We start from the raw sequence: 576,716 nt of genomic DNA on the forward strand, positions 1-576,716 counted from the left end.
TACTCTTAAATTCAGCTCAGCCCTAAGAAATCATCCTCTCACCCTTCCAAAAGAGCCAAAACAAAGCAAAGCCATATTGCACGTTAGAAATGTTTGCATAAACAAGCTACATCTCTGACTCTGGGTGCTAGAAAAGATTTCATGAGACAAAACGAGGAACATCTGACTATAACACTGAAGATATCAAAAGTTAAGCTAGCAGCTCCCTTACGCATAATTCCACTAATTTATTACCTTTACTGTCATCATCATAGAGTGTGACACAAAGGAATGAACCTTTGATTTCCAAGCCCCTCCTGCTAGAAGTGAAGCGACCAAAGCTGAATGGCTTTGGGGACCCCTGGGATCACCAAACCCAGACCCTCCTACTACCAGACAGGACCCCTTTTCCCACTGCTGTGTCACTCTGAGTCCCACATTGCTGGATTGTGTTGGATTCATGGCTGCTGCTTTCTGTCCAAAGTCCACCTTTATCCTGCGGAGCCAGACTTAGCTGCCATTTTGAAATTTTCATTTCTCTATGTTTTACTTTCCACAGTTCATCTCAGAAAATGCTGTCAACTCGGCTAAGTGGCTTGTTTAGCTCTCACTATTTAATGGGATTAACAGACGGTGTTCAACTAAATACCCCTACTGATTATTTAAGTCTTGCAATTTCAATGACATCTTTTTGGCTGAGACAGAATGAGACCCTAGTGCTGTTTTCAAACTTTGGTAAATATTTGTTCTCTCCAAATTACAGTAATGTTTACCTTGTAAAACAGTAGCTTTCACATTTGTAATAATCATGCAGTGCGCATAATATTTATCAAGTTTCACATCACATTATCAATCAACTATGAAGTTTGCATAAATGTATTTAAAAGGAGCATCACAAAATTTGTTATAATAGCTCCCCCTAGTGGACATTTTCACTACTGTTTTCAGAACACCCTTTAGGGCTGTTAATTGTAATACTTGGAAAAATTACTTAGAAATTTGTTTCTATCATGCCCATAGATGAAAGTAAGTCACCAAATAGTCTTTTAAGCTCCATTATATACTCCAAGAATTATCCCTATCAGCAAGATAACTTCCCCTTTCTGCAACTCACCCAGGTCTGCACTGCCACCCAGTAAAGAAACAGTAGTGACTAGTTCCAGAGCTGGGACAGGACAGGTTCAAGATAAATCTAAACCAGCTGAGAATTCTAGGAAGCAACAAAGTGCAGGAAAATAAAAAAGGAGCAAGTCACAAAGACCCAGATGTCACCTTGAAGACACTTCTCCTGGCTAGGCCCAGGACAGTCTGAACACCAACATGAATAATTACAAACCATTGAAAATTTAGGAATTGTAGAGTTCATCCTAATATCAGATAGACAGATAGGCAAGTAGATAAGAAGGAATGGCTCAAGCTATCAGAACACTGAGAGCAAACTGGTGAATGTGGAGAGAGAGCAGGAGTTAGAAAATGATTGAGGGCTGCCCTGTGGCACCTTGGGTTAAGCTGCTGATTGCAATGCCAGCATCCTATATGGGCACCAATTGGAGTCCCAGTTGCTTCACTCCCTGTCCAGCTCCCTGTTAATGCCCCTGGGAGACCTTCACCCTGTATCCACGTGGGAGACCTGATGCAGCTTCGGGCTCCTGGCTTTGACCTGGCCCAGCCCTGCTTTGTAGCCATTTGAGTAATGAATCAGTGAATGGAATCTCTCTCTTTCTCTTTCTCTCTCTCTCTCTCTCTGCCTTTCAAGTAAAATGAACATAAATAGGTAAAACATTTAAAATGGTAACTGTTAGTATTTAACCCCAGTTTTAAAAAATATATAAATATTTACATGAAGAGAGAGCACATACAAGTGATAAAGCTAACAGGGCAAAATATGAATTTGAATGGATGGCATTCAGGTGTTCTTTGTAATATTTTTTATTTTTGCAATTTTTCTGCAAAGTTGAAATTACATCCAGACAGTTTTCCATATCCTGCATAGAGCCTGCCTCCCTCGTGAACAGCAGCAGAGGACTCTGGGGGCAGCTGCCCCGCCCAGGACCTGCTCAGTTGCCTGATCCTTCCTGTGGCTCTCACAGGGATCTTGGTTGACCAAACCAAGCCCAGCAGATTTATCCCTGAAGACTACATTCTTCAAATGAACAGACTGACCCCCAAGAGCCTGGGTGAGTTCAGGAAGTCAAGGTCAAGGTCAGTGAGCAGTGACCCATCTGGCCCTGACTCTGCAGGTGTTGTCAAGCAAGTCACCATCTCTGTCCTGGGCCTTTTCTAAAGCCCTTGTGGTGCCATGATTTCTGTCTTATATTCACCACTGTTTATAACACAGCCACCAACCAAGCACCAGGCAATAATCTAACAGGGGAAGAGGGACACCCAGCCCATGGGCCATCTAAGGCCCACGAAATCATTTGGTCCAGCCCTGCCAAGACAACTGCAGATGAGACCCGAAATTCAATATATCTATAGGAGGCTAATTTTTAAACTGATGACTTTTAAATTATTTATTTATTTATTTGAAAGGCAGAATTTATAGAGAGGTGGAGGAAGGGAAGGTGGGTAGGAATCTTCCATCTGCTGGTTCACTCCCCAGATGGCCGCCAACAACCCGAGCTGGGCCAGGCGGAAGCCAGGAGACAGGAGCTTCTTCCAGGTATCCCACACATGGGTGCAGGGACCCAAGCATCTGAACCATCTTCTGCTTTCCCATGCACATTAGCAGAGAGCTAGATTGGAAGTAGAGCAGCCAGGACTCAAAACAGTAGTGCCCATATAGGATGCTGGAGCTGCAGGCCATGGTTCAACCCACTGCACCGTAGCGCTGACCCCATAAGTTGATATATATAAACATATATATATCATATATATATATGAAAGGTTTATTTATTTATTTGAAAGACAGAGTTAGAGAGAGAGAGAGAGAGAAGAGAGAGAGAGATCTTCCATCTACTGGTTCACTCCGCAAATGGTCGCAACTGCCAGGGCTAAGCCAGCCAGAAGCCAGGAGCCAGGAGCTTCTTCCAGGTCTCCCCACTGGGTGCAGGGGCCCAAGCACTTGGACCTTCCTCCACTGCTTTTCCAGGCACATTATCAGGGAGCTGGATCTGAAGTACAGCAGCCAAGACTGTAAATGGCAGTGTCTGTATGGGATGCCAGTGTCACAGGCAGCAGCTTAACCCACTGCAGTATCAACACCTAGTTAATAATTTTGTGTGGCCCATGAATGATGTGATAAATATGCAAATGGACCTTCGAAGAAAAGTTTCCCTAGTCCTGAATCTCCAAGTGTTTCTTTATGTTGTTACTACTTTACTTTCAGTATAATGTAGTTAGGTTGCATTCTAGGGACACTAGAGGGGTGTGTGTGTGTGTGTGTGTATGTGTGTAGACAGAAGGAGGGGGCAAGAGAAGGAAGGGGAGACAGAGACACATTCTTTCTGTTGGGAGGGATGACTGGTACAAATGGTGACGGTGACACCTTTGTAGCATCGACTCACAATGAAAAGGAACACCTTCCATTTCCTAAAATGCTTTGCAAATTTGAAGGAATTTCATACACATTTTCTTACATTCCAAGGAACCCTGAACTATGATAAGGAGAGGCAATGTTTTCCCCATCTTAAAGATGAGAAGACCCGTTTGGAGACGGCAGATGACCCCAGCTGCTCTGCGCTGGTTCATCTCCGAGTCCCAGCTTTCTGACTTCGTGCTGGAGCTCTTCTCAATTAAAAATCCCAGAACCTGTGAGATTTCGCCTTTAGACACTAGGCTATCTGCTTCCAAAAGTCACTGTTGTCAAAGGCAAAGAAAGGTTGAGAAACTGTTCTATACTAAAGAAAACAAAAGAAGCATGACAACTAAATTGAACATCATGTGACTGTAGGCTGGATATTGGATCAGGAAAGAAGTTGCTTTGATAAAAAGACATTGCTGGGAAAATTGCCAAAAATTTCCATTTGAACTGTGTGTTCAATAGTATTATACCCACAACAAATTTCCTGATTTTGATAATCGTGCCATAGTTCTATAAGAAACTAACCTGCTCTCGAGAGATACACTTTGAAATATTTGGGAATAAAAGGTTATAATCACTGTAACATACTTCCAGATGGTTGAGAAAAAATTCCATGAGGAATAAGAAGAATAAGTATCATTGTGAATGTTATTATATTATAATTAAATGTAGTACATACAGTCAGAAAGATGTGGCCAGGGGGCAGAACTGGAAATTGAACCCAGGCCCTTTACGGTGGCACACCTGTGCCCAACCCCTAGGCCGAATGCTCATCCCTCTATGACTTTTGTTGCTACAACGTACCGTCCGCTTGTGTCATTATTGAGAAATATGATCATTCCCAGAAGTGAATTTCCTTTTTTTAAAATTTTATTTATTTGACAGGTACAGAGAGAGAGAGAGAGAGAGAGAGAGAGAGAGGTCTTCTTTCCACTGGTTCACTCCCCAGATGGTCGCAATGGCCAGAGCTGTGCGATCTGAAGCCAGGAGCCAGGTGCCTTCTCCCAGTCTCCCCTGCGGGTGCAGGGGCCCAAGGACTTGGGCCATCCTCCACTGCCCTCCCGGGCCACAGCAGAGAGCTGGACTGGAAGAGGGGCAGCCGGGACTAGAACTGGCACCCATATGGGATGCCAGCACTGCAGGCGGAGGATTAACCTAGTACACCACAGCGCCGGCCCTGAAGAGGTGAATTTTCTAAAACACAAACTGATGTCTAGATCTTTCAACACTGAAATAAATTTTCTGCCCAACCTCAAAAATTTATTTAACATATTTCTGATTTTTCTTTAAATGTAAGGAGCAGAATTTAGTCTCTTCCTGATGATTCTGGGTAAAGACCACATGCACGACACAAATTATGCCATCATAATTGTTCACCTTGAAGGTTTCTGAGCTGCAGAAGGCTTCTTACATGTAATCCATGGGAGGCCCTCCACCCTTGAGTCCTGCTCAAGGTGCCCCACAGCCACTCAGGCTGCTGCCGCATCAATTCTGGGTCATCTGCCAGCTTGACTGTCCTGAACCACTTCTGTACCCAGATTCCGCCTGCTCGTCCACACTCTCCTTTCAAACCACTGAAATCTGCCTTCCAGCCCACCAAGACACCAAAACAGGGTCACCAGTCACTTAACAACTCCTGGGGGACCAATCTAGCTGAGACTTTTCAGTCCTTGGTTTCTCGGCAACATTTAACTGACACCCATCCCTTCTTTTGGAAACAGTCTCTTTGCCAGCTTTCACAGATCGAAACTGCACTGACTTTTCTGTTTCCACTATTATCCCGTCTCCATCTCCTTGGAAAAAACAGTCTTTTTTCCTTGTGGTGTGTGTGTGTGTGTGTGCACCTGTGTGTGTTTTCTCTTTTATTTATTTTTTTAAAATTTCTAATTTCAGGACAGTTTTAAATTTACAAAACAGAAACTGAAGTAGTACCAACAGTTCATGAGCACTCCACACACAGCTTTCCTTATTGTGTGATATATTTGTCTACAAATCACACCCAGCTTCCCTTACTAGTAACATCTTGTAGTAGTATAATGTATATCACAACTAATGATCCACACTCAAGTTCCCCTAATTTTTTTCTGTTCCAACTTTCTCTATCCCTCCCACCTGTCCCAGTCTCTACCAATCGACATTGTGTTCACTGTGTTTTCTTTTCTTTTTTTTTCTTTTTCTTTTTTTTTTTTTTTTTGACAGTCAGAGTGGACAGTGAGAGAGAGACAGAGAGAAAGGTCTTCCTTTACCGTTGGTTCACCCTCTAATGGCTGCTGCAGCCAGCACGCTGTGGCCAGTGCACCGCGCTGATCTGAAGCCAGGAGCCAGGTGCTTCTCCTGGTCTCCCATGCAGGTGCAGAGCCCAAGGACTTGAGCCAGCCTCCACTGCACTTCCGGGCCACAGCAGAGAGCTGGACTAGAAGAGGGACAACCGGGACAGAATCCGGCACCCCAACCGGGATTAGAACCTGGTGTGCCGGCGCCGCAGGTGGAGGATTAGCCTATTGAGCTGCGGCGCAGGCCTCACTGTGTTTTCAAACTGGGCTTTTTTTTTTGGCTTCCACATATGAGGGAGAACATGTGATAATTGTTTTCTGTATCTGACTTATTCACTTGCCATGATATCCCCCAATCCCATCATGTTGCTGCAAATGACAAGATTTCATTCTTTTCTTTTTGAAGATTTATTCGTTTATTTGATAGGCAGAATTATAGAGAAAGAGGAAAAGACAGAGACAGTAACAGAGAGAGGTCTTCCATCCACTGGTTCACTCCCCAAATGCTTGCAACAGCCAGATCTCAGCCAGGCCAAAGCCGAGAGCCAAGAACTCAATCGAGGTCTCACACATGGGTGGCAGGGACCCAAGTACTTGAGCTGTCACCTGCTGCTTCCCATGATGCACACTTGCAAGAGGCTGGCATTGAGAGTGGAGCTGGAACTCAAACTCACACACCTCTGATATAGGATGCAGGCACCCCAAGTGGTGTCTTCACTGCCGGGCCAAAAGCCCACCCCAGTTCTCTAGTTTTTCTAACACAAAGATGCATGTATTCTTATAAAAGTTTTATTCCATCATATTTTCCAATTATATTGCCACTGCTATACAGAAGACTATTGTTGAATGAGTCCATGTATTTTCCATGTGGCCGCATTGTCAAAGGTTTAGCAATTCTCAAGTTTTTTCAGATGACTCTCTTCTGTTTTTTAAGCAGTCAATAATATTATTTGCAAATAGAAGCTGTTTTGTTTCCTCCCAGTACCTTTGTTCTTGATTTATGTTTTATTGCTCTAAAACTTCTAGATCAATTTAAAATAATTACAGTGATATTAGAATTTTTATTCTTCCTATTTATTTTTAAAAATTTGTTATAAATGTTCTACATACCTATTGAAAAATTTTTTTCTACATACCTATTAAAAAACAAATTTGAACAATGGAGAAAAGACTGATAGAATAAATAAAGGGGAGAGTGATCCAACATGGGAAGCGAGATACTCAGCAGACGCATAGAATGGCAGATGTCCTAAACAGCACTCTGGCCTCAGAATCAGCCCTAAAGGCATTCGGATCTGGCTGAAAAGCCCATGAGAGTATTTCAGGCATGGAAAGGCAAGACACTCTGGCAAAAAAAAAAAAAAAAAAAAAAAAAAAAAAAAAAAACCTAAATGAAAGATCTCTGTGAGTGAGATCCCAGTGGAAAGAACAGGTCTTCAAAGAAGGAGGTAGCTTTCTCTGAAGGGAGGAGAGAACCTCCACTTTGACTATGACCTTGTCTAAACAAGATAAGAGTCGGTGAACTCAAAAGGCTTCCATAGCCTTGGAAACTCATGACTGGAGCATAGGGAGATTACTGATGCCATAAACAGGAGTGTCAATTGGTAAAGTCAACAACAGGAGTCACTGTGCACTTACTCCTCATGTAGGATCTCTGTCCTTAATGTGCTGTACATTGAGATTTAATGCTATAACAAGTACTCAAACAGTATTTTTCACTTTGTGTTTCTATGGGGGTGCAAACTGTTGAAATCTTTACTTAATGTATACTAAACTGATCTTCTGTAAAAAAAAAAAAAGAAATTATCAATTCCCAACTTGACTCTCACTGGGATTAAACATGACAATAGTTTAATATGTTTAATATGTTTAATAGTTTAAAATGATGATCTGATTTCATCATCATTTAAAAAATCATCTATTATTTTTCACTTTATGTTTCTGTGTGGGAGCAAACTGTTGAAATCTTTACTTAATGTATGCTAAACTGATCTTCTGTATATAAAGAGAATCGAAAATGAATCTTGATGTGAACGGAAGGGGAGAGGGAGTGGGAAAGGGGAGGGTTGCAGGTGGGAGGGACGTTATGGGGGGGAAGCCATTGTAATCCATAAGCCGTACTTTGGAAATTTATATTCATTAAATAAAAGTTAAAAAAAAAAACAAATTTGAACAATGGAGAAAAGACTGAGAGTTAAAAACTTTCTCTCATTTGCATGCCCTTTGAATTGCACCTAATTGTTACAGATTCCTTGGGTATGTCTTTCATCCATTTTCTATACATCTTATACATTGTATTATATGTATAATGTCACCTTTTGTCCTAAATATGATTTGTCTTCTTTCTTCCAACGTAGATTATCTGTTTCTATTTCTTTCCAATTTTTGAAAATTTTGCTAATTGCTTTCAATAGTTAAGGCCTGATCATTCTAGCATAAATTTTCTTGTTCTTTAAATGCATGATTATAGGCCAGTGCCGCGGCTCAATAGGCTGATCCTCTGCCTGCAGCGCCGGCACACCGGGTTCTAGTCCTGGTCGGGGTGCCGGATTCTGTCCCAATTGCCCCTCTTCCAGGCCAGCTCTCTGCTGTGGCCCAGGAAGGCAGTGGAGGATGGCCCAAGTCCTTGGGCCCTGCACCCGCATGAGAGACCAGGAGAGAAGCACCTTCGGATCAGCGTGATGTGCGGCTGGTGCGCGGCGGTAGTTGTCTCAATGGTGTATTTTCTTAACCTATCTTTATATATTTGATCCTTTATGAATTTATTCAACAACTGTATATCAAGCATCTACTATAATCAAGGCACTGTTCTAAACATTGAAGACACAATGGCAAACAAAGGAAATACAAATTGTGTGATGCGAGGGGCTCAAACAATAAACCAAAAACCTGAAAGAAATGGCCTGCAACAATTAAGGAGCACAAGATTTTCTCTTGGGATAATGAAAATGTTCTGGAGGGGCCGACGCTGTGGCACAGTAGGCTAAGCCTCTGCCTGTAGCACCAAAATCCCACATGGGCACCAGTGTATGTCCCGGCTGCTCCTCTTCAAATCCCGCTCTCTCCCTATGGCCTGGGAAAGCAGTGGAAGATGGCCCCAGTGCTTGGGCCCCTGCACTCACATGGGAGACCCGGAAGAAGCTCCTGGCTCCTGGCTCCTGGCTCCTGGCTTCAGGTCAGCCCAGCTCTGGCCATCATGGGCATTTGGGGAATGAACCAGTGGATGGAAGATCTCTGTCTCTCTCTCTCTCTCTCTCTCTCTCTCTCTCTCTGTGCCTCTGATTGTCCTTTTCTGTAACTCTGTTTTTCAAATAAAGAAATCAATCTTTAAATAAATAAATACATACATACATAAAATGTAACTCAATGTTGGCTTTTCTTCACTCAGTCTTTCCTTCTTCCCAGTGCCCCAATCCTGCTCCCTGGGATCAGTTCCCCACATAAGCTGCTGGCACACAAGCTGTTGTCTCAGGCTGTGATTTCTGGGAGAAACCATGGTGAGATTCCTTCCAACATTCCATATAACAGAGAAAATTAAGAGCACACTGATGGTTCTACTTGTATGTAGATAATTACTTTTTTTCTGAATGCTTGCAGGATTTCTTCTTCATCATTAATGCCTTAAAATGCCATCAGACTAATTCAGGTATGTTGCTTTTTTTCCTAATAATTTGCCTGGTATGTAAGACTTCCTTCTGGTTTTCAGACTACAAGGAATTTCCGTTCTTGAATGAAGGCCTCTGTGATACTCTGATCCCACTGACAAGGCTAAACACCATTGTTAGGAAAGAAAATGAGGGAAATCCAAGTTCAGAGTCAACAACCCACATTCCCACAAGTTTCCCTCACTTCCAGGCCTGGGATCTGATGATATTTGCCTCAGTGTTGTTGTGAAACTCACATAAATTAACATTGATAAGGGTGCTTCATAAACATGAACATGCCCTTCAATTTGGAACCATCTGGTGGTAGAACCATGGCAACAACCCAGTTATGGAGCTTTGCATAACAGTATTGTTATCTTTCCAGTAAGACTCAGAAGTAGGCAAGTTGTCTCAGTAGCCGAGAGAATTGCAGTGTCCATCCCTTTCCCCAAATATATTTTTCTGAGCCTCCTGCTTCTCTGTAAGGATTGTGCTGAGAACACCTGCTGCCTTTAATCTATCCAGCACTCTTTTCCCTTCTTATTGCACCAGCACTCAAATGTCCCTTTCTAGATGTGCCTCCTGCTCATTGTCACTGGAAACAGTCCAGACAGGGCTAACCTCAAACCTATTCTAAAGGCTTGCATTTGAACACATTGATTCGATGCAATGTCAATGTCTTCCTGCTAGCGTTGGAAAACTGATAGAGTTTTCAGTGGCCATCTTTGCCACCAATGGAAAGAACTTGCCAGAGAATGGAGTCCAAATAAGTGGCAGCAGAACCAAGACATAAAGGGCAACAGATGTCCAATGGAATGGCCTGAGCACCTGGATCTTGCGGTACACGGGTTTGACCCACCCCTGCACTTTCTGGTTATTGAGATAACTGATGCTCCTCTTTTGCCTAAGCCTGTTTGACTGATAATTTATTATTCACAACAAAAGATCATTAATAATAATCTATGTAAATTTGGTTCTTCATTGAGATGGACTTGCAGGGAATAGTGACAAGACAGAGGGACTTGAATTAAAACTGGTTTAAGTCTTTAGCTCTTTCACATATCAATCGGTTGGCACTGGGAAGTCATTTTTGAGCCTAATTCGTTGTCTTTAAAATGGGAAAAGATTCTACTTACTCTGCAGATCTGTGAGAATCAAATGGAAAATCTATTTGAAAGTGCTTTATGAATTATAAAGCATGCTGAAAGTAAGAAATTAATAATCAATTATGTTATTTTGCCTTTTGCTCTTCTCCAAAGGGAGAAATATTTCCTGTTTATTTTTCATTAATATTGGTGTCAACTGAATGTTCCTCAAAGCTTTTTGAGTGGTAAAAATAAAATCCAGTCATTTGCAATAAAATGGATGAATTTGGAAAACATCATACTTAGTGAAATAAGCCAGTCACAAAGGGACAAATACCATATGTTTTCTCTGATCTGAGAGAACTAATAGAGCACCTAAAATGAAATTTGTGGAAGTGAAACTGACACTTCGAGAAGGGATGACTTCAGCTGCCCTTATCTTGACTGTTGAGGAAAAGTTTTACTTTTTTGTCGTTTTTTTCTTCAGTGGTGCAGTGGGTAAATCCCCCAGCTGCAGCACAGGCATCCCATATGGGTGCTGGTTCTAGTCCTGGCTGCTCCTCTTCCAATCCAGCTCTCTGCTATGGCCTGAGAAAGCAGTAGAAGATGGCCCAAGTCCTTGGGCCCCTGCACCCACATGGGAGACCAGAAGAAGCACCTGGCTCCTAGCTTTGGATCGGCATAGCTCCGGCCGTTGTGGCCACTGGGGAGTGAACCAATGGAAGGAAGACCTTTCTCTCTGTCTCTCCCTCTCACTGTCTGTAACACTACCTCTCACTAAATAAATAAAATCTTTAAAAAAACCAATAGAATTAAAAAGGAGAGAATGTTCCAGCATAGGAAGCAGACTCATAGAATCACAATGTCTTTAAGTAACACTCTGACCTCAGAATCGGCTCTTAAGGCATTCTGGTCAGGCTGAAAAGCCCATGAGAGCATTTCAGGCATAGAAAGCCAAGACACTGTGGCAAAAAATGTTCTACATGAAGTATCTCTGTGTGACTCCAGTGGAAAGAAGTGGCCATCAAATAGGATGTATTTTTCTCTAAAAGGATGAGAGAACTTCCCACTTTGCTTATGGCCTTGTCTAAATACTGATGGAATTTGTGGATTCAAAGGCTTCCATAGCCTAGGCAGCGCATGTCAAGAGCCTCAGGTGGTCACTGATGTCATACATAAGAGTGTTAATTGTTAAATATACAACAGGAGTCACTGTGCACTAACTTCCCATGCAGGACCTCTGTCCTCAATGAGTCACATTATGAGAGTTAACTGTAAAACTAGTTCTCAGTTGTGTGTGTGTGTGTGCAAATGGTTGAAATCTTTACTTAGTATAGAGTTGGTCTTCTGTGTACAAAGTTAATTGAAAATGAATCTTAATGGCGAATGGGACTGGAAAGGAGAGAGGGAGGAGGAGGAGGGATGGGAGGGCAGGTATGGTGGGAAGAATAACTATATTCCTAAAGTTGTACTTATGAAATTTGGTTTCCTTAAAAAATAAATTAATTAATTTTTTAAAAAAGCTCTTCTGTTGTATTCTTCTAACTGGATATTAAATTTGCCTTTGATTCTTCCTAATTTTTCCCTTCTGATGCTTCTAAGTAAAACAGCAGGAAAGCTTTATTACCAAAACCTGTCCTGAAGTAATGTCTGATATTTGCAAGATGGGAAGTGGCAAGATATGGATGTAAAAAGTTAGCGCTGGGTTGATCTTCATTACAGCTGGCCAATGACTTCAAAGGTGTACATTATATTATTTTCTCTACTTCTGTATATGCCAGACACTTTACATAATAAAAAAGTAAAAATTCCATGAAATTTTAAGGGGCTAACATTTGTCTGAAAATGTCTGCTGACTCATAGCTCTCTGATTGTATAATATATATTCAGATGTCAGCCCTAGTTTTTATAGCTAAAATCATACCTTAGAAGGTATAAATATCATAGACTCTTCAACAGGTGATTCAGAAAAATAATATAGAAATACCCTAACTGGAACTAATAAAGAGAGAAGCAGGGGCTACAATGGCGACTTATCATAAATCTAATATAGAAATAGAATAAAGTGTGCACATTGCCGTGACTTGCTCTTCTTATTGCTCAAGAAAGCAACAGAGCACCCCAGAGACCTTATTGCTGCTTCCTCACTGAAACAGACAAGGCTATTCCCAGGTTAACCCTTTTCAAAAGAGATAGCTTTTGTTCATCAGACAAAATTATCACACTAAGTTCCTCATTTGGAGAAAGAAGAGGCTGGGTTCTCACCTGTAAGGGGTTCATATTATTTGTCATTTTCCTAATGTTGGATGCAGACAGAGATTGACTTTAATGCTAACTTTTATCAGTCGTCAACAAAGAGAAATGTCGTGACGCTTCAAAACACTGGTTTTCCAGTGATGCTACTTTGTTTAATGAATGTGGCTCTTGAGCATATTGTGACAATTAAATTATTGTAGTATTTAAACACTGAATTGATTAAAATTACCCTAATTCAAAAAATGTTATCTATCTGCTAGGCATAATATTATTTATATAAGGCTTCAAAAATGGTGCTCTTGATTTTAATTACTTTTTGTCTTTGGGTGCTAATTACATTGCCTAACAAAAATGAGTATTGCATTGTTACACTTTTTGGAGGAGCAAGTGTCATTTAAAGCATAACTGGGATTGAACCCAATGTGGAAGTCACTGGCTTCATCTAGTATGGAATTACTTTATCCTCTGCAAAGCTTATGAACCAGAAGATACTCCAATGTTATCATATTGATTATGATACCATAAATAACTGTAAAATAATGGATTTTTTTCCTGAGCACACACATATTTTCTCTGTCTTTTATTCCTAATGCAGGGTAAGCAGAAAGGACACTTTTATCTAGCCACTCCATGTGGGCTCTCATCCAATAAAAAGGAAACAGACACTAAAGGATGATCACACAAAACACTAAATATATCATTTCCCATTAGCACAGCACACATCCTATTCCTGGTAGTGGAAATTAGGCCATGCTAATGTGTGAGCCCAATAATGAGAGCATAAAAATTAATACACATCATGAAGATGAGTTTTAAGTTTCCAAGAATAAACCTAATTCTCTTTTTGATGCTACCTGGTGGAAGTTGCTAGGAGGCTTTGGGGGAAAGAAAGAACACTGTGAAGGTTGGTTTGATGTGTCAGCTTGGCTAAACCACAGTGTCCAGATATATTATTATTCCAGATGTTTCTATGAAGGTTTTTAGGTGAGATTAACATTTGAGACAGTAGACTTTGAACAAAGCAGATTATATTCCATAATTTGGGTGGGTCTTATCCAATCAGTTGAAGACCTTAATAGAAGAAGACTGATTCCTCCAAAGTACAGGGACTTCTGCAAGCTGACATTTTTAACCACTCTATCAAACTGCATCCTAAGACCCTAGGGGAGAAGAGGATACCCCCCACCCCCCACCCCCCAAAATCAATTATGCTGGAGTGTGGAAAGTGATTGGTATCTTTATGAATTCTTATAAATGAACCCATGGAGGATGGTTTTCATCATTCAGAATATATAAGACATTTATTAGTAACTGGTAAGTCCAGCAAAACAAACGTGAGCACTTCTCTGCAAGGAACTATCACCAGCCACGTGTTTCAATATCTAGAGCCATGTTTAGATGGCTCCCTGGATTTAGTGGCGTTCCCAAAGCAGGCTCGGAAGCACAAAGTCTTGAGGGAGTTTCCTTTTCAAAAGAATTCTGTGATTGAATACAGGTGGAAAAGATTGCGCGTTCTTGGAGATTCACAATGCACATTAGCACATAAATGATTCTGAGAAGCACTGCAGAAAGGGTTACCTGTTACCCTGTTAACCCAACATGTCCCAGACCCATTTCCCTGCTGGGAAATGTTTTTTGGACCACTTGTTAACATCCCGTAAGGATTCCCGTCCTTCAAACACCTTTGGAAAATGCCATTTTATCATATTAAAGGACAAAAGCAACATTTGGGGATGACTGTTATCCCCATTACTTAATTCTCTTAGTGGCCCCCATAGCTGGATATATTTGTTTTTACTTTCAATTTGCTTAATTATCACAAGCTTGATCCACCACTAAATAAAGAATTCAGCAATAGAAAATGCTGTTCCTCAGCAGTATAGACAGGAGATATAAATAATAATCAAATCTCAAAATGTCAACCATGACCTTTTTTTTGGTACTTTTTTTTGACTAATCATTTCTGCTTGAGGCTTCCTCAAATGACCTTAAATCCTGGTTGTACCATCACCACTTAAGTGCTGAACGTAGCACTACAGACAGCTGCTCGTGAAAGCGTTGGTTTTAACTGCAGTTCTGGTAACTAAGTTATTCAGAATCAACAATTTTGGAGGCCCTTAAAGCAATTTAAAGACTGGTTAACATGCATTCAAGCAGGGCCAAAAGAACAGCTGGGAAGATTGAGGGCCTGCAAGCTAATTGAATCTTTTTCTTTAGTGTGTAGAGCCTGTGACAACCTAACTTTAACCTGCCCTCCCATTTACACCTCTGCTCTCCCTCCTTTCCTTCAAGATCAAACTTCTGAAACAAATCATCTCCACTCACTACCCTCATTTCTTATTTTTCACTCCTAGCCCACTGCAGTCTCGCTTTTGCTCCAAGACTATAATAAATTTGTTCTGACAAAAGTCACTTATAATCTCCTAGAACAATTTTATGGCCATTTTAAAGCTAGTGTCTAATGGAGAAATTTCAAACATACATAAAATGAACCCAGTGGTATAATGTACTATTTGTTCCATGGACTCATCCCCCAACAATTGTCAACTCAAGGTCAAGTGTGTTTCAGCTGTACCACCAGCCACCTCCTCCTCTCCCATAGTATTCTGAGTCCAATTTCAGACATTACATCATTTCACCCTTAAATATTTCAGTATCTATCTCTAAAAGATAAGACCTTTTTTTTAAAAAAAAAAAAGTGTAACTACAATATTAATGGCCATTTTCTATCTGTTCCCCTACTCCACCTCTCTACAGCACTTGATAATATTGATATTTCCTTTACACGACATTCTCCTCTCTTGTCTTCCTTGTCAATTCTTCCTCCTAGTTTTTCCCCTAACGTTCCTCTTTCCTCTCTAGCAGCTCTTCCTCTTTCACTGCCTCTCCTTTTTCTCTGCCCAATTCTCACTGTCCAGAAGCTTTCTTTCTTACTATACCAAGGCTTGTCAAACCTTAATATCCATAATAATCACTTTGGGCTCCTTTCAAATGCTGATTCTCATTCATTAGATCTGAAGTGGAGACTAAGATTCTACATTTCAATAAGCTTTCAGATTATTGCTTTGAGGCTGATAACTGGAAGATATTAATTATTCATTGCTGCGTGTCAGTTTCTTCAGCTTAAACCAGCAAACCTGTATTATCCCACACAGTTTCTGAAGGTCAGGAATTTGGGACCTGGGCAGTTCTGGCTCAGGGTCTCATATGAGGTCGCAGCCAAGATGCTGGTGAGGTTAGAGGATAATCTGCTCCAAGAATAACTCACTCCAAGTCCCTTTGGAAGGAGGCCTCAGTTCCTGATCATTGGATAGTGTCAGTGTCCTCAGAACATGGCAGCTGGCTTCCCATAGAGCTAGTGATTCGAGAGGATGTAAGAGAAGCCACAACGTCATTTATGACCCAGCCTCCAGAGTCATGCTGCCATTTATGCAATATCCTACTGATTACACAAGTCAGTCTTATGCATTGTGGGGGAGTATTGTAGAAAGTCATGAACACCTGGAGCTGGGAATACTTGAGATTGTCTTGGATGCTGGCTTTCACACTTTTTTTTTTTTGACAGGCAGAGAGGACATTGAGAGAGAAACAGAGAGAAAGGTCTTCCTTTTTTCTTTTTTTTTCACTTAATATGAATTTTTTTAAACTTTTATTTAATGAATATAGATTTCCAAAGTACAGCTTATGGATTACATTGGCTTCCCCCCAACCATGACTTCCCTCCAACACGCAACCCTCCCCTTTCTGCTCTCTCCCCCCTTCAATTCACATCAAGATTCATTTTCAATTTTCTTTATATACAGAAGATCAGTTTAGTATACATTAAGTAAAGATTTCAACAGTTTGCACCCTCACAGAAACACAAAGTGAAAAATACTGTTTGAGTACTCGTTATAGCATTAAATCTCAATGTACAGCACATTAAGGACAGAGATCCTACATGAGGAGTAAGTGCACAGTGAATCCTGTTGTTGACTTTACAAACTGACACTCCTGTTTTTTTTTTTTTAACTTTTATTTAATGAATATAAATTTCCAAAGTACGACTTACGGATTACAATGGCTTCCCCCCAATACCGTCCCTCCCACCCACAACCCTCCCCTTTCCCACTCCCTCTCCCCTTCCATTCACATCAAGATTCATTTTCAATTATCTTAATATACAGAAGATCAGCTTAGTATACATTAAGTAAGGATTTCAACAGTTTGCTCCCACACAGAAACATAAAGTGAAAAATAATAGATGATTTTTTTAAATGATGATGAAATCAGATCAGACCTATTGTCATGTTTAATCCCAGTGAGAGTCAAGTTGGGAATTGATAATTTCTTTCTTTCTTTTTTTTTTTTTTTTTACCGAAGATCAGTTTAGTGTGCATTAAGTAAAGATTTCAACAGTTTGCACCCCCATAGAAACACAAAGTGACATATATTGTTTGAGTACTCGTTATAGCATTAAATCTCAATGCACAGCACATTAAGGACAGAGATCCTACATGAGGAGTAAGTGCACAGTGACTCCTGTTGTTGACTTTACCAATTGACACTCCTGTCTATGGCATCAGTAATCTCCCTATGCTCCAGTCATGAGTTCCCAAGGCTATGGAAGCCCTCTGAGTTCTCCGACTCTTATCTTGTTTAGACAAGGTCATAGTCAAAGTGGAGGTTCTTTCCTCCCTTCAGAGAAAGGTACCTCCTTCTTTGAAGACCTGTTCTTTCCACTGGGATCTCACTCACAGAGATCTTTTTGCCAGAGTGTCTTGGCTTTCCATGCCTGAAATACTCTCATGGGCTTTTCAGCCAGATCCGAATGCCTTTAGGGCTGATTCTGAGGCCAGAGTGCTATTTAGGACATCTGCCATTCTATGAGTCTGCTGAGTATCTCACTTCCCATGTTGGATCACTCTCCCCTTTATTTATTCTATCGGTTAGTTTTAGCAGGTACTAGACTTGTTTATGTGCTCCCTTTGACTCTAAGTCCTTTCATTATGATCAATTGTGAACTGAAATTGATCACTTGGACTAGTGAGATGGCATTGGTACATGCCACCTTGATGGGATTGAATTGGAATCCCCTGGTATGTTTCTAACTCTACCATTTGGGGCAAGTCAGCTTGAGCATGTCCCAAATTGTACTTCTCTTCCCTCTCTTATTCCCACTCTTATGTTTAACAGAGATCACATTTCAGTTAATTTTCAACACTTAAGAATAACTGTGTGATAATTACAGAATTAAACCAGTCATATTAAGTAGAACAGACAAAAAAAAATACTAAGAGGGATAATGTATTAAGTTGTTCCTTAACAGTCAGGGCTATGCTGATCAAGTCACCGTTTCTCATAGTGTCCATTTCACTTCAGGAGGTTTCCTTTTTGGTGTTCAGTCAGTTGTCACCGATCAGGGAGAACATATGGTATTTGTCCCTTTGGGACTGGCTTACTTCACTCAGCATGATGTGTTCCAGATTCCTCCATTTTGTTGCAAATGACTGGATTTCGTTGTTTCTTACTGTGGTATAGTATTCTAAAGAATACATATCCCATAATTTCTCTATCCAGTCTACCGTTGATGGGCATTTAGGTTGGTTCCAGGTCTTGGCTATTGTGAATTGTGCTGCGATAAACATTAGGGTGCAGACCACTTTTTTATTTGCCAATTTAAACTCCTTTGGGTAAATTCCAAGGAGTGGAATGGCTGGGTCGAACGGTAGGCCTTCTAATCCTTTCTCTCTCTCCATGCCTTCAGGAACTCCTAGAACTCGAATGTTGGTTTTTTTTAATAGTATCCTGTAGATTCCCAACAATATTTTTTAGATTTCTAATTTCCTCTTCTTTTCTTTGGTTTGACTGTATGTTTTCCTGTGCTCTATCTTCTAAGTCAGATATTCTCTCTTCTGCTTCACCCATTCTGTTTTTAAGGCTTTCTAATGTGTTTGTCATTTGATCTATTGAGCTCTTCATTTCATTTTGATTTCTCTTCACTATCACACTTTCCTGTTCTACTAGTTTCTGAGTTTCATTTTGATTCTTCCTTATAATTTCGTTTTCACGAGAGAGATTTTCAATCCTGTCCAATAAGGATTTCTGTAGTTCAAGGATTTGCTTTTGAAAACTTCTAAATGTTCTTATCATAAATTTTTTGAAATCCGTATCTTGCATTTCTTCTATCTCATCATCTTCATAATCTTGGTTTGGGGTTTATTTGGAGGCATCATAGTGTCATCGTTGATCTTGTTCCCTCGATTTCTGTGTTTGTTGCTTGGCATAGCTAATTCTTCTTGCGTCACTGTGCGTTTTTTTTTTTTTTTATACTATGTCCGTGTTAAGTGGACTGCCTGCTGTTGGAGGAGCCTTGGAGGCTTGAGATGGGTGCGGCCTGAGAGTTCTGCTTGGTTCTTCCTGGTTAAGGGTGTGCAAAGGTGACACTCTCAGGTTATGCGTGGTAAATCTCTCTCTATTTATTTATTTATTTATTTATTTTATTTATTCAGGGGTAAGTAACACCGCACGGCATGGCTGTGCAGAATTGATGGTATTTAGCTTCCAGTCTCTGGCTTCTACCCAAAGAGTCTGTTTAGGCTCCTCTGGACTCCCACTGGGTTGCCTAGGCTACTCAATTGTAGTGACTCAGTTCCTTAGCTCTCCCCTGTTGATATGTAAATCCAGAGAGGGGGCCTGCTCTTTGTCTCTTGCGAATTCTTCAAGCCTTGCAGCCTTGCAACCTTTGCAAGGTTAGGGGAAAGAGAGACCCCCAAGCTTTTTTTTTTTTTTTCCTTCTTTCCGGTAGTGAGTTTGCTGCACTTTCCGGCCCCCCTCTAGATTCTGACCCCCGTTTCCCCGCCAATGTCTCGGGTTATTGAGCTCACCTTCCCTTCCAGCACCGATGTGTGGACTCGGAGCCCTGGACGTCGCAACTCTCCCCGCTGTTGTCTGTGTGACATGCACTCCCCTTCCCACACTGGCGCACAGACCCTGCGGCTTCCGCGGCACCCGCGGCTCCCGCGGCTCGGCTTCTGCGCGGTGGGCGACCTTGTTCTCCCAGTAGGTCCTCCGATTCACAGCCACTCGATCCAGAAGAGTTTCCTCTGCAATATTTTCCTGGTTCTTTTTTCTGAGGCTACTGTAACTCCCCTTTTATTAAACTAAATTTTCCCGGACTATCGGTGCGCGCCCTCACTATTCAGCCATCTTGGCTCCGCCCCTCAAACTGACACTCCTGTTTATGGCATCAGTAATCTCCCAATGCTCCAGTCATGAGTTTCCAAGGCTATGGAAGCATTTTGAGTTCACCGACTCTTATCTTATTTAGACAAGGTCGTAGTCAAGGTGGAAGTTCTCTCCTCCCTTCAGAGAAAGGTACCTCCTTCTTTGAAGGTCTTCCTTTTTTCTGTGTTTTCACCCCCCAGTGGCCACTGTGACCGATGTGCTGCGGCTGGTGTGCTGCGGTCGGCGCACGGCACTGATCCGAAGCCAGAAGCCAGTTGCTTCCTCCTGGTCTCCCATGGGAGTGCAGGGACCCAAGCACTTGGGCCATCCTGCACTGCTCTCCCGGGCCACAGCAGAGAGCTGGCCTGGAAGAGGGGCAACCAGGACAGAATCCAGCACCCCAACTGGGACTAGAACCTGGGGTGCCGGTGCCGCAGGTGGAAGATTAGCCTATTGAGCCACGGCACCAGCCATGGCTTTCACACTTGACCATGGACCATACTTGAGGAGCAAGACTACACAGTATCTTTAAAAGCTTATTTAGTGGGCCGGCGCCATGGTTCATTTGGTTAATCCTCTACCTGTGGCGCCAGCATCCCATATGGGCAACGGGTTCTAGTCCTGGTTGCTCCTCTTCCAGTCCAGCTCTCTGTTGTGGCTTGGGAGGGCAGTGGAGGATGGCGTAAGTTCTTGGGTCCCTGTACCCATATGGGAGACCAGGAGGAAGCACCTGGCTCCTGGCTTTGGATCGGCACAGCACCGGCCATAGCGGCCATTAGTGGAGTGAACCAATGGAAGGAAGACTTTTCTCTTTGTCTCTCTCTCTCTGTCTATAACTCTGTCAAAAAAAAAAAAGCTTATTTTGTTTGTTAGTCCAATGGCATCTTAATTCATTTACATATCAGTAGCTCGTAAGTCTTCATATTAGCACATAATATTTTCCCTGAGTTCCATACTTATATTTCTTACTGCTAAATAGGACATATCTTCCTTTTCAAGAAGTATCTGAAACTCAACACGTTCCAAAACTATTTCTGGTCCTCAAAATCACTCTTCCCGAGTTCTCATCTCCTCGGGATATGGAATCATCACCTATACAGGTGCTCAAGGAAAGAGCAGGAGAGTCATGTGACCCCCTCTGTGTCACCGTCATATGCACAGTTCCCAAGTTCTATAATTTTTTCTTCTAAATATAAATACTATTCTTTTCCACAGCCTCCTTGCTCCTACGTTAGAAACACACCTACTATTTAAGCCAAATTTCCTTAATCTAATCCATTAATGTTGAAATGGGTGACATAGTCATTTGTAATTCATTTGAAATATTCTATGTATGGGAGGAAAATGTCAGCCCCTTACAATAATTTTGCATATTTGCTGAGTATTTATTTCTATTCATTGATTTTTTTAGCCTTAAGAATTTATAAAAAATATACTTGTCTACATACATTTCTAATGAATGTCATTAAACTAATTTCATTTTATAGCATATTAACATTTTTACAAATATATTAGCTCCACTCTGTACATTTATAGTTTTTTGTGAAAATATTAAAGATTTTTGGTATTCCAAAAATACTTCTGCTTTATTTTCTAATTTCTCATGTATCAAGTTTATAGTGCACAAATGCAGTATGTAGAGTATTTTAAATATTACTGTGTTTGAAAAATTATTTTCTGATTTTATATGTCAATACATACAAAATGGATTTACTGAATAAATTGGCACATGTTCAGTGTTCATTCATGATTACTTCAACCTAATATTCAGAAAGAATAGTAAAAAGTAATTACTACATATATAGCCTGGGCACATTTAGGGTACTCTATTTTATTTTTCATACTACCTAAATAATAAACTAGTGCTAAGTTTGGAAGTACTTATCACTATAAGCAACAGCATGTTTAACCAAGCTTTAAGCAAAAGTTGTTGTGTAAATGTAGTATAACTAATTTTTTTAATTTTGAAAAATACATACAAATTTAAAAACATTAGCCATAACTAGAGCCAGATTATGAGCACTAGAAGCTCCAACCAACTGAGCTATCGAAGGCCCCGCTGACTGGGTTCATGCTCCCCACGCAGGATCTCTGTCCTTAATGTGTTTAACTATGAAACTCAAAAACAACACTACTAGTCAAACAATACCCTATACCTGGTTCGGTTGTGTGAGTGCAGCCTGTTGAAATCCCTGCTTAGTATATACTAAGTTGATCTTCAGTATATGAAGGTAATTGAAAATGAAACGTGATGAAGGGCGGGATGGGAGAGGGAGTGGGAGAGGGGAGGGCCACGAGAGGGAGGGAGGTTGGGGGGGGGAAGCCACAACAATACAAAAGTTGCATTTTATATTCTACTTAAAAATATTGGTTGAACTCTGTAATTAATACACAATTACTCTTAGGTGTTTAATTAATGCTATAACTAGTACTCAAGTAGTATTTTACACTTTGTGTTTCTGTGTGGGAGCAAAATGTGGAAATCTTTACTTAATATACACTAAATTGATCTTCTGTATATAAAGATAATTAAAAATTAATCTTTATGTGAAGAGAAGGGGAGAGGGAGTGGGAGAGGGGAGCGTTGTGGGTGGGAGGGAAGTTATGGGGGGGAGGAAGCTATTGTAATCCATAAGATGTACTTTGGAAACTGATGTTCATTAAATAAAAAAAAAAGTGATGTCTCAGAAGCCTATTAGTATATGTCTATTTGTTTCAGAGAGGTCATCTCCAATTTACAATAAAAGATTTCCTTTTTTAATATTGAAAAAAAAAAAAGAAGCTCCAACCACTGAAAATTTTTTTGCTCACTCCTGGAGTAATTCAATAACAAGTGCAAAACTTACATATGTACTGATATTGAGCAGGTTAATTTTATAATTTTCTGAGGCAGTACTTTGAAGTTGAACTATACATTCTCTCTCTCATTTTAATCTTATATGTCTAGTTTTGCTGCTATTATAACTGCAGGTGTAATTTAACTATCAAAAATCCAACATTTCTTGAAATCCTAGTCAATGTAATAATATAAGAAAAGAGCGTAAAAGTTGTGAATTGAGGAAGATGAAATAAAATTGTGTTTGTTGGCCGGCGCCACGGCTCACTAGGCTAATCCTCTGCCTTGAGGCGCCGGCACACCAGGTTCTAGTCCCGGTCAGGGTGCCGGATTCTGTCCCGGTTGCCCCTCTTCCAGGCCAGCTCTCTGCTGTGGCCAGGGAGTGCAGTGGAGGATGTCCCAAGTGCTTGGGCCCTGCACCCCATGGGAGACCAGGAGAAGTACCTGGCTCCTGCCATCAAATCAGCGCGGTGCACCGGCCACAGCGCGCCGGCCACGGCAGCCATTGGAGGGTGAACCAACGGCAAAAAGGAAGACCTTTCTCTCTGTCTCTCTCTCTCACTGTCCACTCTGCGTGTCCAAAAAAAAAAATTGTGTTTGTTTGCAAATGATATGATCATTTGTATAGAAAATCTGGGAAAAAAAATCAGTGAACAGAAAAGCTCCTGGACAGATCAACTAAACAAAAAATCAGCAAAGAAACAAGAGCATTAATCTACACTATTGATCAAATGGATCTAATTCATATCTATAGAACATTTTATCCCACAGCTACAGAATATTTCTTTTCATCAGTGCATGGAAGCTTCTCCTAGGATAGATCATATGCTAGTCCACAAAACAAGTGTCAATAAATTCAAAAAAATTGAAATTGTACTATGTATCTTTTCTGACCATAATGGAACAAAGCTGGAAATTAACAACTTTAGAAAATATGCAAACACATGGAGACTGAACAACATGCTCCTGAATCAACAGTAGGCCATAAAAGATAATAAAAGGGAAATAAATATATTCCTAGATATGAACTGAAGATAAGAACACAACATATCCAAACTTATCAGATACAGCAAAAGCAGTTAAGAGGACAATTTATAACAATTATTGTTTACACCAAGAAATTGGAAAGGCATCAAATAAATGATCTAACAAAGTATCTCAAGGACCTAGAAAAACAACACCAAAACCAAACCCCAAATTAGTACAGGGAAAGAAATAATAAAAATTATAGAAGAAATAAGCAAAGTTGAAATAAAAAAGATATAAAAGATCAGTGAAATGAAAAGCTGGATTTTTGAAAAAATAAAACTGATAAACCATTGGCCCAACTAACCAAAAAAAAAAAAAAAAAAAGGACAGAACACCCAAATTAACAAAATCAGAAATGGAAAAGGTGTTACAATGAATATCACAGAAATAAAAAGAATCATCAGGAGTTACTACAAACAGCTATATGCCAACAAATTAGAAAATCTGAAGAAATTGATAGAATCTGGACACATACAATTTACCAAAATTGAAGCACAAGCATATAGAAAAACTAAAAAGACCATTAACCCAGGTGGAGATTAAATCAGTATTAAAGACCCTACCAACAACAACAACAAAAAATCCCAGGATTAGATAGCTTTTTTCATTCAGAAAAGTAGAAAATACTGAATTCTACCAAGCTTTTAAGGACAAACTAATTCCAATTCTTCTTAAACTATTCAAACAAATTGAAAGGGAGAGGATCCTCCCAAACTCCTTCAATGGGACCAGCATCACCTTAATTCAAAAACCAGAAAAAAAAAATACAACAAAGAGTACTATAAGCCAATATCCCTGATGAACATAGATGCAAAAATCTTCAACAAAATGGTTGCTAATTGAATCCAATAACACATCAAAAGCATCATCCACACAGACCAAGTGGAATTTATACCTGGGAGGCAGGGATGGTTCAACATCAACAAATGAACAAACGTGATACATCATATTAACAAATCAAAGATCTAAACATATGACCTGATACCATCAAATTACTAGAGAACATAGGGGAAATGCTGAAAGACATTGGCATAGGAAGGACTTCAGAAGCACACGCAATAAAAACAAAAATAGAGGAATGGGATTAAATCAAGCTAAGAAGCCTCTGCACAACAAAAGAAACACTCAGCAAAGGAAGAGGTAACTGGCAGAAAGGGAGAAAATATTTGCAGACTATACATCTATAAAAGATTAATATCCAGAATATATAAGGAGCTCAAGAAACTCAACAGCTGCAAAACAAATATTCCAGTTAAGAAATGGGCCAGGACAAACATCATGGCATAGCGAGTAAAGCTGCTGCCTGAGACAGCAGCATTCCATATGGGTGCCAGTTCCTGTCCTGGCTGCTCCACTTCTTGCTTATGACCTGAGTAAAGCAGCAAAAGATTGCCCAAGAGCTTGGGACCCTGTTACCTTTGTGGGAGACCTGGAGGAGACTCCTGGCTCCTGACTTTAGCGTGGCCCAGCACTGACCATTGTGACCATCTGGAAAGTGAACCAATGAATGGAAGATTTCTCTCTCCCTCTCTCTTTCTCTCTCTCTCTCTTTTTCTCACACTCTCTTTATAACTCTACGTTTCAAATAAGTAAATCTTTGAAGAAAAAGAAATGGGCTAAGGATATGAACTGGCATTTTTCAAAAGATGAAATACAGATGGCCAATAGACATGTGAATGAATGCTTAGGATCATTAGCCATCAGGGAAATGCAAGTAAAAACCATAATGAGGTTTCATCTAATCCCAGTTGAAATGACTGTCATACCAAAATTTAAAAATTATAAAATGCTAGTGATGATGTGGAGAAAAAGATACTTTAATAACTGTTGAGTGGGGGCCGGCACTGCAGCTCACTAGGCTAATCCTCCGCCTGCAGCACTGGCACACAGGGTTCTAGTCCCGGTTGGGGCGCCGGATTCTGTCCCGGTTGCCCCTCTTCTAGGCCAGCTCTCTGCTGTGGCCAGGGAGTGCAATGGAGGATGGCCCAAGTCCTTGGGCCCTGCACCCCATGGGAGACCAGGAGAAGCACCTGGCTCCTGCCATTGGATCAGTGCAGTGCACTGGCCACAGTGTGCTGGCCGCGGCAGCCATTGGAAGGTGAACCAACAGCAAAGGAAGACCTTTTTCTCTGTCTCTCTCTCACTATCCACTCTGCCTGTCAAAATAAATAAATAAATAAATAATTGTTGAGTGGGAATGTAAACTGGTACAATTATTATGGAGGACAGTATGGAGATTCCTCAGAGATCTGAAAATAGATCTACTATATGACCCAGCCATCCTATTCTTGAGGAATTATCCAAAGGAAATGAAATCAGCTTATGAAAGAGTTATCTGTACCCCAACCTAGCAGCTAAATTCACAATAGCTAAAATATGGAAAATAATGCAGATGTCCATCAACTAATGACTGGATAAAAAAATTGTGGTATATATTCAAGATAGAACACTACTCAGCCATCAAGAATAAAGAAATCCTATCTTTTGCAACAAAATTGATACAATTGGAGACCATTATGCTTATGGAAATAAGCTAGTCCCCAAAAGGTAAATATCATGTTTTCTCTGATTTGTGGTAGCTAACATAGAGATAACAAAAAATTACACATGTGAGTGAAATTGACATCTTGAGATTTGATTATTGTTTATCATTCTTGTCTATACCCCTGAGGAACAGTGGTTTGTGTACTTACTACTTGCTGAATTCTTTATTTAGTGGAGGATTAATCTTATGATTATAAAGTAATTTGAAAATATTTCATTGCAAAAATGAAACAGGGAGAGGGGTAAAATTGGAAGTATCATTTTGCTTTGGAAACTGTATATATGAAATAGATGAAAAATGTTACCTTTATATAAATAAATAATCTCCTAGAACTAGTAAGGGGTTATAGCAAAGTTTAAGTCAAAGCCAATATATGAAAGTAAAGTATTTTCTTATAGGCCAGCAATAAACAAGTGACATTTCAAAACAACACTGTTTGCAATAGCATCCCCAGAAATAAAATATTTAAGAATAAATATATTGGCATTGTGGCGTAGCAGGTTAAGCCATGGCTTGTGATGTCAGTATCCCATATTAGAGTACCTGTTCAAGGCCTGGATGCTCTACTTCTGATTCCCCGCTGATGTGCCTAGGAAGACAGCAGATGATGGCTCATGTACTTGGTCCCCTGCCACCTGTGTGGGAGACCCAGAGTGAGTTCCAGACTCCTGGCTTTGGCCTAAACTAGAAGTGGTTGCTGTGGCCACTTGGGGAGTGAACCAGCAGATGGAAAATTTTCTCTTTGTGTCTCTCCTTCTTTCTTTGTCACTCTGCCTTTCAAATAAAAAAAATAAATTAAAAAAATAGCTTGAATTGGATCATAGATCTAAATATACAACATAAAACTCCTAGACAATAACACACGAAAATACCTAGATAAACTTATTTATTGCAATGACTTAGATACAACATCAAAGGCGAAATCCATAAAAGAAGCAACTGATATTCTGGGCTTCAACAATATTAAAGCCTCCTGCTATGTAAAAGACATTGTCAAAAGAATGCTAAGAACTTTCTCCACACATTGGGAGAAAGGATTTGCAAAAGACATGTCTGATAAAGGATTGTTCTCCAAAACATAAAAATAACCCTTAAAACTCAACAATAAGAAAATAACCTGATTTTAAAAAGATGCCCAAGACCTTAACAGTCACCTCACCAAAGAAGATATATAGATGGCAAATAAGCACCTGAAAAGATGTTCCTTATCATATGTAATCATTACATTAAATTGAAACAAGGAGATACCACTATATAACTATACCTATTAGATTAGCCAAAATCCAGAATATCGACAACACCAGAGATGACTGTTATGAGAGGGTGCAGTGAAGAAGGAGGTGTCAAGTTGAAGATCAAAGGATTGGTCAACTCAGTTGAGAACAGACTCTACCAGAGTCACTGAAAAACAGATGAAAATGGCCAATCACATGCAAAACATTTTCTTAAGTCTTTTACAACCTTGGAAAGTGGGTAGCATGATCTCTGTTGGTTAAGAGAGTAAACAGGGGCTGAAAGAGTCTTTGCACTGTCCTCTGTGGTATCCACTATCCATATTTGGCTGTTTATTTTAAAATTTAAATTAAACTGAAAACCAAGTTCCTCATTCATACCAACCCTACTACAAATACTCAATAGCCACCTTTGTTTAATGGCTCCCACATTGGACAGCGCTGAATTACAAAACATTTCCTTTGTCACAGAAGTGCTATTGGACATCCTAGTTTAAATAATTCAACCTGATCCCATGACTGGTAAATCGCAGACCTGTGGTTTGAGGGCAGATTTGTTGGACTGCCAAGTCCCCTTTCCATTAGCAGGAGAATGGGCACCAAATTCAGAGCTAAAGGTGTCCTAGACAAGAACTCACTAAGGATGGCCCGACCTGGCTAGAACCAACCTGAGCCTGCAGATGGATGAGCTGATGTCTTTAGCGCTCAAGTTGATAATTCTGTTTGAAATGGGAGTTGTTGCTTAGCTTAGTCTACTCACAGTGAGCATATGATTCATAATCTACTTTGGAGGAAAAGAGCGCAATTGCAAATTACATCAGACAACAGGCGTGACCCAGGACTACACTGAGCACACATCCACATGATGTTTGTACAGCACCATGTGCAGCAGAAATATACAAAAATTATTTTCAGCTTACCTTCTGTTTTGCAAATTTGTACATAATTACACTTTCAGAATAATTAAGACTGTAAGGAAATTAAATATATCAGTTGTTCATTACTCAATGAACAATGAATAATGTTATAAATTAAAGGTAGAACAAGAGCTTTTATTTCATTAACTCAAATGAAAACATCGTCCAAAAATGACTGCTGTAATTTAGATATGGTTTGTCCTCCAGAGGCTCATATGCTGGCAGCTTGGTCCCCAGTGTAAGAGTGTTGAAAGGTGTGGACTCTTCCAGAGGTGAGGCCCACTGGGTGGTGATTACGTCCTTGGGGCCAGCAACCTCAAGAGGGAATAATGCTCAGTGGATGGTTGGAATAGGAATCACAGGATTGGATTTGTTACTGGACAGCAGGTTGTTGTAAAGGGAGTTTGCCTTTGTCAGTTCACTCTCTGGCTGCATCTCTCATCATGTGAGTTTTCCCTTGCGTGGGTTTCCATCATGTGAAACTGTCTGCTATGAAGCCCTCACCAAAAACCGATGCTGGTGCCACGCCTTGAACCTCCCGGACTGTGTCCTACATGAACTGCTTTTCTTTATAAAGTACCCAGCCTCAGGTATTTTATGACAGAAATACAAACTAAAGTAGTGACTAAGAAAATGTGCTACTGATGACGTTAAAACAGAATACTTTATGGTCTTACAATCTTTGCACAGCAATCCCACAGCTTTTTGTTACCTCAGTGTCCTAATCTGTAAAACAGATTAGGACAGCATTAGGGGAGTGAACCAACGGAAGGAAGACCTTTCTCTCTGTCTCTCTCTCTCTCACTAACTCTGCCTGTCAAAGAGAAAGAAAGAAAGAAAGAAAGAAAGAAAGAAAGAAAGAAAGAAAGAAAGAAAGAAAGAAAAGAAAAGAAAAAAAAAATCTTACTGATGGTGGGGCATGTCTCCTTTTGAAGTGCCCCCTTTTGAGTGAACACTGCATGAAGCGTCACCAGTCTTACCCAGGTCCAAAAGACAGTGATAGTCCAAATCCATCAGAATCAGAGCTTGGGAGGTTACGAGACTTATTAAAGAAATATACTTGGATTGAAGCCGAGGTAGGAGGAGAACCTGGTCTCCAATTTCCTAATCCAATGTTCTTGGCCATCTTACCAACTGGGTAAATTTGACCCACTTAACTGTTGCTGCCTCAGGATCCTGTATAAACTGGAAATAATATTTTTTAAAAGACTTATTTATTTGAAAATCAGAGTTACACAGATAGAGGAGAGGCAGAGAGAGAGAGAGAGAGAGAGAGAGAGAGAGAGAGGTCTTCCATCCATTGGTTCACTCCCCAATTGGCCGCAATGGCTGGAGATGCACCAATCTGAAGCCAGGAGCCAGGAGCTTCTTCTGGGTCTCCCACATAGGTGCAGAAGCCCAAGGACTTGGGCCATCTTCTACTGCTTTCCTAGGCCATAGCAGAGAGCTGCATTGGAAGTGGAGCAGCTGGGACTTGAACCAGTGCCCATATGGGATGCCAGCACTGCAGGCAGCAGGTTTACCCACTATACCACAGCGCCAGCCCCATGGAGATAATATTAAAGCTCATCTTGTTAAAGTTGGTGTGAAGGTGACATTAGAGAAAGAAATGTTAAAAAAAAAAAAAGCCAACAAAGTCCTTCTAGCAAGGAAATGTACAACCTGCTCTGGTTGTAAGCCTGATGCCACTGCTCTATAGGGACAGCTGAGCCACGATTTTACATTCAGGTCACTCACATGGAATGGAGGGTGTAAGAAGGGGGTTGAGGTCAAGCCAGGAAAACAAGTCCAATGCAAGTCTTCAAACTGAAGGAATCTAAGAGAATATCAGTAGGCACTTTGGGAGACAGAAAGAAGAGAAGCGGATTTAAGTGCGCAAACAGGAGACAGATTAGTATTCATTCCCAAGGTGGGGTATTGCTCTCAGGGAAAGTTTTTTTTTTTCCTGAAAACAGGTTTTAAAATTTTTCTTTCAGTGCCAGCACTGTTTTGTGGCAGGCAAAGCAGCCACCTGTAGCACTGGAATCCCTTATTCACTGGTTCAAGTCCCTACTGTTCCACTTCTGATCCAGCTCCCTTCTAATGCACCTTAAAGCAGTGGAAGATGGCCCAAGTCCATGGGCCCCTGCACCCATGTAGAAGACCCATATGAAGCTCCTGGCTTCAGCCTGGTCCAGCCCTGGCCACTCTGTCCATTTGGGAAGTTAACCAGCAGATGGAAGATTTCTCTCTTCTCTTTTTGCCTCTGTCTCTCCCTCTCTCTCTCTGTAACTCTGACTTTCAAATAAATAAAAAAGCCTAAAAATTTCTTCGATTATTTTTGTATTCTTTTCATTTTTACATAAATAAATGTAATGTGGCAAGATAATGATTTCAATTTTTAGTAGTGATTTTTAAAAATGATTCCAATTCTTACAATGTGACATTCTAAAAAAACCCAGAACTTTGGAGAAAGTAAAAAGATCTATGGTTGGTAGGGGTTGGAGGGGAGAGCTTAGAGGATTTGAAGGGCAATGAAACTATTCTGTATGATACTAAGATGGTGAATGCCTTTGTCATAACCTATAAAATGCACAACACCAAGAGTGAACCTACGGGAAATATGGATTTGGGCTGCTGCTGCTATGTCAGTTTGAGTCCATCAGTTACAGCAAATGCACACTCAGGCACAGGATGTTAATAGTCAGGGTGGCCGTGCATGCATTGCGGAGGAAGGGATATGGGAACTCTCTGTACTGTCTGCTCATTTTTGCTGTAAACGAAAAACTGCTCTAAAAACTAAAGTCTATCTTTTTGTTTCTTTCTTAAACTTCTATTATGAAATTTTTAAAAATTACAGAAGTAGAAAACGAATCCATCAAGCCAGTTTCAAAAATTATCAATGCGTGGGCCATTTGGTTTAATCTGTACAGCCACTCATTTCTCCCCACAGTCTCCTCTGGGTTATTTTGGAGCAAATGTGTTTTATCAAACCATCTCATCGATTCAGGCTCATTTCAAGGGGCTGAGAAAGTTCAGAACTAAGCATCAGCCAAGGACTCATTGTTACAGATCTCAAAAGCTTGTTCCATTTTCCTTATTATGCAATAATAGTAGAAAAGGGAACTTCAAAATTATTTCAGTCTAAAGTCACCAAAACAAGTTATGTGAATTAGTTTGACATGAATTATTTTATTGCATTTTGCCTTCAGATTTCTCCCTTTTATGTGTAAACATTTTGAATCCATGGTATCTCCATTTTCCCCAACCTCCAAATTTAATTTTGTTCATGCCTTCCAAACAAAATAGATTTGTAAAATTTGAGAGATACCATGAGCCCAGTGCTGATGAAGTAAGTAATTTACAAAAGCTTTAGAAGGGAACAAATAAAATACTACAGAAATTCATCTATGACCCTCTAACAAGTCTGAAGAACTAAGTAAAGCTCAGGCTTCCACGACCGTATTTTCTTTGGTACCAGGACACCTCTTTATGAGCACGGTTCTTATGTACTTCTCAAGGAAGCTATTGTGAGGCACAGCGTGGCCAACAGCCCTGGAATGCTGAAGTCAGTGATCTGAGCTTCCTCAGGGACTGGCTCAGTAACTTCATACGATATGCTTAGGAACAATGACAACCGCATCACCCATAAATAAGGGCAGAGCTGAAGAACTTTCTGATAAATATTATTATAGGTCATATTGCAACAGACATGCTTATCGAAAGGTGGTGTATTAAATATCATGCTTATCACCACCACCTACCAAGACTCCACTTAAACTGCAGGAAGGGAATTAAAGATATAAATTCCAAAGAATAGGGGAAATGGGAGATGAAAAAGAAGAAAGAAAGAAAGAAAGAAAGAAAGAAAGAAAGAAAGAAAGAAAGAAAGAAAGAAAGAAAGAAAGAAAGAAAGAAAGAAAGAAAGAAAGAAAGAGGGAGGAGATGAGAACAGAGCAGATGAGACGTCAGCAAAATTTTGGAAGCTGGCAAGAAAATGAATGAATCGTAACTGCTGCAGCAGGTCAGAGGATGTCAAAATTGTATTTTTGCCAGAGAGAAAAGCCAATAAAAAGTAAAGTGTTTTTCACTACAGAGTGCTTCCACCACTTACTCTTGCCACTGACAGGCTTTGCTAACGTCCTACACCAGGCCCATCTGCAGAGGGGCTGATAGGAGTAGAGCCAATGTTGAGGGTTCAAGATTCCCTTGCTTGCTCTAAAGTCGGGCTGCTCTCACTGCCCATTCCGGCAGAAGACAAGTTGATTCTCTTTGAACCACAGAGTTCATGGACTTGGAGACATCAGACACTGCTGAAGGCAGGGGTAAGATACCGAATTGAAAGCAAGCTTGGAAATCTACATCTTCAAACAGGAGACCTTGAAATCTCCCTGCAATGCCAACCTCCTTGTGGCCTCCACAATACAAGAGGCAGTCATAAAACCATAAGCAGAAGATTGGAAACTCCTCCCTTAAGAAATTGACCAAATCGAAAAGGGAAAAAAGGCATTTGTGTTCAGAGACCTCCGCTTGATCATGTGGTGATGAAATCCCCGTCAGCAAGGCACAGGGGTTCCAGCGACATTCTGGTTGCACTGTTCCTGGCTGCAGAGCTCCAGAGAAGGCCTCCCTGACTATCCCAGAGGTTTCTTGAACCACTCGACAGACTTTCACAAGCTTCTGTGTGAACCAGCCAGAGGAAAATCTGTTATTTACAACTACGAATTATGGCAGATACTGCCGGATGGAAAGTGGGAGGCTAGCCAGATATCAAAATTATCAAGTGCATCAAGCTTCAAGGTACATTATTACACACAAAAAAGATGCAGACAATGTGTGGTTTTTAAAAGCAAATAACATTAAATATGTAATAAAGGCCCTTTGTTTCACAGAAATAAACTCACTTGCAAAGCTTCTAAGTGTTGCTATATCTTGGGAGCCTGATTGTCACAGTGGGAATAACAGAACACTAGCTTTAGGACCTGGGTTCCAACTTTGGTCTGGTTGATTACTCTTTGTTAAGTCTTTCATAAATTTCTTAACGTTGCCTTCTCTGAAGCTCACCTTAAGCACATGTAGAATAATGACATTATCTCTGTTGTAAATATGAAGAGGAAATGGGGTTAAAGCTCCAAGTGTCTGGCCTACAGTAGGCTCTCAGTGGGTGGTATCCGACTTAGCTACTGTATTCCCCCTTGTCTGACCATGTAGATGGAAAACTCCAAACCCTGCTGCGGTTTACACGGTCTGAGTTTGAGGAAGCGGAGGAAGGTTGGAGTAAGTGATGGGACTGGTTCTCTACCCTGCAGCAGAGAGTAGGCCATTGGCAATTATCACTGGCTATGGAACCCCAGAATTTGAAAAACAAACTTAACTGATGTTTCTTTCCTCTACTTGACTCATTTCCAGGAAGGTCTGACAAGCTCCAACTGTACCCCAACCAGTAGCGGGAGAGGAGTCTTGGGGAATGAGGACTGAACTGAAACTCTGCAGTCTGAGGCTGTGTGAGTTGGTGTCTAGTTAGGATGGGCAATGTAAGTGGAGTAGCTGGGGAACCAGCAACAAGCAGGTGGATCACAGAGACACCACCGACAGTCTGTGGCACCGAGATATGACACTGCCACATGAAGCCACTGCTTGAGAGTCTGGATCTCACAAAGATAGAATTAGGAAAAAAATCCTGCGTGTAATGTGATCCTTAAAAGTTGTGCTTGAAAAAAGGCTTATGATATACTACTAAGTGAAGGGGAGAGGTACTAAAATGCAGTGGCTGGAGATTACACATCTCTATCTCTATCATCTATCTATTGATCAATCTATCTCTCTATATACAGAGAGTCATTTTTAAAAGCTGTGGATCGGGGGTCCGGCGCCGTGGTCACTTGGTTAATCCTCCACCTGTGGTGCCAGCATCCCATGTGGGCGCCAGGTTCTAGTCCCGGTTGCTCCTCTTCCAGTCCAGCTCCCTGCTGTAACCCGGGAGGGCAGTGGAGGATGGCCCAAGTGCTTGGGTCCCTGCACCCGCATGGGAGACCAGGGAGAGGCACCTGGCTCCTGGCTTTGGATCAGTGCAGCGCAGGCTGTAGCGGCCATTTGGGGAGTGAACCAGTGGAGGGAAGACCTTTCTCTCTCTCTCACTGCCTATAACTCTACCTGTCAAAAAAAAAAAAAAAAAAAAAAAAAGCTGTGAATCAGGGCAGCGCTGTAGCACATTGGGTTAACATCCTGGCCTGAGGCACCAGCATCCCATATGGGTGCCGGTTTGAGACCCGGCTGCTCCACTTACAATCTGGCTCTCTGCTATGGCCTGGGAAAGCAGTAAGAAGATGGCCCAAGTCCTTGGGACCCTGCACCCACATGTGAGACCCAGAGGAAGCTCCTGGCTCCTGGCTTCAGATCAGCACAGTTCCAGCCATTGTGGCCAATTGGGGAGTGAACCATCAATGGAAGATCTCTCTCTTTCTCTGCTTCTCCTCTCTCTGTGTAACTCTGATTTTCAAAGATATAAATAAATCTTTAAAAAAAAAAAAAGGTGTGGATCTTATAAAAGACTAGAGTGGAGTATGCCAAAAGATCAGCAATTGTAAACTTGAAGTTGTGAGATCTGGGGGTGCCTTACTTTATTTTTTATGTTTTCCAAAAATTCCCCCATGAGTATATGTTGTCTTTATAGTCAATATTACATACCTTTCACTTTTCTAAGTGAGAATTTTTCGAGATCATAAGGAAATCCAACTCCAGGAAAAAAAAAAAAAAGACTCTAATTACCATAGAGGTTAAGTGTTAATCAACAAACCAACTCAAATATTCTACAATTCACTTCAGTTTTGACCAAATTGGGGGAAACAAAGCAATATACTATAAACATTGAAACTAAGCTGCAACAAATAAGCCTGAGGCTGCAAATGTTCCTGTCATTTCCCAAGTCCTGAGATTGCTCTGTGGGCCTTGGTTCTTGGTTTAGATAAGGGTTTTCCAGACGATTCCTGGGTGAACCAGCAGGATAGTGAAAGTTGTAGCTCCAGTGTCCAACAATTCTTATTTTTCTTTCTGCTTCACACAGAAAGCTGATACTCTGGATTCATTCTTTGAATTGCAAGACTCAAGCAAACGAAAACAGAAAACTTTTGGTGATAAGCATACTGAAATGAGCTTGGAGGAGTTAGGCTTAGTATCTGGGTTTAACTTCCTCCTTGAAAGAATTACTTTTTGTGCTTATGAGTTTTTCAGAACACAAATTATTGTGGCACTGTGAGCAGCCTGTGAAAACAGGAATAGCATGTTTACGTGATAACATCTTACTAGATACAATTCAGATAACACTTCCTTTCCCTGCTCAGTGGAGCCAGTTGTATTTCAGGATGCTTGATTAAAATTGCTAATTAGAATGATAACAAGTGGGACCAGTGCTTTGGCACCAGCAGTTCCGGCATCCCATATTGATACTGGTTCAAGTCCCAGTTGCTCCATTTCTGACCCAGCTCTATGCTAGTGTATGATGAAAAAACTGCATGGATTCAAAATTACTTTGTGCCAAAATAAGCTTACCTTTTGATTTTCTTTACATAAATGTTTTGAAGTCTCCTCAAAATATAGGTACCCTTTATTGCCAAGTGTGTTAAGGTGTTGGATCTCTCAGGAAACTCACACACTAGCACATGTACTCCACTTCCACTGGGAAAGCAGTGGAAGATGGCCCAAGTGCTTGGGCCCCTGCTACCCAGGTGTGAGACCTGGATGAAACTCCTGGTTGCTGGCTTTGGCCTGGTCCAGTGCTGGCCGTTGCACCCATCTATCAGCAGATGGAAGATTATCTCTCTGCTTTCTCTCTGTAACTCTGCCTTTCAAATAAATAAATAAATCTTTAAGTAAAAACAAATATTAACAAGTCTTAAATGCTGGTTATGTAGATAGAAAATATTTGTTACATTATAAATTTCACACCAACACTATGAGGTCTATAACATTATTCATTCAAGTTTACCAATGAGGAAACAGATTTATGGAGATTACATATTTTGCCAGAAGCCACACATCAAGGAAGTGAAAGAGGCAGAATTACAAGACAGGGCTGTTGCGTGGGAATCCGGCACTCACCCCAGTCAGCTGTTAGAAACCAGCCACTCCAGATGCACAAATTGTCTGGTTATGTCTTCCCACCTCTGTTTCCTAACACCTGCCTCTGCCATTTCCACTATCGCCCTTTTACACTCTGGCAATTTTGTCAGGGCAAATCTAGAACTACTGAAAAGTTGACTCTCCTGAGGTCAGAAAATAGACAATTCCATTAAAGTAGGTATGTTCAGATCAAGATTCTAAATAGACCAAGAGAAACTTGCTCTTTAAAGTACTTCTGTAAAATAAACCATTCATTTCTGTGGCAATGAAGTGTATGTATATGTGTGTGTGTTAAGCTGGGAAAATTTATATTTCTTGATATTTGGTTTGGAGAGGCACATAAAAATACACTCCTGCAAAGAGCCTTCCTGAACCGAGGAGTCAGAAAATAGAGAATGAAAAGATTAAAGGACTACATGGAATTTATTATGAAACACAGAATGCTTTACTTAAAATGAGTAAGTGGAGTAGAAGAGAGCTCAAATAATATTATGAATTTTTTTTAAAAGTTCCTTTAAGCAAGCAATCATAACACACAATGTGCAAGGAATTAAGGTGAATTAATCTAAAAAAGATGAAGTGAATTGTATTTTTAAAGAAATTCAGGTTTTAATTAATTAACTTGAAAGACAGAGAATCAGACACAGAAAGAGATCTCGCATCTATTGGGTCATTCCCCAAACACCTGCAATAGCTAGGATGGGACCAGACCAAAAGCAGGAGCCAGGAACTTAATTCAGGTCTCCCACGGGGATGAAAAGGACCCAAGCACCTGAGCCATCACCTACTGCATCCCAGGGTGAGCATTAGTGGGAAGCTGGAATCAGAAGTACAGCCAGGACTCAAACCTGGCACTCCAATATGAGAAGTGGGTGTCCCACTCAGTGTCTTTTTAAATTTTTTAATGACCCATTTAGTTAATTGAAAGGCAGAGTTGCAGAGAGGAAGAAAGACAGAGAGGCAGAGAGAAGGGCCATCCATCCGATGGCTCATTCCCCAAATGGCCACAACAGCTGGGACTAGACCACACAGAAGCCAGGAGCCAGGAGCTTCCTCCAGGTCTCCCTCATGGGTGCAGGGGCCTAAGCAACTGGGTCATCCTCTGCTGCCTTCCCAGGCACACCAGCAGGGAGCCTGATCAGAAGTGGAGCAGCCAGGACTCCAATGGGTGCCCATATGGGATGCTGGAGCTGCAGGTGGTGGCTTGCATCCCTAGGCCACAGTGCTGGCCCTTGACACAGTGTCTTAGCAATGAACCAAATGCCCACCAGTGAAGGAACTTATTCTATGAAGTCACACCAAGTAATTATGTGGTGGCCACACAGATATCCACGCCACTAGTTCAAAGGCTTTGAGGCAAATAAGTTCAGTTGGTTTCTAATAAGTGGAAATTTTAAGAATTATTAGGGAAAACAGGTGAATCTTAGTTACTAAATTATATTACTCATTTCTGAATTTTTGCAAAGATGCTGCATTAATAAGAACACTTCAAAAAAAAGCTCAAAGATTTGTATTCCAATGTGTTTCTGTATTTTACAAATATGCATAATCAAATGTAATCAAATAAAGCCCTGTGCTTTCATTCCTCATCTTTTAATGCTGATGACTAGTAAGTCTCTACTCATAATTGGATTTGAAAGGGTTAAGTAACTGAGCTGTAAGCACTGAAACAGGAAGGCACAAATTAAATTCAGCTGCTGTTCCTCTGCACAGCTGTGGCTTTAGAGTAACTATTTTCGGCAGGATAAATGAATGCTGGGACAGATGTTTGATGCAGTGGTTAACATGCCATGTGGGACACACATGTGCCTCAGTTCAAGTCTTGGCTTCAATTCTGATTCCAGCTTTTTGCTGAGGTACACCCTGGGAGGCAGCAGGTGATGATTCAAATATTTGGGTCCCTGCCACTCAGGTAGAAGACCTAGATTCAGTTCCTGGCTCCTCGCTTGAGCCAGGCCCAGCCTTGGCTGTGGCAGGAATTCAGGGAATGAACCAGTGGATGGAAGATCTTTCCCTCTCTTCCCACCTCCTTTTCAAATAAATACAAATAAATCAAATTTTATCTCTTTTAAGACTTATTTTATTAACTTGAAAGGCAGAGTAACAGAAAGAGAGGGAGAGGGAGAAAGGGGGGAGAAAGAAGGAGAAGGGAGAGAAAGTGGGAGAAAGGGAGGGAGGGGAAGGGAGAGGAGAGAGATGTCTCATCTGCTGGCTCATTTCTGAAATGGCCACCACAGCCAGAGTTGGGCCAAGTTGAAGCCAGGGTCCAGGAACTCCATCTGGGTCTCGCATGTGGGTGGCAGGGCCCAAGTACTTGGGCCATCTTCTGCTGCTTTACCAGGTGCCTTAACAGTGAGCTGGATTGGGCAAAGTAGCCAGGACTTGAATTGGCACTCTGATATGGGATGCTGGCATTGCAGGTAGTGGCTTAACCAGCTGCGTCACAATCCCGGCCTCAATAAATAAATTTTTAAAAGAATAAATGAAAGAAGTGGTATCAATTCTTTTTATTTCTCTTTTTGACTTGTTAATGGGTAAAAGATATATGGTAATTCCATGGTGCTGCTACACCAGCATACTTTAAAAATGTTCATAAAAAAACACGTATGATGAAAAAACTGCATGGATTCAAAATTACTTTGTGCCAAAATAAGCTTACCTTTTGATTTTCTTTACATAAATGTTTTGAAGTCTCCTCAAAATATAGGTACTCTTTATTGCCAAGTGTGTTAAGGTGTTGGATCTCTCAAGAAACTCACACACTAGCACATGTACTCCAGCCATCTCAATTACATATGTGTTTGCTTCTCATTAGATGTCACTAATAGTTTGATCCATGTAAAAAGGGGCATAAAGTCTGTAGAAAATTGACAAGTGAGTAACTCAAGAGACAACTAGGTTATATCAAGGCTTCAGTCAAATATTTAAGACCAAAAGTGGGAAGCTTTGAGTAGCTATTTTCCTGCTTTAAAGAAATATAGGAGGCCAGAGCCATGGCGTAGTAGGCTAAGCCTCCACATGTGGTGCAGGCATCCTATATGGGCACTGGTTCATGTCCCAGCTGCTCCTCTTCTGATCCAGCTCTCTGCTATGGCCTGGGAAAGCAGTAGAAGATGACCCAAGTGCTTGGGTCCCTGCACCCGCGTGGGAGACCCAGAAGAAACTCCTGGCTTCGGATCGGCCCAGCTGCAGCTGTTGCGGCCATTTGGGGAGTGAACCAGTGGATGGGAGACCTTTCTCTCTGTCTCTCCCTCTCTCTGTCTATAACTGTCTCTCAAATAAATAAAGAAAATCTTTTAAAAAGAGAAATACAATAATTACAAATTGGACCCTAATTGCCAATTAGATCGATTTAGCCAGTAAATTCCCAAATTCGCTGTGAAAACACACAGTCCTAAGCCACCCAGACTCAAATGCCCACAGTCCCAGTCTGTTCGAGACGCTGTAACAAAATACCATAACCTAGGCAGCTTCTATAGAACAGAAATTTGCTGCTCAGTTCTGGAGACTGGCAAGTCCAAGATCAACCTGGAGGCTCAGTCCCTGGGGAGGTCCCACATTCTGGCTCGTAGATGGTGTTTTCTCACTGTGACCTCTCATGATGGAATGGGCAAGGGCTCTCTCAAGAAGGTACTAAGCCCATGACTTAATCAGCTACCACATCCTAATGCCATTGTCTTGCAAGAGAGAACTTCCATACATGATTTTGGGGAGGTCATAAACATTCAGACCATAGTAGACATAATTTTGTTCAATGTCAGCTACATCTTCCTGCCACATTTGCTGCAAAGCTGGGCATTCTGTCTCCTTTTGCCCATAATATCAGAATCCTCAGAAAGCATGGTTCATGAATACCTACAGGTGGGTGAGTTCAAATGGACACAAGCTCAGAGGTCACCTTTTGTACCATTGCTCATTTGGTGCCATGGAGATGCCAGCTTGCATGAATCTGACTGCATGCTAAGTCAGAACAAAAGCTGATTGAGTTCCAGTCTTGTCAGATAAAGTACAGCCTGCACAATTAAATGTTCATTTCAGATAAACAGTGAATAGCTTGTGTATTTCTAAATATTATGGGGAACACACTAATACTACAAAAATTCACTTGTGGTTTATCTAAAATTAAGTTCAAAAGAAAATCCTGCATTTTTATGTGACAAATCTGGCAAGGCTACATTGTAATCATAATAATCACACACTTTCTTTTATATACTGCTCAAGTCCTGGCTGTTCCACTTCTGATCCAGTTCCCTTCTAATGTGCCTGGGAAAGCAGTGGAGGATGGCTCAAGTGTTTGGGCCCCTCCTACAGCCACATGGGAGACTCAGGAAGCTCCTGGCTCCTGGCTTCTGCCTGGCTCAGCCCTAGTGGCCATGGCCATATGGCTAGTAAACTAGTGGGTGGAAGATCTCTCTCCTCTCTCTGTCTTTCCCTCTCTCACTGTAACTCTTTCAAATATATACATAAATCTTAAGGAAAAAAAATACTGCTCCCCTGTCCATTTACAGGTGGCAGGGAGAGAGGGAATACTAACCTAAGATGCAATGGCAAATATTTAATATTTGTCCTGGCTTTTATCAGTGAGAAAAGAAATAAAGAAGGAAGAAAGAAACTCAGACATGTCATTAAATTTTTTACCCATTAGGGCGCTCAGTTGTTTTTTACTTGCAGTTAAAATCTGCTCAACTGAGACTACCAGGACCCATCAGAAACTCCAAGTTCTCCGCTACAGTTGAGAGCAGAGGAGAAAAGGACCAAAGGTGGCAGGAGACCATGTAATTGATGAGGTGATTCCTGAGGGGCTGAACTTGCAAAGTGGTTGCGGTGCAGAGAGAAAGAGAACAAGCGCCATCTGACCGAAGTTGAGACAGTGGCTTTCAGCACCCACAAGCCCACTTCTGGGCATTCACCCAAAGGAGATAAAATCAGGATATCAAAGAGAGATCCCCATTCTATGGTCAGTGCAGCACTGTGGGCAACAGCCAAACCATGGAAGCAAACCTGTGTCCAGTAGCAGATGAGTCTCGGATAAGCAAAATGTGGTCTATACAGGTAAACACAAGCATTACTATGCAGCTAAATTCAGACAGACATCCTGTCATTTGCAACACAGACAAACCTGAAGGACATTATGTTAAATGAAATGCGCCAAACCCAGAAGCACAAATTCCATGTGATCTCACTCATATGTGAATCTAGTGTATGAACGCTGGCATTAAGAGGCTGTGGGTTAAGCCACCATCTGCAACACTGGCATCCTATATTAGAGCGCCAGTTTGAGTCCCAGCTGCTCCACTGCTGATGCAGCTCCCAGCTAATGTCCCTGGGAAAGTAGCAGAAGACGGCCCAATTGCTTGCCTGCCACCCATGTGCAAGTCCAATATGGATTACAGGCTCCTGGCTTTGGCCTGGCCCAGACTTGGTTGTTATGCCATTTGGGGAGTGAATCATCAGATGGAAGACCTCTCTCTCTCACTCTCTTTCTATCTCTCCCTCTGTTTTTGAAAGAAACAAATAAATCTAAAAAAAGAAAGAAAGAAAGTGGCAAGTGGCTTTCAAAGTTCAGTCCTATGACCATATCACAGAGTGAGAGCCTGGTTGTTTTTTAACTGCTAAAATGAAGCGATGCCTTCCCTCTCCCTGTCCCCAATCATTTTTTGAACAAACTCTGGAACAGATTGACAGAGTTCAAATCCCTACTCTGTTATTTAACAAACTTTAGTTTCAGGTGAGTGACATAGGACCCCTCTTTGCCTCAGTTTGGATACCACAGATCTGAAGAGATCTGTGAGAATTCGATATATCAAAAGCATCGGAGGCCAGCGCTATGGAGTTAAAGCTCCAGCCTGCAGCACCAGGATCCTATATGGGCGCAGGTTTGAGTACTGGCTACTCCACTTCTAACCCAGTTCCCTGCTAGTGCATCTGGGAAAGCAGCAGAGGACGGCCAAGTGCTTGGGCCCCTGCACCTGCATGGGAGACTTGGGGAAAGCTCCTGGCTCCTGGCTTTGGATTGATTCAGCTCTGGATGGTGCAGCTGTTTGGGGGAGTAAACCAGAAAATGGAAAACCTCTCTCTCTCTCTCTCTCTCTCTCTCTCTCTCTCTGTAACTCTTTCAAATAAATAAAATAAATCTTTTTTTTTTAAGTATATAGAATGACCAGTACTGTGGCATGGTGGGCTAAGCCTCCACCTGCTGTGCCAGCATATAGGCACTGGTTCAAGTCCCAGCTGCTGCACTCCCGATCCAGCTCTCTGCTATGGCCTGGGAAAGCAGTAGAAGATGGTCCAAGTTCTTGTGCCCCTGCACCTGTGCAGAGGACCCAGAAAAAGCTCCTGACTCCTGGCCTCAGATCGACCCAGCTCTGCCTGTTGCAGCCATCTGGGGAGTGAACCAGCAGTTGGAAGACCTTTCTTTCCATCTCTCTCCATAACTCTACCTCTCAAATAAATAAAATATTTAAAAAAAAGTATATAAAAAGAACTGGGGTCCACCTGAAATTGAACTTCTTATTGTGTGATTCAGCCAAATTATGTAACATTCATAAACTGTTTCCTTATCACTGAGGAAAAGTTCAATAACAGTCCTTTGTTCATACAGCTATTGAACATTTTAACTGGAACAGTGCATGCCATCATTAAAGCCTTAGGAGCATTAGCTGCTGTACACATTCCTCTTCTTTGGCTTCCATGGTGTTCCAACGTCTGACTCTCTTCCTGCCTGTCCATCCTTTCTCTGCCTGGATTCCCCTCTCTTGTCTGTGTTCCACCTCAATCATCCCTTGGCACACTCAATCCTTAAAGGATTTTTCCAGTCTCTCTGCTCCAGGCTCTAGCCTCTTGCTGGCAATTCCTCAGTCTGTTATCTTCCATCTTTGTGATCCCACTTATCCTATAGCCCCACACCACTCCCACACAACGTCAACATGTTCACTTCAGTGTTGTGTTATCATCTTGAAACGTGTCCAAGATGAAATGCTAGCTGTCACCCATTGCTACTTTCCCTGGGGACAGGGAGGAAGCAGCAGCCCTTTCCAAGTTTCTCACTCTTGGCAAACACAGCTGTTCTCAAGTAGCTCCCAGGATCACAACCTAGGAGCCATCCCTGGGACATCCATTTCTACCACCCATTATGTCCAGTGAGTAACTAAAGTACTCGACCACCTACCAAGTACCAGGGAAGGAGGAGTGAAAATTCCCTGAGAAACAATAAAAGAATAAATATCTTTACAAAGATGCATCAGACAGGAAAACACAATTAATTATGACTTAAAATTACTTCTCTCCCTTTGGTACACATGCCCCATCCACCCTCATCATGAGAGTGGATATTGGGCAGTAAATGGAGTACTTTTTTCTAAATTTTAAAAAATATACTTATTTTCAATTTGCATTTGAAAGACAGACAAAGACACAAAGAGACAAAGAGAGAGATCTTCCAACTGCTAGTTCATTCCCCAAATGCCTGCAACAGCCAGGACTGAGCCAAGCTGAAGCCAGAAGCCTGGAATTTAATCTGGGTCATTTCCATGGGAGACAAAGACTTGAGTACTCGAGCCATCACCTGCTGCCTCCTGGGCTGCATACTGGCAGGAAACTTTATTGGAAGTGGAAGAGCCAAGACTCAAACCCAAGCACTCTGATATGGGATGTGGTCATTCCAAGCAGTGACTTAACCACTGCACCAAATATCCACTCCTGGAGCACCTTTTACTTGCTGAGGTCATTGGGAATGTGTCCTCAGAAGGCAGCTAGTTCTTGAGAGAGGGTTGGTATTAAAAACTTGAGTTTGGCCCCACATACCCACCTACCCACCTTGTCCTCTCATGGCTAAAGATGTGACCATTTGGTCCTACACATACTCCTGTCATTGTCCTCATATTCAGCATGTGGACTTCAGCACAAGCGAGCAGAGACAGGCACCAAGCCCTTGAACCTCAAACCCTGTGTACTAAGCATACCTTTTATCCTTGTAACCTAGCTGCTCGGGTCTTCCACTGAAGCAACACAAAGCTGACTAATGCAGTGCCATTACATCAGAAGTATCCCAACCGGTTCTCTCTCTCTCAAGTCTTACAGTGCACACGCAACATGGCACCAGGACAGTACTTCAAAAAACATAAGTAGTCATGCAGACAATGAGGATCATATTTATAAACAACACAAAAGTACTCCAAAACATACTAAATAAAAAGTATGTCAGAGAATATTAGAATGTATGCGTGTCCACATCTTCTTATGTAAAGTACAGTCATGTGCCTGTAGCCATGTTTCATTCAGTGAGTAAGACTGCGGTCCCACGAGATTATCTCACTTAGTGACACGTGGCCATCTTAGTCTGTGGAAGCACACACTATATAGTTTGCACAGTGATGAAACACCTAGCAACCTATTTCTCACATTATGTCCCTGTCATTAAGTGACACATGACAGTAGTATAGGGACATAGAAAAAGATCTAGAAAAAAGCCAGCGACAGTGGTGATCTCAGAAAAAAGTATATTTCCAGGAAGAAGCAAAGTGTGTTTCAAGTTACTATATACTCTTGATAATACTGTATTGTTGAACTTTTAATTCTGTGCTGTTCTGGCCTCAGAATCAGCCCTTAAGGCATTCAGATCTGGCTAAAAAGCCCATGAGAGTTTCTCAGGCATGGAAAGCCAACACTGTGGCAAAAAATGACCTAAATGAAAGGTCTCTGTGAGTGAGACCCCAGTGGCATGCAGGGGCCATCAAAGAAGGAGGTACCTTTCTCTGAAGGGAGGAGAGAACTTCCACTTTGCTTTTGGCCCTATCTAAATACTGACGGAGTTTGTGGACTCTAAAGGCTTCCATAGCCTTGGCAGCTCATGACAAGAGCCTCGGATGATTACTGATGCCATAAACAAGAGTGTCAATTGTTTAATCAACAACAGGAGTCACTGTGCACTTACTCCTCATGTAGGATCTCTGTCCTTAATGTGTTGAACTATGTGAATTAATGGTAAAATTAGTACTCAAACAGTATAAAGTACTGTTTGAGTGGATCTGTGTGAGTGCAAACTGTTGAAATCTTTACTAAGTATATACTAAGTTGATCTTCTGTACACAAAGATAATTAAAAATGGATCTTAATGAAGAATGGGATGGGAGAGGGAGTAGGAGATGGGATGGTTTGTGGGTGGGAGGGTGGTTATTGGGGAGGGAAAACCACTATAATCCAAAAGTTGTACTTTTGAAATTTATATTTATTAAATAAAAGTTTTCTTAAAAAATTCTGTGCTGTTGAACTTTTTAACTTCAAGTGCATATTTATGTATTGTGTGTGTATATATATGCATATACATATATATATATATACATATATATATACATATATATATGTACTATATACTATGTATATATACCTACATACACAAGTATATACTTATATGAGTATATAAACAAAATCTCCCATAATGTGTCTAACACTGTGTTCTGATGTGGACACTCAATAAATACTTGTTACATAAATAGATATCTATGGAATGAAAACAGACATGCATTGTTACTGTGGCTAAAGTACAACTTCCAAAAAGGTAAAATCATAAATCTCATGCTAATATAAAGTCAAATATGTCAAAGATTTTATTTAATGCATTAATCAATGAGGGAACCAGACAGATGTTAAAATTAGGTCAGAAGAGATTTTTACTTAAAATGATTTATAATCCCGGGGCCTGCACTGTGGCACAGCAGGTTAAGTCACAGTCTGCAACATGGGCATTCCATATGGGCATCGGTTCAAGTTTTGGCTACTCCACTTCTGACCCAGCTCCCCGCTAATAAGCCTGGGAAAGTAGCAGAGAATGGCTGAAGTCCTTGGGCCCCTGTACCCTTGTGCAACACCTGGAAGAAGCTCCTGGCTTTGGCCTGGCCCAATCCTCTGGGTCATTGCAGTCATTTGGGGAGTGAACTAGTGGATGGAAGACCTTTCTCTCTCTATCTCCTCTCTTTCTCTGTGTAATTCTGACTTTCAAATAAATAAATAAATAAATCTTTTAAAAATGATTTACATTCTCCATCAGACAACATTCACTTTCATTGCCATGAACAAGAACCATGTGCAATCCAGCTCTCTGCTAATGCACCTGGGAAAGAAGCAGAAAATGGCCCAAGTGCTTGGGCCCATAGCACCCACATGGGAGACCTGGAGGAAGCTCCTGGCTCCTGGCTACAGTCTGGCCCAGCCCTGGCCATTTGCAGAGTGAACTAGCAGAGGGAAGATCTCTTTTTCTCTGTCTCTCAGCTTCTCTCTCTGTAACTTTGCCTTTCAAGTCAATAAAAATAAAAATCTTAAATAATTTATCTTATACAGTGACAAAGAGAAAGGAAGAGAGAGAAAGAGAAAGACAGAGATTCCATCTGCAGGTTTACTTTCCAAATGGCCACAATAGATGGCAGAGACCAAAGTACCTGAACCATCAATCATTGCCTCCCAGGTGCATTAGCAGGAAACTGAGTAGGCAGGACTGGAACCAACACTCCAATATGGGATATGGGCTTCTCAACCAGTGGCTTAACCCTCTACACCACCATGCCTGCACCAGTAATCACTTTTAAATGCACCATTATTTTATAACCTGGTAAGGCAAATGAAATAATCAATGAAACTATAACGAGGGTTTTCTTACAAACTGTAAGACATGATGATTTCAGACAGGTTGAAGTGCAAATAAATTGGATAGCTTAGAAGAACGAGAAATGAAAAGAAATATGATGCTTATGTCTTATAACAGAAATTAATTTTAGCTTTTGTTTCTCAGATGATAAGGCTTTCTTTACAAAGATCTTGGGCTATTATTACATTTTACAGGGAATTATTCTCATTGCTACACTATAAGCAAAAAAGAATTTGTGAAGCAAAAACCCAAGGGGACAGGGTAACGATTGCAACTGTAGCAGAAAGTAGCTGATGGGCCTCAGTGGCAGAGCAAGTGGTGTGTCTTCCCAGTGAGTCTAGCAATGGCGGCTTCTGTTGATGCACTTGGGTATGCTCTTGACCATAATCTTGGCCGCTGCTTGACATCTTGTGTTGCTGCTGCTTTTCTATGTTGGATTCTTTAGCTTCTCCCAGAGCTCTGTAAGTCTCTGATCATCCTTTCAGTAAATTCCTTGTCTGCTGAAGTCAGAATCAGTTTGTGCTGCTAAATCTGAAAATCTTGAATGATACCTCTGGATTTCACTAGTTTGTTGCGCAGAGATAACTGATAAAATTTGAAGCAAATCAGTGACCCAGCCTTCAAGGAAGTTGCTAATTTCTTTCACTTCTCAAAATGACTGCCTCCAAAAAAATATAAATCCAGCTACATTCAACAATAGCAAAATATTGAGTCATACAGCATTGAAAGCACACTTATACTCAATTCTTTTTCAAAATCATTTTATTTGTTTATTTGAGAGACAGAGAAAGCACAGAGAGAGAGAGACAGAAAGAGATCTCCCACTCACTGGTCTCCTCTCCAAATGCCTGCAATAGCCAGGGTGGGCCAGGCTGAAGCCAGGAGCCAGGAAATCAATCCAGGTCTCCACTGGAGGTGGTAGGGACCCAAGTACCTGAGTAAACACCTGCTGCCTTGCAGGGTGTGCCTTAACAGGAAGCTAGAATCAGAAGCAGAGCTGGTACTGGAACCCAGGCACTCTGATTTGGGATGTGGGATTCCAAGTGGTATTGTGAGTATGGAGCCAAATGCCCACCCTACTCTTCTTTTAAAGGGCAATTTATGAAGTTGTGGAAGGAATATGTTGCTTACTTACCAGAAGAATTATATCACCAAATTCCAAAATATAGTTTGTGCAGATCAGTGAAGAAGCTAGAAATGGAAGAAGTACCTCAGCCATCATACTACAGACAAAACATATACATTGTAATTGAGTCCAATTATTTATGGGGGGATGCAAATTTTATTATTCTTACTATACACAGGTCTCCATATGGGTGGCAGGAACCCAATTTCTTGGGCCAGCCTCTCCTGCCTCCCAAGTGCATCAGCAGGAAGCTGGATTGGAAGAGTGGAGTAGCTAGGAGTTGAACCAGCACCTGGATATGAAATGTTCATTTGGTGCAGAAAAGTCAGCTGTTGCCTAGGACACACCTAAAAACATTCTGATTTCTTCTTCTTGTAACATGGGAGTAATATTCTTCATGCCTACCTTACAGATTGTTGAGTAGAATAAGTGAGATAATGTATGTAAAAGTGTTTTGTAAATTGTTACATAAAGAGTTATTACTTAAACATTAGACAGGCATGTTAATTAGATATAGCTGAAGCTGTGTGTGATAAAAATGTTGCATAAAGTAAATTAGGTCAATGTAGAAGAAGGCAGAGCTGTGACTTGGACCCAAAGTTGAGCTACTGATGTATAAATCCCATGCTTGCCACTACACAACCACACTCTCTCCTCCCATACTCTCTTTGTAATGCTGGATATCACAGCATTTTTTTGCTTGCAGTTTGAGTGAACAACAAGGATGTAAACCTTCATTGTCCTTTAAGGTTTTCCCACAAAATGTTTTTCTGGTAGGCCTAAATCAGAATTCTTACCTGTAATGTAGAAACGGAGCTGACAGAGGGCTACAGAGAAAGACAGGTCAAGTGACAAAAGCTATAACATGGGTTCCCAAGCGACAGGCAATGCTTAGCCCAGGAAGATTCCTTCTTTCCCTGGCAGGCTGGGGACAAGCTAGCCAGGTGCCCTCAAACCTCTAATGTAGAGAGCAGCTTGAACATCTATCCATGGGCTAAGGTTTGTAGGTACTCTTGAAAAGTGACAACAGATTTCTCCATTGTATCCTCATTATCCTGGGCAAAAGAGAAGGCAAAAATCATACAACTAAAATAGATACTATAAAAATAACAATGTTAGCACTGCCTCTCCTACCCCTCCAGCAACACCACTGAAGTGGAAAATCTTTAAAGTCAACCAAGAAGCACACATTGTGAGCGAGTCTCCTCTCCTGATTATGCCGTGCATGTGCTGGGAGGTACGTGGTGCACGCTGGCAGATTAAGTTCTAGTGAATCCGACAGGGAGGCTTTAGAAACCATCACACGCCAGACTCGGTGTAACTAAACACAATGCGATTCCTTTAGATCATTGAATGAAGCACAAGGAAACAAAAGTCTGAGTTAGAGGTCAATAAGACTATTTGTGGTTGAATACATGGTAATACATCTTGAATAAAATCTATAATCCACCATGAGAACATTTCCTAATACATATCAAATTGAATCTCTTCTTTTAAATAAAGATTAATTAATTAATTAATTAATTTGAAAGGTAGTGTTACGGGGGGAGAGGATCTTTCATCTGCTGGTTCACCCTCCCAAGTGATCACAATGGCTGGGGCTGGGTCAGGCAGAAGCCAGGAGCCAGCAGCTTCATCTGAGTCTCCCACATGGGTGCAGTCCCAGGCACATTAGCAGGGAGCAGGATGGGATGGGAGTCCAACCACCATTCATTCGGAACACTGGCATTGCAGGTGGTGGCTTAACCTGCTGTGCCACAATGCTGGTTCAATCTCTTTTTCGCACAAAGTGATTGAGTACCTAAGTCCAATAACGACTTCTTTTTTAAATAATCATACATACTGTATGTGAGGCTACTTGAAAAAATACATTTTCCAGAAACTTTTTGAAACTGTTAGGTATTTCATTTGCTGTACAATACTTCTGCATCCATTCATTGTTTCATTCATGTCGACAGCAAGCATCATTGAGGCACTGTGGCAAGAGTTAGACCTGTAAAAATGAAGAAAGTGTGGTTCATGCTGCCTGGGCTCAGTCTAACCACTCAACTGGTGGCAATTAACCATGAGGAAAACTGAAGGAAATGACCATCTGGGCTGAAATACAGGAGTGTGGAGCTCAGAGAAGGAAAGGGAACTTGGAAAGTTGCTGAGTCAAGGCAGTTTTCACACTGGTTCCACATTTCCTGGGCTAGGGCATACGACGGCTCTGTCACCCATACAGTCCTCTCTTGTTCCCTCCTGCCACTCTGCTATCCGTTTTTCTCCGGCAGTAAAAGGAGAAGAATGTCAAAACAGCTATGAGGTTGATGGGCCAGAAGAAGGTGTTGAGGTGCCTGGCGAGGCCAGGTCCCTGTTGAGGCACTGGGGAAAGGGAAGCTGGATTCCCATCAAGTGAGTGCTGCAGTGGACCTCAGAGGCTGTCCTCCTCGCTATCCACTTCATACACCGAGGCCTAATGGCTTACAGGACACACAACCAGTTACCGGTGTTGGTGGCTCTAAAATCCAGGCTTCTTGGCTCCTGGGAGGGTTGGAAAGGGGCACTTTTAATCCATTTTGCTGGTGGAGTGGGGTAGCCAGAGACGGAAACCTCAACTACTGCCTTCAAGTTTTGTATTTTGATTTTCTTCTTGGCCACCGGGCAGCCAGTCCTTCAAGGAAATGGAGGACAACTGGTTAACTCAGTCACCTACTGTCTTCACGTGAATGTCTGTCAGTCAAAAGACTTTCCTTTCCTGCCACTGTTATTACTCTCCCCGTAAGGAACAACTTACGGTTTCTCTACCTTCTTTTGAAAATATGGCAGCCTAAATTGAACCCACAGCTTTAAAGGTGATGTCTGGTGAGGCAGAATGATGTCCTGCTGTCCATGCATCCTACTTCAGGTGGTCTCATTTGCTATTAAATTTTCAGAGCAACACGTTCCTTATGTGATACTGTCAGTCATGACCTTGAGAAATTTACAGTTGATTTATTTGCATAAGGGCGCTCTCTTGAATATTACCGTGTTTGCACGAAGGCCGTCTCCGTCTCTCTCTCTCCTTCCCTCCCTCCCCGCCTGTCAGCCTGTCAGTAAGGACCAGGTGGCAGCCCTGTCAAGAAAGCTAATCTAACAGGATTGGGGCTGGAATTAACACGGATCTTGTGACCTTCCTATTCCAGCGTGAGCAGCCCGAGGTCCCTGACTGCTCAGCCCGGATCGTCGTCGGCAAGCACGGGTTCTCTATGGACCCGAGGCAGTAAACCTGGCGAGGCTCAACACCCAGCTCCTCCAAGACCGAGCTCTGGTCTGCGTGCTGGCCAGACCGTCCCTTGCGTACCCGGACGCCCAAGGGAGGCAAACCCACGTCCCGTCCTCGGGGTGATGACAGCGGCCTGGAATGCCGCGGAGCTGACGGGTCAGTCCTGCCTGACAGGTTTCCGCTTCCAGACGCCACCGCGGCCCCCCTGGGCTCGCAGCGGGACGCCGTCAGCGCGGCCCAGCGTCTGCGAGCGGCTCCCCTCCAGGTTCTCACGCCTCGCGTCCACGCGCCCGGCCCGCGCCGGCCCTCTTGCACCTGCGCGCTCTTCCCGTCCCCTCCCATCCCGGCCACCTTCCCGCAAAGCGCCCACCTGGTGCGGGCGGGGCCGGCTCGTGACGTCGCGTGGGAGGCGGGGCCGAGGACGCCGCAGTGCAGCGCAGAGGGGCGGGGCGGGGCGTGAGGCGCGTGACCCGGCTGCGGGAGGCCGGCACCGGGACCCAGGTGGAAGCGGCGGGGACCTGCCGACTCGTGGGTCCGGCTCCGGGAGGCGGGGCGGGGTGTGGCCGGGCGCCAGAGCGGGTCAGGCTCCCTCCCTCGCTCCCCGCCCCTGCGCTCCTCCTACCTGGGGCCTGTGTGTGCAGGCGCGCACCTGGCAACCGGCGGCCGCGCTCCGCCGCGTCCCCGCCTACTCGGCTCGGGCCAGGCGCCCCGAGCCTGCCCCGCACCCCGACGCGGCCCCTCCGCCGGCGCCGCGCTCGCTGGAGGCGGCCTCGAGCGCTCGCTCGTTGTTGCCGTTTTGGGGGTGACCCGGCGCGGCGGCGGCGGCGGCGGCTCCATGCTGGAGGGGTGTTAGTGGCTTCGCTGAGCGTCCAGTGCGCGGCCGCCTGCGGGACCCCGCGTGCGGCTCGGGTTTCGGGGCGTTGGAGGAGGCCGCCGCGGCTGCGCTGGAGCGGATGATGTTGGAGCTGAGGCACCGCGGAGGCTGCCCCGGCCCCGGGGGAGCGGTGGCGCCGCCACCCCGCGAGGGAGAGGCGGCCGGCGGCGACCACGAAACCGAGAGCACCAGCGACAAAGTAAGTGGAGCTGCAGGAGGCGCGCCCTCAAGCCCCGCAGGGTTCTGCCTGGGTTCGGGACACCTGGGAGCGGGGTGGGGCGCGCAGGATGTCAGGTAGGAGGCGCGGGCTGTCCGCTGCACCTTACTCCGGCCTGGCTCTCCTTTCTCCTCCCCGGAGTGGGCTCGGGGAGTCAGACCCCAGCGACGGTGCCTTTCCCCGGGATGACGGCGAGCACTGCGGCGCGGGAGAGCTGAGTGATGCCCTTGGGTTGCATTTGCTTAATTCCCGATCCGGCGTCCCTCTCGGGGTGCGGGGATCGCATGGAAGCCGCCCCGCTTGGAGCTGCAGTTTTCTGGAGGCTGCAGCCGCTCTCGGCTTCTCGGTAGAGGGAGCAAAGTTGGGACTAAACTCGAGACGTGCGCCTTCGGTGCCGACCGTCACTGGATCCTGACGCCCCGCGTGCCACCCCGAGTCCACACTCCTCTCCCAGTGTGATGGATTCTGCAGATTTGAGACTGTCGCACACGTGACACAGTTGTGACCTTCCAGCCTCTTTGGAGTCCGTGGCAGACGGTGCGGTTCTTCAGTCTTCCGACAAGTTAATTGATGGGGAGTTTTTACTCCCTTTTCCAGAGATGAACCTTGCTGCACAGTTAACAATACCTGAATGCACCACGACTATTCTGTTTAAAGCTAGCAAAAGTCCATTCGGCTGTGTTTGCATTAGGCAGTGGAACCAGTAAGAACTTTTGGAGAAATGCACTGTTATGACCTTAGGGATCTGACTGGTTTAGGAGATTGGGCCAAAGAATAGATTGTTTTATAAAACCTTCTGTTTATAAATTTTCATTTTACTTGATGAGTTGAAGGCACGAAGTATTCCTAGAAGTATTGTTTTTATGGAACCGAGGAGCTGAATTGCCATTTGAATCACAGAAGTAAAGTGGATTGTCCAAGGTCAAGTTCAGTGCCTTTTAAAACTGGAACTTGATTCTCTTTCCTCTGATCCCTGCTGGCAGTTCTGATCTGGGAAAGAGCCCACCTGAAAAGTTAATGTTGATGAACTTGGTGGAACCCAGGCTATAAAGCACTGATAGGAACAGACCACGTGATAGTATGAAGAAACAAAGGACTCTGAATTTAGGACTGAAACTTGAGAATCAATGGAGTGACACTTTGTTTCTACTCTTGATGGCAGTTGGAATAAAATGAGTCTGTGAGAGATTATGTGTCAAGGAATTAATAGAAAATGTAACAGTTTCTGTTACTGCAGGTTGAAGTTACAAAGCTAGAAACAGTGGGCTGAGAATAGTCTGTGAAAACTGCCTTGGAAACTAGACCAAAAATAGAATTAATTAGGTTGGGATTTATTTTTGTTTTAGTGCTGGTATAGTTGAGAATCAAGGAAATACCAGCTTCCCCATGTTGACTTCCTTAACTGATGAAGCTAACAAGCTTTTTATTAAGACAACACATGTTCAGGGAACCATGCCCGAAATACCTCTTGAATTAATTTTTTCTTTTAACAGCATAAGCACTTAAAATGAAAACTACTTTTGTGATGTGGTTTCACTCATTTAGAACTGTTGTCTCCATCTGTGACTGGGTTACCTCACTGCTTATTTATTTATCTATGAACACTGTCCTGTTGGTTTTCATTAGTATGCAATCAGCTGAATTTTGTTTTCTGGGCATCGGCATGTATACAGGTATACGTAACCTGTGTTTTGCTAAGATTTCTTAGACAAGGATAAGCCTATTCAGACTGCTAAACTATTACTTTTAGAGTTTATCACAAGGAACTCTTGACTTGGCAAGCTTGGAGACATTGACCTCTATCCTCTGCCTGTTCTTTCTTATCAGGGTGTGTCTTTGAGTATACCTGCATTTCCAGGTCAAGGGCTGTTTTAAAATGAATTTACACATTGGAGGCTGGTTAATATTTGGTTCATTTAAATTCTTTCAGGGCCTTCTTTGTTGCAGTTGTAGTAAAGGCAAATCCCCTGGGGGAATTAATGAAAGCCTCAAAGGAGGTATATTGTAATCTACTTTTGTAGTCCATTCCCATGCATTGCCACTTTGTAGTCTTTATTCATAATAATATTATTAACATCACATTCTCATGGTTCAAGCTGGGAGACTTATGCTGGGAGAATACCGTGTGCTCCAGAGAATCAGGGATGAAAACAGTGCTGCTTACGGGCCGGAGGATGTTGCTCATTGTCAGTTGCTGGAGTGGTACTTGCAAGAAGACAAAGAGCCACCCCCACAAGGATCCCCTGGAGATATTTATGAGTTAAATTTATCAGAGGTCTGTATAAGACTCATTTTCCACATTAGAGGGCAGAGTTGGCCCCTACTTGGCAATAACAGGAAGAGCTTCAAAGAGTTGAGTTTGGGATTAAAAGGTGTCTCCAGACTCCTCAGGTGGACAAGGGCAGGGGAAGGACATTCTAGGCAGAGGGTGTGTGCCACTGTTTCTTGAGTCAGCATCCTGGGCACAGAACAAACTAAGCAACTTAGTGTGGCAGTCCTGGAGCATAAACTGTGCATGTCTAGGAGGTGGAGCTGGGAGTTTGGAGACTTCTAAAGAGATGATTAGGCTTTATCTGATGGCATCTGGGAAGTTTGCAGAGATGTTAGTCTCACTCTGGCAGCACTCTGGGCAAAGTGTTATAAGGTGGAGTGACCTGCCTCAAAGACACCATTTTGGGGAGAGAATATTGCAAATGCTGTCCCTAGGAACTGATGTGGACTTGTGAGAAATCTAGAGTAGGGATTGGAGAGGAAGGATGTGTATGAGGGCACTTAAAGAAGTTCATGGAAATTGGACTTAAAAGATAAGTTTATTTTAGTGCATAAAGTTTTGAAATCCTTGCATAGTTGTTTGGATAATATGCATTCTCCATGAGCTTTGTGAAGACTGTTGGTATTTGTGAATTCAATCTTTTCTGCACCAAAGTTAAGTATCTTTTTTTTAAAAAAAGATTTATTTATTTATTTGAAAGAATTATAGCAAGAAGGGAGAGAGAGAGAGGAGAGAGATCAATCTTCCATCCACTGGTTCACTCCCCACATGGCTGCTTCGGCTGGAACCCAGCCAGGCTGAAGATAGGAGCCAGGAGCTTCTTCCAAGTCTGCCACATGGGTGCAAGGGCCCAAATACTTGGGCCATTTTCTGCTGCTTTTCCCAGGTGCATTAGCAGGGAGCTGGATCAGAAGCAAAGCAGTCAGGACACTAACCAGCCCCAATATGGGATCCTGGCATCATAGGCAGTGGCCACAACACTGGCCTCAAAGTTAAGTATCTTTTAAGTTCATTTGCATGAACTTGTGGAAGTATTCTTACATGTTTAGATCATGATGATGGGGCCTGGACTGGGGTGATCAAAATAAGATTGATAAAATAAGAGCCTGCTTAGAGATACATTTTGAAGTGCAACTTAGGAGACTTTTAGGAAAGAAGCCAAAAAAGATTGTGGCCAGTTTTTCAGGTTAGCAGTGAGTGATTATCAGTGAGACGGGTTGGCAGGGTATGTTGTTCTCTACCACACGGAGGTTGGGAAGCTGTGCCTAAGAGCTGGAGGTCCTGGTTTTTGTTTTGTTTTGTTCTGTTTTATTTTCCCATTAGGACAGAGGGAAGAGAACTGAAGACAGTGCCTTGGGAGTTGCCCATGCCCTGAGCAGAGTTGGAGAGGCAGAGGTCTATGGTATCACGAGAATGGGAGTCTTGAAATCTAAAAGAAGAGGGATTGCTTAGAGGCTGCCACCAATAGCACTGAGGAGTAAGGGCTGAGATCTAGATCCCTGCATTGAGCAGATTTTATTTTTATTTTATTTTTTATTTTTTTTATTTTTATTTTTTTACAAGCAGAGTGGACAGTGAGAGAGAGAGACAGAGAAAAAGGTCTTCCTTTTGCCGTTGGTTCACCCTCCAATGGCCGCCGTGGCCGGCGCATTGCACTGATCTGAAGTCAGGAGCCAGGTGCTTCTCCTGGTCTCCCATGCGGGTGCAGGGCCCAAGGACTTGGGCCATCCTCCACTGCACTCCCGGGCCACAGCAGAGAGCTGGCCTGGAAGAGGGGCAACCTGGACGGAATCTGGCGCCCCGACTGGGACTAGAACTCGGGGTGCTGGCGCCACAGGCGGAGGATTAGCCTATTGAGCCACAGCGCCACCCTGAGCAGATGTTAGTGGAGTCAGGTTTTAGGTTGACACAGTGAGAGGTGGTTATTGGTCATGCAGTGAAAGGGAATATAGGATAGCAGGTAGAGAGGACAGGAGGATTCAGCAAAGACTTTGTTTTTCAAGGGAGGGGAAGATGTAAGAATGAAATCAAGTGATAGTGAAAATGCTGCTGAGAGGCCCTGGAAGAAAGAGAGCAAACCAGGGGCAGAGACAGATGACTATGATGTCCAAGGGCAGGAAAGAGATGGATGGGAGTGGGTATGGAAACATTTAAGAGCAAAAGAGGCAAGATCATAGTGTTTGACTGCTTCTCTGAATTTTCTTGGTAAAGCAGGGACTAAGAACCAATGAGCTTCAAGAGAGCTTAGAAGCAACTTAGTTCAATAAATGCATATATATTTTAAAATAATAAACTTGCCCTATAAGTGGTTGTTGTTGCTCAGAATGAGCTGGGGCAAGTGGCAGAGCTGGGACCAGAACCCACATCAGAACCTCAGTCACTGGCTAGACCATTCTGTTGCATCCCACCCAGTATGACCAGGTGTCATTTTTAGGGATCATGACTAAAAGGCAAAAAGGCAACTAATAGAACTATCACGTTCAGTGATGATTCACTTGGATACAATTTGTTGTGTACCAAATTTGCATGGTTCTTAAATAACTCAGTAGCACTAATAGTCATAATAATTTATGCTTGCATGGTGATTTGGAAATCACAGGGATATTTTCCATCTGGTTTACTCCTGTGACAATTAATATATCTTAGGAATATTTTATGTAGTATGTATTATGTACTATTTTATGTACTATGATCTTGACATTAAAGAATTCATTCATTTTCTTATTTTTCTCCCCTGGGTTGCCAAAGACGATTTATTTTTTGCAGCTGTCTATTTCTTTGTCCTAGGATTTAATAAAAACACACAAGTACAATGTATATAGTAGAGTATTCACCCCTACAATGTTGCTTACAATAAAGAAAATGGTAGTTGAAAATAATATGAAAAGTTTTCCATGTATTTGGATAGGTTAAATTAAGTTCTTGTTACAGTACTAAAGATTTTTTTTTTTTTTGACAGGCAGAGTGGACAGTGAGAGAGAGAGAGAGAGAGACAGAGAGAAAGGTCTTCCTTTGCCGTTGGTTCACCCTCCAATGGCCGCCGCGGCTGGCGCGCTGCGGCCGGCGCACCGCACCGATCCGATGGCAGGAGCCAGGAGCCAGGTGCTTTTCCTGGTCTCCCATGGGGTGCAGGGCCCAAGCACCTGGGCCATCCTCCACTGCACTCCCTGGCCACAGCAGAGAGCTGGCCTGGAAGAGGGGCAACCGGGACAGAATCCGGCGCCCCGACCGGGACTAGAACCCGGTGTGCCGGCGCCGCTAGGCGGAGGATTAGCCTAGTGAGCCGTGGCGCTGGCCCAAGTACTAAAGATTTGACAGTAAACAGTCACTTTAGTCTGAATAAAGCTAGGATGAAAATAGGGCATTTCAGATATTCTAATGAAGATAGTTTTCCATCATCTTTTTATTTTTTTAAAAAGATTTGTTTATTTGAAAGGTAGAGAGACAGAGAAAGCTATCTTCCATTCACTAATTTATTCCCCAAATGGGTAGGGCTGGGCCAGGCTGAATCCAGGAGCCCGGAACTCTAGCCAGGTCTTGCACATCAGTGGCATGGACTTAAGCACTTGATCCATTATTTGTTGCTTCCCAAGTACATTAGCAGAGAGCTAGATTGGAAGCCAAGTAGCCAGGACTTGCAGGCATCCCAAGTGTTAGCTTACTCTGCTGCGTTACAATGCCTGCCCTGCCATCGGTGATTATACTTTAAGACTGTCTTTTCAAGATTAAATTCTGCACTCCATGTTTCCAGTGCTCAGATGACCTTAGTCTTTTACTCTGAAATCAACAAGCACTGATACAAACAGCAAGATCTTTTATTATTTAGGCAGTGATAATTTCTCAACTCTCCCCCCATTTAAAATTTAAGATTTCTTTCTTTCTTTCTTTCTTTCTTTCTTTCTTTCTTTCTTTCTTTCTTTCTTTCTTTCTTTCTTTCTTTCTTTCTTTCTCTCTTTCTTTCTCTCTTTCTTTCTCTCTTTCTCTCTTTCTCTCTTTCTCTCTTTCTCTCTTTCTCTCTTTCTCTCTCTCTCTCTCTCTCTTTCTCTCTTTCTCTCTCTCTCTCTTTCTCTCTTTCTCTCTTTCTCTCTTTCTCTCTTTCTCTCTCTTCTCTCTTCTCTCTTTCTTTCTTTCTTCTTTTTTGACAGGCAGAGTGGACAGTGAGAGAGAGACAGAGAGAAAGGTCTTCCTTTTGCCGCTGGTTCACCCTCCAATGGCCGCCTTAGCCGGCGCATTGCACTGATCTGAAGCCAGGAGCCAGGTGCTTCTCCTGGTCTCCCATGGGGTGCAGGGCCCAAGGACCTGGGCCATCCTCCACTGCACTCCCAGGCCACAGCAGAGAGCTGGACTGGAAGAGGAGCGACCAGGACAGAATCCGGCGCCCCAACTGGGACTAGAACCCCGTGTGCTGGCGCCGCAGGCAGAGGATTAGCCTATTGAGCTGCGGCACCAGCCCAAGATTTCTTTTCTTGCCATAACTTGTTTTTGTTTTTATTTTAAAGATTTCTTTATTTGTTTTGAAACTCAGAGTTACAGACAGAGAAGAAGAGACAGTAATCTTCTATCTGCTGGTTCACTCCCCAAGTGGCTGCAATGGTCCTGACTGGGCCAGGCTGAAGCCAGGAGCCATGAGCTTAATCCTGGTCTCCCACATGGGTGGCAGGGGCCCCAGCACTTGGGCCATCTTCCACTGCTTCTCCCAGGCCATTATCAGGGAACTGGATCAGAAGTGGAGCAGCTGGGGCTCAGCCCAACTCCCATGTAGGATACCGGCAACGTAGGCAGCCGTGTTACCCACTCTGCCACAGTGCTGGCTCCACAATTACTTATTTTTTAAGATTAAAGTTTCTTTCACAAACTTTTCCAGAGGTGGTGGTTCTTTTTTTTATCCTCAGATGGTTCTGGGTTTAAGAATTTCGTCATCACCAGGCTGGCATATAAATCCATGTTTATCCTCTGTATTCATTTCTTTGTATGAAAAGCAAATTTCTCTGCTTATTGTGTACCTTTCTTTGATATTCGTGTGGTGTTCTCATTTTCAAGCCACTTTATGCAATGTATTTAGCATTTGAAGCTCTCTTTTTAGATAAAAAAAAAAGCAGCTGCTTCTATTACTCTTGTTCTAAGTTCACATTCGTCTGCTTAAGGAATAAAGAGAGTGTTCGGAAACACCTGTCCTCTGCCAGTTTGATGTCACATTCCCCGTGTTCCAGGTGCACTGGAACATGCACTGGGACATTCCTTTGGTGCCACAGAGATAGCATCATCCACATTTGTGTATCTATGGACACCAAGATCGTATCTTTCTACGTCTTCACCAGGATTCCTTAAGGTGATGTTCTGACTTCAGTCTCTCAGTGTAATTAAAAAATCCTCTTGCAACAGCTCATTCAAAAGTTACATTTTCCTCCAAGGTCATGGTTTTCTTCCATCTGTGATTCTGAAAGTGAGAACCTAGGCACTAGGTCTTTAAATTGTGTGTTTATCTTCTTGTGATCTTCTAGTATTTTTCCTTCCTTTTGGTGCCTGTGTTGTATTTCCTTTCACTTTAGTTCTCCTGAATCTTTCAAAAAATAGCTCTTAAAGTTAATGTCCTGGTCTTAGAGATGAGTCACTTAATCTCTTGTTTCAGCAGTTTTAGAATTAGCAGATTTTTAAATGAGTTATCTTTGCCTCCCTTTAGGTGAGAAAGGGACACATTGAGTCGCAATCTACCACATGAATAGCTATCACTTCCAGTTTCAGTTTCCACAGCTGAATCGGATGTCATGTGGTTGAGAGAATCCATTCTTGATTTCTCCATCACTTACTCTTTGTGTTAAATGGTTTTCTGCTACAGCCACACAGAAGAAAAGTGCTTTCTTTATTATTTTGAGAAATGTTAACATCGATTGTCAAGAACTGTACATAAAAAATGCACATTATCTTTTAATTTCATGTGTTTTTTTTCCTGTGACCCTTTTGAAGCACCCCTTATGTCAAGCTTGGATGTGCGCTGCATTGGATTTTTTGATGCAGATGCTTTGCTTGTCATAAATGGACTGGGGAAAGTGGGGCACTTTAAAGCAGTGCTCTGGGAAATTATTTCATAATTAGAAATTATGATCTATACGTATGTGGTATCATTACTCTGGGTGTGATTATGTGCATGTGCATTTTCCTGAAATATTTTTTTAAAGAAATAGATTTTCATTCAGGTTAAGGAAAGCAGGTCATTTAGGAACTTAACAAGTGTGTTTCCTAGGCTTGGTTTTGTTTGGTTGTGTGACTTTGTGTTCTGTGCTGGGTGCCTACTCTAAGTAAGACTGCGTGAATGTCACCCCCCCCTTTTTTTTAATGGAGGGGGGTTTTGTACCTTTGAGAAAAGAAGTGGAACTAGGATTTGCTTGTTGCTCAATAACTCATTCTAGAATATATAAATATGTTGGATTATAGACTTTGCATAGAATAGTGATAATTAGTTTATTAGTGTAAACTGATTTATAGTTTGCAGAATACTTATACATAATATCAGTTTGAATCTCAACAGTCTTAACAAGAGAAACAGCTTAGGTTACACTTGAGAAAACTAAAACTTGTAAACACCCTGCTTGGGATCACACAGTATTTAGTGTTTAGATTTACCTTACATTTTCTGACCCCCCCCCCAAAAATTTAAAGGAGAAATAAATTATGTATGTGGTTCTGAGTTTATAAAGTTGAAACATTTGCTTTGGAAATTTTTACCTTAATGCTACTTTCTGTGATTTTGGAATAATCTGGCTTTTCTGAACCTGTGAGATTCTGGCATTGGGCTATAAACTTTCAGCTGAAAACCTGCAATTCTGTGATTTCAGCTACTTGGATTTAAATTAAACAAACTAATGTGTTTTGGGTGTTCACTCACTCACCTGGTGACTACTTAGGAGAAGAATTCATTAGCTTTTTTTCATTCTGCAGCTGTTTACACTTTTGCTCACTTATTTTGTACATATTTCAGAACTTATTTGATGAGAATGATGTCACATTTTGAAATGATTGCAGAGATGAGAATAACTAATTTTATTAATGACTAAAGATTAAAAATATGGCTATGGCTTTCCTCTGCCTTTCTATGTTCTTTGACTGGGTTGCAAATTAAATTGACATAAAATGGATAAACAGGGCAAAAACTGTTTTTACGGATGTGAAATACGAGTCTTGAAGTTGGCTCAAATGATTGGAGCTTAGCATCCTAAAGGATGGAAATCAGTGGTGGCTTAGAGTTTCTGGGGGAAGTGAGGGATGGAAGAGAAGTTTCAGGAGGGTGAAGGGGGAAATGTGGGATGAACAACTGTTGTCCTTTGCAGATAAAGTCTCCCAGGTCGGGCAGGGTCGCTGGGAGCAGCCCTTCTGCTGATACAGATACTTCACTAATGTGAATTTCCTTTAGGGATGTAAACTTCATTTGCAGAAGGACTGCTTTTCAGAGCTATGACTGTGCCTGCAGTGGCTCGGAATAACCAGCCCAACATATGCCCAAGAAATCTATTTTGGGGTGTCAGATTCTGGTCTCCCACAGTCATACTTCAGGGTGGTGTGTCCCAAGCTTCAACATGACCAGTCGGTTTGTTCATCATGTATGAGGTATGCTGAGTTCAGTTCCCTTTCTAAATGTGGACATGTTTTCTTAGTCACAAAGGAGAGGTCAGAGTTATTTTCCATGGCGTGGCATGGAATGTTTGCTTAAGACTTTGTCAGAACTACCAAGATGTTGCAGTTTCTTTCAAAGATAAAATTGAAAGGCCCTGCATGGGGGAAGCAGAGTCCAGTCCAGCGTGAGGGGCGCCTGCCTGTGGACATTTCAAGCAGCTTTTTGCAAACTTTCCTTGGCTTTTGGCAAGATCAGGGGTGTTGCCTTTTTGCTTCCTGGCTGTGCTTGCAGTCCTCACCATTTGCCATGGCCCATGGCCAGCTGTGTGAGTTTTGTGTAAGGCTGATGAAGACATCTGACTTCATCACCTGGCTGGCTCACGTGGCACCAAACATCTTGGTGGTTAAGGCTGGGTTCACTGCCATCTTCCTGTCCCAAGCAGGTCATTTCAAAACTGCTGTGGCGCCATGGGGCAGTAAATATTTATTAAGCCCATGTGGGACTTAACATTTTACCTCAACTTGCATAAGTCTAGGCCTGGGAAACAGGATTAGACTTATTCCAGAATTTTGATTTTCTTGCCACCCATGTTCTGTGAGTGTACTTGAACTGTCTCAGGGTTTGAGACTTTGAGCAACTCTGGGACATTTTTCTTGTAGAGGTCACTGTAGATCATGCCTCCTCAGATTTTGCACATGGTTGTCTCATTTATAATCATTTATGCTACTTGCAATAAGTATGAAGTGGATATAAAAGCATCATGATTCCAGCTGGTCACGTGGAAGACTTATTCATCTAGAAGGTGATCACAGCTTGAATTTTGCATTTTCCATTTCCTTTCCTCTCTTGATACTTTTATAACATATGTTTGCATCCTTAAATAGTCTACGGTTTAGTTTTGAATTTTGTTCACAGCTTTTGTTAAGTTTTTCATATAGAAAGGTTAAAAATGTGATACAGTGATTACCAGTATAGCCAGCACTTCGAGTTAACAACTGTTAAGATTTTTCTAAATTTGTTTTATCCGGCCATATATGTCCATGAAAACATTTCCTTGGTGAACGATTTGAAAATCACCTCTAAATTAAGGCATGCATCTCTTAAAAGAAAAGCACTCTCCTACGTAGCTGCAATGCTGTTATCATATCTTGAAGGGTAATTTCCTTGTCAACAAACAATCCATGCTCAAATTTTCCCAGTTGTCCACAAGTGCCTCCCTCTCACGCAAACTGAGATCCATTGCAGAAAATATTCAAGAACAGGTTTAGTTATTCTTGGTTCATAGCTTGTTTTCCTCTGTGTGGGGACAAGGTAGAAGAGCAATATTGTTTCTCTTAGCTCCTGTGTATAGTGAGCATGAATACAATCTCGGGTCAAATGCGTGTTTGCGATGATGGTTATTGCTCACATTGAAGAAAACACTGTCAATTTTTTAAAAGTGCTTTGGTATTCTGCCATGAATTTTCCCTTCAAGGATCTTTATTTCTGATTCGGAATTTAAAACTTCCATAAATGAAACCATAAGATGCAGTATATTTGTAATATGTAACATAATAGTGTGTCACTGGGCAAAGATCAGAATGAGCCACACACACATTTCAGAAAATCTTTGAACAGTTCTTGAAATAGGGTTCTTGAGATAGGGTTTGAATGTTGTAGATGGCGTTTTAGGAGTGGCAAAAAGTGCTAAGAGCAGTGGTGTTGGAGACTGGAAGAGCTGGCCTGACTGCGTGTGAGGTCAGAGGTGGTGGCCTGTGTTCCCTCAGCACATACTCACTGAGCTCACAGGACTCTGGAGAGAACGCGTGGTGTAGACTGGCCAGGAAGCAAGCTGCTGGACGGACCTGCAGCACAAGTGGGGCTGGGTCTCTGTGCAGTAGTTAGTTTCTTGCGACTGCTGTAGCAAGTCACAAACTTAGTGGCTTAAACCAACACACCTGTGCTATCCTACAGCTTTGGAAGTCACATGTCCACAATGGTGTCAGTAGGATGCTCTTTCTCCTGGAGGCCCCAGGGGGCAGTGTAGTTCCTTGTCTGTTCTGGCTTCTGGCCTCCAGAGGCTGCCACAGGCTTTGACTCATGGCCCCTTCCTCCATCTTCAAAGCTAGATCCTTCCTTCTTCTGCTTCCATCTTCATATTTTGTTCCCTGACTTGGGACACCCTGGTCTCCTGCTTTCACTTCTGCAGACTTATGCAATTAAAGCCAACACAGCTGGCTCATCCAGGGTCCTCTCCCCATCTCAAGACAATTGCTTAGCAAACTTAACTCTGCCTGCCACCTTGATTCTCCCTTGCGTTGTAGCATGACATCTTCAGTTTCCGGGGGTAAGCTGTGCATGATGAGGCAGAGTGATGGTGACTATTATTCTGCTTTTGACAGGCTCCTTGCAGAGGAGTTTTCCAGAAAGGTATCTTAACCTAGACCTCGAGGAGAAGTAGGCACTAGCCAGGCAAAGCTGGGCTCAAGTTGGAAGGGTGTTGCAAATAGAGGGTATAGTGTAGCCAAATGTGGAGAGGTTGAGACTTGTGCTCATTGTCTGGGAAGTGCAGGAAAATTCACGTTTGCAGAGTGTGGAATGGCAGGGAGGGTATGACTGAACCCTAGTTGGGCAGTGAGAGGAAGCTGGGTGTATACTGGCGATGAAGAGACTGGGCTTGATCTTAAGCAGTGGGGAGCTACTGCAAGGCTTTTGCATTGGAAACTGATGGAATCTGATTTGCCTGTTACTCCTGTGTTTTACTTGTTTCTGAAGCACTTGTTTTTCTGTTATCCAGGCATTGGGGTCTACCATGAAGTGTGATGCCCAGTCAGGATAGTGTTAGGTGCACCTGCTTGTACAATCACCTCTTTCCTGCAGTGGGAACTAGAACAGGGCTGCAGAGAAAGACTTGGAGCACCAACCTTTTCAAGTTCAGATTTGGAAGATTAAGGAGGCCTTATCAGTTCTAATATGTGTAGTGTTATCAGATTTCTGTGTATAAAACTCAGTATTACTAAGTCTTTTGACCATCACCATCACAAAAGGCATTGAACCTCCCCATCCCCATCCCAGTCTTCACCAAACAGCCCAGGCCCCTCCCCAACACAGATGAAAGTAAATCCTGCTGGTGCCGCGGCTCACTAGGCTAATCATCCGCCTTCTGTCCCGGTTGCCCCTCTTCCAGGCCAGCTCTCTGCTGTGGCCCGGGAGTGCAGTGGAGGATGGCCCAGGTCCTTGGGCCCTGCACCCCATGGGAGACCAGGAGAAGCACCTGGCTCCTGCCATCAGATCAGCGCGGTGCGCTGGCCGCAGCGCCGCAGCACGCCGGCCATGGCGGCCATTGGAGGGTGAACCAACGGAAAAAAGGAAGACCTTTCTCTCTGTCTCTCTCTCTCACTGTCCACTCTGCCTGTCAAAAAATAAAAAAAAAATAAAAAAAAAATAAAAAAAAAAAAAAAAGAAAAAGAAAAAAGAAAGAAAGTAAATCCTTCCTTTGTTTACTTTCTTTTCTGGGAGAGAGCTAAGGGATCCCTGCCTCTGTGGAAACAACAAAGATACAGAAAGAAAATGCTGAAATTGAGAACATAGTTTAGTATCCTTTCAAGTAAAAACTACTTGGTTTCAGGGTTTTTAAAAGGCTGCCTCATTTCAGGCACAGAGCTATGTGTTACCTGCAGGATTTCTTTTTGCTTGATTGCAGATTTTATTTTGTTTGTTAAATTTTGAAAAACTTATTTGAAAGGCAGAAATACAGAGAGAGAAGGAGAGAGAGACAGAAAGAGAGAGACCTCCTATCCACTGGTTCACTTCCCAAATGGCTCCAATGGCCAGGGCTGGGCCAGGTTGAAGCCAGAAGCTTCTTCCAGGTACATGGCTGCAGGGATCCAAGCACTTGGGCCATCTTCGGCTGTTTTCCCAGGCACATTAGCAGGGAGCTGGATCAGAAGTAAAACAACTAGGGCTTGAGCACGCACCCATGTGAGATGCTGGCACTACAGGCAGAGACTTAACCTTTTATGCCACACCGCCAACTTGATTGTAGATTTTAATGCTGACTTAGGATGCAAGGACCAGTGTGATCATCAAAGGATCTTGGTGTAGAAATTGACCTTGATTTTTGACTTGCTTTATAAGGGGCCATGAAAGTGTCAGTGTGTTTTTTTTTTAACTTTTATTCAACAAATATAAATTTCCAAAGTACAACTTTTGGATTATAGTGGCTTTTTCCCTCCATAACCACCCTTTCACCCACAAACATCCCATCTCCCACTCCCTCTTCCATCCTATTCTTCATCAAGATTCATTTTCAATTATCTTTATATACAGATCAATTTAGTATATACTAAGTAAAGATTTCAACAGTTTGCACCCACACAGAAACACAAAGTATAAAGTACTGTTTGAGTACTAATTATACCATTAATTCACATAGTACAACACATTAAAGACAGAGATCCTACATGGGGAGTAAGTGCACAGTGACTCCTGTTGTTTATTTAACAAGTGACACTCTTGTTTATGGCATCAGTAATCACCCGAGGCTCTTGTCATGAGCTGCCAAGGCTATGGAAGCCTCTTGAGTTTGCCAACTCTGATCTTATTTAGAGAAGGTCATAGTCAAAGTGGAAGTTCTCTCCTCCCTTCAGAGAAAGGTACCTCCTTCTTTGATGACCTGTTCTTTCCACCTGGGATCTCACTCACAGAGATCTTTCATTTAGATTTTTTTTTTTTTTTTTTGCCACAGTGTTGGCTTTTCATGCCTGAAATACTCTCATTGTCTTTTTAGCCAGATCCAAATGCCTTAAAGGCTGCTGTTTATGACATCTTCCCTTCTATGAGTCTGCTGTGTATCCTGCTTCCCATGTTAGATCATTCTCTCCTTTTTAATTCTATCAGTTAGTATTAGCAGACACTGGTCTTGTTTATGTGATCCCTTTGAAAGTGTCAGTGTTTTAACAAATTAGCTTTTGATGGGCCAGCATTATGGTGTACCAGGTAAAGTTGCCACCAGCAATGCTGGCATCCCATATGGGTGCTGTTTCAAGTCTGGGCTGCTCCACTTCTGATCCAGCTCTCTGCTAATGCACCTGGGAAAGCAGCAGAAGATGTCTCAAGTGCTTGGGCCCCTGCACCCACAAGGGAGACCTGGAAGAAGCTCCTGACTCTGGTTTTGGTCTGACCCAGCCTTGGCCATTGCAGCCATCTGGGGAGTAAACCAGTGGGTGGAAGATCTCTCTCTGTCTCTCCCTCTCTCTTTACAACTCTGCATTTCTTTTTTTTTCTTTTTTTTTTTTTTTTTTGACAGAGTTAGACAGTGAGAGAGAGAGAGACAGAGAGAAAGGTCTTCCTTCTGTTGATTCACCCCCCAAGTGGCTGCTAGGGCCAGTGCGCTGCAGCCGGTGCTGCGCCGATCCTGCCAGGAGCCAGGTGCTTTCTCCTGGTCTCCCATGGGGTGCAGGGCCCAAGCACTTGGGCCATCCTCCACTGCCTTCCCGGGCCACAGCAGAGAGCTGGACTGGAAGAGGAGCAACCAGGACTAGAACCCAGGGTGCCGGCACCGCAGGTGGAGGATTAGCCTAGTGAGCTGCGGTGCTGGCCGCAACTCTGCATTTCAAATAAATAAAATCAATATTTAAAATCTCTCTATATGTAAATATCTTTTCCCATATATATGTGTATTTCATATATATGTATATATGCCGTATATATGCCTTTGCTGAATTCAAAGTCACTGCTTACGTTCCTTGGTTGAGGTATTTCTCTTTGGAGCCATCATCTTGAATAGACTGTGTCCTTTGCTCTCCAACCCCATGTGTAGCTGGTTCCTGCAACTTTTCAATCCCAGTGTTGGGTAGTCACTTAATCATCTTTTGTGGACCATTGTTCAGGAACTCCAAATGACATTCACTAAACTGAACACATTTGAAGAACTGACTTGGTTCAAGCTATCGTAATAGAAGTAGCCTATATTGGGTGGCTTAAACAACAGGAATTTATTTCTCACAATTCTAGGGTCTGGAAGTCCAAGGTAAAGGTGCTGGCTAATTTGGTTCTTGGGGAGGGCACTCTTCCTGGTTTACAGGTAGATGCCTTCTTTCTGAATCCTCACACGGAAGACAGAGATGTGATTTCCCTTGTGTCTTGTCTTTGGAGGGGTCTGATCCCAGTCATGAAGTCTTTGTCCTCATGACCTAATTACCTCCCAGAGGCTTCAGCTCTAAATCCCATCACATTAGGGATTAGCGTTTCTGTATATAAAATATGGGGGACAGAAACTAGCAGTCCATAGCAAGTACACTTTGGCATGTTTTTTGTTTGAAGATCGATTGATTTGAAAGTCAGAGTTGCAGAAAGAGAGGAACAGACACAGAAAGAGGTCTTCCATCCACTGACTCACTCCCCAAATAGTGCAACCACCAGCGCTGGACCAGGCTGAAGCAAGGAACTTCTTCGGGTCTCCCACGTGGGTACAGGGGCCCAAGCACTTGGGCCAACTTCTGCTGCTTTCCTAGGCGCATTAGCAGGGAGTTGGATTGGAAGTGGAGCAGCCAGGTCTCAAATTGGGATCCCATATGGGATCTCATATGGGGTGCTGGTGTTAAAGGCAGCAGCTTAACCTGCTACACAAGGCTGGCCCTGTTGATTGTACAATTTTACATTTCTACCAATGGTGTATAAGTTTCAATTCTTAAGGGTACAATAACAACAAAAAATAACTGTAGACCAATGTAAGTGCAAAAATCCTCAATAAAATACTAGCAAATCGAATAGAACAATATGTCAAAAAGATCATCCATCCTGATGAATGAGATTTATCTCATAGATACAGGAAGTTTTAACATGTGAAAATTAATAAACATAAATCACATCAACAAAATGAAGGCTAAAACCATATGATTATCTAAATAGATTCAGAGGCAGCATTTTATAAAATACAACATGCTTTCATGATTTAAAAAAAACTTTAAAAAATTGGGTATAGAAGGAATATACCTTGTACAATAAAGGCAACATATGACAGTGCCACAGCCAACATCATTCTGAATGGAGAAAAGCTGGAAGAATTTCCACTAAGGTCCAGAACCAGAAAAGGATGCCCACTCTCACCTCTTTTCTTCAGTGTAGTTCTGCAAGTTTTAGCCAGAGCCATAGGCAAGAAGAAGAAATCAAGGGGATACAAATGGGAAAGAAGGAAGTTAAATTATCCCTATTTGCATATAACATGATTCTTTATATATAGAGGGACCAAAAAGACTCCACAAAAAGACAATTATAACTGATAAGAGAATTCAGCAAAGTTGCAGGATATGAAATGAATATCATTCTTGTACATATATAATACTCTGGCTGAGAAAGAACCTATATTGTAAGTCTCATTTATAATAGCTACAAAAAATGTAAATACCATGAGATAAATTTAACCAAAGATATGAAAGCTCTCAACATGCAAAAATTACTGAACATTAATGACAGAAATAGAAGACACAAAAACTGGAAAAATTTTCCATGTTCATGGATTAGAAAAATTAATATTATCAGAATGTCCATACTACCTAAAGCGGTTACAGATTCAATGTGATCTCTCTGAATTCTGAGGATATTCTTCACAAAACTAGAAGATGCAATCCTAACATTCATATGGAAACACAGAAGAACCTGAATGGCCAAAGCCAATCTTAAACAATAAAAACAAAGCTGGAGACATCATAATACCAGATTGCAAGACAAGCTACTGGGCTATTATAATCAAAATAGTTTGGTGCTGGTATAAAAATGGACATGTAAACCAATGGCACAGAATATAAACCCCAGAAATAAATCCACATGTCTACAATCAACTAACTGTGACAGTGTGCTAGAAGCCTTCCCTGGCGAAAGGACAATCTCTTCAACAAGTAGTGTTGGGGAAATTGGATTTCCACATGCGAGAGTTCGAAACAAGACTGTATACATTACTCCCTATACAAAAATGGATCAAGGATCTAACCTGAAGACCTGAACCCATCAAACTGCTAGAGAAAGACATAGAAAAAACACTGCATGGCATTGGCCTGGCAAAGACTTTCTGTTTAACAAAGCACAGACATAAAAGCAAAAAAATAGACAAATAGTTTTATATCAAGCTAAGAAGCTTCAACATAGCAAAGGAAATAACAAAGTGAAGAGACAACCGACAAAATGGGAGAAAACTATTTGTAAACTATGCATCTGATAAAAGATTAATATTCAGAATACATATGGAGTTCAAGAAACTCAACAATGACAAAACAATCCAGTTAAGAAATAGTAAAGAATTTAAATAGACATTTTTCAAAGTAAGAAATACGAATGACTAACACACACATACACACACACACACACAAATGCTAAGGATCACTAACCTCAGAGAAATGCAAATAAAAATCATAATGAGGTATCATTTTACTCCATTTAGAACATCTGTCATACAGAAATCAAAAATTAAGAAGCACTGGTGGGGGCTAATGCTCTAGTGAAGTGGGCTAAGCCTCTGCCTGCGGCCCCTGCATCCCATACGGGCACTGGTTCATGTCCTGGCTGTTCCACTTCCAACACAGTTCCCTGCTACTGTGCCTGGGAAAGCAGTGGAGGAAGGCCCAGGTGCTTGGGCCCCTGCACCAGCATGGGGGACCTGGTAGAAGAAACTCCTGGCTCCTGGCTTCAGGTCAACCCAGCTCCAGCCATTCTGGCCATTTGGGGAGTGAACCAGCAGATGGAAGACCTTTCTGTCTGTCTGTCCCTCTCTGTAACTCTACCTTTCTAATAAATAAATAAAATCTTCCCAAAAATTTAAAAAACAAGCAGTGGTGAGGTTGTGGAGGAAAGGATACCCTAATACGCTATTGCTGGGAATACAAATCCATAAAACCATTATGGAAAACAGTATGGAGATTCCTCAGAAAACTAAAAACAGATCTAGCATATCACCTGACTATCCCACTCCTGGGAATATATCCAAAGGAAATGAAGTCAGCATATGAAAGAGATACCCACACTCCCATATTTACAGCAGCTCAATCCCCAGTGGCAAAGACATGGAAATCAACCTAGATATCCATCAGAAGATGATTAGATGAAGAAAATGTGGCATATATACATGATGGAACACTGCTCAGCATAATAAAGAATGAGCTCCTCTCATTTGTCACAAAATGAATGGAACTGGAGATCATTATGCTACGTGAAATAAACTAGGCCCAGAAAGATACCACATGTGTTCTCTCACTTGTGGAAGTTACTATATGGAATATAAAAGCAGCATGGATGTCACATGATGTATATGGTTATATTGCTTCACTGCATTTTAATGTACATGACAATATCCCCTTCTTTCTTCACATTGTGATTCTTTTCATGAATTCTTCATTTTATGATATAAACATCCCTGTTTTCAAGAAAAAAAAAAAACTGTGTATGTGTATCTAGATAGTATTTACGTAAGAAGTGACTGTGGCAAAATGTCAGAAATTGTTAAATCCTAAAATTTCAAAACAATTTTATTTGAAAAAGTTCCTTAAACAAAACAAAGCGAAAAAAGAATTTTTATTGTTCCACATTTTCTCCAGTGCCTGATGTGTTCATTTTTCTAAGCTTATCCATTCTGGTAGTTGTATGGTAGCATAACGTTGTGGTTTTGATTTTTATTTCCCTGATGACTAATGATGTTGGACATCTTTTTATGTGCTTATTTGCCATCTGTGTACAGCCTTTGGCAAAGTGTCTGTTCAAATATTTGCTCATGTTTTTTAATTGACTTGTTTTATTATTGTATTTGAGAAGCTCTTTATGTATTCTAGATGCAGGTCCTTTAATAGATATGTGATGTGCATGGAGATGCCCTTTCCCAGCCTTGGCTTGTCTTCTCTTTCTCTTGGGGTGGACATCTGGTCTACGGGGCAGATAAGGCCCATGAAATCATTTGGTCTGGCCCTGCCAAAGCAACCGCAGGTGGGACTTGAAATTCGATAAGTCTATAGCAGGCTAATTTTTAAGCTGGTAATTTTGTATAGCCTGTGAATGATGTTATAAGTATCCAATGGCTCTTGGCAGAAAAAAGGATGAAGTTATATTTACCATTTTTTTTCCTTTGTGGATCATGCTTTTGTTGTCATATCTCAGAAATCTTTGCCTAACCCAACCGAAGTCCTAGAGATTTTATGGAAGTTTTATTGGTTTATGGAAATATGTATGATCTATTTTGATTTTATTTTTATAAATGGTGTGAAATCTGAAGCAGAGCTATTTTTTTTCCAATTGTTCCTGTACCATCTATTGACTTATCTCTGTAACTTTGTGTGATGATAATCAGTTGACCATGTAGACGTAGAACTGGAACCTTTTATTCTGTTCCATTGATCTTTTTTTTTTTTTTTTTTTTTTGACAGGCAGAGTGGACAGTGAGAGAGAGAGACAGAGAGAGAAAGGTCTTCCTTTGCCGTTGGATCACCCTCCAATGGCCGCCGCTGCAGCCGGCGCACCGCGCTGATCCGATGGCAGGAGCCAGGATCCAGGTGCTTTTCCTGGTCTCCCATGGGGTGCAGGGCCCAAGCACCTGGGCCATCCTCCACTGCACTCCCTGGCCATAGCAGAGAGCTGGCCTGGAAGAGGGGCAACCGGGACAGAATCCGGCGCCCCGACCGGGACTAGAACCCGGTGTGCCGGCGCCGCAAGGTGGAGGATTAGCCTATTGAGCCACGGCGCCGGCCCAGCCCTTCATCTTTATTCTTTTTTTGTCTCCTCTAATGTTCTTTGTATTTTTGTAAAAATTTTAGACTCGGTCTGTAAATTTCTATAAAAATCCTTGCTGGGATGGTTGTTGGAGTTGCATTGAATACCTCTGTTAGTTTGAAGAGAATTACCAAGTTAACCTCCATTCGGCATTATTTCCACTCCCAGATAGGTTACTGAGGGCTGTGCAAGCTTGAGTGTTTTACTGAACATCTCTGAGCCTAATTTTTTCCACCTACAAAATGGAGGCAATTATTGACTTATCTTTTTGGTAATGATAGGAATAAGAGAAACCAATGTTTGTAAAAAGCTTTGCTTTTGTTTTCTATGTACACTTTTATTATACGAACTGCATTTACAGGCAATAAAGAGAATTTTTATTGTTTTAACTTTATGACACAGTTAAGCAGACATATTTTCATTCTAACTTCATAGCTGTATCAGAGTAGTTCCCTCGTCAGAAGGCCTTATTTTATCTAACTATAGCTGAAGCCCTGAGCAAGGCCAGTTGCCTAAGAATTCTGGACTAGAGAGAGCAGATGAGAACTTACTTTAATCTTAAATGTTAGAATAAGTTGACAGACTCTTTTCATCCCACAGGTATTTATGTAGTGCCTAATAAATGCTAGCCACTGTACTGGGTCCTCTGCTGGGCTCTTGGGATTCTTTGAGGCCAGTTTTGTCCTCATGAAGCTTATGGGCCACTGTCAAACACAGATAAGCCAATAGATCATTTTAATTAGAACAACAGGTAAAATAAATAGAACAGTTGGTAACACAGTTGCAGAATACCTAACATGGAGCTAGGAGTCAGGGAAGAAATTTCTAAGGAATGTGAGCCTTGGGGAGGGCGTTGTGGCATAGTGGGTAAAGACAATGCCTGTGACACCAGCATGCCATACAGGTGCTGGTTGAATCCTGGCTGCTTTCCTTCTCTCCCTTCCAGCTGACTCTGCTAATATACCTGGGAAAGCAGCAGAGGATGGCCCAAGTGCTTGGGGCCCTACACCCATGTGGGAGACCTGGAAGAAGCTCCTGGCTCCTGGCTCCTGGCTTTGGCCTGGCCTCAGGGGCCATTTGGGGAGTGAACCAGCAGATGGAAGATCGTGCTCGCTCTCTCTCTCTCCCTCTCTCCCTCTCTCTCTCTCTCTGTAACTCTGCTTTTTGAATAAATAAAACAAATCTCAAGGGAAAAAAAAAGATAATGACCTTGAAAATGAGGCCAGGGTCTGACCTGGCAGTAGTACTCAGTCTTGGGGAACAGAGCATGGAGGTTTGGAATGGAGGGTGTGGGGAAAGGTGAGAGTGCAATCCTGTACTCTGTCCATAGAACAAACATCTGGATATGAGAGAGAGAGAACGATGTTGTGTGAAAACTTGGGAGTCCTCAAGGAGGGACCAGAAGTGTGGTCCTCTGTGAGAAGCAGCAGAAGCAATGTTTCACAGTTGGGCGTTATCCTGATGGTTTTTAGCAGCAAGGGTTAAGATCAGATCTGCTGTTTGGAAGGGTACTTTGGCTGCCCTGTGAGCTGTGGACTCAAGTGGGCAGGACAGAGTGAGTGATGCAGCCCTGAGTGAAGGTGGAGAAGGAGGGACTGGTGACGGGCAGGTGTGCTGCTCATTGACTGTGTTGGTTAAAGGAGATGCACGTGTTAAGTTGATGCTTATTTCTGACCTGAGTTGTTGGTTACTGGGTTGGTGATGGTATTTTCTCCAAAGTAGGAAATACAGGGGGTAGCTGGTGTGGCATGGAAGAGAGAAGTCAGTTTACCTGTGTTGGATTTCTACTGATGCTGGTGGAAAACCCACCTGGAAACAGTATATCAGGAGCTGGAGACACAGGTTTACAGGGAGTCATCAGTGTGCACAGGGATGGAGAGGGAAGCTGTGAGGATGCCTGAGGTCATGGCCCAGTGTGGAAACCCAGGGTTGAAATTAGGAGTTGAGAAGGAGCAAGTTCTCTTTGACTCTCCTTAGCATAAGAGTACTCTTGCTTCTTTCCCCTGATCTCTCATTACATTCTTGTTTTCCATTCCAAGACTGGCATCCTTGAATGGAGTGAAATACAGAAAAACAAGTGTTCCTGCTACTGAGTCCACAAATAATATTGCTCTAAAATGCCACTATTAAGGAATTATCTTTTATCTTTTAATTATTAGAATGAAATTGAAGGAGACTAGTTAAAACTTAAGTTTTTATATTTTTTATTTCTCAAAAGGACAAAATAGAAATCAGAAGCTTAGGAGCCAACATTGTGGCATAGTGGGTTAAGCTGCTGCCTGGGATGCCAGCATCCCATATGGGTGCTGGTTTGTGTTCCAGCTGCTCCCTGCTAATGTGTCTGCAAAGGCAGCAGAGGATGGCCCCAGTGTTTGGGTCCCTGCCATCCATGTGGGAGACACAGAAGAAGCTCCTGGCTTCACCTGGCCCAGCCTTGGCTGTTACTGCCATTTGGGGAGTGAAACAGCAGATGGAAGATCTTGCTCACTCTCTCTCCCTCTCTCTGTAACTGTGCCTTTTAAATAGATAAATCTTTAAAAAAAAAAAATCAGAAGCTTACATACTGTAGATAGAAGTAGCCAGCTTGCTTGGGTTGTAGTAGTTTGCTGTTACTGCCAAGTGCACTTTGAAGTGATTTGCAGAACTCTTTGTGCTTTTGAGGAGCACAATTTGAATTGTGGTCTAATGTTTTTATTTAAAAATGAGGAAAGCCTGAGTTTCCTCAAGATTAATGATTTTCCGTTTGTCACAGTGCTAGTCAGGATAGAGGCAAAATTAGTTCTGGTAACTCCAAGGCTTGTGCTTTTTTGTGGCATGGTGGTGTAGCCTTAGGGAGCCAATTCCTGCAGTCACCATCACTTCAGCCACTCACGCCACCCCTCTCAATGCTCCGGGCAATGGAAGACAAAAAGAGAGTGGCAGGAAAAAGGTGAGCAAGTGATGTGTTCATTGTTGTAGATGTTGAAGACCTGCCGGCATGCTGTTCTGACAGCAGGTGCCCTGGTGCGTGATGAAGGATTGTCCTGTCTGGTTGTCTGTAAGTCAGCATCTCACTGTTTAAACTGGCGTGGGGCCAGCTGACTCTTCAGCAGTGCAGTAGCAATGCCACGTGTTTGCTTCATTTGTCATCTTTGGTACAGTGACACCCTTTATTTCATCACTTTTGATAGAAAAGTTACACCTAGTAAACTCAACCTTACCATTTCTCCATGAAAACTGAAAATACTCTTTGAAGGTGAAAACCGTATTTGGTAAGCCACTCAGCAAGAAATCAGAGGATGTGATTCAATCACAATAAGAGCTTTCCACCTGGATTTTACTAAGTTCTTGGCACCAGGTGAAGTGCTTCCTTTTATGGATGAAGAAACAAATAAATGGAGTGATGAAATGTACCAAATCTTCGGAGGTAATTCTTCAACATCCTGGATTCCTAAGGTCATATCTGGCCCAATGTTCTGCTTGGTGTTCTACCACTTGGGTTTGGCTCCTGTGAGAATTCTCTTTCTTCTGCCCCAGCTCAGCTCCCTCTCTCCAATTTTTTCCCCAAACAACACTCCCAAGGCTCTTGTGTGTTTACCACTCTTTACTGCAGGTGGCCAGGGTGTGCATAGGACTGCAAGAGGCGGGTGAGATGGGAGGACTCTTGGGAGTAGGGCTTGTTACCCAAGTCTCACAGCAAAAGGAACAGTCTCAACAGTAAGTGTGAGATGACATCTCTTCTCTACAAGCTGCCAGGGCTCACCCTGTGCCTGGAAATACTCCAGTGACCATCAGAGGACTCATAGCACCCATCACCCCCTACCATGCACACACAGCTCCTGTACACGCACGCTTCACAGCTAGTTTGAGGTTGAAATAAAACTTCTTTTTTTAATTTATCACCACCAAAGCACATGCTTATGGTCATGGTTTACCTATCAGTAAAATAGAAACGATAAGATTCATTTGTTTGGTTTCACTGGAATTATTTCTTAAGGGTCTAATCAAAATGATGGAAATGAAAATGCTCAAAGTGTACATAAAATGTTATGCCTGTGTAAGATATTATTCTCCATAGAAATAACACCCATGTGTATCTCAGTTAAGTAACAAAAATGATAAATATTTTATTTGGATAGGTTTTAGCAAAGATAATTAAACTTCCCTAACAAAAAGCTTAATAGTGCTTAGATAATCAAGATAAATTCATAGCAGTTTCTTTGTTTCAGATTATGTTAACTAAGTATTCCATACACTGAGCAATGAATGAATGCATTGGCAAGCATGGACTTTAAAAGCTGATTTTCCTTTTTCTTTGATTTTAGGAAACAGATATTGATGACAGATATGGAGATTTGGATTCCAGAGCAGATTCTGATATTCCAGATATCCCACCGTCCTCAGATAGAACTCCTGAGATTCTCAAGAAAGCTCTGTCTGGTTTATCCTCAAGGTATGGCTGCATGAAGATGGGCGTATCTTGGTGCACAACATAAGTTTTAATGTTTCCTTGTCCATGCAATATGCTTGGCTTTTTGTGACTTCTGCAACCATGAGAGAGAAGGTTTATATTTGACCATGGAATATGTGATGTGCAGCCCTCCTTTTAATCCTTAAATCCTCGTAAAATTTGTGACCTGCCTTGTGGTGCACTGGGTTAAAACACGCTAGTGTCACTGGCTTCCAGTCCTTGCTGCTCTGCTTCTGATGCATCTGCCTGCTCATGTGTCCGGGAGAACAGCTAATGATGGTCCAAGTGCTTGGTCTTCTGCCACCAACATGGGAGGCTGGGATTGAGTTATTAAACAAACAAATCTTTTTAAAGGGAAAAACCTGAAGTATGAGAACACCGTGTCTGAAGGTTAACTGCTCAAGGTTATGAAACGTGCAGGCTGTGGGCTGGCATTCTCGCCTTATGTGTCAGATTCTGGAGCCGAATGATGTGTCTACCATGTCAGCTTGACTATTTTTTTGGTATTGGGAAACCTAATAAAGAAAATTCCATACTCTTTGTTCCCTGTTTTCAAGTACCAGACAGAATTAGATAGGATTGTGTAAATGTTCACAATCCTTTACATTTTATATTTGTGCTGTATTTTTAGAGGCCTAATGACCATAGAATTTCAGTTAATATTATATTTCCCTTCATTTTCTGTTTTAGTGATATGAATTAGAAACTTCATAAGGAAAAGTAAATAGGTGAAATGTTATATATTGGTGTAGAAGAACAGTGTTTTCCAGCTTTTTTTTGACTGTGACACACAGTAAGAAATACATTTTACACCATACCCCAAAAGATACACAAACACGCAATTTCACTGCCCCCAAAACGTTATAAAGTAATTCTTGGCTGTTGCCACACGTGCCTTCTGATTTTATTTCTGTTTGGTGCTTTTCTGTGTAGTTGCATATGAAGTGCCGGATGCAACTTGCTAAACTGATTTTACCACCCGTGGGGTCGCAGCCTGCTGTTTTAAAGCTCTGGGTCAGTCATTTTGGCCCAGGTCCAGAGGGTCGGAACACGGGAGCTTCGTCTGTGTGGCGTGGGGATGCCTCACCCACCCAGCACGTGTGCGACTTCTGGTTCACTTTCTCATGCACCTTCACATGTTGAGCTGATGGAGCCTCTCTGAATCCTGTGCATTTGGACACTTCACTGCATAGGCATGATTGAAGCATGGACAACCCTGGAGAAGGGTGATTGAACAAAACGGGCGTGATCTAATGCTAGTGGATTTAGTGGATTTCTCCCAGCCAGGGTTGTCGTTCAGATTCTTCCTGGTTCCTTCTCTCCAGCTGTGAGGCAGAGCCCCTTCTGAAGTGTGGATCAGCCAGAGAAGGACAGAGAATTTCTTTATGGCTGGCTCCAAGACAGCAAGGCGAGGGGAGGTTAGAGAATATTTTTAATTTCTGTATTCTGCCTTGAGGAAGGGGAATTCTAGTTTCTATTGTATGCCCTAGGGAGAAAAAGGGAAGAGAGAGACTTAGCTGTCTGAGGCCTGCCTCTGAGGTCTAAAATGTCCCTACATATTCTAGGCACTTAGGAAACCACAAAGCTGATGGGAGTTTGGGGCCAGGAACCGTGGAGGTGAAAATACAGCATAAAATCACAGTCAGGTTGGAATAAATTGACTCAAGCAAAGTTTTCATCATTTTTAGCCAATTGAGCAAATCTTTGCTGTCTCTTGCTAGAAGCATGATGATCAATTTTATAGTTTTTGTTCCCAGTTGCTTTCATGACCTAGATATATCTTTGCTTTATATCAGGGCTATTTCAGACCTAGAAGTTTGTGTAGTTGTTGTTTTGTAATAATAATGCTGGATTCCTATGTGTCATCCATAGTAAGACCTTCCTTAATAATGAAGTTTTGTTTTCTGTTATAAAGTAAAAATACCAAATAACAGCATTAATATTTATTGGAGTATTCTACATGCTAGACAATATTGCAAGCACTTTAATTTCTGAACTGATTTTTTTTTATAAATTTATATTAATTTTTGTGAAATTTACGTGATTTGCAGGGGGAAGAACTCAAATATCCACCTACCAATACCTAAGTATTTAAAATACTTTTGTATGGACTCTTTGAAGCTTTTTTCTTGTACATTACCTATTTCTGTGCATGTGTGTCTGCAATGTAAAAATTTGATCATACTTTTCCTACCTTGTTCTTTTCACTTTAATTTCATAATGTTATTAGGAACAGCATTTTGTGTCCTTAAATATTCTCTATGTACATTTTTCTTAAAAAATGATTTATTTGAAAGGCAGAGTTACAGAGACAGAGAGAGAGAGGAAGAGAAGAAGAGATCTTTCATTTGCTTGTTCACTCCCTAAGAGGCCACCATGGCCATGGTTGGGCCAGGCTGAAGCCAGGAGCCAGGAGCTTCCTTTGGTCTCCCACATGAGTACAGGCACCCAAGGACTTGGGCCATCTTCCACTGCTTTCCCAGGCACATTAGCAGGGAGCTGGATCAGAAGTGGAGGAGCTGGGACTTGAACTGGCATCCATATGGGATTCTGGGACTGCAGATGGAGGCTTAACCTTATAGACCACAGCACTGGCCCCTCTAGGTACATTTAATGGCTGTATGATATGTCCATTCTGTAGCTGTAGTCCAATCTATTGACCTAAGCACCTCATGCTGGGCATTTGTTTCTAACTGTTCATGATTATAAACAGCTTGGCATTCAACATTTTTCTTTGTCATTATCTTCTTTATATTAAAAAATCTATAATTATTTCCTTAGAGTAAAATCTTAAAAGCAAAATTGATCAAGGTTTCAGTTCATTTTTAAGACTTTTAATGTCTAATGGCCCAAAGAGCATCCACTGTAGAAATTGAGGGGAGCCTCAGAGGTCTTGATTCACTTGGCACGTGTCCTAGTGCATTTCCTGGCGTGTGTGGGGCCCATGGAAGTATTCAGTATCTCTGTCCTTGGAGCTCTTCTCCAGTGGACACTAGGTAGTATGTGGAGGTATTGTAGGTTGACACAATGAGAGTGGGGGTGCTCCTAGCATCTCAGAGGGAGAGGCCAGGAAGGCTGTGAATCACTATAGGACAGCTCCTCACCATAGATGGCTATCTGGCCCAAAATACTGCTGGTGCTGGGACTGAGAAACATCCAGGTGTCACCTTACTACAAGCACATCCCCACGCCACACGTGCTTGTAGTTTCTCATGCCCTCTTCCTTTTCTGTGGGAACTTCCCATCCATTTCTGCCAAAGGCTGGGAGATGGACTTTTCTCACCACCCCTACTGTCTGCCAGAGGGCCTCCCACCCTGCCTGTCCTCGAGGACTGCCTCTGGGTCCTCATTCTTGCTTTAAGTGAATGTCACCAGTCCAGATTCATGACCCATGATTCTTGTGCCTCTGGGAAAATGCTTTTTTAAAAATCTTCTCATTACTTCTGAAATAAAAACCACTTAAGAGGTGGGTATTTGGTCTTGCAGGTAAGATGCCTGCATCCCATATGGAAGTGCCTGGGTTTGATAGCCAACTCTGACTCATGACCACAGCTTCCTGTTAATGCAACCTCCTTTGAGGCAATGGTAATGACTCAAATGATTGGGTTCCTGCCACCCATGTGGAAGACCCATGTAGAAGACCTGGGTTGGGTTCCCAGTTTCTGGCTTCAGCCTCAGCCTAGCCCTGGATGTCACAAGCATTGAGTAGTAAGCTAACAGATGAGGGAACTTTTGCTCTCTCTTTTTTTCTCTGCCTCTTTTAAAAATTTTTTTAAAGTTTATTTAAGCTATACAGTTTACTTCCTACCCTATATTCCCATCTGCCCACACTCCAACTCTTCTTCCTCCTCCCTCTCCTATTCCCACTTAATTTTTACAAAGATATATTAACCCTACACTAAGTAAAAGAGTTCAACAAATAATATGAAGGAAAAAAAAAACACTCTTCCTCAAGGAAAGAGAGAAGGGCTGTAAACAATCATTGAACCTTAAAAGGTCCATTTCACTCTAATACATTACATTTGAGGTACTCTACTAGTTGTCTCAGATCAGGGAAAGCATATGATATGTCTTTTTGAGACTGGCTTATTTCACCAAGTATAATGGTTTCCAATTGTATCAATCTTGTTGCAAAAGACAGAATTTCCCTCCCTCCCTCCCTCCCTCCCTCTCCCCCTCCCCCTCCCCCTCTCTCTTTCTCCCTCTCTCTCTCTCTCTCTCTCTCTTTCCTTCTTTCAGCTTAGTAGTCCTCCATGGTGTATATATACCATAATTTCTGAATCCAGTCAAAAGCTGATGGATATCTGAGTTGATTCCAAATCATAGCTATTGTGAATTGTGCTGCAATGGACATAGGGGTAAGATAATTCTTTGAGATGCTGATTTCTTTCGGTTTGGGTAAATTCCCAGGAGTGGGATGGCTGGATCATAGGATAGGGCTATATTCAGATTTCTGAGATATCTCTATACTGTCTTCTGAAGTGGCTGCACCAGTTTACATTCCCACCAACAGTGAATCAGGATTCCTTGTTCCCTACATTCTTGCCAGCATTTGTTGTTTATTGATTTCTTTATGAGAGCCATTCTAACTGGGGTGAGGTGAAACTTCATTGTGGTTTTGATTTTCATTTCCCTGATGGCTAATGATCCTGATCATTTTTTCAAGTGTCTGTTGCTTATTTGAATTTCCTCTCTTGAAAAATGCCTGTTCAAGTCCTTTGCTTTCTAAACTGGATTGTTTTCTTGTTGTTGAATTTCCTGAGCTCTTTATAGATTCTGGGTGTTAACCCTTTATCAGTTGCGTAGTTTGAAAATATTTCCTCATTCTGTCAGTTCCCTCTTCACTCTGTGGAGTGTTCATTTTGCAATGCAGAAGCTTCTCAGCTTGATGTAATCTCATTTGTCAATTTTGGCTTTGATTGCCTGGGCTGTTTCTCTGTCTCTTGAATAAAACAAAACAAGAAAACCCATGATAGACATAGAAACCATACAACATTGTGTCCCACATAACTGATTGGAATAATAAATATCTGTTGACTTAAGAAAATTACTTTTGGGGGCCGGCGCCATGGCTCACTAGGCTAATCCTCCGCCTTGCGGCACCGGCACACCGGGTTCTAGTCCCGGTCGGGGCACTGGATTCTGTCCCGGTTGCCTCTCTTCCAGGACAGCTCTCTGCTGTGGCCAGGGAGTGCAGTGGAGGATGGCCCAAGTGCTTGGGCCCTGCACCCCATGGGAGACCAGGATAAGTACCTAGCTCCTGCCGTTGGATCAGCGCAGTGCACCGGCCGCAGCGCTGGCTGCGGCGGCCATTGGAGGGTGAACCAACGGCACTCTCTCTCTCACTATCCACTCTGCCTGTCAAAAAAAAAGAAAGAAAGAAAGAAAATTACTTTTGGGGCCAGTGTTGTGGCATAGCAGGTAAAAAGCCACTATCTGCATTGCCAGCATCCCCTATGAGTGCTGATTTTTGTCCCAGCTGCTCCACTTCTGATCCAGATCCTTGCTAATGGCCTGGAAAAAACAGCAGAAGGTGGCCCAAGTGCTTGGGCCCCTGTTACCCATGTGAGAGACCTAAAAGAAGCTCCTGGATCCTGGCTTTGACCTAGCCTGGTCCGAGGCTGTTTTGGCAATCTGGGGAGTAAACCAGTGGATGAAAGATCTCTCTCTGTCTCTATCTCTGTCTCTCTCTCTCTGTAACTCTGCCTTTCAAGTAAATAAAATAAATCTTAAAAAGAAAAGATTTATTTATTTATTTTGGAAGTCAGAGTTACAGGAAGGGCCAGGTGGAAGCCAGGAGCCAGGAGCTTCTTCTAGGTCTCCCACATGAGTGCAGGGGCCCAAGTACTTGGGCCATCCTCTGCTGCTTTCCCAGGCACATTAGCAGGGAGCTGGAGTAGCTAGGACTCTAACTGGCATCCACATGGGATGCTAGAGCTGTAGGCGGTGACTTAACCTGCTCTGCCACAGTGCCAGGCTCAATAAACAAGCCTTTACCCAAAAAAGATAATTACTGTATAAGGGATTAATTATATGCTTAAAAAAATCTCACTTGTGGTTCCTGTTGGTCTAAGAGACAATAGACTGGAATGAGTTTCTTACGCAAAACAGTCCATGGGGTGAGACTTTGGTTTGATGACTCGGACACAAAATTAGGGCTTTCCCTAATGTGATCATTGTAACTTGGTAAAAGAAATAAAAATTTTTGAATTCAGAACCCAAACTGCCCCCTGTTTTTAGTAATAATGATTTTTGCCCCCACATGTCATGCTTTGAGTTCAGTGCTTCTCCTCTGAAAGGTGAGTTTTGGTTTCAGTACGCTGTAGTTAGAATGTATGCACCGAAGCTCATGTATGGGAATGTTAATCCCTAATGCAGCAGTGTTGGGAAATAGGACCTACTCCACTGTTGATGAGTGGATTGATGCTATTATTGTGGGAAGGGGCTAGTTATCATGAAAGTGGGATTGTTATAAAAGTGAGTTTGGCCCCCCTTGCTGCTTGCTGTCTTGTACTTCTGCCTTCCACCATGGGATAATGCAGCCAGGAGGTCTTCACTAGATGCTGGCACCTTGGTGATGGTTTTCTCAGGCTCCAGGTCCATTATTAAGAAACTTCTGAACCTTATAGGTCTCTCAGTCTTTGGTATTCTGTTATAGCAGCACAAAATGGACTAAGACACAGTACTAGTGTATATATATATATATATATTATATATATTACATAAAGTATATATTATATATAATGTGTAAGTATGTCTTCATCTTTTATGTGCTTAACTTTGTATTAGGTATTCTTGAGAGTTGGAGGAAAATTATTTAAAATAAAGTAAGAAGATTAAATCTTTGATCTTAGAAGAGGGAGATTTTTTTGGGGGGTGGACATGTTTATATAATAAAAGACAATCATATAGGATAAGTTTCTTGAGGGCCCAGATTTTCTGTTACTGGAAAATTTGGGGTAGATATGAAGATAGTAGGCCCCTGTTTAAAATCTCTGGTTCTTAGCACCTACTGTTCTTTGAAGCTCCAAGCCAGACATTAGAGGAGTGTGTGGACTTTGGCAGCATCTATCTGGGGGTGGATTTCTGAAGCTTACATTGTGTGCTGCATTCTGGTAGAGGCCTTTGCTGATTCTGAGTCTCAGAATCAGTTATAAAGATGGGTAAATGTGATTCTGGGTTCCCTAGCAACAGGACAGGTTTGTTACCAGGGGCTCTGCCTTATGGTCCTGGGTTCCCCTCCAGTGAAGTTTTTGATCCAGCCCAGTTTCCTACTTCATTCATCAATGCACAGTTTTATATGCAAAATTAAATCCAGCCTCATAGCAGTCGCGTTTTTGGCTCTATGTTCAGTATACATTTTTGCTTCAGTGCTCAAGCTTATAGTCTTATGAGATAGCAAGGAATGTAATCAATATCTTATAAATGGATGAATTCAGCTAATATTTCTGTGACAAGAAGGGCATGAGGGCCTGTGCTTAGTATAACGTAGGTTACTAGATGACTTTAAGTTGAATCAAAATCTCGTGTGACATAATTTAGATGCTATCATCTGAATTAATAAAAATCAGAAAATTCCTAAAGAGGAAGCAGCAAAAGTTTTAAATTCAAAAGTGATTATGTGGGTGCATTCAGAAGTCCTAGGATGATTCAGAAACCAGCACTGTGTGCTTAAGTTGTTCTGGGTTTTCCAGGCAGCAGCTGCCAACGCTGGTTATGATGAGGTCGCATGAGGAGTGGTGATGTTTGTAGGGTGTGCTGGGGGTGAAGCCTGAGGCTCCTGGTGGAGGAGGGGCTGCTGGACATTGCAGACGCTTAGGGTAGAGGGCTAAGGCACATCACTTCTCTGCAAGGTGTACCTGCTGGGAAGTTCTGTTCTAAGCAACATAAAAAGTCCCAAGGTGAGAAATTGTGTTTCTGCAAAAGGCTGTGCCTCTAACTGAGGCAGGCAGGCTCCATGCTGAAGTGATAGAGGGAAGTGCCCTCTGCTGTGTCCGTAGCCTCTGTGACTGACAGCGGCTCGCTGGCCCCTTGCTCCCTGATGTCACTGAAGCCGCTATGCTTCCTGCTGTTGGTTCTGTGTCATCCTTTATTCCTGTTCTCCCTGACGGGCCACTGTGGCTGTACTACCTTCTGAAAGTCATTCTGTTTTGCTTACCACCGTGGAGGACCAAGCATTCTCTTTCTTGCATCCTCACTGACGACCTAACTCCCACGCCTCATGATTCATCTGCACACATCGAAGGGAAATTATTACCTTTTCTTTGTTTAATTATAACTGAAAATTTTAATTAAGATGTTGGTGAGTCAGTGGCTACTTTTTTATTTGGTTATTTGTTGATGTTATTATATAAAGTGAACCAGGCAATTCTAAAAGTGTAGACTGGGAAAATTCCCAAGTCTGGCTTTATGAAACCACATAAAAATGCTAAGAACATATTAAATACTAACTTCGTGAACATTTTCTTTGTAGGTGGAAAAACTGGTGGATCCGTGGGATTCTTACTCTGACTATGATTTCATTGTTTTTCCTGATCATCTACATGGGATCCTTTATGCTGATGCTTCTTGTAAGTCTTTGATGGCATCCTAAGTGTCTCTTGCTTTCTTTTTAACTGTGTATGATTGAAGTAGTTTGAGTAAGTCATAAAAAGGAAGATAATGCAAGACTTGGTACCTGTAAATTTAGTTCTTTTAGGTGTTTCCTGGTTCCTGAAATCATCTGGATTTACACTTTCTGTTTGAAAGGGACCATTCAATGTGGTCCATGCAGCAGGGACCAAGTGTGCCTGATAGTTACAGGTCTGTGTCCAACATTGTGCCAAGCATTAGATGAAAGAATACATACACGACTTCAGCATAGGTGTCCGCTGGCCAGATCCTTGACTTCCAGGAACTCAGTGTAGTGGTAGAGACATTCAGGTCACCATGTGACTGAGAGTACGATAAATAAGAGGGCAAGTCTAGTATAGGACACGTGAGAGGGCACAGTAATGCATTCTGAGGGAGAGCTGAGGACGGGCTTCCAGGAGACGGGGCCAACACTGAGTCCGAGTCCTGGAGGCCAGGCAGAGAAGGCGTGGCACGTGGGGCGTCGTGCTCCGGGCATTGATCATGAGAGAAGGCACTCCCTGGGGAGGGTCCATGGGGCACCCATGGGAATGTTGTCTAGGGACCAGAATGGAGGCCACTGGGGGAGTTTGGGATTTTTTGTGTTTGGGAAGCACAGTAAGTCATGAAGCCCAACAAGTATTTTAACCTCTTCATTTGTTTAACTAATGTTTCTAGGATGCCTGCTTCATTCTAGGTATGGCCAGTTCTGGGGTGCAGTATGGTGGTGCTGAGAAAATGCACCTGTCTGTGCCCTAGTGGAGCTTGCTTACTACCCATACTTCATGATCTGTGTGTGTGTGTGTGTGTACACATATATAAAATAATCACATACTGCAATAAAGGTTTGAAAAACATAATAACACCATGAGAGCAAAGGGGAGTCTGTAGGCTACCCAGAGGCATCATGCCAAGCATGTGAGCTGCCGTTGAAGGTCAGGTGAGAACCAGTGAGGTGAAGGGAGGAGCCTGAGGAAGGATCCTCACAGACAGAGGGTTCCTGGTGTCTACAGAAGCATGAAGCCACTACTGCTGGGAACTTTGGTTCAACACATCAGTCAACCAAGCAAGCATGGTGTAACAGTGAACAGTGAGGACCTGTACACTAACCCTCCCCTTTATTATTATTATTATTATTTTCTTAATATCATTTCAGTTGATTCAGTGTCTTTTTAATTCTAGATTTATTTATTTAATTTATTTTGAAAGGCAAAGAGACAGAAAAAGAGAGAAAGATCTGCCATCTACTGGTCTCCTCCCCAGATGCCTCTAACAACTGGGGCTGGGCCAGGCTGAAGCCAGGAGCCCAGAACTCCATTCAGGTCTCCTGGTGGGTAGCAGGGCCCCCAACTGCTTGAGCCATTTCCTGCCAACTCCCAGGCTGCACCTTAGCAGGAAGCTGGAATCCAAAACAGAGTCAGGACTCCAAGCCAGGCCCTCTGGTACTGGAGGCAGGCGTGTGAGCCACTGCACCAAGCGCCTGTCCCTTAGCCTCTTCTTAGGTTCTAACCTCTGTTCTCTGACTGTGCCTGCCCACTTCTCCATCTCTCTCCTCCCCACCCAGTCCTGTTCATACTGATGAGTTTACAAGCAACATGATATGGTTTTCCTTTGATTTAAATTCTTTTACTAAGTTTTAAAATGAAATAGACATGGTTGAAAAAAGTCCCATCAACTCCTAAAGCTGCTTAGAGCAGCTTTTAGATGTGCTGCAAAGCCTCTTTCAAATGTCCTTTCATCCTTTCATTAATTTTGTACTTCCTTGGGGATATCAAGGTAAACTGAATAAGAGAAATACTTTCTTGGTTCTGTTAATTGGCTGACTTCTTAATGGGCTTTTCTCTGACAAAGGAAAGATGGATAAGGGGTAGGACAGTCACAGCAGAGAGCAGAGGATACTGAATTCAAGGCAGGCAGGGTGGGTTGTTGTCCAGTATGATTCCAGGAAGGGCCTTCAGCTCCCAGTCCTTTTTTTTTTTTTTTTTTTTTTTGACAGGCAGAGTGGACAGTGAGAGAGAGAGACAGAGAGAAAGGTCTTCCTTTTTTTCTGTTGGTTCACCACCCAATGGCTGCTGCGGCCGGTGCACCGCGCTGCTCCGAAGCCAGAGCCAGGTGCTTCTCCTGGTCTCCATGCAGGTGCAGGGCCCAAAGACTTGGGCCATCCTCCACTGCACTCCGGGCCACAGCAGAGAGCTGGACAGGAAGAGGAGCGACCGGGACAGAATCCGGCGCCCCGACCGGGACTAGAACCCAGTGTGCTGGTGCCACAGGCGGAGGATTAGCCTCGTGAGCCGTGGTGCCAGCCATTAGCTCCCAGTCTTCTCTGTGCACCTCCTGAGGGCTGACATAACCACCATGGGCTGTGGGACTCAGGCCTTTCAGGAGCGAGTATCTGCAGAGCAGTCCCCGGTGCTGTGTGATGGATGACGATACCTAGGGATGAGGGTCGAGGGATGGCAGGGGCTCAGGGAGGTGTCAGAGACCGCTGGGTGGGACCAGTCAGGGTGGAGGGAGCATGATAAGCTGGGCAGCAGAAGGCCTGGCTATCAGAAACTGTGAGAATAATTAAGTTTAATTTTTATTTCTTTATTTATTTTTAAAGATTTTATTTATTTGAAAGAGTTACAGAGAGAGGGGGAGAAATGAAATAATTGAGTTTAAGTGCACACTGTATAATTTAACTTCTAATAATGTATAAATATTTTTTCCCATTGTGAGAGTTGTACATATATAGTAAAATTAACATTAGAGAATAGAGAATTTAAAAAAAAAATCACCCCAACCCTATCATCAGCTCCCAAAACCCAATTAGTACTGCCATCTGAAATCTTTTTATTTTTTGCTTTCTTTGATGTTTTAAAAAACATGGTTGTAATGTTAACTATCCTGCTTTTAAAACTAAAATACCACATCAGAAGTTCTGTGTTGTTCTCTGTCTTTTAGAACCATCAGCCTGAATAGATTCATCTGCTCAGTGGGATGTAGTGCGTCATAAGTTATTTAAGCCATTGTGCTATTTTTACATACGTAGCGTATGTTCTACTTTTTCTTTATTGTGAATGGCACTATCCTGAACCTACTAGAGCACACACACACACGTTCTGTTTCCATATGCAGGGTGATTTTCTTAGACTAGATTCCCAAAGTGGAAGTAGGTGGTTTTACTGGGTGATCTTAGGTTCCTTAGTCCATATGTCCAGGTCTGAGCTTCCGTTCCCTCCTCCAGCCATCCAGCACGAGTCTGTCTACTCTCTCAAGCCCTCTTGGTGTCATTGTGCCTTCCTTTCTTTCTCTGAGTCCTCAATCTCCACAACCACTAAATCCAGTCAGTTCAATGTCCTCAACGTCTCTTTTACCCTGCCCTCCGTCCCTCTGCCACTGTTCTAGTGAGAGCCATCTTCAGCCGGATGGTGTCGTCTTGCCTCCCCTTGCTGGGCAGCCCCGTCCGCCTTTGTCATCTCAGATGCTCAGGTCTGCTCACGTCTTCTCCTCATCTCAGCTCCTTGTGCTGCTGCCGTGCGTCCCACTGCCAGGGCCGGCCCTTCTCTTTTGCTCACCCCCACCTTGCTCTTCTGGCACGTTGGAACTACTTGTACTTCCCTTACTGTGCCTCATCCCCGTCTACAGACGTGGCTCTACACATCCGCCTGTGGCCCACCGCGCTCAGTCCGCCTCTCTGCGCATCCATTTGACTGCCTCCGTGCAGCATGGTGATGTGTTTCCTCCCGGGTAGACTATTCCTTTCTGAGAACAGCTGCGCTTTAGTATTTCTGTGAGCCCTCAGTGGCTAGCACTTCAGTGTTGGCTGGTGCTCTTAGCACTGGGAGCACGTTCATTGGACCAGTAGTCCTTCCAGTGTCCACTGCTACCAGTATTGATGATGGGGCTTCTCAGTGTCTTCCTCCGCACCCACACCTGCAAGGTCCAGGTGTATTGTAAGGACTTTAGCATTTTAAAGCCCCTGTTTCCTCCCATTTTCTGTTTTCCTAGCAGTCACCCAAGAGTTCTCCTTGCAAGCTAGAATGATGATCACATAAATATGTGTGTACTATGAAAATTACTTTTTTTTTCCCTTGCTCACTAGAATACCGTATCCAGGGCTCACGGTTGTTGTTGAGCAAATGTGTTCATAGAAATTGTGTCAGCATGTTAGATATTTAAAAACCCTTTGGTTCTATAAATAGAATGTTTTTGCCATTTTACCTCAATGTTGAATGTTGTCCCCATTCCGTGTTTATTTTTGTGTTATACTCAAAGGTTATTTGAAGAATGACATTTAAATGCCCACTTGTCTTTATAGCAAATTTAGGACTTTTTCCTCCAAGTACTATTTACAGTAATTTGGGACAATATTTTCTTACCATGTGGCTAAGGGGGACCCATTTACATTTTTAATTTTATTTGATTAGACATGGAAATAGTGTTGTGGGGAAAAAATAGCTTAAGAATATCCTGAATGTTAAGTTTGGAGAAACTAATTTGTGGAAATATTGAAAAAGAAATTCCAAAGAATATCCTTAGAGTTTGGTTAAGTTTTTTCTGTAAAAGACCAGAAAGTTATATTTTTAGACTTCAAGGAGCTGCATGTGTTCTGTCCCTGTAGATGCAGAAGAAAATGAACTCAAACTCACAATTGGGTTTCTCCTACTTCATGCTATGGCTCCTGACCCAGGGCACCTTAGAGTGGGTGTTCCCCATATGCTAAGCAAGCAGTGAATTCTGCAGCTGCTGCTGCCAGCGGCGACCCATAACCCAGTTCAGTCTTGCTACTGTCTGCCTGGAGGTAGCCTTAAATGAGAGCAGAGCAGGGCTCAGGCCCCAAGACTGCCCCACCCCATTCCACACCGGTCACAAGCCCCAAGCAGTTTTACTTGTGATTCTGACCCACTGGCTGGAAATCTGGTTTCCCACAGCCCTCTGATGAATGTGCTAGAGTGGCTGTCAGAGCTGAGGGGACGTGTTGACTGGTTTGTTATAAAGGACGTTACAGAGGATGCAGATGGAGGGAAGCCTGGGCTGAGGCACGGGGGAGGGCTGTGGTGCTTCACTGCTCCCTGAGTGCACACCTTCCAGGAACCTCCATGGATCAGTTGTCCAGAGCTCTCTGGATCCTGACTTTTGGGCTTCTTGGACATGACTGCACAGGCATGACCGAAGCATGGACAGCAGTGTGGAAACATGACTGGATAGAGACCTGATCTAATGCTCATAGACTCGATGGGGCATGTACTTCCTCCAGGATGTGGCAGGGCCCCCTCTAAAACGAGGTCTTACTATCCACTTCCAGACAAGGGAGGCTAAAGAATTTCGTTATGGCTAACTTCAAGTCAGAAAGGTCGGGGAGAGTAGATTGTATTCTTTATTTCAGCAATCTACCTTGGGGAAGAGAAATTCTAGCTTCTGTGGTTTGCTTTGGGGAGAAAAAAGGAGCCCAGAACTATGAATGAAAATAAAATTATATATGCAAAATAGTATCACTTCATCACATAATCTTTTTTAAATTTAACTTTTTAAGAACGATTTATTTATTTATTTGAAAGAGCAACAGAGGGAAAGAGAACCTTTCAATGATTGGCTCACTCCCCAAATGGCCTCAATGACTAGAACTGGGCTAGTCCATTCTGAAGCCGGGAACTAGGAATTCCATCCAGGTTTCCCACATGGGTGGCAGGAGTCCTGGTACTGGGGCCATCACCTGCTGCCTTCCCAGGCACATTTGCAAGTAGCTGGACTAGAAGCAGAGCAGCCAGGACTCAACTCAGCACTCAAATATGGGATGCTGGGGTCACAGGTGATGGCTTAACCCAATGCCCTACAACACAGGCCCCCCACCACATAATCTTTGACTTTTGTTTTAACTCTTTAAAGATCTGAAAATGTGTTTAGTTCAAGGGATGTACAAAAGCCCTTGGATGTACTCCCTAAAGGCTGAAAATGGACCTGCTGTGTTCACAAAGATTTTAATCTCTCTATGTTCAACTTGGAATTGACTTCAGTCAAGCACTGGTAAGATGCTGCATCTTGGAGAGTTGCCTTGCAATAACATGAAATTTCATGCAACAACATGAAAGACTACTAAAAGCAACATCAGAAAATAGAAGCCCATTTACTAGGCATGTATTTAGGATACTGTGCAAACAGAACTGCATGCATCCAGTTGACTGGCCAAAGTGGCTGTAGATGTAGAAGGCTACCATGATTTTCCAAGGCAGCACTGCTTAGACTGACCAGAGGTGCACTGGCTATGGATGAGTTGACACAACTAGGAGAATGAAAAGGCTATGCCCAGGTAGAAGATGTTTAATTATTTGTTCTGGCAGTATCTTTGTTTCATGCAAGTATACCATGATGTATGGTGAGATATCAGTATTTACAAGCAAACATTTATATGTGATCATTTTCCTAGGGTTACTCAAGAGACACAATGGACAAAATGTTGTCCATCCAGAGAAGGGTGGTCTCAAAACTGAAGTGGAAATGAGGGATAAAGCCTAGTCAATTGATCAGCCAGGCCATACCCCTCAAACCTTAAACTCCAGAGATGTGGACTGAGTTCTTCGCTCCTGGCTTTAGCCTGGTCCAGCCCTGCCCACTGTGGGTATTTGGGAAGTGAACCTGTGGATAAGAGCACTGTCTGTCTGTCTCTTTCTGTGTCTGCCTCTCAAATAAATAAATATTTTTTAAAAATGAAGACTTTAAAAATTAAGACTAATGGGGCCGGCATTGTGGTGTGGTGGGTTAGGATACTGCCTGCAATGCTGGCTTCTCCATATGGGTGCCTGTTCATGTCCTGACTGCTCTACTTCTGATCCAGCTCCCTGCTAATGTGCCTGGGAAAGCACCAGAAGATGACCCAAGTGGTTGGACCCCTTCCACCCGCGGGGGAGACTCAGATGAAGTTCCTGGCTCCTGGCCTTGGCCTGGCCCAGCCCTAGTGGTTGTTGCCATTTTGGAAGGGAACCAGTAGATGGAAAATCTCTCTTTGTGTCTCTCCTTCTCTCTCTCTAACTCTGACTTTCAAATAAATAAATAAATCTTTAAAAAAATATGACTAGCAATGATTGAGAAAAAAATATAAACAATGAGAAATTATGTGCTAATGTTTTCTCTTGGTTTCAGGTTTTGGGCATCCAAGTGAAGTGCTTCCATGAAATTATCACTATAGGGTACAGAGTCTATCGTTCGTATGATCTACCATGGTTTAGAACTCTAAGCTGGTAAGTAAACTGGAAGCTGCTTCAGATATAAAAATTGCACCGTTTCCTAAAGTTTGTAAAGGAGGTATTCTGATCAATCACTATCTACTCAATTTACCCTATGGGTTGACTTTGTAGAAAAATAAATTTTAAAAATGTAACTGAATTTTAGAAAAAAGAAATCACCTTTAACTATTCCATTCCAATTTTTTAAACATATTTCAGTCTAAGTAAGTTATATTGAACATATATAAAGTTCTTCCCTTTTTAAAAAACTTCACAGTGTATTGGACATATTTTTCTTTCTTTTCTACTCATAATTTTAGTGGAATGTTAACTCATGATCTTTTCCTTATTTACCTTCAGCTGGTGTGAGAATGTGCAAAATTATATATATATATATATAAACATTTAAAGTCGCTAACAAACCCATATGATTTAAAAAATGTTTTAAAAGATTTATTTATTTATTTGAAAGTCAGAATTACAGAGAAGGAGAGGCAGAGGCAGAGAGAGAAAAGTCTTCCATCTGCTGGTTCAATCCTCAAATGGCCACAATGGCCAGGGCTGGGCCAGGCTGAAACCAGGAGCCAGGAGCTTCATCTTGGTCTCCCATGTGGGTGCTGGGGCCCAAGGACTTGGGCCATCTTCCACTGCTTTCCCAGGCCATAGTAGAGAGCTGGATCAGAAGAGCAGCAGCTGGGACACGAAGCAGCACCTAAATGAGATGCCAGTGCTGTAGGTGACCGCTTAACCCACTATGCCACAGCACTGGCCCCCACCATATAATTTTAATGTCCAAAATTTTATGTTTCAAAAGCTTTAAGTATCATTATGCTCTTAAAAATATATATATGAAATACATGAAATTTGTTCACTTTATATAAATTTTAAAATTTAAAAAATCTTTTCAAATGTGATTCATAATATGAACTACTATATAACCAAGACAATACAATAATATAATACTTTATGTTGAGCCTATATGGCTGCACCTTTTTCTGTGGCTGTTTAGCATATCAAACAAGGACTCAGTGCCTTATTAAAACAGATGTATCAGGCCGGCGCCGCGGCTCAATAGGCCAATCCTCCGCCTGCAATGTTGGCACACCGGGTTGGGGCGCTGGATTCTGTCCCGGTTGCTCCTCTTCCAGTCCAGCTCTCTGCTGTGGCCCGGGAGTGCAGTGGAGGTACTTGGGCCCTGCACCCGCATGGGAGACCAGGAGAAGCACCTGGCTCCTGGCTTCAGATCAGTGCGATGTGCCGGCCGCAGTGCGCCAGCCGCAACGGCCATTCAGGGGTGAACCAATGGAAAAAGGAAGACCTTTCTCTCTCTCTCTCTCTCTCTCCACTCTGCCTGTCAACAAACAAACAAACAAAAACAAACAAAACAAAACAATAACAACAACAAAACAGATGTGTCACCTTTGGGATCTAGAAGAATAAGAAAGTAGTTTCGTAATTTTGGTGTTAGCTGATTTTCCCTAGTAGCAGGTTTCTGCGTGAGTAGCAAAAGTAGATAAAGTAGTTGGAGAACTGAATTTTGAGCCATGCAAGGCAGATTCTACGTGTAGGAAAAGAGCAGTTACATCACCATGGGCTCTGGTGCTTGTGGAAGGCATCACACAAGAGATGAGGGAGAGGAGTGCCCTCCAGGTTGGGGAAACAGCATCTGGCTGGTCCCAGATGTGGCCCATGCTACGGCTTGGCCGATGTTCCTGCCTCCTAAGCAGAAGTTATTTGTTAGTGGGCTTTACAGAGGAGTCAGCAACAGTTCCATTGTTGGAAAGCAGAAGAGTCGCAGAGTAGTTGATGGAAGTGAAAAGACTTGCCTTTCACTTTGGGAACAGGGTGCGATCCCATCCAGGGAGTGTGTGATAATGGGAGGGGAAGGTACCCCATTCCTCTGCCACTGCTCTCCTGGCTCCCCGGGGACTCTGCCTTCCAAGGTCGAGGGCTGGAAGGACTCTACAGGACGTTATTCAGCGCTTTTCCTGGCTTACTCAGACTCCCATCAGCAAGGTCTCCAGGCCTCACCTCTCCTGGGGTGATTCATGCAGTCCTTCCAGATTTCTCCTGGAAGCTGCACCTGCATCCAGGTCTCATCCCGCACCTGCCTCACAAGAATTACTGCTCAACTGGAACCTACCCAGAGCACTGGGACGAGGTGGGAGAGAGGCCAGCATGTGCAGGGCAGGTTCCAGCTGCCGCTTCCTCCTCCTCTTCTAAGGGCAGCTGGGGATGAGGGCTAGGATTAGAGCTGAGAACAGTTGGAAATTAATTTCCATTATGAGTTTAATACCGTGTGTGTGTATGTATGTACATACATAGTGGTGTGTGTATATATCTCCACATGACAGAAATATTTGTGTGTATATAATATTTTCTACATTGTTTTTGTCTCATCCCTTAGATTTTGGGCTAATTAAAGGCATAAATTATATTCAGTAGATTGTTGTTGACTGTTAAGTTTGAAATTAAGTTTTAAACAAGGAAATAGTGTTTTAATGAAATAAATCTTGAATTGGTCTTCTTAATTAGATTTTGGTTGCAGAGTCACTCTTGAATTTGAAGGAAAAAGATTCTAGTATAAAAATGCTAGTTGTTTTTAAATTCTAGGTACTTCCTGCTGTGTGTAAACTACTTTTTCTATGGAGAGACAGTAGCAGATTATTTTGCTACATTTGTTCAAAGAGAAGAGCAGCTGCAGTTCCTCATTCGCTACCACAGATTTATATCATTTGCCCTCTACCTGGCAGGTAAGAGAAGACACGCTGTGTGGATCTGCAGCCAGCATATTTTCCATGCTGATTTTCACTTATGGTGTTTAAATTCATGGCATCATTTGTTTGTTTCATTTTATTCCAGCCTCTCTCTTTCATTGTTTCTCTTAGATGAAGCTATTTCTTACATCATGATCTTAAACAGTAATTATTCCCTAGTGATAGATTTAAAAAGTACTTGATTAATAACCACCCTATGTATTTAAAAATTTTCTTCACTATTTGTAATAAAGACATTTTTAAATGTATGGTGATTATTAACCCCATGTAATTTACAAAGAGACTTTCACACACATGCATTGCTTTATTTGTGCCTAGGAAATAGAGCTTTCATGTGGAATTAATCAGGATAATTTGTTATCCTGATATGGTTTTATTATATATAGCAACTTTGTTTATACTATACTGTGCCACATATTTTTACAATTTTAAATTAAAAATCATATGTTTTAGCAAAATTAGAATAACTGGTTTCAGTTCAGAATAACTTTATTTTTTTATTCTATTTATTTATTTATTTATTTATTTTTATTTTTTGCCAGGCAGAGTTCGACCGTGAGAGAGAGAGATAGAGAGAGTTATAGACAGTGAGAGACAGAGAGGTCTTGCTTCCATTGGTTCACTCCCCTAATGGCTGCCACGGCTGGCGCTGCATCAATCCGAAGCCAGGAACTGGGTGCTTCCTCCTGGTCTCCCGTGCAGGTGCAGGGAACCAAGCACTTGGGCCATCCTCTGCTGCCCTCCCGGGCCACAGCAGAGAGCTGGACTAGAAGAGGAGCAACTGGGACTAGGACCCGGCGCCCCAACCGGTACTAGAACCCGGGGTGCCGGCACTGCAGGTCAAAGATTAGCCAAGTGAGCCATGACGCTGGCCCAGAATAACTTTAAAATATGCATATATATTTATTTAAGTTAGAGAGAGAGAGAGGGAGAAATTTTTCATCTGCTGGTTCACGCCCCAAGTGACTGAAGCCACCAGGTCTGGGCAGGGCTAGGAAGACCAAAGCCAGTAGCCGGGAGCATTATATGGGTCTCCTGCAGGGTGCAGGGGTCCAAACACTTGGGCATCTTCCACTGCTTTCTCAGGCACGTTAGTAGGGAGCTAGATCAGAAAAGTAGCAGCTGGGACACCAACCAGTGCCCATATAGGATGCCAGCATCACAGGTGGCAGTTTTACCAACTATGCCACAATGCTGGCCCCTGGAATAACTTTTGAAAGCCAGATTTGCTGGTGTGAATCTGGCTCTGCCACTTATTAGCTGAATAAACATTGGGAAATGTAATCATTTTGTTTTTCTAGGAGTATTACCCGACCCTATTTCAGTGTTTGTTGTTGTGATTCCTATAATCTCTCTTAAAGAAGGAAATGAAATCTGTGAGTCATCACTTTTGCTGTTCGTAGTTATTTTAGCCCCTAAAATAGTTTCTCAGTAAATAAATTCTCCCCCTGGTAGGCCAGTTTTGAAGACTGAATGTCAGGCGGGTGCTCGTTGCCGTCTCATCAGGCCAGAGTGTGCAGCGTGTGTGGGGAAGCGAGGCCGCTGCGTGGGAAGGCGGCGTTCTCTTCAGGGCTTGTGGTGTGGCTCTCAGCGGCATCTGCCTCAATAAGCCCCTGCAGTTCCTAGGTCCCTGATCCAGGAAGCCGGAGAGTGAAGCAGGGTCTGAAGTGGTGCAGATCTTCAGGGATCAAAGGGTTGGCTTTGTTTTGTTTTTGTTTTAAGGAGGAGTGGCCACATTTGCTGAAGGATTTTTCCTCTTTTTACATTCATGCTTCTTCAGTTTTCTTTCTTCCTCTTGTTCTTAAACATTTATTTATTTATTTGAAAAGTAGAGTTAGAGAGAGGGAGAAACACACACACACACACACACACACACACAGACACACACACACGGAGAAGCAGAGAGAGATATCTTCCATCTGCTGGCTCACTCCCCACATGACTGCAAGAGCCAGGGCTGAGCCAGGCTGAAGCCAGGAGCCAGGAATTCCATCTGGGTCTCTCAGGTGGGCATCAGGGACCAAGTACTTGAGCCATCTTCTGCCACTTCCCAGGGGTGTGAGCAGGGAGCTGGATCGGGATCAGAGCAGGCAGGATTCTGATAGGTTCAAGAGACTCAGAATGCAAATGGCAACCCTGTGTCCCACCTCTTCCACATAAAAAATCCGAGTAGCAGGCCTACTTCTTAACTTATTCTAGACATTCTCTGTTGACCTCTGGTTGAAACCTTTCTCCCTCTCCTTACTCAGGTATTTTTGTGGCCATTGTTTATTAAATGGTCCCTGAAATCTCATTTCCTAGGAGCCGAGTTGTATCTGAGATTACATTGCCATTTGTTTCCAACTGCTCCCCCCCCTTCCCCCTGCCCCATGAGTCACTGCCTCGCCTTCTCTTTTCCACGTTGGTAAGCTGCAGCGCAGAACTCCCTCATTTTCCCCTCTAATCTGTCCCACGTCTCTGGGTAGTTTCTCAGAGGGTTGCCTGTCGGTTCTCTCTTGTACTGGAGACCTGTGCTTGCTGTGCCTGTGTGAATGGCGGCTTGGGTCTGGGCTCCTACGTCTACCTCGCACCATCCAGTTTCTTGGTTAACACCCTCACTTTGCTGAAACATAACCTCCTACAAATTCCTGTGAAATGAATGAGAACGGTAAACACATTATATCCATGCATTTCTGATCTCACAACGGATTGCTTCGGTGGAGGCTTGCCCCATTGGACTCCGTGGTGCCGTTTAGAAGCCTGGGCCTCAGACTTGCCTCCCTCTGAATCTTTTCTCCTTAGTTTCTCTGGAAAATACCTTTAAGGATTTCTCAGTGCTGCTAAAAATTATGCATCTGTTTGCCAGCTTCCAAAATTTCTTGCTATTCTTCTTCTCTTCTTCACATTTCTTCAGTTCTCTTTGTTCGTGTGGGTTTTTAACCTTAATTCCTTTTTAATGTCATTCTAGTGGGTGAGATATCAGGATGGAGTAGAAATAAATGTGTGCGATGGAAATGGAACCCCTTGACCGGGCTTTTCTTGTCCTCCTGGCTTGAGAGGCTTTACTGCTTTCTCTCTCGGCCTGTGGGGCTGCGGGGTGGCTGGGCCTACCTGGCAGTTCTAACCAATTGCACCAGCACAGAGGCTGGCACTCTAAGCTCTGGTGCTGGCCATTGACTTGAGCTCCTGCCTGTGGCCTCTTCCTGTGGTTCGGTGTCTCAATGTGCATTACCTGGGTTCCAAACAAAGAGCCAAGTGTTTACAAAGCTCTAAACTTTTAAAAAATGAAAACAAGACATACACCCATAGTAAAAATTCCATCGAAAGAGAGGTAGTCGATGACATCTTCGAGCCTCAGTGCCTTCCTTGCTGTCTCCAGGGACCTAACACTGTTATTCCAGAAACGTTCGGAATATTCAGGTGTATAGTCCCTCGGGTGGCTGCAGTAGTACTTTGGATGTTGAATGGCCTCCAAAGGCCCTTTTGTGAAGTGGTTGATTCTCAAGGTGGAGACTTAATCCAATCAGGGTGTGTGAAGGTGGGCTCTTTGGGAGGTGATTGGATTGCATTGGGTTGCTAGGGTGGAGCTGCCATGACTGAAGGCTCCTGGGTTTATAACAGACCATGTAGGCACATACACCCTCCCTGTTGCCCTGTGATGTTCTGCATTACCTAGGACACCCCAGCAGGAAGGTGTTTCCAGAGGCTGGGGCACTCAGTCTTAGACTGTGAACCTCTATAAACCGTTTGTAAAGTTAGGCTGCCTCAGGTACTTTGTTATGAGGATGAAAACCTGGCTAGTATATCCTTCTTTTGATTTTTTAAAATATAAATAAGAGCAGACTATTCTATACCCATTTTTCCACTTCATATGACTTGTATGTCATGATTTTATATCAATACATGTGAATCTGTCTAGTTTGTATCTTCAGTTATATCTATATTTCTGGGTAGCAATATTTGATGGGAGGCAATGGCAGCATACAAGGTGGCTCCTATTTCCTTAGGGTTTGCTGTGACTGAAGCCCGGGAATTGTCCTCCACTGAGTGGGAACAGATAATTTATTTTGTTCTTTTGCTTATACATTTTCTTTTTTTTTTTTTTTTTAATTTTTTTTTTTTTTTTTTTGACAGGCAGAGTGGACAGTGAGAGAGAGAGACAGAGAGAGAAAGGTCTTCCTTTGCCGTTGGTTCACCCTCCAATGGCCGCCGCTGCAGCCGGCGCACCGTGCTGATCCGATGGCAGGAGCCAGGATCCAGGTGCTTTTCCTGGTCTCCCATGGGGTGCAGGGCCCAAGCACCTGGGCCATCCTCCACTGCACTCCCTGGCCATAGCAGAGAGCTGGCCTGGAAGAGGGGCAACCGGGACAGAATCCGGCGCCCTGACCGGGACTAGAACCCGGTGTGCCGGCGCCGCAAGGTGGAGGATTAACCTATTGAGCCACGGCGCCGGCCTGCTTATACATTTTCTACCTGATAGCTTCAGCTCCCTAATAGTTATTGCTTGCTTCATGCATTAAACTTTTGAGCTGTACTTTTATACATAAAAATCCACATTTTTTTTCTTTTTTCTAACAATATACTGACTTCTACCATATTCATTTTTTACCACCTGCTGCTTTAGGCTCATGGAGTCACAGAAGCTCATTCAAAGTCATCAGAGTTATTCTTTCGATAAACATTTGAGTGCTTTCCAGTTGTTAAGAACTGAGTGTCAGAGTGTTGAGAATATGAAGGGAAACAAAACTGAGGGTGTGCCTTCCAGTGTCTGGAAGCTAGTGAGACACAAGTCCCCTATTCATTGCTGAAACCTGAACCAGGACAGGCAAGAAAGGCCTTGCTCTTTTTGGGGGTGGGAAGGCCTTTGAGAAGAGATGACAAGTGTCAGGAAAAGTAAAGAATAGACATGTGCTTGCCAGTTGGATTGTGGCACAGGGTACTCCCAGCAGAGGGCTCAGCCAACTGTGCGAGACGCAGAAGGGAAAGAGGGTGGCAGGATCTGGGCTCTGGAAGACATTGAAGCTAGGGAAGGTAGGAAGAAGCTTTTTCATGGGAAAGGTTTGCCCTTTATCCCTGGGAAATCACTGGGGAATTTTAAGCCAAGGAGATGATCTCACCATATTTGTAAATAGTATAAATGTGAGTTGGGAGACATTAGCGGGGGAACTGGATAGAAAGCTGCTGTTGGAATTCACACTAGATACAGTGAGGACCTGAACCCTTAAGGTTGTTTGTAATATTGAGTGAGTTATAAATTAAAAAGTAGAGAGATAGTGTGGGCTGGTCTAAGAACCCAACTCTTGTTCTGTGATGTGCTATAAAAAGTTGTTTTGGTATCCCAAATTGTTGCCTTAAAATGTACTTTTAAAATTGAGATAATTGTATATTCACCTGCAGTTTTTAGAGTACTGGAGCCCTTCTATACTTTGCCCAATTTCCACTATAGTAACATATTTTTCAAAACTGTGTATTATCACACTAGGAAATTGACCATCATTACATGCCTAGAAACATGCTTTAAGATGCAACTTTGAGGTGCCAGTGCTGTGGTGTAGTAGGCTAAGCCTCCACTTAGGGTGCCAGCATCCCCTATGGACACCAGTTCCTGTCCTGGCTACTTCTCATCCAATCCAGCTTTCTGCTGTGGCCTGGGAAAGCATTAGAAGATGGCCCAAGTGCTTGGGCTCCTGTACCCGTATGGGAGCCCCAGAAGAAGTTCCTGGCTCCTAGCTTCAGATCAGCCAAGATCAGCCCAGCTCCAGCCATTGTGGCCATTTGAGGAGTGAACCAGTGGATAGAAGACTCTCTCTCTCTCTCTCTCTCTTTCTCTCTCTCTCTGTATCTCTACCTGTCAAATAAATAAATAAGACTTAAATAAATAAATAAACCTTGAAGAAAGCTCAGAGCTCCTTATAAAGTGATAAAGCTTCCAATACAAACTCATAGAGAATTCTGTATCTATTACTATTTTAAGTGTCCTAAATATGTTCCTGTTGGACCATAAGCACCAAATGTCTGTTTCTCTCATTTGTTTAATTCCCAGAACCTAGCACAGGCTCTGGCATTTAGGTTCCCAATACATATTTGTTGGGTGAATGATCAAGAGGTTGCAAATCTGCACATCCATACACGGGCTTCTGATACTAGTTTCTTAGCCTCACTGTTTTATTGGCTAAGTCTGGAGGCCTTCTAATTGACTCCTGAAATGGGTGGCAGCATTCGTTCAGTCTAGCAAATGGAACTAGACTTTGAAAACAGGAGTGAAGAAATACAAGGTGTGCTATGCTGATGTCATTTGTACTGTTCTCTCAACTTATGCTGTGGGAATCTTTGGAAGTCTTTTTGTTAAGTAATATTCCAAGGACATTGCTAAAATTCTAATTCTACTGCAGTGGTCAAATAACTTTGATACATAGATCTTAGCAGATTTAAAAAGCAGGGTCAGCCTAAACTATTTCATTGACATTGAATGTTATTGAAATGAGATGTGAGTATTTTCTTCATGTCTCATTGTGGTCTATGAAATTAAAAGACTTGTTTAATATCACAAACAATGGATCACTGATTAGGATCTGGAAGTCATTCTGACATTTAGATAATTTGGTTATAGAATGAATTTGATTGACAGCAAAGAAAAAAATGAGTGACACTGAAAATAATTTGGTAACCATTTCCTCCAGAGGCGAGATATATATAAAAAAAGTGTTCATCAGCTATGTGATTGCATGTTCAGCAATAATGCACAAATAAGGTTTTTTTATCTTGACGTCATTTTAGGCATCTCTGTCCAACCAGAGCCATATGCATTTTATTTATTTATTTTGAAATTTAAAAGCAAGATTATTAGAGTCAAAGACCTCCAGCCAGAGCGGCATGGAGAGGGCTTCCAAGAGAGGCAAATACCTGAAGAAGCTGGTGGTAGTGGAGATTTAAAGCACAATTTTGGAGGAAAAAAAACTTGACAATCATACTGACATTCAGTTACAAGGTGGGGACAAAACTCATCAAAAGAACTGATTTGCAATCTTTTACCCTGTCTGGCTTGCTCATGGTAAAATGAAAGAACCATCATAAGGGTGGGATACCTCCTTTGTTTTACAGTAAACTGAGTGCTCAGAAGTGTGGAGTTGCCACTCCCTTAGTATTCTGTGATAAGATTGGAGGCTCCCAAGGAGTGGGCAGGCAGGCACTTTTGGCCTTGCTAAAAGACAACCCTTGGAGGAAAGCACACACAGTGCACCCCAGTATCCACTGACTGCCTATTAGCCCATCTGATTCCTCACATTCCTCACCCCCCAGAAGAATGGACCCTAACTTCTGTTAGGGAGCTGGGTGATGATCACTTGGGCTGTTTCATGCTGAAAAGGGGGGGCATGGTTGGGAATGGGAGTCAAGACAGGGTGCCAGCAGGAGGTGGTTTCTCGAGGGGGGACGGCAGTGCCAGCTTGCAGAAACTGCTTCCATCTGAGGTTTCATGGGCATGGCTATCTAGAATTTCACTGTTTCAAGTCTGGAGAAAACAAATACAGCAGGGAAATTAAACCCATTGGGTCTAAAACAAAGGACAGAATCATTGTTAGAGGACCTAAGAAAGGTGCTGTCTAAACCATGAGCAAGTTTTCCCATTGAGAGGTAAATAGAAACTGACAGAAGGGGCTTGTTAATAGTAAGGTAGGCTTTAAGGTCTGGCCAGGTAGATAAGAGGTCCAGACATATCTTTTCACATCGGGCACTGGAATAGACATAAGGGAGGTGTGAGCCTCCTAGGGAAGGCCCCTGTTGACTTCCATTACCTGGCTGTCCTGGGAGGAGAGCTGGCCAGGTGAAGGCAGGTGGCAACTAAAGTTACTTGGTCCTCCCTTCAACAGCAGTGTTTGATTTTGGAAGCTGGGCTGAGTCTGGGGCGTTCTTAGCTTAGTGTCAGCAAAGTCTGCAGCTCTGACCTGGGAGTCCTCCGACTCCAGGGCAGTTCTGTTTCCCAACTCTTGGCTGGCAGAGCTGCTGAGGATCTTCATAAGCTGATTGCTGCCGAAGCCCTGGCTTTCCACATGGAAAGCCATTGCAGTGGACTGGCCTGTGGGTCTCCTCGATGGCAGATCACTGTGTAAAACAGCCATTGATTGGCCTGCCACCTATCTTTACATTGCTTCTGCTGCCTAGCTTCCTCTTCCTCCTGGTTTCTGTTAAAGCAGACCAGAGGAAACCTTTAAGAGCATGCAAGTCAAAGGGTGCTCAGTTCCATCTCTGATCTTTGGTGGCCTAACTAGAAATCTATAGTCACGGGCATGTTCTGATAGTGGTTTTTCTGTGAGGTAGACAGTGCCGCTAGGGAAGCTATGTCCTTGCTTTAACCTCAGACATGATGGCCACCTTCTCTGTAAAATTCAAAGTCATTAGTAAAACTTTCTCTCCCTTTGTTTGATCTGAAAGGGAGATTTTACTTGTTTACTATGACCATGGCTAAGTAAATATAAATAAATATAGCTGTGAAATAATAATTTAAGCTCTCATTTTGGCTATGCTCTTACTACAGAAAAATGTTAGCCATACCTTTATAAGGTTGTATCAAACTGTACATCCTGGAGAGTCCTTCAGTATAGAGTCAGTATCCCTTCTTGATGAGAATAGAGAAATGGGAGAACAAGCCTGGCTTTCCAGATCCCTTACTGTTAATAACTTAATAGCAAGTGAAAGCTTAGCAAACAATTTTGACTGTTAAGTAGCAAGTTATGAAAACATATTTTTTTTTTGACAGGCAGAGTGGACAGTGAGAGAGAGAGACAGAGAGAAAGGTCTTCCTTTGCCGTTGGTTCACCCTCCAATGGCCGCCGCGGCCAGCGCGCTGCAGCCAGCACACCGCGCTGATCCGATGGCAGGAGCCAGGTACTTCTCCTGGTCTCCCATGGGGTGCAGGGCCCAAGCACCCGGGCCATCCTCCACTGCACTCCCTGGCCACAGCAGAGAGCTGGCCTGGAAGAGGGGCAACCGGGACAGAATCCTGCGCCCCAACCAGGACTAGAACCCGCCGGCGCCGCTAGGCGGAGGATTAGCCTAGTGAGCCGCGGCGCCGTCCAACTTATGAAAACATTTACCAGAAGGTGCAATGCTTAAATAAATTTCAAGGCAAGAGTACACGTATTTGGAAACATCCCTTACATATCTAACACAAGTGTAACTTGTTTGACCAGCAAACCCAAGTACAAACATGTCAATGATTTAATAAACAGTTTTAGTTTCTTTATACCAACAAATTTAAAATATCTGATACAGAGACTTAGGTCACATACACCAAAAATGTATCTTTAATTAATTTAGCAGTTTAAATTTATGAACAATATTTTATCTAAAAGCCATTTAAAACAATAAATAAATTTTCCCATGTGGACAAACAATATGTACACACGTAAAACATGTAAGATAGAACAATAAAGCAATTTCAGTAATAGTTTCTTAAAATCTGTTTTTTAATTACCATCAATTGATTAGAATTACTTCCTGCTATTAGTAATCCGAATTAACCATACTTTTTCTAAGTTGGAACCTGTAGTACATTATTGGCTTTATCTGCTCACAGAACTGTGCCAAAGTATTGAATACACTAGAGGTCAGGGGAAAAAGAAGTCCTTTGGAACCTAAAAGGACATATTTAAACACAGAACAAACAGTGTTTTAATTTCATGAGCAGTAAATCAGATTTTTAGTGTTTGAAGAATACAAAACTGTAGATAACAAAAGACTTTAAATAGCCAAGTTTAAAGTTGTAAACTCATTAACTGTCGCTCCCCCTCTTCGTGGAGGAACGACACCAAGCCCTGCCTAGGCTTCATATCCGAGTCACGGCACCATTATGTCGCTCCCCCTCTTCGTGGAGGAGCGACACAGGACCCTGCGCTGTTCTTTCGTCTGCTCGGCCCTCCCCGGGTTTGCTGCTGGTTCTTCCCGGGTTGGCTACTATCCCTTCCACCTCCGTGGAAGGGCAGTTCCCCCTAGCCACATTCCCCACTTCCGCAGGGGAGCGGCACACCGCTGGCCGGCTTTCTCGGGGGCTGCACGGGTTCCCTTAGATGTTCCCCATAGATGTTCCCCGGTGCATGCCGTCTCTCTCCTCCTTTATAGTCCTCCTCCGCCAATCCCAACTCGGCTGCCCACACGCCGAGTACGCTGCTCTCCTCCAATCAGGAGCAAGTCCTACAGTTTATTAGCTGAACTGGAGGCAGCTGTGCGGAAGCTGTTTACTTCTCTCCCAGCGCCATATTGTGGGAGAGCAGATGCATATAATAAGTCTTAATTCCAGTAACTCAGTCCAGTCCGGATTGCTCCCCACAATTAACGAACAAGAAGAGGGATTTGCTTACTCCATACAATATTTTTGAAAGCACCTGCAGGATTTTATAAAAAATCCCTTTTAGGCCTCTGGGCCTTTCTCATTAAGATAACCACCATGTCTGATAACAAAGATCATTAGACTTTTTAACTTTTGGACATTTGTATCAGTAGCATTTTACATTATCACAACTTACAGTTTAGCACCACTTCACATCTTGACAGTATCTAACATAATCCAAGTAGCCTTATTAGTTGGTGTTTCTACAAGATGAGAAACATATATCCTTTGATATTTCCAGGGGCCCATCTGGAAATATCAAAGTCCAAAGAATTTGGAACTTTGCTTTTTTGAACGCCTGTCAGAACTGCCAAGAAAGCTTAAAATATCTGGTAGAAACAGGATCTCTTAACATCATGACATAATATAGACCAGATTTGTTCACTGATACAAAGTCTTTACTTAAATACTTTAGAATGAGTATATATTCAAAAAACAACCATAAATTTTAATTAAAAAATGTTTTTAAACAATCAACTTAACAGAGATGTTAAGAGAACACAATAGATTACGCCAACAGAACACAAAATCTGTGTCTCTTTGGTCATCCCAAAAATAAGAAATAAAATCTTAAATCTTAAGTTAGTGCATGGAGAAAGAACGGGCCATCAAGGAAGGAAGCGCCTTTCTTTGAAGGGAGGAAGGAACCTCCACTGTGATGTGGCCTTGACTAAACAAGTTCAGAGTTGGTGAACTCAAGGGGCTTCCATAGTCTCAACAGCTCAGGGCAAGAGCCTCGGGTGATTACTGATGTCATAAATAAGAGTGCCAATTGTTAAATCAACAACGGGAGTCACTGTGCACACGCTCCCCATGTAGGATCTCTGTCCTTAATGTGTTTTACTATGAGAGTTAACGATAACACTACTAGTCGAACATACTCTATATCTTGTGCAGTTGTGTGGGTGAAGTCTATTGAAATCTTTGCTTAGTATATACTAAGTTGATCTTCTGTATATAAAGATAATTGAAAATGAAACCTGATGAAGAGTGGGATGGGAGAGGGAGTGGGAGATGGGAGGCCTGCGGCGGGGGTAAGCCACAACAATGTAAAAGTTGCACTTTGTAAATTCACATTTATTTAATAAAAAATAATTTGAATAGTAGGCACACAAATATGATATTTCCCATACTGCTCTATAAATTTGAAATCTCATAAATTAAGTAAAAATAACTATAAATAGAAAAAAAAGAGTTAGTGCATGGAATCATCCCATAAATTGAAACAATTTTAACAGAGTTAGAACTAGGGAAAATAAGATAGCTTACTGGAGCTGGCTAGAAAACTGACAGTCACCAATTAAACAAAAACTTTTTTTTTTTTTTTTTTTGACAGGCAGAGTAACAGTGAGAGAGAGAGACAGAGAGAAAGGTCTTCCTCTTGCCGTTGGTTCACCCTCCAATGGCCACTGTGGCCGGCGCACCGCGCTGATCCGATGGCAGGAGCCAGGTACTTCTCCTGGTCTCCCATGGGGTGCAGGGCCCAAGTACTTGGGCCATCCTCCACTGCACTCCCTGGCCACAGCAGAGAGCTGGCCTGGAAGAGGGGCAACCAGGACCGAATCTGGTGCCCCGACCGGAACTAGAACCCGGTGTGCCGGCGCCGCAAGGCGGAGGATTAGCCTAGTGAGCCGTGGCGCCGGCCCAAAAACTGTTAAAAGGAGATGCTGCAGTTTTTAAACAGATTTTAAAGACTACTTCAAAATATTTATGAACATACATGCATAGCAAAAACCTCATAGCTTTCCTTGACTTACATTTTTAAATAACTCTTTAGAAATCTCCAAATTAAGACAACATTTTCTAAATAGGATATAACACATCGAATTTCAACCTTAGTTACTTTCAAGCAGTGTTGAACTATTTTCATATGGACAATTTATGAATACATAAATGTTAGCAAACCCAAATAGTTTTTCCATAGAATATAAGGTAATAAGAGTACCAAAGTTTACATTTATACACATTTCTCTCATTTGCCTTTACCCAGATTACTTTTAGCAGTAACACCTAGATGACTGAAGATGCTGATAGTATATCATACCTCTATCTGAATTAAGGTCACAATTATATTTATATGGAATTCTACTCATTTTTATAAAACTCTAGCTATAAATCAGTGACATTAAACCAGAGATTGCAAAGTTCCTTAGGTGGCTGTAACAAGCACTGATTACCAATTGCTGTTTCAGAAACCTGTTAAACCAAATTGCAAAACAAGTTTGGCAAGTTACAAAGCAAGATTTTTTTAAAGGCAGTGCTCTTCCTAGATTCAAAAGATAAATTTCTTTACACCCAATGTCCAGGTATAGTCGAACCAACTTCTCCTGCATGAGATTGTTATTTACCAAAGGTATCTTTGAGATTCTAATTGAATTTGAGTCTAGTTTTCCACTGGAGATTGTTCACCATTATGTTAGGTTTAATGAGAGAGGGCATCCATCAGAGCAGATGGGTGGGCACCCTTCCAGAGACTCCGAAGGAGAATCTGATAGGTGATAGAATAAAGGGCGGTGACCTACAAGGAGGCTCCTGTAAGAGCCTGCAAAGAGGCAAGGTAGAGAGAGAAAAACTAGAGGCCCTGCAAAGAGACAATAACCTTATGCCAGGGTGGGTGCTGTGGTGTCGTGGGTAAAAGCTGCATCTGCAGCACCAGCATCCCATATGGGCGCCAGTTCAGTCCTGGCTGCTCCACTTCCAATCCAGCTCTCTGCTATGGCCTGGGAATACAGTGGAAGAAGGCCCAAGCCTTGGCGCCTGCACCCCCAGCGGGGATGCAGAGGAGGCTTTCAGGCTCCTGGTTTTGGATTGGCCCAGCTCTGGCCATTGCAGCCATTTGGGGAATGAACCAGCAGATGGAAGACCTCTCTCTGTCTCTCTCTCTCTATGCATCTGCCTCTCTGTAACTCTGCCTTTCAAAAAAATAAATCTTTAAATAAAGAAATAAGTAAGTAATCTTATGCCCCCAAAACCAAAAGCCAATACTGGAGGTGTCTAATTGTGGGGCATCAGTCAAACCAGCCTCAAGGATCAGGAGGTGTCAGGATCAGGTCAGGTCAGGAGGTGTCTCAAGTCCAAGACTTCATCTAGATTAACCCATATATATTCAATAGCATCTGAAGTTGTTGGGCCTGCATTCTTGCCTAGAAACCTCTGGGCAAAATTACAATAATCGGAGCGATGGTCTCCTTATAAAAACTCTCCTCCACTGAGATTAAAAGCCTCAGTAGTCAAATACAATAACAGAGTGATCCTAGTGGCTCACTAAATAGACCCAAGGACCCTGTGAAACTCTAGAAAAGAATTTAATGTGAATTGGAACACATGCAGGGAAATGGAGGCAAGAGGCCAGTTAGGAGACAAGAGTTCTGAGACAGGGAGTCAGAGTAGAGGGGCTGGCACTTTCCACAGCTCACTTAGACTGACTTCTTCATCCCCTAGCTTGTAAGCAGGCCAGGTGGTGGTGCAGAAGATGAGGCAGATTTCTGTAAGCTCAGGGGTCAAAGAGATCTCAATGAGAGTATAAAAATGGAAGCGTACTTCAGGTCTTATCTCTCCTGAGTTTGAGACATTTCCCAAAACTCTTGCTGCTGTGGCATCCAGACGTGCACTGAAGCCCACAGGGAAGGGAGGAAGGTGAGGTGCATATTTTTTTTTTTAAGATTTATTTATTTATTTGAAAGAGTTACACAGAGAAAGAGAGAGAGAGAGAGACAGAGAGGTCCTCCATCCGATGGTTCACTCCCCAGTTGTCCACAACGGCCGGAGCCGCACCGAAGCCAGGAGCCAGGAACCTCCTCTGGGTCTCTCTCCCACATGGGTGCAGAGGCCCAAGGATTGGGGCCATCCTGTACTGCCTTCCCAGGCCATAGCAGAGAGCTGGATCAGAAGCAGAGCAACTGGGTCTCGAACTGACACCCATATGGATGCCAGTGCTTCAGGCCAGGGTGTTAACCCGCTGCACCACAGTGCTGGCCCCAGCATATTATGTTTAAAGTGATTTTTTTACTTGCATTTGCACACAGCTATTTTGATTTCTTTAAAATCTTTAAGGAGATGCCACAACTTTCTAATACTTGCAATTCAAGAGAATTGAAAGACATAAAATTCAGCTGTAACTAAAATTAGTACATGATTAAGGTATTTTTCCCTAAACATTCTTTTTTTTTTTTTTTACACAAAAGCTTATTTAAAGGCTAAAGTGATAAACATAAACACACACACACGCACACACACACACATACACACGGTGGTTAGGGAGGGAGAAATCTATCTTCCATCTGCTGGTTCGCTCCTCAAATGCCCACAACGGCCAGGACTGGGCCGTGCTGAAGCCAGGAGCTTGGAGCTTCATCTGAGTCTCCAATGTGGGTTTCAGGAACTCAAGTACTTGAGCCATTGTCCACTGCTTCCCATCGAGCTGGGGCAGGAGCAGAGGAAGTAGTGTTCCAATATAGAATGTGGGAGTCCTAAGTGGTGGCTTAACCTGTGTGCTGTACCTCCTGCCCCTCCCTGAATTCTTCTGTCAGGGGCTATCGATGAAACTTTTAGAAAGGTATCACAAATAACTTCATGATGTACTGTATCCAAAACACTTAGTTTTTGAATTAAAGACCAATTGGATCTATTCATATTGCTGGTGTTGTTCTATACCTTAAACTCACTATTCCGATTAATAGAAAACTTTTTAAAATGACCTCTAATATAGTAGCTGGTTTGTGTGATGATGCCTACAATGCATATTCACTTAAAACTTGTTTTAAATAAGTGAGTTGTAGTTTAGCATCCAAAAAAGAGACCTGTTGTACAGTGTGCTTCTGTTATTACATGTCTGTATTACATTATTTAAGACGATGTTTGAAATATTTTGAATTTTGATTGTTTAGGCAAAGTGTAATAAAAAAATGCAATCCAATAAAGAATGTGGATGAGCCAGTAAGCTGTAGTGTTTCATCCTGCGCCCATCCCAATGTCTGCGTTTGGAATTAAGGACTACGATGTTTACCCGGTTGGTTAATCACCAATGGTAAATTTTTTAACCAACTTTATCTTTTCTGCCTCTTCAACTAGACTGTGAGCTCTTGAATGGCAGTACCTGTATTCATTTTTATATCTTAGTCTAGATTTCATAAATGCTTAAATTTTTTAAAATTGTTTGTCCATGTTTCTGAAATTTCCTCATCCCATCTTTTGTACTTTTCAGTGTCTTATTTTTTCCCTTTATCTCTCCTAACCTCCTTAATGGTCTCACTGTCTTTTCTTTCTTTCTTTCTTCCTTTTTTTTTTTTTTTTTTTTTTTGCCTTTCTTTACTCTCCCTAACCACCTGAGGAACTGCTTGGTACTGGGAAACAGGCTGTGCATATCTTTGTATTTACAATACCAAGCATATACAGAGCTGTGTAGATGAATAGCAACCGAAGAGTATAGTTGATCACCATCATACAACAAGCACTATATATATTAGTTAGCCTTTTTTTTCTTCTCTTTTTAAAGATTTTTTTTTTTTTTGGACAGGTAGAATGGACAGTGAGAGAGACAGAGAGAAAGGTCTTCCTTTCCGTTGGTTCACCCTCCAATGGCCGCTGCGGCCGGCGCGCTGTGGCCGGCGCACTGTGCTGATCCAAAGCTTCCAGGTGCTTCTTCTGGTCTCCCATGCGGGTGCAGGGCCCAAGGACCTGGGCCATCCTCCACTGCACTCCCGGGCACAGCAGAGAGCTGGACTGGAAGAGAAGCAACCGGGACAGAATCCGGTGCCCCAACCTGGACTAGAACCCGGGGTGCCGGCGCCACAGGCGGAGGACTAGCCTATTGAGCCATGGTGCCTGCCCATTTAAAGATATTTTTAAAATTTATTTGAAAAAGTTACAGAGAGAGGTAGAGTTACAGATAGAGAGAGGGAGAGACAGATAGAGAGGTTTTCCATCCACTGGTTCACTCCCCAAATGGCTACAACAGCCAGAGCTGAGCAGATCTGAAGCCAGGAGCCAGGAGCTTTTTCTAGGTCTCCCACATGGGTGCAGGGACTCAGGGACTTGGGCCATCCTCCGCTGCTTTCCCAGGTACATTAGCAAGGTGCTGGATGGGAAGTGGAGCATCTGGACATGAACCGGTGCCCATATGTGATGCTGGCACTGCAGGCTGGTGCTTTAACCCGCTGCACCATAGCACTGGCCCCTAGCTAGCCTTTTTGATTAGTACTTTTACAACAGAAATTCAAAATTCAAAATTTGGTGAAAATGAAAGTAAAAGACAAGTTTATTCTTATGCAAAAACATTTTTAAGTTTATGCATAGATTATTTTCACCATAATATGCATTTTCCTTGAACATTTTGAACTCCCCTTGTATTTGTAATCTTGCAACAAATCCTGTGATTTTAATTGGAAATATAGCCATATAAACAGTCTTTGCTACTTAGTAAAACTATGGGTCAGATATATAAATGCTCCTTTCCATAGATTAATTTAAGGTAGTATGTATGTATTTTTACATGTTTGAGCATAAAGTATTCACCTGGCCATGAGGCACTGAATAAAAAGTAAGCTTATAGGTTTCTTTCCAGAGTATTTTCCATAAAAATAATATTTAGCTTTAGATATGCTGGGAAAGCTTTGTAGCGCCCCCCCCCACCCCGCCCCAAGTCAGAATACTGTATTATCTTTATTTATTTGAGATGTTGAGAGAGAGAGGGATAGAGAGAGCCTATGTGCTAAATGCTGTGTTATCTACAGGTGTCTGGGAGTCAGATCATTGTATCCCTTCAGTGGAATCGGAATCTGTAGTTTTGCCAAGATAGTCTTGGATGAAAGACCTGTTAAGAAAATATTGAACAGTTTTTCTGATAATTTTGTTTGCAGAAGGGCTCATGGGTGAATTGTGTGTGTCATTTCAAGGAAGAGAAAGTCCTGTATCACAGAGCAGAGCTTGTGAGGGCATAGTTCATGGTTAAGAGTGTTGAGAAGTCGCCATGGCTGTGCTGGGATAGACAGGAAGGGCTCTGTTTAGACAGAAGAGCTCATGCCAGTGGCATCTGTCTCATCTCTGCCTTGCCTTTGCACCATCAGCTTGTGACCCAAGTCCAGGCTATACTCAGTTTTAACCAGAGGCATGAAGCAGCATGGAAATACATTATTCTTTGGACTGCAAAATGAGTCTAACCTGCTGTAGAGGAAAACCTTGGAAGCAACGACTTTTGGTAGAGTTTTTATACACCTGGCAGTGGCAATACTGTGAATTCCATGTTTTAGTGTTCCCCCACCCCAGTTCTTTCTTAAGAAAATGGCATCATGGCTTTGAGTTTGTAACCACTCAGAAAATGCTTCGCTAGTGTTTTGCAGTCCAGTTGTCAGGTCACTGTATAGGTGACAAATACAGATTTGGGGTCTACATGCATTCTATTTCTTGGTCATCTTCCTTTATGTGTTGACATTTATAATCAATGAATCATCAGAAAATAGCCAAAGATACCTGTTGTTTGATCCTCTACCCTGGTAAGAGGAAGGGTACCCTTGCCTGCTCTGGGGGGTAGGAATGCCTTGGTAAGAATAACCCAGGGCTTCAAAGACAGGGATTTGTTTTATATGGATGAGACCAGGTGACCTTTGTTTCTTTCTCAGAAAGCTCACTGTCTAAAAACGTTGCAGAATGAAATGCATACATGGCTGTTCACTTGAAATTAAACTTGGTTTATGCATATTCAGTATCTACGTCTGTTTAATAGAAACTTCTAGCTTCAGAAATTCGCTAGTGTAATAGGCAAGAAGTACCTCATATTGCCTCCCATTATTTTAGTGTATAATTATTAGACTTCACATAATTGGGTAGGTTTTCTGTTTAGTAAATTTTAATTGTATAGAATGTAAACATAAGCATATACTATCTACAATGGTTGAAATTATTAAAAGTATATTTTGTGATTATTATACTAATCTGAGAAATTTCAAGTTACTCTTGGCTGAATCTTCCTGATACACATTCATGGAACCACATGATTCTTGAGGGCCATTAGAATTGGAGCATTACTTTCTAGCCCTGTGATCTTTGGTAAATTAATAAAGCCCTTTGTGTGTTTTCCTTCATCTGTAAAATGGAGATAATAATAAGTACCTGTATCATAAGAATGATGGAAGGATTAGATTTGAGTCCATGTGTGCAAAATGCTTATACAAGAGCTTAGAATTTAATAAGTGTTCAATTCATTAGCTGCTGTAATAATTTATATTAAATATTTTTATGTTATATGGAGATAGAAAGTATTCTGTATGTACACTTGATGGAATGATATAAGGATTTTATTCAGCTGAAGTTTCCAGGTTTGTTCTCTTGGTCCACATATTAGCAAGGAACTAATTCATTTAATTAAGGCCAGAGATGCTTGTTGAATTTGTCTTATGGAATATCCTGGGCACTTCAGAGATTATAAGATTGTTACCCTCAAGAAACTGCTTACTCTAAGATAGCAAAAGAGAGAGCATGAGTAAGTGACTAAACTATTCCTGAATGTGATATAAAAAGCTGGCTTGTTTGGGCTCAGGAAATATTACACTTGATACCAAATTGCACAACAAGCACACGTTTTTTTGTTCCTGAACAGGTTTCTGCATGTTTGTGCTGAGCTTGGTGAAGAAGCATTATCGTCTGCAGTTTTACATGGTGTGTATGAATCATTATTCTGTAGTCACCACATGTAATAAAAACCTCCCCCTCTTTTTTTTTCTCCTGTAATGAGTAGATACTAATCTGCTAGTTGATGTTGTGTCTGGATGAGATGAATATTTCAATTTTGCCTGAACATTATACACAAAATGTTAATGGAATGATTTTTGAGGATTTCAAAAATTTTAACTGTTGCCAAAGTTTCCTTAAAACTTTTCTTGAATATTTTCTCCTTTATTTCTTCCTTTTTTTTTTTTTTCCAAATATTATTTGTTTGAAAGGCAGAGTTACACAGAGAGAGGGAGAGACAGAGAGAGAGAGTGAGAGGTCTTCCATCTGCTGGTTCACTCCCCAAATGGCTGTAATGGCCAGAGCTGGGCCAATACGAAGCCAGGAGCCAGGAGCTTCATCCAGGTCTCCCACGTAGGTGCAGGGGCACAATCCCTTGGACCATCTTCTGCTGCTTTCCCAGGCATGCATTAGCAGGGAGCAGGATCATAAATGGAACCAGCGCCCATATGGGATGCTGGCGCTGCTAACCGGGGCTTTATCCCACTGAGTAACAATGCCAGGCCCTTGGATATTTTCAAAGGTTGTAAAGTTAAAATAAGTATTTGGATTTCCAAAATGTGTACAGATTTGCAGAGTATTCCTCATCTTCTAGACAGCTGCTAAGTCTGGGAAGCATCTGCTGCATTGTTCTAAGGAGAGGAACCTTGTTTATCTGCTATCAATGCAAGGGTAAGGGAGCCACACTCTCTAGTTAGGGTTAGTCATGGGATTAATCATTCTCTTTGGCATATTTTGTTCTTCATTATCAACATCTATGTTTAGTGAAATTTATCAGTTTACAAGATGCACTTATTTCCCTAAAATGTAGCTCATTAAATTATTAAAACGTGATGTAGTGTGAGTATTTAGACTGAATTCATGCATTAAGGCTTGTTCTGCATGTGGAGTATATTCCCTGTTTATACTTTGCTCCTCATTAAGACACCCATCCTGCCTAGTATCCTTGCTGAGAAATCATAGTATTTCTCACAGTTCTCATTTCTGGGGACCTGAGAGTGAAGAATCAAATTCTTAGCAAATCTCTCAGAACTGCTGAGACAAATTAGAAATGATAGTCTCCCATGAAAACCCAGTCCTCTCTTTCTGTCCTCAAGGGATTGATTGGTTCCAGGACCCCCAACGTCACCAAGCTACTCATATGCTCAATTCCCTCACATAAAGTGGGGTAGTGTTTGTATATTACCTCTACACAGCGTCCTTGTACTGTAAGCCATCTCAGTTACTCGTTGTGCCTAATACAGAGTAAATGCTAGGTAAATAGTTAGTGTACTCCATGGTTTAGGGGATCATGACAAGAGAGATGGCTGTACATGTTCAACACACATGTAGTTTTTCAACAATTTCTGATCTGTGATTGGTGGAATCCATGATTGTGAATCCACAGATTTGGAAGGCTAACTGAATAAATAGTGCCTATTGAAAAAAAAACCACACACTTATGCCTTTTGAAGCAACCCACATAAAAGAGAATTGGATCTGTAAAACAATAAAAATAGTATAACAGAAAGCAACTCCTGTGAAATACTGTTTACTGAAATAAGAAACAGGTTTAGTAAGAATACATCAAAATCTTCAGATTTTGGAACGTTATTTCATAAGTTCCAATCAAAATGATGAGACAGAGTACACAGAAATGTTAGCTTCCTTTTTGTTTGTATTTTACCCACAGTGACTGTGCTAGAAGTTACTAAAATAGCCATCTCTCAGGTTAAATGGAATTGATAAAACACAGAGGGCTTTGAAAGTGAGTGCTGTCATTGGACAGATCTGTGAAGATCAGTTTTCAAGTATGAAATGATGATGCTTAAGGGCAGTTGAAACCTGCTGGTTTGAATCATTTGAGTTAGAACAATTTATGGTAAAAAGTTATCACAAGAAACTCTAAAAGAAACATTTTTTGTCATTTTTTGTAACTTCAGAATAGAGTCAGAGTAAAATCTTCCTCTCTAAATTCCATAACAACCTCATAAATTTTTCATTATCATTTGAGTTGAATAATTCAGGATTATGATTTATTTGTACATGCATTTCTAATTAGTACATCTTAGTATTATTAGCATTCCATTTGTGTATAAATTAAGGTTTACCTTGTTAAATGCTTTCATTCTTTTAAGCTCCCAGTAGGCAATAAAATGAAAATAATTTACTAATGACATTTATTTTGTATGACTTTATCTTACCAATTTTGGCCAAAAGCCATGGTAGGAATTTGTGTTTCATGATTGCATTTGCTTCCCTGGCTGCACAGACCAGTTGTTCTCACTAATGTTTGTGTTGTTGGGCTATTAACAGTTCGCATGGACTCATGTCACTTTACTGATAACCGTTACTCAGTCACATCTTGTCATCCAAAATCTGTTTGAAGGCATGATATGGTAAGGGAACAGTATTATGCTCCTTAATATTTATGTCATAGCACTTGTAAAACTCTGTAACATTGGACGTTGTCACAGATTTCTTCTAAGATGTACTATCTGTTGTCCCTCTACACAATATCTTCCCGAGTTTTGCTTACTATTTGGCAACTGAAGACAAAATGCTTCATTAACAGCAACTGGAAGCCTTTCTCATTCAAGTCCCCAGTAAATGCAGGAGTCCCCACATAGTTAATTACATTTCAGGTGTTAATTCTCCTTTCACGTGACTTTCTACAAAGGGCAGGCTTTAAAAAGAGTACATTATTTGCAGGGGATGTAAGAAGAATATTACAGTTTGCATGTCAGCAGACAGCCTGCCAGAAATGCAGAAAGGGGGTAGGGTCTGCTTTACAGTCATGTAGGAATAGGTTTCCAGATGTTTCATGTACGGAGTTACTTTTTACAGTGGCCTGCAGATTCAGAAAGCATTTTTATTAGTTAAAAAACCATAAACTTTTTTATTGTTTAGAAACTAGTTGAAATGAAGGAAAAGCTTAAGATTTTAAAAAATTCTAACTGTATTTCCAGTACATCTTTTTATTTTCATTTTTAAAATTTATTTATTTGAAAGTCGGAGCTTACAGAGAGAGGGAGAGACAGAGAGGGATATCCTCCATCCAGATGGCTGCGACGGCCAGGGCTGGGCCAAGCCTAAGCCAGGAGTTTCTTCCAGGTCTCCCACTTGGGTGCAGGAGCCCAAGCACTTAGGCCATTCTCCACTGCTTTCTCAGGCACATTAGCAGGGAGCTGGATCAGAAGTAGAGCAGCTGGGACGTGAACCAGGGCCCATATGGTGTGCTGGAGTCACAGGTGGTGGCTTTACCCACTATACCACAACGCTGGCCCCACATTCTTTATTTATTTTTTTTCCCTAAAGACTTATTTATGTTATTCGAAAGGCAGTGTGACAGAGAAAGGGAGAGACAGGAAAAGGTCTTCCATCCATTGGTTCACTCCCCAAATAGCCTCAGTGGCTGAGGCTGGGCCAGGTTGAATCTGGGATCCTAGAATTCTATCAGAGTCTCCTATACAGGTAGCAGGGTCCTAAGCATGTGGGCCATATTTTGCTGCTTTCTCAGGGACATTAGCAGGGAGCTGGATCAGAAACGGAACAGCTGGGTCTCAGACTAGTGCTCATATGGGATGTTGGCATCACAGGCGATAGCTTAACCTGCTGCATCACAATACCAGGCCCCCTTCATTTAAAACCCATTTATTACAATATTTTTAGTCTATGGGTTTGGTCAAGATAAATTTTATTTATTCAGAACTTCATGTTTTTAGCAACATTTGTGTGTCTGTAAATGATTGCCATCATTCATTTTAAGACTGTTAAGACTGTCAAATACAAACTTGACTGGGGGCAGTTACTGAAGAAAGTGGGTTCTGTACAATTAGTTAGGCTAAGATAGAGTTCAGATTAATGACTTTTTCTGAAAGAGAATTTGTATTAAGAGGTTGGTATAAATTTATCAGATTGTATTCTGTCTTAATAAATGGCTCTATTTAAAAAGGCTGCTTTTCTTAAGATAAACTTCCAGTCTGACTTTGTTTTACTTCTTATTATAACTATTCCTCATAAAAATTTAAATAACCATAACTATATAAATTGATTATTTCATATATTTCTTACCAATCATCTCTTAATATGTTAGTTTATTTATAGATATTACTCTGGTTAATTGCTAAGTGGGCATATTTGGTTGGTATTTATTGCTTCTACTAGTGTTGTCATCAAAGGTTGTGTTCTGGACCCAGGCCGAAGTATAATCCAGAGGGTTATTACCCTGGGTCATTGTGAGTCACAACCTCCATGTATGAAAATTTGCTACTTTATCATATGGACTTTCTTCTGCTGACTTTTTTTTTTAAGGTTCCTTGTTCCAATATCAAGTGTTATCTGCAATGACATAACTGCTTACCTTTTTGGATTTTTCTTTGGAAGAACTCCATTAATAAAGGTAATGGGAAAACATCACAGGCAAGCCCCTACCGTAACTTTACCGATTAGCCGCTGGAGACCATTTCCCATGACTGGGTGCTCTTGCACATTTTGCATGCCCGAAGTGCCTTGAGTTTGCTTGGCTGCACCTAGCAGCCACAGGGCAGGGACACAATGCCGTGTTGCCTCGTAGTTGCCTCGGTGTGCTGTTAGCTCCTGAGGACAGCTTGACTCCAGCAGCTGGCCTCTCCCTGGTGAAGGCTTGCCCGTCTTTCTGCTGACTTCTTTGCCCTTAGCCATGTACCTTGCTCCCCAGCTACCCTGTATCAGGCCTTCCTGGCCTTGCTTTGCCCTCAAGCTGCAAGCTGTGAGTACAAAGAATGAATATATGCCACCCTTATTCCAAGAGCTATGCCAACTCTCATGGAGGTTTATGTAAGCCTAAAGGTGACGGCACAAATATTTCAGTATGTAGTTAAGTCCTGTGAGAGAAAAAAACAAATGAAGCAAACAGATATTACCAACATGTGACGTGTCTGAGGGCCTACTCTTGGCTGGATACTCACAGGGAGATTTGCACAAGTAAATCAGGATCATAGGAGCAAGGAAGAAGGTTTCAAAGGGAGAAATGTGCATGGTATTATGGGAGCCCTTGGGTGTGCATTGTGTGTTTCATGAGTGGAGTAACTCTGTCATTTAATTTGGCCCTTTGCAGTTGTCTCCTAAGAAGACGTGGGAAGGCTTCATTGGCGGTTTCTTTTCCACAGTCATTTTTGGATTCATTGTGAGTTGTACAAGGATATTTACTTTGAAAAACTGCATGAAGTTTTTAGTCTGTTCTAAACCTAAGAAAGTTAAACCAAAAAATGCCTGTAATGTGGTGCCTACCAAGGAGGACCTGCTGTGCCACAGTAGCACTCATTGTGACTACACATCAGAATCAGCTTCACAAACTGTGTCCCGACCTTCGTCTGGGCCCGTTAACTCCCGCTGGTGATTCTAGCAGGCCGGAGACCCACTGTTGTGCAGTTGGGTTTTGGTAGCTCCTTACTGCTGTTCTGTCAGGAGGTTGGGGGAAACATGGGTCATGGCATGAGTGGTGGCTTTGAGTAACAGCAAAGAATGCAGACCATGTTGAAAAGCTCTGCCTTCCTAACACATGGAGACCACATGGCGCAATGGGTGGTTACTTTTGTAAGCTCAACTTGCAGAAAAAGTCTGTTGTTAGGAATAATTAACACTCACCTTCATTGTTTTAACAGTTATTTTAGTTATGAAATTGAGGTTTTTATTACAGGGTGTCTAGTGAGAATAAGTACAGTACAATGGTTGAATATAAGATGAATATACATAAAAATTATTCTTAGAAAGTTTAAATTTCTTTTTTTTTTTTTTTTTTTTGGACAGGCAGAGTGGACAGTAAGAGAGAGAGACAGAGAGAAAGGTCTTCCTTTTGCTGTTGGTTCACCCTCCAATGGCCACCCCGGCTGGTGCGCTGCGGCCGGCGCACCTTGCTGATCCAAAAGCAGGAGCCAAGTACTTATCCTGGTCTCCCATGGGGTGCAGGGCCCAAGTACTTGGGCCATCCTCCACTGCATTCCCTGGCCACAGCAAAGAGCTGGCCTGGAAGAGGGGCAACCGGGACAGAATCCGGCGCCCCGACTGGGACTAGAACCCGGGGTGCCGGCGCCGCAAGGCAGAAGATTAGCCTAGTGAGCCGCGGCGCCGGCCAGAAAGTCTAAATTTCTCAGAATCTAGTATCTGTTACTTGTTTATATCCAAGTAACTAGTAATACCTGAAGCTTAGAGGGATGTGTGTGTATGTGTGGGGGAGAGAGGGAGAACATTAATGGAAATCTGCTGTGATCCTGCATGGGAAAACCACCATAAATCCTGCATTTAATTTATAAGTTTAGCTTTTTCTCTATGAAAAGTCCAAGACAATTTGATAAAGTTTTCTAAAGTTTTTGTGCAAGAGAATTGATAATAGTTGCTAACTAGAATGAGAAAGAATCCAACTCTATGCCATGTGTATATGTTATAAATCAAGAAAAATTGAAATATTAAATTAGGTAATATAAGAGTTTTTAGTATCATCAAAGACTAATTTGGGAGTATTATAGGACTAGCCATATCATTCAAAGGAAATAAAGAACTATCCCATGAGAATATAGTGCCTGAAAAAATTAATGAAGGGATTAAATTAAATTAATTTTTGTAATACATGGTTTTTAATAAACTGGAAACAAAATCAGTTAATATCCATTCTTAGTATAATATTTGGAGCCTTTAATGAATCTTGAGCAAAATAATGGAGTGAATGGCAACAAGACAAAATGAAAAAGAATAAACTGTTGTTTAGCAGTTTAAATTTATAATAGAATTCTTTATTTTATTATCTTCTGCTTTGCTTAGACTTGAACTGGCACTTGTATGGGATGCTGATATTGTAGGTGGTGGCTTAACCTACTGCGCCACAATACAGGCCCTGATGAGCTCCCACTTTTTTTTTTTTTAAAGATTTTATTTATTTTACTTGAAAGTCAGAGTTACACAGAGAGAGAAGGAGAGGCAGAGAGAAAGAGGTCTTCCATCTGATGGTTCACCCTCCAGATGACCGTGATGGCCAGAACTGCACTGATACAAAGCCAGGAGCCAGGAGCTTCTTCTGGGTCTCCCACGCGGGTGCAGGGGCCCAAGGACTTGGGCCATCCTCCACTGCTTTCCCAGACCATAGTAGAGAGCTGGATTGGGAGTGGAGCAGCCGGGTCTTGAACCGGCGCCCATATGGGATGCCAGCACTTAAGGCCAGGGTGTTAACCCGCTGCACCACAGTGCTGGCCCCAAGCTCCCACTTGATAGCTCAGGACAGCTAGCTGCAGCAGTATGACCAGGGAAAGAATAACTGAATTACAGCTCTCTGGGATGGTTAGGAACAATGCTGTTTCTCACCTGTGCTCTTTGGTACTGTTTCCTCAGTAATTTTGAATCACTAGTTAATTACTGATGAAATTAATGTAAGATTGTATGCAGTCAACTGCAATCCTTTATTCTCCTATAACTTTGTAGACACTAACTTCTGTGATTAATTATGTGTGTTTCTAAAAAGTAATATCTTCTGTGATTGTCCTTCGTGTTCAAATCAGCTTTTCCTTTCTCCCCTCCTTCCTTTTTGTGATCATGTAGGTGTTGCTAGAAATTTCATTTTCTAAAAGTCTATCAAGTGTTTTTCTGGGACAGTGTTTACCAACTAAGTTTGAAAATCCTTAGCAGGATGTTAATAGGAAGACACACTGGCCTTCTACATCTGGCCCGTGTGATACAAAAAGTAAGACACACAGGTGTAGGCGATGTTGCGTGAACTCTCACTTCATTTTGCAGGCTGCCTATGTGCTCTCCAAATACCAGTACTTCGTCTGCCCCGTGGAGTACCGCAGCGACGTGAACTCCTTTGTTACGGAGTGTGAGCCTTCCGAACTTTTCCAGCTTCGGAGTTACTCCCTTCCGCCCTTTCTAAAGGCAGTGTTGAGACAGGTAAGAGCCAAAGCTCTTGCTAACACGGTTAGCGATCCTCCTCTACTCTGAAGAGTTTGCTTCTTTTGAAAGTGGGATTTGGATTTTACAAGAAACTGATTTCTGCTGAATTTTTAACTTGATATAGAAATGGTTTTGCTTTTCAGTAAAAAATATGTTCTATCTCCTTGCGATTTCCCTTTCTTGAACATAGTAACTGCAGATGAGGTGGGTGCTGGGCGTTTACTTGCCTCATGATTTACTGATGGTGACATATTTTGTATTTATTTTAAAAACATTTTTCAATATCTCCTAGATTTTTACAAATCAAATAGATTAGGATGAGTTTCATACTTTACTGGTGTGAATTAACTCAATTTAAAACTTAGTTAAAATGAGGCTGTTCAGAGAACCCCTAATTTTTACAGGGCATTTGTCAGTACAGAAAGCTTCTGCTTCTAAAAATGAGTTTTCCCTCCAGAAGCACACTGGTGCCTTAGAGCATCTTTGAGGTCTCCCCTAAAGGACACTGACGTGCTCTGCAGCCACAGCTTCCTGACCATGTCCACAGGACTGGTGGGTGTGTTATTTTCATTTTATTTGAAAGACAAAGAGCCGTTTGCTCCCTCAAATGCCCACAACAGCCAGGGCTGGACCAGGCTGAGTCTAGGACCTGGAAGTACATTGGGGTGTCCCATATGATTGGGGTGTCCCATATGATCCCTGGAGCCAGCGTCTGCTGCTTTCCACAGTGTGCATTAGCAGGAAGCTGAATTGGAAGCAGAGTAACCAAGACTCACTTGTACTCTGCTACGGGACGCAGGCTTCCCAAGTGGTCATTAAGCTGTTGTGCCGAAGTCTGCACCTGACATCCTTCGCTTTTGAGAAGCAGATTTACATTATGTCTGTCCTTGAATGCTTAATACACAGGTTCCATGAATTTCTTTTAATGTCCTAGTCATCTGTAACCTGCCATAACATTGGCGTTGCTGCCAGTTTTTGATTAGGTGCAAGGCTGTTGTTTGGAGAACAGTTCCAAAACTTGGTCTTCTCAGACGTCTTTCTCGAACTACACTCATTAGGCACCATTTACAGTTTCTAGTTTCAGATTATTTAAAACAGAGCAAGCACTAAGGATTTACCATTCATTTGCAGAATTCTTCTCATGATTATGGTCCTCTCTCCAGTTGCTTTGGAATTGTCTTGCTGATGCTTATTGTGGTACTCTTCTTTAAACACCTTGTGTGTTTCCACAGCATTCAACTTAGAGAAAAAGGCCAACTTTCTCCTTATTTCATCATATACGATTAAATAAAGTACAATGTTTTATAATTACAAAAACAAAGAACTATTAGTAAAAAAAAAAAAAGTAGTTAACTGATTCTTGCTGAGCCCACAACTACTGCTGTAAAAGTTGCTAGATAAACTAGAAGGTAGCCTAGGAGCGGCAAGATTGCAGTGTGCTGAGTGCCTGTCCATGTGCTTCAAGGGCCGACAGAGTGTGGCTCACTCAGCAGAGGGTGGCACAGAGAGCTTCCAGGGTAGTTTTCTCCCACGATCCTTGTTGGTGAAGTTAACAGACATGTGGTGCATGCTTCAGCTTGCTGTTCAGGGCTCTATCCTTGGATGGTATGCATGCCCAAACACAGTCTCAACACCGCTAGCCTTCACCTCCCTTCCGCTTCTTTCTCCTCTGTAGGAAACAGTGAGCTTGTACCCCTTCCAGATCCACAGCGTTGCTCTTTCAACATTCGCGTCTTTAATTGGCCCATTTGGAGGCTTCTTTGCCAGTGGGTTCAAAAGAGCTTTCAAAATCAAGGTATGTATTGGGATTCTTTGTTCTGCGAGCAGAGAATATAATTAGAGCGTGTAACTCAGCTGGTGTCTGGTTCACTGTTGGCCTATATGAACCCCTAGGCAGAGACTCCTACCTGTGGAGATGCTGCTGGCTGACGGAGTGGGTTCCTCTTGGTTAGGTTCCGGCTGTGCCGCGTCACCACACTTTATAGTGTCATTACGATGGCCTCTTTTCTAGACATGGCATGTGTCCTCGCACGTTGGGACATGCAGAATCTTGATGTTCAGTGCTGTGAGAGCTTCAGAGTCTTGCCCCAGCCCCATTTGAAGTGATGTGCAGGAGAGCCTTTGGCTGTGTGACTGCCTGCTCTGCCAGATTAGGGCCCACTGGACTCCCCCTGTGAGAGGCAGATAATGGTTGGATGTTCTACATCTATCAGCTCTGAACTTCCTCAGCTCATCGGCCATCTAGGCAATCTGCCAATGAGTGGGCGTAGTAGGATTTCAATAAAACTTGACAGAAACAGGTTGAGGCTAGGTTTGGTCTGAGGGGGCACAGTTTGCCCACCCCTGTTTCAGGTATTGCCATGTGTGGTTTAGCCTAGATCAGTGTGCAGCAGTGTTACCTCAGTCCTATTACGTCCCGTCTGTGCTGCTTCCCTGGGTTAAAGGTGAAAGGCTGTGCATGACCAGTGACAAAGTGGCTGTTGGAGGTGGGGTGGTGAGGGAAGGCCTCCCTGACACAGTGGCATTTGAGTGGAGATCTGAGAACAGGGGAGCAGGTCCTGGAGAAACCTAAGGAAGGGAGCTCCTGTGAATGCAAAGGCCTGTGGGAGGGGCGCAGGGGAGACTGCACTGTGTTGAGTGGCCAGGGGAAATATGAACCCTGTGAGCACTTGCCATGGGAGGGTGCTGTGGTAGGTGGGATGCAAGCTGCTTGCCATGTGCTGGAGGAGGTGGTATGTGGCCACACAGCTTGCAGCTCGCTGCACTGGTTACCGCTTGTAATATTTATTTTTATTTTATTTGATAGGCAGACTTACAGAGAGGGAGGGAGAGCCAGGCCAATGCAAGGAGCCAGGGTCTCCCACATGGATGCAGGGGCCCAAGCATGTGGGCCAACTCTTGCTGCTTTTTTCAGGCCATTAACAGGGAGCTGGATCAGAAGTGGAACATCCGGGTCCCGAACTGGTGTCCACATGGGATGCCAGCATAACAGGAGGCAGCTTAACCTTTAGCACCAGAGTGCTAGCCCTAAAACTGGATACCCCTCATGCTTGATTAGTAGAGAGAGGGAGGAAGGAAATGAGTTGGCAAAAATTAACCACAGAATTTGTCAGTAGTTATTTTAAGTAGAGAAAGGTTATATATAGAATGGTCTCCCTTGCTTGTTGTTGTTGAACTAATTTTTTTTTTTTTGGCGTGTTTTAAACAGAGGTGTGGTTGCTGTTCATTTTCTGTGTTTTTAGATAGCCTGCATGAATAGAGGAGCAGTCAGATATCTGCATTTCATGGTTGCTTGGATGTGTGAATGTATCTGCAGAGTCAGTTTGGAGGGGCTTACTCCCCACTCGCAATGTGGCCATTTATGGGCTAACGCGTCCCAAATCAGTTAGCTGTTTTGACTTCTTTTTCACCCCAACGTTAAAAAGGAAGAAGAAATATTTATCATAGGAGTAAACTGATTCTTTCAGAGTAAGACCTACTAGGGTAAATACGAGTTGAAACTATTTGTACATCTGCCAGTGGCTCCTGGTGAACACAGGGAGAGGCTACAACCAAACGAGATCAGGAATAGCTAAATGAGTTCTTACTTAAGATAAATTTTGTTAAGTAAGAAACGTTGGTGCTAGATTTAATTAATGTTTAATGAGTGTCCATTGGATGCTGTGGGTGAGATGTTATTCCAAAATGGGCATGAACTCACAGGACAGTTTTAGTCTGCTGGATGTATTCTAATAGATTTGTTTTTATTGGAAAACCTTAATAGTATTTCCCATGGTACCAAAGAGACATTAATAGGAATTTTGTGTTGGGTAATTTTTTTAAAATATGCTAATATGTTTGTTTGTTTCTAAAGGATTTTGCAAACACCATTCCCGGACATGGTGGGATAATGGACAGATTTGATTGTCAGTATTTGATGGCAACTTTTGTGCATGTGTACATCACAAGTTTTATAAGGTACTTATACATGTAAATTTTTGTTTTATTAAGTGCTTTCTTTGGCTTGTCATTTCTATCAACATTAACTTGAATAAGCTTTCCCTGCCACTCGTAATCTACAATACCAAAGTGATTGGTGGTTCCTGGAATTACAGCTCTGAACAGTATTGGTTAAATTGCAGTTGCTTTACATACATTTGAGCAATTTCAAAGACATGCAGTTTTTGTCATAGTCCTTAACAGGAGCATGTAAAGACCCTGTTAACATGGATGGTGCTGGATTTAAAATAAGAGCTGTAGTTTCTCAGCCATGGGCATTGCACTGATCAGGAATACTAAGAGTTAAAAGGGGAGAGAGCATAGTCCATCCAGGCCACCAGTTAACTGCTTGAGATACATCACACAACAGGTTCTAGGGTTTACTGTAGCAGAGAAATAAACAAAGCAAGGCCCCCACCCACAGAACTTCCTGCTGGAAGATCAGAGTTTGAAGGATCAGAAATGGACAGTAAACAAACAAATATATCTATTTGTTTTATATATAAATGTGTGTGTATGTATGCATGTACACACACAGACACACACACACACAGAGTGAACATGTGTACATAAGTGCCATGGAGAAAAAATAAAGCAATTCAGGGAATACAGTTGTATGCTGATGGGTGGGTGGACTGGGGTTGCTGTTTCATACACGAAGGCTTATCCTTGTTAATAAACCTCAGTGTTTTGGATCTGCCTTAAAATGCCAGGTTTGGGTGTGAAATCTGACAACATCCACCACATATTAATTTCATTTTCTGTGGTCTCTCCTGGAGGACCAGTAGGCAGAACACGTATTACTTAGTAGTACCTGAGTCATGGAACAGATGCATTTCCTTCATGGAATTATTTGTAGTGAAACTCATATTTATAGACCCTAAATAGACATTTTAAATATATCCCCATAGTAAAGAGAGAACTTTAATATTAACTTTTATATGTATGTGGGGAGGTGGGGAGTGCAGTCTTCTCAAGAGTTCATCAAAGAATTAATCTTTTCAAAGAGTCAACTTCTGGCTTTTTAATGTCTCTGTTGTATATTTGCTTTCTACTTCATGAATGTCCATTCTCATCTTTCATTCTTTTATCTTTTTTTAAGGTTCAGTTTGCTATTCATTTTCTAGATTCTTGAGATAAAGCTTAGATTCTGATTTTCAGCCTTGTCAAGTGTAAGGGTACCTCAAACATTTTAGTGGAAATTTGGAATTGAAAGATATATTTATTTTGGTGTAAAAGATTTTGAAATCCTTATATATTTTTTTTGATAATATGCATTTTCCATGAGCTTTTTGAAAGTCCCTTGAATTCCATTTGAGATCACAAAATTCCTCTTAAGGACATCTTTATTTTCATTTTATTTCTACAAGTTGTGATATTTATATTTTCATTATTAAATTGTAAATATTTTGTGAATTTGATTGATGTAGGAGTTATATAGAAGAGCATTGGGTCATTTCTAAACAAATGCTGGTCTTCGCCTTTTCCCTCCCTTATTGACATTTGTCTTAATTCCGTTGTGGTCAGAAAACACCAGCCTATTGTCTATTCCAGTAAATATTTCATGTGCACATAAAACAGATGTGTCTTCTGAAGCCCTTGGATGTAATGCTGTATATGTCAGTTAAGTGAAGTTTAAGTTTAATTAAGCCTCTGTAGTGATTTTTTTTTTCTGTTAAGAGAGTTCTGTTAAATCTCACTCTTAAGGATCAATTTGTTCCTATTTCTAGTTCTGTCAGTTTTTGCATTATGTGTTTTGAAGCTGTTGTATCAGGGACATAAAGATTTAGGGTTGTCATATCTCTGTTCACTTGATTTCTTTTGTCCTAAGTCTGTTTTTTCTTTTTTAAAGAAACCTGCTGTTGTCTCAGTGGAGAGAAGTCTTGCTGAGCCACATTGTCTGCCACTTGAAAGCAAATATTTAGATTATTGGAAATACAGTAGGAGTGCCAGGGCGCAGCTGTCTGGGAGCACCTGCTGACATAATTTTGCATTTAGCTGAACTTGCTAAAATGGCCTTCTTTTTTCAATGGGGACCTACCCTGGGTTTGTTCTGTGAAGTTGCTGAATCCTTGGAAGAAATGTACTAGGACTGCCTGTGTTCTGGCTTGGCCGTGAGAGGCCTGTGGCCACAGTGTTTTGGCAGATGAGTTGAGTCCTGCGCCTGAAGGTGACCCATGGGATGGCCAATCTGGGCTGTTGTGCAGTCTTTTAAATCAAAGATTTCTAGAATAAATAACACCTCCTGTCATCCTCATCTTGATCCTGCTGTCTCACAGGCATTTCTTTGTTGTAGGAAGTGAAATTTCCCACTTCCTACAGTTCTGTTTGAACAGTTTTCATTGTAAATCGCACATTAATTTATCACACATGTAATTATCTTTCTTAGAATTCTCTGCCCCTCGCCCCACGCCATATATATTTTATGGTTTGCCTCTTACCCATTCTGTTTTACCTAATGGTGTCCACAAAAAGCAGCCGTCCTCTGTTTTTCAATTCAGGTGGACGGGAAGAAGTGCCAGGAATAATCATGATGCATCAGGATTTGAATTTAGCTCATCTTTACTTTGACCGATGAGTATCTAGCAGTGTAAGTGCAGAAACATGCATGGTCCTGCTTTCCAAATGGGTTGAGACTACAGTGGTGTTGAGAGGGAATGATGTGAGCATGGGGAGGACCATCAGGCACTCTGTCCACACCTGAGCCACCGTGGAAGGGAAGGGAAGGGAAGGAAGTGCTGGTGCTGGCGTCTGGAGGAGTTACTCAGACCTTGTAAGAGGTGGGTGTGAAGGAGAGGGGCTTCCCCCTTCCCGTCATCCATTGAACTAGAGCACAGCTGCTTTAATTTTGTTCTCTGTGTTGGGGCTTCCCTGAGGCTTTTTTTTTTTTTTTTTTTTTTTTTTTTTTTTTTTTTTAGTTATTTATTTGAGAGGTAGAGTTACAGACAGAGGGAAAAACAGAAATGTATTCCATCCTCTGGTTCACTCCCCAAATGGCCACAATGGCTGCAGCAGAGCCAATCTGAAGCCAGGAGCTTCCTCTGGGTCTCCCATGCGGGTGCAGGGGCCCAAGGACTTGGGCCATCGTATGCTGCTTTCCCAGGCCATAGAAGAGAGTCCGATCTGAAGTGGAGCAGATAGGACACAAACCAGTGCCCATATGGGATGCCACCGCTGCAGGTGGAAGCTTTACTCAGCCACAGTGCTGGCCCCAAGACCTTTTTTTTGCTATGGCCCCCTTGTCTTCCTCAGGTAGGGGCCTCAGTGCTAAGTTCAGGACTTTCCATGAACTGTCTCTTGAACATTCATAGCTCCATGGGGGTAGACCCTGCCCCATGTGCATTCCACTATCTGGGTTGCCTTTGAAGCTAAACATTTTAGTTATATTTCCATACCTTCCTTTGGTTTATCCTGTATCAACCAGGCTCCTTTCTTTTCAGAATAATTTTTTAAATACTTTTATTAATACAAAGAGAAGAGATTTCATGTAGTTCATAGATAAAATTCTAAGAATATAATGCTACTCCTCCCACTTCCTTTCGTGTTTAATTTTTCAATAACATTTTTTAATTTACTTTATAGTCACAAGCTTAATGCTCTACTAAATAAAGGGCTCAACAACTACAAAGTGGAAAGATTGCCATTCAACAGGAATATGGCCAAGGGCTATACACAATAATCAGACCCCAAGATGTCCATTTTACTCATTAAATTGTTTTTGTACTCTTATATATTAGCTACCACACATCAGAGAAAACATGATATTTGTCTTTTTGGGTCTGGCTTATTTCACTAGGCATAATGGTCTCCAGTTGCATCCATTTTGTTGCCACAGACATGATTTCAGTCTTTTTAATGGCTAAGTGTGTATATATATATCCCATTGTGTATCTGTGTATACACACACACACACACACACACACCACATTTTCTTTATCCAGTCATTAGTTGATGGACATCTAGGTTGATTCCACATCTTAGCTATTATGAATTGAGCCACTGTAAGCACTGGGACAGGTAACTTTTTGATATGCTGATTTTATTTCCTTTGGGTATATTCCCATGAGTAGGATAGCTTGAACATTTGGTAGATCTATTTTTAGATTTCTGAGGATTCTGTCTTCCACAATAGTTGTACCAGTTTACATTCCCACCAGAGTATTTTAGGGTACATTTCTCTCCACATACTCTTCAGCATTTGTGTTTTGATTTTTGGATGATAGCTATTTTAGCTGGGGTGAAGTGGTACTTTATTGTGATTTTTATTTGCATTTCCCCAATGGCTTGTGATCCTGAGCATTTTTTTTGGTGTGTCTGTTGGCCATTTAAATTTCATCCTTTGAAAAATGCTTGTTCATGTCCTTTGCCCATTTCTTAACTGGATTGTTTATGTTGTTGTTGAGTTTCTTGAGCTCCTTATACATTCTGGATATTAATCCTTTATTAGATGCATAGTTTGCAAATATTTTCTCCCATTCTGTCAGTTGCTTCCTCACTTTGTTGAGTGTTTCCTTTGCAGTTCAGAAGCCTGTTTGCTTGATGTAATCCCAGTTGTCTGTTTTTGCTTTTATTGTCTATGCTTCTAGGGTCTTAATCAAGAAGTCTTTGCCTGTGTCAGTGTCTTACAAAGTTTCTTCCATGTTTTCCTCTATTAATTTGATGATTTGTTCTTAGGTTTAGATCATTGATCCATTGTGAGTTGGTTTTTGTATAGGGTATAAGGTAGGGTTCTTATTTCATACTTTGTGCATGCAGAGATCCAATTTTCCCAGAACCATTCATTGAAGATACTGTCCTGTCTCCAGGGAGTGATTTTAGCTCATTTGTTAAAGATGAGTTGATCGCAAATGTGTGAATTAACTTTTGGGTTTTCTATTCTGTTCCATTGGTCTTCATGTCTATTTTTGTGCCAATACTAGGCTGATTTGGTTATAATAGCTCTGCAGTATACCTTGAAATCTGGTATTGTGATGCCTCCAGCTTTGTTCTTATTGTTTAAGGCTGCTTCAGCTATTTGGAATAATTTTTTAGTCTTGTCCCAACTCAGGATTTGTTATTTATCCCCACTTCTAACTATGGTGGCTCTTTAGAAAGTTTTGTTAAAACTTACATCTGCAGCTTCTAATCTGCCTTGTACTGTTCTTGTCCTTTGTATATCTTTCCACATCTAGGCCTAAACATTCGGCATTAAAGTGAGCTCTCATCAAGAGCTCTTTCAATCTGATGAAGACTGCTACTCTCATTTATAGGAACTTCTTGTTTTGTTTTTAAAGATTTATTTATTTGACAGTCAGTTACAAAGAGAAGGGAAGAGGCAAAGAAAGAGATCTTCTGTCCACTGATTTATTCTCCAAATGGCTTCAACAGCCAGGGCTGGGCCAGGCTGAAGCCAGAAGCTAGGATCTTCATCTGGGTCTCTCACGTCGGTACAGGAGCCCAAGTACTTGGGCCATCCTCTTGCCGCTTTTCCTAGGCACATTAGTAGGGAGCTAGATTGAAAGCAGAGTAGCCGGGGACATGAATCTGAGCCTTTATGGGATTGTCGGTATTGCAGGCAGTGGCTTGACCTGCTGCGCCACGATTCTGGCCCTGCGTTGTTTGTTTTAAGTTGGGGTATAGGCTTCACTTAGCCCTGTAAGAGTGGCATGAACCTTGTCTTCTCTGCCTTATCATCAGGGGCCCAAATCCTAGCAGAGTGCTGCAGCAGTTGTTGGTGCTTCAACCAGAACAGCAGCTAAATATATACAAAGCCCTCAAGACTCATCTCATTGAGAAAGGACTCCTGCAGCCCACCCTGAAGGTATAACTGGATCTGCAGAGGGAAGGCCTGACAAGATGGAACTCTCCAGAGAAGCACAGGCAGATGGAATTTTGTTAATTGTACAGAAAAAAAGCAGTTCAAAATGCAATAGATTTGAAGTTTTACAGACACGAATGTTCCTTCTCTGAAATTACTGTGAATATTTAACAAACACGTACTTGATCTAAGTTATGAAATAAGTAGCCAATTGCCAGAAAAATATCCTGTACCTTTTCTAAAGTGTATTTTCTGATGTTAACTTCCTCCCCCTACTCGCTAGGTTTCATCATTTAAAAGCCTTGTATTTTTAAAAAGTCAAACACTATAAAATGAGAAAATTGAGGATGTCTCAAGATTGCACCTGGCAGTGGGACCTTTTGCACTAATATTTACTTTTACACTTGGAGCTGCTCTCAATTTTAACAAGATCTTTTATGTAAGGCACAACAGGAAGTCTGTTCTCCTGCATTTCCTCTTCTTGCAGCCTGAAGTATTTTCTGAAGGGCTGTGTTGGACACCCCAGCACCACCACCGCCACCGCTGATTGTCCACTTTTGAAAGAGGTAATCATTTGCCAGGGGAAAACATTGTGCTCTTAGGTTGGTTCAAAACTCAGGAGAGGAAGGCTAATTTTCTGTCATTACTGGTTTCTTAGAAAGAGCAGGTATCAACTCTACTTCTGATAAACTTGTGTAGAAAAATATAACCTTGCAAAGAGTTTTCAAGAGAAACAAAGGAGAATTCTGCTATAAAAAAACAAAGTATGGACCCTTTACAGATGCTCTGAACTGAAGACCGTAGCTCTGGAGGCAGCAACAGCCTGTGGCATTGACTATCTCATGGTCAAGTCCTTGGCTTTTCCTTGTTTCGTTTTTCTTTTCCTAAGTACTGTATCCATGAGCACACAGTGAGATCATGCGGGTAGTGAGTAGGGGCAGTGGCTGAAGCAGGCCAGGGGATGCCTGATGGAGGGAGGGAGACCTGTCCCCAGAGGAGGCCCTGTCCACTCATGTCCTGTGCCTGCAGCCTGGTTCCCAGGGGCAGCCCCCTGGAAGCCCAGCTGGGAAGGAGGAGGATCTGCCTGGACACCCGTCCCAGAGCAGCTCCCTGGTCATAGCTAATCCTTGTCCCTTTGCTCTTCCACATCATGTCATAAAATTTGAAGACAGGAGCTGATTATTTTTTCTTCCAAGAATGAAAATCAAGCAGAAGTGATTCCCACCAAGAACAAAAGCCCACAAGTGCCAAACCTTTCTTTTGGTGGACTGGGCGCCGTAAGCAGAGAGCACATTTCTGATTAGTGGACATCCATGAGCTATTTAATGTTGCCGTGCATTCTCTGCAGCCACATTTGAGGATACTAGATGGTGGGCACTAAGCGTTCAAAGCTTGTCCAGTGCTCGTGGCTAAGTAGCCAGAGGGGAGAAACAGATATATTTTAAAGAACGTTTTGCTAATGAAAAGAAGACATATTTTTGTTTAAATCAGAAACAGATTCTGGTTCTACATTTCCATCCTACACCTATACCTAAAATAGAAGACTATAGATGTAGTTACACTTAGTACCAAGAGTCTCATTCCTTGTCTGGCCTGCATTCAGTTGATTCATCACCACTGGATGTGTTCCATCAGTGTCATTTCACATGACTTCATAAAACTCTAGACCTCCCATTGGAAATGCAGGAGAGAATGAGCACTTTGAAAACCTACAAGTTAATTTTTAGCACTTTGTGTTATTTGCCCGATTAGCAGCTCCAAATGTTGATCACAAAAGAATTTAGGATATCAGAGTTTAAAAAATAAAATGAAAGTTCTCTGATAGCAGCTTGTATTTGAAGCTCAATAGTTTGCACAAGGAAAACACAAAACTCCCTCTGTATTTTTATTTAAATTATTCGGTGAGGCATTGCACTACAGAATGGTGAGAAAGCACTGCTGATTGTATGTATTATAAAATCATTATTACCATGAAGAAAACATGAAGTTGGAAGTATTTGGGGTCACAGTTAACGCTTTTTTCTCAAATATACTTTTAAGAGTTGGGTGTACATTCTATATGTAAAAAGTAAATTCTTAATTTTAACAGAGTTCTAAAGATTGACCTTTTTAGCATACTTTTATAGCATGTATATTGAAATAGAATATATTTTAACAAAAGATTGCCATAAAACCCTGAATTTGATCATTTTTATATTTGCACTGTGAAGAGGGCTGAACTTCCAGTGTGGCTGTGTGGTGATAGCAAAATCAAAGTCTCGGAGCCGCTTTCACAGGAACGGCTAATTGTTCACAACTCTCCGTGCCAGGAGGTCCTCTTATGGTACTTGTGCTTGGCTTTTTAACCTGTGGGATGCAGATGTTTCCTCAGTGCTTCACCCCTGGGGTGGTGCATTTGCATTTATTATCTGAGAATAAAAAATATTCCACCCACCCATGCGTTTTTCATTCATAGTATCTCTTCACTTGCACTTTGGTTTGAGCACTGATAGTGTCACCTTGTTCACTGAACGGCAGAAACCGTGTATACATCTGTAGTGGATGTGGGTGATAGCTTATACTACGTGTCATTCAGTTCTCAGAATCTTTTATTAAAACTGAGATAGGCAAATAAAACAAACAAATCGTATTTGACTTTGTGGTGCCATTTTCTCACTGGAAAGGAAACATTCAGTCGTTCAACCAGTGTTAGAAAACAGTGACGAATATACTGAAGGCCTGTGGCATGTGTTCCGTCACCACGTACCAGCCAACTGAAGAGAGCTACTCAGGAAGGAAGGAGTTCTTTTTGGCTCATGGTTTTGGAGGTTCACAGTCCAAGACTGGGGGGACCCATGGGGTTTGCAGGTGCATGGCAGTGACAGATCACATAATGAGCCAGGAAGCAAGCCCTCACGGACCCTTCCTCAGGTCTGGAGATGAATTCCTCTGACGATGGACTGACCGTGTGTTTGTGGAGGTCAGAGTTACTGAACTTCTGTGGTATTGACACAGCTTGAAATTACACATTACTTTCGTGAGTCTCTGAGTTATGTCTGGGCCTCACTAGAACTTGAAGTTCACTGGATCTTGGCCCTTGCATTCTCTGCGGGACCTGATGACTGCACTGCAGGGGCTGCTGCCTTTGAGCAGGTGGATGGATGGATAAGGAGTCTGAAGACTCAAAGCGTATGGTCCCACTTGTCTCCTGGGTTTTCCCACCCCAGGGTTTTCATTGTATATAGTTTTTAGGTAGGCTTCATTTTTCCTAGCTAAGAGGGTTATGAATTTGCAGTGTCCATCCTGGAGTAGTAAGTCATCCTAGTTCTATCTGTTCCTCCCGTTACCCATCTACATTGCGGGGGGTGTCAGGTTGGTGGGGCTGAGCAGAATGGTAACCCCATAACCCCACCTGAGCCATGACAACTTTAGAAGATGGTAGCATAAATGTCCTTGAATGGAGAGCAGCCCATCCATTCACTTCTGCAAACCTGAAATGCCCACCATATACCCAGCACCAAGACAAACATCAGAGTCATACCCTGTATGTATCCTGTCATAGAGACCAACTGACAGACAGGTACACACCACACAAGGTGGGGATTGACCAGGTGATGACAAACAAGTATAGACCAGGAACAGAGGACGTGGGAGACCCCATCTCCCCTTTCCTGAGGACCTCCTTGCCTGAGGCTAGTCCACAGCCAGATCTCTCTAAGTTAATTCACTCATCTAAGAGGGATGGTATCTGAGGGGTCTGTATGGAGTAGCAAATCTAAGCAATTTAAACGGAGCCAAAAGGCCCTGTTGGTCTTCCTGTACCAAAGTGGAGAACTTACCTCCTTAAGGCATCAGGTAAGCATCAGGAGTCCTGTGAAAGCTGATGATGGAACAGTTTCTGATGACGCCACAGTGAGGTTTCGAAAGAGGCTGAAAGACTCCCTAATGTGGCACGTGCTGCTGAATGAAGCAAGATCCTTGTTGCCCAGAGAGTGCGCGAGCCGTCAAGTCTCCACCCCTTCAGGTCCCACTGCCCTCTCTAGGGAGAGGGGGAAGCCTCCAGGTGCTCTGTGCCACCTTACCACATGACAGGGCTTTCCGCCCTCACAGCTCCTGTCCGCGTGTGTCCAGCTTGACTGATGGAGCCAGCTGCTTTTCTGTTTGAGAACTTGTGATTGCGCACTTCAGGGCTTCACCTGGTCCAGGTAAGATGGACGTACACGAATCATCAGAAATCTGTTTTCTGTTTTCTCCAAGTTTAGTCAGATGTAATTTTCATATCTAAAACAGTATGCAGCATCACCAAATCCAGGTTGAGGACATTTCCACTTTCATCCGGAAGGTTTCCTGCTGCCCACATAGACGTTGTCCTTGCTCCAACCCCCAGTTCTGGGAAACCCCTGATTTGCTTTCTATCTAGACTCACTTTTCTTTACATCTCAAGTGAACGGAATCATATAACATATAGTGTTTTGCATCTAGCATCATGCTTTTGCATGTATTAGTATCTCTTCTCTCTGTCTTTTTATGCACTATTTTTCCATGTTTTGTTAATGCATTTACCAGTTGATGGACATTTGGGTTATTTCTAGTTTTTGGCTCTACTGAAAAATGTTGCTATGAATGTGGCCATACATGCCATTATGGACATGTCTTCATTTTTCATGGGGAAATTGCTAGGGTTGGGGTTGCTGGGTTGCTTGGTAAGTTGTTTTATAAATCCAAAATATTTTCAGAAGTGGTCATATTTTCTGACATTTCTTGTTTGCAGTATGCAAGGGTAAAGTTTGCACCCTCACCAAAATCTGCCATTGTCTGTCTTCTCAATTAAACCCAGCTGGTGGTACAGGGAGCATTTGTGGTTTTAATTTGCATTTCCCCAATGACTGAGGGTGTTGAACATCTTTTCACCTGCTCATTTCCCGTTTGTTATCTTATGCTTATTTTTAAGTGAGATGATGTTTCTTATTAAAATTATAAGAAATCTCTTCTAGATACAAGTCTCTTATTAGATGTGATTTGCAGACCCCCCCCCCCCCAGGCTGTGGCTTTTTATTTTCTTAATGGTGTCTTTTGGTGCTGAACAACTTACATTTATATATATATATATATATATATATATTTTGACAGGCAGAGTGGACAGTGAGAGAGAGAGACAGAGAGAAAGGTCTTCCTTTGCCGTTGGTTCACCCTCCAATGGCCGCTGCGGCCGGCGCGCTGCGGCCGGCGCACCGCGCTGATCCGATGGCAGGAGCCAGGAGCCAGGTGCTTTTCCTGGTCTCCCATGGGGTGCAGGGCCCAAGCACCTGGGCCATCCTCCACTGCACTCCCTGGCCACAGCAGAGAGCTGGCCTGGAAGAGGGGCAACCGGGACAGAATCCGGCGCCCCAACCGGGACTAGAACCTGGTGTGCCGGCGCCGCTAGGCGGAGGATTAGCCTAGTGAGCCGCGGCGCCGGCCTACATTTATATTTTTAAAAAATAGTTTATTTGCAAAGGAGTGAGATTGATCTTCCATCCACTGACTCACTCCTCAAATGCCCACAACATCTGGGTCTGGGTCAGGCTGAAACTAGAAGCCAGGGTATCCCAAGGTCTCCCAAGTAAGCAGCAGGGACTACCCATGTTAACCATCACTTGCTGTTTCCCCAGGTACACACTAGCAGGAAGCTGGAACCAGGGGCAAAGTCAGGACTTGAACCCAGGCTTGAACCTTATGGGCTGTAGGCGTTCCACGTGTCATTTTATTTGCTGCACTAAATGTCCATCTTTACAACTTTTACTTTTGATGATGTCCAGCTGATCACTTTTGTCTGTTGAGAACATGAACGCAGCCTTGGGTCAGCCATGTAGGTGTGGTGCCCTAGGCCTTCTCCAGGTCTGCCGAGCCTGTGTGCAAGCCTCATCCAGGAGCTGGGGGGCCAACCCCAATTCCAGGCTTGTGGGGTCATTAGCCCTCCCTATATGCCCTCTGCTGCAACTGCAACCTGCCTGACTTCACTGGGTGTAGGCATTGTCCGCTGTCTCGAACTCAGGGAGTCTCCTTTGACCACTGGTGTCCTCAGCCCTGCCCTGGAAAAACCCTGGCCCCAGCTGAGTGGGCGCGGCCCGGGGCCAGGACATCACGAGCTCCTGCTGTGTGTCAGCATTTCTCAGGATTGTTCTGTACTTGTGTTCGTTTTCCAGTTCCCTCAAATGTCAGTTTTGCCCAGGTTCATAGAGGCTTCCTGGGGAGAGGATGTGCTGGAGCTGAAGGTTCCACCTTGACAATTCTGCTTCACAGAAGGGACTCATCTTCATCTTCATCCATATGTAAGGACCTCGCTGGAGGGGCAGCAACCCGCTGTTCATGCTGAGATGAAAAGAGCAAAACAGGGCCTAGAGAACATGCAAGGTCAAGGTGCAGGCAGCTTGCTCCCTCATCCCACGAGCTCCAGTGCCCAGGAGGGCAAAAGCAGAAGGGGGCCTCACTGTGGCTGCTGCTGCACCCCATCTCTCAACAGGTACCATTTGGCACCTCCGCAGTGACCCCTCACAAGAACCCCAAGAGCATAACTTTTCTCGAAGTAGAAGCGACATTGCAATGAGTGTGGATCACCGTTTTCCCCTGGAAGCCCACCATTCACTCTGTGACAGATACCCTACATTCACCACGCCTAGACATGGAGCTGCATTTGGATGAGATAATTAAATACATCCACTGCTCTCAAAAGGCTCTGCAGACTGGTGGGGAGACACAATGTAGAAAAGCTGGGATGGGGATCTATTCAGGAAGGGCCCCACACCTGGGGTGGAGTTGGGAGGCGGTGAGCTGAGGCTGCGGGAAAAGTCCAGGCTGAGCCAAAGGAGGCTGGTGTTTCCCGGGGATGCTGCTTGCTTACCAGTTACCTTCTTGGAGTTACAAAGCAAAGTAGCCTGTCCCCAGATCAGAGACTTAAATGTGAACGTGCGCATGGCACAGGGAGAGAGTGTGGGTTGGTTGGTGCTGAGAATAAAAACGGACCAGAAGCACCACGGGAGAGACCGCAAATAAAAGAGGGCGACCACTTTGGAAAGCCGTCCTGCAGCTCCACACAAAGTCACCCGCACCGTTACCGCGTGAGCCAGCAATTCTGCTCTTCGGTATTAGCCCAGAGTCATGAAAATGAAAACATTCATCCACACCAAAATCTGCCCGTGACTGTCTACAGCTACATCAGTCACAACAATACAAAAGCGGAGCTCTCTTGGCCGGCGCCGCGGCTCACTAGGCTAATCCTCCGCCTAGCGGCGCCGGCACACGGGGTTCTAGTCCCGGTCGGGGCGCCGGATTCTGTCCCGGTTGCCCCTCTTCCAGGCCAGCTCTCTGCTGTGGCCAGGGAGTGCAGTGGAGGATGGCCCAGGTGCTTGGGCCCTGCACCCCATGGGAGGCCAGGAAAAGCACCTGGCTCCTGGCTCCTGCCATCGGATCAGCGCGGTGCACCGGCTGCAGCGCGCCGGCCGCAGCGCGCTGGCCGCGGCGGCCATAGGAGGGTGAACCAACGGCAAAAGGAAGACCTTTCTGTCTCTCTCTCTCTCACTGTCCACTCTGTAAAAAAAAAAAAAAAAAAAAAAAAAAGGCGGAGCTCTCACCTCCATCCAGAGGTTAATGAATAAATAAAAGTGGCAGGCCCCTGCAAAGGACTATGCCCGCCAGCAAAGAGGCGGGGCGTCTCCCAGAGACTCTAGGAGTGGGTGAGCCTCTCGGGGGTTAAGAGAGTGAAGCCCATCACAAGAGACCACACAGCGTTGCGCGGTTCTGTTGTATGAAATGTCTAGAATGGGCAAATGTGCAGAGAAGGAGTGATGGTGCCCAAGAGCTGGGAACAGAGGGAGGAGAATGGATGTGGCTGCTGGCTACTGGGAAGAGGTTTCTTTTGGGGGTGATGAAAATGTTTGAAAAATGGATAATGGCAATGGGCTGTGTGACCGTAAATACAAGGTTTTTTAAAAAGTTCATGGAGGCCGGCGCCAAGGCTCACTAGGCTAATCCTCTGCCTTGCGGCGCCAGCACACGGGGTTCTAGTCCCAGTTGCCCCTCTTCCAGGACAGCTCTCTGCTGTGGCCAGGGAGTGCAGTGGAGGATGGCCCAAGTGCTTGGGCCCTGCACCCCATGGGAGACCAGGAGAAGCACCTGGCTCCTGCCATCGAATCAGCGCGGGGCACCGGCCACAGTGCGCCAGCCGCAGCGGCCATTGGAGGGTGAACCAACGGCAACAGGAAGACCTTTCTCTCTGTCTCTCTCTCTCACTGTCCACTCTGCCTGTCAAGAAATAAAAAAAAAAAGTTCATGGAAAGATGCAATTAGAAGTTTATTTTGGTGCAAAATATTTTGAAATCCACACATACAAAAGGTGTTCAAAAAGTTCATCAACAATGCGTATGCTTTTTTTTTTAAAAGAAAAAAAAAAACAAAACAGGTTTTCATCTACTTGAAAAGGAGAAAGCAACAGCAAGAGAGAGGGAGAGCGCCCAGAGATTCCCTCTGTTGGTTCTCCCTTTAGGTGCCCACAACAGCCAGGTCTAGGCCAGGCCAAAGCCAGGAGCCAGGAACTCCATCTTTGCTTCACACATGGGTGGCGGGGCCCAAGCGCTGGAGCCATCCTGCACTCCTTCCAGGACACATTAGCAAGAAGCTGGGTCAGAAGTGGAGCGGCAGGACTTGCACTCCGGCGTGGGATGCAGGTGTCCCAAGCAGTGACGTAATCCACTGCACCACAATGCCTGCCCCTAGCGTGGGTACTCTGAAAATCTAGGATTGAGTTCCACGTTTTTTTGCACCAAAAATAGCATCTTTTCCTTCTATTTTTCAGTAACTCTTGGAAGTACCCTTATATACCCCAGAGAACTGTATATTTTAAACTGACAATTTTTGTAGTACATCAAGAAGTTGTTAAAACATCTGATTGGAGAATCTGTAAGGATGGAATGTGGTGAACAGGTCGGGGTGGAGAGTGTTCTAGGCCTGGGTATAGTGCAGGGAAGCGCTGCCAGTTGAGCCATCACTGGGAACAAGGAGCCAGCTGCCCTTCCTCGATTTGCCTGCTGGGCAGAGTGGGGGATGGGGACGGCCCTGGACTGAACTGTTTCAGCGTAGGAACTTTGAATACTTGTTTCCAGTCCAGCGAGAGTTTCAAACACCAGTGTGTTCTAGCACCCTGCCCAAATGCAACACAAGGAAGATGATTTAAGAACTCTACAAAAAGCATTACAGTTGGAGGGAAGTCCAGGGCTGCCTGATGCCTTCAGCGAATTCCCAGAGCAGCTGCTCGGCCCGGCTGGGCTCTAGGAGCTCCATGCAGCAGTGAACAAACAGACCAAAGCCTCAGCTTCCGGTGGCTTCTGCCCTACAGGGAGACACCACACAGAAGTAACGCCAGCCACTTCCACGAGTCCCTGTGTTTCCCATTCCGACGGCGGGAGGATAAAGCAGCTGAGGTGATGCTGGGGATGTGGCAGCTGGGAACACCACTGTACATACTGTCGGTGGGCAGGGAAGGCCTCACTAAGAAGGTGACGTTTGCCAGAGGACCTTGAGATGGTGAGAGAGCAAGAGGCACACACCTGGGTCAGGATGATGGCGGGCAGAGGGCTGGCTGGAAGCAGAGCTGGCAGGGTGCGGAGCCCAGTGAGGGGAACGAAGAGCTGAGGAGCCTGTGGAGGCCAGAAGCGGGGCGTGAGAGGCTCAGGCACTGGGGCAGGCTCACCGTCCTGCTGCGTGGAGAATGGGCCGGTGGGAGGCAGAGGCCGAAGGACAAAAATACGAGCACTCAACTCTCAGACTGCAGGTGAGCGCGATGTTGGGCAGTCACTCACGACACATCACAGCAGATGGAGAGAGTGGGCCGCAGCGAACCCATTTAAAAGGAGAAAGATGAAAAGCAATGGGATGGCAGCCCGACAAACGCAGGCAGGCAGGCAGGCAGGCAAACGGGCAGGCAGAAAGGTTTGCAAAAGACCCTGAGAGCTCAGCTGGGGCTGCGGCAACAGCCAGGGGAACTGCAGTACCTGGGAAGGCTCTGTGTCGTGTAACTTAGTAAGAAAGGATCTAAGATGAGATGATAAGGTAGCAGAATGATACGAAAACAAAGACTGCAGAACCAAGAAAACAAATTGCAGAAGACAGCGTGACTCTTCTGAACTGGAAACAGAAAGTAATGGAATAGACTTGCTGGAAATCCAATTACGGATCTCTACACAAAGCCCAGCTCTTTGTGTACAGGCTAGAACATTCCTGAAGAGGGCACTTCGTTATGTCATTTTTGTATCACTTGCCAAGCTTAGCTGAGCACCTAGCAGCATAAACACAGAAATGGCTACGAGGAAAAAGACCTCTGCACTCCCGGATTAGAGCTGGAACCACAAGCGCACTTGGTGACACTGCGTAAGTAGAGCTGTTTCTTCCTCCTGATAGAAGCAGCCAGCAGTGTAACTGAAAGGCTCCTTTATGCTTGCCTGACCTTTGCTCTGGGACCTAGTCCCTAGAATCAATGTGAGCACAAGTGGCTTCCCTTCATGAACAGAAGTAGCATTTTTAGGACATAAACTTTGTCTAAACTTTGTACTAGTGCTTAAGGGCAAGATTCCAAGCAAGTTGCTTTTCTTTAAATAATGCTGAGCCCTGCACACAAATGCAAGCTTGCAACTGTCCTTGCCTTTCTTGAGCAAGAAGTGAGATTGCTGAAGGCCAAGGTTGAAATTCTAGTGCTTTATCTTCTGTTTAGAGCAGGACATGATTATGCACGAATGGCCCTGGAACAGCCTCCTGACTGTCCCGTCACTACGGTGTCCTCTAAGGAAAAACCAGCGGGGGAGGCAGGAAGCTTGGACTGAGAGCTGGAAATGCCCACTTTACAAGCAGGGCAGCTCCGGGAATGCCAGGCACCCTCTCTCTTATGTCAAATGAAGGTCGGACTCAGGCACTTTCAGGGCTCCTTCCACTCCAACATTCTGCCACCTGTGTGTCTGTGGACGCTGAGCTCCCTGCTGCTTAGCCTTCTTCCAGTGTTTTGGTGCAGCATCCCTGTGCTGTTCCTACCATGGAGTGAGAGCACGCTTGTCAAACACCTCCTTTTCTACATACATCGATGGGAGATCTAACCCTTAAAACAGTTCCCCTGGGGCAGGTCTCCCCATACACAATTTCCTTATAAGCAAACTCAAGGCCTGGAGAGGTTAAGTCACTCGCCCAAGAGCACACAGTCAGTGGCAGAGTGAGAACCTGGCTCCTGGACCATTGCTAAGCAGTGTATCATCCCAGTTAGAACTGTTATCCAGTGTTAGAGGATTAACAGTTTTTTTTTTTTTAACCTTATCAAAACATTAAAGTCAGCATATGAAAGTCTGACTGTAACAGTCCTGTTTCTCTTAAGTTCTTAAGAGCAACCTCAACATGGTAGGAACACGTTGTTTGTGTATCTTGGAGCTGTGGGGGTGATACCCCGAGAGCTGGCTGTGGCCACCATGCTGAGTGCCATGTGACAGGGCTCCACCTTGCACCTGGCCAGGTTCAGAGGAGCTGAGCTGAAAGCACTGGCTGCGATTAGGAAGCTCACCAGCGTCACCACCCACTAGATGCCTGCACGCTGCTTTGCCTCTTAGGCAGCAACTCTGGCCCTATGGTGTGGGGAGCAACTGGGAGCAACTCGGACTAGACTAAGTTACTGGAATTAAGACTTATTCTATGCATCTGCTCTCCCACAATATGGCGCTGGGAGAGGAGGAAACAGCTTCTACACAGCTGCCTCCAGTTCAACCAATAAACAGCAGGACCTGCTCCTGATTGGAGGAGAGCAGCGTACTCGGTGTGTGGGTAGCAGAGTTGGGATTGGTGGAAGAGGACTATAAAGGAGGAGAGAGACAACATGCACCAGGGAACATCTATCTGAAGGAACACCTGAGCAGCCCCCGAGAGAGCCGGCTGGCGGTGTGCTGCTCCCCCGCGGAAGTGGGGAAGGTGGCAGGGGGAATCGCCCTTCCACGGAGGTGGAAGGGATGGTAGCCAACCCAGGAAGAACCAGCAGCAAACCCGGGAAGGGCCGAGGAGACAAAAAGAACAGCGCAGGGTTCTGTGTCGTTCCTCCACGAAGAGGGGGAGCGACATAATGGTACCCTGACTCGGATAGGAAGCCTAGGCAGGGTTTAGTGTCATTCCTCCATGAAGAGGGGGAGCAACATAATGGTGCCGTGACTCGGATAAGGAAACTTAGGAGGGAAGAAACGGGAAGAAATGGGAAAATACCGGAGAGAGAGACTAGCAAAGAGCCTAGGGAAAAGCCGGACGGAAAAGGTGCCGGAAGAAGCTATTGAAAGCCTAGGCATAGACTCGGATACAGACTGTGGGAAAGAAGTTAGGATTTAAAGTGAAAGCAAGAAGAAACTTAGACTCAGATACGGAATGCAGGTTGAAAGTGAAAGTGAAACCTAGAAGAAACTTAGACTCGGATACGGACTGTGGGGAGAAGCCAGGAGAAGTGAGAGGGGAATATTGTTGGAAGAAAAGTTAGGAAACATACCGGGTAGAGAAAAATATGTTAGGGAGGATGAAGCCGCCGCGGGGCGAGGCGCTGAGAAGCAGCCTCGGGGTGGGCGCCGGGAAGCCGTGGGGATAAGAGAAACAGAAGTTTAGAAGTAAAATGAGAGAAATAGGAATGCTGGCAGATAGAAGTAAAATAGGAGAGATAGGAATGCCCAGAGGTAGAGAAATAGAGAAAAGTAAGGCCTCCCCACAACACGGCAATGAGAGAGCTTGGATTCGGTCTGCCTGATTAGTAAGACGATAAGCACCTGTGGGCGGCTGCAGGTCACTGAAGACAGGCACGTTATCAACATCAATAAGTCTCCCCACAAGACGGCAATGAGAGGGCTTGGATTCGGTTTGCCTGATTGGTAGGGCTTGTAAGCACCTGCAGGCAGTTCTAGCAGAGCAGAGCATGCGCTGCAGGGCACTGAACACAGGCATGCATCAGCGCCTAAAAACCTCCTCACAACATGGCGAAGAGAGGACCCGGATTTGGTTTGCCTGATTGGTAGGGCTTGTAAGCACCTGTGGGCAACTCCAGCAAGCAGAGCAGAGTGTGTGCCGTGGGGCACCAAAGACAGGCGCGTATCAACGCGAAAAATAAAAAGAAAGGGGGATCTGTGGGGAGCAACTCGGACTAGACTAAGTTACTGGAATTAAGACTTATTCTATGCATCTGCTCTCCCACAATATGGCGCTGGGAGAGGAGGAAACAGCTTCTACACAGCTGCCTCCAGTTCAACCAATAAACAGCAGGACCTGCTCCTGATTGGAGGAGAGCAGTGTACTCGGCATGTGGGTAGCAGAGTTGGGATTGGTGGAAGAGGACTATAAAGGAGGAGAAAGACAACATGCACCAGGAACATCTATCTGAAGGAACACCTGTGTAGCCCCCGAGAGAGCCGGCCGGCGGTGTGCCGCTCCCCCGCGGAAGTGGGAAAGTGGCAGGGGGGAACCGCCCTTCCACGGAGGTGGAAGGGTCGGTAGCCAACCCGGGAAGAACCAGCAGCAAACCCGGGAAGGGCCGAGGAGACAAAAAGAACAGCGCAGGGTTCTGTGTCGTTCCTCCACGAAGAGGGGGAGTGACACTATGGCCTCCCTCAGACCAGTGCTTCCCAAGGCTGGGTCCTAAGACCCCCAAGAGTCCTGAGATCCTTTCAGTGGGCCTGAAGGATGGACACCATGTTCGTAATGCCACTAAAATGCTAACGTCCCTTTTCACTGCCTTGGCATTTGCACTCATTTGCAAAAGCAATGGTGGGAAAAACCACCAGCAGCTTAGTATGAAGCTGGACGGCGGCACCCAACTACCCGGAGCAGTGACTGCACCCTTCATCGCCAAGCACTTGCAGTAAAAAAACAAGTGCCTGTGTCTCTTAAGAATGTCCTTGGAGAAACAGTAAAAATGAGCACTTTTATTAAATCTCGACCCCTGAGTCATGCACCATGCAGTGAGAGGTGCCCATAAAGCAGCTCCATACTGAAGTTCAGTGGTTGTCTTACAGAGAAGCACTTTCCAGTAACCAACTGCTTCTCTTATGGACACCATTTTACTGACGGCTACTGGCCAACTACAGTTCCATGGCAGAAATGTTCTAGAAAATCGACGAGGCAAGAGCGTCACCTCAAAGAAAACGGAATATTTCCTGCAAATGACAAAATTTTAGCTTTTAAGCAAAAATTATAACTTTATGGAAAACAGCTGCCAAAATATAGCTTAGAATTTCTCAAGACTGCTGGTAACAATTTAATATTATATATGATGTGAATTTGTGGTACCATATAGTGAAATATGTCAATATTTTGAAGATCTATACACATTGGCATCGTGGTGATAAACTTAATATATCGGTGAACCAATATTTTCTAAATGAGTACTGTATGAAGCTATAAAATTATGGATGGGTAAAAGATACATTTAAAGTGCAAGATAGACCATTGGATTTTAAGGTGATAGGGTATGAGTGGTACATTGGTACAATTTCAGATTCCATGTAGTAATCAATTTTTAAAGAGACATTATAAGATACTCAAAACTGTTATCTTTAAGATTTAATGATCTGGGACCAGCGCTGTGACACAGCAGGTTAAAGCCCCAGTCTGCAGCACTGGCAGACCATGTGGGCACCGGTTCAAGTCCTGACTGCTCCACTTCTGATCCAGCTCCATGCTAATGGCAGAAGATGGCCCAACTGCCTGGGCCCCTGGCACCCACAAGGGAAACCTGGAAGAAGCCCCTGGCTCCTGGCTTTGGAATAGGTCAGCTCCGGCAGTTGCAACCATTTGGGGAGTGAACCAGTAGATGGAAAACTTCTCTCTCTGTAATTCTTTCAAATAAATAAATATTCTAAAAGAAAATTAATGATCTGAAAATGCTGTTAAAATGTTCTGCCTTTCCCAATCACGTATCTGTGTGAAGTTGGGTTTTCTTCATATGTTTCAACCAAAACAGAGCCATCACTGCAGACTGAAAGAGAAGCAGATATGAGAATCCAACTGTCTTCTGTTAAATCAGACATTAAAGGGATTTGCAAAATCATAAGACAATTCTAAGCATCTGATTTTTTTGTTTGTAAAAGTATTTTTATGAAATTTATGTTGATATATAATGGTTTTATTATTATTTTTAAATCAGTATCTCAATATAGCCAATACAATGACTACTGAGGATGGACAGGAACCATCTAAAGAAAAGCTGTTCAGGGTTCTTGAAAAGTTTTAAGGATCTAAGAGTCCTATGACCAGAAGGTACAAAGCAGTGCCGTCTTAGCCCCGCCCCTTCTTCACAGGCATCGACTGACAGAGCAGAACCTGACGCAGTTCCCAGGCTGGTTGGAACTGCAGCCTCAGACTCAATGCCTAAACCAGGGCTCCCCTAAACACCACACCATCTCTGGGTGCAGCAGTTAGGCTTCTACCATCACTAATCAAAGTTGGAAGAAACAGCAAATAAAAGAGAGCTTTGCAATGGGTGGGGAACGTGAGAGTAGCAGAAAGCAAAGCCTAAGCCAATGCTGCGTCAGCCACTCCGTCAGGCTGCTTCCTCTTTGATGCCCCAAATGGGCAAAATGAAAGGAAGAGGAAATGTTGTTGAAGGTGAGAAGCATATGGGGGGCAAGGGACTCCCTGGGGGTCATTTGCAGGCTTATCCCTTTAAACCCCGAAAGAATTTCTGCAATGAGACTTCTGCGGTGCCCATCCTGGCTGCACAGAGGCCTTCTCACCGTCCTGAGAAGCATAAGCAACAAAGCACACAGGATGTGGCAACTGCCCGGGGCTCACTCTCTCACCATGAACTTTTTAAAGAAACTGCTACTGTTTTAGAAGGTCTTGGCAAACACCGGCCGGCGCCGCGGCTCAGTAGGCTAATCCTCCGCCTTGCGGCGCCGGCACACAGGGTTCTAGTCCCGGTTGGGGCGCCGGATTCTGTCCCGGTTGCTCCTCTTCCAGGCCAGCTCTCTGCTGTGGCCCAAGAGTGCAGTGGAGGATGGCCCAAGTACTTGGGCCCTGCACCCATGGGAGACCAGGGGAAGCACCTGGCTCCTGCCTTCGGATAGGTGCGGTGCGCCGGCCGCAGCACACCAGCCACGGCGGCCATTGGAGGGTGAACCAACGGCAAAAGGAAGACCTTTCTCTCTGTCTCTCTCTCTCTCACTGTCTACTCTGCTTGTCAAAAAACAAACAAACAAACAAACAAACAACAACAACAACAAAAAAACAAGAAGGTCTTGGCATTCCTCTTCCTTCTGCCACTAAGGGGAGCTGCACTGGAGTGAAATTTGTAATAAGCACAATGTCCTCAAATGCGGGACTCTGTTTAAACGAGATTGAGCTTAGTATCCTTTAGAAGGAAAGTAAAATCACGCAGACAGCCTGACAAACATAAAGGAAGTGTTTTTGGGGCCTGTGCTGTGGCGTAGCAGGCTAAGCATTTGCCCATATGGATGCTGGTTTGTGTCCTGGCTGCTCCTCTTCCAATCCAGCTCTCTGCTTATGGCCTGGGAAAGCAGTAGAAGATGGCTCACATGGGATACCTGGAAGAAGCTCCTGGCTCCTGGCTTTGAATTGCCCCAGCTCCGGCAGTTGCAGCCATGGGGAGTGAACCAGCAGATGGGAAGACCTTTTTTTTTTTTTTTTAAGATTTATTTATTTGAAAGGCAGAGTTACAGAGAGACAGAGGCAGAGGCAAAGAGAGAGGTCTTCTATCTGTTGGTTCAATCCCCAAATGGCTTCAATGGCCAGAGCTGGGTCAAACCGAAGCCAGGAATCAGGAGCTTCTTCTGGGTCTCCCACATGGGTACAGGGGCCCAGGGACTTGGGCTGTTCTCTTCCACTGCTTTCCCAGGCCATAGCAGAGAGCTGGGCACGAAATGGAGCAGCTGGGACTTGAACTGGTGCCCATATGGGATGCTGGCACTGGGGGCTATGCCACAGCACTACCCCTGGGGAAGACCTTTCTGTCTCTAACTCTCTCTGTAACTCTGTCTCAAATAAATAAGATGTTTTAAAAAAAAAAAGGGTTTTCTCCACCCTCCCTTCCTGGGAAGGCTGTTCAAAACCAGTAAGTGTATGACAATGAAAGCGACGTGGGTTCTGGGACACTCTGGGATTGGCGCTAACAGGGTGGCCTGCACTTCAGAGGACTGGGACAGCCAGGACACGGGGACCAGTCGCAATGTGACTGGAGAAGGGGTGAGAAGCTTAGGCTTCCTTCGCACAATCTGCTGGGTAGGGGAGAAGGTTCAGGGCAAGGTAGCCAAAACCATGCAGGCAGGCGTGTTTTGCTAGGTGGAAGTCTGAGGGTCATGTCTCCCAGAAGGTATTTTCCTGGCTCTACCACCTCCCACGCACACTCAAGAGCCCTGGGAGTTCAGGTTAGGAAAGTCAGAGGGCAGAGAGCCTGGTTTTGAAGGAGGGATCAGCGTAGAGCTGGAACCAGAGCCCTAACAATCGACAGCTCTGCAGTTTGAAGAAGGAGCTGCTGAATGGAGCAGTCACAGTTAGGAAGACTGTGCAAGGCGGAGGGAAGCAGGGGCCCTCAGCGTGTTTTCCCTTCCTTGAAGAACTGACTAAAACAACTTTTGTGGGGTTTTTTGGTGGTAAATAGTAGGTATTTATTTGAAATTAAAAAAAAATACTTAAGTACCTGGACTATTGCATTTAATCATGTATTATAATTGTGTTACTCTACCTTTTTGCATCAGAGACAGATATACAATGAACATTCAGATATCACAGATTGTACACTAGATAGCAATTCTTCAGGCCTTTTACATAACCACCAAAAACAGATATTGGATTCTGCAATATAGTACAAAAGTCCACAATCAATCCAGTCTTAGCCAGTATCTTCAATTTACTTCTGTTGCTGTACAAATAATTGGCCATTACTAGGGCTTACAAGTTAATAACAGGACAAAAAATATACATTGCACTGACACAAAAAGTCAGTTGTGTTAATAGTCATGCAACAAGTAACCAAACTTGCTGAAATTAAAAATACTTTCTAAAAACAGTTTTAACGGCATAAATATTTTATACACAGTTCATTTACCAAAACAAAATGTATTTAAATGATACAAAGCAAAAATAAGTTTCTACCAACTTTATACATAAGAAAGTGCAAAATAACTTATCTAGAGTGTTTTGCTATTATCCAGATGGTTTGCTGCTATGGGCAGCTATTCTCCTCTTTAAAAGCATGACATTACAGTTGCACATTACACACGCGTGTTAGAGTAGTACATGGATGGATGGATGGAGAAACTACAAAGATTAGGCAGGAGCCCTGTGAGGTACTCTCAGAGAAAGAAGACAGACCACACAAAGATGGATGTACATGTTGAGGGTTTATGTTGGTAAACAAATTTACATGGAACACAGATATTAAGAGAAACAGTTTGTGTACGTGGGTGTATTTGCATGTGTGAGTGACTCTGTGATTCCTGCATTAGAAGCAAAAAGGAAAGAAACCTGATTGAACAAAACAGTTGCCCACAGCACCAGCTGCCAGAGGAAATACTATCATGAGGGTTTTGGTTTCCACTTTTTAGTTATGGAAGTCGTGTCGGAGAGTTTAGAAGTGTTCATCCCATATAACTTCAGAGTACGTGGAGGAATAACCTTTAATAACTGCATACACACATTCACAGATTCAAGTCTTTAAAGAACACCTCTGCCCTCGGGGATGGGGTAGACATGGGTCATGAACAAGAAGAGGGGGACGCTTCTTTGAAAAAGTGTAGAGTAACACTGCTCCACCTCACCTAGGGGCAGGGGCAGAGTCCAGCCGTCCGGGCAAGCACAGTCTCTGCAGCTGTTGACCATCAGTGTGACTGATCAGAATCGCAGGAGACAGTGAACGGGGAGGAGGAAGAGGAGTAAGACACAGAAAGGAAAACGGAACGCAACTTCTCTTCAAGTAAAAGCAATTAATGCCAATAATCCTTTTATTAACAAGTATATTTAAACTTTTAGAAATGGAAGTATTTTAATCACTTTTGATATGTAATCATAGACTGTAGGCTCAAACCTAGGTAAATAAAGATTTAAATTTAGTAAGCATAAGGCACTAAAGCAGCCTTTATATTTTCTCTTGGAGACCTAGTTATCAGGAAGAACAAATCTGTTCTTAAGCTGGTTTCAGCCCATTAGGTACAAGATCACTGTTATACCAAATGCCTCTTTTTGAAAACATGTGCATATCTGTGCATTTTAGTGCATAAGTGTGCCTGCCACCAGGGCCTGCGGATGATAAGCTAGGAAAGCCAAAGCCTCTGTCCTCTGAGTGATTCTCCCGTGGGGGCGTGAAGGCCAATCCTTCCTGTCTCGGGCCATGTGTGAGCCTACATTTTTCAAACCACAGGGCTTTTAGAATTGTTCATAATATTATCACTAAGTATCTGAAAATGTTAAAATCTAGATTGTTTCATTTCATTATATATACATATTTATGTACATAACACACATTTTTTAAAAAAATCTCGCCACCAAAGCCCTTTGCTAAACTTTCCTCTGAGCTCCCACCAGCTTTAATCCCCTTGGAGTTGTGTGTTCTGTATCCAACTAGCAGAACAAAGTAAATAACTCAATATTAAAATACTGTAATTATATTGATAGCAAAATCAAAAAATAGACATTGATACAGTATAAATCTGACTGTTTCAGGTAGATGGCATTAGATGGTGAAGGTTAATCTTAAGCAGTTCTGACATGATCCAGTTTTACAATGAGGTTTCAAGGTTACTTCTGTACACTTTTTTTTTTAATCCCTTTTTTTGAAAATAAGCTCTAGTAGAACATTAGTGTCACTATAGACACATAATTATTGTGTTCTATGCAAGAGAAGCTAATTTTGGATTACATGCAAATATATTTCTATTAGTTGAGGCAGGGCTGCTTCCTGCACTGTATTTATTAGCCACCTGAACACCTTGATGCAATGCTAAGAAGTTATGTTTTGACCAAATAGCAGTCCCCAGGTGAATTTAAGAGGGGTCCTGTGTAAGAAGAACAACACTGAGGTGGTGCAGAGACAGGTACAAGATGCCCAAATATTTCCAGGTGGTCTTTCAGGGGGCCTCTGATTCTCCCACTGTTTCCTAAAGAAGGAGCACACGATTTGCGTTACGAGCCTTGTTTAAGTGGACATACTGTGGGCAACTTGAAGGAAAGGACATTAGGCACACAGGCTGGATTGGAAAGGAAAAAAAAAGCAAAATACCACAGATAATGTCTCTGAAGATTTAAAAAAACATTTACAATTAATTGGTAAGTGAGAGATGTCACACAAACCATAAGTAGTTCATTGAGTTAGTGGTTTAGTTTGAAGTCTCATGTTACAGGCAGTTAAGTCCTTATTTAGAAAAAAAGGCCTTTATACTTATTTACAATATACACAGTTAACTTGCAAAGAAGTCAGATTTACAACTATTTTCTAAAAGCCTTTTTTTTTTTTGTCGTTGGTTTTTCCAAATAAGGATGAGTAGCTCTATAAAAATGAGATGCAAGAAAAGACAGTTAATAGGTGAGGATTTTTCTCTTGGAGACAGCTATTGTTATCAGGGAGAACTGGATACTGAAAAGGCTGCTCCCAGGAACCACCTCCTGCTCTTCTTGTGCTGTTCACCTCAGTAGCGCCCGCCTGCCCCTGCGCTCTGGCCCCGTCTATTCTCTGTTCCCTCTGAGCGCAACACGTCAAACACGCGGCAAGAAGAGATGTGTAAACGGAGACTGTTTTCCGTGCCTTCCAAGCTGTGACAAGGGAATCGGGAAGGGGTCTACAGACCGTGGTCTCCAATCGGCTTGTTTAATCTTCAACAATTCCGAGGCCCATCTTCTGAACCTCTTTCATGCTGTAAGTTGTAATAACAGTTCTGACAAACACGCACTGGTGATGAAATTTTCAAGCGCTTGATTTCAGACTGAAACCGGCTGCACCTAAAGGAAAGGAAAAATCAATCTGTCACTGGCCCCTTCCACGCCTGGCTGCTCGGGCTACAAACATCACTTTAACAACTAAATGGAGAGCTTGCTGTATTATGTCCAAGGCCAGGAGAATGCCAAGGACATGCGGGCTATGTCATTTGGTTGACCAAAAGACCAACAGGAATGCTGCATTATTTGTCTCCATCTAATGCAGAAATGTAATATTAAACCAGGGGAGTAATTTCACTGACTGAGGAGGATTTAAACAACAACAACAAAAGAGAGTAATGATTTTCATGTGTGATCAAGCCCCTGGGTCTGACAGCCCAGTTTGGGCCCATTCTACCTGTGCAGGAATGGTTCTCGTGGCCTTTCCATTGGGAGGCATGGCAACATCTTTACTGTGGCTCGACCTTTTTCTTCTAGAAATCAGAAGACCCACTGCCTATTTAAAAAGAGATCTTGGGTGGGGAGCAGTGCTGTGGTGTAGTGGGTAAGGTCACTGTCTGCAGTGCCAGCATTCCATGTGGGTGCTGGTTTGAGTCCCGGCTGCTCCACTTCTTCTTCTTCTTCTTCTTCTTTTTTTTTTTTTTTAAAGATTTATGAAAGTCAGAGTTACACAGAGAGAGGAGAGGCAGAGAAAGAGAGAGAGGTCTTCCATAGGTTGGTTCACTACCCAGTTGGCCACAACGGCTGCAGCTGTACCTATCCAAAGCCAGGAGCCAGTAGCTTCTTCTGGGCCTCCCACGGGGTGCAGGGGCCCAAGGACTTGGGCCATCTTTTACTGCTTTCCCAGGTCAAAGGAGAGAGCAGGATCAGAAGTGGAGCAGCTGGGACTTGAACTGGCGCCCATGGGGTTGCTGGCACTGCAGGCGGCAGCTTTACTTGCTATACCACAGCACCCACCCCTGCTCCACTTCTGCTCCAGCTCTCTGCTATGGCCTGGGAAAGCCGTAGAAGATGGTCCAAGTGTGTGGGCCCCTGCATTCATGTGGGAGAAGCTCTAGGCTCCTGGCTTCTGATTAGCCCTGCTCTGGTCGTGTGGCCATTTGAGGAGTGAACCAACAGATGGAAGACCTCTGTCTCTCTGCTTCTGCCTCTCTGCAACTCTGCCTTTCAAATAAATAAATAACAATCATAAAAAAACAAAACAAAACAAAACACATTTTGGGGCCAGCATTGTGGCATAGCAGGTAATGTGATAGTACGGCCTGTGATGTTGGCATCCTATATGGGCACTGGTTCATGTCCTGGCTGCTGCACTTCCAATCCAGCTCCCTGCTAATGTGCCTGGGAAAGCAGTGGAAGTTGGCCCAAGTCCTTGGGCCCCTGCACCCACATGGGAGACCTAGAAGAAACTCCTGGCTTCAGCCTGGCCTAGCCCCAGTCATTGCAGCCATCTGGAGAGTGAACCAGTGGATGGAAGATCTCTCTCTCTCTCCATCTCTCTCTGTAAATTTTCCTTTCAAATAAGTAAATAAATCCTTTTTTTATTAAAGATATTTTGGTTACTAAATATCCAAATATAAAGATATTTTGGTTACTTCTTTTGTGCTTTTAAGCATTTTGATTGATCCACTCCTCAAGTGTTAATGTTAAAAACAGGTAGTCTGGCTTTTCTTGTTAGGTCCAAATTCTTTAAAAAGTATTCAGAGCTGGGTGTGTCTTTGGATGTAGCATTAAATCACTTCAAGGCTGGATATTAACAAGATTGCAGAGGGGATTTACAGATTCTCCATAAATCTACTGGAAGAGAGTCCAGAGAATAACTGAGTGCTCTGAGCTTCAGGGGTTTGAAGGACCGTTCCTGGGCAGCTCTGCCCTTGGCGCCTGCTTCACCACAGCCAGTCACCAGTCTGTGTCACATCCTATGATGAACTCCCCAAGGGACACAGACCACATGTGAGAAGTAACGCTTGGAAACTTCTACTCGAAAATGAACAAGGTTATCTTTATCTTAGCACAGGCATAAAAAAGCAAAAAAAAAAAAAAAAATCACACACAGTCATAAAGAGTATATCAAAATGAAAACCTAGCACTTAAATGCAAGTCACAGCCTGGCAGAAGGTATGCAAGATATATAAAATACAAAATATTAAGGCCCATAATTTATAAAGAAGTCCTTGAGAAAAAAAAAAGAGACAATCATAAAGGGAAAATGGGAAAGTTACCCAAGAGGAAACCCAAATAGCCATTAAGCGTATGAAAAGATATGTTGCCTCACTGACACTGCCAGTTAAAACAACAAGGCACTATTTTTTAGCTATCAGGTTGCCACAATTGAAAAGGTTTGGCAACACCGTGTATGACTAAGAATTTGGAGGACCTTCATATCCTGTTGGAGGCAGTATAAACTAGCTCTACTGTTTTGGAGGGTAATTTAGCAAAATCCAGTTAAGGTCAAGAGTAAGTCTATGTTCTATTGATTTCACTCCATCATCTCTAGCTTAGTGTTAGGACAGCATGTAAAAAGGTATGTACTGTAGAATTACTTATAGTATAGATAAAATGGAAAAAAAATTCCTTAAGAGGCCATCACAAAAGAAGTAAATTCTCATATATTCATAAAATAAAATACCTAAGAGCAGTTAAGATAAATAGGGTAGAATACTAATTATTTATATAAATAGATTTGAAAAACAATATTGAGTAAAAAAGTTACAGATTAAGGCCAGCATTGTGGCATCAAGAGTCAAGCCACTGCATGGGGCTGGCACTGTGGCATACTGGATAAAAGCTGCTGCCTGCAGTGCCGGCATCCCATATGGGCACCGGTTTGAGTCCCAGCTGCTCCCCTTCCAATCCAGCTCTCTGCTATGGCCTAGGAAAGCAGAAGATGGCCCAAGTCCTTGGGCCCCTGTACCCGCGTGGGAAACCCGGAAGAAGCTCCTGGCTCCTGGCTTCAGATCGGCGCAGCTCCGGCCCTTGTGACCAGTTGGGGAGTGAACAAGTGGATGGGTGACCTCTCACTCTCTCTCTCTGCCTCTCCTTCTTTCTGTGTGTTACTCTGAATTTCAAATAAATAAATATTTTAAAACAAAAAAGAGTCAAGCCACTGCTTACTACTATGCAGGGTATCTGACCTGGCTTGAGTCTCAGCTAGTCCACTTCTGATTTAGCTCCACGCAAAATCACCAGGGAAAGCCGTGGATGATGGCCCAAGTGCTTGGGCCCTTGCCACCCATGTGGGAGACACGGATGGAGTTCTGGTTACCGGCTTCAACCTGGCCCAGCACTGGCTGTTGCAGCCATTTGGAGCCATGAACCAACAGACAGAAGATCTCCCTCTTTCTGTTTCTCCCTTTCTGTTACTCTGTCTTTCAAAGTCATAAAAGAACATGTTGCCAAAGGGTATAGTTAGCTATGTAAAGCTGAAAACCACAGAAGATGATAGTCTGGAAGGTTCATGGAGGCGACAGATGCTCATGAAAGTCTAAAGACATAGGGGAGGAAGGGGGTATGACTGGCGGAGGGTACAAAAAGGACTTCAAAGGTGCACACACCTGACACACATACACACACCTTGGAAGCCAAGTGTGATGCGACAAAGCCAGGGCTTTACTCTCTGAGTCACAGGTCACCAGGTGTTTGTGATGACCCTTTCTGTCTTACAGGCTAGAACTATCTCATGATCACCTAGTAGGAAGGAACAAAGAGTGAAGACTGGTCTACACTAAGACTGGTCTACAGCAACTGCAGCGGGGACACCAGGGCGGGTGAGGACTGCTGTGCCGGGCCTCGTTACCCCTGCTGGAGCTCCCTCCCCGGACAGGCCAGCAGCACAGGCGCCGGCCGGCTTACTTCTGGCAGAAGAGCTGCCCGCAGTTCCTGCAGTGGTGCCGTCTTTCGGTGAGGGAGAAGCGCACTGAGCAGCCCGAGCAGCTGTCCCCGCCTTCGTCCTTCACCCAGTGGTCCGCGGCGGAACGGCCCGGCTGGTCACTCACCGACCAGCTGAACACTCGGCCTCGGCTGTCGCCGACGAGGATCCTACTGTGATCCCTGCAGGAGACAGCACAGACACAGTGACCCACGGGAGGCCTCTGGGGGTGGGGCTGGGCGAGGGTCACGGTGAGGCCCCTTGGTTCTCACAGAGGAAGTACAAGGGTGCTTCAAATAGGTTGTGGAACATGGCATTTAAAGGTAAGTTTATTTTGGTGTAAAACTTTTTGAAATCCATGCATAGCTTTTCATATCTTTCCATGAACTTCTTCAAGACTTCTTGATGCATAATTTCAAAATCATTGTGCACCAAAATAAACATTTGTTAATTTCATTTCCCCACAAACTTTTTAAAGTCCTCTTGGGTGTATAAAATGAGAAAACCAGAACTGAGCCCAAATGTATACTTCCACTCCCACTAATTCTGGATCAAACCTTGCTGTATCTTTTGAACAACAGAGAAGGCTAAGTTTTGCTATATGCTTTTAAATTCAGAATTGAAATCCATGGGGCTGGTGTTGTGGCACTTCGGGTTAAGTCTCTGCCTGCAACACTGACATCCAATATGAGCGCTGGTTCGAGTCCCAGCTGCCCCACTTCCAATCCAGCTCTGCTAATGCGTCTGAGAAGGCAGCAGAAGATGGCCCAAGTGCTTGAGCCTCTGCCACTCACATAGGAGACCTGGATGGAGTTCCTGGCTCTCGGCTTCGGCCTGGCCCAGCCCCAGCTGTTACAGCCATTTGAGGAGTGAACCAGTAGATGGAAGATTTCTTTCTCTCTCTGTCTCTGTCTCTCTCTCTCTCTGTATCTCCCTCTTCCAAATAAATAAATCTTAAAAAAAAAAAAAAAAAAAGAATTGAAATCCAAGCACTGACAGCTTGCTCCTGCAGATCCATCTCTCTGAGCCATACAAGACAATGCACGGGAAATCTGTTCCCCTTAAAAGCCAGGCTGCAGGTTGGGGGAGGGACAGCTAAGCAAACAAAAAAAAGGGGAAGAGTTGCTGGACAAAGCCTGACACTTACTTGGAGACACCCAACGCAGTGACCTCAGCTGGATGTGCATTGTCCTTTCGATCAAACGCCGTGTGCATTGTCAACTTGCTCCTAAAGACCAGCTGCCGCTCCCAGCGGTACCCTGGGGTGTAGAAGTGGAGGACATACAATACTACACTGAGTGAACCAGTTTTGGGTAGATGTACCCTATGACTATGACCTTAAAATCTGGTGTACCCCAACATAGAATAATTACAGCAGCCTCTCTAGTGCTTGGCAGCTGCTACCTCAGATAAAGATAAAGCAAGATAGCTCAACAATCGTTGGCTAGGTCAGAGAAATGTCTCATTATATAAGACAAGCCCAGGAGAAGGGGGAGGGCTGGCCTTATGGCACAGCAGGTAAAGCTGCCACCTGCAATGCTGACATCCCATATGGATGCCAGTTTTAGTCCTGAGTCCGGGCTGCTCGCCTTCCACTCCAGCTCCCTGGAAATGAGCCTAGGAAAGCAGCAGAAGATGGCTCAAGTCACTTGGCCTCTGCCACTCTCATCAGAGACCTATATGAAGTTCCTGGCTCCTGGCTTCAGCCTGGCCTAGCCCTGGCTGTTTGTGGCCATTTGGAGAGTGAACCAGCAGGTGGAAGATCTCTCCTTTTCTCTCCTTTTCTCTCTCTCTGTAACTATGCCTTTCAAATAAAGAATAAATCTTAAAAAAAAAAAAAGAGAGAGAAGGAGGATCTTAAATGTGAGAAGGTGTATGTAATTTCTCCCAATGCAGCCTCGACTCTCTATCATAGGCCAAGTTTCCAGCTAATGTAGTTTTACTTATTTATTTGGAATTAACAACATGCCTATTTTTAAAGGCTTTCATGATTTCACTATTTGTGAATGAATACAATTTTTGGTTTGAGGTGTTTTTCTTTAAAAAATGCCCAGCATATTGCAAACATCACTGTAGGACAGAATTGCTAGGTTCAGGTTATACAAGAAGACACATTAAGAGGCCTTCCTCCATGGGCAGCCTAGGTCACAGCACACATCAGGGATGGGGCCCAGAGAGAGCTAGACACACCCCAGCCTCTACCCTCCAACCCTCACACTGCTCCAAGTAGCAAGAAACAGATACCAGACTTTAAGTTACCAGGTTTCAATCTGCTGTAATTCCGTGCTTCGATGGGGTTGGGGTGGGGGTGGTTCAGGGGACCCTGCAGCGGGCCTCTGGTCTGACCCTCTGAATAATTGACGAATATGAAGCCATCCTTCTCATCAAGGCTGAGCTGGTCGGACCAGCGGCGGGAATCATCAGAGCCGCTGTCCGTGCACCAGGTAGCTGTGGCTCGGCAGGAGGCTGCCCTCGGCCTGTGGCTGGTGCTGCTGGGCTGGCTGGGAGTGTCTTTAGGATCCTGGCTGCTGCTCTGCTCGTCTGCTTCCGAATCACTGCTGTCCTCGTCTTGGGCTTCCTGCCCTGGGTAAAGCATTGCGAGGATTAGAAATGCAGACACAGCACAGACCAAACTTTGTTCATCCCACTGGGATTTACTCTCCCTACCAGTTGTAAGATATAACATACAGGACATTTTAAGCTAAGTATAACAGACAAGGCAGAAAACTGCCAGGATTTTTGGCTAGACAACAGATATTAATTAAGATATGGGGCAGAATCTCTGAAAGAGTTAACAGAATGCATCCTTAGCTTGGTACCAGTCTTTCACAGTCTGGCCAAAACCTGCCCCTACCACCATTCAGCCAGACATGCCACTCAAGACCCGACACACGGCTCTGCTCCTCCTCACAGCGAGTTCTGCACGTGCCCTCTGCCCCACCCATCTTTCCAGTTGTCGCCATTCCAATACCACCTGTTGTTCAAGGCACAGCTTTAATACTTCCTTCTCTAAAACCTCACCCAATTCCTTCCCTGAAAGTGTTCCTGCCCTCCGTGGGACTCCTCTGACCGTTCTGTGCCTCTCCTGTATTGTGAATCTCTCACCTGTAACCACTGCTTCTGTGAATTCTTTCTATAAGACATTAGAAAGAAGTGTGAGAGCAAGGGCCCCGCATGGTGACTCGCACAGAGCAGTCACTATGTAAACGACTACAAAGATGAGTGAAGTATTCATGAAAGCTCTCATTTAGGATTTTTGTTTTCATTCCTCTTCCTGTTGTTTTTTGCATTTCTTCCCATCAAATCCCTGCTCTCCTGCAATAGAGTCTACTGGAGGGAAAAATGCATGAATAATAAGTATATCTAATTGGGAAAAGGAGGGAAAGCAATAGCAAGTGCGCAGGCACCAGCCTACTATACACACACATTAAAAAGCTAGGCAAGCACTGTTGCTACTTATTAGGAGACTGGTGGACCCTCTTGAATAGTTTTCACTCTTAGGCCTGACGATTGTGAGCTCTAAGGTCCTCACACCAGCAGCCCTGGAAATGGCCTTGATTTTCAGCAACCTTCTAGCTTGTCATCTTTTCCTTCCTCCCACACAAGTGCCCACAAGCCCCACCACCTCTGCACTGTCCAGAGTCAATCCTTCCTCGTGGGAATTCGAGCCTTTTTCCATCTCACTTATTCATCTCATATTCCACTGGTAATCATTTAAAAGCTTTGTTAAAGGAAGGGAAAGTAACCCACTTGTACCTGGTCCTCTAACCCAACGTCTCCAAACGCCTGGATGACCTTTTTGATAGGGCTGCAATTGCTAATGTAGAAATTTACATGGATTAGCATCTTAGAAGCATGAATATGACATGTTCCTGGGATCTTTTCTATTTTCTGGTTATGGAAAGTAAAGGCTACTTTTAGCTTATGGACAGAAAAGATTTGCGTCCTTTTGATAATAAGCTTTTTCCCTGAGTAACTCCCTCACATTGTGAAGGGCTCACTGAATTCTCAGTGTGCCAAAGTGAGTCACCATGAAACAATGTGAAGGCCAAGCTTAAAACCTTGGTTTTCTCCGGGAAGCCCTGTGCACCAACAGCTCTGCATTGGGCGCCAGCATCTGGGGAGCTTAGCTGCGCCCGGCGGATCTCGCCTTGGTTTTACGGCGTTGTTTCCAATGACTTGATTCAGACCACCTACCTCTGCTTCTCACTGGGAAAGTTTAAAGTGCTTCATTCAGATATCAGAGTAGGGGGCTTCAGTAGGCTTCAGGTCCAGTGAACACCTTACTGAGCAGGCCCTGGGTGGGGACCATGACAGGGGCTCTGTGAAGAGTGTACAAACACTGTGCTGGCCAGGGAGTGGGCAGAACAGGCGTGGACTGCCTTGTGGAGCTGCTGGACTTCTCTAGCACCATGTCCCCTGGATCTGCTTTTCGGTGTCGTAGAACTGTGGTGCAAGCCTTTGGCAAGTTTGCTGTATCTGGGATGGGATGCAGATGTCCACCAGGGGTCACTACCACACGGGGTGCTGTCCAGTGACCTGGAGAAACCCTGTGCACGTGCCCACAGGATGACATGCAGACAGTGATCACGCTTCCGCAAGTCACACCCACTGCAGCCTCTTGTTCCTCTTTGGTACAAGTTTATCCACACTCCCCATTTAAAAATAAAGCACCATGGACATGACTGGGTAATTTATTCACAGGCAGGAAATACCTATTTGTGCTTCTGGACAGTCTTCCTGCATTTCTAGGACTTCCACAGGCTCAGGAGCAGGAGTTTCTGGGACTTGCAAAAATTCCATTCTCCAGAACTACATTTACAAAAGCATGAAAACAAGAACCAGTTAGGAAATAGATTAAGGAAACAATTTCATGTTCCTGGAGGAAGCTGAGCTCTCCGGTGGAAAAGACACTTTGATTTCTGTTGCTGTACACAGCCAGGTTTCCCAGTTATCTTGACAGAAGGGAAAAGGATCATGGTCAAGGGAAGCTTAAAACATGGTTCGACTAAGCAAACATCTGCTTCTTACAAAAATCACTCAGAGCCTTGGCTAGCCTGATGCATGCCGTGGGCCTCAAAGAAGGAAGGCGTGTGGCAGGTAGGACTGCGCAATGGCTCTGTTTAGATAGGAGCTTTGGATTAGGCTTCACACACTCATGAAACCCCGTCTCGAGACGGCAGGCTCGGGGGCATGCGTGTGGGCTGGGATGTGTGTGCATGTGTGTGCAGGAGGCCCAGGGAGTGGTGTGGGAGTGGGCTGACAGCCTCGCTGTCTGTAGCACGTGACTGTGACCAAGAGGTGGTCATCGGCTGCTCTCTGCTTTGACAAAGCAAACAGGCACAAAGAAAAGTCTCGAGAAAGAAAAAGTCAAATATTTGAAGAGACTACAAAAGTAAACACTCTATTGATTCTCTTTTCTGAGGAGGCTCAACACACAGAAAATGAAGGAAAGGTAAATCACAGCTAGGCTTCCAAAGGAATCACCTGGGGTCCTGGCCGGGGCACGGCCCAGGCCTCTGGAAGCATCTTCCGGCTGTGGGACTCTCGTAGGGAAGAGACTGTCCCGGCATACTGTCTCTCCCCAGAAGTCATCTGACAGCCTGAAACCCTAGTACTTGTGCAGTGCACACTTTAGCAAGCCCAGTGTAACATGGGAGTCCCATGTTACGTGACCTTCCTTGTATCAGTCAAGCTGTCAACTGGTCTGGACTGACAGATCTACTTAGCAGGAAGGAGAGGCCAAGTCACTGGCAGTCCCCCTGTCAGATAACACAGGGGCCAAGGCTGTGCGAATCAGGGCAAGAGTCTGCTAGACATTACTGCAGCTGCAGACCGTGCCACACGTTGCAGCTAAATGGGGGCCGTAAAAACTCTAGAAAGTCCTTCCCTGAGCTCACTTGCACGGACAGTGCCCCCCACTGCGTGGCCGGTCGCTGTGCCGTTCCCTGAGCTCACTTACCCGAACCACCCCATCGGAGTGGCCTGTCACTATGACGTTCTGGGTGTCCCACTCATTCATCTCCGACACGCAGCAGCACACAATCTGCTGGCTCCTCCCTGTGAAGGTGTTCACGCTCACGATGGGGTTCCCGTTAATGCTCCACACGTGGATGTAGGTGCCAGCGCAGGACACGATGTCCCCCTGAAAGGAAAGGAAAGCTTCATTCTCCTTGTTCTTTCGAATTACGTTCTGATTTCAGAAGCCAACTGAATCCCTGGCCTGGCTCTCAGAAAGCCTTCCAGACCTCACAAGAGTGGCTGAGCAACTCCTGAGGCAGCCTGGAATTCGATGCTTGATGATTAAAAAAACAGATCCCTTGAAAGGAGGCTTCTTTAAGGCTTTCAAAGTTGAGTGGATGCCGTGACAGAGGGAGTCACAAGGGGGCCTAAGTGGGGTCACGCCCCGGCATGCTGCTGAGCAAGCTCTCTGCAGTGGGAGGGGCAGGCGAACTGCTCCTCTCACCCCCCCTGCACTTTCCCTCTCCATGTTGGGGCACGGATCCACCTCCACTCACTTTCACACAATGAGTCCAACCGTGCAAACCACAGAGTGGAAGACAGATTCTTCAGTCCAGCTATGGTTTTCAGTCTCTTCAACAAACTCAAAGGTGAAGTTTTTCTAACACTTGTAGTATCCTCTTTTAAAAACCAGTATTCACAAGAAAGGTGAGGAAAAAGAAAAGAGAGGAAAAAGTAAACTGGCACAAGGATCACTTTTTTGGCAAACTTTTTAAAAAAGATTTAAATATTTATTTCAAAGGGAGAGAGAGAGAGAGGAGAGAGGAGAGAGGAGAGAACAGAGAGAGAGAGAGAGAGAAATTTTCCTTCTATAGATTCACTCCCCAAATGGCTGCAATGGCCAAGGCTGGGCTGGGGGAGCTTGGAGCCAGAAACTATATCCTGGTCCCACATTGGGTGCAGGGGCCCAAGCACTTGGACCATCATCTGCTGCTTTCCCAGGTGCATTAGCAGAGAGCTGGATCAGAAGTGGAACATCTGGGACTCAAATCAGCACCAAATCCTAAGGCTCCTTGAGCTCATGTTTTCATAGGTTCTGAAGATAGAAAAGAAAAAAGTTTTTTCTCAAATTCTACGGGCTGGGCTTCACTTGAATCTGGTGGGAACACAGCCTACCCTGTGTCTGACACCATGATCGATACTTTATTAGACATCCCACTTCACCCTTACAGCAACCTGGTGAGGCTGGACACCACGAACCCTGCTTTTCAGAGGATGAAAGCAGGGTAGAAAAAACTCAAGGAACTTGCTAATCCAGAATCACGATGTTAAGCCAGCTCTCTGTAGCCCCAACGCTTATACACCATGCTAAGCTTCCTCTGTCATCCCTGAGATAACCTGAATGTCACAATGCTGGGTTCCAGCTTAGAAGAGACTGATGTTCAGCACAGTCCCAGGACACCTGAGATGCTACAGGGACTTGTCAACAGCAGAGGGTGAGCCAGAAGCTTAAAGCAGCACCACTGTCAGAGAGAAGGTAAAAGGGAGGCAGGGCTGAATGATAAGAACGACGGGGTAGGGGGGCACTGCTAGTGCCAAGCTCACTACTGTTCCTAACACCCCCACTCCCCACCCCTGCTCTTCCACTGAATGACAAGAACCCTATCGAAACCTAATCATAAATAATGCTTTGCAAAGCACTGCTGTGTAAGCCTCTGCGTAGTCACACAGCCAAGTTCTGACCACAAATGTCAGTAGCTGAGTTTCAATTGATGGCTGCAGTCTTGGGCAAGGGACAGGCAGCCCCTAAGTTCGGCACCAGGTGTGACTTTCTTCCCACAACACCAGGGCCCCTCTCTCTGTGCCCTGGAATGGACCCTGTGGTTGCTAGGGTTGAGCCCCAAGAAGGATTAAAGAACAGCTACAGGGTGGCATTGGCTCAAAATGTAAACTAAAGCAAGGCAGACTTGAGGTTCGTTAGAGAAACGTATCAGAAATGAACATTTTTTCATAAGTTTTTAGGAAAGTACAAAAGCATTTTTTATAAATTTTTTTCCTTTAGTACCTGCAGCAACTACTGCAATCCAGTGGCTGTATACTTGTTTTAGTAACAATTGACTACAAATAAAATCCTTAGTATTTAAGTCATGAAAAGACCCAAACAGAGTTCTTGACTTGGCAACAGTGCAGGACCACCATGGTTCTGGGGCACTGACATTTTCGTAAAGCTCTTTAGGTAGAAACATGTGCAAGACTGACCCAAACTGCTGTTGTGAAAACAACCTAAGGCTTCCAAATAACACCAAGAAACAGGTTTGACTCCTGCAGCCCTACAGGTCCCCAACTCGTTCCCAACTCTTGGTTCTCCTGATATTATCAATGACAGACCAAGTGCTGCTCACTAGAACAGAATTAATTTCTTTGTCCCTTTTCTTTGAATGACTTAGTACCTTCTGGTAGGAATAACACACAGAGCATCCTTCAGAAGGAAGGCTGTCTGTGTGGGTGATGATATGAGTGTCACGGATGGGACTACTGTGTATCATGAAGGGTGGCCTTGGGGCACAGGCATGGGTAAGATGAGAAGGGGGCTATAGGAAAGAAAGAGGTAAGGTTGGGGGTAAGTTCCCGTTCATTTCCAAAACTGATGTGTATACACGGACATCATCAACACATGGATGTGTGTCATCTGCACACGTCCCTCAGACATGGGGCTTCAGTCTTTGGAAACCTATCCCTAAGCTTCTCTGCTTTCCAAACCATACTAGCCATAAACTTCCCTTTTGTTCACTGCAGGTGGCTTAGTCTGAATAGGGTGCTCCCAGGAGCCGTTTTTTAAAAAGATTTTATTTTATTTATTTTAAAAGTAGAATGCTAGATTTCAGGCATGGAAAGCCAAGACACTCCGGCAAAAAAAAAAAAAAAAACAAAAAAAAAAAAAAAAAAAAAAACAAAACCTAAATGAGGGGTCTCTGTGAGTGAGATCCCAGTGGAAAGAACAGGTCTTCAAAGAAGGAGGTACCTTTCTCTGAAGGGAGGAGAGAACCTCCACTTTGACTATGACCTTGTCTAAACAAGATAAGAGTCGGAGAACTCAAAAGGCTTCCATAGCCTTGGAAACTCATGACTGGAGCATAGGGAGATTGCTGATGCCATAAACAGGAGTGTCAATTTGTAAAGTCAACAACAGGAGTCACTGTGCACTTACTCCTCATGTAGGATCTCTGTCCTTAATGTGCTGTGCATTGAGATTTGATGCTATAATGAGTACTCAAATAGTATATTTCACTTTGTGTTTCTATGGGGGTGCAAACTGTTGAAATCTTTACTTAATGTATACTAAACTGAACTTCTGTAAAAAAAAAAAAAAAGAAAAAAGAAAAAGAAAAGAAATTATCAATTCCCAACTTGACTCTCACTGGGATTAAACATGACAATAGGTCTGATCTGATTTCATCATCATTTTAAAAAAATCATCTATTATTTTTCACTTTATGTTTCTGTGTGGGAGCAAACTGTTGAAATCTTTACTTAATGTATGCTAAACTGATCTTCTGTATATAAAGAGAATCGAAAATGAATCTTGATGTGAATGGAAGGGGAGAGGGAGTGGGAAAGGGGAGGGTTGTGGGTGGGAGGGACGTAATGGGGGGGAAGCCATTGTAATCCATAAGCCGTACTTTGGAAATTTATATTCATTAAATAAAAGTTAAAAAAAAAAGTAGAATGCTAGAGAGACAGACAGAAAAAGAGAGAGAATCTGCTGGTTTATTCTCTAGATGGCTGCAACTGCTGGGGCTGGGCCAGGCTGATGCCAGCAGCCAGGAACTCCATTTGGGCCTCTCACTTGGGTGGCAGGGACCTAAGTACTTGGGCCATCTTCTGTGGCTTTCCCAGGCCATTACAAGGAAGCTGGATTGGAAGCAGAGTAACCAGGACTTGAATTGGCACTCTAAATGGGAAGGCAGTGGCTTAACATGCTGTACCACAATGCTCGCTCTCTAAAAATCTACTTTAGGGGCTGGTGCTATGGCACAGCAGGTTAAAGCCCTGGCCAGCATCCCATATGGGTGCCAGTTCTAGTCCTGGCTGCTCCTCTTCTGATCTAGCTCTCTGCTATGTCCTGGGAAAGCAGCAGAAGATAGCCCGAGTCCTTGGGCCCCTGCACCCACGTGGGAAACTTGGAAGAAGCTCCTGGCTTCAGATCGGCACAGCTCTGGCTGTTGCGGCCACCTGGGGAGTGAACCAGTGGATGGAAGACCTCTCTCTCTGTCTCTACCTCTTCCTGTAACTCTGTTTTTCAAATAAATAAATAATTCTTAGATAATTTAAGAAATCTATTTTATTATGACTCATTTTATTTATCTGTATATAAAACACTTATTTTCAAGAAGACATATAGCTTTGACAACTTTGGGTTTGTGTTTTGAAGATAGATCTCTATATATTCATTTTTTCTTGTTATTCTTTTCACTTTATAATAATAAATAATTTGAAAATACTTCATTAAAAATTTCAACATGATTTTAACATTCTGAACAAATCCTACAGATTCCTTTTTTTAAGCAAAAGCATATTCTAGAATGTTTTATTTTGACCCAATCTTGCTCTCTTTTAAGTATGTGGCAGTGAACCTATTTTAAGGCAAATATGTTCTCTGTATTATAAACTGTAACCTTTCTTTGCTTTTCAAATGACACATGAATCAAGAAAAAGGTAGTGACTTTTATATAATGAGTGCCTATCAACTTTTGGAAACATAGGTTCATTTTCTTATTTAGTTTGGTCAGAATCATTTGTTTTCTTGAGTATAACCCAGTGGTCAACATCCTACTTACTGTTAACTCATTGATACAAAGCGCTGAAACCGGAGCTCGATGGCCTCGGAGCTGGGTTAGAAACGACAGCTTGTTCAAATCCCAAATGATACAGGTTCGGTCCCGGGACCCGCTCACGATTATGTGATAGGCTAAGGATGCCGTGGCGCAGGTCACAGTGTCAGTGTGACCAAGGAGAGCCTGCAGGTGAGAACAGAAAAAAATCAGGCAGATGGCATGGACAAGGTTTCGTGAGTGACTCCACAAGCTCATGGACAGAGGAGGCAATGCCAGGGAGTGGGTGCCTTGAGCAGCTGGGCCGGGGAAGCCTAGACGGCAGACCTGTCTCCCATGACCACCCGCCCTGCCTCTTCCCGTGGGGGTGGAGCCAAGGCTGCAGTTCTGGAAGGAAGGAGGAGCACCTGCAAGTTATCTTGGGTTTCTTTACACCATTTCTGTGTGGGGAGGTATTGAGTATGCACCCCCCAAAATACAGCTTAAACTCTGCAACTATCTTTTATGCCACATACGCTTGTTCAGTCAATTCTAAGGGATTATAGTTGGACGAATTTTTTTTTTAAATACATGAACTTTGAGAGTGAATGGTTGCAGGGCATGGCCCCAGACAGATCAAGGGAGAACATGGTCCCAATCTGTCAACATACACGTCTGACCATCTCTGCCCGGGAGGGACTTCTTCCGACTGGAGTGAGAGCTAAGGTCTTCTGCCAGAATGTGAAGAGAAACAGGACCCAGGGACATGGCAACGTGTAAAAATACGCATTCTGAAGGAAAGGATTCCCATTACCGTCGGGAGTCTCTGCCATCTCTGCTGGCAGGAGAACACGGCTGCTTGAATAATGAGTTGGCTTGAAATTCAGGTCAGACAGACACCCTTATTGTGTGCTTAGCAAACTCCCAAAGCTATTCTAAAGTGAAAAGTCCATTTGACTGGCACATCAGTTTCGAAGTCCGATTTCCAAATGGAAAGTATTTTAGGCATCAGCAAAAGGTGCCGTCAGCCTCGCAGCTGTTCCTGTGTACTCTACTTTTCTCCAAGCCTTGCTGCAGGGCCTGGCAACTCCAGGACGGTTCTGGCCTAACCAGAAGCTTGCTGGTGTAGTGCGGGGGGGGGGGGGGGGGGGTGGTCAACTCTTCCCACACACATCTAAGACGCCACCATGTGGTTAAGCTTGGCTTTAAAACGGCTTTGGCATCTGAAGGAACTGAACTGAAATACCAGCTCTACCCCCGCAGTGCCTTTGGATGCGTCTTGACCTCTCTGCGGTATCCAGTGGAGGTAAAAACCTACCTTGTAGGATTGTGAGGACTGCAGTTTTATTTTTTTTAAGTAAGTAATTAATTAACTTGAAAGGCAGAGAGACAAAGAGAGGTTCCTATTGCTGGTTCACCCTCCAAATGCCTACAATGGCCAGAGCTGGGCTGGTTGGTGCTGGGAGCCAAGAACTCAATCCAGGTCTCCCACCTGGGTGGCAGGAACTCAACCATTTGAGTCACCGCCACTGCCTCCCAGGGTCTGCATTGGCAGGAAGCTGGACCCAGGCACCAGAGCTGGAACACAATCCCAGGTACTGTGACAGAGGACCCAGGCCTCTTCATCACTACGCTCTATGCCGCCTCATGGAGATTCCTGCTTTTAAAACACCAGCACAGAGCTCTGAACACAACAGGTGTTCAATACATTTTAGTCAGTATTCTTAAATATATTTTCAAATTCGTATCACAAAAAATGCTTAAATACATGTTCCTTATTTTAAAAAAAACTGCATGGTATATTTGGTCACAAATTAAAATGTTAAAAGATGGCTTAATCATAAAAGGATTCTTTAAAAATTGACAGTAGAATCAGGTACATAACAGGTGATCTAAAATACTTGCTAATTAAATCTCAAAGGTTCTATTTTAATCTATTTTCGTGTTTGGCACATCCTTAAGGATATGACATATTAGGAAAAAAGAAAAGCAGAAGATTCAAAGACTTAGTGATCCAGCTGAATGGAAGTCTCCCTGGAAGGAAATGAATATAAATGAATACAGGGGCCAGCACTGTGGTGTAGCGGGTAAAGCGACCACCTGCAGTGCCAGCATCCCAGTGCCAGTTTGAGTCCCAGCTATTCTACTTCTGATCCAGCTCCCTGCTAATGTGCCTGGGAAAGGAGTAGAATAAGGCCCAAGTCCTTGGGCCCCTGCACCCACATGGGAGACCTGGAAGAAGCTCCTGGCTCCTGGCTTTGGATCAGTCTTGCTCCGGCCATTGCAGCTACCTAGGGAGTGTACCAGTGATGGAAGACCTCTCTCTCTCTGCCTCTGCTTCTCTGCAGCTCTGCCTTTCAAATAAATAAAAAAGTAAAAATAAATGAATAATAAATATCATTTTGAAAAGCTCAATTTACATATGAGTAAACATTTACTGAAAAGCATTTATAATACTTAAATATAGTAAAATATTATCTAAAAAATTTGCTTCAAATTTTTTACAAAAGTACTAGTTAAGTTCTTTTATTTATTTATTATTTTGACAGGCAGAGTTAGTGAAAGAGAGAGACAGAGAGAAAGGTCTTCCTTCCGTTGGTTCACCCCCCAAATGACCACTACAGCCAGCATGCTATGCTGATCTGAAGCCAGGAGCCAGGTGCTTCCTCCTGGTCTCCCATGCGGTTGCAGGGCCCAAGCACTTGGGCCATCCTCCACTGCACTCCCTGGCCACAGCAGAGAGCTGGCCTGGAAGAGGAGCAACCGGGACAGAATCCGGTGCCCCAACCAGGACTAGAATCTGGAGTGCCAGTGCCGCAGGCGGAGGATTAGCCAAGTGAGCCGTGGCGCAGGCCCTAGTTGAGTTCTTAAGAGCAACAATATATTCTGATTTCCATTTTAAAAAAATTTCTAGCTAAAGAACATTTGTTGGGGGACAGGTGTTTGGCTCAGTGGTTAAGATGCTAAAACACCTGCAGCCCCTATCAGATTCCCAGGTTTGAGCCCCAGCTCAATTCCAGATTCATCTAATGTGCACCCTGTGAGGCAGCAGGTGATGGCTCAGGTACCTGGGTCCTGCCTACCCATGTGGGAGACTTCAACTGAGTTCCAGGCTCCTGACTTTGCTCTGGCCTACTCTTGATCATTGAAAGTACTGGGAATGCGAACCAGTGGATGAAAGATCACTGTCTGTCTTTAACAACAAAAACTGTTAACAAATAAAATTTAAAAACTCCATGAAATTCTTAATTAAAAAAAGAGCATTTTTTGGTTTGGTCCTTCATGTCTGCAGTACCTCAGAACTAAGGGAGCTTTCTGGTTTCTCTCGAGGGTGGGTGGTTAAGATGGAGTACGTCCACCTTCTCATTTTCTGCAGATGCTGTTACCTGCTTGAGCGTGAGGGTCTTGGCCTTTTCCTTGGAGGTGCCCATCTCCCACACGCACACGACGGTGCTCGTGCCGCCTGTGATGGCCAGCTTGGGGTTGGGGCAGATGGCACAGAGAATCTGGCCCCACTCAGACAAACACTCATACACAGTCACTGCCTGTAAAATACAGTGGGTGTGAGATACACATGTCATCCAGGGCTGCAAACTCTGAAAATCCAGGAGCGGCGCCGGGGGAAGGGGAAGCATGCTCACTGGCTCACATTTTGGGCTGGTTTTAGTTTAGCCACAGTTCCACGGAAGCTCCACCCTAAACCACCTTGCAGCTTCCTAATTATAGCTGCTGTTAAAAAATATAATTAAGAAGGGTTTTGGTTTTAACGGGAGTCTCCGCTTTGTCCATTTTGGGAAAATGGTGTTCACGCTGTGTGAGGCCACATTAGACACAGAGGAAAACCTGGTGGAAGGAAGTGTTTGCTGTACTGATTAAAACAGACCAAGAAAACCTGAGTGCGGCTGTTTAAGGAGGACGCTGATGAAACAGAACCAGGTTAAGTGCAACGTCGCAGACTGCGTGGGTTCTATTCAACTCACAGTTGGGAGGGGACTGACAAACCCGCAGGACACTGAAGGATCCACTGCCTCTCCAGTGACACTGATGCTCTCAAAACAGCCGCTGCTGCTTTTTGTGAGATTGACTAACAGGTTTTCTGTCTGCTTCATTAGGGTACTGAAAGGGGTTAACAGGCCAGGTCCTGACTGTTAAAAGGAGGCTGCCCTGGTTGGCATGGAGGTGGCGCACCTTGCTGGCTAGGATTTCTTGGAGGAGTTCTTCGGAGTGGGAGGGAAACTGCTGTCCTCTCTTATACACCTTTCCAGAAGAGGTTTGCCCTGCAGGAAACATGACTGCTCCACGAGCTCCCTTACTTTACTTTGATGCGGGAGGCTCTCCTTTCCTTTGGGCTTTGGGGGAAGAGCTGACAAGCCCTCAGACAGTGTTCCGCCCACCCCCACTAACTAGGATTTCCAGACCAGACTGGGGCAAGATTTGCAGGGAACAATGACAAACCTTGTCTGACTCATAGGTCCCCAGTCTGCAGCTGAGGTCTGCGTAGCCCCAAGCGAAACTTTTGTTCCATGTAGGTGGGATGAGAACTTTATTCTGTTCTACTGCAAGAATACCTTTATCTGTGCATACTATTTGTCCCACAGGTTCTTTGAGTTCTACAAAGAAATAAATAAGTAGGTTAGGATAAGACATTGTCCCACAGGCAACAGTAAAGTAACCTAAAATATTCATAACAAACCAAGCATTCTGGCACCTATGTTGAGACAAAATGACCCTAAGGTAGAGTTTGGATCTTGACTCTCCTGCTAGAGCTGCATGGTGGGCTGTCAACCCTGCCAGGTGTCGTTCAGAGTTTTCCTGAACCCTTTCATGTCTTGGGTTTGGCTCCTAACAATCAGGCCTGACTTGATCCTTGTGGCTGCACAGAGCAACCTGGGATGCTCCCCTGAACGCTATAGGGCCATGGACCACCAACTCATCTGTCTTCAGCACCTCCCGAGTTATGCCAGCTCCTAGACTTCCACAAGAGGCAAGGACTCTTTGCTATGCATGAGAACTTGCAGAGCCTACCAGTCCACCAGAGCAGTCACCAGGCAGTGACTGGAGCTGGCACAGAGCACAGTCTATATAGCAAGGCAAAACGGCACAGAGTGGAAGCCAAGTTAACAAGACTTTTATGCTCCAAGTCTTAAATTTTTAAAAAGTGACAGTTTTAAAACTTTGCAAAAATATTTGCTCATTCTAAGAGAAAAAAAATCTTCTAAAACCTCTTTGAGAGATTTCATGCCATTAGATAGAAGATGTCTCTTGTCTGGCATATTAAAAGCACAGTCCTGTTACTGCTAGTTATGCTAGGCAGAATGCAGATAAATGAAAAGGAAAAGTGAAGATGGAATTTTTTTCCTACGTATAAAGTTGAAGTTAGAAGAGTGTAGAGTTTGGACTATCTTAACAGGAGGGAGAAGCCTGTGTAGTTCTTTTTGATGCAAAATCCAACAGGCCACCAAAAAAACCATAAAAACTAGTGAATCTTTAGTGATTTAACAAAAGCTACATGGCATTTATTACATATTATACTACTGCTGAAAAGAAAATTTATAATTGCTAACCTAGGATAATTAAATAATCCCATAATTTCATGAACCCAAGTTAATTTCCCATCACCTTACCTTTCACGGGTGTCAGAGAAGGCCTTAAGTTGTCTAGATGATGGAAAAAGATCTTGTCACTTGTAGAGCCTGGTGGGACGGACATTCCTGCATTGTCACCGTTGAGGCGACTCCTCACTCGCTTTGGTGGATGAGGTTTTTTAAACAACTGGTATGAAAACAGATGACATATTGTATCATGAAAGATAATACTTACTAAGACTCCTTTTATAACAGTCATTAAGTACTGATTTCACATAGGCTTCACAATAATCATTAGGCACTGAATTATCTTTATTTTAGATTTTAGGAAAGAAATTCAGAGACTAAGAAGGTTGCCAGCCGGCGCCGTGGCTCAATAACCTAATCCTCCGCCTGCAGTGCCGGCACACTGGGATCTAGTCCCGGTTGGGGCGCTGGATTCTGACCCGGTTGCGCCTCTTCCAGGCCAGCTCTCTGCTGTGGCCCAGGAGTGCAGTGGAGGATGGCCCAAGTGCTTGGGCCCTGCACCCCATGGGAGACCAGGAGAAGCACCTGGCTCCTGGCTTCGGATCAATGTGATGCGTCGGCCGTAGTGCGCCGGCCGCAGTGGCCATTGGAGGGTGAACCAACGGCAAAAGGAAGACCTTTCTCCCTCTCTCTCTCTCTCTCTCCCTCTCTGTCCACTCTGCCTGTCAAAAAAAAAAAAAAAAAAAAAAAAAAGAAGAAGAAGAAAAAGAAGAAGGTTGCCAAGAACTCCCACCTTATCAGAAAAGGGAAAGGAATATGATACTAAAGGTTGGGTTGTTAGTTGGACCATCTGGTGCCAAGTAGCAAAGTGATGAGTGGAAAGTTGAGCTAGTACATATGCTACAAATGGAGTAGAGACCAAGAGAGAAAAAAGATAAGGTCCCTACCCTGAAGAGGTACACAGCCCAGCAGGAGGCACAGGCAGGGAAGCAGAGATGCCAGGATACCTGGTGAGTGTGAATGAGGGATAAGCCAGCTCTGGGGAAGACTCCACAAGGGAGGGAGCCAAACGAGGCCTCAGCAAGATAGAGCCGTGGTCAGATCCAGGGAGAGGGAGCCAAGAAGACTCCCTCCAAATGGTGGGATCAGAGTAATGAGACAGGCAGGAGCAGTTAGATCTGGGGGGACTGAGAGCCCTCGGTGCACATTCCGAGGGAGATCTAAGCACAATGAGACTCCGCTGTCTCAGGGAGAAGCCATCTGCATGCTCCTGCCTTGGGCAGACAGTGTAAGGTCTCACAAGTGTCTCCTGGCTACATCCATCGTTTCACAGCATCCTCAGATCACACCCAAAGTGTACCTGAACTTCTTCTCTCCATGTCTCCCACATCTTATTCTCTGCTGGCCTGGAAGCTTATCGAGGGCAGGACCACACCTTTCTTTGACATTTCCCAAGTGCCCAGCGAAGGGGCTGGTGGTGCACAGATAATGCTCATTTTCCCTCATGCACTGAAATTATTATTGAATAGCAAAGCAACTATGACATTTGACACCTCTCTGCCTCGCAACTTAAACTCTTTTCTTCAGTTTAAATGCCTTCATGCCTGACCTCTCTCAATCTCCATCCAGAGTAAAAAGCTGTATTGGTCAGACATAATCTATCACAACTCACTTTTTCAGTTTCTTTGCTTAGCTATCTCAGAAAACACACACACATACACACACACACACACACACACACCACCACAATGATGGTTAGCCATGGTGGCCTGATTTGTTCTTTTATATAAGCTGTCACTTGATAAACGGAAGTGCCTCAAAGAAAAAACAGATGCCTCTTGCCCACCTGCCTTTTTCTGTCTTTTCCCTTCCCCCCACAGTGTTTGACAGAAATACACAATCAACACTAAAACTTAAAAAAAAAAAAAAAAAAAAAAAAAAAAACTTGTGTTGTAATCATGTTCAGTGCTAAGGTTAATTCAGTCAACTTCCAAAAGAAAATCTATGTAAACTGTAGCTGACAGATGCTTATTTTTCAGTGATGCTTACGAGTTAACCAATTCCTTTACTGACTCAATCTGAGTCACTGGAGGCAGCTAGACTTTTTCTCCAGTTGGATTATTCCTGGCTTCAGCACGGTCTTTCACTGGGTGACTTAGCAACATCACTTGGTGTCTTTTAGGTGCTACTAATTTGATAAAAGCATCAACATTATTTTTTAACTGTGATATTATAATGGAAAAGAAAATAAAATCTTTGGCATCTTTGCTCAGGGTTAAAACATTAATGGGTAAGATTTTATTTTTCAAATATTACCAGCTCTTCTAAACAGTCATGCAGAAAATCAATATTTGAGGAAAATATCTGAGGAACCTTATATGAAATGAGATTTCAGATAAGTATACCACCATCACACTTTGTGATTTAGACACTATGAACTTCCAGGAGGGAAAAGAGAACACATTTGTGTATTTGTGTCCATTCTAGGCTCCCAGCTCTTCATAGATTTTACTGCTATTTTAGCTGTGTACAAGATCATAGATCAGGGCTCCTTTATCTTCCACAAATGTAAATAATGATGTGACTCCAAATTTCCTCTGGTAGGGGACCAGGTTGCATTGTGAAGGTGTGGTTAAGGGCAGTCTTATTGTTTATCACAGCCTTTCCCACATATGAAGACTTGCCTATGTGCAATGTGTTTCCTTGGAAACCTCCAAGTTGGTTTACATACAAATAAGGACTCAAGGAGAGACGCCTGAATCAGCAACAGAAAATACATAGTCAGGGGCCAGCATTATGGCACAGTTAGTTAAGCTGCCACATGTGATGCTAGCATCCTTCATGGGGACTGGTTTGTTTCCCAGCTGTTCCACTTCTGATCAAGCTTCCTGCTAATGGCTTGGGAAAGCAGTGGAAAATGCCCCCAGTGTTTGGGCCCATGCCACCTACGTGGGAGACCCAGATGAAGCTCCTGGCTCCTGGCTTCACCTGGCCCAATGCTGGCCATTGTAGCCATCTGAGGAGAGAACCAGAAGATGGAAGATCTCCCTCTCTGTGTCTACCCATCTCTCTGTAACTCCATCTTTCAAAATGAATGAATGAATGAAAGAATGAATCTTTAAAATAATACATGCAGTCAGTGCCAAAGTGCAGAGCTAGCAGCACTTGGGTGAAAGTGGATGGTTCGAGCAGCTGGGCAAAGAGGGAGTGTCCAGGCTGTGCTGCAGTTAATTCTCAGGGCATCCTACCCTTCTGCCTTCCCAGAGCCCTGGGGATGAAGTCTCTTAATTAAGGTTTGCTTATCACTGAACATGAGATCAAGACTCTGCAGAAGCTGAGTGCCGAGAGCCTTAGCTCTTGTTCTCCAGGTTGTAGTCCTGCTGACAGCAGCCATCGACAGGTGCTGAGCATGCCTATGGCATGTGCCCTCGCAGCACAGCACTTAACTACACCTATGCTGAGACTCTAACCCAAGCCACCATCAACCATTCCCTGATGCACTATAATAGTTTCCTAATTGGTCCTCTGCCCGTAATTTCACACCTGTAGTCTGTGTGCATGTGTGGGAGGCTGACAGAAAGAGAGGAATTGAGGCCAGAATGAACTTTTAAAGTTTAAATATGACATCATTTCCCTGACTAAAATCAACAATGGCTTCCCACTGACATTAAGGTAGAACCCTTCTCTCTGTGTGCATTTGGGCCAGCAAGGGCCATGCTGTTAGGTTTATACAGGTACAGGGAAACACACCCTGCTCTAATCTGGAAGTGAGAATTCTATTTAGACAACAGAAGTTCTATTTATCTGGACTGCAAAGGTGAAGAGAAAGCAATGGTCTAGGAATCTATTGAAGCTAATGAGTGATATTTATTGTACTTAATTAACTAACTTAGTCTCACTACAAACTATAATATGGTCATCTACCTTTTCAAGAATGTAACAGAATTTACAAAAGAGTATTCTGATGTAAGAAGAGAACATCCATACCTGTTTAGGGATCTGACCAAAGTTATTAATGAAGCCGATGGTGGCTGTCTCCTTTAGTGGGTCATTGATGTTGTAGATATCCACTTGGCCCTCATAAAAAAGATGATGGAAGACATTTACGGCTTCTACTGCAGCAGGCCCTTGCTGTTTATAGCCAAAGATTAAGTCAATCCACTCATGGAGATGGGCACTCACGTAGTCACACTCCAAAGCCTGCAATTCGAAAAAAAGGCTCTGTCGATGTATAATTTGGGACATGCTCAAGCTGACTTGCCCCAAATGGTAGAGTTAGAAACATACCAGGGGATTCCAATTCAATCCCATCAAGGTGGCATGTACCAATGCCATCTCACTATTCCAAGTGATCAATTTCAGTTCACAATTGATCATAATGAAAGGACTAAGAGTCTAAGGGAGCACATAAACAAGTCTAGTACCTGCTAACACTAACCGATAGAATAAATAAAGGGGAGAGTGATCCAACATGGGAAGTGAGATACTCAGCAGACTCATAGAATGGCAGATGTCCTAAATAGCACTCTGGCCTCAGAATCAGCCCTAAAGGCATTCGGATCTGGCTGAAAAGCCCATGAGAGTATTTCAGGCATGGAAAGCCAAGACACTCTGGCAAAAGATCTCTGTGAGTGAGATCCCAGTGGAAAGAACAGGTTTTCAAAGAAGGAGGTACCTTTCTCTGAAGGGAGGAGAGAACCTCCACTTTGACTATGACCTTGTCTAAACAAGATAAGAGTCGGAGAACTCAGAGGGCTTCCATAGCCTTGGAAACTCATGACTGGAGCATAGGGAGATTACTGATGCCACAGACAGGAGTGTCAATTGGTAAAGTCAACAACAGGAGTCACTGTGCACTTACTCCTCATGTAGGATCTCTGTCCTTAATGTGCTGTGCATTGAGATTTAATGCTATAACGAGTACTCAAACAATACATTTATATATTTCACTTTGTGTTTCTATGGGGATGCAAACTGTTGAAATCTTTACTTAATGCATACTAAACTGATCTTCTGTAAAAAAAAAAAAAAAAAAAGAAATTATCAATTCCCAACTTGACTCTCACTGGGATTAAACATGACAATAGGTCTGATCTGATTTCATCATCATTTTAAAAAAATCATCTATTATTTTTCACTTTATGTTTCTGTGTGGGAGCAAACTGTTGAAATCTTTACTTAAGGTATACTAAGCTGATCTTCTGTATATTAAGATAATCGAAAATGAATCTTGATGTGAATGGAAGGGGAGAGGGAGTGGGAAAGGGGAGGGTTGTGGGTGGGAGGGACGGTATGGGGGGGAAGCCATTGTAATCCATAAGTCGTACTTTGGAAATTTATATTCATTAAATAAAAGTTAAAAAAAAAAGGCTCTGTCATGGTTGGCCTTTAGAACATGAGCACAAGGTAAAAGCGACTTGACTAGTGGTCAAGACAAACTCAGGGTAAAATCCATGAAGATGATGTTAGCTCTGTGTGTGGTCAGCAGCCAAGGGAAACCCAACTTGAACCACATTACCTCGCGATGGACTCTGATGAATTCTCGCGGGTCCCCTTTTGCCCAGGGTGGAAGAATGACATCTCCAAGCTTAGTGCCATTTTGTTTACAGCCTATGCAATTGGATATATTAAAAAGAAAATGAAAGAAAGCATGGCATAATAAAGTGACAGAGAAACAGTGGGTTAGATTCATTACCAGAACTATAAAATTGTATAACCACAAAGGACCTTAAGAGATCACCTACACTGCATATCCCCCATACTGCTCCTTAAAATGCTCCCGTAGAACGATTTTCTAAGTGTTAGCAAGTGACTCTTCAGTGCATGCTGAGTTATGCAAGGTTAAGCATGGTTTTGTCTTTTTCCTGTAAGGCTCCTCAGAGGTTTCAATACGCTCACAGGCACTGTCCTTCTCTAAGAAGGGCAGCAGGCACAACATTTCTGAAACTGCCCACAACATTCCTTTCCAATGAAACTCTCTTATGAGGCTGCTGTTCTGAGGCTCCTGGACAATCTCTGAGAGATAACTGCAACACATGAGGTTTTTCACATTTCTGACTTTCAGGTTCATGAGAGAGCTCTGTAGAAATGATACCTATTTGGCAATAAGGATTCTCATGTAAAAAGATAAGATCTGAGGTAAACATGGTAGTGCAGCAGGTTAAGTGACCATATGGGATACCCACATCCCATACTGGATACCTGGGATTGAGCTCCATCTCTGATTTTGATTCAGCTTCCTACAAATTCACACTGGGAGGCAATAGATAACGGTTCATGTCTTTGGGCCCCTGCAACATTGCCATATGGAGACCGAGTTGGACTTACTCATTCCAGGATTTAGCCTGATTCAAGCCTAGCTGTTGTCAGCATATTGTAAAAGACCCAACAGATTGGCTGGTGCTGCGGCTCACTAGGCTAATCCTCTGCCTGCAGCGCCAGCACACCAGGTTCTAGTCCCGGCTGGGGTGCCGGATTCTGTCCCGGTTGCTCCTCTTCCAGACCAGCTCTCTGCTGTGGCCCGGGAGTGCAGTGGAGGATGGCCCAGGTCCTTGGGCCCTGCACCCACATGGGAGACCAGGAGGAAGCACCTGGCTCCTGGCTTCAGATCGGCGCAGTGCGCCGGCCGTAGCGGTCATTTGGGGGGGTGAAACAACTGAAGGAAGACCTTTCTCTCTGTCTCTCTCTCACTAACTCTGCCTGTCAAAAAAAAAAAAAAAAAAAGCAGATAAAGGATTCTGTCTTGCTCTCTTTCTCTCTGCCACTACATCTTCCAAATAAAATAAATGAATATACTTAGAAAATGAAATTTCATGCAATATAACTTTTTTGTTGTTATTGCATCATTTAACAGAAGAAAAATATTTGGAGAGATTATGAGGGTTACCTGGCAGGAATAAAAATATCATGTTGCAGTAAAAACCACAGAAATGTAGAACATTTGTTCTACATAAACTGTTATTTTTAGGTCACAGCCAGATAATGTCTAAAGCATAAAGAAATCATTTTTTATGAAATCTATCCACAACAAAACATAGTCAATGAAACTGGCATCTAAGGAAACAGGTTCTTTTTCTTATTTTTAAAAAATAACACCAAAAAAGTCATTTTAGCTTACCTAGTTATGTTTCATAGGAACAAATCAGATTATCATTGTAAAAAATGACTCTAAACAATAATGTTGACACACTAGCTTAACAGCAGTTGGTTAAACAAATAGTTATATCAGAAATTTTTATACAGCAGTGCAGTTTTTCAAATTTTAGAATACAAAACCAATTCCAAGCAAAAGCCAATAAAAATATTTTCTTTAGAAAGTCTTGTTCCAGTGTTATTTGATGGATCATTCACAATGTGCTATTAATTGGGAGACACAAAGTTTTAATGCTTAGAGGAATTTCTTGACCTGGTTGGAAAGTATACCTTATGACTAAAAAATAAATCAAGTTATAATAGCCATTCGCCCTTCCCCCACTCACATTTGCCCTTCAATCCCCTGAAATAACTTCTAGGGATGATTTTTGGATGATAAAAAACAGGTAATAATCACCAGGCTACTTGAGATAGAAACTACTTTTCAGTATTTTGTTATAATCCTTGAATACTTATGTGATACAATTTTATTAGCAGTATCTGCAATTTAAAAATAGCTAGGAGTACACAGACTGGTAGAGAGGTCTTGGTCTAATTCTGCTGCTCTTCAGCCTTTCTCCGGGTGCATCCAAGGACGTGAGAGCAAGCAGACTCCAGGGTTAGAAGTACTCAGAGCAGGGTGAGGTCTGAGACCCAAGTGCTCTTCCTTTTATGCCCTTCACTACCTTTTCTGGGTGGATTTGCAAACAGTGTCTTGGTTTTTTTTTTCCTGTTGATGTGAAATTCACATAACCAAATTAACTACTTTAAAGGAATTTAGTGTTTAGTACACTCACAATGCGATGCAAACACCCTTTGGATCTAATCCCAAGGAATTTTTACTGTCTAAAAAGCAGCCTTGTACTCTTTAAGCAGTAGCTCCAGATTCCTCTCTCCTAGACCCTGGTAACCACCAGTCTGTTCTGTCTCTGTAGATTTACCTATTTTGGTTATTTCCTACAAATGAAACCATGCATTATGTGACCTTCGGCACTAGGCCTCTTTCACTCAGCACAACATTTTCAAGGTTCACGTATGTTGTACGTTTATCAGTACACTTCATTTCTTTTTATGGCTGAATGCTGGATTATTTGTATATGCCAAAATTCATCCCTTGATAGACATTTAGGCTGTTTTCACCATTTGGTGACTGGAAATAATGTTGCTATGAACATGCTTGTGCACATTTGTGCTGAAGCTCCTGTTATCAATTCTATATGTCTTGGAGTGGAATTGGTAGGTAATACAGGAATGCTGTGTTCAGCTTTTAGAGGAATTGCCAAACTACATCCCACAGTGGATGAACCATCCTGCATTGCCACCAGCAATCCTAATGTACGAGGATTCTAGTTTCTCCATATCCTTGTTATTTTCTGTGACCTGTCCCTGCCCCCATCACCATTCTACAGGATGTGAAATGGTGCCTCACTATGGTTTTGAGTTGCATTTCTCTGATGTTGAACACTTCTGGACATTTGTATAATTTCTTCAAAGAAATGTATATTCAAGTCCTTTGCCCATTTTTCAACTGGGTTGTTATTCTTTTTGTTGTTGAATTCTAACAGTTTATATTCTGGATACCAGACCCTTACCAGATATATCACTTGCATTTCTCCCATCCTATAGACTGCATTTTCACAGTTTTCAATTTTCATGAAGTCTCTTTTACCTTTTGTTGTTGTTGCTTATGCTTTGGAAATATTATCTATGGACCTACAAAGACTTAACCCTATGTTTTTTTATGGTTTGGGTTTTTTTTTTTTTTTTGTGGTTTTAGCTTTTATATGCAAATAGTGTTTTTCACAGCATGTGATTTCAAGAAAGAATATGCACTATGAAGCTGAACATGATGAAGATATATGACCCTTCTTTCAGTCACTTATTTGAAGAGCAGATTGGCTGGGTTTGGAAATGGTCTGGCTAGAATACTTCTGTAACACAGATGATTGTGACTAAGACCAGTATTTCTGCTTTCTTTCTGTACTGTTCCATATCTATCTCTTTGAAAGTGGTGTCCTTAGGGAAGAAGGTAGCCATCTTCAGGGGAATTAAAAGTGAACCTAAGGAAACACTACTATGTACCCATATTCAATGCTATAGTATGTATTTCTTGATCTTTCTTGCTAACCATTTATTCTACTCCTGCTCAGTGACAGCTCCAGGCCCAATGAGAGGTCATAAGAACTTCTGCCAGGGCTATTGAGAGGGGTGTATTATATTTCCCAGTGAATTCCATTTAATAAAGTGAGGGCTGCTGATAGACAATTAAGTAAAAATAATTTTTGAAAATTTTAACAAGAAAAATCATGCAAATGTATAGGATGCAACTATTTCTCTGAATGCAAATTCAGAGGTTATAGTATAGTAATGATTTATATGCTGAATTCTTTAAAATGAGCTGAAAATATAGGTTATTAAAAATATGAAAACAGAACAATATCTAGCAAGGTTCTAAAGTGTAAATAACAGAATTTTGCTGTTCTAAAAAAATACTCAGAAGCATATATCAGCAAATTGTGTTCCAAGAAACTGTGGCCAAAGTCAAATCTATTTCCTCTAACTGCCTCTAAAAAAAAGGTACCAGTGAAATTTTTCTTTTTATAAATGCTGACTTTGTCTTATAAAATAGAACCATAACAGGATAAAGAAAAGGGACTTACTTATTCTGAAATTCTAATTTTAAAACATGTTAGCATATAAATGAAGAATGCCCAGGGCAACACACTAGATTGAAAAAACACATGAACAATTTTGATAAACCTCTCTTGGCAATTAATGTGATTCAATAGGGATAATTTTCATAAATATCTTCATTTCACCTTTGTTTTTATCTGAACAACAAAATTCTGAACAAAAGATGTAATCATCAATTTTCAAATGTCTCTCAGATACCAGGTTTGAATCAGATCTTTGAGGTGCAAGCTTCCTTTTATTTTTATGGTTAATTATACAAATACTTTGGAGTAAGTGACAGCAACTGAAACTACAAGAAGGTCTTTTGTTGTTAATGACCCCTGTGGAAAATCATCAGAAAAACGACTTACTTCTATTGGTCTTTTCTTGGCTAAGATTCCTAAAATACTGCCGTAGCTCTACGTACCTAGGTCAAAGTTGTTGGAATTGAACAGGAATTCTGGTAAGTAAAAAAACTCTGGGATAAGTTCTTTGACATCTGCCATGTTGTGCTTTGATGCAGAATACCAGGCCTCGCGCACACTGTGAAACATCCGGTCAGCCAGGTCAAAGTGGCCACCCTGGGGGCAGAATGGAAAGGTTTTATTTCACCTCTATCAGAGAACCATGCCTACCCCGCAGCTTCTGTCTAGTTCAGGGAATTGAAAACCTCAAATATGCTTGGTGACATTTCAATTTCCCATTCTCCTCTGTTAAATAAGCAAAAATTATAAATAATCACAGAAAGAAAATTAATCTAATTCTCTTTGGAGTATTCTTTATAAAGGAAGCCCAATGTATTTGTTTTATAATAAAAGTGAAATCCAAATATAAGGATCTCAAAAAGTCATTTAAAATATTTGTTTTTAGAGACATGGGAACACTATAGGAAAGTATGAGTTTTTCCCTAGTTTGATGATGCACTTCTAAGAGAACATGTTAATTAAACCATCTATTGTTAGACATATTCAATTTATATACATGTTTTCCTAATGTATACATTAACAGGACATCCAAATTCCCACACCAATGAGAGTTAAATGAAGAATTTGGAGAGGTGATAAAAGAAAACGATAGACTTATACAAGAAGTTCAAATAGAAAAAGAATTTCTTTTGATGTGTAGCCTTAAAGATATACTACCCTCCTTCAAGCAAACTCCCTATGTTGTGTTTTAAGTGAAGATGGTGCATCTGTCATAGGATGCTCACTGCAGAAAATACCAAAGTCCATCCATTGGCTGCTAAGGCCTGCCCCAAACTGGCCCATTTCCTTTCTAACCTCACCCCTCAGGACTCTCCCCTTAACTTATCCCAGTCTGCACACGCTGGTTATGTTGGTGTTCCTCAGACATCTGAGGCTCATGCCTGCCCAAGGCCCTCGCATGGGCTCTTCCATCTACCTGGAGACCCTCAACTCCCTCAGGAGTTTTTCAGAGGAGACCTGTTTTTGTCCACTGTATTTAAAACAGCATCCTGCCCTCCTTTGCTCACCAGTCCCCACTTCCCTTGAGCTATATTTTTCTGATAGATTTCTTCACATTTAACAACGCTTCAGGGGCTGGTGCTGTGGCGTAGCGGGTGAAGCTGCCGTCTGCGGTGCCGGCATCCCACACGGGTACCCATTTGAGTCCCAGCTGCTCCACTTCTGATTCAGCTCTCTGCCATGGCCTGGGACAGCAGTGTAGGATGGCCCAAGTCCTTGGGCCCCTGTACTCGCGTGGGACCTGGAAGAATCTCCTGGCTGCTGGCTTAGGATCAGCACAGCTCTGGCTGTTGTAGTCAGTTGGGGAGTGAAACAGTGATGGAAGACCTCTCTCTCTCTGCCTCTCCTCTCTCGGTGTAACTCTGACTTTCAAATAAATAAATAAGTCTTAAAAACAAAATTTTGTACACTACTAAAAAAAAAAACACTTCATGATTTACTTCTTTATTGTGTGTGGCTCATTCCTTCAACTACAATATGTAAGTTCCACCAGGAAAAGTTCTTATCTTTGCTCACTGACGTCATCCCAAGCACCGAGAACAGTGCTTGCCATGTAGTAAGTATTCAATAAATGTTTGTTGAATAAATGAAAGAAAGCATGGAGAAAACTAATTGTAACGGAGGAGGCAGTAAATGAGCTGCACCATAACACTTCTTAAAAAATATTTGTTATATTAAACCAGTCAGGGCTGAATTTCCCATACCTGGGTAGAAAATGTATGCTACTTAATTATTTGAGGAAAGCCCCCCCGCCGGCACTTGCTTATTCTAATTCTCCTTTACTCACCAACTTTGGTTCATTGACATTCCATTTTAATTCTGTTTAACCACTTTATCATTAAAACTCCACAGGACTTCTTGTAAGGCAAGATAACGGCATGAGAAAAAAAGTGCCAATCTTAACTAGAAAGAAGGCTTGAATGAATGTAAAACTCCAAACTGAAAGTCTTACCTGTAGCCTCAAGAATATCTGGGTGAAAGGCTCCATCCTTACAAGGTAAGAAGCCACAATCATTGCAGACGAATAGTGCGTCCCATAGTGGTATGCTGGAGTTTCTCCTGTGAAAGGACATGAAGAGGTAATTGAAAGTAAGAGAGGAAAAAAAAGGAAAATTGTGATTAATGAGTTTGGAAATGTTAGCACATCTGATAACTGAGACTACACAGTTAGTACTGCCATTTGGTGCAGGAATGCTTCATGATGGCACCACTGTTCCTCACTGGCAATATCTGGCAGTATCCAAAGTAAGTATAATTCAGTGGCCTTTCCCCAAAGCTGAGCACTGCTACCATTTCATGTTTTGAGGTTTATTGTAATAGCTGCCCCTTGACAGCAAACTGTTTTCCACCAAAGCAGAACAGTGACTTATAACTACTTATAACTGCTTTTGTGTTAATTTCTCTAAATTTTTGTCTACGAATATGCAATCTGATGTATTTTTATTACATATTCTACTTCACAGAGAGAAAAAGAATGTGCACAGGAATGCTAACAGGCTTACATGTAGGTTTTTTTCCTATCCTTTGTGTTTGTTTTGTCTGAGTAGGAAACACAAAAATGTTGAACATAATAAATAACAAGTATATGAATTTATTGATAATGCAAAAAAGGTTCCATAAAGAACCTCAGTAATATTAAAAGAGAGCCAGTTTCTCACAGTGTAATCCCTAGACTAAACCCAACAGAATCAGAGACAGAGGCAGATTATGCTGGGAAATTTCCATCCTGTATGAACCATGCACACTGTTTTCTGCCAGAACTCTGGCAAGCTGCTAAAAATACCTTCTAAGCATGGCTGGAGCTGGCATGTAAAACCTGGATTCCCTTCTCTAATAACCTATATATCTGCACATATAGCACATCAATAGATGAAAGATATGTAAGCAATTTGAGGACAGGTACAAGGATGTCAGGGCACTAAATGGCGGCTTACTTTAGAAACTGAGTCACAAAGTCCAGTGACAGAGAAAGATGCTCACCATTAGGATCCTCCCAGTCTTTGTAGCGCTTCTTATACTGCGCTAACCGTTCATCTGTCTGCGCTCCCATTGGCTTAGCCAGGTTTCTAAACGTCTTGGGATTAGTAAGATCCACCTCCTAGAATACAAAATGAAACTTAATTCCACGTTACTATACACCCTCCATGCTCATCAGCATGGACTCAGTGACTGGTGAGTGACGACAACGTATAAATGAGTGAGTATCTGTTAAGTCCAAAGCAGGAGCCCTAGACTCCAACACAAGGCCACGGACCTACTGCTGATCGCGTTACTTGAGAGACAGGCACAGGGCAGTTTGGGACTTGATTTAGTGTGAAGACAACTGCTTTGCAAATTGTTTCACATAGCAGGGCACTCAGGGTTCAGGTCTGGGGATGAGGAATGAGAGGGAAAGTGTGTCTACACCTTGGCAAGGGCACAGCAGGAGGCTGTGGACACCAAAGCTCCAAGTCACCATTATCATCACCCCCATAACCACGGATCAAATCTCCTTTCAGTGACACCCCCTTCCCCTCTCCCATTTCACTCCAACTGCATTTCTGCATGATTTCTTCCTAGAAGTGATATAAACTACAGCACTCAGTAATAATTCACTCACCCCTGGAAGACAACATCCTAACAGATCAAGTGGCTTCCAAATGAAATGGATTCTACAGCCGACCAGAGATTACTTTAGAAGCTCTTCTCTAGCTGACCTACTTCATGTATTTGAAAGGAAACCAAAAAGTACTCCCTGAGGCTTTAAAAGCAGAAATTTGAAATAAGTACTTAGCAGATATTTAATCTGTGCCCTTTCTAAACATCTTAGGCAGGATAAAGTGATCCACATTTACAAAATTAAGTTAGTACACTTGCCTTCTCAAAGTCTATATGCAAAGTACTTCATATATACATTTTTGTTAATTCAATAAACTTTAGAGAGCATGCTAAGTATCAGTTATTGTTCCAGGAGTCGGGAATAGAGGGAAACTTGTAAGTCTGTATGTTCAAGGACCTTACAATTGAGTTAGGGCAGAAAAATAGCACGACCACAACTCGCTCTGAAACAGGGCACCATAATAAAAAAGGGGGAAGAAATACCATGATACACAGCTACAAGGCAAAGTGGGAACAGAAGACAGAGCTGAAATGAGAGCCTCTAGAAGAGAATTAGCCAGGTGGATTAACAGGCGGAGAAGATGTGCACGGAGGGTGCTGGGGTGAATTCCAGGCAGGTGGGGCTGCACGAGAGAAACTACTGCATGAAAGAGGAAACAGGGGTATCCCAGGATAGCAGTGCTGGGAGTGCATGAGGGATACAGACAAGCAGCATATACAGAAGATGGACAGCAGACACTACATAGAAAAGATTGCTGTACTGATGATTTCAACTCTCTCCCAAATACTAATGAGGACTCACTGAACAATTCCAAATAGGGAGAGGCTTAATTAGATTTGTGTTTTCGGAGCTCTCTAACGTAAAGAGGATGTGGTGGAGGAAAGTGGGACTAGAGCAGCAAGCTGGTTAGGAGGCTGCTACAAGGTCTAGTGAAAGATAAAGAAGGCTGAAAGAAGACACCAGCAATGCTGATGGAGACAAAGGATGCTGGGAAGAAACTTGGCAGGTAGACACGCCTTGGCCACTGACCAGACGTGGGCAGCAGAAGTGTCATCGCTAGCCTTTATGCCAGCGTGGATGTTGGTGCTATTTCCTGAGATGGGGACTACAGAATGAGGGTCAAGAATGGAAGGTTCACCAATGGGATCTGAGAGGTTCCTGTCATAGAATACCTAAATACATGTTAACACAGTTTTCCACTTCCTCCTCACCAAACTGCATTCTTTTTTGGCCTCCAGACCTCTTTAAAAATCTGTATTTTCTTTTAAATTTCCCTTATTGAGTTAAAAATAATCTTTGCACCTGACTTCCTCTTTTCTATTGTATTTACTCAAAAGTGCATGGGGTGTGCATGGTAAGTACACAGCAATCTGCAGATTCTCCTATCAAATGTCCTCACCTGTGCCTGCTCAGATGCACCCACCTTTCATTAGACTAAAATTCTGAGGACAGAAGCTTCATCTTTCTTCCTAATGTGTCACTGTTTAAATCTGTGATAATACAAGCAGCCTTGATTCTAGTGAATGAGGAAGTCCAGGAATTTCTGAATTTTAAGATGAACCTTTTTTGTTTGTTTATCTAAGATCGGGGAAGCCTCTTTCGTTTTGCCTGTCACTGTGTCATTTCACAACTTGTAAAACTGCTACCAGAAAGGAGGCAGAGGAAAAGTGGAAAGTTAACACTCATGAGCACCCATTTGCTGTTGATCTTCAACCTTAAGTCATGCACATGTTGAATTTTTAGAAATCTCCCAAGGCGTCTTAGAATAGTAACGAAAGCTCCTTTTATGTGGCAGGAATATTTTGCAGAAGATTCACTTCCCATTCTTCTAGTGAACAATTCAAATTTCACTGACAGGTTCCGACATCCACCAATAGATGCAAATTATTTAGCACTTAAGGAAATTGAACAGGGGCCGGTGTGGAGGCATAGTGGGTAAAGCCGCCGCCTGCAGTGTCGGCATCCCATATGGGAGCCAGTTCAAGTCCTGGCTGCTCCACTTCTGATCCCACTCTCTGCTATGGCCTGGGCAAGCAGTGGAGGATGGCCCAAGTCCTTGGGCCCCTGCACCCATGTGGGAGACCTGGAAGAAACTTCTGGCTCCTGGCTTTGGATCAGCACAGCTCCGGCTATTGTAGCCATCTGGAGAGTGAACCAGTGGGGATAGAAGACCTCTCTCTCTCTGCCTTTCCTTCTCTTCTCTGTGTAACTCTGACTTTCAAACAAACAAATAAATCTTAAAAAAAAAGAAAGTGAATAGACATTATGAATTCATGTCCAATAACCAATAAGTGGATGAATCAACTAAACTTTTTATATATACAAAAGAAAACTATTTTCATCTTATGGAAGGAAGTGCCTGCATCTGTAGAAAATAGTAAACCACAAACAAAAAAAAATTTGGGCAACTGCAATATGTTTTAATTGTCTTTGATAATGTGTTCCATGTGGGCAATATGATTTGAGATTTACCTCTGAGTCGTAATCTGCAAGAATCCAGGGGAATACAGGATACTGCATGAGATCATTATATGATCTGCCAGCCAATGTGTTCAAGTGCATCAAATACTGGAAGTTGCTGATTTCACCTCTCTTGGGAAAGATAATAAAGATGCATTTTAGAGCAATCATTTATTTCGACTATGTTTACTTTTTAAAGCTTTATATGCAAAATAAAGAACAGTTTCTTTTTAACAGATTTCAAGAAACAGAATACTTTTGTTCCTCAATAGAACAAAAAGAAAATGTCTTCTGTATGGTATAATACCTTCTGGATGACAAAAGTGCTTCTAACTTTATGACTTGTGCCTTCTAAGTACAAATTGCTATGGAAAGCCGGCGCCGTGGCTCAATAGGCTAATCCTCCACCTTGCGGCGCCGGCACACCGGGTTCTAGTCCCGGTCGGGGCGCCGGATTCTGTCCCGGTTGCCCCTCTTCCAGGCCAGCTCTCTGCTATGGCCAGGGAGTGCAGTGGAGGATGGCCCAGGTGCTTGGGCCCTGCACCCCATGGGAGACCAGGAAAAGCACCTGGATCCTGGCTCCTGCCATCGGATCAGCACGGTGCGCCGGCTGCAGCGGCGGCCATAGGAGGGTGAACCAACGGCAAAGGAAGACCTTTCTCTCTCTGTCTCTCTCTCTCACTGTCCACTCTGCCTATCAAAAATAAAAAAAAAAATAAAAAAAAAAAATAAAATAAAAAAAAAAAAAAAAAAAAATTGCTATGGAAGCTCACATATTCATTAAGCTTACCTCCCATCTCTGAGTTACAGACTTCTCTCCAACCAAAGTGCTCAGCAACCCAGATCTAAACAGAAAATGTAATAAAATAAATTGCAGGTAATATAGTTTTAAATCTGGGCAACTACAGAGTTGAAAAATGTAAGTCACTGGTACAGTAATTTTTCAAACTACAAAGAATCTGTTGACGGGTCATAAAATCAGTTCAGTGGGTTGTGAACAGTATTTCAAAATAGCATAGAATTGAACTTAAGCACATCAAAAGACACCACATACAGTACAAGGAAACATCGTCTGTGAGCTTTATTTTGGGAAGGATGACTCTGTATGTCCCCGGAGGTAATGTGGTTACATGTTTTTCTGTAAGTCACGGTCAAAAGGCTTGGAAAGCCCATGGTGCTTGTTCTTTCCTAAATGACTTTAACGATAAGCACTACCTTTTCTTCAAGCATTTGGCCTTTGTCCTCAGGTGCTAAAGCAGCTTCAGAGCAATCAAAGTGAGTCTCGTGTCATAATGTTGGGTGCTTTAGGCCTCAGAGCAAAATCTCTCTGCCCTCCTCTCACCTGTTCTCCTTTTCCTCTCTGAGGCAGGCCACAGAAACTAGAATTTATATTCCCCAAGTCGGGTCTTAGAAACTAAAGATAAATGCTATCCTTTCCCCCTCCATCTTGGAGCTGGCCATCAAGGAATTTTCTGACCTGCCTTAGTATCTGACCTGATACTAGATCCTACAGTCCCCCCTCCCCCACTTCCATACCCAGGAAGAAGCAATGCTACGCGGAGGCCAAGAAGAGTCTTGCTGGGTTTCCTCGCTTAATGTATTAGGCTCAGATCACGCCCTTTTGGTCTAGGCACATTTCAACACCTCGGTCATGCTTATACTATGAAGTCTCTATAAAAACCCGAGACGTACAGGTCAGGGAGCTTCTGGGCAGCTGAACAAGTGCAGGCTCACAGGACTGTGGGTACTCATCCGGGGGTGGGAGGGTGCCAGCCCCCGACTCCACGGGACAGAAGCTCCTGCCCTCAGGGCCCTCCCAAGTCTTGCCCTACAAATCACTTCTGTTTATTTGCACCCTTTAAAATTCCTCTATTAAAAAAAAAAAAAAAAGTGTCTCCCTAGGTCCTATAAGCCACTCCAGTAGTTTAATCAAGCCTTAGGAGGAGACTGTAGGATCTTCAACTTACAGCCAGTCAGTCAGTCAGACGTTCTGGAGACCCAGAGACCTGACCGGCATCTGAACTGAGGCAGGCTTGTGGGTCCGGGCCCCCGACCTGTGGAATCTGATGCTGTCTCCAGGCAGACAATGCGAGATGAGCCGGGTTAAAGGATGCCTAGCTGTTGTTTGCTGCAGAACTGGCTGCCTGCTGGTGGCGAGATCCCCATACCTTTTGGGATCACACAGAGGCATTGTGTAACCGAGACTGTTTTTCCAAAATATCCTCAGATCACTGACCTAGTAAACCTTTTACTTTTTACTATATTCTCCATGTATACAGATCCAAGGACATTTAACTGGAATAAATGAAACATACAATATTATCTACATAGTAGGTATATAGTTCATCTTCTATAAGATATACTGGATAAGCGGAATGAAAAGTATGAGTACTTTGTAACAGGAGAGTCACTGTTCAGAGAAATTTTACATTACATTTTTGGATAATAGATATCCTTCCTTATTATAAAATCCTATTTAAGATTTATCAGGTTTATAATATTAATAATTAATTACTGGTCATGGAATCAGGGGGAAATTTTTTGACTTTATGTTTATCTTATCATCTGAAAGGAAAGCAACAGATTTGTAAACCTTAAGTCTTAGTATAGACTACACTTTTATTTTATTTATTTATTTATTTTTGACAAGCAGAGTTAGACAGTGAGAGAGAGAGAGAGAGACAGAGCAAAAGGTCTTCCTTCTGTTGGTTCACCCCTCAAATGGCCACTACGGCTGGCACACTGCGCCAATCCAAAGCCAGGAGCCAGGTGCTTCCTCCTGGTCTCCCATGTGGTGCAGGGCCCAAGCACTTGGGCCATCCTCCACTGCCTTCCTGGGCCACAGCAGAGAGCTGGACTAGAAGAGGAGCTACCAGGACAGAATTCGGCGCCTGACCAGGACTAGAACCCGGTGTGCTGGCACCGCAGGCGGAGGATTAGCCTAGTGAGCTGCAGTGCCAACCTAGACTGCACTTCTAGACAAATTCTTTCAATCAGGTAAATATTCTATAGAGAAATGGTTATGATCATTCCTAAACTTTGTAAGACAGGAGACAACTGAAAAAGAAGATTCAAGTTGGAAATGACTTTCTACTTGTTGCCTCTGAGCTTTTAAAAGGTCTTCAACAACTGTCAACTCAGCATAGCAAGAACAGTGAAATAGTAAGTTTAAGATCATCTGGGCAGGTAAAAGAAGCAACAGATTGTTCACAAGTAGAAAAAAGCTGAATGGGCTTTAAGGAAACTTCTCACTTCCTGTATTTATGTTAACAAGGACACAAATTACTAGGAACAGAAAATGTTTCTGAGATTAACAAAAGTATATACATATATATTTTTTATTTTATTATTTTTTAAATTTGATAGGCAGAGTTAGACAGTGAGAGAGAGAGAGAAACAGAAAGGTCTTCCTTCCATTGGTTCACCCCCAAATGGCCGCTATGGCCCCCGCTGTGCGCCGATCTGAAGCCAGGAGCCAGGTGCTTCCTCTGGGTCTCCCATGCAGGTGCAGGAGCCCAAGCACTTGGGCCATCCTCCACTGCCTTCCCGGGCCACAGCAGAGAGCTGGCCTGGAAGAGGAGCAACCGGGACTAGAACCTGGCACCCATATGGGATGCTGGCGCTGCAGGCGGAGGATTAACCAAGTGAGCCATGGCACCAGCCCAAAAGTATATATATTTAACATTTGTATTTGCTAACCTTTGGCTAAAGAAAAATTAAAGTAACATAAAGAGAAATCCATAATTATTTATATGCACGTAGATTGGAATCAAATTTTATTTACTAATTACAAAATCCTTAGTAAATTTTAAATTATTTTCTTCTATGCTGTAACAATTGACTTCTAGCACAAAAGCAATGCTTCTCTTCTACCAGATGACAGAAGACGAGTAGGTACTGAGTAGCTGTAAATGAAGCTGGGCATAAGGATTCTTAAAACGGGAGTTTTACCTAGAAAGGCATTCTAAGATTACAAGCAGCTGGGGCCGGCGCTGTGGTACAGCGGGTTAACACCCTGGCCTGAAGTGCTGGCATCCAATATAGTCACCGGTTTAACACTTGGCTGCTCCACTTCTGATCCAGCTCTCTGCTATGGCATGGGAAAGCAGTGGAAGATGGTCCAAGTCCTTAGGCCCCTGCACCCGCGTGGGAGACCTGGAAGAAGCTCCTGGCTCCTGCCTTCAGATTGGCGCAGCTCCGGCCATTGTGGCCAATAGAGGAGTGAACCAGCAGATGAAAGACTCTCTTTCTCTCTGCCTCCCCTCCTTCTGTGTAACTCTAACTTTCAAATAAATAAATGTCTTTGAAAAAAAAAAAAAGATTACAAGCAGCTGTAAAAAGCACACATGAATTCCTTATAGGTTTAAATTCATAAAAACAGAAGTTTAAATTTGAACACCAGAAAACAAAATTAGAAAGAAAACCGGGCAATTTGCAACAAATATGAGAAGCAATGAAGAAATCTTCATTACAGAAAAACTCCATACAAATTGATATTAAGAACTCAAATGGAAGAGGGCAAAACATGTGAACAATTTACAAATAATGACTTAAGATAGCTAACACACATATACAGAGCTCAAGCCTATCAGCAATTAAAGACATGCATTTAAAAAATGAGAGCACTGTATCAAAGCAGTAAACTTAAAAATTCATATATGAAGCTGGTAAGTATCTATTGAGACAAGTAAACCTATTCAGTAATGGCTGACTATATAAAGCTTATGTAAATTTTACGGCTATCAAATTGGTTTTATGTAAGAAAATTCTTAAAATTCATACCCTTTATTTTACTGAGGGGACTCTACCCTAACAAAATAATGAGGAGTCACATTTCTAGTATTATGGTAAGAAAACCTGGAAAGATGAAATATCGAAAACTATGAGAATGAATGATTTAAACATATGATGACCAGATAGCAAATAAGTTATGTTTCTGAAGAATTTTTGTAATAATGGGGGAAATATTTAAATATAACACTGGAAGAACAATGAAAAATTTATATTTAGAATATAAACACAATTATATCCATAGCAATATCCTTATGTTTAAAAGGTTAGAGCTTCCTTCTAGTTTCTAGTACTTATTTATTTTTTTATCACCACCACTGGGAAAAAAATGCTCATTACAAATATTGAATAACACCATCCAGATACGACATATCCTAATTGTATGACTGAATTACAATGTGCAAGAAATACACTACCTACCCCTGCTCCACGCTTGTGTTCGGTCGCTGCCCAGACACAGACTCTGAACTGTCTGTCAGGGAAGGCACTACAGCCAAAAACCTGGAAAATTGAGAAATAGCATAAAATTGCCAATGAAGTCTCAGTCAGGATCCAACGGAAGTCACAGAAGGGGGATGCGTTCAGACCTCAGCTGCTGCACCTGCCCTCCCTCTCAGAAACTGCAGACCCAGGGAACGCGCAGCCTTTAGAACACTCTCTTGGCTATGAGAAAGAGTAACATGATGACATCCACAGCCAAAAAGAAAGGCCCCTAGCCAGATCTGTTCTTCAGGATTTTTACCTTCGCTGTCACATTACCATTAGAAAAAGCCCTGCCATGTCAATTCCCAGGAACTGAGTCAACATAATGAAGTGCTGGAGAGCAATTATCAGCTAACTATTCATGTGACAGCAAGTACTAAGGATCGTTCAATACATGATAGGACAGACTCACATGAGGACACGTGCAAGATATAACCTTTATGTAACATTGTCATAGTTTTTTTTTCAGAGTTGCTCAAAATGTCAGTTCAAGTCCTTTAAAGGCAATGGACAATTATGGGAAAATTCCTGACAGGGATGATGTGGGTCTTGAACTTGGAACACATGCCAGAAATTTCTCAAAGATAAATTTGTAGCAGCTTCTACCTGACAAGCAAATAACTTCCTACCATTGAAAACAATGTCACCTTTAAAAATTAATGCTTGAGTAATAGTGAATCTGGGTCACTTTACCCAGGAACTCTTTGCTTAGGTGAAAGGAGTTCTGGATTACCAATCAATACCCACAAGCCCTTTCTCTGAAGAGCCACCCTCCTTTCCCAGGCACATTACTGTACTGCAACGATAAGCAACGGTGCATGGTGTTAGTTATGCCGTAACTGAGGGACTGCCAGGACCAATTCCATTCTCCAAAGACTAGGAAATACTTTTCCTGGATCTTATCAGTTAGAAATGGCCTTTTTTTTTTAAAGATTTATTTATTTTATTTGAAAGTCAAAGTTACAGAGAGAGAGGAGAGGCAGAGTGAGAAAGAGAGAGAGAGGTCTTCCATCTGCTGGTTCACTCCCCAATTGGCTGTAATGGCCGGAGCTGTGCTGATCCGAAGCCAGGAGCCAGGAGCCTCCTCAATTGGATGGTGCAGGTGCAGGGGCCCAAGGATTTGGGCCATCTTTTACTGATTTCCCAGGCCATAGCAGAGAGCTGGATTGGAAGTGGAGCAGCTGGGTCTCAAACCAGTGCCCATATGGGACGCCAGCACTGCAGGCGATGGCTTTACCCACTACGCCACAGTGCCAGCCTCAGAAATGGTCTTTATATTCACTTATCCAACAGAAGTATCTTCAAATATCATGGATATGTACTGTTTCCTTTAAAAAGTAAATTCAGGAGCTGGTGTTGTGGCATAGCAAGTAAAGCCATTCAACTGTGATGCCGGCATCCCATATGGACACTGGTTCCTGCTCTGTCTGCTCTACTACCAATCCAGCTCTCTGCTAAAGCACCTGGGAAGGCAGTGGAAGATGATCCAAGTGTTTGGGCCCCTACACCACATGGATGAATCTTCTGGCTCCTGGCTTCAAATTGGCCCAGCTCAGGCCTTGTGAATTGGTGGATGGAAAATCTGTCTCTCTCTCTCTGTAAACTCTACCTTTCAAATAAATAAATAAATCTTTTTAAAAGTATATTTCAAATACACCTTGCCAAAGATAAAATATGCCTAGATTAGATTAACTGCTTGTATTTGGTTTTGTTACTTTTTCAACAGTGAAAGTATCCAATTCCCTTTCCACCACGGGAGAAGACTGTCATGTGAGTCTCTCAAGGCACTTAGTCCCTGTATTCAGTAGCAAGGATGGCACTGTCTCCACTGTGATGAACATGAAGGGAGCTTGTAACAGATAGTTTCATCATTTATTTATATTTGGACACAGGGCTTATTGATGCCACTTTTTGGGGAACCTGCTGCCTGGATTCAGCCACACCCTGCCTTACTTCCAGTAGCTGATCTGGACGGCGGGGTGGGGGGGGGGTGTCCTAATTCCCCTAAAATCTTTCTCTCAGGGCTCAGGGATAATAGCAGTATCTGATGATCTCTGCTGTAAGATATCAGGAAGAAAAAAGGTATTTCACAATAGAAATGGAAATGCCTCATTTTAAAAGTTACTTAGAAGAATCATGTTTCAAGAGGCTGGCAAAAATGAAACAAATATTTTCTTTACAGATACTGACTCACTGATCTACATTCTAGATTTTTAAAAAACCAGTAAAACAGGCAACAGCTTCCCCTCCCATCTCTGCCTATGATAGCATATCAAGTACTCCCAATAAAAAGACCTTTGATAGACTTTGTTTCTGATTCCTTTCTGAAAAGCAAGGAGGTAATTCCGTCCATCTCCAGAGAAAACTTCCACAGCAATAGGCTGAAATGATCAGAGAGAAAAACATTTAGAAAAACACAGAAGTTCATGAGTAAGCTATATTTTAACTTTTCCACTACAAATTTTTACAATGTTGAAGAAGTAAATTTGTTAAAGAACAATGTTAGAGTCATGAACCCCTGCAGATTAAGCTACACCATTAACAGATAGATTTTCTCATTCTGTGATTTCTTAAATCTTTATAATAGAATAATGGTAAAAGGAAAGTAATTATAAAATTATAATTTTGTAAAATTATATTGAGGAATTCATTTTTATATTAAAAGACATTTAAAATATTGATTTGGATATCTACAGGGAAAGATGGATAACAAAGATATTGCCCAAATTTTAAATTGTGTCTAAAAATAAAGACATACTGTTATGTATCCATGTGACTAGAATTTGTCTAAAGAATAATATGAATCCTATTTGTGTAGAAGGTTTTCATGAGATACTAGTTTTAAAATAATGCAGCTTATAAATATAAATGCTTACTGCTAGTGAACCAACTCACCTGCAGGAGGTACCTCCTTTTATGCACTTCCTTGATATCTTCATAAGCAAAGATGCTGCAGGTCCTCTTGAGCTGACTAGGGCCCTGTCTGGCTCCTCTAGGGATAATTGGCTCATGCATACTATAGGCAACCAAGAGGAAGAGGATAAACAAAAACACAGGCAAGAGATAAATTCTCTGCAAAACAAGGGCTGTGCTATTTTCAACATATGAATAGGAGGGGCACACAGAAGATCAAAATTTTTGGCTTCCAAAAATATGTTTAAAAGAACAAATTTTCAGCTACCAGCAAAGAACCATCTTTGATGAATTATAGAAAAAAAAAAAAACCCTCAATGCTGTCAGGACCAAATTATGTATCAGGCACAGCCAGCACACTGTCTAAATCCACATTTAGGTCAAGAAAATGCTTTAATTTCTTTCAAAATCAGAAGAAAAAGTGAATACACTTGTATCTATCTTTATAGCAATAGTCACAAAATATAATTTTTAATATTTCTGTATAAAGGAAGGGCCCATTAAGTCATACTGTGGTCTTCACTGTTGTTAAAAGTAACCATTTGAAATATTTCCTAGGAATGAATTACGGAGGCCATTTCTACATTTACCAGCGCCAGGCATTCAAAGTGGTAAAGGAAGAGAGAAGGCCTGTTGGATTTCTAAGACTGGAGCTTATCAACTGCCTTGTAGTTCGTCCGTCTTAGTTTCCAACACTCTAGCACAGGAGTAGCAGAAGGCAAGGAAGATGGGTAAAACCCAGTTAATCCCAGCTTGGGCTTAAGTAAAAGTGCTTTTAGGGGCCTCAAGAGTACTCATCTGTGACAGCACTGTGCATTGTGGAGCAACCTGCATTTACAATTATATATATACAATTGTGTATATACTAATTTTATGTATATCAATTGTGTATATATTAACATTTTAAAAGAAGCACAGTTTATGGATTCAGATTCAATTCATAAATATATATATTATCATATAACAAGGTGCATGATACTAGTCATTCCTGACAATAAATTTTGTTTAGTTTTCATTTTACTAAACATGGCAAATTTTTTCTTTAACGCCCTGAAATAATTGAGTATTATTCTTGTGAATATGTAATGATGGACATACAAACTGAGAGATAATGTAACCCAGAACACAATTTTTGGATTTAAGAAATTATGCAAGTATATTTTCCATCTTTTACAGAAAGTTCATCATTCATGTACTTACTTTGGAGGCAAGGTTTCAATATCTCTTATTTCCCTCGTTGCTGTCATGGTAAAGCCATCAATGACATAAAAATGCTCTTTACCAAAAAGAAGTAACCCCTCACTTGTATCTAGGCCCTGAACTCGGGCACAACGGTACATGTGTTGGATCTGTAGAGAAAACCATAAATATTTATTAATATGGCTTTTTAAAAGCATCCAGATAACTTATGTTTTTTTTTTTTTAATTCTTCTATGTCAACCCCTGAACTTGGCAAACTAAATATGAATATAAGCATGCTAAGAACCAGGTTAGGCTGAGGTCAGATTTGCAGCTGATGTCAGTAAAAGCAAACAGTCATGCATTTCCATTCCTCCACCTACCCAAGCCATCTCTCAGTCCTCAACAAACACTTCCTAAATGCCAGGCACAGGTGTGCTAGCTTTCACAAGCAATGAACCAAAGTTAGAGAAGGTCCCTGCTCTCTCCGGGAGAGGACAGCCACAACAAGCTTGGCAGGAGAAGAACCTGAGTTGCATGTGTGAAGAGATTAGAGCAGTATCATGCCCCACGTGAGGGAAGATGATCTGTGGCGTGAAAACGGTCCACAGGGCCTGCTCACTCTGGGTGAGCTCCCACTTCTCTCACTTCACCGCTACGGAGTCTGCTGAGTTTCCTGCTTCCTCTGAGCCTCTGTGCATCCACTGGCTTGCAGTGAGGGTTAGGGAGCTAGCAGTGCACACAGCGCTGTTAGGAACTGCAGGCTGCCTTCTCTTTCACATAGCTCACAGTCCTCCTCTTTTTGTAAGAACACTGAGCTGGAAGAGCAGAACTATTCATCCCCCACCTGCATCCCGCCTCCCTGGCAGACGGCGGTGCCATTCTAAAAAGCCAAGCTTGGCAGAAATCATATTTTTCTCATAGGAGGAAAGGTTACTCAATCTCTCAATGTAACTATTGTTTTCTTCTCAAAGGAGGCTATCCTGTTCTTAGCCAAAATCCTTCCTTGCTTAAATTCAGTTTAACATGAGTCAAGGAAAAAAAATCAGCAAAGAAATCAAAGTCAAACAAATGTCCAATAAATGTCAGTTTTAACACACTTCCTGCCCTAGTCAAACTTGAAGCAATATGAGCAAAAACTATACACAGGGGATTAAAAGTTTTAATGAACAGAAAACAGAAAGGTAGCAGCTACCCAAGGTTGATGGGGGGGGGAAAAAAGGGAGGGCAGGGGACCAGCAAGATGTTGATCAAAGGGTATAAAGCTTCATACACACTGGAGGAAAAGTGTTCGTGTTCTGTTGCATTACAGGGGGACCACAGTTAATTATAATGTATTATATATTTCAAAATTGCTAAAAAAGACTTAACATTCTTCATACACACAAACACACACACACACACATACACATCAATTGGTGAGGTGCTGCATATGTTAATTAGCTTAACTGAATCTTACTATAATGATCAAGATCAAAACATGGTATTGTGTCCCATAAACACTTGTTTTCAAATTCAAAATAAAAATCTAAAAATAAAAAAGTTTTAAAAAATGAAACTATTATAATACATTTTCTAAAATATCACAATGTCAATTTTCATTGCTATATATGTACCACTTCAGTAACAGAAGGATAGACTATTATAGAAAAAATCTGGATATACTTTTTAAATAACTCTATCAAAGCATAATATACACAGAAAAATGTTTCTAAGTATATAGTTTGGTGAATTTCCCAATGCTAAATAAAATATGGTGTGCCCAGCACCAGACCCACAGACACAATATCCCCAAACCTCCAGGAGTCTCTCTGGGGCTTCCCTCTAATCTGATGTACTTTCATATTGACATAATTTGTTTTTTTCGATTTTCATTCAAGATTACCTAGGATTTACATTTTAACTGGATTGTTTCAATTATACCCTGATTTGTGGTTCCTATTTCTTAGTGGGTAAGATCTCTAGGGTTATATCAAGGTCTAACACAACAGGCAAAAAGAATGTCCTTTATACTGAGGTTTGGATAATAGTTTGAGCGTCTCCCAAAAGCTCATGCATTCAAGGCTTGCTTCCCAAAGTCCTTTGCTGATGGTTAATGGATTATGGGGCTGGCACTGTGGCCGAATGTGATAAGCTGCCACTTGCATTGCCACTCTGCCATATCAGAGTGCTGGGTCGAGTCTCAGCTGCTCCATTTGGAGACCTGCACGGAGTTCTTGGCTTGTGGCTTCGGCCTGCACCAGCTCTGGTTGTTAAGGCAGAGGGGGAGGTCGTTAGGTGGGTAGGGATGAGCAGACAGGAGGCAGCTCTTTCTAGAGGATAGGACATAAAAGCCAAGTTTGGGTCTAGCCACTCCCAGCTTTCTGCTTATCAGATGGTAGACTAATGGGACTGCCTGCTGTTGGACTGTGAACCTCCAAAATCTTGAGCCAAAATAAACCTCCTTCATTCCTAAGTAGCTTATCTTAGGTATTTATTCGTAGCCACGAAAAGTTGACTAATACACTTTAAAATAGATGATACTCCCTATACATTCAATTCCTTCCAGCTTTCCCTCCCTTTTCTTCTTCTCTCCTTCCCTTTCCTTTCATCCCCTTCTTTATTTATTCAACCAATTACCTTTTCATTCAAAGGTAAACTTCACTGGATACCTATTATGTGTCTGTGACTGTGTAAGAAAATGGGATAAAGCTGCCAGGGCTGTGGCGCAGCAGGTTAAAGCTTTGGCCTGCAGTGCCGGCATCCCATATGGGCATCAGTTCAAGTCCCAGCTGCTCCTCTTCCAATCCAGCTCTCTGCTATGGCCTGGGAAAGCAGTAGAAGATGGCCCAAGTCCTTGAGCCCCTGCACCCACATGGGAGACCTGGAAGAAGCTCCTGGCTCCTGACTCTGAATCGGCTCAGCTCCAGCCATTTGGGGAGTGAATCAGCAGTTGGAAAACCTCTCTCTCTCTCTGTAACTCTTTCAAATACATAAAATAAATCTTAAAAGAAAAAAAAGGAAAATGGGATAGGAAGAAGAAACTGAGCCTTCCTATAAGGATCTTACCATTTAGGGGAAGAGACAGATACAGGAACAAATAATTATGACACAATTATACAGATTCACATATCTAAGAAATTTGAAAAAGCACAGGGAAGGGTATCCAAGTCTGAACTGGAAAGACTTCATTGGTCTATCATCTGACAAACATGGTAGGAGGTGGAACACATGCAGAGGAAGATGCATATGGCAAGCCAGAAAGCTGGGAGTGGCTAGACCCAACTTGGTTTTTATGACCTATCCTCTATAAAGAGCTGCCTCCTGATTGCTCATCCCTGCCCATCTAAAGACCTCCCTCTCTGCCCATCTCCTGGACTCCCTAATTGGATGCAGGTTCTACCCTTAATCCATTAACCAGTAACATTATCCACTAACCATTTGTTTTTAAGATGCGTGTGACAGAGAGAGCAAGCGAGCAAGCTTCGGTCTGCTGGATCACTCCCCAAATGGCCTCAACAACTAGGGCTGGACCAGGCCAAAGTTTGAGTATTACTAATAGCCAGATAAAGGGCTCAAATGGGAGTTACTAGGATAGAGATCATGGTATTGAAAGAGAAAGGGGCCTATGGGCAGAAGAAACATTATAAGTCAACTGCAGAGTAAGGAGACCCAGGGGAAGCAAAGAGTTACAATGCAGAAGTTGAGGTTTCAAGGCAGAGTCAGTGTTATCAGCCTGATGGGAGGTAGGAGACAGAGCCAGAAACAGGAGAGCAACACAGTCGTCTTCTGTGGGTGGAGAACAGGGGTTAGACACAAGGCTGGAGGTGAGGCATAGATTGACTGAGGCTGCTTGTAGGAGGGACCTAGCATTACAAGGTATAGGAAAAGATACAATTATGGGAGTCTAGAGAAAGATACAATGCCAGACCACTGAAAGCATGGCTTCCATGGCTTGGAAAGAAGTAGGGCAGTGCTTCAGTCTAATAAAGTTAGAGAGGAAGATGGTGACTTAGGTGCAATTGTTAACTTTGTACCTGGTGAAACTTTATACTGTTTAGTGTTCAGATGGATTAGAAAACCTTTGAACTTGAGAAAAGTAGAGTAATGAACCCAAATGGTTCCTTAATACTGTATTCCATTACAGAGACTAAAATATTTATCTTCCTCAGTCACCCTATCAACTGTCTTGTAACATGATACCTAAACACAGTCTTCACTTCTGAGAAGCACAATACCTTTTCTCCTTCCTCCAACAGGCGCAGCAAGGTGGCATTGTCTGTTTTCTCCTCCTCTTCTATGGCGCTGGCCTCAGCAACCTGGTCCTGGAGCTGCTCCTGGTTCTCCTCATCTCCTCCGTCAGGTGCAGATCGGGAGCGTTTCAGAGGAGGCTTGACCAGACCTACAGCATGACGACCAAGATGGCCACGTGACATTGTGCGGGTCATTCGGGGGAGCCATTTAGTCTCGTGTAGTCCTGCCTGTACATTTCTAATTGGAGAGAACCCTGTCAGGGAGGCAGCAGAGTTCTAGTGGTTGGCAGCACAGTCTTGGGAGTTAAACAGTTTGTGTCACACTGGAAAATTATCTGCTGTTTATGGACCTCAATTTCCTCATCTATTAAACTGGGACAAAAACACTGTCTTACAGGATTTTTGGAAGACCGAGTGAGGTCTTCCACAGAAAGCACTCGGCATCATACTTAATACACAATAAATTCTCACTAAGTGTCGGATGATGATGATAGAGAGCTTGGCAGAATGAATAGTACGAATACTGTTGCTTATACACAAGTGTCACTGAGGAGACACCATGAATAAATGAACAATCACAAGTGAAAGTAGAGACAGCAAGTTACAAACATAAGAGATACCACCTAATTGGAGGGCTCATAGGGACAATTTCAACCCTCAATTCACAAGTAGTGTGGGGAGCAAACCGGACTAGACTGAGTTACTGGAATTAAGACTTATTCTATGCATCTGCTCTCCCACAATATGGCGCTGGGAGAGAAGTAAACAGCTTCCGCACAGCTGCCTCCAGTTCAACCAATAAACTGTAGGACTTGCTCCTGATTGGAGAGCAGCGTACTCGGCGTGTGGGCAGCCGAGTTAGGATTGGCGGAGGAGGACTATAAAGGAGGAGAGAGACGGCATGCACCAGGAACATCTATGGGGAACATCTAAGGGAACCCGTGCAGCCCCCGAAGAAAGCCGGCCGGCGGAGTGCCGCTCCCCTGCGGAAGTGGGGAATGTGGCCAGGGGGAACTGTCCTTCCACGGAGGTGGAAGGGACAGTAGCCAACCCGGGAAGAACCAGCAGCAAACCCGGGGAGGGCCGAGCAGACAGAAAGAACAGCGCAGGGTCCTGTGTCGTTCCTCCACGAAGAGGGGGAGCGACAAGTAGCAATGTGGTTTTTCCTATATGAATGAACTTAGTCAAAGCATTAGGGCAGAAAGAACAGGAACAGAATTCTTTATAATATAAGGACAGATTAGGGAAACATTTTACTGCTTACTTTTTGATAACAGGAGAAATTAAAATCAGCTGGTGACAGTAACTGGTGAGGTCCCGAAGTAAGGGAAGCCCTCAAAATACAGTCTACATCACATATTTCATTAAGTTAATATTCCTTAGTTGTACCATCAATAGTAATGTTTTTCCTGCTGGTAACAGATGCTCGATGCATTTTGGAAAAGCTGCCTGCCTGTTAAGAGTCTCATTCTTTGACCATTTGTTATTGGCAGTTCTGTTTGCCTTCAGAAGAACCTTATTGTTGTGTGATAAAGAGTAATCAGGAGAGATCAAATCCTACTGAGAAAGGCTCACAGCTGGTCTTAATGAATAAAAACCTCTAACTCTGTTAAGCACAACAACTTGAAAATCATAGCAGTTATGAAAGTATTTGTGGTTTTAGTTCAATCTGAGATTAGGAAAATGAGGCCAGAGAAGCTAAGTGTCAATGACCCAAATAATCTAATTTCGCGGGTTTTACTTTGGCTTATACCCAGTAACTACAGCTTTGAGGCCAACTGAAGAACTTAACTCATGCCATGTCAACAAATTTAGGAGGCTCTCACCTCTGCTCAACTACTAAAAGTTTCACAGATTCTACAAAAAATGTTAAATCAATTATGAAACATGAGGTAATTCATAGGCATTACAAAAGAGAATAGGTATATTCCAATAATGGGGAAAAACCATTCACAATTTTAGATGGTGTTTTTTGTTGACATGGTCACATACAATTAGTTTTTCCCACAGTGAGCTCTGAAACCAGTTTTCAATTTAGTAACTTAATTTGAATACCCTTAGTTTACTAGCTTCTAATTATACCTAATTTGTTCTCTAGGGCTTTATTTTCAGAAGCTACCAAGATTTCTAAATTTGTGGTGAATTAGAGGCCTAAGGAAGTTAAAACAAGAGATTGAGTTTACTATTGGCTGACTCCTCACTTTGTGCTAGGCCTGGACTAAAACCTATTAAGGTGAGAAGAAAGAATCTCTGCCTGAGAAAGTCTCATGAATCAGGAGTAGAACAGTAGTGAAAAATCACTGAGATTAGGATCCCAGATCTGAGCACAGTGCAATCAATGGACAAAGGAGTCTGAGAGGCTTCAGAGCAGAGTGATGAGACATGGGACCAGTGTCTTTGAGACCAGGTGGCGTCGTGCGGCAGCTGTGGGGCAGGGAGGAGAGCATTTCAGGCCAGGAGCACATCTATGTAAACTTACAGAATCAAAAAGCCCATGGCTGTTTCAATCAAATGCATCATCTTCTGAGTTCCCAAAGTTTAGATTTGGGATCTCTCTCAGTTCACAGGGAAAAAGACCATCATTTCTTACTGTTGGCTGGCACACAATGACACATTTAGTAGTTACTGCAATTTTATATAAATGTTTATTTAGTTATTAGGGCCTTAACTTTAACTATCAAGTGCCAGTGGGCATTCTGCCAAATATAATAAAAAACATTATTGTGCCAGGGGGTACATTCCATTCCTCTGTAGCCAGTGAAGACACGGGAATCAATCTTTGAGAAGGGTGATAGGGTAAAATGTGAATGCTCGTGAGGCTGGCCCTGCTGACTGCAGTTGCGCCTGTTTTCATGTAAATTCGAGTGCAGAGAATGCTGCCAAGTGATTTTCTATCACAGTCAAGGAGGACGGCTGACCTCTGACTTTGGCGATGGTGTCTTCACCATGCTCCGGTTCTTGCTGAGCGGCTTCCCCTTCGGAACTCTCCACAATGGCATCTTGCACGATGGCGGGGTTGCCCGAGGCTAGTCGCATGTAGTACTCCTTACTGTCGTAACTTACCGCTCTTCTGTACCGGGCAGGTTTCTAAGAGGTAATGGAAGAAAATGACTCAGATGTATGCCTTCCAGAATTAAAACATAAGCTTGGAGTAGGATCTTTTTGTGTTACCTTGTTTTAGGGGTTTTTAACCAGATCGGAAATACACACAGTAAATCCACAAAGTTTTGGGTTGAATTTTTCTTATTTTGAAATTCCACTGACTTTTAAAGGATGTATGTAAGAACAACAATTTAAGCAGTTTTGTTCTTCCCCAAACAGAAACAGACAATTTCTAGCCAAACAATGATTCCTTGTTAGTACAGTACATCTTCACTAATGTGTCAGAAAACCTCTTCATCCGGCTGACAGAGAGAATGCCCACCACTGAGGAGCACTGGGTTACCGGCTACTCTCTGGTCTAAGAGGAGCCTGGAACTTGGCTTCCACTCCATGTAAGCAAATAAGGCCTACAGGTCTTCTCCACTCAGTTGGAAAAATCACTGTGAGTGTTTACTTCAGATACTTGGGGGTAGAGGCTACTTCCATAGTCTGGGCTTTCACAGTAACTCTGGGAATGGCCAATGCCTTCCACAGATTTTTCTCAGTGAGGCCCCGACATGGAACCAAGTTAGCTTCCCACCAGATGGCGCTCACAGGTTGGCCTGCCACTTATAAGCTAGTGGCTCGGATTTGCTTAAACATGTCCATCGTTTGTGGAGTGAGAGGACATAATCCATAAACTTACTAACTAAATGAGTACAGAAAGAACATGTGATATGACTCCACTTCGGAGAAGAAATTATTACCTAGAAACATAAGAAAAGATTTAATGGTTTGGCATATGATACAAGAATATTGTCTTAATAATCTTTATTCTTTAGTCTAAAAACAGGTTCTCCAATTGACACAATTTTTTCTTAAAATTATAGACAATGGGAAATTAAGGTCTAAAATATACTACAAAATTTAAAGCCAGAGGGAAATGTTTATTATGTATGTAGGTTCTCCAGGTCAGAATGAGACACAGACTTTAGATTCAGAATTTTAAAAATTATGAAACTTTTTATAAACATGTTTTAAAACCTCTCCTTCTAAATATTAATTTATTTCTCCTCTCTTGGAATAAGAATATTTAATTACAAAGATTCTACTATCTACTTCCTCTCTAAACTCAAGCAGTCAGTATGTATCATCTACAAAATGCTTATGTCAAGCAATCTTTGTCTCCTGTTTAAAAAATGATTTCCAACTAGAGTAGAAAATGTGCCTGTGTAAGTGGACTACGTAGACTGAAATATGGAACTAATTTTTTAAATAAAAACAAGTATCTAACCGAAGCCACATTATCCTTTTAACTCCAGTATAGAGGCAAGGATTAAGAAGAGTTATAAGTGAATGGAGAAATAATATGTAGCAAATGGAGATGGAAGAATATTATGTCATAGCAATTAAAATGATATAAGATAATCTTACAGTTGCGGAAGGATTAATCTAATGGGCAAACCTGTAAGAACACTGTGATGTTTTTAAAAATGAACAGAAAGGTAGTAAAGTTTGTTCATAACAATCTTCTGTATAACAAATATCTTCAACTCAAAATTGCTAACATTGAAAAGATGAAAGCATAGTTAGTGATGGGCAAGACAATGAATTAACAGAGGTGGGAAGGCCAACTACTTGTTTACTGACTTCCTACACAGACTTAAAACTTGAACTACAAGAATTTCTCCCCAAATATTTTGAGGTACATTTCTGTGTTCTGAAGAACTTCATTTTTACAGGATTATGTACTCAATTTTTCTGGAAAATGAAAACAATGATAAATTTTTATACTCATTAAAATAAGCTTGAAACTATATTTTAAAAAAGGTTATTGTACACTCTTGGTTCTGTTTGATTGAAACAAAACTTGTAAGAGGGTACGCTTAATGTTCTCAAAATATTTAGTAGAATTAAAGAGTAATTGAAAAAAAGCCAAAGTTGAAGATGCTAGGCTGCCCATTACTAACATGCCTCCTAATGGGTGAGTTTCCGTGTGAAGGAAGCGATCCGCACGTCACAGTGAGAGCAGTGACTAATCAGCCTGTTAGTGAGCAGCACACAGACCCTAGAAGGGGCTAATGAGAACACAGCCGAGAGCAGCACTGCGTCTCAACATGAACAAACCAGCTTCTCAACTCCAAGGAGCTTACAGAGAGAACAAACTGGAAGCCAGTCTTGTACGTTAGTCTAGTCTACCATGCACTATACGATAAACAAATAAAAACCAAACAAAAACAAAAACAAAAAACCTGCAAGTAGTTCACATTCTTTTGTGGTGATTTGTGGTTTACCTTTTGAGGAATGATATCATCGGGTGTCTCAGGCTGTTTACTTGGGATCTCAGACTGAAAACAGGGTATTAAGTATAGACATATCAGAAAAAAAACATAAAGAGGAAAACAAAAATAAAAGTGAGGACTGCATGAAATATGGAAGATGTAATTACTCAAAGAAAATTCATAATTACTGAGCATCTTACAGTTATTTTCTCAATGGTTAAAAGCGGTTTTAGGTAAAACTTAAAATAAACCAAAAATCTCTGTCTACCGAACAGGACAAACTCTTAAAAATCACAGACACAAAACTTCAGCACGAGCTGCCACTGTTGGGGATGATTTACAGGCAATTCTTTCTATGAAGTCCAAAGAAAACACACTGAAATCTGGGTAGCAGAACCAATGCCAACTAGTATCTTCTGTCTTTCTTTTCTGGCACTTTTCCCCAAATCTGTGCTGGAGGAGCAACTTGCTCGTTCAAACTAGCACCATTCCACAGAAATCACAAAATGTATTGTTACCGAAATAAACATCTTCTCACGAAAGTCCAAGGGCCTTCTTACTGTTCTGCCATCAGAGAAAGGCTGAAAACACAAAGCAGACTGGATCCTCAGCCCCAGATCAAAAGCTTCTCTAAAATGCTTTTAAATAGTTGCTTGCTTAGCAAGAAGGCACCTTGTGTGGAGCTGCAGTATGTGGCTTGTGCACATAAGCACACAGATAGCTAAAGGCAGACAATAATGCAGCAAGAACCATTTCCACGTTGTTTTTCCTTTTCATGGTTATATCTAGAGATGACTTCTGTACCTTTCTCTACAGTAAATATGAGCAGACAAAAATTTTTCACAAATGTTTGCTTTTCTAGGCAGATAAATTTTCAAATGCTTAACATGGTTTTAGTGAATCTTTCTCCTTATAAGTATACTTCTGAAAATGTATCTTATACTGCAGAATAATCTTTAAAATATATTTCAATGTTCCCTATTCAGGGGGTTGGCTATATAGGTATAGTATATGTATTTGTTAAAACTCAGTGGACCACAATAACATAAAACAAAAGCATTTTAGAAGCAACAAGAGATCAGGAAACTCAACATTAAGAAAAATCACTGAATGGTACATTTAAGATTTGTGTGTTTCTCAATGTATGTAAAATTTATCCCAAAAGAAGTTATAAATAGATATTAAACTATAATTAATGATATGCAGAAGTGTTTAGAGGTGAAGAGTACTAATCTACAACTCACATTAAAGCTAATAAAAAAAAAAGAGGTAGACTGCTAGATAAACCAATATGACAAACTGGAACAGCTACTATTCTCATATCCAGCTTTTATATTCAGTATGTCCTATTTTTATGTCCTCAGCCAGAAAGTGAGTAGGATCCATCATTTATATTCTTCAGTTTTTCCTGCAACACATGGTACAGTGCTGGCCTAATACGCATCCCCTGATACAATTACTGAGTAAGTAAGGATGCTGTTTTACTAAAATGTCCAGCATTTAACAGCAATAGGCCAATGATTTCAGAATTGCATGGTTCCATTTTATTTTAAAGGGGAGCACTAAATTATTATTACAATTATGCATATATGGAAATAGAAGTTTTTTGAAGTCAGAAGTTCTAGAAAATAATTTTAAAGTGCTTTCTTTCACTTCAACTTTTTTAAAATGCTGGCAATAAAATTTCACAAATAAATTGCTTAGTTTGAATGCTGTGATGTCTCTGTATTATATAAAAATACACGTGGAGGCAGCCACAAAAGATTCACTTATTTAGAAAAGGAAGCTTAAAGGCTGTCAGTTAGCCTCCTGCCCCAGAGTAACCTCTTATTAAAAGATAGGAAGCAAGATTTTACCTTAAAGATCTCTTGCAAAAAATAGCATTTTTTGATATTATTATTCCGTAACTATAAGAGGGACTACAGAAGTAAAACCTAGTTTAGTATTTAAGTATGATTTTTAGTGGCAAAATATGAGATCTTATTTTTCTTCCTTAGGATTCAGAGCAATGAGAGAATTGCTTTGAAACAAGCAAGTTTTGTGTTTTGATCATCTCCTAACACAATTTAATGCTTTAGAATGGTGTAATATAGAATAAAAAATTAAACAACACTACAATTCAATATAGCCATTTTAATTATGAAAATTACCTTCCAAGAAAAGTCACTATATATGAGAATAGAGAATTTCCCATATATAACTAAATTTTCTTGGGCTTTAATAATTATTAGTTTTCCTTTATTAAAATAATTTTAGCTGATAAGCTTTCAAAGCTTTCACATCTATAGCAAATGAAACACTAAAATACGTTCTTTATTCTATAAACATTGAGTTTAAAATCAAAGAATGTATCACTAACAAGAAATAAAACCAGTAGCTAGAAAAGTAATCGCCTGGTTCATTTCCAACACATGAAATGTTTTAAAACAAGAAGGTAACTGTAATCATCACTCTCCTTCAGCTTGAGTGACAGGAATAAAACATACAATGCTAGTTACAAAAAGAATATATTCTTAATAAATAGGGAAAAAGATAAATCATCCTGTTCCACGTGAAGCGTGTTTTACCTATCAGGAGTCTTCAAAAGCAATTTTTAGGTCAGTAAAAAATCCTTACACTGCAAGAAATCCTTATAATATTATATTTTATAAACATGCATGCAAGGAGGGCAATCCATTTATGGGAGTTAAAAGTGAATAACTGATGAATCTTAACTCTGGGAGGCAACACTGAATACAATTCAGGGTAGTAGTGGGTTTGCTATGGGTATGGAACTCGCTTCCCATGAGCTCCTTTTATAATCCTGGAAGCAGGGCCCCAGTAATTTGTATTCATGACTTTGTACTCTGTTCCTTACAGAGCTCTCTCCCACAATGTATAAAATTCAGGGCCCATGAAGTTTTCCTTCAGCCCTTGTTAGTGGAAAAATTTCAGAATGAGGAAAATTCTACAGAATGCTGAACAGGAAGCAATAGGATAATCCGCAACTTAAGGAAAACAGAGTGCGGGTCTTCCATTCACTCAGCGTTCATTAAATATGAGGGATGCCCTCTGTTAGCAACAGAGACAAAACTTAGGTGTGGTTTCTCTTTGGAATACTCATTGCGCCTGGATGATGTCACAAAACAAGCAATCCTGAATCATCTTCTTCAGACTACTAAGGGACTACTGCCTCCTACTCATACCTTTACTCTACCACTTAGTAGCTGTAATCCAGAAGGCGTTCCTTAATTTTGCTAGGTTTCAGTTCTTTATCCTAAAATTACAATAACAGTATTGACTGTATTTCATAGGGCTGTTACAAGACTTAAAACTGCACGTAAACTGGTCTGCGGAGTCTAGCTCATTGCACTAACTATAGTCGTGGGCTGCTTAATGATAAGACGATTTCTGAGAAATGTGTCTTCAGGTAGCTTGGCCTTGGATGAGTATCACAGAGTGTACTTACACAGACTACATTACCAGGTGTTATAACCTAACGGGATCATAGCCATTCCTGTGGCCTGTGGCTGACTGAAACGTCATTATGTGGTGCTTAACTGCACTAGTGCCTCTTGTTTCATTTTATGGTAGAAGCCAAAGGGATACCAAATGCTTTTAGTTTTTGAAATGTTCTGCTTTCATCACTGCCAGATTGCATAGTCCTTAAGATAAAAGTGGATTATTTAATGGTGTTTCAGATTTACAGACGATTATGAGCTACTAACACCAAAATAAAAATTATTCATTTGGAAAATTTCATTATAGCAGATTAACCTTGACTCCTGCATGAACTATGCAGGATGCATTCTACATTCTGTAGGTGTTTCCCCTTCTAGCCCAGTTTTTCCCTTTATGTAAGCATATCTTCAGCATCTCTCAAAGGCCTTGTATATTCAAATATGTAACCCATCTGTGAAAAACAGGTTCCAGATGGCACAGCCTTATTTGTGAGGGTGTTAGATTTCATAGGCTGGTGAACTCCTTGGCTTAGGGAAAATGCTGATGATACTAGGGTGGAGGGTGAGAACTCTCAATAGGCTGCTTTGCTTTTATCTCATGAAGAAGTTTCAACACACTTTTATAAACCAATAACATTTGTTACAATAAAAAGTACGATAAGGTAGAAAATGTTATGGTTATTAGAAGAATAAAAGTATATGCCTCAGTTAAATGAAAATGGGGAGTTGGTCACAGGTTTGAAAGAGCATGTTTATTTTATATTTTGGTACTCTTGAGTAGATTCAACGTAAATAAGTGTTGATTCCATGAGAAATATTCTAATATTTTATAAATAATTCTAAAATATTCTAATATTTTAAAAAGTTTATTTATTTGAGAAAGAGAGAGAGAGAGCTCCCCATCCGTTGGTTCACTCTTCAAATGCCTACACTGGCTGGATATGGGACAGGGCAGAGGCTGGGAGCCAGTAATGAAATGAAATCGAGGTCTCCCAACATGGGTGGCAGGAACCCAGTTACTTGAACCATCACTGTTGCCTCCCAGGGTCTGCATCAGCAGGAAGCCAGAGTCAGGACTGGATCCAGGAAACAAACTCAAGTACCCTGAAGTGTGATGCAAGCATCTTACCTGCTAGGCCACACATCTACCTGATGTTTAAATTCTTAATGAATTATTGTCTGGGGAGTAATTAAGAAAAGGAGGTTATACTGATGCTTTGGCTTCATAAGAGTAAGTACTAGTAAGAGGCTGCAAATTTACGAAATGTTTTGAACTACAAAAAAATTATTATAGTGCTCTAAGGTAAGGTATATCAAGTATGGCACTGTTGACAGAACTTAGTTACTTTGAGAAAAGAAGACTTTAGGAGAACTATCTTCAAAAATCTTAAATATCTATTTGCAGGGTCCAAGGCCCATATTCTTCAAAAAATTTACTGTAATTTGAAAAGTTATGATTATATACATTTTTGAGGTACAAAGTGATACTGTACTTTATGGACAGTACACCATCTGGGATGATTAGCTGAATAAACACAGCCATCACCTCAAACACTGATTTTCTGTGATGGTGACATCTGAAATTCTCTCCCTTGGCAATTCTGAAATATATATTACTAACATAGATGCTATTCTGTACAAGATCTCAAAAAATATATCCTCCTGTTTAACTGAAACTACACTTTGACCAGCATCTCCCCGTTCTGCCCACCCTGGCCTCTGGAATTCACCTGTCTACTCTGTGTCTGAGCTTGTTTATTCTGATTCCACATTAAGGTCGTGTGGTCACATGGTAGGTGTCCTTCTACACCTTATTTCACTTAGCATTATGTCTGCCAGTTCACTGTTGCAAATGACAGGACTTCCGTCTGTATTAAGGCTGAATAGCATTCCACTGTGTTATTATGTATACCTCATTTTCATTGTCCAATTATCCACTGATGGACATTTAGGCTGCTTCTGAGACCTACCTTCTAGCCTCAGGACAGAGGTCGAACCAATCAGGGAAAGATAAATGGAGTCAGAGACTTGGGAGAGGAAAACAGAGGCATTACAACAATTTGAGCTGCCTCATATTATATAACCCAAACTCCTTAGCGCTTATTCCATGCCAGATACTAATCTAGGTTCTTTACTATTTTTAATTCACTTAAAGCTCCTAACAGCCTATAAGGTGGAAATATTATTTTAGCTATTGTAGGCATAAGGAAGTGGAAACCTAACGCAGCTCAATGACCTGTATCTAGCTAGGAAAGTGGCTGAGCCAGGGCCAGGTTTCACACCCGCAGGCTTGCCGAGGAACCTGCGATCTAAGCCACTTACCACGCCGTCTCCCTATTATATCATCTCATTTTTCCTTTTATCACCACTGCCACCCAGACACGATCAATGTAACATGGTTTCTTTAACCTGACCCAATAAGGAAAAACGCTTACCAAGAAGTTAAAAAAAAAAAAAAGGGGGCTCACAGAGTCGTTGAGTTTTGCATACTCACCGCCACGTTTGTCTCTTGTTCTGTTTCTGGCACGTAAGGGTAATGGTTATAAAACATATCGTTTCGCACCATTTTTTTCCTCATCCTGCAGGGCCCTTCTGTCATCTCCAACATCCATTTGTCCAGATGGGAACCAATGGGGGGACCCCACAGGCCTCGCTCCCGCAGCAGCTCACACTCGATCTGGCACCACTCTTCTGTCACATACTTCAGGGCGTTCTGCTGACGCTGGTGGAGGAAAAAGAGTCCAAGTCTGTTTGCAAGCAAGAGCAGGGCTAACGATGAAAAGCCTAAAAATAACTTAACATTAGATCATTAGCTGGAAACAGACACATCATTTTAGTCAGTATTATAAAAGTTACATTGACTTATAGTTGGAGTAAGCTAATGATTTTGTGAGAATGTGGGTTTTGTTGTGGTAACCTAACAAAGTGATGATTTTAGCACCAAGTAAACAGCAGCTTCATCCAGGCTAGAGCATGGAATATGGCGGAACAGATAGCAGGAGGAAATCTGTTTCTCTGGCACAGTAAAGATGGCAATATTACAGATGAAAATATATTGCAATGGTTAGTCCTGTGAGTTAACAAATGAACATGGTATTTTGAAGATGAATTCCCTACCCCAATAGTAAAGGAGCTACTCAAATATGGACAGGAGGAAATCAAACCAACAAACAATGCCAACAAGCTGGATTCCTGGTAAACTTCCTAAACATTTCCAAAGATTCTCCATGAAGAATATAAACACACAGCACTGAAGGGGAACTTTCATATGAAAATCAAAGAAAAATCATATTCTGCCAGCCACTGGGATGGACTCAAACCATTTAGTTAAATGGAAATTATGATGATCTGATATAACCTTGTGCTATGTGTCAAATGATAAGATAAACAATATTTCAATATTTAATGATAATAACTAACTTACCTGATGACTAATGGAATATAAGCATATAATTTAAAACACAGGCAAAATAAAATTTTCTAAAGCTACCACCAACAGTAAAGATCACTCAGTGAATAATCATGAAATTACATATCATAGTAGCATTTATGTGCCTCTGAGAGGGAAAAACGCTGTAGCGTCTAAGGAGCTAGTGCCATGTCTATAAAATATCAACCGCAAACCACTCAGAAATCCCCAACAGAGCAGCTACGATGAAAATTGAATTTATTTTTCACTGACATAATCACCTAGCACTCACAGTGTACAATAATTTTATCTTGCAAATTTTTACTGTTCTAAAAGGCTTCTCAGAGAATTTGATGCATATTTTCACAATCTTTTGCTTAAAAATATGAAAGGATAATTCTTACATTTTTATTTTTGTTAGGAACAAAGATTTGCAGTATGTAGGTAGTACATGTCAGTTATGCTTATTTCTAGTTTGTTGCTTTTTAAAATGCAGTTCGCTTATAGGAAATAAAATTTTTCAGCCATAAACTCAATGGTCAAAGTAGCTGATGGTCCCATCGACCAATGAAGGCAGTTTATCTACATGCCCCTAAAATGAGCAGGAGGGTATCAGCAGAAACACAGTTCCTATACACCCAAGGGATGTAAAACAAATCATCCTTATGATTATGAATTCTTACCTCCTGGTACTCCTTATATTGAGTGTCTACTAAGTCACGAACAACAGCAATGTGTGTAAACATCCACTGAGAAATCTCCTAACAAGGAATGGAAAAAGAGTCTTAATATTTCATGGATTTCCTACAGAAAATGAGTTAATTTGTCTTGAAATTGATGATGAACAACTTGATAAGAATCTGTCAAAAGTACCCACTCTCAAAAGCACTACAGAAAGCAAAGGCAAAAAAAAAAACCCTGAAGAACTGTGTGATGGATGCAGATCTGCAGTCACCCACCCACAAGTCCCTTCCAAGAAGGCCCTGCAGCCCCAGCTCCTGGGTGCTGTCAGCACCAGCAGGGACTGCTTCCGCTGCGGACAGCCGCAGGGGAGCCCCAGACCCAGTGACTGGCTGGCTTGGGCGGAAGTCTTGGCCATCTGGGCTCAGTGCAGGTCAATTGTAGCAGGCCGTTTTGACCACAAAGGTCCATTTAAGGCGACCAAAGATGTCTCTGCACACACACTGTGCCCAATTTCGCTTCCTTTCTCTCTCTTCCTCAGGTATTGAGCCTGTTCACTGCCCTTCCCAGTATAAAGACACATCCTGCACTCTGACTGCATCTCAGAGCTTGCTTCCTGGAAAACCCAACCTGACACCTGAGGTGACTGATGCACACTGTTTCTCTCACTGAGATTCTGGGAAGATGAGGGAAGTGTGATAAGGAAGAAGTTAAAGTTGGAGGCAGATGAGATTTAAAACATCAATCACATGAACATTCATCAAGATTTTAGGAACTACAAAAGCTTTGCAGTTCTGCTATTCCATAAAATCTATATACTTAAATAATAACTTTGCAAGTTGAAAAAAATTGGAAAAAGTATTCATAGTCTGTTTATATATCAATTGCTGAAACTCAACGTATGTCCAGTTACAAAAAGACTGTAAATACACAGCACTTACAAGACAATTTCATCTGAATAAAATGGGAGAAATTCTCATAACCTAGGTTACTTCTCTCTTCTAAAGCAAAAACATAGAAGTCCCATGTTGAATCATCTGCTGTACATACTAAGTATATTATATAAAATTCTACTACTAAACCATGACATACAAATTCTATGAATATCATCAGTGAAACTAAACAGTGTACCTGGGTGGAAAGACTGTGTTTATTAAGACCACTTTCCTTTCGGTTCCTTCTTGATCCTGTTAACTTGGAAAGACCAAACCCGCTGCTGACGCGGGACAGTTTGGACTGCGTGGTGGGCACTAATGCTTCTCCTCGACTTATGCATTTCTTTTCATGGGCTATGAAATTAAAATTAGATTAGTTCACAATTTCTTCACATACTTAGCAGTTTTAATTGTAATACTTTTGCATCACACCTGCAAACTCCATCCTTGTACAGTAGTTCCCCTTTATCTACGGCACCACTTTCTGTGCTTTCAGCTACCTGTGGTCAACGGAGGTCCGAAAACGTTACTGTACTATGACGAGGGAGTATGATATTTTGAGAGAGAGATGGAGAAATAGAAAGCAATGACAGTCATATAACTTCCATTATCGTGTATGGCTATAAATCTTGTATTTTATTATCTGTTACTGTCGTTAATTTCTTTTTAAAAAGTATTTATTTTATTTCAGAGGCAGAGTTTCAGAGACAGGGGAAAAGAGAGAGAAAGAAGAGAGAAGAGAAAAGAGAAGGAGAGAAGAACGAGAGGAGAGGAGGGGGGAGAGAAGGAGAGGGGAGGGAGGAGAGGAGAGGGGGAGAGGAGGGGAGGAGGGGAAGGGAGGAGAGGGGAGGGAAGAAGAGGGAAGGGAAGACACAGAGCGATCTTTCATCCACTGGTTCACTCCCAAAATGGCCACAATAGCTGGGGCTGAGCCAGGCTGATGAGCCAGGAGCCTCATCTGGGTCTCCCATGTGGGAGGCAGGGAATCAAGTACTTGAGTCATCTTCCACCGCTTTCCCAGGAACATCAGCAGGAAGAAGGATCAGAAGTGGAGCGGCTCAGATTTGAACTGGCACTCACATGGGATGCCAGCATCACAGGCAGTGGCTTAACATGCAGCGCCACAATGCTGGCTGGCCCTGTTGTTAATTTCTTACTTCACCTAATTTAGAAATTAAACTTTATCATAGTTTTTTCATAGAGGGAAAAACATAGCATATAGAGGGTTGTGCACTGTCCATGATTTCAGGCATGCACTGGGGGTCTTGGAATGCATCCCCTGTGGATAAAAGCAGCACATACTATAGATGTAGACATTTCTTTTAGATATCACATATTATTTGCTAGTGATCTTATTTAATGATTACTGCTTAATAATGGTTGTCATAGTTGACACTTTATAGCTCTGAAGTCACATGCAAATCTATTTAACTGTAATAACTTTCTCTAAAAATAACAATTCATAATCTTATATCTAAAACCTTTGCTATTGGGTATTCTTTGGAATTCAGAAAGTTTTGGATTTTTAAAAAGGCTGTCTGATATATATGATACATTATATAATGCCAACACAGAGTTTAGGGTAATAAGCCACAATTTAATGCATTAGTATTACCACAGTAAAATATATGAATATTCACACCAAAGAGGAGGAAAAAAGATTGGTTAGGTTTTGCTACCAAGTGAGTTTTGGCATCCAAATTAATGAAAAACTCTCAGGTTTTCAGGGCTTCCTGAGGTTGAGAATTATAGATAGGGGCTTTGGATTTGGAGCCAAGAGAGTGACCAATCTCAACATGTGAGCAATGTATTATTTCTGCAACTACAGCTGCCTGATGTATAATTTATCTTAGAAGCTAAAAAAGAATAATAATAATAAGAAAAGCTGAATCTCAGTTTAATCATTCTTGAACGGTTACGCTGTACAGATTTTCCTTTTCTACTGCCATCACTGTAGCCCTGTGGGAATGCTATAATTACGTATCTGAAGTGTACCCACGTTGAGACAGTCACCTGTAAGTTTCTAAGTCACATGATCTCTCTAGGTCTTCTTTTTTTTTTTTTTTTTTTTTTTTTTTTTTTTTTTTTTTTTTGACAGGCAGAGTGGACAGTGAGAGAGAGACAGAGAGAGAAAGGTCTTCCTTTGCCGTTGGTTCACCCTCCAATGGCCGCCGCTGCAGCCGGCGCACCGCGCTGATCCTGGCAGGAGCCAGGAGCCAGGTGCTTTTTCCTGGTCTCCCATGGGGTGCGGGACCCAAGCACCTGGGCCATCCTCCTCTGCACTCCCTGGCCATAGCAGAGAGCTGGCCTGGAAGAGGGGCAACCGGGACAGAATCCGGCGCCCCAACCGGGACTAGAACCCGGTGTGCCGGCGCCGCAAGGTGGAGGATTAGCCTATTGAGCCACGGCGCCGGCTCTCTAGGTCTTCTTACCTAAATGATTCTGCCAGCACTTCAAACCAGCTTCTTCAATGAGCGGCCTTGCTATAGCTATGTCCACGTGGCCTCTTTCATTCACAGGCAGAGTCACTTTGAAAAGCTCCTCCAAGACTTGTTTCTTACTATGTATCAGTTCAGTCCAAACTCTGTTGACAGCTTTTATGAGAAGCTGACGACCTAGTAAATAAAAAAGAACAGGCACGTGTTCAAAACAAAATGTAAAATCATCAACAGGAAATGATATGGTTAGGTTAGCTCTTGCCAGAGGGTTGTTGGAAAAGACCACGTCCAAGTCCTGGATTGCTCTCTGGTTTCATGTCTCTCCCTCCCCTATATGCTCCTGCCACGAGATGATATAGCCAGAGGACCTTCTCCAGAACTTGCACCACGCTGTGTGGACGTTGTTTCCAGAACTGAGAGCTAAATAAACCTCTGTTCTTTGTAAGTTATCCAGCCTTGGGTATTTTGCCACAATAATTGAAAATGGACCAACACAGTATCATTAGGTAGCTGTAAATGCCAAGTTAGCATCTGCATTTCTACTGTTGCAAATGTAAATATCATCAATTCTGATCAAGAAATGTAGAGGGCGAGTAGAATCAGTGGTTAGTGCTTCACCTGTCCTAGGCTAAGGCTCCCTGAGCATGCTGGTGTACGGACTGCCCTAAGAGGAGAGTGGTTGTCAAGGCTGGCAGTTTCTGAAGTCAATTTTTGGTTAAATTTTAAGAACTGGAAATGAAATAGCAACAAGAAAATGCCACGAATCAAGGTAATTACCTTCACTAATATCTTGGCTGTAGCCACCATCTGGTTCAATGTCAGAGGGGATCATAATGTGCCATGTAGTCATGCGAGCTTCTGCTTCCAATCCAAATCCATCCACGTTGCTGAAAAATTTCAGTTTAAACTGTATGTAGCTGAAAACTGTAATGACTAAGACATTCTGCAGAAATAAGTAAATGCTGGCTCCATCACAAAGTACCATTACTGACAGAAACATTCAGTAGATGCACACAAAAGGACTTCTGGTTTACCATGAAGATGCCATTTTAAGGGGGTGATTTCTTAATATTTTAGATATTTTTTATTATTAATGTTTTTACCAAAAATTACTAAAAAAGTTGACTTAACGAAGGACACGGTTCTGGAATGCATGTGTCCTCTCTCTAGTCCCATCTCTCAGCTCTCTGCTCCAGCAGTGGTGGAATACTTGCAGTTCCCCGATGAGCTATCTCCCTCTGCTCTCTGGGCAATCACATAGACTGTTCCTTCTTCCTAGGCACTCATCTCCATTCTCTTGTCCATCTCTAGCAGCTCAGCAGGTCGTTCTTTGAGTTTAGGGGCCTCTGTTATGTGCCCCCAAAGCAATGTGCTGCTTCTGGACACTTAGTGCACCTGACTGTTCTCCTTTCAAGAGGGTAGTCCCTTGGTCAATCTTTTTTTTTTTTTTTTTTTTTTTTTTTTGACAGGCAGAGTGGACAGTGAGAGAGAGAGACAGAGAGAAAGGTCTTCCTTTGCCGTTGGTTCACCCTCCAATGGCCGCCCCGGCCAGCGCGCTGCGGCCGGCGCACCGCGCTGATCCGATGGCAGGGGCCAGGAGCCAGGTGCTTTTCCTGGTCTCCCATGGGGTGCAGGGCCCAAGCACCTGGGCCATCCTCCACTGCACTCCCTGGCCACAGCAGAGAGCTGGCCTGGAAGAGGGGCAACCGGGACAGAATCCGGAGCCCCAACCGGGACTAGAACCCGGTGTGCCGGCGCCACTAGGCGGAGGATTAGCCTAGTGAGCCGCGGCGCCGGCCCCCTTGGTCAATCTTACTCATGTGTTATCCCAGTTCCTAATTCAATGCCCAGTCCCAGAAAACACTGAAGACATATCTGTCAAAGTAATTAACAGAAAAATACTAATTTTACCCATTTAACAGATAACAGTGCATTGAACTTTTTTTTTATTTTCAGCTTCCAAAACGTGTATTTTATTTCTTTAAAAACAAATTTCCCTTTTTGAAATGATATGTGGTGATTATGGAAAATTTTAGAGATGCAGAGAAGTAAAGGGGGAAAAATCCCATTATTTCATAGCAGAGATGCAACAAACATCCTACCTCTTTGCCTAAAGTTTTAAATAAAACAGATTAAAGGAAAAAAAGAATGTTACTATAAAAAAAGTAAAACAAAAAATTCTAGTAAACTGATAACAAAGATAAATCTTACCTGCCAACATGCAGATTAATCAGGCAGTGAGCCAGACAGCTAATGAATTCTTGGTCATGGTTCCCAGGTCCCAGGATCAAGTTCCTGTTTACAGTAAGGACCCTGAGAGAATCAAGGAGAGCTACTTGCTGAGGAACGGTTTTGTGTGCCCGTGAGAACTGGTACAAGATGGTTCTATTGAGGCAGTGATAAACTGAATCCAGTGACAACCCCTGTGATCTTCTCTTTGACTAAAGATATGAAAGATACGTTTTTAGTACAATGGACACAAATAAAAAGATTATCATTCACACATGAATGCTTATTCTATGCACCAGATGCCATGCTAAGTACTGGGGGTACTAAGTTAAAAAGGACAAAGCTCTTGCTACCTCACGGAGTTCAGAACCCACAAGACACATAAGCTCGAGGCAAGGAACAAGAGGAGTGCTCCATAAAGATAAAGGTCCCAGTGGCGAGAGCCGTGGAGGCTCCAGGGGCAGAGCAGCTGCCGCAGGACACAGTGCCAGCCAGCAGGGGCCTCCTACCAGACACACTTAGGGAGGGTAAATGATTTCCACTCTAAAGTACTGAAAATCACAAACTAGATGTTACGAAAATAACTTTTTTTTTTAACATTCTGGTTTTCTTGTTTCATTTCTTTACTTGAGAATTGTCCTCTTGGTCTTAAATACAAATTATCTTAAAAAAAATCTGAGGTGACAGGAGAGAACTTAAGCACCTATACCAGATGCTGATAGACACCGTGACAGCATTTCCCATTCTCTACATTGCATGTTGAGTAAGAGTAAGCACGTGTGCCAAACTAGGCCAATATTCCTTCGATAGAGGGACCGTGAATATGCATGAAAACTGACATCTTCAAAGGAGCATGGACTACAATGGACTTTGTAAGATTCAACTGACAAGAACACTTATGCCCAACTTTTTATGTTCTTTAAGCCTTTACAAATTGATGTGTTATACTGTAAACACCTATCCAATTAGATTAAGATATGTAGACCTATCTGAGTATCAAAGTACAGTATCAGTGGGGAGCTCAGGGAGGGTGCCATCACAGCTCAAGAGAAGCAGGCAACCTTAAAAGGGACACACTGGCACCAAGCTACTGATAAGGGAGAAGGGGAAGGTTAAAAGTTTATTTTTAATTCACTTTTAATAGGTTTAGCTTTCCAGGAGATGTTAATATTCATTTTCTTATTAGTTACACTTATTTCCAACAATTTTGACATCATAGGCAAAATTTTTTCAATAGGAAAACATGTACTCTACAACTAATAGTGACAATGGATTACCTGTGCAATTAGTTGAATTATAAAATCTATAAGAAGTTTAGATTCTTTGTTGAACATGCCTTGCCAAAGCTTGTCCACCACACGTTGTGTGAAATAAAACACATTATTCACCAATACCTGGTAGCTTCCTCCACTGGTAATAGGCAGAGATGCATCTTCCCCTAAATTCCAGTAGGAAAAAAAGGTCTAAGAAAATTGGTTATCTACCAGCACACGACCATAACCTCAAGGAAATGGGGCTAGGGAAAATTGAGTATATCTATAACATTCAGAAATGTAACCACTAGCTCTTAGATACTATTTTAAGAAAATGATATTATGGAGAGAAATCAGGATAAATATTGGAAGAAATAATTTCAGCAAGGTTAAATGATATGGATTGAGGCTATGGGCTGTGAAGTCTCTTACTGCCTAAAGATAGACTGTGATAAGCAAACAGTTCTTCAACTAAAATGGTCAGTGACAGGTGATTGTCACCGGAGTGAAAAATTAAGTCAGCTTGTTAACTGTAAATTGACTCTGCGGAAGCAATAAAGGGCAACAAAGCTTTCTATTTTTTATGATACCTTTAACAGCAGTAATGGGCAGAAGACAGCTCAGAAAATTTGTGGGAAATCAGATATAGTCAGAGGTGGTGTCTTTAGCTCCCCGCACACTTGCTACCAGCATTCTCTCTGCATAGCTATCCAGTGTCTTCAGCGTGTTTATTACACCCACATGGCCTCAAGACTAACCCTCCTGGCTCTGCCTCTAGAGATTCTGTAAGCTCTGCTGAATGTGATGATGATTCGCACCTATTCTAAGTTGCCCCATTAAGCAAAACTCCTCATTTTGTGTCGTTATATAGGATGATTGATTTCAACTGATAACAACAAGTACAGAGTGTGACTGACACCCAGCTTTGAGAGTGTTAAAATGCATGTTAAGATTTCCTAATCTTCAAAGATTTCCTGGCAAATTTACTTTGGAAAAAATATGTTAACTGAATAGCGCAGAATTCCTACAATTATATTATCACCAGGAATTCAAAGGAGCATATATATACTAAAGTATTACATTTTCTTTTATAAATTTTATCTTTTTCATATATAAAAGTTGGCTCCATGGTAAATGTATTGCTTTGTGTTTTTATTGTAATTAGATACAGACACACAGAAATTTCAATGTGTTTTTCCTTTCCTAATAGAGATACTAAAGAATAATATATATATTGCTACAACCCAACAAATCCACTCTAGATATATACCCAAAAATGTGCATAAAATTGCCTACAAATATGGTCCTATGAACCAGAGAGCAGTTTTGTTTACACTATCTCATACTGGAAACCTTCTTGTCTGTCAACACTTAAAACAAGTAAATTTACGTGTTCACATGATAAAATTCTATATGGTAATAAAAAATGGCTCCTGCCACATGCACAAACATGGATAAATATTACAAATATAATGTTGAACAGAGGAGACTTTACTAAAAAGGAAGGAGGAAAGAGATGAAGTTAAAAGGAGATATACTCAGTGTTCAGACAGAGAAGGGGAATGATTATAGGCACTTTTATAAAGTAAAAATAAAACACAGAATTACCCAATAACACATCAGCTGCAAGCAAATGGTCCATCACACTGTCCAAAATATATGTCTGAAATTCTTTTTGCTGAGTTCTTGTAGATCTTTCAGGGGAAGCCTGATAAATAAAATGAAGAAATAGAAATAGAATCAACCAAACAAAAGTAGGCGTTCAGCCCTATTTACATTTCTAAATATATTTTAAAAATTATATGAAATGGTATATATGCTTATATAATCTTTCTCTTATTTTTCTGACCATAGAGTTTTTAAAATAAGGCAAAGGCAGAGCACCATCATATGAATTCATTTAATCAAAACAGTATTCTAAACATTAGAAACATTTAATATATACTTGACAATTATCTATCTATCTATCCATCTATCTATATTTATTTGAAAGGCAGAGCTTACAGATAGAGAGGGAGAGACAGAGAGAGAGCTTCTATGCGCTGCTTCACTACCCAAATGGCTGCAATGGCTGAAGCCGGGCAAGTTTGAAGCTAGGAGCCAGGAGCTTCCTCTGGTCTCTCATATGGGTGGCAGGAGTCAAGGACTTGGGCCATCTCCTCTGCCTTCCCAGGCACACTAGCAAGGAGCTGGATCGGAAGTGTAGCAGCTGGGACTCAAACTGCAGCTCATATGGGATACCAACCCAGCTTCTTTAAGGCAGCAGGTTTTTTTTTTCTTTTTTTAATGATTCATTTATTTATTTGAAAGTCAGAGTTACACAGAGAGAGAAGGAGAGGCAGAGAGAAAGAGGTCTTCCATCCGCTGGTTCACTCTCTAATTGACTACAACAGCTGGAGCTGTGCTGATCTGAAGCCAGGGGCCAGGAGCCAGGAGCTTCTTCTCGGTCTTCCATGCGGGTGCAAGGGCCCAAGGACTTGGGCCATCCTCTACTGCTTTCCCAGGCCACAGCAGAGAGCTAGATCGGAAGTGGAGCAGCTGGGACTCGAACTGGCGCCCATATAGGATGCCAGCACTACAGACAGTGGCCCTACCCGCTACGCCACAGCACCGGCTCCGGTCATCTCTGAGTGTTTTCAAGTTTGCAAAGGGGACAAGCTCTATCAGGCATGCTTAATTTTAACTCACTCATATGGATTTTTGATGAAACTGATTGTTTTCCTGCTAATATCAGACACTGTGCCCTGGTTAAATGCTTAGCATGACAAGTACCTAAAATATGTTAATGATTTCTTTTAATTGACCAAGTTTAGATATTTTCACAAGAGTAAGATGAACATCTTGTGTGGCTTTAAGATTACAATTAAAAAGTTAACTGTATCAGTCACTAGAGGGAGTAGTGAAAGCTCACATTCAGTTGTCAAACTGTTGAGAGCACGTAGAGGTTCCTCAGCCAGAAGCAGTCTTGTACACAGTGAATCCTTTATATAAGATTTTATTTTCAGGAGCTGGTGCTATAGCATAGTGGGTTTAAGCCTATGCCTGTGACATTGACAGCCCGTGTGGATGCTGGTTCAGGTCCCAGCTGCTCCACTTCCAATCCAGCTCTTTGCTAATGGCCTGATAAAGCAGTAAAGATGCTTGGGCCCCTACACCCATGTGGGACACCTGGAAGAAGCTTTTTGTTCCTGGCTTCAGATCGGCCCAGCTCTGGCCGTTGTGGCCATTTCGGGAGTGAACCAGCAAATAAACGACCTCTCTCTGTGTCTCTCCCTCTCTGTAACTCTGCCTTTTAAATAGATGAATAATTTTTTTAAAAAAGATATTATTTCCAGAGTCCCTAGCATGTACTATTTAACCCTACTTATATGACTTAGTCAAAGGAACATGAATGTACAGGCAAGAAATCATATGTGAAATCCCCTTTCTGCGTCTTTTCTCTTGCGATTTTTCTAGGTGAACATTTTCTAGTATTTTTCAGGGATGGCTAATTTCTATAGCCACAGTGAGGCCAGTTAAGTCCTCATGGTGCAGCCAATTTGCATCACATATCAGGAGAATGGTCAAGCAACCCACAAGTTTACTGCTCTGAGGAAAATTCAGCAAGTATATATTGAGTATCTCTTATGTGCATCACCATGTATCGTTGGCTGTAAAGGATACTAACAACAGCAATACTTGGTGGTGATGGGAGACAGGGATGGTGGTGAAGTTATGAGGTGAGAAGACATCACCACTAGGTGCTGCCAATGTCCAGGGAAAGGCTGGCATGCTGCAGCCTATGGCTAAATTCAACGTGGGCCTGTTGTAGGCAAAGTTTTACTCCTCATTCCTTTATGTACTATCTGTGGTTGCTTTCTGGCTATGATGGTAGAGCTGAGTAGTTTTGACACAGACTCTGGCTCACAAAGGCAAAAGTATTTACCATCTGGCCCTTAACAGGAAAAGTATGCTGAGTCTTAGAGAAAGGCCAATAAAGGATTGAACTGGGGCCATGTGGAAAAAGAAGAGCGAGACAAATGGACATGGACTGAAGCAGGGCTGGCATTGTGGCACAGCAGGTTAAGCCGCCACCTGTGATATTGGCATCACATTTGGGCACCAGTTGCAGACTCAGCTGCTCAACTTCTGATTCCAGCTCCCTGCTAATGTGCCTGGGAAGGCAGCAGAGGATGGTCCAAATCCTTGGGCGGCTGCATCCAAGGGGGAGACCCAGAAGAAGCTCTTGGCTTCTGGCTTCAGCCTGGCTCAGCCCTGGCCATTGTGTCCATCTGGGGAGTGAACCAGTGGATGGAATATCTCTGTCTCTGTCTTCTCTCTTTAATATAAATAAAAAATAAATCCTTATTAACCAAACAAAAAGGGGGGGTTTAAAGCATTTGCAGGATTAAATGATTTTCATAGCTCATGATATGTCCTACCTACCCATAACTCAGAACTGGAAATATGCAAAGTATTCAGCATAGAACTTGCTTGCTTATTAAAATCCAAATTATAAAAGCTATGCAAAAGAAATGGAAATGTATTTCTTTGTCTTTACCTCTAATAGAAGATCAATTAGTGGTGTTTGTTTGCTGGCAGGTGTAAGACAAAGGTTGTCTATTATTAAGACCCGCATAAAGTCAAAAACAAACTTCTTGGCTGGGTGATTGGTCAGATACGTCTTGGCACCCACATTGCAGTACTCCGATTGGCTCCTGTTCATCCCTGTGTCTGCTGCAAAGGCTTTGAACTCTTCTGCTGGAGATCCAACCTCATCATCAAGGTCAGTCACCTAGTAAAAGCAAATGGAAAGATATGATAATTGCATTAGGCTTCATGTGACAATTTTGTATTTCCTAAAAGCAAAATTGTAGCAAGAACAGTATTCTCCTTCACATATAACTATTTAATCTATTCAGTGCATTATCTCACTCTCTTTTTCTTGATCCTTGCTTTCAAGGCAGTAACCTGGCACCATATGTTAAGGTCACTCAACATACAGTATTTTGGAGTGACCACCACCAATAAATCTGCTTTATGTTACATTATATGTCTACTGAGAATAACTTCACTTAAACAAAATATGAAAGTATGAATGACTATGTCTATATATTTGAAATCTACTTTTGAAATTTCAGATAAAAATATGGCATAGAGGGCCAACACATTTTCTGTGCATTAATAAAACCTCAAATAAATAAGCAAAACAACAATAAAACCAGTGCCAATTTTGAGCCAAGCAAGAGAGAAAAAAAAAGTGGGAAATGACGAGATGCTAATAAGAAAAAGACACTGAGATATTATTGAGGGCCAGTTTCTTTCTTTTTTCTGTTTTTTTTTTAACCAATAATGAAGATTCTAAAATTGTAAACAAGTTATAATCTTAAGGTCATGGGGTACAGTGGTCTTTCTCCTAAAAGTACTCACAATATGAAAATATCTGATCTCTATGTGGGGAAAAAACACTTACAGAAGATAGTTTATTCCAGACCAGGGAGTATGTGTAGAAATTAGAGAAACTTCATGCAATTCTGAAGTACTATGAAGTGTTTTGGGGCCAGGTTTAAAGGACAAAAGAAATATCGATGCTACACATGATTACAGTTTAATAATTTTTTATTAAATTCATACAAAATAAGAAAGATAAAGCTGAACACAGTAAGTTGAGCAGAACCAAGGACCAACATATACTTTGATTTGATAGAGACTGTCAGCCATATAATTCACTTGTAAAGATTATGTACAGCAAACGCCTAATTCCCGAAATAAGATAATTTTTGTGCGACTCAGGTTCTAAAGGACCAGCAATTATTTACAGAAGGAAATTAGTAATAAGGGACTTCGAGGAATATAGTAAATGGACATAAGGGAAGTAGAGGTCATTTTATTTTAGGGGAAAGCAGATATAACGTGTGGAGAGCTAGAGATGCCACACAGTGATGCAAGAAGTGATGTAGGAACTTACGAAAATGTGACTTGGTCAGAGGCTTAAAAGACTGACAGGGGCCAGCACTGAGGTATAGCACCTAAAGCTGCTGCCTGCAGTGCCAGCATCCCATATGGTCGCTGGTTCAAGTCCCAACTGCTCCACTTCCGATCCAGCTCTCTACTATGGCCTGGGAAAGCAGTAGAAGATGGCCCAAGTCCTTGGGCCCCTGCACCCGAGTGGGAGACCTGGAGGAAGCTCCTGGTTCCTGGTTTCGGATAGGCTCAGCTCCGGCCATTGTGGCCATTTGGGGTTGGGCTAATAGATGGAAGACCTCTCTACCTTTCTCTGCCTCTCTGTAACTTTGTCCTTCAAATAAATAATAAATAAATATTAAAACAAAGAAAGAAGATTGACAAAAAAGTATCTGCTAACCATTGGAACAGACCAATTCCAGTTTTGACATTTTCCTACCATCTCTGAATAAGGGCGAATATTGAAGGGGAAGACGGTTGCTGCCAATGCACACAAGAAATCAGGGCTCATCCACATGGAGGCAAGGTCTGGAACATTGTGATACAAATATCTAAAGAACTGCATGAGTGTCACGGGATATTCTCGGAGCCAAGAGCCCTCTTCTTCTGATTGCCAAGGCTGTCACAGAGAGAAGAGAAGAAGGAATAATTTAGAGAAATGAACACCACTAAAAACTGTATAAAGAATCCATCACTTCTTAAACCAGATGCATTGGTGGTCCATTTATAACCAAATGTATGCAAACAAATTGAGAGGTTAGTGGAAATAAACACAATCCTCCCAGAAACTGTTCATGCATTTCCTGGAGTTCTTAGAGCTCAGCTAACTGGAGGGGCTGGTTTTCATCACTCATCTGTAATAGCACGGGTACTGCTAGTACCAGTGGTGGCCCTATCACCATTAACGTTGCCCCACTGTGCATCACACGGAGAGTCAGGAGCAACAAAAAAATACGGATGTCAGTTCACCTTTCTGAGCTTCCAGCTGTCACATGTGCAATAAGAGTTATGAAACACAACAATGAAGATGATTAAAAATAACCAAAATTAAAAAAAGAAAATATTTGAACATTGTATATTTGCTGAAACCTTCCCAGAGAATGCCTTTATTTTTAACTTAGAATTTTATATTTGTTTAAGCACAGGCACCAAAACAAGAATCCAAAAGCATTCTAAATTAATACACTTAATGGTAATGTTCTGTTCTTAGATGGAGTAACAATAGATTTGACTAAAATTAAATTTGTCAAGTACATGTAATCCAAAGATTCTGAGTTAACATTTTATCTAGTAATACATTGTGAAAAAAATTACAGCATTATTCCAAGGAACCCTGTAAGATAAGAAAATACATTTCATCATTTGTTTTTCTAAGTCCACATCTCTCACCTAGAAACAATTAGAATAGAAACAAACAAACAAACCTTGCAATGACAACATTTCTAACCTCAAAATTATAGTGATTTCAAAAGGTCAAATAAGGGCCAGCACTGTGGCATAGCAGGTTGGGCTGCTCCTGCAGCACCAGCATCCCATATGGTCGCCAGTTTGAGTCCCAGCTGCTCTGTCTCTGATCCAGCTCTCTGCTAATGTGCCTGGGAAAGCAGTGAGGATGGCTCATGTGCTTGGGCCCCTGCACCCACGGGGGAGACCTGGAATAAGCTCCTGGTTCCTGGAGCCATTTGGGGAGTGAACCAGTGGATGGAGGGTCTCTCTCTCTCTCTGTATCTCTCCCTCTCTCTCTCTGTAAATCTGCCTTTCAAATACATAAAATAAACCTTTATAAAAAGAGAAAGGGGTTGGCTCTGTGGCATAGCAGGTTAAGCCGCTGTCTGTGGTGCTGAAATCCCATGTGGGCACCAGTTAGATTCCCGGCTGCTCCACTTCCAGTCCAGATCCAGCTCCCTAATAATGCACCTGGGAAAGCAGCAGAGTATGGCCCAGGTGCTTGGGCCCCTGTACCTGCATGGGAGACGTGGAGGAAGCTCCTAGTTCCTGGTTTGGGATCGACTCAGCTCCAGCTGTTGTGGCCATTTGGGGAGTGAGCCAGTGGGTAGGAGAGTCTCTCTGCCTCTCCCTCTCTCTAATTCTGCCTTTCAAATAAATAAATCTTTAAAAAAATAAAAAAATCAAATAACATTATTGTAATAACATATACTATATGCTATAATATATACCCACCATATACTAATATATAATATATGGTAATATAATTAATGTATTATGATATATTCATATAATATTATGCTAATTATAATATGTTTTTTATATATATTCATGAAGCACTTACTGTATGCCAGGAACTCTTGTAAGTAAGGCTTCATGTGTATACTAACTTATTAAATCATTACAACTACTATAGGAGGTCAATTCTATTATCACCAGCAGCCCCAACATGAGGAAACAGAGCTACACAGAGCCTAGCATGTCTGTAATACCAGGGGTGGGACCTGAACCCAGGAAGGTATCCAGAGTATCTACTCAAAGGCACTGCACTGTCCATCCTTAGATTCGAGACGACAAAACAGAGAGGCTGAGGTTTCAGAGATCATGTGGTAAATAAACAGGATACCAGAGGATTCTGTTTGAAAAACACATATCATAGGCCAAGTGAACCACCCAGAGATCCAGCAACACAGCAAACTTACTGAGTTCAGCATGCTGCGGAGCATGCCCAGTAGTAAAAAAGCCGCTTCTGTACACACGTTATGGATAGAAGAGACCACGGTTCCACTGGAGGCAGGAACTCCAAAGATGAATGTCCAAATAGAGTCCAGATCAAACTGCAGAGGTCGGAGAGGACAGATTAGTCACTACTATTTTTTTAGCAGAGACCCGCACAAGTCCTAACTTTCTACAATTTTTTCAAAATTGGTTTTAAAGTGAAAAATGATAAACAGTCTTAGTATCCTTCCACCCTACATTGTAAAACTCATTTGTATAGCTACAAAGAAAAACTGAATACTAGTTATCGTCCTTTCTTAGGTATATATGTTAAAAACACTGCTTTCTACTTTTCTAAAGAAAGCAAAGAAAAATAAAATACATATTAAATATCTGAGAGGTGGCATTATAGAACCGATGATTTTAAGCAGGAGCATTTTAGAAAGCACACAGAATTCACTTCTTTTCCATTCTCAGAAACATTCTAATTCAATTTTAGATTACTTACAGATAAGATTTAACAAAATAAAAACCAAATTAGGAAGATTTATTCATGGCATTTTTATATAATATTTTATGAGCATGGTGTCATGCATATTTTGAAAAATTGCATAACCAAACTCTGCTAAGCATGAATTTATATCTTGATTTAATGTAAGGGTACAGACTCAGTGTTTACACTTAAAAGGTTTTGTCAACTACTAGAGTTGATTTGAATAGCATTTGGCATTAGGATGGAAACACAGTTGAATTTAACAGCTATAATTCCTAAGTCTTAGAGTGATCAAACATAAAGTACGTACAGACACCCATAACAGTCCTCAATTAGAAGTCAAAATAACCCTTACTCTTTTCCTGAGATGGATGTTATCTAATATTAAGAAATTAAAAACTCTTTTATAAATCTCACACCTTCCCAATTAATATCACAGAGAGGGGTCAGTGCTGTGGTGTAGTAGGTTAAGCCTCCGCTTGAAGCGCCGGCATGCTCCCTGCTAATGCACCTGGGAAAGCAGTGGAAGATGGCCAAAGTCCTTGGGCTCCTGCGCCCATATAGGAGACCCAGACCGGAAGAAGCTTCTAGCTCCTCACTTCAGCCTGGCTTAGCCCCAGCCAAGGCAGCCATTTGGGGAGTGAACCAGCAGATGGAAGATCTCTCTCTCTCTTTCTCCTCTCTATCTCTGCCTTTCAAATAAATAAATAAATCTTTAAAAAAAAATCAGAAAAAGTTCTCATATATAGCCAGTTAATTTATGGTAGACAACCATTCCTCAAGTCACTTTTAATTCTATGGATATGAAATATGTTTAGATAAAATCACATCAATTGTTGCTGGTGCTGTGGTGCACACCGGCATCCCATATGGGCACCAGTTCTAGTCCTGGCTGCTCCTCTTCCCATCCAGCTCACGGCTATGGCCTGGGAAAGCAATAGAAGATGGGCCCCTACACCCGGGTGGGAGACCTGGAAGAAGCTCCTGGCTTCGGATCGGCACAGCTCCGGCCGTTGCGGCCATTTGCGGAGTGAACCAGCGGACGAAAGATCTTTCTGTCTCTCCCTCTCACTATCTGTGGCTCTACTTCTCAAATAAATAAATAATCTTAAAAAAAAAATCACATCAAGCAAAAGAATCCTTTAGATAATCATTAAAACATTATCCAAAGTCTTTACACATATATAAAGTAACCACTTTTTAAAAAAAAAAAAAAAAAAAAAAAAAAGGTCAAGGAAGGACAAAGGACTTTTGGAAAAATATTCTGCCCTCTTTTTTTTCCCCCAGATTCTTCTATTCCAAATTAAATCCTCAACATGAGAAAAATGATGGAATCAATAGTTGGTTTTACTGTTATTAACCCATTACCCTATGGTGATTTTTGGGTACAAACAGGCACATTTACATCTTACTAGGTAATTCCTACCTGGCAACCCTGCTTACATCGGCTGCTGATGACAGGCACACTGACCTGCAGGTTCTCAGGCAGCTCGCTCACTGGCTGCTGCAGAAACAATGCCATGAGAAGAAAATAGAGGGCAGGGACATTAGTGTGTTTAGGAAGGAATGACTGCAGAACTGGGAAACCAGGAAAGTGACAGGCATCCCGGTTAATCTCCCTGACTGTTGATCTCCCACCAGCACTCCTGCCCACATTGAATCCTAAGAAGAGAGAAAGGAAACAATAATTACAAGACTGCTTATAGATAACCATGCTGCATTAAGAAAGAAGTACGAAGTAACTCAGTGTGTGTGATGTTTCTATCTAGACAAGATTAATGTAGGCAATTAATTTTCCAATTGTTGGAACTCATCCTTCATCAAAAGTTTAACTTGGCCATCTGTCTGACTTTACCAATCCTGTCCATTTGGATGCAGGTTTTGAAACATAGCTGAGACAAATAACAGTTTGAAGTTACTTCTCAAGACAATACAAATTCTACTCAATAATAATAATAAAAAAAAAATGGTCTCAGAAGAGTTCTCTAACCTTAAGGATTAAATTTCCCTAAGCAGGAAATGACATTCAAAATACAGTCAAAATATAGATTCTATAAAAGTATAACTTAAAAAATACTTATTATAGTATGGTTAACATACTTCATTTGTTCAGAAAAATCACCATCAGCTAGTTAACCTTGAATAATCTATGAATTTACAGACAACACCAAATGAAAAAGCGAAACATTCCTCTTTCCAACATGATCTGTGAGCAGCTGGAAGCCCTGGGAGGGCCACACCCACTGTGGCTGAGCTGCCCACCCCAGGCCTCTCCAGAAACCCAGCTTGCTCAGATGGCCAGCTCTCAGGAGTATGACTTCTAGAGGATGGCTGTTTCTATCAATCTTGTCTCCTCTGTTAAATAACTAATTTCAAGATGCAACTCAAAGATTAGTTGTTTTTTTTTTTTTTTAACCACACCAAATCTAGGATAATGACTAAAGTTTCAACATTTTTGTGAATAGTGACCAATAGATTTTTACCCTGCGGCAATGATATTTCAAAGGGATACTAGAGGGATATTCACATTTTTTTTCAACTTCCTTTTTCTAGGATAAATTAAGCACTTATTTGCAATTACTATGTAACATAATTCACTGTGCCTACCAACTAAGTTGCTTCTAAAATATATTATCCTGGGGCCGGCACTGTGGCTCAGTAGGTTAATCCTCCACCTACAGTGCTGGCATCCCATATGGGCACCGTTCTAATCCAGGCTGCTCCTCTTCTGATTCAGCTCTCTGCTATGGCCTGGGAAAGCAGTAGAAGATGGCTCAAACACTTGGGCCCCTGCACCTGCCTGGGAGACCCAGAAAAAAGCTTCTGGATCCTAGCTCCTGTCTTCAGATAGGCCCCAGCCTATTGCAGCCACGTGGGATGTGAACCAGCAAATAGAAGATCTTTCTCTCTGTCTCTACCTCTCATTGTCTGTAATTCTACTTCTCAAATAAATAAATAAATATTATCTCAATTGACTGCTAAGGGCAGTGAATTAATCTTTTAAAGTATGCTCTACTAATCAACAAAGAACTGTACAGCAATTTACCAAGTTCTTTCAGGTACTGTCTCATCTCTAAATCACAACGAACATGTAAGTTGCAAATTTCCAGTACCATCGTTATAACATGAAAACTAAGCAATTTGTTTAAAGTCACAAAAGCAGTGATTGGTGATACCATAATTTGGAGTCTGATGTCTCCACAGCCCCAAAGATTAAGCCCTCCTTAAGGACAGTGCCATGCTTCTGGAAGACTGGCTATAGAAGACATCGAATTGATTTTTGTTGATAGTAAGTTTTAAATGAAACTATGAGAATAAAGAAAAAAGTCTTGTGCTTGTATAAAATGGTATTTTATACATTAATAGGAAAATAAATTTTGATTAAACTGCAAGTCATAAAACAGAACCAATACCAGCATTCTCAGTTTCCTTTCTAAGGTCTTACATTATTTTCCTCCTATAATTAATCTTAAAAAGCATTTAATATACTATTTGCAATTAAGCATTAATTTAGATTCAAGTTACAGCTACATGGAAGGTATTTTTAGGAAGAAAAATCTGATAAAAACCAGTCAATGTACATACAAGTTTAAATGTTAGGTTGCTTATAAGGTCTAGGAGATACAGAAACAAATGAGATGATATCTGTATAAATATAAACATATACACATATCAGATAGATATTCTGGGCAAATTAAACTAAATGGAATCAAATTTAAATTAAATTGAAATCAAATAAATATATACATTTCTTCTCTGGGATGAGGGCAGCATATGCAATGTCCAAGCAGTTATCTGTGGAGGATTAGCAAATCTAAGGCGTGAAGTTGGGCAGAATAGATGTGGTAAAAGCACCTCTTCTGGAAAAGGAAAAGCACAGGACTAACAAAGAGAAGACAGATTCCTAGACTCTTAAATTGTGTGGCCCAGAAACCTTATGTAGTTAACAGTTTTAATTTCCTAATTTGAGAATTATTTTCTGTAAGATATAACTTATATACTATAAAACTATATCTGACAGCACAATCATGAAGGCCAAATGAGATGACAAATCTTAACGAATTTTGCAAACCACACGTAGTACATAAATCTTATGACTATTGCTGCGCTGGGCCTTTAAGTGGCTGTGCTGTCAATTAGCACTTAAAACTCACATGTTCAACAGAATTTGCTTTGTGCATCTATCTCATTGTTTATTCCCTGGTGGCTATTATGAAGATCAGTAAGCTAAATTTCCTGCTGTTAAACTGTTCATAATAATCACAGCTGAAGGTTATATTCTTCCCCAGTGTCCATGCAAACCAGTGATCTATTTTTCAGAGTATGAAAGTACCTATAATGATAATGTAAACTGTGTATTTTAAAGCAGACCATTTTCTTAAGAAATCATTTCACAGTGAATTACAAGTAGCATACTCTGGTTTCTCTTCAGATCATATAAATCTTTCGCCTTTTACTAAAGAATTACAAGTAGCATCATTTCCTTTTATAGCATGTACAAAGCTTCTATAAACATTTTACACATGTGAAATAACAAGCTAGTACTACATTGAAAGCTCTGTATTCCTACTATTTGCTTTGGTATTTGAAGTATTGCAAGCAGCACTGAGATACTGATACTTTAACAGTTTTTGATAAATAACCTACATATTACATTCTGATTCTCTAATTACCCCAACCGATAAGGGTAAATAGATATTCTTGACGCAAGCTCCTAAAGATCAGACACATTAAAATTATTATGATTTTAAAATGTAATGTTACAGTGAGATATGTATTTTAGAAGTAATTTAAAAGTTGAGTGACTTATCTTCAAATATATATATTCGATGTTAAGATCATTAATATCAACAGAAACATATCAGTTCAAATAAGTCTGATTTTCTAACACTGTATAAATACTGTTGGGTAATATGTCAAAAACAGCTATAAATGACTGGCTGAACCACTGACTGAATTTGAGTCCTTAAGCAGCAATGCAACATAACAGGCTTGGGCCATGAATCAAACTTTGACACCTTCTAGTTGTGTAACAAGTTACTTCATTCCATTCCTTGACATTCTAATCTGCAAAATGTGTATAACATTATTTATACCTCATAAAGGTATTGTGAAATGAAATGAGTTATTGCATGGTAAGTGTTTGAAAAATGGCAGAATAAACACTGAGAATTAAAAAAATTATTATTAACTCAGTTCTACTGAGAGTTTATTTACACATGGATCAGAAAGGGAACTGTGTTATCATAAGGAATTCCATGAGTTTTCAAATCTTAATATCCTGTCTCTGACTTAAATTTCATTAGCAATTTAAAAAGTCAAATTTAACATCTCTTAAGCTTTTCACTCAATTATTAATTAAAATTCATAACTCTTAATGATTATCAGATAAACTGCAGAGTATAAACACATAAAATTTGAAAGGAAGCATAATAACACAATAGTTTATTTTAAAACAGCTGAGTTTCAACAGCCCATACCTAATACTGTTCCAATCTTATTAGTTAAGACAGAATCTGTCTGTTCAAGCCATCCTCCACCACTGAGTCCTTCTTTAAACTTCATGAGAATAGACTGATTACTCAGTAGGACAACAAGAATCCTCATGGCAGCAGTAACTGTGGTAGAATGTAGGTGTTCTTCCATAAACATCATGATCCAGTCGAAACCCAGTGTTTTGACCAGCTCTTCACATGCTCTATTCGAAGATAGATACATTAAAAAATAATTAATGTCAGGGATTAGGATTTCAAATTAATAGAAATAAGACTAGGGTTCATTCTTGAGACACTACACATTTAGGATTTTATTTAAAAAAGTCTATTTAAAGTAGTGGCAGTTCCCTGCTTTCCTGTAACATGAGTTAACTAGTAATAGCAACTGGTACGATCAATTCCAAAAAGGTTTTACTTACTGCAAATTAATGCTTGTCTTTTCTTTGGATGTATAAACTAATTTTAGCAAGATATCTAGAAGTCTGTTCCTCAAAAGTATAAGATTAGCAGACACGAGACCTCCAAACTCCTCTTCAGTTCCTAAAATGAAAATGAATACACTAACTACAATGAAGAGAAAGTATCCGACAGGGTTCTTTGAAATCTCACTGAAAAATTTATCTTTTAGAAATCCTTTTCTCTAGAAAAGTTATTTTTTTCCATCAAAGTGGAAAAGAAAAAGAGTCAGTTAAATCATGTTAGTTTGGAACCCCGAAAACTGTGCATTTCTGTTTGGCATTTTCGAAATTAGTGATAAAAAAAAAGCTATGAGCCCTTTTGTTCATAGGAATAATCCCAGTCTCTCCATCAAATGAAGACAATACAAACAAAAATACTCACAAAACCTCGACCTCCCAAAGCCTTAATTTTTAGTTTCTGTTTGAAGAATATAGCTACACTTACCAGATTTAAAAAGTGAAGACAGGAACAATGAACTTATTCAAAAAATTGATTATAAAAGAAAGTTAGAACTAAAATGCATAGAAGAGAGGTAAATACAAAGAGACAGTGGAGAAGAAAGGAAGGAAGAGAGCTCAGAGGCTGTCAGCGGACAGGGCAGAAGCACGCAGGACTGGGCAGCAGTAGCACACAGTCGCCAGCTCTAAGAGTGAGCAGCTATTGGTTCATGAGTCCCAGTCAGCATACTTTCCTTTACTCTAGAACTGAGCCTCAGGCTAACCTTTACCATGATTATATACTTTTATTTGTTTGGGCAATAGACTATTATTACCTTTAATCAACTGTCTTTTAAAATGCCTATTTGGCGACTTGTTCATTATAGATGCTTCAAGCTCACGAAGGGGATTTCAAGATCCCACACTCTTCTAAATAGCATACACTAGTAATTTGCAAATTGCCTTATCAGTGCATGCCATATGATCTAAATTGCAATAAAAACTACTTTTTAAAAAGATTTTTCTAAAATAGACAATCTACACACACATTAAAAAGTCTCTTTAAGTCTGGTTTTCTTACTGTTAATTATGCATCCCTTAATTTTCAAACAATTTAAAACAAAGAATCTAGAAGGAAGTTCCAGGTTAACTTCTCAAGCAAACTATTGCTTTTTCCCTCACTGCATCACCCTTTGATCCCATTCATATGATTTTGCATTGATTATTGTATCATTGTGCAGTATTAAGTCAAGGCATTTTTTACTAGTAGGTGTGTATGCTTAATACTGTGTACACCACTTGAAAGGAAAAAAAAGTGGTATTAATTTTGTAGTACATATCCTTTTTAAAAAGATTTATTTATTTGAAAGAGTTAAAGAGAGAGGTAGAGACAGAGAAAAAGGCCTTCCATCTGATGGTTCACTCCCCAAATGGCTGCAATGGCCAGAGCTACGCTGATCTGAAGCCAGGAGCCAGGAGCTTCTTCCAGTTCTCCCACATGGGTGTGCAGGCCCAAGGACTTGGGCCATCTTCTACTGCTTTCCCAGGCCATAGCAGAGAGCTGGATTAGAAGAGGAGCAGCCTGAACTCAAACTGGCGCTCATATGGGATGATGGCTTTAATCCGCTATGCCACAGAACCAGCCCCCACATATTATATCTTACCTAGGCTTCAGTCCATAGGAGATAAATATAAATGCCATGCACTAGGGGCAGGCATTTGGTTAAGACTAGCTGGAGTAGTGGGCAGGTGAAGTGGGTTAAACTGCTACTTGGGACTTCCATATTCCATATCAGAGTGACAGATTGAGTCCTGGCTCCTCTACTTCTGATTCAGCTTCCTGATAATGTGCCTGGGAAGGCAGCAGGTGATGGTCCAAGTCCTTGGATTCCTGTCACCCATGAGGGAGACTTGGATGAAGTTCTGGGATGCTGGCTTTGGCCTGGGCCAGCTCTGACTAGCATTTGAGGAGTGAATCAACAGATGAAAGGTTCTCTCCCCCTTTCTCTGATGCTCTGCCTTTCAAATAAATAAATAAATAATATTAGAGTGCATGGGTTCTAGTACTAGCTATGCTCACAATTCTAGCTACCTACTAATGACCATCATGGGAGGTAGCAGGTAATGGCTCAGGTAGTTGGGTCTTTGCCACCTATGTGGGAAAGCTGCATTGAATTCCTGGTTCCCAGCTTCTGCTTGGTTCAGCTCTGGACATTGTGGGAATCTGGGGAGAGAACCAGTGGATGGGAGCTCTGTATCTGTCTTTCTCTTTGTCTCTCAGATAAATAAATTTTAAAAATGTTTTTTAAAGTCACACACTGAAAGACTAACACTATGCTTCAACCTTATTATCTCAAATGGCAATAAAGTGATGAGAATACCAGTCTAATGAACTTGGTAAGTCAACAGAAAAATGTATGAATTTATATATCCCCACTATAACATTCTATATCAAATAAAACTATGAAAGTCCTGTGGCTACTGAATTTAATAGCAATGAAATATGGAAACAAGAGAAATAATTTTCCCCATGTTTCTCATCCTTGAAATAAGTGTTATATATTTCCAAGGATCCTTAGAGTATTTTCCTTCATAATTCACATTTACTTGATTTATGTTTACCCACAACTTAGAAATAATGTTTGTATATGATAGAATAATGTAGTAATTAAAAGTTTAGACTGTTGGTTTGAACTATCTGGATTCAAATGTAATCAGTGAGGGGCCGGCACTGTGGTGCAGTGGGTTAAAGCCCCAGCCTGCAGCATCAGCATCCCACATGGGTGCTGGTTCGAATCCCGGCTGCTCCTATTCTCATCCAGCTCCCTGCTATGGCCAAAGATGGCCCAAATCCTTGGGCCCCTGCACCCACGTGGACACCCAGAAGAAGCTCCTGACTCCAGGCTCCTGGCTTCAGATCAGCTCAGCTTCTGCCATTGTGGTCATCTGGGGAGTGAACCAGCGGAATGGAAGACCTCTCTCTCTGGCTCTACCTCTTGATATAATTCTGTCTTTCAAATAAATAAAAAAGAATAAAAAAAAACCCAAATGTAGTCAGTGGTATTACCTTCACTAGCATTATTTTACTTTAATCTTTCTGGGATTCTGGGATTCTGGGATAATAGCATCTTCCAATAGGTTGTAGTAAGATTATATTGAGCGTTTAACTTTCAGTAAGTGTTACCCATTGATCTTGTCTTTATTTTTCTCATCTACTGCTAATTTACTTCAACAAAAAACATCAATGTTGTTCTAAACAGACTGGCCATAGGTTAACTGGTCAGAGGCCTTTGTCCTTTTCCTGACTCTGTCACTAACAGGCTCTGTGATCTGCAGCAAGTCCCTTAGTCCCTAACTTCTCTCAGTCTTTCCTTTGAAAATTGTGACTACACACTTGATCTTATTTGTGAGGCACAGGAGAGGTATGCTAAGGACTGGACAGCTAACAGCGAGAATTCCGCCAGGCAGAGATACTTACTACAATATAAGTATAGCAAGGGTGTAATGGTTTAAAGGAAATCATGTACGTGAAACTACTTTGGAATAATATAACAAGGTAGTAGTGTAAGTAATGCTGAAGAAACATACTACTCTGTGATTTGAATTATAGAAGTCAATGTGGGGGCCGGTGCTGTGGCACACTAGGTTAATCCTCCACCTGTGGCACCAGCATCCCATATGGGCGCCGGTTCTAGTCCCGGCTGCTTCTCTTCACATCCAGCTCTCTGCTGTGGCCTGGGAATGCAGTGAAGGATGGCCCAAGTGCTTGGGCCCCTGCACCTGCCTGGGAGACCAGGAAGAAACTCCTGGCTCCTGGCTTCGGATCGGCATAGCTCCGGCTGTTGCGGCCATTTGGGGAGGGAACAAACGGAGGGAAGACCCTTCTCTCTGTCTCTCTCTCTCTCACTGTCTGTAACTCTACCTGTCAAATAAATAAATAAATAAATAAATAAATCTTTAGGAAAAAAAAAGTCAATGTGATAGATCGTTTCAATGCTTTCCAAGTAACTCTCCTGTTCTGGAATACATAACAGGAAAAATATATGGGAACAAAGGGGAAAAGATACACCAAGTGAGGAAAGTGAAAACAAAAACAAAAACCTACTTGTCATGTACCCAGGGACTCACAATGTTTTAATATTATACTTACATTAAATAATTCTAGTAAAATGTTCTTTGTCCAAGTGACTACTAGATATTTAACAGGGAAATGAAATAATAGTGACATGGATGCAACTTATTTCTGAAAAGATAAATATATGTATATAAATTTCTAAAATGAGATAATTGTCAAGTCATACTGGAAGAGTTTATTATTTAATGGAATGATGCCATGAGAGTATACCAACAGGAATGATTTTACACTGTTAAAGTAAAATTCACATCTTCTTAAATTTTGTGGCAATCTATACCTTCTATATATTGTTTAGGCAAATACATTTGTGAAAGGACAAAAAAAGTAAAATGAGCAAAGTGAGGTAATACTATTATGTATCGTTCAGAAGAAAGGGCACAGTAATTGTCAACCACTAAGTTTTCTAAGTTCCAGAGTCTACTCACCAGTGTCAAGCTTCTCTTCATTATTTATTTCCATAACTACAAATTTCTCACAAACTGCAAAGGTTGGCAAAGTAGAAGAAATAAACTGTCCAAACCTTTAAATAAAGAGATAAATGTTATAGATTTTATTTTTCCTTTCCCTAATACAAATAAAATATAAATAAACAAGATACAAAGAAATGAAAACAAAAAAACAGTACTTATTTTAACTAATCATTTAAGTATATTTAGGTAGCTTTATTTTTGGTTTGGTTCCTCTCTGATGACCCCAAATAACATTACATATAATATATTTTCAAATATAGGGAAATTATAAGTGTCTGGAATATGATTTTTTTTTTAAAGATTGGTTTATTTATTTGAAAGGCAGATAGAGAATGATAGACTGGGAGAGACAGGGATCTTCCATCTGCTGGTTCACTTCCTAAATTGCCACAACAGCTGAGGCTGAAGCCAGGAGCCAGGAACGCCATCCTGTTCACCCACATGGGCAGCATGGGCATAAGTACTTTAGCCATCTTCTGCCGGCTTCCCAGGCACATTATCAGGAAGCTGGATCGAAAGTGGAACAGATGGGACTCAAACTCACACTCAGGTATGGGACACTGGGATCACAAATGGTGGTTTAACCGGCTATGCTTCAACGCTGGCCCCCAGAAACATGAATTCTTTAATGTACTAAACCAAATGGTTTCAAGAACCAAACAGAATGATTCAAGCCAAAAGGTTCTAATGCGAGGTGGGCATTTGGTGCAGGAGAAAGACTGCGCAAGATGCCTGCATCACGTGGTAAAGTGTCTGGGTGTGAGTTCTGGCTCTGCTTCCAGTTCCAGCTTGCTGCTCATGCGCACCCTGGGAGGCAGCAGAAGATGGCTCAAGCAAATGAGAGACACAATGATTTCCATGCTCCAGGCTTCAGTCTGGCCTATCCCGGAGCTGGCATATGGGGAGTGAACCAGTAGATGGAAGATTTTTGTCTGTCTCTTTCTGCCTCTCAAATTCAATGAAAATAAGTAAATAATGTTTAAAATAATATTCTAACATTTATCTGTGTGGATCTACTGTGGCTTAAGAGGTTAAGAACTTGTGTTTTGGGGCTGACGCTGTGGCATGGTGGATAAAGCTGCCACCTGCAGTGCTGGCATCCCATATGGACACCAGTTCGAGTCCTGGCTACTCAACTTCCAATCCAGCTCTCTGCTATGGCCTGGGAAACCAGTAGAAGATGGCCCAAGTTCTTGGGCCTCTGCACCCACGTGGGCGACCTGGAAGAAGCTCCTGGTTCCTGGCTTCAGATTGGCACAGCTTCGACCATTGTGGTCATCTGGGGAGTGAACCAGTAGATGGAAGACCTCTCTCTCTGCCTCTGCCTCTCTGTAACTCCCTGCCTTTGAAATAAATAAATAAATCTTTAAAAAAAGAACTTGTGTCTTAGAAATATGGATAAGGTTAAAATCCTAGCTTTACCACTTTTTTACTGTGTGACCTTAGACAACTTACTTAACTTGTTAGGCCAATCTTCATTTGTGAAGTAGGAGAAAAAAATGGAAAATAAAAATAAATAAAAAATAGGTTTCAGTGATGATTTCAACAAAGCAATAATTACAATGCTAGGGCAAGTTCCAAGTGAACATAAATTCTCCAACATAATTCTCAATCTCCAGATTTAAATCTGCCACCAAGTTAAAGAATACATGTTAAAAGTGAATGACTATACAAGTGGGGATTTACAAACTACACAGATTAAAGTTTATTTACTGAAGTGGCCTAATAAACAAGTCTCGGTGATTTCACCTCAGATCCCTGGGAGCTTACATGGAGAGTGGTCACCAAATCCAATTTATGCAATTCCTTATATGGAAAGTACTTGGATTAGGTCGTTTGGTTTTCTTCCATTTTCAGGTAAGATTAGAATTATCATGTGAACATAATAGTTCTACTAACACTCCATAAATATGCATTAAATCCTATTTCACACTGGCAATAAAATAATACTCACAATAGAAAGAAGCCTGAAGATGAAACAATACAGTATTAACACCTGTTTGAGTGAGACAGGCCGAACAGAAAAGAAGTGGCATGCCCACTGTGTGTGTGCCCGTATGCATGTGCACATTCACTTCAGAATTAGCAGGGCTGGGCATTCATATACTGACTTCTAAGTCCAAGCCAATCAGTCTCATTGGGCTGATTCCCACATTTCCTCATTAATATTCTATTATTCCGCATTGGTAGCAATCGGCTTTGCTCTATACATGGCAAGATACTGAGTTAAGTGCATGTTTTCCATATCTTATCAATATCTTGAATGGCATTAACATTACAGGTGTGACACAGGCATAGGAACCAATGTCATTCACGTTAACCTCCCTGGGACATTTAGATAAGAAGATGCATACAGTTCGCACTACCTGAGGAGATCATTGCTGTTTGGAAAGCCTTGCAACAAGAAGCTCAGCACATTACTAATAGCAGCAATGGTAGGCTGGGATAGAGACATATCTCGAAGAGTCAGTAGCAGCTTTGGGATTAACTGGAATTCCCTCATTAGTTTGGCATTCTTTGCAGCTTCGCTGTAAGAGAAAGCAGATTTCATACACTGTACTACCATCCTTTTATAACTGAACAACTAACTATATGGGTATTAGCTAATACCTGGACTCTGTGAGTAGTTCAATAAAGTGTTCAAATAAGGAAAGATGAAGTTCATATGGGGCATGGAGCCAGACCTACAATAAAGAATAGAAGTATATTTAAGGTTAAAAAATGTCCCAATGCCAACCCAGCAAAATTCAACAAGGCACAGGAAATTTATTCCATTTACATAACTAATCAAATAGAACTACTTTATATTAATTTTCATTTTGTGAAGCCCTATAAAACTGCTTGCATATAGGAGAAAAACTGATCATTCTAAACAGTTCCAAAAATGACAGAGATAATGAAAATATCATGCTTTTAAAAAGCCATCCTAAATCTGTTTCATATGCTAAAGAGTATAATGAAAAACACACATACAATGAAGACAGAAATAAGATGGCTAGGGCTAGCGATGTGGCATAGTGCGTAAAGCCTCTGCCTGCAGCATGGGCATCCCATATGGGCACTGGTTCGAGTCCCGGCTGCTCCACATTCGATCCAGCTCCCTACTATGGCCTGGGAAAGCAGCAGAAGATGGCCCAAATCCTTGGACCCCTGCACCCATATGGGAGACCCAGAAGAAGCTCCTGGCTCCTGGCTTCCGATCAGCGCAGCTCCGGCCTTTACGGCCAACTGGGGAGTGAACCAGCATATCAAAGACCTTTCTCTCTTTCTCTTTCTCCTTCTCTGTGTAACTCTGACTTTCAAATGAATAAATAATTCTTTAAAAAAAGGAAAAGAAAGAAGGTGGTAACCAAAGCCCCAAAACATACTTCTACCTATGAAAGTATCCACAATGAAAAAGGATTGGATGGGCTTATCAGCAGATTAGACACTGTAGAAAAAGTTCATTATAGTTGTAGATATAATAATACAAACTATTCAAAATGAGGAATAAGGAAAAATACTAAAAAGAAAAGACCAGATAGTATTTTAGTGACTTGTGAGACAGTATCAAGTAATCTAAGATGTGTGTAACTGGTGTTCAAAGAAGAGAGGAGTGGAAGGAAAAACAGTTGAAGGATTAATGGCTAAAAAATTTCAAATTTCATGAAAATGACAAACTCACAAATCAACAAATCTCAGGCAAAAAAAATATAAAGATGAAACAGAATGAATGACAATATTAAAGGATGAAAAGAAAACAGTTTGCTAGGATTTTGTTCCATGCAAAACATTCTTCAAAACAAGAGGAAAAGATGACATTTTTAGATGGAGGAATTCATCACTAGACAGGCACGACAAAATATGTTAAAAAATTTTCCCCAGGCAAAAGAATTATATCACATGGAAATCTGATTCTATGTGAAGTAATACAAATGCCATGAATATTATGTTAAGGTCTTTTAAAAATAACTGATTAAAGCAAAAACAATACAAATTATTATTGAGATTATAAACACAAAGAGCTAAATGTATGACAATAATAACAAAAAGGATGGGAAGAAAGAAACAGAAGTTTTCTGTTGCAACGTAAACACAATAGTCTTCAAATATAAACTGTATTCTTTAAGTGCTTATTATAAATTCTAAAACAATCACTAAAAAAGAAAATGTTTGCATGTTATTATTTGACATATTTTTCAAACTTACATTTGTCAGTTTGTCCTAAAAATAGGGTGAATTGGATATGTATAGACTACTTACCGTGGGGTGATGAGGGATTCTATATGATGGCTTATGGCTTGGGGTAAGTAGGGTTGGGGCAATTAGGGATTCTATTCTGTATGATGCCATAAAGTGAGCAAGGTACAATGAAAGAAGGAAAATTTGTTAACCAACTAATTTCTGGCATTTGTACATTATGTTTTAATTGAAAATATGAAAATAAATATAATCCATGATTTAAATATCAGTTATTAGATGAAAATATAGCAAGGCTGGGTTAGGTAGGTCTCCTAAGTACGATCAAAATCCCTTATGCAAGCCTGCTTTCATATGTTTTTGTCTGTTTCTTTGTCTTTCTCTTCTAATGTACTAAATGCCTTGAGGCATGGATTCTGCCTTTTCTTTGCACAATCTTAGAACTTGTAATACTGTTTTATGCAAAAATACTCAATAAATGTTTTCTGAAAGAATGAGAAGTGGGTATCAGAACTCTGAATGCCAGGCTAAGAAACATACTTTACTGTGTACAAGAAGAAAACCACTGAGTAACTGAATAAGTGATGTGATTATGCCACAGAAAGACTGAAGTCACAAAGTATATAGGGTAGCCTGAGGAAAGGGGGAAAGAAGTGAGATTTATCCTGGTAGACAGAAGGAGAAATGATGTAGCAGTAGAAAAGGGACTTTGTGGAATGTCCAAGTAGAATCCACATGACACTATAGAACTGCTTATAGACAGGGGGGAGTAAGGAAGCTGACTTTCTGATTTCTTGTCTCAGTGACTAGGAGAATGGTGGTGTTTATTAATAGAGGAGCTAATTTGGGGAGGGATATTACGTTCAGCTAGGGTGTGGCTGGGACTAAAAAAAAGGAATGTTGAGTGAGAAGTTAGAAATAAGTCTGGAATTCAGATGGTTTAGATTTGAGAGTTAACTCTCAGCATTGTCTCAGAGTCAACTCACAGAAAAGAAGCTGTGGCAGTATGAGAGAGCTTAAAGAAAATAAATAAAAAATAAAGGAGAACCTAAAGAAGTGCAGATGAACATTTTTACAGAAAAGAATGAAAACCTCAGTCAGAAAATTGTAGAAAAAAATAAGTAGTGGGAAATTGTGTAGTAAGTACCATAATAGTGACCTCCAAAAGGCAGCAAGCAGAGTAGGAGTTGGAATGACAGGGAAATAGCTACATCAAGTGCTACCAAGAGTTATGGATCTGAGAACTGAATACTGGCCATTTTTTATTTAGGAGGAGGCAGTTAATAAGCTTTGAAAACACAGGTTCAGTAAAGCAGTTAGTCTGTTTATTAGGGATTCAACAGTACAAAAACAAAGCTTACAGTAGTTACAAGAAAGAAGACTGAGGGTACAGACAACACAGCAAACACTAAGCACAGGACATCATTCTGGGTTATAGGGACAGAAAGATGAAGATAGGCATGATCTCTGCACTTATGAAGCCAATACAACCTGCAATTTCACAGGGATATATACTATATAAATTTAGTAATTGATATGCAAGAGATGTGAATAAGAAGTTAAATGGAGCAAGGATAGTGGTGATTAAGGCACCCTTAAGAAGACAAGCTGGAAGTCGCTAGGGTGGTAAGACAGCAGAAATTGAATACTGTTGGGCTGGCATTGTGGCCTAGTGGGTTATCCCACCACCTGCAATGCCTGCATCCCATATGGGTGTCAGCTGAGTCCCAGTTGCTCCACTTCTGATCCAGTTCCCTGTTACTGTGCCTGGGAATGTAGTGGAGAATGGTCCAAGTGCTTGGGCCTCTGCAGTCATATGGGAGACCTGGAAGAAGCTCCTTGCTTCAATCTGGCCCAAATCTGACTGTTGTGGCCTTTAGAGAAATGAATCATTGGATGGAAGATCTTTCTCTCAATATCTCTGTACCTCTGCCTTTCAAATAAATTTAAAAACTTAAAAAAAAAAAAGAAACTGAAATCTTGCTATGTTGGTAAAATGAATAACATTTCACTATGTAGTTGCTATTATCCAAAATCAGAGGCCTAAATTTCAATTTCTTGAGGAAAAAGTTTCTATCAGAATTGTTTGATGAGTATATGCTTGCCTCTCATAATGCGCCTAGTGACACCAGCCAACCAGCTACTTACGTAAATGCATTGCAACATTTCACTATCATAATATTTGTAAAAGGAATATCCCTGAGAAGGAATCCTATCATTACAATACTTTTTATATGCATTTTACTAAATGATATTAATGTGGGATTCATAAAATTAAAGAAGTTTAAATACATCTTAGAGATAAAATAGTTTAACATTGTACAGAATAAGAAATGGATTCAGTGATTCTACGTTACCAATAAATGTTTATGTACATACTTCAAAATCACATAGAAGGTCCTGGAAAGCAGTTGAATTTGGAATAATGGAGGTCTCATGCCCACTGTCAACAGTTCCCACCAAGGAAAAAGTGAGATGGAGGATGTGGCTGTTCAGAAGGGAACGTTTCTTCTTAAGCAGCATTGCCAGCAACTACAACAAAGTGATAGCAAACGCCTCTTGATAAATCACCAAATATGTATCACACACACACACACACACACACACACGAGAAAATGCCATGCAGAGCAATTTTTGAGACTTCTATGCTAATTTCTAAATTTTTATTGTGACAACATTAGAGAAAATTGGGAAAGCAAACTGCCACTCTAATATTAAGAGACCATTTGATACTGACCCGCTTGGTCCCCATTTGTGTAAATGGTTGTTGCCCTCAAGTGCATACAACTTTGTATTCTTTTTCACTATACAAAAGGATTTTTTCCTTTGCACACAGTCTTCATGGTCTCAATCATGATATGTTCCCATGATTGATATTTTATGCAATGGTTATAGGACAACTGGTTATTCTCATATTCTTCGTGGTTTTCTCTTTCATGGTAAACAATGGTGCAAAAATCATTTTGAAAATTTTTCAAACAGAATACTTACTCAAATAGTGCAATTCAATCTATACAACACAGTGTAGTAAATAATACATTTACTACCAAAGAACTAATGGCTAAAGCTGTAGATGGCATTTGCACTGTATCTCTTATTCAGGGATTTAACCTTGCCCCAAACAGCTGTTTTCTCTTACAACTGATTTTCTGCCCAGATTTTGTAATTGTGGATACCTGAACTTTGCGCATGTTTAATTCCACATGATTTTTCAGGAATAGCAATGTTACATTTATTTGGCAATGATTTCACATCTTCTGAGTAAGGGGTAAAAGATCATAGTGTGTCAGAGGGAGTGGAGAACCAAGCAAAACTGGAAAAGCCTGTAACTATCACTGATCTGGAAAACTCTTGAGTTTCACAAAGAAAAACAACACCCAAATGAGCAAACTGTTTATCTGAAAATGCAGGCAGCCTTCCATTTCTGGGGGTTCCAAACCTGTGGATTCAACCAACTGTGCATCAAAAACACTGGGGGGAAATGAGTGCCTGCACTGAACATGTACAGATTTGTTTTTGGTCTTGTCATTATTCCTTAGACAATACAGTATACCAATGACCTCCATGGCATTTCCATTACATTAGATATGATAAGTATTCTACAGATGACTTAAAGAATAGGGAGGGTATGCCCAGGTTACTGGCCAATACTATGCCATTTTATATAAAATACTTGAGCATCTGAGGATTCTGGTATTTTGGAGGGTTGAGGGTCCTGGAATCAGTTCCCTATGGATATAGAGGTGTAACTGGATATTCAAATGCAGCAAAGCTACACTGAGATAGTATAGCCTAACTTAAGGGTTTAATAAGTAAGACTGGTGAGACAGGAGGAAAAAAATAAAATAAAGAAAATAATTCATATTTTCATATGACTTATGCTTTTCATGAAAGTTAAAGGAAGGCACATCTTTATAGCTACAAACCTGGTAGCCCTTGATTCTTTCCATTTCTTTGCTGGCTAGTGGGTTACTCTTGACCACACAAACCAGGGCCTTGACCGCTGCATATAACCCTTCCACATCAGAGGCCATGGCCACTAGGCCCAGGATAGCTGCAGCTCCTCCAATGTACTGCAAAGTAGTGGCAACAGGCTTAGGGACAAATGTTCTTACTCCTAATTAAAAGACAGTAAAAAATAATTAAAATAAATCCCCCAAGTGAACAAAAACTAAGTAAATCATCTTTAAAAGTTTCTATTTAAAAAAACCTTCTACCCTAAAATAAAAAATTCTACAAAAAAAAAAAAAATACAAAAAAAAACTGAAGGCAGATTTATACTAACGTACTCACTCTCAGAGAAGAATCAGGAGCAAAGGAAAAGGTAGAAAAAGAACTAGGTTTTAGAGCAAGCACAAATGCTTCTACCATGTAGCTCTTGGCAATGCAAGGCCTCAGAAGTACAGAGGCCTTGGGAATGCAGATCTGAGGTTCCTGAGAGTACCTTCCTGGGTTGTGTTGGGGACCAAACTTGCAGAGAGCAAAATCACAACTCTGTGAACTGGGGAAGGGGTAGGAGAAGTCAGCTTTGCAGGGATAAAGTACTTCCTGTAGGTAAGCCAAGTAAAGCCCATTACTGACCATCATCCCAGAGCTCCTCTAGTGATGTCATCTGAGTAGCAGTTTATCACTGACTCCAGAAATGTCTCAGAAACTTTCTTGGAACTACGTGCCAACTAAATATAAAAATAAAAATCACACCTACATTTCTAACATTTTTAAGGCTTATGAATATGACTTGCCAATTGATTAGGAATCAGTTTTTCTTTTAAACTAATAGTCAATTTTATACGTTGATGTTCTTTGCAGAGTATTCACAGTATTTTCAGGTATCATGACACTGGATTATGAAAACTATCTTTTTAGGTAATTAGGCCCAGTACAATTAATTTATAGATGAGAAAACTGGAGTTCACAGAGTTTACATGTCTGGCACAGTGCCACATAGTAAATGCCTGTCATAATGTCATACAATGACAGGATAGGAGCTGGAACTTAAGTCTTTGAATTCTTCATTCATGGCTATTTCTAGCACCTCACAGTGCTGCAATATTTGACAGGGGACATACAGTAATACTTTGTAAATATGTGTAGAAATTGGGCAGGAGTTTGTTGTAATGGCTTAAGTCATCAACTGGGACAACCACATCCCATATCTGACTGCCTGGTTCAAGTCTCAGCTACTCCACTTCTGATCCAGCTTCCTGCCAATGTACATCCTGTGAGACAGCAGATAATGGCTTGAGTCCCCTGTCATCCATGTGGAAACCCCCGCTGGAGTTTAGCTAATACAGGCATTTTTGGGGTGAACTACTGGAATGAAGATCTCTTCCTTTTTTTTTTTTTTTTTAATTATTTGACAGGTAGAGTTAAGACAGCGAGAGAGAGTGAGAGTGAGAGAGAGAGAGAGAGAGAGAGAAAGGTCTTCCTTCCGTTGGTTCACCTCCCAAATGGCCGCTACAGTCGGAGCCACACTGATCCGAAGCAAGGAGCCAGGTGCCTCCTCCTGGTCTCCCATGCGGGTGCAGGGGCCCAAGCACTTGGGCTACCCTCCACTGCCCTCCCGGGCCACAGCAGAGAGCTGGACTGGAAGAGGAACAACTGGGACTAGAATCCGGTGCCCATATGGGATGCCGGTGCCACAGGTGGAGGATTAACCAAATGAGCCCCGGCGCTGGCCCTGGAAGATCTCTTTCTGTCTGTCTCTTTCAAATAAAATGAAAATAAATAAAAATTTAAAAAAATATATTTTTTGAATTGAATATAGGCATGTCTTTAGCATACAAGAAACTTTTACCAATGTAGTTCTATCAAAAAAGGAAAGCAAAGTTAAGAGATGAGCCTATTATAGGGACAATAAAAGATACCAAGGACTGATAAACAGAGGATTCTAACCAGCATAGTAATTTTTTGTTAATCTAAAAAGGTAGTGATATTAAACACTGATTTGAAGATTAAATGGAATAATCACCAACTCTAAATTTGGATGGCCTGATTGGTTTAGACCTTGAAATCCCAGGTAACAAAAAAACAACTATGCGTTTTTTTTTTTTTTTGACAGGCAGAGTTAGACAGTGAGAGAGAGAGAGAGAGAAAGAGAAAGGTCTTCCTTCTGTTGGTTCACCCCCTAAATGGCCGCTATGGCTGGTGCACTGTGCTAATCCAAAGCCAGGAGCCAGGTGCTTCCTCCTGGTCTCCCACTGCCTTCCCGGGCCACAGCAGAGAATTGGACTGGAAGAGAAGCAACTGGGACAGAACCGGCTCCCCAACTGGGACTAGAACCCGGAGTACCGGCACCACAGGCGGAGGATTAGCCTAGTGAGCCACAGCATCGGCAAAAAATCTATGCTTTTTAATCAAACATCCTGTACATGGCTCTACAGAATGTCTACCAGCCCTAAACTTGCATTATAGTTAGATGCATTATTTTATAGTTAGGAGCTCTATCTTATTTCTAAGTTAAGAGAAGCATTCATGAGCAAAATCTGCTACATACATGAAGCTACAAACGCTCAACAATAGTTCTGAATTTCAGCTGCTATTTCTAAATGCAGTAGGAAATTTACCTAAGGATTTCATAGAAGTGTTTAGTCAGTACTCATAAGCATTGATGAGAGAGACACGTTCATGGGATTTTAAGGAAGATTATGATTTTTAAAGTTGACTGGAATTTGACATTGTTACATTATTTTTTAAATACTGGAAGAACAGTACAGGTCAGTGCTATAAAACATGAACCTAAGTGCTACCCCTCAAGTGAGGAAAGTGAATGCAAATTTGAAGGCAAATAAAGAAGTCTGAAACAACAAACTTAACTAACCCAAGTATCCAATGAGAGTAGCCCCAATGGTCCGTGCAGGTCCATTTAGATGTCCTGCTGAATTGTGTATCAGCTTTACAGGCGTGGCATTCTCATGGGAGGAAATGCCTAACTGAAAAGCAGGAAAGGAAAACACTGTAATTTTAAAATGTGCAACATCTCCAAAGTGTGGAATCATGTCTACGTCAAAGAAGGGGAAATTTTGTGTGTATACACAAACATACACATAAGCATGTATTTTTAAAGCAAATGCAATCCTAGGACTTTCTGTTGCTTACTGTAGAATTCAATTAATGCACATTCTATGTTCTTTAGAAGGTGTGAGATATATATGACCAAATACAGCCGTTGTCAGTGCTGTTCCCAGCCCCTGTGGATTTCCTTCCCCTCAGGCTCGGCCTCTGATAACCAGCCCACAAGCTTGTTAGGCTCACTGATGTCATCCTCCTTGATAAACCCCATGGCCAGCACTTCCCTACCAGACTGCTTAACACATTTGCCGCAGGGAATCACAGATTTCTACAACACCGCATTCTCCAGTTTTATTCCTTAGTCACTGCTTCTGGTTCCCCACTGTCTCTCCACCTGCAGGATACTGGATTGTCTTAGGTTTTCCTTTAACCTTTCGTCTTCTTCATCTAATCTATGCTTCAGTGAATATATATAGTCTCATGGCTTTTAATGCTACCTGTGCAAACCCATGACACACAAACCTCTCCCCTGAGTTCCCCATTCCTTTTTCCAATGGTCGTGATACCTCTACAATGGTGTCTAACAGATTTCTCAAACTTCTCCAAAACAGAATTCTTAATAATCCCCCCAAGTCTACTTTTTATAGTTTTCTCCAAATCAGAAAAGGCGTTTCTGTTTTCCAAGTTACTCAAGAGAAAAGCCTTAGGGTTATCCTTGACTCTTTGGTTTCTTTCATATTCCATACCCATGCCACATTCCATTGCCTCAAACTCTTAGGTCTTCCTTCAAAATGTAACTTGAATCTAATCACTTCTTATTACTACCACTATTACCAACCTGGATACAACTGCCATAATCTCTTGTAGAAATTATTTATTGTACTGGCCTCCAAGTTCAACTTCTATTTCACTTCAGCCTCTTCTCAACAGACATCATGGGGATCCTGGCTGAGATGTAATTTCACTCCTATATCTGGGACCCTATAATGCTTCCCATCTCGCTCAGTGAAAGTCAATGTCTTTACAATCGCCTGTAAATCCTACACAATCTGGTCCCATGACCTCTTTGGGCACCTCTGCTACTGTCCAGGCCTGTTCTCTTTTCATTGTAGCCACACTGGCCTTCTTGGCTTTTCTTAGGGCCCCTGTGATTGTATTCTAAGAATGTCCCCAGGCCTACATCTACAACCTACTCTCCACATACAAGTGGTTTCCTGTCTCATTCCTTTCAAGGGTTTGCTTAAAACTCACATGCAGAGAAGGTATTTAGCCTAGCTAATACCCAGAATGCCTGGGTTAGATTCCCAGCTCTGGTCCCTTACTCTAGTTGCCTACCAATGCAGATCCTTCATCCATTGGTTCATTCCCCAAATAGCTACAATGGCTGAGGCTGTCTGGTTCAAAGCCAGGAGTCAGGAGCTTCTTCCAGGTCTCCCACATGGGTGCAGGAGCCCAAGGACTTGGATCATCTGCTGCTGCTTTCTCAGGTGCATTAGCATGAGCTGGATCAGAAGTGGAGCAACTGGGACTCCAATCGGAGCCTATATGGGATGCTGGCATCACAGGCAGTGGCTTTACCCACTATGCCACAATGCTGGCCCCCTTTTCCTTCTTTAACTTTCCTCCGTAGCACTCAGTACCTTCTAGCATACTTTAGGATTCAGTTATTTCTTTAGTTATTATTGTCGGTCTCTTCCATTAAAATATAAGAACTAAAAAGGCAGGAATTTGTATTATTCACTACTGTGTTCTAAACCAAACTTTGTCTGGCATAGAAGTAGGCAGTTCATAAAAAATCATTGAGAGACAGCTTTAAAAAGGCAGTGGAAAGTGGCCTGGGTGCTTGGGCCCCTGCACCCACTTGGGAGATGTGGGAAGAAGCTCCTGGATTCCAACTTCAGATTGGCACAGCTCCAGCTGGTATGGTCATTTGGGCAGTGAACCAATGGGTGGAAGACCTCTCTCTCTCCCTTTCTCTCACTCTCCCTCTCTCTCTCTTTCTCTCTCTCTGCCTCTTCCTCTCTGTGGCTCTCCCTTTCAAATAAATAAATCAATCTTTTTAAAAAAAATTGAGCCATTATTTCTCTAAGTCAACTCCCTAACTGCCAACATAAATACAAGAATTAATATAATATACTCATAACAGAATGGACTCCTCATTTTTCCAAATAAAACTAAATACTTCAATGTATTCAGGCCTAAATTAAAAACTAAGTAAACCAAATAAAAAGAACGTATGAAAGACACTATTTTTAGTGACCACTCATCGTTGAGTGGTATTCATAATGAGGCTATGAGAAACCTTCTCAGTGACAACTGGCCAACAAGTACTGGCAAATCATTCTGCTTACCTGCTTAGCGATGGCTTTGCTGTCCAACTTGTTATAAACTTTTCGGATTCTTGCCACAGTTAGGGAAGACACAGAAAGTGCATAGAGGCCAAATGACACCTTCTCCTCCGGTACTAACGATATTGGAGACGGGATTATACCTTCAGATTTCACATCTTTACCTTCAAAGCAAGGATAATCTGTGTTCAAAACAATCAGCAATTCTCTTTATCCTACACAAGCTTTTTTATTCTTACTATCATTTTTCCAGTGGGCAGACTTGGAAACCTTTATAATTGATGATAATTGAAAATTAATCTTGATGTGAATGGAAGGGGAGAGGGAGTGGGAGAGGGGAGTGTTGTGGGTGGGAGGGAAGTTATGGGGGGGGGAGCTATTGTAATCCATAAGCTGTGCTTTGGAAATTTATGTTCATTAAATAAAATAAAATATAAAAAATTAAAAAAACCTTTATAATTGGAATAAACAGTTAAATTCAAAAGTTTTTAATTTTCAATTCCTGTCTTTAATTTAATTAAAAGAGAAAAATCTAATCATAGTTTTACATTCCATGTCTCATTTTTAAAATATGCTTAGCATATAACAATTTAAAAGAGAAACAAAAGTCATAATTGTTTGTTACCTAACAAATTATAAAACCCTTTCCCCGAGGTTCAAAGGACAAAGGTTCAAAAGAAAATTAGTGGAATTCCTGTCAGTTTTATAGAAGTAGGCCTCTCCCAAACACAAGCCCTCATAATACCCCTGTGCTATCTTCAAGACAACAGACAGAGTAGTTAAGAGCATATGTTTGGAACCAGATAACCTGAGTTTGAATCCTGCTTGAAGACTTGAAAGCTGTATGACCTATACATCTGTGCCTCAGCTTCCTCATCTGTGAAATGAGGGTGAAAATGACAGCACAGAACACACAGTATTTACGGAGAAGAATAAACATACATGAAAGGCTCAGAACGGCTATGTCCTTCGTGTGTATTATTTAGCCATGTAAGTGCTCCATAAGTGTTAGCCCTTACTAGATACCATCAAACTCAGGAATATAACTGAAAAGTCATAAGACCTTTCCCATTTACAATGTATTTGTTCTAACTTTCCCAAGAACCTTGGCAAAATCGGAATAAGGAGATGGAAGACAGCATTTGGAAGAAATACTAGAAAGGAATTAAAGCTTAATGTCAGTTCCTTTGGTTCTAGATTTCCTTGGAGGAAAGAAGACATAACAGTAAGTGGACTGTGAGAGTAAAGGGACCAAGAAAAACAATGTTAATCGTTCTGACCTAGAGAATATATGTGTATTTATTGGATTCACTCATGCTTGCTCACCAAGAGTAGCTACGTTTTCAACTGCTTCATGTAATAGGAGAAATGATGGAACAAGAACAGGGTTGAGTTGACTCTTAGAGGATATATACCTACATCTTGGAGGCAATGAGAGACAGTGGATAGTGTTCAGGCATTAAAGACTGAGAATCAAAGCAGAACAGTATGATCAGTGGAGGAGAACATTTTAAACAGGAGTGGCCAACACTGCCACGAGGATCAGAGGAGAAAGCCCTTTTCCCAGGTAAATATGTGTATAATCTTATATACACACACATGCATCTCTGCTGTAGGAGTTAAGATTCATACAACTTCAAGACTAAGAATAAGTTACTTACATGGCATACAGACAGCTTGAAAGCTTCCAACATAATTTGGTCCAAGTTCATAAATGGTAGTAACATTTGAAGGAGGTAAAACTTCTTCTAGAAAATGTGTGGGTCCCAGGCGCCAAACTAATGAGGCAATCTGGCGTTGGGCAGGTGGAGTACCAATGTATGCATAGACTGTGCTCACCACTGGAGGGTTTGCAGAGCCTGAGCCCCCAGGAGTACTGTGAACGTAATGAAGCTACAAAGAAGACAAAAGCAAAAGTGTGAAATAGGAATAAGTACTTCAGTATGTGTATTTTCTCATCCACAGGTTAAACCAAATTTACAAAAGTTAAAAATAGTTGAGTTTGAGAGATTTAAGGACAGGACAAGATTCTTGGATATGTAACTGTACACCCGAGAGAGTAGCTGAAAATTTGTTTTCCAATTTGCTAAAACAGGCAAACTACCTAGTGCTAGAAATGGCAATAATCAAATATAAGGATATTATCATTACCTGGTAGGTTTCTATACCAAATTAATGATGTTTCTCTGGAATTTTAGGGTTGAAATAAAAAGAGAGGTTTCCCTTTTAGAATTCAAGAGGTCTAGAAATCAGTTATAGTAACTTCAATGTGGATTTGTTAACTAAAATTATTGATGAAAAAAATTTTAATAGCAGTAAAATACTATGAAAATATTAGAAAAATGAGTCATCTGTATTTAATTTATGTGCACACATATTAACTTCCATGCAAATACTAACCATTCTTGCCTGATACTTTCAGATTTGAAATTATACTACTGTTTATTGACAAGATGACTAAATTACCATTCAATTAATTTATAATGAATATAAACTTAGGCAAAGTGAAAGAGATATATAATTAAATTTCTGCTTCTTGTAAAGGCATCTGTCATTACTTTACGGAATGAGGGACATTTCCATTGATTGCTTTGTCATATTATCATCTCAGCTTCAGATCACATCTGTTATTCTATATGTTAAATAGCAGTCCTGGTGATGCTAATAGCATGACTGTAGAGAACAATACATGAACAGAATTTGATTTCATAGGACTGCAAAAATGCAAACGGACAATGAACATAAACATGTAAATATATCAGCAATGAATCTCTTTCCTCTCAGCTCTGAAATCTGAGGACACTTTTATTTTCAATGACACTAAAAATAACAAAGGAACAACCTACTAGGGAATCTACAAATGCATTTCAAATGTCATCATGTATACACAGAAGAAATGAATGTCCCCATGAGGTGCATTTTAGGGCTTATTATATTGAAACACAATGTCATGATAAAACATCGTTCTCATTAAGGAAGGAAATGTACTCAAAGAAGTTACTGGTTTCAGTGCTTTTTAAACTTAATTCACCAATAGGACAAAATTTGGCCTTTGTTAATTCTTTTCAGCAATAGCACTCTAAAATGGCTTTTAACTCTTTTTAGAAGTTAAAGAATTTTAACAGCTTGCTAGTTGAGTTCAACAGAAAGTAAGTTGTAGCATCCACCCTGACTCAGAAAGCAAAACTGCCTAATTCTTTATGGGTTACTTGATCTCTCTTCTGATAGTCACCTAGACTAATGCTTATATATTCATTTGTTCAACATCCAGTAAATTGAACACTTACTATCATCATCAAGGACGAATCTGATAGGTCTGAAAATAAACAAACAATCAAAAGAAAAAAAGAAACAATTCCAGCTCTAAAGGTTTAGTGTCCCCTGAACTAAAGCACATTATTAACTATGAAGTGACAAAATAGTGTACTCACAGTTTATTTAGGCAACCTTCAACTTGTTTCTCTATTATGAAAAAGCACTTAGAAATTGAACTAAGAACTGAAATATCCAGTAATTTCTTTTGTACTCTGTAGCCTGTTATCTCAGTTTTTCTCTAATCAAGTTACATGAACTAGTCATTCACATTGTTCAAACGAGAACTGAAGGTCAACTTAAAATTAACAAATTTGTTTCCCTGCCATTCAGTCCTTATATGTGCATGATGAGGATGAGCTTTATTCTGAGAATCATGGCATTGAATGGGTTCTTGGAAGTACAGATAATTTTCCAGCTGCATATGAGATACCCACTGCTAGGATATAAGCAATAACACACCCCGCTTATCATCCTTTTACCACCAATACTGAGGAAAGCTTCAATTCCATTTTGGGATAACTTCGGCTAATTCACATTCAATTAAAATTTGCCTTTCTGAAAAGTTTCTACTTGAGTATCCTGGCTTTGTCTACTGAAGACTCCAGCAAACATACACACCCACACCCCACACTTGGACACACACCCTAAACTATCTTGAAAAGTGAGCAGGTTCCCAAGTACACGCAGGCCTACCTTCACGGTGCTAACGAGCTGTCCATCAATATAGAGGGTGGCAGTGCTATTTTTCAGCATGCCTTTGCTCATCACCAGAACCAGATGATGCCACTGTCCCTCAACAATAAGCTCTCCACATCGAAAGCGAGCACAGCATGGGAGAATCTCATAAAAAGAAGATTCTTCACTAAAATCATCAACTGAAATAAAGGGAGAAAATGTAAAAAAAATTTGCCAGTATTATACCTAGTCTGACAGTTATTCACATCTAGATCAGCCTGTTTGACTACATGTTAAAATAAATAAGATGAAGAAGAAAGTAAAGATAACCTATCTTCATCTAATAATAACCTCATTTGCGGTAAGAAGAAAACCCTAGCATATGTTATTGCTATCTTCTACATAAGATATATATATTTATAATCAAGTGAAGTTGTGATATCCAATTAAGTAAAAAATTGACAACAGAATAAGCTACAGTAAATTAAAAAAGACAAATGGACACCAAAGCCAAAAATAAACAAGTGGGCCTACAAACAGAAAAGCTTCTGCACAGTAAAGGGAATAATCAACAGACACTATGGATTGAGAGAAAATATTTGCAAAACACAGATCTGATAAGAGGTCAATCTACAAAATACATAAGGAAGTTGAACAACTCAACAGTAAATAATAATCTGATTGAAAAATGTACTAAGTACTTGAGTAGTCATTTCTCCATATAAAACACATATGCCAAACACTGACAGATATATGAAAAGATGGTCAACGTTACTAAGGAAATACAAACCAAAACCATAATGAGATGTCACCTCACACTTATCAGGATGGCTATTATCAAAAAACAAAAAAACAAGCATTGGTAAGGATGTAGAAAAATTGGAACCTTCATACACTGATGGTGATAAGGCTAAATGGCAGTAAATTGAAAACAGAACTACCATATGAGCCAGAAATGCCACTTCTAGGGGCTGGTGCTGTGGCACAGAGGATAAAGCCATTGCCTGCAGTGCTGGCATCCCATATGGGCACAAGTTCGAGTTCTGACTATTCCACTTCCAATCCAGCTCTCTTCTATGGCCTGGGAAAGCAGTAGAAGATGGCCCAAGTTCTTGAGCCCCTACATCCATGTGGGAGACCTGGAAGAAGCTGCTGGCTCTTGGCTTCAGATTGATGCAGCTCTAGCCATTGTGGCCATTATAGGGGTGAACCAGTGGATGGAAGACCTTTCTCTCTCTCTCTCTCTCTCTCTGCCTCTCTGTAACTTTGCCTTTCAAATAAATAAGTAAATCTTTTTAAAAAAGAAAAAAAAGGAATACCACTTCTGGATACTTAGTCAAAAGGATCAAAATCAGGATCTTGAAGAGATATTTGCCCTTTTATCAATAGATGGATGGATAAAAAAATGTAGCATACATATACAATAGAACACTATTCAGCCTTAAAAAGTAAGGAAATTATGACAACTTGGATCAACCTGGAGTACATTATGCTAAGTGAAACAAGTCAGACATAGAATAATAAATACTGCATGATTCTACTTAAGTGAGTTATCCAAAAATAGCCAAATTCATAGAAACAAAGAATAGAATGGTGGCTGCCAAGGGTTTGAGTAAATGGGGAGTAATTAATTAACCACCACACATTTTGGTCAAGCAAGATGAATAAACTCTAGGGATCTGTTTATGACATTGTGCCTAAAGTGAATAACAATGTATTGTAACTTTCTGACATTTATTTGATGATAGCATTGGTTAGAAAAACAGCTGAAAAAAAAAAAAACCCTAAAGTTTATTCTTGCTATATGCTAGATTCAGTGACATGAAGGAGAAATTATCTGTTACTAGTTTGTGGTTGTATTCCCCAGAACCTTTGGTGACAACAGCTGGTAGTTAGGAAATGATTCATGGTATGGGATAGTTATTTGTTGCTCCAAGTTCCTGGTTCACAGGCAACTGTGTACCATATACATGAAAATACTCTGATTTGTTAACATCCGTAATCATTTTTTAACTCCAATTTGGCTTCTATCTGCTACTCAGTGTGTTGCCAGACTATGCTAAGAAATAATAAGCTCATATTAATTTAATTTCAATGCTAAGCTATTTAAAATAATTTATCTTGTCCAAGTATTCAAAAAGGGGAAGAATAGCAGGAGAAAGCCAGACGTTAAAAGCTCACTTGAGGAGTCAGTGTTGTGACAGTGGGTGGAGGCTCCTCCTGGGATACAGGCATCCCATATGGGAGCCACTTTGTGTCCTGGCTGCTCCACTTTGATCCAGCTCACTGCTAACGGCCTGGAAGCAGCACAAGATGGCCCAAGTGTTTGCCACCCATGTGGGTGACCTGGAAGAAGCTCCTGGCTTTGGCCTGGCCCAGCCCAGGCTGTTGTAACCATCTGGAGAGTGAATCAGCAGATACAAGATCTCTCTTTCTGTCTCCCTCTCTCTCTAACTACTTCAAATAAGTAAATAAATCTAAAAACAAAAAAACAACAACAACAAAAAACCAAAACTCATTTGAAAGAAAAAAATTCCAGCAGTGGGCATTTGGCATAAAGGTTAAGACACCTATGTCCCTACCATGATACCTGGGTTCCATACCTGGTTCTGGCTTCCTCTAACGCAGACCCCAGGAGGAAGCAGTGATGGCTCAAGTGAGTGAGTTTCCACCCTCCATGAGGGAGACCTGGACTGAACTGAATTTCTGTCTCCTAGCTTCAGTCCCAGCAGGGGTGACTGTGGGAATGTGGGGAGTGAACCAGTAGATTAACGCTTTCTCTACAAATAGATGTGTTTGTCTGACTCTTGAATAAATAAATACAAATTTTAAAAATAAAAGTAAAAAATAATTTTAAAAATCAAAGAGCTAATCTGTAAACATGTAACTCATAGCAAATCCACTATTTTTAATACAAGTACATAGATAAAAATATACTAAAAGTAAATTTTATATTTATGTGAGGAAGGAACTACAATATTAATTTCTATTTTATAATCTTAGATTATCTATACATACTGAAAATGGCAAGATTATATTTAGAATTGTGAGGGTAAAGACATTTGTTCATCTTTAAAGTAAGCTATTCAGCTGTGAGTAGAAAATTACTAACAACTAGTTAGCATAAAGTTGTAAGTGGCTAGCTAGCTTACAAACTTACAAACCACAAAGTACAAGGACTTGGAGAGTCCTGTGCTGAGTAAACAGAATGTTAGGGATAGTTAACTTAGCAAAATGAAAACAGATGGAGATAATAGAACTGAGGTGACATCCAGGAAGATTGTAACCCTGTAGCACTCAGCCTGTGAGGAGCCAAGGGAGGGACAGCATGCTAGGAAATAAATTGTTTGCTGTAACAGCACCAGGTGTGCCTGCCTACCAGATACTTGATCTTGTAAGATCATTAATAAAGTCTTGTTTTTGTTGCATCTCCCAACTCCAAGTCTATCCTTTGAGTGGAGAGGTGAGGATATGTCTCACAGAACGACAATTAAAAATGGACATCTGTTGATGAGTTAATACTACTAAACTGGCAAAATCTATTCCATAAGATAAATTAATATAGGAAAGAACTGAATAAATCATGCTGGACATACAAGTCTTAAAAAGGTCTAGAATTATAACCAAGGAATGGAAAAGGAAAATACAAACATCTAGGGGAGTCCTGAAACTTTCCCCTCTTTGGTCCCTTGTTAGTACATTATAAATCTTCTTGAGGACTGTGGAAAATATTACTCATAAAACTTTCATGAGAGTTTTGCTTTCCTGCTTAGGTTTGAACTGAAATATTTTATTTTTTTAAAGATTTATTTATTTATTTGAAGGTCAGAGATACAGAGAGAGAGAAGGAGACGCAGAGGTCTTCCATCTTCTGGTTCACTCCCCAACTGGCCGCAACCGCCGGAGCTGGGCCAATCCAAAGCCAAGAGCCAGGAGCTTCTTCCAGGTCTCTCACGTCTCCCACATGGGTGCAGGGGCCCAAGGACTTGGGCCATCTTCTCCTCGAACCAGCGCCCATATGGGATGCTGGCACTGCAGGTGGTGGCTTCATCCGCTACTACACCACAGCACCGGTCCCTGAGATATTTTAAGTATTGAGTGACTTTCAGAATATCTTAATCAGGCAAGTGGTTTTTGACAACTCGTAGTTTCCTAGGCACCTTAACAGGTTAATACTGTTGGCTGGATGGATCCTGGAAGGACTAATTGTATTTTTTTTTTTTTTTTTTTTTGGACAGGCAGAGTTAGACAGTGAGAGAGAGAGAGACAGAGAGAAAGGTCTTCCTTTTTTTTTTTTTTCTGTTGGTTCACCCCCCCAAATGGCCGCTACGGCCGGCGGGCTGCGCTGATCCGAAGCCAGGAGCCAGGTGCTTCTTCCTGGTCTCCCATGTGGGTGTAGGGCCCAGGCACTTGGGCCATCCTCCACTGCCTGCCTGGGCCACAGCAGAGAGCTGGACTGGAAGAGGAGCAACCGGGACAGAACCGGCACCCCAACTGGGACTAGAACCCGGGGTGCCGGCGCCGCAGGCGGAGGATTAGCCTAGTGAGCTGCACACCAGCCAGGACTAATGTATTTTACTGTAACTCCTAATCATATGAGGGACCTTTAGCAAGTTTGTGGAAAATGTATATTATGTTCAACCACATGTGAACTACAGCAGTCTTACAAATTACATTTAGTGAAAATGACATAGAGATAGAAAATGTTTTCTTTTGGGCCAGCACTGTAGCATAGCAGGTTAAGGCCCTGCTTATGGTGCCAGCATGCCGATATGAGTGCTGGTTGAAGTCCTGGCTGTTTCACTTATAATCCAGCTCTCTGCAAATGTGCCTGGGAAAGCAGCAGAGGATGGCCAAGTTCTTGGGCCCCTGTTACCAACATGGAAGACTGAGATGGTATTCCTGGCTCCTGGCTTAGGCTTGTTTCAGTCACAATGCTGTGCCACAGGACTTAACCCATTGTGTTGCGATGCTGGCTTCAATGTTTCTTTTCATTTATACAAATATATATGCATGCCTAATACAATGATAGGCATTGTTTTATGTGGCAGAGAGGCCAGGGTTATAAACAGAATAATCTTGTTAGTGGAGGCTTATAATTCTAGTGGGGCAGACAAAGACAAAACTCAGACTTAAAATCTGTGGAGTTCAGATAAAAGATACAGAATGCTAAACAAGTGCTATCACGGTGGACATAGAACATCAGGGAAGATTCAAGAAACACTAAGGAAGCATCATACAATACGACTTGGCAGAATGAGTGTTATTTTCAAGGTCTGCTTGGGCTAACAGGTAGTGGCGGTGTCATTCACCACAACAGGAAAATGGAAGGGGATGCAGGTTTTATAAGGAAGAAATGTTAGAATCTAAGATGTTTATAAGAAGATCATTCGTATGAAGATGTCTAACATGCAGGTGGAAATAAAAATACTAATCTTGGGACAAGGGCAACTGAAATTTTTGATTTCATGGTCCCTGGGAATAGATATCAAACTTACATAAACTGGTAGCTTCTTCCCCCCTGAAAAGCAGGTTTTACTGCAAAGCCCAAAGGTACAATCCTGGAGGATACTAATTTTGATGGGAAAAGGGAAGAGAAAGCTATTGAAGGAAATGGTGACAGGGAGGTAAAAGAATTAATGAAAGAATAAGAGTAGGTACTCTAGACTACAAGATTGGAAAGTGTTTTTTTTATTTATGTATTTGAAAGGTAGAGTTACACAAACACACATACACACACACACACACAGAGAGAGAGAGAGAGAGAGAAAGAGAGAGAGAGATCTCCCACCCACTAGTTTACTCCCCAAATGGCCATAACAGCCATGGCTGGGCCAAACCAAAGCTAGGAGCTTCTGCCATGTGGGTGGCAGGGGCCTAAGTATTTGGGCCATCTTTTGCTGCTTTCCAAGGCACATTAGCAGGGAGCTGGAATGGAAGTGAAGTAGCTGGAAGTTGAACTGGTGTCCATATGGGATGCCAGTGCTGCAGGCAGCAGCCTAATCCAGCAACACCAGCCCCAAGATTGGAGAGTTTTGATTGGGAAGAAATCAAGAGAACCAAATGTCACTGAGGAGTAAATTATAACAAGATTTCTAACTATATTGATGCTGAGCTAGGTATGGGGCACCATGAGAAATATTAAGCCAAGAAATTTTAAAATCAAAATGAAAAGCTGATTTATATTCAATATTTACTGAGTACCAACCACATGTGAATACACATATAATATCCACTTACTTAGTTAAAAGGACAAACCTAGATTATTTTAGGAAGGAAGCACATTTATATATGCATGTTTCTATTCAGAGAAAAGAAAATTGTATGAATTGAGATTTATATTTTCTGTTATTTATATCATTTAAGAAGATCTTCATGAATGTCCCAAGTTTGAACTCCTATTGTATGGCAGTGTGAGGTATGGCATGTGGTAGGAAATCAGGGCTATGAAATGCTATGTCTTACAGTTGTAAAGGTAAGTGATGGCTAAAATAATTGAAATGTTATTGTGTCTAGCGCAGTGTGGCCCATATGGTAGGCAGGTGCTCAGTGAATAGTAATTAGTTAAGCAGAATTCACAGTCAATGTTAATCCTTATAAAAATATATCAAACAAGCAACCTGCTTTCCCAGTAAAAGCTGTGATTTCTTGGCAAGTAAGCATGAATACTTATTAGGCCTCTCTCTTTACTGCTCTCTGAGTCTCTTTTGAATGTGTCTTAAAATTCAGTATTTAAGATTTCAAACACATGTAACCTGTTCTATACTATAATAATTTATAATGGAAAAGAACTATCCTTTGGACCTTAAAAAAATCATTACAATGATGTTTTCATACCTATAGAATCAGAAGAAGATAACAAAATAGACAAATACTGACCGTAATTTTGGAGTAGTTCCTCTTTAGTGGAAACAATCAGAGATCGGTCTTTTGCTGATAGGACTATGGCAAGGCACACATAATGCTGCTCAGAAGAATTTGCTCGGCGCACAACAGTAAGAAGTCTGACAGGGTGGTTATTTGGAGGAGAACTAAAATGTTCAATACAAAACCAGCTGGAGTAGCTTAAGCCAGAGGGAGGAGGGAAGAATCTTTCACCTGAAGTGAAAACAGGAAAAGAACAATGGAAGAGTTTGTGTTGTCATAGTTATACTAAGAAAGAGGCCAACAAAAGTATATGAACTCTAAATAAAATATATAATTCACTAAAAATAGCAAAAAGAAAGTAGTATTTACCGGAACCAACGCCACTGACCACAGCCCCATCGGTGAGGCCTGTTGCGACAGCATTATTTGTAGGGGCATTGTGAGGGGCCAGACTGGGCAGAAACAGACAGCTGTCCAAGGAAAGACAACACACGTATTAGAGGTCAACCGTTGCAGAACACTGTGCACCCACCACAGTGAAACAGGCTGTGAGCACACAATGGGGACTAGAAATGAAAGATTACAAAATCTGTCTGGATGCTGGAAGAGCCTCTCCTTTAAATCATGTGGGAGCATCACAAGATATACTTTAAAAATCTTCTACAGTACCGTTTTCATACGGAAATTTAAAACTTAGGATATAAGTTGCATTTGGTAAGATGTACACATGTCTAACCCTAAGCAAGAGGGTAGAACAATGTCATCCAAACCAAGATATTTCTTTTGGAGGTAAGCATCAATTAAGTCACTGCTTCAGATGCCTGTATCCCATATTGGAGTGCCTGGTTTGAGTCCTGGCTTCCAGTCCGGTTTTTTATTACTGCACAGGCTGGGAGGCAGATGATGGCTCCAAGTTCTTGGGTCCCCATCACCCATCACCCATGTGGGACATATAGTTGGAGTTCAGGGCTCCTGGATTCAGTGCGCCCTAGCCCTGGCTTTTGCAGCCATTTGGGGAATCAGTTAGTGGATGAAAGATCTCTGCCTCTGCCTTTCAAATAAAATTCTTTAAAAAGTTGATTCTTTGGGGCCAGTGCTCTGGTGTAGTGAGTAAAGCCACCACCTGCAGTTCTGGCATCCCATATGTGCGTCAGTTTGAGTCCCGGCTGCTCAAATTCTGATCCAGCTCTGCTATAGCCTGGGAAAGCAGTGGAAGATGGCCTAAGTCCTTGGGCCCCTGCACCCATGTGGGAGACCTGGCAGAAGCTCCTGGCTCCTCGCTCTGGATCAGCACAGCTCTGGTCATTGTAGCCAACTGGGGAGTGAACCAGCAGATGGAAGACCTCTCTCTCTCTCTCTCTCTCTGTGTGTGTAACTCTGACTTTTGAATAAATAAATAAATCTTTAAAAAGATTTATTATTTATTAAGTATATTTATTATTTATTTATTAAGTATATTTATTATTTATTAAGTATATTGTATCAAAATGTTTACTCATAAATCAATGAGCTTATTTATTTATTTATTTTTGTTGTTGTTGCAGGCATTTCCATAACAGTTAAAATGTCAACATGCCATAAAGAGTACTTGGGTTCAAGTCCTGGCTTTGGCTCCTCATCCCACTTTCCTGTTAATGCAGACCCTGGGAAGCAGTGATGATGGCTCAGCTGGGTCCATCACCCACACAGGAAACCTGGATTGAGTTCTCAGCTCCTGGTTTTGGCCTGGCCCATCTCCAGTCATTGCAGGCATCTGGGGAGTGAATCAGCCAACAGGAGCTTGCTTTCTCTGTTTATATGTCTCACTCTCTGTCCCTCTGCCTCTCAAATAAGTACATAAATAAATTTAAAAGATAAGTTTCTTATACTCCTTTCTAGTCACTCTCTGCTATTACTACTTTCTATTTCCAAACATTTTTAAAAACTGCATTTGATAAAGCAGAGTGACAATCAAAGAGGGAGGAAGAGGAGGGTGGGGGTGGGGTTGGGAGGAGTGCAAGCACTATCTTCCATCTGCTGACTGACTCCCCAAAAGCCCACAACAGCCAGGGCTGGGCAGGGCCAATGTCAGGAGCCAGGAGCTCCATCTGCAGCTTCCATGTGGGTGGCGGGAACCCAAATAATAGGGCCGTCATCTGCTGCCTCCCTGGCGCATTTAGTAGGAAGTTAGATGGGTGGTGGAAGCAAACACTTTATCATGGGATGTGAGTGTCACCAGTGGTAGCTTAATGCACCCGCCACAGTGCTTGCACCCGAAACATGTTTTAATCTACTTTCTGATCATGACCCAGGACAGTATTTTTAAAATAAAAGTTACAGATTTAGGCCAACCAATCAGGATCCCACAAACAGCTATTATACACCAAAGTTATCTATTTCTGTATATGTCAGGGCTGCTGGGCTTTGTCAACTATCCTGAATTCCCCATGGATTCCTCACTGCTGTTTCTGCCATTACAGCTTAAATAATTTACTCATTTGAAGTGGCAGTCACTGAACATTTTTAATGCAGAAGATTTTCTACTAGAAATTTAAGGGACAGGATGATGACAAAATACAAAGAACTTTTAGTCTGCATATTATCTATATATTTATATGTCAGGGGTTGGCACACTATTTCAGGAAAGGGTCTGATCACATATATTTCACATCAGGGGCCGGCGCTGTGGTATAGCGGGTTAAAGACCTGGCCTGAAGTGCCAGCATCCCATATGGGTGTGGGTTCTAGTCCCGGCTGCTCCTCTTCTGATCCAGGTCTCTGCTATGGCCTGGGAAAGCAGTAGAAGATGGCCCAAGTTCTTGGGCCCCTGCACCTATGTGGAAGACCCAGAAGAGGCTCCTGGCTACTGGCTTCAGATTAGCGCAGCTGCGGCTGTTGTGGCCATCTGGGGAGTGAACCAGCAGATGGAAGACCTCTCTCTCTGTCTCTACTTCTCTCTGTAACTCTTTCAAATAAATAAAATAAATCTTTAAAAAAACAAACATATTGCTTCTCGGCCTTTAGGCTAAGATCAAATGTAAAAAAACAAACAACAACAAAAAACACAAATATTTCACATTTTGTGAACCAAGTGGTTTCTTTTTTTTTTTTTTTTAAGATTTATTTATTTTATTTATTTGAAAGGCAGAGTTACACAGAGAGAAGAAGAGACAGAGAATTTTCCACCTGCTGGTTCACTCCCCAGATGGTGGCGATGATTGGGGTTGGGCCAGGCCTAAGCCAGGAGCCAAGCAGCTTCTTTCAGGTTTCCCACCTTGGTGCAGCGGCCCAAGCACTTGGGCCATCTTCCACTGCTTTTTCAGGTGCATTAGCAAAAAGCTTGGGCAGAAGTGGAGCATGGGCCAGTGTTGTGGCGTAGCGGGTAAAGCTGCCACCTGCAGTGCCAGCATCCCATATGGGCTCAAGTTCGTGTCCCAGCTGCTCCACCTCCAATCCAACTCTCTGCTATGGCCTGGGAAAGCAGTAGAAGATGGCCCAAGTCCTTGGGCCACTGCACTCGCGTGGGAGACCTGGAAGAATCTCCTGGCTCCTGGCTTCAGAACAATGCAGTCTGGCTGTTGTGGCCATTTGGGGAGTGAACCAGTGGATGGAAGCCTCCCCCACCCCCCCGTGTAACTCTGACCTTCAAATAAATAAATCTTTAAAAAAATAAATAAATAAACTTGAAGGCCTTAAAAAAATAGAAATGGAGCAGCCAGGTCTCGAACTGGCACCCATATGAGATGCTGGCATCACAGGCAGCGGCTTTACCTACTATGCCACAACACCAGCCCCAAACCAGGCACTTTCTATCATGGCTACTCAACCCTGCCATGCTAGCATGAAAGCAGCCATAGAAAATACATACGAGAATACAAATGAGTGAGGCTATTCTGACAAAATTCCAGTTACCAAAAAAATTACATATGTACAGCAATTTTACTAACAAAAACAGACTTGGTTCATGGGTCTTAGATTGCTGACTCCATATCTAATCACTTTATTTAGTATAATAAATAATTAAAAATAATTAAGTATGGAAATCTTAAATAGCATGCTTAAAAAACCTCAATAATTTGAAAACTCATAGCATAGTATATAGTATAATAAATTTTAAACCAAGTGTATTTAAAACCAAAGATCGGTTTGGAAAGGCAAACATAAAGCATGAAAATAATAGAATAAGACTTGGCTACCTTGAAAATTTCTTACCCAAAACCTTCAAGGGAAGTGTCAAATTCAACAAAGGCTGGAGTAACTGATGAGCCATGAAGTCTGATGTCATGAGGGGTTGTCATGGAGACCAGACACTTCACCCTGGTCAAGGGTACCGTACTTCCTTCTGCAGATTTGACCAAGCTCTTGCTGATCCGGTAATGGTTATCTTCATGTAAGCTAAAGACATTATCAGAACCCAGGCCTTCTAGAGATGTGACCATACTACCTGTAAGTCAAAGAAAGTCTATTGGGAAAAATATTGTGTAGAAATTTAAAATAACACTATAAAGCTGATTTATCCTAAAATGTCATTTGTTTTGTAAACAATAACATACTGAGGCTATTATCCAGTTTTAATATATTTTGTGGGTTTTTTTTTAAAAGATTTATTTATTTATTTGAAAGAGTTACAGAGAAAGTGGGAGATGGAGAGGGAGAGGAGGAGAGAGAGACAGAGACAGACAGACAGACACAGACACAGACACACACACACACACACAGAGAATCTTCTTTCTGCTGGTCCATTCCCCACCCTCAATGGCCGCAAAAGCCAGTGCTGAACAGACTGATGCCAGCAGCCAGAGCTTAATTCGGGTCTCCAACATCAGTGGCAAGGGCCCAAACTTGGGCCATCTTCCAATGCTTTTCCCAGGCCATTAGCAGGGAGCTGGATCAGAAGTGTTGGTCCTTTATGTTCACTTTTAAACTCATATAGCATGTGTTTCCTTTTTCCTTAATGCTTAAGTAACATGCATATTACACAGAAATGTTGGAAACTAGAGTATAAAAAAGGAATAAAAATCATCCATTGCTACCATCTAAGCAAGCCTCTGTTACAATGTAACTTGACTATACCATAAATCTCAGTTAATGGTTTATAAACCAACTTATACTTTTATTAAAAAAAAACTAATTTTTACTCTTTTGCTTTTAAAAGAAAGTCAAGGGGCCAGCACTGTGGCATAGCAGGCTAAGCCCCCACCTGACGCACTGGCATCCCATAGGGATGCCAGTTCATGTCCCAGCTGCTCCTCTTCTGATTCAGCTCTCTGCTATGGTTTGGGAAGGCAGCAGAAGATGGCCCAAATGCTTAGGCCCCTGCACCCACATGGGAGACCCTGAGAAGTTCCTAGCTCCTGGTTTCAGATTAACTCAGCTCTGGCCTTTGCGGCCATTTGGAGAGTGAACCAACAGATGGAAGACCTCTCTCTCTTGTCTCTTCCTCTGTCTGTCTGTAACTCTCTCTCTCTCAAATAAATAAATAAAATCTTAAAAAAAAAAACAAGTCAAATATTCTAGAATAATTGAAACAGAAACAGATTTTTCTTATGAAAAATATCAGAAATAAATAGCAGACATTTGCTTTCCTTATTTTCTCCCCATTTTTAGTTCTTTCCTTACAATTAGCAGAATTAAATATGTGATCATATGAAGTACTTGTGTTTAAGGATTCCTATATGTATATAAATGGTAACAATCTCATAAATGACAAATTTTAAACAAATTTCCAAGAACATATTACAAATGTAATGCAGAAAATATTTCCTCTCAAGATGAACCACATGACTGCATGTAACTGTTTTCCTCTTAAATGTGATGGAGAGTCATGTAACCATAAACATATTTCAATACTCTCTTTGGGAAAGGAGTTACTTTTTGTCTCCATTATTAGCAAAGGATATCATAACTCCGTTCTAAAGAACTACGTAAAGAGGAGGGCAACTGGCCTAGTGATTAAGCTCCCACTCAGGACACCTTCATCCCGTATCTGACAAGCCTCAGTTTTCTGATCATGTACAGCCTGGGAAATGGTAGGTGGGTTCCTGTCACCAACATGACAGACGCTAACATAAAGATCTGGCTTCTAGTTGCAGGCTGGCCCAGCCCTGGCCACTGTGGTATCTGGAAGTGAATCAGTAGACAGGAGCTCTCTCTGTCTTTTCAAGTAAAATAAATAAATGGATGAATTTTAAAAAGAATATCTTGTTAAAAAGATATAATATCAATAGCTGGGGCTGAGGCTGTGGCGCAGTGGGTTAACGCCCTGGCCTGAAGTGCTGGCATCCCATATGGGCACAGGTTCTAGTCCTGGCTGCTCCTTTTCCAATTCAGCTCTCTGCCATGGCCTGCGAAAGCAGTGGAAGATGGCCCAAGTCTTGGGCCCCTGTACCCATGTGGGAGACCCAGAGGAAGCTCCTGGATCCTGGCTTCAGATTGGCGCAGCTCCAGCCATTGTGGCCAACTGGGGAGTGAACCAGTGGATGAAAGACCTCTCTCTCGCTCTCTCTGTCTGCCTCTCCTCTCTCTGTGTAATTCTGACTTTCGAATAAATAAATAAATCTTTAAAAAAATAATAGCCAAAAAATGATACATCAAGGAACAGTGTATCAATTCCTGGAACCCTTTTTATTTTATTTTATTTTTTATAAAAAGCTTTTATTTACGTCAACGATTTCCCCTCCATCCCAACTGTCCCAGGTTCCTCAGTCAATCTGATCTTGTGCTTCAAGGTAATAAACAATGAACCTTTCTTTCTCTTTTCTTCCACAAACTTCTTGAAATAATATTTATTTTCCACAGGATTTTCATTTACAAAACAAACCAAAAAAGTGAGCTTCAAAAGTCCACTTACTTCTCATCTCTGGTTCATAACTCAGGGAACTTGGCTTGTGAACCCTGTACTGTTTTAGAAGTTTTTTGTCCCAGGCACCACAATTTAAAGGACTTGCCAAACGTAAAAATTCCCTAGGAAAAGACAAAGCAAATTTATTCCCTGATTAAGAATATTATATAACACCAATCACACAACAAATGGGATTTAATGAATTATAAGAGCCTGATTAAAATACAAAAGAAAGTTATTATAAGAGACAATATACAATGCTAATTCTATAATCATTACATACCTATGTATCTACTGCACAGTTTTCAAAATTCATTTTTCAGAAGTTAATAAAAACAATGAAGAAGTACGCTAAGTCCAACATGTCTAAGATTAAATCCATCATGTTATACTCAAAGCTACAGCTTAGTTCTGCATCTCACTGGAATGTGCTTTAATTCTTCTTTTGACTTTCCACTTTCAGGAAAATCTCCAAATCCTGCTGATTTTACTCCCTAGAAACATCTTGAATCTGCCGTCTTCCTTCATTTCTGCTGCTACTACCCAGACCATACTATTTTCCTTTTCTTGAAACGTGGATTCTAGATCTGGATCTTATGACTCCAGTCTTGTTCCACTCAATCCATTCTCCACTACACTCAATATCTCCCCAAATAAAAATCTACTCACTGTCACTGGGACTATGGCTGTCCTGTTGTGACAGCTGGAAACTCCCCCAAAGAACTGCTTGAAGTACCACTTGGCAGGTAATTGAGGATGACTTCTACTTTACTATCCAGCTTCACTGCCCCAATTTTCCCCCCAGTCACAAATTCTACTGGAGGCATACTTCTTCTGACTCCCTACAAATGTTCTGCTCCTTCCCTACCCTAGACCACCATATTTGTGTGTCTCATTGGTGAAGAACATTCTTTCCCCCACTTCTCACCTGGTTAACTCCCTTCTATACTTTCTTTATTAACTGTTATTTCCTCCACAAAACCTCCTCTGAGTTTTTCTCCTGAGACAACCAGGATAAACTGTCCCTATACAAACGGCCCAACATTGCTGTTATAGAACTCAATACACAGTATTTTGATGTTCTGCTTATCTGACAGTTTTCTTTACCAGATTACACTTTTGTAAGAGCAGGAAGGTTCCTTTTTTTGGTTCATTAATATTTCCCTAGTAATAGGACATGGCAGGGGTTCCAAAAATAACTAAAGTCTTCTAGATCAGGAAGTAACTGTCTTGGATAAGAAATATCCCATAGCTGTATAACAGGTGCAGGGGTGGTAACTTCCAATGTCCCATAGCACAGTAGAACAATATGGTTGACAATAACTAATTGAGTATTTCAAAACAGCTGACAGAGAGTATTTTGAATGTTCCCAACACAAAGAAAAGATAAATGTCTGAGATGGTAGAAATACCAGTTACCCTCACCCAGTACATTGCATAACGGTATTGGGATGTCACACTATATCCCATAAATGTATATAACGTGTCAATTTAAAAAGTACGTTAAAAAAGTAACAAGAATAATTTATGGAATCTTTATAAAATTAGCAGCTTCTATTCTTTTTGAAAACACTGAAAAGTGTACAGAATATTGTGAAAGGCTAGAACATGAAATTGGTGGTGTATTTGTGCTACAGTGTGAACCACAAAGATATAATGAATTGTCCAGGAGTTACTTGTAATAGGATTCAGAATATCCTGTCATTTATGACATCACATTAAAAAAAAAAAAAGACTATTTCTCCGAATTTCCAAGAGTCAGGTACCCTTAGCCAGTTATTCAAGTAAAATGTTATATACAATCAGTTTATAATTCATGGCTTATAAGTAGCAAAGTACTTGTATCATTGCTTGATTTTTTTTCTTAAGAATTCACTCAATGTAAAAACTGAACATATCCAAATAGTTGACTTTCGCTACTTACTCTACTTCATTATGTGAAAAAGTTATCTGGTAAAATACTGGTATTAGGTATGAAATAGTCATTTTCCCCTTCTCTCTGCTCTTAGTGTAGCAGATTACTATAAAAGATCAAGGAAAAATCTCAGTTCCATGTGCAAGGTTTAGGACTCTGAATATAGCCATAAGATAGTGGATAAAGCAGAGATAATATTACTAAGGCATGCTGTCTGATATAACACTATTTGACAAATGTCTACCACATTTCCTAAACAATGCAGAACAACTACTATTTACATGGCATTGTGTTATATGAGGTATTAGAAGTAAGCCAGAGAAGATTTCAAGTATCTGGAAAGATACATGGAGATTACATGCAAACATCATGCCATTTAAAATCCAGAACTTGATCATCAACAGATTTTAGTGTTTGTTGGGGATCCTAAAACCAATCCCCGAAAGCTAACGAGGGTAGGCTACACTCTAACAGCAGATGAAAAAAAAAATCTAATAAAGAGAGCTGCTTATATTCTCCAAATGACAAGACACATGAATGTAGTTATTTTTAAGGAGGAACAAGAAGATTTATACATTAAATTGTTGGGCTAGGTAATTTCAAGGAAAATACAGAAAAAAATGCTTCAAAATAGCAACACACAGCACTGCTGCTCTTATTTAAAAGTATCTATTTGAATGACTCACAAATTGTGGTACATCCATACCATGCACTATTCTCAGAAATGCATAGGAGTGAACTACTGATACACATAACAGCTTGTATGCATTGAAATAGCATTATGGTAAGTAAAAAAAGCCTGTCTCAAAAGGTCACATACTGGGGCAGGCATTTGGCACAGTAAAGTTGCTGTCTGTGATGCCTGCATGTCATATTAGGGTGCCTGAGTTCAAGTCCCAGCTCTGCTTCCAATTCAAGCTTCCTGTAATGTGTACCCTAGGAGACAGTGTTGGGTCACTGCCACCCACATGGGAGTCCTGGATTGAGTTATGGGCATTTGAGGAATGTACCAACAGATGAATGATTTCTCTCTCTCTGCCTTCCATATAAAAATCATATTTTTCTAAAAAAGGTGCATACTGCATGATTTCACTTATGTAACACTCTGAAAATGACAAAATTAGGGAAATGGGAAAGAGACTAGTGGTTTCCAAGGGTTAGGGGACAATAAAAGGGTGGCACTAGGGATATGCATATGGATATCTGCATATGCCATACAGTAACAGAGAATCTTACCAACATGAATCCTTGGTTTTGTTACTGTATTATAGCTACAAAGGATGTAACTACTTTTACTACTGGGTAACAGGGACAAGAAGCCTCTCCAGTCCATCTCTACAACTTGGGATTCTATAGCTCTTTTGAAATAAAAATTTAAAAAGTGTTTCTTAAAACAGTTTCTACATAGGAAAAGTTCTTACATATAAGATAGATATAAACCATACAGATATTAAACCTGATCTTACTTAAACCATAAAGACTATAGGAATTGTCACTACCAACTGTGGTTTATTTGAACATGAAAATGAGAACTCACTGACCTCAGCACCATGGGCTCCAGGGCCTGAGAGGCTAATCGTTCAAACATCCGCTGGAGGGGTGGATGCAGGGAGTGGTCCTCATCAGCCAAGGCAGCACTGCACCTCTGCAGCAGCCGTGCATGAAGACCAGCTTCACACATGACTTGCTGGTTTCTTTCTGTGTGCACCAGCGATTGTAAAATATTTGCCACAGCAAGCTGAAGGTCCAAAGCATGCTAAAGCAACAAAGAAATCCACGCTACCAAGGCACTCTTAAGTGAAACAAAGGCGACAGCTCTTTCCACACAAAGCATACCTTTCGATATGTACTTGCATGTTCATTTATATGCCTCAAAATACATTCAGATAAATTAAGTAACTGGCTTAGAGTGATACAGCAATTCCAGAACAGGACTTGGCAAAAATTTCCCATTTTAATTTTGCTAGAAGCATATCCAGCTGGATTCTATTTTCTTACAAGTTTTTTTGTATTGCATGACTATGTAACTAGCATAGCTCTATTTTTATAGAAATAGTGGGTGTCAAGCCTTTTTCATGGTGGGTAGATAACTAGTTTAAAGAAAGCCCTATTGTTTACATTTTGTGACACTTCAGACCTAAGAAGTCATTCAACATTTTAACAAAAATAGTTACCCAACTCCAATTCAAACCAGATAAAATAGCCTCAATGTATTACCTTCAGTCATTTTTCTATATTATTTGCAATTTCCACTGCTGGACAGATTTACAAGCAGAAACAGAATAATTTTAGCATCAGAAGCAACCATTTTTGTTGCATCTATAAAAAGCGAAATTTTATTCAAAACATTTTTTCACCATTCATTATGAAAGATAAGGCTTAAATGGAAAAATCCTATTTCTTTCCCTTTATCAACTTTAGTGGGTGTTACTGAACAGTTTGTATCACTTTCTTTGCCCAGCCCCCTTGTTTATACCATCACTTACACACACACACACACACACACACACGTCCTTTCACAGCTAGGATGGGAAGGAACTAAAATATCCACACTCACCTCTGGCTGTGTCACAGACCCAACGGAGGCAAGGAGGTCCAGCATAGCAAGCATGGCACCAGGGTGGATGATGACAGCATCAGATGTCTGGAGGGATGAAGCTGTCACATGTAGTTTCAGGTCACCCACATTTTTAGCAGGGCAAACAGGGGGAGTTGAAACAGAATGATATGCATGCCTATGAAGAAGAAGAAAGAAGGGTAATTTAGTATTTAATTTCAATTCCATTCTGGGTTCAGTTTCTTCATCTTCTGTTACTTTCATTCACTGATAAGCAAAACGCCTTGCAATTCATGGATGGGTTACCAAACATTTTAAGGATGAGATATAAAAAAAGCAATATACGATCAAACTCTTATTGACTCACATATAGGCAACTTAACTATCAACCTTCCTTGGCCCTTATCTGTCTTTACTATTTTGTCTTTGGTTTATTTCATGAAAGAATGGTCCAGAAGATGCAAAGAATAGGTGGAATCACACTGATTGAAAGCTCTAGAAAAATGAGTCAGTTATGAAATGAGGGATCAAGTTAAATCCCACAACAAAGATTGCTTTCTATTGAAATTACCTAAATGTTTTTTTCAAAGATGTATTTATTTATTTATTTGAAAGCCAGAGCTACAGAGAGGCAGAGGCAGAGAAAGAGAGAGGTCTTCCGTCCACTGGTTCCCTCCCCAAATGGCCACAACGGCTGGAGCTGAGCTGATCTGAAGCCAGGAGCCAAGAGTTTCCTCCGGTCTCCACACAGGCACAGGGGCCCAAGGACTTGGGCCATCTTCCACTGCTTCCCCAGGCTATAGCAGAGAGCTGCATCAGCAGTGGAGCAGTTGGGACTCGATTCGATGCCCATATGGGATGCTGGCACTGGAGGTGGCGGCTTCACCCGCTATGCCACAGCGCCAGCCCCTACTATGCATTTTTAATTTTTAAATATTTATTTATTTGAAATGTAAAGAGAGACAGAGGCAGAGAGACAGAGATACATCCACTGGTTCACTTCCCAAGTGCCAGCAATTTCCAGGGCTGTACCAGGCTGAAGCCAGGAACCACGAACTCCACCTGGCCTTTTGAATGGGTGACGGGAATTCAAGTTGAGCCATCATCTGCTGCCTGCCAGGCACAGGCACATTTTTTTTTTTTTTTTTTTTTTTTTTTTTGCAAGAAGCTGAATGAGAGGTGGGGTATCTTGGACCTGAATCAGGCACTCTGATTGGATGCAGGAGTCCCAAGGGTGGCTTAACTCACTGCCCACAATACCTACCCCTACTTATGAGTTTTTAAATGTTTCTTAACCCACAGGTAACACAATCAAGAACTAATGAGATCAAAGTGTGGTCTTGAGTCAGGGTTGGCTCAGAGGCTTGGCTACTCAAGAATAAGTATATTAAGCATCATGGAAACTGCCTTCCTTTAGTTTATTTGGCACTATATTCACTACCACTGAAAATATTCATCACTATTTTTAAGAACTTAGAAGGCATATTTTATGCAGTTTCTGTGAGTCAGAAAGCTGAGCCATGTCCTGAGTGTACACATCTTCTCATCAATTACCTCTACTTCTGTTTCATTCTATTCGTCTACAATTCATGAATTTTGCACATTTGCATCTTGGCTTCAGCCTATGGGAGCTCTTTGTCCCAGCGCGTGGGTCTCAGCATGATTTGTCTAATGCTGAGTTCCGCCACTGACAGCACTGCAGTTTCAGCTCCGGGACAAGAGCAGCTTGGGAAACAGATGCTTTACGTCAGTGATTTAGCAGCAAAGAATTGGCACTGCCAAATCTTCAAAAAACGTACCATTCTCTTTTCAACAGACATTCTAGGAAATCATTTGGCTTTGCTTATAATAAGCACATGAGCTCTCCTAGTTCGTTTAAAAGTTAGCATTTCCTCCACATTCATGTTCTCATGCCCTGTATTTTCCTATTTTACACTCAGAAATAATTGAATTATAAATTTAGTAATAAATTTCAAAATGCTGATTAACCAATAGATATTCTCCTCCTATGTTCTTTCTTTTATTCTTGAAAATATCCTGAAGAATCTAGAAAAAATATTCATAATTCTTATATAGAGTAACAAGAACTCCAAACAATGAATTCAGAAATTTCATAAAGTGCTTTTATTATGCATAAAACACAACTCAATTTAGGGAAGAACATAGATCCTAACTGTATATTTTAATTACAGGCCTTCCAAAATTATTTCTGAATTTGCAGATTTCATTCAGGTTTGAATTTTAATTATGGATATAGCCAAAAGAAACTTCCGTCTTTCCTAATACATAATTATTGCAGTAGTAAGCTTTTAAATTTTTCATATAGAAAGCTATATTCTGATAAAGAATTACATTCATTGTATTCAAACCAGAAAATTGTTCTAAAAATGTTGAAATCTAAAATATTAACTAAAACTAGGTGTATTACAACAGATGTTACATGACATTAATTCTTATTAAGTCAGTGAGGTGTCATCACTGATATTTACACTTTTTAAGTTTAAAGATTATAGTAAGCTTATTAAATTGTTAATTTCAAAGCAAGACTTTACCACTGCAATGAGGATAAAGTGACAATTCAAACTTTATTTATATTTTTTCACTTTGTAATCACCTTTAAAAGTTATAGCAATGATTTTTAACATTTTATCCTAAATTCTCACATATTTAAGACACAGCTACATCTTTGGGGACTATTTAGTCAGATATTTATATTCTGAATCTTCTTTGCTTTAATTATCATCAAGTGAGTATACAGAGGCACTGAGTATTTTCTACCACGTTGGTGTGACAATTAATACCTGCCACCTGTTTCTCACTGCAGATACATGCTGTAGAGCTTTGATTATTGTTTTACCTCTAACTCCACTTGAATGTTGTTCAGCTTTAATTCTGTTCTATTACTCTGTTTGAATAACAAACAATGAAAAAGGTCACGAGTTTTACCTTTCCAAATATGATGCTGGCTATTTTTCCCCCCAGTTCTTAAAATAACTAAAGAACCCCCAGGATTTTACATGTTAGACAAATATCACAAGCCCAAAACCTCTTTACTATCTCAATGTTCCACAAGCCACAAAACACAGTACATCATTGGTTTCTCCTTTTGCCAACAAAATCAGCATGTTTTGCCACAAGAAAAAGATGCCCAAAGCTGATGTAATTTGAGAGGTTCTAGAATTAGTGTGACTAAAATTCCAGTTTCAAAAGTTGTATATTTGAATTTCTGAAGTAAAAACACTATATTCTTTACCAGTTTATGATTCTTATTACTGAGAAAAATGTATGTATCCTGATTAGAATGGAAACATGGAACTTTCCACATTGATATTAGTGACATCATCAGGACCAGGACTTCCTGCCCTTGGGGTAACGTCAACTGTAAGACTGCAGAGAACTCAGATGGATTAGGACTCACTCAGCTAGCTGTGCTGATTCGCCAACAGCTTTCCTTTAAGGAAAAAAAGACCTGATGTTTTCACATGTGGCTGCGCTGAAAACAGGTTTTATTTAAGGTCATAAATACCTCTTTATGCAAAGGAAGAAAATGCTGTTTGCCAAATTACCAGTTAAATAAATAGTAAGATCTGATGGATTTTTTATTTAAATGTATTACTTTAACATGTGAATTTCTACTTTGTGGTTTTGGGTTAATACATTAAAAAGGATTAAATGTTTTTAAACACAGTAATTTTTATATCTAAAAATTACCATTTATGGTATGACTACCATATTTTAAAACTGTGATTTTTAGGAATTTAAACTAGTAATTAAAATGACTACTTAACATTCATAGTTCTTTGGGATTATAAGCACACATGTTATTTTCAAACATAAATATCTTTTATCTTATTCACTTTAGCAACAAAAATACAGGTCAACTCAAATTTACCTAGTTTATGGTTTCTTGAATTAAAAACAGTTCTTGAAAAAAATACTATTTAAGCACAAATATATCGAACAATCCTGAATTCACTTAAGACTACTCTAAACTATATTCCCAACAGATACTTCTTTAAAGATAAAAGATTTACTTATTTATTTGAATCGCAGAGGTATGGCGGGGGTGGGGGAAGAGAAAGAGGAAGAGAAAGAGAAAGAGAGAGAAAGAGAGAGAGAGAGAGAGAAAATAATCTTCCACCTGCTGGTTCACTCCCCAGATGGCCAAAATGGGCAGCGCAGGGCCAGGCCAAGGCCAGGAGCCAGGAGCCAGGAGCTTCATCTGGATTTCCCATGTAGGTGACAGGGGCCCAAGCACTTGGGCATCTGCTGCTTTCCCAAGTCAATGGCAGGGAGTTGTATTGGAAATGGAGCAGGCGGGACTCGAATCAGCACCCACTTAGGATGCCAGTGTCACAGGCTGCGGTTTAACCCGCTACAACACAATGTTGGTCCCCTAATGGATGTTTCTACTGAAATATGTTGAAACATAGAATCTTTAATATTTTTGACACATTGACTCCAACTATATACAGTTTTCAAATCTGAACAATAAGATTAAAATAAAAATATAGCAGAACCTCAGGATTCATTTTTTCCAAAAGCCAAAATGGAAGAATATTTACATAAGACTTAAGAAATTTATTGGTTATGAGGAAAACAGGGGAAGGAAGGAAGAGTATTTGATGCCAGCTCCACGGACTATGATCACTGTAAGTGCAGGCTGCAAATGGAATCTTAAATGGATCTTAACTGTGCTTTTATCCACCAACTGTGGTTTTTGTTTAAATTCATAAGCTGTAGATAAGAGGTAGACTAGATTAGCTTAGACATTTTACAGAACAGATGAAAGTAAAAACTGGAGTTGGGTTTTCATTCACTTTTTCAAAGTTAGTCTTAACAAGTCTCCATAAAAGCATAGTATTTCAACTAGTTAAACCTCATTGAGCAAATATACATTTCCTTCCAATGTTGTGAAGTTCATTTTGGAGAAACTGTTAAAAATCAAGGAATGATTCCAACAACAGTAAGATAAAAAGAAAAAGTGGAAAAGTACTCAAAGAGGAACCTAAGTCTTCATTTCTAACTTATTTTTAATAAAAGATATGCATGCTTTAAGAACAAAATATGTATAGTTTTGCCTAAATAATAGATGACAAAATTCTGTTTTTCATAGCATAAATATATTTAACTCTTATAAATATGCAAAAGAGAAACTGAGAATTTTAAAACCTTTAAATAAATAGCCAAAAAAGGTGAAGTTATGAAACACAATCACCACATTAACATGTAAGTATACACAGGAAAAAAAAAAACCATACAAATAAAGATTGACTTCTCTTATAAGATCAGTACCTTTTCCTGGACAAAGCTGGTGTACCCCAAGGAGAGGGGAGAGAAGACTCACTTGTCAGGCAAGGAGGTATCTGTTCTGCACGACTACAGACAACAAAACAGACAGGGTGGTTTAGAGAGGTTAAAAGAAGAGAACACCAAGTTGGCAGTTGGTTAGTTTCACAAGAAATGCTGGTAAAAGTTTTATAAGGAACATCCTCCATGTCCAGCAGGAACAGGGAACAAGACTACAACACATGCACTGAATGAAACAGAAAAGCATGCTTAAGGCAGATGCTTACTCTATTAATGTTAACATTCAACACATTTGTTAAACAGAGTGCTGTAAGCCCTGCTTTTGACAAAGCATACTAAAACTGAGGTCTACTAACCAAGATATGTAGAATACAAAGGAAAAGAGGCTGAATTCAAATATGAGAACAAATTTACATAGCTTATTCCAAAAACACTGTAATAATCAATTTACCTGAGATAATATGAGGGTATGTCAAAAAGCTCCTGGAAAGTTTAATTAAAAGATAAATTTATTTTGGTATCCCAGGTTTTGAAATGTATGTATATAAGGGGTCTTTAAAAAGTTATACAAAATGAGTATTATTTAAAAGAAAGCATGGATTTCAAAACTTTTTTACACCAAAATAAACATTTTAATTCCATTTTTCCCACAGGCTTTTTGAAGTACCTTTGAAAATATGCATTTTATTTTCAAAATTGGAAACAGTTTTTCTTATAGTACCTGGATTTTCAAATCCAAAGAGTACTAAAATATATTAAGAAGGAAGGACTATTTCATTCTCAGTAGGTATTCCATTGTAAAGGACACAAAACCTATTTGAAGCTCCATCCCATAGTTAGTTGGTCTATGAGTATTTATGAATATGCAAATAATTCATTTATTTTATGAAATAAAACTATGGTAACAGTTAAAGTGATAATGCTTGGGATTCATAAATCAGTAGCATAATCATGATTATCTTATTTTCAAAATGATAAATGAAATCACAGTTGGGGCGCTAATTTGGGTAAAGTGGCTTTCCAATGAGGTCCCTGGGAACCCTGGGGTTTTTCCCAATACAGAGCCTGTCTCCATAAGTTATAATTGTTTGTTTATGTGCATATATATCAGCTAATGGGTGACAAGGACCAAGCCAATTTCATACAGAGCTAAATCCTCATCTAGCACATTGTAAGTTTTCAATAAAAACTTATTTGCTGGAGGAATGATTCTAATGAGACTTATGAAGTTGATGGTCTAAGACACCGATACGCCACTTAGAAAATATGTGTAATCACAACCATGTTCTCCTGTTGATAACTTGTATCAGTAAGTCCAGATGTACCTAATGTTTTTTAGAGTAAAGAGGAAAAAGAGAACAAGAATAAACACCACCATGAAAGGCAACTTCACAAAACTATTCCACTAAGCACAATGAGAGGCAGCTAAACCTGAGTTTACAAACAGGATAAAGGCTTCTATGTCGAAAAACAACATCAGAGCACTGGCAATATTTACAAATAAAACAATGCCTCTCAAGCAAGTAGGAGAGGAGATTCATTTGTTTTCATTTTCTACTTAGCATTCAAGTCTTTATGTGGAAGTCATGCTGAGAACACCCTGTAATTCAGAGGACAGAGCAGAGCCATACCTGTCAAAGGAATCTGTGGCTACTTTGTAGAGATAAATAAAGAGTTTACTGCAGTGCCGTAAAGTGGGTGACACTGAGTCCATGCACATCACGTCTTCCTCTAACAGTCTTTGAAATGGCTGTGTATTTGAGGGGAAGACATTCATGGCGCTTATTTTTCTTAGGTCTGAGAAGCAGCCAAGAAAGCGAACAGCATCTGCCAACTTCTCATACTGAATCTCTGTTTTGAAGAAATGCGAGTTGGCTGGCTCGTAGCGCATTGCTGCAGTCAGCGTGCAGAACACAGTGTGGAGAAGTTCGAACACTTGATTCTGGTTCACTTTCTCCCAGCCATTCTTGGGTGGACAGCTCAAAGATCTTTCCATAGCAACAAGCAAGGATGTAATGTACACAAATCCTCCAACTTTCCTAAAAACTGTCCTTGAACGATGGCTTTCTCTAAGGACCGTCAGGAGAGCCTAAGAGGGACAAAAAGCACAACAAATGAAAAAAAAAATTAATTTAAAAAACCCACCATGCATGAATATCAAAAGGAAACACCATTCTATCAATATATATTATGGATGCTTGTGTCACTTATTCAATGAATAATTCTATAAAGCACATCAATATTTTGCTAATTTAAAAATGCCATATTAAACAAGGATAATTTCAGAAAACACTAGCACATATTTCTTTGGATAAGGCTATATCCTAATCCTGGCCAAAATGCTTTTCCTATTCTTTAATTGATAATGAATTCAATGACTTTTCAAAGTCATTTCATTAAATAAGTAAAACACAGATTCTAGTTTAATTTTACACATTCATGAAGGTTGGGACTATGTTCAGGGAAATAAACTGATTTATTCTAGGAGGCATCAAAGACAAGGTCAGGGCAGCCAGGATTTGAGAGCTCTGAATCCCTATAAAGTGGCCCCATTCCCATGCTTTAAAAAGAAGATTTGCTTCAGAGGACCTAGACATTGTTTCTTATCAAGTGAAGTGCAGCCTGAGGGTTGAAAGGAAGCCCTTTCTCCAGGATATCTATAAATTCTAAAAAATATAACAAAAGCAAATCAAAATGTTGTAACTAGCAGCTACTTCTTGAACTGTAAGACTTTTAACTTAGCTTATTATTAAAATAACACATTGTAAAATCACCTAATAGTGTATGGACACTAATTTCCATACTACACACTATGTGTTTTTTTTTTTTTTTTTGTATTAGCTTATTTAATCCTCTTAACAATCCTCTGTTTGCTATTATTACTATTATTATTATTATCACCCCTGGTTTACAGGTGAGGAATTGAAGTTCAATGTGATTAAATAATTTGCTAAAGACTATATGTAATGGCAAAAGTTACATTTCCCCTACATAGACACTTTTTTTTTTTTTTTTGACAGGCAGAGTTAGACAGTTAGAGAGAGAGACAGAGAGAAAGGTCTTCCTTCCGTTGGTTCACTCCCCAAATGGCCGCTACAGCTGGTGAGCTGCAGCCGGTGTGCTGCGCCGATCGGAAGCCAGGAGCCAGGTGCTTCTTCCTGGTCTCCCATGCAGTGCAGAGCCCAAGCACTTGGGCCATCCTCCACTGCCTTCCCGGGCCACAGCAGAGAGCTGGACTGGAAGAGGAGCAACCGGGACAGAATCCAGTGCCCCAACTGGGTCTAGAACCCAGGGTGCCGGCACCTCAGGCGGAGGATTAGCCTAGTGAGCTGTGGCACCGGCCCCCTACATAGACACTTATCATGATATTATATTGCCCTGGAGAGCAATTTAAAATCTACTCACAGATAAAAAAGATGCCTTCCCCCCTGTTAAAATAATTATAACACAATGGATATCTACCATTATTTAAGGCACAACTTATAATCTTCCCAATCATTACATCTCCAAATAGTTCACACATTTACAAACATATTTGAAGAATGAAAGGTTATATAACAGTATGCAGAAGTACCTTTCTGGAATATGCTGCTTCAGAAATCACGATTTCATTGTACACAGCAATGCCTTATTTTATTATTTTAAAGAAAAAGAAATATATAATCTATACATGTTAATAAAATGTAAAAACATAGTATATTTTGCAACCAATAAATATGCATTCTAAGTGTATGATAACAATGTAGTACCCACATCTTATTAACGCATATTAACATAAGAAGTCATAGTATTAAAAAAAATCTCATAACTTAATCAGGAGAAGAAATGCAAGGGCTTGTGTTCAAATTCTGGCTTCATCTTTAAAAAGTGTTTTATTATACCAGTTACTTCACCTTTCTGTGAAGTTCATGTTTTGGAAAATGGAAAAACAACAATGACAACATCTCACAGAAAATATGTCTAAAGTCCTTAGCAAAGTGCCTGGCAGATAAGCCCATCGATATCACCCACCTTCACAATGTGGAAAAAAATATGAAAAATATTAGTTTATAAATGAGGATGGCTGGGTTCAGAGCTAATGCAACAAGTACGAGATCACATTACTGGTTAAAATTATGATAGGGTTTAGAAAAAAACAGTGCTGATGAGCCCTTGATCCAATTTACTGTGTTATGTCCTAGGAATGTACACCTGCTATCTCCTCACCGGGCATCAGCTGGCACTCTGACATCATCACAGCATTTGAAAGATTTGAAATATCACAAACAACTTAAATTCCTGTTTAAATCAGCAGGTGATGATTAGTAGCAAACACCAAAGTTACAAGGAGATCTGGATGATGAATGGTTAATTAGACAAAATCATCAGCTATGAATTAACTTATGTTTACATGTAATATATACAATTCAAATTTGTGCATCTGCAGAATTATAAAGTAGAATATATTACTGAATTTCAGGTTTGTGTAGTACAAATTAAAAATTCTATCATATAGGTCTGTGGTATGTGTCAGTTGAATGGAGGCAGCAGGAGGCAATTCTGGATGAAGCAAACATGGAAACTGAAATTGAGCTTCCAAATCCTTCTCACTGCTTTCCAACACTATTTCATGCTTTAAAGTAATAGAATGTTAGAGCTGGCTCATATAGGCACTCAAAGTCAATTTCTGTATTTTCTTTCTTTTTTTAGATATATTTATTTATTTGGAAGGCAGAGTTACAGAGAGAATCTTCCATCCACTGCTGCACTCCCCAAATGGCAGCAATGGCTGCGGCTGGGCCAGATTGATGCCAGGAGCCAGGAGTGTCTTCTGAATCACACACGTGGATGCAGGGGCCCAAGCACTTGGGCCACTTTCCATTGTTTTCACAGCTGTATTAGCAAAGAGCTAGATCACAAGTGGAGCAGCCGAGTCTCTAACTGGGACCTGGATAGGATGCTGGGTAGTAGATGGTAGCTTTACCTGCTATACTACAACTCCAGACCCACCTCCCATATTTTCAAAAATTTTGTGAGTCAGGAGTAAAACATACAATCAGATTAAAATTAAGTTCTATAATTTTACAACTACTTAAATAATTTTTATTTTTATTTATTTATTTATTTTTGACAGGCAGAGTGGACAGTGAGAGAGAGAGAGACAGAGAGAGAAAGGTCTTCCTTTGCCATTGGTTCACCCTCCAATGGCCGCTGCTGCAGCCGGCGCACCACGCTGATCCGATGGCAGGAGCCAGGAGCCAGGTGCTTTTCCTGGTCTCCCATGGGGTGCAGGGCCCAAGCACCTGGGCCATCCTCCACTGCACTCCCTGGCCATAGCAGAGAGCTGGCCTGGAAGAGGGGCAACCGGGACAGAATCCGGCGCCCCAACCGGGACTAGAACCTGGTGTGCCGGCGCCGCAAGGTGGAGGATTAGCCTATTGAGCCACGGCGCCGGCTTAAATAATTTTTAAAACAAAAACAATACTCAAAACTATTTTATGGGGCTGGTGTTATGGCATTGTGGGTAAAGCCCCCGCCTATGCTGCCAGCATCCCACATGGGTGCTGGTTTGAATCTAGGCTGCTCTGCTTCCCATCCAGCTCCCTGCTAATGCACCTCAGGGGCAGTGGGAGAGGCTCAAGTTCTTGGGCCCTTGCCATCCACATGGTAGACCTGGAGGAAGCTCCTGGCTCCTGGCTTCGGAATAATAAGGGATAAGTCAGGACTTTGGACAAATAGGGGATAAGTCAGGTAGCAGATTAAGAGCTGTGGCGCAGTGGGCTAAGCCTCTGTCTGCAGCACCAGAATCCCATATGGTGTCCCTGCTGCTCCTCTTCTGATCCAGCTCTCTGGTATGACCTGGGAAAGCAGTAGAATATGGCCCAAGTGCTTGGGCCTTTGCACCTGCATGGGAGACCTGGAAGAAGCTCCTGGCTCTGGGCTTCGGATTGTCTCAGTTTCAGCTGTTGTGATCATCTGGGGAGTGAACCGGTGGATGGAAGACCTTTCTTTCATTCTCTCTCTCTGTCTGTAACTCTACCTCCCAAATAAATAAATAAAATCTTAAAAAAAAAAAAAAGTAGATGCACACAAATGCACAGAACAGTACTTGATACATCAGAAGTGGTCAGTAAAGGTTAGCTTGTTATGCTGATTTTTACTACTTGGTCAAACTATGTCATATATATGCGTATGTACCCATTATACCTTATTTGCACTAATAAATTCATCTGCAAATAAATTACAGAGAAATAATTTGATTGTTTCTAAAGATGTCTTACATAGAAATATCAGTGAAAATAGTAATATTATAGAATAAATGTGTAAATCTTTGTAAAACATAATGGTGGCATGGAAAGAATGTGGGTATTGAAATCTGGGGGTTAGCTCCAATATTTAAAGGTTTGTTATAGGGGCTAGCGTTGTGGCATAGCAGGTAAAGCTGCCACCTGCAGTGCCGGCATTCCATATGGGCACTGGTTCAAGTCCCGGCTGCTCCACTTCCAATCCAGTGCTCTGCTATGAACTGGGAAAGCAGTAGAAGATGGCCCAAGTCCTTGGTCTCCTGCACCTACATGGGAGACCTGGAAGAAGCTCCTGACTTCTGGCTTCGGATCAGCACAGCTCCGGCCGTTGCGGCGAAATGGGAAGTGAATCAGTGGATGGAAGACATCTCTCTCTTTCTCTCTCTCTCTCTCTCTCTCTCTCTCCCCCCGTGTAACTCTGACTTTCAAATAAATAAATAATTCTTTTAAAAAAAAGGTTTGTTATAAAAACATATCCAAGTTACATGACTACTCTAAACATGTATCTTTTCTCATCTGTAAAAGAGGTTGTTATTTACTCTATAGCATTTTAAAAAATAAATTATGAAAGCACAGATAAACCTTCTAGTGTATTGCTTACTACCTACAAAAAGACCCATTACCTGCAAATATACATCCACATGTGTGTATAATGCCACTTAACATTTTATTTCAGAGATGTATTCGTGCTATGAGTCATTTTAATTGGATAGGTAACATACTTACTTGGTATTCATTAAGATTTTATACTTTGCTAATGTACTTTGCAATTTAAAGGATAAAATCCTGTAACCCAATGTAATTACTATACTGATTTCGCAGCTGTAAGTTTTTCAATACTGAAAGATATGAATGACCTGTGTTTTTCCAGATCCTTAATGTGTACAAAGTTAGGGGTTTTTCATGATACTTTGGATTTCGAAGATTTCCGTGTCTCCAACTTAAATATAAATCATTGCAAAATAACCACAGATTTTTGTAGTAGAAGCACACTTGTCAAACTTACCCTTAAAATGTCAGTCTTCAGCTGCAATTCTGTGGGGGGAGCTGAATGCATCAGCCCCAGGAGAGTGCCCATGTCATCATCTCCATTCGGAGAGAGCACCAACTGCTGGATAGTCATCAGGGCGTGCTGCCGGCACTGAGGGTACTTCACTATATTATGGGCACACCTAGCACCTCCAAACTCCCGGAAAATTCCTTGAGGGCAGGAGAAAAAGCATAACATGAGCTAACGTTAACCATTCTGAGACTGATCATATGAACTAAAATTGGATTCTATTTGTAGGTACAAACTCCAAGGAATGCAAATAAAATGTACTCCAGTATTTCACCTTTTAAATTACAATACAGAATTGTACTGTGGGATGTCAGCAAAGATACACTTGAATGCACACTTTCTCTAGATTTCCATAATAGATGATTAGTGCCCTCATAGGTACAGCCTATCCAAAGTCTCCAAATCTAGAACATTCAGAAACTTTACAAGGAGATACCAAGAGACCCAATACTGAAATAAACTTATGCAGAGAGCTTTCAGGTGAACCATCCCCCAAATAATTAAGATTTAAACTGAACAAGGCTTTCAAAATAATAGCAAGAAAGCAATGAAATAAGTTATTCTACTATGGGATAAATTACAAGGATCTAAACCTTTATGTTAGATAGGTAGAGCACAAGAACAGAAAAAGACAAATGCTGCAGGGCCAGTGCTGTGGCATAGCTGGTTAAAACCCCAGCCTGCAGTGCCTGCATCCCATATGGGTGCTGGTTCGGGTCCCAGCTGCTCCACTTCTGATCCAGCTCTCTGCTATGGCCTGGGAAAGCAGTGGAAGATGGACCAAGTCCTTGGGCCCCTGCACCCATGTGGGAGACCTGGAGGAGGCTCCTGGCTTCGGATTAGCTTAGCTCTGGCCGTTGCAGTCATCTGAAGAGTGAACCAGAGGATGGAAGACCTCTCTCTCTCTCTTTCTCTGGTTCTGCCTCTCTCTGTAAATCCGTCTTTCAAATAAATAAAATGAAGCTTAAAAAAAAAAAAAAAAAAAAGACAAATGCCGCAACAGAAATCATCAATGTACTGCTCTAAGTTCTTTCCATTGATTGGCTGATTGAATCTTCATCTGCAATAAGGAAGTTGAGTAGTGTGGCCAAATCCACAGTAAACAACAGCAAAGGATTTATGACAACGTAGCACACCCCTTTGGCTTGTGCTCCTGCTCACAAGTAGTACTGTTCTCATGCCAAATACCATCCTCGAGTATAAACAAAAGTGGGCCAACTGACTTAAATTACTAAGTAGTATTTCCTTCAAGTAATTCTTCTATGCTCTATGCTTTCAGAACCCCTTGTATATACCTCTATTAAAGCTCATACCAAACAGTGTTACTGTTGTTGTTTGGTTTTGGCCCCATGAAACATGATGTCCTCATGAATTACATCTTAATAAGCGCTTCTTGAGTGAATAACTGACCCGTGTTTTGCTGCAGCAGTCATCATCGACTCTAGTGGCTTTCCCTTTGCTGCCTCTGTAAGAATTACGTGACTTCAGAGCTGAGTGTAAGCAGTGTGCTTGAGATTTCGGCAGGTGGACTGGGTGATAGCCTTTGACTACATGAAGGCTAGGTTTACTTGCCTCCTGTTTGCCAGTTAGGGCCCATTAGATAATTACAATGCCTATTATCTCTTAAATACTAGGAACAAGACACTGTAGTGCCTGAGGTCAGACAGCTAGTCACATCTTTCTTAACAAGAAAAAGAAACATGGTAAGAAAAGAATGGTATAAAAACATCTGACACTCTTAGAAATGTATTAGGCAACTTTTGGTTACAAAGTGTTGGCCCCCACTCCCTTCAATTTTCCAGTTCCTCCCAGTGCAACTCTAGATTAGGTCCTCAAAAACTAATTTGCCAAATGAATTCTTGTGAGTATAACTTTATTATATTTTTGCGTATCTCAGCCAACTGAACCTAGTTAGTGCATATAGGAGACTATGCTTTATGACATAGAAAATGTCACTATAGTACCCATTATACATCATATTCATTGTTTCAATTACCTACTAAATTAATTAAACTACACCTTTGCTTTTGCCAAAACTGTATTTAAATAATTACTGATATAATATGTGTTTACATCTTTTTCCACTAGACTGTAATTTCCTTGGAGCAAGAATTACCTGATCTTTGTGTCTCTAACACCTGGCTCATAGGTCCTGGGACACCTAATATATTTTAAATGTGTTGAAGGCTGAGTTTCTCTGCATTCAGGCAAACAGTCATGCATTTGTGCATGGACTTGATTCATTCATCCAAACCTTCCCCTAACACTTAAAATACAATCTAAGCCCTTACCATGTCCTACATACTCTCCATGATCCATATTCCCCCTCCCCCCAGAAACCTTTTATTTTAGGGATACAAGCCTCATACTTTTCATAATTACAACTTTAGGAATATGGTGATTCTTCCCATTGCACCCACCCTCCCACCCACTGTCCTGCCCCTCTTCCTCCTCCCTCTCCTATTCCTTCTCTTATTTTTAATTAAGATCTATTTTCAAGGCCGGCGCCATGGCTCAATAGGCTAATCCTCCACCTAGCGGCGACGGCACACCAGGTTCTAGTCCCGGTGGGGGCGCTGGATTCTTTCCTGGTTGCCTCTCTTCCAGGCCAGCTCTCTGCTGTGGCCAGGGAGTGCAGTGGAGGATGGCCCAAGTGCTTGGGCCCTGCACCCCATGGGAGACCAGGAGAGGCACCTGGCTCCTGCCTTCGGATCAGTGCGGTGCGCTGGCCGCAGCGCGCCAGTTGTGGCGGCCATTGGAGGGTGAACCAACGGCAAAAGGAAGACCTTTCTGTCTGTCTCTCTCTCTCTCACTGTCCACTCTGCCTGTCAAAAAAAGAGATCTATTTTCAGTTAACTTTATGCACACATGATTAACTCTATGTTAAGAGTTCAACAAATAGTATTTAAAAAAAAAAACTGTTTCTCAACAGTCAAGACAAGTAACCTATTCATCAGAATTCCTCTCCCTGCCCAACTCTTAGTCCTTTCAAGTTGTAATGACCTTGCTGCCTAAGAGTTTTTTGACAATGATTAAAATTTCAAGAAATCTTTTTGTAAGGCAAGAGTTACATTTTATAAATACAGCTGGACTATCTGTTAATGGTAAGTAGAAAAGCACTGAACAGAAATTGAGACCAAAGATACTGTAAAATAATTGATAATAAATCTAATTTACCTGGGAGAGAATAAGTTTTATTACACAATCAATTTTCAATATTCTCTTAAGGTTGTAACATAATCTAACTTGTTTGACTATAAAGTAGGATTTTCACCATATGAAGCAAATTTTTTAGAAAACTTGTAAATGAACAAATTATTTGAATAAGATTTTAACTTAAAAATTAGAAAAAGAATAATTTAAACACAGGGTATACTATGAAAAGTTAAAATTTTTTGAAATAGCAAGAATGTTAATATTTTGTCATTACTACACTTCTAAAAATCAAAAGTATTGTACTTCTGGAAGTTTGGGTGTTCCATCATTTAATCAAAAGCTGTTTGTCTAAATGATAGGAGTGTTTCAGAAGCAAGAATCACTAGAGAAAATGTTAACCAGATATAACTTCCTCCCAAAGCATTTGGTTGTTGCTCTTCTTGTCACCTGCATTAGTGTTAGATCCTTGAAGAAGCACTGTCAGAGTCTCCATAACCAGCAAAGCCAGGTGTTTTTGGTCTTCAATTAAACTATTATTTCTTGAATCTCCTATGAAAAAAGTTCAAAGGCCAAAATCACAAAGATGATTTGCTCATTTCTTCTTGATCCATTTTAATTTCTTTAATATTCTCTTTCACTACTATTAATATAACATTTAAAATCATGCATTTCAAAAAATTATTTTGAATCAAAACAACCTTATCTGTTAATTTTACTTTTCTCTGAACTTTCTGATATATCTTTGAATTTGTCCTCTATAATTAACAAAAAATTATGTTTACTTATATTTAACAATATAATTAGTGATTTAGTAATCATTTTTTTAAAATTCCCCTTAGAAGCAGAAAGCAGTACACACTAGTCATGTGGATCACAAATGTTTCCTTCAGAGTTTATCTTACTTTAAATTCTTTTCTACTACAATGACAGAATTTTAGGCTCCTCTTCCTAACTTCCTAACAGGGAGCGAATGAACAAGTTAACTACAGGGAATATTCACCGGGATGTCACAACGATGATACACATTAGGAAGTCACTGAAAGTGATAACCACATGAAAAGCACAACAAACACAAACAGCCTTCCTGAACCCCTTCTTCAAAGAGAAATAAAGTGATGGAAAATGCTTTACCTTGTTCACTTAGTGCCTGAGTTGGATCCTTCAAGAGGGCAGCGTATTTATGTAAAAGGTTTACCATGACCTCCAGAAGGCCCACCTCCCTGAACACATCTTTAAATATGTAGTCATGTCTTGTAAACTTAAGAAGGGTTTTCATTGCAATAATGCTACAGTGGTAAGAAGAGCTAGACTTTAAGAGGATACTAACGCTAATAAGTTCTTTACAAGGGATATAATTTAAGCTAAAAACGACAAACTCCAGCATCTCGAAGTATTTGCTTTGCACTTCTGGGAGTTTAGAAATCTTCTCTGCAAACTGTGACAGCGTATGCTGGGACTCTAGGATGAAATAATTGGCATTGTCAGCCATGTAAATATTGGTGATGGCATCAAGGATGATTTGGGCAAGGAAGTTGGTTTTTGCTTTTAAAAATGCATTCTGAAGAACTGCAAAGGCCTGGATATTTCTCACACTGTGACCTAGAATAGAAAACAAGAACACAAAAGAAGGTGCTATGTGATATTTTAATCATGGCAACATAGACTGGCTAAGGACATCATGAATTATAACATTTACCAAACTATTTACTAAAAACATGTTCTGTTTCTATAAAATGTCCTAATTTTTCAAAAGTGAAAGTAACATTCATTAAACTTTTAAAGCATCATTATGAATATTCCAACTCAAGAATGTTGAAAAATTAGGCTGTTTTAGGGAGAATAAAATTATTCTTATATTATTATTAAAATTATATTATTATTATTATTACTCAAGCTTCAGAGTTTAGAGTTTGGAAACATGATAACATTGCATTTTATATTCTGTAAGGTTGAATTGACTAGAAAGGCAGTTACTTAGAAAAGACATTAACAGGCCTGAAAGTAGCAGAAATGAAAAGCAGGAAATTAGGAGGGGAAAAATTTTGGTCTCAAGTTTCCTTTTACAATTATAGTTTTCATATATTTTAATTAGAATATCTGTTTTGCTTTCAAGATTGAAAGTGCAATTTCTGGGGCCGGTGCCGTTGGGCAGTAGGTTAATCCTCCACCTGCGGCGCCAGCATCCCATATGGGCACCAGTTCTAGTCCTGGTTGCTCCTCTTCCAATCTAGCTCTCTGGTATGGCCTGGGAAAGCAGTAGAAGATGGCCCAAGTCCTTGGGCCCCTGCACCCACATGGGAGACCAGGAAGAAGCACCCAGCTCCTGGCTTTGGACAGTCACAGCTCTGGCCATTGCGGCCATTTTGGGGAGTGAACCAATGAATGGAAGATCTTTCTCTCTGTCTCTTTCTCTCACTGTCTGTAACTCTACCTTTCAAATAAATATATAAAATATTTTTAAAAAGTACAATTTCTTTACATAAGCACTTGTTAAAAAAACTTTTAGCTAGGCTGGCGCCGCAGCTCACTAGGCTAATCCTCCGCCTTGCGGCGCCAGCACACTGGGTTCTAGTCCTGGTCGGGGCGCCAGGTTGCCGGTTGCCCCTCTTCCAGGCCAGCTCTCTGCTGTGGCCAGGGAGTGCAGTGGAGGATGGCCCAAGTACTTGGGCCCTGCACCCCATGGAAGACCAGGATAACTACCTGGCTCCTGCTATCAGATCAGCGCGGTGCGCAGGCCACAGTGCACCAGCCGCAGCGCACCGGCCGCAGTGGCCATTAGAGGGTGAACCAATGGCAAAGGAAGACCTTTCTCTCTGTCTCTCTCTCACTGTCCACTCTGTCTGTCAAACAAACAAACAAACAAACAAACAAAAAAAACCTTATAGCTAGCAATTAGTTATATTTTTAAGTCTGTGATTTTCAAACACATCAATTAGAAAAAACAAATCTTTCATGGCTCTTGGGAGGCATAATAACAATAATTATAAATAAATTTACATGGACAGTTAAATTTGAGGTACATGAAAATAAGGCTCTGCCCCTAAAAATTGTTGCCATGTCCACCATTATCAGGAATATATAGCATTTGCCAAGAGTGACCAAAAAATTAACACAGAGACTGACAGGGTAAGCTGGATTTTAGAAAGAATAAACCCAGAACCAGGTAAAACATGAAATAGGTTAGATTGTTCAGAAACCCTATATTGGACATTTTTGAAAAATATAGAAATTTTTAAAAATCTTCTGTCTTGGGGCTGGCACTTTGCCGCAGCAGGTTAAAGCCCTGGCCTGAAGTGCCGGCATCCCATATGGTCACCGGTTCTAGTCCTGGTTGCTCCACTTCTGATCCAGCTCTCTGCTATGGCATGGGAAAGCAGTAGAAGATGGCCTAAGACCTTGGGCCTCTGCATCCGTGTGGGAGACCTGAAGAAGCTCCTGGCTCCTGGCTTCAGGTCAGCTCAACTTTGGCCGTTGTGGCCATTTGAGGAGTGAACCAGTGGATGGAAGACCTCTCTCTTTCTCTGGCTCTACCTCTCTCTGTAATTCTTTCAAATAAATAAATAAATCTTAAAAAAAAAAAGAATTATGAAAATAGGGGCCACACTGACTATCTCTCTCTGTAACTCTGCCTTTCAAGTAAATAAGCTATTTTTTAAAAAGATGGAAAATAATAACAAAATTACACATGAGCGTGGCCAGCTGGAATGGCAATGAACAATCTGTAAGGTTTAACTTCTATAAGCCAGGGAACCTGGGTCCTAGGCAGGCTTACATCCAGCACTGATAAAGCAGACCATGCTGAAGGCTGCAAGACATTTCAGTTACTAGCTTGAAGAAAAATGCACAAAAAGGACTATAGGTTATCTTGTTTCACTGGTGTTGACTGAATTAATGTGTTAGGAGAAAATGCTTGAAAGGTGAAATCACAGAAGACTACAGAGAAAGACAAGGATGGTCTTTCCTTATGAAGGGATGCATGTTCCCTAACAAATGTATTGAAAACTTACTTTGTTTCAAGTGGGTTTGGAAACTATGGAGAGTTATGTTATGCAGCTCAACTACACAACTGTTTCCAGAATAATTAAAATTTAAAAAAAAACAGCATGAGTTGTTATAAAATCCAATGAATATTTCCTATTTAAAAGAACTTTCAGGGGCATAGCAAGTCAAGCTACCATCTGCAGTGCTGCCAGCATTCCATATGGGTACCAGTCTGAGTCCCAGCTGCTCCACTTTCGAACTAGCTCCCTGCTAATGCACTTTAGCAGGGCTCAAGTGTTGGGCCCCTGCAAACATGTGAGAGAACTGGAAGAAGCTCCTGAATCCTGGCTTAGGCCCCGTCCGGTCCAGCCCTGGCTGTTGAGGTTACTGCGTTTCAAAAAAAAGTTTTTTAAAAGTCAATTACATTTCCATTTATTGCTATTGAACAATCCAAAATGAAATTAAGGTAACAATTTCCTTCACGACAAAACCAAAAAGAATTTTAAAAAGATAAATTCCGTAAGAAGAGAAAAGTCAAGGGCAAGGTGAGCTATGAGAACACAGCACACCTACAAAGTGCATATTAAGGGATAAAAGACTTATCCAGAATATCTAAAGAACTCTTATAACTCTAATAACAGAAATATGTCAAAAAGTGGGCACAGAGTTCTGAAACAAAGCAGAGAAACTGACAGCAACTAAGCACATGAAAATGTGTCCAACTTCATTAGTCATTTAGAATAATGAAAAGTAAAAAGCACAAGTAGATACCACTACACGCTCAGTAAAATATCTGAGTTCAAATGTCTAACAGTACAAAGTGTTGTCAGGATATCAAACAACTGGAACGTTCATGAATTGCTGATATGAATGCAAAACTGGACAGTTTGGAAAACAGTTTGGCTTTTTCTCATAAAGTTAAACAAACATTTAGCCAGCAATTCTGCCACTCACTATTTACCCAAAAGAAGTGAAAACACATGTTCACCTGGGACCAGCATTGTAGTGTTACCTGGGACCAGTACTGTGGCATCACCTGCAGCACCAGCATCCCATATGGGCACTGGTTCCATCCCTGCTGCTCCATTTATGATCTAGCTTCCTGCAAATGCACCTGGGGAAGCAATGGAGGATGGTCCAGGTGCTTAGGCCCCTGACTTCATGTGAGAGATCTGGAAGAAGCTCCTGGCACCTGGATTTGGCCCTGACCCATCCCCAACTATTGTAGTCATGTGGGATATGAACCAGAGAATGGAAAATTTCTATCTCTCTCTCTCTCTCTCTCTCTCTCTCTCTGTGTGTGTGTGTGTGTGTGTCTGTAACTCCTGACTTTCAAATAGATAAATAAATCTTAAAAAAAAAATTAGGTTAGTTTAGAGTAAAAAATTTTGAAATCCTCACAGGGTAAGGATTTTCTGTGAACTTTTTAAAGTGTCTTCACCCCTCCTTTGGTTTTTGCAATACCACTACAGAGTAGACCATGGGAAATACATAATTTTGAGTTACACAGGAAACTCAAAATAATGCATCTTGACTTTACTCAATTATAGATATTGCACTGATTCTTCTGGGGAAAAAACTGATGTTCAAAAAAGGTCATTCACAAGCACATGAATTTTTTTCAATAACTTTGTTTTTATTTTAATATTTTTTTTATTTTTCTGTTTGAAAGACAGAGTTACATAGAGAGAGAAAAAGAGAGAAGATGGGAGAGTTCTTCCATCCACTGGTTCACTTCCCAAATGGCCACAACAGCTGGGGCTGGGCCAGGCCAAAGCCAGGAGCCCAGAGCTTCTTCCAGGGCTCTCATGTGGGTGTGGGGGCCCACACACTTTTTTGACATACTCCACTGCTTTCCCAGGTGCATTAGCATGGAGCTGGTTTGGAAGTAGAGCAGCCAGGTTTGGAGCTGACACCTAGCATTGCAGGCAGCAGCTTAACCTGAACACATGAATTTTTATTCTTGAGGAAACATCTTGCTACTTAACCTTACTTTCATAGACATTAAATCACTGGATTCTCATAATAACTCCAAGAGGTCTTGGCTTTTATACTTATTATCCCTATTACAGATGATACAAAAACCAGGCCATGACACACACAGGAGATTAAATTTGCTTCATTAATTCTCTTATTACTACAAATCAAAACCACAATGAGGTTTCACCTTACCCCAGTTAGAGTGGCTTACATACAGAAATCAACAAACAACAAATGCTGGAGAGGATGTGGGGGAAAGGGCACCCTAACCCACTGTTGGTGGGAATGTAAACTGGTAAAGCCACTATGGAAAACAGTATGGAGATACTCAAAAAGCTGAAAATAGATCTACCATATGACCCAGCAATCCCACTCCTGGGAATTTACCCAAGGGAAATGAAATCAGTAAACAAAAGAGCTATCTGCACCTCCATGTTCTTTGCAGCTCAATTCACAATAGCTAAGACATGGAAGCAACCTAAATGCCCATCAACTGAAGAATGGATAAAGAAATTGTAGGACATGTACATTATGGAATATTACATGAAAGTAAAAAAGAATGAAATCTGGTCATTTGCAACAAAATGGAGCAAGCTGGAAAACCTCATACTTGTTGAAACAACCCAATCCAAAAGAGACAAATACCATATATTCTTCCTGATTTGGGAGAATTAATAGCACGCCTAAAATAAAAGCTATAGAAGTGAAACTGACACTTTTAGAATCAATGACTTGAATAGTCCTTGACCTGACTGTCAAGGGACAGTTTATCATTGTTACTTTTTATTTTGTATATCCTTTTTGCTCTGTTTTGTTTTTTTCTCTATTTTCTTTCTTTTTTCTTTTCGCTTCTTCATACTATATGCTGAATTCTTTATGTAACATAGAGTTAATCATACGTACTTTAAGTCAATTGGAAATAGATCCCAGTTAAAATAAGAGGGGGAATAAGAGAGGGAGGAGGTAGTCTATAACTGTAAAGCAGTGTAGTTCTGCATACAGTCCTAGAGACAGACTTCTAAGGGTATAGCCTAAGAACTTGTCATGGGACTCCAAACCCATAGAAATCAGTGGTATAAATGCCAATGTAACTATTAAAATGATCATATTAAATGTTAAAGTCAACATACAGATAGGTTTAAGTATAAAAGTGATCATACATAACATCAAGTGCCTGGTAATAATAACAGAATTAAAAAGGAAGGAAAGTCCGGACCAGCACTGTGGCGTAGCGGGTAAAGCTGCCGCCTGTGGTGCCGGCATCCCATATGGACACCGGTTTGAGCCCTGGCTGCTCCTCTTCCGACCCAGCTCTCTGCTATGGCCTGGGAAAGCAGTAGAAGATGGCCCAAGTCCTTAGGCCCCTGCAACCGCATGAAAGACCTGGAAGAGGCTCCTGGCTCCTGGCTTCGGATTGGCGCAGCTCCGGCCATTGCGGCCATCTGGGGAGTGAACCAGAGGATGGAAGATATCTCTCTCTCTCTCTGCCTATCCTCTCTCTGTGTAACTGTGACTTCCAAGTAAAATAAATAAATCTTTGTAAAAAACAAAAAGGAGGGAATGTCCAATATGGGAAGCAGTTCGCACAGCAGACTCCTAGAATGACATTTGCCGTAAATAACACTCTGACCTCAGAATCGACCCTTAAGGCTTCCTGGTCTGGCTGAAAGGCCTGTGGCAGCATTTCAGGCATGGGAAGCCAAGACTCTGCAGCAAAAAAAATATCCTATACAGAGGATCTCTGTGAGACCTCAGTGGAAAGAAAGAGTCAACAAAGAAGGATATACTCTTCTTTGAAGGGAGGAGAAAACATCCAATTTGCTGCAGCTGTGTCCAAATACGATGGAGTCTATGGTCACAAAAGGCTTTCATAGCCTTGGCAGTCCATGGCAAGAGCCTCAGGTGATCACTGATGTCATAAATAAGAGTGTTAATTGTTAAAGGAACAACAAAAGTCACTGTGCACTTACTCCCCATATAGAACCTCTGTCTCTAATGAGTCGTTCTATGAGAATCGACTGCAAATTCTGTTCCCAAACTGTACTCTCTATGTTGTGTGTGTGCGTGGGTACAAATTATTGAAGTCTGTGCTTAGCATGGAGTTGGTTCTCTGTATATAAAATCAAACTAAAAATGAACTATAATGAAGAAGGAGATGGGAGAGGGAGAAGAAGATGGGAGAGGGAGAAGGAGGTGGGATGGGATTTGGGGGGTGGGTAGGTATGGGGGGAAAGAACCACTATATTCCTAAAGTTGTATCTATGAAAAACTGCATTCATTAAATAAAAACTTAAAAAAATTCTCTTACTACAAAATTACACAATTGCAACTTGCTATTATGCCAACATCAAAATCAGACTAACCAAATTAAATAAAAATATCATAAAAGAAGCACATCGCTGAACTGTTTTTAATATTAACTTGTAGAAAAAGTGAACTATAAAAATCTTCAAGTGAGGCTATAAATTAGATGTTTTTCCTATGTTTTTGTTGTTGTTAATGTTAAATAAAATAAAACCCTGAACTGCTTGGGAAAATGTGTGGATTTCTACAATACTTACTTCACAGACTCACTTAAAAGTTTCTATATAACCTATAACTCAAGGTATTTCATAGCATAGTAGCTTGATGACACCACGGAATCTCATTGATAATAGCTTCTGTATCATAGCATCCGGACATACGTGTTACAAAGTTTAAATAACCAAACATGTTAGTGTTTTTTGGATCATTACATTTTACATGAAAATATGAACAATCAAATAGTAAGTCACAATCATATGAAGGGAAATATTGGAGGCCTCCAGGCTCAAATTCTTTCAGAATCATTATTATACATTTTAGAAAATTAAATAAACACAATCTATCAATGGGTAAATGAGTGTTCATTATGTGAGTCTGTCTACTTTTGTATATGTTTGAAATTTACATAGTAGTTTCAAAATTGAACCACATAAGAAACTTGAAAATAAAAAACTAAACAATAAAACTAGTTTGCATTCTTATGTAATTAAATGTTCCCAACTATAGAATAAGGGTTTTTTTCCTTAATTTTTTTAGTAAGACAGCACTAGATGAGAATCTAAATCTAAACTATAAAAATGTATTCTCTGACTTAAATCAGGAATGTAATTTCTTTCTACTTTGGTTTACTTGGTTTTAAATAAAATGTAAGTGTTTATGCCGCATGTTCTCTATATATATCTAACATATGCAGAGATCACAGTGTGAATCAGGTTCCATCTACTTCAAGCAGAAATGCATGAATTGTCAACATTCAAAAGTACATTTGGATAACTAAATTAGTTGAATGTTAAAATGCAATACTATAATAAAATTTCATTATGTGATTCTATGATATTTTTACAATATTATTTTTAAGTATTTGATCTGCTAGACTAAAGACTGTTATTCAAGGAGACTGGCGCTGTAGCATAGTAGGCTAAGCCTCTGCCTGAGGCGCCTGCATCCTATATGGACACTGGTTTGTATCCCGGCTGCTCTTCTCCTGATCTGGCTCCCTGCTATGGCCTAGGAAAGTAGTGGAAGATGGCCTAAGTGCTTGGGCCCCTGCACCAGAATGGGAGATCCAGAAGAAGCTCCTGGCTCCTGGCTTTAGATTGGCCCAGCTCCAACCCTTGCAGACAACTGGGGAATGAACCAGCCGATGGAAACTTTTCTCTCTGTCTCTCCCTCTCTCTGTAACTCAACCTCTTAAATAAATAAATAAATCTTTCTAAAGACTGTTATTTAAGAAATTTTTATCTTGGGAGAGGCGTTTGGCACAGAGCACTTGGGACATGTGCATCCCATACCGAAGTGCCAGGCTCCACTTCCAATTCCAGCTTTCTGCTAATGTGCTCCCTAGGAGGCAGTGGTGATGGCTCAAATACTTGAGTTCCTGCCACCCACATGATGGACTAAGAGTGAGTTCCAGGCTCCTAGCTTTGGCCAGACTGAGCCCTGGCTACTGGGGGTATTTGGGGAGTGAACCAGTGGATGAAAGATCTCTGTCTCTCTTTCTCTCAGTTTTTCAAACAAATAAATAAGTAAATAAGTAAGTAAGTAAATAAATAAATGAAATCTTATCCAGATTTAAACCCTGGTAGCACAAACTGTGGGGAGCAATCCGGACTAGACTAAGTTACTCGAATTAAGACTTATTCTATGCATCTGCTCTCCCACAATATGGCGCTGGGAGAGAAGTAAACAGCTTCCGCACAGCTGCCTCCAGTTCAACCAATTAACTGTAGGACTTGCTCCTGATTGGAGAGCAGCGTACTCAGCCGAGTTGGGATTGGCGGAGGAGGACTATAAAGGAGGAGAGAGACGGCATGCACCAGGAACATCTATGGGGAACATCTAAGGGAACCCGTGCAGCCCCCGAGAAAGCCGGCCGGCGGTGTGCCGCTCCCCTGCGGAAGTGGGGAATGCGGCCAGGGGGAACTGCCCTTCCACGGAGGTGGAAGGGATAGTAGCCAACCCGGGAAGAACCAGCAGCAAACCCGGGGAGGGCCGAGCAGACGAAAGAACAGCGCAGGGTCCTGTGTCGTTCCTCCACGAAGAGGGGGAGCGACATAATGGTGCCGTGACTCGGATATGAAGCCTAGGCAGGGTTTAGTGTCGTTCCCCCATGAAGACGGGGAGCGACATAATGGTGCCGTGACTCGGATAGGAAACCTGACTCGGATAGGAAACCTGACTCGGATAGGAAACCTAGCTCGGATAGAAAACCTAGGACGGATAGCAAACTTAGGAGGGAAGAAACGGGAAGAAGCAGGAAAATACCGGAGAGAGAAACTAGCAAACAGCCTAGGGAAAAGCCGGACGAAAAAGGAGCCGGAAGAAGCTATTGAAAGCCTAGGCATAGACTCGAAACAGCCTAGGGAAAAACCGGACGAAAAAGGAGCCGGAAGAAGCTATTGAAAGCCTAGGCATAGACTCGGATACGGACTACGGGGGGAAGCTGGGAGAAATCTCTAAGGTCGAAAGCGAAAGTGAAAGCTAGAACAAACAGACTCGGACGCGGACTGTGGGGAGAGGCCAGGAGAAATGAGGGAGGAATATCGTTGGAGGAAAGCTTGGGGAAACATACCGGGTAGAGAAAACTGTTAGGGAAATTGAAGCCGCGGGGGGCAGGCCGAGGCGGATACGAAAGCCACTTTGGGATTCTCAAGTTAGCCCGGGAATAGGGGGCGAAAAGTTGAAACTAGAAGCTGAGACGCAAGCCAGGTTGGGATCCGTCTGATTAGCCCGGGGAGCAAAGGACGGGAAGCCAAATCGTGGGGCGGAGACGTACGCTGGGTTGAATTCGCCAGGCTAGCCCGGGGAACTTAGATTGAATCCTAGTGGCGGAGACGCAAGCTACGCTGTGTTACTCGCGGAAGCCGCCGCGTGCAGAGAGAGCACGGGGCGTGAATAGATAGGGAACGCTGGCGTAGGCCGTGGTTCAGACGCGAAAGGGTTAAGCGTGGAGACCGCGGAGCGCGCAAAGCCGGGAAGCCGCGCAGAGAGGCGCGCGGGCTGAAGCGGCGCAGAGCCGGGAACCCGCCGGCGGGGCGAGGTGCCGGAAAGCCGCAGGGATAAGAGAAACAGAAGTTTGGAAGTGAAGTAAAAGAGAAATAGGAATGCTGGAAGATAGAAGTAAAATGGGAGAAATAGGAATGCCCGGAGATAGAGAAATAGAGAGAAATAAGGCCTCCCCTCAACATGCCAATTAGAAGGCTTGGATTCGGTCTGCCCGATTAGTGAGGCGATGAGCACCTGGGCGGCTAGCCGCAGGTCACCGAAGACAGGCACGAATTAACATCAGTAAAGCTTCCCCACAATGCAACAATTAGGAGGCTTGGATTCGGTCTGCCTGATTTAAGGCGGTAAGCGCCAGCAAAGCTCGACCAGAGTATGAGCTGCAGGTCACCGAAGATAGGCACGAACCAACACTAATAAGTCTCCCCCACAATAAGGCAATGAGAAGGCTTGGATTCGGTTTGCCTGATAGGTTTTGTAAACACCTGCAGGCAGTTCTAGCAGAGCAGAGCAGAGCATGCGCTGCAGGGCACCGAACACAGGCACGCATCAGCGCCTAAAAACCTCCTCACAATGGCGAAGAGAGGACCCGGATTCGGTTTTCCTGATTGATAGGACTTGTAAGAGCCTGTGGCAGCTCTAGCAAGTAGAGCAGAGTGTGTGCCGCGGGACACCGAAGACAGGCGCGTATCAACGCTAAAAAATAAAAAGAAAGGGGGATCTGTGGGGAGCAATCCGGACTAGACTAAGTTACTCGAATTAAGACTTATTCTATGCATCTGCTCTCCCACAATATGGCGCTGGGAGAGAAGTAAACAGCTTCCGCACAGCTGCCTCCAGTTCAACCAATTAACTGTAGGACTTGCTCCTGATTGGAGAGCAGCGTACTCAGCCGAGTTGGGATTGGCGGAGGAGGACTATAAAGGAGGAGAGAGACGGCATGCACCAGGAACATCTATGGGGAACATCTAAGGGAACCCGTGCAGCCCCCGAGAAAGCCGGCCGGCGGTGTGCCGCTCCCCTGCGGAAGTGGGGAATGCGGCCAGGGGGAACTGCCCTTCCACGGAGGTGGAAGGGATAGTAGCCAACCCGGGAAGAACCAGCAGCAAACCCGGGGAGGGCCGAGCAGACGAAAGAACAGCGCAGGGTCCTGTGTCGTTCCTCCACGAAGAGGGGGAGCGACACAAACTTAAATGAAAAATATATTATTTTATATAAGTAACATGAACAAAGAATAACCAAAGTCAGACAAATTCATTCATCCTCCAGTTCTCTGAATAGTTCAATATGGACAAAAAGACTCACCTTTGCCTGCAGGCTGAGGTACTGCAAAACCAGGCAATAGAAAGGGCGCTCCTGTGGTAATACCAGCTGGCTTCAGTTCATTCACACCATATGTTGTTAGGGAAGTTATCAGATTAACCAGGTCTTTCAAGGCATCTTTGGATTCTGCCTCTTTTGCTTGTTCCAATCTAGAAAAAATACAATTTACAAATAGTTTTTCTTTTTTGTATCCTCAAATTTCATAAAGTACATTTCAATTTTATATGCAGTAAACAAATGTTTACTTCTTTCCTTTTTATAACTTTGAAATCTACACATTTTACTGTAAGACATTATTGTGTATTTGAAAGACAAAGCATACTAATAGTTAGAAAACAGACATAAAGTGATGATTTTGTCATCAACAGTGCTATTTTCAAAATTTTAATCTTTGTTTCAGTCTCTATTAACAACAAAAAATTAGATTAAATGATCTTGCAAGTTCTCTAAAACTCTGTTTATAAAGTTTCACTATTTACAACTAAAATCTATTTAACAATTACTTCCTAAGACATTTCCTCTGTTAAAAAATTCTAGAAATTAATTCCTTTGGAGAGTTGTAAGAATTTTACTGTATTTCATTAATTCAGGTACTCTCAATATATTTAAATAAAGATCTAGGGATATAATTATTAGAAAACAATATTAATTATTTTTAAACAAATACTGGGGATACTGTGGTGTTGTTATCTTTCACCATGGTTTTACTAAGAACACAAAATGTGGCAACAAATATCTTTTTTAAAGAGTAAGATTCATAGCTTTTTCCCCTTAATAGAAATAATTATTTTTATTAAAATTGAAGCAGCACAAAAGCAGGAAACAACAGTGTTCTGCCTCACAACACAGACAACATTTAATATTCTGATATTTTTAAACCTGTCTTTTTCATGTGAAAAGTTTAGTCTTTATAATATTCTCATACCACAAACACAATTTTGCTACCTATTTTCTTTCATTTACTAATGCTATCCATGTGCCTTTCTATGTTAGTAACAGTTCTACATAGCTAGGCTTTTAATGGCAATGCAGAACCAATCACACATTTGAGGAGGGGAAGGTGAGACAGCCAGCAAAATATAAGAGCATTAATATTAGTAACATTTTGATGACATTTGGGATTATAGTTTTAGGATCAATAATCACAAATGAAATTATTATGTCAAGAGTTATCACCACCATCATTTTCGATGTTCTGGGTAATATATTATCAACTGGCATTCTCAAAGGACTGTACCAATTAACACCTCACTAGTAATGCAAAGTGGCTCTTTTTAAAATTAGAATATATTTGGGAAATTTATATTCTTGGGAGTTGCCTAAAAATAACATCAGCTAGGTTAAATTGTTATTAGAAAAAAGTTTATCAAATAGTACTATCTCACAATATATAAAATGATTTAAAAATCACTAACAGCCCAGGAACAACTGGTAGGGAATGAATATTTCTTCTTCATAAAATTTTTAACCAGCTACTTTCTAAACACACACATGCACCATTTGGAATGGAAATGGGTATTGGTGAAATGCCTTGGAATGACTAATTTCTTTCAAATAGACATTTTTCAATCTATGTAATTATTTATTAATTACCTTAATAAAAATACTAGAAGTGCTATAAAAAGGATAACAAAAATATAATTAAGCTAGAAGAGTTTATACATTAGAGAGATGTTAATGGATTAATCTGAACTCTTCTGTTTCTAAAAAAAAAAGCAGATTTATTCTTCATCTCTAACTCCACATGTTGATGACTTGTATTCACCAGTGAACTCTAAATTCACTTTTCCACTGTGCTAGCAGAACAGATAAAAAGAAGGGAATAAAGCAAGAGGATACCCAGGTAAATATTAAGTAAGTGCTCCAATGATTTCTTTTTCCTATATCCCCGAATCACATTGCTTCCTTTGATTTGGGGAAAAAAAACAACAACAGAAAACTGACTGCAAATTTAAAATGCATTCTTAAGTTGTAGGGTTTTACCTAAGTAAGAGATCACAAAGAAAATTATATCCTTGCCATATCCGAAAATCATCCAAGAGTGTTTGGGAAACATCACTGGAATCTTTGAGGAAACAAGACAGTCCAGCAAACATTTCAACAATTTCCAGGGGAGACAGGTCATCTGACTGCTGCATGTTCTGAACACATGTAGATAAACATTCTTTTTCTGTAGGAATAAAGAATTAAATGGACATGTGTTATTTACGTCAACCACTTAAGAAAATGATCTTCATTTTTACCTGTTGTTTAGTGAACCACTGAATTTTAATGTACCTATAAAATACCATGAAATAAATGTTAAACACTCCAAAAGTAAACATAAGACTCAGAGTCACTGGGGAAGTCCTGCCACAAAGCAGCAAACAAAAGATAATACAGAAACGTGTTGAATAACAGTTGATTTTTTAATTAGAGATTTTCTATTATATTTTGACATTTTATTAAACAAAATGAACAGTCAATGCTAAGTGGTATTTTTATTCTTTTTATTTTAATTTCACAAGATGAAAAAATAAAAACTTTTAATTTTAGGAAGAAAAATCTAACAACTAATTTAAAGTACAAGTTAGAATCAAATACAGAAATATTTCTGGAAATAAAAATTTTTACATTATGTTTCTAATATGTATTACTAGCTTAAAACAGTTATACCCAATTACCAACTTTGAGGATTTGTGTTATTTCAAAGAAGATTTTTCTTTCCTCTTTAGTGAAATTTATTAAAGAAACCCAATGTCATATAACAAAGGTAAAAAAGCTTTAGCATGGGAATAAAAGGAAAGAAATTGATTCGTGTATTAGATATTAGGTTTCATATCATTCATAATTATAAATGAACACATAGTTATTTCAATTATTTTTAAAGTATTTCAGGGCAATAACATATGAACATATGTATTAAATAAGTATACTACTTGAGATACTAAGGCATTGTCTTCCACACATGCACTTCAAATGAGAGCTAAATATTGTATATGACTTAAATATAATTTCTCCTTCACATAAAGAATCCATCTGTTTCCATTTATTCTGCACTGCACAGACCATAATCTGCCTATTTATGAAATATCTTCAGAAGGATTGACAATGATAGTATTTGAAAAAACTTCTCTTATTTTCACTAAAAGATGAAAAGGCTACATTCCTAGAACTTACACTATACTATGATTGAACATTTAGACACTTATGAAATTATGTTAATGCCTGTGGCCACCCATCATTTGGAACTTACAGGAATTCCTTATATCGGGATTTCTCCACACAACACAAATAAAAACATATTTTGCTTTCTTCACTGCAAATTTTATTTTTTAATTTTAAGGACAATTTGTCAAAAGTTGAGAGAGAAAAATAATGCTGTCATCAACTAAAGAAGAGAGAAGCAGAAGAAATTCAGAACACTTCAAATGAACATATAAAGAGCTACTCACCATGAATATACTTCACTACATTGACACTAAGACCATGACGGGATATAGTCATCAGGACTTCTCCGGCACTCTTCCTCCAAGGCAGGTTATAGGGAGGGCACCAGGAGGTTATTGCACTGAATAAAAGCTGGAGATCATCTTTCTGAGCCAGTTCCTCCGCGGGAGAAACAAAACTGCAGAGTTTCACTAATATCTAAAATCAAAACAAGAGGGTAAATAAGTAAGTAAATAAATAAATGGTTGAAAAAATGGAACAGCAAGAAAATGAAAGAGCTGAATGAATATTATTAAAAAGTTCAGAGTGAATATTGGGCAACGTCACAGAAATCTCAATTATTAATACTCTAACTTAAGCAACATTAAGAAAGTCATCTACAATTTAGAAGTGTGTAATGTTAATATAGTAAACCAGCATTGTTTATATCAGCTCAATTTTTCTAAACCATTTATGATCCTCTTTTCAACATGGCATCTTTGTATGCTTTGGCTTGAAAACAGGATAAAACAGTATTTACCTTTCAAGATCAACATTTCATTTTTCTAATTCAAAAACCTTCTAAAGTCTGGCTTTCAAAAAAGACTCAAAACTTGTTAAACTCTGGAATGAGAACTTACTCCTTAAACTATGATCTGCAAACTACACACTACACATGTACCCACAGCAATGAGAGCCTGCAGCACAGGGAATTCAGCAAGACTCCAGCACTTTAATGCACCCTTCTATTTCCAGTGTAGCGTCAGAAAAAGCAAACTTTTCTCTGTGAAATTTGCTCATCTAAATATTTTTAAACACAAAATATGGCTGAGACAACTATAATTTACGAAATCATGTTATCCTCTTGAAAGAAGAGTGCTTCATGATTCTGGGTATTTCAACAGCAGTGGGAAAACTGCTAAACTGCAAAGAGGCACTTGAAATAATCACATTCTGTCTGGAAAGGCTAATCTTCCCTTTTCTTTTCACATTAATGTAAAAATTTGTTTAAATACAAAAGCCTTCCAATTCACAGCTGTCAAATACAGAAAGAAAGAAAGAAGGAAAGAGAGAGAGAGAGAGGGAGGCAGGGAGGGAGGGAGGGAGGGAGGGAGGGAGGGAAGGAAGGAAGGAAGGAAGGAAGGAAGGGAAAGAAAGAGAGAAACAAGGAAGGAAGGGAGGGAGGGAGTGAGGGAGGGAGGAAAGAAAGGATTAAGAATTCAGAAAAATAGTAAAATATTTAAATAATTAGTAAACAGTAGCACCCTGTCCCCGAAATGACTGGTAAAACTTTTGGATACTGAATGTCCATAAACATGTGTCAGATGTGTATCTTTTACTGTGGATGAATACAGATCATCAAATGCCTCAAAAAGGCACCCACTCAGAGTTGTGTGTTGTTGGTTACACTTTTTGTCACTGTCATATGCGATTAGAGGGACAGATGCCATTTCTCTAATTTCTAACAGAAAACAAATCCAAAAATAGTAAAATTTTTTTTTCCAAACCAAATCCCTGTTTTCAAAAGTAAACTAGACTTGATTACTTAAATTTGCTGGCTTCTAAATTAACTGGTTGTTACTCTTTACAGGCAAAATGATTCTTACAAATAATCCAGTCTAAACCTTTTACTTTTCACCAGGAAAAACTGAAGAGTCTATTTCTCATTTCTCTCCTGCACCTACACTAACCACTTATCTTCCTAAGGACTCTGACCAAGCTCAACCATGTGTAGCAGGGCAATCATTGGCCACATCGGCAGATAAATGAAAGCCTGCAAGAAGCTGTACCAACTGCTAGGGTCCCAGGAAACCATCTGTCACATAATACAACATAGGGAGTTTATCTATTATAAAACACTTAATAAGCTTGGCTCAATTGCTTTTCTAGACAAAACGATGAAATTAATACCTAGCCAGTGATGGAGAAGGAAAACAAAGGAAGTGATACACTGGACAAGAAGTCGGGAGAGCAGGGTTCTCGCTGCTGCCACTCGTCTGCCAGGGATCATACACATGGATAGATTAGGTTCCAGAACTGCAAACAGGAGTTTCGTTTAAAATATCTTTTGAGCTCCTTTTTATATTAATAGTCAATAATTCCAGTATAATAAAATGAGTCTCACATTATTTGAAAGTCAGCATCCATTGCTTTTAAATATAGAAAAAAAATTTTAAGGTTTCAAAGCAAACTTTGCTATGCTCAGTCAGGTATTACAAGTATAAAATACAGCTTCCATTTATTGCTTAAGGCATTATTAGTTATTTAGAAGGGCTTTTTGAAATGGGGCTGCTATTCCAATCAGAAAATAATAATCCATTCCATTCCTCAGCAATGTCTTTGTGTAGATTTAATTCCTATGTGATTTACTCTTTCATCTATTCCTGTTGCTTTTCTCATCCAATCTAATTCCGGAATCAAATAAACCTGAGTTCTAATCCCATTTCTGGCATTTGCTCACAAAATCACTTTGGGGGAAACAAAAGCTTTGAAGCCATGTGGTTATCTTGCAAATATATGCGTTGAGATGCTAACCACAAGCCCAAAAAGACTTAAGAAGCTTTCACTAAATATTGGGTGATTTAGTATTTTATTTAACAATCAGCCTTTCCCTTAGTAAAACTGCTTTGGTGTCCTTCCCCTTGTCCTTTAAGCATCTGCACCTCTTCAAAGCAGTCACTCTTGAAATACAGGCTCCAGCAACATGAGGGAAGCATGCACCATTACTTGTATCCAGCTTTAGCTTAACTACAGCAGAGCAGGCGTCCCCTCTATCTTCTTCCTACTCTCAAGGTGGGGGCAGTGGCAACAGCAGCAATCACGGTCTCTTAATTAATGTCTACTAAGTGCTAAGCAGAGTCACAGCTTTATGTATTATATAATTTAAACCTCACAACAACCCTGCAGGTAACTAGCATTAGTTTCATTTTACAGGTGAGAAACTGTATCATTAGGTTACATAACTTCAGAGGCCTAGATTCAAAGGTGGTGGTGTTTGCTTTTCACTGCAATTAAAAAAAAATGAGTGAAAAAATTTAGTCCTACCCATTTTTAAGGGTACAGCAGAGATAACTCATGTACACTGCTGTGCAACAGATCTCTACTCTAGAGCTTTTTCTTCTTGCACAAGTAAAACTTGACGTCTAATGGGCATTTCCTTTTCTCTCCCTCTTCTTATTCCCTTGCAACAAGCTTTCCAATTCCTATTCTAATCGCTTGACTACTTTAGATGCCTCATTTAAGTGGAAACTGAGCATTTGTCTTTTTGAGTCACTTGTGTAGGCCTGTGGACAGACCACATTCAAAAAGTCTGCAGGTGGCAAATTTCAAAAATTTTCTCCCAAGAAAGAATATTCATGTATGAAGATAATGTTTCCAGGCTCGCTAACAAAGGTTTATTAAACCTCAGTTAACCCACAATGCTAACAAACCAATAGTGGGAACAGTGGAAAAGCAATGCTTTATACGGAGGGGGCAGAGGAGGCAGAGCAGCCACCAAAATAGACAGTCTTCTATAAAAAAAAAGTTGAATGTCTATAGAATTCCTTGAAATTATAAGAAACATTATCTAAATCTCAATATGATTCTAAAAAAAAAAACATTTTCCCTGCTTGTTTCATGTCAGAGATTCTATTTTTTTTTAAAGACTTATTTATTTGAAAGTCAGAATTACACAGAGAGAGAAGGGAAGGCAGAGAGAGAGAGAGAGAGAGAGAGAGAGAGAGAAGTCTTCCATCTGCAGGTTCACCCCCTATATGGCTGCAAAGGCTAGAGCTGCGCACATCTGAAGCCAGGAGCCAGGAGCCTCTTCCGGGTCTCCCATGCGGGTTCAGGGGCCCAAGGACTTCCTCCACTGCTTTCCCAGACCACAGCAGGGAGCTGGATTGAAAGTGGAGCATCTAGGACTCAAACCAGCACCCATATGGGATGCCAGCATTGCAGGTGGTGGCTTTACCAGCTACACCACAGTGCGAGCCCCAGAGATGCTATTTTAAAATTGTTATTAATTTTCATTTTGAAATGTTCTGAAACACTGAATACGTAGACTATCCACCTAAGGAGTGTACCCCCTTCACTTTAAATAGAGTTATTTAGATAATCAGGCAAACAGCACCTTCCGTACCTGTACGAAAACTTTCTGGAGTAGTCCCCGACGTTCTGCTAGAGGTAGCTCATTCTGTGCACCTCCAACTGCCTCAGGCACATGTGGAAGGTCAAAAAACAGATACAAACATTTAACCAGGGTGGAAGGCACTGACATCGTTGTCATGCAGTCCACAGTTTTCTGAAACACAAACCAGTAAGTCAGTGAATAGACAGGCAGACATTACTGAAACTGGTACAGATGAGTAATTCAAACACGTTAGGTCACCAAATACCCTTCAAGGTAACTTTTTACACGTATGTAAGAATTAAAAAATGATTTCACACTAAGAATGCTCAATTCCCCATTTGGATGATTTGCTTGTTTGTTGCATCATGTTATTTACTAAAGTTTATATCTGTTTATTAATAAGCAGTGTGCTTCAAAGAGCATAAGCTGGAGGATTCAGGAAAAAATGTACATAAGCATGAATTCCAGGAAACTACTTAATTTTCCAGAGACTTTTCTCTCATAAAATGTATAGAATGGTACATTCTTCTTGGGGTTAATGTGAGGGCTACCTAAATAATAAATGCAAAGATATAGTAAGCACTTAATTACAGATAAGTAGTGGCTTCACTATCATTTTTGTCTTTATTCTGATCACAGATTTTTGGGGCTAGAAGGATACTTGAGATAAAACCATCAGTGGAACAAATATAGTAAATACCTTATACTGTTAAGTATGATATGTTAATTCTCAAAACTTTCCATGGAACAGATTGGAATAAAAACTTTTTCTGCAGTGGAAATCAATAGGTTATCATTATCTATTGATTATTTACTTTCTCATTAAACATTTATAGAATGTCTAGGAGCCAGCGCCACGGCTCAATAGGCTAATCCTCCACCTTGAGGCGCCAGCACACCGGGTTCTAGTCCTGGTCGGGGAGCCGGATTCTGTCCCAGTTGCCCCTCTTCCAGGCCAGCTCTTTGCTGTGGCCCGGGTGTGCAGTGGAGGATGGCCCAAGTACTCAGGCCCTGCACCCCATGGGAGACCAGGAGAAGCACCTGGCTCCTGCCTTTGGATCAGCGCGGTGCGCCGGCCGCAGTGGCCATTGGAGGGTGAACCAACGGTAAAAGGAGACCTTTCTCTCTGTCTCTCTCTCTCACTGTCCACTCTGCCTGTAAAAAAAAAAAAAAAAAAAAAAAAGAGAGAGAGAGAGAGAATGTCTAGGGTATGTTAAGCAGGGTATTGGGGGCTAGGCAAACAAAGAGAAAGTAGGCTGCTTTTCAGATTCTGGCAGCATTAGCAAATTTGTAAGTAACATCATCTAATTTTTGAAGTCTATGGTGATGCATACATGTTATCACAAAAGGGCAAAATCAACACTGCCGGGAATGGAAGATAAAGGTATAAGCAATTAAAATATGGAAAACGTCACCTGGAAGATACATAGGAGGTTAGGCCATAGGGAAGAGTGCGTTTGAGGAACTTGAGCAGATGAAAGTCTGACTCCTGAAAACGGTAATAATGGCTAACCCTTAACTAGTGTTTATTATACAACAGGCATAAGGCCAAGCACCTTATATACACGATCTCACCTCCTCTGCAAGTCAACTCTATGAGGTGTAAACTAATTTTGCATGATCCTTATGTTATAAATGAAGTAGGGAGGCTCATCACTTACACACCCTGCTACAGGTCAGAGAGCTTGTTAAGTGGTCCACAAAGTGCATATACTTGATGATTTTCAAAAACGATTTCACATTCTGGCTTAAATTTTGCTGGCCATGGAGACCCAATGAAGTGTCACAAACAAAAAAAAAGTGATTGAACTAGATTTCAGAAAATTAGCTGATATTATCATAAATTAAATATAAAGAGCCACAGGCAAGGGTAAATAGAAAATTAACACAGAAAACAAACGACACAAGAGATGGGGCCTAAATAAATGCAGTAGCATGGAGAGGAGAGAAAACATCAAGAAAACTCCTTGCAAGATCTGGCCGTTTTCAGATATTTCCTGCCTCAAATATTCCCAGTAACATCATTCATGGGCCATCAAAATTAACCTAAAAATTAGCCTGCTACAGGCTTACTGAATTTCAATTCCACCTGCAGTTGTCTCAGCAGGGCCAGACCAAATTATTTCAACAACTTTAAACAGCCCATGGGCAGAAGGTTCCCCACCCCTGCCCTTCAAATAAATAATAATAAATAAATAAATATTAAAAAAAACTAAGAAAGTTTCAGGAAAATCAGGACAAATTGCTCACTGCTAATTACTTGAGTAAAACAAACAAAAAATCAAACAGGCCATTCCGGAGAAAAAATCTAAGGGCTAATCACTTCGGCCAGTAATTAGTTTCAGGGTATGGTCACTAAAAAGTATGCATTGTTTATGTCCTGATCAGCCGGAGTCAGTCACCTCTGTCATTATGAAATGCTGTGAGGAGTGTGAAAGTCCACTGTAATCTAGAAAATAGACTCCTAAGTCTGGTACTGACTTTGAAAAGCATTCTACTCTCAGTTTTGGAAAGGAGAAGAAACCCCTCCATCCCCAAAATATCCAGGTATTCAAAAGGCTCATTAACGTGCACATGCAAAATACATCACAACAGATACTTAAAGCTGATGTGGAGGAAAGAAAAGGAATCTTCAGAAGGATTCCGGTGAAAAGGGAAAACACATTATCCTGGAAGCTTCATGTTCCAGTGAGGAGGGAACATACACTGTATCCTGAAAACTTCATGTAGAAAAGTATGTCAATTTATTCCTTATTTGCTGAGTGACCTTAGACAAGCAAAAATTTTTCTACGCCAGAGTTCCCATACCATGGATTACAGAAGGCTTGGGCTGGGCCTGTCAGACCCAGAGCTCCAAGGCCACTTGCCCTTAGTTATAAGTAATCTAACTCTGTTGCATACCAGTGTTCTCAGATCAACATTTGTTATGGCATGACAATGAGGGAAAACAATGCTCTAAGCCCCGCATTTCCTCATGAGTAAAGTACATAAGATATCAAGTTCCTCACAGAGATGTAGTTAGAAGCATGAAATAACGTTTAAGGAGGATTTGGAGAACACAGATCTTTACTGCAATGTCTTTTGTGGATACAATAATACATTAAATAACAAAATTCCAAGAGACTATACAAAGAGGTTGAGTCATCAAATATGGAAACTAAGAACTCACCTGACCAGAGGACGCTAACAAATTAATGGTTGTCAGAAGCATCCAGCCTCTACTGGCCTCTTCACTCTGATTGATCTCCAGGAACTGGACTATGGCTCGACTTGCAGCCTCTGTAAAACCACAGGAAAACAATTAGGTGGGGAGGAAAATCACATATGAAGAGGGTCTCCCTTCAAACATTCCAATGAAATGAACATTTGTTAAATACATACCTTATGCCACGGTTTGTCCCCAAAGGGTTCTTGTGTTAGAAGGCCTGTTCTCAGTGTGGCAATGTTGGAAATTAGGGGCTTAGCGTAAAGTAATTAAGTCATTAGGGCCAATGACTTTGAGAGGGATTAATGCAGTTCTCATGGGACCCCAGTTGGTTTTCATGAGAATGGGTTATTTTAAAGTGCAAGAATGGCCCTTCCCCACTCTTGGGTTTCCCATCTCACCAAATGATCTCATCCTCTGGCATGCATTTCTACCACTGTGATGCCATCTGCCATGAGATCCTGGCTGGAACACAGTAAACGCTAGCTCTACACTCCTGAACTTCCAGAACTATAATCTAAATACATCTTTTTTCTTTATACATTTGCTAGTGTCAGTATTTTATACTAGCAATGGAAAAATAGACTGATACAGCTTATATCAGCATTAGTACATACTGTATGGAAAAATATTTTAACTAGCAATAGTTTATTGATATACATAAGCCCTTATATCATTAATAAAAGCTGACTTGCAAATGTTAATCATGCACCAATCAAAAACAGTCATGGAGGTAGAGAAATTTGAACCAAGGATGCCAGGAAAACAACTGTATGTTTGTCTAGGAAGTGGAAAGGACAAAGGACACACAGAGACTAGGAGCACAGTAGTAAAACCAAAGTTCTTTCCACAGAAGTGGGCCTGTCATACATAGATCAAGAGAAAGAACAGCAATAACAATGGCTTAATACTCTAGAAAAGCATATGTTGAGAAAGTCATACAATATCAATAATAGTCATAAAATACAGATATCTAATTATAAAGATGGCAAGCTAAGGGCTATATTTGACTCTTTGGGCAAGAGGGAACAACTGCAGTTTCTAGAGCAAAACAGACGATTAAAGGATTATTCTAAGACTATTAGCCTAATAGTAATGTGTGTGCCAAAGTGGATGGCCAAAGAAACAGGTAGAAGGGAAATAAAAGTAACTTGTTGACTTGGTAACACATGTAGGGATAACCTGAGTGGCTGCTAGTAGGGCCAAAGAAACTGAATTATGAGAGAGTGGTTTGAGCTAAAGACTTGGAAGAATCTCTGACAATAAACTTAGTTGATTATGGTTTTAGAGATAAGAAAAAATGGAGAAATACCTAAACATGCACCTTAGTTTCATCAGCACAGTTTGTCAATCTGAATGGTAAGATACATGATGAACTAAGTTGTCAAAAAATAAGTCCAATCTCTTCTCTATGAACTAATGAGATAAAACACCAATATACACTTAATACATTTCATGAAGCAGAAAGTAGAATAAACATAATTAAGATTATCTTAGAGGTATGTCTTATCTGATAATTGAATATAATAAGATTTCTGTATGATTCTGTGCTGGGCACATTTTATCTTTAAACATGTCCATTTGCAGGAACATTTTAAAAGGAAAAACTTTTAAATATCTTATTTTTATTGAGTCTTAACTACATGTAAAGTTCTGTTTTAAAGGCTTGCGAGTTTACTCATTTATCCTGAAAAGAACACTATGCGTTACTTTCTATTAATACACTTCTTATTCTAGTATAAGTTGAGAAATGAGAGGACAAGTTTTTGCCAACAGTCACATAGCTAGTCAGTGAACTCATATTCCAATCCAGGCTGTCTAGCCCGGAAGAGACAAAGAAAAATAAAAAATAAAATAAAATAAAATAAAAGATTAGAAAAGAGAGAAGCCAACAGAAACATGGCTTAATTCTAATAATATCTCATGACTGTTGAAATTATCACCTTCCTGTTTACTAACTTATTGTCTCCCATTCTTCTCTAGAAAATAAACACAGTGAGAGAAGATTTTCTGGAAGCTTTGTTCACTGCTGATCCTAGAATCTAGCACCTACCTGGCACTAAACAGTCACTCAAGCAGTATCTGCTTGGGGCCAGTATTGTGACAAAGTGGTTTAAGCTTCCACCGGCAAACCATATCACAGTGCCAGGTAAAATCCTGACTGCTCTGCTTCCAATCCACCTCCCTGCTAATGCACCTGGGAAGGCAGCAGATGATGCCCCAAGTACTTGGGCTCCTGCCACCCAGGTGGGTGTCCAGGATGGAGTTCCTGGCTCCTGACCTCATCTTGTCCCAGCCTGGCTCTTGTGGTCATGGGGAGTGAACCAGCAATGAAATAATTTTCTTCTCTCTCTCTCTCTGCCTTTCAAATAAATTGTTGTTGTTGTTGTTTTTAAAGAAATATCTGCTAAATGAGTCAACCTACCTATATCAAAGGAAAGATAATAACAAAGGACACATTGTTCACTTCTTATGAACGTCAAAAGGTTTGGATTTCTTACTGGTAGTTAGGATTCCTGAAAGTTTTGAAAACAGGAGTAACACAAAATGAGCAACACCCGAAGCTGACTAAACTGTGAGGCTCTCACCAGAGAAGGGAGAAAAATATAAAAGAACATCACAGAGAAACCTACTCCAACAACAGTGATTTGAGATAATTGGTAAAAATTGATCCGCAGAGACCAGTGCTGTGGCACAGTGGGTAAAGCCGGCACCTGCAGTGCTGGCATCCCATTTGGTCGCTGGTTAGAGTCCAGGCTATTCCATTTCTGATCCAGCTCTCTGCTATGGCCTGTGAAAGTAGTGAAAGATGGCCCAAGTCGTTGGGCCCCTGACCCTTGGATGAGAGACCTGGAAGAAGCTCCTGGCTCCTGTCTTTGGATCAGCGCAGCTCTGGCTGTTGCGGCCATTCTGGGGAGTGAACCAGCAGATGGAGGATCTCTCTCTCTCTCTGTGCCTCTCTGTAACTCTGCATTTTAAATAAATAATTTTTTAAAAAAAATTGATCAGCAAAAATTTCTTATAAGTTGCAAAGGATAAAACAATTTGCCAAGAATTAAAGAACATGAACTTCCTTCCTTGATAATAATTCAATACTCACATCAGAAAGAAATCTACAAGTGGTCTTCAAAAAGTTCATGGAAAATGTGTATTATGAAACATGATGAGTGGGTTTCAGATTTTTTTCTTTGCACCAGAATAAACTTGCTTTTTAATTCCATTTTCCACAAACCTTTGAAGTACTTTTGTACTTCGTAGGTAACTCAATTCAACTGTGCTATCATATCTTAGCCCTTTTCATCATGAGGCAACTTTTGTTTTAAATTCTATACCTCCATTTTCGTACTTCAACATATTTAAGAAACTACTTATAGTCTTCAAATTGATTATTTCATAGTTAAATCAATATAATGAAATTCTACTTCATAAAGAAAGTTGATCAGGAATGGATTTGGTCAGTAACACCTAGGTTTCTCACAAAGGTAGAAGAAAAATCATTTTAAACCTACTTTAAGGGAAAAGGCAAAACAACTATCTTCCTGGTAGAGAATATAGAAAGCATCTGGGTTCAAGATTATTAACTTTAAAACTGGGCAAACATTTATTTTGACTTCTATTCAACAGGTTGTTCTTGGAAACAATGGATACTATTGCTTATTCTGAGAACCCAAACATCAAAAATGTATCCTTGGGAACAGGCATTTAGCCTAACAGTTGGTATGCCCATATCCCACACTGGAACAGCTAAGTTTGGTTGCAAGCTCTGGCTCCTAACTCGAGGTTCCTCCTAATGCATACCCTAAGAATCAGCAGTGATGGTTCAAGTCATTGAATTACTGCCACTCCAGTGAGAGACTTGGACTGTGTTTTTAGCTTCTGGCTTCCACCTCGGTCCAGCCCCAGATGTTGAAGGCATTTGGGCAGTAAACCAATGGAAGAGAACTTGCTCCGTCTGTCCCAATCTCTCAAATCAATAATTCTTAAGAAGAAAAAAAAATATATCATTGATTTAAAACAGTCCTATTAATCAGATCTATGGATGCTGGGAGCTGAGAGGTAGATGGGTATATTTCAAGTATGTGGTTTCTTTTTGCATTCATGTATTTTAATATAAACAGAACAGATTTTATGCATTCCATAGGTATAGTTCCAAGAAGACAGCCACACTTCCCTCACTCTCCTGCTGCTCCCCAATCCCCCTCCCTCTCTCCTCTCTCTTCATCAGTTTTTGCAAAGCCATGGGTTTAATCCACTATTTTTACAGGCTGAGTTCACCACTAATTAGAATATTCAACAAGTAAAAAGTAGAAAGACCACAGTTTCACAGGAGTATAAACAAGGCATTAGAAAACTCATATCCCAAAATGACCATATCATTCTTATCCCATTTTTTTTTGTATTCTGTATTAACTGCCACATATCAGAGAAAACATCATATTTGTCTTTTTGAGACTGGCTTATTTCGCTAAGCATAATCGCTACCAGATGCATCCATTTCATTTGAAAAGACAGAATTTCATTCTTTTTTAATGGCTGAGTACTATTCTATAGTGTATATATACTACATTTTTTTTTACCCAGTCATATGGTTTCTTATGTTTAGGTTGACAATGTGCATTAAGGGATTTCTCAATATAAGAAATTTTAACTGATAAAGAATCACTAAAAAGCCAATATTCTATTTGTTATTAAACATTACAACATGTTCAATGGGCTATTGTGCTGATTAAAGAAGATAATGCATGTGCAAATAAACTGAGAAGCACCAAAAGAGTACAAGCATTATTATGTACCCCTGGAGTATCTTTGCCAACTTAATAACAATTACTCTTTTTGAGCAGTAGGTAAAGAGGACCTCAGGTACACCAGAAATAATGTAAAATTATGCTATCTGGCTTTGAATTACAATATCGTACAGATAAAGAGGTCTGCACAGGGTTGTGGTTGAATGATATGGGAGAGAACTATTGACAAAACACTCTTTAGTAACAAATGAATTCAAGAAAACTATTTTCACCTACCAATTTCAACACATTGCCATTTAGAATATCTCAAAGAGATCTTTTACTTTTTATTTTAAGTAAGGTAAGGAGTTCATTTTATCAGCATTTAGCATTTATAGCTATCTTTTTAAAATTATATATTCTACAAAGCCATTTTAAACAAGACTTTCATAAATCATACAACTTAAACCTTTGTGGGGAAAAACACACTCCTAGTCATAAAAATGCTGCATTCAGATCTCTTAATTTCAATATTTTACAAATACAAGTTTAAGTGATGATTTAAGCTAAGGGTATGAGTTAATGGAAGAACTGTATTTATCTTAACTTCACAGTTGTCAATCATCTGATTCAAGCTTCAGCTTTCACACTTTCAATACATACAGTTAGAAGGAAAAGTATAGAAGTAGAGTTAGTGGAGCTTGTAATTAAATTAAATAAGAATGAAGACAATCAAATGTAATTTCTCAGCCTTCACTAAGAAAACATAAGTGAATTCCATTAGCATATAGAGCAATCAAAATGCAAAAGCTGTTATTAAGTGCAATACAGCAGATTTTTCCTTTGCAACATGTATTTAAAGCATAAGTCATTCTCAAATATATGCTTCAGGGTGATGGTGTGAGATACATCAATAGTGTTATTGTAATTCTTTCATTAATGAAGAAACAAAGCCCTAAAAACCCCTGCCACATCCAAAAAAAATTTTTTTTTACAAGTTAGTCAGAAAAACAGTATTAGAATTGAGAGCTTTCATGCTTCTTTTTATTTATAATGCGTAACCACACCTTGGGATTACCTGAAGGTGTTGTGGCTTTGAAATCCTTGGAGGACAGCAGAGCACACTGTTTTTCTGTTAGAAAAAAAGGCTGGGTTGTCCAATTGGGGATTCACTACATTCCACCAAAGCCATCACAGAGGAATTGTGGTCAGCACCATGGGGCCTCTCCACTGCTAGGCTGCTGCCCACTGGGGCCGCCCCCCTCAACTAATAGTGGCACCCGCAAAGTAGCAAAGTTATTACTAATAAACTGAAGATAGTATTTTTATACAGGTAGGAATAGTTTGCTGCTCTGAGGAAAATCGAGCCTGTGTCTTTAGAATGCAGCAGAATTAGCCTGAGAGACCTTGACAGACAACTAAAGGAGATGAGAACAATTCTAAGATGTCCTCTAAGCAAGCACAGTATGGTCACAAAATTATGCTTTTTAAAACTATTTGAGAGTCACTACCATACATTTAAGAAAAGCCAAACACTAAGAGAGAACTTTGAAGTTGTCCCATAAAGTAGTCTATGTATCCATTTTGCATCATGATATGTCCTAAACATTTTCTATTTTTATTAACTTCTGTTAGACTTAAACAAGAGAATTGCAGTGACATGGTTCCTTCTGAGATATCTACAGTCCATGTTAGAAGTAATTTGATAAAAAGACTCTACATGTGAATGCTGATTAGGTAACAAAAAACAACAAGTCTTCTGCAACAAATTCAGGGAAGTCTTGTGTACAAAACGTCCTAGTACACAATAAATACAGCCAACTTTCAAAGAAGTAATAGAGAGCTTACATCTCTTGTTTTTTTTTTTTCGGAAAAAAATTATGTGAATGTAAATTATACAGAAAGCCTTTCAGGGACAACTTCCTATAAAATAAATGGTTCAACTGAGTATATAAAGTAATCAAACTCAAAGAAGTAAAAGTAGAATGCTGACTGGTACTCTGGGGCTGAGGAGAAGGGGAAAAGAGGAGTTGCTACTCAACAGACAGGAAGTTTCAGTTATGCAAGGTGGAAAGCGCCAGAGATGCACTGTACAGTATGGTGTATATAGTTAACAATTTGGTACTGCACACTCAAAATCTGTCAAGGGGACAGGCCTTGTGCTATGTCTTTTTTAACCACAACAAAAATAAATAAGAAAGTAAGATTGAAATATGATACAGATGACTCAGGGTACATCAAGATCAAAAATCAAAAGGTCAAAATATCTCTACAGAAGTAATTTTGAAAACAATACTCTCTAAAAGAATCTTCCAATGCTCAAGAAAAAAGAAAAACAGAATTCTTATAGCCAGAGGTCTTTAATGCTGACTTAGGAGACATTCCAGAATTATATAACTCTCTTAAAAAAATTAGTAAGTGCTCTTCCAGCACTACTGCAATTCTCAAAGTGTTGGGGGGGGTGCAAAAAATCCTGTCAAAAGTCAATTAAAATTTATTGTGTACTGAAAACGTGACAAGCATTTTTCCTCAGAGCTATGACTCAAGGATGAACACAGCAGACAATAAAATTATGTAAGTAAATAACCAAGATCCTTTCAGATATGGACAAAGCAAGAAAGGAAATATACAGGTAACTAAACAGATGCTAACTGCTGCGAGGACAGGGGATAGAGACTGATTTGAGATAGGGTCAATAAGTAAGGTTTCTCAGGAGGAAATAACACAAAAATGAACTGAATCTCACAGGATTCTAGCAGATTTCAGATGTTTAAAACTAAAAATTACATGGAATTGCATGATATGCAAAAATGTATCTTAAAGATCCGATGGTAACAAGATGTCATCAATGGGAGAAGGTGTACCTCAAGCATTCGAGACTGTAGTATCTTCTCACCTTCCCATGAGCTTGAATTATTTCAACAGTAAGAGTTAAAAAAACACTTGAGTAATCTACTGTAATTAGCAGTGAGACACCTTCTATCTATTCTATCTTAAAAAATTACTCTATGGATGCAAAATCATAAAGGGAGTTAGGAAATCAAATCCCCAGGGTAGCAAAATGTTTTTCATGAATATTCAAGTTAGGTGTTTTAAAAGATAGTACCAAGGGCTTGCGTTGAGGCACAGTGGATTAAGCCACTGCCTGGGACATCAGCATCCCATAAAGCACCAGTTCAAGAGTCAGCTGCTCCAATCCCAGCCTAAGAAAGTGGCAGACGATGGCCAAGGTGTTTGGGCCTCTTCCACCCATATGGAAGACCTGAAGGAAGCTCCTGGCTTCTGGATTCAGCTGGCCCAGCCCAGACTGCTGTGGCCATTCAGGGAGTGAACCAAAGGATGGAAGATCTCTCCCTCTCTCTAACTCTGCCTTTCAAATAAATAAATAACTATTTTTTAAAAAAAGCATCAAGGAAGCAAGTAGAAATACCTAGAGTTCTGGGAAATTTTTTCTAATCTAGGCTGTCACTCAAGAAAGAAAATGCAATGACAGGAGTCAACATGTAACAGAGAAACTCCCCTTCATAACACCTGTTTAAAATAGCTAGAGACATACTCTCCCTCTCAGTGTCTGTAATTCTACCTCTCAAATAAATAAATAAAATCTTAAAAAAAAAAAAGCTAGAGACATATATCACACAAATCTTGCACATAAAATTTCCATTTCCATAGCAGTTATTGACATCAGGAAATATAAAAAAGGATGCCATGCCATTTTGGGTGAAGAAGGGAGAAGACAGGGATAGATAAATCACCTTACCACTTTTCATTAAGTCTATTTCAAAGACTGCAAACACAGTGAAAAGTATCCCATTTTAAAATTCATACATCAATTCATATAATACAGTATGCTATGGCTTGGACATTAGCTGGGAGTCCCCCAAAGGTCTATGTGTTAAAGGCTTAGTGTCCAAAGTTTTAGGTTAATAATGGTACTAAGAAGGTGGAAATTTAATCAGTTTAGAGGTGAGTACTTTAGGAATTCATTAGATTGGATTAGGCTGAGTGGCGCCCCTACCATCAATTCACAGTGGTGACATAAGAAGGCACACACTGCCTCTCTAAACATGATGCTCTGTTCACCTCAAGACTCCCCCAGCAAGAATACCTTCACTAGATGTTGAACTAATGGGGCTGCCCGATCTTGGACTCTCAATCTCCAAAACTGTCAGCCAAAATATACCTCCTTCCTTCTGAAGTAGCTTCTCTCAGATATTTTGTTGTAGTAACCAAAAGCTGGTATATACAGTCCTACTTCTGAACAAGGGGTTTAGTTGTCATTCTAAAAACATTTTAGTGTCTGTTGCTACAAAGACTGCAAAATAGACTCAAGTTAAAGAGGGAAACTTGAGCACATGCATTTATCCCAGTTCACTCCAGAAACACAAGTGCTGTGGACTGAATTGGACCTTCCTAAATCCTGTTCTGAAGCCCTAACTCCCAATGTGACAGTCTTTGAAGAAGGATCCTTTGGAAGGTAACAAGGCTTATACCAGGTAAATCTCCATGATGGGATCTGTGCCATTTTAAGAACAGACAGCAGAGAGCCTGCTATTTCTCTTTCCTCCACGCGAGCACTGAAGAAGGCAGCAGTCTGCAAGCCAAGAAGAGAGCCCTCACGAGAAATTCAACCATGCTGGCACCCTGCTCTCAGACTTCAGCCTCCAAAACTGAGAAAACAAATTCCTCTTCATCTGTGGTATTCTGAATATACACCAGGTCAGGCACACTAACACTCATATATTCACCAAGACGGATGGGAGAAGAATTTGAAGACATAAATCTATGAGAACAGAAAAAATGACAGCAACAAAACTTTGGATATGAATATAGCAGAGAGACTCACAGTACATTTAAAGCAAGCACATGAAATGTAGAAAAACAAGGAAATTACCCCCAAATCCCAAGAGGCTCAGGCACTGGAGGCATAGGTATCTTTGGAAGAGGTAAATGTGGGACTATGTTGGGGAGGACTGGCTGGTGGGAAGCAGATTTAAGAGCAGTGAGATAGATCTCTGTCTCCCCTCTACTACACAAGCACTAGGCAAAGGTTTATTCACTGTAGACAGTACTGGAGAGGGTGAGCACTGGGGGACACCTTGCACAAACTGGGCACACAGAAATAAAGTAGAAGCGCAAATACTAAATGTTGAGAATCTCCAAACCTTTCTCCTCCTTGGTTTCCTGAATGCTGAGAGTCAGAAATATGTACTTTAAGCAAAGACTGGACAATTCTCTGGGGAGTCTACCTAGTTCAGGGAAAAGACAGCCACACAATGTCCCACAGTTGCAAACTCTGCTCATAACTAAAGAGCTACCAATCAGCTTTTGAACGTTCCATCCTTATATTAGAGCAGATGGTCAAAAATGAGATATGTGAGGGCAATTTCTAACATAAAAGAGACAAAAGCAAATCAAAAAAAGTCTTATTAAACGTAAGAGATGTAGATTAGAGATAAAAATCTTTAAAAAAAATCTCAGAGACATAAGAAAATGTACACAAGACTTGCCTCTGAGAGAGAATCAAAGAACAGTTAGAAATAAAAACTGTAATATCACAAATGAAAAAACTTCATTAAAGAGATGGATGATAAAAATGAAGAGTTCTCTTAGCAAGCAGTTAAGAAACAAAGAAAAAAAGAGAAGACAGGAGAATGAAGAAAATTTAAAAGGGACATCTGACTAGAAAAACAGAGGGTAGGATATTCTTCAACAGTTCATGAAAGTTTCCCAAAATTCAAGATATACATTCTCAGACCAAAATGCTACAGTAAGTACCTAACATAATGTATAAAAAACTGGTTTAGGGGCACTATGGCGCAGTATGCTAATTCTCCGCCTGTGACACCAGTATCCATATGGGCACCAGTTCTTGTCCCAGCTGCTCCCCTTCCAATCCAGCTTTCTGCTGTGGCCTGGGAAAGCAGTAGACGATGGCCCAAGTTCTTGGGCCCCAGCACCCATGTGAAAGATCCGGAAGAAGCTCCTGGCTCCTGGCTTTGGCGGCCCAGCTCCAGCCGTTTCAGCCATTTGGGGAATGAACCAGCAGATGGAAGACCTTTCTGTCTCTCCCTGGATTCTGAAAGCTTCTAGAGAAAAACACAGGTCACAAAGAAAGAATCAAGAATCTAAGTAGTTTCAGACTGCTCAGCAGCAGCGCAGGAATCCAGAATATGATGGAGAAATTATTTTTAAAATTCTGAGAGCCGGCGCCACGGCTCAATAGGCTAATCCTCCGCCTTGCGGCACCAGCACACCGGGTTCTAGTCCCGGTCGGGGCACCGGATTCTGTCCCGGTTGCCCCTCTTCCAGGCCAGCTCTCTGCTGTGGCCAGGGAGTGCAGTGGAGGATGGCCCAAGTACTTGGGCCCTACACCCCATGGGAGACCAGGAGAAGCACCTGGCTCTTGCCTTCGGATCAGCGCGATGCGCTGGCCACAGCGTGCTGGCCGTGGCGGCCATTGGAGGGTGAACCAACGGCAAAGGAAGACCTTTCTCTCTGTCTCTCTCTCTCACTGTCCACTCTGCCTGTCAAAAAAAAAAAAAAAAAAAAAAAAAAGAAAAAGAAAAAGAAAAAAAAAAGAAAAGAAAAAAAATTCTGAGATAAATAATTTCCAACCTAGAACACAGCACTCACTGAAAGGGGGATTGATATAATGCAAGCTGTGAAATTCTACGAAGTAACCCTTCATGGTCACCATGGGCTGCCTGGAGAAGGAGCAGGCTAACATACCCCCACTGACCCCGTCCCCACTGAGGAGCTCAATTGCCAGCTCAACCGAACACAAGCCTGGCAGCTTGCACTCTCCAGAAAGGAGGGCTTCCTGGGCTGGAAGCTAGCATTCTCAAACAGTGCCTGTAAATATCCAGCAAGTCCTCAACTCCAAGGCTTAACAGCCTACATCACAAACAGCTGTGGGTTCTTCCACAGAGAGGTTGCTCTCAAGTGCGTCCACTAGGAATGGGGAGCAGTAGGAGACAGGGGTGGGGCAGGGAGGGAAGTGTCTGCCCCAGAATGCTGCTTGTTCCCCAGGTCTTCCTGGCACACTTACCTGTGGATAATCAGAGTGGGGGATCTATACCTCTTTTCTCTAACTGACCCCTGGTTGTAAGTTTCCCTTTCCATAATAAAGCCCTGCTGTTGTTGGATGTATTGGGGTTTATACTAAACTCTGGTCACCTGACAGATTGTCAAACTAAATGTATAATGTGCCTTGGTAAAGAGGAAAGAACCCATTTTTAATAGTGAGAGTCAGAAAGAAATTTTCACATATGGCTAATAGGAAAAAAAAAGCTAATAATCTTGCTGAAATCTTTCTCAGGAAACTGCTATAAAAGATGCTTTACCAAATGAGAAAGTTAATTTAAGAATAAAGAATACATAGGCTGGCACCGCAGCTCACTTGGCTAAACCTCCGCCTGCGGTGCCAGCACCCCAGGTTCTAGTCCCAGTTGGGGCGCCAGTTCTGTTCCGCTTGCTCCTCTTCCAGTCCAGCTCTCTGCTGTGGCCCGTGAGGGCAGTGGGGGATGACCCAAGTGCTTGGGCTCCTGAACCCGCATGGGAGACCAGGAGGAAGCACCTGGCTCCTAGCTTTGGACTGGCGCAGCGTGCCGGCCATAGAGGCCATTTGGGGAGTGAACCAATGGAAGGAAGACCTTTCTCTCTGTCTCTCTCTATCTCTAACTCTGCCTGTCAAAAAAAAAAAAAAAAAAAAAAGAATAAAGAAAACATAAAAAACATGATTCAAAAACAGGATCCATCCCGAAGAAGTGGAAAGGCATCCCAAGTAGACATGAATGGAGCTATAAATACATCAGCGGTGCAGCCAACCTAGACAAAAATCACTATAGATTACATATAGACCCCTAAGCTGCTTACAGTCTGATACGAAGATAGACATGCACAATTATCACCCAGGAAGTTGAGAGAGACAACAGGAGTTCAGAGGGAAAAAATACTTCTTTGATTAAAGGAATCAAGAAACATTCTATCAAGGAACTGTGACTTAATCCAAGCAGAGAGGTCAGGAAGAGTCTTCTTCCTGGGTGAAGGATTATATTTAAAGTACCAGAATAACAGATACGTGTGGAACGGTAAAAAGCTCGATTTTGTTGAACTATAAGGGGGGGGGGGGGGGGGAATCAACAAACAAGAAAGTATCCTAAAAAGCTACATATGGCTAGAAAATGGATTTGCCTCGCATGTCCTGCTAAGCAGTAAGGATTTTTCTCAGAAAGAAACCGGGAGGTAACAAGGGTCAGGTTGGAGGTGGCCTGGCAAGAGCAGACTCAAGGAGAACTACTCAGACGCCAAGACCAACAGAAGAGTGCGTTCTTAAGCACGGGAAGGGGCACCAGTAACAAATCCATGCACATAGCCCTGGGTCTATTTGCTGCTTGATTTGAACTGTCTGTCCATTCCCACAAGTCCATTTTCACTGGCTTCTGTAAAAATACCTGTGGATTTGTTGGATGCTCTCCTTCGAATTTCTGTCACCATTAGTCGGGAGACTTGTGTTGTGAACTGCAGAAGATCAGAGAATTTTTCTGTCATTGTATTTGGCGGAGCATTTCCAAAAACCTGTAGATGAGAAAAAGATCTTTAATGAAGCATTGTTAACTTTTTTTTTTTTAGTTCTGTGGATTTCAAAGTATGGTGCAATTTTAAAAATCAAGTCAGAAAAGCACATGTACCTAGTTTCTCTTGGACATCAGTTGAAAACACAAGCCTTTCAAATAAGTCATCTCCACCTACATTTCCTTATATATATTAACTTGTCAAATAATTAAATTAATGAAATCTAAAAGTCAAAGGTGTTATTTATAAAATCTGATCAATTTTACTAATTTTTAGAAAAGATAACATTTCTCTGAGAAAAACTAAATTGAGAATTCAGAAGGAAGTAGTAAGATTTTTTCCTTGATGTGAAGACACATTGGGTGGTGAAAAGCAGACTGACCTATTGCTAAGTCCAGGGCAAAAAATAGAATCCACTAAACTCTTTTTAGTATCACAGAATTTCTAAATTCTAACTATAATAGTTTCCAAAACAAGACCACTTAAAAAGAAAAAGACTAGAATAAAGGAAATGAATAAGGAGGGTCACAAAATAAACTTGTTTCACAAATAGGGGGCCAGCACTGTGGCGTAGTAGGTAAAGCTGCCGCCTGCAGTGCTGGCATCCTGGCTACCACATCCAATCCAGCTCTCTGCTATGGCCCGGGAAAGCATGGAAGATGGCCCAAGTCCTTGGACCGCTGCACTCGCGTGGGAAGATGAAGAGAAACTCCTGACGCCCGGCTTCGGATAGGCGCAGCTCTGGCCATTGCGGCCAACTGAGGAGTGAACCAGCGGATGGAAGACCTCTCTCTCTCTCTCTCTCTCTCCCTCTCTCTCTCTGCCTCTCGTCTCTCTGTATAACTTGGACTTTCAAATGGGTAAATAAATCTTAAAAAAAAAAAAAAAGAATAAACAATTTTTAAAGAGAAACCAGCAAGGCCTACACATAGAAAATAAGAAAATAAAATCTGGACAGACTTCACACACATGGTATTTTAAAGACTAGATATACCCTGAAACAGCATTTTTAAAAAATGTTCTTTAGAGCAAAAGGAAATTCTCTGTCTTGTAAAGCTAGTCTTTCTCTTATTACACTGCACCTTACAGACTTAATGCCTGTTCAAGTGTTACTACGAACGGAAAAGCAGAACTTGCTCATCAATGAGTTCCCTGGCGAGTCAGCACCCTGCCTTTTGTAGGGATGCTCCCTTACTGGTTGCTCATTATTTACCACCCCCACAGCTAAATTCCAGGGAATATTCAGGTAGCACTGAAGGAGAACATGAGAACACTGGCCAAAAGAAAACAAAACACATAAAAACTCAAGGATAAGGAGCTGAACTGGATAAAAGAATACATAAAAATCTAAGGCCACCAAAGATCTCAAGGGGCTGGCACTGTGCACAGCAAGTTAAGCTGCTGCCTGCAATGCTAACATCTCAATATGAATGCAGGTTAGAGTCCCGGCTGCTCCACTTCCAAGCCAGCTCCCTGCTAATGTGCCTGGGAAGGAAGCAGAACATGGCCCAAGTGGTTGGGCCCCTGACACCCACAAAGGAGCCCCAGATAGAGTTCCAGGTTCCTAGCTTCAATCTGGCCCAGTACCAGTGGTTGCAACCATTTGGGGAATGAATTAGTGGATGGAACATCTCTCTCTCGCTCTCCACCTGCCTCCCCACCCTGTCACTCTGCCTTTCAAATAAATAAAATATTTTTACAAAGATCTCTATATTTTCCATATTTTGCTCATAAGTTTTGGCTCAAACATATAAAAGAAAAAAACCTAGTCAATCAATTCACTATATATATATATATATAAAAATATATATTTTTAATATATATTAAAGAAAGTGCTTCTATTCTTCATTCCATAAAATAAAAACACTTCTTCCAAGAATTCTAATAAAAGGATTTAAAAAATACCAGTATCCTTCTAATAGAAAATAGGTTTCTAAAACCCTTAATAATAAATACTATGTTTCAAATAGCCTCCGCAAATGAAATTGAAAACACTGGACAATAAATCAATATATCTATTCTGTTCAGTAACTTGTCAAAGGAGTAATCTGTAATGATCTAAATGAACAAATACACTGTACTTTTCATGAATTGCTAAATAAATATTTTTTCTGCTGAAATTTCGATAATTTTTGTACTTAATTTATAAGACCCATATGCTTCATTTTTTTATAAAAAGATTTATTTATTTACTTGAGAGGTATAGTTACAGGCAGAGGGAGTGACAGAGGGAGAGGTCTTTCATCTGCTGGTTCACTCCCCAAATAGCCACAACAGCCTGAGCTGAGCCGATCTGAAGCCAGGAACCAGCAGCCAAGAGCTCCCAAGTGGGTGCAGGAGCCCAAGCACTTGGGCCATCTTCTACTGTTTACCCAGGCCATCAGCAGGGAGCTGGATCAGAAATGATACAGTCGGGATTGAAACCGGTGCTCATATGAGATGCCAGCACCACAGGTGAATGCTTAACCCACTATGCCACAGCGCCAGCCCCATATTCTTCATTTTTAAAGATTTATTTATTTATCTGAAAGACACAGCAAGAGAGAGGGAGGGAGGGAAAGGGAGAGAGGGACAGAGAGAGAGAGAGAGGAAGGAAGGGAGGAAAAAAGGAGGAAGGAAGGGAGGAGGAAAGGAGGGAGGAGGAGGAACAAGGGAGATAGTTCCTCAATCCACTCCCCCAGTGGGCATAACAGCCAGCTCTGGGCCAGGAAGAACCTAGGAGCCAGAACTCCATCCAGGTCTGACACTTTGATGGCAGGGGCCCAAGTATCTGGGTCATCTTCTGCTGCTCTTTCAGGTGCATTAGCAGAGAGCAGGATCAGAAGCAGAGCAAGTAGACTTCAATCAGCACTTCATTATTGAAAGCCAGCACCCCAAGCAACAGCTTATCCCACTGTACCACAATGCCAACCCCCGAGACCCATATTCATTAACAAACCTGAGACAGATAACAATTGAGAAGCCTAATAATGAAATATGCTTCAACAGCCATTTTACCTCTTCTCAGAGATGGATTAGTATTTTTTAATAAAGATGTTTATAAACATTCTTATTACTCAGTATATACTGATGATTATTTTTCTCCTGAGACTTTTTTCTTTTAATTCGAGAGGTAGAGTGACAGAAAGAGAAAGAGAGAGATCTCATCTGCTCGTTCATTCCCCAAATGCCTGCATGGCTGGGACTGGGCCAGGCTGAAACTGGGAGTCAGCAACACAATCCAGGTCTCAAACATGGGCTCGTCAGTTATTAAGATGCATTTTATTCCTAAGAGTTATTAAGATAATTGTATAAAATAAATATATTTTTCTTGAATGGTATAAAGATATGGTTATTCAAGTAGTCTGCAATGCTAGGTACATAGTACACCGTTGAAAATGCAACTATCTTTTCACCTAAATCATGATATTCATTTATTGCCTTACTTCTGTAAAGAAATTTCTTTTCAAAAGATAAAACCTAAGATTTGAACCAAAGGGATCACATAAACAAGAATAGTGTCTGCAAATACTAGCTGATAGAATCAAAAAGGGAGAAAATGATCCAACATGGGAAGTGAGATACACAGCAGACCCATAGAATGGCAAATGTCCTAACAGCACTCTGGCCTCATAATCAGCCCTTAAGGCATGTGGATCCGGCTGAAATGCCCATGAGAGTATTTCAGGCATGGAAAGCCAAGACACTCTGGGGGAAAAAAAAAAAAAAAACCTAAATGAAAGATCTCCACGAGTGAGATCCCAGTGGAAAGAATGGGTCATCAAAGAAGGAGGTACCGGAGGTACCTTTCTCTGAAGGGAGGAGAAAACTTCCACTTGGACCATGGCCTTGTCTAAACATGATCAGAGTCGGTGAACTCAGGGGGCTTCCATAGCCTTGGCAGCTCATGACAAGAGCCTAGGGTGATTACTGATGCCATAAACAATAGTGTCAATTTGTTAAGTCAACAGCAGGAGTCACTGTGCACTTACTCCTCATGTAGGATCTTTGTCCTTAGTGTGCTGTACATTGAGATCTAATGCTATAACTAGTACTCAAACAGTATTTTTCACTTTATGCTTCTGTGTGGGAGCAAACTGTTGAAATCTTTACTTAATGTATGCTAAACTGATCTTCTGTATATAAAGAGAATCGAAAATGAATCTTGATGTGAATGGAAGGGGAGAGGGAGTGGATAAGGGGAGGGTTGTGGGTTGGAGGGACGTTATGGGGGGGAAGCCATTGTAATCAATATTCTGTACTTTGGAAATTTATATTCATTAAATAAAAGTTAAAAAAAATAAAAAAAATAAAAAAAAACCTAAGATTTGCTTGAATTGACCAAACCACAAGCAATACTACAGAAAAAAACTGGCTCATTTGGAATGAACACACAATGCTTCTTTGACATAAAAATTAGTCTAGTAAACCATTACTATTGATTGATTCATTGATCCATTCGCTCACAAATATTTACTGATCTCCTACTAGATATGAGGCAATGTTCTAAGAGTTGAGACTACAAAGATACACAAACATAATTACAGTACTGGTGGAGTTTACATTTTCATACAGAAGACAAATTGTAAACAAATTAATTAAAAATCAAAATTATGTTAATATGGTGATGTGTTAGGAAGGATGGAAAATAGGTAATGGAAACAGAAGGCCTGGGATGTGGGCAGAAGGCTGTCAGGAAAGAGACTTTCTAGGGAAAGGACACGAATACTAATGGATGATACTGAATGAAGAGAAAAACCGACAACTTAAAGAAGTAAGGGAAGTAGGTTCCAGACAGTAAAGAGCTGAGCTGTACAAAGATTTCAAAGTAAGAATGAGACTGTGCTGCCAGAGGAATTAAAAAGAGACTGGTGAAAGCTCCTTGCTAAAGCACCTGCAAAAGCAGAAGATGACCGAGAACATGGCCCAAATACTTAGCCCCTGCCACCCACGGGGGAGACTCCATGGAGTTCCTTGACCCAGTCCTGACAGTTGTGGCCATTTGGGAGTGAACCAGCAGATGGAAGATCTCTCTCTCTTTCTTCCCTCCCTTTTTCTCTCTGTCACTTGGCCTTTCAAATAAATAAATATTTATTATCATTATTATCTTTTAAGAGGCTGGTAGGCTGGTGGGGCTTAGCAGTTAAGATGGGACTTGGACATCCACAGTCCAAAAAGGAGTTTTGGAATTCCAGCTCAACTCTTTATTTATTTATTTTTTCCAGATTTATTTATTTATTTGAAAGTCATAGTTACAGAGAGCAGGAACGACAGAAAGAGAGACAGAACTTCCATTCTCTAGTTCACTCCAGAGATGGCTGCAGCCTGGCCCAAGCCAGGAGGCAGGAGCTTCAGCTAGGTCTCCCATGTGGGTAGCAGGGGCCCAAGGATCTGGGCCATCTTCCTTTGCTTTTTCCCTGAGCTATTAACAGGGAGCTGGATTGGAAGTGGAGCAGCCAGGGAATCCATCACCCATATGGGATGTGGGCTTCCCAAATGGCAGCTTTACCTACCACCAGCTCAGCTCTTGATTCCAGCTTCCTTCTTGCTAATTTGTGCCCCCTAGAGGAGGGAGAGAGGACAGCAGGTGACAGTTCAAGCAATTGGGCCTCTGTAACCCAAGGGGGAGACCTGGATTGACTCCTCAGCTGCCAGCTTTAGCACGTTCAGACAATGTGGGCATCTGAGGAATGCATCAGACAATGCAAGCTTTCTTGTTCTTTCTCCATCTCTCTGCCTCTCAAGTAAATAAATTATTTAAAACACATAAAAAAAGGCTAGCAATGTTGGAACATTTTATAAGAGGAAAAAGGATACAATATAAGAATGGAGCATGAGAAACAAACCGTGAGTCTGACGTATACATATTGAATGTATAAGGTAGCAAGGAAAAAGTGTATATTTTGTAATTGACTTCAACAATTCAAATGAATTCAATAAAAATAACAATAATTACAATAGGATGAGCATTTACAGTGTGCCTGTACCCATTCAAATACTTGCTATGTCATTTAAAGCTCATAAACTCCTAGAAAGTATGTGTAATTCATATTCTCTTTTTATAGATAAAGAAGTTACAGGAGGTGGGAGTTAACTTAAACCAGGAGATGGTAAAGTTAAGAATTTAAAACTAGGTCTGTCTGATTCCAAGCTTAGCTGGGATTTTATAAGTGGAATTGTTGTTTCCTAAATATATGTAATATCTAAAATTAAGTTAAAAAGTACCAATCTTCATTAGTTCTTAATTTGCCGCAAACAGCAACATTAAATTAACAAAGAAGATATGATCACATTATTGCACCATATGTGAACTAATTCTACTCCTTCTACCTCACCAGGCCAGCAAAACCTCAGGCCCAACAAATCAAGCATCTCCCTCTTCTACTTCAACTCACAGGCTTGTGTGGACAGGATCAGTACAAATTTATCAACTCCAACTTTCACTGGCCTCCAATGCTAATGAATTCTTTTATTGCTCCTCCTCTCAACTTTTTCTCCCCATCACAATTTCCTTAAGTCCTCTTGCTCAATTTATTTGCTACAAAATATCAAGGACACATCTGTTGATGAAATGGAAATTAGGATCAGCATGCAAGAAGATCTTATTCAATATCTACCATAACTGCAACACTCAGTAAAATCTGTCTCTCTGCTGGATATACTGAGCATCTATCTCCTGTTCAATGCTTGCCCATCCTCTTGTAATTTTACTCATAGCCCCTCTTTCCTCAAACAATTTCATTCTCCTGAAAATTTACATGGTTCTCCTTCTATAAGCTTCTCCTCTTGTTTTGAGATTGCCTGAACCTCTCTCTCCTTCTTGTCTTTTTCAAGCAAAATACTGGAAACATATAAACAAAACCTTCCTCATTGCCAAGTTCACTGCTGCTACAGTTTAGATACGGATTGTGCTCAGAAGGCTTGTGTGCTAGCAGTTGGGTCCTCAGTGTGGAGTTGTTGAAGTGATGGACTCTTTAAGAGATCCTGGGCTCCAAGGCCCCAAGGCAGGTAATTCAACTATGAGGCTGCACCCTCACTAATGGATTATCAGGAATGGGTCTGCTCTTGTGCGACTGTTTCAGTTTTTTTTTTTTTTTTTAAGATGTATTTATTTATTTGAAAGTCAGAGTTACAGAAACAGATAGGCCTTCATCCACTGGTTCACTCCAAGATGGCAGCAATGGCCAGGGCTGAGCCAGACTGAAGCCAGGAGCCAGGCACTTCATATGGGTCTTCTACATGGTTGGCAAGGGCCCAAACACTTGGGCCATCCTCTGATGCTTTTCTCAGGCACATTAGCAGGGAGCTGAATCAGAAGTGGAGCAGCCAGGGCACAAACTGGAGTCCATTTGGAACACAGGCATTGCAAGCAGCATCTTTACCTACTAGGCCACAACGCTGTCCCTCTGTTACTTTTTAATAGAGCAGGTTGTTGTAAAGCTAGGCCACTGCATAGGCTTGGCAGCCTTCTGTGCATAGCTCCTTCTCCTCCCCTTCTACTTCCACTTCCCTGCCACACCATGATGCAGCAAGGGGGCCCTCTCCAGGACCATGTTGTTGGGCTTTCCAATCTGTAAAACCGTGAGCTAAGTAAGTCTCTTTTTTTACAAAGCATTCAGCCTCAGCTATTCTGTTAGGATAATACAAAATGGACTAAGATAACCTCTATCAATGACTTTTGTTTCTTTATTTCATATTTCCTAAAGCCTACCGTATGCTTACTATTTCTTCTCATCTCCTATTCACTCCTCAACTCACTGCTTTCTGATTCCACCATTCTAGTGGAAAATCCCATGAATGTTTTTCGGTCCTCACCTCACTGGGTCTCACGACTGTATATGACAGCATTGACTGCCCCCCTCCTAGATACTTCCATCCCTTGAGTTCTCTAATACCACCCTCCCCTGACACGTTTTGTACTATCACTGACCAACTCCTGTTGGTATTCTCGGGAGGGTCCTCTGCTCTGATTATAGAAACTCACATTCTCCATGGTGCATGCTTTAGTCTGCTGCTCTTCTTATTTGGCAATGTGAGTGATCTCTCATTCCCTTTCCACATGTTCAACTACCACTTTTCTGTCAGTGGATCTCCCCCAAATACATAACCAGACCTGTTCCTCACCTGAGCTGCTAACCACCTGTTGAATACCATCACTGAGGGAGCTCATAAATAGTTAGACTCAATACTCCAATCTGAATCTGTCCCTGCATCTTTCTTTCTCAGCTACTGGTGGAAACAATTTCTAAATAACAAAGAGCAAAAGATGAGGCTAGAAAATTTCAAACAGGAAGATAACTAGAGACAGAGAGAACACGGAGACCAAGTAGACTAAGGGGAAAGAGTGAGCCAGAGATATGGGGGACAGAGACACACAATCAAGTGTAGAGACAGATCTGGGGAGGGGATTTGCAGGGGAATGAAAAAATAAATAAATAAAAGAGGGGGAGATAGAAAGGGAGAGAAAAACAGAAATGAAGGCATAGGGAGAGAGCTGGAAGAATGGGACAAGAAAGAGACAGAAACAAGGGAGGGAGAGACGATAGGAGGAAAAGGATGAGTCAAGGCAAGGGAGAGAATGAGGACAGAGACAAAGAAGGGGGTGGGGCACTGTGGTGCAGTGGGTACATCCACTGTCTGCAGTGCTGGCATCCCATATGAGCACTGACTCAAGTCCTGGCTGCTCCACTTCTGATTCAGCTCTCTGCAATGGCCTGGGAAAGCAGTAGAAGATGGCCCAAGTCCTTGGGCCCCTGAACCGATGTGGGAAACCTAGACGAAGCTCCTGGCTCCTGGCTTCAGATTGGTGCAGCTCTACTCATTGCAGCCATCCTGGAGTGAATCAGCAGATGGAAGATCTCTCTCTGCCTCTGCCTCTCTGTAGCTCTGCCTTTCAAATAAATAAATAAATTTAAAAAAAAAAAAAAAGAGAGAGAGAGAGAGGCAAAGAAGGAAGAGGAAAGGGAGAGGAAAGATAAGGCATGAGGAAGGTGGGGAGACAAGGAGAGAGTGAAAGAGAGGAGAGAGTGCATTCTAAAATAGTTTTAAGTCTTGGGAAAACAAGTTCTATAATAAGAAGAAAATAATGATGGTATATCAAAAAGTTCATATCAGAACAGTTTTTACACTAGTCAGTAGACATCAAACCTTGAACACTGTTTACATAAATGGCATAACTACATGTAATGGATAAGGAGGGTAGTATGTATCGGCGAATGTATGTGTGTTATGGTTTGGAGGGACAGGAAGTAATGCCTCAGTAGGAAGTCAGTTAAACTGACTGATCAAGAAACAGTGGTAAAGTACATTCTTTAAAAGCCTTGAATGGCTGTAGCAATCTGGGAGTGCGAGGGCATCTCTAAGCCTGTGGAGGGTGAGCATTTGGTGGAATGGTTACGACACCACTCAGGACTCACATACCCCACATCACAGTGCCTGGCCAAATCCCACTCATTGTGCTTCCCATCCAGTTTCCTGTTAATGTGTCCCTTGGAAGGAAACTCAAGTGCCTGGGTCCCTGCCACCCACATTAGAGTACTGAATTAAATTACTGGTTCCTGGCTTTGGCCTGGCCTGGCCCAATTCTGGCTGCAGTAGGCATTTGGGGAGTGAACAGATCAAAGATCTTCCTCTGTCTGTCTGTCTCTCTTTCTCTCTGACTCTGTCATTCAAATAAAATGAAAATAAATAAATATAAATTTATATTCCTCTGAAACTATTTGACTTATTTTTTAAAAATCGATTTATTTATTTGAAAGTCAGAATTACAGAGAAATAAGGAAAGAGAGAGAGGTTCCATCCACTGGTTCACTCTCCAGATGGCCACAACAGCAGAGGCTTGGCTAGGCTGAAGCTAGGAGCCATGAGCTTTTTCCAGGTGGGTGGCATGGGGCCCAAACACTTGAGCCATTTTCTGCTGTTTTTCCCAGGACATTAGCAGGGAAGTAGATCAGAAGTGGAGCAGCCAGGACTCAAATTGGCACCCACATGGGATCCTGGCATTGCAGCTTTACCTATTACACCCCAACACTGGCCCTCACTACTTGATTTTTAACAACTGTACTTGTAAACCTTTGATAAATATGATGATTATTTTAAAGTTTGCCACGTGTAATTAACAAAATACTTCACATTTTATGTAGACTCTGTAGCCTGCAACTACCCTCTTACAGACTCTCCAATAAACAAACTACAAAACAAATTGTGATGGTAGTAAAGTGTACATAGGGTCTTGGAGAATTACATTCTAATGCAAAAAGAAAAAAAACATCAATTCAAAATATACCAGAAAGCGCCAGCACTTTTAGGCTAAGTTCTTATAGGTGACATCAGCATCCCAAATGAGCATCAATTCAAGATCCTGCTGTTCCACTTTCAATGCAGCTCCATGCTAATGAGCCTAGGAAAGCAGTGGAAGATGACCTAGGTGTTTGGGCCCCTGCACTCAATGGGAGACCCAAAAGAACCTCCTGGCTCTTGGCCTTAGCACAGCACAACCCCAGCCATTGTAGCCACTTGGCCAGTGAACCAGAGGACAGAACATCTCTCTTTATCTGTCTTTCCTTATCTCTCTTTAACTCTTTCAAATAATTAAATAAATATTTTTTTAAAAAATAACAGAAATAATACAAATGGTAATTTACAATCTATTCCTCTTTCCCAAATCAACCATTCCTGGAACATTTTACAAAATGCTTACAGTCTCCCTTTAATTGTTAGAACTAAAGGAAGACTCTGTAAATGTAGTCCAATCTGACCAGGTTCCATGTCAAGTCACATTACTGCATAGCAAAGGAACGAACACATAAAACTTCCTAAAAACTAACTCATCCTATTATTTTTCCTACCTGTGCCTTTCCATTAACCTTAAGATTCCTGTAGTATCATCGTGTCCTGGAAGGCATGTGATTGGCACCCGGGACTTACCCTGTTGAACACTGGCAACATCATGTACAGTTTCTCTTCTTGTTCCTTCTGAGTCATGTGCCGGGGAGGATGGCACAGCTCCGTGAAGAGGCGGCGGAGGTGCATCAGTCCCAAGGCGTTGTCTTGAGGACTGCATTCCTCCTGCCGGGGGCGCCCCATGATCCTCTTCACCATGTTCATTTTGGCTGGTTGGTGATAAACACTTCCGATTCTGTAGGAAGACAGCAATGTATGAACAGTCAAAATGTCATCATTTGGACCATGTCAATATGCATGTAAGAGCTAAGAAAACTGAAAAACAGAAAATTCTAAAACATTTCTTCCTACTACTTTGAACAGAACACATAAAGAAAAAGGTAAGTTAAATGATAAATCTACCCAAATGTCAAATTATTAATCATGGTACTCAAAGTTACTACTGGCTTTACCACAATTTGCAAGAAATGTAAAACACTGGAGCCAGCGCTGTGGCACAGCGGGTTACAGCCCTGCCCTAAAGCACCGGCATCCTATATGGGCACCAATTCTAGTCACCGCTGCTCCTCTTTCAATCCAGCTCTCTGCAGTGGCCTGGGAAAGAAGCAGAATATGGCCCAAGTCCTTGTGCCCCTGCACCCACGTGGGAGACTGGGAAGAAATTCCTGGCTCCTGGCTTCGGATTGTCATAGCTCCGGCCATTGTGGCCATCGTGGGAGTAAACCAGGGGATGGAAGACCTCTCTCTCTCTCTCTCTCTGCCTCTCATCTCTCTGTATAACTCTGACTTTCAAATAAATAAATAAATCTTTTAATAAAAAATATTCATCCACGTTGTTGCAAATAACAGGTATTTCCTTCTTTTTAAAGGTCGAGTGATATTCCACTGTGCATATATACACATCTCATTTTCTTTATTCATTCATCTCTCAAAGGACATTTAGACTGATCCTGTCTTGACTACTGTGAATGAAGCTGCAGGAGCATGGCAGTGCACATGTTTCTTCCAGACACTGATTTCCTTTCTTTGGATACACACTAAGTGGGACTGCTGCATCCTAAGGTAGATCTATTTGTAACTTTTTCAGGAAAGCCTGTATTGTCTTCCTAATGGCTATTCTAATTTACATTCCCACCAACATTTTAAAAAGAGTCCCTTTATTCTACAACCTGGCCAATACTTATCTTTTGTCTTTCTGATAACTGCTATTCTAACAAGCTTCAGGTAGTATCTCCTAGTGATTTGAATTTGCATCTCCTTAATGTTTAATGATGTTGAGCATTTTTTCGCATACCTGTTGGACATTCCTATGTCTTTTCTGGAGAAACATCTATTTAGGTTCTTTACCCATTTTTTAAAAACAATTTTTTGTCAAAGGTTTATTTACTGGCAGGCAGAATTACAGAGAAAGAGGAGGAGGGGAAGGAAAAGAAAGATCTTCTGTCCCCTGCATACAACAGCCAGGTCTTGGCCAGGGTGAAGCCAGGAGCCAGGAACTCCATTCGGGTCTTTGACATGGGTGGTAGAAACCCAAGAATTTGAGCTGTCATCTGTTGTTTACCCAAGAACATGAGCAGAGAGCTGAACTGGAAGAGGAGCAGCAGGGACTTGTGCTCCAATATAGGACAGCATAGTAAGCAGTGGCTTAACCTGCTGGCCCCGTTGCCCATTTTCTAGTTGTGCTAATTGGGCTTTCGGTATGTGTCATATGAGTCTATAATATATTCTGGATATTAACTTCTTATTAGATATATAGTATGCAAACTTTTTCTCTGTCAGTAGGTTGCTTTTTCATGTTCTTGCTTTCTTTGCTGTGCAGAAGCTTTTTAGTTCAATGTGGTTCCATTTGTTAAGTTTTGCCTTTGTTGCCAGAACTGTTATATATTTCTGTTAGCCGTCACAAAACACACCAAACACGGGAGAAAGGGAAAGAGTTTATTGGGGAAAACCCAGCAGATTGGAGGGAAGGGGCGAAGAAAGAAAACAGAGATGGAGACTGTAAGAGAGAGAGAGAGAGGAGAGAGAAGAGAGATGAGAGGGGGAGAGAGCAGAGAGGAGCCAAGAGAGCCACATGTTCAGGAACAGGTCCTTTTAAAACTTTGCCCAAGGGTGGGCAGGGAAGCAGGAGCAGCAAATCCCATTAGGATGGGGGTGGAGCTTGACAACAGCGGTTGGGCCACGTGGCCACCTGGCTTCCAGCAATGGTGGTGGGGGTTAGAGCTTGCGATGTAAATCAGGGTGTAGATCGCGCCATAGGTAAAACTCCGCCAGTTTCCTAACAAGAACTTCTGATGTTATTTCCAAAAATCATTGTCTATATCGACCTCAAGGTTTTTGTCCTAGGTTTTCTTCTGCTAATCATTTGGTTTTAAGTCTTGTGTTTAAGTCCTTAATCTATTTTGAGTTGAATTTTACACCAAAAGGCCCAAGTTCACTCTTCTGCATGTGGATATCAAACTTTGCCAACACCATTTTTTTGAAGATTTATTTTATTTATTTGAAAGACAGAATTATGGGGGTAGAGACGGTGGGGAGGGGAGAGAGAGAGAGAGAGATCTTCCATCTCCTGGCTCATACCATAATGGCCAGGGCTCAGCCATGCCGAAGCCAATAGCTGGATCTGGATCCCCCACATCCTCTGTTGCTTTCCCAGACATATTAGCATTGAGCTGAATCAGAAGAAGGGCAGCTGGGACTCAAACCAGTGCCCATATGTGATGCTGGCTTTGTAGGCAGCAGCTTACCAGCTATGTCACTCCAGCACCTGAATACCATTTATGACAATGAGAACAAACTGTTTCTAAAAAAAAAGCATGAAAAGCATTCAAAAGCAACACATACTAAGGCTTATCTGAGAGTGGCCTGAAGGATCAATTAATTTTATCTAATTTTATCTTGGGTGATTGTGCACAAAGAACCTGTTCTGTCTTAGCCATCAACAACCTTCAGCAATCATGTGTACTGTACTGACATATTTCTTATCTATTTCCAGAAATATCTTCCCTGGAATTAACTGGTAATCCTCTTTTTAGTAGCCTCTTTTTCAGAGACAATACCTTACCTGAAGGTGCTTGAAGTCAATCATAGTCTAAAGAAAGTAATCTTCAACCAATGAGATATTCATGCCCCTGCATACTTAACGCCTGCTTATTGGGCCAATCAGCGTCTTCTCAGAGTGTGATTACATAAATTTTGACTAATGTGACCACTTTGGAATACTTCTCAAGACTCACTATAAGTTAATGCACTTGTACAGTGTCCCAGGCCTAGGTCACTAATATTCTGCCCTAAATAAACCTTATATTAACCTTTTTTAGATCCAGTTTATTTCTGTTGACAACAGAGATTATCTTTCCTTTCTTTCAATATGTTCTTTTCAGCCTTGTTGAAGATCAGTTGACTGTAAATGCATGCATTTATTTCTAGGCATTTTCTTCCTTTATATTGGTCTATATGTCTGTTTTATGTGAGTACCTCACTGTTAAGATTACTATAGCTTCATAACATATTTTATCATGCCTCCAGATTTATTCTTATTCAAGACTGGTGTGGGGCCAGCGCTGTGGCACAGTGGGTAAAGCTGCTGCCTGCAGTGCTGGCATCCCATATGAGCGCCAGTTCAAGTCCTGGCTGCTTCACTTCCAATCCAGCTCTCTGCTATGGCCTGGGAAAGCAGCAGAAGATGGCCCAAGTCCTTGGGCCCCTGCACCCACATGGGAGACCCAGAGGAATCTCCTGGCTTCTGGCTTTGGATTGGTGCAGACAATTGGGGAGTGAACCAGAGGATGGAAGACCTACCTCTGCCTTTCCTTCTCTCTCTATGTAACTCTTTCAAATAAATAAATAAATCATTACATTAAAAAAAAGAAGACTGGTGTGACCAGTTGGGTTTTTTGTGGTTCCACAAGCATTTGACCATCTCTTTAAAAAAAAAAAAATGTCACTGGGATTTTCATAGAGATTACAAAAAATTTGTAAATCAATTCAGGTAGCATGAACTTTTTTTTTTTTTTTTCAGTTTACTTATTTACTTGCAATAAAGACAGAAGGCAAAAGGGAGATGGATAGATAGATGTCGCTCCCCCTCTTCATGGAGGAACGACACTAAACCCTGCCTAGGCTTCATATCCGAGTCACGGCACCATTATGTCGCTCCCCCTCTTCGTGGAGGAACGACACAGGACCCTGCGCTGTTCTTTCGTCTGCTCGGCCCTCCCCGGGTTTGCTGCTGGTTCTTCCCGGGTTGGCTACTATCCCTTCCACCTCCGTGGAAGGGCAGTTCCCCCTGGCCGCATTCCCCACTTCCGCAGGGGAGCGGCACACCGCCGGCCGGTTCTCTCGGGGGCTGCACGGGTTCCCTTAGATGTTCCCCATAGATGTTCCTGGTGCATGCCGTCTCTCTCCTCCTTTATAGTCCTCCTCCGCCAATCCCAACTCGGCTGCCCACACACCGAGTACGCTGCTCTCCTCCAATCAGGAGCAAGTCCTACAGTTTATTAGTTGAACTGGAGGCAGCTGTGCGGAAGCTGTTTACTTCTCTCCCAGCGCCATATTGTGGGAGAGCAGATGCATAGAATAAGTCTTAATTCGAGTAACTTAGTCTAGTCCGGGTTGCTCCCCACAGATAGACAACTACCATCTGCTTTCTAAATGGCTACAACATCTGGGGCTAGGCCAGGCACAGAGCCAGGAGCCAGAAATGCAATCCAGGTCTCCCACATGGGTAGCAATAATCCAATTACCAGGGTCTGATTGGCGAGAAGCTGGAATCAGAAGCCTGAGGTAGGAATCAAATCCAGACATTCCGATGTGGGCTATGGGCATCTTAACTGCTAGATTTAACACTTGCTCTCAGTTTGAACATTTTAACAATAATTTTACCCATCTATGAACCCAGGGTATCTTTCCATTTATTTGTGTCTTCTTTAATTTTCTTCATCAATGTTTTATAATTTTCAATATTCAAGTCTTTTACTTTTTGCTTGGATTTCTTCCTAAAACTTGTATTCTTTTTTTTTTTTTTAAGATTTATTTATGTATTCGAACGTCAGAGTTACACAGAGAGAAGAGAGGCAGAGAGAGAGAGAGAGCGGTCCATCCACTGGTTCACTCCCCAGATGGCCTCAGCAGTGCTGATCTGAAGCCAGGAGCTTCTACTGGGTCTCCCACGCAGGTGCAGGGGCCCAAGGACTTGGGCCACTGTCTACTGCTTTCCCAGTAGAGAGCTAGATTGGAAGTGGAGCAGGCAGGTCTCGAACCGGTGCCCATATGGAATGCCGGCACTTCAGGCCAGGGCAACAACACACTGCGTCACAGCGCCGGCCCCAAAACTTGTATTCTTTTTGTTGCTATTACACATGAGTTTGCTTCTACCTTTAAGGGAGAGATGCAAGGTAAGAACAACTCACTCAAAGTTGAACAGTGAAAGAGAACTTGGGTGAGAATCCAGATCTTCTAACTCCTAGTTAACTGCCCTTCACTGGCTTACTCATATTGATGTGTCTGTTTTAAATGACAAAGTCCTTAGAAACTGTGACTTTAGTTACCATGCTATTTACTTAGCATCAAGTAACAATTAGAATGTGAAAAGAAATCTTCTTGATTTTTCTGAAGATAAACTCATCAACTTTCATTTTAGTTAGAAAATACACACATGATCACATGACAAACATCTAACTAGACGCAATCAATTTATTACATAATAGTTATTTAATATTTATCAGATACAAAAGGATACATATCAATTAGCTAGAAGGGACAAACATTCTCTCCTTGACTACACTCTAATCAGGCTCTTTAGAACTATCTTATCAACTAGGCCTAATTCTTGAAAGAATTCTGCTATGTCAGTTTAATCAGAATCCCCACACCCTCTTTAATGCAACACCCTCAGTACCTGATTGAATCTCTCTCATTCCCTAGGTGACTGATGCCTATTATCCTGATTGCCTGCAGTAAAAATCCCATAAGAGGATACAGCCGGTTAAGCCACTTCTTGGGTCGCCCATAACCCACTACAGTCCCCGCTTCCAACCTACCTCCCTGTTTTGTTTCATTTATTTTACAGATTTATTTTATTTATTTGAAAGGTAGAGTTACAGAGAGAGCGAGAGAGAGAAATCTTCCACCCACTGGTTCACTCCCCAAAGGGCCAGAACAGCCAGGGCTGGGCCAGGCTGAAGCCAGGAGCCAGGAGCTTCTTCCAGGTCTCCCACGTGGGCGCAGTTGAGCCATCTCTGCTGCTTTCCCAGGAGCATTTAGCAGTGCCACCTCCCTGTTAATACGCCTGGGAGACCAAGCCCTGAGTATTGCTTGCATCTGGGGACTGAACCTGTGGATGGAAGATACTGCTCTTTATCTCTCTCACACTCTACCTTCCAAAGAAAAAAAACAAAAAACCAAACCCAGAGTTCTATTAGGTTTATCCAGAATTCTATTTCACCCTGATGCTTCTTCCTAGTGATTTCCATCCACTGACCCCCAAGCTGCTTCTTGGCTATTAAGTTCCCACTAGTGTTTGGTGTATCAGCAGCTGAGCTGAGCCCAGTCTGTATCCTCCAAGGTCAAAGTCCAAGGCAATGATCTCTACACCTACCATGATGGTTCTAAATAATGTCTGCCTTATGGTTCTTTTTTAAAATTATTTTATTAATATAAGGAGAAATGATGATTTCAAGTAGTTCATAGATAGAACTGTAAGAATATAATGATACTTCCCTTCCTCCTTCCTTTTTTTGCCTTTTCATATTTCAACAAATGTCAAAATGAATAAATTTTCTTTAATAAGAGCTCACTGGGATTACCGGTAGTTCACAATTATTCATGTAATCTCAATGATGGAGAAAAAAAATCAGATTCCTCCTTTTACTCCTGATTATCAAGAAACACTTAAACATTACATTTATGAATTATTGCTTTGTCTACAATTTTGTTGATATTTATAACATAATTCAGAAGAAGCACCATATCTAAAATACCTTTCAAAAATATGAAAAAGTAGAAAGAAATGTTGGTGTTGTGGTGTTATGGGGTGTCTCCTTCTCTCTCTTTCTGTAAGTAAGTGCAAGTACAGGGGCCGAAGCACATTAGCAGGGAGCTGGATTGGACGTGGGATGCTTGCACTGTAGGCTGGGGGCTTTAACCTACTGCATCAGCCCCAAAATAAATCTAAAAAAAAAAAAAAAAAAAAAGTAGAAAGAGTAGGCACTCACCACTCAAATCTTCAGGTAGATAGTTAGGCATGAACAACTGGGGAGGAGCCACAGAACCCTCATTCAGGGGAGGAACCAGGGACCTGCTGTTTGCAAGGACCCACCCAAGACCACCCACTTTGCAGTTTAACTTGTGGTTAAAGAATCCTGATAAAAATAGGAGTTCAGCCAAACTAGAAACGTCTAGTTTGTATCCACATGTGCAGAGAGTTCAATTTAACTCCCAGATGTCAATCACAAATCCCAGTCATGAGTTACTCAGCCATATCACTAGTCAACTCCCCTCATACTTTAAAGATAGAAGTCCCTCACCAGGAAGAAAAGTCACCAGGTTTCCTCTCCTCTGGCCCCTTCTTCCCTTGGAACACATTTTACTTTACCATCCCTACAGGGGGTTGGTGCTCTCTCCACTGGCCAATTCTTCCCTTGGAATGCACTTCAATGAACTTTTGCTTTACTCTCTCAACTATAAGTCATTGCTTAGTTGGTGAAAAGGAACCCAGGCAAGCCAGCCACTGCTGGTGACAAACCTGTACAAACACACCTGTATAATCAAGTTAGGCACCCCAGGTGAAAGGTGAACAAACGCTGAATCTGTAAAATCTGTCCTCAGGAACTCTTTGTAAAGCATAAAAAACATTCATGTAAAGTGTCAGACACATTAATTACATTTTATGCTCTCTCTCGATCATAAACATTTGCTTCTTTTTTATTTAGTAAGTTAAGGAAGCAAGGAAAAGGAAATAGTATAAGCCCTTACAGTCCTATGTTTTAGAGAATTAAAAAGCAGTAAACAAAAAAAAACTAAGGGAAAATTTACTTCTCAGCTGAAAGTTCAGTGGATTTGCCAAGCAATATAATAGTAGAAATAGGCAAAATATAATGATGATGACAAAGTAAAGAATGATTTTGGGGATAATGTTAATAGACATTTTCTAAAATATTTATAAAGATTATTTTCTAATACATACTCTATTTTGTTTTACAAGAAAAAAGTGTGCTGCCAACAGGAGTTTATTTAAATAGCAATGGGATAATTACTACAATAAGCCCAGACAGTATTTCTTAACTTAATGTTAGTGCTTGAAAATCACTTTAAACTTCTCCACCCAAAATCCTTTCAATTGTTTTCTATTATTTAAATTACAGAAGGATCTAGACCAGGTAAGTTGCTGAAATTTTAAAATGTATTGTCAAATAACTGGTTGCCTATGAGTATCTCAGAAAAATAACTTGAAACAGCTTTCCTAAATAACTCCTCAATTCCATGAGAGAAGAAATAAACAATTTCCCTGGCTAAAGGATATCTTAGATTTTCACCAAAGAACTGTAAGTAATTACTCAAGATTCATTTCCCTCGCTTCGTGTTTCTGGGGGAGAAAAATCTACTTTTTCTTACACTTTGAAGAGTGACTACAAACCTTACAGCAATAGTAGAGGCTCCCAACAAACTGGGTATATAACCAGCAATCTAACATGTACCTTAAAAAGAAATTTAGGAATACAGTCCTAAATTAGAATTTAAAATTGTTCTTTTGGAGTGTCAAATTCTTTGGTGTTTAAGAATAGTCATTATCAGATTTTAGTTCAATCTACATCTACATGGTATTACAAGATCAGCCATGTCCTTTCATAAATTGTCCATCTGATAAATGAGACAAAATACAATTATTAAACACCTGTTTTCCAATATGCCCCTCCGACCCCCAGCCTATGAAATGGTCATTCTATATATTGTTCTGACCTGTACAATTTCTCAGATTTCTTTGAGTATCTTTTCACTGTGCTTATTTCTCTTCATAAGTGAAATCATTCTCCAAAGCTAAAGCCATTCACCTACAGTTAGGAACACTTCACTTAGATAAAATCTACAACTATGAACAAATGGCCACTGTGGGCATCTCTCTCTCTCTCTGTTACTTTTCTTAAACTTCTCCTATAGGAACTCCTATAGTTGTTTTGGGGGCATGATTGCAACCACTAACAGGAGTCCCGAAAGCACATTTACCCTAATAAGCAGCAGTTAGCTTGCTTTGTTTGATTAGGATAGCATAATTCAACTGTATCATGGATTAAACTTTAATAGGCTTTCCAAGATCCCTAGCATTCTCTGAAGTTGACTCTACACATATTGTGTTCAGAATTCCGCAAGAAAGCCTGGCAAAAGAATTTTTGAAGTACAATGCTTCTGCATTTTCTGACAAATTTTGCATTCTATATATTTCTGCTAACTTCTAGGTCAGGAAATTCAGCTCTGTAATCACTTGCCAAGATCCTCAGTGTAAGTGCAGGGGAGGGTGACCGGGGGAACAAGATGCACTTCAGCTGACCTAGGACTCACAGGCCCATATGCTACACCACACTGTCATCATTAGCAATTTACAGAAGGCATAGAGAAGTCTGAACTCTCAGATTAGCTTTTGATCCACCCAACTTTCTCACTCACTAAATCCCTGTTCTTCACTGGAATTTCTTTTTGTTCCCTCCCAACCCCCTTCACTGGAATTTCTTAACCACAGATTTCTATCAATTCTTCTACACCTTAGCAGAACTCAGACCATGCTTAATTCTCAATACCTTCACTCTTGCTCTTCTGGCCAATGTATTTTTCCCCACAGGTAGGTTACTCATTTGTCGGTGCTAGCACTAGTCAGGAAAGTAGACATCAGCCTTTGTCTCCGACCAGGAAAACAAAACCAGGAATTTCATATGGTTGAATGAGGAAAGAAAGTTAGTAGCTTTCCTTGGAAGCAGACTATCATTTGTACACCAAAAGTTTTGCCCAAATCTGGCAACCTTGTTAGGTGAATCCTAGCCCTCCCTCTGGGACATCCAAGTGGAATCTTCCCAGCCTTATGCCAGGAGGCCTATTTGATCCAATAATTCTATGCTGACAAAGCCCCAGGAGGAATTTCACAAATTCCTTGCCCGGAAAGCCCTTCTCCCAGCAATATGGAGGAGAAATTGTGGGCCTTTGGCTGTTTGCTGAGATGTCCACCTGGCCTGCAGGCTGTATTCTCTTCACTAAGCTTCGCTAGGATGGTTACTGCCAATCTCCATCTTATGTCTGAAGCTCTTCTCTTATGGGAAGACAAGAATGTCTGTTCCAGCCATCTCTGGTAACATAACCACACTATTTCTAATTTTGGTTTACTAGGTTTATAGTACCTAGTAAAATTGATGATGACATAAAATTTTATGATTTTCTATTTCATAAAAAAACCTGATAAACTCAAAAGAATTAAAGATCTAAGTATAAACAAACTGGGGCTGGCGCTGTGGCACAGCAGGTTAATGCCCTGGCCTGAAGAGCCAGCATCAGGGCGCTGATTCGAGACCCGGCTGCTCTACTTCCAATCCAGCTCTCTGCTGTGGCCTGGGAAAGCAGTAGAAGATGGCCCAAGTCCTTGGTGCCCTTTACCCGTGTGGGAAACCCGGAAGAAGCTCCTGGCTCCTAGCTTTGGATCAGTGCAGCTCTGGCCATTGCGGCCAATTGAGGAGTGAACCAGTGGATGGAAGACCCCTCTCTCTCTCTCTCTCTCTCTCTAACTCTGACTTCCTATAAATAACTAAATCTTAAAAAAAATTAAAAATTAAATAAATAAATATAAACAAACAATGAAAATTTAACAGCAAATACAAAAGGAAATATAGAGTTTAGGGTAATTTAAGGAAAAAAAAAAGACAGGTTTTGGCCTATAAATACCTAAATGTTAAAAAGCAAGCAATAATTAGGCACACAATATTTGCAGTCCTTCTAACAAAACATCAAGAACTAACTTGTTCATGGAACTCTTTTTTGTTTTTAAGATTATTTATTTTAAAGACAGAATGACAAAGACCTCCTACCCTCTGGTTCACTTCCAAATAGCCACAACAGCTGAGTTTGGGCCAGGCCAGAAGCAGGAGCCAGGAATTCCATTCTGGTCTCCCACCTGGGTGGGTGCCAGGAAGTCAAGTACCTGGGCAATCCACTGCCTTCCCATTCACTGACATTCCCAGGCACATTAGCAGAAAGTTGGATCGGAAGCAGAGTAGCTGCAACATCAGTAGCACTTGATATAGGATGCCAGTATCACAAGGGGTGGCTTAACCTGCTGTACCACAACACAAGCCCCCTAAGGGAACTCATAATCATCAACTCCACAGCAGAATAAACACAGAAAACAGAATATCAAAATCCCTATAACACACATGGAAAGGTACCTAATATCACTAATAATCAGAAAGATACAAATAAAAGAAAATAAATTTTTTTGCTTGCCAGTTTGACAAAAATTAATAGGACTTATAAACTATATACATAGTAAGAACAGGAAAGATGGACATATAAACACATTGTTGATTAAACTATGTCAACAGTCTTTCTCTAGGGCAATCATGTGGTATAAAAACACCTACTCTTTCATTCAGCAACACCCCCTCCAGGAAGCTATCCTATAGAAATACATAGATCAGGCCAGCGCCATGGCTCACTTGGTTAATTTTCTGCCTGAGGTGCCACGGCATCCCATAAGGGCGCCGGGTTCTAGTCCCGGTTGCTCCTCTGCCAGTCCAGTTCTCTGCTGTGGCCTAGGAAGGCTGTGGAGGATGGCCCAAGTGCTTGGGCCCCTGCACCAGCATGGGAGACCAGAAGGAAACACCTGGCTCCTGGCTTCAGATCGGCATAGCTCTGGCTGTAGCAGCATTTGGGGAGTAAACCAACAGAAGGAAGATCTTTTTCTCTGTCTCTCTCTCTTACTGTCTAACTCTGTCAAATATATGTGTGTGTGTGTGTGTTTATATATATATAGATAGATAGATAGATAGATAGATATATCTGGTTTGGATGATGGGACAAAATCAAATATATATATATATATATATCTGGTTTGGGTGATGAGACAAAATCTAAAAAAAAAAAAAAAAGAGATACATAGAATGTGTCCAATAAGGTGGCTTACTGCAGTATATGTTATTACAATTGTTTATAATAGTGAAAAATTGGAAATTGCCTAGTCCTTTAACAGAAAAATAGAGAACTATGGTACATCATATTATGGAATAATATACAATTGTTAAAATTTAGAACTGGGGCCAGAGCTGTGGTGCAGCAGGTTAAAGCCCCAGCTGGCATCCCATGTGGGTGCCGGTTCAAATCCCAGCTGCACCACTTCTGATCCAGCTTCCTGCTAATGCACCTGGGAAAGCAGTGGAGGATGGTCCAAGTCCTTTAGACTCTGCATGCACATGGGAGACACAGGAGAAGCTCCTGGCTCCTGGCTTCGGATCAGCTCAGTTCTGGCCACTGCAGCCATTTGAGGAGTGAATCAGCTGATGGAAGCCCTCTCTCTGTCTCTACCTCTCTCTCTGATTCTGTCTTTCAAATAAACAAAATAAATCTTTTAAAAAAAATTAGAACTACATGTACTAATACCAAAAAAGTTAAATAGGGGTCGGTGCTGCGGCGCAACAGGTTAAAGCCCTGGCCTGAAGCGCCAGCATCCCATATGGGTACCTATGGGTACATATGGGTTCTAGTCTTGGCTGCTCTACTTCTGATCCAGCTCTCTGCTATGGCCTGGCAAAGCAGCAGAAGATGGCCCACAACTTTGGGTCCCTGCACTCGCATGGGAGACCCGGAAGAACTCCTGGCTTCAAATCGGCACAGCCCTGGCCGTTCTGGCCATTTGGAGAATGAACCAGTGGATGGAAGACCTTTCTCTCTGTCTCTACATCTCTCTCTCTGTAACTATCTTTCAAATAAATAAAAAATAAATCTTTAAAAAAAAGTTAAATAAGCACCAGAATGTAGAAAACTGAGAAGTCATCATTCCTGTCCTTACATAAGAAATCCCTTAATAAAGTAGAAATCAAGGACTCTTCTTGGACTATTAGAGAACTGAGATTGCAGGGAAAACTGATGCTGGAAATCCAGTGTCCAAGCTGGTATCTGCTTACACGAATCAGAAGCACTTGGAGCCATGAACAGGTAGGTAGTAACCCTTACTCCCTGCCAAAGAAAACCACTCAATCTTATTTTAGCCCTAGTTAAAATAAACTGGATGTCCTTGCAGGTGGACAGGAGTCACAACTAACTGAATCACAGGATGAGGACAAATTCCCATGATGGACTCCCCTTGATAAGAAACCACAGGCTGGTGAAGGCTTCTGCACATAAGCAGCAACCTAGTCCTCACCTTCACCTTTCTGACACGGACAAAGATTCCCTCAATATGATGTAAAATCTCACTGCCAAATGAACTTGTAACCAAGATGATAACTCAGTGGGCAGGTGCACCTGTCCCATATTTGAATAAGCATAATCCTCATTGGAATTTCCTAGAAATTTACTGAATATGCATAGCTTCCCTAGAAATAAGCCCTATAAAACTTGTAACTACTGGCTGGTCCTTGGTTTCTGATCTCAAGAACACCTGCTCCTTGGCTTGGTCAACCCCAATATATTCCTTTCTGCTTACGACCCCGTTTGTCTGTGCGTTTCCACTGGAGAAGAACGCTGGGGTTTTCCTGCCTGATTACAGCAGGAACACTTCAGTGCTAACTGCAGTGGACTGCAGGATGTTACAAACAGATGACAGAAGAGGAGGAGTCTCCAAGGGGCCACAGTCTCAGGACTCACACCTTTCCTGAGCTTTCACAGTGAAGACCAGAGGAATACTCCCCTCTGCCTGTGACAGAGGAGTCATCAGGTGAGATATTCCCAGAGTACTTCCCATAACAAAGGCCTACTCTCCAGGGTGAGAGATATTACCAGAGGCATGTCTCAGGGGCTGCAAGGCATTTCTTCCATCTCATCCCCTGGAGCCTCTCCTCTCACCTCAGGTAGAGGGGAAGACAGCCTGGACAGAGCAAAGTGTGTGTGTGTGGGGGGGGGCACTAGGAAGATGACAGCCCAGAATCATAGGCCCTCTAAAATGCAGGCATTTAACCACAAGGTTACAGAAGAGCTATCCGCTTCATACTTTAAAAATACAACAGACTCAAAAGAAAATGCACTGTAACAAAAAGCTCCGTAACAGATAAGAAGAACACTTTCACTGGCTCAGCAGGAACCTGGAGATGGCTGAGGAAAGGTTCCATGAAACAAGTAAATGGAAATTTCCAGAAAAAGTAGAGAGAAGAAGCAACAGTATATTTGAAGTAAAAATGGCTAAACAACCTGAAAATTAATGACAGACACCAAACCACAGATAGAGGAAGCCCACAGAAAATCAAGCATGAGAAATACCTAAAACACTACATAAAGGCATGATATATTAAAACTGCACAAAACCAAAGTGAAAGTGAAAATCTTGGAAGGAGCATGGTGGATCAGGAGAGTGACAGAGAGAAGAAAGGCCTTATCAGTAAAGGAACAAAGATGAAAATCTCAGTGGACTTCTTATCTAAAATATGCAAGCCAGGAGAGAATGAGTGAAATGCTTGAAGTGCAGTACTGTGCCAAAAGTGAGGAATGAGGGCTTCCTAAAATCACTCAAAAGTGAGAGAACTTACTGCGAGAGATCTCCTCAGCAAGAAATGTTAAAAGCTCTTCAGGAGTAAGGAAAATGATACGGGTCAGAAAATTGTATCTACAGGAATAAAGAAACATTGGAAAAGGAACAATGAAGGTAATATAAAATCTTTTATTATTCATAATTGATCCAAAAATAACTGTTTAAAGTGAAAGCAGTAATAATACATTGGGTGACTACAGGTTATGAATAAGTGAGATGACTGACAGCAGAACTCGGAATACTGTCATAAGATACCAACGCCAGCCCTGATGATACAGCATTATTTGAAGGCACATAGAGATAAATGGAAAATATGTTAGAAACTCTTGGGCAACCACTAAATATTTTCTTTAAATAAATTTAATTAATATGATAAGAAAGGACACAAAAGGAAGACATATAAAATTCTTAGTCAAAATGTGAGAAGGCCCAAAAAGAGAAGAGAGGGGGAAACAAAAGAACAAATGCAACAAATATACAACAGTCACAAACAGGATAGATAGTAGCCCAAATATATCAGTAATCACTTTAAATGTGAATGGTAAATGAAACATCTTAAACATCTCCAGAAAAAAATCACATTAGCCATTTTTCTAAATTAAAAAATTACCAGCTTTCTTATATAAGGATAATTGCTTGCTTCTTTCTTAAAATCACCAGTATCTGCAGCTGGTGTTGGGGTGTTAAGCCACAGCCTGCATCACAAGCTTCCCATGTGAGTGCCATGTGAGTGCTCTGCTTTGGATCCAGCCCCCTGCTAATGCACCTAGGAAAGCAGCTGAAGATGGCAAAGTGCTTGGGTCCCTGCGTCCATGTGGGAGACCAAGACAAAGTTCCAGGCTCCTGGCTTTGGCGTGGCCCATTTGGGAAGTGAACTAGTGAATGGGAGATCTCTCTCTCTCTCAATCTCTCTCTCTCTCTCTCTCTCTCTCGATCTCTCTCTCTCCCTCCGTCCCTCCCTCTGCCTCTTTCTATATAACTCTGCCTTTCAAATAAATAAATAAAGCTATTTTTAGAAGTTACCAGTATCTGTCACTGAATTATGAGTTCCGGGAAAACAGGCTGTGCTCTCCCAAGACCTTCACACCCAGCCTAGGGCCTCATCGAGTGAAAATGAAGGATGGATGCACTCTTAGGAAGAATCCTCGTATCTTGAAGGGGAAGGACGAAGCTGTGGCTCCGCATTATCTGATCTAGGCACAGGCCTGACCCCGCTTTTCCCCTATGATTCTTCCTTATTCCATCAGTCCCAGACCAGTACAGGTCTCCCTGGCTCCACCTTCACACACGCTGACCACCCCCAGGGGACTTTTCCCTCTGCCCTTCTACATCTAGCCAACTACTAATCATTCCTAAGTGTCAGCTTGACTGGCCCTCGTCCAGGAAGCATTTCCTCATCTCCTGGGTTTACAAGTGCCCCCCTGCTTTGTGGCCATGGCCCTGTGTGTATCACACTGGGTGTGACTGTTATTTGGCGGACTTTTCTAACGTCGGGACAAATAATGCAAAATTATGGAAGACAAAGATTATACCTATTCAAAAAATGTGATTGACAGATAAGTAAAAACTGCTCAATAAAAGCCCAGATCAATGAATGAGAGACAGCTGAAGCCAAGACAGGCAATTTAAAATAGGTCAAAGAGGGGTGACATTTTCTCTCAATTCCTTATCTGTGTTTTAAACAAAGCCTAGGGGAGGGGGCAAAGTTGTGGCACAGTGGGTACAGCCCAGCTGCTCTAGTTCCAATCCAGCTCCCTGCTAATGGCCTGGGGAAAAGCAACACAAGATGGCCCAGGTGTCTGGGCCCCTGCCGCCCATGTGGGAGACTTGGATGAAACTCCTGGCTCCTAGCTTCAGCCTGGCCCAGCACTGGGTATTGTGGACACTTGGGTAGTGAAACAACGGATAAGGATCTCTCTCTCTCTCTCTCTCTCTCTCTCTTTCTCTCTGTAACTCTGACTTCTAAAATAAATAAATAATTAAAAAAAAAAAAAGATAGCTTAGAGAACAACTTTGTTCTTTAACAATTGCTTAAATTCCATTTTATTACTTGAGAAAGAATTACGGCCATTTTTATATAGAGGTATTGGGTATTCCCTAATGTGTTTCTAAAAACACACTGAGGGAAAACTAATATACATTCAGAAAGTTAGAATCATTAATGTAAAGGTAGAGGCAGAAGGGGAAAAAATCACTACAAAAAGCCAGTAGGTTTGGTTGGTAAGACTATGACAAAACAAATGGCAATAAGCCAGAACCCTCCAGAGGGATTTGTGTATCAACAACATACTCAGAACCAGAAACACCCCTAGTCGTAGCATAACAAAGCATGACTGACAGGGGGCTGATATAAATTAAAATAATAATGGTAAAACTAATGCTGGCATCTTCACAGATGAATTACATTTTAATGATTTTATGGTGAGTTCATATACTTTTAATTTTCTCCAAATATCAAAAAGTATTTATCTAGATAAATTTTGTTCTTCCAATAGTTACCTTAGATGACTGTGTATTCATAATGGTGCTGATATAGGTCAAAATACTTTTCAAAATTCCTCTCTAAAAATTGCTTTCAGAGCATTTTATAAGCTGCATCTAAAAATCAATGTGGTTATAATATCATGTTTTACCAAAAATGGAATTACCCAGTTTACTCAGTGTGTTAGTTCCCAAACTTCCTCAAAATAACTTTTGCCTATTACTAATATCAAATATATTCAAAAGATTGAAAATCCACTACTTAAATTAAAAAGAATGCACTGTGCACTCTGGCTGACTCACTAACTGAGACAGCATTGTTGAAATTCAATTCCTTAAGTGTTGACTTACGTGCCTTATATGCAAGACATCTTAGAAATAACAATTTCAATTTTTGCCATCTATGACAAGACTATGTTCATTTTTTTAAAATTCCAAGCAGATTGGCAGATAACTTCACTTAAAAGTGGCCTGAGTGTTCACGATGGGACAGTCAAAACCTCTTCAAGCCATAAAACAGCTTCTCTGAAGTGGTATCTTCTGTATACCGCATTCCGTAATCCCATGTTTGTACCACACCACCTAACTGCTGTTCCCTGAACACATTGTGCCATTGCAAAACCTTGATAATTTTCTTATGTGGGGGCCAGTGCTGTGTCCCAGCAGGTTAATGTCCTGGCCTGAAGCGCCAGCATTCCCTATGGGCGCCAGTTCTAGTCCTGGTTGCTCCACTTCCAATCCAGCTCTCTGCTGTGGCCTGGGATAGCAGCGGAAGATGGCCCAAGTCCTTGGGCCCCTGCACCTGCGTGGGAGACCCGAAAGAAGCTCCTGGCTCCTGGCTTTGGATCAGGGCAGCTCTGGCCATTGCGGCCAATAGGGGATTGGGGAGTGAACTATTGGATGGAAGACCTCTCTCTCTCTCTCTCTCTCTCTCTCTGTGTGTGTGTGTAACTCTGACTTTCAAATAAAATAAATAAATAAATCTTTAAAAAAATTTTCTTCTGTGGTCTTCCCTCTGCCTGAAATCCCAGATTTCTTTTTAATTGCTTAGTACCTTTCATTATTTTAGTCTTTTTTAAATTTAATTCATAGGTGAGAGTGGGGTGGGGGAAGAGAGACAGAAAGAGAAAGAAAAGAGAAAGACTGAGAAATCTCCCATCTGCTAGTTCACTCTCAAATGCATGTAACAGCCAGAGCTGGGCTGAAGTCAGACCAGGAACGCGGTGAAAGTTACCCATATGAGCAGCAGGGACACAACTATTTCAGCCATCACCTACTGTCTCCCAGAGTATGTATTAGCAGGAGTTGGAATTGGAATTGCAGCTGGAATTCAAACCCAGGGACTCCAATATGGAGTGCATGTGCTGCAATCTATGGCTTACTGCTTTGCCAAATGCTTGCTTCTACTCAATCTTGAAGCAACTTGCAACTATCTCTACAATTATAATTTGATCATTAGTTCAAGGAAATATTTATCAACTCACTCTCCATCCCTCCTGGAATGGTTGTTATATGATTCTTCCCCAATGCTGACAGGAGGTTAATCCCCAAAGGCATATGTTAATAGAATTGAGAAGGAGGAAATTTAATCTGACTATGGTATTCAGAGGTGGGGTCTTTGGAGAGGACCTAGGTTTAGATATGGTCATGTTGGTGGAGACTCCTGGCTTTAAAAAGAACAGACTCAAATGCACATGCATACTCCATGTCCCTTGTCATGAGATGCCATGTAAGAGGGGCACAAGAAGGTTATTTCTAGAATGGAGCAGAAGCCAACACCAAGTCCTTGAGCCTCCAAAATGGTGGGCTAAATATACCACTCTTCTTTATAAAGCAGCTTCATGAGGCTGGCGTTGTGGCATAGTAGGTTAAGCCTCCCCGTGAGGCGCCCGCATCCCATATGGGAGCCAGGTTCCTGTCCTGGCTGCTCCTTTTTTGATCTCTGCTATGACTTGGGAAAGTAGTGGAAAATGTCTCAAGTGCTTGGGCCCCTATGCCCACATGGGAGACCTGGAAGAAGTTCCTGGCTCCTTGCTTCAGATTGGCCCGGCTCCGGCCAATATAGCCAGATGAGGAGTGAACCAGTGGATGGAACACTTCACTGTCTCTCCCTCTCTCTGTCTGTAACAGTCTTTCAGATAAATAAATAAATATTAAAAAAAAAAATAAAGTGGTCTCATACTTCATTACAGTAACAAAAGTCTGATTACCACACTACCTGAATTTCATTCTCTGTTCAAACACAATTAGCTCTACTTTCAGTAGCATAAATGCATTATGCCTCTGCCACCACAGCAATTAAAGATATTAAATTGAAAAACAAAACTTTTGGGGCCAGCGCTGTGGCAGTAGTGGTTAAAGCCACTGCTTGCAGTGCTGGCATCCCATATGGACACTGGTTTGAGTCCCGGCTGCTCCACTTCCGATTCAGCTCTCTGCTATGGCCTGGGAAAGTAGTAAAGTAGTAGAAGGTGGCCCAAGTCCTTGGGCCCCTGCACCCATGTGGGAGACCCAGAAAAAGCTCCTGGTTCGTGGCTTCAGATTGGCACAGCTCTGGCCATTGTAGCTATTTGGGTAGTGAACCAGCAGATGGAAGACTTCTCTCTTTCTTTCTCTTTCTCTTTCTCTCTGCTCTGCCTCTTTGTAACTCTGCCTTTCAAATAAATCAATCTTGATTAAAAAAAAAAAAAGAAAAACAAAGCTTTTTAAATATTTAGAAGAAAATATTGGAAAAATACTTCAGGCTAAAGAACAATGTCTTAAAACAAAACCACGGCAGACATTTGGCCTGGTGGTTAAGATGCTGCCATCCTGTATGGGAATGCCTGGGTTCAAGATCCTGCCTCCTGATTCCAGCTTCCTGCTAATGTAGACTTTGGGAAGCAGTGGGGATGGCTCGAGTGATTGGGCTCCTGCCATCCACACTGGAAACCTAGGTTGAATTCCTGGCTCTGACCTTCAGCCTTGGCCCAGCTTTAGTTGTTTCAGGTGTTTGGGGAATAAGGCAGCTAATGGAACCTTTTTCTGTCTTACTGCCTCTCAAAAAATAACTATACACACATACAATCACCCTTATCAAAATCCACAGGATAAAAAGGAACATAAGCCACAAATTGGGAAAAAAAATTGTAACATCTATAATGAACAAAAATATTATTAGATCCAAAATATGTAAAGAGTATGTTCAAATCAACAACAGAAAGAAAAACAACTCAATAGAAAAATGGACTAAAGACAAACAGACATTTCACTGAGAAGGAAATATGAATGACCACAAATACATGAAAGGCTGGATAAGCTAGTCAGTAATAAAAGACATGCTAAGTAATACAACAGTAACTTAACATCTATGTTAGGTCCCCTGCCCTCTGCAAGGATATCCACATCCTAATACCTAGAACCTGTGAGCATGCTGGTTTACATGGCAAAAGTGTCCCTGCAAATATGATTAAGTTAAGGACCTTGAGATGAGATTATTCTATATTATGTGAGTAAGCCTAATCTTATTACAAAGAGGAAGAGTGACAATGACAAGAGGAGCTGTGACTGTTGAAGCTGAGGTCAGACTGATGTGGCCATCAGCCAGGGATACGGCAGCTGCTAGAAGCTAAAGAATGCAAGGAACAGATGCTCACCTAAAGATTCCAGAAGGAACCTAGCTCTATAGACATTTTGATTTTAACCCTCTGTGACTTCTAACTTCCTAGAACTGCAAAATAAGAAATTAAGACGAGAATATTATGGTGACTTTTTCTTTACAGCAGCAATAGGAAACGTTTTTTACTAAAACTGCCAAGTGGCAAAATGATCCTGGTGAAGATGTGGACAAACAGGTTCTGCATTCCAGAAATAGTATTTATGGACAGAGATTATCCAGTGAAACTAATCATGTGCACACCCTGTGCACCAGAAATTCAACTCCTAGGTAAATGCCCTAGAGAAATTCTCATATAAATGCACAAAGAGACACGGAAAAGAAGTTCATAAACAGCGATTTTGAGTTACAAAAATCAAAAAGTAGTAAGCACCCACAGTAGGGCATATATAATTCCTGATATATATACATAACTGAAAGTTACACACAGAAGTAAAAACGAGCCAACGAACTATATGAAGCACTATGGATGATTCTTGGAACTTAAAAATGAAAACAGCATGTTGCAAAACATAAGATGCTATATGACACTATTTTAAAAAAGAAAAAGCTCCTGGAGGGCCAGCGCTGCGGCACACTGTGTTAACCTGAAGCACCGGCATCCCGTGGAGGCATCAGTTCAAGTCCCAGCTGCTTCACTTCCAATCCAGCTCCTCATTAATGCATCTGGAAAGGCAGCAGAAGCTGGCCCAAGTCCTTGAGCCACTGCAAGAGCTCAAGAGCTCAAGTCCTTAAGTCCTTGAGCTCCTGGCTCCTGGCTTCAGCCTGACCCAGCCCCGGCTGATGAACCATCTGGGGAGTGAACCAGCAGATGGAAGATCTCTCTCTAACTCTGTCTTTCAAATAAACACATTTTAAAAGGGGGGGTGTCGTAGGGGGGAAGCTCCTGAGGTAAATGTTCTGTGGTATAGCAGGTTAACTTGCTGTTTAGGACTCCCACATCCCATATAGGAGTGTAGGTTCAAGTCCCAGCACCTCCACTTCCAATCCAGCTTCCTGCAAACACAAAAGTATTTGGATCCCTGCTACCCACATGGCAGATCTGAGTGAATTTCCTAGCTCCTGGATTTGGCCTGGTCCAGCTCTGGATGTTGCAGGAGTTTGGGGAATGAATCAGCAGATGGAAGATCTCTCTGGGCCACTGTGTCTTTCAAGATGCAAACAAACATATAAAAATAAATAAATAAAAACAAAGCTGCCAAACGAGCAAAACTGTACATAGACCTATTAATACAGTTGTTTTGCTTACATGTATGTTTCTGTAACTTTTTTTTTTTTTTCATTTCGTTCATACTCACACACACACACACACACACACACTGAAAAGCTAGGGATCAATTACAGGAAATTCTGGGTCACCTCCAGAAAGAAAGAGGGGGCAAAGTGAGGAGAAAGCACACAGGGAGATTCTGTAGTATTTATAATATTCTACTTCTTAGGTTCAATGGTAGGTACTACACTTCATAAACAGACAACTGAATTTTTCATTTAAGCCTTGTTCAAGTCCATGTTTTTATATAAGAGATGCTACTATTATAAATCTTGCTTCTTTATTTTTTTTTAACATACTCACACTCTGGTTAAACAGAACACTACATATATTTACTCTAATCTACCTTTCTGTTTCAGTTTGGATAATACCGTCTTCACTCATAAACTGAATGGACCATGGACACCATGGTGCTTATCTGATAGAAAATAACATACCCCTGTGAATTGTTTTCTTAAAACTATGGAATCAGAAAAAACACCCTGTTAATTCTTCATCACAAACATACAATAAAGATAAATAAGTAAGACAGTACAGTTCTTACTCAACACACTTTCCAAGGAAGGGAGCTCTCTCTTAGGTAAATATTCTCCCATTCCCTAGGCCTCTTTCCTCAGCCTGTCAGATCCTTTTATTTTGAGGGTTGAATTCAAGTGTCACTTTGTTTCTCCAAGGAACAATGTATTTGCCTTCTAACTAAAATATGATTTTTAGGATCACAAAATAAAAACCTGATCTTAAAGATCTGATTTTATTTGTTTCTATTTGAATGTATATACATTTGTACAGTAGCCTTCATAATTATGAAGCATGTGAAAACACATTATCTCAACCAATCTTTAAAACATTCCTTTAGGAAAGGTGGTTCATTAATGAGAGGCGACTTGCCCTAATTGTTAATAAGCAGCATAAATGGAACTTGAAAGTCATGCCTCTGACAGCTCTTTGCTCTGACAATGTTCATTTATTCTGTTTGTCTCTGCCATCATCTCACGTCACTTATATTCCTTCTCGTCCTTAGAAAAGCGTGCTCTGAGCACCCACCCTGAGCCCTCCACCAGGGCTATGTAAAGTCAACAGCCAGTCACCTAGTCTGAGGTTATTTCCCAACCTGTTACAGGGAGAGTAAAAACACCTTAGGATTTATGGAGGTTATCTCCAGTGGCCACTCAGCCACTATTCCTCATAAATCAATCGAGGGTCAGCTCACTGACCTGTCTTTATATATAAATATATGCAACTTCTTAGTATTTGGCAAGGTACCTGACACAATAGAATGCTGACTATATGTACACATTCGATGGACACTGCAGAGAGAAACAGATGAGTACAACAGGGCAGAGAATCTTTTGCACCAATTACTATCTTCAAATTATTTTACACGTGTGTATACAATCTGATCTTCACTCACTTAATAGTGGTATATGAGAAAATTTAGAAAACTTAGGAAGCTCTAAAAGAAGGACACATTAAGATATAAAAAGTGATATTAATATGAGTATCGAGAACACAAAAATTACTTGTTAATGCACTTAAATCCTTTGCTGATCAGAGTATTATTTACCTCATCATTTTTGCAGTGTGCATTCTACAAATGCAATAAACAAGTGTATATTCTCACAGCAGGGGGCATATTCTCACTAAAGGAGTTGAGGGATGGAAGTTGAAGAGTAGATGGGCAGAAAGAAGGGAGAGGAAAGAAAATGATTTCTCTGTGCCCTGCCATCACACTAAAACAAGAGTGATGACCAGAAAAAGTCACATCCCAGTTGCATCATTTCACTTTGTATCACATGTAGCCTATCTAAAAAATGCCTTTGGGAAAGAATGAAAGGCTATTCTTACCAGTTAGTCATCTAGTATATTTTGTAAAACCACTGGACATATTGAAACTGTTAAATATAGTACCTTTATAATTTCTGGGGCAATAAGCTACTAAAGGAAATAATTTTGCAAAGTATAAATCAGTTTACAATATTTTTCTCCTAAGACTCTCATCTTCCTCTGTGAAGTAATGCCATGTAATAAAAAAATAAATAAAACACTACCTTGGATAAACTGCTACAGACCTCCTGTAAGTGGAGAATTAATGTTTCCTATTTTACTTATTTTTTTAATGTTCCATAATGAAGTCTGACTATCTAGAGAAGCACTGTCTTTTACTTCAGGCCTGGAAGATCAATTCTACACAGCTGTTGTTGTCATTTTGCTTCTTTTACTGCTTACAATTATCAGCTCCACTAGACTTGTGGAAAGGGGCAAAAGCCTTTTAACTGAAAACCAGTTTAAATATTTGCTAGCAAGTTTAGCATTTGGAGGTTAAAATTAATTTATAACTGCTAACTCTAATTATCTAGGTTTTTTTTTTTAAGTCAAAGGGTTACAAAGAAAATATGAGCTATAGGAAATAAATTTTTCTGCACAAAGTATATAAACTTAAGTTTTATTTTGTCACCTAACTCCCCTCCTGGAAAGCACATGTAACATTCTATTTAATGATCAAAATAAAATAAATAAGTGTGTTTGAAGTTTCTCAAAATTATAGACTAAAAATTACAATTTGAGTTAAACTAAATTTCCTAGGTAGAGAACAGACATCAAAGACTTGAGATTTAAGAAATTACAGATTACTTTTTAGGCTTTTTTTCTTTTTTCAATGAAATTACACCAAATAAAGTGATTATAGACTAAACTGAGTCACTCCAAGATATCCTAGTTGGTCTTTGTTTATATATACAATTAAGTACCTAGTAGAATACACACTAATTCACTAAAACTACTTAAGCTACACCAACCTAAAATTTCTTGAAATACAGACATACTTTCCCAAAGACAACTTATTCCTAAAATGAAACTTACAACTTACCCAGATTTTTAAAAAATCTTCACCTGTCTTAACTTTTCAATAATTTTAAATTTTCCATCCCTTTAACAGAATACTCTCGATTCTATGTACACTGCATATACTCTAAGAGTCAGAAAAGGTAACATAGTTAATATTTCAAACCCAGATTTCCCCTGAAAAGCAAAATTTAACATTTAAATAAAATGTTAAAAAAAAAAGACAAGGCAATTATACATAGCTACAGGTGTTCCTCAACTTACATTCCATAAGCCCCTCCTAAGTTGAAAATGTCCTAAGTTGCAAATTTATTAAATACACATAAACTATCCAATATCCTAATATGGCAACACAGTAAAAAGAATAACAATCATTTGCCTTGGTGAGCACTTGGTTGACAAGCAGCTGGGCTCACAGCAATCACCCAGCATTGCGGGAGATGACTGCACTGCACCACCCAGCTCAGGAAAAGATCCACATTCAAAGTTCAAGCTACGTATCCCAGTAACTGCACATTGTGTTTGTACCATTGTAAAGTTGAGAAATTATTAGTTACAATATCGTAACACAGGAACCATCTGTAGATTTAAATAAAATGGTTAAGAATTATAATACAGTTATATTTAAAGAATGTATTATAAAACTATCAAGAAGTTTTAAGACATATGTTTCAAGGATGACAATGGTTGGTACTGAAAGTGTTAACCAATATAAACATACTTAAAGAAGACAGGCAGGAACAACGGTCACAATGACCATGAAACTTAAAAAAAAGTAGTTTTAAATTTTATTTATTTATTTAGTTTTATTTGAAAGGCAAAGAGACAAAGAGAGAGGCAGACAGATAGACAGTAATTTTTTGTCGACTGGTTAATTTCCAAAATGCCTGCAACAGCAAGGGCTGGGCCAGACCAAAACCAGGAGCCAGGAATTCAATCCAAGCCTCCCACATGGTGGCAAGGACACAAGTAGTTGAACCATCACTGTTGTCTTCCAGGGTGCACATTAGTAGGAAGCAAGAATTAGAAGCTGAGGAGCCAGAGTTTGAATCCATGCACAGAGATACAGGATGCAGGCATTTTAATCAGCATCTTAGCCACTGTGCCAAGCATCTACCCCAAATTATGTAATTTACCAAACCATGGTAATAGAAACTGTGGCAGATGGATGAGTGTTCAGACACAGATTTACATATGGATTGGGAACCTACCATACGATAAAGGCCACAGAAAAGAGTATATAACTATTATGTAGCTGGAACTGAGAAATTAACTCACTAATTTTAGAATAAAATTAAAATAGACTCCTACCTAAAGCCACATATAAAGGTGAGAAAATGGATGAGGCTATGTTTATGAATTAAGAACTTCTCTGAAGAAAAAAATTCAAATCCACCACATACAAAAATAAAATGATAAATGTACTTACCTTGAAATTAAGTATTTTGAGGCATCAGGCCTAGCAGTTAAGATTTCCCCATATGGGCTGCCTGGTCATCTGTTCTAGATTCCTTAGGATGTGGGTCTTGGAGAGCAGCAGGTGATGGCTCAAGTAGCTGAGTCCCTGCCATCCAAATGGAGGACTGAATTGAGTTCCTGCCTCAATCAGCCCTGGACATTGTGGACATTTAGGGAGTGAACCAGCAGATGGGAGGGAGTTCATTCATCGTCTCTATTTCTCTCTCTCTCTCTTATTTACTTACTTATTTGAAAGGCAGATAGAGAGAGAGGGAGAGACAGAGAAAAGCTCTTCCATCCACTGGTTCACTCCGCAAATGGTCAAAACACAGTTCCAGGCTACACTAAAGCCAGGAACCAGGAACTCCATCCCAGTCTCTCACATGGGTGGCAGGCGCCCAAGCACTTGGGTCATCTTCCACTGCCTTCTCAGGTGCATTAGCAGGAAAAGCAGGGTACCTGGGACACAAACAGGTACTGTGATTTGGGATGCTGGCACCACAAGCAGCATCTCCACTTGATCTTAGCCAAAAGGCCGAGAAGCATTCACAAGCAGTGACTTAACCCACTATGTTACATACAGAGCCAGCCCCTCAAATTTTGGTTTACAGGGCTGACCGGCATTGTGGTACAGCAGGTTAAGCTGCTGCCTGTGATACTGCATCCCACTTAGGTGCCAGTTCAAGTTCTGGCTACTTCATTTCTGATCAAGCTCCCTGCTAATGCACCTGAGACAGCAAGGAAAGATGGCCCAAGTACTTTGGATCCTGCACCCACATGGGATTGCTGGATGAAGCTCCTGGCTTTGGCCTGGTCCAGCCTGAGCTGTTGAGGCCATCTGGGGAGTGAACCAGCAGATGCAAAATGTCTCTCTGTTTGTCTCTTCCTCTAATACTGCCTTTGAAATAAACAAATAAATCTTTTTTAAAAAAATAATATAAAGGGTAAAAAACACAATGTATGATTTCATTCAAAAATACTTTGGTTTAGGAAAGAACACTAAGAATCAACTAAAAAGAAAGACACAGGGCACGTGTTTGGTGTAGTGGTTAACAGGTCACTTGGGAAACTTCATCACATATCAGAGTAACTAGGTTCCACTCCCAGCTCCACCTCCAACTCCAGCTTCATGCCAATGCATTCTTTGGGAAGCAGCAAATGAATGCTCAAGTACTGGGGTCCCTGCTACTCATATGTGAGTTAAGTGCTCTTAGTTTTGGCCTGGCATAGCTCTGTCTGTTGGAGGCACTGGGGGAGTGAAGCAGCAGATGCAATTTCTCTCTCTCTCTCTCTCTCTCTCTCTGTCTTTCAAATAAGTAAAAAAAAAACAAAAACAAAAACAAAAACAAAACCAAGCTCAATTGGAGAAGATATTTGAAACATCCAAAACAGACAGAGATTAGAATTCAGAATTCACAGGGTCTGGCACTGCGGTATAAAGGGCTAAGCCTCTTCCAGCAGAGCTGGCATCAGTTCGTGTCCCAGCTGCTCCTCTTCCTATCTATCTCTCTATTTATGCCTGGAAAAGCAGTAGAGGACAGCCCAAGTGCTTGGGCCCCACACCCACAGGGGAGACCTGAAAGAAACTCCTGACTTTGAATCAGCTGAACTCTGGCTATTGTGACCTTTTGGGGAGTGAACCAGTAGATGGAAGATCTTTCAGTCTGTCTCCCCCTTTCTCAGTCTGTGGCTTTACCTCTCAAATAAATAAACAAAATCTTAGAAAAAAAAATTTAGAATTCACAAAGCATTCCCAAATCAACAAAAAAACAGAAACCCAACAGAAAAAAAAAAGTGAACAAGCAACTCAGAAGCCATCAGACATAACAAGAAATGTTTTAATTAGTAATCAGAGAAAGGCAAATTAAAAATAAGGAAATACCACTGTTAGAATTTGGATAATAGATTGGGTATCTTCCCAAAGGCCCATGTATTAGGAGCTTGATCCACAAAGTCTTATGTTAAGGGTTAATGGATTAAGGGTGGACATTTGATCTACTTATGACTTCTAGGAAGTGAGCCCAGGGTAGGTCTTTAGGTCATTGGGGCATCCCCATGGAAGTTAGTTCTCATGAAAAGACTGGCCATTGAAGCCAAGTTTGGCCTAGCTTCTCTGCTTCCTGGCTTGCTATGTGATCCAGTCTCTGCATGTGTTCCACCATTCATCACTCTCATTGGACGCAAGACCAATGAGGCTGCCCAGAGTTTGCGAACTTCCAAAACCGTGAGCCAAAATAGTCCTCCTTCCTTCCTAAGAAGCTTCTCCCGTATACTTTAGCTCAAACAATGACAAACTGACTAATACTGACCCTTTACACCTGTTAGTGACAATCATAAAGCTGAAAAACCAACTGTGTTCTTAGACATGTCGCTAGTAACCATACACATGACCGACAGGCAAATGAACTGGTAGAGAATCTGAAGTCCAATCTTACATCCTGCTCCCAAGTATCTACCCTAACGAAACTCTCTCATAGGCAGGGATGTACAAGGATATTTACTGTACTATTATTTATGGTGTTAGGGCTTGGAGGCAACTAGAAGATCCATCACTGAGAAAGTGAACAGACAAATCAGGTTGTTACACAATCCTACATAGTCATATTTTATCTATTTCAGGAGCTTGAGTTGTAGCACAGTGGGTTAAACCACAACTTTGCTGGCATCCCATACTGGAGGCCAGTTTGAGTCCTGACTGCTCTACTTCTGATCCAGTTCCCTGCTAATGCACCTGGAAAGGTAGCAAAAGATGGCCAAAGTGCTTGGGCCACTGCCACCCATGTGGCAGACCTGGATGGAGTTCTAGGCTCCTGGATTCAGCTTAGCCCAGACCCAGATGAAGCAGCTGGTTGGAGAGTGAACCAGCGGATGGAAGTCCTCTATGTCTCACCCTCTCTCTCTGTCTTTCCCTCTGCAACTCTGCCTTTCAAATAAACACATGTTTTTGTTTTTGTTTTTGTTTTTTTAAAGTATATTCCACAAGCATTTAAGATGGATGGATAAATCTCAAAAACACAGTGATGGGTAAAAACTAGGAAATAGGATGAAATCCGTATTATCATACCTTTGTTTTTGAAAGAAAAAACATACACACACAAAACATTCTTCAAGCATACATACTAATGAAAGATAACACTGGGGCCTGCATTGTAGGGGCAGTGGTTCAGGTGTCCACTTCCAAACCAGCTCCCTACTAACAGGCCTGAGAAAAGAAGAAAAAGATGGTCCAAATAACCGGAGCCCCTGCCACCCATGTGGGAGACCTGGATGAAGCTCCTGGCTCCTGGCTTTGGCTTGGCCCAGCACTAGCCATTTTGGCCATCTGGGAGTGAACCAGCAGAATGGAAGAGCTCTCTTTCTCTGTCTCTCCCTCTCACTTTACAACTCTGACTTTCAAAATAAATAAATAAATATTTTTTAAAAAGATAACATTAAGTGCTTTAGAATGCCTATATCTATCCTTCATTAAATGTAGTTCTTTAAAGGAAATAATTAGTTTTCAGTACTTCAGAACTTAGTTAAATGGATCTCAACAAATCTGTTTTGTGTAAAAAGAATATATTAGGTAACTGAAATTGAATATTTGAATATCAACCAGTTCATTTATTAAATCAATCTTAACTGGACCATATTTAAATCAGATTATTTCTAAAGTGATTCATAGCTACTTCTCAATGTAGCCTTTTTTACTGTTTTTAATACTCCGTCTGACACTAAAAAGTTGCCCTTAAAAAACTGTATCTGCTCAGCAAGTAACAATTAAAAATTATATCCACAGGAATGTTTAACTTTTTCATTTTTTTTAAAGATTTACTTATTTATTTGAAAGGCAGAGTTAGAGAGAGAGAGAGAGAGAGATCTTCCATCCACTGGTTCACTCCCCATATGGCTATAACATGGGTCTCCCACGTGGGTGCAGGGGCCCTAGCAGTTGGATAATCTTCCAGGTGTATTAAAAGGGAGCTGGGTCAGAAGTAGAGCAGCCAGGACTCAAACTGGCATGAAATGCAATGCCGGCACTGCAGGCCACAGCTTTAACCTGCAGAGCCATAGCATCAGCCCCAATGTTTAAAAAAAAAAAAAAAAAAGTATGTGACTATTAGAATGCCACAAACAAAATAAATTCTGCATGGACTTCCCCACCCTCTTGGGAAGGAGGGACTGACTCTCAGCCAGTGGTGATAACTTAGCAAACAGAATTTGGCTCAGAGAGAGAAGAGCCAGACCAGACAACTTCCCTCAGATCCAGAAGGAATTCTGGCATCAAGCAGAAACAGGAAATAAAACTTTTTAACATCAAAATAAATTGTATCTTTTAATGACAGAATAAATCAGAGCTTCGTCCAATCTTCAGCCAAGCCTTCTCATGATCTCCAACAACAAAAAAGTCATATTGGGAGTCCAAAGATAGTTTCGCAGTGTTCAATAGCTAGATTTGGCTTTTAACAAGAAAGTAACTTCCTGTTAGTATTTTGGAGTCCTAATACTGTTGGCCACGCTTTCTATGGCCATATAATAAGAACTGTTGTCCAGAATGATGATTTTTACACTATAATATCCTTAATCACAAGTAGTTTCTCGAGTGTGCCATTATGGTAGGTAGGACCTTGGAAAACAGTGGTGAGTATCAGTAACAACCAGCACATGTGGCATAAAATTTACCATTTGCCAGGAAGTGATAGTTCACTTAAGACAGCCTTGATGTCTAACCTCATGGTGTTTACTGTGTGGGTGGCAGCAAATGTAATGAGGGCAGATAGAGCTGATGAATGTTTTATCAGGGAAACACAATGAGGACTGGGGGGAAGTTTAGTAAGGAAACCTCATCCAGCTGCAGACAGGCAGGGCTGTGGGGAGAAAGAGAATCAAGAAAGACATGTACATTTTAAATTCAAAAGATTTGCAACAATAAAGAAAACAAATAATGGGTTTCACTGGCCTTTCCTCAGACCATTCCAATCAATCAGGTTCTGCAGCTTTGTTTTCTGAATATGTTAATCTATACATATCAGCTTTTCTGCTCATTGGCTTATATCAGTTTTTCCAAATGGAAAACACCAGCCTTCCTACCCTTGAATCATTTCAAGAGTCTAAAGGGACAGCATCAGCAATTAGTAGCCAGGGTTGGAGTTAATCCCTAAGGAACTCTGGTTTCCTGCCTCTGCGTCAGATTTCGTCTAGGAAATACAAACGTAAATCCAGTCACGTATGATGTTAGGTATTTTCCACAGAAATTTATTTATTTCCTACTACAACAAGGGCAAATACAATGCCCACTTTAGAGATGAAGAAACTGAAGCTCAGAAGATTAAAGCAACTTTCCAAAAAGATCCAGAACCACACTGGCTAACATTTGTATGCTAGACATACGCCTCCAAGTCCAGTGCTCTAAGTAAATGGAAGGCTGCCTCTTGTCTGTACTGAGTAAGTACTAAGGAAAGCAATGACGGTTTTATTTTCTAGCTGTTCTCAACAAAGACGGTGTTATTGTTCTTCCTTAAAACATCTGGACAAAATTATTAAGTATTTTTGTCCTCAAGAACTTAAAAAAATATCCCCACAAAATCCACATTTACTTTGCATATCTTCTACTAAGGGTGGAACCAAACTGGTAGCAAGAAATGACTCATGAATAATATGTTGGCAGAGAACTCTTAGTATCCCTAGGCACATCTGACACATAAGGAAGGTCACATACACCTAACTACATTTTCCTTTCCTTTGAGGGTTTCCAGTTCTTTAGTTTACATCTTCCCCTATCTTAATACCAGCCCTCAACCCCAAACAGGGAATCATATTCAGAATAGTCAGGAAATAATTTCCTGGCAGAATCTGTCAAAGGAAAATACAAATAAAAGCCTGTTCCTATTAATTAAGCACAATAATATATTATATAATTAAATAAGTTCTGAGCAATTCCTTCATTAATGAAAAAACAAATGGAAATAACAACCTTGGGAAAAACTCAGTTCAACAGTAACAATTTACCATATTTATTCAGTGAATAAAATATTTTTACATTACTCATTTAATATACTTCTATAGTAATACTTTTATATTACTTTATGCAATGATCACTTTTGATTTTAAAAAAGGTGTCCTGAAATATTTTCCTTGCATATTCATTATAAATGTAAATACAAAACTTTCTGCCTTAATTATTAATTCTGTTTACTTGTTTAGACTAAGTTGAGTGGCACAGTAGATCCAGCTCACACCAGCTCCCTAATGAAAAAATTTTCAGAAATCTTGGAGACTCCACTGTGAAACTATTAATAGCTTGAAAGCAACCAAAGTGCAAGTATTTATACTACAGCATCATCAAATACTAAAACTCATGGCTTCTTGTTCCTAGATAGCCAGTTACTATAAACTTGTTGGTATACCACTGTGCATGTCAACCTAGCACCTCAGAAGTTCATATTTTATTGACTTCATTATGTTTCTTCTTTTTCTTTGTAGGTACTGATTTCATACTTATCATTTGTTTCAAAGGTCTGGCCTTGAAAATATTTAGACTTAACTTCAAAGAGTTAAGATAGTATGACTCAGGATCTAAATTAAAAATACTCTTTCACCAAAATATTCTCATAGGACATGTATCCCTAGATCTTTATCTAATTGGCCTTACACACTCTGCTGCTTTAAAGGCAACGTCTCTATTCTTTGTCTGATTGCTGCAAGCAAATTTTCATTCTATCCCATGAATATTTTGCCAGAAGCTTGTACAAGTGTTCCTCATAAAACATAAACATATATATCAATACTAACACTTCTAGTCTTTTGTCTGAAAATGTGATATATTGTATTATGTTGTAAATTTACCTCTTACAGTTAACTATGAAAAAATATAATGCAAAAACTAGGGGATAAGATTAATATCCTTTTATGGAAGAAACCAAGATAAGGGAAATAAGTGAAGCAGAATGTTTAAAATTGTCTCAATATGTGATTTAAAAGAAAAAAAAAAAAAAACCTCCTGTCAGATCCATCGACTCCTGCATTAGAGATGAGCAGCAGACCAGCAGAGCAGGAAAGCGCAGGGAAAGGGTTCCAGAGGCAGGCACACATGAGCTTTAAACTCTGTCCCTTCCACTACCTGTGCGCCCTCAGGAAGAGTAAATCAAATCACCCTAAATCACATGTTTCCTCAACTGTAAAAGGGAAATAGCTAGAGAAGTGGCTTTACAGAGCTGTAAGAGAGGAATGTCAGAAAGCAAGGGATGTGACCACCATGGGCAGGAGACCATGTCTAGTTGTAACTAGTTAGTTACAGATAACCAACCACTAACACTGAATTTGAATTTTCAAAAAATCATTTAAGTGAAAGAAGAGGCCATATGTTCCAAACACTTATAACCAATGTATGATAAATGTGGTAGGGGCTGGGGTCCAATCCAATCATTCCTGCTTCTGTAACGTGCCTTCATACATTATGGAGGCAAACTAGCAGGCCTTCCAGAGTCTCCTACCCAAACAGGTTCACACTGCAATTGCAGGTCAGCCCTACCAAACTTGCTTGCCCACACTGAAAGGCAGAAGTGAGACAGAGACTGCATGTCAATGACATACATACATTATTTAGTTGCAGTGGTAGACAGATGCCAGTACCTAGAAATTACCTTGCTGGTCATTGGGAGGCAGGGTGTGTAATGTCCATTTAAATGATCATAGTATTTGCAGCATGGCTGTAGAATAAGCAGCAGTCAAGATAGCTTCCTGGAATGGCACTAAGAGTGTGTGTTCTAGAACAGATTTTGGCCAACTTCTTCTCTTAAGGAACAGATAATAAATGTTTTGCCATGTGGTTTCTGTTACAACTATTTAACACTGTCACTGCAGTATGAAAGCAGTCACAGACAATAGGTAAATGAATATGTATGGCTGTGTTCCAATAAAACTTCACGTAGGAACACTGAAACATGGATAATTTTTAGGTGCCACAAAACATTATTCTTTTCATTTTTAAAAATACTTAAAAATACAAAACCCATTCTATGCTCAGGGGACACAAGCAATAATCAGCTGGATCTTACCAGTAATGGGGCTGCCACAGTGGGTTAAAGCCTTGGCCTGAAGTGCCAGCATCCCATATGGGCGCCGGTTCTAGCCCCAGTTGCTCCTCTTCCTATCCGGCTCTCTGCTGTGGCCTGGGAAAGCAGTAGAAGATGGCCCAAATCCTTGGGCCCCTGCACCCGTGTGGGAGACCAGGAAGAAGCTCCTGGCTCCTGGCTTTGGATTGGTGCAGTTCCAACCGTTGCAGCCAGCTGGGGAGTGAACCAGCGGATGGAAGACCTCTCTCTCTGTCTCTACTTCTCTCTGTAGCTCTGTCTTTCAAATAAATAAAATAAATCTTTAAAAAAAAAAGATCTTAACCAGTAACACTCAATCTGCCCACCCCTACAATAGTCTCCTGAATCACACACAGAGCTGCCTCACTGAACTCCTTCCAGCTGGTGCATGCAGAGATGTTCTTAAAAGTTCAACCAGCAGCCCAACATCTTTGCTCCACACCTTTCTCCCCTCCATGATTCTATAAGCCATTAACACCCCATAGTCAATATCTTGCTGCTAAAACTGCCTAGAATGGATTGTGTTCTAACTAAATCCTTACTGATTCACAGTGCTAAGATACACAAGTATTTTTTCTTCAAAAAAATCACCTTTATCTAGCAACTATCTTTTAGGTATACACTGTAGAGTATTTATTTACAACTTAAGCACATGACTTTAAAATATTCAACAGAATATTTAATAGACTAGTAATAGACTGCTTAATTATAATTTATTTCAAATTAGGCAACAAACCACCTGATCCAAAAGAATGTTCAAAGCAGAATACCACAAAAATAAAAAAAAACCTCCTGATTAATAATTTGAAAGTACTTACTATGTAACAACCACAAAAACGTAAAATTATATCAGGGAAAAGGGAAACTGTCCACCCCTTCCGTGACTAAGGGACCTGCATTAAATTAGAGTGAGGGGTTAGCATTGTGGTGCAACAGGTTAAGCCTCTGCCTGTGTCACTAGCATTCCCTATTGGAACACCTATTCTCATCCTGGCACCTCCGCTTCCAATCCAGCTCCCTGTTAATGCGCCTGGGAAAGCAGCTGGAGATGGCCCCAGTGCTTGGACCTCTGTCACCCACTTAGGAGACTCAGATGAAGCTCCTGGCTCCTGGCTTTGGCCTGGACCAGCCCCAGCTGTTATGGCCATTTGAGGAGCGAACCAGCAGATGGAAGATTCTGTCTCTACCTTTCTGTCACTCTGCCTTTCAAATAAACAAATAAATCTTTAAAATAAAATTTAAATAAAAAATATCAGAGTAAAAAAGCAGACAACAGAGACCTGAATGGAGATTCTGAACTGGGGAACTCTAATTTCTTGTGTCTTCAGCAGAGCATAACTGTATCTCTGAAGTCTATGCTGGCTCTAGAATATCTTAACAAGTACATTAGCTATTGCATAATTTCAGGGCACCAGGATCATTTCCCCCCCCCCTTTTTTTTTTAAGATTTATTTACTTATTTGAAAGGCAGAGAGAAGGAGAGAGAGAGAGAGAGAGTTCTTCCATCCACTGGTTGACTCCCCAAATGGCCACAACTGAGTCTAGGCCAGGTCAAAGCCAGGAGCCAGGAGTTTCTTCCAGGTCTCCCATGTGGGTACAGGGGTCCGAGCACATGGGCCACCCTCCACTGTTTTCCCAGGAGCATTAGCAGGGAGGTGGATGGAAGTAGAGCAGCCGGGCTCAAACCAACACCAATATGAGATGCCTGCGCTGCGCACCATGGCTTTAACCCACTGTACCACAGCACCTGCCCTGAAAATTTTACTTTTAATTATACATATTTATGGAGTATCATATGATTTTTGAATACATGGATACAATTCATGTTAAAATTGGGATAAACATATCTATTTCCTCAAACATTTATCATTTCTCTATGGTGAAAACATTCAAAATTCCTTCTTCCAGCGTTTGGTTTTTTAGAAACACGCATACTGTATTATTGTTATACAGTCATTCTTTTGTGCAATAGAACCCAGAGGGTTATTTTTTTTTCTCTTATCTAACTCTATCTTAATAACCATTACTGACCTTTAAATGTCATTATTTTTATGGTTATTTTACATGAATCAGTATTCAAATAAGAAACATTTGTTGTTATTTGGTGATAACATCATTTAAGTCTGTTAACTTAGGTCTCTTGATTGATACCAGTATAGGAATTCTGGGCTGTTTAATGGTTTATTCAACAAATATTTATCAAGTGACCACTGTGTCCCTGGCAGTGTATGAGATTCTAGGGACAAAGAGGGAGAATAGAAGCCTACTAAGGAGTGTGTCCTTTTGGAACTTACATGCTAGTGAGGAGGAGGAAAAAAGCAAAGAAATCAGAAATCTATGTCTGGTGGTAAAATGGCTACAAAGAGAACCTAAGTAAGTTCTGAAAACAAATGTGGGGCTGGCGCTGAAGTGTACCAGGTAAAGCTGCTGCCTGCATTGCTGTTATCCCATATGGGCGCCGGTTCAAGTCCTGGCTGCTCCACTTCTGCTCTAGCTCTCTGTTTTGGCCTGGGAAAACAATAAAAGATGGCCCAAGTCCTTGGGCCCCTGTACCTGTGTGGGAGACACAGAGGAAGCTCCTGGCTCCTGCTTCGGATCAGCACAGCTCCGGCTGTTGTGGCCATTTGGGGAGTGAACCAGTGGACAGAAGACCTCTCTCTCTCTCTGTCTCTCTGTGTGTCTCTCTCTCTGCCTCTGCCTCTCTGTTAATTCTGCCTTTCAAGTAAATAAATACATCTTTTAAAAAAAAAAGAACTTCTGTTTAAAAAAAATAAATGTTCCCAGGGTTGCTGTTTCAGGCTGCATGGCCAAGGAAAGCTTCTCTGATGATTTTAACACCGGAACAGAAACCTGAACAAATGAGGGCACAATTAAGAATTTCTTGGGGAAGAAAATTCCAAGCTGAGGGGCAAGCAAAACCAAAGGCTGAAGGTAAGACTGCTTGGCATGGTGGAAGAGCTGCAATGAAGCCAGAATCGCTGACGCAGAGAGAGAGAAAGGGGAAAGCGGTGTCAACTGTCGGCAATGCCACGCAGCGCTTTCTTCTCTTCAGATGATGATGCCAGGGTAACAGCAGGCTACACCATCTCCTCTACTGTCACTTCTTCCCACCGACAAAGAAACTGCACCTGTGTCTTTTCCTGCAGCCTCACCTTGCATGAGATTATGTATCCGGATGCCACCCCAGGAGAGAGCTCTGTGCTATTTTTAAGATCTGAAGATATTTGCATACTTCCTCAATGTGTTCAAAAGCTCACAGTGTATCTTAGTTCTTGGTGTCTGCGTCTTGGATTTGTGGTTTTCTTATTTCACTAATTTTAAATTATTTCTTCCCTATTGTTTATTCTTTCAGTTATATACAGTTAGTATTAGGGAGAAGAATATTATAGAGATGCTTTCACTCAACCATCTTTAACCATCTCCTTATCTGTTGTAGATAAGTTTAGAGTAGGTACATATATAGAAAATAGAACCTAAATATCCCACCCTCTAGATTTCCTTATTTGAAAATTTAGGAAATTCTAGTCTACCTAAAATAACAGAATATATATTAAGTAAATATAGTATTACTACATTGAAAAACATGTGATAAAGGATACCGTGGTTTTTAAGTAATACTCAAATTATCTTCTAATTGCTATATAAGTGATTTGCATGAAAAGAATTCTGCATCATCTAAAGGCATTTTAAAAAATGTTATTAGCTCTTTTAAATGTGTGAATATTATCTTTAGTCTCAGTTATACAAGCAACTTGGTAAACCACTTTGTCACAAATGTAAAATTTAGTTTAGCTCATACTAAATTATCAAAAATAGTGATTAAAAGCAAGAATGCAAAGAAAATTCCAAGATGGCGCATTAGGGAATGACATACTGTACCAGGCTAGGGATAAAGAGTAAAAAAAAAAGTGTAGGAAGTGCTCTCTCAGGAAAATTGGAGAGAAAATCACATGGGAAATCCTACAAGAGGAAGAGGAATGCTGTGGATCTGTGTGGAGGGTGTGGACATGCAGCAGAAACAAGAACACTATGGAAAACCATAGAATCTGAGAGCTGGAGCAGGTGAGATTTTGGAGGTGGAGGTGAGACTGGAGCGCAGCAGCCCGTGGTGATACAGCCAGAGGGAGAGCATGCCATGAGTCTGGTTGGGAGCCCTGGGGGCTAGCAGTTGCTAGTGGTTGTCTGCGGAACCAGTGGAAGTAGAGGGGGCATGTTTATCTCGTCCCAATTTCTCCACAGCAGTACCCGTTGCCCAGTTGAGAAAGGGCAGGCATCATTTTGGGTTTGGGTGGGAGCTACAGAAGATTTGTGCACACCCACAGCAACTGGCTGGGACAGGACACTGTCTTCTCAGCAGTACTGGTGGTAGTGGAGGAGAGAGAGCAACATTCAGCCCGTGGTTCGTATGTACACATATGATCCAGAGATTCTAGTGGAGCAAAAAAGCCACAGTCCCTACTGACTTTGAGCCTGGCAGGGAGGTGGTTGGGCAATGTAGCACAGTGAGGCCCCTACAGCCTCCCAGGATCAAGACGCTTGGGCGGAGCTGGCTCGGGGAATATCTGCCTCCCAGTTGACTGGACAGGCAGAGCAGAGTGAAACCTCTGCACCCAGTGACTGTGGGATCTTTGTGTGCTGACACCGTGGGGACTCAGTAGTTACCTGAGAAGGTGCAGGGTGTAGCTGGGTCTCAGGGCAATCACCGGGTGTGGCTCTATAAGCCCAGAGCTCCTTGGTTGCCCAGAGCAGATCATTATAGTGGGAATTGTGCTCACAGTGAGAACTACACAGATTCTTTGTGCAGTTCATACGGAGGCTCAGAACACACTGGAGCCTAATACCCAAGCATTGAGATCAACCATGCTCAACTTGGGTGTTACCCTGAATACTCACCCTACCCTGGAGCACTGACCAGAGCTCCCTGGCCACATCTACCACACACCTCTTGGTATTCACTGAAAGTGCAGATATTCCACTAAGCCATAGAGGCATGGCTCAAAGATAAAAGCCATCAGAGGAAAAAAAACACAAAAAATCAACTCCACAAATACCTAAAAACAAACATAGAAATTCAAGAAGCAAGAATAAGGAAGACACCATGACCCCCCCACCAAAGGAACACACAACATATCTTTTTTTTTTTTTAATTTAATTTTATTTTTTTTGACAGGCAGAGTGGATAGTGAGAGAGAGACAGAGAGAAAGGTTTTCCTTTTGCCGTCGGTTCACCCTCCAATGGCCGCCACGGCTGGAGCACTGCGGCCGGCGCACCGTGATGATCCACAGGCAGGAGCCAGGTGCTTCTCCTGGTCTCCCATGGGGTGCAGGGCCCAAGCACTTGGGCCATCCTCCACTGCCTTTCCGGGCCACAGCAGAGAGCTGGCCTGGAAGAGGGGCAACCAGGACAGAATCTGGCGCCCCGACCGGGACTAGAACCCGGTGTGCCGGCGCCGCTAGGTGGAGGATTAGCCTATTGAGTCGCGGCGCCGGCCAACACACAACATTTCAATATTAGAATGTGAAGATTAAGAGATTGAGGAAATGCCGGAAATGGAGTTGAAAAAATTAATCATAGGATTACTCAAAAGCAATTTCAAATGTAATGTATTGGAGTAAAACAGACATTTGAGATTCAATGATTGTTTATAGCCCTTGGCTCTTCTGCTGAAGAACAGTGTTTTTGTTTTTCCTTTTTCTCTTCATATTATTTACTGAATTCTTTTACTTAGTGTAGTGTTAACTATATGCTCACTAAGTAAACTTAAAATAGATCTTTGTAAAAATTACCAGTGGGAATGGGAGAGGGAGGAGGAGGAAGGGTTAAGCGTGGGCATGAGGGAGGGTGGGTGCGAGCATCACCATGTTCCTGAATGTGTATATATGAAATATACGGGACTTGTATAACTTAAATAAAACTGAAAAAAAGCAAGGATGCAGGATGCAAAACACTGAATGTGTTCATTTTTATTGTGTATTTAGTAAAAATAATACATTTAACTACTCTTTATATAATAAGTGTTAGATAAATGGTACCTATTCTTTAGGTACTTGTGGTTAAGCCAGAAGATCTAACAGAAGCAATGTGACAAACTATAATAAACAATAACACCCGTGAACAAAGTGTGATGGCAACATGGGGAAGAGGCAGTTAGCTAACAATAGAAAGGATAATATCGAAGTAAACACCTTAGAAACTGAGCACATGTTCATTTGGCTGACACTGGACTGGACTGGACCCTATTTCTAGCAAACAGACTGTATGCATACAGAAGCACAAGATAGCCCGCTGAGTCCTCCAATAAAGAACACTGAGTGAATGTGAATATAGGGAAAAGCTGGAGATGAGGCTTGCACAGAGACACACAGGCAGATCATAAAAGGCCTTACATGCTAGGGTATCAACAAATTCCTGTTTAGCAGGTAATACATATTTAGTACACATTTCTATACATAGTGTGAAATGTGAGGCGCATGTATTGTTTTTAAAGAATTTTTTTTTGAGATTTATTTGTTTGAAAGATAGAGTTACAGAGAGAGACAGATGGTTCACTCCCCAGACACTCCACAAATGGCTACAAAGGCCAAGGCTGGGATAGGCTGAAATCAGGAGCCAGAAGATTCATATGGGTCCCCTATCTGGGCAGCAGGGACCCAAGCACTTAGGCCATCTTCCACCATCTTCCACTGCCTTCCCAGGCTCATCAGCTGGGAACTGGATCTGAATCCCTTGGTCAGCGGCTCAACATACTATACCACAATGCAGGACCCCAGAATGCATGTACGGTAATGATGCTTCAGGGACAAAAGCAGTGTCAGAGGAAATTGGGGTTAGGGTAGCGTCCAGTAGTACGAGAGAACAGAAGCAACACAGAATTAACAATGTAGGGACTGTGAATTTTGAAGAGTACTCAAAATTCCAGCTCAGGTCACAGAAGAATAACAATACCATTAGCTGAGTTACAAAGAAGAGTAAAAGAGTAAAAATGAATGTGAAGGATAAAAACAGACCCATCCGACAATAGTGAAATAAGAGGTAGAAAAATACAAAGCAAAATGAAAAACCAGAAGTTGGGTTCATGGGAGGAACAGCTGATGTATGTACTTAAATAGCATAACCAAAGCAAGCAGAAACTCTCAACTTCAAGAACTATGAAACTGTAATTGTGGTTTTTCCAAATTAAAGAAAAACTACATACATATTTATCAAAAATTTAAAAGCACTTTTAACCATTGAAAAAATTTTTTCACAGTAAAGGCAGATTTCCCACCAGAAGGATCTAGTTCCCCTCCACAAAGCCATATTACTAATTTTTTAATATCTATTTGAAGATATGCAAAATGTATATAAACATTTAGGTGTATATAATATACATCCTCCTTTAAGTAGCATATTGAAAAATAATTTGCAACAGGATACATTTTGTGTTTACTAATATTAATTTAGTAAATTTATAATGGTAGCAATACAAATCAAGTAAATTTAAAAAGCCATTGAACTCACAATTTACAATTTTAATTTACCAATTAATTAAATGGTAGTAAAGATGAAAATCAACATCCAACTAATATCTTTTCCCGTGCACTGACCTTTAAAGTATTCCTTGGATAACGGGTTCTGAATGTGTCAGCACAACAGGGCCCATTCCCCTGATGGTAACTTACTCAAGACTTGAAATCTGGGCTCCAACTAGAAAGAGGAAAAAAAAGACTGTGAATTAGTCTCTAATTCAGAATAGTTACTCCACATAAGTAGCCCAAGTCTACCAATTATCCACATGTGAGGGGTTTTCAACCCTGGTTGGACAATGGGATCAACCAAGGAGCTTTAAGCCATATTGTGATGCCCAGAACCTACTTCATTCAAATCACAATCTCTGGGGGTGGAGCCCGGGCATGGTTTTAACAAGTTTCCAGTATACTCTAATGTGTATCTAGAATTGATACCACTGCCACAGAAACGTTAAGAAAGGATTTTATGACAGCCACTCACAAACTTTTATCTTGTCATTAATAATATTCAAATATGGGAAATGTATTTTTAAAATACTTGAGCAAAGGTGACTAAATCACTGTAATGTTCCTAACACAGGACAAAGTCACACTGGAGACTCCGCCAAGCACCCTCAATAGATGCCACACTGCCTGGACAAATCATGATCCAAGACTCTGGATTCTGTATTACGGAAGAAACAGGATCAGACACTAGAGATTCCTTTAAATCTCCCCAAATTATAAGGGAGTTACAAACTTAGCAAAAACCAAACCTGTTCAAAAATTTAACTGATTGGCAAGATACAATCACTGCTCAACTGCAAAAATCAGAAGTCAGGTAAACAAATTAATCTCCTAACAAGAGGCATACAGAGACTTCTTTTACGGGGATTCTTTTTTTTTTTTTTTTTTTTTTAAGATTTGTTTATTTATTTATTTATTTGAGAGGCAGAGTTACAGACACAGAGTGGGGAGGCACAGAGAGAAGTCTTCCATTTGCTGGTTCACTCCTCAGATGGCCTCAATGGCCAGAGCTGGGCTGATCTGAAGCCAGGAGCCAGGAGCCAGGAGCTTCTTTTGGGTCTCCCATGCAGGTGCAGGGCCCCAGGCATTTGCATCATCTTCTATTGCTATCCCAGGCCATTAGCAGAGATCTGGATCAGAAGAGGAGCAGCTAGGACATGAACTGTTGCCCATATGGAATGCCGGCGCCTCAGGCAGAGACTTCATCTACTATGCCACAGCACAGGCTCCTTTTATGGGGATTCTAGCCTGTGGAGCATGGAAGAGCCTGTATTACTCAATATTACTGCTTGCTCTCTGTGATTACTTAAAATTTAATTCAAATTAATCTAAATATGCCAACTAAAAATTTGAATTCTTAATGATGCATTACCCATATCTGAAGTGTTCAACAGCTATAACTGGATAGCGACTACATATTAAGACAGAACCAATACAGAACATTTCAACTATAGTTGGAAGTTATATTGGACAGTACTGGCTTGGAGAAAAATAAACCCCTAAGACATCAGTAGGAAGTGATCTATGATTTCCATTTGATTCTCAAGAGAGATCCTATTCAACTTCCACACCAATCATTCAATTGCTAGTGCCCAAGTCTACAGAAAATAGGAGAGAGTTCATTTTTCAAATACTTCCCTTTTTAAAAAAGCATATCATATCAACATTAACACTTCTCACCCACAGACATGACCTTTCAACCATCACATCCAGACAAGTGGGCCCGCTATCAGGACAAAATGTTCTTCCCACATCTGTGATGTTGTTCAGTCCTGGGGCTTCACTGATTTTTCAGAATAGTAAATCATAACCAGCAAGATATCCCTACTTTGCTTTATTCATCTCCAGCTTCATTAGCTCCTGATACACTTGGGATGGGCTGCCTTCCTTTTAACCTCGAATCCTGACTTTTGTGGCAGAGGGAATCACGACAAAATGGAAAGCCGATTGCAGATCCCACAGACAGAACCACATGCTAAGCGGCATCTGTAGGGTGGTGTTCCTAAGAGGGATACTTGGTCATAAACCTCAGTTATCACAAACTTATGCAATACAAAGATGCTCTGGTAGGAGAGCTCCCATTATGGATAAATACTCTGGGTTTGGTTTCCACACTGAAAAGGTCTGGTTTTGGCACTGAAGCAAATGAACAAAGTTCTAAAGAAATTTTCATGCCATTCTGTGATGGCTGCCTATTCAGTTATACTCAATCTCTAGGTAACTAAAGTCAGCTGCTTAACTGATTTAAAAACTTAGTAGCTTTCACTCTGATCCTTTGCACCTACTGCATAGGGTAAAAAGACAACCTCCCTGAAATGTCCCATGTTTCTTAACTAATTCAACTAAAAATTACTGAAAAAGGGTCTGTACTTTTCAAGACAAAAGATAACACATGGAAATGAATAAAAGTAGAAGGCAAAATAGATCCTCAGTATAAGACAAAACCAAAGCCTGTTTTATCATAAATTTTATGATCCTGCTGTGTGAACTATGAAGTCTGAGTTCAATAACATCCCATAATTCAAATGTTATTACACTTAGAAACTAATAGCTTGGCAGTTTCTTATCAAGTTAAACACATTTTAATCATTTTCCTGGGCAATCCCATTCCTAGGTATTTATCATAGACAGGGTTTGGCAAATTATGGCCTTGTGCCAAATCTGTCCTACTGCCTGTTTTTGTAAGTAACCTTCTACTGAAATACTGCAACATGTATCATCTATGGCTGCTTTCACACTACAACAGCACAGCAAGCTGCAAACTGAGCCCATATGCCTAAAATACTTCCCATCTAGCCCTATTACAGAAAAAGTGTGTTGACTGTTGCCCTAGAGAAATGAAAACTTACATTCACACAAAACCTATATGCTAACACTTATAGCAGCTTTATTCATTATGGCCAAAAAATGAAAATACACAATTGTCCTTACATGGAACAATGGATGCACAAATTGTGAACGACCCATACAATTCAACAATAAAAGTGAATGAATTACTGAGACCTGCAACAACATGGATAATTCTCAAAGGCATTATGTTGAGTGGAAGAAACCAGTCTCAAAAGATTACACACCATTTACATGACATTCTCCTGAAAAGAGAAAATGAAACTGAGGAAGGAAGATTAGCGCTTTCCAGGGTTGGAGGTGGAGGGAAACTGTGACCATAAAGGGATGGGGCAAGGAGATTTCCTGAAGGCTGGAACTACTCCCTGTCTTCTTTTGGTAGGGGCAGTGGTCACACTAATCTATGCATGTGTCAAAAGCCATAGAGCTGTCCACCAAAAAAGGGTCAATTTTATTTCATAAGAATTATGAAAATAGGACCTGGAACTGAGGCGCAGTGGGTAAAGCTGCTGCTCACAGTTCTAGCATCCTATATGGATGCTGGTTCAAGTTCTGGCTGCTCCTCTTCCAATCCAGCTCTCTGCTGTAGCCTGGAAAAACAGAAGAACATGCCCAAGTCCTTGGGTCCCTGCACCCGCATTGGAGACTGGGAAGAAGCTTCTGGCTCCCGGCTTCAGATCAGCCCAGCTCCAGTCCTTGTGGCCAACTGAGGAGAGAACCAGCGGATGGAAGATCTCTCTGTCTCCTTCTGCCTCTGCCTCTCTGTAACTCTGCATTCCAAATTAATAAATAAGTCATTTTAAAAAAGAATTATGAAAATAGAAAAATTTTGAACAGTGTGAGTGACTTAGTCTGTTCTGCCTTAACAGAATACTTGAGATTGGGAAGTTTATAAATCATGGAAATTCATCCTCTTATGGTTGAAAAAAAATCCCAGATCAAGGTGCCAGGGATCCAGGGCTGCTCTCCTCTGCAGCGCATTCCCGGGAGCCAAGTGCTGTGCCCTCCCCTGGCAGGAAGTGGGAGGACAAGATGGGAAGCACTTCCTGAAGCCTTACAAAAGCTTCAAGCTCATCTGTGAGGGGAGAGGGGGGCTCTCCATCAGGCCAAATCACCTCTTAAAGGAGCCACCTGTTAACATCATCACGCTGGCCATTAAATTTCAGACCTCAAGGCTGAAGGTGATTTAAAAGAGGACACATACATATCCTAGCGGACAGTTTAAAGGAATACAATAAACTAACAAGGAAACAATCTCTAAAAACCAAGACAAACAATGTGAGAATTGGCCAAGGAAGATCAGCGTAGCCTAGGTCACTATACTCCTACTATACTCCTACTTCACAATGGAGTGCTAAATCAGTAACCCACCTTAATATTTCCCTGTGATTTTTCTGTGTACACAGTTTGACAGGTTGATATCTGAGGGTGAATATAAAGCCTTGAATGTAACATTTCCCCTGTCAAGTATGCCATAATACATAAAGAAATACTGCAATTCAAGTTATCTCTGAGTACCTCCAATCTACTCTCCAGATTAGCCATAAATGTAAAGGTGTGGTTGATAGCACAGTTGTCAGCTCTTCTCACAATCTCAGAGCTCTCTCCCACCTCCAATCTGTCAAGGAAATCTGGCATCTTAGTCCACAAACACACAAGAAAACACTACCACTTAGTTTCCCTCTGCATGCAGTCTGCAGGTTGTCAATCAGCAATCTGTAAACTGTCACCAGAATTAATAAAAAAGATAGATCTGATAAATGCAAAACAATTATCAGGGGAAACAAGAGGTACTATTTAGTGCTTTCACCAGTTCAACAATGAAAACATTTATAAACTAGGTATATATTTAGTGTAAATACAATAAAATGGATTTTAAAAAAAGGAAAATCAAAAGATTAGGATCTCTGTACTAACTGAACCTTCATACTCCCTGCTTTCCTTCTGTATAATTAATAGACCGTGCTTCAAGTTAAAATCTGGAAGACAAAGAACTTAGGAGTAACCACTAACCTGTAAATCATTTACAACCACAAAGAAAAGGGATTTTTTTTAAAGAGCAAAATAAATTTTTCATCATGACAGAAAGTATATCTAAAAGTTCCTAGCATTTTGTGGTGATTTTAAAATGCCAGCATATTTTTTTACCCTCCTATCTTTAAAAGGAAAAAGCCTATCTGTGTCCCGGTTGAATGAGCACTCACGTCTAACAAACAGAATGTGGGCAGTGACACCAGGTAGCCTCCAAGACCAGGTCATAACAAGAGTTCAAATCCTAGCCCTGCAATTTACAATAATGCCTCTTCCAGGTTTATTCTCAGGATTAGAGGTAAAGCCTTTCATTTGGTGTCAGAATACTATAAACTCAGCAAACAGCTTCTAAAAGAAGTCTCCAAGGAGATGTATACTATCAGAATTTAAAAACTGAGAAAAATTAACATTGTTGCTTGCATGAAAGTCAGAAATTGCTGAAACCAACCAAAATCACAAAGAATACAAAGACATTTAGGGAAAAAAATCTTATTTAACTCAAATCAAATTCATTTTTGCTAGGACAGAAAAGAGTAAAGTCTCAGTAATTTTTATGTCTCAATCTAATCAATATAAAAAATAGGTGAGCATAGAAATATTAGTGAAGAGGCATTTTTTACTAATAGAAATTAAAATAAGCTTATAACTCAAAAGTTACAGTATGACAAGAAAAAAAAAAACCAGGTCAAGATTGCTCAATAACTGTATGATCCCACAGTAACAGCACTACTATCACCCACATTTCACAGAGGAGGAAACTGAGATGCAGATGTCATGAACTGGATGGATATCCCCTCCAAAGTTTATGTGCACACTCCACTGCCACTGCAAGGATATTAAGTGGTCAGGCCTACCTGCTCAGGTAGGTAGCAAACTTGAACCAAAGATCACTTACACAGAGAAAGACAAAATGTCTACTGGTTTATGAACCTAAGTATGATAATTTTGAGCTAGACATAAAGAAAAGGACTAAATCTAGCAACTAATAGGACTTTTAAAAAAATAAGCAAGCAATATATGGGCCAATGCTCAAAGATGATCTAGAATATTCTAGGGAGTGAACATTTCAGAAGGGATTTGATCATTCTATGTTCTACTAGGAATGGGAAAAGCAGCCTGTAGGCCAAATTCAGCCTGCAGCTTGTTTTCGTAAGTCAAGTTGTACTGGAACACAGCCCTACTTGTTTGTACAGTCTAAGGCTGCTTTCGTGCTGCAGCTGCAGAGTTCAGGAGCTGCAACAGAAACCTTAGGGCCCACAAAGACTTGTGTATATACTATGTGGTCTCACTACGGTCTGAATGCTTGTGCTGCTGCCGCTGTGCTCCCCACAACCAGGTTAAAATCCTAACCTACATCTTGATAGCAGTAATAGGTGAGGCTTTTGGCTGATGATTAGGTCATGAATGTGAACTTGAAGTCTTCATCAATCAAATTAATGCCCTTAAAACAGAAGTCTGGCAGGCGCCGCAGCTCACTGGGCCAATCCTCTGCCTGAGGCGCCAGCACCCCAGGTTCTAGTCCTGGTTGGGGCGTTGGATTCTGTCCCGGTTGCTCCTCTTCCAGGCCAGCTCTCTGCTGTGGCCCGGGAAGGCAGTGGAGGATGGCCCAAGTGCTTGGGCCCTGCAACCGCATGGGAGACCAGGAGGAAGCACCTGGCTCCTTGCTTTGGATCAGCGCAGCGCGCCGGCCACAGCAGCCATTTAGGGAGTGAACCAATGGAAGGAAGACCTTTCTCTCTGTCTCTCTCTCTCTCTCTCTGTCTAACTCTGCCTGCCAAAAAAAAAAAAAAAAAAAAAAAAAAAAGAAACGAAAAGAAAAAAAAAAAAAACCAGAAGTCTGAGAAAGCTCCTTTGCCTCTTCTGCTACATGAGGTTATTGTGAGAAGCCCTTCTGTGAGGACAAGGTCTCTGACTAGAAACCAAAATCTGCCTGCACCTCAATCTTGGACATCCCAGCTTCCAGAACTTTGAGATATAAATTTCTGGTGTGTATAAGTCACTTTGTTTATGGCACTGTTGTAACAGCAGCCCAAATAGACTAAGACAAACCTTTTATAGAAAAATTTAACTCATGTCTGTGCTACCTTTACTATCAAGTAGAAAACATTGAAAATACATGTTCTGATCTTTAAAAATGACCCTTACTTTACAGGGGCATAAAGTAACTCAATCAATTCTACCACTGCATATTGTTGTTAAAAGGTTATCTTTTTTTTTTTTTTAAGATTTATTTATTTATTTGAAAGGCAAAGTTACAGAGAGGCAGAGAGGGGGAGGAGGAGAGGAGGACAGCAAGAGCAAGAGACAGAGAGAGAGTCTTCCATCCACTGGTTCACTCCCCAAATGTCTGCAACGACCAGAGCAGGGCCAATCCAAAACCAGGAGCTAGGAGCTTCTTCTGGGTCTCCCACATGGGTGCAGGGGCCCAAGAACTTGGGCCATCTTCTACTGCCTTCCCAGGCCATAGCAGAGAGCTGGATAGGAAGTGAAGCAACCGGGACTTGAACCGGCATCCACATGGGATGCCAGCACGGAAGGTGGTGGCTTTACCCCCTACACCACAGTGCTGGCCCCATTTTTTTTTTTTCCTAAAGATTTGTTTATTTAATTAAAGGCAGAGTTACGAAGAGAGGGTAAGACAGAGAGAGCACCATATGGATACCAGTTCAAGTCCTGGCTGCTCCACTTCTAATCCAGCTCCCTGCTAATGCACTTGGGAAAGCAGTGGAAGATGGCCCAAGTGTTGGGGCCCCTGCACCCACATGAGAGACCTGGAAGAAGCTCCTGGCTTCTGGATCCTGATTTCGGCTTGGCTCAGGCCTGGCCGTTGCAGCCATCTGGGGACTGAACAGAGGATGGAAGATCCCTCTCTCTGTCTCTCCCTCTCTGTAACTCTGACTCTCAAAATAAATAGAAGAAGAGGAGGAAGAGGAAGAGGAAAAAGAAGGAGAAGCAGGTAGGACTCGAAACTGCAAATATATGGGATGTCAGCATCACAGGCAGCAGCTTAATTGGCTATGCCACAACACTGGCCCCAGGACTACCATATTTCATGAAATCTCAGATACCACCAGCTATAAGACTATCACTATTTTAAGCACCACCAAGAAGCAACACTGCCAATTACAAAAAGATGCAATATGGCTTCAAAATTCTTAAAAATACAAAAAATATGTGTTTCTGAGAATTGATGAAATACTCTCATGGCATGTCATTCTATAATATATAAATTCACAAATTAAAAGTATTTGGGTTTTGATTTATATACTGGACTGGATTTTTCTTACTCTACCCTAGTAGTGGAAGAGAAAGGGGGTTTCTTTGAAACACTTTGCTAACACCTATCAGAACCAAGACATATGAACGGAGAACAAAGGATTAAGGTTTTATGGGCAGTCCCACAAATAAAGCCCTTTGTAAGGTGTTCCACTCTGAGTCCAATTCTACAATGCACGGCAGTCCTTCCAAAACTACAGTGGTTTGATGGCTCAAGAGCTTGGGCCCCTGCCACCTAACTGGGAGACCTGGATGGAGTTCCAGGCTTCTGACTTTGGCTTGGCCCAGCAGTGGCTTTTACAGGCATTTGGGGATAAAACCAGTGGAGGGAACATCTCTCTCTCTCTCTCTCTCTCTCTTTTGCTCTTTCAAGTAGATAAAAATAATCTCAAAGATACATAATTTAAACATTAAAAGTTCAGTACATTTTCCACACAGCACATATGAAGAGTGAGCCATGCTTTTATTTAGGGGAGAATAGGAAGGAGAGAGTATAAGGAAATGAAAAATTAGAAGAAGACTTTGTAGATTCAATTTAAACATCTTATCTTTACCTACAAAGTGTTAGGCCATCCAATTTTGTATCTGACAATGAATAATTTAATATGCAATGGAGAATTCTGTATTAATAATTATAAACCTTTAAAATGTAAGAGTAGAAATAATTTTTATAACATTGTTTTAATTCATACTTATTAGACTTTGTCTAATCTTTGTTTTAGACTTTCATTATTTAGGCAATAGCCTTTGCAGGCAGCAGAGTTAAGACAGATTGAGAAAAGGATAAAAACAGTAATATGAACATTTAGGAAAGAATGCTTTTCAGTTGTTTAAGAAACTATGTTATATACACATATTTTATGTGATTTACAGCTATATCTATTTACCCATATCCATCTACATTTTGCTACTTGCTTGCTCTGGTCTGAATGTCTGTGCCTCCTAAAACTGATCAGCTGAAATCCTTACACCCAACACTCAAGGTAACAATGTTTAGGGCCTTTGGTGGGGGCAGCATATTTAGGTCATGGAGCCCTCATGAATGGAGTGATGCCTTTATCAGAGGCCCAAGACAACTCCTCTGGTCACCTCCCCCCTTTTTTTGAAGAGTTAGCACATCATTCCAAATTTAAGAAAAGAGATACAGGGGCCAGTGCTGTGGCACAGTGGGTAAAGCTGCTACCTACAGTGCCAGCATCCCATATGGGCGCCGGTTAAGTCCCCGCTGCTCTACTTTCCATACAGCTCTCTTCTATGGCTTGGGAAAGCAGTGGAAGATGGCCCAAGTTCTTGGGCCCCTGCACTTGGCTTCATATTAGCCCAGCTCTGGCCACTGTGGCCATTTGGGGAGTAAACCAATGGATGAACCCCCCACCCACCCACCCATTTCTGCCTCTATGTAACTCTGCCTTCAAATAAATAAATATATTTTTAAAAAATCTACTAGCCTCACTAATGGTCCTTATTTAAAAAAAATGGATACAGAAGAATAATACACAAAGTAAACAGAAAAATATAATAAAACTAGTAGTCTTAAGCCACAACATATCAAAACTTATCTTAAATATTATGATGTAAAGATGCCAACTAAAATTAGACATCACTAGTGGGGGGATCACAATCCAATTCTTTTAATTAATTTATTTAGTTTTTAAGGTGAACAAATGTTATCTATGTCACAGACACAGATTTAGGAGCATGATGATACTTCCCAACCTACCCTTTCTCCCACCCACACTGCCACCCTTACTCCCCCTGCATTTCTTTTAATTTCCTCTGCCCCTTTTACCATGTGAGGACACAGCAAGAAGGCACTGTCTAGGAACCTGGAAGGAAACCTTCACAGATATCAAATCTACTGGTCTTTTAACCTTGAACTTTCCAGAAATCAATTTCTGTTGTTATAAGCTACACAGTCTATGGTATATTGTTTTGGAAGCCAGAACAGCCTAAGAACTACCCAACCACCTACTCATTATCTATGTATCTATTGCCCCATAAGAATAGGGAGGGCCGGCGCCAAGGCTCAATAGGCTAATCCTCCGTCTGCAGCGACGGCACACCTGGTTCTAGTCCCGGTCAGGGTGCAGGATTCTGTCCCAGTTGCCCCTCTTCCAGGCCAGCTCTGCTATGGCCCGGGAGTGCAGTGGAGGATGGCCCAAGTCCTTGGGCCCCGCACCCGCATGGGAGACCAGGAGAAGAAGCTGGCTCCCGGCCGCGGCGGCCATTGGAGGGTGAACCAACAGCAAAGGAAGACCTTTCTCTCTGTCTCTCTCTCACTGTCCACTCTGCCTGTCAAAAAAAAAAAAAAAAAAAAAAAGAGTAGGGAGAACATATGCATTAAGTATAACACCCTTGTTTCAAAGTGGCTCTGTTGCTCACAGACACACATATAAAACCACTAACAGCAAAAAGGGGAACATCTACCATGTACAATACACTGTCCTAGATAGGTTAAATAAATGAACTCACCTAATTTCCAAAACAACTCTGTTCTTACTCCTTTCAGCAGATAAGAAAACAGGCTGAGAGGCAAAATTCCAAAGTAACTCAGTTAGTAAGTGGGCTTTTTACGCATTTTCATATATTACAGTGCTGCCAACGTTTAAAAAAAATAAGGAAAGAAAGCACACATGTTATTAAAACAAACAAACCAAACTTTCTGTGCTACAATCTTTTTGTTTTGTTTGTTTGTTTATTCATTTATTTTTTGCAAAGTAAGCAAGAATGTGAGACTGTGGCCCAAGCAGGCAAATTCTAAAAGCTAAAAAGCTAGAGCTGCTAGGTCTATCCTCCTCCTTAAAATGCCTTTGCCCAATTCCACAACTGTAAATACTATTTGTATCTCTCCTCCCAAGTATCGGAGCTCCAGGAATGCATAACTGTCACATGACATCTTCACTGGATGACTTGCAGGCATCACAAAAATTAACATGTTCAAAAATAAACTCTTGATTTCCCCTCTTAGCATTCACCCATTTGCTCGAGCCAGGCTTCACAGTAAGTTCCACTGGTTCTACCTATAAACTGATTTCAAAGCCACCCTTTCCCTCCCATTACTTCAAATCACGCTGCCATTATCTTTCACTGGACTGCTACAACGTCTCCTTATCATTTTCCCAGTTTCTTTCCTGCCTTTGTTCTCCCTTTTACAGCCAAAGTATCCTTTTTTATTTTTATTTTATTTATTTATTTAGGGGAGGGAGTTAAAACAGAAACTGAAATTTGTAACTTCAAAACAGTGGCTTTAAAAGTATTTAACCAAATCCATACTTCTTACCATGAGCCTTAAACTCTAGATAATCTGATCTCTTTCTACCTCTCAAACTTCATTCCACTCTCCCCTTGGACATCTCCAGGCATCCTTTCAACTCCTCACACACCAACTGTTCACACTGCAGGTCTTCCCTCTTCCTGTAAGTTCCTGGCAGACAGATTTTCTAGTTCTCAGCTTCAAGGTCACCTCTTCTTAACAAGCCTTTGCTTGCAATACAGAAGTACTTCTGCCTTCTCAAGACCCACTGTCACAGCATCATCTTCATTTCCTCCACAAACAGCGCTTGTCATTATTGATAAATCCTTATTCATCTAATTTATTATCTAGCTGTCCACCAAGTCATGAACTCCAAGTGGACAGGCCATATTTGTTTCGTTTTGTTCACTGATATACACTCAGCACCTAGTAAAATGTCAGGTATATATATTAAGTACTCAAATTTTTCTTGAGTGAATTGGGTATAGTAGGCCAAAAGACTTTAAGTTTTGTACAATTTAAGCTGTGTTTTAACCTACAAATTTAAATGACTAGTTATGATTTCCTCTCTTAAAAGTACATAATGCAACTCAGATTTGCTGAATTTTTTAAAGATCTATGGTAAGCTTCAAAGCAGTGAATCTAGTGTCACACTCATTGTATATGAAATATAGAACTTAGATTAGTTTCTTATTCTGTTTCTAGAATATAAGTAAAAGTTTCAATAAAATCATATTTAGATAATAATTAACTCAATTAAATAATTTATTATAGATAATTGAGCTAATCCATATCATCAAGAGCAAATAAAATACCTTAAGGAAAGCATACTTTCAAAAAGAATTTTTTTCTAAACATTTATTTACTTGAAAGACAGAGTTACTGAGAGGCAGAGGCAGAAGAGAGAGGTCTTCCATTCTCTGGTTCACTCTCCAAATGGCAGCAATGGCTGGAGTTGGGTCGATCCAAAGCCAGGAGCCAGGTGCTTTTTCCAGGTCTCCCATGTGGGTGCAGGAGACCAAGGGCTTGGGGCTATCTTCTACTGCTTTCCCAGGCCATTGCAGAGAGCTGGATCAGAGGTGGAGCAGCCAGGACTCAAACCAGTGCCCATATGAGATGCTGGCACTGCAGGCGGCATATTTACCCACTATGCCACAGCAGCAGCCTCTCAAAAAAATTTTAACAGAGAATTTAGTATAGCAGTTAAGATGCTGTTTGTGATATCTGCACCTGAATTCTATATCAAAGTTACTTAGAGTCCCACCTCCATTTCCCATCCATTTCCTGCTAACATGTATTCTGAGAGGCGGTAGGGAATAACTCAAGTACATGGGTCCCTGCCACCCACATGAGAGACTTAGATTGAGTTCCAGACTCTCACCTTCAGTCTGATCCAGCCCTTGCTGTTGCAGGTATTTGGGAAATGAACCAGGGGATGGAAGATACCTGTGCATGTGTGAGTTTGCCTTTCCAATAAAATAAAAAATAGTTTTTTAGTTTAACCATTTTAATACGGATAAATATATCTAATAAAGAGGGAAAGTGATCTATTTTGATCAGATCTGAGGGAAGATCATAAATTACTGTTCTGTGTTGGTTACAAAATACACTCACAAACTCTTTGATGACCTTTTCTTCTCAAGTAGAGTCTAAACCCTTCTAATTGTGGGTGATACTTAGTGCTGAGTTTCTAAGGAAGAAAATATAGGAAAAGTGTCCATGGGTGACCAAGTCATGAAAGGCATCATGGTCCCATTCTTGTGCTCTCTCACAGAAGGTTCCCTCTAAAGGAAACCAACTTCCATGTTGTAAGGACACTTAAGCAACCCTAGTCAAGGGACCTAGTGAAGGAACTAAACCTTCCTGCTGACAGCCAGAAGAACTGAAGCCTCTGTCAACAGGAATGTGAGTGAGCCATCCTGGAAAGTGATCCCTCCAGCTCTCTTCAAATCCCAGTCAACACTTTGACTGCTACCTCACGAATAATCCTAAGACAGCTGAACTCTTGGATGTCTAATCCACATGAAATAGTAACTGTGCAGTTTTCTGGGGGGTTTTTTAAGCTACTAAATTTTAGGATTATTCAAAGCACATGCGTTTTATAAATATCAATCTGTGCCTTCCTTGTCCCACTCACTGCCCAGAGAACTACAGAGTGAAAAATAAGACAATATCACAGAGGGAACAGAGCAAATACAATACAGAAAATGGCAATACAGCATGAGTGCGTGATAAGCACAAGACCCAGGACACAGTCTCAACAGTTCAAAGGAAGGGGAAGTGGAAACTGAGAAGTTGTTTCTGAGGAAAGAGTGGGTAAGAGTGTGTGCCCACACCTACATATAAGGAGGGAAAAGGACAGAGGAGGACAGATGAAGGGCCTGGGGACGGAAGGACTCCTCGGGGAATGAAAGGCGTTGGATTCCATACTCTAAAGCTCTATCCAAAGGTGATAACAAGGAAACACAGGATTTCGAAAAGCAGAGCAAGAAATGCAGATTTGCATTCTCTAAAGGAGGCTCTTGCTGCAGTTATGGAAGAGGGCTCTCAAGGAGCCAAGTCTATAGCAGGCAGGAGGAAACTGCCATTGGCCAGCTTAGTTAGGATGATGGTCTGAAATACGTTGGCAACAGGGCAAAAAGTAGTGGGTGGAATCAACAGGAATTTAGAAGGTATAAAGACAGGATTTGGAAACACATTTTGAAATTAAATGTCATCAATACCTCAAGAACTGTAAAAAAGGAAATGCACTGTAAAATGAAAATATCAAGAATAAACAAAAAAAATCTTAATTGGTATATATGACATATACTTGAAATTAACAACAAAAAAGCCCTACCAACTCATTCTTTTAAAGGAAATGAATTTTAAATCATAACTGTTCAAAAAAGTAAAACTATAAATTATTTATAAATTTATAATATTATGAAGGCATAGTTTTATAGCTTTCTAAGTCACCTAATCAAAAACCTTAATAGTCATTTATAACTGATAAGCACAACTGCTTCAAGTATAGTTTTTTTTCCTTTTCAGATAAAAGGACCAAGAGGATTTTGTATTACCTTTCCCTGAATATTTGAGTCAGATATGTCAGAACACAACTCACTGTTCTTTTTATAGTTCATAAAGTTCTTACTATACTAAGGCAGCAAACTCTTTAGGATTTAAGTGCCCATGGATTTTCAACATAAGAACATAAGGACAGCCTCTAAACCATAATGTTTTACACTGAGGGCAGAGATCATGTTCATCTTTCTGTTTCAAGCACAGGGCCCAATTCATCTAGACCATAGCAAAAATCCAAAATCTATCTACTGAGTGGATTTGCCCTAACTAGCAGTCTGTTCCTACACACACTACACACACACACACACTACTAAAATATTTAAGGATAGGATATGTTTTGAAATAAAGTATAGAAGTATAGAGATAAAACAAGTCTGGAAAATATATAACATTTTTCAGAACTGTGAAACATATCAGAGAAAATTAAAACTAAACTAGAAACTTATGGTTAGGAAGAATTTTCTGTATTGCTTCATGGGGTATAATTAACTAATTTAAAATAAATCTTGAAAAGTTTAAATTTCATTTTATCAGAGATTTCTATCAATCAAGTATTCTCCATAATTCTAAATCCCAGATAATATAATTAAGGATTATGTTGAAAGTATCAGGGAAAATATTATTTTACACTAAAAGGGAGGTAAGGCACAAACCAACTCTGAAAAGAATGATAAAAATATAATTTCATATCAACAAAATAAAATTATCTGAATTTTCCTAATTTTCTAATGTTTGTCGCAGTGTAAAGGACATAAAATTAATTAGACGCGTGTGACATAAAATGATGCTAAAAACAATCATTCAACTCTGGCTTAAGAGTCTGCTACTGGCTGGCTCAATAGGCTAATCCTTCACCTACAGCGCCGGCACCCTGGTTTCTAGTCCCGCTTGGGGCGCTGAATTCTGTCTCGGTTGCTCCTCTTCCAGTCCAGCTCTCTGCTGTGGCCCTAGAGTGCAGTGGAGGATGGCCCAAGTGCTTGGGCCTCTGCATCCACATGGGAGACCAGGAGAAGCATCTGGCTCCTGGCTTTGGATTGGCGCAGTGCCATTGGGGGGTGAACCAACGGCAAAGGAAGACCTTTCTCTCTCTCTCACTGTCCACTCTGCCTGTCAAAAAAAAAAAAAAAAAAAAAAAAGCCTGCTATTACTAGCTCCTTATTGAAAATACTTCTTACTAAGTATCAGTATTTACCTTCATGAAATTATTGAAGAGTTTAAATACATAGATTATATCTGATAATAAAATAAAAGTGACATTTAACATGAATTTAAAGAATCAATTATTGGGGCTGGTCTTTGGTTTTGGCAGGTTAAGCCACTGTCTGCCATGCCAGCATCCCATATGGGCGCCAGCTTGAATCCCAGTGCTCCATTTCTGATCTAGCTCCCTCCTAATATCTTAGCAAAGAGTGGAAGATGGCTGAAGTACCTGAGCCCCTGTCACCCATGTAGGAGACCCGGACTGAGTTCCAGGCTCCTGGCTTCACCCTGGCCCAGCCCTGGATGTTAGCAGCCATTTGAAGAGTCAATCAATGGATGGAAGATCTCTCTCTCTCTCTCTCTCTCTCTCTCTCTCTAACTTGCCTTTCAAATAAATAAATACATCTTTAAAATTAAATTAAACAAAAATGAAGAGTCACTTACTAGATTTTGTAAATAACTGGTCTTTTTCATTGTTATCTTTTTGTAAGCAAGTACAGCGACATTTCATTTTTTCACTACATGTTTTTCCCTTTGATCAACTCCAATTTAAAAATAAAGTACAGTGTCAATTAAATAACCAAAAATTCACTTTCTCTAACACTAATTATCCTGCTATAACTCCATCAACATTCATAGTAGGGGCCAGCACTGTGGCGTAGCAGGTAAAGCTGCCACCTGCAGTGCCGGCATCCCATATGGGTGCTGGTTCGAGTCCTGGCTGCTCTACTTCTGTCCAGCTTTCTGCTATAGCCTGGGAAAGCAGCAGAAGATGGCCAAACTCCTTGGGCTCTTGTACCCATGAGGGAGACCCGGAAGAAGCTCCTGGTTCCTGGCTTCGGATCGGCACAGCTCTGGCCATTGCGGCCATCTGGGGAGTGAAACAATGGATGGAAGACCTCTCTCTCTCTCTCTCTCTCTCTCTCTCTCTTTCTCTCTGCCTCTCCTCTCTTTGTGTAACTCTGCCTTTCAAATAAATAAATTATTAAAAACATATTCATAGTAAACTTATCATTTGCAGTTCTTTTTGAAGTACTGCCCACTAAATGCAATCATTAAAAGTAAAATTTAAAGATATATATTAGAAACACTTTAAAATTTTTTAAGATTTATTTATTTTTATTTATTTGAAAGGAAAATATACAGAGAAAGGGAGAAACAGATGTTTTATCTGATGGTTCACTCCCCAGATGGCAATAATGGCCAGGGCTGGACCAGGCCGAAACAAGGAGCCAGGAGCTTCATCCACGTCTCCCACGTGGATGGCAGAGGCCCAAGCACTTGGGACATCTCCCACTGCTTTTCCCAGGACATTATCAGGGAACTGGATAGGAAGTAGAGCAGCTGGAACGTGAATCGTCACCCAAATGAGACGCTGGCATAGTAGGTGGTGGCTTTACCAGTTATACCGCAATGCAGACTCCATTAGAAACATTTTTAAAGGCACACAGTAATGGTAATAAAGTAGTCAACTGGAAGCAAAACACTTGAATACATTAATCAAAATAGTGTGAAGCTAACATAAGGCTGAATACAATGGAATGCAGAGCCTAGGAAAAACTCTCACAGATTCATATATGGCCAACTGGCAAACAGCCAACTGATTTTCAGCAAAGATATGTAAAGCATTCTACAGGGACAGGACAGTCTCTTCAACAAAAATGGTAGGGGCTGGCACTGTGGCCAAATAAATAAATCTTTTTAAAAAATGGTGCTGAGAAAACCATATATCCACATACAAAAATTAAGACAGATGATAGACCTAAATTTAAGAACAGAAATATAAAACCCTTTCAAGAAAACAGGGACAACTCTTCATAACCTTGAATTTGGCAATAGTTTCTAAATATGGCACTAAAACCACAGGAAACAAGAGGAGAAAAGAGATAAATTGGACTCCATCAAAAAGATTTTGATGCATCAAAGGATGCTATCAGCAAAGAAAAAAAAGACAACCAAAAGGAGAAATATTTGCAAATCATGGATCTGATAAGGGTTTAATATCCAGAATATATAAGAAATCTTAAAACTCAAAAACAACAAGACAAACAACCTAATTAAAAAAATGGATAGGCCAGCGCTATGGCTCAATAAGCTAATCCTCTGCCTGCGGCGCTGGCACCCTGGGGTTCTAGTCCCAGTCGGGACGCCAGATTCTGTCCTGGTTGCCCCTCTTCCAGTCCAGCTCTCTGCTGTGGCCCAGGAGTGCAGTGGAAGATGGCCCAAGTGCTTGGGCCCCTGCACCCGCATGGGAGACCAGGAGAGGCACGTGGCTCCTGGCTTCGAATCAGCGCGGTGCACCGGCCACAGCTCGCCAGTCGCAGTGGCCGTTGGGGGGTGAACCACTGGAAAAAGAAGACCTTTCTCTCTGACTCTCTCTTTCACTGTCCACTATGCCTGTCAAAAAAAAAAAAAAAAAAAAAAGGACAAAGGACATAAACTGACATTTAACCAAAGAAGGTATCTATATCTCTATTTATAGACATGAAGCACTTGAAAAGCTGTCACAGGGGAAACCCGTTTCTGACCCACAATGAGATACCACTTCACACCCACTAGGATAACTAGTATCTCCTCAAAATGGGAAATAACAAGTGCTAGTGGGGATGTAGACATACTGGAACCCTCATGGACTGATGCAAGGATGTAAAATGGCACATGCACATGGAAAACAAATTTCAAGGCTCCTCTAAAAGTTCACCACAGAGTTACCACATTATACAACAATTCTGTTTCAAAAGGATTGAAAATGGGGACTCAATGTTCTTATTAGCAACAGTTGTCATATTAACAAAAGATGGAAATAACCCAAGTGACCATCAACAGATGAATGGATTAACAAATGTGGCATACACATACCATGGAATATTTTTCTGTCATAAAAAGGCATAAAATTCTGATATATCCAACAACATGGACAAACAGTGAAAACATTATATACTACATGAAAAACAACTGACATAAGAGGACAAATATTGAATGACCACATTTAATGCAAAAAATCCAGAACAAACAAATTAATATTAATAAAGACAGAATGCAGAATAGAGGTTACCAGAGGCCAGGAGGCAGGACAGCTGGGGAAATATTGCCTAATGGGCACAGGGTTTCTGTTTGAGATGATAAAATGTTGTAGAATTAGATAGCAGTGATGGTTACACACCATTCTGAATATACTATACATAATACCTCTGGATTAAACACTTAAATATGGTTAAAATGGCAACTTTTAGGCTAGATATACTTTACCACAACGTAAAAAATAAGGCATTTAAGACTGAATGTTATCCAGAAACAGAATGTAATGAGAGCTAAAGCTTATGCTAACAAAGCTTTCAGACCAACATAAATTGATACAGTACTGCCTTCAAAGTACATGTCCAACATTAAAGCATCCTAACTCCCTGGCCTCACTAGGGGAGAAACCTACAAATGAACCCAAAAGTGTGTTTATTGTGATAGCAAGAACTCCCGTTCAAGCCAAAATAAATTCACAAACACTCCATGGAAATAAAAGCCGTGTTCTTTGCTGGCTTGAGGTCTTCAGTTACCTTTTCTTACGTTGGTTCTGTTTCTGTTCTAGCATTCTCTCTTAAAACCAGTTTGGGACTCACAAGAGAAAAATATGTGAGCTCAAATTTTTAATCGTCACAACTGAAGAACATCTAGGTAGGAAATCTTTTAAGTGTGCAAACCGCAATGAACAGCAACTGGGAGAAAAACGGTCTTAATTATACACACAGATCTTACAATGTGTCTCATACTTTTGGCAAGTGGCACAAAACCAATTACTTACCATGTTGTTTTTGAATCAGGAATTATACTATTTTCCACACACTAATAAAGAACCTCTGTTTTGTAGTAAACTTAATTCTGAAATTATATTTAATGTTCCTAATCCTCAAAGTAGAGCCTTGTCATATAAAAATATCATGCTTTATCATCATGCTGGATAGCTTAAGAAAACCATCTTTATCCGTGGACAAGCTGTAATTTCAGAAAAGGGATGAATCACATCATAAACTAAAAACAGAATGACACAAAAACAACAGGCCAAGAAACGCAAAACCCAAACAAAGAGCAACATTTAGTCCATCTGAGCGCATTCAGAGGAGATGGGCACAGGAAAAATCATGAATGCAGGCCTCTGCAGCAACAGCCCCGTGATTGCACCAGTCTCCTCTGTGGCCTTCTTGCCACAATGCATCCTGTCTTGCCAGGAGCACTGCCACTGTTAGTCTCAATGAAGAAAGGAAACCAAGTGTCGACTTCACTTACGCAAATGATTTAAAAGCATTAGATGAAGAATTCACCGACTGGTTTTCCTTCCTGACTCTGTTAAAAGTATTTTCAGAAAAATACTGCAAGTCTCAGCATATGATTACCAGCAAGAGCCTGATCAGCTTCTACTTAAGCAATAAGGAAAAAAAAAAATTCTGAAACTCCCATGTAGTAGTTCAGCAGAGTTCCAAATAGAAAACAGGCCCTGAAAATCTCTAGTCACTGTTTCAAATTAATCATGGACTCTTGGTAACCTGAAAATAAATATCCTGAATGAATAACCCAAATTCCTATATAAACTATCAAATGAAAGCAATCTAATTTTACTTTAAAATAATTGTAGTACAAAGAAAATTTCATTAAGCAAATAAGAATTGTTGAGTATTTTCTGTGTTACTTTCAGATTCTGGCTAACAAATGTCTGTAAGTTGTTTTCTTAGACTCACTGATAAAAGATAATTGCTGGTTCTACTTTAATAACACTGAACCACAGAAAATAAATAGACACATGCATGTGTGAATGTGTGTACCTTTTGTCAGTAAATATTATTTATCTTTACCTCAAGAAAAACATATAACTTTAAGTGCACAAATTAGCCAAACCTTGAGTTACTTCACGTGTTCATAACAACACGTTAGTCTTCCTCATAATTTTCTATAAACCTCAGATATGTTGGGATGGTGGTATTACTGAACCTTCAAAGAGGTCAGATCTTGTGCCAAGACCACTGAAAAGAGGCCAGAGAGCCTGAGAGGCCAGTTGGCCAAAGCCGATCAGACTAGTCTGGACTTTGTTCATTATAAGTGAAATTCACAGTAACTGAAAACCTGTGAAATAGCCATGTGTTAGGGGAGTGAGAAAAGAATTTAAAATTACTCAAACTAGATGATAGGCACATGAGCATTAATTTTGTGAATAGATGAAATTTTCTGTAGTCAAAAGCTAAAGTAGAGACCTATGTGGTACAGTGGATTAACCTGCCGCCTTGATGACAGCATTCCCTATCAGAGATCTGGTTCATGTCCTTGCTGCTCCATTTCCAATCCAGCTCACTACTAAAACACCAGGAAAGGCAGTGTAAGATGAACCAAGTACCTGGGGCTCTGCTATCCATGGGGGAGACCCAGATGAAGTTCGAGGCTCCTGGCTGTGGCCTGGCCCATCCCAAACCATTGCAGCATTTTGGGGAATCAACCAGTAGATAGAAGATTTCTCTTTCCCCACTCCCATAACTGCGTTTTAAATAAATAAAAATATTTTTAAAGATAAAAGTAAAATAAATGAATTTGCATATTCTATAAATGAAATGTAGATTTTTCTGGTTCGAGTTTTACAATGTAAGATTGCAGGACAGTGATAAATAGAGCAAGAGAATTATCTGTTTCTCTAGCATAGATAAGTATCTCATTCCTTTCCTGTTAAACACAGCAAATGCATTTCACATTCATTGTTTTGTAACTATAATTTAAAATACTAGGACAGTAATAAAAATCATTAATAAGTCTGACTACATAAAAATTTTAAAACTTTGAATGGCAAAAATCACCATTTGCAAAGTCAAAAAACAAGAAAATTAGGAGAAATTATGTGCAATATTACAAATAAAGACCTAATATTTTTAAAATATAAAGAGTTTAACAGTTGAAGAAAAAAAGACCAAAATTCCTAAAGAAAAATGAAAAAAGATATGAACAGAATCTCCATTTATATACATGGCCCTTATAGATCTGGGATGTTCAATTTCCTCCTACTTAAGAAAACACATATTATAATTACACCAAGATTCTATTTCTCTGCCCTTCAAATTGGCAAATATTTTCAAGTTTAACCATACATTCGCTTTTTGTAAGTCTGTGAGAAAACAGGCACTCTCATACATTGCTAATGGAAACCCAAAACACAATAACCCCTATGGAAGAGGATTCCATGACATGTCATAAAACTCCATATGCATTTACCACACTGGCCCAAGATTTTCAATCCTTTGCTTATGTAGAAGATATATGTCCAACAATGTAAAAAGACACGTTATTCACTGCAGCACTGTACACATTCAAATACTAGAAATACATGGATTTACAAATATAGAGGACACAATGGATAGACTGAAATAGAATGATATCCAAGACATGCTTTTCAGTGAAAACACTGAAGTGCCCAAGTGTTTATACAGACAATATGCTATCTTTTGAGTTACAAAATGGAGAGATAAGAAAACACTTATCTGTTTAATATTACAAAAAGAAAAATCAGAAGGATGACCAGAAAGCAGCAAAGTTGGCTACCTATCAGGGTAGGGTGTTGGTTTTGTGTTTTGTTTTCAAGTGATGTTAAATGAAGCAATTCTAAAACTATTTTGGATGGAGGCGGGCGTTGTGGCATAGTGAATTAAGTGGCTGCCTAAAATACTGGCATCCCATACGGGTCGGGGTTCATGCCCCAGCAGCTCCACTTCCAATCCAACTCCCAGCTAATGTGCCTGGCAAAGTGGCAGAAGACAGTCCAAGTACTTGGGCCCCTGCCACTCATGTGGAAGACCTGATGAAGCTTCTGGCTCCTGGCTTCAACCTGGCCTAGCTCTGGCCATTGTGGTCATTTGGGGAGTGAACCTGCAGATGGAAGATATCTCTCGAAGATATGTCTCTCTCTATGCCTTACCCTCTTTCTCTAACTCTGCCTTTCAAATAAATCAATAAATCTTGTTTTTTTTTTTAAAGTTTTGAATGATTTATAGCAAATGAGTAAAAATGTTGGGATTGTTGGGAGCCTATGTTCTCACTACAGAGAAATAGAAAATAGGAGATATCCATGTGAATTCATGTTTCTAAAAAAAACCACATTCACACATATGAGGATACTTTAAAAACTCATGGAAATGGAATTAAATGATAAAGCTTAATTTGGCACAAAAAATTTTACATCCATTTACAGCTTTTTAATAATATGCATTTTCCAGGAACTTTTTGAAGACCCCTTGTATGGATGGATTTCACAATTTTTTGGGAACAAAATTAAATTATCCTGGGGCTGGCACTGACACATAGCAGGTAAAGGCACCCCCTGCAGTGCCAGCATCCTATATTAGCACCGATTCGAGTCCCATTTGTTCCACTTTCGATCCAGCTCCCTGCTAACATGCCTGGGAAAGCAGCAGAAGAGGGCCCAAGTGCTTGGGCCCCTGCACCCACATGGGAGACCCAGAAGAAGCTCCTGGCTCCTGGCTTCGAATCGGCCCAGCTCCAGCAATTGTGGCCATTTGGGGAGTGAACCAGCAGGCAGAAGATCTTTCTCTCTGTCTCTCCCTCTTTCTGTCTGCAACTCTGCCTTTCAAATAAATAAATACATTTTTAAAAAATTAACTTAACTTTGAATTCCATTTTCCACAAACTTTTTGAAGCATCCTTATATATCCTTAAATGGGCATATATTCATACAAACATGTACATATAGATGCATGTATGTATATATGTGTAAAGATATGCATATGTTCTAGCTGTGTTCCCCGGTCAGCCAGAAGCAAAGATACAAAGATACCCTGCAGCAACATGCACACCAAGTGTCCCAATCTTGGTTTCTAATATCATTCCCCAAGAATAGTGAGCAGGGCTCTTAAGAGGAATGGCTGGCTCCAATGCTAGGCTAATTATGGGCATGAGATGAGTCTTAGTAAGGATAAAAATAATAACTTGTTCAGAACAATGATGGGGGCATATAAAAGGATACGGGAGACAGAATGCAAAAGGTCCCAGTGTCAAAATCTGAGACTATCTGAGCATCAAAAATATGGAAGAACAGTAATAACTGTTAACTATTGAGGGTAGCAGTGTGGAAGGGAGTTGAGAAACCATGAATTTATACCAGTAATAAATAAAATACATACAGACAGATAAAAGAGCCTTTACAATAGAATGTTGAGTAATGACTGGTGAAGAAGTCATGGACCAAGCAAAATATACCATTTTATAATCCTAATGTTAAGACTGATTCAAGTTAAATGTCATCAATGGATGTCACAAAGAAAGATGAAACTATATGAGGAGCACTGTATTTTAATTTTCTTAAGTGCCTCCTTCCTCACAGACGTCGCAATAAAGTACAGTTGGTATATGGTAGAGAACTTGGACAATGAAACAGATGGTCAAAATTTACATGCTACGCCATAGTGCCAGCCCCGGGTCTTCTTTTCATTATGAGGATTTGCACTCCACCTGTTATTCTGTCATATGTTAATTTATCTCTCAATGTCAGCCACTAACCTAAGAGATGGAGATAGAATTTTGCCTCACTTACAGGATAATAAAATAGTAAAAGATAATCAGATACTTAATCAAGTCCTTATCAATCTGTAATATTAATAGATACACAGCAGCTGGTTCTATAAACTACCTCTCAAACGTCAAAAATAAAGATCCCAACTGAGTAACAATATTTAATGATTGTTATCCCTATGAGCTAGGTGGTATTTTCCCTACTGTCAAACTGAAATAACTTGTTTGTATGAATTTTTTTTAATACAACAAATTTTTACAAAGTACATCAAAAGGGAAAACAGGGACCAGTACTCGATCTAGTGATTAAGAGGCTGGTTGGGATGCTTTCATTCCACAGTAAAGTGCCTAGGTTTAAAACTCAGCTCCAAGGGGCCAGTGTTGTGACACAGCAGGTTAAGTTTTCACTTGCAACACTAGCATCCCAAATCCAAGTGTTAGCACCCAGTGCTCTGCTTCTGATCCAGCTCCCTACTAATGAGCCTGGGAAGGCAATGGAAGATGGTCCAACTATCTGGGCCTCTGCCTCCAATATGGGAGACCCAGATGGAGTTCCAGGCTCATGGCTTCAGGTTGGCCCAGCCCTGGCTGTTGTGGACATCCCAAGAAGCAGCTTAACCTACTGTGCCACAATGCTAGCCCCATAAAAATTTTTATACTTTACTATTCTATTTTCTTAGAAACAAATTTCTAAGATGTTATTTTCTAGCATTTACAGTATGTATTAGGATACTATCACTGAGGATCTCTACAAGATAAAATGAATGGAAATAAGAACATAACTATATCCACATTCTATTTCAAAGGCACTAGCTAGGTTTTCTGAATGACTTTTTTTACAAAGGAATTTTATATTTATTTGACTATTTAACTTGATCCTCATGACAATCTTATGGCAACACAATGAACATATGCCAAGTGTGTAGAATCCACAGTCTATGCTTCCACAAACTATCTCTAGTCCTAACATAATGACATGAGGTAGCTATTATCAACACGTTTCTACAAAAGAGAACAATGAGAACATGAGAAGTTAAGAAGCCCAAGGTTACATGCTAGTAACCAGAAGAACCAGGCTTTTACAAACAGGTCTGTCTTACTCTAAAGCCTTTACCCTTTCCCCTACACTAGGCTGCTTCCTCACCACAAAGAAGGAAACAAAGTGGGAGGCCAGGGCACTTCAGCAAAGTTGCTTAGCTGGTATGGGTCTGAAACAGGATGTTTTCATTTGCCTAATTGGAGAGTCAAAGACAGACAGAGAGCACCCATTCAGTTGCTTCACCCTCCAAATGCCCATAATAGCTAGGGCTGACCAAGGCTGAAGCAGTAAGCTGGGAACTGAATCTCCCACGTGTGTATCAGGAACCCAATTACCTGTGTCATCTCTAGAGCCTCTCAGGGTCTACACTGGCAGGAAGCAGGAAACAGGAGCCAGAATTGGGTACTGAACACAGCCACTCTGATATGGGATGCAGGCAGCTTAACCACTAGACCAAATGCCTATGCTTGAAACAGGATTTTAATGTAAAATCTTTGGATTCTGAAACTTTTTCCCACCACATACCCACACAATCATTATAATACATATAGATGTAGCCACAGTATAAGATCACGGCTCCAAATTTGTCCTTGAAAACTTCTAAGAAGCAGCAGTACAATATATTAATATTAAACATGTACTTCAATACAAAGCCTCCTGAACATACTTCTGAGAGGTCTAACTCCCACACTTCCTTTGCTTTTCCAATAGGAGACAAGCTGACCTGGTCCACTGTGTTCCCACAGTCAGTGTGGAAAGTCCAATGGTACTAGTTCATTCATTCAACCACTCACCCTAAACAGAAGGAACACCTCACCCGCTAGGTATGGAGGACAGTGATCCCACAATCCTCATACCTTTTTATCAAGAAATTCACATAATGCCATCCATGTGTTCTCCTTATTAACCTTTCTCTCCTATTCTTTTTCCAACTTCTACTCCAATAACCTGAAAGAAAACTTTATTTATTTATTTATTTTTGACAGGCAGAGTTAGACAGTGAGAGAGAGAGACAGAGACAGAGAGAAAAGTCTTCCCTCCCTCTGTTGGTTCACCCTCGCAAATGGTCGCTACAGCTAGCATGCTGCGTCGATCTGAAGCCAGGAGCCAGGTGCCTCCTCCGGGTCTCCCAGGCGGGTGCAGGGCCCAAGCACTTGGGCCATCCTCCACTGCATTCCTGGGCCACAGCAGAGAGCTGGACTGGAAGAGGAGCAACCGGGACAGAACCTGGCGCCTTGACCGGGACCAGAAACCAGCGTGCCAGCGCTGCAGGTGGAGGATTAGCCTAGTAAGCCATAGTGCCAGCCAGAAAACTTTATTAATTGTTCTCATTTATTATCCTCAGTTAAGCAATAACTACTTGCAATCACTATCCAATTCCTGGGACTATTTTTTCCTACTATCTATGCTCCTGTGACAGAAATATTTTCCAACTTTACTAGGCAGACACCAGGAAGAAACAAATGGTGAGGGGCTGGCATTGTGGCACAGCAGGTAAAGCCACTGCCTGCAACACCAGCACCACATACAGCTGCAATTTGAACCCCAGTTGCTCCACTTCTGATCCAGCTCCTGCTAACGGCCTGGGATGGCAGCAGAGAATGGCTCAAGTGCTTGGGCTCCTACTACCACCCCCCGGGAGACCCAGATGAAGCTCTTGACACCTGGCTTTGGCTTGGCTCAGCTCTGGCCAGTACTGCCACTTGGAGAATGAACCAGTGGATGGAAGATCTCTGTGTCTCTCCCTCTCTTGCTGCCACTCTTTCAAATAAATAAACAAATAAATCGTTTAAAAAAGAAAAATGCAGAATACAGATATTTATAAGAAATTTGATCTATACTCTCTTCAAATAGCCATCATTAAAAAAAAGGTGGTAGAGATAAGGAGAGAGAACATAAAGGAAACTAACCTAGGTTTTGAAGAATAAAGAGACAAACAAATGCGATATGTTAGTTTAAGTAGATCACTGTTTGAAAACACTTACAAAAGCAATTATGGGAACAATGAAGGAAATTAGATTGAATCAGATTTAATATAACTATACAGATTTATACTTTCTAAAATATGCTAATATAGCAGTCTTGTAACAAAAATTCCTTATCTCTGGGAGATTCATACTGAAGTATTTATGAGTGAAATGTCACAAAGTAAACAGCTCATCCTGTTCCTGAAATGTGCAAATACACAATGAAGATATAGATGACAAATTATTGGTAACTTTTAAAATCAGGATTGAAGGTATTTTATTTGGATGTTCACTGCTTTAATCATTAAACTTTTGTGTATATTCAAAAATTTCAAATATGAAATCAGATTTTAAAAGGCTGGGGAAGGGGTACACTGAGCAGTTTCCACTTTTAGATTTTTAGTAATCATGGTAGAGCAGAAATAAACTTCCAAGTGCTAATTGCTAAATCTCAGAATGAGTTATCACTCTAGTTAGATTGTAAAATGAGTATACAAAATTATGACTATCTCTTCTTCTACAAATAAAAGTGTTACATCATCAATTCTTAAGTCTAAAGCCACAGAATGCTCCCATGTTACCAAACATGACCAATATGGTTATGTGGCACAAATCCTTCCTTAAACTATATGGTTCATCATCCCCACTAGAATGTCTTCTAAAGGTAGGCAAGAGGTAAGGGAAAAAATTATATTTTCATGAAATCTATAAATTAAATCTGAATTATTTGCATGTGCCTTACAAACTACCACAGATGTTCTTTTTCTCTTCTACTAATTATTCAGTAAAAACCTTTTTCCCTATTCTTAAAAGGCCAAATCAGCCTGAGACCTCAGCCTTAACCAGAGCATGCAGAAAGGAGGTGCATGACTACAGAAAAAGTTTATTGCTGTAGTATACTCCACAGAAAACAGCTGGAATTTTTAAAGGACTTATGCTTCTTTAAAATACAATTATGGGGTGCTGTGGCACACTAGGTTAATCCTCTGCCTGTGGCGCCAGCATCCCATATGGGTGCCAGTTCTAGTCCCGGTTGCTCCTCTTCCAGTCCGGTTCTCTGCTGTGGCCTGCGATAGCAGCAGAAGATAGCCCAAGTGCTTGGACCCCTGCACCCACATGGGAGACCAGGAAGAAAGCTCTTGGCTCCTGGCTTCGGATCAGCACAGCTCCAGTCATTGTGGCCATTTGGAGAGTGAACCAAGGGAAGGAAGACCTTTCTCTCTGTCTCTCTCTCTCACTGTCTGTAATTCTACCAGTCAAATTAATAAAATAAAATCTTTAAAAAAAAATTATGGGACCGTGTATAATAGGTAAAGCTGCCGCTTGCAGTACCAGCATCCCATATGGGCGCCGGCTCAAGTCCTGGCTGCTCTACTTCCAACCCAACATTCTGTTTCGGCCTGGGAAAGCTGTAGGAGATGTCCAAGTCCTGTACCCACAAGGGAAATCTGGAACAAGCTCCTGGCTCTTGGCTCCAGAGAGGAGCAGTTTTGGCCATTGTGGTCATTTAGGGAATGAACCAGCTGATGGAAGACCTCTCTCTTTCTCTCTGCCTCTGGCTCTCTATAACTCTGCCTTTCAAATAAACAAATCTTTAAAAAGGAAAAAAGAAAGACACACAACTTGATGGGGATTGGAAAAAAAAGGGACAATTTGAAAAAGTTATAAGATATGATTGAAAAACTCATTTTTTTTTAAAAAATCTATTTATTATATCACAGAGAGAGAAAAATCTTACACCATCTGGTTCACTACCCAAATGACTGCAACAGCCAGGGCTGGGCCAGGCCGAAGCCAAGAGCCAGGAACTCTGTCTGGGTCTCCTCTGTGGTGGCATGGGTCCAGGAGTACTTGGGCCATCTTCCATCATCTGCCCAGGTCCATTAGCAGGAAGCTGGATGAGAAGCACAGCAGCTAGGACTTGAACCAGAACTCTGATATGGGATGCCTGTGTTGTAGATGGCAGCTTAACCCACTGCAGCTGAAAAATTCATTCATTTAGATTCACACACTATTTTTACTATCAAATTAGATTTAAAATGTATTCCCACATGCTCAATCTGACTTGCCCCAAATGGTAGAGTTAGAAACGTGCCAAGGGATTCCAATTCAATCCCATCAAGGTGGCATGTACCAATGCCATCTCACTAGTCCAAGTGATCAATTGCTGTTCACAATTGATCATATGATAGGTCTAAGAGTCAAAGGGATCACATAAACAAGACTAGTGTCTGCTAATACTAACTGATAGAATTAAAAAGGGAGAGAATGATCCAACATGGGAAGTGGGATACACAGCAGACTCATAGAAGGGTAGATGTCCTAAACAGCACTCTGGCCTCAGAATCAGCCCTTAAGGCATTCGGATATGGCTAAAGAGCCCATGAGAGTATTTTAGGCATGGAAAGCCAAGACACTCTGGGGGAAAAAAAAAAAAAAAAAAAAAAAAAAAAAAAACCCTAAATGAAAGATCTCTGTGAGTGAGATCCCAGTGGAAAGAACAGGTCATCAAAGAAGGAGGTACCTTTCTCTGAAGGGAGGAGAGAACTTCCACTTTGACTATGACCTTGTCTAAAAAAGATCAGAGTCAGCGAACTCAAAAGGCTTCCATAGCCTTGGCCAACTCATGACAAGAGCCTAGGGTGATTACTGACGTCATAAACAAGAGTGTCACTGTGCACTTACTCCTCATGTAGGATCTCTGTCCTTAATGTGTTATACAATGTGAATTAATGCTATAACTAGTACTCAAACAGTATTTTACACTTTGTGTTTCTGTGTGGGTGCAAACTGTTATAATCTTTACTTAATACATACTAAATTGATCTTCTGTATATAAAGATAACTGAAAATCAATCTTGATGCAAATAGAATGGGAGAGGGAGCGGGAGATGGGATGGTGGCAGGTGGGAGGGAAGTTATGGGGGGAAAAAGCCATTCTAATCCATAAGCTGTACTTTGGAAACTTATATTTATTAAATAAAAGTTAAAAAATAAAATGTACTCCCATTCCACAGTCATAAACTTAGAGCTATGAAAATTAGGCTTGCCTCAAAATCCCAACACCTATTATGTCAAAAGCAAAGGGCTTACTCAAATTAATAACTTAAGGCTGTATCAAATTTAAATTTCCAAACTTTTTTCAAGGATAATGGGTTTCTTCAGTCACCAGATGAATGATATCTATTTTCTTCCTGCACATAATCCCTTCATCAGATGCCTGCATTTTCCCCACTTACTGAAAAGGCAAAACTGCTGTGAACACGTAACTGGGCTCTGCCAACAGCAGTCAACTTAACAGTACCATACATCCTTCATAACACAGGCTAAATGGATTCTTTGTCCTAGCAAGTCCAAGTTTAGAATATGATAAACACGGTAATTGTCTATGGATGTTGCAAACTGGCTGAAGTTAACACTCATGATTGATCACTGTATGCTGATAAGAAATCAGAGAAAATCATTCGGCAAAAACACGAAGACAAGCAACTTCAGAAAAACCAATGAATAGACACCTAAAAATATTTAGTTCCCAGGAAGCCTGGCTGGACTTCCTGTACTTAAGTTCTTCAGTATTTGGCACTAGGACAATTGCTGTCAAAACAACTTTAAAAAAAACTTTAAGGACATCTAGTTAGATTCAGAACCTCTAAAGGAAGCACATGAGTTAAAATTGCATAGTAAATGCCGAAAATATGATTAGGACATAGCAGAGCCTGGGATCCAATGACAAATCAATAGATTCTTGTGGGGAGCAACTGGGAGCAACTCGGGCTAGACTAAGTTACTGGAATTAAGACTTATTCTATGCATCTGCTCTCCCACAATATGGCGCTGGGAGAGGAGGAAACAGCTTCTACACAGCTGCCTCCAGTTCAACCAATAAACTGTAGGACCTGCTCCTGATTGGAGGAGAGCAGCGTACTCGGCGTGTGGGTAGCAGAGTTGGGATTGGTGGAAGAGGACTATAAAGGAGGAGAGAGACAACATGCACCGGGAACATCTATCTGAAGGAACACCTGTGCAGCCACCGAGAGAGCCGGCCGGCGGTGTGCCGCTCCCCCGCGGAAGTGGGGAAAAGTGGCAGGGGGAACCGCCCTTCCACGGAGGTGGAAGGGACGGTAGCCAACCCGGGAAGAACCAGCAGCAAACCCGGGGAGGGCTGAGCAAACAAAAGAACAACGCAGGGTCCTGTGTCGTTCCTCCACGAAGAGGGGGAGCGACATAATGGTGCCGTGACTCGGATATGAAGCCTAGGCAGGGTTTAGTGTCGCTCCTCCACAAAGAGGGGGAGCGACAATTCTTCCCTCAGATAGGATTTCAGTCTTATACAGGGTCACTGGAGAAGACAGAGCAAATCATTCTGAACCAAACTTTTTTTATTACTATCCATTTTCTTACTTTTCTCAGCAACTGAATAAAATGCTTGAAACCTATGTTTAATATAATGAATATTACAGGCTATCTTCTTCAAATATGAGCTTCTGTATAGTAAGAATACATAACATTCTTACAGGCTAAAGAAAGAATGAGTGATATGCTTCTCTATATACTAGAGATGCAGGGTAGTAGAGCAGTCAACACATGAGTCCAGGAGCCAGGACCTTAGGTTTGAATCCTGATCCTGCTATTTTATTTGTGTTTTTTTTTTTTTTTAAGATTTATTTTATTTATTTGAAAGACAGAGTAATAGAGAGAGGTAGAGACAGAGAGAGAGGTCTTCCACCTGCTGGTTCACTCCCCAGATGGGGGCAACGGCCGGAGCTAGGAGCCAGAAGTTTCTTCCGGGTCTCCCACTTAGGTACAAGGGGCCCAAGGACTTGGGCCATCTTCAACTGCTTTCCCAGGCCATAGCACAGAGCTGGATCAGAAGAGGAGCAGCCGGGACTCAAACCAGCATCCACATGGGATGCTGGTGCTTCAGGCCAGGGCATTAACCCACTGTACCACAGCACTGGCCCCTGATCCTGCTATTTCCCAATCTAGCCTTAAGCAACTTATTATGCCTGTTTCTAATAGCACAAAATTAGAATAATAATAGAGTCTATCTCATAGGTTTTTAGGAAGAATAAAAGATGTAAAGCATGTTTTAAAAAAGCCTTAGGAACAGTAAATGCTAGCTACTATTAATATTATTTTTATTATCATTAGCTGTTATTCAGATGAAGGGGGTAGATTCAAATATATCCATGACATTACAAAACTGAATTCATTTAATAAGACAATTCTTTAGCAGGTGCATAAATTGAAAAATATAAAAATAAATGATCTAGAAAACAGAAGAGGCAAAAATAAGCCTGAATAAAAATACTCTAATCTTCCAGGCTATCAAAATCAATAACAGGACCTCCACAACAATAAACCTTTGAGGCACACCTTGCTTTCTGATAAAATTTTGTAAAAAGGTTTTTTTGAATAATCCTGACCACAAAAGGAAGTCCTTATTCCTGAATGCCCAATCACTTAGAGCAAAGCATCAGGATTATCTACTATGTTAGAAGAAGGTAAGGATTAAAAAAACCAAACCAAACAAAGCAAAAAACAAATCTCACTCTGATCTAATGAAGTTTTCATTTGAACCATGACTGGTTCCGAGGTGACTATAAAAATTCACTCCTAAGGAGTTTTTGAAACATTTTTGTAGTAGACAATTATACAGTTAAGAAACAGCTGGAGATCTTGTAAGGCACAGAACAATTCTTGCACCATGAAAAGGAAGTACATGATTTGCTTTTCACAAAACATGTAATGAAACCAAATATAAAAGAATCAAACTCAAAGATCAGAAATTAGGTAAAAGAAGAAAAGACATAGAAGAAAGGCAGAAGCAAGAGACGGAGAGCATTGCAAATAATTTCATCTATTTGAGGGAGAAAGAATCAAAAATCCTAATTTTTAGAAGGAAAATCCAAAATAATTAGTGGACAAAAAGGCAAAAATGAAAAAGAACCATATTTTCTTCCATGTTTGCTTTGAAATCAGGTAATGCTATAACTCAAGATTTTCATTTAGCAAGTAGACATATTTACGTATTTTAAAAAACCCTTACTCAGTACTGAATCTTTACTTTCAAATATATGATTCTAGCCAAGGCTTTTTGAAGTTCCTCCCAGTATATATAAAGGAGACGGAACAGTCCAACAGCTTGTATTTCAGCTTTCCCCCATCTCCTGTCTTCCTACTCCACCACTTACATTTACAAACCCTGAAGGAGACCAGTCGTCTTCCTCATTTTCATTTACCAAAATAGTGCTCATGCAAAGGCAAAATTGACATCTAACAAAATTAGGGGCAAAATGTTTGTGATTAGGAAACTTTCTCCTAAATTCTGTATTTCCCTTCAGTTAGACAGAGATCCGTATTGTAAAGGGAGAAGGAGCTCTCTTAGGAAGCTACCAAGTGCACACAGTCATCTCGCAACCAGATTAGTACACAGAAAGATGCCCTTTGGTAGAGCTCTTCACAAACTGAGGCTCACACATGGGGCACTCACAGGAACACAGGGGACACAGGACCAGCAAGATGTGTTCTTCACAGGAATACAGAGAGAAGGAGCATCTCTCCTCCCTGGCCTTTTCCCTTAGCCAAAACAACAAAAACCAGAGATGGTGGCTAGAGGTTAACAGAGTTCAAAAACAAAATAGGGACCAGCATTGTGGCATATTTTAAAAATAAAAATAAAATTTATATAAATAAAATTTAAAATAAAAAAGCCACCACCTGCAACACCAGCATCCCATTTGGGCAACAGTTTGAGGCTGCTCCACTTTTGATCCAGTTCCCTGCTAATGTGCCTGGGAAAGCAGCAAAGATGGCCCAAGTGCCTGGAAACCCTGCACCCATGTGGGAGACCTAGAAGAAGTTCCTGGTTCTCTGCTTCTGCCTGGCCCAGCCCTAGACGTTTTGGAAGTGAACCAGTGGATGGAAGATTTCTCTCTCTCTCTGTCTCTGTCTCTGTCTCTTCCCCTCTCTCTGTGTAACTCTGACTTTCAAACAAGTGCCTTTAAAAATAAAATAATAAATAACTACATAAAAATACTCTAGTACTTGTAATTTTTCAAAGTGTATTTAGTGACTACAAAATACTACCTCAGGAAGCACACCTATTTCCTCTATTCTCTTTTCCCCTTTTTGAGTCAATAACTGAATCATATCCTTTTATGTAAACTGTATTCTACTTTATAAAAATGAAGTCAGTATATAATAACATGTGAACTCAATCAACTATGCACAAAGGGATATATAATACCCTTAGCCATGGACATTATTTTGTTTATAATGCAACCTTCAAACATCAGACACAAGGTTGATGCTTGTACCAACAAATGGCAGCCAACATAAATTTGGCTTTTACCTGTCTCAGGCATGTGTTAAGCCCCTTACAGACATGATCACATTTAATCCTGCTATGGTTTGAATATCCCCTTGAAAACACATGCTGAAATCTAATCCCCACTGTGAGGTATTAAGAAGGCAGAAACTTCATTCGGCATGGTATCTGAAGGTGGGGACTCTGGGAAGTAATTAAAGTTGAATGAGACTGTAAGTGTGGGGACTTCTCTATGGCACTGTGGCTTGTAGAGGGGAGGAGAGTCCTGAGCTAGGACCCCTGTGAGAACCCTCTCAGCCACCTGGGGCTCTGCAGAGTCCCCTACCAGTGCTTGCTTACCACCTCTCCAAATAAAACTGCCAAATCTTAAACTTCCCAGCATTCAGAACGGGAGGCAAATAAGCCTCTTTTTCTTATAAAACACCAAGTTTGTCATATTCAGTTACAGCACTAGGAAACCAAGTAAGACGCATCCTTCAACACTTCAAACAAGTACTATTAATAAACATATTTTATAGATGCAGAAATAAGAGCTTAGGAAATCTGTCCTAGGGCAAATAGAAGTAATCAATGATATCATGATTGAAACTATGAAATTAAGTTTAGGACGCCAAACATGTCTTATGCATATTATTTTTTACTGTTATCTGTTTTGAATTCATTATACAATTTTTTTTATCACACTGCTAATAAAGACTGATGGCATAATTTGTCCCCTAAATAAAACTGAAGTGCTAACCAAGGATAGTCAGAGCTCAAAAATCAATTCTATGATGTGAGCATAGAAACTCCAGGCTCTATCCCATTAAATAAAAGTATGCAAAAAATGAAAAAGTTCTACAGGGTATAAAATGGTGATTAAAATAATTAGCATGTGTTTTTAAGTCCTAAATTTTAAGTACCATTTTTTGAAATAAAGGAAAATATAATTACATTTTAAAATCCTAAAACTCTATTTAGTGATGCTATCTTATTTCCAAAATTTTTCCAGTTACAAAAATGTTTATATTTTGCAATTTAAACTTCACTTGAATTATGCTTCTCCACTTATATTTTCTTGCATCTCTTCCCTGAACTTTCTTTTTTCTTTTTTTTTTCTTTTTTTTTTTTTTTTTTGACAGACAGAGTTAGACAGTGAGAGAGAGAGACAGAGAGACAGGTCTTCCTTCCGTTGGTTCACCCACCATATGGCCGCTATGGCCAGCGCTACGCCAATCCGAAGCCAGGAGCCAGGTGCTTCCTCCTGGTCTCCCATGCGGGTGCAGGGCCCAAGCACTTGGGCCATCCTCAACTGCACTCCCAGGCCACAGCAGAGAGCTGGACTGGAAGAGGGACAACCGGGAATAGAACCAGCGCCCATATGGGATGCCAGCACCGCAGGCGGAGGATTAACCAAGTAAGCCATGGCACTGGCCCCCTTCCCTGAACTTTTTTAATTCTCCTGATACATATTTTTAGAAAAGAAAGAATATTCTATACTGTCATTTCTGAGTCATATTTTTCTTTTTTTAAAAGATTATTTGTTTATTTATTTGACAGGTAGAGTTACAGACAGTGAGAGAGAGAGAGAGAGAGAGACAGAGACAGAGAGAAAGGTCTTCCTTCCATTGGTTCACTCTCCAAACGGCCACAACAGCCGGAGCTACACTGATCTGAAACTAGGAGACAGGTGCCTCTTCCTGGTCTCCCACGTGAGTGCAGGGGCCCAAGCACTTGGGCCATCTTCCACTGCTTCCCCAGGCCACAAGCAGAGAGCTGGATTGGAAGAGGAGCAACTGGGACTAGAACCAGCACCCATATGGGATGCTGGCGCTGCAGGCGGAGGATTAACCTAGTGTGCCATGGCGCCAGCCCCTGAGTCATATTTTTCTTACCCATAAAATATACAACACTATTTCTTCAAAAGATTCATTTGACAGGCAGAGCAACGGATACAGGAGGATAGGGAAACAGAAAGGGGTTGGGGGAGAGTGATCTTTCGTCCACTGGATCACTCCTCAAATTGCTTCAACATCCAGGGGTGGGCCAGGTCAAAGCCAGGAGCTAGGGATACCATGGAGGAGCCAGAAACTCCATGCCATGTGGATGGCTGGGTCCTAAAACTTGAGCCATAACCTGCTGTCTTCCCAGGCACATTAGCAGGAAGCTGGATCAGAAGTGGAACAGGGGCCAGCACTGTGGCACAGCAGGTAAAGCTGCCACCTGCAATGCCAGCATCCCATATGGGCACCGGTTCAAGACCCAGCTGCTCCACTTCTGATCCACCTCTCTGCTATGGCCTGGGAAAGCAGTAGAAGATGGCCCAAGCTCTTGGGCCCCTACACCCGTGTGGCAGACCTGGAAGAAACTCCTGGCTTTGGATCAGCACAGTTCTGGCCGTTGCGGCCATCTGGGCAGTGAACTAGAGGGTGGAAGACCTCTCTCTCTTCTTCCACCTCTCTGTGGCTCTGCCTTTCAAATAAATAAACAAATCTTTTTAAAAAAGAAAAAAGGTGGAACAAGTAGGACCAGCTAAGTGGTGATTTATCCCACCGTGCCACAACACTGGCCCCACACAATTTTTCTTATAGACTCTAAAACCTGAAATCTAGTCATCAATCTATCCATTTCCAGAAGTTTTTGTAATAAAAAAGGCCTTTCTTCTTGCTTACCCTCTTCTCTGGAGCTTACTCTAATGGAAGCTTCTGCCTCAGCCTGAGCTGTGTCACAGGAAAGCCCAGTAGAGCAAGCAGCTTCGGCAGGCTTCAGGTGAACAGCCCATTCAAGGCCAAATCCCGGTGAAGAACTAAATGTTGCCAACAACCATGCAGGCAACCTGGAAGCAGATCCTCCCACGGGACTTTCAGATGCGATTCCTACCCTAGCACACATGTTGAGTGTAGCTTTGGTAGAGACCCTGAGCCAAGAGACCCAGCTAAACTGCAGTCGGATTTCTAATCAACAAAAACTGAGATGTTTGTTTTAAGCTGCTGGTCACTGGGGTAACTTGCTATGTAGTGCTAAAGGTTGAATTGTGCCTCCACGCCTGCCAAATTCATATGTTTAACTTCTAACCCCTAGTACCTCCAAATGCGATCTTACTTGGAGAGAAGATCTTTACTCACTTGGAGAGAAAATCAAGTTAAAATGAAGTCACTAGGGTGGGCCCTAATCCAGTATGACTGATGGATTTGGGCACAGAGGGAGCGTGGAGGGAGGATGATGTGAAGAAATAGAGGGAAAAGACGGCCATCAAAGCCCAGCAGAGAGGCCTGGAAAAAATCCTTCCCTCACAGACTTCAAGAAGGAGGTGACCAGCCCACAGCCAATACCCAGATTTCAGACTTCCAGCCTCCAGATTGCGAGAGAGCACATCTCTGTGGTTTAAGCACCCAGGTTTCTAATACTTTGTTACAGCAACCCCAATAAACGAATGCATAGACCATCGATAGCTAACACAATGACAGACTTCAAATTAATCTTTATTGACAGTACTAATATTAGCCTCATTGTGCGACTCAAGTAGATGCCCAAGGTCTTTACTCAGAAAAAAGGTATCAGTCCATATTAGAACACCTTAGAACCACAGATGTTTAGTGAGCTGGGACCCTTGCAATCATATAAGATAAATTCATTTCAAAAACTGATGATGATGCTGTTTGAACACTCTACATACATGAATTGTCACAACAACCCTATGGACCACTACCACCACTATCAATGACGTTTTCTTCTAACTTTTAATTAGTTTTTAACAAACCCGATGTGATTTGTAGATACAATTCTAACAAAGATGAAAAAATGAGTGTCTGGGCTAGCACACTATATGGGCACCAGTTCAGGTCCTGGATATTCCACTTTGGATCCAGCTCATTGATAATGGCCTGGGAAAAGCAACAGAAGATAGCTCAAGTGTTTGGGCCCCTGCCACCCACAGAAGATCTGGATGAAGCTACTGGCTCCTGGTTCTAGCCTGGGTCAGTCTTGGCCATTGTGGCCACTTAGGGATTGAACCAGTAGGTGGAAGGTCTCTCTCTCTCTGACTTTGAAACAAATAAATCTTTCTTTAAAAAAAAAGAACTAGGAGTGCAGAAGTTAGGGTCACACAGGTGGTGAGTCAGAATGCTAGACTTTGAACACACTGAAGTGCACAGAGGACATGTTAACTATCCAAAACCACAGCAGGTAGCTGAGCTGGGACTATTACCTTATGGTACTTTCTGCTTTGTTGTGATCTTCTTTCTCAAAAAGTAAAATAAAAAAGCGTATCCTTTGCTTGCTTCATCTATTCTGTTTAATACTGCTACCTTAGAAATAGATATTGGATATTCTGCCCTCCTCTAACTACACTAAGTTGGGTTATTTTTTTCCATTTCATGAACCCTAAAACCATCCTGTCTTTCAATTTCTAATTCTTTCCTTGCATTTATGTTATATTTTAATATAATGGGCCTGAAGGTTTCACCTGTATGCAATTTGAGAAATATAATTTAGCTCCAGGTATGATCCCAATTAAAATGCAAATATACCTGGAAAAAGTATTACTAGATTCTTTGTAGAGAACAGGCTTTGAAATGAAGACAGCCAATGCATAAGTTTCAAAATCTTCCTGTCTAAGCCACAACTTGAACAGGAGCATCTGACTAAAGAATCAGCCTGTTCTGGAAAATCTGGGATTGGGGATTTAAGAGGTAGCCTTTCTCTGGGAGTCTGGACTGTGAGACTGAAAGGTAGGCAGTGGCAACCGCGCTTCCCATCACAAAGCATAGAAATGTGAATTCAGTCAGTTCCCAAAGAGACAGAGAAGAATGCAGCAGACATGCAAAGAAAGGCACTCTGCTGAGAGCCTGTGGGAAACCAGACTGCATCTGGGCCCTGGGTTCTCACTGTGCAGCCAGGCTGCATTTTTGTCCTGGGATCCTGTGGTGTCTCCTGGGATTCTCCTAAAAGTCTGATAACTTCCCCTCTCTAGTTAAGCTAATTTGAATTCAGTCACCTACACTCAGTTGAGAACTCACATATTCAAAATTGTACCCTGTCTAAAGCTGATGTACATTAGGGCAAGACTAATAACTCCATGTAAAGCAGAATTTTCAATAGCAACAAAGTAAAACACTAGAACTAAGGCAGCTGGGTAGTCATAGTACTCTCAAGCAGCTCATAACATGGCCTACTGCTTCAATTGGTCTCTCAAAGGAACCACATACAATGCAATAGGTTACAAAGCCTGTGTTTTAAAAATAATCAGACTTTCCCAGGGCGGAAAAAGGAGAAATGGTGCTTTGAAAACATGATTCTATCACATATGAGTACCTATAATAAAAGTAACAATGATTTCAAAGCCAGAAATGAAAGTGAAGATAATTGGGGCCGGCACCGTGGCACACTAGGTTAATCCTCCGCCTAAGGCACCAGCATCCCATATGGGCGCTGGTTCTAGTCCCAGGTGCTCCTCTTCCAATCCAGCTCTTTGCTGTGGCGTGGGAAGGCAGTGGAGAATGGCCCAAGTCTTGGGCCCCTGCACCCACATGGGAGACCAGGAAGAGGCACCTGGCTCCTGGCTTTGGATGGGCACAGCTCTGACCATTCTGGCCATTTGGGGAGAGAACCAACAGAAGGAAGACCTTTCTCTCTGTCTCTTCCTCTCACTGTCTGTAACTCTACCTCTCAAATAAAAAAAAAAAAAAAGGTGAAGATAATTTATTCTAATATTGGGGCTGGTGCTGTGCAGTTCCTGTATCCTGCTGCTGCCTGCAGTTCCTGTATCCCATATAGGTGCTGGTTAAGTGCCGGCCACTCCACTTCTGATCCTGCTCTCTGATAAGGCCTGGGAAAGCAATAAAAGATGGCCAAGTCCTTGGGTCCCTACACTTTTGTGGGAAACCTGGAAGAAGCTCCTGGCTCCTGGCTTTGGATTGGCACACTCTGGCCATTATAGCCATCTGGGGAGTGAACCAGCAGATGGAAGATTCTTTCTCTGCCTCTGCCTCAGCCTCTGCCTCTCTCTAACTCTGCCTTTCAAATAATAAACAAATCTTCAAAAAAATTTATTCTAATACGGGGGTGGTGCTGTGGCATAATGGGTAAAACCACCACCCCTGACGCCGGTATCCCATATGGGGGCTGGTTCGAGTCTCAGCTGCTCCACTTCACATCTAGCTCCCTGCTAATGCATCTGGGAAAGCAGCGGAAGATAGCCCAAGTCCTTAGGTTCCCTCGCTCTATATGTGACACCAGGAAAAGGCTGCTGGCTCCTGGCTTTAGCCTGGTCCAGCTCCAGCCATTGAAGCCATTTGGGGAGTGAATCAGCAGATAGAAGATCTCTCTCTCTCTCTCTCTCGATCTCTCTCTCTGTAACTCTTCCTTTCAAATACATAAATAAGTCTTAAAATTATTTTAATACAACATTTTATAATGTAGAAAACTAAGATTAAAAAGTCGCTTGTCCAAGCTCACCAAACCCCGAGTTTAGGTAAAAGAGGATGGAAACCCAGAACTTTGGGACCACAGTTCAGTGTGGTCTTGCTACTATGAAATGACACAACAAGGACAATCACAATTCTGTACCTGACTCCCTTTTCAGTAGATGAAACAAGCCTGAAACTGACCTGGTTCTCTGTTCTGTGCTGGCATGAACCTGTGCAGAAACGATAGGAATGGCAGGCACTTTCTTCCTGAAGCAGCTGTGGAGAAGTATTAGACCTGTGATGAAGGAAATACAAGGAAAATCTAGTTTATATTCAGCATATAAGCTGACTCAGCATCCTCAGTTGCTCATTTTCTACTGCTTCTCTCCTTACCTCCTCACTGGCTTAATAACAGAACACATAACAACACTTTAAAATAGATAAAATTTGCTATTAAAAAATCCATGACACATGTAAGATTATTTACAGTTGGTCTCTGTAGACCATTTAGTTCAGCTTTGTCGTTTTGCTAGTGAGGAAACTGAGACCTGGAGATCTGCAAACAGCCAATGACAAAACAGTTATTCAGTGGCAGAAGCAAGTTCAGAACCCAACTCCTCCCACTTCAGTCCAGTATTCATTTGTACATCACACTGCCTCTTTTGAAGGAGAAAAAAAAAAAAAAACTCAAATTATTTCTCCGGTGTATTTGTCAAGCATCTGAAGATACATGTGGTCCAGAGCTCAACTGATTTGTTTAATTTGTTTAAAATTTGTTTAAAAAAAAAAGTATTTCCTCAAGGAAAGGTCATATTCTAGCTTTAGGTTATTTAGTATGCTTCATATGGGATACTCAAATATTTCTTTTTTTATCTTTGGAAAACATTAGTCTCTGAATCATGCAATCCAGATGCTGAGTTTTGTTTGTTTGACAGCAGAGGCCAGCGTTGTAGTACAATGGGATTAACCTGCCTGTCTCGTGGCAACCCATGTGGGCACCAGTTCAAGTCCCAGATGCTCCACTTCTGATCCAGCTCCCTCCTAATGTGCCTGGGAAAATGACAGAAGATGGACCCAGTGCTCAGACCTCTGCTACCCACGTTGGGGACCCTGATGGAATTCCTGGCTCCTGGCTTCAGCCTGGCCCAGCCTTGGTGGTTGCAACCACTTAAAGAATGACCCAGCAGATGGTAGCTCGATCTCTCTGTAACACTGCCTTTCAAGTAAACAAATAGATCTTAAAACACAAGAACAGAATAAAGAAATTCAGGGGATGGCAAAGGCTGCCAGGAACTCAATTATTTGAGCTGCCACCACTGCCTCCCAGGGTCTGCATTGGTGGGAAGCTGAAATAACAAGCCAGAGCCAGTAAGCAAACTCAGGCACTCTAATATAGGGAGTATCTTTTTATTTTATTTGTTAAGAACTTTAGCTATTTATTTGAAAGGCAGGGTGACAGAGAAAGAGGGAGATATAGAGAGAGATCTTCCATTCTCTGGTTCAGTTCCCAAATGGCCACAACAGCTGGGGTTGGGTAGACTGAAGCCAGGAGTCTGGAATTTTACCCAGGTCTCCCAACGTGAGTGGCGGGGGCCCAAGTATTGGGCCATCCTCTGCTCCCTTCCCAAATGCATTAGCAGGAAGCTGGATTGGAATTGGAGCAGCTGGGACCTGAACATTTGGATGCCCATTTGGATGCCAGCACCACGGGCAGTGGCTTAACTCTGCACCACAACACAACACTGGCCCCACTAGGCTAAGTCCCCACTGTGGTTCTGATATTTCTTAATTCTGTTCTCAAAACGTTCTATGGTCAAAGCCAATTACATCCTCAATTCCAAAGCTCCTTTATTGAAAAAAAAAAAAAAATGAGGAGCTAGGACCATTTCCCATGGGCCTTCTAACTCTAAAATGCCACGTGTGGGGTTGGAATTATGGTATAGCAAGTTAGGCCACTGCCTGAAACACAAGAATCCCATATCAGAGTGACAGTCAATTCCCAGCTGCTCCACTTCCAATCAAGCTCTCTGCTAATGCACTTGGGAAGGCAGAGGAAAATAGCTCAGGCCCTTGCCATCTGGGAGACCACAATGGAGTTCCTGGATCTTGGCTTTGGCCTGACCCAGCCCAGGCTATTGCAGCCATTTAGGGAGTAAACCAACTAATGGAAGATATCTCTGTCTCATCCTCTCTCCCTCTGTCACTCTGCCTTTCAAATCAATCAATCAATCAATCAACTTTTAAAAAAAATGTTAGGCCTAAGAATAGCTTCAACTTTAATAACATTCTAGTTTAGAAAAGCAACTAGTTTTGTCATACAACTTTTTTTAATATCTCTAATGGTATCATTATAATAGTTCAAAAAATCAGTAACATTGCTTTCATATATAGAAGTACAATCAATATCATTCAAAAATATGTTCAATAATAACCTAATTTTGCCATCTATCTCACTTCTTATCTGACTCTTATTTTCTAGGAACCAGCTGGAAGAGGAAGGAAAAGTATTTTTTAAATAACTCTAACTCTTGGGGTGGTACCTAAGAAAAATTCTAAGCTATTTCCTCAAACCACTGTTCCAATTATTCATCCAACAAGTTTTAATTGTGTGACTTGTCAGCTAGCTGACAAGGCTTAAAGACAAAGAAGGCTTTAATGAGACAGAAGGCTTTCAAATAAGATGTATGTTGGGGCAGGCGTTTGGCACAGTTATTAAGACACCATTTGGGGCCGGTGCCACGGCTCAATAGGCTAATCCTCCACCTGCGGCACCGGCACCCCAGGTTCTAGTCCCGGTCGAGGGGCCAGATTCTGTCCCGGTTGCTCCTCTTCCAGTCCAGCTCTCTGCTGTGGCCCTGGAGTGCAGTGGAGGATGGCCCAGGTCCTTGGGCCCAGCACCCGCATGGGAAACCAGGAGGAAGCACCTGGCTCCTGGCTTTAGATCAGCACAGCGCGCCGGCCGCAATGCACCGGCCATAGCGGTCACTTGGGGGGTGAACCAACGGAAAAAGGAAGACCTTTCTCTCTGTCTCTCTCTGTCTAACTCTGCCTGTAAAAAAAAAAAAAAAAAAAAAAAAAAAAAAAAAAAAAAAAGATACCATTTGGCATACCTACATCTTGTATCAGAGTGCCTGGTTCAAATCTTAGTTCCACTTCTGCTTCCAGCTTCCTTCTAGTGCTTACCATGGGAGGCAGTTGGTGACAGCTCAAGTACTTGAGTCCTTTCTACCTGCGTGGAAGTCCTGGATTGAGTTCCTTGCTCCTGACTTCAGTCTGCCTGCCCAGGCAGGCCTGGCTGTTGCTGGCATGTGGAGAGTGAACCAGCACCCCTTCCCCCAACAAAAATATTTTCTAAAGAAAATTAAGACACATCTAATGAACTACTGACAGCTGTTGGGAATTCAAGTGGCAGGAAATGTCACCTAAATTGTGACTTCAGAGTATAACTTCATTATTTTTAATACATTAACTGATACTTACAACAATTAATTGTAATATATTTTTATCTGAAGCAAAACAATACAATGAAGATCCAGGTATCCATGATGCAATTCAAGAATCTAAAAGTTACTGACATTACTCTACTGATTTGCTCCTCCTCTGTTCCATGCACCTTCTCTGTTTTGCCTCCAGCCTATAACTAGAAGTCTACATTTTGTGTTTATTATTATTTTGCTTTTTAAAAAAAGTATATAATTCCATTTTGCTTATTTTTGAATTCCATGAAAATAGTATCAAATAGCTCTGTCTTATAAGATTTGATTTTTATCATTCAATGTCATCCTACCGATTTATCCATACTGTTGCACGTAGTGTAGTTCAATTTTTGTTAAAGATTTTTTAGAAAGCTTTTATTGGATTATAGCGGTTTTTACCCCCATAACCACCCTCCCACCCTCAAACCATCCCATCTCCTACTCCCTCTCCCATCCCATTCTTCATTAAGACTCATTTTTAATTATCTTTATATACAGAAGATCAACTTAGTATATACTAAGTAAAGATTTCAACAGATTGTACCCACACAGACACACAAAATATAAAGTACTGTTTGAATATTAGTTTTACTGTTAATTTGCATAGTACAACACATTAAGGACAGAGATCCTACATGGGGAGCAAGTGCACGGTGACTCCTGTTGTTGATTTAACAATTGATACTCTTATTTATGACATCATCTATTTTATTTATTTGAGAGACAGAGTTATAAACAGAGGGAGAGAGGGAGAGACAAAGAGAAAGGTCTTCCATCTTCCGGTTCACTCCCCAAATGGCTGGGCTGATCTAAGCCAGGATCCAGGAGCTTCTTCTGGATATCCCATGTGGGTATAAAAGGGCCCAAGTACTTGGACCACCTTCCACTGCATTCCCAGGCCACTAGCAGGGAGCTGGATTGGAAGCGGAGAAGCCGAGATTCGAAGAGCACAAGAACCAGCATCCATATGGGATGTCAGTGCCACAGGCAGAGGTTCACTTACTAGTCCACTGCGTTGGCCCCAGTGTAGTTCACTTTTACTGCAGATGAAATGCCTCCCTCACATTTTCTTCTGCTATTATAAATATTTATGTTACGAAAGTTCTGATACACATTTCCTGTTCCACATGTTCCAAAGTTTCCTCTTAAATAGTCACATATATATGGGAGTTTAAGAGAATGTCTACAATCCATTTCTTATAGTGATGCTAATTTTTTATTTTCCCCAAAGTGTGGTTAGCAACTTATAACCCCATCAGTAACACATAGTTCATAGTAATTCATTTCTTAGTTTGGATTATAAAATGGCATTTAATTGTGGATTTAATTTGCATCTTCTTATTGACTAATGAGTTTGAGCATTTCTTCATGTTTACTGGCTCATTCATGTTTCCTTTCTGAGGAAATGTCTATTTATATCTTACGCCCTTCATCCTAAGTTTACCCTTCTCCTATTGTTTTGTAGAAATTTTCAGTGTATTTTGTGTATTTCCAGTGCTGATTATTTGGCTTACCCACTTCTGAACTAGCAGGATTAGACCAATGTGGAAATTGAGAAGCAGAGGCATGAACAGCAAACGGCCAGGCCACTGGAAACAGCAAGCCGGCATTCCAATGCTTCTCTCAAACCAGCTTTGAATATAAATGCAATCTAGATATCAGAAACTGTAAATATTACATAATCGAACTTTAGAATCTTTCATTTTAATATAAATCCAATCAAAAGAAAATGTTTTGAAATTATTTCAGTGCATTTTAATTGCAATATGCAGTATAATTTAGTTTTCAGATATCAAGGTTTCCTAGGTTACAATTTAGAAAGCACTCATTTTTACCCTGACATAATATGTTTTTATTTCATGTTTTGCATATCTCCAATTTAGAATAAGTCCATTTCGTTGTTGAAGTGGTGAGTTTAAATGTATACACATACACATACACACACAAACACACATGATAACTGTATTTTAAAATTAAACTATATAAATTGGAACATCACAGAGATTTGGATTGCAGACTTGGATGTATGACTAGCTACACCTGCTTGGCCTCGCGATGTCTTTGAGTTGGTTTTCTTAAACTTAACTTGGAAACGTGCTGGGTGAGTTCTAAGGGTCTTTGAATTGATCACACTCTCACTTAAAGGGCAATGAGAACAATTTTTTTTTTTTTTTCAAATAGTCCCCCAAGGTTTTTAGGACTTTCTCTCCAAGTGTATATACATAGTAAATAAACTAAATAACAAAATGACAATTTTCTGAAAAATAATTTAAACCAGGATTTTACAGCCCTCTGTGGCATCCAGGAATACTGGCAGATCATCTGGTGAAAAGAATCACGCAGGAAAAAAAATTAAAAGCCACAGAAAACCTGAATCACTCTATCTGCTAAACTCGATTCTTATATAAGCAATCAGAAATGAACTTTCCAGAATCTCCGTGACATTTACCCATCCACCTGAATCTGTATCCTTTTACTCTGTTTGAATTTCAGGAATCACAACAAAGCCTAACCCCTCCACCTTGACACTAAATGTTATGTCCCCACTCATATTCAAGTGCACTGCTCTAGAGAGTCCCACTTCTTTCTCCATCAATTTCTTCCTTCCAATAAACAAAAACATTGGCAGATACATCTCCAATCAATAGAAAACAAACAACAGAAACCTTTTAACTCAACACACCCCTCTAGAGATGATGGCCAGCATCTCATTTCTTTTCTGCAAAAGGTCACAAAGTACACTTCCATTCAAAGTAAGCATACTCCAGTTAGACTTTTACTCCACACCACACCACACCACTGAAACTTAGCCTGTCCACCCAGTTCTTGTCTTTGGTGATCTACCTACTGCATTAGTCAAGACTAATTATTCCCTTTACCAGTAAGGCTCCCAGAACTCCAAGGATTGCATCTATCTCACTGGCCACTCCTCCTCAGCCTCCTTTGTTAGTTCTCCTTCCACCTAACATCTAATGTTCAAGCTCTTGCTCTTTCTTGGCACTGACTCCATAAAACATAGCCAGAATCTATCATTTATGTTCTGATAAAAATCTGTATTATCTCTCACTTGGATTTTTACCAGAGTCAATGTTAACTGGCCTCAACATCTTCCCTTACCCTACTTCGGTCCCTTCTCACCAAAACAGCCAGTGAACCGGACATCCTTATGTAAATCATATCATGTGTCAACTGTTCTCAAATTCTCCCAAAGGCTTCCCATCTCAGAGTAAAAGCCAATTTCTTTTACACATCATAAAAGAACTTACAAATTTGGCCCATTTCCTACTAACCTCCTTGCTATTTCTTTAACAGGTCAGGAACGAACCTGCCTTAGGGCCTTTATACTTATTATTCTGTCTACATGTTTTTCCAAAAGATGACTGTCTCTATACACACCACCCACCCCATCTTCAGATCTTTGCTCCAATGTCTCCTGGGTAATGTTTCCTAACCACTGCATTGAAAATGGCAACAGGGGTAGGGATTTGGTGCAAAAGTTAAGCCACTGCTTGGGACACTCATATCCCATATCAGGGCTCAAGTGCTGGGTTCAAGTCCCTGATCTGCTCTTGATAACAGTTTGATGTTAACTTGCACCCTGACAAAGACTCAAATCCCTGGATCCCTGCTACATGGGAGACCCAGATCAAATTCCTGTCTCGTCTTTGGCCAACTCCAGCCCTAGATGGGAGACCTATCTCTCTCTGTTCCTATCTCTGCCTTTCAAATAAATAAATTTAAAAGTGAATAAATGGCAACAAGTCTGCTCCCAGAATTCTTTAATCTCCTTCCTTTTTTCCACTGTTACCAACTACCATTCACCTATTTACTTCAATTCATGTGTGTCTATGTCTTCCCATAAAACATAAAATCCATGCAGACAGGGCCAGTGCTGTGGTGTAGTGGGTAAAGCCGCTGCCTGCAGTGCTGGCATCCCATATGGGTGCCGGGTCCAGTCCCGTCTGCTCCACTTCCAACCCAGCTCTCTGCTATGGCCTGGGAAACCAGTGGAAAATGGCCCAAGTCCTTGGGCCCCTGCACCTGCATGGGAGAGCTGGAAGAAGCTCCTGGCTTCGGATCGGCTCAGCTCCAGCCATTGTAGCCATCTGGGGATTGAGCCAGCAGATGGAAGACCTCTCTTTCTGCTTCTGCTTCTCTATAACTCTGCCTTTCAAATAAATAAATAAATCTTTAAAAAAAAATCATGCAGAGATTTGTCTGGTGCTACATCTTCAATGCCTAGAAAAGGGTCTGGCACATAGTAGGCTTTCAATGTTTTCTCAACGTACAGATGAATAATTAATTACTCTCAGTTCTAAAAATGGAAAGTTTTCTGAGTTGATATGTAACAAGATAACTGGGCTTGGGGCTAGCACTGTGGCGCAGTGGGTTAAAGTCCTGGCCTGAAGTGCCAGCATCCCATATGGCCGCCACTGGTTCCCGACTGCTCCTCTTCTGATCCAGCTCTCTGTTATGGCCTGGGAAAGCAGTAGAAGATGGCCCATGTCCTTAGACCCCTGCACCCACATGGGAGACCTGGAAGAAGCTCCTGGCTCCTGGCTTTGGATTGGTGCAGTTCCAGCCGTTGTGGCCATCTGGGGAGTGAACCATCGAACAGAAGACCTGTATCTCTGGTTCTACCTCTCTCTGTAACTCTTTCAAATAAATAAAATAAATCTTAAAAAAAAAAAAAAAAAAAAAAAAGATAACTGGGCCAGCACCATGGCATACAAGGTTAAGCCTCTGCCTGCAGTGCCAGCATTCCATATAGGCTCTGGTTGGAGTCCAGCTGCTCCACTTCCAATCCATCTCCCTGATAATGCCCCCGAGAAAGCAGAGGAAGATGGCCCGAATCCTTGAGCCCCTGCACCCATGTGGGAAACCCAAAGAAGGCTCCTGGCTCCTGGCTTCAGCCTGGCTCAGCCCCAGCCATTATGGTCATTTGGGCAGTGAATCAGCAGATGGAAGATCTCTTTCTTTCTCTTTCTCTCTCTGTATCTCTGCCTATCAAATAAATAAACAGATAAATATTTAAAAAATAAAAAAACCAAGATAATCTAAATAGCTGAGGTATAACAACTAGGTTTTATAAATAATAAAATAAATATAATAATAAAAATAAAAATAAATAAAATAATTCTACTAAAGTTTTCTCAAAAGATAAGTGATAATAACAAAAACCTCAAAGACTTCAGCAGGCACTTTAGCTAATATGTCCGTAAATTTAGACCAATCAGCATACAGTTCAATCCAAAATTAGGTTTTAGATTCTGACCACCCACAGAAAGACTCAATTTATTTTCCCTTAACTGCTGTCATATTCAACAATGGCTGGTTTGTTGAGCCACAACACCAACACACAGGAAAATATTATAAAAATGATCTTTCCAAACTGGTTCCAGACAAAGAATCAAGCTCTTTGTAAATAAGTTTAACAATAGCAGATAGACATTTTACATGTTTTAAATATTTTATCTGGAAACAATTACAAGCCTAGAGAGAAGGCACAAATACTATATAAGAATACAAACATCACACTAATACCCAGATTCAATTATTATTAACATAAGACCCCCTGCTTTATCATTTCGTGTTCCTGTGCTCTCTTGCATTTTTTTATCATTCACATAGACACACACATATACATGCTAGTTTTTCTTCTGAACCAAGTGAGGATAAACTGTAAACCATTTCTCCTTTGCTTCAATGTGTATTTTCTTAGAAATAATCTTTTGTAATCAAAGCAGTTACCAACTTCAGTAAATTTAACAGTGTTATATTTTTTATCTGCTCTACAGTATGCATTCCAGTTTTTCCATTCATCCACTAATATACTTAACTCTCCCACCCTTATTCAGTACAGGATCCACAGTAAGTACTGCAGTTAGTAGCTGTCTTTCTTAAGCCTCTTTTAATCTGGAATATTTTCATAGCCTTTCTTCATCTTTTATGACAGTCACTTTTTTGAAGACCATAGCCCTCTATCTTTTTATTATGTAGAATATTCCACATTTTTTATTTCTCTGACATTTTGTCATGCTTAGATTCAGTTCATCAATCTTGGCCAAAGTACTACATAAGAGATAATGTACCTCCTTAGCATGTTCTTCCTGGAGGCACATGGTAACCCCCTGCCTCATATTGCTGTTGGAATTCCCAGTGGACATTCATGATTTTATCTCTTGAAGCTTTTATAGGGAGACCCTTTGCAACCATGGAGATAGCCTGCACTTCATCAGTATTTCCCCCTGGATTTTGTTATAATACTTCCCCTATCTACAAAATGATGATTTTCCAACTCCAGAACTCAGAACTCTACTGTAGGCAGTAGCCTTCCTTTCTCTATTTATTCACTTATTTACCAGCTTACTGTCATTGTGGCTCAATTCCTACTTTATTTGAAACGCAGAGAGACAGAGAAAGTCCTCATCTGTTAGATCACCCCCAAAACCCTGTAACAGATAAGACTGGTGCTGAGCCAGGGCTGAAGCCAAGAGCCAAGAACCCAACCTAGGCCTTCCACATAAGAAGTAAGAACCCAATTACTTATATCATCATCACTGCCTCCCAGCATGTGCATCAGGAGGAAGCAGAGTCAGGAGTCAAAGCTGGGTACAAACCTAAGCCCTCCAATGTGGAATACAGGCAATTTCACCATTTAGGCTAAATGCCTGCACTAATTACTCTTTTTAATGATTTATAATTCATCATTATAATTATCTGATGACCAAATCATTCCAGATTTGGCTAGTGTGAATGCCAACAACAAGCTTCTATGACAGCCTGTCATTGGAAAAAAAAAAAGAGAAAAAGAAAAGAAATATTTTCCTGTCTTCCAACACAAAAATATAATGATCTAGGTCACCTAGTATGTATCTGTGCATACCAGCCTAGACTGGAGTCAGCTATTTGCTTGAGAAAGTCTGTTCATTTTGAGTGGGAAACAGGATGAGAGACCAAGATTTGGGAGTTAAATGTGCTCTTTTCCTCTTAGTCCTTTTGTTGGCCATATCTAGGAAACATATGCACATATATACACATATGGCTACAAACATGTATGTGTATCTATATTATATATAGTCGTAATATACACGTGTATATATATACATGATTTAAAATAATGAATTCGCACTGACAACTTCAATTCCAATCCATCCCCAGAGTATATTTTTGCTTTCCCCATCCCATACTGTCCTTCCTTCCTCAAGGAAAACACTGGCTCCAATCTCCAGTACATCTAATAATGTTCTAGAAGAGTTTTGTCTACATTACTCTAAAAAATGCGCATAACAGAAAAGAGTTCAGGATGTGCTTGCAACCCCTCCATTTCACTCTCACCCAAACCAAGGGTACACAGTTAAATTCTGTGTTAAGAAATCGTGCAGACTCACTCTGTCCCCTTCAGAGCAGGAACAGTACAAATTTAAAATACAAGCAAGTTCATGTTTTGGTGGATTAGGATTTTACCCATTCTCATTCTAGTTTCACATATGAAGACAACTGTATAAAAACGTATATTCCCATAAACTTTTGGCCTCATTACCTCCCATCATTCTGTTCTTTTGTAAAGTCAGACAAATATATGTATGGCATTTTCTCTTTTTTTCTTACAAAAAAGACAACATACTATGTTTGTTTACACTAACCAGCTCAATTCAGATTGAAATAAGCTTTTTCCAAAGCACTTTATAAGACCAACAACATTTTGATAACAAAATGGAAGAAATTTAAGAGAAAAGACTACTAGAAATCTAACTTTCTTCTGAACAAAATGCAGAAATCTTAACAAAATATTATTAATCGAATCTAGCAGTGGAGATCAAGTAGAGTTTATCCTGGAAATGTAAGAATAATTCAACATTGGGCCGGCGCCGTGGCTCACTAGGCTAATCCTCTGCCTTGCAGCGCCGGCACACCGGGTTCTAGTCCCGGTCGGGGCGCCGGATTCTGTCCCGGTTGCCCCTCTTCCAGGCCAGCTCTCTGCTGTGGCCAGGGAGTGCAGTGGAGGATGGCCCAAGTGCTTGGGCCCTGCACCCCATGGGAGACCAGGAGAAGCACCTGGCTCCTGCCATCAGATCAGCGCGGTGCGCCGGCCACAGTGCGCCAGCCGCGGCAGCCATTGGAGGGTGAACCAACGGCAAAGGAAGACCTTTCTCTCTGTCTCTCTCTCTTTCTCTCTCTCACTGTCCACTCTGCCTGTCAAAAAAAAAAAAAAAAAAAAAAGAATAATTCAACATTAAAAAATTAACTGATAGAAACGGCTTCTGTACAGCGGTTAAGTCATTGCTTGAGACACCTGCATCCCTTATCAGGGTGCTTGAGTTCAAGTTTCAGCCTCATTCCCTCTTCCTCCTTCCTGTGAGGCACTAGTTGATCAAGTAGCTGGGTATCTAACACCCACATGGGAGACCTAGACTAAATTACCGGTTCCTGAATTAGGACTAGTCTAGTCCTAGCTATTATGAGCTTTTGGAGAGTGATCCAACAGATGGGAAATACCTTTCTGCCTCTCTCTGTTTCTCTCTGCCTTTCAAATAAGTGGAAAAAAATAGAAATACCAGAAATAGTGCCATATATATGTGGTAAATTGATTTTATTTTATTTTTTAAAGATTTTTTTTTTTTTTTACTTGAAAGAGTTAGAGAGAGAGAGAGAAGGAGAGACAAAGAGAGAGAGGTGTTCCTGGTTGACTCCCCAACTGGCTGCAATAGCGAGAGCTGTGCCGATCTGAAGCCAGGAGCCAGGAGCTTCTTCTGGGTCTCCTACATGGGTGCAGCGGCCCAATGATTTGGGTCATCTTCCACTGCTTTCCCAGGCCATAGCAGAGAGGCAGATCGGAAGTGGAGCAACCAGGACTCAAACCAACGCCCAAAATGGGATGCCAGCACCACAGGCAGCAGCTCTACCCGCTATGCCACAGTGCCAGGCCCCAGATTCTGACTACGTAATTGTGGCGGTATCATACTATGATTTTAATCAGCATTTCCCTGATGACTAGTAATATGAAGCATCTTTCTGTGACATACTTTTATCTTTCCACACAACAAATATTGGTCATTCATATATCCATAATAAAATGTCTGTTCAAACCCTTTGCCCATTTTTTGACAGAGTTCTTTGTCTTCATTTTTCAAGATTTATTTATTTATTTGAAAGTCAGTTACAGAGAGAGAAGGAAAGAGAGAGAGAGAGAGAGACAGAGAGAAAGAGAGAGATCTTCCATCTGTCGGTTCACTCCCCTAGATGGCTGCAATGGCCGGGGCTGGACCAGCCTCATCCGGGTCTCCCACATGGGCCATCTTCTGCTGCTTTTCCCAGGCCATTAGCAAGAAGCTGGAGTGGAAGTGGAGCAGCTGGAACACAGACCAATGTCCACATGGGATGCCTGTCACAGGCAGTGGCTTACCTGCTGTGACATAACACTGGCCCTTGTCTTCTTATTGAATTGTGAAAGTGTCTTCGCATATTCTGGACCAAATGCTTTGCCAAAACATGTTTTGCAAATATTTTTCCTGGACTTTCCTTTGTATTTTTTTAAATGGTAAAACATGTTCATTATGAGAAAATCCAATAAACTGTAAACTTAAGATTTGTTCGTTTTTATTTAAGTATATATTTGAATACATTTATTTTTAAGAAAAGATAATGTACCTCCCTTTGAAAGGTAACAAATATTATCAACTAGCAAACAGACTAAAGATGATGTAAAATGGCCTTCACATCGGAAAAAAGGCTAAGGATTCAAAGGTCTCCTAGTTACGAGCCCTTCTTAGCCTTGGGTCCCTATCAGATGCTCAGACGTGGAATCTTATGAGCAAGGGAAATTAACATAATGAAGGCCTCCGTTCTGCAATTCCTCTAAATTATTAATATAAATATACCTGAACCAACCACCAGTGTACGATGGCTCCCATCTCTGAATTACACTGGATATAGGAACCAAGTGGTATTGATAAAGACGATGTCTTTCATCTGCTCTCAGTTTTGCTTCTTGTCTCAACAGCTTGAATCTATTGATCCATAATTTTTATTTAGTATCCAAGAAAGAAACATTTACAGTAGGAGACAAAACAATTGTGTCACTCTATTGAAAGCTGAACTTATCAGGTTCAGTTTGATTTCTTCATGTCAGCAATAAAAACAAGCACTGGATACTACAGAACTGGTAACCGTGATAAATCAGTGGCGGTGAGGTCATGGCTGTACTTCTGGAGAACAGCAGGAAGGCCATGAAAAGAACTCAGGTGAATCTCCCAAATCTCTTCTAATAGGGTTGCACACAGTGTTAATGTTAGCGGCAAGGCATCATAATTCCATACAGTTGGAATAACATGACTCAGGCCCTTTTAGGAACAAAGAACTCAGTCAGCACGCTAGGGACAGAACACTGATGAGCCAAGACCAGCAGAAGGTAGCATAAATAAGAAATCTGGGCTTTGTGTATAGATAAAACTAAGGATCATAACCACCATGTATTTCCTTCTTATTAACCGGTGTGTACTAAACATCCATCTTTTTCTTTAAGTTTATTTTCTATTTATTTCCTCTTCCTTTCCCCCAGCCGTACAGATGGCAAGTTGGCAGAAGTTAACCTGAGACTGTAAACCATGAGGAATCACAATGCAATCACAGGCAGCATGATATCAGCCAGTCAGTAGCTCTGCGGCACTGCCTCTGGATGTGGTGCCTCAGCTTGCATTTGGATTTTCTCCCCTGGAAACCAGGCATAGATGGGATAGCAGGGTTACGTCTATTTTCATACAAGCAGAGAGGAGAGTGAGCTGAAGGAAGAGAAGCGAGAAGGAGTGCTTAAACTACGGAAGGATGAGATGTTTAGACATCTCCTCAGAGGGCTGCCCAGCTTTGGATTTCTCCTTTTTTGAGAAGGTCTCAGTACACAGAAGTAGGCTCACAGGGCCATTGTGATTCATCATAACTCTGCAAACCTTGGTTCAGAGAGAGAAAGATAGCTCATCTAAACAGGGCTACTCTAATCCCTTCTTGATAGAATCTAAAATGAACAGACAAGGCAATGAGACCAAATCTCTACAGTGAAGCCAACTGGAGAAAAACATATTAAAAACTCCTACTGATAGGGCTGGTGAGGTGGCGCAGCTAGTTAAGGCCCCAGCCTGCAGCGCCAGTGTCCTATAAGAGCGCTGGTTTAAGTTCCAGCTGCTTCACTTCCAATCCAGCTCTCTGCTATAGCCTAGGAAAGCAGCAGAGGATGGCCCAAGTCCTTGGGCCCCTGCACCCAAATCCTTGGGAGACCTGGAAGAAGCTCCTGGCTTCGGATCACCTCAGTTCCAGGCGTTGCAGGCATTTGGGGAGTGAATCAACAGGTGGAAGACTCTGTCTACCTATCTTTCTGTAACTCTTTTGAATAAATAAAATAAATCTTTTTTTTTAAAAAGCCCCAAAAAACAAAACCTCCTACTGAAGAGATCCCCAAAGCAACTCTAGCTTCTTCTGTCCAAGCCCCCAGTGCATATTTAGTTCCCAGATTGGATTCCACAAACTTCCTTTTAACTAACTGCAACCCACCCTTCAATGCTAATAGGACTTCAAAAAATAAATCAAAGGTGCAGAAGGTTCTCTTTTTAACATCAAATTATCATAAGCATGCGTTTTCCTTGCTTCCTCTTAACCCACTCCAACTAAACCCCTAACAGTGTAATTTTGCATTCAGAACTGTGACATTAGAACACTCCTGTCTAACATGCTTTTTCACATCCTCCTATTTTGCAAGAAGGCGAAGCTTAGGTTTGTTCATCTTAGTGGCAGTTCCCTGTTAAGCACGCTATTGTGAGGCATCAGCAGTTCTCTGCATCTCGTGATGCTATACCAGTGCCAATAAAGCAGACTCTGATTACTGATTAACAATGGAAATGACTTTTCCCTTTAAAAGACACCTGATCGTACATAAAAGAATGCCAAGCCCAGCCAGTTTCTGCCCTCCATGTGCTTTGCTTCTCCTGTCCCAGATCATCAGCAGGGCTTGTGACCAAAGGTTCTTCAGCACTGTCAGTCCCAAACTTCCACTCTGGATCAAATCATCATTAACATTACCCAACCTTTATACTCCAGATTATGTGATTTAGAGTTTCCAGCTCTTTTTGAGACCTACTCTGTCTACTCGCACCCCTTCTGTTGTCCTCTCCTTGGCTGGCAGTTACTATAACTGAGTTTCTGTTTTGACACTCTCAGAGATCCCAAATCTGGTCCCCGAATTGTCACACCCTGGAACTGGGATGCCTATTTTTAATTACTAGTCACAATCTAAAGGTCTGGTATCAGGCTATAAGGTAGAGCCTAGTAACCAAAGACTGAATTCTCTGGTGGCCACTCATATAAACATATGTATGCAGGTATGTTCCCAATCACTCATTTACTTATACACACACATTTACTCTCCTATTCCAGATTCTATCTTTACCTTGAATTCTCATTAACAGGTCAAGTGGCTTGTTCTCTACCTGTTCTACCTGCAGTATGGCCTAAAAAGATAATTTCCTCACAGCACTTGTAGTTTCGGCTAGATTGACTCTAACTGCAGCACCATTCATCTAGTCTGTCCTAAGTAAAAGAAATGTCTGCCCATCTACAGCCACACCACCCTGAATGCACCCAATCTCGTCTGATCTTAGAAATGTCTGCTATACTCTGAAACTTGGCCAGGCTCTCTCTTATCACAAATACAATAAACCTTTATCAAATCTTGAGATATAACAAACCTAAGCAAACTTACAAAATTTAGAAATAAAGCAATTAAACAAAGGAAAAAACTGTTTTTCAAATAAAATGCATTGGAAACTTTGTAACATAATACTATTGAAACAATAACACAATATACATGGGATTTTTGGACATTTACATGCCAAAATTCATTTTGATCATTAAACCAGAAAGAAAAAGACAATGACTACCTTACATTTGTATATCTCTCCTGTTACAGCATATTGAAGTGATTGGTTCCCAAGACTTCTACCAGTAATTTTGGAGTACAAAAGAGATGAGGTACATCAGAACAATAAAACAGTATATAAAATATCTAGTCATGTAAATTAGTGGTTCTTTCAATCAATGTTGAATTTCTCATTATGACACTTATTACACTTTTAATTCCACTTAGGGCCAAAAATGGCATTCTAATCACTTTCCCCAAAGTCTAGTTGTTATTACTACCACGCTCTCATTAATTGTTCCTTCTATTGGCTTTTTCTACAACTGTCGCTCCCCCTCTTCATGGAGGAACGACACTAAACCCTGCCTAGGCTTCATATCCGAGTCACGGCACCATTATGTCGCTCCCCCTCTTCATGGAGGAACAACACTAAACCCTGCCTAGGCTTCATATCCGAGTCACGGCACCATTATGTCGCTCCCCCTCTTCGTGGAGGAACGACACTAAGCCCTGCCTAGGCTTCATATCCGAGTCACGGCACCATTATGTCGCTCCCCCTCTTCATGGAGGAGCAACACAGGACCCTGTGCTGTTCTTTTGTCTGCTTGGCCCTCCCCGGGTTTGCTGCTGGTTCTTCCTGGGTTGGCTACCGACCCTTCCACCTCCGTGGAAGGGCGGTTCCCCCTGCCACATTCCCCACTTCCGCGGGGGAGCGGCACACCGCTGGCCGGCTCTCTCGGGGGCTGCACAGGTGTTCCTTCAGATAGATGTTCCCCTTAGATGTTCCTGGTGCATGCCGTCTCTCTCCTCCTTTATAGTCCTCCTCCACCAATCCCAACTCGGCTGCCCACATGCTGAGTACGCTGCTCTCCTCCAATCAGGAGCAGGTCCTACAGTTTATTGGTTGAACTGGAGGCAGCTGTGTAGAAGCTGTTTTCTCCTCTCCCAGCGCCATATTGTGGGAGAGCAGATGCATAGAATAAGTCTTAATTCCAGTAACTTAGTCTAGTCCGGGTTGCTCCCCACATACAACCTTGATCCTTAACTGAAAATCAAGCCATAAATGGGATAACCCTGCATATAAGAAAAAACTAGTAAACAAGCAGCCCAAGATTCAAGGAAAAAAGTGCATGTATTTGTTGCAGGCTCCTTAGAAGCCAAGAGAGCTGCAGTAAGAATAAGTGCAGGGTGTGATAAAAAAAAAAAACAACTCCAAATAGTGGCTAGGGGGAGACAATGAAACCTCAAAACAGATGTAACACTAACAGCTACATTATTTGATAATTCTCTGCTCATACCTACAAGAGTATAACAGCTCTATGAATGAAAATATAGCTTCTTATCATCTTAATATTCAGCACACAAAGTACTCTTGCTGAATGAAAAAACATAGATTCAGATGGCTAATAAGTAAGTGTTAAATGTATTCCACTTACTCTACGATACAATACTGAGGAATGCTGACTACTAGGGAAGATCTTACTCAAAGAAAACAGATAATGTGAGTTCTAAGAAAATCTCTTTTTCCAAAAATGTTTCCCTATTGGTCAATAAACACAACACAAACACGTCTCACATGGATTAATTTCATCTACTTGTACCCTTTTACTATGATTTTCCTCTATTCTATTTTTATATTCATATAACCCTTTCCTCAATCTAACATCATGTTTAATATTTATCTTTTAAAAATACATTCCACTGTGGCAAGTGTTTGACATGGCAGTTAAGATGCCACTTGGGACTCCCACATCCCATATGGCAGTGCCTCGGTTCACATGCTGGCTCTTCTCCCAGTTCCAACTTCCTGCCAATGTGCACCCCGGGAGACAACACATGATGATTCATGAAATTAGTTTTCTGTCACCCATGTGGGAGACCAGACTGAGTACCAGGCTCTTGGCTTTGGCCTGGCCAACCACTGGCTGTTGTAGCCATTTAAGGAGTGAACCAGCAAATGAAAGATCTGTGCCTCTCTGTCTTTCAAACAAAATGAATAAAAAATCCATTTTACTATTTGTTTACTTTATTATGACTTCTCAATATTTCAGGCATCTGGGAATGAGTTATTGGCCAATATGTTTTTGTTGAAAATTGCTGTTCAGAGACATGCCTCTTTGCTTTGCAACAGAAGTCACAGTGAGTTGAACAGATTACCTGACAGAAAAATAATAATTATAGTTTTTAACTACAACTCTAACAAGCCAAAGCATTCTCTACCAATATGGATATTTTACCATATTCAAAAACTTTTATAAAAATAAGACTTTTTATTGAGCCCTTAACAATAAGAGATGATAAAATGCAAAAGGGTAACTCAAAGCCAGTGGCTAGTACAGAATGCTGCTACTTAAAAGGATGAGGCAAATCCATACATATATTAATGTACCCAACACACTATGTAAAAACAATTCTAAACTTTAGTGAAACCCAAGAAATCTCACATGGAGGTGATTAATATTTACAAGCCATACTTATTAAACAACACCTCTCCCATTAACATAGTGCTTGCTAAGCAAGATTTCCATTGGGCTGCAATGACACTTTGTCAAATGACATCGGGGTAAGCAAAGCCACCATTAAACCTTACACTTAAGTAGGTATCAACAAGCAGTGTAGGAAGAAGAAAGACTAGACTATGAGAATAATCCTTTTAAAGATCTTGCAACATTGGCAAGCAGCAAAGTGGCTTATTTTTGGTGAAAATCTTAGTCAAGTTGAGAAAAGTCAAAGAGCATGAAAATCCAAAGAGAAAGCACAATAAGCTTTCTAAGAAAGACAGAATACTCTTTTCCAAGTTATGATTAAAGATCACTAATACTGTAATCTCAGAAAAGCAACAAATTCTTCCCCTCCTACTCTGACCCCATAACACAAACACATGTCAGTGGCAGTAGTGACCTTACTGCATTTTTAGCAGCTGCCATGTCTTGATCGTCTCTCCCGCACCCTCCTGAAGTATAAACATCTATGTCAACCCACGTGGTGGTTACGCAACCTAAGACAAGCTGGGAATCACAGGATTTATTTACTCTGGTGACTCAGATGAAAATCTAGGTCTCTGTGGAAAAGGAGGTGGAGAACACAAATGAATGCTATGACATCATTTATTATTATTATTTATTATACAACTAAAGCAAACTCAAAGGACTTTCTGCTCTTTATAGGTTTGATGGAGCCACTAGCTTTCAGAATGCTTCAGGTCTCACTACGTACAATATAACATCTGCTATACAAAATTATATGAGGCAGAATACTCCTTTACAGAGAACTCTATTTTCTCTACCTCTTTCTCTCCTTTCCCTCCTCGTGCTCTTTTCCCACATCACATCTTCCTTTCCCATCTTCCCCTGCACTATTCTTGCAGCTTGCCTCTGATAGTTACCCTTCTGTAAGGCTGAACTCCATGACATTAAGAAAAAAATTTAATATTATTTCACTCAGATAATAGAAACACTTTACACACTAGAACTTCAAAAATAATAAAACAGTAATAAACCAATTATCATCTTGATCAAAAAGATAACTCCTGGGGCCTGCACCGTGGCGTAGTGGGTAAAGCTACCACCTGCAATGCCAGCATCCCATATGGGCGCTGGTTCAAGTCCCTGCTGCTCCACTTCCGACCCAACTCTCTGTTATGGCCTGGGAAAGCAGTAGAAAATGCCCAAGTCCTTGGCACCTGCACCCATGTGGTAGACCCAGAAGAAGCTCCTGGCTTTGGATCGGCGCAGCTCCAGCCATTGCAGCCAACTGGGGAGTGAACCAAAGGATGGAAGACCCCTCTCTCTCTCTCTCTCTCTCTCTCTGCAACTCTGACTTTCAAATAAATAAATAAGCCTAAAAATAAAAAATAAAACAACAAAAAAAAGATAACTCTTGGGGTAGACACTGTGGTTCAGTAGGTTAAGCAATATATGGAATGCCCACTTCCCATATCAGAGTGCTTGGGGTCCAGTCCTACCTCTGCTTCTGATCCAGCTTCTGTTGATGTGCACCCTAAGGGGCAGCAGATGGACCAAGTACCTGGATCTCTGCCACTCAGATGGTGACCTACATGGAGATTGAGAACTCTCTCTCTTCTCTCTGCTGCTTGTCTTTTGAACAAAAACAAACTTCAAAGGAAGATAACTCATGCAACTTAATTCTAAAGTTATAAAATGAAATTTATAAAACACATATATCATCAACTTAACAGATGAAATTATCTTTTAAAAGAATACATGGTAGGGGCTGGTGCTGCGCTGTAGCAGGTAAAGCCGCCGCCTGTGGTGCCAGCTTCCCATATGGGCGCTGGTTCAAGTCTCAGCTGCTCTACTTCCAATCCAGCTCTCTGCTATGGCCTGGGAAACCAGTGGAAGATGGTCCAAGTCCTTGGGCCCCTGCACCCACGTGGGAGACCTGGAAGAAACTCCTGGCTCCTAGCTTCAGATCAGCCCAGCTGTGGCCCATTATGGCCTTTTGGGGAGTGAACCAGCAGATGGAAGACCTCTTTCTCTCTCTCTCTCTCTCTCTCTCTCTCTCTGCCTCTTTGTAACTCTGCCATTCAAATAAATAAACAAATCTTAAAAAAAAAAAATACATGGCAGACTGGTGTAACCATTACAGGAACCAGTATGGAGGTCCCTAAAAAATTAAAAGCAAAGTTACCTTATGATCCAGCAATCCTTCTTCTGGGTATATAACCAAATGAAATGAAACCATCACATAATGAAGATATTTGCACACCCATGTTTATTGCAGCACTATCCCCAATTGCAAGAAATGGAAATAATCTTAGTGTTGACCAACTGATAAATGGATAAAATAGATAGAATATATGTGCTATTCTATACGTGTGTGTGTGTGTGCATAATGAAATACTATTCAGCCATAAAAAGGAGAAATCCTGCCACCTGCTACAACATGGATAACCTGCAGGACATTATGGTAAGTGAAATAAACCAAATGCAGAAAGAAAAATACTGTAGGATTCTACTTTTATGTGGAATCAAAAAAAATCAAATACACAGAAACAGAAAATAAAACAGTGGTTACCAGAGATAGGGTAGAGGAGAGGAAGTGGGGAGAAGTATTTGAAGGATGCAGAGTAGCAGACACGTAAGATGAACAAGTCGAAAGATCTAATGTACAACATGAATATAATATTTAGTAGTGCATACTGTATTTAGGATTTTGGCTAAAAGAGACTATAACAGGTTTTAGGCAGGATTTGGGGAAAGGATGGGTAATTGAGATGATGGATATGTTGTTTCACTGTAGTTACCCTGTAATTTTATACATGTGTGTCATAACATCATGTATATCTTAAATATTCACAATAAAATTTATACTTTAAAAAAGAATACATGCCATGGAAATAATATTTCATACAATTTTTATGTAAAATGTATCAGGAGCAAGGTTTTCATGTTGGAAGCATGATTTTGGTCTTCACCTAAGTATTTTATTTATTTCTTATCCATTTTGTCATTAATTAAATCTTAAATTAAGGCTAAGTTCTTTCCAAATAAACTTTTTATGATTCACTAATAAAGTAAATGATTTAATAATTTTCTGTAATTTTTAAATAAGTAAATTGCACAATTTTCCCCAAGATAATTATATCAACCCCCCTGACATTCCAAATGTCATCATAGGGTTGATCACTTCAACCAAAAGTAATCTTTCTACTCATTAAGTGTGGAGATTCTATACCATTCAGATGAATTACATACTATTTACTTATACATTTACCTTATCCCAACCATTATAGTTATTGACGAAGGAACTACCTATATCTTTTTTTTTTTTTTTAAGATTTATCTTATTTGTTTTAAAATCAGAGCAATGGAGATGGGGAGGGGAGAGAATAAGTGAGAGAGCGAGAGATCAATCTTCCATCTGCTGTCCACTCCCTAGATGGCCACAAAGGCCAGTGCTGAGCCAGGTTGAAGCCAGGAGCCAGGCACTTCATCTGGGTCTTCCAAATGGGTTGCAGTGGCCCAAAGACTTGGCCATGTTCTGCTGCTTTCCCAGGCCATTATCAGGGAGCTGGATCAGAAGTGGAACAGCTGGGACACAAACCATTGCCCATAAGCGACGCCAGCGTTGCAAGTGGTGGCTTTACCCGCTATACCACAACACCAGCCCCAGAACTACCCATATCTTAAGGATCCATGTATATTTCCCAAAATGTCCAGCACAGTACATAATGTTTTTTTAAAAAAAAATTTTTATTTTTCAGATACTTGAAAGGCACAGTGAGAGAGAGAGAGAGAGAGAGAGAACTTTCATCATTGGTTCACTTTCAAAATGCCCACAACAGCTAGGGTTGGGCCAGGCCAAAGGCTGGGGCTCAGAACTCCATGTGGGTTGCAGGGACTTGAGCATCTGAGCTATCATTTGCTGCCTCCCAGGAAGTATCAAGCAGGAAGCTGAATGGGAAGCAGAGGTGCTGGAACTTAAACTGGCACTCTTATACGGGATATGACATCCCAAGTGAAGACTTAACTTGCTGTACCACAATGCCCATCCCTCCCAATAAAATATTTAATAATATTTAGAAACAAATTTAAAATTATTACTATATAATGCAGCAACTTTTCAGAGTGTTTTTATGAGGGATCATTTTGGGAAATAAAAACTAGGTGGGAAGTTTAATTCCTTATTTTTGATCTAATTCAATCAATATTCATTACACAAATAAATCAAACTAAATAAAATTATTGATTATTCTAAAAGTTACTAATGCAGAGTTTATTTTTATGTCATCCTCCTTTACTTAACTATGGCATTTATTATCTAAATCACCCAATTCTGTGTTTTAATAAGCATGTGGAAAGCACTTGGATTTTAGAGTCACAGAGACCCAGTCATTAATCAGGGAAATCTGATTACAAATTTACCTAAGTATTCCTAGGGTGAGGAGAAAAAAAAGAAACACAATAAAACATACATTATCATTCTTTCACTCCACAGCGAAGAGTTTCAGAATTCCTAAGAATGATAGTAAACACTTATTTTCTTAAGACTTACATAATTCTCGGACAACATGATTTTCTATGTACATCTATTCAACAAATGTTTATTGAAGACCAACTGCCTACCTATTTTATGCATTTAAGAGACAACAAAATTCACTAAAATATATTGTGCAATACGTGGTAATGTGCCATGGCTATTTATTTAGCTGCAATGTAAACACTCCTTCTAATGTATCAAAATTTCCTCTATATTCAACACAATGATAGCAGATGTTTAGTAAATATTCCTTGACTACTCAATAATTCTTTCTTTATATTCTGTTAATGTTAATAATGAAAGTTTCCAGTAAGTGAATATAGTAGTGATTAAACAATGAAATCTAGCAAAGAGGAATTAAGAAGAATGCAATGTAATTAAAAATTTTACATTTACTATGTCCACGACTGTGATGGAACTAGCAAGTGGAAAATAATCATTCACTTGCATAATTACCTGCCACTGTTTTATATAGGAAATACAGAGAAGAAACACATCCTTGGTCTACTGCCTACAGAAATAAGGTACATGACTTATATTTGTACACACCAACTTCTTCACACTTTGGAGAGCACAAAAATATCAATATTCTTGTATTTGCCAACATTTTTCAAAATAAATAAGATCAGGGCAGGTATCTGGTTTACATACAATGAAGACACTTATGTCTCATATGGGAGATCCTCAATTCAATGCTGGCCTACACCTTCTGACTACAGCTGTCTGCTAATGCAGACCCTGAGAGGTAGCAAGTGATGACTCAAGTAACTGGGTTCCTGCCACCCATGAAGGAGATGTGGATCCCAGCTCTCAGCTTTGGTTCTAGTCCAGAGCCACTGCAGGCATTTGGCAAGTGAACCTGCGGATGGGAACACTCTTTCTCACCCTCTGTTTCTCTCTCTCTCTCTCTCTCTCTCTTTCCAATAAATACTTTAAAAATAGTGAGATCACTATATTTTTAGTACTAAAATATAAACCAATCATTGTACTATGATTATATAAGACATTACCATTGGGGTGAAGGGTACAAGGGACTGTACCATTTTTACAAATTCTGTGAGTTTATAATTACTACAAAATTAGGGGTCGAAGTTGTGGCATAGTGGTTAAGCCACTGTGCAACGCCTGCTCATATTAGCATTGCATCCCCACTGCTCCACTTCCTATCCAGCTTCCCACTTATGCACCTGGGAAGGCAGCAGAAAATGGCCAGAATATTTGAGGCCCTGCCATTCACATGGCATCTGCCACTCAAAGATGGAGTTCCAGATTCCTGGCTTCAGCCTAGTTGGGCCCTAGCCACTGTGGCCATTTGGGGAGTGAACCAACAGATGGAAGCTCTCTCTCTCTTTCCCTCTCTCTGTAACTCTGCCTTTCAAATAAAAATATATAGTTTTTTTAAAAAAAATGACTTCAAAATAAGTCAGTAAGATAACAGTTTTAATAATTCTAAGAAATTAAAACAGGTTAAGTTGTTTTTCTAAACTCAAACACTTAAAATGTACTAACTAATTTGAATATTTTAAGAAAATATCTATGGGAATTCTCTTTAAAATGTTGAGTCCTATGTACAACAATTAATTAACAGCTCTAAATCAGAGTCTTATTTCTTTCAGGCTAATATTAAATACGTTGGCTTCCTTTAAGTCCATGCTGGCTACAGAACTAAAGCTAGGAGGAAACATTATACAGGAAGAGGAAGCTGGAACTGGTATGAGAAATGCAGCCAACTCATCAAGTGTTGATCACATACCTATTACAACATGTCAAAAATCACCCTGTCACATGATCACCACTCACAACAGTGGTACCAAGGGCTTAAAAACTGAGGAAAGCTAAAAGAATTCACATCAGAGGCAACTGTCACTGTCACCTCAAGGATCTGGAGTAGAAAGTAGCTGAAAAACCAGAAGCCAGACAGGCCAGCTTGCCTGCCCAAAGGAACACAGCTCTGTGGCAGAGGTGGAGCAAGAATGTTTCAATTTCTGGGCCTCTGGCATGCCATTAAAAATATATACTAATCTTTTATAACCTATATTAGCCCATACTCAAAAGAATCAATCAATCCTGATCATTTGGTAGTCTTGTAAGCTCTAAAGAACTTGTACAATTTTTAATCTACGTTGGTTTCACATGCATATAGATGATTTAAAGTTTCTAACCTAAGCTTACAATCTTACCAAAACATGTAATTACAATACCTTGTCAGTTCCCTTTCCTAAGCAAGGATGCAGTTTTCTTAATGCTTCAAAGCATTTGTAGTGGATCAGCATAATGATACGAAGGTTATCTCAGAGCACTCTGAAATCTCAAGCTTACTCAAGTACTTCAGCAACCATAGTGCTCTCTTTTTTCTGGAAAATCACAAAAAAACGATATATTAAACTTAAAATAATGAATACTGGGTTAGATCATATACTAAACACAAAGAGGTGACAAAAGTTAAAAAAAAACTTCATAGGAAAAAACTTAAACCTAAGAAATTCATTTCTTGAGGGGCAGGTCTCTGACACAGCAGTTAAGATACTGCTTAGGACATCTGCATCCCATTTTGGAGTACCTATGTTCAAGTCCCAAGCTCCACTGCTCATTCTAACTTCCTGCTAATGCCGTAAAACCAAGGCCTTACCACACAAAAACATAAAAAAAAAAAATAAAAAATAAAAAAAAATAAAAAAAAAACTCAACCCAAAGAAAACCCTCAGCATTTTAGTGAAATTACAATTACACTTTAGTTGGTAAAAATCTATACAGTAGACGGCGCCGCGGCTCACTAGGCTAATCCTCCACCTGCGGCGCCGGCACCCCAGGTTCTAGTACCGGTCGAGGCGCCAGATTCTGTCCCGGTTGCTCCTCTTCCAGGCCAGCTCTCTGCTGTGGCCCGGGAAGGCAGTGGAGGATGGCCCAAGTACTTGGGCCCTGCACCCGCATGGGAAACCAGGAGGAAACACCTGGCTCCTGGCTTTGGATGGTGCAGCGCACCGGCTGCGAGGCACCAGCCGTAGAGGCCACTTTGGGAGTGAACCAACGGAAAAGGGAGACCTTTCTCTCTGTCTCTCTCACTGTCTTACTCTGCCTGTCAAAAAAATCTATATAGTAGTTAAAATTTTATTTGTAAAATATACAAACTACTTCATAAAGTGAAAACAACTACAGGGAATATCATCACTAGATTTGTTACAACACTATGGAAGATCAAAACTCCAATATTTATGATCCACTATACAAAATCTATTGAACAGCAATTTTTGGATAAATAAAATTGGAAAGGAAAATGACTTTTCTCACTAACAAACTAAATGATTCACCTTGTTTTATAGCTTCTGCACACACAGTATTTAGGATCACCCAATGTCCTTCTACGGCAGGCTCAAAGACATGTAGATCCTGAGGATTCAGACATGATGTAGAAGCCTGAGATGTAAGGACTGGCGATACAGAGTCACTGGTAACAATTCCGTGTCTACAATGACACTCACGTCCCAGCGTTGAAATGTCTAGGCTCAGGCCTGGCACCTCTAGACTCCAAAAACCCCAAATCTTGGTGGAGGCATTCAGACAAGCACTTAAGATGCTTCCATTCCTCTTTGGAGTACTTAGGTTCCATTCCCAGCTCTGCCTCTTGATTTCAGTTCCTGCTAATGCAGAACTTGGGAAGCGGTATTGATGGCACAAGTAACTGGGTTCCTGCCACCCACCTGGGAGTCCTGGATTGAGTTTCCATGTCCCAGTTCTCAGCTCTAAGCTTTGGCCCCGGTCCAGGAGCCATTGTGAGCATTTTGGGGAGTGAACCAGCAGATGGGAGCTCTCTCTACATATCTCTCTCTACTTCTCAAATAAATAAATGAATACTTCCAAAAAAGAAAAGAACTCTGCACTAGTACAGTCTTGTAAATAGACTTGTAAACCTTCAATCAAATCAAACACACTGAGAAATACCATCAATTTTGTTTCTTGTGACTTCACTCTGTGGGACTTGTGTTTCAGTTGTTTATAGGAGTGATAACATAGGCCTGACAGTGTTTTGCTTATTAGATTTAGGGGCCCAGTAATACATTAGCCTCAAAAAATTACCAACAGAGGAAAACAGAAGCATGAATGAGGTAAAACTTTCTGCAATGAACCCTATCCATTTATCCTGGAAACAAATTACTCTTATATTTCTTTGCTGCTATATTACTCTATCAGTACAGTTATTTATGGAGATGCATGAATTTCTTAAGTACGTATTTGGCACTTTTTGAACAGGTGATTAGCAGAGGGATAACGTTATTAGGAAACATTTAAAGGATTCTTGGGAAAAGTTTGCCCATGGGTTTTATGGGAGCAGAGAAGAGCACACAAAGCTGGCACAAAAATGTGCATTCATTCACCAAGTGTTTACTAAGCACCAATTATGCCCTGTCCATATGAGCCAGCAGTCACTATTCAGCATTGGTTGTTCCTATCTCCCACCCAGTTTTCAGCAACTCATCCCATGTTCAGCAATCTTATAACTCAACAAACATTGATTCAATGAAATAGGAATTCAGAAGTTAAGAAAAAAAAAATATCTAAGCCTGACCCTCCATAACCTTAGCTTTGGGATGACAGACAAACAAATTAACTACTAAGTATTACAACAGGGTTACAACAGAGTGTCAGGGGAACATGGGGGCGGGATGACCAAGCATTAGTCCAGGTAGAACAAAAGTCTCAGGGCAGCAGGTGGTTGCAAATTTGAAACTTCAAGGAGACAGGAATGCATTTCTGGCTATGCAGAGATGCAACCTCAGCTCAAACTCTCTGAGCTCCTTAGTCAAAAAACATGGACAGCCATGTATCTACCACTCTAACCTCACCCCTCACCCCCTCCAGTGAACCCCTTACTCTTCTCTAAACAAATCAAGTAACCTCCTGCTTCTATACCTTGGCACCTCCTTTCTCTCAGATCTATGATTCTTACTCCCTCCACGGCTTCATATCTCTCCATAAATCATTTTAGTAGAGAAGCCTTCTCTTACAGCCTCCATAAATGCCAATCTCACCCACGCTTCAGCACCCTAGTATTCCCTTAACCTCCATACTCAGTCATGTTTATCCATGGTACTTAAACACCTTTGAAGGTACAGTGTAACTGAGTTATTCTCCCAATAATAACACAAGACAGAATGTATTATATACTGTAACACTGACAGTTATTGTCAGTTATATGACAATAGTTTACACTTGTTATTTATCCTCTCCTTCCTGGCTAGAACTGAAGCTGTTCATACAGCTCTATCACCTAGCACGGTGCACAGCAGACATTCAAGTGAACAAACCAACAGTTGTCAAAGATGAGACTGGAGAAGCTGAAGCCAGGTTACATGGAGCTTTGTAGTGATTAAGACACCCACCCGCCCCCCGTGACCACCACCCCCGCTTTAGTGGTTCTTGGATGACATAACATGTATTTAAGAACCTTAAGAGGAAAAACCATAGGTTTCCATTTTTCAAACTTAAAAAAAAAGAGAGAGAATAGAGAATTTATTTTAGAAAGAGTACGAGGGTAATCATTTAAAAAGCCACTGCAATATTCAGCAAAGAAATACAAGCCAAACATGAAGAGGGAGGCTGAATACAAGAAATACTTCGAAGATAAAAGCAATGGGACCTGAGGCTTAACTTGGATGTGGAACCTGAGGAAGACAGAAGAGGATTACCACTATCAGGCTTCAATCTAGAGTTGTGCTAAAGCCATTTACTCAGAGAAGACAGGAGGAGGGAATGTATTTTGAGGGAAGGATCGTGAGTTAAGTTTTGGACATGCTGAAGCTGACATGCACATGTAGCTCTCAGTATGTATGTCTAAATTAGCAGTTAGATTACATAAATCTAGAGCTCAGTAGTGAAGTTTGGCTGATTTTTTAAAAAGTGAAAGTTAAAGATGCAATGTCTAATATTAAAATATAACAAATTTATTATTTTAAACCTTGTATTTAAATCAATGGCTTTCATGGCCGGTGGTGTGGTATAGCAGGTAAAGCTGCCGCCTGCAGTGCTGGCATCCCATATGGGCACTGGTTTGAGTCCCGGCTGCTCCACTTCCCATCCAGTTCTGTTATGGCCTGGGAAAGCAGTGAAGACAGCCCAAGTCCTTGGACCCCCGCACCCACATGAGAGACCAGGAAGAAGCTCCTGGCTTTGGGTCTATGCAACTCCAGCTGTAGCAGCCAATCAGGGAGTGAACCAGTGGATAGAAGACCTTTCCCTCTGTCTCTCCTGTCTGTAACTCTGCCTCTTAAATAAATATAAAAAAATTAAAAATAAAAAAGTGAGTATTTAAAAAAGTAATACTGAAATCCTTAATGCTTCTTACAAGATCTAAGGATGTATTCAAAGACCGTATGGTTACATTGTTTCAGTCTAGGAATATCAGAAAAAAAAACAAACTTGCAGGTTTCTCTGTTTTCACCCCAGTTTTATTCCCCCTTTAAGCTTCCTAAATATGAATGAGATTGGGCAGGGGGGCAACAATATAGGAGTCAGAGGCCTTTGTTATTTGAAAACAATATTCCTGGCATGTTTACTATTCAGGTTTTCTCTCACCTCTGGATGACTAGATATTTTGTTGATATTCCACTATCATTCTGCCTGACTTCTTCAACTCTACATGTCAGCACAGAAACTGCTTCTCCCAGGAGTCCTGCCAAACATCAAGTCTGAGTTCCCAAGCCCACCCTGCCTCTACTCCATGTGCACCTGTAGCTCCAATACCTCATTTCTTCACTAACCTACTCGGTGGCCTCTTCCACTCAACTGTAGGCTCTGTTATGACAGGGACTTTGCAGGCCACTTGCACAAAAAAGGAGGTTTATATAAACAACTCTTATTACAGGGTACTTAAATAAGGACTATAGCTATTCTTATTTATAATCAACACAGCTACTTATAAGGTCATTCCTCTAAATATTGTATTTCTTTTTTCTTTTTTAAAGATTTATTTACCTATTTGAGAGGCAGTGTCACAGAGACAAGGAGAGAGAGAGAGAGAGAGGAGAGGGAGAGGGAGAGGGAGAGGGAGAGGGAGAGGGAGAGAGAGAGAAGTCTTCCATTCACTGGTTCACTCCCCAAATGGACGCAATGGTTGGAGCTGAGCCGATCTGAAGCCAGGAGCCAGGAGCTTCTTCTGGGTCTCCCACATGGGTGAAGGGGCCCAAACACTTGGGCCATCTTCCACTTCTTTTCCAGACCATAAGCAGAAAGCTGGTCAGAAGAGAAGCAGCCAGGACAGGAACTGGTGACCATATAGGGTGCCAGTGCCACATGCTGAGCCTTAACCTACTACAGCACAGGGCCAGCCCCTAAATGTTGTATTTCATAACAACTTTCTAAGCAATCATATATTATTTTACAGGCCAATACAGTATTTTACTATTCAATATTAAATTTTTGATGGGATATATGTAATTTACTCACTTAATTATAGAAAAAGAAATTCTGAAGTTAAGATTTCAATATTGTGGCTTCAGAAAGAGGAACAATCGATTTAACAATCTTTAAGACTTTCAAATAAAAAGTCGAATCAGTTTATAAAACTGATAAAACCTCTTCAAAGCAAAGTATCAGTATATAGGTAGCAACACAGAATTTTCTTTTTCCTTTAAGACCAAGTAAAATCTTAAATAATGCTTTATAGTAATTCAAGAATTTTTTTAACTCTAATTTTTTCTAAAACAAGTTTTATATACCTAAATTTTAACAAAAAATTGTTAATAGCTAAGCATTAGAAAAATTTCCTGATATTCCTTTACAAAAATTAATTTTAATATGAATGGTAAACGTACAGTAGAAACTCAAACAATATCCTTTAAGAGCTACAGCCTTCATTGTGAGGTCATGAGTAAAGACCAAGCCAACAAAAAATTTCTTAGAAATGTCTATCACAGTGCAGTGGGTAAAGCTGCTGCCTGCAGCGCTGGCAACCACAGGGGCACGGGTTCAAGTTACAGCTGCTCCATTTCCCATCAGCTCCCTGCTAATACACCTGGGAAAGCAGTGAGAATGGCCCAAGTCCTTGCACCCCCGCATCCATGTGAGAGACCTGGAAAAGTTTCTGGCTTCAGACTAGCCCAGCCCCAGCCATTGCAGCCATTTGGGGAATGAACCAGCAGATGAAAGATCTTTCTCTGTCTCTCCTTCTCACTCTTCTAACTCTGCCTTTCAAGTAAAATAAATATTTTTTTTAAAAAAAGAAATGATTACCATAAGCTCCCTATATTGGTCTAACTACTGCTTAAAATGAGATGTTAAAAACATTAAAGGAGGCCACTTATACACATTAAACATAGCTAAAATGTTAATAAATGACAATAATAAGTGCTAACAAAGACATAGGGCAACTGGAACTCTCGCACATTGCTGAGAACACTATCAAATGATATAACCATTTTGGAAATCAGCTTGGCAGTTGAGTCAAAAGTTACTGATATTGATAAATATGTACATCAAAGATCCAATAATCCCACTTCTAGGTATTCACTCAAGAAAACTGAAAACTTTTGTCCCTCATACAGACCTGTATGCAAATGTTCAGTAGCTTTATTCATAATTGACCAAAACTGGGAACAACACAAATGTTCATCAATTCGTGAACGGGGGAACAAAGTGTTGTACCTTGATACAAAGGAACAAAAAGGCGGAGCAAAACTCAGTGGCATGCTAGATACCACTGTTAACTTTCAAGGAACTGTTGTGAGTTGGTTTAGATAGCTTAAAATAGCCCATAATGGGAATGGATTGTCTTGGATTCTTTTTGTTTTGTTTTTGAGAACAAGTTGTTGAAACCTTTACTAGGATATTAATGAAAAATCTATGGACAATTGGCAACAACTTAATGAATATCAAAATGATTATGTTAAGGGAAAGAAGACACAAAGGCTACACAAGCTGCATGATTCCACTTTCATAATATTCTACCAAAGACAAAATTATAAGAACATAAATTGGATTCATGGTTGTCAGAGGTTGTAGGTAGAGAGGGAACTGATTACAAAAGAGCTTGAGAACTTTTTGAAGTGATAGAAATGTCCTAACTCTTGATTGCGGTGAGATTACCCAGTTACACACAGCTGCAAAACTTCTACTGCATGTAAATTACACCTTACTTACAAAAACTAAAGTACAAGAGGAGAGCATCAGTGGTGTCAAGGGTTAAGCCACTGTCCATGATACTGACTTCCCATACAGCAGCACCAATTTGATCCAGCTCTGTGGATTTGCTAATGTGCCTGGCAAAGCATCAGAAGATGGCCCAAGGACCTGGGCCCCTGAAACCCATGTGAGATACCAGGATGGAGTTTTTGGCTCCTGGCTTTGACTTGGCCCAGCCCTGGCTGTTGCAGCCATTTGGGGAGTGAACCAGTGGATGAAAGATCTCTTTCTCTGTCTCTCCCTCTCTCTCTATCACTGTCTTTCAAATAAAATAAACACTAAAAAGAACAAGAAAATAACTAAAAGAGGACATTTTATTTCTTAATCCTTTTATAGATAATAAATGTACCATATACATAAAGGTGAAACTGGAAATAACAGGAAGATTTAACTCAACAAAAATAGAAATAAGGAATTAAAATTTCAAAAACAAAAAGTGAACTTGCAATCACAGGAAATAATCAAATCAGAAGGTAGATGACTCTGCCAGCAGTGAGGCTAGCATTGTGGAATAGCAGGTTAAGCTGTGATCAGCAACACCAGCATCCCATATGAGTGCTGGTTTGTGTCCTGTGGCGCCACTTCTGACCCCACTCCCTGCTAATACATCTGGGAAGGCAGCGGAAGATGGCCCCAATGCTTGGACCACATTTGGGAGAGCAGGATGGAGTTTCTGGCTCCGGGGCTTTAGCCTGGCCCAGTCCAGTTTTTGCAGCCATTTGTGGAATGACCCAGTGGATGGAAGATCTCTCTGTAACTCTGATATCTCCCTCTCTCTTTGTTTCTCTCTGACTCTCTGTAACTCTGCCTCTCAAATTTTTGGTACAATTTTAGTTTAGTATAAGGTCTCCTCCTACTGGGAGTTCAAGGCTCCCAAATCCCATGATACAGTGAAATGATAATCTCAAATACATTTTTCAATTCTAACATCAGTTATTCATTTAACATCAATCAAATACAACCAATGACACAAAGTCTACTGTAGCCTGGCTGTTAGGCATGCTGACTCTGATTTTAGACAATCTGGATTCAAATGCTGACCCAACAGTGTCTGCATGACTCTGAAACAGTCTCACAAACTAGCTTTTTCCCCATCTGTAAATGGAATTGATATTTTCCTTGGATGAAAAATAAGAAAAAACCTTCTATGTGCTAAACTCTCAATCATAAACACTTCTTAGACATACTTGGCAATGAATGACATATATTATCAGGTCTAGTCCTTAAGATTTTTAACCCTCCAAATACAGGAAATATACTCTTTAATTATGTATCGAGTGGTTCACAATCTTTTGTGGGGCCCCATCTTTCTGAGAATGTGATGACTATGTTGATTCTCTATCTAGACTGAAAAAACAGGCTACATTCAGCATATGATTTGTAGGGATTCAAGGACCCTCTGAAGCACATGAAATTAACAATGCCTAAGGTAAACTCTTCAAACTGTAAAGGTGAGCAGCAGAATTTAAGAATCTTCAAAGTAGAAAATCCAACAAATGTCAGAATAGTATACTTTTACTAGTTTTTTACAGATTTTACTATCATTTCTAATTCACATCTCCTTTCTGAAGAAATTAAGTTAGAAGCCTATTTCTCACAGGAGTCAATTTCAACTCAGGAAAAGAAATTCATTAGAAAACCGTATTTCCAGCAGCTTGAGACAGAATGGCTCAAAGTGTAACACATTCCACGAGTGCTCAAATATCATAGGAAGAGTTCTCAATCTAATGCAATATTTATTTTTAAATGCAAAAAATCACACAAAGCTAATTCCTAAACATAGAGCCCTAAAACAACGTTTCAATTTTCTTTTTAAAGTGGAATTTATTTTTTACTAGATCTGTGTAACAACACCACATTCTCTTTGGGCTTGGGTGTGTGTTTTTTATAATTCAGCATATTCTTGGTTCTGTTTTCTGCTATACTTACTTGCTATGATACTTGATGGTAGAAATGAATTGTTCCAAACCTGTTTTTCTTTTTTTAATTGTTTGGTCTTCAGACTACATAATAACCAGTTGGCACTAACCAACTCATGCCCATTACTTAAAAATAGTTTGTCGTATGCATCAGCACCATTTCCCCACAGAAAATACTTAACCATTTTTAGGGTACTCGAAGTCCAAGCAAGGGTTCACATATATGGTAAACATCCTTTCTAGCTGCTTTTATCCAATAATTCCTTTGAAAGGAAGACCCAGTATCGTAGACCCCAAAATTAATCAAAGAAACGCTGCACCTCAGGCTCAAACATCTGCCAGATGGCTTTTGGTCAAAAGGTCACATTTGCTTTTGAAACCCTGCTGTAACCGTGAATGTCTGCGATGCCATCACATCCCCTGTCCAGGGAACACGAGCATCGCTGGTCCCTGGCCAACGAGAAGGCTTCCGGCACTGGGCGTAGTAGCGGAGAGCCAGGAGAGGCCCGCAGCCCTGGAGACAGCGCCCGAGGGATGGAGGCCTCCCATGGCTGCACCCGGGCGCAGGGGGCTGCGGGAACAGAGACCCCCGCGGGATGCCGCCGAGGGGCCGGGCCCGACCCCCACGCCTGGGCGCCCAGGGTCGCCAGGTTACGCCCCCACTGCTAACTGGAAGCTACCTCCAGCCGTCTTCTCCCCGATCCCCCGAAACACCCCGGCTCCGCTCCCAGCCGCCCGCCGCCCGTGACCCCGACCCCACCGCGACGGCGCCCTCTCCAGGCCGCAGCAGAGGACGCGGGCCAGGCCGCCGGCCCCCGGGGAGGACAGCAGCTGGGCCGCGGCCTGTCTCCAGGGGCAGCAGAGGCAGGGAGGGCCGCGAGTGGGCAGCGCCTCCGCCCCGCACGAACAAAGCGGCCCCAGCGCGCGGGGCCTGGGCAGCGCCGCCTCTCCAGGGAGCGGGGGGGAGGGGGCACTCACCGGAGGGGCGGCGGGAGGGCGCGGGCGGGCCTGGCCCCGCAGCGAGGACCGCGGCGGGGCCGGGGCTCCGCGCCCGCAGCGCGCTGACGACGAGGAAGGGGCGGCGGGCGCGGCGTCCGCGGCGGGGCCCGGGAGCCCCCGCTGCTGGGGACGGGGCCGCGGGGCCGAGCTCGGTTCCGCGGCCGCGAGGTGCGAGAAGCGGTCCACTGGGGCGGGCAGCGGCGCTAGGCGGCCGGGGCAGCGTCGCCGCCGCCTCTCCCTTCTCCAGCCCCGGTCGCTGCTCGGCCGCGTCCTCCTCGCTGGGTCCCCGCCGCCGCCTCAGCCTCCGCGCTCCTCGGGCTCCTCCTCTCCATCAAGGCCGGGCCGACCCGCAGGGACCATCCCGGAAAGTGAGGGGTTGTTGCCGTCTCCCGCAGCTGTTGGTGGCCATCTTTAATCCTCCTCCTCCTCCTCCTCCTGCTTTCTCCACCTCCCGCTGGCTGGCTGACTGACTGACTGGATCCTCCTCTTTCCTCTCCTGCTCCTCCTACCGCGCCGGCCGCAGAAATTGCAGCCTCGCTGCCTCTTCCCCCTCCTGTCTTTCCTTCCTCTTTCCTTACTTCCTTCCCGCTCCTCGCCTCCCGCTTTCCCCTCACGCTCGGCGCCGCCTCCGTTCCCTTCTGCAGGCGGCGGGCACCGGATTCTCCCCGCTGGAGTGGGGCCCCCGCTGGCTCTCAGGCCCCTCTCCCCCGCCTTCCCGAAGCACACACTCCCGCCGCTTCGCCACTTTCCCTCCCGCACCCCGCTGCCCCCTCTCCCGCTGTTTCTCACCCTCCTCAGCCTCAGGGTCTCCAGAGACTCAGCTGTTAAAGGACAACCCGGGTTCCTCCAGCCCTCCCTCACCCTGCACCCATTTGCTGGATGCTGTCAGACGGAGGTGGAAAAACGCAAGACCGCGCGTTCCTGTTACTCCCGCTGGAGTGCCAAGGGCTGCCCGCGCCAAGTGCTGTACCACGCAGCTTTGAACTCCGTCGGGGTCTCCGCGGTGGCCGCCGTCCATTGTTGGCCCCAGGAGCCGGAGAGCCCACTCTCCAACACTGCCCTCCGTCCTTGACCTTGAGTCAGTGGCCTCAAATGTTAGGTTTCCCTTTGCCCTCCTGGAAAGGGCATTATTTAGACCTTTGCAATCCTAACAGTGTTTAGACCAGATCAGAAGTCTTAGGTAAACCTGGAACTGCTAGGGGATCATCGGTTTGTCCCTCTGTTGTTTGTTCCTGCTCAGCCCAGGAGACAATTTGGGTCACGCTTCAGTCCTTGCAATGGGGACAAACCGAGTCAGCAGTTACCAATGTGCTCCCTGAGGCTTGGAGTGGGGAAGTGGAAATACCCTGGCTTTAACGACAAACTTGTTTTTCCTAACACTGCAGTCTACACAAGTTTCAGGATTTCCGCTAACAAACATGAAGCGAGCTGGACTTGCTGTTGGCTTCTTTTTGAAGCCAGTTTGCCTGTGGGGTCAGACCCGTGTGTAATGATTTACCTGCAGCCTACCACAAGGTTCAGCACCACCGACCAAGGCAGCTGACATGATTCGTGAGCACTCTGGGGGTCCCAGTGTCTGCCTCTGTGGGGCACTGGCTCAAGGTTCACCTTGCCCTTCCAGAACAACAGCACCTGTTGTATGCAAAGGTTATCCCTTCAGGGGGGAAGCCATTGTAATCCATAAGCTGTACTTTGGAAATTTATATTCATTAAATAAAAGTTTTTTTAAAAAAAGTTATCCCTTCAACAGGCCCAACACACGAACATTTCAAAATACACTCGTAGATTCTAGCTCAACATGTGTAACTTATGTACAAATCTAAGATTCTGACATGACAAAAATCTGTTTTAAGGTTCCTTGAGAAAAAAATAAGCCAAAACGAACCTAAGAATATATTTTAATAAAAATATCGTATCCTTGTGGGCAGAGCCTGGGGTAGAGGGCAGGATTCCGAGGACGTTTTTCTTTAATCCTCAGTAGGTAACCTGACCCCGGTTAGAGTCAAGATCTCAGTTGCCATCTTTCATTACCAGTAATTCTTCTGTATGAAATCAGCAACCTGTACCGTCGTAAATCCAAATACAGTCTTTGAGACAGCGGTTTAGGACCCATTCTGAAACAGCTGCTAAACACAAGGCACCTGTATGGATTGTGTGACTAGGTGAACCCCTTGATCAGCATTTCTGTTGTTTTTGCCTTCTATCCTTTTGGCCTTTTGGTGTTTATTTAGATTTTGTATTTCTTATCTCTCATAATAGTCAAAATTACCACAAAATTCTTAGTTCTTCAATATTCACTATAAAATTGTATATCTGGAGATATATAATGAGTGTTAGGTAACATGATTGCCTACTGAGAAAACCTGGTTGACTTCTTTTAAACATTGTGACCATTGCACATCTTAAAAAAAAAGGATTTCAGTTAAGGCCCAGGTTTCAGGACTATTGTTATTGTGATGTTATCTACACTGAAGGGAAGAAGAGTTTTACATTTTTTAAATCGTTAATATTTCAATTACGAATTTTTTCTATTGAAACAATGTTTCATAGTAAAGTTCATGGCTAGATCTAATGCAAATACAGCAGTTTCTTACCAGTGTCTTACAAACTGAAACTCTCACAAAGGTTTTTCAGCGATATACACACACATACAAATGAAGCAAGCTTTTTTCTGTTTTACTGAAACCACATATAAGCATACGCACTACCATAACGATGAGAATGCAGAGAAATCAGAGCCTTCACGTTTACTCTTGTGCAGCTCTGTTTCAGATCTGTCCTTAGTACAGCCCTTACCTCTGTCAGTCTTTGTTGCCGGCTAAGTGTAGTTTCTCTGTCATCTTAGAGTCCAGATATAAAACAAAACAAAACAAATGGTCAGATCAGGATCTCCTGCAACATGATTATTGTTTCATGTTATTCACTCTCAGAGAAACTCCAGGTCCTCTATGAAACAAAGAATTGTGTTAAACTGGGAGAAACCCTTTGTGCAGAGGCCAGATGGAAAGAGATCTAGGCATGTGCAGCAAACTCCTCTGGGAATAGAGGAACAAGCATGAAGGGCTATTTCTAAACAGTTCTGCACCAGGAGCCTGGTTCCCAACTTACAATCCATGAATAAGGTGACTGTGAAGAATAATAAGAGGAGACTGTGACAAAAAAATAAGCAAAATCCACATTTTCTTTTAACATGATGGAAAATTCTGTGAAGTTTCAGGAATAAACAAAGCATAACTTTAAATGAAAGAAGATGAATATAGAAGATTCTTGAAAAATATCAAAAAATCATAAAAAGAAAAATAATAGAAAAGACCAACTTAGGAAAACTGTTCACATAAATCATATATATTCACTGTTAGTTATTTAAACAATTATTTCCTCTACATTTGCTTTAATACTAAAGAAGTGATAATTTAAAATTTAATAAGTGGAATCATCCCAGGGATATGCAAAATTATAGAATTTTAAGATATTTGTTACCAGAACACAGAGTGCTAAGTGATGCCGAATACAAAATTTAATTGATATTATTTTCAAACTACTAAACTATTATATTTAAAATATATTTCCATCTTCCCAGTCTATTAGATACAACAATAGAATTACCATATTGTTTTTTCTTGTTTGAAAGAACCAGATGGAAAAGAAACTAGGCAAGCAAATGAACGTCTCTGGGGACTCTCTGGGAATTGAATGTCCATAAAAACATTATAGACAAGATCATGGTCTTGGGTAAATGCTCAGTTTCAGTCCCATAATCTGTGTTCTTTGGAAAAAAAAGTAATATTTCTGTCCCACATCTTCCTCTAAAATATCAAGTGAATAATGACCAGTCATATTTATCTACAGTGATAGGGATTTAGTGTCATTCTTCACTCCTCCATTTAGAGAACTCCTTATAATTAACCTATGAGCTGTCCCCAAGACAGTGCCATTTATAGTCATTACTGCACTCTAACTGGGGAGAAAAGCTTTTAGAAAGTCCCAATTAGAGACTTTTTTGTTGTTGTTCTTTCTCTTTTAAAATTTCTATTTATTTGAAAGACAGAGAGACAGATGACACAGAGTTTTCCCATCTGCTGGTTCACTCCCCAAAAGCTCCCAACAGCTGGGGGCTGGGTCAGGCCCAAACCAGAAGCCTGAACTCAGTCTCAGTCTCTCACATGGGTGGTAAGGACCCAAGTACTTGAGCCATCATGTACTGCTTCTCAGGGTATGGATTAACAGGAAGCTGGAATGGGGACCAGAGCCAAGGTGTGAACCTAGGCACTTTACTATAGGATATGGGCCATGGCAGGTGGCATCTTAACCATGGCACCAAATGCCTGTACTTGTAAGTACATTCCAGAAAGGTACTGGAGCATTGTTTTTTGTTTGTTTGTTTTTGAAGCTTGGTATTTTACTTTGTTTGCATTTATGCTTAGGTAAATAACACAAGATAAAGCTTTAAATTTCCAAGAGTAAAAGGACCACGTAAGAAAATGGAATAATACAATTTTTGCTCTTGCCAATTGTAATGATCAATATTATAGAAAGAGCATTTTTGAAGACTTCATTATTAATGATTATTTCTACTTCAAGTTGAAGGTTCTCTTGATTTTCAATGTTCTCTTGATTTTCAGAACCTTTTTAAAATCAATATCTACTATGTGTTTTTTTTCACCAGTTAAATATAATTGTATACGTATAGTAGTACAGTATAATGCTACTTATAGTTTACCTTTGGTAATACCATAGATCATTTAGTGCATACTTTGTTTCACTAAACTATGTTATCTGTGTCATCAGAATGTAACCTGGATCTCCTGATTTAGTCTCAAGTCCAAAAACTTCAGAGTTGAAAGGGTCCATCTTACAGGGAGAAGACTGAAGCCAATGATACTTAACTGTCTCCCATTAGTTTAAATACAATTTAAACTTTATTTCCAGAATTATTGTTTAGCATTGACATATTTTTCAATAGAAAAAGCAAAGGAATAAATTAAGATAAACTCAGTTTTCCAGTTTATAAAAAAGAGAATAATTGTTTGCAATTAAAAAGGAAATTGAAAAAGAGTTAAAAGTTTAGGTTGAGGCATTGTGTTGAGCAGGTTAAGATGCTGCCTGGGGCACCCGCTGCTTGGGATTCACCTATCCCATAACAAAGAGCCTAGTTTGAGTGGCAGCTGCTCCACGCTTCTGATCTGCCTTCCTGGCAGTGTGACTTGGAAGCAGAAGATGGCCCAAATACTTTGGTTCTTGAACCCATACAAGAGGCCTGGTTGGAATTCCTGGCTCCCTGCTTAGCCCTGGATGTTGAGGGCATTTGGAGACTAAACTAACAGATGGAAGATCTCTCTCTTTCTCTTTCTGGCTCTCTCCCTGTCTTTCCTTCACTGCACCTCTTGTCACTCTGCCTTTCAATTAAATAAATCTCTCAAAAAATAAAAAGTTTAAGTTGACTAAATATGTGTAACATTTTTATATAAAAATCTTCTCTTCTATAATATTCATTCATGGGTCAAATACTATAAAATTAACTTTCAAAAATTTTATGTTATTTTATGGATTGAATGAAAATTCTGAGTCCTACGCAACATGGCCATTAGCTAAATAAGGTAAAATACTGCCATCTGCTGACCAGAATGAAAACATTACTCTTTGATACATCTTTGACACACATAAATCTTTGACACACATAAATAGCAAGATACACTACTAATTTAGCGCATTTGTCTTTTAATCATGTTGAAAAACACTAGGCTGAGTGATGTAAAATTAATCAGTTGCCGGTATGTAGGTTTAGGACTGTATGCTAGGACTAGCATGTGGCTGTTGTTAGCATTGACAACAAATCAACAGTTAAATTTTATCTGACCATGTCATGTATATATTAAAACCAAACATTTAATACTGTGGCAAAAACATATGTGGAAATAAAACCAGTAACTTGGAATTTCACAGTTGGTAAATTTTGCATAAAAATTTCTTAGAAATAATTTGGAAAATAGAAGAATGTGGTTTGGTGACTGAATTACTTCATTCTATAATGTTTGAGTGAATGACTGCTGTGTCAGAAACTCGGTTCTCTGAAGGAAATCTAAATAGGACCGAGCATCTGTCCTCATGGAAGTCACAGCCTAGAAAAAGAAACAGACGTAAACCAGAACTTAAAATATTTTAAGAACAAAAAAGCATACGCGAGACACTATAGGAGTACCTCATTCTGCCTTAGTGAGGCACACACCTTAATATCAACGCATTCAAATTCAAGTTAATAGGCTTTTATTCTGTCCTCAATTACTATAAATAATCTTGGGACTTATCTGAGAACTGTATTTTAAACTTTGTGCACTGTTATCTTAGTGAGAGGTATTTTTGCTCTATTGTTTTACTGAGAAACCTCAACAGGCAACACATATAATACTTTCATTTCTTTCATTCCCTGCACCAAATCTACAACCAAGTACTGTCAATTTACTTTTTAAATATTTCTCTGAGCCAGCTTTGTGGCATGGTGGGTAAAGCCACCACTTAGGACGCTGGTGTCCCACATGGGCACTGGTTCATGTCCTGGCTTCTCCACTTCTGATCCAGCTCCCTGCTAATGCACTTGAGAAAGCAGTGGAAGATGGTCCAAGTGCTTGGGCCCCTACCACCAACATGGGAGACCTGGATGAAGCTCCTGGCTTCAGCCTGGCCCAGTCCTGGCCTTTGCGGCCATTTGGGGATTGAACCAGTGGGTGGAAGATCTTGATCCCTGTCTCTCCCTCTCTCTGTAACTTGTTCAAATAAACAAATAAATCTTTAAAATAAATAAATAGATATTTCTCAAGTATGAACTTTTCCTTCTATTTTATCTGGCACTACACTGGTCTCACTTCCACAACTTATATGAACCCTTTCATAATCTCTCTGTTCTACCAGCATTCCCTTGGCTCCCTTCCAGTCCACTCTTCACACTTAGAAAGGTCCTGTGACTCTCAGGACCTGGCACAGTTGGTCAACCTCTCAGCGCTCAAGCATCAGCTAAAGCCATGATTTCTTGTACTTTTTCTACCGCTGTCACTCTGGCGTGCTTTAAGCTCATCCTAGTCAGCATGCTCTCTCTAACATAGGGCTTTGCTTCATCTATTCTCTGTCTCTCCATTCTTCACCTACCTTAAATATGTCTTCACTGAAATACCTAAGTCACAAATCCCACCATTAAGTCTTTCAGAGAACCACTCAAGCTTCCTTTAGGGCACTCTTCACAGACACAGTCTTATAAGTTCATAGGCTATTATGTGACCTACGGCTGTGAAATTCAGTGAGAACAATGACAGCATCTGTTTGGGTTTTTCATTGCTCCGATTTTGGCAGCACCATTCTGTATTACAACACTTTCTGATTCATAGTAGATACACTTTGGACCAAACAGTTAAGGACTACCACAACTTAATGAATTATACTAATTTAAGAGTTAAGTAAAATGTGCTGAATTGTTGTTGATTCCAAACACATACTACTTTCTCTTATTGGAAACACTAATTTTGTTTATTATTTTGTCCTATATCTTTCTTTTTTTTTTTTTTTTTTTTTTTTTTTGACAGGCAGAGTGGACAGTGAGAGAGAGAGACAGAGAGAAAGGTCTTCCTTTGCCGTTGGTTCACCCTCCAATGGCCGCCGCTGCAGCCGGCGCACCGCGCTGATCCTGGCAGGAGCCAGGAGCCAGGTGCTTTTCCTGGTCTCCCATGGGGTGCAGGGCCCAAGCACCTGGGCCATCCTCCACTGCACTCCCTGGCCATAGCAGAGAGCTGGCCTGGAAGAGGGGCAACCGGGACAGAATCCAGCGCCCCAACCGGGACTAGAACCCGGTGTGCCGGCGCCGCAAGGTGGAGGATTAGCCTATTGAGCCACGGCGCCGGCTCCTATATCTTTCAAATATAAGAGTAGAAAACATATTTGCTTTCTTTAAGATTGCCTACTGTGTCCAGCTATCATAAATCACAATGCTTGCTAATCTGGTGACATTCTGTTCTTGTCAATATTGTATTTGGAGAAGTGTTGCTGTGGATTCATTCTGAGAGGATAAGTGCAGTGGGGGCAACAGGCACGGAGTCACCACACAGACACTGGGAGTCAGGTGAAAGCAGGCCAGAGGCAAGCAGCCCGCAGACTCATTTATTTCAGTTGGTACAGCAGCTTATATAGCCGAGGCAGCCAATCTGATCAAGGGGTGGTTTATGCCCTAACCAATCACAGCCTGTTGCCAGGTAGGCACCTTTGCCATGTGGGTTCTGAAGCCATTCCTGCATAACACACTTGCTTGCCAGCGGCCATCTTGGCATGGCCTTCTCATTCCACCACAGAGAAGAACTACAAATGAAGTTAACCTTGATCTGGATTTTTCTAAATCTTTTCTGTCACTGAAAGCTTTCATGTTTGCTCTTTTGTTCCTCCTTATTTCTTGACTTGCCACCATTATATCCCTTTAAAAATCAAGTTCCTAGGGCTGGTGCTGTGGTGCAGTGGGTTAAAGCCCTGGCCTGAAGTGCCAGCATCCCATATGGACACCAGTTTGAGTCCCAGCTGCTCCTCTTCTGATCCAGCTCTCTGCTATGGCCTGGGAAAGCAGTAGAAGATAGCCCAAGAGCTTGGGCCCCTGAACCCATGGGGGAGACCCAGAAGAAGCTCCTGGCTCCTGGCTTCAGATTGGCCCAGCTCTGACTGTTGTGGCCATCTGGGGAGTGAACCAGTATATGGAAGACTTCGCTCTCTTGTCTCTACCTCTCTTTGTAACTCTGTCTTTCAAATAAATAAAATAAATCATTTTAAAAAAATCAAGTTCTTTTTTCACAGTGCTTTAGAGACTTCCAGGCAATGGAATAATGTTATAGGAACATAACAAACAATAACAAACCAGCAAAATCACAACCTATAGTTTATTTTTTTAAGATTCATTTATTTATTTATTTTGAAAGTCAGAGTTAAGAGAGAGAAAGACACACACACACACAGAGAGAGAGAGAGAGAGAGAGAGAGAGAGAGAATCTTCCATCTGCTGATTCACTCCCCAGATGGCTGTAATTGCCATGCTGGGCCAGGCTGAAGCCAGGAGCCAGAAGCTTCACCCACATCTCTCATGTGGGTGGCAAGGGCCTAAACACTTGGTCCATCTTCTGCTGCTTTTTGCCAGACCATCAGCAGGGAGCTGCATCGGAAGTGGAACAGCCAGAGCACAAACTGCTCCCCATAATGCTGACATCACATGTGGTAGCTTTGCCTACTACACCACAAAACTGGCCCTCAGTTCCCTTATTTTTAAATTTTCTCAATAGTTTAGGTTTCTACATATAAGCAGTCATCAATAGAGTTCAACTTCTTGCCTTATCAAGCAAAGAAATCATTCTGAATCCAAATTGAGATTATGTAAAATAAATTGTATGCAATATAAACATTCATTTTTTTTTCTTTAAATAAATCCAAATTTAAGTTAATGACCTACTGTGATGGTTAATTTTCCATATCAACTTGACTGGACCATGGACCACCCAGATATTTGGTTAAACATTACTCTGGGGGGGGGGCGGGGGTCTTGAGGATGAATCAGTAGACTGAGTAAGGCAGATTGCCCTCCAAAATGTGGGAAGGGCTCATCCAATTTATCAAAGGTCTGAAAAAGAGAGGATTCACTTTCAATGTGCCTGTGTTCTACCTGGGATTCAGTCTTTTCCTGCTTTTGGACTTGGACTTGTTCTGGAGCTATGCCATGGAATCTCTTGGTCTCCAGCTTGCCAGCTGTAGATCTTGGGACTTTTCAGCCTGCGAACCCATGTAAGGCAGTGCCTTAGAATAAGCCCATCTCTCTCTCTCTCTCTCACCTCTTTCTCTCTCTCCTCTGTTTGTCTGGAGAACCCAGACTAACATACATATAATGACATTCAAGTCTGACTATAATTGCATGGATTTTACGCAATTTAAATTTAGCTATATTGATTGATTTTGGTTTTAAGTTCCCAGTAATTTTATTTTGCAAATCTAATTATAAAATAAGAATGTGCTTGCATGCACACACACACACACACATAAAGAAACAGACATAGACACATATTCATTTTCTCCAATGGTCAGATGGGGGGGATCTCCCAATTTCTTTTTTGTTTTTCTCCAGAACTTTTTTAAAAGAACTGTCCATTTATACTCCATTTCTCCACTCCAACCCTAGTATTCATTCTTCAATGACTTTTACTGGCTTCCAAGTTTACCCCTCTGTTGAAATTATTAACAAAGTCTTTAATGATCTCCTAATGCATAATATTTCCCATCATAGGTCCTCATTCCTTTTTTTTTTTTTTTTTTTTTTTTTGGCAGTGCTGATTCTCTCTTTCCCTGATACTATTCCCTTTGTTTATACAGTACTGCTTCCTGATTCCTCTCAATTTTTTGGTCATTTTTCCTATTTCATTTACCAAGTCTGTTTCCTCTGCTTGAGCCTTGCAGTTTTCTCTTAAATGAGATCATCTTCTATTGCTCCTTTCAGCAATTCTAACAGCTCCAGTTCTACATACTGGCTACAAAAATCAATATCCCCAACCCAGACATTTTCCCACATGTACAGTCTTGTATTGAATTTCCTATGATATACTTAATGCTCAAATTTGTAAAATTGAAATTATCTCCCCCTAAAACTATCCCTGCTCCTGTTTTCTCCCTCAGTTTCAGTAGTCATCATTTCACCTCTTTCTTTATAAATGGAATGACAGCATAAACGGAGCAATGTCTGTGACATATGGAAGATGCTGTGAATTGCATTACACATGTTTGCTGCCCATCCCTAGGGGACAATTGTACTTTCCCTGACTTATTGACAACAGGTTGACCATGTGACTTGCACTGGTCAGTAAAAGGCAAGTGTAAATGACGATGTCACTTTCCAGCAGACACTTACAAGCAAGAACATAGTCTTCCATGCTCTTTTTGCTTTATGCTGGGACAATCAGCAGTATTATAGATGTTCCATCACTCCAGGTACAGGCCTGAAGGCGACAGGAAACCGGGCCGCAGCCAACCTGCAAGGAAATAGTAGCATAATGTAAATGAATGATAATGACTGAAATTTCAGGATCATGTGTTAACATAACACATCTTAGTCTGTCTGACTTATCTGGGGCTGGAAAGGCTTGAATTACATAGCCATCCATGCACCCAATAATGTGTAACCATCATTTTAGACAGTCAGGATCTCTTGTAAGATTGTAAAAAAGTTCCTAACTGTTTCTTCACAAAATGAAATATGAAGTAAAATTAAAAGCTAATGGAAATTGAGGGTATAAAAATACTAACGACAAGCACTGAAACTTGGTTAAAGAGATACCTGCAAAACAGTTATCTGTTTATAATCTGCTTATAAAACTGGATACAAACATCATACATAATTCTTACAATGCAAGGGATATAAAATGTTAACATAACAACACTTTGCATCTAAATTTCATATTACATTAGCAAACACTGAAAGCTTGAAAAGGACAAAAGTTTACTAACTTCTTTGTATCAAGATGAGAGATTTCAAAATATAGCATTTTGGGGTGCTGGTGCTGTGGCATAGCAGGTAAAGCTGCTGCCTGCATGCCAGCAAACCATATGGGTGCAGGTTCGTGCCCCCACTGCTCCACTTCCGATCCAGCTCTCTGCAATGGCCTGGGAAAGAAGAAGATAGCCCAAGTCCTTGAGCCCTGCATCCGTGTGGGAGACCAGAAAGAAGCTCCAGGCTCCTGGCTTTGGATTGGTGTAGCTCCGCCCATTGTGGCCAACTGGGGAGAGAACCAGTGGATGGAAGATATCTCTCTCTCTCTCTCTGCCTCTACCTCTCTCTCTGTGTAACTCTGACTTTCAACTAAAATAAATAAATCTTTAAAAAAAAAAAACCAAAATAAAGCATTTTGCTCTCAACTAAATATTACAAAAGTAGATGTTAGGCAATTATGTTAACATTCTTAAAGATAGTTTAGTAGGGTTTTTTAAGATGGTAAAATAAAAACTCAGGGGCCGCCACCACTGTGGTTCAGTAGGTTAAGCCTCCGCCTGTGGTGCTGACATCCCATGTGGGCACCAGTTCTAGTATTGGCTGCTCCTTTTCCAATCCAGCTCTCTGCTATGGCCTGGGAAAGCTATAGAAGATGGCCTAAGCCATTGGGCCCCTACACCTGCATGGGAGACCAGGAAAAAGCTCCTAGCTCCTGACTTTGGATTGGCATAGCTCTGGCTGTTGCAACCATTTGGGAAATGAACCAGCAGATGGAAGAACTTTTTCTTTGTCTCTCCCTTTCACTGTCTGTAATTCTATCTATCAAATAAATAAATAAGATCTTTTAAAAAATAAAAACTTAAAAAAATTTTTCATTCTCCTCCTTGAAACCTACCAATAATGAAAAAATAATGTAGAAGCAAAACAAAACAAAACAAAACAAAAAAATCCCCAAAAACCCACAACTTCACCTTCAATGAAACAAGGAAGTGATACAACCCAAAATTACAAAATAGGAAGCAAAGTTACCAAACAATGAAGTGAAATGAGGGAAGAGATGCTTGCTGAGAATCAAATCTCTAATCTTCTCTGATCTTGATCAGAACATTGATTTTTTGAAAAGGAAGAGGCACAAACCTGAAACGCTGCAATTACAGTAGCAAGATCTGAGCCTGAAATGTCTAGTTTGAAGGGGAGGTGGAACTGAAGAAACCAGGTTGGCGTGCTAGCTTTATGGCCTTCAGCTTCTTCTCTGAGCCACAGAAATTGCTTGGATGAAGACAGTGTACAAAGGAAGAGAGGAGCCACTAAGTGCATATCACTCCCCATCCTCAGGCAAATTTTTGTCAGTAACTATTTGACAGGTACTGTGTCCTCGGGAAACCGCTAAGTATAAGGAGGCCAGGGGTCAATGGTGAGCTTTTATAGCTTCTGTGGTAGAGACAAGTGAGAAGGGTGAGCAATCTGCAATTTCTGCCAGATTCTATCAAAAATAATCAAGATGGGATAGAAGAACACATTTTTTTAAAAGATTTATTTATTTATTTAAGAAGCAGAATTATAGACAGAGAGAGGGAGAGACAGAGAGATCTTCCATGCACTGGTTTGCTCCCCAAATGGCTACAACAACTGGAGCTGGGCTGATCCAAAGCCGGAAGCCAGGAATTTCTTCCTGGTCTCCCATACAGGTGCAGGGGCTTAAGCACCTGGGTCATCCTCTGCTTTCCCAGGCCATCAGCAGGGAGCTGGATCAGAAGTGGAGCAGCTGAGATTCAAACTAGTGTCCATATGGGATGCTAGCACTGCAGGCAGAGGCCAACCCACTATGCCACAGCACCAGCTTCTAAAATTTTTTTTTAATTAAGTCAAGAACATAAATAAAGCTCCAAAGAAGAGTATATAGTTCAAGATTACATTACCCACTAAATTGGCTAAGAGTTAATATTATTTCTTTATAGTCTCTGTATGTAGTTGGTTGTCACTCAACTCATGTCTACCTGAACCTAAAAATGTGATTTTATTAGAGAGTAAGTCTTTGAGGTTGCAAACAGTAAGGTGAAGCCATACTAGGTGAAGGTAGGCCCTCAACCCAATGACTGATGTTCTGATAAGAAAGGGAGGGCACAGAGAGAGCACACAAAAGGAAAAGGCCATGTGATAATGCAGGCTGAGGTTGCAGTGATGCATTACAAACCAAAGGAAAGCATGGGTTTCTGGGAGCTTGCAGATACCAGGAAGAGGACAGGAAAGCTTCTGTCCTAGAGCCTTCAGAAGGGAGAATGGCTCTGGCAACACCTGATCTCATACTCCTAGCCTCCAGAATTGTGAGTAAATACATTTCTGTTGTTTTAAGCTATGCAGTTTGTAGGACTTTGTTATGGCAACCCTAGGAAACTAATACAGCCTTTAAGAAATTACATACACCACGACTGTGGTGAACAGACTCTAGGGTGGTCACTGTGATCCCTGCCTCTTGGTGTTCATACCTTTGTATGAACTCTTCCTTGAGTGTGGGGAAGACCTGTGATTTGTTCCTAAGTAATAGGAGGGGATGTATGTGATTGCATATGATTCCTTGTGATTGTAGCCCATCTTAAGTTAGGAGATTCTTCTTTTGTGACTTTGAAGAAGCCAGTCACCACGTCATGAGATGTCATAGGAAGAAGGCCATGATGCAAGAACCTGACTGTGACCTCTGGTCAATAGCTGGCAAGAACCTGAGCGGGCATTTGGTATAGTGGTTAAGATGCTGCTTGGAATACTTACATCCCACATTGGAGGGCCTGGTTTGACTCCTGGCTCGGTTCTCAATTCTGGTTATTGCCAAAGTGAACTCTTGGAGGTAGTCGGGTCCCTGCACTCACTTGGGAGACTCAAATTGAATTCCTGGCTGCAAACTTCAGTTTTCCCTATCCCTGGCTGTTATGGGTACTTGGGGAGTGACCCAGTGGATAGGTGATATCTTTCTGTCTATCTGTCTCTGCTCTGCTTTTCAAATAAAATAAGCAAATAAATACATGAGAAAGAAACTGATGACTTCAATCTGGTATTCTGCAAAAAACTAAAATCTACTAACAACTATTTTGATTTTGGAAGCAGATCAGCTGAGACTCAGCTGAGTCTCAGATGTGATCACAATTCTGACCAAGATCTGAGTGAAGCCTCAAAGTAGGGGTTGTAGCTAGATGATCCTCAGATTCCTGACCTACAGAACTGTGAGACAACAAGTAAGTTTCATCTTATGCCACTGAATTAGTAATAATATTGTTATTAAATAATAGGCAACTGATATAATGTCCTTTCTAGAGGAAGAGTTCTAAGAAGGCCAGGATTTCAATAAAAAAAATTAAAGCATTAGAGAAGATGAACAGGAGATGGAAGAACTCAGAAAATGAATGGAAGTGGGGCATACATTTGGCACAGCAATTAAGATACTGCTTGGGGCACCTCTGTCCTATAATAGAGTGCCTGGGTTCAACTTATAGCTCTGCTCCCAATTCCAGCTTCCTAATAATGTACACCCTGGAAGGCTGAAGTAATGGCTCAAACACTTGAATCCCTACCATCCATGTGGGAGATCTGAACTGAGTTCCTGGCTCCTGGTTTCTGCCTAGCCCAGTCCTGGCTGTTGTGGGCATGTGGGAGGTGAACCAGTAGATGAAAAATCTCTTTCTGTTTGTCTGTCTCATTTTAAATAAATAAATAAAATAAATGGAAGATCTAAAGAGCATGTTAGGGAAATAAAATAAGGAAAAGAAAAACACATGAAAGAATATACAATGTAAAGAAATCACTCAATGCAAAATCTGAAAAAGTATAAAGATAATCAGATCTGATACAGCAAGAAGAAAATTCCATATAGCCACATGAAATAAAATAAGTTTTCAGGTGGAGCAAAAATTGAGAGAGAAAATAGAACAAATAGAGTTAAATAAATAGTAAAAAATTAGCAAGTGTTTTCTGGAAATGAAGAACAGATTTGAAGATTGCAATCATAATCTCTAAGAGAAAAACTTGCTATTAAATGATGTACACCAAGACAGGTCTCAGAGAAATTTGAATTTTAACAAAAAAATTTTTTATGGAAATTCTATGCAGAAAAAGAAGTAACATTCAAGGTGAAAACAAAGAGAAAAGCAAGCTTTCCTTGGACTCCTCCACAGGATTGCTGGCATGCTGGAAAACAGGAGGCATGCCAGCCACAGCCTGCGGGAGATGAAATGCGACTCTGAAAGGATCCCTAACCAAGTTATCCTTCAACTATAAAGGCAAAGACAAATACTCTCAAGAGTCCTGAAACCCTGGGGATACACGGTCCACAAATCCTTAGGGAAGAAAAGGAAAATTATGTCAATGTCATTCAGTCTTCTAAGAGACGTATAGAAACATAAAGCTCAAGCATAACGAAGCTGCAGTAAAAGCAGTGCTAATGAACACAGTCCCTTCTAAAAAATGCCAAGATTGCAGCATGAAATGTGAATGTTGTTACTGTTGACATTATAAACAGAATAATACAAGTAATTCAAATCTGGGAGAGCTATTATTTCCTGAGTGTTATATGCCAGGCACTGTTCTAAGCATTTTGCATACACTTATTGGTTTAACCCACACAATAGTTTTACAAGGTTGGTTTAACTATTTGCCTCTGTTTTACTGGCAAGGAGCATGCATTTAGTAGTCAAATAATTAACCTTGAGTCTCATGGCAGAGAGCTGAGTCAACATTCAAGCATGGTCAATCTCTGGATCTAGAACTTGCACTGCAAGATGTTGCACTCGACATTTCTTTCTTTTTTTTTTTTAAAAAGCCAATGAAGATAAATAATTTCTGTCAATGATAATGGTGGGGATAAAGGGAACAAACAACAAATATATGCCATTAGAAATTAGGGGTTTTTGGGGCTGGTGCTGTGGTGTAGCAGGTAAAGCCGCCAACTGCAGTGGCATCCCATATGGGTGCCAGTTCGAGACCCAGCTGCTCCACTTCCGATCCAGCTCTCTGTTATGGCCCGGGAAGCAGTAGAGGATGGCCCAAGTCCTTGGATCCCTTCAGTCTGTGGGAGACCCGGAGGAAGCTCCTGGCTTCTGGCTTAGAGACAGAGAGAAAGGTCTTCCTTTGCCGTTGGTTCGCCCTACAATGGCCGCCGCGGCTGGCGCGCTGCGGCCGGCGCACCGCGCTGATCCGATGGCAGGAGCCAGGTACTTATCCTGGTCTCCCATGGGGTGCAGGGCCCAAGCACTTGGGTCATCCTCCACTGCACTCCCGGGCCACAGCAGAGAGCTGGCCTGGAAGAGGGGCAACTAGGACTAGAACCCGGTGTTCTGGCACTGCAAGGTGGAGGATTAGCCTATTGAGCCGTGGCGCCGCCCGGATAGTTCTAACTTCTAAGAAAATGTGAAAGCCCAAAATTGATGCGAAAAGAATTTAATGGTAGGGGGGCGGGTATGGAAGGCGGCATTTTGGTGCAGGTAGAGCTGATGCCTGTGGCACCAATGTCCCACATGGGTGCTGGTTTGAGTCCCGGCTGCTTCACTTCTGATCCAGTTACTGCTAATGCACCTGGGAAAGCAGCAGAGGATGGCCCCTGTACCCATATGGGAGACTTGAAATAAGTTCCTGGCTCTTGGCTTCAGCATGGCCCAGTCTTGGCTGTTGTGACCATTTCGGGAGCGAACCAGCAGATGGAAGATTCTCTCTCTTTCTCTCCCTGTATTTCTGCCAAATAAATAAATAAATAAATAAAAATTTAAAAAAAAAGAATTTGAGAGGCCAGCATGGTGGCACAATGGTTTAAGCCACCACCTGAGACACCATCACTCCATATGAACCCCAGCTGGAATTCCAGCTGCTCTGCTTTTGATCCATCTCCCCGCTGACGCTCTTGGGAAAGTAGTGGAAGACAGCCTCACAACTTGGGCCTCTGCCACTCATGTGGGAGTCCAGGGTGGAGTTCCAGGCCCCTAGCTTTAGCGCAGCCCAGCCCTGGCAGTTACAATCATTTGGGAAATGAACGAGTGGATGGAAGATCTATCTCTCTCTATGTATATCAATCTATCCCTTTCTCTGTAACATTATCTTTTAAATAAATAAATAAATATTTAAAAAAAAAGAATTTGGAAACCAGTTATATAAATAGTCATGGGGCAAAATGGAGAGATCTGTTAAAAATAAGAAGCACCTTGCCTGCCTAAAAAGCCTCAGACTCAGAAAGCTTTATAACCACGCTTACAAAACCTTCAAGTCACAGAGAATTTCTATATATTGTGTCACTTATAAAATTTTTCAGCCACATTATCAACAATGTTGTTATACATTATTAGTAATAATGAAAATATCACTTTACTTTTGATTCAATACTTTATGATTCAATATACTACCCATATTGAAAGTAATTGGGGGCTGGGGTTGTGGTATAGTGGGTTAAGCCCCAGTCCGCATCCCATATGGGCATTGGTTTGAGACCCATCTGCTCCACTTCTGATCCAGCTCCCTGTTAATGGACTGGGAAAAGCAGCTGAATATGGTCCAAGGGCTCAGGTCTCTCATGGGAGACCCAGAAGAAGCTCTTGATTCCTGACTTTGGTCTGGCCCAGCCATTATGGCCATTGTGAGAGTCTATCCCTCTCACTCTGTAACTCTGCCTTTAAAAATAAATAAATAGGGCCGGCGCCGCGGCTCACTAGGCTAATCCTCCGCCTAGCGGCGCCGGCACTTTTCCCTTTCTAGTCCCGGTCGGGGCGCCGGATTCTATCCTGGTTGCCCCTCTTCCAGGCCAGCCCTCTGCTGTGGCCAGGGAGTGCAGTGGAGGATGGCCCAGGTGCTTGGGCCCTGCACCCCAGGGGAGACCAGGAAAAGCACCTGGCTCCTGGCTCCTGCCATCGGATCAGCGCGGTGCGCCGGCCGCAGCGCGCCAGCCGCGGCGGCCATTAGAGGGTGAACCAACGGCAAAGGAAGACCTTTCTGTCTCTCTCTCTCTCACTGTCCACTCTGCCTGTCAAAAAATAATAAAAAAATAAAAATAAAAAAAAAATAAATAAATCTTTAAAAAAAAGAAAGAAAGAAAACAACTACATTATCTCAGGGTTCCCATTATAACAGAAGTAGATGTAATTTCCTTTGCTATTTTCTTGCTCTCCTTGAGATAGGGTTTGCCATCCTAGGACTTTATTAACCATGAGTGTACTCAGGGCCTGGTGGCATGAGCTCTCTGGTTTTCTCCTTCCTGGGCTGTTTGGCATCTGCTTGGGTATACAATCCCAAGGGTCCCCATCCCACAAGGTCACATGCTGGGACCTGTGTGGTTTATGTGGCTTTCAATCATATGGTTTGCTGCATTCTGATCCATTCTCTCTCTCAAATGTGAGACCTCTCCAGACTTCACAGAGTGTATATTACCAGGAAGAGAAGCATTTGGCTGATGGAACACACTGATAAGGAGACAGAGGCAGTGGGGGTCCTGGTTTCATGCCCCCTTGACCAGCCTGGGACTGATTGGCCAGCAGGCAAAAGTGATTTCTCTTGCCCCCAGCACTGGGGGGCGACAGTGAGAAAGAAGTGCCACAGACTTCTTCCTGGGCCATGTGGGGGCCTGCTGCTTCCTGGTCTAGCCTCCTGGGTGGTGCTCATACTCCCAGGGCAGCAGCGGCCCCTTCTCTGCTTCTGCTGAGCTCCCAGTCTGGACAGTGCGTGACTCAGGTTCCATAGGAAGGGGAGAGTGCAGACTGCTGCTGCTTGGCCCCATGTTATAGGGCTCTGGTGGGTAGTACCAGTCCTGGAGCTAGAGATGCCTCATGACTTCCCGCTGTCTCAGGTAGCTCTGGGCAGGTGCTATCATGGTCACTACCTGTCTGTTTCATCTCTCCCAACCTTCACGGATAAGAGGTTAGCAAAGGGAGTCAGATATAGTTTTCCAGACATAATTGGAGCCTCTTTGATACCTATGCCCTAAGAATGCCTTATGCTTGAGCTATGATCCTTACTAATCATCATTTAGTGGCATTTTAAAAGGAGATTTTTTTTTAATTATTGTTAAGATTTTATGTATTTACTTAAGAGGTAGAGTTACAGACAAAGAGAGGGAAAGACAGAAAGAGGTCTTCCATCCACTAGTTCACTCCCCAAACGGCCACAACAGCTGGAGCTGAGCTAATCTGAAGCCAGGAGCCAGGAGCTTCCTCTGGTCTCCCATGTGGGTGCAGGGGCCCAAGCACTTGGGCCATCTTCCACTGCCCTACCAGACCATAGCAGAGAGCTGAACAGGAAGAGGAGCAGCTGAGACTAGGATCGGCACCCATATGGGATGCCAGCACCATAGGTGAAAACTTAGCCCGCTACGCCACAGTGTCCCCATAAAAGGAGATCTTAAAACCAAAATGTCCCCAACCCTTTCTCCAAAGAATGAGTCACAAGGCATTACCAGCTCCGGGTAGCTGGATGGGCTTAATGATCACAGACGAATTATTTCATCTCCAAACAAGCCAACAAAGCCAACCCTGCACCTGGGCCTCAGAGGACTATAAGACAGGATGGCCGTGAAGGCACCACCTGGGGATGAAGCAGAGTTCAAATACAGTGATGTTCGATATGACTGTAAAGGTGCTGAACTGGTGGAAATCAGTAAAGACTTCCTGGACGCCATTTTTGGGAAATTTCCAATAACCATCCTAAGTGAAAAGAATGATACACCAGTTCACTTCTGTGACAAATGGGGACTGCCTATTAATATCTATAGATGCATGAGCCACACAAGCATGCTTTTTGCTATGTCTATGCTATTTTTAAAAAATGAATGAATTTATTTATTTTTAAGGAATACAAATTTCATATGTACAACTTTAGGAATATAGTTATTCTTCCAACCATACCCACCCTCACACCCACACTCCCACCCCTACTCCTCCTCCCTCTCCCCTTCCCAGTACCATTATCCACTAAGATTCATTTTTAATTAACTTTGTACACAGAAGACCAACTCTATACTAAGTAAAGATTTCAACAATTTGCACACACACACACACACACACAAACTGAGAACAAGTTTCACAGTCAACTCTCATATTACAACTCATTGAGGACAGAGGTCCTGCATGGGGAGTTAGTGCACTATTGTTTATTTAACAATTAACACTCTCATATATGACATCAGTGACTACCAGAGGCTACTGACATGAACTGCCTAGGCTGTGGAAGCCTTTTGAATCCACAAACACTGTCAGTATTTAGACATGGTCATAAGCAAAGTGGAAGTTCTCTCCTCCCTTCAGAGAAAAGTACATCCTTCTTTGATGGCCACTTCTTTCCTTTGGGATCTCACTCACAGAGATCCTTCCTGTAGAATAATTTTTGCCACAGTGTCTTGGCTTTCCATGCCTGAAATGCTCTTGCTGGCTTTTCAGTCAGACCAGGAAGCCTTAAAGGCTGATTCTGAGGTCAGAGTGTTACTTAAAACAACAATTTTATGAGTTTGCTAGGTGGACTGCTTCCCATGTAAAAACATTCTTTTCTTTTTAATTCGGTCTATTATAATTACCCGACATGTGATCCTATTTATACAGTCACTTTAACACTTAATCCTATTTATATATTCATTTCAACACTCAATGAAGGGTACCGTTTAAAAACTTGTCATGGGACCCTAAATCCCATTAAGCTGCATGATAAAAATTTATTAAAGTGATCATATTAAGTGTCTATGCTATTTTACATGAAAAAAAGGGGGGAGATAAGATGTGTCCAGGCTGTAGTGGTGCAGTGCAGTGAACTGAGCAGTGCACATGAGGTTCTCTCTTCACGTGTGACATCATTCAAACGTGCAAGAGAACATACTTGTTGCAGAGAGATTCACAGTTTCATATCAACCATTGCCATATGAGAACTGGAAAACCTGTTACTTGTGCTTCACTGGAAAATGTTCAAGCTCCTACTGCCCCACCGCCAACTGAAAACCCTGATTGTTTTATAATGCCACAAGATAAGCACCACATGAGCCATATCCTCCCAAGGCAGCACATTGTGGTACCACCACCCCCTTTGCAATGTGTGCCCCAGGAGCATTAGAATCATGATAATCTCCTGAGGCTATCCATGCTCCTCCAGCATAACTGTCTATGACTCTACCTCAAACTTGCTGCATCAGTCAGGAAATCTTTTGTGTTTCAACAAGAATACATAGTAATTTTATAACAGTTCCTATTTAGGATGACTCAAGTTCAGGTGCTACAGAACTACCATTTCCTGCCCCAGCACCTGCTCACCATTATCCTGAATATTGGGGTTAGTTAGTAATACTGCATCCTCATCATCCGCAGCAACATTATGCACCACACCCATCTCCTGCATTACCAATAAGGCATCCAGCGCCACATCCTCCCAAAGCTGCAAGTATACACTTGGTATGTGGTCAAACTTCAACTCCACCAATGACCTCTGTTTCACCACCAACAACCCCTCTCCTGGATTAATATCCACAGTCCACTTTATATGAACCAACCTCCTCCAGGACCTCCCCCAATTCAACATGCTGGTCCACCTGTAACTGTACCCCCTTGTCACCATTACAACCCTAACTCTTTACCCCAGCTCACAGAGGATCAAGAAACTCCATGTCCTCCATCTGCACAGCCAAGGGAATGTGTCCTGGTATATGGCTGGCACAAAGAAGCCATCTTCCCCTCCACAAATGCAGGGTCTTCCTCCTCAAACCTCACTTTCTGAACTACATCATCCACATCAAACAAGAATCAGACCATATTACCAATGATGACAATATTTTGAACTGAAGAAGAAATGATAAGAAAAACATGTATGGTCAATCTTTTTTTTTTTTTATGGTCAATCTTTTAATTAAGCTTTGACCATTTAGGGAAGGAAGAGTACCTCGTACTGAGGTGACTATGAAGACGGAGGATCTTAGGGCTGGTGTTGTGGTATTAGCAGGTAAAGCCACTGCCTGCGATGCTTTACCATATAGGCGCTGGTTCATGCCTAAGCTGCTCTACTTCTTCTTCTTTTTTTTTTTTTTAATTTTATTTATTTATTTGAGAGGTAGAGTTACAGACAGTGAGAGAGAGAAACAGAGAGAAAGGTCTTCCTTCCGTTGGTTCACCCCCCAAATGGCCGCCACTGGAACTACATGCTGGTCCATCTGTAACTGTAACCCCTTGTCACCATTACAACCCTAACTCTACATGCCACGCTGGAACTACACCAATCTGAAGCCAGGAGCTAGGTGCTTCACCCCGGTCTCCCACACGGGTGCAGGTGCCCAAGCACTTGGGCCATCCTCCACTGCCTTCCTGGGCCACAGCAGAGAGCTGGACTGGAAGAGGAGCAGCCAGGACTAGAACCCGGTACCCATATGGGATGCCAGTGCCTCAGGCGGAGGATTAGCCAAGTGAGCCATGGCACCAGCCCCAGGCTGCTCTACTTCTGGTCCAGCTCTCTGCTTATGGCCTGGGAAAGCAGTGGAAGATGGCCCCAGTGCATGGGCCCTTGCACCCATATGGGAAAACCAGATGAAGCTCCTGGCTCCTGGCTTCAGCTTGGCCAGCTGTGGCTGTTGCAGCCATTTGGGGAATGAATCAGAAAGATTCTCCCTCCCCCCACCCTTTTCCTCCACTCTCTGTAACTCTAAATTTCAAATAAATAAAATAAATCTTAAAAAAAACCCACATAAGGTCTTGTTGGAAATTGTTTCAAATCTTGATCTTAGGATTGCTTTTAAGCACTACACTACACAGATGAGTGGCTCAGTTAAGCATATCTGAATTTTAACAACCTATTTTCCCCTAGTGTGGTATATTGCCCCAGAGGTAACCATTTGTGAAAATTTTAAAAAACTGTGCCACTGTCCCACTTTAAAAGTATTACTTTTAGGCCGGCACTGTGGGTCAATAGGCTAATCCTCTGCCTTACGGTGCTGGCACACCAGGTTCTAGTCCCGGTAGGGGCGCTGGATTCTTTCCCGGTTGCCCCTCTTCCAGGCCAGCTCTCTACTGTGGCCCGGGAGTGCAGTGGAGGATGGCCCAAGTGCTTGGGCCCTGCACCCCATGGGAGACCAGGAGAAGCACCTGGCTCCTTCCTTCGGATCAGCGCAGTGTGCTGGCCACAGCGCGCCAGCCGTGGCGGCCATTGGAGGGTGAACCAATGGCAAAAGGAAGACCTTTCTCTCTGTCTCTCTCTCTCACTGTCCACTCTGCTTGTCAAAAATAAAAAAAAATAAAAAAAGTATTACTTTTGTTAAACCTAATGTTTAGTGTTTCTTGTGATACATTTTGTTAACCTGTGTAAAAGGATTACATTTCAATGTACTTCTAAAAGTGCTATTTTTATGTGAATTCAAGTACAGCCACATTCTAGGTATTTTAATATTTATTTTATTTATTTGAAAGTCACACACACACACAGCAAGAGAGAGAGAGAGAGAGAGAGAGAGAGAGAGAGGTATAGACATAGTTTCCATCCACTGGTTTACTCCCCAAATGGCTTAATCAACCTAAACTGGGCCAGGCCAAAGCCAGGGGCCAGGAACTTCATCCATGTCTCCCATGTGGGTGCAGGGGACCCAAGGACTCGGGCCACCTTCTGCTGCTTTCCCAGGCACATTAGCAGGTAGCTGAATCAGAAGTGGATCAGCCAGCCCTTGAACCAGTGTCCATATGGGATGCTGGCACTGAAGGCGGTGGTGACAAAACTCACTATACCACAATGCCAGCCCCTGTTTCATAAACCAAATGTTTTACCACTAAGTTTCCAAAGTTATAATATTATCCTAAAAGTAAAAACGAGAGAGAGAGAGAGAGAGAGTGTTTGGTTGCTACATCATGACTCCTTATGACGCAACATGGTTCTCTGTGAGGCTGACTCACTCCAGCCCTCCTGTTATTGGGCTTAGGCTGCTACTCAGTTACCCCATATTGTGGAGGCTTGAGGAACTCTCTGGGCTCAGTGTCTTCCAGGACCCATTAGGCTTGAAAATAAGCACAGATCACCTGTTGTCTCAAATCCCCAATATTTCCTTGGGGAATATGAGCACCAGAGGGTTGGGGTGGAGGCCCACATGGAAGGGCAAGAGAGTATTTAGCCACTTCTCAGAGGCTCTACCAGCATCCACTACACTTACTTGCTCTTCATTAAAAAAAATAATGTTAGAACAGAAGTTAATATTTTACTTCACTTTTTTTTTTTTTTTGCCATTTTGTCTCTTCTTATGGTTTTGGTAGATTAGTAAAATTTGAACTTGACAAAGAGTAGTAATTTGAGCTCAGTCTTAGAAGATGAGTTGTGCATGTATGGAATGGAGACCTTTCAGGAAGGTAATACGACAGGTGAAATTATGAAGGAAGGAACACTGAATATACTTCAGAGCAGACAGGAAGCAAGATAGGATACTTTTTAAAAGTGTGGAGCCAGGCATGTGGTGGCAGTGAAACTCAATATGTTTATTCATACATCCCACCAAAATAGTTCTTGTGCTAAACCTAGACTTGTCTTCTGAACTCTAAAACCAAAAACTTAATGCTTTTGCTTCTCAACTTCTACTGTGATGGGAACAGAAGTTTTAAAAGAGCTTGCTAAACCCATGAACTAATAACAATCATTAACACTATTTAAGTTGTTCTGGAAAACAAAAATAAAACATTGGAAAGTTTCATTATTACCAGTCTACCATAACCAGAAGCTTAAACCATGAATACAGACAACATGCAAAAAAAAAAAAAAAAAAAAAAAAAAGGAAAGAAAAGAAAAAACCCAAAACAACTAAAATATTATCATCTGTCCTAACAGTTTATTTAAAGAATAAACCATCATCAGATTGTGTTCTAGGGATGAAATATATTATTTGTATTTTATTTGTATTTTTGTTTAATTTTGCATTACATAGATAAGTAAGGAGGAAGCCATTATTGTGAGGTCACACATAAAAATAATTAGGTGGACCTTTAAGGTTCTGAAAATCTTGTTGGAGAGACAGAAAAGTTGAACAACATGAAAATGTAAATAATGCATGACATGTATCAGAAATATCTAAAGATAGTACATTGCTTTTTCAAATGAATTATACAGGCATGCATTAGGTGCTCACAGAAAGATCATTATGCTGGAGTGGTAGGGGGAGGTTGACGAACAGTAGCAGTGTGTGTTGAGTCTTCCAGGATGAGTCGGATGTGTGTGGAGTGGGGACATTTCAAGCAGGTAATACAATAGGCAAAGTTATAAAGGAAGGAAAGCTGTAGATGCACATTTAGTAGGAAGTGTGCAAACTCTGCAATAAAAGAGTGAAATTTTATGGTTTAGAGACACTGTGAGTTAAAAATTGTACTCCTGAGGTAACAGTAATTTGAAAGATAGGTTGTGTGCCCTTTTATACATTCACCTGGCAAAACAACTTGGAGTCTCTTGGCGTAGGTGAAGTACACCTTGTTTTGTGTGAATAATGAGATTTACTGAGGGGAAGGTCCGTGTCTACCTCCATCACATATTTCCCACCTGGGTGCGGGTAAGGCCCCTGTTCACTTTCTCTCTCCCAAGACTTGGCTGCAAAACAAAAAGACACCTCTGCTCTACCTCTACTCTCCATCTCCACTCCTAGATTATATTTTAGTATCTTCACTAAGACATACTCCATCAGCATGCATGCCAGGTAAATTGTTGCCAAAAATGATGTAGGAGTAAATTTATGTACACTGAGACTTTCACAAAATCAGCTGAAACCCGAGGAGAAACACTGTGAGCAGTTTATTTCCTCGTGTAAACATGAATAGTTTGTCTAATTGAACTGTGGATTCCTTAGGGCTCAAAAACTAAATATTTGCAGTTTTGTGTATATTCAACGGTCAGGGGGTACACCCTACAACAGCTCCAGAGATGGAAGCATTAGCTGGGTCAGATGGGAACACAAAATAACCTTATTTCTCTTCTGAAAAAAGATAACTCCCTACCTATTTACAGAATGTGTGGCCCCTCTTCACCTCTCACCTCTCCTATTCCCTATAGCTGGTTATGTGGGTTTTTCTGCTCTCTATTTCTGATGCCTAGTAGGTTTTTGGTCCTTTTTGTGTACTTGCTTTGTTTTCTAAGATTTATTTATTTATCTGAAAGGCAGAGTTACCGAAGGAGAGAGGGAGAGACAGAGAGACAGGGATATTCCATTTGCTGGTTTATATCCTAAATGGTGGCAACAGTCAGGGCTAGACTAAGTCAAAGCCAGGAGCCTGGAACTCCATCTAGGTCTTTCATGAGGATGGCAGCGGCCCAAGCACTTGGACCGTCATTTGCTGCTTTCCCAGGTGTATTAGCAGGAAGCTAGATAAGAAGTGGAGCAGCCAGTACTTGAACTGGTGCCCTTATGGGATGCTAGTGTTACAGGCAGCAGCATAACCTGCTGAGTCACAATGCCAGGTGCCAAGTCTCTGGTTCTCTCGCATTACTCCCTCACAGAGATATTGCTTTCTAGCTCCCAGAGCTGAACTATGCTTGCTTTGTGGCTGTTGTTGTTGCTGGTGCTTTTTCAATGTATTCAGCAAGTAAAGAGACAGACAGACAGGAGAGAGTCCCAGCCAGGACTGGGATAGGCCAAAGCCAATAGCCAGGAAGTCAGTTAGGTCCCTCCCATGTGGGTGGCAGGGACCCAACTTCTTGAGCTTTCACTACTGCCTCTGTTGTCTGCACTGGTGGGAAAGCTGGAGTTAGGAGCTGGTGCCAGGAACTGAACTGGTACTCTGACCCTGGGTGTGGCATCTTAACTGCTGTGCCCAATGTCTACCTCCACACTTGCTTTTCAAAGGTGTCCCCATTTTGTCTCAGCTTTCTTTATTCCTTCCAACATGTCACTGCAGTAATATGTACTCCTACTCTGCATTGACTTCACTATTCTCATCTTTTCTGAATCCCCAATTTTCTTCTTTATTATTCTTCCAAGCAGATTGCAGTTATTGATTGATTGGTTGATTCTGAATAATACAAAAGAGTTACTGACTCTACTTAAAAAATAATGAGAACTGTGCCTTCCCGCAAGCATGCATAGGGAGCAGATAAACTCTTGCATGACAAATTGAGAAAATAAACACTTTATCTTATTAGATTGTTTCCACAAGGATGCAAATGAAGCGATGGATAGATCACCACCAATTATATTACAAACACTGCTTGGGATTTTAGCATCCATTATCGTATCTACCATCAGTTTTCAAAGTTGTTTTTGAAATTAGTACTTTGATCATAGAGAGAATGAAAGATGTCCATTGGATCAATAATACATCCATTTAACCTGACCCCAACTCCTAACAGTGGTTGCAAATATATTAAAGTATAGTTAATGCAGGGAGCCCTCAGGGTATAGGGGGTCAATTCCAGCATAAATAGCAGCAGTCGTGGTATAACCACACTGCAAAGTATCCCACTGGCTGTTCCACAAACAGATAAAAGATGGGCTCTAAAAATCCTAGATACATAAGATCTGGGATCTGCACTCACTGTAATTCACTTTTTTAAGATATAAAAGATTGTATTCACTCACATCTTAATAAATTATATTCTTCATCTTTGCCATGGCTCCATAGTAGGTAAAGTGGACTTCACCATTCAAAAATCTGACACTACTCTCAAATTTTAGCAATATCAGGTATCTTCAGAAAGTCCATGGAAATGTATATTATGAAAAAATAATGCATTGATTTAAAGACATTTTTGCACAAAAGTAAACTCATCTTTTAATTCCACTTTTCCACATGTTTTGAAGGAATTTAATGGAATTAAATTAGACTGAGTAGCTGATTTTATGTGGGCATTTTTAATTTTCATTATTCGTCCATTACGGGATTATCACATTAGTTGTTGTTGCTGTTGTTGTCATTGGTGGTGGTGTGTATATGTTTAGTTCACTAAATTATCAAAGCAATGATCATGGCTTATTCATCTCTGGTTTTAGAGAGTCAGGGACATGGTGATGCTCAATATATATTTGATTAATGAATACATGGGTGGTTTTGAAAGGAAGAGCTGTCAGCAAAGAAAGAGAAAAGGTGTTTACACTGGTCTGTGATGTGACCAAACATGGAGGAGCAGGAAAGAGCAAAGCATATTTAGAATAAATATTTCCCCAGCTTGGTTGAAAGTTTTAACATGTGTTGGGAAAAATATGTGGTCAAATTTCAATGTCAGATTGAATACCAGATTTAGGAGCTTGGGTATTCATTCTATTGATCATAGGAAACTTGACAATTTTGTAACACAAGATTGAATGGGGAAAATAATGCTTTAGGAAGATTCATCTGTCTGAAGAACGCAAGAAGAACTGAATTATGGAGGACTAGGGAAGGGAAGGTGAATGGAGAGATTAAATATAAATAAAAATAAGACCTGACATGCAGCAGTAGCGTCAGAATAGAAAAGTATGGATGATGGAAGAAATGTTTTTAAGGAAGGATCACAGCCGGTGCTGTGGCTCACTAGGTTAATCCTCCGCCTTGCGGCGCCGGCACACCGGATTCTGTCCCAGTTGCCCCTCTTCCAGGCCAGCTCTCTGCTGTGGCCAGGGAGTGCAGTGGAGGATGACCCAAGTGCTTGGGCCCTGCACCCCATGGGAGACCAGGATAAGTACCTGGCTCCTGCCATCGGATCAGCACTGTGCGCCGGCTGCGGCAGCCATTGGAGGGTGAACCAACGGCAAAAGGAAGACCATTCTCTCTGTCCCTCTCTCTCATTGTCCACTCAGCCTGTCAAAAAAAGGGAGGATCACTGGGCTTTTTGTTATGTTTAGGTTTAGAGATCAAGGAGGTCATGTCAAAGGTAACTTTCTGATTAAAAGTCAGGGCTAGAACAGCAGTGTTAGTTTCATTGCCAATGACAGAGGAACTTGGTGGCAGGTGAATGGGAAGGGATTGGGAACAGATTATGAAAACCTTAAGGATATTTGGAAATATATAAATTTAAATACCCTTCACACAGTTTAAGATGAGGGATGAAAATTTTGAGGAGAAATTTGGATCAAAAATAAATGGTTGCTAATGATATGTACATAAATGACAACAGATTTTTAGAAAATGGAAGAATTCTCTAAAAGAGATACGGCAAGAAGAGCAACAAAATAAAAATTAAGCTTTGGGATGATCTATGTTAAATTTGCTCATTTGTGGATAATACGCTTTGAGTGTATCTCCCAAAGATCTGTGCTAGGAGCTTGAGCCCAGTGTGGCAGTGTTGGGAGGTGGTGAAACCTTTAAGAGATGCTGCTTAGTGGAAGGGAAGTAGGTCATTGGAGGTGCTGCCCAGGGGAAGAATTAATGTCTTATGGAACCCAGTTAATTCCCACGAGATCGAGCCTGACCCCTGAAACTAGAGTCCAGAGTCAGAAGCAGATATGAAACCCAGGTACTCTCAAATCGGATGTGAGTGTCTTAAGTGATAGGACAAATTCCTACCCCCAAAATGTGAGCTTTTCCATCAGTAATTTTGCAAGATATAATGATTATGTAAAGAGCAATTGGCCAGCAAGTTTTTTAAATATCAAGAAGACTATTTAAAATATAGATTTATATCAAGTATCATTATTCATGGAACTATTACATGAAGCATATATTTTATCTTGAAATATTGGCTATTGATGAGCAAGCATTTATTTATTTATTTGAGAGGGAGAGTTATAAACACAGAGAGGAAGAGACAGAGAGAAAGATCTTCCATCTACTGGTTCATGCCCCAAATAGCCACAATGGCTAGAGCTGAGCTGATCCAAAGCCAAGAGCCAGGAGCTTCTTCTGGGTCTCCCATGCGGGCGCAGGGTAGCAAGCCATTTTAACATTAAGTATCCAGAACATAAAGCAAACTCTATACTATCTTAGCAGTCTTTATTATTATTATTATTATTTTGACAGGCAGAGTGGACAGTGAGAGAGAGAGAGAAAGGTCTTCCTTTGCCGTTGGTTCACCCTTCACACCGTGCTGATCCGAAGCCAGGAGCCAGGTGCTTCTCCTGGTCTCCCATGGGGTGCAGGGCCCAAGCACTTGGGCCATCCTCCACTGCACTCCCAGGCCACAGCAGAGAGCTGGCCTGGAAGAAGAGGGGCAACCGGGACAGAATCCGGCGCCCTGACTGGGACTAGAACCTGGTGTGCAGGCGCCGCAGGCGGAGGATTAGCCTGGTGAGCCGCAGTGCCGGCCCTTAGCAGTCTTTAAAGTCATATTTAATTCAGTACTTCACAAAATTGTACTGAAAATATCAAGAGCTTCATTTTATTTAATTACAAAAGGCAACAAGAAGTTCCTTACCCTGGTAGAATAAAAATGGCTGAAATAATATACCCAGTATAATTGCAAGCCAACAGGTGTTTCTCTTATAGATAAAAATGTTAGTAGTGCATAAAAAGCATTTCTAGGGATATGAAAAGTGTTTCTCAGAAAAACATTCACAGTACATGAGAACATGCTCTATGTGCTCAATCTTGTTCCAAAGATTAAACTTGTGGTATTTGCTAGGTCCTCTTTCAATAATGACATCTATTGAACACCACTTCTGTGTAAACTACGAAAGGCCAAGGCCACATCAGGGTAAAGCCCAGAGCCTGGACACTAGTACCACTTTTCCATGTGGGTGGCAGGGACCCAGCTACTTGAGCCATCACCTGCTGCCTCCCAGAATGTGCATTAGCGGGAAGCTGGAATTGGAAGCCAACCAGGACTCGATCCCAGGCACTTTGAAATGAGATGTTGGCACCCCAAGGAGTGTCTTAACTCCTGTGCCAAACTCACATCCCACATTCTTCCTAAAAATAAATGATAAATATGACATTTCTGTTATGGCATGTATAATTATTAAGCTGTTTTGCTGCCTGCTATCAATCAGATAATAATTTTTTTAAAAAAAGATCTATTTCTATGGAAGGGGGAGAGAAAGAGAGGGAGAGGGAGAGAGAGAGAGAAAGAGAGGGAGAGAGAAGGGGAGAGGGAGACAGAGAGAGAAAGAGAGGGAGAGAAAAAGAGGGAGATTGGTGGGGGAGAGAGGGAGAGAGAATCTTCCACACACTGATTTACTCCCCAAATCCACAACAGCTAAACCTAAGCCAGCCCAAAGCCAGGAGCCAGGTAATCCATCTACATCTCCCATATGGGTTTCAGGGGCTCAACTACTGGAGCCATCAGCCACTGCTTCCCAGGTGCATTACTTTGGAGTTGGATTGCAAGTGGAGTAGCTAGGACTTGAAATGACATGCTGATATGGGGCGTGGTGGCTGCAAGGAGTGACTTAACCTGCTGTGCCACCCACTCACTGCTACCACACTCACTCTCTGAAAACGATAATTTAAAAACTACACTTAATCTGTTCCTTCCAGGTAGATGTGACATTGAAAAAGAGAGAAAATAGTATCTTTTGAAGAAACTTGCATTACAAAGAGAACATGTTTTAAAAATAGATGCTTGGAAATGTTTCTTTATGTGATGTAAGGATGTGACAGATACTGAGTCAAACAGCACAGATCAGGAAAGGACTTTCTGCCCACTTACAGGGACCAAGGTCAGCAGACTGTGCCCTGCTGTCACCTCCTTCCAGGTCAGTCTTTGCTGCAGAGCCATCTTGAGGTCATCTCCTTCCTAGGAAACAAGGTGACTGATGGGTGCCAGGTTGTATAAAGACTCAGAATGAGAAATCCACTTGCTTCAGACTTGCCTGCTGATGGTGTAGTGTAAGCATTGCTGGGCCTCCATAACAGTTCAGTTTCTTCCTTTGCTCCATGCTACTTCCTCTCCCTTGTCTTTACAGGATTTGGTCCCTGAGGAAACATCTTTCTCCCAAATTCTGCTTTCTGGGAAACTAAACTGGAATGTGTGTCACCTAGTAAAACTATCTATACTACATTACACTTTGAAAACAGATTTTTTTAAACTTATTTAAAAGACTTCCCTCCCAACAAAGAAAAGCCCAGGACCAGATGGATTCACTGCTGAATGCTACCAGACATTTAAAGAAGAACTGACTCCAATTCTTCTCAAACTATTCAGAACAATCGAAAAAGAGGGAATCCTCCCAAATTCTTTCAATGAAGCCAGCATCACCTTAATTCCTAAGCTGGAAAAAGATGCGGCATTGAAAGAGAATTACAGACCAATATCCCTGATGAACATAGATGCAAAAATCCTCAATAAAATTCTCGCCAATAGAATGCAACAACACATCAGAAAGATCATCCACCCAGACCAAGTGGGATTTATCCCTGGTATGCAGGGATGGTTTAATGTGCGCAAAACAATCAATGTGATACACCACATTAACAGACTGCAGAAGAAAAACCATATGATTATCTCAATAGACGCCGAGAAAGCATTTGATAAAATACAACACCCGTTCATGATGAAAACTCTAAGCAAACTGGGTTTGGAAGGAACATTCCTCAATACAATCAAAGCAATCTATGAAAAACCCACAGCCAACATCCTAGTGAATGGGGAAAAGTTGGAAGCATTTCCACTGAGATCTGGTATCAGACAGGGATGCCCACTCTCACCACTGCTATTCAATATAGTTCTGGAAGTTCTAGCCAGAGCTATTAGGCAAGAAAAAGAAATTAAAGGGATACAAATTGGGAAGGAAGAACTCAAACTATCCCTCTTTGCAGATGATATGATTCTTTATTTAGGGGACCCAAAGAACTCTACTAAGAGACTATTGGAACTCATAGAAGATTTTGGCAAAGTAGCAGGGTATAAAATCAATGCACAAAAATCAACAGCCTTTGTATACACAGACAATGCCATGGCTGAGGAAGAACTTCTAAGATCAATCCCATTCACAATAGCTACAAAAACAATCAAATACCTTGGAATAAACTTAACCAAGGACGTTCAAGATCTCTACGATGAAAATTACAAAACCTTAAAGAAAGAAATAGAAGAGGATACCAAGAAATGGAAAAATCTTCCATGCTCATGGATTGGAAGAATCAATATCATCAAAATGTCCATTCTCCCAAAAGCAATTTATAGATTCAATGCAATACCAATCAAGATACCGAAGAAATTCTTCTGAGATCTGGAAAAAATGGTGCTGAAATTTATATGGAGGCACAAGAGACCTCGAATAGCTAAAGCAATCTTGTACAACAAAAACAAAGCCGGAGGCATCACAATACCAGATTTCAGGACATACTACAGGGCAGTTGTAATCAAAACAGCATGGTACTGGTACAGAAACAGATGGATAGACCATTGGAACAGAATTGAAACACCAGAAATCAACCCAAACAACTACAGCCAACTTATATTTGATCAAGGATCTAAAACCAATTCCTGGAGCAAGGACAGTCTATTCAATAAATGGTGCTGGGAAAACTGGATTTCCACGTGCAGAAGCATGAAGCAAGACCCCTACCTTACACCTTACACAAAAATCCACTCAACATGGATTAAAGACGTAAATCTACGACCTGACACCATCAGGTTATTAGAGAACATTGGAGAAACCCTGCAAGATATTGGCACAGGCAAAGAATTTCTGGAAAAGACCCAGGAGGCACAGGCAGTCAAAGCCAAAATCAACTATTGGGATTGCATCAAATTGAGAAGTTTCTGTACTGCAAAAGAAACAGTCAGGAGAGTGAAGAGACAACCGACAGAATGGGAAAAAATATTTGCAAACTATGCAACAGATAAAGGGTTAATAACCAGAATCTATAAAGAGATCAAGAAACTCCACAAAAACAAAACCAACAACCCACTTAAGAGATGGGCCAAGGACCTCAATAGACATTTTTCAAAAGAGGAAATCCAAATGGCCAACAGGCACATGAAAAAATGTTCAAGGTCACTAGCAATCAGGGAAATGCAAATCAAAACCACAATGATGTTTCACCTCACCCCGGTTAGAATGGCTCACATGCAGAAATCTACCAACAACAGATGCTGGCGAGGATGTGGGGAAAAAGGGACACTAACCCACTGTTGGTGGGAATGCAAACTGGTCAAGCCACTATGGAAGTCAGTCTGGAGATTCCTCAGAAACCTGAAGATAACCCTACCGTTCGACCCAGCCATCCCACTCCTTGGAATTTACCCAAAGGAATTTAAATTGACAAACAAAAAAACAGTCTGCACCCTAATGTTTATTGCAGCACAATTCACAATAGCCAAGACCTGGAACCAACCTAAATGCCCATCAACGGTAGACTGGATAAAGAAATTATGGGATATGTACTCTTTAGAATACTATACCGCAGTAAGAAACAACGAAATCCAGTCATTTGCAATAAAATGGAGGAATCTGGAACACATCATGCTGAGTGAAATAAGCCAGTCCCAAAGGGACAAATACCATATGTTCTCCCTAATCGGTGACAACTGACTGAACACCAAAAAGGAAACCTGTTGAAGTGAAATGGAGACTATGGGAAATGGTGACTTGATCAGCATAGCCCTGACTATTAATGAACAACTTAATACATTATCCCTCTTAGTAGTTTTTTTTGTCTGTTCTACTTAATATGACTGGTTCAATTCTGTAATTAATACACAGTTATTCTTAAGTGTTGAAATTTAACTGAAATGTGATCCCTGTTAAACATAAGAGTGGGGATAAGAGAGGGAAGAGATGTACAATTTGGGACATGCTCAAGCTGACTTGCCTCAAATGGTAGAGCTAGAAACATACCAGGGGACTCCAATTTAATCCCATCAAGGTGGCATGTACCAATGCCATCTCACTATTCCAAGTGATCAATTTCAGTTCACAATTGATCATAATGAAAGGACTAAGAGTCAAAGGGAGCACATAAACAAGTCTAGTACCTGCTAACACTAACCGATAGAATAAATAAAGGGGAGAGTGATCCAACATGGGAAGCAAGATACTCAGCAGACTCATAGAGTGGTGGATGTCCTAAACAGCACTCTGGCCTCAGAATCAGCCCTAAAGGCATTCCGATCTGGCTGAAAAGCCCATGAGAGTATTTCAGGCATGGAAAGCCAAGACACTCTGGCAAAAAAACAAAACAAAACAAAAACAAACAAACAAACAAACGAACACAAACCTAAATGAAAGATCTCTGTGAGTGAGATCCCAGTGGAAAGAACAGGTCTTCAAAGAAGGAGGTACCTTTCTCTGAAGGGAGGAGAGAACCTCCACTTTGACTATGACCTTGTCTAAACAAGGTAAGAGTCGGAGAACTCAAGGGGCTTCCATAGCCTTGGAAACTCATGACTGGTGCATAGGGAGATTACTGATGCCATAAACAGGAGTGTCAATTTGTAAAGTCAACAACAGGAGTCACTGTGCACTTACTCCTCATGTAGGATCTCTGTCCTTAATGTGCTGTACATTGAGGCTTAATGCTATAACGAGTACTCAAACAGTATATTTCACTTTGTGTTTCTATGGGGGTGCAAACTGTTGAAATCTTTACTTAATGTATACTAAACTGATCTTCTGTTAAAAAAAAAAAAAAGAAGAAATTATCAATTCCCAACTTGACTCTCGCTGGGATTAAACATGACAATAGGTCTGATCTGATTTCATCATCATTTAAAAAATCATCTATTATTTTTCACTTTATGTTTCTGTGTGGGAGCAAACTGTTGAAATCTTTACTTAATGTATGCAAAACTGATCTTCTGTATATAAAGAGAATCGAAAATGAATCCTCATGTGAATGGAAGGGGAGAGGGAATGGGAAAGGGGAGGGTTGCGGGTGGGAGGGACGTTATGGGGGGGAAGCCATTGTAATCCATAAGCCGTATTATGGAAATTTATATTCATTAAATAAAAGTTAAAAAAAAAAAGAAAAAAAAAGAAAAATAAAAAACTTAAAAAAAAATAAAAGACTTCCATATGAGGAGTTTTAATTATTTTGAATCAATTTACTAAAAATGTAAATACTAATTTTTGATGAATTTGCAATACTTTTTGGTCAAAATCATGAAAGAGCATTAACATATCAAATTTCTGTAAAAATCTTTCTTTGCCTAATTAGTTCACTGAATTGAACTTCTTTTAATAAGCAGTTAATGATATAGTCTTTAGGGGTGATATATTTTTCAGATAAAAACTGTTAAATTAAGTATTTAAATAAAGTGAACTTAAATATTCAAATTACTATTTTACAAAATACTAATGATTTTAGGAGTAGTAAATATTCACACTGATCATTCTAAAAATGCTAATTCCATCAAAAATGTTATTAGTAATATTATAGACTAAATGTCCTTCAAATCATACGGAAATTTAATCCCCAGTGTGATGATAATGGAGGAGGTGATAATGTGGGTGGAGATCTCATGAATAAGATTTGTGTCATTTTAAAAGAGGCCCCAGCCATCAAAGAAGGAGATACTTTTCTCTGAAGGGAGGAGAGAACTTCTACTTTGCTTATGGCCCTGTCCAAATACTGAGTTTGTGGACACAAAAGGCTTCCATAGCCTTGGCAGCTCCTGGCAAGAGCCTCGGGTGATCACTGACATCAAACACGAGAGTGTCAATTGTTAAATCAACAGGAGTCACTGTGCACTTACTCCCTGTGTAGGACCTTTGTCCTTTGTGAGTTTCACTATGAGAATTAACTGCAAAACTTGTTCTCAAGCAGTACTTTATATGTTGTGTGTATGTGTGTGCAAACTGTTGAAATCTTTACTTAGTATACAGTTGATCTGTATATAAAGTTAATTAAAAATGAATCTTAATGAAGAATGGGATAGGAAAGAGGGAATAGGAGGTGGGATGAGAGAGTAGGGGTGAGAGGGCGGTTATTGGGGGAAGAACCACTATATTCCTAAAGTTGTACCTATGAAATTTGTATTCATTAAATAAAAGCTTAAAAAAAATAAAAGAGACCCCAGAGATCTCCCTTGCTCCTCCCTCCAAGTAAGATATGACAAAAGATGGCTAGTCTTCATTGGACACTGAATCTGCTGACACCTTGTTCTTGGACCTCTAGCATCTAAAATTGTGAAAAATAAATTTCTGTTATTTATAAGTCACCTAGTCCATGGTATTTTGTTGTAGCAGTCCAAATAAATTGAGGTAACCAGTGAGAGCAAAAATATTTTATATATTTAATAAGTAAAATTTTCCAAATATTCTATTTCATCTTAAAAATATATTTTGTTTGCATGTATGTGATTTGAAAATAAAAATATTGGGGCAGACATTTGGTGTCACAGTTAAGATGCCACTTGGGGTTATTGTGACCATACAGACATGCAGAGGTTTGAGTCCTAAATAAATTCCAATTCCAGCTCCCTGCAAATGCCCATGGTGCGAGGCTGTTGGAGATGGCTCAAATGCTTGGCTCCCTGCCATACATGTGAAGGACTCTGAATTGAGTTCCAGGCTCCTCTGGCTTGGCCCAGCCCCTGCTATAGTCTCTGCCTTTCAAAGGAAAATTTTCTTAAGTGGCAGGTGTCTGATTCAGGGTTAAGACTCCATGTGGGATGCCTGCATCTCATATTGGAGCATCTGGGTTCCAGTCCTGGCAACATTTCCAATACAGCTTCTTACTAATGCAGATCCTGGAAGTCAGCAGGTGATGGCTCAAGAACTTGGATTCCTGCCACCCACACAGCAGATTGGGATTGAGTTCAGGTTCCTGGTTTGGTCTGGCCCAGGCCCAGTCAATGCAGGCATTTGGGAAGGGAACCAGTGAGTGGGAGCTCTCTCTTTTTATATCAAATAGAGAAAAATATTACCACATTGGAAATTATGGGCTCTTTATGTTATGGACTTTTTGAAAACATTAATTTTTTTTTGTAAATTTTAACCTAACTTGCTTTTGTAATCCTCAGTGTGAGGCTAAGGATAAGGGGACTGGCAAAGATGTGTGATAGTTACTGAAATAAAACATCGATACACTATTTGTTGAATCTTAATAGAGGATGAGCCTGGGAATGGGAGAGGGAGGAGGAGGTGGGGTGAGAGTGGGGTGAGAGGGTGGGTATGGTAGGAAGAATCACTATATTCCTAAAGTTGTACTTATGAAATTTGTACTCATTAAAGAAAAGCTTTCTTTGGGAAAAATATACTATTTGTGCCTGGATTTGACAATAGACAAAGGGGATAATTCTCAAAGAATAAGATTCAATAAGAATGCCACAAACCTGAATATCATATACATAGAAAATTGTGATGCAAAATCTCCATGAACCTGGAACCTCTGAATTATAGAGACATGTTTATAGCATAAACAAAAGAAACAGCAAAAAAAATTAGAATTATAAGCATTAAGTTATAAAAATTACTTTAAAAAGAGCCAATATACTCTGCAATTTCTGTAAAATTCTGCTTCTAATGTAATATGAAACATGTATTAAATGTTCAACCTCCACAACAAATTTTAATCAGCACTGCAAATTTAGAATATATAAAAATATCAGCAACCTATGAATTCATCAACCAGAAAACTCACATTTCACTTAAGTTAGGTTGAATTGGAATCCTACCAACTTTTCTCTTATTTTTAATAAAGGCTAAATTTAAAATAATTACTTTGAATATTGGGAAAGTGACAGTAGTTATATTTTGTGTAACACTAAGCTAAGGGTTATCTTTTATAGTGTATTTATCCCTAAGTACATAATTTTTTTATTATGTAAACTTGTATTAGCTCATTATAGTCCCCTGAATTAGTAAAGTCTATTGATGCAAGTCTCAGTCGACACAGACTGTCAATCTTTGGTTAAACCTTAAAAGCTGAGTAGTTGAGGGTGAATATTTGTCTGGTGGGCCAGGCACCATAGAATGTCTGGATTTGATACCCAGCTCTGGCTATTTACTCTATCTTCTCGCCAATGCAGATCCTAGGAGGCAGTGGTGGTGACTCAAGTGATCGGGTTCCTGACAACCATATGCAAGACTTGATTTATGTTCCTGGAATTGGCTTCAGCCAGGACCAATTCTGGCTTTTGCAGGCATTTAGGAATGAATTGAACCAGAGGATGGGGTTTCTTGCCCACCTGTCTTTCTTTCTCAGTCTCTATCTTTATTTCTTATCTCTCCCTTTTTCTGTCTCTCAGACAAAACAAAACAAAAATTTGCTAGGTATAAAAAGTATCACTCAGAGTAGAGGGTAAGATATCAGCAGAAGTGCCTCAAGCTTTAACATCATCAAGCTAGATAAATTGTGAACACTAATAGTTGTATATATTAGCAACATACGTTGACATGAGTTTAATCATGTCTTTCACATTGTTGGGCTTTGTGCTATGACTTAGGCTGGCTTTCTCATTTTTATCAAAGTCCTACTGGGGGAAAGGAGATATCAGATGGGCCTACATTTCCCCTCTGGGGAAAGGACTCAGGTGGTAGAACACATACGAGTCACAGTATATTTTGTAAAAGGCTATGGAATGTTGATACTTTTAATTTTAAAACATTACCTAAAATTTTGTCAATGGATAAACTGATAGTACGAAACACAAAAAATAAAATCAAGCCAGAAGTCCAAGTCTTCTTTACTGCTTTCCTGTCAATCCTCTCTCACCAGCCCTAACCAGTCGGTGTCGCCAAGCACCACTACTAACAAGCTACCCTGATCGTTTCCTGGGGTTTTGAATTCACTACTTCTATTACCTGGTGTTGCCATGATAGTCATTAATCACATTACTGTCCTTATAAGGAGTGCAAATATTATTTGCTCCTCGCCTTGGAGCACTCTATCTGGAGTTGCTCAAGTGAGAAGCCCCAAATTTATAAGTCAATATCCTCATTTCAGAGCCTCTGCCCTTGTGACTTTTAAATTGGAGTTCTGTTCGACATGTCTGCATGTCTCTATTTCTATCCACCACTTGTTAATACACATGACTTGCCTTGCCCAATTCCTAGACAAGGCTTTCTATATGTCAAACTCAATTACTTTACAGGAAAACTGTCTTTCTCTTCAAGGTACTCAAGATCCCTAAGTGAATTTTGTACCTTCTATTTTAAAACACCTTTCTAAACTGTGCCATTTGTCAACTTACTGCCCATCAGCTGCAATATATCGTCCTTTGCCCTATTTTGTGATACTGTATGGGAGGAAAGTCAGAAGTAGGAAAATTACATAATTGTGGAGGTGGCAAAAGAGGCATGATGGCAAGGGTTTCTCCCAGTCTAGTAAAGCCCCAATGTCTTCACCATGGACTTCCAGCATTGACCCAGGGGGTAGGACCAGGAGTAGGGGGTGGCTTCCTCATAGGCAGCTGGCCCTGGAAACCACCAACACCAACAAGGACCCCTACTTTATAAAAAAACACCTGGGATCACACAAATGCAAGCTCTGCCTGACACTTCACAACAAGGAGAGCAGCTATCTCGCACACACCCAAAGGCAAAAGCTTCAGACCAACTTGGCAAAGGAGGTCCCCACCCAGCCAATGCCTGAGGTCAAGGCACAGGTGAAGAAGTTTGTGAAGGTCGGCTCCCCAGGGTACAAAGTGACCATGCAGAGGGACACAGAGATGGGCCAACAGAACCTCCTCTTCCATATTGACTACCCTGAGATTGTCGAGGACTGCATGCCCTGCCATGGCTTCACGTCGGCCTATGAGCAGAGGACTGAGGCCCCGGACCAGTGCCGGGAGTACCAGCTGATGGCTGCCAAGCCCTACCGACCATCGCTTTCTAGGTGCTGAGCAGAGAGGTCGCCAAGGCTGAGGAAGTTTTGGATTCACTGGAACAGAGACATCAAGTTTTTCCTGCAGTTCCACTTTAAGATGGAGAAGCCTCTGGCCCCACCCAAGCCTCCCTGTGGGGCCTCCCAAGGTTGTGGGGCCTCCCAAGGTTAAGTGGCCATCAGCTCTACTGATGAATGGTTTGCCCCCTCCCCTGCCAGGAGGCCTGTCCCTGGCCCACAAAGTCCCTCACAGGCGGGGTCTGTGCCCTCAGGGCCTCCTGTGCCCCCAGTTGCCCCCACCTGCACCAATGGTCCTCCCCCAACTCACACCCTGCTCTGGGAGTCCACCCTCCCCCAGTGGCTGGTGTTCACCCACAGGCGCCTGGAGTGCACCCACCGGAACCTGCAGTTCATCTCCAGGCATCCCGGGTCCACCCACCTGCCCCTGGGATCCTCCCCCAGGCACCAGGATCCTGGAGTTCATCCTGCAGCTGCTAGGGTCCACCTCCAAGGCCCTGGTGTTCACCATTCAAATCCTGGGGTACACCCTCCTACTCCCATGTCCCTGATGCTGAGGCCCTCACTTCCCTTGGAAGGCCTGGGGAACATTCCTCCCCTTCCACCAGCCAACTGAAAAGCTGCCAAGCCTGGTCTTCTGTCCTAGTCTCTCCCAGCCCTGCTCACTAAATGTCTATTGGTGTTTGGATAAAGAGAAAATTATGTAATTGAATGACATTATTATGTACATTCGGAAAAGACCACCATTATTCCACTTTAGCAGCTCTGTTCAGCTCTCATGGCTGTCTTGTTCCATAAGAGCGAATTTAGAGAATCACCGAAAGATGAACAAATACCCCTGGAGCTGCTTGCAGTGTTTGCCGATGGTGGGTTCTGCAGCCCAGGCTGGCTGACAAGCTATCTGGTGGGTGATGCAGAAGCACATGACGTTGTAGGTGGCTCTGGTGCCCAAAGACCTGTCCCAGGACCCAGTCCCCACCCAACACTCCTACTGATGACAAAGTCAAAGGTCTCGCTGGATATCTGCTTCAGGAAGAACTTCAGGGCCCTCCAAAATCTCTTGTACTGTTTCTGCTTTCCCAGCTAACCCTGTGGTCCTCCTCCCCATTGGTGGAAACTCACCCCCTCCCTCCATGGCAGGCATCACCATGTGGGCTAGGCTAGCACCAAGGGCAGTCGGCTTCTCCACAGCTCTCCAAGTCCCAGGCATAGGTGCTGTGCTGGCCTGCATTTCTGCTTGGTGCTGATCCTCGAGCCTGGGGGTTAGTGGAGGCTGAGCGACTGGTAGAGGTGGAAGTGCACAGATCCCAGCAGGTTGTATAGCACTCCACGAAGTGGCCATTACCGGGTGGTAACAACCACGCATTGCGGGTTTTGGGAGAAGGCGCAGGGTGTGATCCGCATGACCCGCTGCTGCAGCACCTCTCGGCCTGGTAGAAAATGCCTTGGACGGACAGTAAGAGTTTGCAGGGCCCAAACTCCACGGAGAAGCTGCCACATGGTAATAGTCTCCATGCGATACTTGTCCCTGAGAAGGCAGAACAGAGGAAGCGCAAGGACCAGGAGGCGGCCAGGTCCTTGCCTGAGTGAACACGAAGCGCCCTCTGGGGATGCGGCCAAGCTTTGCAGAAGAGAATCTTGCACTTTAGAGGCAGCGAGACGTTCTTTCCCGTAGGTTTTCCGGAGCTTCCGGACACGCCCTTTGTACCCCGGAGCTCCTGGTGGAGTGGTTCACGAGGAGAAGCTTGGTACCCTCAGTGAAGGCAGTATGGGCCACAGTAACCTACTTAGGACTGGGCTCAGGGGGATAAAGGCGCTACAGGTTGCACAGCCGCCTAGTCAGCCGCCTCCTCAGCTGTAGCTTCTTCTGGCTTTGTTTCCAGTGCTGTGGGTGATGGCAGAGCTTTGCCTGTTCTCCAGGCTTCCGCGGGTTCTTCGTTGAGGAGCGTCCGAGCACCGGGTGGGCCGTGCTACCCCTCTCTTCCCCAGTGGACAGGGATCTATAGTAGTGCAAGGGTTTTGGTTTTGTTTTTCAGGTAAGTGTCCTGAAGCAGTGTAAACTTGGAAGGAAGGAGTTTTATTTGACAGAGTTAGTGAGAGAGACAGAAAGGTCTTCCTGCCATTGGTTCACCCTCCAAATGGCCGCTACGGCGATCCGAAGCCAGGAGCCAGGTGCTTCCTCCTGGTCTCCCATGGGGTGCAGGGCCCAAGCACTTGGGCCATCCTCCACTGCACTCCCGGGCCGCAGCAGAGAGCTGGCCTGGAAGAGGAGCAGCCGGGACAGAATCCGGCGCCCGTATGGGATGCCGGCGCGGCAGGCGGAGGATTAGCCAAGTGAGCCATGGTGCCGCCCCAGGAAGGATATTTTCTTTAACTCATTGCCTTTTACTCCTGTGTTTTACAGAAAAGTGTAGGCTTGTGTTAAGACCCGTTCTTCGTTCCCAATTTGCTCTCCTGTCTTGGTCCCTCAGTCCCTTGTCAAATACTCCCCTTTGTTTTCGTCCTCACCTCTCCCTGGGGACACCTCCTCTCTCCATGTGACAGAGGCTCCCAAGGGAGTGCCAGCCCCAGCATCTTTCATGCCCCCATCAGCTCTCGGTGGCAGACTTGAGCTGGTAAGGACAGGAGTCTTCTGGCCTAGAGAGAGGTTGGAAGGGGATTCTGTGTTCCTGAGTAGGGGTTAAGTTCCTGGGTTCCTTGACTTTGCTTCAGGCTCTTTGCCAACAATGGCTGAGGCTGCTTTATTCCTGAGTTTGTGTAAGCCCAAATACACTTCCCCTATTGTAGCTTTCTTCCAAAAAGCAATCCATTTTTAAAATAAAGAATCTAGTCTTTTCCTAATAATATGACTCCAATACTAAGCCCTAGAAAATAGTAGTGTGTGCTATTATCATTGTGCTAAGGCAGCAAGCCCCTGGAAGGCCGAGGTGATGTATTATTTATGTAGGTATTTAATAATGTTGGATTAGGTTAGAAACAAAACCAATGTTGTAAGTCGGACTGACTGGCAGGAGAATGCAATTTTCCCCTGATAGTAAGAGATAAATTTCACTTCATCTTATCCACAAAATATTAACTTCATGTAACACATACAATGTATTTCCCAAGACAGACACCTGGAGCTAAGGCTCTGACTTCTTGTCGAATCTAATTTGTCATCATGTCCAGTTAATCCTAACTCACAGCTATCTCTTGACTTCTTTGCTTTCTTGTTTTCGTTTCTTCTTTTTTTTTCCTCCCAAACTCTTTCTTGCCCTGTAGGGCCTGGAGGAGAAATTCTAATCTTTGTGGCATTGCATATGAGGCACTTTATTACCTGCCCCTTGTCTGCTTTGTGGTCTCAATTGTAGCCACTTTTCATTTGTGTTCATGAAATGCAGCATTCAGGTTTTTACCTTTCTGGATCCTTCAGGAAGCACAAATGACCAGTGGTCTCAGGTGCTGCCCTTCTGGGTCCTCTCTGGTCTTCACAAAGACATTGTGATTTCTAGTTTTTTCTGTCCAGGTTTGAGCTTCTCTCAACCTGAGTCTGAGTGTGACAGATTCTAAAGCAGGCCTATTTTACTGAAATGCAGGATTCCTTTAACATGTGCCTTTGGCTGAAGGATTCCCCTGGATTATTCCTAGCTAAGATTTTCTTAGAAGAGTGCCGTATCTGAGATTCTTGCTATATAATACTCCTCCATTTCCTTTCTCTCTCACAAGGGTCAGACTTGCATTATGATTTGAAGGCTTCTGCTATCTTCTCTGGCTCTTTCTCTTTATTCTTCACAAGCATTTTCCCCCATAAAATCTCATGTCCATTTCATCTTTTACATTTCTTGGAAAACCCAAACTAGTACAAGAGGTTGTAGAAATGATTTGAAGAGGTAAGTGATGAGACTGAGCTTGGAAACTGACTCAGTTATGACTTACAAGCAGAGGAGGTCATCTTGCATGCTATAAATGGATAGTCTCTGGCACTAGATGGCAGCCTATTTGCTAAAGATTTCACCAGTGATAATCCTGGAAGGGAAAACATCCCAGTGGAGAGGAACATCATTGCAGATGCAGTGGATTAGGCATTTGAAAGATACTGGGACCTGGTACCGCAAGGGCAGCAGTGTCAGCTGGTTACTGTTAAATTTTTATTGCTGCTTTGCAGAGGGATGATGAGAAATTGAGGCCCATTAACAAGCAATTAAAGCTAAGTGTAGAAGCCTAAGGGCTTCTCTTGTAGCTTACAATGAGGCCCTTATCTTCTGCAGTGGAAGTACAGAGACAACTGAGCACTGGATTGAGTCACAGAAATCCAAAGATTTAAGTAATCAGCCAGACACATATGTTATGGTAAGGTCTGAACCTTGACTGAGAAAACTAGAATCCTGAAAAAAGGACAAAGATAAAAGACCTACAGAAGGTAATTTACCCACAATCAATAGATGACCCTTAAGGAGGTGCCCCCTGGTTGCTAGGCTAATAATATTGTATCCCAACATAACCTGACTAGATCCATGCCAGATTGAAAAGAGAAGCAAGAAATTATGAACCCAAGGAGCTCTGAAACTGGATTGTATTTTCAGGCAGAAACCAGGCCAAGCAACTGTGGTGTTGGATTTTGAAGGTACATGATCAAGGAGATCGGAGCATAAAGGAAGAATTTAAGGCTACTCTCTTAGAAATGGGATTTGACGTTGACTTGGATGTGAGATCTTGAGAAGCTGTTTTCTGGGATAGCTTGTAGAAGTCCAGGGAGAGCAATGGTCATGGATAAAAAAGTAGAAATGCCCAAATTGCACTGTCAGATGATAGAGGAAAGAGTAAAGAGACTGGAGACCTGTTGCGGGTGGATATGTTAAGTGAGGCTACAAGCCAACCAGAAGATTATGTTCCATGAGGCAGCCCAGCAGATATGCTACACACCAAGACCATCAGAAATGAATTGGTGAAAGGGACACTAGCATCATTTGAAGTTTAGCAGTGTTTCTGCAGACTAAGGCTGACAGTAGATGGGTGGTCACAGAACTGGGCTTCTTTGTATTCTTGGAAATACCCATGGAGTTAAGCCCACTTCTACTGTCTCTCTCCTCCTCCAATAGCTTTTATTTCACAGTGATAGATATTTATTCGTTGTGTAGATTTGTCTTTCTCCTCTACAGATCTTTGTCAATACCACTATTTAAGTGCTTGTATGGAAACTCACACTGTGTATCATCTGCTCAGGAGTCTATTTAACAGTGAACAAATAGGAACATGACCATGGAATCCACTGGTCGTAGGATATACCCATGCTGTTTAGAAGCAACCAGTCTCATAGAGTGCTGGCATGCCCTTCAAAGGCACAGATGAATTTACAGCTCAGAGAAAATACTCTGAAAGGCTGTGTTACCATATTTGGTTTGAATTAAACCAGAGATCTCTTTACTGTGCTTTGTTCCCGGTAGGAAGAACAAGTCTCCAGAAGTGAAGGGGGCATAAAGGAGATTCTGAACTTCTATCCCATAACCAGATTCTGTAGGGTTGGAGGTCCTGGTATCCAGAAAGGACACATTCTTCCCAAGTGACATATCAAGGGTCTTGATAAACTGTAATACATGGATACCACCAGAGCACTTTAGACTGTTGTGTTGCAAGACCAGCAGGCAAGAAGAGGAGTCACTATCACTATGGGGGTAGTTGATCCTGGCCAGTAGGAGGTAAGATAAATTTCTCCCTGCCACCATTTATATTGTGGAGTCAGAAATAGAAAGGAAGTCAAAAATGATCTGCCTGGGTGACTTCAGATAGTGCACTACTCCATTCGCACTCTGAGTGGACAGTGCAATAACCCCAGTTTGAATAGAATATGATTGCTAATGGCTTGAGCCCCTCAGGAGTGAGAGTTTGTGGAAGTCACCATGACCTGTCCAGCTGGGAATTAAGGGTGAGGGAAACTTACAATGGATAGTGGAGGTGGGAGAGGATAGGTAGTTTTTGTGGCCGTAACTGCGATGACAGTTCTTTCCACTGACCTCTCTTTTTGAAGCTCCCCCGTCCCCCTGCTTAGGAAGAGAACTTCCTTGAACCTGAATATAGAAGTAGACCTGTATATTGCAAGATATGGACTGTGGTGGCTATAAAAATGCACCAGTCAAATCACCTACTTCAGGAAGCATAGTTGAGTAATGACTCTAGTTACTGCCCTTCTGCATCTGTGCCTGTGTTCACACCAGTTCCATGGGCTATTCCAGTAACTGAGCATAGTGGGGTGGTAACACAGGCTTATTCTTAGGAGACAAAGGACTCCTTTAACAAGCAGGTTGGTCTTGTGTGCTCCTAGTTGGTGTGGCGGAGTCTTAGAGTTGCCATCTGAGATTCCACTTAACACAAACCTCCTTCCTTCCCTCTGTCCTTCATGGGTGTCAGATCTGCTTCTCAGTTTTAAGCCTCTTCTCTGCTTCTCTGACTCTTTCTCCTTTTTTTTTTTTCCAATTTTTTAAAGATTTATTTTATTTATTTGAAAAAACAGAGTTACAGAGAGAGGGAGAAACTCAGAGAAAGAGAGGTCTTCCTGTTGCTGTGGATTCGTTCTGAGAGGAGGAGCACGGTGGGGGCAAGAGGTGCGGAGTCACCACGCAGACATTGGGAGTCGGGTGAAAGCGAGCTAGAGGCAAGCAGCCCGCAGACTCGTTTATTTAAGTTGGTACAGCAGCTTATATAGCTGAGGCAGCCAATCCAGTCAAGGGGTGGTTTATGCCCTAACCAATCACACTGCCTGTTGCCAGGTAGGCTCTGTTGATATGTGGTTTCTGAAGCCATTCCTGAGTAACTGATGCTCACTTGCCAGTGGCCATCTTGGCATGGCCTTCTTATTCCACCACAGTCTTCCAACTGCTGGTTCACTCCCCAGATGGCCACAATGACTGGGGCTGGGCCAATCTGAAACCCGAAGCCAGGAGCCAGGAGTGTCTTCCAGGTCTCCCACGTGGGTGCAGAGGCTCAATAGCTTGGGCCATCTTCCACTGCTTTCCCAGGCCATAGCAGAGAGCTGGATCAAAAGTGGAACAGCTGGGACTCGAACCTACTTGACACTTATTCTTCCTGAGTATTTTACCTATGTGTGTTTTCTGTTGATTCTGTAGACTTTCCCTTTTTGATGTTTATCCACCCCATACCCTCAATTACAGTCTTTTTGCTAAATCTGTTGCTTGGCTCAATGTATTTCTGCTAATCATATCAAGCTATGGATAATGAATTATTTTGGCTCTTTAGTTGCAAGCAACAGAAACTAAATATGATTAGCTTAATTAAGGGGGCATTTATTGGCAGAATATTAGGATTCACAGAATTTGGAACAAGGAAAGAACTAAGAGGAGACTGTAGCAATTATCTTGATGGAGAAGCATGGCCTTAGTGGGAAAAACTAGGATATTACAAAGAAGAGAAAATTGATAACCCACATCAAAGACATATTAGAGGCAGTGTTGTGGTCCATGGGTTAAGTTGGGACACCCACATCCCTCATTGGAGTACCTGGTTCAAGTCCTAGCTCCTCTGCTTCTGATCCATCTTCCTGCTTATGCACCTTGGAAGGCAGTGGATGATGGCCCAAGTACTTGGATTCCTGGCACTCAGTGTAGGAGATGCAGATGGAGTTCCAGCCTGTTTGCTTTGGCCTGGTGGTCACAAATTATTCAGTTCCCAGCCCTTGTCATGGGTTGGAGCTCAGAAAAATCAGAGGGTAGCTCTGGGCTTTTAGCCTTAGCTCCCTGCCCACTCCTCATAGGGGTTGCCAGGATCTTTGAGTGCAGAAAATAGACCCTTGTTTGCTCTTCACATTCTGATGAACAAACGCTAATTCTTAAGCCTGTGACTAGAATGTTTGTTCAAACAGAAAAAAACCGCTTACTCATGAATTTCAGAAAATGGCCTTGACAAAACCAGCTAAGTTATAAAGTAATCTGGCCCTACCTGGTCAGTATGACCAGAGGTTTGAATTTATTGTGATGATATTGTGATGGAATGTAAAGGGGTGCAAATAACTAAGGACACAAGAGTGAACTCTAGCCTGGCTGGGCTTCATCCTGAATAACCAAACACTGGAATCTATTGACATAATACTTTCCTCTTTCAGATCTCAGTCATATAATTTTTTTAAAGATTTTATTTATTTATTTGAGAGGTAGAGTTACAGACAGTGAAAGAGAGAGAGAGAGATCAGAAAAAGTTCTTCCATCCACTTGTTTCACTCCCCAAATGGCTGCAATGGCTGGAGCTGGGCCATTCCAAAGCCAGGAGCCAGGAGCTTCATCTGGGTCTCACACATGGGTGCAGGGGCCCAAGCTCTTGGACCATCTTCTTCTGCTTTCCCAGGCCATAGCAGAGAGCTGGAAGAGGGTCAGCCAGGCCTAGAACCAGTGCTCACCTGGGATTCTGGTGCCACAGGCAGAGGATTAACTTAATGCACTGCAGTGCTGGCCCCAACCACATAATGTTTTGTAGATACTTAGTTGTGCAGAACATCTTTCTATCTTTTCCTTGTGATAAAGTGAAGCCATTAAGCAAGTTTGCCAAGGAACTGCATTAATAACCAAGATTCCCTGTTATCAGAGCTGCAATTGGCTTTGACCTGTCTATTCCTGACTTATTATTAGTCAGGGCCTCAGCAGCCCAGCCTCTCTTTTGCACTCCTTAAAAACCTCAGACCATCCTCACTGAGGTCCTCAATGTCATCCTTATCTACTGGTAGATTAAATTTTATTTCCTTTATCCTCAAACCTTGTCTTTCTTATTCTGATTTGGCACCATTGACAAGGACTGGGGTTTTGGTTAACAACGTGCAGTTCCCATTTTTTTTTTTTTTTTTTTTTTTTTGGCCTATGGTGTGTCTCTTCCCCTGGAATGTAAGCTCCATGAGGGCATTGCTCTACCATGTCTGAAACTTAGTAGGTACTCAAATATTTGTTAAAGTGATGATGAATGAAATGATTTTTGACTCTGGATCAAAGTACAGAACCTAAGGTACAGTCTTTGTGCAATTTTAGGCCTAGAGATCAAGTCATTTTAGATACTTTGCTTAAATCCTGTGCATTTGATCATTTCCTATTGCCAGAGAGATTCTTGTTAAGATGTAAGGACTGTAAATAGCCTGGGAAGGTGTGATTATGATGGTTCCTCTCTTTAGCTTAAGGAACTTCAGGATCCTGCTATTGTGACTTGCTAAGAAATCACATGACACATGTTAAAAAATGCAGAAAGATAATTGTTATTTGATCCCATCACCAAAGAAATGAGATTGTGCTAGTTACTATTTTCTCTCCCAAGTTAAGGTCATTAGCATTGAAGTTATTTTTATACATATACGTGTTAATGTTATCATTTTTCATCAATGATGAAATTTTGGTTTTGGAATTCAACTCAGCAAAAAGAAATCTGCATACTGAAGAATCTCCATAGTAGTTATTTTCTTCACAAGGGCAGGATTACTGTTAGCAATGAAGTTATGTTTATACACCGCATGTCGTTTTGACCATTTAAAAATATAGCCATAAAATTTTGGTTTTGAAATTTATCATAGCTGAATGAAAGAAATTCATACAATATAGTATTTCCATTTTAATCATCTGAGCACTGATATAAACCATGGCTTCCAAATGTTGGGAACAGATGCTGTGTGCTAATTTTTATTCCTTTTCTCTCCCGCGGAGAAGATTAGGTTGTTACACAGAATATGCAGGTCTTCCTTGTGGGCATGGAATAAAATGAATTGCTTTATCATGAACGTGATAAACAGTTAGTTATCCATGGTGTGGCAGGCATAATTTGATGCTGTACCTATAAACTTTTCTTTTAGGAAACATTAAAATTTCATGATTCCTGTCAAGCAGTGTTTTAAATATAATTATGTAAGATATGTGGCTAATATTTTGTACATTTATTTACTCGCATCCTAGCTGGTCTATCCAATTAGTTAGAAATTTTAAATATGTATTTTAGAAACAGTATCTAATTGTCATAATTTCTGTTGTGTTCATTGGCTTCCTAATGCCTTTGTTTAGTAAGCTGTGAGTTCCTAAAATTTTCTAAGTGAATACTATTAATCCAAGTCTTTGAATTCTCTGGCCACTGATTATTAATATTAATCTATCATTTTGATGTTCTCTCTTTTATTATACATCAATGCTATGATAACTGTCCTCCCTATATTGTTTTTATTAAAATGGTTATCTCTTTTAACCAGTTTATTTGGCTATATGCTTGTTTGCAGTTTTTAGTACTATTCTATCTGGGTAGGCCAATTTAAAAAGATAAATTTACATTCTACCTGTATTATTAGTCAATTTTTCTTACTGTAGTTAAAACAACCAATAGGAGCCAACTTATAAAGGAAGGTGTTTCAGCTTGTGACTTTAGAGGTTTACAGCTCAAGATCAGGTGGTAACATTGGTCTGACATCTGATGAGAGTGGAGGTTGGCAGTGGCAAAGCCTTGCAGAAGATGATGACACAGCCAGCCAGAAAACAGAGAAAGCAAGAAGCATGCTCACCTTCTACCCGCCGTATGCTCCCTCCTTAGAAAGCCACCATGATTGAATCATGGGAACTCTACCACAGAAACTTCATAGAATCTAGTCATGTTCAAGGCCCCACTTCCAGACATCATAATTAGGTTTAGTTCTATCCTTAATCTGTTAACATAAGACTATGAATATATCAAGTCCTTAACTCATGGGACTTTGGGGGACACTCAAACAATTATATAAACCATAACATCAGCCATTAGAATGAATATGTCTGGGCATAATAGCAGAGAAGAAAGGGATCAACTCTAAGTTCTATTGAGATGAGACATTATTTTATTTATTTTTATTTGAATGATTAATTACATTTATTTTGAAAGGCAGAAAGATAGAGAAATCTACCTTTACCTCAAGGCCTGCAAATTATCCTATACATTGAATATCCTAATAAATAATGTCTCATCTTGAGATATGGTTTTGTCATAGTGGTTAAATCACCATTGGAAGCACCCATGTCCTGTGTCAAAACACCTGCATGTGAATCCAGGCTCTGGTCCCAATTCCAGCTTCCTGCTAATGTTGACTCCCAGGAGGCAGTACTTAAAGCCCTGCTACCTGCATTAAAGAGCTGGACTGAGTTCCTGGCTCCTGGCTTCAGCCTAGCCTAGTCCTGGCTGTTGTCATTTAGGGAGTGAATCAGTGGATGGGTGATCTCTATCTCTCTCATACGCTGCTTTTCAAATAAATAAATCAATTTTAAAATAAAAAAAATTTCCCTTGGGCTTCAGTGGGGGGACAAATAGTGAGGGATAGTATAGATATCTCATAAACTAATTTTTCTGTATCACCAATGGAAAACAGGCAGAAGCAGGGACAAGAATGAAGGTCAACATACCTCCTTAGGTACTTGAAAATTAAAGTGATTCAGCTGACTTGCTGCAACCGTGGAGCATACTAGGGTTACGCTAAATATACACACACACATACACACACGCACATGCTCATAATCGTATTTGTGTATATATATACATATATATATATAGTGGTTTTATATATATAGTCATTTTTAAAAAATTATTTATATGAAAGGCAGTAAGACAGAAACAAAAACAGAGAGTGAGAGAGAGCAAGAGGGAGAGGGCGTATCCATTTGCTTGTTCACTTCCCAAATGCTTCTCAATAGCTGAGGTTGTGCCAGGTTAAAACCAGGAGCCTGGAACTGCTCCAAGGCTTCCACATGGGTGGCAGGGGCCCAAGTACTTGAGCCATCATCTGCTGTCTCCATGAATTGACATTAGCAGGAAGCTAGAATCAGAAGCAGAGCCAGGACTCAAACCCAGGTACTCTGATGAAGGATGCAGGCATCCCACATACCACCTTAAGCACTGTGCCAAATGCCTGCCAACATATATTTGATGAGTGTCTGGAACACTTATTAATGTGGCTCAGTTTGATGCCTTCTCTCATTTTTCTTGTCTGCCTTATCCTTCTGGAGGTTTCTTATCTTCCAGTATTCATCTACATCAGGAAACAGTTACCTTTTTAAGAATTTCTCTGTAAGTCATTAGTCAAAGGTCTGATGTACAGATTAAATCCTGTAAATAGGAATAGGTGAGAGCTTGTTTGGAGGTTCTAGCAGGGGAGCGCAGCTACTCGTATACCCTTGACCGAAGACCGGTCCTCCTCTAGCGGGGATGGTCGTCCTCTTCGACCGAGCGCGCAGCTTCGGGAGGGACGCACATGGAGCGGTGAGGGAGGAAGGGGACACCCGCCTAGCCAGCCAGATCAGCCGAATCAACCCTGGCGATCAATGGGGTGACAGATGTCGCAGCCAGATCGCCCTCAGGAGTGTCAATTGGTAAAGTCAACAACAGGAGTCACTGTGCACTTACTCCTCATGTAGGATCTCTGTCCTTAATGTGCTGTGCATTGAGATTTAATGCTATAACGAGTACTCAAATAATATATTTCACTTTGTGTTTCTATGGGGGTGCAAACTGTTGAAATCTTTACTTAATGCATACTAAACTGATCCTCTGTAAAAAAAAAAAAAAAAAAAAAAAAAAAGAAATTATCAATTCCCAACTTGACTCTCACTGGGATTAAACATGACAATAGGTCTGCTCTGATTTCATCATCATTTAAAAAAAATCATCTATTATTTTTCACTTTATGTTTCTGTGTGGGAGCAAACTGTTGAAATCCATACTTGATGTATACTAAGCTGATCTTCTGTATATTAAGATAATCGAAAATGAATCTTGATGTGAATGGAAGGGGAGAGGGAGTGGGAAAGGGGAGGGTTGTGGGTGGGAAGGACGGTATGGGGGGGAAGCCATTGTAATCCATAAGTCGTACTTTGGAAATTTATATTCATTAAATAAAAGTTTAAAAAAAAATAGGAATAGGTGAAGATTAAGATGAGGAATAAAATGTAGCACATATAGTTAGATAGTAACATACAGTGTTATAGAAGACCCAGAGCTTGGCTGTGAAATGATAAAATTTGATTTTATTCTGGAGTTGTTACAGTAGGAGAAAAGAAACCTAAGTGTATTATCTGGTTCCATTCTGAATACAACAAGGACAAATGGGGATTTATAGTCAAGGAGCAGAGTGGGGTGAGTAGGTGGAAAACTACTAAGAGGAAACATGGAGTAAGGGAGGGTCTGGCAAACTGAATTGACAGGAGTTTTACTGAGGGCAGGCAGGGGATCAGATATCACCTGTGATATGGTGGGGGATGAATTTGTTTATTTCAAGGGGCTCAGAAATGGAGAGTGGAGGATTCTTTCTGAACTGACTTAACAGGATTCTTGTTGAAACTGGATGAACCAGACACATAAAAGACGAACAGTGAAACCCAAGGTCAAAGCCTTAGTTGAGAAGTAAGTAGATGACCCTGACTAATGTTTAGTCAAGGAGGTAGTCTTTTTTGTTATTTCCCTTGTTATTTATTATGATTTTTTTAACATTTTTTATTTAGTAAATATAAATTTCCAAAGTACAGTTTACGGATTACAATGCCCCACCCCCAAATTTCCCTCCCACTTGCCCCCCCCCCATCTCCCGCTTCCTCTCCCATTCCATTCACATCAAGATTCATTTTCAATTATCTTTATATACAGAAGATTGATTTAGTATATATTAAGTACAGATTTCATCAGTTTGCACCCACACAGAAACACAAAGTGTAAAATACTGTTTCAGTACTAGTTATAGCATTACTTCACATTGGACAACACATTAAGGACAGATCCCACATGAGAAGTAAGTACACAGTGACTCCTGTTGTTGACTTAAAATTTGACACTCTTGTTTATGGCGTCAGTAATCATCCTAGGCTCTAGTCATGAGTTGCCAAGGCTATGGAAGCCCCCTGAGTTCACTGACTCTGATCATATTTAGACAAGGCCATGGTCAAAGTGGAAGTTCTCTCCTCCCTTCAGAGAAAGGTACCTCCTTCTTTGATGGCCCGTTTTTTCCACTGGGATGTCACTCACAGAGATCTTTCATTTAGGTCTTCTTTTTTTTTTTTTCCCAGAGTGTCTTGGCTTTCCATGCCTGAAATACTCTCATGGGCTCTTCAGCCATATCCGAATGCCTTAAGGACTGATTCTGAGGCCAGAGTGCTATTTAGGACATCTGCCATTCTATGAGTCTGCTGTGTATCCCGCTTCCCATGATGGATCATACCCTCCTTTTTGATTCTATCAGTTAGTATTAGCAGACACTAGTCTTGTTTGTGTGATCCCTTTGACTCTTAGATCTATCAGTGTGATCAATTGTGAACAGAAACTGATCACTGGGACTAGTGAGATGGCATTGGTACATGCCACCTTGATGGGATTGTATTGGAATCCCCTGGCATGATTCTAACTCCACCATTTGGAGCAAGTCCGATTGAGCATGTACCAAATTGTACATCTCAAGGAGGTAGTCTTTGTCAGTCAAGAAATACACACACACACACACACACCCTCCTTACTGATAACATAAATAGGCAGGATTAATTCTATGTACACTGCAATGTTTATGGAAAATTAAACTTTGATTTTTATTCAAGATCAATAGCATTAAGTGGATATTAAGGGCAGTCTTCAGGAGAAAAGAGAGAGAGAAAATGTTATATATCTTTAAAACATTGATGACCTGGGAATTGTCTTTTCAACACCATTAAAGGTTCCATCTTATTCTAGGAAATTCACAACCCTTACATAGCTCTATCCCGGACCCTTACCTCCCCACTCTTGGCATAGATGAAAAAGATGAACCAAACCACCCAGATGTTCTGTCATGACTCTGCCTCCTTGGTTACAGTTATTGAATTACAAGTACTTGATCTAATAGTTACCACTGTGGGTAGATAGGTTTACATATGACATGCATTATTTTGCACAAAATGATGGTCAGAGACAGTCACATACTTACATTATAACATGACCTGAGAAAAGAATCAGGAAACAGTTTACAATGGATTTGAAGCTGAAGGTTGCCTACAGAGAAGCTCTTGAAATATATTTGGAGCCATATATCAGACATTAGATGTAGGTGTGCAAAATATCAGGGCAATCTGATATATAAGGAGAAACTTCCAGTGGAGAAAATTTCTAGAATACAGAGAGAATGTAAGAGTGGGAATAAGAGAGGGAAGAGATGTGCAATTTGGGACATGCTCAAGCTGACTTACCTCAAACGGTAGAGTTAGAAACATACCATGGGATTGCAATTCAATCCCATCAAGGTGGCATGTACCAATGCCATCTCACTAGTCCCAGTGATCAATTTCTGTTCACAATTGATCATAATGATAGGACTAAGAACCAAAGGGATCACATAAACAAAAATAGTGTCAGCAAATACTAGCTGATAGAATCAAAAAGGGAGAGAATGATCCAACATGGGAAGTGAGATACACAGCAGACTCATAGAATGGCAGATGTCCTAAACAGCACTCTGGCCTCAGAATCAGCCCTTAAGGCATGTGGATCTGGCTGAAAAGCCCATGAGAGTATTTCAGGCATGGAAAGCCAAGACACTCTGGGAGAAAAAAAAAAAAAAAACTAAATGAAAGATCTCTGCGAGTGACATCCCAGTGGAAAGAACGGGTCATCAAAGAAAGAGATACCTTTCTCTGAAGGGAGGAGAGAACTTCCACTTTGACCATGGCCTTGTCTAAATATGATCAGAGTCAGTGAACTCAGGGGGCTTCCATAGCCTTGGCAACTCATGACTAGAGCCTAGGGTGATCACTGACGCCAAAACAAGAGTGTCAAATTGTTAAGTCAACAACAGGAGTCACTGTGCACTTACTCCTCATGTAGGATCTTTGTCCTTAGTGTGCTGTACATTGAGATTTAATGTATAACTAGTACTCAAACAGTATTTTTCACTTTATGTTTCTGTGTGGGAGCAAACTGTTGACATCTTAATGTATGCTAAACTGATCTTCTGTATATAAAGAGAATTGAAAATGAATCTTGATGTGAATGGAAGGGGAGAGGGAGTGGGAAAGGGGAGGGTTGCGGGTGGGAGGGACGTTATGGGGGGAGAAGCCATTGTAGCCCATAAGCTGTACTTTGGAAATTTATATTCATTAAATAAAAGTTTGAAAGCAAAAAAAAAAAAAAGAATACAGAGAGAAAATAAGAAGCCAATTGATATGGTAGATTAAAGATGATTGGTGGAGGTATGTCATCCATGTGTATGACAAAGTCACAGCTGGAGGAGGGGGAACTCTGTAGAGCAGAAAGCCCTTGACTGAACTGAAGCCATCTTCTCTGTTGTTTTTATTTGGCTTAATAAAAATGTAATCACTGGGTTTGGGTATGGGAACCACGGATATCAATGTAAGCAAAATTGTTGTTTCTTGTAAAAAAAATGAGTTACAGGAGGTGACTGGAGAAATAAGAGGGTAATCCTCTAAAATTTGTGTAGAGAAAAATATTATTAGGAACATGAGTAATGAGGAGTTTTATGAGAAAATAGAACAGAAAGAGCATGCAGGTGCTTATTCCCACAGACCCCCCCTTGCCTTACACAGGAATGTATGATGAAAATGGTAGGTATGTAGTTAATATTACAGCAAGTGGATTGATGAACAAGCACTACCATTCTTACAAAGGTTAGGACTTTATGCCTCTGCTTGGAAATACAGAACAAAGAAACAAGGAACTCTTATATTAAGCAATGGAATAGGTTTTATACACAGTTGTTGGGGGTGTGATTTACCTTTAGAAAAATAAGATATAATCATTAGAACTTTCTCTATACAGTTTTAACCTTTTAAAATAAATGGATTAACCTATAAAAGCTTAGACTTTTTGTCTATCACCTTTAGATAAGTTAAGCAAGTTCCATGTAGCTGATGCATCCACTATGAATAGAGAAAAGATTAATGGGAAGGTTACGATGAGGCCATGAAAGGAAAATGAAACAAAACAAGATTAATAGAGAAAGGTTACGCATAGGCGATCACTTGTGATGTGTTCTTTCCCAGAAAGAATAGAGGCTTAGGAGGAAGAAGGCTTAATGAAAAATATGTGCAAAAAGGCTGTGAAATAAAGCTATGAGGAGGAACGGCAGAATGATGCCTTCTCTTTGCCACCTAAACCTTGTCTCCTTTCTTCTCCGACGCCTCCCCTCCTTCAGGATCCCCTGGACCTGCCAAGGCTGGATCGTGGCAGGTGACTACCAGTTCTTGACATTTTTCCTAAAAATGGAGACTGTTTATTTCTCCCTCTTTTTACCATGGGTAGGCTTTTTTTTTCCTGATTATTAACCAATAGAATATGGTGGAAATGACTCTGTGCTATTTTGGAATCTGAAGAGATTATTAGTTTCCAATTTCTGTCTCTTAAAGGGGATCAAGCCAACATGCTTTACCCCAAAAAGGCTTGTATAATGAACCAAGGCCGTGACAAGCAGTCTCAGTGAATTCACAGCCCACGGCAGCTCAACTTTTCCAGGAATATGAGTGTACATCTTGAAAGCGGATCCTCAAGTGCAGTTGAACTGCCCCAACATCACATGGAATAGGGCTGAACCATCCCCACCCAGCCCTGCTCGAATTATGAGTTCATAAGGAAAATCAATGAATTGTTGATATTTAATTTTTCTTTCTTCTTATTTAATTGAAATACAGAGTGTGTGAGAGAGAGACAGAGGGAGAGAAAGAGAAACACACACACACACACACACACACAAACACACAGTGAGAGCTAGATCTTCCATCTTCCGTCCACTGGCTCACTCCCTAAATACCTACAACAAGCAGGTCTGGCCCATACGTGGGGCATCTCCCACTTCCTTCCCAGGCTCATTAGCAAAAGCTGGATCAGAAGTAGGGTAACCAGTGTTGAACCAGCACTCATATATGGGATGCCTGTGTTGCAAGTCTCAGCTTAACCTACTAAGTCACAGTGTCAGCCCCTCTTACTAATTTTTAATTGTTATAAAATACACAGAACAAAATTTATAATTTTAACCATTTTTACTTAAGGTTAATCACCTTAACCATTTTTACAGTTTAGTAGCATTTAGTACATCCACTCTGTTGTGCAACCATTGCCACCACTCATCTCCAGAACTCCTTTCATTTTACAAAGCTGAAATTCTGTATCCCTTAACCAACTCACATTCCCCTTCCTTTCAGTCCCTAGAAGCCACCATTCTATTTTATACATGTTTGATTTTGATTACTCAAGGTACCTCATATACTCATTCATATGTGGAATTACTATATTTGTCTTTTTATGATTGGCTTATTTCATTTCAAATAATAAGCTCAAAATTCACCTGTGTTAGTATATATATGTCAGAATTTCCTTCCTTCTAAGGAAACTTTATTGTATGTGTATACCACATTTTGTTTATTCATTTGTCCTAAGGGAGATACTCGGGTTGCTTCCATCCTTTGGCTAATGTGAATAATGCTCCCATGAACATGGATCTATCAATATTTGTTTGAGCTCACATTTTATATTCCTTTAGAAATATATGACATGGAGTGAATTTTTGTGATAATCTATTAAATCTGTTTTTTAATTTTTAAAAGGACTACAATATTAGTTTCCACAGTAGTTACGCAATTTATATTTCCACCAACAATGTGTAAGGGCTCTAATTTCTTTTATCTTTTTTCAAAGATTTATTTACTTATTTAAAAAGCAGATTTACAGAGAGACAGAGAGAGAGAGAGAGAGAGGGAGAGAGAGAGAAAGAGAGAGAGAGATCTTCCATCCACTGGTTCACTCCCCAGATGGCTGCAAAGGCCAGAGGTGCGCCGATCTGGAGCCAGGAGCCAGGAGCTTCTTCTGGATCTCCCACGCGGGTGCAGGGGCCCAAGGACTTGGGCCAACTTCCACTGCTTTCCCAGACCATAGCAGAGAGGTGGATCAGAAGTGGAACAGCTGGGTCTCAAACTGGTGCCCATATGGGATGCCAGCACTGCAGGTGGAGGCTTTGCCCAGTGTGCTACAGCACCAGAAGGGCTCTAATTTCTGCATATCCTCACCACCAGTTGTTATTTTTTGTTTTCTTTTTGATAGTAGTCATCCTTATGAGTATGAAGTAGTAATTCCTTGTGGTTTTGATTTATATTTCCTACTTTTCAGAAAGGCTATATACCTCTTAATTTGCTTGTTGGCCATTTCTATATCAAGTCCCTTTTCATTTCAGATTTTTTTTGGTGTATGTATGTGTGTGTGGTTGTTATATATTCTGGATATTAACCCACCCCTTATAGATATAAGATTTGCAAATATTTTCCCTCATTGCATGGGCTGTCTTTTTACTCTGTTGATTGTGTCCTACGATGCCCAGTTGTAAACTTTGATTTAGCAGTTCAATTCATTCATTTTTCTTTTGCTGCCTGTGCTTTGGATGTCATGTCCTAAAAATCACTGCTACATTCTGTTGGTATATTTTTAAGCCTCTGAATTTTGGCATAACTTGCTACACAGCAGTCGATAATCCATAGTTAAAGAATGGAACAAGCATGAGAAAAAAGCAGATATACCACAACAAAGATATTGCAGCTCCTGAGAGAGACAGAGAGGAGGCATTTCTTAGGACTGTGTTGGATGTAGTTCCTGTAAAGCCTGGCTATTCCATCATCCCAGTTCATGAATTTCTGTGACATTCCTGCGTTCCTTAATATCCCAAATGTATCTTTGAAATAAATCAAAATTAATCTTTTCTCCTTGTTCTAGGAGAGAGCAACTCAACCTAATTTCTTCCTCCTTCTTTGAGTAAGTTTTGTAGTTACAGTCACCTGAAGCGAGCAATATCCAGAGTGTCCCAAAGTGTGGGACCTGGTTGCCATGTTATAATACTATTTCCCAAACCAACTAGGGGAAATGGGACCAGGGATCCTTGGCGCTGAGTCAAGGCACTATTTGAAATTAGCAACATGGACCCCATACATGTATGTTTACTTAATTACAATGACTTTGAAAAGAATTGACCAAATATGTTGCTTAAGAATCTTATGTTGGCTTTGTAGAGGAAAAAGAGCTATGATATCCAGTAAAAATATTTAATTTTGCACACTTTTCCAAATTTTTGATCTAGAAAAATTGTATTAATGTGTCTAGTCATTTGTTTTCTACATATCCTATACTAAATGGATTATTTACTTTTAACTAGTCCTGGTACATCCATAAAAAGTAGAATGGTATTCCTTAATTTAATGTATTTTCACTTCCCATCTTTCCATAAACAAAATGGCAGTTGCTAGAATGTGAACTAGAATCAAAAATGTCATGACTTCCTGCAGCTACAGGTGTTTTATACAGAGCTTTATAACATTGTATGTTTACGGATCAGTTTAGTTTCAGAAAATTTACCACTTAAAATACACAACACTTAATTTATCTCTGACTTATATTAGTCTTTCGATTTTTTTTTTTTTTTTTGCAAGGGAAAGGTTTATTGGTGAACACCCAACAGACCGGAGTGAAGGGGCGGCAAAGGGAAAGAGAGAGAAAGAGAGTATAAGAGAGAAACAGAGAGGAGAGGAGCTAGCAAGGAGAGAAGAGAGAGAAGAGAGATGAGAGCAGCCAAGAGAGAGGAGAGAGCAGAGAGGAGTCAAGAGAGAAGAACCAAGAGACCAGAGGAGGAGGCTAGAGAGCCACATGTTCAGGAACAGGCCCTTTTAACACTTTGCCTGAGGGCCGGCAGGGAAGCAGGAGCAGCAAATCCCATTAGGATGGGGGTGGAGCTTGGCACAGGTAGCTGGGCCATGTGGCTACCTGAACCATTGCTTCTGACCACTAGTTCAAGCTCCTAGTTTATCAGCTTCTTACCAGTAACAAAATCTGTTCTTTTGTTTGCATATGTCCTTTTCATCATAGACTTTGTGAAGGAGAAATTAGCATAAAAATAGAATATAGGGAAGAACTCAAGCATTAAAACAGATAATTTTTATAGTAAAACAGTCCACGAATATTTAAGTTGGATGTGTGAAGGGTTGTAAAGAACGTTAATATGTGAAGGGGAAACATTCTGTGCATCATACAGACAGTAGGGACCTTGAGCAATAGTTCTTAACCCTAGGTCTGTAAAAGTAGCCTCACCTGGGGATTAAAATACCCTTTTTAATACCTATCTTATATCACCAAGTCAGACTATCCAGGGAAGGGAGTCTATTAAAGATGTTTTTTAGAGTTCTCCCATCATTCTCATGAGCATTTAGAATAGAGAACAACTAGAGAGGAGAATAAAGACTATATTTGTACACTTTGCACTTTTTGCACAAGGCTAACTACAGTTTGAGTGCTCATTAAACATTAAGGATGGCTTTATTGAACTAAGTCTTTTTCTAACAGATGAGGCCACAGTTAGATATCTAACCACTCTATTCTCGAGTGCTTTCAGTTTTCAAGTTCACACAGATGAGATGAACAGTATCCATGACAACGGCAGATGTGATTCATCGACTCCTAGCTTTCAGTTCCTTTGGGACATTCTGTTCCTTGGGATGACATTTGGGGCAGCTCATATACTCTCTCAGCCATCTGGCATAGCTGGTAATTTGAACTCTTCTTTATCTAACACCTTTTAAATGCTACAATCCTAAGGTTATGCCTTATGTGTGCTATTGGTTCCCATATACTTTAAAAATGCACAACATTTGCAAAATATGGTAAAATATATTGACAGATCAATTGACTGTTAAAGCATTTACTGAATATTTATCGCATGGCTAATACATAAAACTTGATCCTTACCCACAAGAATCTTACATGCTAAGTACTGGTGTTAGTACTCTATTTTATACCATCAAATCTGTTTTACAATATAGGTTCTCATGCTTATTTATGGAACTGCATTAGAATTCTGGGAGTCATTAAGACATTGTCTAGGCCACATTTCTAGGAGTATAGTTCCAGCAGAAAGGGTATAAATAGAGTAAAATTTCTTTTCCTTTATTACCTAGTCTTTCTCTCTAGCATTGACAAAATCAGATCTTAGATTTGAATTTGGCTTTGGAGTGGAGATAAACAGAGCAAACTTTCCAACTGAAGGCTTCTTAGACCTGTCTCATGAAGGAAGAGAGTTTTTTTACTGAATCTAGAAAACAGAGGCTTAACATTGAGGTTTGTAGCAAGGCCTGGGAAGTAATAAAACTTGAATTTCTTTTGATTTATCATCTTGTGCATAACCATCCTTTGCAACATGCATCCAGTATTATTCAACACAAATAAACACTGAAAAAGAATACAATATTTAAAATTTGAATTTCTTCCTCCTACCCACTGCAAACTTAGCAAAAAGGACAATTACATGTAGTGATAAAGCAATCAGTTAAACCCAATGAGGAGTTTGGAAGCCTAATATGATGTCCTAATCTATGCTGTGATTCAGAGAATAGAAAACAAGTTCATTTGTATTGCTCAGTATTGACAGTCTTGTTCACTTCCTTTCCAAAAGCTGAACACTTTCACTACTCATTTATGAAGAGCAATCTCACTGAAAGGAAAGTAGCAGGTTAACCTAATTCAGCTTTCATATTCTTATCAGTGACATCAAAATAAAGACATTTAGGCTAATCCTCCACCTAGCGGCGCCGGCACACCGGGTTCTAGTCCCGGTCGGGGCACTGGATTCTTTCCCGGTTGCTCCTCTTCCAGGCCAGCTCTCTGCTGTGGCCCGGGAAGGCAGTGGAGGATGGCCCAAGTGCTTGGGCCCTGCACCCCATGGGAGACCAGGAGAAGCACCTGGCTCCTGCCTTCGGATCAGCACAGTGCGCCGGCCGCAGCGCGCCAGCCGTGGTGGCCATTGGAGGGTGAACCAACGGTAAAAGGAAGACCTTTCTCTCTGTCTCTCTCTCTCTCACTATCCACTCTGCCTGTCAAAAAAAAATGTTAAAAAAAAATAAAGACATTTGATAGCACTTATCACTTACTACCTGTGCTATTCAGTAAGCTCTTGTTTCACTTGCAGAACAACTCAATGGCCACTTGTACTCTACAAATCAGGAACCTGGGGCTTAGAGATGTTGGTATGTCAGAGTTCATCCGGCTAGGAAATGCTGGCCCCAGGATTCTTTTGCAGGACTGTCATACTACAGAGTTAGCTGTCCTATTCCCAATGCTATTCTGTCTCTATTATATACATACACTAATATGCTATAATTTTTCTAGTTTACATGGATTTGCTTTTGTTATAAAAATGCTTATACTGGACATATGCCTTCCCCCCAAAATTTACATTCTCATTATATATTATTCATTAGAACTCATTTAAAGTATTGCATTATTTAGATGCTAAAAATTTTTAAAAATCATTATAAATTTAATTTTTTCCTTATGAGGAGAAATCTGTAGTTTCCCTGCTTAACTGTCTTATACAAAAATCACTATTTTGTGATTGCTCTGTATTTTTTTCTGGGAGTACCTATTAGTTCTTAGATGTCACTATATCATTAAATTTGAATTAGAATGGAAAAAGTTGAATATATAAAGCTTAATGTCTTTTAAGAACTCACTTTGGGAAACAGTTGAACATTGGTAGAACAGAGAAAGCATGAGTATATAGAGAAATAAAGATGTGGTTGAAAAGATAGATGGGGCCAGTTTGTTATATAGCCTGCTTTATGCAAGCCTTTTTGTAAAAGTGCTGCTTTCACCTGTTAGTACTCTGAATTTGAAAGTCTGTATTAGGTATAGAAAGTGGGACATAGTAGGTACTTATTAAAGTTTAAAGGGACATGAGCTCTAGCAAGACAACAAAGTTTTAAGAATTGGAGCTGGAGGGACATTTTAGTATTCTTATTTTTACTAGCAAAACTAGTGTCAGTAAGAAAATATAAGGAAATGTTGGAGAGAGATTAACTTCAAGATGTTCATATACAAAATAATCAATTTTCTGCAAACTCATTTAGTGATGTGCCTAGTACACAGGGAGTAGTTCAAAAAGTTGAATGGAAGAATGAATGAGAAGTATATATTACATGCATGTGGGTGTATGTTCACACTGATCATATTGATAAATATAAATATGTAAAAAACAAATGAAGTTGAATGCATTTAAGTATATTGACTTTAAATTCAGGGCTTAGCTTGAGAAAAATCTAATGGGAAACCATGGTAAACACAGCTATTTTTTATCTTTATCCACTGCTGATAAGTTTTGATTGCTTTCTTGAAATCTGAAGTACCCTAGTGCAATTCTGTAACAATTTAGGGAAAAAAAACCTGAAAGATGATGTTGAGGAATAATTAGCACTTAACTAGATATGATGTAAGCATGAAACAAGGTTCCAGGAGAAGCAGTTACGGGAAAGACTTAATGAAGAAGAGAAAAATAATGAAGATCACAACAACAAAAAGATAATGTTTTTTTCAGACTTTATGTTCCAAAGTCTTTGAAAATGCCATTGAACACTTCTGTAACGCAGGGGGTTGTGTGACTTCTATACACTTAGGCTTTCTTTGCTTCATTTTGGAAAATTTAAATACAATCTTGGGTCTAAGTCATGAGACTGGCTTTGTAAAACAATAATTTTAAGCCATGTCATCCTTCCCCTCGATCCTACATGTTTGTCTGATCTCACTGTGCTTGAACTGCTGCCTCTGTGGGCACTTCAAGCCAGCCAGTCTTTGAAGTTGAACCTGAAGTAACCTCATGTGGGTAAAAGTTTTTGAAAATTGTTGTGAGTGTGGTACAGTTTTCTTGTGTTAGAAAACACAAACATGAAGAAGGTACCATTTAAGTTTTGTCAAGTTGCTAATTCTTTCCTAATTAAAACATTTGAAGAGGAGAGAGAGAGAAGGAAAGGGAAGCATTCCTATATGCTGGTTCACTCCACAAATTTCCCCAGTGGGTAGAGCTGGGCTGGAGCCAGTGCCAGGAACCAGGAACAGAATCCAGATCTCTCTCTTGAACGCCCATATGGGATGCCTACACTGCAGGCTGGGGCTTTAACCCACTGTGTCACAGTGCCGACTCCTGGGGTATTTTTATAACAGAACTACATTCATGACTTAGGAGCGAGTATTTACTGTTAACGTGCCCGTGTCCCACTTCAGAGTACCTGGTTCCACTCCCAGCTCTAGCTCCTAACTCCAGCTTCCTACCAAAGCAGCCCCCGAGAGGCACCAGTTCCAGTCCCGGCTGCTTCACTTTCCTATCCAGCTCCCTGCTAATACAGCTGGGAAAGCAGCACGTGGGAAAGTAGTACTTGGGAAAGCCCAGGTTCTTGGGCCCCTGAACCTATGTGGGAGACCTGGAAGGAGTTCCTGGGGCTTCTGGCTTTGGATCAGCTCAGCTCCGGCCATTGTGGCCATTGAGGGAGTGAACCAGTTATCTCTATCTCTCTCTCTGTAACTTGTAACTCTTTGAAATAAAAATAAAATAAATCTTTTTTTTAAACTTCATTCTGTAGTGGAAAAAAATCTCAAATTCTCCATTATCACCTTCATCTTTTGTGACAATTCCAGTGCCATGTGTTTACATGGCCACAGCACTTTTTCTCTTTAGATATCCCCTCTTCTGCCAATCAGCTTTATATATTTTGGAATATTATTTCCTCTTCCTTCTCTGTTCACATATTGTTGTCTTATTATTTTGTCCTTTGAAAAATTAAAAATGACTTAAAATTAAAATTAGATGCATATTTCCACTTTTTTGGTCATGGTCTGAATTTTATGTACTAATTAATTACTTTTCTAAAACAGTTTTCAGGAAAATGATGTGCTCCACAGTGCTATAAGTTTTTTTTCTCCTCCAAGTACACGTTTCACATTTTATTTACATATTAAGATTAACCTTCATCTCAAAAATCACTATCAATACAACTATTTCCTTTTTGTTGACATCAATTAAACTTAAAATGCATGATTTATTACACAAAGACTGTAAACAAATATTTACTATATCTGTTACATGTAACACAAAGAAATAACTTTCAACAGAATTCATTGACCCCCCAACATTTTTAAATGATAAATTCAGACATCACAGCAATCCTGAACATATTTTTGATACTACAAGTAATCAGCACTCCTCCCTGTTCAAAAATTAACACATTTTTTGACAATATTCATTGTACTTTTAATTCAGCTGCAACTCTTTCACTAAGCCACGTGGATAAAGCCTGTCATTTCTGTTTGTCCTTCTTGGGATTTTTACTTTACAGAAACACATGTTTCGACTGCCCTTCTGACACTTCTCACCATGCTTTTGTCTTATAGACCTGAGTCCTACTTGGATTCTCAGAAAGAAACATTGTGCTGCGTTTTCCCTTCTCTTACCTGAAAACCTAATTGGTGTACATATATTGAGTAAATTCTTAACAAATGTCCAGGTCATATATAATAGCTGGAATGCTTTACTTAATGTGTGGGTATTTTACATTATTATTTTTATTCAGGACATTAATATGAGTAAAAAGTTGGTGATTTAAGACAAGTTTGAAAATTAAATTGAATGCAGAATGAATTTTGCCATGTTACTAACATTGGTGTGCTCTGTGCATCCACCATTCCACTGAAATTGTTTATTCCATTCATATTAATTTTTGTTACAAATCTGATAGAGGAACTTCTGGGTATTTAGGTCCATGTTCTATTTTTAGGCCATGTATTCTGTTCTCTTTATTTGTCCTTGGAGGCCCAGTAGTCTTGCTTGTCCACCTTGTAGGTGTCATAGCTTCCTCATCTTTGAGGTCCCACCTAACTGTACTATTTCCTACTAGGTTTTTGTCCTTCAAGTTCTTCTGACAAGCAAAAATTATGAGGAACTTCAGTTCCTGTGGAGAAGGCTGTCTTCTCCTGCAGCCTAACACAGACTGCTGGAGAAAATAATCCATGGGGTTGTTATGTTAAGTGGAAGAAGCCTCTTGCAAAAATGTAGCCATGGCATGATTTATACTTATATAAAGTATCTAAAGTAGTTCAACTCTTAGAAAGTAGATTTGTTGCCAGGGGCTTGGTATAGGGTTTCCATTTCACAAGATGAAAAACTAACTTTACTGTACTATATACCTAAATATGGTTATTTTGGTAAATTTTATGTTATGTGTTTTTAATTACAATAAAGAATAATTGCAATAATCTCAGATAATTGTTATTAGCATTTTAGTATTAAGAAAGTAAATCAGGAGCCAGCGCCATGGCTCAATAGGCTAATCCTCCACCTAGCGGCGCCGGCACACGGGGTTCTAGTCCCAGTCGGGGCGCCAGATTCTGTCCCGGTTGCCCCTCTTCCAGGCCAGCTCTCTGCTGTGGCCAGGGAGAACAGTGGAGGATGGCCCAAGTGCTTGGGCCCTGCACCCCATGGGAGACCAGGAGAAGCACCTGGCTCCTGCCTTCGGATCAGCGCGGTGCGCTGGCCTCAGCACACCAGCCATGGTGGCCATTGGAGGGTGAACCAATGGCAAAGGAAGACCTTTCTCTCTGTCTCTCTCTCTCACTATCCACTCTGTCTGTCAAAAAAAAAAAAAAAAAGTAAATCAGGGTAACTGGACAGTGAGTTGCCAAGAGGCATGCTATGTGAGAAAGCATTCTGGAGGGGTGATTTTTTTAATAGCTTTTTTTATTTTAAAGATTTTTATTTATTTATTTGACAGGTAGAGTTATAGACAGTGAGAGAGAGAGAGAGAGAGAGAGAGAGACAGAGAAAAAGGTCTTCCTTCTGTTGGTTCACTCCCCAAATGTCCGCCACAGCCGGAGGAGTGCCGATCCGAAGCCAGGATCCACGTGCTTCTTCCTGGTCTCCAACTTGGGTGCAAGGGCCCAAGGACTTGGGCCATCCTTCACTGCCCTCCCGGGCCACAGCAGAGAGCTGGACTGGAAGAGGAGCAACCGGGATTAGAACCCGGCGCCCATATGGGATGCTGGCGCCTCAGGTGGAGGATTAACCTAGTGTGCCACGGCGCCGGCCCCGGAAGGGTGACTTTTGAGTTGAGACCTGGAGTGGTAAAATGAATCAGTCATGAGAAGCAGAAGGAATAGTTAAGTTCAAAGGTCATGAGGCTTTGGTCTATTCAAGAAAGGGGAGAAAGATAGCATTCAGAGGGCAGCCGGTAGATTTGCTTAGAAGGCAGGTGCTAGATTCTATAGGGACTTGTGGGCTCTGGGAAGGAGATGGGCTTACATTTAAATTCAGTTCATTGGTAAGTTTTAGGCAGTGGATGATGTGATCTGACTTTTAATTTTAGAAGATTAAGCTGGTATGAAATGGAAAGCAACTCAGAAGTAAATACAGAGCTTTGGTACTAGTTAGAAAGCATTTATACTGGAATATGGGTGGTGGTCGCATGGTCTAGCACTGAGGAGTGAGGGAGTCAGAAATGGGATATATTTTGAAGTGATGACAACTGGATTTGTAGATTTGATGTGGGGGATGTATAAAGAAAAAAGTGTATAAGGAAAAGTCACATATGACTTCTCTGTTACAGGCTTAGACCACTCAGGGGAAACTGGGTTAAGAAAAGGTGTGAGGGAGTAGAAAATTAAAAGTTCAGTTTTTCCCACATTAAATTTTTTTTTAAAGATTTATTTTATTTATTTGAAAGAGTTACAGAGAGAGGTAGGGACAGAGAGAGCGGTCTTCCATCTGCTGGTTCACTCCCCAGATGGTCGCAACGGCTGGAGCTGCACTGGTCCAAAGCCAGGAGCCAGGAGCTTCTTCTGGGTCTCCCACGTGGGTGCAGAGGCCCAACCATCTTCCACTGCTATCACAGGCGATAGCAGAGAGCTGGATCAGAAGAGGAACAGCCGGTTCTAGAACAGCCGGGACTAGAACCAGCACCCATATGGGATGCCGGCGCTTCAGGCCAGGGTTTTAACCCGCTGTGCCACAGCATTGGCCCCCATAGTAAAAATTTTTTAAAAAATTTTGCATGGAAATACAATTTGCACAAAATATTATTCACATATTTAATGTGTACAATGCAATGATTTTTAATTGTATTCCCAGAATCGTGTACTTATCACCACAATCTAAGTTTAGGACATTTTTATCACTTCAAAAATAAACCTTACCTGTTCCTTTACCTTTAGACAAGTACCAGACTACTGTATAACTTTATAGATTCCTCTGATGTTGGCATTTCATATAAAGGAACGCTACAATATGTGGGATTTTATGATTCATTTCATTTGGCTTAATATTTTCAAGGTTTACCCACAGTGTACCACGTATCAGTTAACACTTCAATACATTTTATTACTAAATCATATTTTAATGCATAGATATATCATGTTTTGTCTATGCATTGACCAGTTTTAGACATTTGTGTTCTTTCTACTTTTGAGCTGTTGTAGTTAGTGTTGCTGTGAATGTGTGTGGAAGTAAATTTTTTTTAAAAAAAGTTGTATTTATTTGAAAATAAGAGTTACACACAGAGAGAAGGAGAGGCAGAGAGAGCGAGAGAGTGGTCTTCCATCCTCTGGTTCACTCCCCAACTAGGTGCAATGGCCAGAGCTGTGCTGATCCGAAGCCAGGAGCCAGGAGCTTCCTCTGGGACTCCCACACTGGTGCAGGGGCCCAAGGACCTGGGCCATCCTCTACCGCTTTCTCAGGCCATCGCAGAGAGCTGGATTGGAAGTGGAGCAGCTGGGACTCGAACCGGCGCCCATATGGGATGCTGGCATTGCAGGTGGTGGCTTCACCAGCCATGGCACAGCACCGGCCATAAGTAAATTTCATTTTTTTCAATATATAGCCATGAATGACTTGCTGGTTAGGTAGTAAACTTTGAGGAACTGGCAAACTTTCCAATATAGTGTCACCATTTTATATTCTTGCAAGCAGCAAACAAGGGTTCCAATTCCTCTGTATCCTTGGCAAACCTTATTGTACATATTTTTCATTAGAGCCATCTCAGTGTGTGTGAAGTGCTATCTTATTGTGGTTTTGGTTTGCATTTCCCTAATGAGTGACAGTAGTGAGCATCTTTTGGCTACATTTCTTGTACTTATTGATTATTTGTATATCTTTAGAAAAATGCCTCTTCATATCCATTGCTGTTTTATTGAGTTGCTTATTTTTTAATTGTTGAGCTGTGTGGCTTCTTTATATATATCCTGGGTACAAATTCTTTCTCAATCACATGATTTGTAAATATTTTCTCCCATTATTTGTGTTCTGTGAGTATTTTCCCTTTTGCAGTGGTGTTATTTGTAGTATTATAAATAGTATTTAAATGCTGAGATGTGATAGGATGGGGAGAGAAAGGGGGAGAAGAAGAAAGGAGGTCAGTCCTGAAGGATACAACATATAGTTGTTATACATAGCTTTGGAGTTCAGAGTACAAACATAAATTAGCAATAAAGAGACTACGAGTGGCTGAATAAATACTTAGGGCAGGACAGATAATTCCCTGAAAGATTTTGTGACATATTGTCCACTCTATGGCCACTATAGTAAAATACACCTTTCAGAAATTGGAGTACAATTTTCCCTCATGTGTTCCTAACTTCCAAGAAAGCTTTCAACATCAGGATTATTTTTTGGTGACCATACTCCTGTGTAAGAACTATATGCTTGTCAAAGTGGCAAACAGAATCCATTTCAGATTGTTTAAACTAACAAAGATTTTAATTGAGGAAATCTGGCAGCTCAAAGGATTCTTGGCAGGCTGAATTAGTAGGCATCTGGCTAACTTAGTGGACACCATGTCCAGAAGCAATCATGCACTGGCCTGATGACATACTGCTGCTGCTGCCTCTGACCAGAGAAGTGTTCTGTAAACAGCTCTACTGTCATTGAAATTACCACCAACATTGTTGCCATAATCCAGACTTTTGACGTCAAGGATGCAACTTCTCTAAAATTGGTATAGATGTCAAGTAATCAGTTTTATTGTAACTTCTGCTATTTCTTAAAGTGAACTATTCAGCTGCCACCTGCTTCAGGAAAACAGATGCCCAACACTTAGCCTGTCTTCTTACTTTATGATTTACAACTTTATGTTTGAGTATACCTTCCATATGATTGGTGGAACCAGTTTGGCTGATCTGAAGCCAGGAGCCAGGAGCTTCTTCTGGGTCTCCCACATAGGCAAAGGGCCCAGGGACTTAGGTCATCTTCCATAGCTTTCCCAGGCCATATTGGAGAGCTGGATCAGAAGAGGAGCAGCCAGGACATGAACAGGTGCCCATATCAGATGCTGGCACCGCAGGTGAAGGCCTAGCCTACTATGCCACCATGCTGACCCCTCTATATGTTTTCTTTAAACATGGTATTAGTATTATTTCAGCTTATGTGAAGCTATTAGCATGTTTTATGAGTTATTGATTTCTAAGTGTCTTCCCAATGTGACAGGAGAATCAGATTTTGAGGACAAATGCCAGCTAATCCTTCTTATTAGGCAGGATGGGGGGTGGATAATGGTGAAGTCCAGTGTCTTGGCTTTCCATGCCTGAAATGGTCTCATGGACTTTTCTGCTGGACTAGAATGCCTTAAGGGCTGATTCTGAGGTTAGAGTGCTATTTAAAGCAATCGTCATTCTATGAGTCTGATGTGTGGACTCCTTCCCATATTGGAGCTTTCCCTCCTTTTTAATTCTATAAACTATTATTACCAGACCCTCAATCCTATCTATATGATCATTTTAACACTTAAGATGGTATATTTACCACCCAGTTTAAGGGGATTTGGTGTCCCATGGCAAGTTTTTAAACTATACTCTTAGAAGTAGTCCATAGGACCGTAGGCAGAAGTATACAGCTTTATAGTTACAAACTTCATACACTTTGTAATTACAACTTTAGGAACATGGTGATTCATCCCACCATGTCCATCCTCCCACCCATACTCCAAACCCCTCTTTCTCCTCCCTTTATTATTCCCACTCTTATTTTTTACTGAGATCTATTTTCAATTAACTTTATACACATGTGTTTAACTACGTATTAAGTAAAGAGTTCAACAAATAGTATGAAGAAAGAACTGTTCCTCAGCAGTCGAGACATTTCTTGTTTATTGTTTGGTTCATGCAGGCTGAGTTCCTTCTTTTGCTGGGTCCTGAGCTTACATTTATTTTTAAAATGCTTATTTATTTATTTTTTTAAAGATTTATTTCCTTGAAAGACAGAGTTACAGAGATTCAGAGGCAGAGAGAGAGAGAGAGAAAGAGAGACAGAGATGTATTCCATCTGTTGGTTCACTCCCCACATTCCCCAAATGAACATAAAAGTCGGCGCTCGGTCGATACAAAGCCAGGAAAAAGAAGGTTCTTCCCGGTCTCCCATGTAGGTGTAGGGGCCAAAGTACTTCGGGCATCTTCCATTGCTTTTCCAGGCACATTAGCAGTGAGCTGGATTGGAAGTGGAGCAGCTGGGACTTGAACTGGCACCCATATAGGATGCTGGCACTGCAGGCTGGGGCTTTATCCGATATGCCACAGCCCGGGTCCCTGAGCTTACATTTATGCTTGCTGCAGTTTTCATGGCTACCCAAGGTGAGGAAAAGGGCCCAAGAGCAGAAGGCCAAAGAAAGATGTTGGCAGAGCATCCAGCTGCACACTCAAAGCTGCATGTGTTTCCTTGCTTTGTCTGGATCCCCACTACCCCACTCCCCACCACCTTGCTGGTAAGCCATTATTTCCCAATAGAGACTGACTTGTAATCAATAAAGGTTTTCACCATACAAACTGCATTTCATAATTAATTAATTGCATTATATTTGATTCTTACTATAAACTCTTGTTCTATTGGAGAAGTGCTTGTCATTTGGTGTAACTGGAGCATAAAACACTTGTTGGGGGATATTGACATCTTCATGTGCCATGTTAAGGACTTTGGATTTTGTTCTAAAAGCAGTCCAAGATGATCATTTGACAAATTTCAGGGAGGGCTGAAAGACAGCATAAGGTTTAAATTTAGAAAAAAGTCCTCTGGTGGCAGAGTGAAATATAGATTGGTATGTTGGGAAGTGCTGAGAGAATATGTAGGAGGCTATTAAAGTCATGAAGGCCCGAGGTAGGGTAGTAGGAATGCAAAGGAAGGATTGATTTAGTGAGATAGCAACATAGAATGATTTTACTTAGTGATGAAACTGGATATAGCCGTGTGTGTGAGTGTGTGTGTGTGTGTGTGTGTGTGTCTGTTAAGGTGGTGTCTAAATTAGTTTTGTCTTTATTAGGATCATTAACTTAGATAAAGACAGGAGGAGCTAAAATGGTAACAGTTGTATCTGGAGGTGAGACGTAGGAGGAAAGTTCACTCATGAATTTAAAGTATATTGGCTATGTAAGAGAAAATATTCAATAGGTAGGTCTAGTAATCTGAGAATTATATTACAGTTAAAATCTTATTTTTTTTTTGCTAGAATAAAACATACTCATACATGGCTAAAAATGTCAAATTTTCTCTAATGGCTTACAAAATCATAGTTGCTGTGTGGTAATTGTCAATTTATTGCCTTTCAGCTCCAAACCCACCCTGAATTGCCTGGTCATTGATAATGAACTTGGACCCTTTCAGCATTTCCCCTTTGTAGCAAGTATGTTATGGAGCTTTCACAGTAGAGGGCACTGGAAGGACGCTGAAAGAGGAAAGGGTCTCTTTTCAGTTCCTGTGTGCATTTCCCACCAGCTCATCGCTCACTGTGGATGGCTACTACAGGGCCCAGTGCTAAAGGTATGGTGTCATCTTCTAGCTCCAGGCTCCTGCAGTATGCATGGCTTTGCGGGCACCCAGTGGCCAACAACTTCCTTGGGTACCTCCTCTAGCAGCTTGCAGCAGGTTCCTAGGAGAGGCACCTCCTTATAGATGGATTCTCTGAATAGCTTGCAGTGGCACTTTGATGGTGGTTTTCTGTCCAGCTCCAGATGATAGATTACCAGAAAATTCTGCTGGCCCTGCACTGTCGTACCTTGTCTGTCACCCAGTGAGCCACTGCTGTCCCTCTCCCCAAAGGTCCGGATCTCAGCTCTGGAGCATGGGCTTTCCCAAGCACTTAAGCTCAGCTCCAAGGGCAGCAGTTGCATGTTGAACCTGTTATTTCTGTATTCTTCAGAGTGCTCTTGGGTTCTTAATAGCTAATAGAAATATCAGCACTTTATATTTAACTTTCTATGTTCAAATTCCAGGGGTGCTTTTCTTTCCTGATAGGGCTCTGACGGATACAGTCTTGTTTTCTCTTCAAGCTCAGTTCTACTCTTCAGAAATCATCACGTTTTACTGTTTTTCATTCATGTTGCCAGATAATTTACCATTTTTTTTTGACAGGCAGAGTTAGACAGTGAGAGAGAGAGACAGAGAGAAAGGTTTTCCTTCTGTTGGTTCACCCCCTAAATGGCCGCTACGGTTGGTGCACTGTGCTGATCTGAAGCCAGAAGCCAGGTGCTTCTCCTGGTCTCCCATGGGGTGCAGGGCCCAAGCACTTGGGCCATCCTCCGCTGCCTTCCCGGGCCACAGCAGAGAGCTGGACTGGAAGAGGGGCAACCGGGACAGAATCCGGCGCCCCAACCGGGACTAGAACCCCATGTGCCTGTGCCTCAGGTGGAAGATTAGCTTAGTGAGCCATGGCGCCGGCCCAGATAATTTACCATTAATGTAAGCATTATTTATGGACACTATTCTAAGATAAATGATGATTCGGTGTATTTTGACACTGCATGTCACTTTCATTCTTTTCTTCTTCTGCCAGCCCTCACTCTTCCCTTTGAGAGTTTTAAAAATTTTTGTTTGTTTTTAACGTATTTGAAAGGGAAACGGAGTGAGGGAGGGAAGAAGGGAGAGAGAAAGAGAGAGAGAAAGAATCTTCCAATAGCTGGCTTACTCCCCAAATGTCAACAATAGGTAGGATTGAGACTGGCTGAAGCCAGTAGCCAATGAACTCAATCTGGCTCTCCACATGGGTAGTAGAGACCCAACTACTTGAGCCATGATCTGCTGCCCCCCAGGATGAAAATAAGCAGGAAGCTAGAAGCAGAAACATAGCTGGCATTCAAATCCAGGCACCACAGTATGAGATGCTGACACCTCAAGCAACAACCCAGTCCCAGCACCAAACACCCTCCCATTCCTTTGATATAAAATTGCAACTTGAAACTACCTCCTAATCCCCATTTCTAGAAAATAATTTTTTTGGTCTACTGGCATTGTTAAGTGAGTACACTGTTATTCTCATCCTTTGCTCTAAGACCTTCTCTTTTCCCATAGGTATCAGCTCCACTTTATTTCTTAAAAATATTTTAATATGATAAAATTTACATCCAATCTACTGTCTAGAATTGATTGCATATCATGGATAACCAATAAATAACAATCGTAGTATCTCCACCATTTAAAGAAAAACAAGTATTACTCTTTGATTCAAGTAATACACTATGACTATAATTTCTTCTCTAAGTTTGCAAAGTCAATATCTAGTGTTATGCAAAAGAGAATAAATCTAGTATCAAATTAAATTCCTTTTTTATCACTTGCTCAAATTCATCCCATGTTTTTGTTTGGATCTAATTTAAGCAGCCTTTGTTTTTTATTTATCTTTGGTGAATGATGATTTCTCTCTCATTTTTTTGATTACTTGGATTATGTGCATTTATGATAGTCTTGAGTTTTCCCAAGCTCTCATTCATACTCTACATACTGTATTAACTTCCCTCCTAGTCCCTTTCCCCTTAGAGACCTCCAACTTAGAGAGTCTCCATTCTCCTTTCCAGTTTAAGCTTTTTGTTGTCTATACTTGCTGAACAGCTTGGAAATACACTGAACTGCTTTTTTTCCCAAACGGTTCAGTTTCTGCTTTTGTAATGATTTACTACCTTGTTTTGTTGAACATGTCCTCACACAACTTCCTAAAAAATGACTTGGGGTATGTAAATTTTTAGAGTTCTAACATGTTTGAAAATGTCCCTAATTTGCCCTCATATTTTAGTATTTGGCTTGGGAGAGTATCCTAGGTTAAAATTTTTTTTTCATTCTGGACTTAAGACATTAAACCATTATGTTCTGATCCCCAGTGTTGCTCATGAGAAAGGTCTTCCTTTTGCCATTGGTTCACCCTCCAATGGCTGCCACAGCTGGTGTGCTGCGGCCGGCGCACCGCGCTGATCTGAAGGCAGGAGCCAGGTGCTTCTCCTGGTCTCCCATGGGGTGCAGGGCCATCCTCCACTGCCTTCCCGGGCCACAGCAGAGAGCTGGACTGGAAGAGGAGCAACCGGGACAGAATCCGGCGCCCCGACCGGGACTAGAACCCAGTGTGCCAGCGCTGCTAGATGGAGGATTAGCCTATTGAGCCGTGGCGCCGGCCACACTATAAACTTTTAGGTTTCTTTTTATTCTTGGTCTCTTGATCACTGATAATGATGTAACTCTGATGAAGCAGAGGGGATGTGATATTAGTGGGTGATATTAGGTATTTTTGTACTCATTCTTGCAACTCAGTTGGCCCTTTTATTCAAACTGCTTCATCAGTAATCTTCATCTTTTTTCTGTTTTCGGTAACTTGAAGTATCTCATGTGAATTGGTCCCTGTACAGGTTATTCTGCATTTGTCTCTTCAGACCCACTGTTTTTCATCCTGTGGCAGTCCTATGGCCCAGGAGGATGGTCTCTGTGTACTACAGCAGAAAGCCTTGTCTTCTGGCTTCCGGGTGGGTTTGGCTTATGAAAAGCATCTGCTGGAGGGTGGGAGGAAGGTGAAGGCGGTGGGTTTATTCTTACTGGAAACTCCCTATAGAGAAGTAGATGGGTAGTGGCTGAATCTCTCCCCATAGGATCACAGTTCCTGTTAGGCTTAGCAAGTCCTGCTTGTTTGTAGGCTGTTTCCTTCTCTTGCCCTTCAAACCGAGGAGTAACAATGCTTTCCATTGTTGCTGGTTCCAGGGGTCTCATTATTCCTTGTCGGATTCCTCTCAGGCTTGATTAAATTTTTGTAGTCATCTATTCATTAAGTTCTTTTCAACTCCATTTTTGGGGTATGCTATTTAGTGTCTAAGAAGAACCTGATATAGTTCCTTGTGTTATTATCTTCTTGATAAATAAATATATACACTAAGAGAAGAAATAAATCCTTCCACTTAATCTCCTAGTATGGCTGGTATCTGAAAACACAGGTGAATTGGAATCAGAATATAGACGGTTAAGAATACGATAACCCAAGATTATGTGTAGGAGTGCAAGGTGCATTATCACCTATCTTGTCAATGTCTATATTAATAATTTCTTTGTCATAATTCAATCAACTCAGTGTCAGTAAATATAGAGAGTTTGGCTCAAATAAAGAAGTATGATAATTTTTAAAAATCAATTTATTGTCCTTGAATAAGACTAGGTAATTAGGTATTTGATGGGTAGGCATTGTGGTGCAGTGGATTAACTACCACTTTGGACCCTGCTTCCCATATTGGAGTGCCTGGGTTTATATCTGCCTCTGCTTACTATCCAGCTTCCTGCTTATATGTCTCAGAGGCAGCAGATGATGGCCCAGGTCCTTGGGTTCCTGCCTTACATGTTGGTGACCCAGATTGAATTCCTGGATCCTGGCTTCAGCCTGGCCCAGCAACAGCTATTGTGAGCGTTTGTGGAGTGAACCAGTGGATGGAAGAATTCTCTCTGTTTTTCCCTTCCTCTCTGTCACTCTGCTTTTCAAATAAATAAATAAAACTTATTAGCACCACGCTCTAACCAACTAAGTTAACCAGCCACTAAATAAATAAATATCAAATTAAAATAAATAATAAATAAAAATTGTAACCTTTATTAAAAATAAGTTATTGAGAATATGTTTCATTCATAAATAAAGGAGTTCCATTTTTGGAATATTTAGGTTTATTGTCTAAGGATTCATGAGCTTTTGAAGTTTGTTACCATACATAGAGTATAAAGTAATTTTATTTATACTGAAAATTTTAATTTTTGGGAAAAGTGCAGGAGATTGTAAAGTCTTGATGACAAGGATAGTGCAGGGTTCATTTTACTGGAAAGTCTAGCAACAATCACGTTGACTTGAAGGATACATAAGGCAGTTGCCTTTATTCTAAAGTTTTATCCTTGCTACTCTTGCCTTGACATCAGTTTTGTATTCTAACTCTCAAAATCCTTTTTATTTGAGTCATTACCTGGATTGAACAGTGATGTTGAAGAGTTGGGAAGGACAATAAACAGAGCATGATATGGTACCTGGCTACTTTTTTAAATCCATCAATCAGGGTTAATATGGATCATACATGCTTAACATAAAACTGCTCCTTTCTTCACAGACATTAAGAGAACTGTGGTGCTTTAGACCAAGACCATTTTACCTCTTGGGTTCTAATCTTTTGTAAGGAAACCCTAGAAATCAATTTTTCTCTACTCACCAACACTCGTAGCCACTTAACATCTTCCTGGGACTATGTTATTCCATTTATTCCTATTTGTGTTGGTCACCAAAAATATTCCCCAGGACAATCTGATCACCTTTCCTCTTTCTCTGTCTAATGCCTATTGAGTGCCATCTACCCATTGTTTCCAATTTTCTCACTCTTCAACTCCTAAAATTTTCTATGATTCCTTCTGGAATTCCAATACCATTGGAAGTAAAACCTCCTATATCTCTAATTTATTCTTTGAATATTCCTTTCACTTCCCTGCTCTGAAAGAAATCTAGATGTCTTTTGAGCTTTTTACTTCCCTGCTGTGGTCTCAGTATGTGCCTCAAAGGGTTAAGTGCTGAAAACTTGAGCCCTAATGTGGTGGTACTGAGTTGGTGGATCCTTTAAGAGGTAGAGTTTAATGGAAGATGGTTAGGCCATTGGAGACATCTTACTCAATGGGGATTAATGGAGCTTTCTTGTGACCTCAGTTTACTCTCATGAGAGTGAATTGTTATAAAAGAGCAAGCCTGTGCAGAAGCAATGTAAAGATATGTGGCAGGCCAATTAGTGGCTGCTTTACAAAGTGATCTGCCTTCAAGGAGACCCAACATGTCAGTCCACCACAAATGGCATTGGTTTTCAATGTGGAAAGCCAGGGCTTCAGATGGACACAGAAGGCAACTTTTAAAGAGCCCGGATCACTCTGCCAGCCAAGAGCTGGGTCACTGGAACTGGAACTGCCTTGGGGGTTGGAGGATTCCTGGGTCAGAGCTGCAGACCTTGTTGGCCCTGAGCTAAAAAGCCTTTAGCGCTGCCCAGTTTCCAAAGTAACCACTGCTACTGAGGGGACAACCAAGTAGGGTCAGCAACATTGTAGTCAGAACTAAAAATTTCCTGTTAGAGATGCTACCTGCCTTTACCTGGCCAACTCTCCTCCCAGGCCAGCTAGGTAATGGAAGTCAACATGGTGCTATCCCTTAGGAGGTTCATACCTCCCTTGTGATGTCTCTTCCAGTACCCCATGTGAAAAGATAGGTCTGCACTCATATCTGGCCAGGCCTTAGCCCACCTGACTGTTCTCAGATCCCCCCTGTCATTTTCTGTCTGCCTCTCAATGGGAAAACTTGCTCATGGTTTAGACAGCACCTTTCTTAGGTCCTCTACTAATGATTCTGTCATTAGTTTAAATGTTTTTTAGATTCATTTTCCCCAGACTTGAAACAGTGAAATTCTAGGTGGCCATGCACATGAAACCTTGGATGGAAGCAGTTTCTGCAAGATGGCACTGCTTCCCCCTTCATAAGTCACCTCCTGCTGGAAGTCTGTCTTAACTTTTGTTCCAACAATGCCCCTTTTCAGCATGAAGCAGCCAGAGCGATCATTGCCCAGTTCCCCTAACAAAAGTTAGAGTCCATTCTTGTTGAGGAGGGAATGTGAGGGGTCAAATGGGTTAGTAGGCAGTCTGGAAATTGAGGGTGGAAAATGTTCACCCTCAACAAAGTTATCTTTAGCAAGATCAAAAGTGTCCTTCTCCCTCCTTAGTAATCTCTGAATTTACTATGAGAATAGCAAGGGAGTGGTGATTCCTTCTGACCTCACAGTTTATTGTGAAAACAAATTACCTACCCCACCCTTCTAGATGATTTTTTTGTTTTATCATGAGCAAGTCAGACAGGATAAAGAATTGTAAATGTTTGTCCCCACTTTAATGGTTGACAGTTTTGCCCCTAATATTGTACTTTTTATTTATTTTTTCCCAATATTGTGTTTAAAAACATCACTCCCTACCAGCCCCTTTGAGTTTTTCCTCTCTTGGAAGGCCCCCTCCGTGCTGCTCTGGCTGGAGGCCTTTGACTAATAAATCTTGCTTTTTAAATCTCAAAAAAAAAAAAAAAAAAAAACCCACAAAAAACCAAAAAACCTGGTCCCTTCTTCCTGCTTCCTTCCTGTCTCATCATATGAGATGCACATTCCCACCACGAAGCCATCTGCCATGGTGCAATGCAGCTGGAAGCCCTCACCAGAGGCTCAAATGATGGGACTAGCTGTTCATGGACTTACAGCCTCCAAACTATGAGTTACACAAACTTCCATTTTTAAAATACACGATCTAGCCTCAGGTATTTTTTACGGCAACAGAAAATGGGCCCAGGTTGCTCCCCATATACCAAAGCACATGCATGCCATAGGGTCTTTGTTCTTGCCCTAAGCTCATCCTGGCTGCCAGGGTGACTGTAGCACAGAGATGGCTATGAAAGGGTATTTGGAGGGGGCCAAAGCTGTGGTTCAGTGGGTTAAGCCTGCGTCTGCAGTGCCAGCATCCAGTATGGGTGCTGGTCTGAGTCCCAGATGCTTTGCTTTATATCCAGCTCCCTTCTACAAAAAAGCAGCAGAGGATAGCCCAGGTCCTTGGGCCCCTGCACCCACATAGGAAGACCTGGAAGAAGCTCTGGAATCCCGACTTCAGCCTGACCCAGCCACAGCAGTTGTGTTCATTTGGGGAGTGAACCAGCAGATGGAAGATCTCTTTCTCTGTCCTTTCTCTTGCTCTTTGTAACTCTGGCTTTGAAATAAATAAATACATCATAAGGAAAAGAAAGTGCGTTTGGAGAGGTGATCATGTGTCCAGATGATGCTAGCCTTTATGGATCAAGCAATAGATATTGGATTCTGTGCTGAGTTGTGGGAAGCCATGGTGGGGTTTTAGGCACAGGAACGAAATGATCTGATCCACGTTTTCTTTTTTTGACGGGCAGAGTTAGACAGTGAGAGAGAGAGACAGAGAGAAAGGTCTTCCTTTTTCTGTTGGTTCACTCCCCAAGTGGCCGCTACAGCTGGCGTGTTGAGGCCAGCGTGCTGATGCGCTGATCTGAAGCCAGGAGCCAGGTGCTTTCTCCTGGTCTCCCATGCGGGTGCAGGGCCCAAGGACCTGGGCCATCCTCCACTGCGCTCCCAGGCCACAGCAGAGAGCTGGACTGGAAGAGGAGCAACCAGGACAGAATCCGCCACCCCAACCAGGACTAGAACCTGGAGTGCCGGTGCCGCAGGCGGAGGATTAGCCTGGTGAGCCACTGCGCCGGGCCTGATCCACGTTTTCAAAAGCCTCCTGGCAGCTTAGTGGAGAAGAGCGTGAAAGGAAGAGGATGCAAACCTGGAAACAAGGAGACAGAGACTTGGCACTTGTCCATGCTAAGTGTTTCATCCCACCCATAGCTTCCAGCTGCAAATCTGAAGGGTTGTAGGTCAAGAGAGGTGAATGAAGCTAGCAGAAGTAGTCAGTGCCAGGAGAAGGAGGAAAAATGCAGGTAGAAACCATAGAAAAGTGCAGGAGAACGTAGCAGCAGGGTTAGTTTAATGGCTGCTACCACATTTTGTTGCTAATAAATGTAAAGGTCCAGCACAAATAAAACCTTTGGAAGTGGACATTTCTTCTGAAATAATGGGAAAAGGGAGAGGGTCCAGTGCTGTGGAGCGGAAAAAGACTGCAGACTCAAGAATGAGCCAGGCATGTTAGAAGGAGGCAAAAATGAGGGTGAAAAGGGTTAGGAGCCTGGAGGCTTGTGATGAACACATTTTTGTCACCTGAATCTGATTTTCTGTACAACAGATTAACCCTTGGTATCATCAAACACTGAGCACAGATGTGCAGACTGCAGAAGACATTTCATGCTCATTACTGATTCTTCCCCAACATGCAAGAATAAACAATGGAATCAATGTTCTCAACCTTGACTCTGTTCGATCAAGATTCCCCAGGTTCAGTTTTCTCTGAAGACACAAAGAGCCCAGGTGGTTTTTGTGAAGATGAAGAGATCCAAAAGCATCTTTTGATGAAGTTGTGAGCGTGATATTTCAGTGCATATTTCATCCTGACGTGCTTCTGCCCTGTGGCTGTACTTCCTGGGAAGGGACTGCTGTTCTTGTCGTGATTAATCAGTGACTTACTCACCCTGTAATTGGAAATGCACTGCAAGTCTGAGAATGACGATGCAGCTTCAAAGCTCTTTGTTTATGGAAAGTGTTTGTCATAATTTAAAATATCTATTTGTTTTCATATAAACCTCTGAAGTAGCTTATTGTCATTGCCATTTTGAAGATGAGAATGTGGAGCTTGGATAACTCCTACAATGTCATATCAGAAGTTACTGTTCAGAACGAGAGATCAAAATCCTTGTCTCACTAGACTGTTGCCCTTCAAATCACCTAATTATGATGACAACTGCAATAATTGGGATGTTAGGAAGAGAGATAGGAGTGGAAGTTTGGGCTGCAGTTAAGTCACTGCTGTGGATGCCTGTGTCCTATATTCCAATGCCTGACTTAAGTTTTGTCTACTTCACTTGCAATCCAGAGTTCTGCTAATGTGAATCCTGGGAGGCAACAGATGATGGCCCAAGTGCTTGGGTCCCTGCTACTCATGTGGAAAACCTGGGTGGAGATCTGGGCTCCTTGCTTTGTCCTGGGTTAATGCTTGCTGTTGTGGTCATCTGGGGAGTAAACCAGTGGATGGAAGATCTCTGTCTCTCAGTCTCTTTCTCTCTGCATTTTAAGTAAATAAATAAATAAACAAAAAATTAAAAAATAGAAATGAAATATGCATAGAACTCCATTGATGCAAAAAGCAGGAAGACAGAAGGGGTCATTATTAATGCACATAGTCTGTTTCATTCTCGAAGCCACTAAGGACAAGTAAAATGAAGATGTATAGTTGCTTTTTTCATCATTATTTATGCTGTGTCTGTTACGTGAATACTGTCTTTGCTGTTAGGTTTGTCAGATTATTCCGTCTTGGGTCTTAGTATTGATAAGAAACCACCAGAGCAGGGCTTATATTCCTGAGCAGCTTAGTGTTTCAAATCAAGAAATAGCCTCAGACAACAAGTAGCAAGTGAATAATTACCCAGGCAAAATAAGGTCAAAATACAGTAGAGATTTTAACAATCTCCTTTCCTTTTTAGAATCTTATGAGATCTGTTTCTCTATTGAGAGAGAAGGACATCAAGGGTGAGAACAAGACAGGCTAGTTTATCATTTTACTTGATTTCCTGATGCACTGGATAACAAAGGGAGGTCTTTGCATATTAGCTGTGTGAATTATAGATGAAGATGGAAGTGGGGTCAGAAGAAAATCTCAAGCTTTGTGATCCAGAAAAACAAATAATTTTACTTGGATCTGATGTGGAGGATTCATTTAAAAATTTGTTTTCTTGATCTTTTTTCCAAAATTTTTGAGATAACATTTATTTTTAAGATTTATTTTATTTATTTGAAAGACAGAGTTACAGAGAGAGGTAGAGAGAGAGAGAGAGAGAGAGAGAGAGAGGTGTTCCATCCGATGGTTTACTCCCCAGATGGCCGCAACGGCTGGAGCTGAGGCGATCTGAAGCCAGGAGCCAGGAGCTTCTTCCGGGTCTCCCATGTGGGTGCAGGGGCCCAAGGACTTGGGCCATCTTCTACTGCTTTCCCAGGCCATAGCAGAGAGCTGGATTGGAAGTGGAGCAGCCGGGACTAGAAACGGTGCCCGTATAGGATGCCGGTACTTCAGGCCAGGGCTTTAACCCACTGCACCATAGCGCCAGCCCCAAGAGATAACATTTTAAAATTTACATTATAGTCATTCTTAATGACTCTACTAAATAAAGTTTAGTTCAATAAATAAAAAGACAATAGTACTGCAATGCAGAGGATTTAAAAGGAACAACCTGGTACCATTCCAATTGCTGTATCCAGAAGTGAAAGAAGTAAACAAAGGCCAGAGTGGTGAGCCTTATTACAAGACAAATTGAAAAGATGATTTCTGAGAGTTAGAAGTCACATCGCTTGTAGACACACATGACACAATTTACCTGTAGCAGAGTTTCCTTTTATCACCAGGTGTGGGAGTGTTGTGAAATATTTTCCACCTCAGTACATAAGAGCTAAGACCAATTACAGTTAGGGGAAAGAAAAAAAAAATGACCTGAATGAAAGATCTCCGCGAGTGAGATCCCAGTGGAAAGAACAGGTCATCAAAGAAGGAGGTACCTTTCTCTGAAGGGAGGAGAGAACTTCCACTTTGACTATGACCTTGTCTAAAAAAGATCAGAGTCAGTGAACTCAAAAGGCTTCCATAGCCTTGGCCAACTCATGACAAGAGCCTAGGGTGATTACTGACATCATAAACAAGAGTGTCACTGTGCACTTACTCCTCATGTAGGATCTCTGTCCTTAATGTGCTGTACATTGTGATTTAATGCTATAACTAGTACTCAAACAGTATTGTTCACTTTGTGTTTCTATGTGGGTGCAAACTGTTGAAATCTTTACTTAATATATGCTAAACTGATCTTCTGTATATAAAGAGAATTGAAAATGATTCTTTCTTTTTTTTTTTTTTTTTGACAGGCAGAGTGGACAGTGAGAGAGAGAGACAGAGGTAAAGGTCTTTCTTTTGCCGTTGGTTCACCCTCCAATGGCCGCTGCGGCTGGCGCGCTGCGGCTGATCCGAAGGCAGGAACCAGGTGCTTATCCTGGTCTCCCATGGGATGCAGGGCCTAAGCACTTGGGCCATCTTCCACTGCACTCCCGGGCCATAGCAGAGAGCTGGCCTGGAAGGGGGGCAACTGGGACAGAATCCGGTGCCCCGACCGGGACTAGAACCCGGTGTGCCGGTGCTGCTAGGTGGAGGATTAGCCTATTGAGTCACGGCGCCGGCCCAAAAATGATTCTTGATGTGAATGGAAGGGGAGAGGGAGCGGGAAAGGGGAGGGTTGCTGGTGGGAGGGAAGTTATGGGGAGTGGGGAGCCATTGTAATCCATAAGCTGCACTTTGGAAATTTATATTCATTAAATAAAAGTTAAAAACAAACAAACAAAAAAAGAGTGAATGCATCAGGAAGGCAGAAGAAGCCTGGAGAATTCCATGGCAAGTCAAGATGGTGCAAGGGAGGTTGCCTTGGCTGTGCCTCTCTCCTTGAAGAGAAAGTCATCTATGAGAGACTGTTCAAATATAGCGGTTTGCTTGTACTGAATTCTTCCTGCACCTCTGGAAAATCAATAACAATACTTTTGAGGATGGAGAGAACACTGGCTGGACTAGGCCCCCTCCTTTTCTTCCCATGGAAACTTCTATCACTCACATGACTGCACTTAATATTACAGTTGTCTATGTTCTTATCTGTATTCCTTCACAGATATAGGCTCTTTAGGGGCAAGGATCTTGCCTGGCTTGTAAGGATAGTATCTGCAATGTCTACCACAGTGTACTTGGCGTTAGCACACTCAATAGTATTCATTGTCCAAAGGAATGAATGGCACATCAAAGAAAGAGTATATATAGGTGGAAGAAAAATTTTTGTTTTGCTAATATAATCCTATTTGTACTCTATTAAGAGGTGTGTAACATATAATTAATATAAGTAAGTTCTGGACCTGGACTACTTAGGTTCCATATTTAGTTCTGTCATCTCCAAGCTGTGTCATCACAATGTTCCTTGGCATTATTTGTCAATGGGGACAATGTTAATCATTTATATTGGTTAATGATTGCACGAATAGTTTCTAAATAAGAATTGTTGTAATGGGGTAAGGTTTATATTTTACTTCCTAGTGAGAAGTCAGTTAGAAGAGAGATAGCCCAGGGCTATATGGAAGGACTGCTATGTAGCCAGACTCTTCCCAGCTTTCCTTTCAGATAGCCTGGGAGTGTGCCTTTTGCCATAGTTGCTTGTGGATTCCAGGGGCTGCACCTGTTGTATCTAGAATTTGTCTCCTTTCAAGGAGATTTCTCAGAAGTCTCAGCCAGAAACATTCATTTCTTTCTCATGGGCTAGTGTGAGTGTGTGTGTGTGTGTGTGTGTATGTGTATGTGTGAATGCCACATCTGAATAGGAGGCTGGGAAATGTGTTTTCTTCCTTTAGTTAGGCATATTACTAGTTCCACGATAATAAAGGGTTGTTTTGGCAAGGAAGAAGCAGAGATTAGATATTTAGATAGGCAATGAACAATATTGGAGCAGGTGAAGACACACAATGGGAACGCAACAAATGTGGCTGTATTAACATTTAAATTAAGCTTATAATTGAAATTGGGGATATTTATGAATATATAGAAGTGGTGACTATGCACACTTGAACATTACATCTACAACCTACACCTGTTGGGTGGCTTCCTGTTCATGGATCATGGTTAGTGCCAATATGGTATTAACCATGGACCTGGATCTTTATATGCATTCACTTATGTAACCCTTAAACACAACTGTGGGTTATAAGTGTGGTTGTTATTTTCACTTTATGGATAAGAAAATTGAGACTCAAGTTGGGTGTTTACAATCCACAACTGTCAGTAGTAGAGCTAAGTAAGATTTGAACTCTTTTCAGAGTGTGTGTTTTCTTTTAAGATTTATTTATTTATTTATTTATTTAAAAGAGTTAGAGGAAGAGAGAGAGAGAGAGAGAGAGAGAGAGAGATGGATTTTTCCATCTACCAGTCCATTGCCCAAGTGACCACAACAGCCAGGACTGAGTCAGGCTGAAGCCAGGAGCCAGGAACTCCATCTGTGTCTCCCATGTGGGTGGCAGAGGCCTAAACACTTAGGCTATTTTCTCCTGATTTTCCCAGGCCATTAGCAGGGAGCTGAAATGAAAGTGGAGCAACTGGGACATGAACCGGCACCCAAATGAGATGCTGGTGTTGCCGGCAGTGCCTTTACCCACTGCACAACCCTAGCCCCAAGACTGTATGGTGCTAATCACCCATGTAAGTGAGAGAATGTCTTTGGATGAAAGTAAATCAAGAAAAAAATTTTACTTCTTCTAAAAATTTCCCAGTTCACTGAAAGGAATGTTATGTTAACCATGGAATCTTACAAATTCATTTAAACTTGTTGTGTCTCTATGACACCATGCTCAAAATAAGAGAAATAAATAGCAGATGGTGGAATCTGTAAGAATATAAACCCAATAAGGGAAAGGACTGCCATTTTCCTGGCTGCAGGAAGTGCCTAATTTAGTGTCTCAAATATTATGAGAGTACTTGGCAAAACACATTTGTTAGTGAAGCCTAGAGTTTGACATTCATGGCTCTGGAGCCTTACCGTGTAAATATGTTGCAATTTAAGAACTTCCTTTACAGATGGAACTAGAATTCCCTTCATTAGTTAAAATGAGAATTTGCTCTTTATAAAAACATTTAAAGCCAAATGATAACCAAACAGCTTGTAATTATCCAAAAAAGGCACATATAATCAGATTGCATGTGTCTGTGTATGCATGCATTTATATGTGTTAAGCATTCATGCTTATAAAAGAAAAAAAAAGCTTGATCATTTTAGAACATCTGTTAGGAGATGTGAACATTACCCAGGCACCCTTCAAGGAAGACACAGATGGTAGATGCGACTGATTATGAAGAAGTACATGTTAGCTACACAAGGTCAGGCAAAACAAAGCTTTGAGCCATTTCAGTGTTAGGATGAAGGCAATTCAAATGCAAATGTGAGAGGGAAGGAGGCGGTGGTAATTACTGTGGCTGGACTAGCCAGTGACCAAATAATTATCAGTATTAACCCTGTCTGCAAAGGCAGGGGGAGGGCGGCAGTTATCTCCTATTAGCTTTCTCTGGCTAACCTACAGTGAATTAGCAGCAAGGTGGGTGGCACCTGCCTGTGCTTCTGATTGGCTGCTTTTCCTGTTCCAGGAAAGGAGAAGGAGGGAAGGGGAATCAGCAGGTGAGTTCATAATTCTATAAACTGGAGACTGAATGATAATGCTACCGTAATTAACCCCAGGAGGTTGCCTTTTCTCTTTGTCCTCTCTCTTGTGTTTTGGGAGTTAATGTAAAAAATGTTGACCCTTCACTCTGCCCTCAAAGAAGCCCTTCTGCCAGGGCTGGTGGCTACAGCTTTCAACTACACACATTCAGGCATCGGTAAGTATTTTGCTGACTAGTTGGCTTCCTTTCCTGTGGGCTTCATTGTGGTGGTGGTTACTCTTTTCTTCATGTTTGGATGAACTTTCGTAAGAGTTACAGTGAAGGCTTCTCAAGCCCTCTGTGGTACATGATAGTTGGTTCATCAATTGTAGTTATTTTAGGGTGGTCAGGGGATCATTAGCCGCAAGTGGGTGAGCAGAACTCCTTTTGAAACAAAGCGCTGTAAAGAATCTCATCTCATACTATTAATGTTGTTACTATTGAAATTAATAGATCAACAGTCCTAGCTGGACAGAATCATGGAAGTATAGGAAATCAACTGTCGTTTGATTTCAGTAGAGGAGGGAAACTTTTTCATCTTTTTATCTTGTCATTGCTTTGTAGTTTCTGAGAATGTGTAATTTTCAGGGAGGCATGTGTTTCCCTAAGGCCAGCTGAGATGAATGGGGAAAAGAGGACAGTGATGCTTATTTACCTCTTCCTTAGTAGAGGTTTTACTTGGTGAGTTTTGTTAAAACTTTGCAAAAGATAGTCTTTGGTATTTGGAAGTTTAACATCTACTTTTCAAACTTTTTAATAAAAATTTATTTTTTGGGCAAGATTGAATATAGTTCCATGATAACAGAATAAAACATTAAATCAAGTAGTAAGATCTAATTTTCTGATTATTAAAAACAAATAGCTATGAATGTATTTTTGGGTGTTCCAATTCTTCAAACTAGCCATGTAGCATTAATTTGTATGATACTGATGAGCAATTTGTCATAGTTCAGGCTGCAAGAAATTCTTCTAACCAGCTCTTTAATCATTGATAGAGTAAATAGATGGACAAAATAAGATTGCAGAAAGAATGTTTCACAAATAATGAGAATATACTGGTTCTTTTTGTTTTTAATTGACAAAATAATTGTACCTGTTTATGGGATACCGTGTGATGTTTCAGTACGTGTTTGCATTATGTAATGATCCATGCAGACTGTTTAACATATCCATCACCTCATGGCATTTATCATTTCTTTGTGGTGAGAACATTCAACATCTTCTCGACTACACAGTAGTGTGACTATATTACACTATTTTGAACTATTCACTCATTCTCTACTCAGAAATATTTTGGAAGCAAATTTGCTTTCAAACAACCATTTGGTCACAAGGTTTTCCACTTTAACTGTTGGCACTTCATTACACAAGTACACATTGAAAATCTACCTTTGCTCCAGGAACTTTGCTAAGCAATGGAGATACCAAAATGAATCAGGGAGTTTGCTGCCTTCAGACAGATCAAAGTCTAGTAACATGACAGAATGGGAGTAAATAAGTCATTATAAGAGTAGTTAATGTTCCATGCATATATAAACAAAATATTGTACTTATATAAAATGATATAAAAACACTTAACTTTCAGGACTAATAAGATAACAAATTTAGGAAAAACACCATAAGTACCTAGCAACCTGCATGGTAAATAGTTGACTTAGGTATCTTGCTTTCCCCCTTTAAATGCTACTTACTAGAAGCTTCCAAGAACTGCTTTTGTATGTTAATGAACTCTTAATTGAATCTTCATTTATTTGTTTCTCAATTATTATTTATGTCCTTACATAAACACATAATTTTATGAACCTTCCAAATATCTTTCATTATAGAAACCTGGGTAGGAGGTCTGGATGTCAGATGATTTGGATTCTTAGCCTGAATCGGATCTGTTATTCTGATGCAGACCGGATTTAAACCCACACAAAGTTTTTCACAATTTGTTCTTCATAGTATTTTTTTCCCAAGAAATAGAAATAATAATATATATCCAATCCAGCTTTTATGGGGGGTATTTGAAGGATAAATTAAATAATGTATGCAAAAGTGATTTAAAAAGACCAGCATAAAAGTTCAATAATAACACTTTACAAAATCCTTAAATAAATGTGAATTGTTTTTAATTTTTAATACCTTTATACTTTTCAATAAAGTGTTATTGGGATAGAAATCTCTGGGTGAAAATGCATGTGTCCAAAAGTTTTGGATGATTTCCATATGTGTGAAAAATACTCAGTTGCAAACCTAGTTTAGGATTCTTCTTTTTCATGTGTTTGTTGTAGATGGTTATGCTGTGTGGTAGAACTGAAACAGTGGTTTTCATACTTATTTCATTAAATCTCAGAACTCTTTATGTTGTTGATCAAAATTCATATGTCGCCAGCGCCGCGGCTCACTAGGCTAATCCTCTGCCTTGCGGTGCCGGCACACCAGGTTCTAGTTCCGGTCGGGGCGCCAGATTCTGTCCTGGTTGCCCCTCTTCCAGGCCAGCTCTCTGCTGTGGCCCGGGAGTGCAGTGGAGGATGGCCCAAGTGCTTGGGCCCTGCACCCCATGGGAGACCAGGATAAGTACCTGGCTCCTGCCTTCGGATCAGCGCGGTACGCCAGCCGCAGCGCGCTGGCTGTGGCGGCCATTGGAGGGTGAACCAATGGGAAAGGAAGACCTTTCTCTCTGTCTCTCTCTGTCTCACTGTCCACTCTGCCTGTCAAAAAAATAAAAAAAAAATCATATGTCAGTTCTATGGTAGTCAGCATATTGAATATCACTTAACAATTGTTCGCAATTAGGCCTATGTCTTAAAGAATTATGTCAATTATTTACATTGTACTTAAGGGCTAATTTCTAATTTGTAATCTCACATAATAATAGTGAGTGATAAAGTCCACAGTTACAATGATGGGAGCTCTCCTGTTGTTAAACATTTTCATGGACTTTTGCTGGTTGCCCTGCATCACTTGGTTTTGTGAGCAGCTGATGTTTTCTTTCTACTTAGTAATGATTATTTTGTTCTTCATTGCTGTCATATGTGAGTCTGTGAGTCACATGCAGCTGTTTGTGTAGCTGTGAGTTAGGCCATATGAGTATTGAACTTACTAGTGCATTTTAGGATTGTCAGTGGTAGTTACATTTATGGAAGTTATGATCATCCAGCTTTACACTTGAGAGCATAGGAGTAGCTCATGTGAACAGTCTTTTTAGTATGATACGCATAGTATTTCACTTGTGATATTAAGATATAGAAAACATGTCACATGACCATTATTACATGATGGTAGTACTTTTTAGAAGTTGCTTGAAAGTTTATAGTGTCAAAAGTAAAATGATCTCATAAGCTTATGTATTGCTTTAATTTCATTGCTGTGAGAGGTTTTAATATCACAGGAAAAGAAAATGTGTTTCAACGAAGTGACAATCAAATAGGTATAAACTGACATCATTTTTCTGAAAGGTATTTAGTCATAAGTTCTAGGTGCTTAATATAGCATTATTTTGTGGTGGTGTAAAAGAGAAGCTGTATGGGAAGCCAAGACACTGTGGCAAAAAATCATCTGCATGAAGGATCTCAGTGAGTGAGACCCCAGTGGAAAGCAAGGGCCATCAAAGAAGGATTTTCTTTTCTCTGAAGGGAGGAGAGAATTTACACTTTGCTTATTTCCCTGTCTAAATACTGACAGAGTTTGTGGACTCAAAAGGCTTCCATAGCCTCAGTGGCTCATGACAAGAGCTTTGGGTGATCACTTACATCATAAATGTCAACTGTTAAAATCAACAACAGGAGTCACTGTACACTTACTCCCCATGTAGGACCTTTGTTCTTAATGAATTATGCTATGAGAATTAGCGGTAAAACTTGTCTTCAAACAGTACTTTATGTGTCTGTGTGGATGCAAATTGTTGAAATCTTTACTTAGTATAAAGTTGATCTTCTATATATAAAGATAATTAAAAATGAATCTTAATGAAGAATGGGATGGGAGAGGGAGAAGGAGGTGGGACATGAGTGAGGGTGGGAGGGTGGGTATGGGGGTGCAGAATGGCTATATTCCTAAAGCTTTTCCTATGAAACTTGTATTAATTAAATCAAAGCTTTTTTTTTTTTTAAAAAGAGAAGCTATGAGAAAAGACCTCAATAATTCAAATGCTATATGTTTTATTATTTACCTCTGAGAGCTCTTGTAATTTGGACATAAAATATTAGAATAAAGCAAGGTTATGTGAGAATGTAATGTATACCTGTTAGCACTTTTCATATTATGTTAAAGAAAAAATCTTTATTTTGCTTATGATTTTTAAAAAGATTTATTTATTTATTTGAAAGGCAGAGTTACAGAGAGGCAGAGGCAGAGTAAGAGAGAGGTCTTCCATCTGCTGGTTTACTCTCCAGATGGCCACAACGGCTGGAGCTGAGCCAATCCGAAGCCTAGGAGCCAGGAACTTCTTCCAGGTCTCCCACATGGGCGCAGGGGTTCAAGGTCTTGGGCCATCTTCCACAGCTTTCCCAGGCCATAGCAGAGAACTTGATCAGAATTGGAGCAGCTGGGACTCGAACTGGCACCCATATGGGATAGTGGCACTGCAGGTGGTGGCTTTACCCCCTGTACCACAGCGCCAGCCCCTTGCTTATGATCTTAAAATGGTAATTATGAATGATTATTAGTAACTGTTAGGTGTCCATTCAATCATGAATTTAACCTACATTTTACTATTTTATGTTCTGAAATTAAAAAAGAATTTGTAATTTTAGGGGGTTGTTTTCTACATTGTCTACAATGAAGGTGGCAGAATTTCCTAAAAGGCAAAATAATTTTCTAAAATGAAATTACTGAAATATGCATTTAACAACATTAAAAGCTTGCTTCTTTTTTTTTTTTTTTGCTAAAGAATCAATGAACAAATAGTTTCTGAGTGTTTATTATGTGCCCAGTCTTCTAGGCATGGAGGATGTAGCAGTGAACCTACTCAGCGGTTGCGGTAAAAGCTTATGTTCTATACTCTAGACTGGTTTACTGTCCAACATTTGCCAAGACTTCACTTGAGAGGATTGTTGGAAGCAGAGTAATGATCAGTTGTTTTCTCAAGGGGAAGCTCTAACTAATGGTGATTTCACATTATTGTATTTTTAGTGATATCAAAGTTGCATTTGGAATTAAAGCATGTCCTTTATGGCCATATGGTCAATATAGGAAGGCTCCATAGATCTCCATGGAGTCAGCAAATGCCTAGAAGGTCCATGACAGTGATTCTTTTTTTAAAAAATGATTTATTTATTTTTTGGAAGGCAGAGTTGCAGAGAGAGAGAGAGAGGGAGAGACGGAGGCTGAGAGATCTTCCATCCACTGGTTCGCTCCCCAAATGGCTGTAGTGGCCAGAGCTTGGCCAATCCTAAACCAGGAGCAGGAGCTTCTTTCAGGTCTCCCATGTGGGTTCAGGGGCCAAAGTAGTTGGACCATCTTCTGTCAGTGACTCTTAAAGTTTAGAATACAAGTAAAATACGTTTGGTACTTGTCAAAGCAGATTTTGGGTTCCATGTAGGAAACTCAGATTCTTTTTTTTTTAATTAATTAATTATTTTTTGACAAGCAGAGTTAGACAGTGAGAGAGAGACAGAGAGAAAGGTCTTCCTTCCGTTGGTTCACCCCACAAATGGCCACTATGGCTGCCGTACCGCGCTGATCCGAAGCTAGGAGCCAGGTGCTTTCTCCCGGTCTCCCATGTGGGTGCAGGGCCCAAGCACTTGGGCCATCCTCCACTGTACTCCTGGGCCACAGCAGAGAGCTGGACTGGAAGAGGAGCAACCGGGACGGAATCTGGTGCCCCAACCAGACTAGAACCCGGGGTGCCGGTGCCGCAGGTGGAGGATTAGCCAAGTGAGCCACGGCACCGGCCTGAAACTCAGATTCTTTAGAATTAGATCCGTGTTTAGGAATCTTCATTTTTAATAAGTAGAGGTACTTCTAATTGGAATTAATGTAATATTCTCAAGGTTTATATGATATTAACTCTTTTTAGTATACATTATTCTTAAATTTTTATTTTAGTTTTTGAAAGACACAAACACAGTGAGAAAGAGGGGGGAAGGGAAGGAGGGAGTAGAGGAAGAGAGGAAGAGGAAGAGCAATCTTGTATTCTTGTATTTACTGGTTCACTCCTCAGATGCCCATAATAGATGGGTCTGGGCCAAGCTGAAGCCAGGAGCTGGTAACTCAATCTGCGTGTCTCATATGGGTGGCCGGTACCCAACTACCTGAGCCATCACCACTGCCTCCCAGGATGTGTATTAGCAGGGAGTTGGAATTGGAAGCATGGTAGGATTCAAACTGAGCCCGTCTGATATGGGCTGTAGATGTCTTACGCAGCATCTTAACTGCTGCACCGAATGCCTGACCCCTTTTTAGTGTCTTCAAAACCAGACATAAGAATATATCGAATTGGGGTATTTTTACTTAATGTGAAATCTGTCCTCAAGAATTGATCTGGTCTTCTGTATATAAAGATAATTAAAAGTGAATCTTAATGAAGAATGGGGTGGGAGAGGGAGTAGGAGGTGGGACAAGATTGGGGGTGGGAGGGCGGGTATGAGGGGAAAGAACTGCTGTATTCCAAAAGCTGTACTTATGAAATTTATATTTATTAAATAAAAGCTTTCTAAAATATGGAAACTTTAAAAAAAGAATTGATCTGGACATTAAGAAATGAATTTAGGGGGGCGGAGCCAAGATGGCGGAATAGTGAGGGCGCGCACCGATAGTCCGGGAAAATTTAGTTTAATAAAAGGGGAGTTACGGTAGCCGCAGAAAATAGAACCAAAAAAAAATTGCAGGGGAAACCCTTCTGGATGGAGCAGCCGTGAATCGGAGGACCTACTGGGAGAACAAGGTCGCCCACCGCACGGAAGCCAAGTCGCGGGACCGAGCCGCAGAAGCCCCAGGGTCTGCGCGCCAGTGCTCCAAGGGGAGTGCATGCCACACAGACAACAGCGGGGAGACTTGGGACGCTCAGGGCTCCGAGTCCACACATCGGCGCTGGAAGGGGAGGTGAGCTCAATAACCCGAGACATTGGTGGGGAAATGGGGGTCAGAATCTAGAGGGGGGCCGGAAAGTGCAGCAAACTCACTACCGGAAAGAAGGAAAAAAAAAAGCTTCGGGGTTTCTCTTCCCCCTAACCTTGCAAAGGTTACAAGGCTGCAAGGCTTGAAGAATTCCCAAGAGACAAAGAGCAGGCCTCCTCTCTGGATTTACATATCAATGGGGGAGAGCTAAAGAACTGAGTCACTACAATTCAGTAGCCTAGGCAACCCAGTGGGAGTCCAGAGGAGCCAAAGACTGGAAGCGAAATACTATCAATTCTGCACAGCCTTGCCCTGCGGTGTTACTTACCCCCTGAATAAATAAAATAAATAAATAAATAAAAAGAGAGAGATTTACCACGCATAACCTGAGGGTGTCACCTTTGCACACCCTTAACCAGGAAGAACCAGGCAGAGCTCTCAGGCTGCACCCATCTCAAGCCTCCAAGGCTCCTCCAACAGCAGGCAGTCCACTTAACATGGACACAGTATAAAAAAAAAAAAAAAAAGAAAAAGAAAAAAAAAAACGCACAGTGACGCAAGAAGAATTAACTATGCCGAGTAACAAACACAGAAATAGAGGGAGCAAGATCAACGATGACACTATGATGCCTCCAAATAAGCAAAACACCCCAAGCCAAGAGTATGAAGATGATGAGATAGAAGAAATGCAAGATACGGATTTCAAAAAATTTATGATAAGAACATTTAGAAGTTTTCAAAAGCAAATCCTTGAACTACAGAAATCCTTAATGGACAAGATTGAAAATCTCTCTCGTGAAAATGAAATTTTAAGGAAGAGTCAAAATGAAACTCAGAAACTAGTAGAACAGGAAAGTGTTATAGTGAAGAGAAATCAAAATGAAATGAAGAGCTCAATAGATCAAATGACAAACACATTAGAAAGCCTTAAAAACAGAATGGGTGAAGCAGAAGAGAGAATATCGGACTTAGAAGATAGAGCACAGGAAAACATACAGTCAAACCAAAGAAAAGAAGAGGAAATTAGAAACCTAAAAAATATTGTTGGGAATCTACAGGATACTATTAAAAAAACCAACATTCGAGTTCTAGGAGTTCCTGAAGGCATGGAGAGAGACAAAGGATTGGAAGGCCTTTTTAGTGAGATACTAGCAGAGAACTTTCCAGGTTTGGAGAAGGACAGAGATATCCTAGTACAGGAAGCTCATAGAACCCCCAATAAACATGACCAAAAGAGATCCTCACCACGACACGTGGTAATTAAACTTACCACAGTGAAACATAAAGAAAAGATCCTAAAATGTGCAAGAGAGAAACGTCAGATTACTCTCAGAGGATCTCCAATCAGACTCACAGCTGACTTCTCATCAGAAACCCTACAAGCTAGGAGGGAATGGCGAGACATAGCACAGGTGCTAAGAGAGAAAAATTGCCAGCCCAGAATATTATATCCTGCCAAGCTCTCATTTGTGAATGAAGGTGAAATAAAGACCTTTCATAGCAAACAGAAATTGAAAGACTTTGTGGCCACTCGTCCGGCCCTGCAAAAGATACTTAAAGATGTGCTACACTCAGAAACACAGAAACACGGCCATCAATATGAAAGAAGGGAAAGGAAGAACACCTACCAGTAAAAGAACATGGGAAGCTCAAAGCATATACTAGAAAATATTTCCGGGAAAATGGCAGGGCAAAGTCACTACGTATCAATAGTCACATTGAACATTAATGGTCTGAATTCTTCAGTTAAAAGACACCGTTTAGCTGACTGGCTCACAGAACACAACCCAACTATTTGTTGCCTACAAGAAACACATCTCTCTAACAAAGAGGCATGCAGACTGAAAGTGAAAGGTTGGAAAAAGATATTCCATGCCAACAGAAACCAAAAAAAAGCAGGTGTAGCCATATTAATATCAGACAAAATAAACTTTAAGACAAAAACTTAAGAGAGACAAAGAGGGACACTATATAATGATTAAGGGTTCAATTCAACAGGAAGATGTAACTATTATAAATGTATATGCACCTAATTACAGGGCACCGGTCTATTTAAAAGATATGTTAAGGGACTTAAAGGGAGATTTAGATTCCAATACAATAGTACTGGGGGACTTCAATACTCCACTCTCAGAAATAGACAGATCATCCGGACAGAAGATCAACAAGGAAACAGCAGATTTAATTGACACTATTGCCCAAATGGATCTAACAGATATCTACAGAACTTTCAACCCTACATCTACAGACTTCACATTCTTCTCAGCAGCGCATGGAACCTTCTCTAGGATTGATCACATACTAGGCCATAAAGCAAGTCCCAGCAAATTTAAAAGAATTAGAATCATACCATGCAGCTTCTCAGACCACAGCGGGATGAAGCTGGAAATTAGCAACTCAGGAAACCCCAGAAAGTATGCAAACACATGGAGACTGAACAACATGCTCCTGAATGAACACTGGGTCATTCAAGAAATCAAAAGAGAAATCAAAAACTTTCTGGAAGTAAATGAAGACAACAACACAACATATCAAAACTTATGGGATACAGCAAAAGCAGTATTGAGAGGCAAATTTATAGCAATAGGTGCCTATATCAACAAATTGGAAAGGTACCAAATAAATGAGCTTTCAGCGCACCTCAAGGACCTAGAAAAACTGCAGCAAACCAAACCCAAATCTAGTAGGAGAAGAGAAATAATTAAAACCAGAGAAGAAATTAACAGGATTGAATCCAAAAAAAAAACATTACAAAAAATCAGCCAAGCGAGAAGCTGGTTTTTTGAAAAAATAAACAAAATTGACACCCCATTGGCCCAACTAACTAAAAAAGAAGAGAAAAGACCCAAATCAATAAAATCAGAGATGAAAAAGGAAATGTAACAACAGACACCACAGAAATAAAAAGAATCATCAGAAATTACTACAAGGACCTGTATGCCAGCAAACAGGAAAACCTATCAGAAATGGATAGATTCCTGAACACATGCAATCTACCAAAATTGAACCATGAAGACATCGAAAACCTAAATAGACCCATAACTGAAACAGAAATTGAAACAGTAATAAAGGCCCTCCCAACAAAGAAAAGCCCAGGACCAGATGGATTCACTGCTGAATTCTACCAGACATTTAAAGAAGAACTAATCCCATTTCTTCTCAAACTATTCAGAACAATCGAAAAAGAGGGAATCCTCCCAAATTCTTTCTATGAAGCCAGCATCACCTTAATCCCTAAGCCAGAGAAAGATGCAGCACTGAAAGAAAATTACAGACCAATATCCCTGATGAACACAGACGCAAAAATCCTCAATAAAATTCTGGCCAATAGAATACAACAACACAACAGGAAAATCATCCACCCAGACCAAGTGGGATTCATCCCTGGTATGCAGGGATGGTTCAACATTCGCAAATCAATCAATGTGATTCACCACATTAACAGACTGCAGAAGAAAAACCATATGATTATCTCAATTGATGCAGAGAAAGCATTTGATAAAATTCAACACCCTTTCATGAAGAAAACTCTAAGCAAATTGGGTATAGAAGGAACATTCCTCAATATAATCAAAGCAATTTATAAAAAACCCACAGCCAGCATCCTATTGAATGGGGAAAAGTTGGAAGCATTTCCACTGAAATCTGGCACCAGGCAGGGATGCCCACTCTCACCACTGCTATTTAACATAGTTCTGGAAGTTTTAGCCAGAGCCATCAGACAAGAAAAAGAAATCAAAGGAATACAAATCAAGAAGGAAGAAGTCAAACTATCCCTCTTTGCAGACGATATGATTCTGTACTTAGAGGATCCGAAGAACTCTACTAAGAGACTATTGGAACTCATAGAGGAGTTTGGCAAAGTGGCAGGATATAAAATCAATGCACAAAAATCAACAGCCTTTGTATACACAAGCAATGCCACGACTGAGAAAGAACTGCTAAGATCAATCCCATTCACAATAGCTACAAAAACAATCAAATACCTTGCAATAAACTTAACCAAGGACGTTAAAGATCTCTACGATGAAAATTACAAAACCTTAAAGAAAGAAATAGAAGAGGATACCAAAAAATGGAAAAATCTTCCATGCTCATGGATTGGAAGAATAAACATCATCAAAATGTCCATTCTCCCAAAAGCAATTTATAGATTCAATGCAATACCAATCAAGATACCAAAGACATTCTTCTCAGATCTAGAAAAAATGATGCTGAAATTCATATGGAGGCACAAGAGACCTCGAATAGCTAAAGCAATCTTGTACAACAAAAACAAAGCCGGAGGCATCACAATACCAGACTTCAAGACATACTACAGGGCAGTTGTAATCAAAACAGCATGGTACTGGTACAGAAACAGATGGATAGACCAATGGAACAGAATTGAAACACCAGAAATCAATCCAAACATCTACAGCCAACTTATATTTGATCAAGGATCTAAAACCAATTCCTGGAGCAAGGACAGTCTATTCAATAAATGGTGCTGGGAAAACTGGATTTCCACGTGCGGAAGCATGAAGCAAGACCCCTACCTTACACCTTACACAAAAATCCACTCAACGTGGATTAAAGACCTAAATCTACGTCCTGACACCATTATTTTATTAGAGAACGTTGGAGAAACCCTTCAAGATATTGGCACAGGCAAAGAATTTCTGGAAAAGACCCGGGAGGCACAGACAGTCAAAGCCAAAATCAACTATTGGGATTGCATCAAATTGAGAAGTTTCTGTACTGCAAAAGAAACAGTCAGGAGAGTGAAGAGACAACCGACAGAATGGGAAAAAATATTTGCAAACTATGCAACAGATAAAGGGTTAATAACCAGAATCTACAAAGAGATCAAGAAACTCCACAAAAACAAAACCAACAACCCACTTAAGAGATGGGCCAAGGACTTCAATAGACATTTTTCAAAAGAGGAAATCCAAATGGCCAACAGGCACATGAAAAAATGTTCAAGGTCACTAGCAATCAGGGAAATGCAAATCAAAAGCACAATGAGGTTTCACCTCACCCCGGTTAGAATGGCTCACATACAGAAATCTACCAACAACAGATGCTGGCGAGGATGTGGGGAAAAAGGGACACTAACCCACTGTTGGTGGGAATGCAAACTGGTCAAGCCACTATGGAAATCAGTTTGGAGATTCCTCAGAAACCTGAAGATAACCCTACCGTTCGACCCAGCCATCCCACTCCTTGGAATTTACCCAAAGGAATTTAAATTGGCAAACAAAAAAGCGGTCTGCAGCCTAATGTTTATTGCAGCTCAATTCACAATAGCTAAGACCTGGAACCAACCTAAATGCCCATCAATGGTAGACTGGATAAAGAAATTATGGGATATGTATTCTTTAGAATACTATACCGCAGTAAGAAACAACGAAATCCAGTCATTTGCAACAAAATGGAGGAATCTGGAACACATCATGCTGAGTGAAGTAAGCCAGTCCCAAAGGGACAAATAGCATATGTTCTCCCTGATCGGTGACAACTGACTGAACACCAAAAAGGAAACCTCCTGAAGTGAAATGGACACTATGAGAAATGGTGTCTTGATCAGCATAGCCCTGACTGCTAATGGACAACTTAATACATTATCCCTCATAGTATTTTTTTTGTCTGTTCTACTTAATATGACTGGTTTAATTCTGTAATTATCACACAGTTATTCTTAAGTGTTGAAAATTAACTGAAATGTGATCCCTGTTAAACATAAAAGTGGGAATAAGAGAGGGAAGAGATGTATACTTTGGGGCATGCTCGGGCTGACTTGCCCCAATTGGTAGAGTTGGAAACATACCAGGGGATTCCAATTCAATCCCATCAAGGTGGCATGTGCCAATGCCATCTCACTATTCCAAGTGATCAATTTCAGTTCACAATTGATCATAATGAAAGGACTAAGAGTCAAAGGGAGCACATAAACAAGTCTAGTATCTGCTAACACTAACCGATAGAATAAATAAAGGGGAGAGTGATCCAACATGGGAAGTGAGATACTCAGCAGACTCATAGAATGGCGGATGTCCTAAATAGCACTCTGGCCTCAGAATCAGCCCTAAAGGCACTCGGATCTGGCTGAAAAGCCCATGAGAGTATTTCAGGCATGGAAAGCCAAGACACTCTGGCAAAAAGATCTCTGTGAGTGAGATCCCAGTGGAAAGAACAGGTCTTCAAAGAGGGAGGTGCCTTTCTCTGAAGGGAGGAGAGAACCTCCACTTTGACTATGACCGTGTCTAAACAAGATAAGAGTCGGAGAACTCAAGGGGCTTCCATAGGCTTGGAAACTCATGACTGGTGCATAGGGAGATTACTGATGCCATAAACAGGAGTGTCAATTTGTAAAGTCAACAACAGGAGTCACTGTGCACTTACTCCTCATGTAGGATCTCTGTCCTTAATGTGCTGTACACTGAGGCTTAATGCTATAACGAGTACGCAAACAATATATTTCATTTTGTGTTTCTATGGGGGTGCAAACGATTGAAATCTTTACTTAATGTACACTAAACTGATCTTCTGTAAAAAAAAAAAAAAAAAAAGAAATTATCAATTCCCAACTTGACTCTCACTGGGATTAAACATGACAATAGGTCTGATCTGATTTCATCATCATTTAAAAAAAATCATCTATTATTTTTCACTTTATGTTTCTGTGTGGGAGCAAACTGTTGAAATCCTTACTTAAGGTATACTAAGCTGATCTTCTGTATATTAAGATAATCGAAAATGAATCTTGATGTGAATGGAAGGGGAGAGGGAGTGGGAAAGGGGAGGGTTGTGGGTGGGAGGGACGGTATGGGGGGGGAAGCCATTGTAACCCATGAGTCGTACTTTGGAAATTTATATTCATTAAATAAAAGATAAAAAAAAAAGAAATGAATTTAATTTTATGTAAGATGCTTCCTTCTACATGAGACTAAAACACAGGCAAAGTGTTGCTAACACCTTCAGCCCCTATTTCATGATAGGCATACCAAAGAAGTTACAGTATGTATACAGATATACTTTACGAGGAAAATCAAATTGTACTCAGAAATGTAATTTCTTATTTCCTAATTTGCCATAATAGCTGTCCCCAAGCCCCCATGACATCCCCTTCACTCTTCCACACACTTAGTCCTGTCCACTCCTAGCTCTCAATAGATTTGACATGGAGATTGCAAACTATTATCTGGTGATTTTCTAGTGCTAGCTTCTGAGAAACAAAAATCAGTCTGGAGAGTGTTTTTCTACCATAATTGCTGCCTTAAAAAGACTAGGTTTATACAACATTTTTTTTTGATGATTAAAAAAACCCACTTCCATTGTGCAGTCTCATAGCCTTGATGAAAACCTCAGAGTATTGTACAGTTCAAGGCCTCTCTATAGTAATGGCTGAATATAAGATGCAGTCCTGTTGCCTAGAGAGGAAGAGACAAAACATTTGTATTACTTACAATGGCTGAAGTATCCTATTGTTTATTTCTTCTGTGATAATCCTTCAGAGAGAGACAGTTGAAGCTGTCAGCATATGCATAGAAGCAGCAGTCTTTTAACATCTGTTTAGCTAAAAGATCTCTAGTTAAGAGCACACAGGCCAGAATCAGTACTCGCAGCACTGGGACAATGGGGGTTACCAAGAGAAATGGCTAACCACATGTTTTATCAACATTTGCATGCCGTGTGTCAAATGTATGGTTCCTTTTTTTTTTTTTTTTTTTTTTTTTTTTTTTTTTTTTTTGACAGGCAGAGTGGACAGTGAGAGAGAAAGACAGAGAGAAAGGTCTTCCTTTGCCGTTGGTTCACCCTCCAGTGGCCGCCACGGCCAGCGCGCTGCGGCAGGCGCACTGCGCTGATCCGATGGCAGGAGCCAGGTACTTCTCCTGGTCTCCCATGCGGGTGCAGGGCCCAAGCACTTGGGCCATCCTCCACTGCACTCCCGGGCCACAGCAGAGAGCTGGCCTGGAAGAGGGGCAACCGGGACAGAATCCGGCGCCCCGACTGGGACTAGAACCCGGTGTGCCGGCACCACAAGGTGGAGGATTAGCCTAGTGAGCCACGGCGCTGGCCGAAATGTATGGTTCTTAAGAAATGCTTGTCTCAAACAGTGCAATCCTAGGGAGTATGTCAACGGAATCTAAATAATTGCGACTGAAATTTATGGCACATTTTTTCTTTCCATTTGATATTCCATAAAAAATATTCATCAGTCATTAGATAGGAGATTATTTCTCTCTTTTAAAACAATTATTTATTTGAAATGGAGAGAGGAAGGGAGAAAGAGAATGCTCCCATCCTCAAGTGTCTGCAACAGTCAGGGCTTGCCAGGCTGAAGCTGGAAGCCATGAACTCAAGTCAGTCCGGGTTTCCCCGAGGTACACTAGGAACCCAACTACTTGAGCTATCACATGTTGCCACCCAGGGTTTGCATTAGTAGGAAGTTTGAATCAGGAACTAGAGCTGACACTTGGGGATGTGGGTGTCCTAAACAACATCTTGACTATTGTGACAAGTGTCTGCACTGCAAATTCTTTCTTTCTTTCTTTTTTAAAAATTATTAATTTATTTGAAAGAGTTATAGGGAGAGAGGGAGATATAAAGAGAGTGATCTTCCATCTGTTGGTTGACTCTCTTAAATGGTTGCACTGACCAGGACTGGGCCGGGCTGAATTTCAAGGAGCCAGGAGCCAGGAATTTCTTCCAGGTCTCCCACATTGGTGCGGGGACCCAAGCACTTGGGCCATCTTCTGCTTCTTTCCAAAGCTCGTTAGCAGGATGCTGGGTTGGAAGTGGAGCAGCTGGGAATCAAACCAGTGCCTATATGGATTCTGGTGTTGTAGGCTGTGGCTTTGCCGTTCTATGCCACAACACCAGCCAGCAGATTATTTCCTAAAGACTGTGTGGGTTGGCTTTTATCAGACTGAGTAGCAAAAGCAAACACAACTGTTTAATCAGAAACTATTTGGGTGTCTACGTATCCCCCATTGTGTGGGTACAAAGATTTGTAGCACAGGGTCCTAGCCCTTAGGGAATTGGGGAAACATGGCATCTGTTTGTAAAAGTAACTGACTTGTAGAAAAAAATACTATGGATATCTTCTAAAAGACAGTCCAGGAAGTTTTAAAAAAATGATTTAAGTAATAAGTACTGGACCAGTCCCTGTGGTTAGGAGTGATCATTGTGGGCACTGATTACAAAGGTGAGCCTCAGCTGGTTGTGATTTTAGGGCAGCAAGGAAGAGCTGGGTTGTTTCACACAAGCAATGAGTGGCTGCAGTATTACAGTGAAAAGAAGGTAGAAATTTAAGGATTAGATAAAACCAGCTTATTGAGGAACATCTAGGGATTCTGGGAGACAATATTAGAAATCTAGATTGGTGCCTGAGTATGATTGCATCCTTTAAACAGCTGGCTAACAAGTTTGAATTCTGTGCTATGGACCATGGAGAACAATTGAACAGGAAGAAACAAATGAGTTTATGGAAATCTAATTGCAACATATGGGAAGGGTGAGGCAGTGGTTCTCAATGTGTGGTCCACAGATCCTTGGGCATCCCAAAGACTTTTTAAAGACCCTATGAAGACCTTTACCTTTCCTGAGGTGAAAAATTGTTTTTGTAATACTATTTGCACTGAAAATACAAAGCTATGGTGGGTAAAACTGCTGGCATCTTCGTAGGAGTTAGAGCAGTGGGACTGTATGGCATTTTTTTAAATTTAAGGTAAACAAATTTCATGTATTTCATATATATCAATTGAAGACACAGTGATACTTCCTACCCTACCCTCACTCCCGCTCATGCTCCCACCCTTCCTCCTCTTTCTCCTATTCCCTCTCTTTATTTCAACAATGATTTATTTTCAGTTTACTTTATAATAATAAGATTAACCCTGCACTAAATAAAGAATTCAACAAATAGTAAGAATAAAAAACATTGTTCCTCAACAATAGAGACAAGGGATATAAATAATCATCAAATCTCAAAATGTCAATTTCACTCCTATACATTACATTTTAGTTACTCTATTAGTTATGACAGATCAGGGAAAACTTATGGTACTTGTCTTTAGGACTGGCTCATTTCACTGAGTATAATGGTTTCCAGTTACATCAATTTTGTTGCAAAAGACAGGATTACATTTTTTATGGCTGAGTAGTATTCTATACTACATCTGTGTATCTATCTATATCACAATTTCTTTATCCAGTCATAAGTTGATGGACATCTGGGTGGATTCCATATCTTAGCTGTTCTGAATTGAGATGCAGTGAACATGGGGGTACAGATAACTCTTTCATGTGCTTATTTCATTTCCTTTGGGTAAATTCCCAGGAGGGAATTTGGCCAAACTCTTTTTATGAGGTTCACATTATTTTGAAACCGAAAGCAAACAAAGACACAGGACTAAAAGAAAACTACAGACCTCTATCCTTAATGAACATAGAACAAAGATAATCAACTACATACCAGAAATTGAATAAAAAAACCACATCAAAGAGATCATACATCATGATCTAGTTGATTTATCCCAATGATGCAAAGGTAGTTCAACATTTGCCAGCAATAAGCATCAGAAATCACATCAATATAATGAAGAACAATAGATGCAGAGAATGCATTTGATAAGATTCAACACGTCTTCTTGATAAAAACCTTCCACAAACTAGGTGTAGAAGGAACATTCCCAAAATTATAAAGGCTGTCTATCACAAGCCAACTGCCAATATCATACTGAGTGGGGAAAACTGAAAACATTTCCCCTCAGATCTGGAACAAGACAAGGTGTCCACTTTTACCACTCATTCCAAATAGTACTGGAAGTTTTATCAAGAGCAATAGTGGAGGAGAAAGAAATAAGGGGCATCAAATTGGAAAAGAGGAAGTCAAATTATCCATGTTTACAGATGACATGATGTTGTACCTGAAAAATCTAAACACTCTTCCAAAAAGCTGTTGGATTTGATAAATCTATTCAGGAAAGTTGCAGGTTACAAAACAAACATACAAAAAATAGCTTTTTTGTATGCTATTGATGAACTCACAGAGAAATCAAGGAATGCCATTCACAATAGCCACAAAAAAACAAATATTTAGTAATAAATTTAATCAAATAAGTGAAAATTATCAAACATTGAGGAAAGAAATAATTAAGGACACACAAAAAAGTGAAAAAGATATTCCTATGCTCAAACCAGACAGTGGAGTGAGGATAATCTCTTCAACAAATGCTGCAAGCAAAACTGGATGTACATAAGTTTAAGAATAAAATTCAATCCATACCTCTCACTATATGCAAAACTCGACTAAAGATGGATCAAAGACCTAAATTTAAGACCTGAGACTATGAAGTTTCTGGAAGAAAATGTACGGGAAACACTCCAAAACATTGGTGTAGGGGATGACTTCTTGGATGAGATCCTTAAAGCACAGGCAACAAAAGCAAAACTAAACAAATGGGACTATATCGAACTCAGATGCATTTTCACAGCAATAGAAACAATCAGTAGAATGAAGAAATATCCGACAGCAAGGCAAAAAATATTTGCAAATAATGTATCTAACAAAGTATTAGTATCCTGAATTTATCAGCAACTTAAAAAACACAACAACAACAACAACAACAACAAAACCAATCCAGATGAAAAATGGAAAAGGACTTCAATAGACAGTTCTCAAAAGAAGAAATACAAATGGCTAACAAATACATGAAAAAATGCTCAACATCACTGGCCATCAGGGAAATGCAACTCAAAACCACAATGAGATATCACCTCACCCCTGTCAGAATGTTTAAAATACAAAACACAGAGAGTAACTAGTGCTGATGAGGATGTGAAGAAAGGGAAATAATTATATACTGTTGGCGGGAATGTAAATTAATGCAGCCATTGTGGAAAACAGTCTAGGGCTTTCTTTAAAAGCTAGAAATAGACTCGCCATATGATCCAGCATCTCACACACAGGGCCAGGGGCCTAAGGACTTGGGCCATCCTCCACTGCCTTCCCAGGCCATAGCAGAGAGCTGAATTGGAGGTGGAGCAGCCAGGATACAAACCGGTGTCCATTTGGGATGCTGTCACTGCAGGTGCAGCCTCACCCACTACATCACAATGCCAGCCCCTGTAATGCTATTCTTTCTTTCTTCTTAGAGTTTTTCTTAACGTCTTTTAAATATGGTATCAGGATAGCCACGCCTTAACGTCTTTTAAATATGGTATCAGGATAGCCACGCCTGCTTGCTCTTGGTTTCCATTAACCTGGTGTATCTTTTTCCAACCCTTCACTTTCAGTCAGTGTGTATCTTTGTGAAGTGAGTTTCTTATAGGGAGCAAACAGTGGGGTCATAATTTTTTTTTTTATTCATTCAGCCAACCAAAGTCTTTTGATTAGTGAATAATCCACTTACATTCAATGATAGTGTTGATAGATAACAACTATGATTAGTAATTTTATTGATTGGATAATGATTCTACCTGCTCAGTTAGTGAATTTGGTGGTAGCATGAGTTTTCATGATGTTTACTTCTAATGCAGGATGCCCTTCACAATTTCTTGTAAGGTTGGTCTGGTGGTGGTTAATTCTGTCATCTTTTGTTTCCTTGGAAAATACTTAATTTCTGTTTCACTTTTTTTTAAAGATTTATTTTATTTATTTGAAAGACAGAGTTACAGAGAGAGGTAGAGACAGAGAGAGAGAGAGAGGTCTTCCATCTGATGGTTCATTCCCCAGATGGCTGCAATGACCGGAGCTGAGGCGATCTGAAGCCGGGAGCCAGGAGCTTCTTCCGGGTCTCCCATGTGGATGCAGGGACCCAAGGACTGGGCCATCTTCTACTGCTTTCCCAGGCCATAGCAGAGAGCTGGATTGGAAGAGGAGCAGCCGGGACTAGAACCAGTGCTCATATGGGATGCTGATGCTTCAGGCCAGGGTTTTAAACCGCTGTACCACAGTGGTGGCCCTCTCCTTCACTTTTTTTTTTTTTTGACAGGAAGAGTGGACAGTGAGAGAGAGAGACAGAGAGTAAGGTCTTCCTTTGCTGTTGGTTCACCCTCCAATGGCCGCTGTGGCCAGCGTGCTGCGGCAGGCGTGCTGCGGCAGGCGCACTGCGCTGATCCGAAGGCAGGAGCCAGGTACTTATCCTGGTCTCCCATGCGGGTGCAGGGCCCAAGCACTTGGGCCATCCTCCACTTCACTCCCGGGCCACAGCAGAGAGCTTGCCTGGAAGAGGGGCAACCGGGAAAGAATCCGGTGCCCCGACAGGGACTAGAACCTGGCGTGCCGGTGCCTCAGGCGGAAGATTAGCCTAGTGAGCCGCTGCGCCGGCCTTCTCCTTCACTTTTATTTTATTTTTTTTTAACTTTTATTTAATGAATATAAATTTCCAAAGTACGATTTATGGATTACAATGGCTTCCCCCCCATACCGTCCCTCCCACCCACAACCCTCCCCTTTCCCACTCCCTCTCCCCTTCCATTCACATCAAGATTCATTTTTGATTATCTTAATATACAGAAGATCAGCTTAGTATACATTAAGTAAGGATTTCAACAGTTTGCTCCCACACAGAAACATAAAGTGAAAAATAATAGATGATTTTTTTAAATGATGATGAAATCAGATCAGACCTATTGTCATGTTTAATCCCAGTGAGAGTCAAGTTGGGAATTGATAATTTCTTTCTTTTTTTTTTTTTTTTTTTTTTTTTACAGAGGATCAGTTTAGTATGCATTAAGTAAAGATTTCAATCGTTTGCACCCCCATAGAAACACAAAGTGAAATATATTGTTTGAGTACTCGTTATAGCATTAAGCCTCAGTGTACAGCACATTAAGGACAGAGATCCTACATGAGGAGTAAGTGCACAGTGACTCCTGTTGTTGACTTTACCAATTGACACTCCTGTCTATGGCATCAGTAATCTCCCTATGCTCCAGTCATGAGTTTCCAGGGCTATGGAAGCCCTCTGGGTTCTCCGACTCTTATCTTGTTTAGACACGGTCATAGTCAAAGTGGAGGTTCTCTCCTCCCTTCAGAGAAAGGTACCTCCTTCTTTGATGACCCGTTCTTTCCACTGGGATCTCACTCACAGAGATCTTTTGCCAGAGTGTCTTGGCTTTCCATGCCTGAAATACTCTCATGGGCTTTTCAGCCAGATCCGAATGCCTTTAGGGCTGATTCTGAGGCCAGAGTGCTATTTAGGACATCTGCCATTCTATGAGTCTGCTGAGTATCTCACTTCCCATGTTGGATCACTCTCCCCTTTATTTATTCTATCGGTTAGTGTTAGTAGGTACTAGACTTGTTTATGTTCTCCCTTTGACTCTTTGTCCTTTCATTATGATCAATTGTGAACTGAAATTGATCACTTGGAATAGTGAGATGGCATTGGTACATGCCACCTTGATGGGATTGAATTGGAATCCCCTGGTATGTTTCCAACTCTACCAATTGGGGCAAGTCAGCTTGAGCATGTCCCAAATTATACATCTCTTCCCTCTCTTATTCCCACTCTTATGTTTAACAGGGATCACATTTCAGTTAATTTTCAACACTTAAGAATAACTGTGTATTAATTACAGAATTAAACCAGTCATATTAAGTAGAACAGACAAAAAAACTACTAAGAGGGATAATGTATTAAGTTGTTCATTAACAGTCAGGGCTATGCTGATCAAGTCACCGTTTCCCATAGTGTCCATTTCACTTCAACAGGTTTCCTTTTTGGTGTTCAGTCAGTTGTCACCGATCAGGGAGAACATATGGTATTTGTCCCTTTGGGACTGGCTTACTTCACTCAGCATGATGTGTTCCAGATTCCTCCATTTTGTTGCAAATGACTGGATTTCATTGTTTCTTACTGCGGTATAGTATTCTAAAGAGTACATATCCCATAATTTCTTTATCCAGTCTACCGTTGATGGGCATTTAGGTTGGTTCCAGGTCTTAGCTATTGTGAATTGGGCTGCAATAAACATTAGGGTGCAGACCGCTTTTTTGTTTGCCAATTTAAATTCCTTTGGGTAAATTCCAAGGAGTGGGATGGCTGGGTCGAACGGTAGGGTTATCTTCAGGTTTCTGAGGAATCTCCAGACTGACTTCCATAGTGGCTTGACCAGTTTGCATTCCCACCAACAGTGGGTTAGTGTCCCTTTTTCCCCACATCCTCGCCAGCATCTGTTGTTGGTAGATTTCTGCATGTGAGCCATTCTAACCGGGGTGAGGTGAAACCTCATTGTGGTTTTGATTTGCATTTCCCTGATTGCTAATGACCTTGAACATTTTTTCATGTGCCTGTTGGCCATTTGGATTTCCTCTTTTGAAAAATGTCTATTGAGGTCCTTGGCCCATCTCTTAAGTGGGTTGTTGGTTTTGTTTTTGTGGAGTTTCTTGATCTCTTTCACTGAGTATGATATTCTTGGTTTTAAGTTTTTTACTTTTAAGACTTTGAATATATCATCCCACTCTCTTCTGGCCTTTAGGTTTCTGCTGAGAAATCTGAGGTTAAATTACTTGGTTTTCCTTTATGTAACTTGATGCATTTCTCTTACTGTCTTCAGGATTTTCTTCTTGTCTTTAACTTTTAAGAATTTGATGACAATATGCCTTGGAAAAGACTGTTTTTGGTTGAGTTGACTTGGGAGTTCTTTGAGCTTCTTGTATTTGAATGTCTATGTCTCTTTCAAGACCTGGGGAATTTTCAACTATTATTTCATTTATCAGGTTCTCAATTCCTTTTTCCTTTTCTTCTCCTTCAGGAATACCTATAATGTGAATATTTGGTCATTTAATGGTATCCTATATTTCATGTATACTTTGTTCATTCTTTTAAATTATTTTCTTTATCTTTGTCTGATTGGGTTATTTCAAAATTCTTGTCCCCAAGGTCAGAAATTCTTTCCTCCACTTGGTCTATTCTGCTGTAGAGCTCTCAGTCTTATTCTTTATTTCACTGATTAAAGATTTCATCTCCAAAATTTTTATTTTGTACTTCTTAATGTGTTCTGTCTCCTAAGTAATATTTTCATTCATGTCACTGATTTCCTCATTTCTTTAATCTGTCTGTCTCTAACCTTTTGCATCCCATTGAGTTTCCTTACAACCATTATTTTGAATTCTATATTTGATGATTTCATAGATTTCCCTCAGTTGAGGATCTAATTCTGGAGGAGTATTGTGTTCTTTTGGAGGTGTCATGCTACCTTGCTTCTTCATGTTTCCTGTGTGCCTATGTTGACTTTTGCCATTTAATGTATCCATTCCTTCTTTATGGAGTAGGTTTTATTGGAAAAGAGTTTCTGGTTTAGCTGAAATGCAGGATATCACTTGGCTTGCTGCTTTGGCTTTGGTTCTAGGTGAGCCCAGGAGTATAGTCTCTGATTTATTTATTTATTTATTATTTGACAGTCAGAGTGGACAGTGAGAGAGAGAGAGAGAGACAGAGAGAAAGGTCTTCCTTTGCTGTTGGTTCACCCTCCAATGGCTGATGCTGATCCGAAGCCAGGAGCCCGGTGCTTCTCCTGGTCTCCCATGCGGGTGCAGGGCCCAAGCACTTGGGCCATCCTCCACTGCACTCCTGGGCCACAGCAGAGAGCTGGACTGGAAGACGAGCAACCGGGACAGAATCTGGTGCCCTGACCGGGACTAGAACCCAGAGTGTTGGCGCCACAGGTAGAGGATTAGCCTATTGAGCTGCAGCGCTGACCATGAGTGATTTATTTTTATCCATGTCAGCTGTGTCTATAGGTGGCACAGTGGTCTAATCTGCTGCAGTTAATAGGGATAGAAATGTGGCTTTGAGCTGAATAAGGGTTTCCTTGGTTGTGTATCTTTGGTTCACAGAGAGTTCAATGCCAGTCTCCCTGGTGAATGTGATATCCAGGGCCTTGTTGTTGGTGCTAAGGGAGACAGAGGTGGTTGCCACCCTGTCATTCTGGCGTCAATTTGGGCCAGTGTTGTGGTGCAGCAAGTAAAGCTGCTGCCTGCAATGCAGGCATCCTATATGGGCACCAGTTTGAGTCCTGGATGCTCCACTTCTGATGCAGTACCCTGGTAATGCACCTGGGAAATCAGTGTAAGATGACCCGAGTGCTGGGCCCCTGTATCCACATAGGAAACCCAAAGGAAACTCCTGACTCCTGGCTTTGTTCTGGCCCAGCCCTGGCCACTGCAGACCTTTGGGGAGTGAACTAGCTAAGGGAGTGAACCAGCAGATGGAAGATTCTCTCTCTCTCTCTCTCTCTCTCTCTCTCTCTCCCTCTCTACTCCACCATCTCACTGTCTCTATCACTCCCCCACCCCTGTAACTCTGACTTTCAAATAAATAAAATAAATCTTTAAAAAAGCATCAATTATTTCACCATTCTATCACCCAAGCTTCACCATCAGTTTGGTGTTTTTTCTTTCTTCAATTATATCAGAGTTCAGGTTGTTCTGATATGGGCTCTTTTCAAGCTGATGTCTTGTTCTTCTTAGTGCCTCAACTATATCCCATGTAGACATGTTGTAACAGTTAGTATGAGTTTATTTTATGGTAAGAAAATTTTGAAATCCATGCATAGGTTTTTTATGATATGTATTTTTTAAATATTTATTTATTTATTTGAAAGTCAGAGTAACACACACACACACACACAGAGAGATCTCTTCCATTGGATGGTTCCTCCCCAATTGTCCAAAACAGCCGGAGCTGTGCCAGTCCGAAGCCAGGAGCCAGTAGCTTCTTCCAGGTCTCCCATGCAGGTGCAGGGGCCCAAGGAATTGGGCCATCTTCTACTGCTTTCCCAGGCCATAGCAGAGAGCTGGATCGGAAGTGGAGCAGCTGGGTTTTGAACTGGTGCCCATATGGGATGCTGGTGCTTCAGGCCAGGGCGTTAACCTGCTGTGCCACAGTGCCGGCCCCTATGATATGTATTTTCCATGAAATCTTTGAGGACCCCTCATGTGTACATACAAATGTCTGTGTATGTGTGTATAAATAGATACTGCATACCAACTATATACCAGACATGATGCTAGACATGGAAATGTTATAATTGCAAAGAGAGTTATCCTTGCTCTCATAACTATTGAGTCAAATGTAGTGGATTTCCTCCTCCTTCATCTACTGCCCATTTTGTTATTGAAAGTCTAGAGGTTAACTAGACAAAGTTGAAAATATGGCTGTGAAGTAAGTCTTTTTATTGGAAAGAATAGTTACTTTCATCAAAGGTAAAAATCTGCAGGGGAGGGGCCAGCACTGTAGAATAGTGGGTTAAACTGCTGCCAGAGACACTCATATCCCACATGGGTGCCAGTTCAAGTACCGGCTGTTCTACTTCTGATCCGTGTCCTTGCTAATGTGCTTGGGAATCAGTGAAAGATGGCCCAAGTCCTTGGACCTCTGCACCCATGAGGGACACCCAGAGGGAGCTCTTTGCTCTCAGGTTTAGTCTGGCACAGCCCTGGTGGCTGTGGTCATTTGGAGAGTGAACCATAGGATGGAAAACATCTCTCTGTCTCTCCCTGTCTCTCTGTAACTCTGCCTTTCAAATAAAAAAATAAATCTGTAGGGGAAATTATAAAACATTATTGAATAAAACAAAGTTTGTTTTTCTGATATGCTATTTATTATTGTGGTTTGAATGCAGTTTGTTCCTGCCAAAACTCATATTGAAATTTGATCCCCACTGTAAAAGTGTTGGGAAGTGGGACCTTCAAGTGGGATTAACGTGTTTCTTGCAGAAGTTCTTGCTGTCTCAGGAACAGGTAGGTTGCTTTGAGAGGGAGTAGCTGGACACTGAGCCACCTGTTGTGTTTCATCTCTTCTGAACATGCCTTCTTACCCTTCTGCTTCCCACCACGAGGTGAAGTGGCATGAGGCTCTCATCAGAAGCCAAGCAGATGCTGATGAGATGCTTTTAGATTTCCCAGCCTCTAGAACCATGAGCAAAAAACATACTGTTATTCTTTATGAATCATCAAGTCCTTGCTGTTTTGCTATCTCAACAGAAAACTTTTATGAAGGGCCTTCAAAATGTTGATGGAAAATGCATGGCATGGAAGAATGGTATGGATTTCAAAATTTTTTATACCAAAGTAAACTCACCTTTTTTTTTTTTTTAAAGATTTTATTTATTTATTTGACAGGTAGAGTTACAGACAGTGAGAGAGAGACAGAGAGAAAGGTCTTCCTTCTATTGGTTCACTCCCCAAATGGCCACCACAGCTGGTGTTGTGCCAATCCGAAGCCAGGAGCCAGGTGCTTCCTCCTGGTCTCCCACGTGAGTGTAGGGGGCCAAGCACTTGAGCCATCCTCCACTGCCTTCCCGGGCCACAGCAGAGAGCTGGACTGGAAGAGGAGCAACCGGGACTAGAACCTGGCGCCCACATGGGATGTGGGCGCCGCAGAGGATTAACCAAGTAAGCCATGGCGCCAGCCCCCTAAACTCATCTTTTAATTCCATTTTCTACAAGGTTTTTGAAGTATCCTCATGTGCATTCTTATTATCTCCTGTTGC

At 41.2% G+C, this 576,716-nt stretch overlaps 3 protein-coding genes and 1 pseudogene across 17 annotated transcripts; 3 read left to right on the forward strand and 1 right to left on the reverse strand.

Annotated features, from left to right (window-relative positions):
• Positions 1 to 52,184: 52,184 nt before the first annotated feature.
• CDS1 (CDP-diacylglycerol synthase 1) lies at positions 52,185 to 135,765 on the forward strand. Its single transcript, XM_002717047.5, has 13 exons — positions 52,185 to 52,704; positions 77,636 to 77,763; positions 86,255 to 86,351; positions 93,511 to 93,608; positions 96,207 to 96,346; positions 115,327 to 115,385; positions 117,753 to 117,835; positions 119,751 to 119,838; positions 120,535 to 120,603; positions 123,201 to 123,353; positions 125,032 to 125,151; positions 127,210 to 127,313; positions 133,011 to 135,765. The coding sequence occupies exons 1-13, from the start codon at positions 52,585 to 52,587 to the stop codon at positions 133,138 to 133,140; spliced, it is 1,389 nt and encodes a 462-aa protein (XP_002717093.2). The 5' UTR covers positions 52,185 to 52,584; the 3' UTR covers positions 133,141 to 135,765.
• A 14,961-nt stretch (positions 135,766 to 150,726) lies between these two features.
• On the reverse strand, positions 150,727 to 461,247 carry WDFY3 (WD repeat and FYVE domain containing 3). Of its 15 annotated transcripts, XM_070047899.1 has the most exons (71): positions 461,120 to 461,240; positions 451,250 to 451,402; positions 425,868 to 425,961; positions 384,794 to 384,893; positions 369,106 to 369,240; positions 342,744 to 342,954; positions 331,718 to 331,841; positions 324,340 to 324,393; positions 318,502 to 318,611; positions 315,342 to 315,503; positions 311,245 to 311,437; positions 309,794 to 309,980; positions 307,793 to 307,959; positions 296,132 to 296,599; positions 295,448 to 295,549; positions 291,791 to 291,984; positions 286,132 to 286,589; positions 284,486 to 284,569; positions 279,191 to 279,368; positions 278,175 to 278,389; positions 274,728 to 274,840; positions 272,090 to 272,321; positions 268,268 to 268,368; positions 267,911 to 268,129; positions 261,050 to 261,231; positions 258,703 to 258,934; positions 257,045 to 257,205; positions 254,503 to 254,614; positions 251,609 to 251,799; positions 250,062 to 250,214; positions 246,114 to 246,187; positions 245,870 to 246,031; positions 243,459 to 243,553; positions 238,923 to 239,043; positions 238,489 to 238,706; positions 234,435 to 234,670; positions 232,500 to 232,634; positions 230,252 to 230,470; positions 228,449 to 228,682; positions 225,517 to 225,616; positions 223,933 to 224,093; positions 222,638 to 222,867; positions 221,204 to 221,313; positions 220,421 to 220,603; positions 218,185 to 218,342; positions 217,056 to 217,133; positions 215,458 to 215,685; positions 209,536 to 209,589; positions 207,079 to 207,247; positions 204,146 to 204,309; positions 199,950 to 200,098; positions 198,732 to 198,852; positions 198,132 to 198,217; positions 195,774 to 195,854; positions 191,353 to 191,407; positions 190,575 to 190,694; positions 187,484 to 187,601; positions 186,456 to 186,562; positions 184,447 to 184,600; positions 179,734 to 179,825; positions 178,203 to 178,415; positions 174,288 to 174,435; positions 173,119 to 173,273; positions 172,050 to 172,208; positions 168,691 to 168,870; positions 163,854 to 164,036; positions 162,607 to 162,703; positions 160,151 to 160,474; positions 159,039 to 159,150; positions 157,876 to 158,073; positions 150,727 to 154,086 (listed from the first exon to the last, which is right to left on the reverse strand). In XM_070047899.1, exons 6-71 carry the CDS (start codon positions 342,921 to 342,923, stop codon positions 153,963 to 153,965), a joined length of 10,677 nt encoding a protein of 3,558 aa, XP_069904000.1. In that variant the 5' UTR covers positions 342,924 to 342,954; positions 369,106 to 369,240; positions 384,794 to 384,893; positions 425,868 to 425,961; positions 451,250 to 451,402; positions 461,120 to 461,240; the 3' UTR covers positions 150,727 to 153,962. The 15 variants fall into 15 exon arrangements, with proteins under 15 accessions (XP_069904000.1, XP_069903995.1, XP_069904001.1 ...); XM_070047894.1 differs by lacking the exon at positions 369,106 to 369,240; XM_070047900.1 differs by lacking the exons at positions 324,340 to 324,393; positions 369,106 to 369,240 and having other exon boundaries at positions 461,120 to 461,239.
• A 19,753-nt stretch (positions 461,248 to 481,000) lies between these two features.
• On the forward strand, positions 481,001 to 483,387 carry LOC100350512 (E3 ubiquitin-protein ligase Hakai pseudogene; annotated as a pseudogene).
• Positions 483,388 to 501,704: 18,317 nt separating this feature from the next.
• On the forward strand, positions 501,705 to 502,761 carry LOC100350768 (splicing factor 3A subunit 2). The gene is given in 4 exon segments (XM_070047114.1): positions 501,705 to 502,185; positions 502,188 to 502,233; positions 502,235 to 502,313; positions 502,315 to 502,761. Coding segments are annotated over 4 exon segments (1,053 nt in total).
• The last annotated feature ends 73,955 nt before the right edge of the window (positions 502,762 to 576,716 follow it).

This window comes from Oryctolagus cuniculus, chromosome 8, assembly GCF_964237555.1.
Source record: "Oryctolagus cuniculus chromosome 8, mOryCun1.1, whole genome shotgun sequence".
NCBI lineage: Eukaryota > Metazoa > Chordata > Mammalia > Lagomorpha > Leporidae > Oryctolagus > Oryctolagus cuniculus.

Coding starts and splice junctions, on each gene's coding strand:
- CDS1 (XM_002717047.5), top strand. CDS start 52,585: ATGATGTTGGAGCTGAGGCACCGCGGAGGCTGCCCCGGCCCCGGGGGA. Junction 115,386..117,752: donor ATCGTCTGCAGTTTTACATG/GTGTGTATGAAT, acceptor GGCTATTAACAG/TTCGCATGGACTCATGTCAC. Junction 125,152..127,209: donor AAAGAGCTTTCAAAATCAAG/GTATGTATTGGG, acceptor TTGTTTCTAAAG/GATTTTGCAAACACCATTCC.
- WDFY3 (XM_070047898.1), bottom strand. CDS start 342,923: ATGAACATGGTGAAGAGGATCATGGGGCGCCCCCGGCAGGAGGAATGC. Junction 291,985..295,447: donor AGGATCTAACACTAATGCAG/GTGACAAGAAGA, acceptor CCTGCCCTCAAG/GAATTTTCCGGGAGTTTGGA. Junction 195,855..198,131: donor AGAAACAAAGTCTATCAAAG/GTCTTTTTATTG, acceptor TCAATTTTCCAG/GTTTTTGGCTGTAGTGCCTT.